Raw genomic sequence first — 484,700 nt, forward strand, 5'->3', positions numbered from 1 at the left:
AAATCCAATGTAACATAAGAAGGTATTTCTGGTCTTTGATCCTATGTTGAAAGACAGAAGCTTCCTTAACTTAATTTCAGGTACTGCATGTGTAGTTGTGCATTTTCATGAACTGACCTCCCTTGCTGTCAGTTGCTGTCACTGAAAGGGGTGTCAGGGGTCTTCCTGCCTTCCCACCATGTAGTACCATGTCAGACTGAGTGAAGAGCAGGAAGTATGTCTCATGATTACCAAGGCCAGTGCTTCTCAAGCTTGAGCAGGTATTAGAATCATATGGAGGGCTTGTTAAAACACAGCTTGATAGGCCCCACTCTAGAATGTCTGTTTCAGTAGGTTCTGGGTGGTCCTGAAAATCTGCATTTCTAACAGTTTCCAGGGGATGCTGGTGGTACTATTCCAGGGACTACACTTGAACTACTGATCTATGGTCCACTGACTGCTTCCCAATGCCAGAACTGTACCAGCAGTACAAGCGTGCAAGCTACCTAATTGATGTTCTCAAGGAGACGGCAAAAAAAGACCAGTACTAAATTTAGATTCCAAAAACCAGCCTTGTGACAACTGGCAAATCACAGAACCTTAGAACCCCTTAGCTTCTTCCACCAAAAAATGGGAATTATAAGCCCATCACTGCTTACCTCACTGGTTTGCTGCGTGAATACAATAGGGAACAAAAATGACCTATAAGTATCTATATCCTAAAAAGCCCTAAAGACTAAGAAATTTGATCAAAAAAAAAAAAAAAAAGGCAAATGGTACCAAAAAACTTTGAAGTATGTGAGGTAGTAGAGGGTAGTTCAGAGATGAATTCCTTCACATTAATCAAAATGTTTTCGTACATGAACAGGTAACAACAGAACTTTGACTTAACCACTGAAGGGTTAGTTTGCTCCTTCTTATTGTTGAGTAGTATTCCATAGTATAGATGTACTACAGAATGTATTTGCTTAACCATTCACTCATTGAATGAAAAAGCATTTTTTAAAAGACATGGTAGGAGAAAGTCCAGGTGGTGTCCAGGAAACACTAAACATTTTTTAACCTATCCTATCTTGTTCCAAATATTATTTAAGACAGAGATGAAGAGCAGATCCATTTAGTTAGAGCAAAGGGTTCATCTACAGCAGGGATCAGAAAATTTGTTCTGTAAAAGACCACATAATAAATATTTTAGGTTTTGTGGGACATACAGTCTCCATCACAACAATTCAGTTCTGCTGCGCAAAAGATACCACAGATAACACGTAAATGAACAGGATAGCTCTGCTCCAAAAACACTTTATTTACAAAAACAGGCCCAGGATTTAGTTTGCTGACTCTTAATTTAGAGGAATAATGGAAGATAAAGTTGAAAAGGCAGGTTGGGATTGTGGAGAGCCTTGAATGCCAAGTCAATGAATTGAGACTTTGTTTGGTAAACATTCACAAGTCCCCAGAGATTTTTTGAGCAGGTATTTAGTGAAGAGATAAACATTTCAATTCAATTTAAGTGAAATGTTTGGAAGGTTAATGCAGAAGTGATAGGTAAAATGAATTCATGATGTCGGCAAGAGAAAATAGAGAAGGGAAATAAGTTAAATGACTACTATGACTATCCAAGCTAAAAACAAAAATGGTCTGAAGTAGGCTGGTATAACTGGACATTAGTGGAAAGAATGGTAATAAAATAAATTTTAAATACAGAATTGATAGAATTTGGAAACTAGATATCATAGCACGGTAGACAGAGAAAGCAAAAAATAGCTGAATTTTAAGTACAGGCTCTGGAATGAAACAGACCTTATCTTGAATTGTTTGTTTTACCATTCACTTAAACAAGTTATAAAACATCAGCTTCAGTTTCCTCATCTGTAAAAGGAGTAAGTATCGTTCTCAGAATGCAGTTGGGCAGATTGAATGAAATAACACAGGTAAAGCTCTCAGCACAATAACTGGTACTTAGCAACTGCTTATTAAACAGTAGTGACCATAACACTGGTTATGCCAAAAGATCCCTCTCCAATCCACACCTCTGTTCTAGTAACAATTTTGCAATCTAATTTTTTCACTTTAAATATTATGAACATTGTGTGATATCCCTTTGTATGAAGGTTCCATAGTTAAACTAATCCCTCATTGCTGGACATCTTGATTGTTTCCAATACTTTGCTGTTTTTTAAAATCACTTAAGATGTTTTCAACTTCAAATGAAAGAAAAATCCAACTCAAAATGTTTTTAAGAACAGGAAATTTTGGGGGAAAGAAATAAGGCTTGCTTTCCCCCCAAATCTCATCAGTTCTTTCATGCTAACTCTCCCACCTCCCTGCCTGGCTTATATTAACTCCAGAATATAACATTCAGCTTTTTTTTAACTGCACAGGCTCCAAATTATGGGACTATATCACAGGCTATAGGCAGAAAGAATTTCTCCTCGCAAAGCTGCATTTTCTTCTCTTTCTGCATTCAGGTGGGCCTCCTTAAGCTAAGTTGGTCTCTTACAGAATCTTACTGAAGATAGGACTTTGGCCCCCATGCCAACATTCTGAGTTGTTCCTACCATTCTCCCAATGCTATAACTCCAAAGGCATACAGTCAAGATCCTAAGGTACTGTAGGTGAGAAGTTAAGAAAGTTTCATGGTGATATAACAAGAGTCACCAAATTCTCAACCTGAAATAGTTGGGTTATCACAAGCCAGTATACTTCTTCCACCATTTAACCACTTTTGCATTTTAGGTCAATACAATACTACTTACAATAGTCCATTCCTGGTACCAAATTATGGATCAGGAAGGGCTGCAAATAACAACAAAACAACAACAACAAAAAAAAAAATCTCCACTCAAAATGGCTTAAATGTACATTATTTCACACAGCAAGAATAACTGAGATAGGGCAGCTCCTGTATTAGTTAATTAGACCTTTGTATATAGGCGTATTGTCTATTTACATTCCCCATTTCATGACTTGCCTGTTTATGTCTTGTGCCCATTTCAATTGTGATATTTGTCTTTTTCTTTTTATTTTAAAAGCTCTTTATGTATTAAGATTTTCAACTATTTTTTCTGTATGTCAAAAATATTTTTTTCAGTTTGATAGCTCCTTTCCAATATTGTGATGTTTTTTGATACACACAAGTTGATTCTTTTGTTAATATATTATAAAGTTTATTCATCTTTTTCTTTGGAATTTTATATTCAGTTTATTTGCTTACAAATTTCCTATCTAAGATTGAATAACTCTATGCTCCAATATTTTCTTTTGAAGTATTTACAGTTCAATAACATATAGAAATATCTAAATTCACCCGAAATTCATTTTGACGTAAATGTGAGATAGGAATTTAATTTTTTTCTAAATAGTAGCTAGTTTTTAAAATACTTTTTAGGGTACATATTCTCCCTCCTCTGGATTTGCATGACATCTGCAATATAAAGTTATTGTGTAAAACTGATTAGGCTTCTTGAGTTCCCATTCCATTTCATTCATATGTCAGCTTATTCATGGGTCATTGTCACAGTTTTAATTATTATAGCATGGTAGTTTATTTTACTGTCAGGCATGGAAATTTCCTAAATATTTCTCTTCTTTTTTGAGAAGACTCGTGACTGATCTGATTTTTTTTCTCTCAGATGATCTTGGCTTTTTTTTGTGTCAAGCTGCCCTCAAAATTCTATCAGAAGTTTGACTGAAATGAAAATACATGTTCATGTTAATTATGGAGAGAACTAGAACTTTTGTAATATTGAGTCTTCCCAACCTGAAATGTCTTTGTCACTCCATTTGCCAAGTTTTCTTTAAGGATTCTCTTGGATTTTTTTATAGTTTTCTTCATATGGGATCACATATATTCCTTAAATTCTAGAGCTTGGGGGAGGGGACAGTCTTGCAGTATTGTTATTATCTTACTGTTGCTATTATGAATTAGATATTTTCTACTATCTCATTCATAATTATTATTTTCTAGTTGGATATATTCTGTTTGGCTATCTTATAATGAATTCATTTATTAGGACTCAATTTTTATTAAGACTTCTAATTTTTCAGTTAATTGTTGTTGGTTTCACAGGTAGGCAATCTTATCCTCTGGACTACTATTTTCAGTATGACACCTGTTCTTTATCATTTTATTATGTTGACCGGACATGAATTTCCAGGAAAATGTAATATGTTAGTGATAGCAATCATCTTGATCTTGCTGTTGAATTTGATGAAAATGCTTCAACTACTATGATGAACCATATGAAACTGCCATTTTTCCAGGCCAAAAAAAGGTCAAGGGTCAGCAATTTCACCTTTAAACCTATTACTTGGCCATCAGGTAAAATATTAGAATTTGATTTCAAATAGAAATTCACTATTAATTAAACAGATAAGTTTGAGTGTCTACAGTATGACAGACATAGAGTTAGGCTGCGAATATATCACCCTAAACAAGAAAAAAAAATTCTGCCCTCTTGGAGTTAACGTTACTGTGGCAAAAAGACGGTAACAGTTCAGTTAATCAAAAAAAAAATTAACAAACTAATTAAAATAGTGAAAAGAGATCAGAGCAATTACCATGTACAGAAACTGGAGAAAGGGCACAATTCAGACAGGGCAGTCATAATCAGTCCTTTTAAGGCAGGAAGCTGCGAGCTGAAGGCTGAAACACAGCCAGCGACGTGACCAGCTCCGAGGTGTACTCTGGAGCAGGTTCTGAAATGAAATGTGGCTGGTGAGTTCTGGAATCTGTCAGGAGATCAGTATGGCCAGAATGCCACAAAATAAGTCCTCAAGCTTCAGGCCAAGCCTCAGCAGGTGGCTGTGTGAAGGAAGAGTGTAGTTCCGAACTGGGATGCAGATTAAAATTTAGACTTGGACTGGGCTTTTAAGACTTGAAAATGAGACCATGTCTCATGGCTTAAAGTGATCAGTAAGCAACATGATCTGTCCCAAGTTGTTGGATGAGGGAAGAAGGTGAGTTGATGGGGCACCTTTGAGAGCACTGGTGAGAGAAAAATAAAACCATTTCCTGATTGTACCAAACTGCATTCAGTTGTTCGATAAACCAGTTCCACAGGCTGGAGAGGCATGCTGAGGACAGATCTGGGAGGCGTTATTTGAATAAATGTTGAACTTTATTTTGGAAACCAAAAGGAAGCAGTAATTCTTTTTGTGCAAAGACATGATTCTGCAAAGTCAGAGAAGGGGAGTCACAGGATCCTAAAAAAGATAAGAGGGTGGGATTTGCCTCCCTATGACTCTCACTCGTAGCTCTGTCTGCACTATTTGTGCATTCTTTAAAAGCCAGTAGAAAACTCCAGTGAAACAAGATAAATGTTCACAGCTACCTCCAGGACAGAAAGTGACTTGACAGCTGTCCCACTGATCCTCTGTCATATTTAAGAAAAGAGAAACAAGTTGTGTCTGATGCTAGCTAAAAGACTGGTAGCAAAAATAAAATCCAGCCAAACCTATAAAAACTAGGCAAGATTCTAGAGGGGAAAAGCCCAGATGACAGTGGGCATTCCAACAGGTAGTCAAGGCATAAGCAAACCATAGTGTCCCAAAGACTGAGACTCAGCAGATGTTGAGAGTCCCAGGTGAACGTGCATACAGTGTGCTAGTAAGGGGTAGAGTGAGACAAGGGGCAGGGGACACATGAATGCCCAAGCTGCAGCAGTTGATACTGTATGGCAGAAGTGGTGGCAAGAAGTCATCAGGTCCCTGTCTCCAAGAGGCAACTGGGTCCCAGGCTGGACCAAGGCTCCAGATCTTGCAAAAGGCCCAGAGGCCCAGTCATTTGATTGGAACAGGAGTGTAAGACATAAAAAGAGATCTCCAAGGGGCTGGGGCTGTTTATTCAAGTCCAAAGGCATCTTAGGCCAGTTGGAACATGGAAAGTCTGTGAGTCTAGCCTGAGAGAAGGCAACAAAGCAGAGGTATGACAGGGACAAGGTCTATTTAGCCTCAGAGGATCTTCTTAGTCTGATGACAGCAGCCATCCAACCTCACCCCTTTCCCTCTCCATGAGAAGGTTCTCCTCTCCCTCATCACCTTTCCCTGATTTTTGTCTGGGCATGTTTAAAACTCTGACGTGAGCTACTGGAAACGTAACTTGCTATTTGCACATAACGATGTAACAGAAGAACCAGGAAACACTGTGAGCGTCACACAAGAGACTCAGGACCAATGGGCTACTCGTTGCCACGGTAACCATAATCAAAACAACGATTCCAGGTTTCCTAAAGCTGGTGTTTAATGACGACTGTATTACACTGAGAGCAATCCCAAAGTGCATCATAAACAGAGTTGCTAGTATCCAACATAATCAATGACGAAGAAAAATAATTTGTAATTGAGCAAAGTACATTTCTCAGGGTGTATGTGCAGTTCACACCAAAAATGCAAAGAGGAAATCTCTTTCCGCTCAGCTTGAAGTCATTGCTTTATCCTGGCCTCCTTTTTTCCCTTTCCACTCCAGTTTTTTGAGAGGCATACCTTCATGAATTCTTAAGAAATATGATAAATTTGCTTATAAATCCAGACATGCATATCCCTAGCCCTACGGGTAAACTGGACAGAAATATAATGATTGCTATGAAAAACACTCACATTTGGAGTAGATCTAATAACTTTCTTTTATGTGATCAGGGCAAAATATAATCCAGGCTTATCTCTTTGAAGCAAATCTGTTCCCTTCTAAATGCTGATGCAAATGTGAAACATAACCTTCCCTCCCTAGTGTCCCTCTCCCCTGGCTGGGAAGTAGGACCTGGGCTCTAGGCCACTGCTGCCACCCACTGGTTGGGAAGCCAAGTCACAGCTTCCCTGGCCTTGGGTTTCCTAGTCTCTCTAAGGTCACCTGGAAAAATCATAGCAACCCTGAGATGGAGAAAAAGTTCACCAATCTCTCTTCCCTTTTTCAAAGCCTGTTCCCCTTTCCTCTTCCCATCCAGGTCTCAGAATGAAAGAAAGGTCTGAACAAGAGGGAAATAAGCAAACAGGGAAGCTGACTTCAGTTTTCCTTTCCACTCTGACTCATCATTTGGACCAAGGGCCCAAGACCAACTTATTCCAGTTTCCATATCTCATTTCAGATTTGCTGGGAGAGACTGATAAGTTGCTGATCAGGCAACTAATTGATCACTCCGTGGGCAGGTGCCTTCCCTTCAATCAATAAGCTCTGGGTAGGGATAGGAGTTATCTTACACCACTACAGCTGTCTAATGTGTCCCCAGAGGCAATTCCCACAGAACAGGGGTACAGTAAGGTTCTCAGGAAATCACATTTTTCCTTGGGCTCTGACGTAGCTTGACCTTCAGTCGTCATTTCTTTCACTCTGTGTGCTATTTCCTCGAATTTCACATGGAAATGGTGTCATACACAGAGTTGCAATTAAGTGACTCTCTTTGGTGGATACACCATTTTCTGTCTGGTCATGAGCAATGACCCAGACTCTCTGAGCTCCCTTTTATTCACCTATAAAATGAGTATGCTTCATAGGATTGTCAGGATTTTTCAAGTGATCATGTATGTACTTAGCATGAGGCATGGTACATAGTCAAAGCAAAATTAATAACAGTTGTTATTACCACCATCACACCACCATCATTCTCATTTAGTCCAGAAGGTCATTTTCAGAGCTTCAAATTGAGCACCAAATTTACTCTCAGCCAAGCTCAGCCTCCCCTGGCCTATTTGTCATACCAAACACAATCAGTTGGTCATAAACTGAAACACTCACTTTTACTACTCATAATCTGAGTCCTCCCATCCAACATATTAAGTGGAACAAAATCAGTTCTGACAAAATTCTACCAGAAATTGGATAAGCCAGAGATGCAGAAGGATATTGTGTGAGATGGAGGGTACATTCTCCAACTTTACGATTCCTGGATACTGGAGTAGGATTCTTCAGAATGATGTGAAAGCAAAATAAACCAGCAGAGATGGAATTTTAAAGGAACATCTGATCCTGTGTCAACAAGCCTATTTGGGAGGAAAATATTCCCTAAGAGTAGGAGAATGTTTCAAGGAGCTCATCAACAAACTCAAAAAAAAAAAAAAAAAAAAGAGGCTCCTTGTTGGGATTCTGTGGGTTCTGACGGCACTGCAAAGCAGTCTGGCTATTGGGCTGCCCATATCCTCAAGACCCTAAAGACCAAGTGAGTGAGAAAGAGATACATGGCCAAAGTTACTTGGCACCTTCTTTCAGTTGCTCCTTGTGGAAAGAACTTTACCTGGAGATTCAAGTGAATAATATTTCAATAGAGTTTACAATCTAAATAAGAGCAGGAACATAGGAGGTAGAATGGGAAGACTTTCAGGTAAGGCCACTATCCTGGATCTCAGAGAACTGACTCTGCAATATACCAGCTGAGAGCCCTTGAGCAAGCAACCCAAACTTTATGTAACAGGAGAGAATTGGATAAAATCAATGATTTTCAAGCATCCCACCAAGCCCCATAGTCCCTCTATAAATTCAGAGGCCATTGTAGGTTTTGGAGGAAAGAGATTAAGGAGTGCAAGCAGGGGTGAGTCTTTGGATCCCATTACCACCACCATGACTCCTTCAGCTAGGCAATCTCTGCCCTTTTGATGTTCCAAATAAGATTTCGTTAAGAAAAATCCTTCATTTTTTTAAAAGAAGAAGAACTAGACGATCTCCAAATTTATTTCAGCTCTGACAGTATATGATCCCAGATGGAGGGAATGAGATTACTTCAAGAAGAGGCTCAAAGGGAAGATTAACATGAGATCATGAAAGACCATGCATGCCATGTTCGGGCACTTTTGCTTTACCAGTAGGGAGCCATGAAAGAGAAAATATGACCAGGCCACTGTGCTAGAAAAGCACCCTGAAAGATTGGATGAGTGGAGGATGTGCTGGGAGTTGAGGGGTACAGCCCAGAGGCCATGTTATTCCAACAATCTCCAGACAGGAAGTAGTTCAGCAGTGTTTTATCAGACAGGTGAAAAACAAGGAAAGAAAAATGGATGAGGGAGAGAGTAGCATCCTTTGCTAGCCAGCAACCACCATCCTGTTTGGGGTTTTTTTGTTTGCTTGCTTTGTTTTGCTTTCTTTCTTTTTTTTTTTTTTTCTTTTGTCTTCTAACTTCTTTCTGATCCTCAAAAAGCAGAACAAAAGTGACTCTTTCCACTTCAAGCCAATGTTTTTGACAGGTCAGCTTAGACTAAATGAACACAATGACACCATGGCAAAGGATGTGTCATCTGTAGCTAATTAATAAAGGCTAGGACACTGGTCCCCAGTCAGATAAGATCAATGGTTGGCCACCTATAATAGCCAGATTCCCACCAGCCCCATCACCCACATGCTCCCAAGCTCCCAGTTGTACAGCTGCACCTCCCTAATCGGCTTTGAAGAGGGACTTTCAGAATGTCTCCATCCCAGCAGCTTCTTAGTTCACCATACCTGCTCCCACTACCAGCTCAGCCAGGGCAGGAATTCCCACAAATGTCCTTGTGGACTTGTTAAAGATGGAAAAGCCACATTCAGGCCTCTGATTTACAACGTGGCATGAACCTGACACTTTTCTCATGTTCTTGAGTCCAACACAAATGAGCAAAAGCAGATAGTTAAAGCTAGTGCTAAGAGAATATGCTGTGCCTTCAAAACACCTACATATAACACTCCTCAGCTGTCTGGCAACTGGTATGGAGGGCTCACTGAGAAGGAGGGCACTATTCCCTTGACTGTGGCTGTAGACCTGATTCTGGAGAGAGCTGCCAGCCCATGCCCCTGGCACCAGGCTTCTCCTATCATCAGGTTGCCTAGCCCTTGCCGAGATAGGTACACATGCTATTCCTGTGCCAGGAACACCCCTCCCTCAGACTCTTTTCAGTTGTTCATACATTCAAATCATTTTTGAGTTAAATCAGAGGAATGGGTGGATAACAACTGCTTCTTGCAACCCAGTTTCTTGAAATCAACTTTGCTTCAAATAATAACAAAAAAAATTGGAACCAGAGAAATGAAATGCAGAATTTTCAATAATCATCAAGTCTAACCCATGCATTTTGAATTTGAAGAAGTAGACACAGAGAGGGGGAAGGCCTTTACCAAGTCACCCAATAATAACCAATGCTAACAGTTACTGATGCCAGGGGTCTAGAGTCTAGGGCCTGTCCTAAGTGTTTCACACATATTATCATATTTAGTCCCCACAATGACTCTATGAGGTAGATGCTATTACTAGCCTCATTCTACAGATGAGAAAATTGAAAGGGGAAATGATTTATCCAAGTTATATATGCTTGACAGTGTCAGATAAAATTCTAGACAGGTAACACCTTGGGGTAGGCAGGGCGAACAAGAGAAAAAGTGTAGCCTGAATAGGCCAATCACTTCACCTCTCTGAGCCTCAGCTGCTGCATGTGTGAACTGTGGGTGATTATATTTAACTGCAAAGCACTATACAAATGAAAGAGAAAACAGTGTTTTTTCAAAATGAAAAGAAGATTTACAATTATTTTATATTTAAAAGAATACACACATGTTAAAAAAGTAAAACACTAAAGAAAAAACATAAAGTAAACATTATCCAAATTTCCACTTTCCAGAGATTATTAGTATCTTAACGCTAACACTACAAGAAATCTGTTTATGAATATATGTGTGCATATATTTCAAAAATGAAATCTTACTATTCATGCTGTTTTGTGATCTATTTTTTTCACTCAAGTTATACATGGTGAAAAATCAGTAAAACTTTAAATTCAGGAGGACATTCTTCTGAGCTTAAGTCAGCTTTGCAAAAAGAACCAAGTGGTTTATTTACCATCTTCTTTATGGCTGATCTTAGGCATAGCATCGTCACCTACAGTGGTGTAGCCTGTGCCCTGCACAGAGGCCAGAGGAACATATGGGAGCTGAAAGTCAGCCTTCTCCAGTCTTCAGGTCGAACCCCCTGGCACGGCTACAACATCCAGGAAGGAGGCCTGTGTGCTGGCCTCATAGCAAGTCTGTGGCTAGCCATGGAGACCCTGGAGCCAGAGAGCCTGCTTCTAAGCAACACTGGAGCCAGCAAGAGCACGCAGAGTCGGCGCCATCCATCTGCCATGTCTGTGCCAGATCTATGCCCCATGCCCCAGAGCACAGGGTCAAATCATGGCATACATAGAGCAGGCTCTAAAGAATGTGTGCCAAGTTAGTTCTGCTCTATGCATGGAGTGCTTGTGGTGGTTTCATTCTTTTCCTCTAAGCAAATTTTAGGAAAATGTCCAAGTGACAGGAAACTGAGCAAAGCTTTAGCCAAAACACTGATCGTGTGCTGCCTGGGAGAACCAGAGGTTTGAAGACCAGTTTCCTGATAGGGCTGTCTCTGGGGCACTCTATATGTACCCAAAGTTCACTGAATGCTTCTAAAACAGTTGCAAAGTGAATTCGTTTTCTATTATCGCATAACAAATGACCCCAAAATTTAGCAGCTGAAAATGACATGCACTCCTTAACCCAAAGTTTCTGTGGGTCAGGAATCCTGAGTGCAGGCTAGCACGATGCTTCTGGTTCAAGGGCATTCATGAAGTTGATGTTAAGCTGTCAGCCAGGGATGCAGTTGTCTCAAGGTGCAACTAGGGCTAGAGAATCTGCTTCCAAGCTCACTCACATGACTGTTGGCAAGCTTCAGGTCCTTGTCACCTGGGAATCTACATTGGGCTGCCTCATAATATGGCAGCTTACTTCCCCCAGCACCAGGGAAGCCCAGAGAGAGAGAAGAGAGAAAGAGAGAAGGAAAGTAGAGGGGAGTGGAAGGGAGAGGAAAGGAGAGGAGGGTGAGAAGAAAGGTTAACGTCTTTCTGTAACCTGATCTCAGGAATGAACACGTCACTTTTGCTATATTGTATTCATTAGAAACGAGTCACTAGGTCCAGTCTACATACAACAGGAGGAAACTACAGAAATGCACCAACCTCCATCCTCTGGCCTGGAATATAAATATAATAGCTAGAATCCTGCCAGCCATCTTGGCTGGTAAGGATAAGGGCCATACCCTAGGGATAGTGGATCCGAAAACAGCAAGGAAAAGTCTGTGTCTGGTGATTTCATCACATCATCACTGCTTCTTACTCAAAAGAATAAAACTTTAAAAAAAGAAAATAGAAAATTTTAAAAAAGAATAAAATTTTAAATACTACAGCCACTCTTGAGTTTTCTTTCACTTGCAGGTGAGTCTAACCTTAGCTGATACAGGTTGTTAGCACTAATCTCAATTAAGGGTTCAGATTCAACCAGTATTTGTTTCTTTTACACACAGGAGACCTAAACCCAGAGAGGTGAAGTAATCATCATCTCATGTCGGGAATAAGACCCAAATTCTTTGTCTTCAAATTTACCCAAGCTTGTACTTAGTGCCCCAAAGTTTGTTGAACACTCAAGGCTCTGTTTGGGATGTTCCTGGCAGCTGGAAAAGTCTGGACTCCCTCAGACTATGTATTTGTACCAGAACATTCCATGCTCTGTTTCTCTGCTTACCATGTAAACAAGTGAAATAGAAAAGTAAAAATATTTTGGATGAATTGATGATTTTCAGTTCAAAAACTTTTGTCTTGTGGGGAGAGTATAGCTCAGTGGTAGAGTGTGTGCCTAGCATGCATGAGATCTTGGGTTCAATCGCCAGTACCTCCATTAAAAATAAACAAACAAATCTGATTACCGCCCCCCTAAGAAAACTTCTGTTTTCTTATGCACACTTGAGCCAGTAACCATGGAAACTCTCCTTTCATTTCTTCAGCCTCTTTGTATACCATTCCCTCTTTTGGGGGCCAAAAGTTAGCAGCAACTATAGATTAAATAGGTTCTGTAGAGCAGCAACGTAGCATAATTTTTCAAAGGACCTTAGTACACACATCCATAACCTGGATCATGTTTTCATTACAGCGTTGTCTCACATGGTTTATCTCTCTAAAAAAAGCCTTCCACCCCACTTGCCAGAACTGTCAGCAGAGACATTCAAGACAGAATCATAGTTGTAATATTAAACATTTTATGTTGCAGAAGACACATTTGGTGTCCTTGCCCAACAACATCCCTTGCACCACGAATGGCTGTACTCAGCACCTGCTAAAGCCTAAACCACCATACTTGAACTATGTGCCGCAGTCTCAGGGGGATGGATCTTGGCTTGTCATTTGACCCAGAGGGAACCAATGTATCAGTTAAGCATCTTTGTCCTCAAAATGTGGAGAGATGCAGAGACTATCATTAATTGATGGTGAACAGTTAAACTAAAAGGTAAGGGAGCATTAGGACTGGTACATAAAAAGAGAAAGGAAGAAAAACAGTCTGCAAAGAAGAGGGAGACTGGCTCATATAAATAGAGGAAAAAAATAAAAAGAACTCATGTGGTCCCTAAGAGAGAAAGAAAGCAGTTACTTCAATTTCTAATGGCTTCCCACTTCTCAGGTCCAATTCCCACAGGTGAGGCTATACTCCATTCCTGTGTCATGCCTCGGGGCCCCTTCAGGGTCTGGAGTCTGAACGGCTTTCTGTTGCTTGCCACAATGATGCATCTTTACCTTACAAATCCTTTCCACTTATATTATCTTGTTTGCTTTTTCCCAAATCCTGTAATACTTATAGACCAGGAATGACTATTTAACCTCACTCTTCCACAGATAGGTAAACTGAGTTTCTGGGAGAGAGGGGAGGAAACTTTTCCAAGATTATTCACCCAGCTAGCTACAAGGGGTAGAACCTGAACTCAGGTCTTCTGACTTAAGGCCTGATGTTTTACCCACCATGTCATGTGATCAAGAAAAACAGAAATTGAGGGTAAGTTTGACTGAAATTCCTATAATTCTGTTCGGCACTCAGGATTTAAAAAGAGATAAATAGATGTGGATCCTTACTGGTGGGAGAAACAAACCAAATTGTGAAGCCTGTTTTATTTTAATTATTTTATTTTATTGACTAGTTTCTCTCCCTTTAGACCATGGACTGCACATTCAAATGCATACATGGGACAGACAGGTAAAGAAAAAGAGGGAAACAGATGACTGGATAAAGAAGATGTGGTATATTTATACAATGGAATACTATTCAGCTATAAAAAAAACAACATAAAGCCATTTGCAGCAACATAGATGTCCCTGGAGAATGTCAGTCCAAGCGAAGTAAGCCAAAAAGAGAGAAAAAAATACCACATGAGATCACTCATATGTGGAATCAAAAAAAAAAGAAAGAAAGAAAAAAAAAATAAATAAAAAACAGAAATAGACTCATAGACATAGAATATAAACTTGTGGTTGCCAAGGGGGTGGGGAGTGGGAAGGGACAGACTGGGATTTCAAAATTTGTAGATACTTACAGGCATATGCAGAATAGATAAACAAGATTATACTGTATAGCACAGGGAAATATACACAAGATCTTGTGGTAGCTCACAGCAAAAAAAAATGTGACAGTGAATATACGTATGTTCATGTATAACTGAAAAATTGTACTCTACACTGGAATTTGACACAACATTGTAAAATGACTGTAACTCAATAAAAAATGTAAAAAAAAAAAAAAAGAGGGAAAGAAGCCAGTGTGACAGCTGGGAAAGGTCTGGAGACTGGGGTAAACTGGATTCTTCATGACCAACTTGAAAAGGTCAGTTGCTATTCAGCTCCAGTCATGTGAGAATGCAGACCCTATATTACCAGATTTTCTCAAGTTTTTATAAAGAGCTAGAAATCTGACTTTTTATGTGAAATTTCCTAATTATTAATACATATGTCAGCCAAATAAATTACACCTGCTGGCAGATACTGCCCTGCACCACCAATCTGTCATCTCTGCTCTGGGTTACCAGCATTGAGGACAAGACTATATATTATTATTCATTTTTACATCTCTAATACCAAGCACAGAGAAGGCACTCTGATCATTTGATTAATTAAATGGATTGGATGAAAATCATCTCATTTTGATCTCTTTTCAAATGATGCCTCCTCAGAGAGGTCTCTTCTCACAACTTATGGTTATCCACCAATACCCAGTCTTATTTTTTTCTGTGAAAAAGACTCCTGATTTTTAGCCAGGCATTTGGCTACTGGGAACAGAGAAAACATTTCCTCAGACTCTCTTGTAGCCAGGTGTGGCTATGTGACTAAGATATGGCCAAGAAAATGAAAATAGAGGTAATGTATGCAAATTCCAGGAAATATCTCCCAAGAGAGGGCCATCCCCTTTCTCCTTTCCTTTCCTCCTTCCTGCTAGAATACAGATGTGATGGCTGGAGCTGCAGCAGCCATATAGGGTCAAGATGTGTAAGCCACATATTGAAGATGGTCAAACAAGAGGATAAAATGTGTTAGGTCTCTGATGATTTAGGAGCTAGCTCAGCACGATGGATTGTTTCATCTTATTTGAGGAAAAAATACTCATTTATACATTGTTCAACCTACTATTTTGCAAGTTTTCTAAAAGAACAAATCCTTGTTTTCCATTCTCTCATTCTGCTTTATTTTTTATAGCATTTAACTATATCTTCACAATAACATATATTTATTTTGCTTATTAGTAATTTTTGTTCCCTACTAGACTGTAAGCTCCAGAGGGCAGGAACTTTGTTTTACTTACAGTCATTTCCCCAATGTTGAGAGGAGTGTCTGGCATATGGTAAGTGCTCAAAAAATAATTGTTGAATGTATAAATGAAATAGACTAAATTGGGTTAAAAGGGAAACTGAATTAAATGATAACCTAAACCCAGTTTCACTCCAGCCACCATCAGCTAAATTTGCTCAATTTTTTCAACAAATTATCCCAAAGGTTTTGGTCAAATGCAAAAGAGGTGGGTAGGGAGGAAACAGCAATCCAACAATTGTCCAAAATTTAAAGATTATGGAAACCAATACAAAAACACATTTCCACTTCCAAAGACAGCACTTCTACAACTGCCCCCATTCTTACTCAACAACTGTCCAGGCAGAGCTCCAGGGCAGCTGCAGAATGAGAAAGAACATGCATTCAGTCCAGGGCTGCTAGAGGGAGCCACTAAGTGTACTGAGTTTAAGGCTGCACTCCTAGAATCTAAATAATATATTCTTTAATTGTTTAAGTCACAGTCCGAAAGGGGAATGCTGCCTCCCTCCTAGGAAGACAAGCTTCTGCTCAGAAAGTGAAGTCACTAAGCAAGGCCTGGCCCGGACAAGTAAAAGCCCAGAAAACTTGACCTAGATCACTGCAGAAGGTGGCAAGGCCCAAGGCATTATATGGCTCCTTCTCAAAGCAGTAGCAGTGGTTTTCCTAATTAAAAGAGCAAGTCTCTAGGGAACTGGGGAACCCCAGAAGAGGTAGGAAGACCAGTTAAAAAGACTCCAAACCCAAAACACTGTCTCTAAAGACCAGGTCTAGAACTGAAGGCTAGAGCCTGGACCTTTTCTAAAAGAACATTTGGGACGGAGTGGGGGGAGTGAGGGGCAGGAGAAAGAAGAAAGACTGCGTGTGCTAAAATGCCACATTATACACTCAAACACCTGGCGAATACCTCCACATCTGGTACATGTCACAAGACTCAATTACATCTGGCCAGGCCAAGTGCCCACAGCTGTTACAGGGTAAAGGCAGATAATTAAAAACAGCAGATTGCCATGGCACAAAATTGATCACTCCTGAAGAATTCTGTGTGTTTTTCTTTGGAACTAAAGTACTAGAAGCAAGTTACACATTGGGGGGACAGAGAGGTGATTTTCCAAGACACACAAATGAGAGAAAATAAAAGATAAAAGGAACTAACTGATTAAGCACCTCCTCTGTGCCAGGTGCCACATACGTATTTTTTTCTCTTAATCCCCACCACAATCCTATAAATAGGAATTACTATCCCTTTTGTCAAAACAAGGAGATGGAGAGCCTCAGTGACATGCCCAGAGTCCCGAAGCAGAGCCAAGTGGCCCAGCCAACATTCACCATAGGTCTGACTGCTGAACTGTCCTCTTTTCCTTCTACCACCAGCTCGTTGGTTAAGGTCCAAAAATACAAATGTTGCCAGATGATGCCTAGGCACAGAGAGAATGCCAATGAGCCCACAGACATGATGAAGGTATGGCTCCCCTAAGTCATTGCTGCAAGAGGACAATCTTTGAGTACACCCAAGTGTGCATTATACGTTAATCATCTTATAAAGAAGGGGCATCACAGCTTAGTGGAAAACAGCAACTAGCTCTTTAATCAAAAGGTGAAGAAAGGTTTTAGAAGGTGATATGTCATTGAACATTTGTGTTGGAGGGTCCAGGCCAAGAAAGGGATCCAGGTGGCTGGTTGAAGAGGGGGATAATGCACAAGGCCAGATGTAGCAGCACAGGGTAAAAGAAGGACCATCCCTCTAGCTGCATCCTGTCAGCCAGACCACTATTAGGCCTCTGACCCTGTCCCTCTTCTATGAGGTGGACTGATGGTCTCCAAAAAGGTATGTCCACACCAAATCCCTGGAAGCTGTAAATATTGCCTTATTTGGGGAAAGGGTCTTTGTAGAGGTAATTAAACTAAGAATCTTGAGATGAGATCATCCTGGATTATCTGGGTGGATCCAAAATCCAATGACAAGTATCCTTATAAGAAAAAGGCACAGGGCGATTTGAAACACACAGAGGAGAGATCAATGTGAAGACAGAAGTAGAGATTTTGGTAATGCAGCCACATGGAATGCCAACAGCCACCAGAACCCAGGAGAGGCAAGGAACAGACTGTCACCTAGAGCCTTCAGAGGAAGTATAGCCCTGCCAAAACTTTGATTGAGGACTTCTGGCCTAAAGAACTGTAAGAGAATAAATAGCTGTTGCTCTAAGCCACCCAGTTGTAATTTTTTACATCAGCCCTAGGAAATTAATAAAAAACCTTTTTCAGAGTTTCCACTCTGCCCCAATGGAGCAGGATGACCACACATGGGCACATAACCAAGTTATGCTCACCACCATAGCGTGTTCACCAGTTTCCTTTTCTCCTGATTTGTGTCATCCTTTGTCGGCTCTTGGGCCTTTTGTCGGGTGGTAAGTCACGCAACTGTGCTTCCTGCCACCATCCAGCCGGCACCTGCCGTTAACAGCATGTTGAATTGGGGCAGAGGCTTTGTCCCTTGATACTCTCAAAGTCAGTGGCCCTGCTTCATGCTGCTGCTAACACTGCCGCAACTGACAGCCCCCCTTTAAAGCTCCTGATACTGCCAACCTAATAAAGATACTGGTACCATCTGCCCTGGGGAAGCCTCAGGAAAATCCCCCAATGGGGCCTGGAACACCTGGCACCAGCCTTGACAGAATTCTTCCTCCCTAGGAGCAAAGGGGGAACAAATAAATCCAAGGTAAGCTCCCTTTCCCTTCCCTCTGAAGGAAAAGGGTGCTGTCCACTAAACCCACACATAGACCTCCTCTGATCTCAGAAGTGTTTCCTGCTCTTCTGAAATGTTCATCTCCATAAACAGATTAAAAAGACGCTTGTCCCTATGTTCCAAGTGAAGCAAAACAAAGTCTATTTGAATTTTACCTTGAGTCCACAATTTCTGTGTCAAAGCAAATAATGAAATAGTCAGAGGAGGCCCTCTCTTTGCTGGAGGGCAGCTTCAGCCACAAGAGTCTCAGCCATGAGAACAAGCCCTCTGTCTTGGTCAATCCCATCATCTCCTGGGCCCAGGACTCTTCAGGCAGTTGAAGACTCCTACCATCAAGCAGGATATTGATTTATCACTGAATTTGATAGCGAATAAAACCTGGGTGAGACTCTACCAATCTGGCTCTAATGGCCCCAAATTTCCATCCTACTGATTAAGAAAAATAGAAGAGCTTCAGGTCTAGGGAAAGGAGGTATCCCCAAGTTGGGAAGATCCTGAAAAGGCACCATAGCACTCCAGCTGAAGACTCTGCCTCTACTCACTAACGTCAGCCATTCAGCCAAGAGCCTTGCTAAGACATGTACTGCCCTCTGCCGAGTAGAACTCTTCTCTCCTACCCTCATGCCACATTCTACTACACTGATGCTAAAGTTATATGGCCATGGACTCAGTTTCACAGAATTATTTTAACAGAGTTGTTGAAGTATAACTGATACACACACACAAAAAAAAAACCCTGCATGTTTGATGTATACAATTTCATGCATTTAGACATATGCATACACTCATGATGCTATCACCACAATGAAGGTATTAAGCATATCCATCACCTCCAAAAGTTTCCTTGTGTTCCTTTTTGAGTGTGTGGTAAGAATATTTAATGTGAGACTCACCCTCTTAACAAATGTTTAAGTGTACAATACAGTATTGTTAACTATAGGCACTATGCTGTATAATAGATCTCTAGAACCTATTTATGTTACAGAACTACAAATTTATACCCACTGAGCAACAGCTCACCATTTACTCCTCCCCCCATCCCCTGGCAACCACTATTCTACTCTCTGCTTCTATGATTTTGACTAGTTTAGATACCTTATAAAAGAAGAATCATGCAGTACTTGTCCTTCTGTGACGGGCTTATTTCACCTAGCATGTCTTCCAGATTCATCCATGTTGTCACAAATGGCAAGATTTCCTTTTTTAAGGCTGAATAATATTGAAGTGTATGTATATACCACATTTTCTTTATCCATTCATCTTTTGATGGATATTTAAGTTGTTTCTGTATCTTGCTGTTATGAGTAATGCTGCAGTATGAGAGTGTAGATCCCTTTGAGATCTTAATTTCAACATAAAATGATTTTAGATCAAAATAAAAATAACTATTATTATACACAGCATCCTCCCTTCTCAGGACAAAGACAGGAATCCATAAGAGCTGAAACAGAAAAGAAATCTAAGTAAGAATAGGATTAGAGTTGCCCCTGAAGCCTGGACCAAACTTACTCTCCTGACACTTTCTTTCCTTGTATGAACTTTTTGCAGGATACTCCATGGTGGATGATGAAAATAGATTACTGTTGGGCACACCTCACCAGCTCTCTAACCAGGTTTGAATTCAGTGGGGTGAGGTTTAAATTGAATTACTCACTACACGAGTTCTGAACAGTCCCATACAATCTCTACATAAAAATGAGACATTCTCAATTCTGAGAGCCCCTTTCTTCTAACTAAAGGTAATAAGAGGTTGTATTTATTAAACATCTATTACATGCAATCTGTGTCACAGACATTACCTCATGTTATCATTACCACTCCTGTAGGATAGGTTTTATTATTCCTATTTTACCCACTTCTGTTGTGACCAATCCTCTTACTGGGGACAAGACAACAGGCAGCCAGAACCAGGACATGAAAAATACTGTGGCCAATAAACACTAGCTGCTGTAACAAGTCCTGGCCAGGGTGTGTCACCTAGGCTAGAAGTTTTCATTCTTTCTCAAAACGTGAAGCCCACAATTAGAGAGCACCCAGTCCTAACCATCACATGCAAGAATCTGCTTCCCTGGACTCTTTTCTTTAACAGCCAAAACTATTTTTCCTGAGAGCTCTTTGAATCCTACACAAAAACTGAGTCTAGCACACTCTATGAGCATTTAAGACCCAGCAACCAAGTGGCTGATGGGGTGGGGAGCGGGTGTGGAGGATGGTGAGAACTCACTGGTGTTGAAAGTTTAACAGGTCTTGTAACAAGAACTCAATTGAAATAATAATACTCATAGTTCAGGGTATTCGTTGATGCAGTTCCCAGTCAGGATGTAGAAAGTCAGAAAAGACTATCGTTTCCACCATAACAAGACCAAGCCAGGTATGCTACAAAGTCATAGTCTTTTGGAAGCACATCAGAGAGGTGATTACATAAAGCAGCTCAAATTAACTAAATTCCAGAAAGTGGCAAACTCTTCCTGGGGAAGAAGACAAAGATGCACCATAGATGGGGAAAAGAGAAACCAGACAAGCTTTTAATGAATTGTAAACATCTAGGGTGAGTTAGTCGATCACCAACCAACTCTTTGCAACAGGCCTTCACCAAGTGCATGAGGATGGCATTCCAAAGGCTTGTAATGGGGCAGGAGTCTGAGAAAGATCCCTTTGAGATGCATGGAGACTCACTGCATACAACACAGGAAACAACTGACAGGAGAACTGAGGGAAATTCCTCTGAGTCACTCTAGGACTTTGCAGGGTGCTCAGCAGTGACCTTCCGAAAAATGAAGACAGGCAAAAAACTGAGAGAACTCCCTCCCAGACTTTCCAGGCCTTCACCAAGTGTACTGCAGTGGATATTCAAACACCAAGGACAGAGCAACAGGATGAAGACAGATCTCTCAAGGAGAAGAGGCCAAGATCAGAAGAAATGAAGGCATACTATCACATGAAAGGTAACAAACAGTAAAATGAAATAAATTAAAATAAAATAATTACATATAATACACATATGTTTCTTTAAAAGACTATTGACTAAAGCAAAAAATAACAATATATTATGGGATTTAAAGCATAATTAAAACTTAAAGTATGCAATAATAAAAGCATAAAGGTTGAGAAAAGGTAGAAATGCACTATATCCTCATAAAGTTCTTATATTGTCTGAAGGTAGACTGTCATAAGATAAAGATGAATATTGTAATCTCCAGAGCAGCAATTCTCCACCAGGGGCAATCCCACCCTCTACCCCAGGACATTTGGCAATATCTGGAGATATTTTTCATTGTCACAACTGGGGGGGGGGGGGGACTACTGGTATCTGGTGAGTAGAGAAAAAGAATGCTGCTCAGCATTCTATACTACACAGGACAGTCACCTAAAGAATTAGAAGGCAATAGTCCCAAGGTTGAAAAACTCTGTTCTAAAGTAACCACCAAAAATAGCACAATGAGATATAGGGGAAACATGACAGTGGCAATAAAATGGAATGCTTAAAAATACTCAATTCACCCAAAAAATTCAGGAAAGAAGAAACAAAGGAACAAATAGAATATAACTAGCAAGATTATAGATTTAAACTAATCATACCAGTCATTGCACTGAACGTAAATGTAATTGCACCAATTAAAAGGTAAAGATAATCAGACTGGATCTTTTTAAAAACCCACAAAGCCCAACCATATATTTCTTTCAAGAAAATATAATGACACAGAGAGGCTGAAAGCAAAAGGTAAAAAAACCAATGCCACTTATAATAATTTTTAAATCAAAAATCTAGGAATAAATCTAATGAAAAATGTGGAAGACCACCACACTGTAAATTACAAGGCACTGCTTAAAATAATTAATGACTTAAATATGTAGAGATAAACATCAGGTTCATGGATTCAAAAAGGCAACAGTGTTAGGTATCCACACCTCCAAACTGATCTGTAAGTAAAAAGTTATCCCAATCAAAATCCTAGCTGACAAGCTGATTCTAAAATGTATATGAAAGATGGCAAAATTCCTAGAATGGCTAAAACAAACAACCTCCACACCAAAAAAAAAACGAATTTGTAAGATTTACACTATCTGATTTCAAGGCTCGCTAAAAAGCCACCATAATCAAAACAATGTTGTATTGACATAAGATAGACAAATAGCTCAATGGAACAAAATAGAGAAGTTCAGAAACAGACCCGCACATATAGTACCAAGTCAGTTTTTGTTTTTTTTTACCAAGGTACCAACCAAGTCAATTCAATGAAAAAAGTTTTGCAACAAACAGTGCTGACACACTGAATATCCATGTGGAAAAAAATATATAAAGAATCCTCACAATTTAGCAATAAAAAAACAAGCAACCCAATTAAAACAGGCAAAAGGCTTGAATAAATACGTCATAAAAGTAAATATACAAATGGCCAATAAGTACAAAAAAAGCTCATTATTTGTCATAAGACAAATACAAATTAAAACCATAATGAGACCCTGACATCCTTCACAAAAATCAACTCAAAATGGATCACAGACCTAAATGTCAAACACAGAACTTTATATAAAACTCTTGGAAGATAACATAAGAGAAAACCTAGATGACCTTGGGTATACTGATGCCTTTTAAACTATAACAACAAAAGCACAACCCATGAAGTAATCGGTAAGCTGAATTTCATTAAAATTTAAAACTTTAATTTTAAAGATAACATCAAGAGAATGAGAAGATAAGCCACAGACTGAGAGAAAATATTTGCATAAGACACATCTGATAATGGACTGCTAACCAAAATACATAAAGAACTCTTTAAACAAACAACTTTAAAAATAGACCAAAGATCTTAACAGACATTTCACCAAAAAAGATATACAGATGGCAAGTTAAGTATATGAAAAGATGCTCTGCATCATATGTCATCAGGGAAATGAAAAAAAATTTTAATGAGATATTACTACATATCTGTTAGAATGGCTGACCATACCAAATGCTGAGAAGGATGTGGAGCAACAGAACTCTCATACACTGCTGATGAGAATACAAAATGGTACAGCCACTTTGGAAGATAGTTCTGTGATTTTTTATATACTCATACACAATCCAGCAACTGTGCTCTTTAATATTTATACAAGGAGTTGAAAACTTACATGCACACAAAAACCAGCACACAGATGTTCACAGTAGCTTTATTCATAACTGCCAAAACCTGGAAGCAACCAAGATGTCCTTCAGGAGACAAATGACTAAACTGTGGTATGCCTAGACTATGGGATATTATTTAGCACTAAAAAGTAATGAACTATCAAGTTATGATAAGACATGAAGGAACCTTAAATGCATATTACTAGGAGAACGAAGCCAATCTGAAAAGGCTGCGTATTGTATGATTCCAACTATACGACATTCTGGAAAAGGCAAAACTATGGAGACAATAAAGAAATTAACTGTTGCCAGAGATAGGGTGGACTAAAGTTGAATAAACAGAGCACAGAGGATTTTTAGGGGAGTGAAAACACTCTGTATGATATTATAACAGTGGATATATGTCATTATAATATGTCCAAACCAACAGAACGTATAATACCAAGAGTGAATCTTAAGGTAAACTAAAGATTATGATCTGTCAATGTAGGTTGAGCCTTAGTGAAACTATCATTCTGACCTTTCTGGTTTTTATGAAAGCTTCATTACAATGGCTGATTAAATCATTGGCTATTAGCAATACATTCGATCTCCAGCCCTTCTCCCCTTCCCAGAGGTCAAGTGGGTGGGACTGAAAGTTCTAACGCATTAATCACGTGGTTGGTTCTCCTGGAAATCATCCCCCATCCTTAGGTTCTTTCCCCAAGTCACCTCATTAACATAAACTCAGGTGATTAAAAGGAGTTTGTTATGAATATCTAGACACCTTTACTACTCTTTTCATTTAGGAAATTCCAAGGGTTTTAGGGGCTCTGTGCAAGAATTGGGGACAAAGACCAAATATGTATTTCTTATTATAAATCACAGTATCACAGGTGACTTCAGGAGTTCCATGAACTCCCTGAAAGTGGATACAGAATATTGCATATATATGTGCTGGGGGCAGGGGAGGAAAGGGAATGTCCTTAGTTTTCATCAGATTTCCCAAGAGGCTTGTAACCTTTTTGAAAGAGGTTTAGGACAAACACTCTAGTCTCTCTACGCTCTCCCTTGGCAATTTCCCATGACTTCCATTCTTTCCTATATTCCAGTGACTCTCACACTATATAATCTTGGATGAGTTACTTAACCTGACTAAGTCTTCATCTCTAAAATGAGAGATAATAAACTAATACAATCCATCACACAGGATTGTTGTGAGGACTGAAGGACATATAAGAAACAATGCGCACCTGCTATGTAATAGACCAGAGGTCAGTTAAGTGTTTCTGTAAAGAGCCAGACAGCCCACACTCTATTTCCTTGAGAAACATTCCTTCATGCATTTACCTCCAACCTCTTACTACCTGTGACGCCAAAATCACTGATTCTCACTGCCAGGATCTCTGACTGCCTGCAGGAGGACTTCCCTTAAATGTTGTTTGAAACACAACACATCAAAAATGGAAATAATCATTTTTCTTATCAGCTTAGTAGATTTCACCAAACCTAACAGCAACCTGTTTGACATTCCCTACATATGACAGCACTCCCATGCTTCTGTGCTTCTCAGGCAATTCCCTCTGCTTCCCTTCCATGACTCACCTCTCAAACAGCTGCTGAACTCTAACTTAACCTTCAAAACTCAAGTCAAACGTCATCAATTCTCAAAGTTGTTTCCCAACATCCACTCCACTGCCAGCCACAGCAACCTTGGGAGATGGATTGTGCCTCTTGCACATGTATGTTGTACATTTCTTTACAGTATGTGTTATTTTTATTTGTGCATAAACCTACCTCCCCTCTAGAACATGAGCTCCTTGAGGGATATGTTTTATAAAGTCATTTTAATGCAGAAATTAATCCAAACTGATGAAAACTTCATGTTACAGAAAGGCAGTATTATACAGATAAGTCATGCAAGTTCTGGGTCAGATTCTGTCTTTATTTAAAATTTTGTTCATCGTGGATTTTTTACATTAATGTTGATTTTATTTTAAATATTGCACTAAAATATTACCTACCTTAATTACTGAGTTTGTTGATGCCCCTTTATATTTGCACCCAAGGTGAGTGCCTCACTCTCCTCATACTTGTCCTAATCCTGAATTAGTAACTAGCAGCTCTGAGATTCAAATCTGCGTTCCTGATTCGAAAACCATACTGCTTTCAAAAGTCAAAAAGATCAGGCAGTACTCAACTTCTAAAAGCTTATAATCTGACAGCAGATAGTGACAAGCAGATAGACAGTTACAACAGAAGTGAAATATGCCACCACGGGTGTGACTACAAAGGGCTGGGTACAGAAGAGTAAGTAGTTAATTTTGGCTGAGCCCATCAGGGAAGAATCTACAGAAGAGGGAAGGCTTAAATTTGGAAAGGATTTCCCTGATATGGATTCCCCTACTCGTCTACGAAAGGAGCAGCAGCTACAGTAAATTTTGGACAATTTTTCATCTCTCTACAAATTAAATGGTAATGGTCTTTTACCTTCTGTGTGTTTTACATTGGATTCTAAGCTCCTTCGGGACAAGGCTGAGTGACACACAGCAGATGCTCAGTAAGTAGGGATGAAATGTGTGAGTGAGCAGACCAGTGAACGAAAGGCACTGGCTGTGATACTGCAGGCTCCGCATTCAGCCCACACTGAGGGGGGCCTCTACGCTCAGGACCAGGGTACTGCACAGGGACACCTGTGGACAGACAATAGGGACAACCACACCAACCTCTTTTATGAGAGGCATTCTGACAGACTGTCTCATCCCAGGGGGCTTGCCTTGGGGCTGGGATGCCTGGACAAGTGCACACAAGTGGCCCCACACAATGCTACCTTTGAGCAGTGCGTGGAATGCGCCTCTGTCGGTATGTGCTGTGAAGAGCCTCCAGTGTCCACTGGGCAGGCAGGTGGCACTGCTCTGGGAAGAGTCTAGTTCTGTGTCCACAGCAATAAAAATACCATTCACAGCCACACAGGGCGGGGCTGGGGACACACACCAAAGGAGGAAGCGGCATCAAAGGAGGAATAAACCACTGTCAGATCAGACCCCAGCAGAGGACAAATGCAAGAGCCACCATTCCTTCAAGAAGGCAGCCCAACTCTGAAGAGAGTCGGATGCTCCACATAATAAATGTGGGACTCAAACAACTAAGTTCTCTTTTCTCATCTACTAAATCGAGATAAAACTCCCCACCTGGTTATGAGAATTAAAAGAGTTTAGGTATAAAAATGCCTTCCTCAGTGTTTGGCACATGGTAGGTGCCCAGTATGTATTAATTCTATTCTTGGCCTGCCTTCTCAACATAAAGATCCGATCTAATTATCAATTATCAGCTTTCTCAGAGCTGAGAGTGACGGCTACATGGAAAAGTATATATAGCAAAATTCACTTGTGCTTTTTCTTAGTGAAGTCCCAGGATAAGACCCAGCCCTGCTACCTTCTGCAAGTGACCAGATCTATCCACTGTTTTCTCACTCATGTAGTGAGGGTAATAACAGTGGTGGGGACTGACAGCTCTTTGAAAAGCATATAGTTCATTTCAAGTTGCTCATTCATGTATGGTTGGATCCTCTCTTTTTTTTTAATTCTTATTTTTTACTGAAGTGTAGGCAATTCACAATGTTAGTTTCAGGTGTACAGCAAAGCAATTCAATGTTACATATACATAAATATATTTTTTCAGGTTTTTCCCCACTACAGCTCATTACAAAAATGGATCCACTCTTTTGAGTCTTCTGTGGGCCAGGTGCTGTATGTCCATAGCTCATGCAGTGCTGCAATGATTCTATGAGGCAGAAACTGAGCTTAGAGAGGTAAAGCCATGTTCTAGGTCCAAAGGCAATAAAGAGCAGAGCTAGATTTGAACCCCAGACGTGGATGGCTCCAAAGCCTCAGTTTATTCCATGACTAATCAAGTAACTCACATGCTGAACAAGGCAGCAAGTTCTGTGTTGAAAAAGCAGTGAGTCACAAAGGCGGTGATATCTGAGCTTGGTCTTTGAGACTGATGCTGTTGATGCCCCTGACCCAGCAACTATTCACTTGGTTCACGTGCCCATCACCCAGAAGCTCTGTTGGCTGCTAAGGGCTCGCATCACAGCTGCACCTTTTTCCAAAGAATTGCCTGCAGCAGACAGAAGCCACCTGGCCTGCCAGTGTCTGAGAGGTTATGCACCCATCCGCCACCAAACAAAAACAAAACAGAAGCAACCCTCAGTCAATGACTGACTGCTTCAGAGTAGAAAAGGCCTGCCTGCCACCTCAGGAATGCTCTGCATGCTCCAGAGCTCTCCGCAGCATAAAGCTGAGGCAAGATTTCAGCTGAAAGTTCCTCTTCGGCTGGCTTCATCCCTCCTTATCCGGTTGCCTTACTTTCTTACAGGTTTTTCTTCTGAGAGTTTCGCTCAATAAACCACATGCAAAACTATCTCTGTCTCGGGCCCTACTTCAAGGAATCTGACCCAAGACAGTGTTAGGAATGAGTGGGAATGTATTTTAATTAAGAAAAAAGGGAAGGAATTTTCAGTAAGAGCGACTGTCTTCAATAAAAAACTATTAAGCCCCTGCTTTATGTCAAGCATAGCAGTATGTGCTGAGAGAGAGAGAGAGAGAATATGCATTCAAAATTGCTCCCAGCTTCAAGGGAGAAGAGGGCCTCACAGAGTTCTGTCAGAACAGAGGGGTTTTGTGAGAAGTGTAATCAGGACTGCATTTGAGAAAGACGCTCCTTGTCCTGGCAGGACCATGGGAGATTAACTGGATCGGAACAGAAAGAGACTAGAGGCAGAAAAAATGGATGTAAGATGGTATTATCATCCAAATAACTTAATATACAGTTAGGATGCATACTGGAAGGGAAAAGAACATAGCATCAGAAAAAAAACAACTAAAAATGTGGAACACTTATTAATAATACTTCTCAAACTTTAATCTGTTCCTGACGACTTTCCCTCTCTCCAGTGAGTGTTTATTCCAGGACTCAGGGATATAAATAATTGTAGATTTAGTTCAACTAGGAGTCCCCCCAGGATGTTAAGGCCCTGTGCTGGGTGCTAGTCCCTGCCCTGGAAGCCCCCACAGTCTGGTGAACATGAGACCATAGGACAGATGCCTCAAGGATTCAAAAACAAGCCAGCAATAATCTTTTCTTTTTAATGTCAGTCATCCCCTGGTCCCATTTGCAGTATTTCTCATTTAATGGATTCAATCCAATGAATAGTATAATTTGCACAAGACCAGAGAGTCCTAATAATCCAGTGTTTCTATAAAGGCTACTTCAATTTGAAAAGACCATAGGTTCCAACATCAGAAATACCTGGGATCAAATCTCAGCTCTGCCTTTTGCTGGCTGTTTGTCCTCAGGAAATACTTGACCCTCTTTGAGTCTCATTTTCTCATCTAAAAGTTGAGGGCTATAATATCTATCTTTAAAAGTGTTTGAGAGAAGTCAATAGGACAAGAGAAATAGCTCAAAGTCAATGCTCAATACGTGGTAGCAATTTTATTACCATTGTTGAAGTCCTTCAGTCATTTCCAAACATGGACTGACGGAAGATACTGATCTCCAACTGGCTTCCTCATGGCCTCGTATCTCCTGATTTGCCACTCACTGTGTCATTTAAAGGGACACTGTTAAAGACAATGTCATCATGTGCCATAAGAGCTGGTATGTGGTTTCTGGACAATTATTGGGTTGTGTGGGTCGAGTGGCACCTAAAAAATGCATAGGAAATATGTATCCTAGCACAATACTTAAATAAGTGAGCCTTTGTTCCCTCCATTACTTTACTTTTAAAGCAAGGAGGTTACATCTGTCCATGTTTCACACGTCTGGGATGCCAGAGAGGCACAGCCAATAGATGTGGTCCCACTGTAGAAGAGCCCAGTGTCTCAGCTGCACTCAGAAGCCAGGAACTTGAGGGAAATGGGGGGTGGTCACCTCCCCAATTGCCCTGCAAGGAGAGAGAGAGCCTGAGGCAGCCATTATTTCAGCCCCAACTCCCATCAGGATTCTAAGATCAGAGGTCTCAACGTCTGCTATTTCAGTTCTAAGGAAGAAATCTCAGAAGTATGGCCCATTCCCCTCATCCCCAAAAGTTCCTCAGAATGCATTCACCACCATTACTGGAACAGGCCACGTTATGAAGTAATAAGTTCCCCACTGAGGGGGGAACACAAATTCTTCCTGGGATATCACTGAGAAGAGTACCATATTCTGAGAAAGAATCTCTTCTCAAACAGCTGACATTTTATGGCCTCCTGGAAAGTTACAGAAGGAATTAGAACCACAGTAGGGTGATGGTCCAATCCTATATTCCACTGACCATCATTCCAGCAAATTTTTCTTCAGTACCACAGGGCAGGCTGGTCTAAGGCAAACATTTTCATGCAGGGCAGTTTAGTGAAAAAGACTTCACATTTAGAGAACAAGTTCACATTCCCAAATGTTTGCTTGTATCTGGGGAGGAACACCAAAGTGGGCACAAGGTGATCAGGTGGCAGAAAGTGCAAGCTGAGAGTCAGGGTTCTTTTCTTGGTCTTGACTCTGACACCAGAGCTGTGTGATTTTTGCCTGTCTCTAGCCCTCTCTGGGCATCTGTTTCCTCTGCCATAAAATAAAGCAATTAGACTGGATTACTTTAACCTAAACTTCCATCATGTGAGCACATTTTCACTATGTTTTCTATATCAACATATACCACATTGTGATTTGTCATACCCACACAACATCTGTACTATTTTCATTCTATATTTGGTCAAAATTGCCTCATTTCTTCACTTTTTTCTTCCTTGAAATTGATTTTTAAAGGAAACTAGATAGAATTATCATGAATGGAAACTACTATCACTTGCCAGAGCAGAAGGCAGCCATAAAACTAAATACAATGAAAACAAAACAATACTTTTAATTATCTCTGGGAAGTGCTGTCTTTCAAGGATGGGCTCCCTGACATCTGCTCTGTTTCTGAAGCAAGATTAGTAAATGGTAAAGAGGTGTTAAGAACATTCCAACACCTATTGGAGATTTTTCCCTAATCAAAAAAAAAAAAAAAATCAAGAAGAGAAAAAAGATTGAAAGAGAACTTAAAAGGAAAAAAAACTCACTACAAGACTCTATCATCTAAATTATCTCAATATCCCTATGGTTTAGGAAACAACTAATAATTTCTAAGGTCTTCTCCAACAGTGATATTCCATTTGAACTCTACTGTAGAGAAAAGATGATCAGAATTGTGGAAAATCTGAGTTTTACAGATGTAATCTTGTTTTGAAAGTAAAGTAGTGGAGGGAACAAAGGCTTACTTCTCAGACTATTCTGAGAGAAATGACTTTCAATACCCAAACAGAAACATTGTCAGAATGCTTTCCAATTAAAGGACTTTGAACATGCATTAACAAACAGATAGAAATGATTTGTGATTTGCCTAGTCATCATTTATTTTCAAATAAACACTTCTAAATGATTCGGCAGTGCCTAAAAAAATCATTCATCCTCCTGGGTAATTTAAACATGACTCCACCAAAATCTTGTTTACCCTATTGACTTGCTTAATGAAGCATTTTGTCAGGCAATATACAAAGATAAATTTAACTAGAGCTTACGCCATCAAATTAACACAACTTCTAAAATACTGAAGTTCAGATTAATCATGACATAAGAGAAGAGTATTACAAAAACAAAATGCCAATGAATGTTTTGGCAATGTGCTCATTATGCTGAATGTTTTGGATTCATATGGCAAAGCTTTCATTATAGGACTCTCCAAGGCACTCATTTCCTTGGAAGCATTTAAATGTGATAATATTTGTCTTATTTAGACAGATATAAAATGAGGGGAGGTAAAGCCCTTCAAATATATCTGAAAGACCTTAAAATAACTGATATGTCTAGGCTCCAGACTACAGCAGAATATTCACTAACCTTATTTTTTTCCTTTCTAAATTTCTGCCTTTTTGTTTTTGCTAACTCTTTATGTGCTCTTAGGCAAGTTCCTTCCTCTTTCTGGAATTAATTTCCCATATTTAAGAAGAAGGGGATGGGTGTTGAACTAGAGTAGGAGTCAGCAAACTTTTTCTGTAAATGACCAGATAGTAAAGATTTTCAGTTTTGTACACCATATGGTCTCTGTTGCAACTATTCACTCAGTCTCTGTAGCAAGAAAGCACCCACAGGCTACATGTAAACAAATGAGCATGGCTATGTCCTAATAAAACTTTACTTACAGAAACAGATGGCAGGCCAGATTTGGCCCACTGCCTGTAATTTGCCTTCCCTCAACTCCAGGATCTCTAACTTCTGGCCCTAATATTGTCTTTACAAGAGAAGGAAGTTGCTAAGGTCTGTCATTTGACAAAGTCAGGATTAAAACCCGGGTTGGTGAATTTTAAGTCTAGGATCTTTCCTCCATAGGAGACTATCTAATCAACCAAGAAACTTGTAGCTACAAGATAAAGCATCAAGTGCTGTCATAAAAATGGAATTTCTCTTACCACCTCAAGTATAATTACTTTGAAGTTACTTTAGCAGTGAGTTATTAGGTTCTATGATTAAGGTGGCATTAAGTGTTTCCCATTGCCAAGAAATGTATCAGACTGCAAGAGAGAAATTCAAGAAGGCTGTGTGGGAGCAGGGGGGCAGATCTGGATATTCATCAGTCCTACAGAGAAAAGGAAACTATTTCCTCTTTACCTCATATGTGCACAGCATTATATGGTTTATAACAAAGCACCTTCCTATCTGTTATTAAATTTCATGTCCACAACATCTCTGTAAGGTGGGATTCATTGCTTTATATTTATGCCTAAGGAAACAATCTGAGTAACTACAGTCACTTAGTGACATCTATGCCACAGCTGCCATTCATTCATTTAGACAACAAATATTTGCCAGACAATTGACAAGGCAAGGAGTAGGCAGTTCAAATTGGCAATACCGTCCCTGCCCTCATGGTGCTTCTAGTCCAGTAGAGGTAAGAGACAATGAACGGAAAAAGAAACAGTTAACTAAGTCATTATGAATAGTGATAGGTGCTGATAAGAAAACAAACATGGTGTAGTGATAGAGGACTGGGGGTAGGGAACTTCCTCAGGTAGAGGGGTCAGAAGAGGCCTCTGAAGAAGAAAGGTTGCAGCTGAGCCTGGAAGGATAAGAGAAGTCATATAAAGAGGAGAAGAACTTAGTCAGGTTAAGAAACTGAAAAAAGGAGCCTGGGGCTTGGAGTCAAACAGCTGGCATCCAGAGTTCATTCTAGAACCCAGAACTCCAGTTCCATCATCTGCAGGACAAAAGTACCAACACCCTTCCAGGAATGCAGTCAGGCTGCTGGGGTTCAGGCCTCTCTCCTCTTTTTACTGGATTTAAGGCCAGGAGCAAGTTACTTTCTGTATTACGATTCAGTTACCTTGCCTGAAAACTGGAATGATAATAATGGTACCTACCTCATAGGTAGGTTGTAAAGGTTTAATGAGAACACCCTATGAGGCATTAAGCACAAGTCCTGGTATCCAGCAAGGGCTCAAAAGCATGGACTGTTGTAAGAACTGAAAAGATAATGGGAGGAAAGTAAACATTTTAAAATTTAAACTCTGTGTCTGCTCTATGCCCATTCTGTATTAGGTGAGTACTGTCATTATCCTCACAGTCCTGCCTTACAGATAGAGAATAGATTATGTCCTTGGTCAAGGTCACGTTGATCATAAATAGTAGGGTCAGGATTAAAACTCAGCTCTGGGTGATTCCATAGACTACACATAGATTCATGTGGCCGCTCACTCTCATTCCAATGAAATATCAGAGACCCAGTTCTGCTCTATAGGTCCTGTCTCTCAGGAGCCAAGATCCCTGGTGGAAGGGGCTACAGCTCTCTTCAAAATGAATACAGCCACCATCTAGGCTAGCCACTGAGGGTCCCCTGTCCTAAAGGCTCGAGGCTCCATCTATCACATCCTTCCCAATCTCCATCACCATCTCCATTAGGCGCCCTTAGTCGTTCAGGTAAGCCAAGCTCCTTCCCTCCCAGTGGTTTTGGTGTTATTCTCTCCATTCTACAAAAAGGAACTTGGAAGTCAAACAACTGGGGAGGTGGCAGAGTCCAAATTCAAACACAAATCACCCTGATTCAAAATCCACAATTTTGGCATCTCAACAGGCTGCCTCTCCTTAAGGATAGGAAACACTTGTTATAGTACATAGCATTTTAGAGACTTCAAATTTTAATGGACAGGATAGAACAGAAAAGACAGAACAGAATAGAAAGCATTTTCCCTTAGACAACACAAAAATTAGGCTAATGGAGAAGCTGTAGTTTAATGAATTAGATATGTTTTTCCCCCTTTCCTCTTCCCTTTCTAACTTTTAGTTCCACCTACCCATAAAGGTGCTCTTGTGAACCTCCCAAGAAATGCTTAAATAATTAACTGAATAGCAACTTAGTATCTGTAGCATCACAAAAGAAATCATGTTAAGAACCACTATTCATTAAGTACCTACTATGAGCCAGGCACTGTGCTAGGTAATCTCCAAAAGACCTCCACCAACCACATGGACAACATCAGCTCCATCGCAGACGAGGAAACTGACACCCAGAGAGGTTGGGTTCCCACGTCCCCAGAGAAAAGGCCAGAGGAGAGATTTGACCCTGGACCTAATTCTAAAGTTCTTGTTCTTTGTACTGTTAGGCTGCCTCTCAAGAAACAAACAGGGTTCACCTCACAGGTAGGGAGTAACTGTAACCTGGTCACAGGAGAGGTGAATCCTTACCCAGATGCCCCCTGGAACACCACCTGGTGACCATCTGGGAATGCAGTACATCAGTGTTACTCAAAGTGATGCTAGCCAAACTGGCAGCATTAGCATCACCAGGCGGCTAGTTAGAAATCACATTCTCAGGCCCTACCGAGACCAACGAAATCAGAATCTCTAGGGACAAGGCCCAGGAATTTGTGTTGACAAGCTCTCCAGGTGATTCTAGTGCCTACCAAACACTGAGAATTTCTACTGTATATGGTATCTTTGTGCAATCAGTGACAACTTGAACTACTAGCCAGGCAGAGATTGGAAAATCAGACGTGGAAAAGGAATACATCTTCCTCCAAGGATGCAGAGTCTCTTGTGGAATGGAGAACTGAACGCAGGAAGCTACACTTCAGTTTCCATTCCCACAATTAGGAACTCATCCATCCTTTGCAGAGAGAAGGTATAAAGGCCAAAATTGAAACAGGCAAATTAGAATGTTCTATGGCAAAGCCAATCCTGCCCTAAGAAACTTTGTGCCCTATTTCGCTTCTCCTCACTGCACTCTCAGTTCATCAGGGGAACTCTATCTCCTATCAATTAGTGAATCTAAACCTCCCAACAAACCAGGGCTTGCTCTTATCTTTGCAGTTCTATATTGTTTGTTTGCGTGCATTCTCACAGCAGATATTGAAAGAAAAGCACTCTTCTGGGTTCCACTTGGCAGTCCTTTTGCTTTTGAGTCGGCTGATTGCCTTGGGACTGATACTACAAAGTATGGACTACAGATGCTTAAAGAATATTTATTAACTCCAAGAGAGGTAAAACTTGTGGATAAGTAGTTATTTAAATTCAATTCTACTAAAAATGTCTTGCCTTGTTTTTCTTAAATCAACCTTAAATGTGTGGTCAAAAAATACCTGACTTCACTTTATTTTGGAAACTTCTTAAAGCAATGGCCCATAATCTCAGCATACTAACATAATTATTTTCCTTTTTGCCCATTCCATTTTCAGGCTTTATTTTCATATTCATATACAATTATGCATGGTGGTAATTACACAGTAAAAGTGATATTTAAGTCTTCCTTTTTTCCTGGTCAAAGTTTCAGTGTAAGTGAGTTTATGCACTATCTTCACAATGATCACTGTAAATTTCTGGACAGTGGACTCATGAATTGGCATGTCACTTAAGCACATCACAATGGGTCAGGAAGTATTTATTGAGCTCCTACTGTGTGTGCCAGATGCAATTCCAGGCCACCAGGAATCTAGCAATCAACAAGACAAAGTCTCCACTCTCAGGACTGCAGCAGTGTACAGCGGATGACACTTTTGCCCTTGCTACATGGATGACACACCTGAAGCACAGTGCACAGACTATGTGAATCAAACAGAGAAGCTGCTTACTTGGGGCAGATTCCTTTAGTTCCTTCAGGGTGTAGGTGAATGGAAATAAGGGCCAGGTACAGGCCTAGGGATATATAGATGGTCCCTGACTTATGACGGCTCAACTTGATTTTTTAACTTTACAATAGCGTGACAGTCATTTGCATTCAGTAGAAACTATATTTCAAATTTTGAATTTTGATCTTTTCCTGGGCTAGCAATATGTGGTATGATACCCTCTCATGATGCTGGGCAGTGGCAGCAAGGTGCAGCTCCCATCTGGTCATGCGGTCACAAGGGTGAACAACCGATATGCTTACAACCATTCTGTACCCATACAACCTTTCTGTTTTTCACTTTCAGTTCAGTATTCAATAAATTAAATGAGATATTCAACACTTTATTATAAAACAGGCTTTTGCCAAATGTCCAATAACAGATGACTGAATAAAGAAGTTGTGGTATATTTAAACAACGGACTACTACTCAGCCATAATAAAGAATAAAATAATGCCATTTGCAGTAACATGGATGGACCTGGAGATTCTCATTCTAAGTGAAGTAAGCCAGAAAAAGAAAGAAAAATACCATATTATATCACTTATATGTGGAATCTGAAAAAAAGACACAAATGAACTTTTTTACAGAACAGAAACAGACTCACAGACATAGAAAACAACTTATGGTTACCAGGGAGGAAAGGGGTGGGAAGGGATAAAGTGGGAGTTCAATATTTGCAGATACTAACCAATATATTAAAAACTAGATAAACAAGTTCATATATAGTACAGGGAACTACATTCAATATCTTGTAGTAATTTACAGTGAAAAAGAATATGAAAACAAATATACATATATTCCTATATGACAAGCATTATACTGTACACCAGAAATTGATACATTGTAAACTGACTATACTTCAATAAAAATATATATACACAAAAAAAATAGGCTTTGTATCAGGTGATTTTTACCCAACTAAGTGTTCTGAGCACATTTAAGGTAAGCTAGGCTAAGCTATAATGTTTGGTAGGTTAGGTGTACTAAATTCATTTTCAATTTAATATTTCCAACTTACAATTTTCACTGCTACTAGAGAAACTGTGTCATTTTCAATAGGAACTCATCAGCACTGACTGTCAACAATTTTTTCAAACATGTGCCAATCAAATTAGCTCACAACAGTCCCTAAAGAGAAGGTATGGATTTAAAATATACAGGTTCCCCGGGGATCTTATTCTTCTTTTGGGTACTTCCTTTAGTATCTAAGATGACACTATCAGACCATGAACATCAGAGTTAAAATAGAACACTGGTATGTTTGAATTGTCTTCCCAGAGCTTAAAGCAGAGACAGCTTTTCCACTGGGGTTTAAGTTTTCTCTGTGGGATGACCTGAACTCACGCTGGGCATAAGAAAGGAGAAGGGGTAAACAACCTCCTCCAACAATCCTCACCATCTCCTCCTCCCCAGCTCTGCAAGGCAGCACGCTGCTCCTCAGGAGCTGGCTCTCTCTCCTTTCCAATCACTGGCCCCTCCATGACCTTCATGCCCTTAGCATCCCCCACTTCCTCTTTAGTCAGGTCTTCCCTGACTCCTGCCTGGGAGACAGAGCTCCCCATGACTCCCTCCTTGCTGGGGCAGGCCTCAACTGAGCCCCTTTGCTCTAGGGATAGTGAACTTGTCTTTTCACCTGGGCCTTCCCTATCAGATAGTGGAAGCCAGGACTTGTCCTTGACTTCCTACAGTCCCCAGCAGTGACACATGGGCGGCTCATGATAGATGCTCCAGGGATATTTGCATGGTCCAATGAAGGTGAAGGGTTAGAAAGAAGATAAATACTTTGGCAGACTGACAACAGATTGGAGAGACCATGGTCACCAGCTTAATGTGATCCTTGGCAATCTGGCCCTTCAGGAATCTCTGATGAATTCAAGATTCCTGACTTCTCTTCTTTCAGAAGCTCTAGGACATGAGTGGGTCTTGTGTATTTTTCCCCCATAATCCCACTCTTTTCTTTTTAAGTTATCCCTAATTCAGACTCTGCTGCTGCTCACTGAAGTTCAAGTCCTCACGTTATTTTGTCCCATGTCGAACCCTATTGAACCCCCATTTCAGACTAGAAAAAGCATATCTATTGCTCCTGTATGTCAAAATTAAAAAAATAAAAAGTCTCATATTTCATGAGCATTTTACAGTAATACTCTATTCTCAATCCTTAAAAACAACCCCAAGCAGTGTTGAGCAGTACTGTTATCCCATTTCACAGGTAGTGAAGTAAACCTCAGAGAGGTTAAGCTATCTGCCTGAAATCACAGAGTCAGGAAACAGCAGGCAGGATTTAACTCCAGGCAGGCTCTATTCTGAGTCATGGGCCTTTTCCTTCATACTCTTGCTGCAGTCAACATCAAATGCCTGACAAGTGTCAGAAAACTGAGTTCTCCTCCTAGCTTGGGAACTTACTTCCAAGCAAATATTCATAACCATTGCCTTCTCACAGCATGTTGTCCTGCTTAGCAAATGGGAATAAATACTACTGCTATCTCAATGTCAAAGGACTGTAAAAAAGAGAATCATGGGCCCAAAGCCAAGCAGAAAGCTAGAGTCTTTGATGTGTCCTTGTGTTGCTCATCAGAGCAGCTTGTTCCAAGGCATAAGGTCTACTTTGAGAAAGCCTCAACATGGCTCCAAGGGTTAGGCTACAATACTCACAGATCACAGTGACACTTGGGTCCACAGCACCTCTGTCTGCTCTTCATAACCAGAATTCAAACATCTCAGGTGAGCTGTAGAACTGGGGTTGTGAGCATGGCCTCTGGATTTGAACATGGAAAAATGTCCTCTCTAGAAGGGGAATCTTCGGCCCAATCCTCTTGTTTTACCTGCAAAAAGCTAAGGCTCAAGGTTCTGGCCCCACTCCGATCTTCAGTCTCCCTATCTGAGGGCAGTTCATTCCTCCCTGAAGGCTCTTCCTAATTTTACCTTCTGTGAGGCTAAGAAGCCCATCGAAGCTCAAACTCAGCTCTTTGGACTATAAGTGTACTTACAGTGAGTTTAAGAGCTCAGGGAACACAACCAGAGACCATAAACAAAGAGGGAACAGAGAATCCTTCTTCTAAGACAGGAGAGAGAAGGAGCCACGGTATATTTGTAGCCACAGATGGCCCTCCTTGGTTGTATAAAAGATAACAGGTCACGACCAGTTCCACTTTCCTTCCCACAAACAGTCCAAAGCTTTGGACCAAGACGCAAGGTATGAGCCAAGTGTTATTAAGTGTATGCAGAAGAAAATGAAGGCTAAGCTTTAGGTACCCAACTAAGAGAGCTGGTACCCCAAATGGAGATAAGCATAAAACAAAAAGGAGTCACCATTTTACTAACCAGATATAATGTCTTAATTTTAATGACAATAATTTGAATAGAAATGGAATACAGGAGCAGGCTGTTCACTGACACTTAAATAATAAATTAAGGGTAAAGATGCAGAGGTTGAATTGCGCAGCTGGCCTTAAATACGGAACTGGGAGAAAAATCAACTATGGAGCTCGGACGCCTCCTAGTGGCCGAGATGGATTAAGCAGAAGTTGCAGCCAGTGCAAAGGCTCTGAAGCATGACCAGCATGGATGAACAAGGAGGCTATGTAAATAGGAAACCTAATAGTATATGTATGACACTTTAAAGATAAGACTCAGTATTCATGCCAGTAGTGAAATCTTAGGAAAGGTAGCACCCACAAGGATGTCCCTCTCTTACCCTTTGAAACTAGCACTTCTCAAGGTGGATCTCATGCGTTGCAGGACAATTAAAATCCCTGTTTCCTGCCTGCTAATTGCCAACAACACACCCTGTCACTGTGACAGTCAAAGCAACCCCAAGCTTTTTCCAAATAATTGTCGGCTGAGAACCCCATGTGGGGCCATCAGGAACCATTATTGCAGGCAAGTCTTGCTACCGGAGTCTTGCTTGCTTATTCATACCATGTTGGTGACCAACTAGGGCTCCCTAAGCTTCACATACCAGCCAGGTTGGCAGGGAAACTGACATTATGCTTTGAAAATTAAGTTCAGAGAAGTGAAGAAACTTGCTCAATGCTCCATAGCTGGTAAGAGGAGGAAATCAGAATATAAGCCCAGATCGTCTGGCTCCTTTTACACATATGTGGTTATTTAACTCTTAATTGCTGTCCACAGTACAGCAATTAAACTACCAGCAATTCTAAGTTCACTCAGCTCATTTCAATTTAAATAAAAGCTTTCCACATAAAGACAGAAGAATAAATGGGCCTAATCCTATGTAATTTGATATTAATAATAACAGCATTAATAATAGCTAATGGTGATTAAGTGTGTAGTAAGTGCCCAGTACTGTACTAACCAGCTTACCTGGATTTCTTATACTTTTACAATATAGATATAATTGTGACCACCTTCTCTAAAACTTAAGAGAGGGAAGCCTAGAGAAGTAACTTGCCAGGGTATTGCAGACAGACGTAGGGTTTGAAATTTACACTTACTCCTTTAATCATTAGGCTGTATCACGTTGAAATAGTTATGCTTCCTTACATTTCTATAGCAGCAAAGAATAAATCATATGAGAATAACTCAATATATTTTACATCAGGCTTTCACACAAAACTCCAATGTCTCTTCTTTAAAACTTTGCTGTACAACAAATCAGCGACTATAAACAACAGAATTCCAGAGTGATGTCTAAAAGCTAAATTACCCCCTAATTACCATTAGAAAAGTGGCTGAATTTAAGAACACTTGAGAGTCATCGGTTGCCTTTTGGTAACTTTTAGCATCTAAGTTATTTTTAAAAGCAAGTCAAACTTAAAGCTCTTTATATGTCAGACCATAAAGGTTTCCTGGGTGCCAAATGGGTTTTGATGAACATGGTGGGGGAATTATACTATGAATTAATGCCATTCATATGCTTTACATTTCCCAGAAATACTGTACACTGGGGTCTTAGCAACAAGGGACAAAAGCCTGCCAATGTCCATCACTTTTTGCCGAACACAGAATGTTTGAAAAAAATCTTACACCACACTGAAACAAGTCTGAATTTACCTCTTTTTCTACTAAGCAATTCAAGACATTTAATAGCAGGAATAATTCATAAAGTTTAAAATGTTCAAGTGGGAGAGTCACAGGAGAATCAGTTTTGGAGTTAAGAGCCAAAGGGACTCTAAAGATCACTTAGTCCTAACCCTACCTCAACATTTTATATGTAAGGGCAAATTATTTTTCAATGATTACACAACTTACATGATGTTTTTAAAATGAGTATACAATATGTTTGCAGCAGAAGTAAAACTGCTTAATATGTTTATCTATTTATTTATGTTTATATAATTTTAACCCCCTAACACTATCCAAAAATTAAGATCCTCAAAACAGAAAGATGTCATCTGGTAAAAGGGAAATAAATGTATAAAAAGCCACAGCTAACAGAACTAAGAAAGTTACTATAACAAAACATTAATTGTAACTTTGCTATTTCTGGCATCCAAAGCCCAGAGAGAGGGAGAGGGAGGGAAGAGGGGGAGGGGGGAGAAGTTATAGACATTTACTGCCTTATAAAGAAATATTTGTTGATTACCCTTTGTCAGGTAAGACAAGCATTTTTCTGGAAGGAATTTATCACTTGGTACTTCATTAGAGGGACACTGAAAATCATTCCCAATAACCTCATCCACATTGATTCTACTACAGGTACACAGATTTCTTCCCATGGTCAGTTCTAATACTGATTATGAATAAACAAAGTGAAGGGCATGGTATTAAACTGTTAACTCAGTGATACTTTTTCCTGCAGGTGGCTGAGCTAATATAATATAGACAAAGTATGCATGTTACTGCTGGCTGGTCTTAACTGCTATGATCAATTGCTATGAAGAGAGAGTTTAGAATACAGAAATGAATGGATGAAATGTCACTCAAATTCACTTCCTCAAATAGCAACAGCCCCAGCCTAGCTTTGGACAAGGGCTGAACCAGTCCTCACTAAGACATACTCTCAGGTGAGACCCAAAAGTGTAGCTACTCTTTTACTGGTTGACAAGATTCATACCCTATGGTGGCTATGTTTAACAAAATAATATAAAGTAAGGAAGTGACAAAAGATCTCAAAAACTTTATGGCACTGTGTAATGTTCAGTAATGGCCCCGAGTGAATCAGACCTTCCTTACATAGTCCCCTTCCATACAGACTCCAGGCTTGGACATGTAACTTGCTTTGATCAATGTGATTTATCCTCAGACCACCACGTGCAGAAGCCCAGGCTAGCTTACAAGGGAACAAGAGATCACATAGAGACAAGCTGTCCTAGGTGAACAACCAGTTTGTCACCCAGCAGACATGTGAGTGAGGTTATCCTAGATCATCTACCCCCAGGCAACTGGTCAGCTGACTGCAGAACTTCCAAGTCAACCACCAACTCATAAATAATAAATAATAAGCCATTACATTTTAGGGTGGTATTTATGCATCAATGTTAACAGAAACAGACACACACTGCAAGCAAATCCTCAACTGAGAAAGAGATTTGAAGATATACTAATCATTTTAATCTCTAGATTAAGTGGTTCTTTGTCCCCAGTTTACAAGTGAATGATGTTTCAACAATCTGTAGAAGTGCTGTACAGAACTCAAACTGCATATTCCCATAGAAATGCTATCTAAATGATGATTGAGTTCCTAGCCTGTCCACAAAGGTGTATTTAACCAACATGAAATCTTACTTAAGAAATACATTAAGATGTAAAAATGTTTAAGCAACTATTATAAGTAAAATAGAAAGTTCATTTGAATAAGCAAATTTAAAATCTGAATGATAATGCCTAACAAAAAACAAGTTCATCTTTAGATTTTTTTTCTTAATTACCTAAGCAAATAATTTCTGTGGTAAGCAGCATATGACATGGCTTCCAGTGATCATCCATCCTGGTACTCATGTCGTTGTGTAATCCCCTCCCCCGTGAGTGTTGGCTGGACCTAGTGACTTACTTCTAATGAATAGAACATGGCAAAGTGATGGGAAGTCACTTCCATGATTAGCTTACAAAAAGCCTGACCTCCATCTTGCTGGTATCCTCTCTCTACTGCCTACTCAGCTTGCACACTTTGATGAAGCAAGCTACCATGTTGGAAAGGTTCACCTGGCAAGGAACTGAGGGTGGCCCTCTAACCATAAGAAACTGAGGCCCTCAATCCAAAGCATATGAGAGACAATCCTGCCAAAAATCGTGTGAGTGACCTTAAAAGCAGATCCTTCCCCAATAGTACCTTGAGATGAGACCACAGCCCAGCGAACACCTTGACTGCAGCCTTCTGAGAGATCCTAAAGCAAAGAGTGTAGGTAGACCATGCCTAAATCCCTAACCCACAGAAAGCATGACATAACAAATGTATGTGACATAACAAATGTATGGTGCTAAAATTTTAGGTTGTTACACAGCAATAGATTACATACTATAATCTCTAAACCTGTATGGGCATCAAAATCACAAGGGGAGTTTCTATGTTTTTTTTTTATGTTATAATTTAATTTTTAAATGCTATTTGTCTTTTTTATTTTATAAGTAAAAATATCCTAATTCTTTTTAAATTTTTCCCCCAGAAAAAAGCATTTCCCTCTTCAAAAATAACCATTCTTTATCCACTTGGAAAGTATCCTTCCACATCTTCTTTTAATATATTATATATTATATAATGATATCATATCATACATATTGTTCATTAACTTGCTCTTTTCACATAACACTATATCTTACAGACCTTTCCATGTCCATTAATGCAGATCTATTACATTATTTTAACTGCTTCAAAGTATTCCATAAAACAAATGAACCATAATTCATGTAATCATTTCCCTACCATGACACATTTAAGTTACTTCTAATTTTTTATATTATAACTAATGCTGCAGTAAATATTCTTGGACATGCCTGTATACAAATAAAGGATAAATATATTTTTAAATTCTAACAGATATAGCCAAAATGTTCTCCCAAAAGACTGCATCAATAATCACCCATTGGTGCAAAGTAATAGTGTCTAATATATAGTGTTATATATTATTAATAATTAATAGTATATATTATAAACTTCCCCTCACCTTTACTAATAATGAACATATGTCTTTGTTATTCTTGCCAGTCTGCTGGATGAAAAACGTTATCTCACTTTTAATCATATTTTATTACAATCTAATAACCCCCAAAAATGTAGATTTCATTTTCCTGCATATAAGTGAATCATTACCATAGTATCACTATACTTGTCTTCCAAGACTTGGGGAGTTTTTAAATTTGTAGATAAAAGGAAAAGAAAAGAGATTTTCCTCACGTGAGTTACAGGTGTTGGAAGATACAGATGAAGGAAAGGAATTTTTTAAAAGATGGGTACGTAAATAAAACGAAACCATGGACAGTGGGAGGAGAATGGGGTATACAGCCATTGGTGTGAATGAGACGAAAGGGCAGTGACAAACCACCAGGTAGTAAGAGGTGAGGAGGGTGGTACTGACCCGGGAAAGATATTTGTTAACTCAGGCATTTAATAAATCTGTGGATCTTGAAAATACCTACCTACATTTGTTTCTTGGGAGTATAGTCTTCTGCATTACTGATCCATAAATTGATTCCTCTCAAGAAATTATGTGCTCAAATAAAACCCAGCAAGAGAAGCTTTTTCTTTGATCATCTGAAAGGAAGATGAAATTTCTAACATCACAGCAGTTCTTCAAGGTACATACTTTTCTCCTCATTTTATAGCTGGGGAGATAAGGCCTGGAGAGATGAAGTTTGCCCAAATTTACAATTAATAACCAGCAGAGTGGAGGCTTGAACCCAAGGATGTCTAGTGCCAACACCCTCACTCTTTCCACCAGGCTCTGCTATCTCGAAACATTCAGGCCCTGATGCTGGCTTGTCATCATTGATGTTGTATGATCTTAGGAAAGCCATTTAAACATTTCCTTCTTATCTGTAAGAATGGGGTAGAAAACAGATAATCTATGGGCTTTCTCCCAAATCTAACACTCTTGGGTTCCATGTACTGTCTCCTGGATTACAAAGTTGAATTAGGCCAGTACAGAAAAAGAAAGAAAACTTTCGTCTAGAGGCTAATTTAGCACAGCAAATGTGTCTTTTAGATTAGAGACACAGTTCCAGAATTCTGAAGGTGGTAATCAGAGTAAGACAAGGAGGCAGCTCGGAGACTGTTCCAGAAAGTGTGAAGTTTCAAGAAATCTTTGACACTCAATGGGATGAAATATGGTTCATAATCAAGCTTATATAAGAAGAGAGTGAGAGAGAGGGAGGAGAAAAAAGGACTGAAAGGACTAGCTTTTTTGAAAGTCTAACTAAAACTCACTGAATCTACATTCATTTTCTTAAAACCAGTTTTTCAATTACTATTATCCATTTGGAATTATTTCCTAGAGTGAATAAGAAATCTTCTCTTATGCATAGTTAGAAACTGGAAATTAGGAAGAGAAAATGACACCGTGTTTAGTGTAAGAAGGAGAGGCATAGATCATCTCTTTTAATGTAAGAGTTATAAACTAATAATAATATGAGAAAAACTCATAAAAATAATATATACACATTAAAGATTGGAAATGGACAGAAATTATTGTAAAGATCACTTATAATCCATCATCTCATCATATAGGTGTGCTTCCTTTTGGTTCTTTTCCTATGCACATGTTTTTAAAACAAAATTGGAACTCTATCAAATATGTAGTTTCTAGCTTATATTTTTAATTCTCAAGTCATTAGAAATTCTTCAAAAACAGCATTTTTAATGGCTGCATGATGTTCTGCATTTTGAGTGTGCCATGATTTACTAAACCATTCTCCTGCTGGGGGACAGAAGACAAGAAACCTATATGCCAAAAAGTGAGAGACGCCAGAGAACTCTAGAATTTGGTGTTCTAGTTACCTATTGCTAAGTAACAAACTACCTCAAAACTTAGTGACTTAGAATAATGTAACATTTGTTTCTTTCATGAATCTGCAACTTGGACTGGGGCTTGAGGGTGGGAGGTGGCATCAGCTGGGATAGGTCAATGGCTGGGGGATTGGAATCACCTGAAGGCTCTCCCATTTAATATCTGACAATTAAAGCTGGCTGTTGGCTAAAACCTTACCTAGTCCTGTCAACTCCAGTACCTAGACGTGGCTTTTCCTTGTGTCCTGGACCTCCCTAAAACACAGTGGCTTAGGTTACAAGAAGCTGTATCACCTTTTCAAACCTAGCCTCAAAAGTCAAGCAGCTTCCCTTCTTCCATACATTGTTAGTTAAAAGTGGATCTAAAGGGCAGCCATACTCCAGGAGTTTAGGCTCCACCTTTTGATGGGTACAATGTCAAAGAAATTGTGGACTTGTTTTAAAATCACCACATTTGGATACTCCCATAAAACCCTCACATTGGAATCTTTTCCTGAAGCCACACTTCCTGGTCTAAGGAGTGTGCATTCCTCTCTTTCTCAGCCCAGGCCAACTGTTAGGCTTCCTGAAGGAGAGAGCTAATGAGGACTCCACAGATGGACTGTCTTGGAGTTAGAGTTAACTGTGGTTTGATCCTGTCGCAGAGGGGTAAGCTTCTCTCTATCTTGCCCCACAACTAAAGCTCCAGGGTTTTAGTTCCTACTCCTCGAGGAGCTTCTTCCAGTCCTGCCAAGTTAGGTTCATGGATCCAACTGCTGGCGCAGCCATGACAGAACTTGAACCATAAGCTCATGACCCCACCTTGCTGAGCACCACTCTTCACCCACATAGACCTTCCTAAGGCCCCAGTCCTCACCAGACTCATGGTCCAAGTTAACTCCAGCCAGCAGAGATGTCCTCCTACAACTTCTCCTCTCTTCTCCTCTCAAGGACCAGTGAAGCTGATGAGCCAAGTCTGATCCCCAGGACAGGTTCTACATATGCAGTTCTTCCTTCTAGAGCCTTCAGACTCTTTTCCTAGCCAGCAATCCCTCCCAGGGACCTATGCAGGAACCAGATCTCTTCTCGTTTCTTTCTGCAAGCAAGCAGGTGAATTAAGAAACTCCTCTGACTCAAGAGTGATGTCCAAAGAGGAAAAGCCCATCACCTCAGACCACATAGAACTCCTCACCCACACCCTTTTCCCAAAGATTTCAGGCTTTGTGAGGGTCCTGAGGGCTGGGTCCTGAACGCAGCAGATTAGGGCTGGGGGGTGTAACCAGCAGGTCCAAGGGGGAGGCCACAAACCTGGGGCAGGAGGCAGCCAGTGTAAGGAAATGGGCCAGCGTAAGTAGAGAGACACAGGCTGAGGGAAAGAGGACTAAGAAGAGGACAGAGAAGCTAAAATCTGAGGTGTATCCTGATGGAGAAGTAGAAAATATCACATCAGCATTACCACTCTTTATAATCCCAGTTTATGATCTGCCAAATTTGCTTTGAACTATGCTAATGGTCTTTGGTCTAACTGATTTTAAGATGTCTTCACCTCATGAAAGGATAACTGTGAACTCCGCCTTTAAAAAGCAAGCAATATAATGGGGGATTCAAACTTATAAATCCATTAGCCATAGAAGATCTTTCCTAGTCAAAAAATAAAAGCATTTTATTTTCTCTAAGACTGTGACATCTCACACACACACACACACACAACCTATTGACTGAATGTTCCAGAAAGAAGACCCATTCCCCTACACATTACCTTTTTGTATTTCTCAAGAAAAAAAAATAAAAAGAAAGTTTTATCCACTAGTCACTGATTTTTTTCTAAAGTAAATCTTTCAGAATATTATTTTCGAGTGATTATATTGTGGATCAACTCTTTCATCTAGGAGCCTGGTGCAGTGTTTTCCTTTGAACCTGGAACTTGCCTCTTCCCCCTCCCTCACCAGTTTCAAGAGTTTAAGACTTCACGGTTTGGATTTTATTACATGTTCAAACTACTCAGAGGCCTGGTGGGATCACAACTTTACAAAATATATCCCTGTTCCTAAAATTAAGCAACTGTTAAAAACATTTGAGCTTCCACACTACTGCTTTTGAAAGGGCATTTTCCTATCACAAATGCAAACTTCCTGCTGGGGTGTGAGTGAAGGGAGTGAGCTGGGGAGGCAGACCCAGCTGAAACCCTTTTCATCCCCACTGCCTTTTTTAATACAGCCCCCACCTCCCCAGATTTGCTGGTCCTGTCATTTGAGACAAATTCAAAATAATACAGACAAATTCAAAGTTTGCTCAGGAACATGGGCAAGAAAAGACAACAAAACACACATTCTCACCAAGGTCCTTTGCCAGACCTGGGTATACTGCCTGGCACACAGTAGGCACCCAACAGAGTTTAGAGAGAGAAAGAGAGAGGGAAGGGGGGGAGAGGAGAAGGGGAGAGAGAAAGGGAGGGAGGAAGAAAGGTAGGCAGGCAAGCAGGAGAAGGAGGAAGAGAGGGAAGGAGGGAGGGAAGAAGGAAAGCAAAGAAAGAAACAAAGGGAGAGGGAAGGAGGGAAAAACAAAAGAGGGAGGAAAGGAGAGAAAGGAAGGAGGAGGAGGAAAAATATTCTGAAGTGATTTGAATAAATTTTTATTTATATATGTACATATACATAATTTTATATGTACATATATGTGTTTTATAAGAAATTAATAATAAAGTTGAGGACTTAATATGTGGCAGGCACTGTGCTAAACCGCATTATACACATTAACTCAAACCTCATGACAATATTATGAGGCAAGAACCATTATTAACCCCATTTTACTTATGAGGAAACTAAGGTCAGAGAGGTTAACTTGCCCCAAATTCCAAAACTAGTGTTTCAAACCAAAATTTGAAATCAGATCTGATAAAGAGTCTGATTCTTTCATTTCCTCTTTCTCCTTTTTTTTTCTTTCCTCTGCTATTCTTCCTCGGGGCCCCAAAACACTATGTTTCTTCTTTTTTCATTCTTTATAAGGATAATAACCAATTCAGGTCATGGGCACACAGGTGTAAGCCTTAGTAATACAGCAATCACAGGGCTCATGGAGTTCACTCACTAGAATTTGGGTTTGCTATCTCAATAAGCTATCCGCGCTGACAAAGAGGCAGCCTGACTCGTGTGTGACAAAAGTGGGGAGCAGCACCCCAGATACAAGAAATAGTACTGCAAAGGTCTTAAAGCCAGAAGGAACATTCCAGGAACTGAGAGGACCCCGGTGTGGCTCCAGTAACATGAGCAGTGAGGCCAGAGGGAGCCAGGGGCCACCATGATAGACTTTTACCCAGAGCACAATAGAAGACCTCTGAGGAGTTTTAAGAAGGTGAGCAATATGGCACCATTTTTTTTTAAAATATGAGTGTTTTTTAGCTACTATGTAGAAATGGTTTGGGGCCAAGTAGGAAGCAACATGTGTCAGATGTCCAAAAAAACCCCTTGGCCACCTCTGTTTAATGCCAAGAGCACCAAAATAAATCAGGTCTGATCTTTGTCCTCTAAGAGCTCTCAGTCTTAGAGAAGGAGAGAGACACATAACCAGAGTACTGGGTACTGTAACAGGGCCAATGGTGGCAGAAAGACCAGAGTAGGGATCAGAGGGCACTCCACCAAGGAAGAAAAATTAAAGAATGAATACAAGCTCTGCAGGTGAGTAAGATGGGAAAGGCATTCCAGGCAGAGAGCATAGCATCGAGAAAAGCACTTGAGCATAAAACAGCGTGCTCCATTTAGGGGAACCTGATAAAGTTCTATGGCAGAAGCATAAGGCAGGGTGAGAGAGAAAAGGCAGTAGGGAGGAGGTGGGGGGCTAGGACCCAACCTCAGGCCTAGAAAGACATTGTACATTATTTTGCAAGGACTGTACTTTTCCTGAAGGAATAGGAAGCCATGGAAAATAACTGACCAAAGAGATTTACTTTTTAAAATCATCACTCTTGATGAAGGGTAGCGTATAGCCTAGTAGGGAGAAACACCGAGGGTACATTAGAAGGGATTAGACATAAACCATGAGTCTCTAATCAAGGTGACCTGGGATTCACCAGCCATTACAATCCAGTTTTGAGCAGCTGCCCTCAGTCTGTGGCCTCTCACAAACGCTCATGCACCAGAAGCCACTGGGCATGCTCAGCTCACAGCAACTCTGTCAGAGAAACCCAGGAAGAGAGAGGATCCCAGGAAACCACAAAGGAGCTCCAATGCAAACCTAACTCAGAAGAAATCTTAGAGTCCTGTGTCGCTTCCACACCACAGGCCCATGTAAAGGTAGTTTTACTGTCTGCAGAGGCCCTCCAGGTTCATGTCCTGTGGTCTCTGGGTGGCTCATTTCCCAATCTTTCTTTTCTTTTCTAAGCTCAGTGTGGTATGATGGAAAAAACACAACTTTGCCCAGGAGATCAATGACGTAGATTCCAAAGTCCCAGTTCTTATTAACAACTCTCCATCCAGGGCCTAAGTTTCCCCATTTATAGTCCTACCTCCCTCAATGGAGGATGAAAATGGGCTCTATAGAATCTCAAATACCATTACGGTAGAAGAAATCTTTCTTTCACCTCAGGACGTTTTTGTGCTGGATTTTAAATCAATGCCTGATGCAGAGATGGCTGCTTCATTTGGACCAGAGGGTGGGTGCTCAATCAGGACCACCATGGAAATTTCCAGAAGAGCAGCTTTGGAACATGGGGCTCACCAGAGTTGTTCTAATGCTTCCCCTTTAGTTCATGGTGAAGACTATGTAAGCCTCATGACAAGAAGGGACAGACCTGGTCCCTTCAACCAGATCCCTTGGAATATAAATGGCTGTCCCTTCTTCCAGTGCCAACCCTGTCTTCCTGAGACAGAGATGGGCCAAGGGCAGCTCTGCAAAGGGAAAGGAAATGGTGTCTGAGAACAACCAGGCACTGTTTGCCCCCCAGGGCCTGGCAGGGTTGAGCCTGAGTGGGCAAAGGAGCAAGCTGGAGGCTCTGGCAGCACGGGGAGCAGCCTCTGTGGTGGGGTGGGGACAGGGAGTTCTGTGTGACAGCTGGGCTTACAATGGGGGCATCGTTTCCTCCCCGAGTTGCATATGGTTCCCCTAAGAGTGGAGGGTAGACAAGAACTGAGTTGGGAGCATCTGCAAGGGCCCCAGGAGAAAGCTTATGTACTGCCCAGCTAGAGTAATGGGAAATATTAAATGCTCCTGTGGCAGCCCACCCATAAGTCAACCTGACAAAGGTTGGAGATGCAGCAGAGAAGTACTAACTCCCTCTGCCACAGTCCTCTTCCCACACCAGTCTTTTTTGATTCTTTCTCTTATTTCAGTCATTTCATAGCATGCTGTGCTTTGCCTGCTATTGTCATTCTATTTTTTTACTTTTGACTAAGCATTTCTTCTGTACACTTCAGAATTTCCCTGAATACCTTTCTATAACATATTATGTCTATCACATTAACCTTTAAAATCATAAAATTCAACTATGGGTGAGTTTGCACTCAAGCCTGCATATACTGATTACAACACCAATGACTTCTGAAAAGAAATATGATGATGAGGATCAAGGAGAATAATAAAAATTTCTATCCCCTTTCAGATGAAACTAACTTGTTTGAGTATGCTATGTGCTAATACTTACAAGATATCTCATTAAACCTCACTAAAATCCTAGGAGGTATGAAATAGCATAAATCAATTTTACAAGTGAGAAAACTGTAGGTCAATAACATTAAGTAATTTGCCCAAGATTACACAGGTATCAGAACAAAGATCAATCCCTGGTCTTCTGACTCTAAATCCAGTGCCCCTTCCATAGAGCCAGCCTTCCCAGGTCACCCAGTAATCCTACTCTGGGAGATTTATGCTAAGGGATTTTACTTTTCAATTTTAAAATCAAAAGTAAAAAGTGTTCACTGCACTGTTGAAGATGATAACTGGAAGCAATCTAAACATCCAACTACAAAGGATCAGTTAAGCAAACGGTGGCAAATTCACTAGGAACAATATTACTCAACCATTAGAAATTAAAATTTTATAGATCACTGCAACACAGACACTTTTCATAATGGAAAAATGTGTCTGTATATTGTGACTGCAACTGTGTACCTATGTAAGTAGGTACGAAAGTTTACCTACGTAAGGACAGGCAGAGCATCAGGTGAGTTACAGGGAAGTTGAATTCTAGGTAAATTTTTCCTTACAAATTTTTGTGGTGTCATGATTTCTTAATAAACAGATTTATAGTACCCTTGCTGATTTTTATTGCCAGATATACGTGCTTTCCCAAATTACCTGTTCTAGCTGCTGATTCAAATCAACTTAATTTTGCTTTACAGAAATAAACATAAAATGAAAATTTTCTTCAAAGATTTTTTAATTCCATATTTTATATGGGTTCTTTTATAATTTATCACTTTCTCTTTGGGGAAAAGAGCCCTGACTCTGTACGAATTATGCCATGACAACCATTTGGCATTCAGTCACTATGGGAAAAGAAGAGAAAACAGCAGGTAACAACTGGGACCTTGTCATAACTTCACAGCAGCCAAGAGACTTGGAAAGAAAGGTGTCTCCTCCGTCACAGTATCACTTTCTCTTAGTGCCTCAGTTCCTGTCACTGAAGATTTCGAGATTTCCAATGTTTTCAGAAACTATTTGATCACAAGGAGCAGGAACCCACTCAGACTAGCTCAAATTACATGGGAGTTGATGATAAGATTACTGAAGATATCCAAAACACCCCCAAAGCACAGGAAGTTAGCCTGGTCCTGTGGGACTAGGGAAGCCACAGAACGCAGGACTTGCCTCTGCTTCTTTCTTCCTTCTCTCTTCTCAATCTTTCTCTCTCTCCCTTCTCTCTTCTCAATCTTTCTCTCTCTCCCTCTCTACTCCACTTTCTCTCCAGTCTGGATCCTGCTCCTCACTCAACTCACAGGAGATGCAGCCCCATTCAGCCACCCTTTTACAAGATCCTGACACCAGCATTTCCTCATTTTCTCAGGCTGGCTTCCTCTGCTCCCTCCCCCAACTTCTTCCTCATCCCCTCTGAAAACATCAGGTTCTGTCACAATAAACACGGTCCCAGTCTGACAAGAACGAAGATTTAGCAAGAAGAGTGCTCAGTGCAAAGCCCAAAGGGGAGGTGGATGGTGGAGGAGTCTAGTACAAGGATACCTATCCTGTCAGAACCAAGACCGGGTAAAAGTCAGAAGCTGATAAAATAGCCAGGGCAACAATTTAGGGGAGAAACAAGTATTTCTCCTCAAAGTAAAGAGAAAAATTAGTGAGTCAGTAAACTGAACAGGGTCACAGTTAAATTGGTGGCAGGAGCTCTTTAGGGTGCACTAGCCCAAGGCTGCACAGTGCTGGGGATACCATATGTGCTGACTTTGCCAGCTCAGACTTCAGCAAAGAGGCAGAAGTGATAAAAAGAGAACCACATATATATATATTGGGCAGCATCAAATGAGTAAAGAGGATAAAACTGGGGTTACAAAACTTGATTCTGCCACTAATCTGCTAAGTGACCTTAAGTAAGTCATTCTCTTCAGGCCTCAGCTTCCCCACTTATAATGTGAAGAAACTGAATTAAGGGATACTTCAGGCCCCTGCAGCAATGACCCCCTGAGGCAGTGGTGTGCTGAGGTCAGCTCTTACTGGATAATGAAAACCAACTATTAAATTTGGGGAAATTTTGTGAATTTGTTGTTAAACAGCTGTTATAAAAATTTTAATTCTAAACATTTACAATTAAATAAATCATATTAAAACCCAAGAGTAAAAAACTCAAAATTCATCATTTCCTAATTATTTTACTATTATCTATGCCAGGGGTCAGCAAACTCTTTCTGTAAAGGGACAGTTATTAAATATTTTAAGCTTTGAGAGCCACAGACAGTCTCTGGCACATATTGTTGTTTTTTTAACAACCCTTTAAAAATGTAAAAGCCAATCATAGCTCATGGGCTGCACAAAAACAGGCCATGTGTTAGATATGGCCTACATGCCATAATTTGCCAAACACTGATCTATGCTCTTGAGGATTTTTAAGATTTCATTTATATGGTAGAAATACTACATAATTGTGTGCTACTGAGCATCTCTTCCCAAATCTATGTTCAGTGATATCACATTGGCAGCTTAATACTGGCTATGGTAGGAGTATTTACACTATGGAAATGGGCAAACACTGCAGACCAGGGCTTCTTTTCTTGCAAGGCTTGTTGTTAAACATTTGCCAGCACAGCACTGCCCCGAGGTTTCAGTGAGAGAGAATCACAGGAAACTAAAGTGCTCTACCAACTCACATAGACAATCCAGACAGAGAAGCAGAATGAAAAGGAGAAATGTAGTCCATGGAGTCAGAGGAAAAGAAAGGCCGAGGGATACCCAGCCCTGCCTGCCTGGACATGGCTTAACAACAGGTGGTCTTTTCTGACTACCCTCAGCATTCGGCTTGCTTTTCTGTGCCTAAAGACTTATCTATCCTATTTTCCTCTTCTTTCATTTTGAAAATGCTATTTCTGTCCTGCTGCTGCCCTAGACAGTAACAGAGCAGCTAAGGTCTGCCCAGAAGCCACCAGGCTCAGCACTGTGAGGGAGCTGAGCAGACACCAAAGGGAAAAGAACTTTTATGTGGAACAGGCACCTCTGTTGTTCTGGTGTGGACTGGGGGCTTCTCTTAAAATAGAACAATAAGCGTGCAGGTCTAGAATAAGCAGCAATTTTGGTTTCAGGGAAAGCTGATACCCAGTAGGATGAGGATAACCCGGAGAAAGTTTGTTTCCAGCAATTTGGGCTCAGTTAGGCAGGGAAAGTGCCTGGCAAGGAACAAAGACACAACCAAAACCAGGAGTAAGCCTTCATGGCATTTGTGAGGTGACTCTCCTACAAATTCAGAGACTGTAAACACTACCTTTGGGGAAACAGTCTTGAAAACAATCATCTCTGTGCCCTATTCCTCTCTACAAGCCCCAGGGAAAATCTACCTGGGCATATATACAACCTCTCACCCATCTGCTCTGGTTCTCCCAACAAATATCATAAGGAAAATTAATGGAAACCAGAAAAAAGTAGTATCTTCCCCCAACTCCCAGTTTCCTAATCCAAATAATACAAAATTCTGGGGAAATGGAAGGGAGGAGAGAGCAAGGTTTGGTGGGAGTGGCAGAAGATGACAAAGGTAGTTAGAGACAGAAGGACCCTTGAACTGATCCTTGAAAGAACAGGCAGACAATAAAAGGAAAGCGCATTTCTGACAAAGGCAGTGGAGAATGAAAATGCAAGATATGATTACTACATTTAAAGGGGCTCAAACTCATTAGTCACAGGAGAAATTCAAGTTAAAAACCACAGTGAGATGTAAAAAGACACAAGAGAACATATCCCCCCCACCCTGACAATGAGAAAAAGGCAGACAATCTATAAAATCATAACTTCCCTTGAGCTGAGGTTATAAGCACCAGGAAAACTGAATTCCAAAAACTGGTAATTCTGCCAAAGAGACACGGAACACAAGAGCCGCTCCGCCTTTGCCAGAGCTTCTTTGGAGGAAGAGGGTAAGAAAAGAGCTTACATTGTTAACGAATTCTTAAAAGCCGGGTATGGGTTGGCATGAAGCTAAGAATCCCCAGGAGCTCCAGACAAAAGAGGAGTTCATACTCCCAAACTCTTTTCCATAATCTCTACCAGGTCCTCAGAAGGAAGATTGAGGCAGGCAGGTGAGCGGAGACAGACCTCACTGGCCCAAAATCCTGCGCATTTTTCAGAACCTTCTCTTATAAGAAACCAAAACCTGAAGCCACCAAGGGAGGGGTAGGCAATCCTCCCACTTCCAAGGCCCAGGTAAAGATCACTGTCTGCAGAAGAGGTAGAAAAACAGCCACCAGCCTACGAGAAAGAAGTAGGAAACTTCTCTTGCCCCCATGGTAACCTCTGCACTGAGTAACAAGCAACAGCACTTGTGCTCGGGGGAGAGCAGAAAACCCTCCTGCAAACTGGTCCCTGGTAACAGGTACCACTACACACCTAACCAGAATAACTGAAATTCTTAAGACTGATGATTCCAAGAATTGGCAAGGATGCAGAACAATAACTCTCATACATTCATGGTAAGAGTAAAACCTGATGCAACTACTTTGGAAAACTATTTGGCAGTACCTCCTAAAGATAAATTATGTGTATATCCATGACCCAGCAATTCCACTTCTGAGATATTCACCCAAGTGAAATGAGTATATATGTGAGACAAAGGTACATAAGCCAGCATTTGTGACAGAATTATTTAAAATAGCCCAAAATTGTAAGCAACCCAATAACCACTAATAGTGTTATATATAAACTGTATAACTGTAGTTTCTTCACATGGTGGGACGAATACTATATAGCAATGATAATGAACAAGCTACTGCTATCTGCAACATGAATAAATTTAACCAACATGTTGGGCAAAAGAAGCCAGTTTAGAAAATCCATTAATTAACTTATACGAAGTTCAAAAACAGGCAAAACTAGTATTTGGAATGGAATCAGATGGCAATTACCCTTTGGATGGTAGTAAATGAATAGGATGAGGTGGGGGGGCTTCTAGGGTCCTAGCAATGTCCTACTTCTTGATCTCGCTCTGGTTACACAGGTAGGATCACACTGAAAATACATTAAGCTATATATTTTTATGATTTGATTCCTTTTCTTTTTGAATGTTATACTTCAATTTAAAAAAAAAAAAGTTTTACTTCAGGGAAAAGTGCCTGGTATGATGGAAAATGTTAAACAAGTCAGCTTAGCTAGAGTTGTGAGAAAGAAGACTGAAGGCAGGTCAAAGTGGAACCAGAACCTGACTTTCCAAGACTTTAATCCTCCCACCTCTCATTCATACCATCCCTACCCGGACGCCACTGCCACTCAGCAGCTGCCTCTTGCTGCTTTAACACCTAGTGAATTAGCAATGGCTTGGCCTTTGATTAAAGGTCTTGTTGATAACAGGCTCTCCCCGCTGGCAATCCAATATGGTGTCATCCGTCCAGTGGGGAAGGGTGCTCCCCTCTCTGCTCTGAGAATCCTTTTTGTTCTCCTGCAGACCTCCTGCAGAAGCTGAGAGCCCTTTGCCATACTTAGTGCATTAACTGTCTTACAAGTTTGGGAGGGTTTCCCCCCACTTGCTCCTGTTCCTTCCCTGGATATTATTCTATTAAACTGTTTCAAAAACAAATCTGCTGTTATGGAGGGTTGGGGAACCGGTGGTTATTATGACATTTCTCGGTTATTTTAAAATTAAACCCATAGAAAGCCTCCAGGCACACAGTAAAGTCTGACATAATCCAGTTACAAAGGAGGATTAAGGGGGCTGATGGTCTGGCAGGAACAGGCAACTCCCTAATGAACTAATGAATGTCAGATTGGGCCCCAGAAGCCAAATAAGTAGAGAAAGTGGATTTTACCCACATAACCAGGGAGAAAATCCATGCCCCGTAGAGAAGCACACCAGGCCTCAGAAACAACCAACCCCTAAGTAGACCTTTGACTCTGCTTTGATGCTGTGAGCCAAGACCTGTGCTTCCTGCTGGGGACACTGTCTCTTAGGAAGACTACCTGTGAAATCAGAGGGGAAGAGCTTCTTAGAGGAGACACGTGGGAGGGACCTAAAGAATGAGTAGTCTGCCAGGTAGTGAAGGGGAGTGGAGAGGGGTATCCCAGACGAGTGGGAAGGCATGAGGAAAGGTACAGGCTTGGCACAGACTGATGTAACTGGAGAGTGCAATGCAACTGAGGAAGGAAGTAGGAGAAAATGAGGCAGGAGAAGTAAGGTGGCCGACAAATCAGGAAGAGCCTCATCTGTCATGATAAAGAACTTGGTCTTTAAGCAACAAGCAAGCATTAACAGTTTTGAAAGCAGGGGCCAGGACTCAGTATTTAGAAAGTGGCCCCATGTAAGCAGATAAATTACAGAGGGTGAGACTCTAGTCAGAGACCTGGTTAGGAGCCCACCCCTTTCTCTCATCATCCTCACTAAGAATGAGCCAAAGAAATGATCCCACTTCCCAGCAGATTTACATATTAAGATGGTTTGACTGCAAGTGCTGCCTTCTCTTGTTGGGACATGACTTGTCAAAACAAGAATCAGGCTTTTGCTGATTGAAAAAAGGAAAAAGGACTGAGTACTGCTTACAAAGGGGTAGGGGCTACCAGCTTGAAGCTGCAAGATTGAGGTCTTTCTGAGCTTGTACAGTGGACCATCAGGGGACGTGAAGCAGCCTTGAGAAAGATCTAGTGCCATGTCCAGGCTGGGGAGTCAAGATGTCTGGGCATACTTGGTAAATGAGAAGTGGCCTGACAGGTATCTGTATGAGGGGGGGCTAAGGAGCCTCCTGGGAAGGAAGATACCCTAAGGGAAGAAAGACCCAGTTAGGCTGTAAGAAAGTTCTAAGAATGGGAAAATTCTGAGTTCAGCCAGGTGTCTACCCCTCCAATTTGTCTCCTGATTCAGCCCCACTGGGTTCTTGTCAGAGTCCTCTGTAAACAAAGATGGAAACACCCTGGAGTCCAGGAAGCCCTACTTTGGGGTCCCTCTAATAGAGTGCAGCAAAGGTAGTGATGATAGTCCTCGTTTATACACGCCTGGCACCTGAGGGCTCGGGGTGGCAGCCAGGGAAGAACTGCAGGAGAGTCACAGCCATATACAGACCGACACATAACAGTGTCCCCAACCATGCCCACCACCACAGGAATGGGCACACCCACAGAGTCCTCCATGTGGCACAGCACAGACACAGTAACAGTGGGCATGCTCCGAGTTACTAGAGGCCAGGGTGGAGCCTCTGCATAGGCAGTTGGGCCAGAGTAGGTAACGTTGTGTCCCAATGTGGAGGCAGGACTGCCTCACGAGAAGTTCTCATTTGTTAAGTTCTGAGTGAGTACTATTCATATAAGGAAATATTAATAACTGTGGGACAGTCTAATGTTAAAGCAGAATTAGAATTTAACTAAAGCAGGCAGAAAACTTTCAAGACTGCCCCCTCCACCACAATTCGACATTATCTCCTCTAAGCTTACTCACTTTGAGTGACGTATTTGTGTAATGACTTAACCAGTGTTCCTATTGTCCCTAGTTATGTAAGAGCCTCCCAATACCTGTTATTTCCCTACATCCCTTCTTAAGAACCAACCCAACCTGTACACAAACCTTTAGATAACATGGGATTTTTAAGCACATGTTTGTGATGAAATTTTGGAATATCAAATGTCAAGACCAGGGCCATGGGCAATACAGCAGGAGGAACTCTTTTGTTTAATGGCTTACCATGATGAGGGAAGATGGATGGAATTGAAAGAAATCTAGGAGAATTATTTTAATGTAAGAGACTATAAAATCTGTGTGAAAGTCTCTATACCTGAGTTGGGATATTGCCCTCCTTGGATGAGGTGACACTATGGGAAATAAAAAATTTCCAAAGACCTACCAGCTAAGACTCTCTGCTCTAAGTTACTCTGAAATCCTAAGAGCTCAATTTATGATGGATGGGGCTTGAAGAGCAGTTATAATCAACGTGTTGCTTCTCTTCCAGTCCTAAGGCAAGAATCATGTCACAAATACATAACCCAAATATTGCGGTGCTAAATCAACCAACTAGTACACGCTGGCCTTCTTTTTGTTCCTCAAACATGCCAAGTTCTTCCCCTTGACTTCTCAATTGTTGTCCTCTTTTACTGGAACACTCTAAACCCAGATCTTTGCACAACTGCCTACTTAGCATGCAGGTGTCAACTCAAATGTCACCTCCTCCAGTCAGCTGGCAATGTTCTACTTCTTGGCCTGGGTAGTAGTTACATGAGTGTGTTCATTTTGCAGAAGTTCATCAAGCTGTGTGCTTATGACTTGTGTACTTTTTTATTTTGTTTTGTTTTCTTGGATAGCACTTTTTTGTATGTATGTTATACTACAACAAAAAAAGTTCATGTTGCAAAATAAGTCACCTCCTCAAGGAAGCCTTCCCTAACCACCCCATGCTCCCTACCCTCTCACTCTCATGTTAGCCCTATTTACTGTCTTCATGATGCTGTAACTATCTCAAATTAACTTGTCTATGCTTGTGTTTACTTGTTTATTTCTGTCTTCTCTTCCAGAATGTAAGACCAAGAGAGAGCAAGGACAATATCCATCTTGTTGCATGCTGTATCCCTAGCGTCTGTAATAGTGCCTGGCAAAGAGTAATCAAGAAAATATGAATAAATGGTTTAATGGGTAGCGGCTCTCCCCTAGCCCTGTTCTGAATTATCTATATATTTAGAATGTCTCTGAATTAAGGATAAAGACATCCTCTTCTGTGGTTTCAGAAATTCTCAAAGTCTCTGAGGCCACAGTATACTCTGGTCAGTGAAGGACCATACATTTCTTTTGTTTCTAGTGTAGCAGCAAAAACTTTGCTCTGGAGTCCCTCAGCCCTGGGATCCCATGCAGGCTGTGTGACCTTTCCAATCCACCTCCTCACGTATAAAGCAGTAAAAACAATCCCTACCTCTGTGGCGGTTGTAAAAATTAAATGAGAAAACAAATGTAAAATTGCTTTTAAAGTAATGTAAATGAAAATACAAGGCTACTTTTTAAAGTAGTATTATTATTATTATTTTAAGAATAATTCAAGGAATGGCTTTGCCTTTGGTAGAACTCATTTACTTCTGGACAGTATTAAGAATAGATAGCAACAAAGAAGGATTTCCTTCCTTTTGTGCCTAAGAAAAAGGTATACTTGTATGTCTATCAAAATAAAGAACAAAAAACAGTGACAGACTTCAAGAGGGAATTTTCTAGGGTAGTGATGATGTTCTGTTTCCTAATCTGATGTTAATCACATGACTAGGTTCCATTTGTGAAAATTTGATCTATGTATTTATAATGTTTATGTTTTTCTATATGTAATTATACTTTAATAAAGAAGTTTTCCAAATATGGGGCAAATTTCGCTATATCACCACAGACTACTGAAGAAAGCCTACACTGTTTCTTTTATTCTCACACTTCTGACACCAGATGCATGGAAGTTTTTCCCACACCAAACAATTCTGTGATAGTAGCTTGCTGTCCTACAATTTAACTCAATTCTAACATGATCTACCTGGAGACAGCAACAGATTCCACATGTTAAGGGCTCAGTCCCACAAGATTGCCCCCTACCCCACTTCAGATGTCAATTATTTGCTAGAACAGCTCACAGAACTCAGGGAAACACTTACCTATCAATTTATTACATTAAAGGATATGATAAAGGATACAGATGAACAATCAGATGAAGAGATACAGGACCAGGTCTGGTAGGGTCCTAAGCCCCAGAGTTTCTGTCTCTGTGGAGCTGGGGTGCATCACCATACCAGTACATGGAGTGTTCACCAACCAGGAAGCTCTGCAAACTCTATGCTTTGGGATTTTTACAGAGGATTCATCACGTAAGCATGACTGATCATTAACTCCATTTCCAGTCTCCCTCCTCTCTCTGGAGAACGGGGGAGCCACACTGAAAATTCCAAGCTTCTAATCATGCTTTGGTGTTTCTTGTGCCCAGTGCTCCTCCAGGAGCTAAAACAAAGGACAGTGCTCTCACCCAGGAAATTCCAAGAGATTAAGAAGCTGTGTTAGGAACTGGGGTCAAAGACCAAATACTAGAACAAAAGAAATTCCTACTGCTCTTATCACTTAGGAAATTACAAGGATTTTACACGAGCTCTACCCCAAGAACTGGGGGAACAGACTAATACAGATATTTTCTATTATTTCACAGCTACTAATATAAAAATATGAGATGGGCTTCTACAACGTATCCTTAATTGCTGATATTTCTAGCCAGATAGTCAGAAGGTTGCCCCATTGACTGCAGACTGGCCTGATGGAAAGGGCCCATTTTGCCAATTAACAAATTGAAAATTCTATTTATACTACCACTGTGGAAACCACTTATCTCCCTACTTAGGCAGAAAGTTCCTAATTTCTGGGTCAAAATAATTGATTAACCTTGGATCCTGCTATAATATACATGATAGAGACACATAAACAGAGTGTAGAAAAGTCAAATATTTTCATTCATTTTTGGGCATTGATCCTCTCATTCATAGCAAAATCATCTGCTTAAAGCTCATAAACAATTAGAATTGAACACAATAATACATGTGAGGCTAATTAACTTGCAAACTGATTCCCCCCAAGGAATGGCCAGAAGTCTATAATGTTATCCTCCAAGTTTTAAGACATGAGTCAATTAGGTTCACTAATGAAACTTTCTGTTGATGTCCACTCAATTCAACACATATGTCCTGGGCTCCTGGTTATGCTTTATCTCTGTGCTGGTAACTAAAAGGATTAAGATGAACCCAATGTCACAGCCCTACAGAGCCAGCCTACCAAGAAATCCTGCCCACCAAAAGACAGGTGAACTTCAAATAATGGTAGGCATGATTAATATTAACTAAATATTAATATTAAAATAAATAATAATAATAATGTAATATTAACAGTAAAACAACATGAAATTACTTTCTGGTTTTCTTTTAAATGTTTGTTTGTTTATACATTCTTCCCTATTTCCACATGAGATCTGTCTCCTGAAATACTTCCAAATGAACTAAAATTAAATGTGTGCTTTTACATTTCCTGTGGAAAACAACTGGAGAAGTCTGGAAATTGCCCAAATTTCACCAATTCCCTCAAAGCCTTCCCAAGAAACAAAGAAACTGCTGGAAGAAATAAACATAAACAAGTAATTTTTTTAAGTGGGAAACAGTTTTATTCCAATCACTCAGATTCCATTGATCTCTTCTCCAAACAGGCTAATCATATCACAAACACCAATAACCACAACACCTAAAAGAAAGACCCAAGATAGTTAATTCCAAAGGGAGTGGAGACAGTAGTTAGCTTGCATCTGTATTTGCTCCAGCACTAGCAGCTAGGTAAGAGAGCAGGCACCACATTCATTGGTGGGGCTGGGGGGAGGGGGTGGGATGCATTTCTACCTGAAGAACCAAAACACTGTCACTTACAGTTTCCAGGCAAATAAAATAGCTGTGGCAAGCACCTCAACCCACACCTTTCTCAGTGGACATTTTCCTGCAGATAAGGTGAAATCACACTGAACTGTGTTATAAACATGTGAAAGGAACTTGATAAGACAGGAGAAATGCTTTAGAAAAATCAAGAATGGAGCAAGCCCACATTTAAGGGAGCCACTTCCCAGGAAGTTAAAGTTTCATCTCCAGAACTTGGACAGAGGTTAGGAGCCTCCTTCAGGTACAGAATGACCTCAGAGAAAAATTGTCAGGAGAAGAAAAGAGCGTACTGCCTCTACAGAGCTTTCTTCCAAGTTCTAAATTCGATGCCTAGAAGTAAAACAAATGTGTGAATTGGGTCAGGTTAAAGGGAAACAGGAGTAGAAAGGGGTCTGAAAAATGTGTTCTTCCTAAAGATATTTTAAAATATGTATTTTAAAAAGTACCCTGTGCAGAAACTGCTAGTTTCTTACCCCATATCCAAATTCCCTTTCTTAGCAATAGAACCAAACTTTTATTAAGGGGAGAAATGGCCCATTTAAAAGACTACACTTCCCATCCTTCCTTGCAGCTTCATTTGACCATGTGACTATATTATGGGCAATAAATCTTACCGGCAGAGAAGAAGAAAGCAGTAGCTGATGGGAAAATCAAAAGTATCTGCCCCAGTGCCTAGCCTCAAGGAACCCATGGATGACAGGTGAGTGCATAACACAAGTCATGGTGTGTGTCATATTCTATCATGTACAAAAGGCTATGGGGATAGTAGCTGGGAATTATTCACTCTAATGTTGAAGGTATGTACTGTCACATAAGCAAATGGATCTTAGAGCAATGCCTAGTGACCAGCTGTGTGACTTTTAGCAAATACATGACCTCTCTGTGCCTGAGTTTTCTCATAGTTGAATAGAAAAATAAATCCCACCTCACTGAACTACCGTGGTAACTCAGTGAGGTTAATTGTTTAAAGCAAATAGCAGGGAGTCAATCACATGGTAAATAATCCAAATCTGGAATTCCCCTTTCCCACTGTTTCTCTATGAGAACGAACGGACACTGTGAAGAACCTAAGAGACTGAATGCTGAGAAGGATGGGGTCTGATAAACTGTTAACCTGCTTTCATTCCCAGAACAATTTGATAAACCATTCACTTGCACAGGAATCTTAGTTTCTGCCCTCTGACTGAAACCGGATCGTATTTGGACAAGTGGGAATTTCTTTAACATTAACAGAATACTCATTTATTAACATGATCTTGCTCATGCCCACTGAGATGCTGGAGCTGTTCCCTCCCCACCACCATGTCAAATACACCCAGTGGGGACCAGGGAGTCGGGAGTGAGAAGAAGGGTGTTCAAGAGGATTTTAGTCTGTTTTTATGTGTTTGGCAAGTGTCTCATATACTTTATTGTCTTGGTTTATGAGGCAAACTTGGCCAGGAAAATCATCCATGATCTTCAGGGAACTGGATGATAAAAGTATAAAACCAGATTGTTCAGCATGGAATAAAGCATCTTTATCTGTAGTTCTCCTCCTCCACCTCCAAATTATAGGCATGTTCTCCTATGAAAAAGCTACACAGGGCCTCCCCTTCCATGACTGCCCAATATGAGATTCTAGAATTGAGCAGGGACCAGTCAAGACTCAAGTGACTACTGTACATAACACTGTAACCATACTAAACCAACTTTCAACTGCCAATTTCAGGCACTTGTACACATCCTCATAGCACCACGTGGCAACCAACAACTTTGAGCAGCATCATCTTCTTTGCCCTAAAAGGAGGGTTTGCGTGAATACTTTGTGTGAATAGTTTATTTCAGTGTTTTAGTGATTTTTTTAATATGTTCAGTTGGCAACTATCTGTCTGCTCCCCTTAGAACCCCTGCACTCCTGTCCTCCATCCTACACACAAGTCCCCTGCTCTAACCACAGCAGGCTGCCATGCTCTGCTTCACTTATTGGGCTTGCCCGTAAGATTTCATTTTTAAGAACGCTAAAAAAACCAAGACTAACATTTTTTGAAAAGCATTTATTTTACCCTTAATATTTAAAAAATGTACAATGCAAAAAATGAAAATATTAATACTACTGACTAGAAGTGTGGGATTAATCAATATACTTGAGAAAAATGAGGGCACTATTAGGGGTGTTAAAATCGGCAAATCATTAGCCTCAGTGATACTTTAAGGTAATTAATTGTATTTCCAACTGTGAGTACAGCTACAAAATTAAAGAGCACATATGAAATGTTGGAAAGATAACATCAAAGATTGTAGCTAAATAACAAGGTATTATCTGAGACTGTAATACATTTCAGCTGTTGGGTTTATAGTCCTCACCTTATGGCAGGTATGTCTATTTGGGAATGTGCTGAACTTTCACACAATCTTTCAGGAATGTGTATGTATATAAAAGTAAGGGATTACCTGCATTCCAGCTTCTTCCAAAGCTGTGTCCAATCATGTCCTACACAGTGGGATATAGCCAAGCCAGCACAGACTTGAGGAATCTCATTAGGAAGTGCCAAAACCAAGCATGTGTGGAGTCACATAGAATCAGCCTGAAAGCCAAGTCAAAGTGGGGCCTGAGTCTACAAAACCAGGAAGCCTTAAGGGTGGGAAAAAGTTAGAAGGCCACTCCTGTTAACCTGGCTGCTGGGACTAAGCACAGAGGGATGACATCACCTCACAAAAGGTCTGAACAAACCTCCACGAGCACCAATAAGAGTCGCCACTAGTTTCGAAGGAGTAGAAATTAGCCAGTGCCTAATGTAAGAATAGGTTGCTCCAGAAATTCCTTATTTGAAAAAAACTGAGAAATGTGAGTTACAACTTGGACTGGTCTAATCTGGAAATCCCTAGCTAAGAAAACACAAAGCTAATTCTACAGCAGTGCTGTGTAAGAGAAATACCATGAAAGTCACATATGTAATTTTAAATTTTCTAGTAGCTGCATTTAAAAGCAAAAAGAAACAGATGAAATTAATTTTAATAATAAATTTTACTTAGCCCAATATATCTGAAGTATTATAATTTCAAAATGTAATCAATATAAAAATTATTAGTGAGGTATTTTATATTGTAATTGCCATATTAAGTCTTCAAAATCTTGTGTAATTTTTGCACTAATAGCACATCTGAATATGAATGCTAAATTTTCATTGCAAATACTTTTTTATATTTAGATCATAAAATCTACAGCTTTAAAAACTGATTCACATACACAAATTATTTCTAATATACTTAGGTTTCCAGTAACTGAATTGAGCATTAGTTCCTAACTTTAAATTTATTAAATTCTTTAAAAATTTAAAAATTCAGTTCCTCAGTAGTATCAGGAACACTTCAGTACTCAGTAGCCACATGCAGCTAGTGGCTCCTACAATAAACAGCATAGTTATAGATAATCAGACTGCAGGTCTGACTGTTCTAACAATAGAACCACTACTGAATGTCCATGCAGGAATAGAGAGTAACATGACAGAAATAATCCTTTGCTATTGCAGAATACTTTGAAATCTATAAAACGCTATATAAACCCCATAGAGTATGATAGATCGTATGTAGGCTTTAACAGGAAAAATATTTGAGTTTGAATTCCAGCTCTGACACTTCCTATTTGACCTTTCACATTAGCTTCCTAGCCTCAGTTTCCATGTACCTAGAAGGGGACTGATAATAATATATGCCTTACCAAGCTCACAGGGTTGACTTGAGGATCAAAAAAGATGACATATGGAAAAATTACTGAAAGTTATAGAGATATTAGTTGTCATTATTATTGTAACTATATGAAGTGAGTATCATCCTTGCTTTATACTAAGGAAACTCAGTGTCAGGAATGTAATCGAACATAACTGAACAACCCAAAGGAGCCAAAACTTCATCTTCTAACTCCAAATCAAATACTTCTTCCACTATTGGTACCAGAGATGCCCTTATATAAAATCTAAACACCCAATTCCAATCTGAAGATACTTAGAGGTCAAGAAAGATAATTATGAATCAAGAAATTAGGATTCAATACAGCAAAAGATGGAAAAAAGTGAAAAAGCCCCAACATGCTCTAAATAGACCATGAGAGGAATGACCAGTTTTATCACAGAAAGTTTTAAAAGCTGGTCTACCAAAGTATTTCTCAAGACTGTCAAAAAATGCCAGCGACTCCTCAAGTGTTTTTCAATATAGGTGGTTATTTGTTCCTGAAAGAAACATTATCAGCTTCTGAGGAGACTCAATCAGTTATTTCTTGAAAAGGTCCAGAAATTTTGGGGATAGGTCAGAATCAAAAAAATTTCTAAACTCATACAACTCAATATCAAAAAAAAAAAAAAAATCAAAAAATGGGCAGAAGACCTGAACACACATTTTGCCAAAGAAGACCTACAGATAGTTAACAGGCACATGAAAAGATGCTCAGCATTGCAAAAGAGAAATGCAAATCAAAACGAGATACCATATCACACCTGTCAGAATGGCTACCATCAAAAAGTCTACAAATAACAAACATTGGCAAGGATGTGGAGAAAAAGGAAAGCTTGCATGCTGTTGGTGGGAATGTAAACTGCTGAAGCCACTATGGAGAACAGCATGGAGGTTCCTCAAAAAACTAAAAATAAAACTACCATATGATCCAGCTATTCCACTCCTGGGTATACATCCAGAAAAAAGGGAAAAGACTAATTAAAAAGATATGTGCACTCCAATGTTCACAGAAGCACTATTTATAATAGCCAAGATATGGAAGCAACACAAGTGTCCAGCAACAGACAAATGGATAAAGAATATGTGGCATACACACACACAAACACACACACAGTGAAATACTACTCTGCCATAAAAAAGAATGAAATTCTGCCATTTGCAGCAAAATAGACCTAGAGAATATTATGTTTAGTGAGATAAGTCAGAGAAAGACAAATACTGAATGATATGACTTATATGTGGAATCTGAAAAATAAAACAAATGAATGTATAGAGCAAAACAGGAACAGACTCACAGATACAGAAAACAAACTAGTGGTTACCAGAGGAGGAAAGGGAAGTGGGGAAGGGCAAAATAGTGGTTATGGGATTAAGAGATACAAAGTACTATGTATAAAATAGATAAGCACCAAGGATATATTACACAGTTCAGGGAATTATAGCTATTATGTTATAAAAAAAATTTTAATAGAGAATAATCTGTAAAATACTGAATCACTATGCTTACATCTGAAACTAACATAATATTGTAAATCAACCATAGTTCAATTTAAAAAACTTCTAAACCTAGCAACACTTTCAAAGACATCTATTGTTTGAAACCTGACATTTAAATACAGAAAGATTGCTTCTTTAAAGAATGTGAGAATCTCTTTTCTTTAGTTTATTGCACTGATTTATTTTGAAGCCAAAGGTGATGCTTTATGGGTAAATCTTTCTGGTAAAGTAGAGAATTGTTCAGTTACAGTTAACAATAAACTGCCTATCTTCTAGGGGTCAAGCACTGTATGGAGTCCTGGCAGAGGAGGAAGCAACACATGATAATATAATAAATCCCAGTCCCTCCTCCCATACTCTGCCAATTTCAGTTGATATTCTTGCTTCTTACATAAGAAAAATGGAACACTAGCAGACAACCTCCTGATGCTCCCACCATCGAATATATCACCTTTCCTACAGCTGGACCCATACACTCCAGTGGCAATGGATGAAATCAGAAATAGCAAAGTTAAGATCTCTACCTCAATTTTGCCTTCCAAATCTCATGGGAGTGCCTCTGATAGATGGAATCTGAACTGCATCCAAAACACTAGCTACAAGAGAATCAGGAATCATTTTTCTCACATTCTATATGCAACCCAGCAGCAAATTCTGATGATTCCACCTTCAAAATATATTCTGAATCCAACTACCTCTCACCTCCTCCACTAACAGGTATCACCCTAGTCCAAACCATCATCATGTCTACCCAGACAGCAAGCGCCTCCTAACTGGCTCCTGATTCCAATTACACCCCTTTACAATCTATTCTCCACACAGCAGCCAACACGATTTTAAAAACTAAACTAGATCATGTCATATTTCTGCTCTCAACTCTCCAATGTCTTTCTATAGCCTCTCCTACCACTGAAGGAAAAAAATAATAATAAATGGTCTTGCTTTTCAGGAAAAACATAGAAGCAACAAAAGCATGACCTCTACCTCATGCTTTTGCCTTCCAAATCTTCAATGCAAGTGACTGATGGAATCTAAATTACATCTAGAACTTGAACTACAAGGCAGGCTGGGGAAAATAAAGTAACCTCAATATAGGAAGGCCCTAAAAAAGAGGTTTGAATATATTTTAAGGACAATCCACCATGTCCCCATGATGTTCACTGCAACAGCATTTACAAGAGCAATAAATAAACAGAAAACAGACTAAATGGACAAAAGTAAAGGGCTGGTAAAGTTAAGTGTACTCCAGGTAATGAATAACATGGTCATTTTTGAAGAACATTTTATCAATGTAGTGAAAAATCTTAACAATTTGTCACTTACCAAAATAAAATCTGAACAAAAAGCGGTACCTTCAATCTGATCCCACTTTTAAGGACAACAAGGGAAATTTAAATATGGCCTATGAATTATTTTTGTAGGTATAATAATGGTTTTGTGATTATGTAGAAGAATGTCCTTCTTCTTACGAGTGGAATCTTTAGTACTGTGAATTTTCTAATTACTTTCAAATAATTCAGAATAAAAGGAGAAAGAATAACAACTGATGAATCCAGGAAAATGATATATAAGCATTCCTTGTACTATTCTTTTAATTTTCTGTTCAAAATTTCTCAAAATAAAAATTGGGGGAGAAAACTGCTGGGGAACAGTGGCTACTTTTATTTATTTGCAAGCCTGTTCTGTATTCAGGCTATATTCCTTTCCTAGCACCACATCTTAAAAAACGTGTGCTCTCAGAATGCATGTATACAATGTTGTCATCTCCAGTAGCCCAATATGGGTTTAGGCTGCTCTTTCTTTTCTCACTTTTTCAATATGTTCTGAGAAACTACAACTAATCCAGGGAATGGATGAATCGATCAATCAATTAATCAATCAATCAATCTCTTAACACACACACGCACACATGGTAAATAAATCAGTGATGTCAAATTCATGACCTATATGCCATCAGAACCCCTACCAACCAATGGCAGTCATTACTAATTGATCAAAGTACTCTTTCCTGCCAAACTTTCATTATACCTCAGAATCTTACTCAACATAGCTCTCCAAGTAACTTTGATTAACACATGGAAGCTGGCATGTGAGATTAAATCTTTGTCAGACATCTACTAAATAGTCTACTTCAGCAAAACCTTGAAAAACTGGTTGTCATGAGTGTCTCTGAGGTGGCTATGAAAAAAGGAGCTCAGACCCTGGAGTCAAAGACAAACTCAAATCTACCCTCTGCCTCTTACTTCTGAACCTTGGGAAAGTCTCTTAAAAGTTCTTTAGCCTTCCGTTTCCCCATCTGTAATGAAATTTTCCTCCCAGGCATGTCAGGTAGTTGAACTAATGGACACTTTGTAAATACCAAAGACATTCAAACATGAAGAGTGGCATCATGAAGAATGTAAAATTCACTACTGGAAATGCCACTATTAGAGTATTAACTATAATTCAGAATAGAGGATGAGTTCTAAGAGTCTAAAGTGTTATTTTTTCTTTTTAAGCCAATCCAGAAACAGGGAAAATTGTGAGTGCTCCTTTTCAGTGTCCTTTGCTGGTTCTTCATTTCTAACTTCTGAAAGTCTCAGGGCTCAATTCTCAGGTCTTTTTGCTATCCACACCATAGATGCGGCTAACCTCATGGCTTATAAACACAATTCATATGCTGTTGACCCTCAAATTTTCAAAGTATAACAAGATGTTAAAAAGGGAGTTTAGACCAAGGCTCCAACACAATAGATATCAAATACTAAAGTAAGGGGCTGAAGCAAATTTTCAAGCTGGGTATCTGAGAATAGTTTAACTTGGTCCCATCCCTGTAATCAATGTCATAAAATGGTCCAGTTATTGGAGACTGAAGGGAGGGAGAATATTTTAAAGGTTTTCTTTGAAGAAAGCTGTGCTGTGAATAGCCCCTCTCCCTGGAGAATGGAAAGGATAGGGAGAGGCCCCTCAGCTCAGACCTAGTGATAGAGCATGACTCAGAGAGCTGATATGTGTTCCCTGTAGTTTAGAGAAATGAGGTGGAGGGAGCAGCTTAACTAACTGGATTCTGACCCCACCACCATCACCACCACCACAGACTGGGGAATGTAAATCCAAAGGCGAGAGGTTGCTAAAGCAGTGGGTTATAACAGAAAAGAGACATTCCCTTGGGATTAGCCAAGGCACAGGGTGTATGTCTCTGTGGACAGGAGGTGAGCCTCACAGGAGGGTCATCAGGAGCCTGGCTCAAGTGCTCTGCTTGGTGGGCTGATGGGACTATAAATGAGAAAGTCTGTGGGGAATAAGTCTGTGTTGAAAAACCAAGGCAGCTGGAGGAATAAGATGCTTCACTCACACCAGTGGAGCTGCTGAAAGAGGAGCCACAGTAGTGGAGCCACCACAGAACCCACAAAAGAACCAAGGAAGACACAGCCTTAAATATTAGCCAGTCAGAGAAGGTGAAGTCATATTAGGACAGTCCCAGCCAAGTAAGAATTTTCTGATCTCTTTCCCCTCTACTGTCCTAGTGAAGGACTGAAACCAGCTCTGTATCTGTTGAAACCATAGCCAACAAGATGATGAGCCAGAAAGGGAAAAAAGCCAACCAATAACTTCTTTCCCAGTAGGCTGGCTACTCCTGGCTTGGGAGGTTTAAAGGTAGAGGAAGCTGGAAACAGAAGAAACATGACCTTTTTTCCTTTTTCACTTGAATTATAATTATAATGTGCCAACTTCTGGTGTACAGAACAATGTCCCAATCTTGCACAAACAGACATATATTCGTTTTTATATTTTTGAAACATGACCTTTTAATGAAGATGTAAGTATTAAGTAATAAACTGAACTAGACATTCTTGTTTCTGAGTTAAGTGTCTGCCTTCTTAATTAAAGAGAACCATGGGACTTTATGATACCTAAGAGTGACCAGAAAAATCACGGTGCCTGCCAGTTTTCATCCAATGGCAGGGAAAACTGTTCCTCCACTGAATAAATGTTAAAGGGACAGTAGGACTTTATTTTTGTTGCATTTTGTTGCATTTTGTTGACTCCCAGAGCTGTACTTCTTCACGATACATGTTATAGTGGTATAAGAGGCATCTCAGAATTAACATACCCAAAACCAAATTCTTGACCTCCATCTCCCAGACCTACTTTTCCCACAGTCTTAATATCATTAAAAAGGAACTTCATCATTCCTCTTGATCCAAAATCTTTAAACTCATCCTTGAATCTTTTTTTTAATATATTTTTATTGAAGTATAGTCAGTTTACAATGTTGTGTGAATTTCTGGTGTACAGCACAATACTTCAGTCATATAGGAAAATATATTTTCACATTCTTTTTAACTATAAGTTACTACAAGATATTGAATGTAGTTCCCTGTGCTAAACAGTATAAACTTGCTTATCTATTTTATATATAGTAGTTCATATCTGCAAATCTCAACTTAGAATCTCTTCTTTTATATCCTAGATCCAAACCATCAGCAAATCCTACAAGCTCTATTTTCAAAAGTTATTCTGAATCTAACACTTTTTATCACCGTCTGACGTAAACCACTGTTGTGTCTCCCCTGGATTACCTCCTAAAAGGTCTTCCTATTTCTTCTCCCATCTCCCTACATTCTACTCTCAACGTAGCAGCCCAAAGTGACCCTGGTAAATCACGTAAGTTCTGCTCAAAAGCCTTCAATGCATTCACTTTTAACTTAGAATAAAAGTTAGTGTTCTTAGAATGCCCACATGATCTAGCCCCTAATCTTTTTTGAACCTCATCTCCTACCACCTTCTTCCTCCTTGCTTGCCATGATTTGACCACACTGGGCTCCTTGCTTTTCCTCAAACTTGTTAAGCATTCCTCCAACTCAAGAACTTTATACTTGCTGCTCCTTCTGCCTGATATTCTCTTCCTCTTGTAGGTTTCTGCTCAAATATCATCTTACCAGAAAAGCCTCTCCTGACTGCCTAATATAAATAGCAACTCCATCCTCCCCGTCTCCCTTCTCTCCTATTTCTGAACTTCCTACCTTCCTCCTTTCATTAAAGTTATACCCAGGCCACTTAGAGCCCCCTGAAATACTATACATTTATTTGTTTATTGTCTGCCTTCCTTTACCAGCATGTCAGCAAACCAAGGCTAGGACTTTGCTTTGTCCACAGTTGTGGGTGCTTAATATTTTTTGAGTAAATAATTTATATTGAAGTACTTACAAGAGATCCTAAACTACAATAATTTTGTATTAAAAAGTCTTTCATGGCCCCTCATAATACTGGGAATCAAATTCTAAAATGGAGGGGAGCTGGGTCCCCACAGCCTCCTCCTGACTCCTCTCAGGCCTACCTTCCTCCAACCCCATCTCTCTACAGGAACACATCCTGCTTCCCACACTGGGAGCCTTTCCAGGAAGACAGACAAGGGTGGAGGGAGCCCACAGGGTCTCTCCCTGGCAACCATAGCGGCACATCAGGACTTGACTCTGACACATGTAGGCACCAAGACCAGATCCACGGCTCTCCAGGCCTCTGTTTCGACCGCCAGACAAGAATGTCTGTCTCTGTTAATTTGATTTAAGCTCTGTTTCTGCTCTCTGCTTAGCTGCTTGTCAAGTATGTGGCACTTTTGATAATTTAAGGGTTAGAATTTAGTCTATTTTTGCAATTGAAAATCAGCCTGGAGCCAGAGTTTCCCTTTTATTCGGAAAGACGAAACAGACAGCACATCAAAGGCAGGCATACTGTAATTTTGTCTTTTCTGATACATTAAAAGTAGGCCTTTGCATACTGGCTGCTTGGTGTCATGTGGAAACCTCCACTGGGCCTGTAAATATGAAGTCTAGTCCTTTCATATTATTTAATTTTGTGTCTCTGTGTCCAGCTTGGTCGGAAAAATTACACAGCAATGTCAGGAAGCCACAAATAAGAGGCAGCCTGGGGGTGCCCAGAGAGTACAGGGACTAGGAGCTAGAGTCTGGATTTCAAGATTGACTCCATAGCCTCTGGGCTCAATGACCTGAATGCTTACCTAAGATGCTGGATTGATAAATTCTATAATATTTGTTCATTCAAACCAACATTTATTTGGTACCTCATAGATATCAGGGACAGGGGTTACACAAGTGAGACAATATGATCCCTTTGCCCAGGGAGCACTCAGTCTGATGAGAAGACAGATAGGAAAAGAGACAATCTCAGTCCTGTTGTAATTAAGGTGTATAGAAAGCAATCTGAGAGCATGGGGGTAAAAGGGAGTTCGTCTACCTGAAGGATGAGCAGGTATTTACTAGGATTCAGGAAGCAGGCTCAGGACTGAGAGAACAGCCCATGCAAAGGTCTGAGATGGCCGGTGCTGAACAGAAAAAGGAAAGTTCAGTGTAGGCTATGTGTGAGGGGGAGTAAGGCTGAGGAGGGTGTGGAGACAAGGGACTGACAGAAAAGGATGAAGGTGTAAAAATGAAGAAAGTGAGACCTGATTCATTACGTAAAGGAGCAATAGTTAGGTTACAGGAAAACTTGAAGTCATGTGGTAAAATGAGCATAATAGAAATAATTCTAACAATTATTGAGCACTTATTACCACATTGACTACTTTTAACTTAAATCTGTGGCATTCAGAGATTCTAAGTTACTTGCCCATGATGTTTCAGCTGGGAAGAGGTGGAGATGAGAATTTAAAGGCCATCTGCAGACTCCAAAGCTTAACCCTTAACCATCACACTCTCTTGTCAAGACTTAGTAAATATTAAATAAGCTAATGGAGATGAAAGTATTCTGTAAAGTGCTGCCCAAACATAGCCACTGGTGTTAATTAGTTTTGCTACAAGGATCCCCGAAACAGGGGGTCTTTCTTCATTGGTATTTGACCATGCAGCCTTGAGCATCTTCTCCCAGGCTCCGAGTAGCAAGCAACAAAGGCTGTGAGAGACAGAGGTCACTCTGGATGAAAGGAAAGGAAGTACAGGCTTTCATGAGTCACACTGGTGGGTGGAAGAATGATAAAAACAAATGAAGCAGCCCTTCTGAAAGCTTAGCCTGTGCTGGCACCTGCTGGTGCTCATGACAGATGTGCCAGCTTCATCAGGGAATTACCCCTGGAGGATAAATGCCCCAGGGCAGTTGTACGTGTTGTGGATAGTGGGGGAGGGGAAGAGCTACAGCTAGTCTGAAAAAAGCTAGGAGAATTCTTTTTCTTACCTGAGAGGCTGCTGTGCATCTGTGGAATAGACTTCAGCTTGGAATTCACTAATCATAACCATTACTAAGCACCTCCTATGGGCAAGCACTGCACTAAGGGTCTCACATACTTTCCCCAAGAACAGCAGTACCCCCACCAGCTCAGCAAGGTATCATTCTCTTTAGAGAATGCAGCTAGCTCCAGGAGGTTACATGATTTAACCAGGATCACATAACTAGTAAATGTCAATCCTCATTTAGGATCAAAATTGAATTTAATTCATACTCTTTTTACATCACCATGTTGCCTCCAAAAGACTACATTCAAAGCTTAATTCTCCCAATTGTTATGTCTGTGATCCTGGCCCTATCAATTCACCACTGGGAGTTTTGTTTTGATTGGTTGGTAGGTTGATGCCCTTGCCTCATTCCAGAAGAGGCTTAACATCTTAAATATCTTAAATCCTTATCTTCAGTGTGGGGAGAAACCCTTACCAGGGTATTTGGAGCGATTCTGAAAAATGGATTAGATCTGAAATATAAGTAACAATGTAACTACCTTTAAAACCTGTAGACCTGTTACCTCATAAAGTATATCTTTGAACTCCACGGCTCTAAACAGAAATGAGAATTCTAAGGTGCCCCCTGAAATGGCTTCCAAACTTACCAATATGGAAAACTCTGCCCTAGGTCACTTGTCAGTTAATGTTCACATCCTGGAAAATTCTCTTCACCCTGGGTGTGTCCAATCAAAGATCTAGAAAACTCATTTTCTATCGTTCAGTTGAAATTTAAACAAAGATATAATGTTGAACCATGTGAAATTACCAGGAGTTCAACTTAACAATTGCTACAAGTCTTCAAAAGACAGTACTTTTATCTCTCCAAAATGACTGGACAAGCCCATCCTGAGCCGAATGTCAGCAGACAGGTACGAGCATCATCTGGTTGACTGTTTAATGCACAGATTCCAGGGCCCACCCCCAGATTCAGTACTGGAATTGGGGTCAGGTAGTTCAGGAATTTGGCTTTGTAAAAGGCATCCCAGGTATCCCAAGGCAGAGAGACTACTCTAGGGGGAAATTCCCCTAGAGCGTTTCCAAATTGGAAAAATATTCTGTTCCCAAGAACACAGAAGACAAGAAGCTGCACTTCTCAAAGGGCATTGTTAGTCTGCTTGTGGGCAGGCTAGTTTGAGGACCTCTGCTGTAAAAGTGGGCAAGCGCCTGGTAACAGTTTCAAATCCAACCTCCACAACTTTCCAGCTGTGAGAAGTCTTTTGAGCGCCCAGCTTTTTTGTTTTAATGACCCACTCTTTCTTTCTTTATTTTTAATTTTTGTTTATTTTGTTTAGTTGCCTGAAATATATTATTGCAAGGGGATCTAGACCACTTTTTGAATAGTTGCATCTGGATAATGTGCCCAGTCCTCATTCCTCTACTTCCAGGAGAGAATTACTGTGGCCACTTATTGGTTGAGAGACTATTTATGCCCATCTTCCACATCTCAGACCCAAACCAAAGCCTCATTATTTCTACTGTTTGTTTTGCTGCAGAATGGTAACATTTACATGGAAATGGGTTTTTTCTCTATCCTGTAATTTGGATTGTTTAGTAGTTTCCCTTTTTGGACTACTTTGATGCTGCTGAAGAAAGAAGTCCTCAGCAATCTGGAGAAAGGAAGAGAGTGGGCTGCAGGGGGCGGAGTAGGTGAAGTGTTGTTTGCTTCTCGGTCTCCTTGGCCCCCCACCACTACCTCCGCTAGGTGGACTAAGCTATCTCCTTCCTGTTTCTTTTTTTCTGCTTCCTACACTGGGCTGAAAAACATCAGCATGTAGGACTGGAGCTCGAGCTTTACCACCGACTGGGTATGAGACCTTGAGCAGATCTCTTTCCCTCTCCAGGCCTTGCCTCCCATATGAACAGGGAAGCTGTATAACTAGATGATCTCTAAATTTAATTGTTTTCATAAACCCACTGGGCTGTCACTCATTCTTCAGTGACAGCCATATGACTTGGAGCAAGTTATTTAACCCCTCTGATAGACCATCCAAATGAGTCACACCCCTCTCTTTTCTATCTCTGATGAAGAAAAAAAGTTGCTTCTTTATACCCAAGGTATGAAAATAGTAACCAATCCATGTCCCCTCAGAAGTATCTGAGTTCCAAAGGTGATGCCATCACTGTATAAAATTTTCCAAAGACTTTCCAAGGCTTTAAACCCTCTTTCACATCCTTAACACACTTACCACCCCCACTGCTATACCCACTAGCCCCAATGCAACCCTAAAATCTTCTAAGGTTAATTTCTGCCTCTCTTCTCCCCTTTATTTCTTGCTGGAGGGTTCTATGAAAAATCTAATTCAGCTTCTGGGTATGCCCTCTAGGAGAAACACTTTCAAATGCCTACAATAAGGCATACAAAAGGATGGTCACTGGGGCCTTGTTTACCATAACAAATAACAGGAAACAAATGTCCATCCATAACAACAACAACTGTGGGAAATCCATTTAATAGAATACTCCGTAGCAGTTCAAAAGAATGAGGCAGATAGATAGGTAGTAATATGGGTATACTGGCAAGATATATTGCTGACTAAAAGAAACATTCTATAGAATGGTATGTATCATACAGTTATGTAAAAAAATAAACTGTACATATTGTAAGTATACATATGTACCTACATACACACACATATATGTAAATGCCCAGCAAAGGTTTGGAAGGATGTGTAACAAACTGGTAATGTTGTTTACCTCCAAGGAAGGGATGGTCAAGGGGACTTAATGTGAAATGTTTTAATATTTTTACTGAAAGTATCATACAGAAGTTTAAAATTAACTTTAAATAATACAGCCCCTAAGTATGTAACAACAGCACAAAGGATGGGGGAAGGAAAAGTATCTTGTTGTAAGGTTCTTAATGCCGTACATGAAGTGGTACAACATTATTTGAAGATGACTACTCAAAAATGTGATAAATTAAAGATAAATACTAAAGATGACAAATTAAAGATGAATATCCTGTGGATGTCTCTGGAAAAAAAATTGGAAAAAAAAGAGGTTTAACAAATAAGAATGAAGAGAAAACAGAATCATTAAAAAAAAAAATCCAAAAGCAGCTTAGCAAAGAGAGGGGGAAATGGAACAAAGAACATACAGAACAAATAGAAAACAACTAGCAAGATGGTAGGTTTAAATACAACCATATCAATAGTAACAATGGAAATGGTCTACACACCCCAATTAAAAGGCAGAGATTGTCAGATTGGGTAAAAAAGCAAGACAACACATTGTGCTATCTACAAGGAACTAACCTTCAATATAAAGACACAAATAGGTAAAAAGTTAAAAGGATACAAAAAGATTTATCATGCAAACAGCAATCAAAAGAAAGTTAGGTGACTTTACGAACACCAGCAAAGTAGAATTCAGAACAGGAATATTACCAGAGATAAAAAGTCATTAGATAATGCTAAAAGGAACAATTCACCAACAAGATATAAGAATCCTAAATATATATAAATCTAATATTGGCACTTCAAAATGTAAGAAGCAAAAACTGATAGAACTCAGAAGAGAAATAGGCAATTCCAAGATTATAGTCAGACCCTGTAACAATCTTCTCTCAGTAATAACAGCAGCAGAAAGAAAATCAGAAGGGACATAGAAGACCTGAACAATACTATAAACCAACTTGACCTAGTTGCTATTTATAGAAAAGTCTAGTCAAACAGCAGAATACACATTCTTTTCAACTACAGTTGATCCTTGAAAAACACGGGTCTGAACCAGTTATAGATTTTTCCCAAAATTAATACTATAGTACTACACAATCCCTGGTTGGTTGAATCCATGGATGTGGAACCCTGAATATGGAGAAACAGTGGATACAAAGGGTTGACTATAAGTCATACATTCACATGAAATAGTCACCAAGATATATACTAGGTCATAAATCAAATCTTGACAAAATTTTAAAATTTTAAATTGTACAAAGTGAGCACAACACTACAAAATGACACAGTACAAGAAGGGCAAGGATCTTTGTGTGTCCAGGGAAAGCAGCGTCACAAGAGAAAAAAGAGTGGCTATGGTGAGCAGGCTAAGCAGATTTTCCAGCAAAAGGCTAAGACTACAAAGAAAATTGTACTAAAGCCTGAATGCGTTAAGCCCAATTATAGACCTAAAAGAATGCTGGCTATTAACAGGTGCAGGCATTTTAACTGGGAAGAGATAACAAGAGAAAAGGCCAAGTGACCCAGTTCTGAGTGTTAACTTTTGTTTTACTATAAAGGAAATAAAATCTTGAGGTTATGTTCACTTCAAAGAAGAGAAAAACAAGTTTATATTGAAAAGAGAAGAATGGTCTCAAATCAATGATCTAACAAGTATTCACCTTAAACCAGAACAAAGATCCAGCAGACATTATTCACAGAGCATTCACAGATAAACAAGTTCATACTGTATAGCACAGGGAACTATAGTCAATATCTTGTAGTAACTTATGGTGAAAAAGAATATGAAAATGAATATATGTATGTTCATGTATGACTGAAACATTATGCTGTACACCAGAAACTGACACAACATTGTAAACTGACTATACTTCAATACAAATATATAAATATAAAAAAAAAAACTAGGGAGTCATATAAACTCAAAGCAAACAGGACACAGCAAAAATATAAGCAGAAATCTATGAAATAAAAACCAGATTGGGGAAGGGTATTGTTCAGGTTAGGGTGCGTGCCTAGTACACACAGGTCCTGGGTTCAATCCCCAGTACCTCCATTAAAAATAAATAAATAAATAAAAACCTAATTACCTCCACCCCCCACACACAAAAAAAACACAAATTAAAACCAGTTTTAATAAAAATCAATGAAACCAAAACCTGTTTCTTTGGGGGGAAAAAAAGACAACTGATAAGCCTCTAGTCAGACCGATCAAGAAAAAGACACAACTTAATGAAATCAAGAATGAAAGAGAGGACATCACCAGATCTACTAACATTAAAAGAATGTTAGGAAATATGAACAATTATGCCAAGAGATTCAACAACTTAAAGGAAGCAAACAACTCTGAAAAAAACACAGCTCTGACCACTGTAGTAGACTGTGAGAACTCTAGTCTACTAGAGTTTATCTGCCTCAGGAACTCTGGGTAGAGAAATCGTAAGGATGTGGAAGCGCTGAACAAAACAGGTGTTTTTACTTTAGCAGAAAGATGCAGCATGGAGAGTAACAGAAGCTAAAGAGGTAAAGAGAACAGGGACTAGTTAAGCGGCTACTGCATAGTTTGTGAGATATGAGGGTCTGAACTACCAGGGTGGTAGTAAGAACACAGAGGCAATTAAAATTTGAGAAATATGTTGATAGAATCAGCAGAACTTGGTGACTGACTCATTGTGGGACGGATGGAGGAGTAGAGAAAGGCCCTTCCGGGTCTGGCTTGGGAACCAGGTGCTACTAATTGATACTGGGCCTAGCCAAGCAAGGGCTGCCAGTGGCAGAGGAAGATGATGGTCTACACTTACAGATTTTAGGTATAGGTACCTGTGGAAAATCAAGCTTGGGAACGTTTAGCAAGCATCTGAATGTACAAATGTGAACCAAATGGGAGAAGTCAGCAGTGAAATAACTTACCGCGTCAGTAGGTATCTCGCCTAAGAGACTACAGAAAAAGAAAGGTGGATGAAGGGTAGAACCCTGGATGAAAAAATAATCTGAATTTCAAGAAAAGCTTTATGATTTTTGGAATAAGACAGTTCTAAGCAAGTACAATTGTGCACAAATATATTAAGTAACGTCTTCATAATATCAAAAACTTAGATAAACCTACGTATCACAGAAAAATAGAAAGGTTACTATGGAGGACATTAAAAAGGATATTTAGGAAGAGTACAATAATAGAGACGTCTCTTATAAAATATTATAATAAAATAGTGTTTTCCTACTTTAAAAAATTTATGTATATATAGTATTTAAATACTAAAAATATGCATAGCAAAGGTGGAAAGAAATATATCAAAATGTTAGCATTAAGTGTTTTGAAGTTAGGAGCCCACTATTCCGTATCTTGCCAATTAGCTATGTAACACTTATGCAAGAGGAAGAAAACCTGCCGCCCAAAGAAGAAAAGTCATGTTTCCTTCCCTCTCTAGTGACGACCATCACATCACGCCAGTTCCTGACCTGAGGGGCCCTCAATGGAAGCACTGCCGCAGTGTCATTACCTGTAGTGAAGGCAGCTGCGAGCCTTTGCGCCTTTGGCTCCACGCGTCTGCTGGAGGCCTCAGACGGGCCGAAGTAGGTGCCATCCTGCCGTTTGTCTGCACAGGGTCCAGCCTCTGCCCCTCAGGCCTGGTCTCATCTCCTCCGCAGTCACGCTGCCCTCAGGGTCCTTTCCCTTGGGGCCTCAGGACCCTTCCCCCTAGCCTGGCTGAGGCACCAGGCCTGGCGTGGATACTACTGGTCCTGCCGGGAGCCTGCGAGCTGGAACCTCACCAGTCCAGGAGGCAACTGCAGCCGGGCGTCTGGGCCTTGGGCTCTAGCGCTGAACAAAGGCTCGCGGTACCTTCCAGTCTTCGCGGCCACCTCACTAGGCCACCTCACCTCCTGTTCCAGCCCTTCAAGCGGGTGACATCTGGGCCTGGAACCCAGGGACTTGCCCAGAGCTGGGCAGCCAGCGCGGGTGCGGCCTCAACAGACAGCAGTCAGTGTTACAGTGACGAGGGTGAAGATGTTCTCGTTGGGTTCAGGCAGAGAGGGCGAGCCCCACACTCAGGGCCTCGAGGGCCTCTGGAGCCTCGCAGCGCGCTTGGAGGCCGCAGTCTGGACTGCGCGGTTCCAGAGGGTTGAGATGAGGCGACAGCTGGTGAAGCGCCGCAGGCACGGGAGGCAAAAAGGCCCGTCAAAACCTCGTCTGTGAGCGGGAATCCCTGGCACTGGCTTCGGGATTCAGGCGCCTGACGAAAAGCACCGCAGCCACACGGAAAGCGAGGAGGCGCCAAGTGCAGGCCACGCCCCCAGGCCTTGGCCCCTGCCCCGGATGTGGCGCATGCCCCGGATGTGGCGCATGCCCCGGATGTGGCCCCGCCCCCAGGGGGCAGCCTCGCCGGACGTAGCCCCACCTCAGGCCTCAGCTCCAACCCCAAAGCTCGCTGGGCGGGGCCTCTCCCCCGGAGGTTCCGCCCAACGCTTGAGGTTAATTCCCTTAAATGGTACTGTTAACTAGGTCCGATACCCCAGGTCAGTAGTGAGACAGAGAAGGACCCAGTACTTAGGCGACCTAGATAGTAGCCCAAAATTTTTCAAAGTTATGATGGGGAAAGTGAGGAGTGTCAAGGAAGTCCTCCCAGAAAGAACACCCCCCACCCCTTTACATAGCAATAAGGAAAGAGGAAAGAAGGGTGGATGCAACTGTTTTTTGAAGATTTGGTGATGAATAGTTTCCATATGAAGGCTTATGGTTCCTTTTAGAAGTGGGCCAAACAGGTAATCTGTTCATGGGGAGGGAGAGGCAGGAGCTTGAAGAAAGTGAAGGAGGTCTGATATAGTTTTGAGTAGGATAAGGAGCTGACTCAAGGACCAATGATGTAAGCTCTACAAAGGCAAGGAGCTTTGTTTTTCTTCCTGATGTATTCTAAAGGCTTGGAACAATGACTGTAATACTTCATCCAAAGACTCCGCTGGTTTCAACTGGACGTGGAGAGTGCAGTTGATGTAGTTTTTTTTACAAGTGACCTTCTTGCCTATAGCTTTGTGTCCTGGGACAAAGCCACTGAGACAAGCAACTCTTTTCCTCAAGTGACTTTTTGTAGAAGTCTATTCCAATAGAAAGCAAATTATTTTAACTCTATCATACTGAATGGCATAGATTTTCCTAGATAACGATCATGTTAAGTGTAAATTAGATCAAATTGCTTTCTTATTTATTCCTATGTGAAATGAGCCAGACTGAGGAGTTGGGGGATTCAGTTGAAATGTAGGTGGCAATGTGAAGGCAATGCAGTCCAGAAGCATCGGGCAGAATGGGCCTGAGGCATCTCGTCACTGGAGAATCATAATCTCTACCACAACTCTCTTTCTTTGCTCCCTCGACCCAGCCCTAGGCTATGAGTTACAGAGTATCTGGGAGCTTAGCCTCGGCATGTGTCACCACGAATCACATTGATTCTATGGGAAAACAAGGTGTGATTTCCAAACAACAGGAATGCAAATGAATTGTCAGAGCACTGGTCATTTATAAATAGGGTACTAAAATTACAGCCTAAAATTACAACTTCCTGCCAGTCTCCACCTGTATAAAACTACCAAACCCTTTCTACTTATGATCTCAAGACTTTAAAACCACCAAGGCATAGTGAGCACTTATTTTCAGAAATACATTCTGGCTTTTTGGGAGAGGCAGCATGCCAGAGAGCAGAAAGCCTGGACCCTGGAACCGCAGAGACCTGGGTTCAAATCATAGACCCATCATTTATTAACTGTGTGATCCTGAGGAAATTACCTCCCGATTTTGAATTTCCCCATTCTGAGTCTCAACTATAAAATGGGAGAAAACCCAGTTCACAGGATTATTATAAGGATTATATGAGAAAGTTGATTTGCTCACTTAGGATACTGTCAGAAGAGGAAAATGGATGGGGAAATAATTCTACAGAAAAACTCAGTGCCCAGTCCAGTGATTTTCCAAAAGGATAGGTTCTCTACCAGCTCTGGTCTTGTGTTCTTCCAGTTTTGCTCAAAATATCACTGACTTCCTATTGTGCTCTGTCCATTAAAGTCCAAGTAAAGGATAAGTTTTATATACAAAAGATGCCCAAAATATTGTAGTTAACCTACAATGGAGATGGAAATTTGTTCTTCTGTCACTAAGGGCCCTAAGGTACAGGCTGGTGAGAGGCTTTTCTCCATGCAGCCATTTGAGAATCCAGGTTCCTTCCATCCTATTGCTCTGCTGTTTACCAAGGGCATTATTCTTATCTGCATGGTCAAGGCTAGGTCACAATACATTCATGTTCCAGCTCAAGGGAAAAAGAAAGATTGCTGCTCCAGGATATCTTTTAAATTGAAGACGACCCAAAAGTTGCACATAGCATTTTCATTCATACCTCACTGGCCTGAATTTAGTCCCATGGCCACACTTAACAACAAAGTAAGCTGATAAATGCAGTCTCCAACTGAGCAGCCCTGTGTCCAGCTAAAAACTCTATCGAAGAAGAGTGCTTTGCTGAATAACCTGTCATTCTGTGCTACAGCCTTCCTCCTGCTTTACCCATCTTCAACAAGAAGGATTGGCTCGTTCTTGATCTAGCTGCAAGCCTTTGCCATTTCCTAAGTTGGGCTTTGGTTGGGGGAAATCTCCTTAATACCATCACACTTCCTGGTGAGATACAGTTAGCCATTTGGGCTCGCTAACATTGATGGAAAACACTGATGTTGCCTGAAGATATGGTTTTGACATGTGAAGCCTTTGCCCCTAGTATTGTTTGAGAAACTCGCCATTACTGGAGGTGACTCATTCTGCTCTCCACGGAAGGAGCACAGTCACATTTTTTCTGCAGAGTGTACTCCTGCCAGGTCACTTGCACCTGCAGACAAGTCTGTTCCTCTTTAAATGATTCTTACAGGATTAAAAAGAACATAGGGCAAAGGCTTTGGATGTGCCAAATAGCTGAACTAGAAGCTCCAATGCTGTGGACAAAGTGCAAGACCAGACCCCGGGAAATCTCACGATGGTCCCAGCTCCTCTGTTCGCCACTATGTGTCCTTGGGTAAGTTGCTTCCCAACTCTGGGCCTCTGTTTTCTCATCTAAAAGAAGTTTGATCATTTCTGTTTCAGTTCCCCAGTTGTACATGACCTTCTCTTGTCTATTTCTTGTTAGGAACACTTTAGCAGTAACTATAGGAGAAAGACACTTCTTTATTTATCATCTGTTTCTCCTATGTCCATTACCAGATATGGGAAAAATCCAAGGTCTTCAAAGGGCTCACTTCTGTGCACTTCCTGGGGACCAGGAACCTGGGCTGGCTTTTTGGACAGTCTCAACAGGTGTCAAATAAATTTAAGTGTTCATTATTGGTCCCCACAATCCAAGTCTATAGAGAGACTGAGGTAGAGAAATGAGAGAAATGAAAAACATGTGCAATGGTAAGACCAATATTTTCTCCTTAAGCTAAGACTCTATGGACACACCCAAGGCATAAGACACCCTGAGGTATAAATCTTTGTTCCTAAGAGTGAGAGTGATCAAAGCCTTAGATCTCCACAAAACCCACTCCAGGATAACTAAAGTAAGAATGAAATGTAAATAGGAGCATCTTTTTCAGGCTCTTACACTATGTTACCAAAATTTTGAGTTTTTTCTCCTTTTCTTAAAATAAATTTCATTTGAATAGCACATTTATTTGGAGGAAAAAATCAAAAGGCATAAAAGAATGTAATTAGAAACCATTTCCACGTCTCTTAGATCTCATCAGAGCCTGCCTTTCAGAGACAGCCCATGTCCCACACACATGGATGCAGGTCTGTAATTTTTAGGGACCTCCATGATTGCCTTAGTTTTTATGGAAATACCTTACTGAGTGTAAATTACATTAAGTACAATAAGAAAAGCTGTGAGTTGCAAGTAGAAAATTGGCAAGGTATAATAACTTTAGTGTTCTTATTCACTTCTCATTCAATCCCTGGGTGATTTTATTCATGCCCTTGGTTTTCCTCACCCCTAATCTGAAGCTTCCCAGGACTCTACCCCTGGCCCTGCATTCTTTCCTGAGCCTATACTTGGATTCCTGCCACATCTCTCCACCTAAAGTGGAGTCTCTGGGAAGAGTTCCTGGAGTAAGTGACAGCTGAGCTGGGTCTTGACGGCAGAAGAGGCCACAGAAAATCTAGTCAACTCCAAACGCAGGTGCAGATGGAAATGGTCACTTTCGTCCCAAGCCAGCTCCTCTTCACCTCTTCCCACTCACCCTTGTTAGGAATGTATGTCACTTCTCTTTTCCTCCACTATCTGCCTCACTTCTCTGCTCTTTCAGTCATCTGAATCCAGTAACTTGAACCTCTGGAAAGACCCTTCCTCTTCCTCACCTTTTCCACTGCCCTAGTTAATTTCATTGTCACCTCTCAGTGGAGTAGATACACATACAGTGCTTACTCTTGTGTGAGGTACTGTCCTAAGTGCCTCGCACATATAAACTCATTTCATCCTCACAATCCTACAACAGACATGCTATTACTACCCCCATTTTACAGATGAGGAAACTGACTGTGAAATGATAAATAATTCCATTCCCTAAGCTCACCAGACTCCACTGTGCCTCCTTTGACTAGATTTTCTATGGCTTCTTCTGCCCTCAAGACCCAACTCACTTATCACTTATTCTAGGAAATCTTCCCAGAGTCTCCACTATTGTCACAATAGTTTCAGGCTTTTACTTTATCTTCCTCTATGTAAAATACTGTCAGATAAAGTCACATGGGACATATTTCACTGAAAAACCACTTCTGGCTTACTGAAATTCCATTTTAACTGGGCATCCTTATTATTTGCTAAATCTGCAACCCTATCCCCACAAAATCATGAACAACTTGACAGCAAGGCTAATTCATCTTTGCGTCCTACCTACCTACCCTTGGGGGTTAGAACAGAGCCTGGATCAGATGAGTGTTCATTCAGTTTACTGTACTGAATTGAAGTCAGGTGCTCAGCGAATGGTGATTGTCTGCCACGTCAGCTTTTACCATGTTTCGCTTAGGGAATACTATGCCCCATATGTCCCCCCAGTGCACCAAACGGTGCTGTGTGCACAATAACTAAATTCAATGCATCTTGGTGCCTCACTTTTCTCATCTCTAAAACAAGAACACTGTTTCACACCCACCATCGCCCCCACTTTTTCTTCTAGGCTACTTGTAAGCATCAAATGCCCCAAGTGAGGTGCAGTGATGCTTTGAAACTGGAAAAAAAAAAAGCTATGAAAGATGACTATTATTACCAAAAATAGCATTTCTAATTTAGTAATAGGGAAATATATAGCCTATATCTAATCTGATTTTTCAAGTTTCAAATACTAAAAGCTACTAATTGCTTGCTAAGAAGTAGCATGACAAAGGAATTGAGAAGGTGAGAAGAGCCAGTTGCCCCTGATAGCTAGGAAGAGGGTCAAAAGAAGAGCAGAGGTGAAGTATCCACTGGAGACAGGAGCAGAAACTGCCTGGATACTGCCCTGATAGGTGCCCCTCCAGAAACCCCAGTGCACCGCAACCCAAGCCAATGTCAAGAGTATCACCTGAGATTGCCAAATGGTTTTTCATACCGTGTTTCTTATTACCCTTTCAGCAGTTTAAGCAAGTAAGACTAAGAATGGTAAAATTCCATGTCCAACTTCTTCAAGTTTTAGACATCCTCAAGTTAGGACTGAATCCAGCCACTTCCCCCAAGACCTGGGTCAGTAGGAAGGTTTCAAAGGAAAAAAGGAACAAGCCACAAAAATATCCTCCTCGTATGTTTACCTTCCCCTTCCCCAATCTCTTAAGAGTCATCTGGTGAGTTGCCTTTCACTCACTGAGTTAAAACCTCAAGGATCTAATTTTCTTGGGAACTTGCACATACAACCAGAGATTAAAGTGGATGGAAAAACATTCAGAGGTGGAAGATCATGACTAGTTCATGCAAAGCTCCAAATTCTTGAAAGATCTTTAGAAAAACGTTGCCAGGTGGCTAACATTGAGGCAGATCTCTGTTCCAATCCATCTGGGAGGTAGATGACCTTGAATTACTTGGTCTCTATACACACACAGCTGGTCAGTAAAGTAATTGTCTTAATCCAAAAAGGATACCAGTGACCAAGATATTTTCAGCTCCATATGTGGACTTTTTAATTGTCTCCATTCTCTGATATATTTTGAACTGATCCCTCTTATTTTTACAAGTGTTCTAGTAGTTTAATTAATTTAATTTACAACAGAAGCATATAAAAAGGTGATTACTTCCCTCTCCTCTACATTGGTGTTCATTTTGTGGAAATCTGATGCCAGAATCACCTTTTCTGTACTTAATGCATTTTTAACTACCTTTGTAATCAAACATAGGTATTACAGGGGACTTAGCATTCACTAATGGGATGCCACAAGTCCAAGCTAGTTCCTATCCCAGGTGGCCTCTCTTCTGGCATCATGCTGGGCGTAAATCATTTGGAAACCAAATGCTTCCTTATTCTCAACTGTTTTTCTCTCTTACACCTAGCTTCATCTATACTGGCAAATGGAGTGAAGAAGTCAGACTATTATTACCCAGATAATTAGACCAAAATTGCCCTTATACGAATTCTATTTGTTTGTTTGTGTGTCTTTAGAAGTGAAAATAGGAGCTTACCTTTAAACCGAAATGACCTTGACACTGTTGGGCAAACCCATGGCCAGTGGAGTTTTGCTGGAACAGAATCTATTTATACTCTTTACAACAGGGGTATTGTTATTTATCTCTGTGAGCCTCTTGCTCCTCCTCTCTGTAAAATCAGAATCCCAGTTCCTGCATTGCCAGGTTGTTGATGAAATTAAATGAGATAATAAATATGAAGATTTCTGCATGTAGTAGGTATTCCGTACATATTTAAAAACAAATGTGCACATATATACAACACATATTGTACACTGATCAGAATATTTATATTGCACTTTACAATTTATAAAACACTCACCTACCTTTTCTCTTTGATCTTAGAAAAGCGCTGGGAACTTTAAGGACAGGTATTCACCGTCTTACAAATGCGGAGCCTGAGGTTAAATGGCGTTCACAAGACCACACAGCTGGTCTGAATTAGTCTGTACAACCCCTAAGCGCTAATGCCCCATGCTCCACACAGGTGTCTGAAATATAGGTTCTTAAACCTGGCTGCACGTTGGAACTACCTAGAAAACTTAAAAATAAATATGAATACCTGGTCCCACCCCCAGCGATTTTGATTTAACCAGTCTAAAGTGTGGCCTGGACATTAGGAATTTTTTTTCTCAGACTAGCTCTTCATTTTCAATTAAACTTTTATTGTGAGATACTGGTAGATTCACAAGCAGTTGTAAGAAATAATGTGAGATCCCATTTTCCCCCAATAGTAACACCTTGCAAAACTATAATAATGTCACAACCATGATACCAATGCTTAAACATCAAGATGGAGAACAGTTTCACTATCACAAGGATCTCTTGAATTTTTCTTTTATAGTCACATCCAACTCCCCCTACCCATCCCTAACCCCTGGTAATCATCAATCTGTCCTCCATTTCTATAACTTTAGTGACTTCAAGAATGTTACATAAATGGATTTATGCAGCATGTGACCTTTTGGGATTGACTTTTTTCACTTGGCATAATTCCCTGGAGATTCATCCAAGTTGTTGCATGTTTTCAATAGTTCATTCCTTTTTATTGCTGAGTTGTATTCCTTGGTATGGATGTACCAGCTGATTTAACCACTGAAGGACATCTGAGTTGTCTCTAGTTCCTGGTTATTACGAATAAAGCTGTTATGAACATTTGTATACGGGTTTTTGTGCAAAGTTAAGTTTTAGTTTCTCTGGGATAAATGTCTGAGAGAAACTGCTGGGTGGCTTGGTGGTTACACGTTTCATTTTGTAAGAAACTACCAAACTGTTTTCCAGATTCTGTCATTTTACACTCCCACGAGCAATGTATGAGTGACCTACTTTCTCATCCTCACCAGCTATGGTATTGTCATCATTTTTCCTCAAAAGCCATTCTGATAGATGTATGGTAGCTCTCATTGTGGTTTTAATCTACACTTATTTCTCTAATGGCTGGTGATGCTGAATATTTTTTCATATGCTATTTTTCATATTCTTTTTAGTGAAATGTTCATGTCTTATTGTCCATTTTTAAAAATGGATTGGTTTTAACTGTTCAGTTTTGAGAATTCTTTACATAGTCCAGATACTAGTCCTTTGCTGGATGTATGGCTTGCGAATATTTTCTTCCAATCTATAGATTGCCTTTTGGTTGTTTAGCAGATTTTATTTTTTTTAAGTTTTAGATTAACAGAAAAACTGAGCAGATAGTGTAGAAAGTTTCCACATATCACCCCCACCTACCCAGACAGGTCTTCCATTGTTTCCACCATTGACATCATGCAGTAGTGTGGCACATTTGTTACAATTAACCAATACTGACATTATTATGAACTAATAATTTTTTATTGCTGAATAATGTTCCATTGTACAGATGTACCACAGTTTATCCATTAGCCTATTTAAGGACATCTCAGTTGCGTCCAGTTTGGGGCAATTATGAGTAGAGCGGCTACAAAATCCCTCTTGGTGGAACCAGAAGTCCTCGGCATTAGGATTTTTCCAGGTGATTCTAATCAGCATCAAAATTTGAGAACCACAAGACCAAGGCAAGAACTTTGCCCTCCATTGTCTTAATGCCTCCCTTCACGAAGAAATAAATTCCTCTAAGCAGACTGCATGCTCTGTGTTGTGTGTACGTGTATGTACCTCTGTATGTATGTACACATGCATGCATGTATGCACACACTGGTGAGAGGCAGAGGAGAGGCCTGGTCCTTTCAAGTAATAAGAAGATAGAAGGTGCTTAGAGCTATGGAAATGTACCAAGCTGCCTTTGTTTTAGGGAGGGAAAGCAAAAGGGTCCTGGCAGAGTTCAACCCCATATGTTTTTGGTCATAAAAACAGAGAGGAGTGCTTCTGAAGGTTGTGGTTCAGGGGTCACAGTCATGATGGATCTTATTGACTCAGTTCTGGTCTTCACGGTTTTCTCTGCTGGATACTTCCTGCCTGAAACCACAGAGGTGGCTCTCAGTCTCTCCGCAGTTGCTCAAGGGTCATCCTTAAAGCCCTGCTTTCTGGCCTGACTTTCCCAGAACTTATTAAGCATAGTCCTACTGCTTCTTCTATGACTCATCTGGATCCTAATTGTCTTTTTACATATTTATGTAAATACAGAAGCCAGGAGGGGTGGAATGCCTTTCAGAAGCCATGCCATGGCCTCTGGAATGCTAAAGGCTCAGAAAACGGGCAGATTCTCCCGCTCCATCTCAAGAAAAGAACACTTTTCTAGACTGAGTGTGGCCTGAAAGGCTGTATGGCATTTCTGGTGGTGAAAATGAAAGCCTAGGTGGGCCCCGAGGCATCACGACAGCAGTGGTTCTCAGCTGAGCAGCATCAGCATCACTGGGGGCCTGGGAGACCATACTGGTGCTTCCACTCTACCCCAGACATTCCGGTTTAATTGGGACTGAACTTGGGCATTGGCATTTTTTAAAAGCTCCCCAGGTGACTCTGACAGACAGCCAGGATCGAAGGGCTGAGAACCCCAGAGCTCCTGCCGAGTTCTGGGAGGAAGGAACAAAAAATCAAGGACTAGCAGATACAAGTTAAGGAGCCTCGGAGCAATACATGCAGCATCCTTTCCCCAGGTCACCTACTCCAAGCCAAGACACAGAGATGGAAAAGTCACAGTCCATCCTTTCTGCCAAGTTGGGCAAATGATAAAAGCCAAGGCTGGTGTGCAAAGCCACAGCAGCGCTAAGGGGAAGGGGAGAAACGCCTTCCAGAGGAGTGGACACTCGGGCTGTGCCTTGAAGGTGAGTGAGCTTGGACAGGTGGTGAAAGACGTTCTGACCCTACAGAGCGACATCTTCATGATGAAACAAAAGTATTTTTAAGGTAGGCCAAGGAAAATCTAACATAAAATTATCTCTGCTGTTTAAGTAACTATCCCCCCCCTCTTTAGTGTGCAGTGTGCTCTGTGTTATCCATTAACTAGACCCCCTCAGAGGAATGCTTACTCGTTCCCCGCCCCGGAAGGAAAAAAAAGCAATTTCCTCCTGGCACCAGCAAGGTTTCTTTTAGGAAATAACATTCCTTTCTCAATCCCGTAAGGAGACACGATGACTCACTACTCACCTTGTTGGACTATGTAAACTGTCAATATGCTACTCTGATGCATAACCCTTTGTCTCAAAAACTTAAATAACTGTACTTTGACCGCTAATAGGCAGAACAGTCCTCAGAGCCTTCTGAAAGACTATTTCTCCCAGATATAATCCTCAGGTTGGCTCGAATGAAATTTTCCATTTCTTTCTTAGATTGTGTATTGATTAATTTTTCATCAACATTCGTCACCCAGCTCCTTCAGCTGGTCCCACTCTAGGCCACTGCTTCTGCATTATTTCTGAACATCTACACTGTGCTGCATGTGTGCCGTGCACTCTTCTGAGCAGCCTCGTCACTGCGGTGTCTATTAGAATCACCTAAGGAACTTTTCAATTGTACATTCCTAGGTGTTTCCCCAGATCTACAGTGTCAGACCTTCCCAGGGGAAAGGGCCACATGGGTTTGATTTTGTCTTTTGACTTCTGGGAACTAGCTCCCTAGATGATTTTGCTGCTCACCATTTCTCTCACAACTTTTTGCTCCCCCTCTTTAAACAAACTCTCTGGGAGTAAAAAAAAAACAAACCTGATTTGCAAGACTAGCTGATTTCTGCAGGGGGTGTAAAACTTCTACCATCGCCAATTTCAAGCTACTAACAAGGCTTAACAAATCACTTGCAAAATTGCTGAATAGTTAACAATGGGCTCTCACAAGCCATTAAGAGATAACTCTAGTATAACCAAGACCCCACACTCCTTTTCCCCACTGGTTAAGAACCACTACATTACAAGAAAATATAGGATCATAAACAAAAAACATTTATCAAATAGAACACCATTAATGGTTTGTATTGTAGCAGCTAACTGCTTAAAGCCACCTTATGCAGATAACTCTTGGAGCAAATTTGGTAGTACACTTGGACAGAGATTAGGCTGCCCAGACAGGCAGTGAGGACAACCGGCTTCTTGCCATGTCCAAACAGTAGGACATCACCACAAGATGTCACTCTAATACTCACTTATTTATGTCTATGGAAATCTCAGGGAAGAGTCGTCTCCGTTGTTAAAAGACTGGCATTCTTAACTTTCATTATTATGATGTGACATCATATTTGTTGTTCATTACTTGAAAGCAACCTCCTACATGTGTTTTTTTCTCATAAGAGAGATTGATAATTTGCAGAAAGGTAGGAGACAGGGCAGAGGCATTCTGGAATCACAAAACTTTGATATAGCACAAGACTTCGGTATACTAGCCTGGGACACTTGAACAAGACTCAACCTCCCCCAGCCTCACAGTCCTCATCTGGAAAATGCAGAAAAATACTTGTAACTTCCATCTCACAGCCTGGGAGTAAGTCATTTCAGTTGGCATGCACTAAATGCCCACCCTGTGCCAAACTCTGCACTGGGCCCAGAGAAAACCAGGATGAAGAAGTTGAAGTTCTTGCCCCTACGAAGCTGAAGTCTAACCTCAGAGACAAATACTCAAACAGGAGAATATGGGAGAGTGGCCAGTAGACACACAGGTTTCCACACTTCAGTGTGTATGTTATCTGACATTCTCTAATACCTTGACAAAATTTCTTCAAGTGTAGTAGCTTTTTTGTTGGGAAATAAATTAACTGTCAGTCAATATTTCAGTTCTAAGAGGCCTCTCCAACCCTGGTCCCTCCTCCATGCAAACTGCTCTGGAGGAACACCATGGTTGAGAAGGAAATAGAAACAGTTAGAATGTTCTCAGAATGCGTGTAGCAGACACACACACTCCACCAGAGGGATGAGCATGAACACATCGGCTCACGGAAACAAAGTCTGACGGCAGAGGTCCCTCTGGGCATGGTTTCACTAGGAGGTCACTCTGTCAACAGGGCAACCAGCTCTTTCTGAGATTCTCTGAGTTCCACACTCCTTGGTGGGTCAGCTTCAAGGTGGCTTCCTTCCTGGTGACAAACGATGCCACAGCAGCACCACCCCCCAATCTCAAGTCAACCTTCCAAGCAAAAGGCCTGTGTGTCACTCTGTGGGGTGGGGACATGGACAGACGGACAACTGAGGTCACACGCTCACTCCCAGTCAATCATTGTGGCCAGGCAGACAGACTGCTCTGATTGGCTTAGCCTAGGTCACAGGCTCCATGGTTGGTGCTAGAGTAGGGAAGGAGTCAGCCCTGGGTCACACCTGATGCCCACATAGAAACTGGGAGCTGTGGCTGAGGGATGAGGGGAAATGGAGGCATCAACTATGGGTTGCACATGGGGAATGCTGGGTAGACCTGAGTGTGACTCGTGCTTTGGGGGAGGGACAGGGGCTACAGGTAGGGTTCATGACCTGCTCTTCAAACACTCCTCTCCTCCTCTTCCTGTACGAGCACTGTCATCATAGAGAGAATTCTTCAGTTTTTCTGCCCAAGAAATATACACTTAGAAGCTGGCCATTCTGCTCACCCCTCTACCTGTGGGGAGTGGGAGGGGGCTGTGATCTCAGACAGAGACCATTAGTTGCCATCCCTTCCTCACACACTTCAGTCCTATTCCTCCCCTACTTAGCATTTCCAAGTCTCAAAACTTTTTCCATCCTGCAAGACAGTAGGTTGCCCTTTGCACATTTCAGACTGCAGCCTTCCTGCATCCACTTCCCTTCTTCCAGAATCAAGTAGAAATCTCTAGCTTCCTGCAGTGCCCCTACTATCCTCATTTACAGTGGATCATACATCTATATTCCTCTACCATCACTTTAGTGAAGCTTAGGAGGATGAGGAGATAAACACACGTGGTTAGACATCTTAAGCTGAAAGTCACTGACCCATATTTTTCTACCAAAATTAAATCTCGTCTCATGCCTGTGGTTGGCTTAAGTAAATTCGTCAGAGATTAAGTGATTCATGCCTTCACAGCACCTGCCAAACAGGGCGTGCTTTTGGAGATGACCAGGTGATGAGGGCTCAGAAGCTGTGACTGTGGAGACAGGAGAAACTGCTGAGGATGTGGAGAGTGAGGAAGAAAAGATCTGAGTGGTGGGGAGGCAGACACAGGCATGGTTTTTCAGAGATCTTCAAGACCAGCAAGTGGCACTATTCACCTGCAGCACTAATTTACGGCCTGTGTGATCTGGGCACATAATTTTCTCCTCTATTTCCCTCTCTGTATCTCGTCAGGCTTTTAGTATTAGCATTAAGTGAAGGTCTTTGGGTTGCAAGCAACAGAAATGATGCTGGCTAATTAAGCAAAAGTTAGGTTGAAGCAGCAGTATACATGAAGACATCAGGTCGGGAGAAACTTTGACAACATAAGGATGTAGACCCCTCTGAAAGAATTCACATTCCAGAAAAAAATGTATACACTGTGCTGGCCAAATGAAATTTGCCCACTGGCACCAACAGCCCCCAGGCCTCCAGTCTGCAACTGTCTCTGTGGCAAAGAACCCAGGCTCCTGCATAGCACCAAGGCCCTGCCAGCCCCAGAGGGACTCAAACCCCAGGCTAGAAGCCCAATTCTAGGAAACAAGGAAGGACTAGACGGCAAGGCATTAGGTGATAAAGACCATGTTTGGTTCTTTCCCAAGGCTGCAACCCCCAACACAGGGCCCAGGACAGAGGCAGGCTCACAGAATGCCCTCAAATCAGGACTCTTTGGCTCAGGGATATGTGATAGTCCATCAGATTACACAGCTCACCAATGTCTGATCCCACAGACAACTACTCATGGGCCCCATTAGGAGGTGAGGATAGGAGAAGAGGCAGGAAAGACCTTCTTCTAGGCAGACAATCGTTCACCAGCTGAAATCTCAAAAGACTTGACAGCTTCTCCCTCAGTCCCAAAGCCACAAAATGGCCTCCACTCCTAGCTCTTCTCCATTTACAACTTTCCAATACACCACCTCCACGTTCCTACCCCCAGGAACCCTGAGGCCTTGTCTCATGACCAATGTGGCTGTCCACTGGATCCTCCCCTACCTGCGTGTGATCCTGAGGGAACAGCTACATGCTGGTCATCTCTCAAGTCTCCAGTTCTAGGCTGACCCATAGTAGATGCCTGCCAAGTGCTTAATGGTTGCTAGATTGAATGTTTGCTTCCACCTCCTGTAGTCCCTGACCCCTGCCTCCATTGAGAACCTAATGCCCAAGGTAATGGGACCTTTGGGTGGTGATCTTTGGGAGTGCACAGCTCTCACAGATGGGATCACTGCCTTTATAAAAGAGGCCCCAGAGATACCCCTCATCCCTTCCACCGTGTCAGAACACAGGAAAATGTCAGCAGTTTGCAACCCGGAAGAGGGCCTTCACCAGAACCTGGCCATGCTGGCACCCTGATCTTGGACTTCCAGCCTCCAGAACTGTAAGAAATAAATTTTTGTTGTTTATAGGCCACCCGGTCTGGGTATTTTGCTTCAGCAGCCTCAACTAAAGCAACCATGTGTACCCCTCTGTAAATAATCATGACCTAGGCCAGGAGACCTGGGCTCAACCACTGACATGGCCCCCTCCATCCTGGTCCCCAGTTTCCCCATCCCTACAGGAGGGAGAGAACCTAAAGGACTTTCCGCTTCCTCCAGCATCCTCCAGATTCAGTGGCTCTTTGTGGCTCTGTAAAAATTGCTACAATTTTGTCAGGGGATTAAAGGAGGAGAGCCACTGATGGGTAGAAATGGCCCCTAACATTCATGGCTGTACCTTTGAAGGGGGCAGGCATTGTGAGGGGTGGTTAGTGAGGTGGTCAAAGAATGATGAGGCTGTGGGCAGGAGACCATCAGGGGCAGAAACAGGAGACAGAAATCAGACATTAAGTTGAGCCTCCCACCTACATTTAACTATGTGACCCACACTAGCCCCTTAATCTTAGCCTTGCTAGTCCTTTAATCTGAGCCTGTTTACCCTTTGGTCCATGGGTGAGCAAGCAATGTGTCTGTTGGATTGGGTTTTGAACCCCAAAGAGCTACTGGAACAGGAGGCTACTCTGGGCTCTACAATGACATCACCCCCGTGAGAGGAGCCAGTGAGCCTCCTCACCTCCCTGCTGTTCCTGACCTTGAAGAGCACAAGGTGCTGATCTGTCTAAGCCCAACTCCCCACCACTTCTGCTATCAGTCTACAGCAAGAAATCCAGACTAGACAGGAGCCATCGCACCTTAAAATTTTATGTGAAATTCTGTAAATGTGTATAGAGTGGCCCATCAGGACACCGCCGCTCAGCACTTGCTGTAGATGGCTGCACTGCCCCGCTCCTCAAACTCTTCCTTGCTGACCCAGAGCTGCTGGAAGGCCTGCAGGGAGGCCAGGATGGAGCCGCCGGTCCACACGGAGGTCTTCCTCTCAGGAGCAGCAGCCACCGTGGGGCTGTCCCCGGGGCAGAGGAGGCTCAGCTCCCTCTGGAAGCGCTCCGGGAAGCCATCCAGCATGGTGCAGCCGCCACACAGCAGCACGTTGGCAGCCATCTCCTCCCTGAAGCCCGCTTCCTGGCAGCGGTCCAGGCAAGCGGCTGTGAGCGCGGGGAGACTGGGCTGGTTGCTGCCCACCAGGGTGGGCTTGAAGAGCATCTCGGCACATTGGAAGCGTTCCTGGCCGATGGTAATGAGCTTGCCATCTGGGAGCTCGTAGTCCACACGCAGCTCCTCCAAGGACAGGCCAAGCTCCTCCTCGGGCTCGAGTGCCGAGTAGCAGCACTTCTTCTTGATGTGCTCGATGATGTGCAGGTGGTTGGCCGTGAACTTGTGGCCGGCCTGGTTGAGCAGCTGCAGCAGGTAGTTGGTGAGGTCACCACCAGCGTAGTCGGCACGACTCGTCAGGCCTGGCAGCACGTCCCCTTCTGAGATTGGCACCACGTGTGAGACACCGTGCCCACTCTCCACCACCAGCCCAGAGGTCTTGCCGTAGGAGTAGATGGACAACAACGACTGCGACGTCACGTGCATGGCAGGGATACCAAAGGTCTCGAACATGAGCTCCGCGTACTTCTCCCGGTTGCTGCTGGGGCTGAGCGGGGAGTCGGAGACCAGGACAGCGTGCTCCTCAGGGAGGATCTTCATGGCCGTGTGGAAGATGTACTCCCAGATGCTCTGGACACAGTCCCAGTCCACCACAATGCCGTATTTTAGCGGGTTAATCAGCTTCAGAGGCGCCTCCATGTTGAGCAGCTCGTGGCCCACGTAGGTCTCCTTGCAAGTGTCACCTGCGTCAGCTGCCTCGGAGCAGCGCTTGCCCACAGTGGAGGAGATGAAGTAGGTGGGCCTCGGCTCACCTGCATAGCCACACTTACAGTACTGGGAGCCCAGGTCAATGATGAGTGCCTTGATCTTGCGCACCTTCTTGGGCTTCATCTTCAGCTGAGTGGCCGAACTTGTGTCCCGGATGCCAGCAGCAGGACCTGGCAGTGGGCCTGCCTCTCCAGGGTCACCCTGAGCCGTGCCCATAGGCATGGGGCTAGGGCTGTTCCTCGTCGCCATCTGCCTGCCTTGCTCCCCTTTCTCACATCCACATCCTAGAGCTCCGTGGGGAGAAATAAGAGGGTCCATCTCCAGCAGTGCCTTGGCAACCCCATGGGATTGTGATGTCACTGAGGGCTGGTCCATTCTGGCAGCCCAGGGAGGGCTTGGTCTTGGCAGGCTCTTGCCTGTCACACCCCCCCACCCCCATCCACCTAACTCGACTTTGCTCTAGGACAGATCAGGTGGCCAGCACAGTTTTGGAAATCCAAACACACTTGGGTCTCAGAGGTTTCTGCTCCCTCCCCTTACAACCTCGCTTCTAATCCCCCCATTCACTAGCTGGACACCTTTTCCTCCTCAGCTTCTTGGCTGAGAGGGTGATAAATATCTGAGCCCCTACAGTAAGCCAAGCATTGTACCAGGCACCCCACATGGTACTTCAGAATCCTGGGAGGTAGGCAGAACTGAGGAAATCAAGGCTCAGAATGCAAATGAGTTGCCCCAAAACAAACAGCTCTCGGAGTGTTTGTACTTTAACCCAAGTTCATCTAACTCCAATGCGCCTTAAAGAGTGTGAGGGCCCTAACAACAGAAACCTGGCCACAAGCAGTGCCCAGTCTAGTTGGGAAGAAGACAAATGGATGCAGAATTTTCAGGTGGATGTCTACTGGGAGAACAGAACTGCACAAAGGTGGGAGGGAGTCTGAAGGTTCTCCACAGACACGAAGCCCAAGTGGAGTACAGAAAGATCCACGCGTATTTGTCAAGTAGCTGAGACGAGGGAAAGGCATCCTAAGCAGGGAGCACAGCCCGAGCAAAGGCTCAGAGGGACGCACGGGGTTGGGGGGGGGGGAGCTTCCAGTAGTTAAGGTGTTTGGAAAAACAGATGAGGCTAGAGAGGTCATGAAGCCAAGAAGGGAGGGCCTCAAATGCTACAGGTAAGAGCTTGGAATAAACTGACGACAGTTGGGGAACCAATGAAGCCTTTAAGCAGGGGAGTGATCAGATTTGGCTTCTAGGCCCAAATCTTACAAAGATTTGTGTTTAGCTATAATACAGAGAGACAAGACTCTGAGACCTGAAAGGAGGACACTGAAGAAATTCTTGTAAGACTTGAAGATGGCCTAAGCTAGGGGTGTGATGTGGAAGAGAGGAAGGGACGGCTTCTTAAGAAATATAGATAGTAGAGTTTAATTGGTTGGTTCTCAACTATCCTCAATTCAATCCAAGCTCTTATTCTGGCATTTGAGGTCCTTTCTCATACGCCTTCGTGACGTCTCTAGCCTCAAGCATTACATTTATTTACATCAGATGATTAGAATAGATGTGGAGAGTGAGGGAGAGGGAAGGATGAATCCCTTTCCTCTGCCCAAGCAAAGAAAGATGGCCTGTCATCCAGAACAATCAAATTCATCAGGTTCCCATAGGGTCCTCCACGCCAAACTGGCCCCCCTCAAAAAAAAAAAAGGGCAGATATGGGCTTTGGTGGTTCATAAAGAAACAGGAGAAATAGGGGAAGAGAAACAACCAGGGCTGAGGAAGTTTTCTGGGAGAATTAAGAAGAGCACAAGTAGTTGAGGGATTGGTGACATGGATAGGCACGGTTGGCTGGATATTCTTGGGTGAGCTATGCACCTGAGAACCTGAATGCTCTCATCAGTGGGAATTTAAGGTCTAATTTCATTGTCAACCCCAATGACCTGGATGAAGGAGGAGTATGTGCACAAATGTGTGTCCAAAATTATTCCTCTGCAGGTTGCCCTAAAGAATAAATGGGATAGAAGTGCTTGGCAGTAATCGGTCACCATAGCAGTAATCGGTCACCATAGCAGTAATCGGTCCTGCTAATACCTAAATCAGATGGTGTCAACTCTCTGCTCAAGGCTCTCTAGTACTGTCTGACCTCACAGCGAGTCAGAGCCACAGTCCCAGCCAGGGCCCATGAGGTGCGCACTCCCTCCCTCGCTCCTCCCATCTCACAGACTGTCGCTTGCTCTCTCCACTGCAGCCACACTGCTCTTGGGATCCTCTAGCCCAGAGGTCGGCAAACTTTTCCTGTAAAGAGCCAGAAAATCAATACTCATTTCCAGCTTTGCAAGCCATACAGTATTTATTGCAATGACTCAACTCTGCGGTTGTAGCACAAAAGCAGCCACAATGTGTGAGTGAACGAGCGTGGCTGTGTTCCAATAAAACTGTAGTATAAAACAGGCCGCAGGCCTGAGTTTGCAGACCCCTGATCTAACCCATAGTCATCTGCACCTGCTGCTCCCCGATACACACGTGGCACTCTCCCTTATCTCAAGTGTCACCTTCTCAGGGAGCTCTGCCCAAGCGCATTAACACGGCCACTCTCCCCTTCCCTGCTTTGCTTTTCTCTTTTGTCCTTAAGATCTCCTAACACATATTTATTTTGGTTATTTTGTCTCTCCCCAAGCTCCACTGACTAGAACATTAACTATACAAGGGCAGAGATTTTTGTCGGTTTTTTTTTCACTGCTGCCTGCCTTGCACATAGCAAGCACTCAATAAATAGCGACTGATTGGATAAACCAGGTTATTACAAAATTTATAAAAAAAAGTAAGTCACCCGCAAATAAAATAATGCCACTTGGCAGCAACATGGATGGACCTGGAGATCGTCATACTAAGTGAAGTCAGCAAGAAAGAGAAAAATACCACATGATATCACTTATATGTGGAATCCTAAAAAATGAAATGAATTTATTTACAAAAGAGAAACAGACTCACAGACATAGAAAACAAACATGGTTACTGGAGGGGAAAGGGAGTGGGAAGGGATAAACTGGGAGTTTGAGATTTCCAAATACTAACTACTATATACAAAATAAACAAGTTTATACTGTATATAGCACAGGGAACTATATTCAGTATCCTATAGTGACCTATAATGAAAAAGAATGAAAACAAATATATGTATGTGTATGTATGACTGAAGCATTGTGCTGCACACCAGAAATTGACACAACATTGTAATCTGACTATACTTCAATTAAAAAAAAAGTAAGTCATCTCAAAAACACTATCCCGAATCTACCTTAACACAGGACAAAGGTTCCAGGTATCCAGAAAGCCCTGGGTCACTGGATTATGTCATAATCAGTGATGTCATCATTGGAGAAATTCTCCAGTTGCCCTCTGATTTAAGCCTTTCAGGCCTTGAAGCTGGTGGAATTGAGGAACTTTCTGAGAGCAAGATGGCTCTCGAGAGCGTGTGGGCTCCACAGACAGCAATCATAGGCGATGGGCCTTCTAAGAAAGTAGGTGAACAGTACTCCCTGCAGACACAGGTCCTCCAGACTGCCTCCTTAAAGGAAGGCCCAGCAAAACGGGCGGTGTGGGTTCGCCATAACCGTTCGGAGCCAGAAGAACCTACTACATCAACAGGGGTCAAGGAGATGCCCAAGTTAGCAGTGACCAAAGCAGTGGTCGTGGACCTTGGCACTGGCTACTGTAAGTGTGGCTTTGCTGGGCTGCCAAAGCCCACCCACAGGATCTCATCCACAGTGGGCAAGCCCTACATGGAGACCGCCAAAACTGGGGACAATCGCAAGGAGACATTCGTGGGGCATGAGCTTGTCAGCCCAGATGTTCGTCTCAAGTTAATTAATCCTCTGCGACATGGCATCATCGTGGACTGGGATTCAGTGCAGGATATCTGGGACTATCTCTTCCATCAAGAGATGCAGATTGCCCCTGAGGAGCACGCGGTCTTGGTTTCAGACCCACCCCTGAGCCCACACACCAACAGGGAGAAGTATGCTGAAATGCTGTTTGAAACCTTCAGAACTCCCGCGATGCACATCGCCTACCAGTCCCGCCTGTCCATGTACTCCTACGGAAGGACCTCCGGCCTCGTCGTGGAGGTCGGCCATGGTGTGTCCTATGTAGTCCCCATCTACGAGGGTTATCCTTTGCCCAGCATCACCGGACGGCTGGACTATGCAGGTTCTGACCTGACAGCCTACTTGATGGCCCTGATGAACAACTCAGGGAAATGCTTCACTGAGGACCAGCTGGGCATTGTGGAGGACATCAAGAAGAAATGCTGCTTCGTGGCCCTGGACCCCATTGAAGAGAAGAAAGTCCCAACTACTGAGCATGCGATCCAGTACACCCTGCCGGATGGGCAGCAGATATACCTATGCCAGGAAAGGTTCCTCTGCTCAGAGATGTTCTTCAAGCCTTCTCTGATCAAGTCCATGCAGCTGGGCCTCCACACCCAGACAGTGTCCTGCCTGAACAAGTGTGACGTTGCCCTCAAACGGGACCTCATGGGGAACATCCTGCTCTGCGGGGGGACAACTATGCTCAGCGGCTTCCCCAACCGTCTGCAGAAGGAGCTAAGCAGCATGTGTCCCAATGACACCCCTCAGGTAAACGTGTTGCCTGAAAGAGATACGGCAGTGTGGACAGGTGGCTCCATCCTGGCATCACTTCAGGGCTTCCAACCACTGTGGGTCCACCGCTCTGAGTACGAGGAACACGGGCCTTTCTTCCTCTACAGAAGGTGCTTCTGAACTCCAATAAAGCATGGTCACTGTGGTTGCCATGCATCAGCTTTGCTGGGTGAGCACCCGTCCCAAAACACAGGGAGCTAAAACAGCATGTTCACTCCTACAGTATTAAACGATCCTCATGTTTCCCTCCACAGTGTGTTTCTCTATTTCCTGACGCAGTAACAACTTCATACATGCAGCATCGGTCTTAAAATATACACTTGCCAAAACAGTGGGGTGGGGGTGATGAGGAGGACAGGAATAATGACTATGGACCAAGAAAACATGCATTACATGTTGACTGCTTAAGTTTTCGGGGGAGAAACTACCTCTAAAATTATTCTGTCCCTTATTGCCCATGTTAGGAATTATGGTATTATTACACTCTGCTTGAAAGGAGTGTGATAAAGACAGATCAGCTAGAGTAAAATGTTGCGGCATGTAAGAAGATTGCTCTCAATAAACACCAACAGGAAGTATACTGTAAGGGTTCAGTGTCCCACGAAGCAGCAGCAACTCTGAAGGCTTAGAAAGAACTGACGAAGATGTCTGACCCCTCCTTTAACCGTACTTTCTTTTAGTTCCAATAGTCACTTATGTCTCAGTACCAGTTCTTACCAAGCCATCATGATGACTGGCTGCTGAAACCTGGTGTATTATGAGCAAGATATGCGTGTCTTAAGGGGAAAACTCTTTAGAGAATAGGTGCTATATAGATTTTCCCTTTTAAAAAAAGGGGAAGACTTATCTTGGGTTATCAGCACTAAGGTCATGAAGATGCAACCCACGGCCATTCTCCAGACACTTTAAGCATCAGCTGCTCATCTCCAACCAGACTGGATTCTCTATCAACCTGCAGGGTATACAATTGGAGTTTGGAATGGCTCAGGATAAAAGCTGCCGGTTCTGGGCGGATGGTGTGGGTTTGTTGGGGGGCTGCCCATGCTGGTCATTCTAACCCAACTGAGGAACCAAAGAAATATAAAAACCCTCATGGCCAGGGAAGCCCTTCCAGGGCCCAGCATGTTCTGCGTATTCCTGCAGGGAAGTTTTAATTGGAACCCTGATTTTTTATAACAGTCCCCAATACATTCTCTGTCCTGTCTCCAACACTGGCAGGCAGCATAAAATAGTGAAAAGAACATGGGCTTTGGACTCTGATTTGAAACTGTTTTGCTACCAAATAGCTGTGTGACCCAAGCCTACTCACCTATAAAACTGAATTCAAATGCCTACCTCACACAGCTGACGTAAAAAAACCAGAGATAAACATCTGAATACCAGTGTGTAGCCTCCAGGAGGTGATCACAAGAGTTGTTAGCTAGTTTTATCTTGTAGACTCCTACCTCTTATACAGGGGCCCAAATGTCCTACTATGATCCTGAGCCACATGTACACCCAAAGGCATGCTGAAGCACAGGATTGCTATGGCAACCCTACCATCCCCAGGGAGAAGCCCTACAGAGCCACCCTTGTACCCTCCAGGTTTGCCTAGACAGCCCTGAAAGACCTCAGTGTCTGACTCTGAATCCGGGCCTGGTGAGTAAGCACAGCAGGCTGGCACCAGCACGGTGGAGCAGGGAGGTAAAGGCAGCCACAGAAGGGCTTAGTCAGCAAGGACTAAGCCTTACCCTAGGGGATCAGGGTCAGCTAGGAGTTGGGCACACTAGTTTGAAAGAGGTATGTCTTGTTCACCTCAGTTTCTGCCCAAACCACTCTACTGTCAGCACTCTATGAACAGTCTCTGATGGGCAGGTTGAAGTTTAGTTCATTCTTAAGCTTTGGACCTCTTTGGCAGGGAGGTAAAGCCTATGGGACCCCCTCCTCAGGATAATAGTTTTAAATACATAAAATAAAATACGTAGGATTACAGAAATATACTATCTTCAGATTCCTTAAGGGCCTATGAACCCCAAGTCAAGAATTCCCCAAAAGGTGTGGGTCTTGATGAAGGGGAGGCATGGGAGGTGGTTCTGGAGAACGGGAATCTCCAGGCCATCCTAGGACTAAATGTTATAGTGCATTTTAAAATGAAAAACACCAGGGGGGTGGGTAAAGCTCAGTGGTAGAGTGCATGCTTAGCATGCACAAGGTCCTGGGTTCAATCACCAGTACCTCCATTAAAAATGGAGAATAAAAAATAAAAAAATAAAGTGAAAAACACCAATATAAGGCTGAACAACTATGTAATCTCCTTCAAAGTACTTTTATGAATTATCTCACTTGATCTATATAAATTGCCCTTGCAGAAAAAAAAGAATCATCCTCATACGTTTTTTTAAAAAAAAAAAAAAGATGAATAGTTTCTAGTAAGCCTTTGGAAGTCATCTTAGCCCAGTAGTTCTCAACTGGGGACAACTTTGGCCCCCAGGGGACATTTGGCAATGTTTAAAGATATTTCTGGTACCTACAGGAGTAGGGGGTATGTAGTACTGGCATCTAGTGGGTAGAAGCCATGGATATTGCTAAACATCCTACAGGACACAGGACACCCCCTTAGAACAAAGAATGATATAACCCAAAATATCAACAGTGCCAAGGCTGAGAAACCCAGCTTAGTCCAGTGGCACACAAGGTTGGAGAAAAGCAAGATTTAGTGAGATTACAAGATCTTGTCCAAGGACACTAAGATGGGTGAACCCATGACCTTGTTCTTTCCGTATACCAGAAGGACATCTGTTGGTCTTGAAGTTGCTGGGACTTCAGAACCAGTAAGAGTAATGGTGGCATGCTGTAGGCATGAAGCACAGGGAAGGGCTAAGGGAGCAGAGAGGACACAGGAGTCAAGAGCAGGCTTTCAGTGTTGCCAAACGTCATATTACCTCTGGCTTGTCTACAGATCTTACATATTTATCGTTACTTAGCTTCTAAGATACTCATCTTCACCACAGTTACTAATAAATTAGACAAACAAAAAAGGGCAATCAAAGGCTTGCAAAGGCCTGTGCAGGGGTGCTTCTAGTGAAGTAAAGAAGATTATGGGCCAGCACAGGAGGAGGAAAAAAAGCTAATTTTGCTTCCCAAACTTGTAGTCACCTTAAATTACTCAGAGTTTTCAGTTTCAATTATTTTTAAAAGTACCCTTTTCAGTTATGGCCATGTAAAATCCCTCAGACGTATGCATGTGTGTGTACAGACACACATAAATGTGTGTATATGTGAAAAATAAACTTACTTTAAAATATGTGGCAATGCTAAGAAATTACACCAAGATATATACTCATAACAACATAATAAAAACATTAGCTCCTGCCTCAGGTATTTTAAAAAATGTAAATTTAAAATGCACTTTGTAGAGACAGTCCTCTCCAAGTTTCTTCTCGATGTCTAGGGCATCCGAGCAAAGCTGACTTAATGGAACCAACAAAATAACTGAGGCTTTTAGCTTCCTGAAGCATGAATTTGCTTTGCGACAGAGCTCAAATCTGGGGGAAGAATTACATACTCTTCTCTAGAACTTGACAGAATCTTTCCCCAAAATTAAGCATTCATCATTGCCAGCAGTTTCTCCTTTTACCATCCACTGTATTTTTCCTCATGAATTCTTCCTGACTCTGCCTTCAATTGGGAAGGTCTGCTCCCACCTGCTTCTTCTCTAAATGAACAAAATTCCATGTTGCTCAGATGAGAGACAGAGTAATTGATAGTAATTTATATTCATACAAATTCTTTCTTGCTGCTTCAATACATGATTTCAAGGAAACTAAACATCCATGAAAAGTCACACCATTATCAACAGACACATTTACTTCTATTTCCAACCCATCAGCATGGGTCCCTTTACTGTTACCCAGAGCAAGAGCACTGTAATATATTAAAATGTCATGTTAAGTTACCATGCCAAAGAGTAGTCACAAAGCACTTTCTGCCTTTCAGTGTTGGGCACTTAAATCTGGGTATGAGTCAAAAAGTTGATTCCTGCAAAGCAGGTTAGATCTTTTTTCCTACTATTTCGTGAAAATTTTCAGACACACAGAAAGTTGAATTACACAGTGAACACACCCAGATTCTACAGTTTACATTTGCTATATAAGGGAAGTCTTCTTTAGTTACAATTCTGGGTATATTTATACTCTGAGGACCAAAAGCAACACGTCCTGTTAGTTTATGTGCAGTAATAAAGGTCTGGTTCTGGTATTAAAAGCATGGAAGAAATTTTTAACCTTACCCAAGAATCAGCCACAAAACTGTTGTCAAAATGAACTGAGCTTTTTCTAGACTCACCAAAAAGAGAAAACGTTCTCATTTCTTCCAAAGAAAATAACTAAAAGACAGAAGTTTGTTAAGCATTATAAAGAAAAATAAATGAAACGGCCTGGATACTGACAAAAACATTATGTTAACAGCAGCAATATTTGAAGAAAAAGGAGTAACTTACAACTGTGCATGCCATATGACGCTCACTGTTCACCATACCAAATGTGCATGATACTGCTTCAGAAATTCTAATCTGCTCCCGCTCTAACACTGCAAACCTCTAGCAGAACATTCACAGGCAGTAAAAACAGGCTCTAAGAACACTGCAGTGAGAGGAGGCTCAAGCCAGTCATAACCGGAAGCACACGGGCTGGCAAGAAAGTACAAAATAACTGCTGTCCGCATAGGAAAGCTTAGAATTTCAAAGGGTATGTTTCGGTTTTTATTCTGCTTTAGCTCAAGGTGAAGAAGTCATTTAAATGATTATATCTGACCAAATGTTGAGAGCACTAATAGCCATGTTGCTTATACGTAGTGCTCTCAAGGAACATGAAACAATTTAAAAACATTATTTTACTTCTTCACACTTTTGAGGTGGAAGTCATGAGACATTATTCCCAATTAACTGAGGCATAAATCAATTATGTGATTTGTCTAAGGTCCCATTATGAATCAGACCTGTAGCTGGGAATGAACTTAATCTTCTGATTACCATAAATACCAGAAATATGCTCTCAAATAGAACTAAATAAAAGAGCACTAATTTTTACAAAATGATGCTATATCGGTTAAAGCGTTAAGTCTTGCTAATGATTAAAATTACATGCAAAACAAAATAAAATAGAACTGCTTGGTGGTTGCTGTATAGAGCAGCTCTCTGCAATGCTAAGGTAGATGGTCTTACTCTTCCCAATTCACAACAGCCAGGCCTCGAGAAGCGAGGAGTGGAAGGAAAACAGCTTTCTCTGCCAGAGCCCTCCCAGCAGGGTCAGAGTCACTCTAGAAGGCTCAGTTTCCACTGGGTTCTTTTGTTGATCTTTGGTGGTATAAAAAGCTCAGCATCTGAAAGAAAGGAAAGGGAAATTGTGAAAGACACACTCTTTCTTGGTGGGAGCTGAGGCAGTAACTTTAAGCTAAAACTAGGTGATTGGGCTTTGCACTTGAAAGACGACCATCAGAACCAGAGTTAATGTTTCTGTTACTCTTGAAGTCCCTTGGTCAGAGCAAACAGCCTGGAGGCCCTGCCCTGAGAAGAGGAATTTTCCCTCAATTTCAGGCAGGTAGGAGCGTTGAAGAAAAAATGCCTACTGAGTGATTCAAAGTGGAATAATTTTATATATTTCAAATGGGAGGGGGTGCTGGTAGTGGTGGTCATGTAATAAATTTCATCAAACTATATACCCAAGATCTGTACATTTCACTATATGGGAAATTTACCTCAATTATAAGAGTAAAAAAGTGGTGGCATGTATTCAGTAAGTAAAGTTAATGGACAGAGAATACTTCATGATAAAAAATTCTACAAACACACTGATCAATAAAAATGTCCCTACTTAAAAAAATAAATAAATAAATGGCAGAAGCGGGGACGATTTGGGGAAAATTGCCACTGTTAGATAAAACTCCCAGGCCCTCTTTCAGTCAGTCTCTTATCTAAGTAGAAACCATATACAGGAAATAGACACATGAGAAAATATGTATATATAAAGATGTTCTTCCTCAGCATTATTCATGATAAACTTCTAACAGTACATCTGAGCCACAAAGACATCAAAAATTATTTACATGAATATTTCAAAATGTGTAAAAAATGTTCAAGAAAAAATGTTTTAAAAATATAATTTCTTTATACATAAATACATGCATGTATACACATGAGTAGAAATTACCAAGTTTTAATTCTCTTTGACATGCTTTGCTTTACAATCCAGATTTTCTCTACTAATCATATTAGTTTTACAATTTCACGTACAATTACTGCTCTCTACTCCCTCAAACAACAAAACTGTATAGACAAAAGACCACAAGAGGTTTTGCTTAGTTAAGAATATTGGAAAAGGCTACTTAAATAAATTCATTGTCAATAGGCCCCATAATTTCATGTTAAGTAGTGAAATTCAAGTTAAGACTTTGAATGAGACTAAAAAAAAACAAGTTATGAAAGTAGTTTATCTTATTTTTTAAATTTAGGCATAAATTTATACAGCTATATTTGACTCCTAGACTTAACTAAGAATAAACGCCAAATACTGACTTCTTGGCAAGAAAGAAATTATTCTGACAAACTGTGTGACAGCAGGACATGACATCTTTCAGATTTCCATGTTTGAATTTCACAACACAAAGAGAGTCATTTTACAAAAATACTTTGAGGGCTTTATCAATTTTTCCAAGGACTGCTCTTAATCCTTTGTAGTCAAATCATACTCATTTTAAGCAATTTTGTTATCAATCGTAAGAAGTCCAATTCAGCTATGATTTAAGCACTTCTGCAGTAACATTAATCCATTTTATGAAATCTTACGTTTCTGCAAGACTTGCAATCAAGCTGCATGATATTACATTGCACTGTAAACATGAAACAATCAGAAAATGCCCCATCAAGTCACTGGTCCCCCTCAAGGGGAATGTGTGAGTGTGCTTTACTACTATTGTCAGCTGGGAAGGGCCAGGTGAGGAGTATTTGAACAGGACTAATTTTGTGAGTAGCTCATCTGCTCATTTTTGAATTATGAGAATTTTTCTTTCCCTATATAATTTTATAACAACAGGGACATTGATAATACATACTCTAATAATGAGGAGTCTCAAAATTTTAAAGTCTTTGAGTCTTTAAGGCTCAGCTGGAAAATAGAAGTGCTCTTTGATGAAGCCCACCAGACTACCCCAGAGAAAAGTGGGACTGGACTTGACCTGAAGGTCAGCATCAAGCCAGCCATGAGGAAAACAGAGGGAAGAAATCACAACTGGATTAGACATGGTACCAAACTGCCTCAAGTCTAAGATGAATTTTTAACATCTCAGAAATAAGTGTATGTTTTGGGACTGATACCAAAAGCAGCTCGCCAGCCTCTGGGAAGAAGCGATACAGCAGTTACCTGTTTGGATATATGAGCTTAGCTGGAATGGAAGGTGATTAATTTATTCCTGGTAGCAGCATAAGCCATTAAAGTTAAACTTAATTTGACCCTCCGCTCCCCAAAGGCTACTTCGAATGTCATCAAAATGCTATCATGGTATAGCACTTAAATAAAATAATTTCAGAACGGTGGCTATCACATGCCAGAAAATGCTAACAGCAGTTGTAAAAAACTGCTAACTTTTCAAATCTAAAAAGGAGTTACCATGTTTGATTGATCCGCAAGAAGGGTAAATACCTGGGCACCAATTTGATATGTCAAAAGTTTTTTAACTAACTTTCAAAAGAAAGCCTTCGGGGCTTTTAACTTTGAGGAATACATAATCTAACTGATGAGAATCATTTCCCCCCAACAAACACACAAAACATTTTAGGTATAATTCAACAGGAAATGCAGATGAAATACTAATATTCTTTGGATTTATTTTCAAATTATACTGTCAATCCTATGGATGATTAAAAAGATCCAGATCTTAAGCAAGGATTATGTAAATGTCCCCAAGATATGATATGTAACTGCCAATAGTCAAAAATGAGGATTCAGAAGAATTCTTAAAATGTACATGCAAATTAGACTGTTTAGACTCAGACTTCAACTGTGATGTGACTGCATGAACAAGTGTTTACCGTTGTATTGACAAGTGTGTATGTAAAACAATTTTTTTTCATTATACATTTACATGGTGGATTTCCCATCCCTCCAGGTTCCCAACACTAGAAGCATGTTACTAAAGATGTAGTCTTAAAACTGAGGGAAAACTGTAGTGACTACCCAATCTCTCCTTACACTACTAACCTCAACACTTACAGAAAAGATACCCTACTGCCTAGTACTGTAATAATTAGGACAGAAAAAGTACTAACCAGGAACAGGAACTGAAGTCTTCTGTTGTTGATAAGAGGCCATGATACTATTTGCAGTAGAATTAGGACCTAGAACCTAAGTAGAAAGTAGACCAAATGAGCAAAGATTATTTTATACCTCTGATAACTGCAAATACCAAATCTCTACCAGCAGTAACTAGACTTTCATTTTCATTACAGTATCAATCACATACATGATTTTAATTCACCAGTTTCTCTAGTTTCAATTCAGACCTCTAAACCTCCTTTCTACCAGAAGATGATGGGAGAAGAACAGAAAAAGAAAAATTTCAATGATATATGCCTGGTCCTTTCCAAATGAGCAACATATACCCTGAGTGGAGACAGTAATAATAAGAGGTTACAGAATAAATAGAGCATCAGATTGTACTCAAAGATTTGTGGGAATTTTTACATTAAAACAAATATTTGCATATTATGGAAGACAATGCAAACTCTGCATACTCTTCAAGATAAAACGAAAAGACTTGACAGGAATTCCACAGCTGCATGAGCCTTAGCAGGCACATGCCAGGACCTTTGCTTCGCCTTCATTCAGCTGTGTGTGCATTCCCTCAGTGGCACTCTCTCAGCAGCAATGTCATGCGCTCAGAGCACCTCCATGTGATTCGTGGTATCAGGCACATATGCCATTACCATGCTTTACCAATCAGAGCAGAAATATAATTTTCCTGGTCATTTTTCCCTAGAAGACTCATAAGTTGGTGTCTTAGATGTTAACATGATCTGAATAGAAGGAGGAAGGGAGGGCATGGGGAGGCATTATACCCTGTTAGCTTTGAAACCACTATAGTTTTGAAGGTGATCATATTTCTTCTAAGAAATACCTATTATAGTATTCAAGTATTTGTGGGGACTAATTCTTAGTTGCTTTTATTTTTATGGTTTGTAAAATGTTTTTATATCTACCATCTTATCTAACCTTCAAAACATTCCAGTGAAATATACAAGGAGTCTCATCCCATTTATAACTGAGGGAGTCGAGACCCAGTAAGCTTATATCTCAAACCAGTGAGCTGATTACCAGTCACTCTCTCAGCTCCAAACCCATCCTTTTATACACTGTTCGTGATGCTAGGACTGGGAGCCTCAGAAAACACCCTCCTTGGACAGCTGGCTCCGTTATGCTCCAGCAATAGCAGACACCAAGGGGACAGGGCAAGGCTGGATGGAGGAAGGAGGAATTTGCTACTTCACTCACTTGCTTTCACCCAACAGTAGCTCTCTATCCTGCAGAAGCTATTCATTTCCAGTTTCTGTTTATTGCTACACACTGAGAACCAGCCTCATCCTGCCCTCTCAGAAATATCGGCACCAGCTGGCTGGCACCCCCTTCTCAGAGGTTCAAGAACCAGCTCTGCTGGGCCCCACCTCCAAGCTTCTAAATTCTAATAATTCCAAACGCTTCCTTTTGTTCCTTCAGACTTAAGGGCACAAGCTGCTGCCTACAGTTACTATCACAATCTTCCTTCTCTGTGCTCCCATTCTGCCTTTTCGGCCCTCCAGCACTTGTTTAACCAGTTTCGTATATTATATTCTCTCTGATTAAAATTATAGCTGCGATTTTTTTTTCCTTAATGGATCCTGACTGATACATCTGCCCTTCTGAATCAAAATCGAAACTGACAAAATGAAACTGAAAATGACAAGTCAAATTTACCATAAAACAAGAGGAAAAACAGTTGTCTGGGGTTCCTTTAAGGAACTCTAATCCCATCCATAACTCATAACAGGGAGGTAAGAGGCCAACTCTGATCCTAGCTTCCCCCATTTCCCACACCAATCTCATTTAAGGTGAGGCACAACCATCTGACTTTCCCATCTTCACCATGACAGCCTTTTCAAGCAGAAAGGAGAAAATAAACATAAACTCAACCACTAGTCACTGTATAGTCAAACAAAAAATCTTCTCACCAACAGCTTAAACTTAAGCCTAAGATAATTTAACTATAGCATAGTATGTTTTAAGAACACGAAAGTCTTTTGCTTTGACTATTAAGAGATTGTGAGTGTAATAACCTGTGAAAATGATGAAAAAATGCACATTCTGTCATTGAGGAAAACTTACAGGTATAGCTGAACTCTGCTGGGGGCTGAGAGTCCAAATTTCTGGAAGTGACCTTTCCATTAGCTGCAGAGTATCTTCAAAGGCCTTCTGTAATTCCCTTCCTTGCTCGTCAAACTCAAACAGAAAGAGCATCTTTAGGATATGGTGTATTTCATCTAAAGAGAAGAAATTTGTGAGAGAGGTAAATTGTGTTGCCAGCTCCATTGCTGGAATCATAACAGAGTTTCTTCCTCCCCCCCAAAAAAATACCTAATATCACACTACAGTTCCCATCTCCCACATTTTCTTTTTTCCCAAAAGCTGGAATAATTCAACACATCTACTATAGAAAGAAAACAAACACAATGGAGTCCAAGCAGAAGGCAGTGTCTCCACCATTCCTGTCCCAGTGCTAATCTTTCATAGCTCAGGCAGGTGGATGCCAATGAGAAAGGCCTCTAGGATACCGGCTGAGAAGTGCTTCAGGAACGTGCCCTGAAATAACACTTCCTTGCTGGAAGTTTTTGTCTTTCCTCAAGTTGGGAAAATTGTATCTTAATTATCTTACAAACTGCCTGTGCTACCCATTTACTATTTTTTAGGGGTCAGGCATCAACAGCATTGAGAATGTACCCTTCAATTTTTCTGTGCTCTGTATCACTTCACTCAACGCCTCCAAAAGGGCCAGATCCTCCAGGGGACTCCCTTCCTTGAGGCTGTGCTTCTTCCGCTCTGCTTTGCGCCGATTCTTAGATGACTTCCTGTTAGAAATTAGAGATGTTTGAAAAAGGGCTCTCTTTGTGCTGGACAGATTAAAATGAAAGTAACTACTGGCCACCAACTTTCTGGGAAATCAGAATATATACAGATGGTATTTGTATTTGGAGGAAAATGATGACCAGGTGTTATGACACATAAAATTAAATTGGGAAAGAAAAGGCAGAAAGTAACAAGGAAAACCCTAAAACGTGATGCCTGGCCTTGAAGTTTTGATTAAAATACAGAATAAAACGATATTACATCTGATAATAAGAGCTAGAACAATGAGCAGAAGAACAACGAGCCTGAATCTTGAAGTAAAAACCAAATAAATTTAAAGGCAACAAAATTAAATTTAAATAGGGAGACACAGACATACTGGACTGGAATAAATATGATAAAATATATATGGACCCCACATTCTTCCCTGCCTCAGAGGTCCCTAATTGTGCCACTTGTTTTGTCTGGGAGTCTCACCTCAACTCTCAAAAGCCCAGCTCTAGGTGCCTTTCTTCCAGTTTCTAAACATCACACACAACCTCACAGATGTCCATTTCTGAACTCCTAAAGCACAATTCAGTTTAAATATATAATCTTGCACCGTTTTATGTTTCCCAAGCAAGGCTACAAGCTCTTTTAACTCATATCTCCTTAAAAGGTTTGGGTAACATCCACTACAACTAGCGCACTATGTGTGCTCAATACTTCTGACCAAATGCTACACTCGGTAAAAGTGTAATTTAATCATGTACTTTATGTCTTTGAATTGAAGAAGCTTGGAATCTTTTTTCTTCATAACCTTTACAGTCTTTTCAGTGTCAACACATTATAGTCACTGAATATTTAAATGAATTTAAATGAATAAAATCAGATGTTATACGTAAATTGAATATCAATGGGCAAACATATAGGCCAGGAAGCTGCAGCAGAAAACACTTCAACACTGAGTCCAATCCCTTAGATATGCTGAGAAGGTCCCTGCACAACGCCCACAGGGCCTTGGGAGAGGAACGTCTCTCCCTCCTGCCGCACTGTCCTGCTGGAAAACTAACCTACTTACTTGTACTTTCTCCATAGACCCAGGGCATGGTCAATGGGCCAAAGAAACACAATACGTACGCTGATATCCTGGAGTTACTATGGGAATATTTGCCACTCATGTCACTGCCACTCATGATACTGCTAGTTTCAGAGAAGAGATCTGACTCTTGACCATGGGGAGCCTCATCATCTAGAAAAAAAGAACCAGATGCAGAATGAAAACTCCCTGCTAAGGAGGGTTTACCTTCAGTGGGTAAGTGGACTACAGTTACCCAGGGTATATCTAAGCATGTATGAAAACCATTACAAAGTTGATCTCAAAATGAAATGAGACATTAAATACAGTTTTATCACTGTAAACTAGTATTCTACCAAACGTCTTTTTTTTTTTTTTTTGAAGCAAAGGAACTTTTGGAAACAAGGAGGCTCATTCGTAAAACAAGTAGTCAGCTGCTCTGCTTGGTGGGTGGCGGAACGTTTGGCAGAGCTCTTCCCACGTGCGCTTGCTCCTTGCCCCAAGCCCTCCCAATACCCACAGCACAGACACACACAGACTGATCCTAAGGGGTTTCACAGAGGCCTCAGACTTCCACTTCGCACAGTAATCACTTTGCAGGAGCACACTAAGCAGCTAAAGCAAAGTGTGACGTTGCCGCCTCACGTCTCCCCAGGCATCGCTGTCTTCAGGCAGACACTTACCCAGATTCACCTGCTGTGCTTGCTCCTTGAGCTCTCGAACCACCAACAGACGTTTTTTATGGCGACTGAATGTGGCTGTCTGAGAGTCCAGAAATGCCATATAGTTTTTCTGGGCTGAAGGTGTAGATGGAAAGCAATTTAAGCACAATGTTTAAGCAAAGAGAAAAAACTAGGGGGTGGGGCTCAGTGAGGGATTTGGAATTTAACAAAAAGAAAAGTTACTAGGTTTTCCAAGAAAGATTTTTTTCCTTGATGAGAATTAACCAACATTGTTTTAGGAGAATGAACTAGAGATTGAGATTCCAGATCTTAAAGTTCATCTTCATCCTAGAATACTCTCTACCACTAAACTTGAAAAATCACCTGAACAAACACTTGGCATCTGACTCAAGAGAAGACTGGCAAATAAAAGAAGTGCACAGGAAGCTCTTAAGAAAAATAGGAGGAAAATCACTGAAATGCTTCCTAAACATAAGTATTAGGTCTTTGCAGGTGAATTGTCAGCATTTTTCTAGGTTCTCATTAGTGGAGAAAAATCCCCAAGTAAGAGTGGGCTAGATGGATAGTTCTAGGGCCAGGAAGGAGGCTTCCAGTGTCCAGTTAGGGGTACCTAAAGTGAATGATACACAAAGAACCCTTCCAGTTTTAATGAGGACAGGGAAGTAGGGAGCAGGAAGGGTAAGAATGTGAATACATGTTAATGTCAGGAAGGCCAGACATTACTTACAGGGTATACTGTGCAGAGCTTAAAACCAACCTCTACTGCCAAAGACTTCTCTGTAAGTCAAACTGATGTCCCTCTTTTACACTTTGCTTTTAAAGGATTACAGTCAACACCAGAGTATTCTATAACTGGTAACATTCATCTGTTCTCACAGAACCATCAACTTCATTTGTAAAGGTTCTTCTTTTTATTAAGAAAATTAAGTTTATTTTGAAAAAATTTCAAACCTACATAAAAGTTGCAAAGGTTCGATGTATATACATATATCCTTCACTTAGATTTATCAATTGTTAACATTTTGCCATATTTTTGGCTTCCTCTGTTCCTCTCTTTACACACACACAATTATTTTTGTGGAAACTTTTGAGAGAAATTTGCAGATATGATCCTTTCCTCCTAAATACTTTAGCATCTCTCTCTTAAGAATAAGGATATTATGTAATATAACCACACTACAATTACTAAATGTACGAAATTGACCATTTGACACAATATTATTATCTAATATACAGTTCATATTCAAGTTTACCAACTATTTCCAAACATGAAGATTCTTAATTGTATCTTATCACAGGTTTTTAACAGCTAACATTTATTTTATGTGCTACTATTTAACAGCTTAGCGTATTTATTTATCCGTCTATTTTTGTGCCATTGGCTTTCCCAACTAGACTGTGAAGTCTTTTTTTTTTTTCTTTAATGGAGGTACTGGGGATTGAAACCAGGATCTCATGCAGGCTAAGCATGTGCTCTACCACTGAGCTACATTCAACCTCCCCTTTCCCCCTACAGCTTAGCATATTTAAAAACCCTGGTCAGGGGGAGGCTATGGCTCAGTGGTAGAGTGCATGCCTAGCATGCCCAAGGTCCTAGGTTCAATCCCCAGTACCTCCATTAAACATAAATAAGTAAATAAATCTAATTACCTACCCCCTCAAAAATTAAAAACAAACAAACAAATAAACAAAACCCTGGTCAGAATTAAACATTGCAGTCACTGGAGAATTCTTGATTGACTCACTATCATGAGTTCTATCCTTACCGACATGATTAAAGGCTGTAACAGAATACTCTCCCTCTCCTCCCCAACTCTTCCAAACGAGGAATTCCATCTGAAATGTAACCCCTCACCTTCTAAAATGGAAGGCTTTACGTTGGTTTCTATAATATCTGGTCTGTTGTATTTGTGTACCTAAAAGAAAATAAAGTACAATAATTTCAGGCAGGAAAACTTCAAATTGCTGGAGAATTAAGACATTTAGAAAGAAATGGATCACTTTCTGAGGTGACGAGGATATTTTCCAGAGGAGCAGGCCTCCCACAAGTCAGCCAATGAAAACTAAATTCATTTCAGTAAAACAGCAATATTTCACACTTAGAGGACTAATTCCAAACATCAAGAATAAATTTTTTTTAATGGTTTAAAAGACACTGCTTATCCTTCGACTGGGAACCTGAGCTATTTCTACTGAATTTCAGCAGCCTCATAAGACAAGGGACTCAGCGGATCCTGTCTCTGTGCTCTTGCTCTGCTTAGCAAGGATTTGGGAAGTTCTCTTACCAGTCTCAGAGCTTCTTCCCAGGCAGCTCCTTCTAACAGCAAGAGGATAGCTTCTTCATAATCCTGACAAGGGAACATCAAGGAAGAAATAGGCTAATGGAGCAAGTGTGTCAGATGCCACCATAACAAACTGCAAAAGTGCCCACAGAGCTGCCTCCATCTGCCTTTCCAGCCTATTGCTCACAGTTCCAGTTCTTAGCATCGTGTCTGGCCTAGAGCACATGCTCTGTAAATATTCACGCAAAAGACAAAGGAGGTGTGTCGATTCTGGAAACAATCACAAAACATACGGCAAGCATCATCTATGTCCCTGAGCATCAAAACCAGGGAGTCTGTTAGAAACGCCCATTTCCCCAGCTGCGCCACTAAATTGGATTCAGCAGATTTAGATGGACTCCCAAATTCACAAGCCTACACTTTGAAAAAAATGGGAGACTATAATCATCTTCTGAACTTTTTTTTTTCTTTTGATGTTTATTTTTCCTTTTTATTTTGAGCAACCTAAAATTTACAGAAAGCTGAAAAATAAGTTTAATAAACAGGAGTGTAATAAACACCTACACACACAGTCCTCAAATGTTTGATGCTTATACCTTTACCAATAAAAGCTTTTGATCGTGTACCCCAATATACAAATTACTTAATGTACTTAAAACATTTTAAAAAGATGAAATACATGAGACATCTGACTGGGTTTCTTGTAATCACTGTTATAAAAAGGGCAGGTGAGGCATATACATTAGATTAAAAGGGATTTAAAAGACATAAGTTATAAAATGCAAGATATGGCCCTAGTTTGGAACCTAATTTGGAACAATCTACAATTTTGGAAGATTAAGGGAACATGAATCTTAATTATTAGATAAATTAAAATGTGTTAACATGGAAAGATGAAGATTATACTCAAACAAACCAAATTTACAAACAGCACAGTGTAATTTCATTTTGGATAAAAGTATGTGTGCATGTGTGTATGTGTGCAGGTACACACAAAGAGAGAAAAAGAGAAGGAGGAGAGAGAGAGAGAAGGAAGGGAGGAAGGGAAAAAAGGAGGGAGGGAGAGAGAGAGAAAATTCTTGAAAGAAATAGGAGTGTTAAAACAGCAATCTCTGAGTGGTAGAACTAAGGTGTTTCTATTTTCTTGTATTTGCTTTCAGCGTTTTAAACAATCTGTGATACATATATATACTTCTTTAAATATGCTATTTTTAATTAAGAAGATTAAATAAGATTTTCTTCCCAGACCCCAAAGGATCATGCATATGCCACACTAACAGGCCTATACCACAGGTCCCAGAGGAACACAGCAGGACATGTTTTGTTTGACCTGCAATGTGAATGAGTGTGTGTGTGTGTTTTATTGATGTAAAACTCACATAACACAATTATTTTCAAGTGTGTAATTTGATGGTATTTACTGTATCACAATGTTATGCAACCACTGGCTCTATTTTCAAAAATTTTTTATCATCCCATTAAAACACTCTACACCCATTAACTAATCCTTCCTTTTTCCCCTCATTCCCTGCATCCTCTGGTAACTTCTAACCTGCTTTCTGTCTCTCTGCATTTGCCTAGTTTGGATATATCACATAAAAGGAACCACACAGTAGGTGACTTTTTGGATCTGGCTTCTTTCACTTGGCATGTTGTCAAGATTCAGCCGAGTTGCACCAAGTATCAGCACGTATCCTCTGTTCCTGTTTTCCCCTTATGTGTTTTTGATTGTGGTAAAATTTAATATAAAATTTACCCTTTTAACCATTTTTTAGTATATAGTTTAGTGGCATTAAACCAACACATGTTGTGAAACCAACACCACCATCCTTCTTCAGAACATTTTTATCTTGCAAAACTGAAGTCTATACTCGTTAAACAATAATTCTCCAAGTTCCCCCTCCCCCAGCCTCTAGCAGCCACCATCCTACTCTCTGTGTCTACGAATTTGACTGCTCTAGCTAGACACCTCATATAAGTAGAATCATACAGTATTTGTCCTTTTATATCTGGCTTATTTCACTTAGCATCATGTTTTCAAGTTTATCCAAGTTGTAACATGTATCAGCTTTTCATTCTTTTTTTATGACTAAATAACATTCCTCTGTGTGTGTACATACACAGATTGCTATTTGTCCATTCATCTCTCATTGATGGACATTTGGGTTGTTTCCAACTTTTGGCTATTATAAATAATGCTGCTATGAGCACTGGTGTACAAGTTTCTTTGTGGACATGTTTTCATTTCTTTTCAGTATATACTTAGGAGTGGAATTGCTGGGTCATGTGGTAATTTTATGCTTAATTTTTTGAGGAACAACCAAACTCTTTTCTGTAGCAGCTGCAGCATTTTACATTCCCACCAGCAATACATAGGCTTCCTATTCCTCTACACTGTTGCCGACACTTATTTTTCATATTTTTGATTAAAGTAATTCTAGTGGGTATGAAGCGACAGCTCGTTGTGATTTTGATTTGCATTTCCTTCATGAACAGTGATGATGAACATCTTTTCACGTGCTTGTTGGCTATCTGTAAATCTTCTCTGGGGAAATATCTATTCAAGTCTTTTGGTCATTTTAAGATTGAGTTGTCTGTCCTTCTGTTGTTAAGTTGTAAGAGTTCTTTACATATTCTGGACATAACAAGGAAACTATAAATCAATACTCCTCAAGAACAAACACAATATCCTCAAAAAATTGAATCCACCAATACAGAAACAGGATAATATATTGTGACCAAGTTGGGTTTAACCCAAGGATACAAAGTCGATTTAACATTCGAAAATCAATGCAACTCATCCTACCACTGGTCTAAAAACAAAACAAAACAAAAATATATTTTAGTTGAAAATGTACCTGGCAAAATTCAATACCCATTCATGATAAAGACTCCCAGAACTAGAAATACAAGGGAATTTCCTCAACCCAAGAGGGCAAGGATTGGTAAATTTTTTTCTGTAAAAGGCAAGGCAGTAAATATTTTAGGCTTTCTGGGCCAGTCTCAGTCACAATTCCTCAACTCTGTGGTTTTAAGAGCAAAGGCAGCCATAAACAATGATAAACAAATGGTGGGGTTACGTTCCAATAAAACTTTATTTACAAAAATAGGTGGCCAGCTAAATTTGGCCCACAGGCTATAGTTTGCCAATTCCAACAATAGCCCTACCAGGTACTCACATTAAAAAAACAAAACAAAACAAAACAACCCAGCATACATCATACTTTAGGGCGAAAGACAGAATTTTCCCCCCTAATAGCACTCACTGCAGACAAGGCTAAGAGTTAAAAACTCTATAAGGGCCCAAACTTAGGGAGGCTACTACACTTTAACGCGTTTTTACCTCCAGGAGTCCTACCAGGTTCTCATAGTGAATATCAGAGGGAAATATCCTCATGCTTTTGGCAGAAGGCGGGGGAAAGTAGCCATTTGAAGACACACCCAGAGCACGATTATCTTCTTAACAAGATCTGCCCTCAAGAGAAACTATTTTGCCAGAGCTTAGTTGAAGTGGGTTTTAGCATGGTCTAACCAATGTAGGGGGAAAGAAATACCCAATTCCAGCAATCTCTAGCCTTCCTGTCCTACCTCAGTGAGAAAAACTGAGAAGCACTGGTGAAGCTCACAGTCCAGAGGCACAGGCTCACTTACAGACTGAGACCTAATCACAGGACTATGCACTCTTCCTCCGCAACGCCCCACCTCATCATCACATCACTGAAGGCTTATTTATCAAATTTCCTTTTACCCAGTACATCACATTAGGCTTTCAAGAAAAAATTACAAGGCATACAAAAGGGATTAAGAAACAGTTTGAAGAGTCAGAGCGAGCATCAGAACCAGACTTAGATATGGCAGGGATGTTGGAATTATGAGGCTGGGAATCTAAAATAAATATGGTAACAGCGCTAATGGAAGAAGTACATGACATGCAAGAACAGGTGGGTTATGTAAGCATAGAGATGGAAATTCTCAGAAAGAATCAAAAAGAAATGTTAGAAACCAAAATCATTATGTAAGTGAGAGAAGCCAGACTAAAAAGACCACATACCAGAGGGCTCTATTTATATGAAATTCTAGAAAAAGGAAAAGTGTGGTGACAGAAAGCAGATCAGCTGTTGACAGGAGATGGGTGTGGAGCAGGAAGACTGCCTGCAAAGGGCAGGAGGGAGCTTTTGGAGGTATTAGAGATGTTTCATATTCATGATCGTGGTGGTTACATGATTATAAACATTTGTCAAAATCCATCCGTTGTTCATTTAAAATTGATAAATTGTATGCAACTCCATCCCATTTATAATTAATTATAAATATATAAATTAAATATATATATGTAGTGATCTTAATTTACATAGAAAAAAGATACTGGCATCTTATCCATTTAATTAACTATCTTAGACGGTATATGTTAATGTCTTCAGCTCAGTCACTCAATGTATTTGCTTTCCAGGATTTAATGATATAAAATTTTAGTTACCTTCTTTGACTCACCCTTATTACATGAAGACATTGAAGTATTTTAGAAGTACAATTTTGTTATGCAAATATGCCCACTAGTAACAATTGTAAAAAAAACACTTACTCATCGAATGCCAAAACTCAAGAAGGCAGTAATCCCTGGTGGCAACTGCGTACCTGTGCTCCGTTAGTCTGTGGCCAGTGTCAGTGCACAGTTTTATTATTTTCATAATAAATCCTCTAATTGTATCAGAAGCTGATATAGGTACTTATCTTTATAAACTGCTGCAAAATTGTTACCCATTTCCAACACTTCCAACAGAGAGAATGGGAGTAAAAGCCAAAAAAGGGTCTAAAGTTCATTCACTTTGTTCTAGAATGGTCTTTTCTCATTGTTTCTACTTTAGAAAGTTAACATAAAAAGTATAACTACCTTCAGATGTAATTAAGTATTTGCTACCAAGGTCAAACCACTAGTGCATTATTATGGCAGGTTTTTTGGTATTCTACCTCACAGAACTAAAAATTATTCAGATATACTGAATTTAGACTTCTAAGTCAAGTCAGCAAGATGGAAGACCTGTAGGGCAAACACTATCTCTGGACTTCCTACCTAACCAGGTCCTTTAATTCTCATGATTGCAAAGGTACACCTGGGAAGTCTTTGTTGATTGGGGGTTTTAGAAGGGAAGGACTGAGTTTACCTGGGCGTACTGTTCCAAAACTGTGGCTGCATCACTGTGCTTCCTCTGCTCAGCTAGCTTTCCTGTGAAGACAATAACAAGCACTTGACCATAGTTGGCTTGCTAAGAACGGTATTACCAAGACTCAGGTTGAAACGGTTTTTGGTAGGACTATTTAAATCAAAATGGTCTCCTACAAATTGGAGATTCAGCTCTACAGAGTAAAAGTTCAAACTGAACTGCTTTAAAATAAGCATTTTCAGAAGTGTTCCCTATGACTGTTCATAGGATAGTAAAAGGCAGTACCAAGAAACCACTCTCAGGTCAAGTAAGTTTGTGAAGCACTGGGTAAAACAAAGTTAAACGTTCTTGTGTGGAAATGCTTCATTAATACATCTTTATTATGTATCAGATGATATACTTTGTGAATTTCTCTGAGAAATACAGGCAGGAGTACCATGGAGTCTGTCTTAAACAGCAGTTACAATCTAAATTTAGCATGGGATGTGAAAATCACGTATAGTCAAAGTAAGCCATGAAAAGTGCTTACAAAGGCGCACACATAGGAAACTGATGTAGCATCTCTCACAAATCCACTGTTTCCTCTACCACAAAGAGATTGCTGTTTCTTTGGTTGAGCACTAGATGGAGGTAGCTGGCTTATGCCTGGGGTCATGCGGTATCTTTAGATCTTAGAATCATTCTCAGCCCAGTTAAGATAATCACACTATGAGACGCACACCCAAACCCAAAGTTGACTAAGGGCCTGGCAGATTCATGCCTCCATTTCATGCTAACTCCAGGGCATATTATCACTGACAAAAACAGTAACAGTCACCTCCACTATTTAAATAGCTGTCTTTTCTTTCTTTTGGTGGCTTGTGTAAACTAAGTTAAATGTGTACATGAAGTGACTCCATCTTATAATATTTCTCAAAATCTATGACCACTGCCTTTCCCACCTGCTTTTGCTAAACATCTGGGAGAACTAGGTGTACTCCATCGTAAGGCACGGCCAACAGCAAGGTAAGAGCTGTTAAGAACATAAGAGAAGGTAATAGATCCTAAGAACAGAGGTATAAACGACCAGTAACAAGCTTCTACATCAAAAGTGTCAATAGAGCCAGGATGAATAATTAACAAGACTAAAATAAGGAATTCTCAACACTTGTCAGAAGAGTTCAGCTTGGAAATTCAAAGGGCTCATGGAAGAGCCTATGGATCTAATAACCAGAAAATGCCAGAGAAAAAAAAGTGACAATCGTACACAATTTTATAATCTCAAGAAAAAAAGTAAAATGCAAAATAATTAAAGAGAATGTGTACATATATTCAACAGGACATGATTTGGAATTTTTTTAGGACTGCTTTTTTGAGAAACTATAACAATATTTACGAGACTCGTGAAAAGGCAGGGGGAAGATATACCAGTCAATCACTTACTTCCAGCACAGCTGAGAGGGCCAGGGCCCCTACTTGTCTCTTCTCCCGGGCCCTCTGGGAGCACCACTCCACTCTAAGGAATCAAACGCTGGGAAAGCCTCACCTCTGGCTCAGGCAATCCCTAGACCCTGAAACAGCTAACCTGGCTTTGCTTTCAGCCTCCTTATGCGTTTGACCTCTTCTTTCACTTCATTTCTGAAAACTGCTATTATGGTTCCCAACAATTTCTGTCTGTATCTGAATGGCCCCACCCAAAATTCATCTTTTTCTTCTTACAGGGCACATGGCCACCAGCTATACTAGGTGTACCCGTATGATGTGCGTTTCGGTGAATTATATAGAAAAGTGACAGTGTAATTTCTAGGCCATTTCCAACTTAAAATTAACTGTTCTCTCATGACTCTGGTTTTTCCCCTTCCCAAGGACCAGGATACAGATGTGGACAAAATCCCCTTACAACTATCTGCCTAAGAGATGGCAGATCCACACAGTGGAAGGACTTGTTAGTCCTATGAGAGAGAAATAAACTGCTTTCTATATTGTGCTACTGCATTTTGGGACTCACATTGTATCAGGTCAACCTTTACCTAATACACCATTTCAAATTAACTTTTATCAGCAAGTAAGAGACTGCATCAAGGTATGCAGCCTTAATATTTACTTGCAAAATTGCCAAACAAAACCAAAGAAACACTAAACCAATGGAGAATTCTCATCTTGGAGAATCTAAATGACCATGTTTACCTGCCAGAGTTCTGCCGAGGCCAGCCAGCTGGTCTTTGGTCAAGTGAAGCTGAGCTGCCACACACAGAGCTTGCTGCCAGCTGCCGCAAGCCAGAAAGGCGCCGAGGGCTTTCTCGTGGGCACCGCAGCGAGCAAACACGAGCCCGGCTGGCTCCTGGAGGTGCTCCTGAAGCAGGTGTTCCCCATAAGCAATGCTGATGTCCTGTGACAAGAGGAGTTGGAGGGTCAGGGAGGAAACGTGACAACTATTTTTTGAACTTCCAGCGTAGGCTGCCTCGGTCATTATACTTGAAACTCCCTGGAATTACTTAGAAAAACCCAGTGGTTGACCAGTGAATTTAATCTTTCTTCCTTCAAAAACTTACTGAGGGTGTGCCATTTATTCACTCAACAAATAATTACTGAGTACTATTCAGGGCAGTGGGAGTAAAACAGCAGTACAAAAAATTATATCAAACAAGAAAAAAAAACAAACAATAACAAGAACCACCGAGTTCCTGCCCTTGTGGTGAAAGAGAATGGACTTATAAACACAATATGGTCTACAACATAATGGCAGACAGTGGTAAAGGGACAGAGAGGGATGGGAGTGCTATTTCAGAGGGCTGTGAGGAAACGAAGCCGTGGGAAGAGTGTGGGGAGAGTGTTCCAGGCCAAGAGCACAGAAAGCACCACGGCCATCGGGCAGGAATGGCCATGGGATATACAGGAAGGAGAAACAAGAAGGCTGGTGTGACTGAAGCAGAGCACAGGAGAGGAACAATGAAAGTGAGAGCAAAGAGGCAGCCACAGGCCAAATTCTCTATTCCTCAGGCTCAGTATTAGGCAGGGAAACAGGAATATAACAGAGTCCCTGCCCTTAAGGGAACCCAGAGCCTGGTGGGGGTGACAAATCAGCAGACTGATAAATACCATCACCAAGGTAAGAATGACGTGCTCTGGGAGCTTAGTGTTTGGTACCTCATCCAAGAATAGCTTTCTGGCAGAGGAGACTCAAGAGTTCACAAGTACAAAGAGAGCTAAAGGAAGGGGGAGGGAGAGGGCTGGCAGAGGCCAGATCACAGAAAGACACGTGCAATCTGTGGATAAACTGAAAACGGTGGTGACAACAGCACAGGCTCCACATCCCAGTTCAGCCATTTCATGTCCCAGGTTCTTAGGAAAGTTGTTTCCTCATTTGAAAATTGTGCACAATACCTATCAGGTTGTTGTGAGAATTAGCACATCGGCCAAGCATCTGGCATGCGAGAAAAGCTAAACAGATGTTTGTTTAAACAAACAAACCAAACTTTCTCCCTTCATCCCGAAATACATAGAAAAGATCAGCACTAGTCAGGAAGATGCAGGATGATGTGTGAGGCTGGGCTGGAAGGGGACGGGATGGAAGCTGCCATGGTATTCCCGACAAGGAACCAGGGACAACTCCCAGGTTTCCAGCCTGGACAAGTTGTTCAGAAGAGGGACAGGTCCAGGCCATTCTCCTAGATAAGGAGCTCAAGATGAGGCTAGTTAGTCTGAAGACAAACCGTGAAACCAAGGACAGTGTCAGGGACTCAGGATCCTCACCATCTTCCCACTAACACACAAAGCAAAATCACAAGAGCCTCGTTTCACATGCTACACACCTTGTACTGCTGCGAGTCTGGTGGATATAACTTCAGAGCTTCGTTATACAAGTTTTTATCTTTTATTAAGTTTAAGCATTCTGGGAAGTACTCTGGTCCTGCAGGAATAAGATTCATACACACAAAAGCTTAAGACGTGGGAAGCACAATGGATTTCATTTCTACCAATGGTCCCTACACAAAGTCAACAAGGGACCTTTTCAAGACCGGCATAATCAGAGCATCTAGAGAACGGAATCCAGGAATGTGAATTTTAATGAGCACTACTGCAGATTCTCAGGTATGAGAAGCACTAATTGGGATCAGAGTTCTACTTAAAAAGAATTTTACACTACCCCCGATAAATGACCATCCAGCCCAGTGTTTTCTCAACCTCCTTAGTAAGAATTACCTGGGAAGTGTCTTAACCATACACACACCTGAGTCCTATTCCAGACCAGCTGAATCAGATTCTCTGAGGAAGCCAGAAGCTGAATGCTTAACAAGCACCCCAAGGACTCTTGTCCCCGTCTCAGCCCTCAGGGAAGAGTCACAACTGCTGAAGCCAGAGGCTCCAGCACGGGTCAGGGATGGGGTGAAGCAGAATGCCTGGCACTGTGCTGGTTCTACTCCATCACTGCCAATCAAACCTGTGTCTCTCAGGGCACTGCTGGTGGGCATGGCCACTCACTCAGACAAGCTGGGTTTCCTTCCAGTGTTTGCAAACACCATGAGAAGTGTGAATTATCAACCAATTCTGAGTATGAGACACAGAAGTGAATTTCGAAGGTGATCTCTCAACTCAAAAGGATCTGCTCTATCTTCTTAGCTATGGAGCTCCTCCAGTTCGTTCAAAGACATCCACTTTACCCTTAGCTTTTCCAAACATGATGAAAATAAGGTGCACAGACATAACTTAACATTTTCAGGTGTGGAAATTGAAATCAGTCTATCCAAACTAACATTTGATTTCAATTTATACCCTGACTACTTCCAAAGAATATCTGAAGTAGAAATAAACACATGCATCCTCACACTTACCACATTTGCTGAGGTGGCCAATGGCTTTTTCATATCGTTTTAAGTATTTGTCTATTGTGAACCGCTGATAATTCGTTTCCATTTTCTTAAGTGTATTAAGAAATGGAAGATATTCTTTGGGATCCTAAAAATTTAAAGAAAAAAATTTTTTTAAAAAGGAGGACTTTATTGCTTATGATTATACTTACTTACATAAAAAAAATATGGTAATTAGAGCAATAAACCCAAGGCTATGTCATTTAAAAACATGTACTAAATTAATTATATATAATTATATATAGTCAAACAACATAAAATAACTTTTGGTAAAAATGCTTTAACATATGGGCATTAATAGTTTTCACTCAGAATAATAATGACTAATTCTTAGCTAAGTCCCATAATAGTCACTTATTTCATAGATTAATAAGGAAAATAAGGTTTCAATTCAGAAAATATTCAACAAATGCATCTAAGTTTCTCTTAAAAGTGCAAGGCATTGTGCTTGGAGCTGTTTTCCTGACATCTCGTGCCCTCCATTTGCAAAGATCAAGTGCTAAAGCAAAGGTAAAGTTACACTGGGTTGGACACAAAACCTTGAGGCCCTGCCAACCAAGTTTTTACTGACACTGATCATCGCAGCTCTGTGCCATGCTATGCCATCTTTTCTTCTTAACAAGCTGCTTCCTATTCTTAATTCAATTTCAATGGGCAGACAAGATGAATGCACATAATAACAATACAGAAGAAAAACCAAGAGAGTAAATAATTAAATGCTCATGTATGTGATGTAGAGGATAACTACAGGCCAAAACATTCAATCAACAAACGTAGTAAGAATCTGTATGTACAAAGGATGCAATATAACCCTTATCCTCAGGAAACTTACAATCTAGTAGAGGAGACAGGCTGATATGCAGGGTGGCATGGGGTGCCACAGAAGCACAAGTGAAGGCCACCTCATCCAGTCCCTGAGTGCTGGGCAGGGAGGAAAGTATGGCTTACTGAAAAAATGCCACCTGGGCATGCTTCAACCAAGATGAGTGAGACTCAGCCAGGTGAATAGAGAGCGTGAGTGGTGGAAGGCCCTGGGCCCATGAGAGAGAGAAGTAATGCTACCTGCAAAAGTATGTGGCAGATGGGAAACAAAAGTCCTGCCTTGCCTCTACTGCAGAAAGAAAGGGATAACGTCAAGAAATGAGATCAGAGAGATAAACAAAGACCAAGACTATGGAAGGATTTCTAAGTATTATGACTTCTGAACTTTACGGGCAGTGGGGAGCCCATGAAGGATTTTGAGCAGAGGAATGAAGGACCAAATTTTCCTCTTTGGTAAGAGCAAAAAAAAGGAATGATAGGGGATGAAACTGAGGCTGCAAAAAAAAAAAAAGATTAAAAATGTGTCAACCAGGGGTGCTCATACTTTTTGACTGTAGCATCCTAAGGTGGAACAAGGGGCCTCAAACCTTTCCATTCTCCAGGTTCCCAATTTCCACTGGGAAAAAGAGCTACATGATAGAACTGGACTGGAATATGAATCATTTGTTACAGTTCCTTTGTAAGAGGAGAATTTGTTCACACATATACCTGTCATCTTAAAAACAACCAAGTAATCTTATTTCACTTGCTCAATCTAGCAATCAGAACACTTTGATAAGGCCAGAGTAGCGACGGAGAATGCACTTGGAAGCATGGGACCTGGAGACTCACAGAGCTGCCTCCCGGCCGTATGGGATGTACTCCCGGCAGTAACAGCAAACCTAATACTGCACTATCGGGAGCAGGCTTTCATACCACCGTGATCGCATAAACAAAAACAAGAAATACGTAAAGTAGTAACTCCACATACCTTCTGTGATTTCTCAGCTACCATGAGGACCAAATCAAAGTCATAGGTTCCAAGAGAATGATCATATAATTCATTAACATCTACCAGGAGCAGCAAATACTTCAGGGCCTCTTCAGCACTCACAGCCTCAGGAACAGGTGGAGTATTTCCTGTCCGTGTGTAAAAAACAAAGTAAATACTTAGCCATAGAAAAGAATAAAACAATACCATTTGCTGCAACATGGATGGACCTGGGGATTGTCGTTCTAAGTGAAATAAGCCAGAAAGAGAAAGAAAAATCCCGTATGATATCACTTACATGTGGAATCTAAAAAAAAAAAGACACAAATGAACTTATTTACAAAACAGAAACAGACTCACAGACATAGAGAACAAAGTTATGGTTACTGGGGGGAAGGGGTGGGAAGGGATAAACTGGGAGCTCAGGATTTGCAGATACTAAGCACTATATATAAAATTGATAAACAACAAGTTTATACTGTATAGCACAGGGACATATATTCAATATCTTGTAGTAACCTATAATGAAAAAGAATATGAAAGTGAACATATGTATGTGTATGTATGAAACATTATGCTCTACACCAGAAATTGACACATTGTAAACTGACTATACTTCAAAATAAATAAATAAATACAAATAAGAATTTAAAAAAGAAAAAAGAAAACACAATAGAACAGAACCATTTGGGGAAAAAAACCCACAGACCTAGCAACATAACCAAAAAGAACAACTTTTCCTGATGGGACTGGACACTAGATGAATATATTCTTTTGCAACTGCTTTATAGGGCATCAAAAAATTGACCCAGGTCTTAAGAGTGGCAACCAAAAGGCCACATGCTAAATCAGTGATGTGGCCCTGGTCCTGGTCAGTGTGATCTCCAGAAGACCAGAAGACCAATGTCACTCAAGGCCCCAATATACACCCTCTGTCAACAGGTCTCTACCTTGAAGCTCATGGACCTTCTGCAGCACAATTTCCAGTTCTGGGGTTGTTTTCTTCACATGAGAGGTGAGTATTGATAAGCAGTACCTGAAGTAATAAGTGAAGAACACCAGAAAGAGAAGCGTGAGCAAGTTGAATAAAAACAACCACGTACTGCTATTAGTCACAGGATGCCAACCAGCGACAGCACACATACCTGTGAGGATTTATGTTCTCCATAGCTGCTCTCATAGTATCACAGATAAGGTCAACTTTTTTCTTCTCAGGATCACTGGACAGCTGGACAGTGCTGGTAGCTGGTGGAGGGTACATGGTCTTTGTAACATCCTCTTCTCTAAGAAGAAACGTGTATTAAAAGGTCACTAACTGAACACATGTCCCAGCTATCAAACTACTAACATATACGCAGGAGTGCTGATGAGATAATAAATAAAAATGGCTTTTGGAAAACTGTTTAATTATAAAATATTCATACAAGGTAAAAAATGGAGAAACTTACTGAGAAATGGAAACATGTCCACAAAAGACTTGTACAGTAATGTTTATGTATGTTATATTCTTACGGCCCCAAACTGAGTACAGTCCAGGTGTCCATCCACGAGAGAATGAATAAACAAATGACAGTATATTTAAACTGTGGCATACTACTGAACGATAAAAAAGAATAAACTAGTGATACAAGCAAAAACATGGATGAATCTCAAGACAACACACTGAGTGAAAGAAGTTTTATTTACACAGAAGAGTAAATACAATATAATTCCATTTATACAAAGTTCCTGAACAGGCAAAACTGATGTATGGTGAAAACTCAAGAAAGTGGTTGCCTCAAGGGTGGGGCCAGGGACTGAATGAGAAGGGATTTGGGGGAACTCTCTGAGGGGAAGGAAATGTTCTCTTATCTTGATGGGGGTTCGGGTTACATGGAAGTACACATCTGTCAAAATTCACCAAATGGCACATTTATAATCTGTGTATTTCACTATAGATAAATTTGACCTGCGGGAAAACTTTGTACACAAAGAATATATTCTAGTTAATACTATGCAAGGTACAGTACTGACAGGTAGAGGGGACTGATGTGTACAATTAGCTTGAAATTTGTCTGAAAAAAGATGAATGGTGGATGGACAGATGGTAGATAGTGATAAAGCAAATACAGAAAACATGAACCGTAGAATCCAGTACAGGATGCCTACTGGACAATTCTCTCAACTTTCCTATATGTTTGAAAATTTTCATTAAAAATATAGAAAAAAAGTCGTCGCAGAAAAAGAAACCACTTGATTTCAATTTCCTAAGAGAAATAGTTTTGTATGTACAGCTAAAATAAAGCCAAATAGTAATTCTAAAAGACATGTTTTAAAGCCTTACTTTTTTAAATAGGCTGTTTTAAAAGGGAAAAGAGTAAAAACCTAGTACACGTGGCATGTAAGAGTCACAGAGATTTAAAAAAATATTGAACAGCAAGATTTTCTCCTCTAGCCATTTATCTGTCTAATTTCCTTAATCAGAAGAGAGAAAATTACAGATATGATACTCATTAATTATTCAAAATACTTACTTCAATTCTGTGAAAAACAAGTTAATATGATTTACAGAATCTATCTGCCTTATGAAGGTTTCCACATTTTCAAGAAACACCTACCCAGAAAAAAGATAAAAAAAGGATAAAACATTTTAGTTCAAATCATACTAGTTCAAGCATAAAGTAAGCTAGGGTAAGTATCAGACTTAGAACGTCACCTTAGGGTTATGATCATGAATCAGATTGAGATTAATTCTCAGTTTTCTCATGCATTCAAATGCTTCTTTAAACATAAGTCTGTGAAGAGACAGAATGGAGAGAAAGGTCATTTCACAAAAAACTAAGCTCCATGGACCCAGCATATCTTCATTATGATACAGTGACTAACTCCCAAGTGTCAAACAACTACTACTGGATTTCCACCCTGAAATCAGAGAATGAAAAAAGTCAGGTATCAGGTTCATTGATCTTCTTAAAAGTTGTGGTTTAGTTATCATGGCTGGCTGAGGACTATGTGCCCACATACACACAAAGGAAAATCCTCATGGAACTTAGGTCTACTTTCTTTTTTAACAAAACATTAAAAAAGATCTATCCAATATAGAGTTTCCCCCAAACAGATTCAAACGATGGATCATTTCCTTCGTAACAGTGGCTGAGACATTTTGGGGTCACAGGTCCCTTTGTTTATGTCTGCTGAAAGCCTTGGACCTTCTGCTTGGATAAATACACAGAGACACAGACTAGTGCACAATTTGCCTGAATTCAGAGGCCATCTAAAGCCCTGTGGATCCCCTTTAGACTAGGACATCCTGTTTTATATGATGAATTTCATGATTCTTTCTGCCGGAGTGTCTATTAGATGATATTACATGATATTAGAATCAAAGTGTGAAAAAGTAGAGCCTCTGAGAACCTGACTGAAGACATCTGTAATGAAGGTTTTTCAGACTTCAAAGTTTTAAAAATTTTAATAGGATACCTGCTGTCTTCATGTATAAGTCATAGCAATAAGCAAACCAGTCATATACATGGTACTTACTTGTCCAACCACTTCCGAATTTGAGCTAAAACCAGGGCTCGATGATAAACAACTTCTAAGTTTCCCCTTGGCATCTTAAAATAAATAAATCAAACAAATGACATTTTTAATTAAATAGAAAAAATTTAAATGCCTAGGATACACAATTTAACCTAACTCTTCTTAGAGAACTAACACAACACTGCAAAACGAGCACACACTTAGCAAAATCTCATTGTGTTCAATACTTACTTGTGACTTTCAAGAGAAACTTCCCTTTAGCCCTACCGGGCAGAGCCTGTGCTAAAACTCCTTTGCAAAAAGCGAACAGAGAACTTAGAAAGGAAAGGCATATAATAAATTATTACAAATGAAAAGAGAGCCTAAACTATGATCCGCAAGAATTCTGCTTGGTTTTTACTGCCGAATGACACATAGAAACACTGCCGAAAAAAACTGACTTTACCTGTAATATAAGCTTTGTGTCCTGGGGCACAACAGTGACAATGCGTGAGCCCCTCTCCACCTTCCGCAGAGACTCCCCATTAGAAACGTGGCTGCTGCTCAGGCCTGCCTGTAACGCTAAAGACACCACAGGCTAAGCCTTAAGAATCACTGTCACAAGCTATACACTCCATTGTCTGAAGCAGAAGAAAGCAATTAACAACCAGGCTGCACTGCTCTCCCACTCAGCCTCCAGACCACCAGCATTTCTGATAAACAATCTCATCCCAGGATCGTGCCGTCTCTCAGAGCCCTCATGCATATCCACATACACAACTTCTCAACTGACATGGAAAACAGAGGAAGGAATAGGCAGCTTCTCTAGGTCTTAGCATTAACAGTACACTATGATCATGTCAGTGAAGGAGTTCCTGTTTCCAAGTTAGAAGCAAAGAAAATAAGTGGGCTTTAAAAAAAAAATAAGAAAACACACACATACAGTGGGGTAGGGGGTGTGGAATAGAAGAAAAAAAATGTAGCTGATTTCCTATAAACCATGAGATGGAGTCCTTCAGATGTACAATGGAAGGTGACCATAATGAGAAAAGGAAGATTACAAAGAAGCTAGAGCACATTGCCAGTCTGGTATCTACATGGTAACTTAAAGTAAAATATTAGTTATATAAGAAAATTTCCTGAAAATTTTTTGTTTATTTTAGGATGTGCTGCTTAAGGAAGGACCTCCTTCTCCTTGCTGACTGGTGTGGAATGATTTAACTGAGATAGTACGTTGAGATTAGGAGCTAAGTAAGGGAACTTGAAAAGTTTTCTCCAGTCAAGGACTCTATAACAAAAATCCAAAGTAGGTGACACACTTAAAAGTCATCAAGACTTCAAAGAACAAATGACAGTAGAAAAGGGACTAGTTTCTATTTTACATACTGAAAACTTACTTTTAAATGAAGCATCTCTCAGGCAAAAACAATGGCAGGTATGAGAATGGGTTGTCAACAATAAAAACTCATTATATACCGCAAATGATGTGATATTTGAAGCAACCTATAAAAGGCCAGGGAGGCAAGGGGAAGAGTTAGCTTTACTACTTGGAGCCAACACTGAAAAAGATCCAGCACCAAAACAAGCCTTGATACCTCAGTGTCATTGATGAAAAAGCGACATCTGTCAGTCAGACCAAGGATACATTCCTACAAAGAAAAAAAATTTGAAATTACAACAATTCTAACCAAACTAGTTAAACTTGAATTTCCTATTACATAGTTCAATTTCACATCTAAGTCCTTGTAATCAGGACTGAATACAGATGCCTAAGGTGTGCCTGGTCCAGTTCAAGATGGAGTATGATGCCATCTATTTCACCAGCAAGCCCTGCCATTTCTATCACCTACATATGTCTCAAATATATCACATTTCAGTCTCTCACTGCCTCCATTCCAACAGTCACTTCCACCCTCCCACCTTTCAACCTACTCTCCATTGGACAGCCAGAATAACCTTTCAAAGCATGAAACACATTGCATTACTTCCTGATTAAAATCATCAATTTCCCAACCTTTGTTATACTAGCAAATCCACTCCTTCCTGTGGCTTATCACTAAGGCTCAGCCATTACTTCCATGAGGTTTCTTAAATAAGCTGAGCTCTTGCTAAGCTCACAGTACGTACAGTTTCTCCTCCCTGGAACACTCTCCCTTTCTCAGATAGCTTTCTTTCTCTTCACAGCTCAGCACACACACCACCACCTCAGAGAGGCTTTCCCGGAACACCAAAAGGAGGTCTCCCCATCCTCACAGCTACCATCCATAATCAGCCCCAAATACCTCACTATTCTCTGCCATTACATCCTGGTCACTTCCTTTCTTCTCCTGTCAGAGGGGATAACCATACCCGTACTGATAGATTAAAAATTCTAGAAGAGCAGGAATTAGTCAGCTGTTTTGTTTTGTCCACTGTAACCTACCACCTGCCACAATTACAGGCATTCTAAATATTTGAAGAATGATAACCTACTGAATACTAGTTTCAAGATTACATTTCTGTTGTCCCCAAAAAGTACTTCTAAAACTAACTTTGAATGTTTTATATAACTGTGGATAAAAGTCTGCTAATTACATTTTTCTATTTTTGAATTTATACCTCCAAGGAAAGGAATCAACTAACTACTACATGCCAGGCAATCTTTTAATCCCATTTCACAGATGGAGAAGCTGAGGCTCAGAAAAGTAGATCACTTCTCATTGTTGCACTGAGATTTAGTGGAGACTCAGGTCTACCTCCAAAGCACACATTCTACCTAATGCTATCAGTTCCTGGGTCACTGCCCTAAGTGGTAAATTTTTCTGCCTCGTGTTCACTTACCTCTCCTCCAATCATGGCCAATTCAGTCTGTGTGCATGGATAAGGAAATTGAACAGGAACTCCACTAGGGTTCTTCCATGGTTCAACAGCCAGAGAGGGTGATTCTGCAGGATCGGCAGATAAGGTTTACAAGTTGCTGATTTGCTCTTTGTAAAAAAATATCCCATCAATACTTGTTAATTTAAATCACTTTCCAAACGTGTTTTGGAAATTCATTAGGGTACTCCAGTTCATTACAAGAGAAAATTTAGGTAGAATACATCTGATAATTCCACTCTATAGCTCAGGGTTTTCAGGGTAGTTATAAGACCTAATAATGTATCACTGAGAAGATACAAGTACATGTTTTTAAGAATTAAACATCTATGTAAGTCATAAACATGCCTTCCTAACATACTCACCCCAAAGGTACTTCAGTATCTGGCCACCAGCCACCTGCAATGCCACTGACTTGGTCTCGGAGCCGCAACACAGGCTGATTATGATCCCATCTACCGTCACAGATGAACTGACAAAAATAAAAAGAGGAGGGGAGAAGGTGTGAACAGAACATTTTTCTCAAAAGTAAGGACATTTCACTGATTTTGCAAAATAGAAAAAGAAACAAGCAGTTTCCCTCTCCTGCACTGCCTATTTCAATACAACATACACATAATACACACACGCACATAAGTATATATATACTAACAGAGAAACTACTGTAAGTGCAAGCCCAGAAAAAGCAATTACCTGTCATGTGACACCATTTCCACAACGTCAATAAGCTAGGTGTCTACACTGTGAAGTCATCACTCCTATTCTGGCAGCAAATTTATACAATTTATTGCAACTTATTATAATTTACTGCCTTCATTTAGACCTGTATGACTCCAATAATCATTTCTGTCTTCTTTTTTTTTTTTTTTTTAACTTTTTTTAACTTTTTTTTTTTGGTAGGTTTGTCTGTTTATTTCTATTTGGAGGAGGTACTGGGAATTGAATCCCGGACCTCATGTATGTTAAGCAGGCGCTCTACCACTTGAGATATACCCTCCCCCTGCCATTTCTGTCTTCTTAAAATACAAGCTGTACTAAATAAAGCAGTGAATCTGTAGGAAAATAAGCACACTCAATATCTCTACCACTACCACATTCATCCACGGAAATCTCAGTATTCATTAATGAGAAGAGGGAAACCTGTTACTGCCATTACATTTTTTCCTGAGTCAATGAACCAAGAGTGGACATGTCTTAAACGAAGTGGCAGAGGTATTGATAAAAGCAAATGGTGCCAATCCGAACATTTATTCAAAGAGTTTTTAACCAATCTACAAAAAACCCAAAGTGCCCCAAATTTTGTGCGGATAAATTATCCGTATAAAGTTAAGGGAACAGACTCTGGAGCTACACTGGCTGAGACAGGATCCTGGCTCTACCTGTATTATCTCAAGCAACTGACAAACTGCTCTGTGCCTCAGCCATCTCAGCTGTAAAACGGGGACATCAGCAACAGATATTTCAGAGAGGTATTACAAGAAACAAGTGAATTAATATCAGAGAAGCACTTAGATGAGTACCTTTCACAACGCACAAGCTGTAGTAAATGTAAGCTAGTAAGAGCTGTAAGCTGACTGAAGGACTTTATAGTCCTCAAAGACATTAATATTTTGTATGAACAAAATAGTCTCTTTTGAGAAATGAAAGTCAAAGCACTAGAAATGTATTTTAAATGACTTCTCGTTTCCTTTACAGCAAATGAGATGATTGCATTGATCTTTACAAGTTAATGATAAAAAATTTCAATTTTCTGGACCTAAAGATGGTCATTCTAAGTGAAGCCAGAAAAGGAAAGAAAAAGACCATATGATATCACTTATATGTGGAATCTAAAAAAAAAAAAGAAAAGAAAAAAAGAACACTATGAACTCATCTACAAAACAGAAACAGACTCACAGACATAGTAAACAATCTTATGGCTACTGGGGAAAGGGGGTGGGAAGGGATAAACTTAGAAGTTTGAGATTTGTAAATACTAGCTAATATGTATAAAAATAGATTTAAAAAAACAAGTTTCTTGTATAGCACAGGAAACTATATTCAATATCTTGCAATAACCTTCAATAAGAGTATGAAAATGAATACATGTATGTATGTGCATGACTGGGACATTGTGCTGTACACCAGAAATTGACACATTGTAACTGACTGTACTTCAATTTAAAAAAAAAAGAAAAAAATTTCAAAATTGTAGTAGAAACTTGCATAATTTAGGCATTTCTAATGTAAATTGCTCAGTTTTTCAAAAGTAAACCCCTAGTTAAGTGTTCCATGTAGCTAGAACATATTCTGCATCCAGCATTCACAACAAGCTTTTTAAAATATGAAGCATTATCATTCAAAGATTAGACATTAATGACTACATTGGAATATGTTTTATGTATAAAATAAGGAAAGGTTCCTAATTTTGCAACGCTGTTCAGAATTTAAAGCTAACCAGTAGACCTTTAATTATATGTGACTCTGGAGATTAACATCAATGTTTGCCTACGGTGCCAAGTTTTGACACTGGAAACTGATGATTTCTCAGAGCTGTCCGGACAATGCTACCCACTGCACAACAGGGCTTGCTTAGAGAAAACAGCATTCTGAAGCCTGTTATGTGACAAAGATGCAGTCAGGAATCAAAATGAAACTCAGAGCGAGGGAGCAGTGAAATTTTGGCAAAGAAAAATTAAGGAGACTTTCTAGTAATAAATGCAGTCAAGTGCCAAACAGAATGTATAGAAGAAAAGGCTGGAAGAAATATTTTGAAGTCAAAATTAAATACATATTTACAGACCTTATAACTGATTTTAATAACTAACAAGGGTAATTAGAGTGGCTAACTCTCACAGGCTAATAATTATTCTGTTGAAATGGAAGTACAAGCCGAATTAAAATTTTTAACACATCTTAAAAATGTTTTGCCTCATCTACTGGTATTTGCCCTATTTATCACCACTTCTTGACGAATTTTAGTCTGTATTCTGACATGACTAGAAACTAGACTTACCCCTCTTGCCAAGTGTGTCTAACAAGAAAGCTATCGCCCCTCGACCCTGCTCACTAGAAGTCCAACACGTCCTAAGCTCACGAAAGACAGAAGCTTAACTCGACCAGCTTACTGGCACGGCGGACACAGGGAAGTGCTGCAGTACCTGATGCTCAGCTGTCCTTGCTCGCTGTCCGTCTCAGAAGGGGCCGCAGTCAGATGGTGAATGACGGACTGTGGGCTGCACTGACTGTGGCTCACAGCCAGGAAGACGTCTTCCTGAACCCAGGTGAGATGGTGGAGCTTCAGTGGGTTTACTTCTTCATCTTCACTATTCTCAAACTGGATTCTGTTTTAGATATTGAAGAATATCCAAGACATGAATAAACCTTTAATATCACTGAGTTTCCTGAATGAAGGAAGAATGAACCACCTTACACACAGCCAACTCCTATCATTTGGGGGCACAAAACCTGAGGTGATGCCCCATACGAGAAAAATCAAAAGTAATGTTTGCCTGGTTTAAGAATAGGTTTTTCTATTTATTTAAGATTAAGTTTCTTATTCTCTGAGATCTTTAGATTTGAAGAGAACACTTCAGGAAACTGAATACACAAAAAAATTACCTGCCCTAGGCCTTACACTAATAAAAACTCCAGAGGTTTTCCACTGTCACCACTTATCAGCATTCAAACCAGGATCCTGCAGATATTTGGGTCTTGATAAAACAGGTCCTTTCTTAAGCATCTCACATCAAAATAACTAAAGAGCTTGAAAAATGGTTTCTTCACCTCTGATGCCCTGCTTCTGTAGCATTTAAACAAGGCAGGAGGGCCCGTTCTGCCACCTCACACCGGAACTCACAATGGCTACTTCCTGTCTTTCAGCTCAAGCAGCACATCCTCAGCGTGTACTGAGGAAGCTGGCACCAGCCTGATCTTCCTCCTCAGTCCGCTCTTCCTGGACTCAGTCTCTCCACTGCACTCAGCTCCATGCAGGAGCAATCCCACCTCTGCTTCTGACACTCCTCTGCCCACTACACTCAACATTCTCAACCCTTCTTCGCCAATCCTAAACCTATCGCTTTTTCAAGGAGCAAGGCAGGTATTCACGCCCTTCATGAAATCTTTTAATTAGAGCTATCCTTCTCACAATTTTTTAAAAGCAAAACTATATTCTAAATTGCCTCACACTTTCTAGTTTGCTTTAAATCTGTCCTCACGTAAAATGGAATAATCCATGTAATGTTCTTTGAAAACTATTATTAAATAGACACCCTCCAAATCATACACTGGTTGGAAACTAATATTCATTTATTAAATATACTGCATATATTTAAGAAAAATTTTATTTGTTAAATTCAATTATTTATTCTATTCAGTTCACTAATCCTACTACTTTAGGAGTAAGTGCTCCTAGGAGACAAAGTAGTGTAGTAATTAAGAACGTGAGCTTATCAAATAGAAGAGGATCGAATCCTGGATTCTCAGAGAAGTGGCCTTAAAATTAATAATTCGGCTCCTGGGTTATTTTACAATGCTTATAGTGTACCTGAGATGCTCAATTATACCAAATCATTATAACATCGTTTCAATTAGAAAATGCATTCTGATTTCCAACCTGGGAGCCCAAAAACACAGTGACCGAAGGTTCTGCAGTGTGAGATGAGACAAAGACCGCATTTGGTCAGCCACATGGTAGCAAGGAATGCACTGCCAACACTCTGCTTTATCATCTCCATCTTTCCTATGTGATTTTCCCTGGAGAACTAAGGGCTATTGTGGGGTATGGGTTCTAGGTCAGCTTATGACTTATGCTCCATCGCCACCCATCAGCATATATGACATTCAGATATAGAGGTAACTGGCTTCCCCAACCAGACTGAAAAGCCAGAGCCCGGAAGTTGTATCTACTTCTTGTTCCACTCAGCAACAGGATACAATAATAACAGTTGGCTGAATTAAGGACTGAATGCTGGCTGCTTCTATTCCCAGAGGTCAGAGACAATTAAGAACAACGTACTTGTATCTCTTTTCCAGATGAGGTGTTGTAAGGGAAATTTTAAATCCATTTCCACCCACAGCTCCCAGTTTCACTGTAGGGTCTACACTTGGACTATCACCTAGAAAACACAAATGTAAATACTATCATAGTAAACTATACACATTTCCCTTATACGATGGGTACGGGGTCCTGCACTTAGTGTGTTCTAGAAGGTACTCCACTTTACAAATGAAGCAATCTAGAAAATAACCACGTATCACTCTCTTTATTAAGTTAAATCTCAGCCTATCTTTTAGCCTGAGAATTCAAAACATATTTGAAAACAAGGCTACCAGTACCATGTGCCAGATAAATTAAGACACAATCACACAACTCACAAATTTCAGATTCTTCTAGTACATCAGGAAAACAACTAGAAACAGACAGCAATGGGACTGTGAAAGGACAACTAGATTAGAAGCTAAAGCACCTAAGTTGAGGTCCTCGTCCATTCTTGCTCAAGTAATTTGCAAACCCTCTGGCATTCTGTTCCCTCATCTATAAAACAGGAAAGCTCCATCTCTGACACAGCTTCTAGGAAAGCTGTGAGATCTACTGAAAATATGTGCAAAGGCAATTAAAACTTTGTAAAACATGTTAAAGATGCAATGAAATACTATGTTGTTTCTAGGGTTGAATATTCTTAAATTACTGACTCTTCAAGTTCAATAAAGCAAAAGGAATTGCTCTTACTAACCAGAGTAGGTTTGACACCCTCACCCCAAAACACCCACAAGCCAATTAAATATCACAGTAATCATTATATTAATATAAACATCAAAATTTTTGGAAACACTAGAGCTAAGGCAACACCAAACTATAATTTTCTTTTGTGTAGGAGGGAAATCTTGATAACAGTTTTTGAACATACCACATTTATAAACAGAAATCTGGTTACTGGCGTCTAAGACAGCGAGGTCGTTGCTCTTTTTAGGGTGTGCACAGAACATGATTTGAGTCACGGGGTGTGGGAGCAGCAGTCGGTAGATGCACATGGGAGGTGGAACTACACTCTGCCGGAAGACTGTCACCAACACCCTGTCTGCACGTGAGAGAGAAAGAACAAGAAGGAGGATTAGACACATGGATGTTCAATTTGTAAAATAAGACATCTAGTATCCTAATAATGGTAGGAGAAAATATACAGCAATTCTTAAAAATAATTCCTGGTGTTTTTACCATGAAAAAGCTTAAACATCGTGTACGCAGGGCAGGGAAGTAAGTGTCAGGGCTCTGGACATGGCTGCCTATTGTCACCTCCAGGTCTAGAGCAGTCCCTCTCTGGGTCTGGAGGTTTCAGGTGCCAGGGACAAGGACAAGAAGGCCAAAAGGTCAAAGTTCTACCTTTAAAGCTAGGCCGGCAACCAAGCCAGATTAAACCAAAATCCTTAAGAACGTCCCTATGCATGGGTTTGGTAATAAGGCACATCTGCTTAAGTCCTCGATACAGAACATGTGACTGCAGAGTCAGCATTATGACCACTACACAAACAGACGTTAGTACACCAACTCACACTGCACTCTTACATGCAAGTTTTCCTTTATGTCATCAGCAATAAATAAGTTGTCTATTCAGGTGACTGCTTCTCTCCCCAGTTTCTTCTCCCTCACCAAACAAAAAACTCTGCCTAATTAAAAAACACCAACCCAATCCTCATACTAGGCAGATGTCTGTGACTAGAATGGAACAGACTGGAAAAGTTATATAGTTAACAAGCATTATATCAAAAAACAAAGCAACACAATGGAGTGGTGGGAGGGTCAATGTACCCTAAGTCAGGGCACAAAGACAAGGCTGACACTCTGATGCCACAAGCCTAGTACTGTCTTCCTCTGCACCCGGGGCCAGAAATGTCAATGTCTTCAAAGAGCAGACAAGCAAATATGCGAAGGCCATGGGTGTAGTACCACAGGGAACTGGGGCTGTGGGGGGGGGGGAACAACTATGGTTCTCAGGAGAGTACATGCCCTACCTGAGGGTGTTCCCATCCAATCCGAAACAAAACAACAAATAAGTAAAAACAAACCAAACAACCAGAACAATCAATCAAATAAAATTCCCCCTCCCCCATTTCAGTCAAACCATCCGCAGGCCCTGGGTTGCAGGCACTTCCCAGCTCCTTACTTCCATCAACAACAGCCACATTCGCCATGTCACTCGCATTATCTCCCGAGCTCCGGTCAGTCGTCCAGTGCCAGTCATAGCAGAGGTAATGCCAGCCCTGACAGACAACATGCAGCCGGTACGGGGTCACTGGGTCCCACATCAGAGACACAATCTTGCTCTTCCCACACAAGCTGAAGGGCAGGCTCTGTTTGAGATACCAGTGATAGTTTCCAACAGTCCAGAGCTGAACTGCAGGGGGAAAACGAGAGGAAGGTCATCAGAGGCAGAGGCCGGAGAACCAGACTTGACACCACTTGCTAGAGAGGGAAAGGGACACTCTCTTTCTTTTTCAAATGACCCTTTCTGCTCAGTCTCTTCATTAAAATAATAATATTAACAAGTAACTGTTAAAGTACAGTTTTTCATGAGGATAAAATGTTAAGCATCAATAAGGCCAGAAGCATACATGTTCATTTTTGCCTCTACCTTTGAACTTTATGATCGTGAGGATGGAAGGCTACCAGAACAGGACAGGGCTTTAGTAAGTTGTTTTTATCATAACGACATAGAAGAAAATGTGGCGATTAGATTAAAAGCAGGAAAACACCCAATCCAAGAGCACTAGACGAGCATCACTATGCTGTATTAAGCTTAAGATGCGTACTCTTTTCCTCCAGGTGTTTTGCATGCTGTTACATCCAAGGGAGATTAGCATGCAATCACCTTTTCAACATCTATTAAAAGAACAAGACCTAAACCTGGAGGGTGCAGGCAACAGGGAGAAGTTGGTCAAAGAGTACAAACTTTCAGCTACAAGCTCCAGGGATCTGATGTACAGCACAGTGACTAGAGTTAACAATACTGTACTGTACACTTGAAAGTTTCTGTGAGCGTAGATCTTAAATGTTCTCACCATAATAATAACAAAAATGGTAATTATGTAAAGGATGAGTTAACCACCCTTTTTGTGATAAACATTTCACCGTATCTGCATGTATCAAATCATCACATTGCACATCCTAAATGTACACCACGTTACATGTCAATTATATCCCAATAAAGTAGGTGGAAAAGTCCTAATCATGTCAAAGCCAAACTTTATCAAACAGACAACACGCGTAAATGGAGATTTTAATTATATTAAGGAATTTCTTTTCTTTACACATCTCCCTGCTTGCTAATTCTTACCTCAGCAATCACAGCAAATCCAACCAAGCTCTCTGACCAGGCTATTACCATACTTCTACCTAGCTCTGAGTTGTTACATTAGACCACGTGCTCATGCTCTGAGGACAATGATGTGGCTGTTCTTGTGTGACACTTTTATCCTGAGCCTATCACAGGGCCAGCCTTTGACATCTGGTTATCAATGGTTCTCAAATCTGGCTGCATGTTAAAAATCACCTGTAAGCTCTTTTTTTTTTTTTTTAACTAAATACCAATGTACAGTCCCCATTCTAATATACTGAATGCAACTCTAAAATGAGGTCTGGGCACTTTTTTTCTAAAGGTGCAGCCAGGATTGAGAACTATTACGTCAAAAGAATGAATGAATAAATAAGCCTCTTGATAACATTTCAATTAAAGTTCTACTGATTAAGAAGTTTGAAAGCCACTTAGAAAATAATCAAGGAAGTGAAAAGATTTATTTAAAAAATGTTCAGTGCACTGCTATTGATGATATGGAAAAATTATGAAACCTTAAATATCTAATAGCGTAAGATTTACTAAACTGTGGCACAAATGAATACACAGCGATTTAAAATAATACAGATATTATAAAGCTGCAGGTATCATACCTACATATTTAACAAAAATGGGATCACAGCTATACAGAGATGTATCCATAAAAACCGGAAGGCAAAATTTTAACAGTGATTATTACTGAATGATAGAATTATGAAATAAAACTTTTTCCTCTCGTCTTTATTTTCTAATGTTTTCACATATTACATATACACTGAAAAATACATATTTACAATCTGATTTATAATTTAGAAGCTACAGAAGATTCCTACTCATATCTAATTCCATTTCTCTTTCATTTCCACAGTATTCCTTTGGCTACTATTTTGATTTCCTACACCAATGCCATCCACGCACAGAAAGCACTGATGACTCATGATGGTTAATTCTGTACGTCAACTTGACTAGAATATGGTGTCTAGTTGTTTGATCAAACACTAGTCTAGATGTTGCTGGAAAGGTATTCTGCGCGTGTGATTAACCTTTATAATCAGCTGACTTTAAGTACAGCAGATTATCCTCCATTATGTGGATGGTAAGACTTTATGGCTTTAACAGCAAAAACTGAGGTTTCCCAGAAAAAAAAAAAAAGGAATTCTGCCTCAAGACTGTAACACAGAATCCCACGCGAGTTTCCAGGCTGTCCCACAGCTTTTGGACTCAAGAATGCAACATCAACTCTTAACTGAATTTCCAACCTGCCAGCATGCCCTGGTTCTAATTCTCTAGAGAACCATGACTGATACCTAACTGAAGTCCATAAATAATCAAAGCTGACCACTCCTGCATCTCCACCCACCCCCTCAGTTATCTTTGATTCCACTACAGGACTAAGTGGCAGGGATAAAGGACACTCCATAGCCTACTACTTTCAACTACATTTTATGGGGCATAAGGCTGAGATAATACAGCTGTCTTACCATAGGTTTTTAGGGTGGAATTTTCCTCCCTCTGAAGGTCTTCCAGCCAAACTGCAAGCACAGTGGAATCTGCATTCCAGAGAAGGCCATTAACCTAGTAGGGAAAAAAGACCTGTTACTGGCCTTTAACAAATACTTCAAAATCTTTGTAACAGCTAAATTCCCTGCTCTCACACTTGAGTTGATCCCTAGCTGTAAATTACTAACCCATGGAGCCATTAAACAAACCTGTTGTCATAGGTAGAGGACTTTAAAAAAAAAAGCATTATGCTTAAATACTTAACTGAATTCAAGATGACATTTTTAGAAAATCAGGGAAATTTGAATAGGGACGTGTTAGATAATATTAAAGAATTATCACTAATTTTGTAGGGTGTGATAATGGAATTATGGTTATATAAAGAAAAATGTCCCTTTTTTTTTTTTAACGGAGGTACTGGGGATTGAACCCAAGACCTCATGCATACTAGGCATGCGCTCTACCACTGAGCTATACCTACCCCAAGAAAAATGTTCTTAACTGTTAAAGAAATGAATACGGAAAATATGACTTCTAGAATTAGAACGCTAGGAAATTGTTTTAGAGTGGGTATAGGCCAGAGAGTGGTGAACAGATGAAAACAATTTTGCAAAATGCTGGTACATACCTTTTAAAAATAATAGGTACATAGGAGATCATTAAACTCTTCACTCAATTTTTAGTATATTTAACTTTACATAATGAAAGATTACCATTTGATGTGTTTCTGCTCTAGCAAAGATCCAAATGGTACACAAGCTGCTTAAGGTTTAAATGTTATAAATGAGAAGTATCTATCTTGGAGAAATTATGCTTTTGTCAAAATAAACAATAAAAACGAGCATTTCTATTTCCTCTCTGTGTTTTATCTAGGGTAGGAAGAAACGCCATTTCTTCTTTGCAGAAATCTCTTTGAGAAAAACAATTTCCCTTTTATAAAAAAAAGTTCAGTTGTAAGAAGCCACTATTTTTATTCCTATTTATTCTGGAGCTTCTACTTACACAACCATATCAAATACAAACCTTCTCTAAAGCTATGGAAGGTCCTCTAAATTTGATGGTGAAACAACTCAGGCACCTACCTTGACCTCATCTTTGAGGAAAGGAAGTGTAAACTGTCCGTGGAGAAGTCCATTTTTCTCAAAAAACACAACATCCTGCTGGTTGGGTTTATCTTGTGTGGATGCAATCAAACTGCCTGAGGGCCTTAAATCAAACCCAGAGTGTCAGAACAGCTAAAAGCTCATTCAGCTGGCTAAGAACAAGATGAAAGTCAGAGAAACAATTTTTTTCAGGAAAAACAAAAAGGTTGGATCCAAGGAAGTTTTAAACCCCATGCTCCTTGGCAAGCAGTCACCCTAGTGTGGAACTGTATCTGCCCAGAGGACAGAAAGCCTTTTCCTGATTTTCACAAAGGCTCTATTTGCCCACAAAGCCTCATAGACTTAGATTGCACTTGGGTGACTTTTTTTTAAACCAATATATTATTTAAACCATTCATAGTATAGTGTCCTATAAAACCATAATCTATTTCTCCAATTATATGACTTCAGCAATATTCCAAGCTCAGCTAGGTATTTTTAAGACTTCTCAGTTTGAAAACACATTAGTAGCCTCATCCTGTTTATATATTTTTTAACATTTTTTATTGATTTATAACATCCTGTTTATATTTGTCTTTAGAGTTTTAATTCAAATATAGTTCTCTCTTCGCTCTATCATACCAATTGCCACTAAAATACCAGTGGGAAACAAGATGTCTAAAACCTAGAAACCTACTGGTATTGCATGTAACAGATGCAGGAGATAGTTCTTCTGTGATCAGGACAGCCACACATCAAAAGCAGGCTGTGACTGGTACCAGGATACTGGGCCAACAGATGAATCAGGCCGGAATCCAGCCCACACGTTCCTCAGCAAACAGGTCCTCTTAGTGTGGGATTTTGTGCAGAGGAAGGAAGACCTATTCCTAGTTTCCACCAAAGCTCCGCCACCCCTCAGAGCTTTACAGACTACAACTTCCCTTCTAAGCACCACTGTCTGTTTTACGCAATGGCTTCATGTAGACCCTGCCTATAACCTACAAAATGTGTGGGCCTTGGAAGGATGAGGTCTGTGAAGCTCAGAATCTACTACCCAAACAGAATTCAGACTCCAGGGAACTAAAAAAGAAAGATACAGACTTACAGCCAAATGCGAGAAAGTAATAATCTTTTTGTGTTTTATAAACACCTACATTCAACAGGTACCACTACCCCTACCCCAGTCCCAAGAAATTCTCTGCGGAAGAAGTTAAAAGGTTTCTTCTCCCACTCACTTCCAAGCCAGAGCAGGTCCCAGTCCTGCCACAGGCTCACTGGTTGACTGTAAGGCAAACTCGCGGTTCCACACTCTGACCTTTCGAGCCCCTGTGCAGTAGGTAGAGTGGGGGAAAAAGGGAAAGCATTATGATAAATGTTGTCAAGTCAGAATTTCCAAACAGTTTCCTTATTAATAAAAACTATCATGGTTTTACAAAGCCAATTAGATTAACCACGTTAAAACTTCATATTCGACAGGTAGGAGGCTGGGCCAAACAGCCTCCAAGAACTCTTCTAATTCTTAGTTCTAAATTCATTTAACATCTAAAGCAGCACATCTTTATCTCATATAGGTAATGAAAAGAAAACCCTCAAAGCAAAAGGAAGAAAAATTTCCTGAACTTAATCAGAGTAAAAAGAATTTTAACTGCAATTTATTTCCATACCTGTCTCTGGGCAAACAACACTCACAGCAAAAAACTGTCCATCACCACGCCAGGTAACTTGTGGTCTGTGGTCATCCCAGGGCAAAGCAGACTCGTGCTAAAGACAGGAAAAAACACAAATGTCACTGAGGGCCTTAAGTGGCCCAGAATCAAACAAGCTGCAAGCTTTAAAAGTTAAATCTTTTATATAGGGTTTAAGTTATCTAGAAAATCAGCTGCACAGAATCCTCAGGAATACTTCCAGAAGGGCCCTTAGACCCAGAAATCATATCAAGAAAAAAGAACTTAAAACAAAACAAAATCCTTCTTTGGACATTAAAAAAAAGTGGCTCCAAGCACAGTAACACAGAAAAGAGCTCCAGATCTAGATACTGAAAATAATGAGCTGAGGAATCTAGCAGGTAACTATGATAAGGAATTAAATCTTTAAATTTAAGAGGTAGTGTTTTAGTTATTGTGTAAGCTTTGCAATAGTACAGAGAAAGAGTTAAGAAGATGGGAGGAAGGTGGGTAGGGAAGAGCCAGAGGGGATAAAGCCAGCAACAGTGATGGAAACACACAAGAGCCCAGAGTTGCAGCAAAGAATGAAGAAAGGTTTCCAGCGCCACTTGCATCTCAATCCCCAAGGCCTTGAAGACAAAAGCCAATTCTGTGGGGCTGGGGACAACTGACCACCTGAGCATCCATCATCACACCCCAGTGACAGACTAAGTCAGAATGGTGCTAGTGCCACAAGGTGCACGGTAGGGAAATGCATGCAGCCTAACAAGATTTACCTCAATGAAACTGCCCTATGGTACAGGCACAAAGCCTACTGTGAAGCATTGAGAGACAAAATGTGAGTTATACAGAATATAGATAGAAATAAATTAAGGATGGAAAATATAAATGGCAGGCAGTATATTATTTCCATCTATTCTAGAAGGACAGCTCAGGGAAATTTCTACATATAATATAAACAAAATGCTTCCATTTGCTCAGGCCCATATCTTGGGATTATCCTCAATTCCTCTCTCTCATCCCACATCTGATTTATTATCAAAAATCCTGTGGCTCTATCTTAAAAACGTATCCAGAAAGAAGGAAAATACAGTTTCATCCAGGAAGAGAAATCACAAAAAGGTTATCTAATAGAAAAGTATAAAAACACACATGTGAATGATCACAGTGAATGCAGGACAGCAGCTCCTTCTGGGGAGGAAGGGGAAGGGTATCAGGGAGGGATACAGAATGCTTCCTTTCTGTCTGTGATGATTTATTTTTTAAAATGAATACTGGTAATAATTATTCTCTTCATGAAAAAAGTAACAAAGCAACTTGGCAATAAAAAAGAAAACAGGATCTTTCTAGGATGACTCATTCCCTCAGGGCTCTAAGCAGCTTCAGTTTTACTAAAGCAGATGAGATCTGTCCACTGTCACCCTCTACCTGGACACCTAAGAGTTCCTAGTGGGTGGCAGAACTTCTGTGTGTTCCAACCAAGGTTTTTTATCCATCAGACCAACCTTACCATTTGCATCTGAAACGCTGATTGCCTGCCTTCCGATCCATGGAACTGTGTCTCCTTTCGGCCCCAGCCAACAGTGACAAACTTGCCTAGAGAACAAATGAATGAGAACATGCAACACAAGCAGTGAGCTACCTGAAATAAAAGCAGTTTCACTGCTAGTCTTCATGAAGTTGGATCCTCTGGGATCTCTCAATAACTGACCAGAAGTCAATATTTGAAAAAACCTATGTTCCACATTACATGCCACAGTGGTTTCAAGACTTTGAAATATCCTTGTTTTGGGAGAAGCTTTACTGCCATCATATATACTCTAAATTCCCTTGATGACAGCCAGCAATCCATCCCACTTTACAAGTAAGGAGAATGAAACACGAAGACTTTCTGTGATACGTCTACAGATAACAAAACAAAACCTCCTACCAGATCATTCTGCCTCTAGTCTCTTCCCACCCCATCAATCCATCAATCTTGCACCATTAAAAACTTTAATGGCTGATCCCCTATAACTCAACATCCAAATTCCCTAACAAGTTTAACCAAAATCCCTCCCATTTACTTCATTCCATATTCATGTCCTGCCACTAAGCAATGCTGAAGTACTCACGGTTGCCTGAATAAGTCATGATGCATAAAGGCTTCTATGAAACATCCCTGCCTTAGAATGAACTAAGTCACTTGCTTGGACCACTCCTGAACCCTCGACCCTCATCTATCCAACACCAGTTCAGCCTAGACTCAGGTCAAGTTGGCCTCCTCTGGGAAGTCTTCCTTCCCCATTACTCCCTTCCCCTCCTTATGCTACCCTAACACCTGCACATCCTGTTAATTCTGAACTAACAGGACTCCTTAAGGAAAAAGCCAAATTATCCACAGCACCAAACACACTGCTGGGTTCACAGTACCTACTCAAGCATTAAAATTATTTTTTTTATTGAAGTGTAGTCGGTTTACAATGTTGTATTAATTTCTGGTATATAGCACAGTGATTCAGTTTTATTTATGTGTGTGTGTGTATTCCTTCTCATATTCTTTTTCATTATAGGCTACGACAAGGAACTGCATACAGTTCCCTGAGCTATACAGTAGGACCTTACTGTTTATCTATTTTATGAATTATTTTTAACCAAATAAATGATTAGTTTTTCAGTTGTTGGAACAAGAAGGCATAAGGTTAGATCTCAGCAACAGTTAAAATACCATCCCCCTCACCCCTCTTCTAAATTAGGCCAGCTATCTGGTGTCCTCAAGTTGGCCAGAGCTTCCTGTACTCAATAAGCATCTTCATTCTTCTCCTCTTCAGTACTCCCAAGGCCTAATGCCCACATCACCTTAGCTAGATCTCAGCAAGAAAACAATCTGAGGGTTCCCATGAAAATGCAGGCTCAGATCTAATCAGCAGGAACTGTAACCAGCCTTCTTATTCACCTCTCTTGTTTTCTCCCCGAAACTGTACCTGAGAAATGCTCTCCTTATTCTAGTTAGTTCAGTCCTTTCCATCAAACCCCCAGGTTAAGCCTGTCTTGGGGTCTGGGCAACAATGACTCAGGTGACCTTAAGCACAGATTTCTACTCCTCAGGTTGCTGACAAAGCCAAATCTCAGACTGGAGAGGCACCAGAGGCATGCTTTTAACATCTGGAATGGACTAAAGGAACTGGGCTATCAGACTTTTAGTAAGTCAGGGTTTCAGTTTCACAGTTCTTTGGGCTTATAACGCAGCTATCAGTGTGCAAGAAAATGATCAAAACTGAGCGGAACTTCACGTCACAAAACGTTTCAAACAAAGCAATACTCACTTTCACCAAAGTCATCCTGGTGGATCTGCTGTTCCATGATTGGCTCAAAGTCTTTTGTCATCATAATTAGGGTCTGTTGACCTTGGAGGGGCACAAACAAGAATGATTTTGTTCTCATTTAGCAAATCTGCCATATCTATGGCACTGGAAGCTATAAGAGTTGGAGTGGAGGAGTTTACAGTCAGAACAGGGAAGACAGAATTCATTTAAAATGGTTTGACTCTCATTAAAAAAAAATAGTTTTGGGGGGAGGGTATAGCTCAGTGGTAGCATGCATGAGGTCCTTGGTTCAATCCCCAGCATCACCATTAAAAAATAAATAAATCTGATTACCTACCCCAAACAGGGGGAAAAAAAAGTTTTGACTGAATATCACCTGGTGCTTATTCTCAGCTACTTATGGATAAATCCATATAGCCTTTCTCTAGTAACTTGAACAATTTAGTCACCAAGATATCTCTTCAAATATATACCTCATAGGTGTCCTAGTTTACAGAAACTCATCTGGAATGAAAAGACTTAAAGAGAAAAAAATAGGAAGAGCAGTTTTTAGGATTAGTTTATTTTATATAGCAACTCTTCCTCTTAGAGTAAATTAAAATAAATATCGCTGACACTGTAATTTACAACTATGTACTTAGCAACAACTTTTAAAAACATTAAGACGTAAAACAAGTCAAAAAGAACACATTCCCCCTAGATTATCATGCTGGTATCACTGTTCCAAGAATTTTTTTTTTTAAACCTAAGCAGCCTAAAACTTAAGTCTGTGAAATATTTTTATATGTTTATATAATCATGTTTTATAAAGGTCAAGAGTTAGGGACCAGTGACATGCTTACCTGTGGCAAGAAGCACCAGCTCTTGGTCAGGACTCCAACTCATGACAGAGATACCACTGGCTACACTCCCAACACATTCCAGCTGAGCAAGACATTTTAAAATGTTAAGGGAGATATGAAAACACAAGCATCTAAGTAAATATTTACTATGACCTTAATCAAAACAATTAACAACAAAACACACAAAGGTCAAATTACTCAATTAACATCTATTCAGAACAGGTGTTAAGAAACTAGGCATGCTACAAACCACAGGGACTGGAAGTGACTACAGCCACTCCATTCCTCCCATGAAGATTACAGATGCCTCTAAGTGGGATTAGGGTGTAACCAAGGCCTCTGGGAATTAAGTGGGGGCTCCAAGCAGGAAATGACAAATGGCCCAGGAGAGTTCAGGAAAGCTTCTCTGAGGAGGTACTTTGAAGGGTGGTAACAGGGCCAGGAGAAAGAGACTGGGGGAAAACGTGGTGTTAAAACACAAAGTTATAAAGAGAGCAGTTGAAATCAGCTGTAACTATACCACAAGGTATGTGCACACGTGCACACACACACACAGGGGAATGATGGGGATGGGAAGAGAGGCTAGAAAGAATTTGGGGAACAGACAGCGAAAGATCTTATAAGGCACAAAAAGGAATACGGATTGTCTTGCAGACATTCCAACACCACAAATAGGGAGGAGCTCAGGAATTAGAAAAAAATTCTACAAGATATTTTGAAAGTAAAAGCATACCTTTTAAGTATGAGAAATACTAATTAAGTTGTGCTGGCTTTGATATTTCTCACCATGAACTGAGAACAAGATTTATTACTGCACTAAATGGGATCATTACAAGCAAAGGTACGAGATTTAGACTGCCAGAGTTCAGATCCCAAGGATAACCTGTTTGACCTTGGCCTGGTTATTTAAGCTCTCTGTGCCTCGATTTCCTCTTCTGAAGAATGGGAAAACAACCACCTGCTTCAGAAGGTTGCAGTGAAGATTAAAAAACAATTCTGCATGAAAAACACTTGAAAAAGTGCCTGGCACACTGTAAACATTTAATAAATGTCAGCTGCTATTATTATCCTATGATTAGTGATAAAATTCTTGTGACACATCAATGTTAAAGCAATCATAACTAAGGGAGTAATCAAGGAAGTTTAACAAACTGTCAAGAAGGTAAGGATAGAAATCTAGAACCTCAGCCTTATGCTGGAGGCAGAAAAAGAGGCAAATGGCCGAAATCTATCTCCTCTGGTAGTCATAAAATGTGTATACAATGACAGTGTATCCATCACCTTAGCACCTCTAGTTCAGGGACTCTAAAGTTAGCCATCAAGAAGAGGCTTACTCAGCATTCTAACAGAAAACAAAATCCATATAAATATGTCAAAGACTTCCTAAATTGAGAAATCAATGTTACAACTCAGGATCAGTTTCTAATAAGAAGTGAGCTACACAAGAATGACCAGGTTTGGGGTTTCTTCACGTTCTTATTTGGAATGCTCTAATTGTTCTGATTAGTAGACGCAACAGACAAAACTGAGTTTCAGAAGAATTCAGAAATATAGCTAAAGCCATCCCAACAACTTTTTGTAAAGAGTTATAGAATGCAAAGACCCTAATTTGCAAAATGCTTAAAAATAATGGCTCCTGATATTTTAAAATCCTATGCAAAACAAGTGACATGAAACTAAATAAGGTGTTTTGAGGACATCAAGATTTCCTCCTCTCTGGCCTCTTCCACTTACCTGGTGTGTGCAGAGATTGCAAAGTATGACATCTCCAGAGGCTGTGGCCACACACACAGACTCGTGATCCAGCAAGTCCTGGACACCCACAATGCAGCCACTCCCATCCTCTGGGAGAAAGCCTTCTGTCACCAAAGGAATTTCATTTTTCACCTTACACCAAAACAAACAAATAAGAGAATGAAGCCAATTTATGTTCAAGAATAATTCATAACATTTGCAGAAATAAAATACTTTTAAAATGCTTCTTTTAAAATATGAAAGCTTTCAAAAATTTTTTTTCTAGATTAAAATCCAAACTTTCATTTGAGAACTATCACAACTCAACCACCTTTAACAAGAAAACAAATCCTGGTCTCTTTGAAGCTGTCCAATAAAACATGAAGCTAATAACTATGATTTTCAAAGATTTACACAGAATGGGGAAAAGGGACTAGGAACATAATAGTAGCAGAATGTAATTAAGGGAAGATATCACAATCAACCTAAAGAGCTTTTAAATATATATGCTCAGGTTCCAGCAGTGACGATTCTGATTTAGTTGTGTGGGATGGAGATTATTTTCTAAAGTTCTAAAAAAGGTCTGCAGGCAATTTTCATTTGCATTTCCAGTTGAGAGCTGTTATAAAGAGTAGTTACGTGGTAGGAAGGGTAAAAAGTAGGGCACCCATATAAAACATTCTGTCACAGTTTGGCCAACTTAAGATTTAAAACAGAAGCAGAGTTAAAGATAGGGTAGTGTGTAAGTTATGTTTAGTATGATATCAGTATAAAGCAAAGAGAGAGGGGATTTAGTGGAATATGAATTCAGTAAGCTTTAAAGTAAAGACTATCTGAGGAAGCAAGTTTGGGGGGAAAAAAAAGTCAAGGATCATGCCAAGTGCTAGCATTCTCCACCAAAAACTTACTTCTCTTGTGACAGGGTCCACCTCTATCAGTCCATGTTCTGAGCCAATAAGCACTGTCCCCTGTTCAGTTCGGAGAGAGAAGCACTGAGGTTTCCCTGGAGCCTGAATATCCCTGAACTCCAGGGTCCGAAGTAACTTGAGATTTCTCATGATACAGTGACTCCTGAAAGGAAAGTACAAATACCTCTTGATGAGCTTAATTTTCTCAATAGGAACAGCTCAACAGTGACAAGTGACACTCCAATATAAGCAAAATGATTCAGGGGGCAGAGAAGTCATAGTTAGAATATCCAAGGGGAAAAAAAAAAGACCCCCAAACCCACACAGGGATGAGTGGTAGCAACCTGACCAATTGTGTATATCCATGGTCTACAACTGGAGGCTGTAAAATCTATTTTATGTTCTTACTTTTTGGAAGATGCAAGATTCTCAACTGCAGAATTTTTTCTTCAAATTAGATTTAACATCAGTTATTCTTCAGGAAAGTTGAAGAGAACACATGAATGAGAAATCATTTTATTTTTGCATATGAGGATATCTTTCTTATCTGATAAAACTTATAAAATCATAAAAATCCACATGTATATACTGGCAGTTGAGGAAAGTCTAGAATAAAATTACTTTAATATCACAAGTACATTTATTTACAAACCAGCTTTATATGTTCATTAAAAAATTAAAATTAAAATCAAAGACAGAAATAAAGAAAAGTACTGCTTTCAGGGAGAAAAGAAGATACTATGAAATTACAACAGTTTCTTTCAAAATGATGGCTAACATTGGAGCAGTTTAATGACCTGACTCTGCTTTCCTGGCCTGGTTTTCACCAGGGCAATAGAAAAAGTGAGAAAAGAATGATAAATAGAAAACTCACTTTGGTCTGGAAAAATCAGATTTGCTTTAATGCATAACATTATCTAAGAGGAAAACCAATGTTAATGTGCTGGATATTTATAGCCAGATCTCTTTAAGGTTTATAACTGGAAGTCCCTAACTTATGTTAGGGGTAAGAATTACACAGACCACACTGGCCTTACTGTCACCTTAATCCACAGTGAATTCTCTCACCTTGCATTTCATATATATGATAATAAAAGAATAAAGATGAGTTAATCCTTATATTACATAGCAGATAAAATGTTAAGTGTAGTATGAATGAGACAACATATAATATAAACATATTATGTGGGTTAAGAGGAAGGCAAGACCACACATAGTGGGAGTGAGGAAGAGAATCAAGGCAGACAATAGTTTTGTCAGCTTCCATTACATTTATATTTAAAAACTTATGGAAATTATTTGAACCTGTATTATACCATGCAGGCTTTGTGTGTGTGTGTGTGTGCGTGCGTGCGTGTGCATGTGTGTTTGTGTGTGTGTGTGTTTTCCCCTTTTTTGGGGGGGGTAATTAGGTTTGTTTGTTTGTTTGTTTGTTTGTTTGTTTAATAGAGGTACTGGGGATTGAATCGACGATCTTGTGTGTGCTAAGCACACACTCTACTGCTGAGCTACACCCGCCCTACCCAATACCATGTACACTTTTAATTTAGATCTAATTCTATACAGAAAGCTTAAGTTTTTCAAAGCATGTAAAATTTATATTATCTTTCATCTTTTAGCATCATAAAGATGACTACTGACATAGATCTGAAAGGATGGGTAAATATGAGATGAGAGAATGTCTGGCTAGAGGGGAGTAAGCAAGGGATAGAGTAGCAAGAGCTGAAAATAGGCGACAGAAGACCAGATGCTGCTTTACCTAGTAATAAAGCTGCTATTGTTGTCATGGTCAGATCATCAAAATGTCTTCACATCCCTGCCTGTGAACTTGTTTTGTATTCACCAACAACCTGTGGAGCTCTGGGATCCATAGGCTCCAGCAAAAAAATTTGGAAGGTAAAGGCAGAAGGAGCTGAGAAGGACTCACTTTTTCCTGTTACCTTGCTGTTATGCTCAATGACCCTCTAGCAATGGGCCTTCATCCTTGCAGGGGCCCTTGGTCCCAGTCTCTATCACTCCCAGGACCACCTTCATCACAACGACCCCATAGGTAACAGCACTAACCAGGCAGGTGCCCCCTCCAGATGCCTGAAATCCAGTAACAAGGAGCTCCTCCTCTGAATTCGGGAGTTATCAACACCAGCTTTACAACGCTGCTCCTCCAAGGCTAGGTCACAATAATCCCAATGGCTTCCCTTGCTTTGATCCCCAGACCTAGCTAAGTGTTGTAACTTCTTCCATCAGTTTACTTGTTATGTTACTTCACTGTTCCCTTTTACTTTTTGTTCCTCCAACAGCTATTTAACCAATTCTTCATATTAAATTCTGTTGAAATACTGTGTGGCTTCTGCTTTCTTGACAGGACCCTAACTGACAAACACAGCAAACAACCTGAATTCTCAAATCACTGAGCTTTCAAAATCACCGGCCAAGGTCAGTGCATCATCATTCATCTCCCACCTCCCCAACCCTCCCAACCCTAAAATGAGCCTCTATATTTTCACTTTTATCATCCTTATTCCCTTATCGTCTCAGAAGTGCCCCACTCCTTTCCAAGGCCACAGAAGGCATGTCCTCCAAACTCCCCCAGGACCTCGGCCTATCAGTACCATTTCTTTTCATGTCTGCAATCTCCAACTCCCCTGCCCTCAATGACTCAATCTTTCTCAGCCCTTAAACGTGCTAAAGATCTCTCCACATTAAAGATCAATCCTGAATTCTGTCTGAAATTCCTGACAACTTCTCTGTTTTCTTCCCTTGCCCCTTCATCCATTCACCTCTTGGCTAATTATCATGCCCATGACCACAAGTACAAAACAGATCACTAACATGCTAATTAGATCCAAATGTGTAGCCCTGACCCTCCCCAAATTAAATACCACAGCCATATTTTCAACCTCCCGATGTTATCACAAGGATGTTTAACAAGCACATCAAATGCAACCTGTTAAATTATTCTCCTCTTTGGTGGACATGACATTTCTACTTTCTCTGTCTTCCAATCTAGAAACTGTGTCTGCCTCCCTTTTGTCCACTCTTTCATACTAAACTCTTCACTGGTTACTGCTCTGCCTGTCAGCGGACAGTTTGAATCCATTACACAGTACCTAATTCTACAATCCAGTCTGTGGCCTACATCAAACACTGAGCACTTGCTAGATCTGGAGAAGGGATGACTAACAGTCATTGCGTCCACGGAGGTCACAGCTTAACGGGGGAGAGAACCACATAATATACACCACATTACATGGAGAAGCACAGGAGACAACACCTCCACGAAGAAGCAGTGATGGGAAAAGGGCCTCGCAGCACAGCATCTGAACCTCTCTCTAATACTCGTCGCCTTCCATCGTGCATTGTTTCGCTTTAACTGGTGTATCAATTGGTTCAGAGATACAGTCCACTCCTGAGGGAATCCGGAGGCTAGGTAAGCGTGCAGCTGGGGGAGCAGCACGTCACCCCCAAGCCTGCCGCGCGCCGCAGAGCCCACGAATGGCCGCGGGTGGAGCAGGCGGCAAGTCTGCAGAAAGAGAACTGAAGTCTCGAGGGCAGAGGTGGTCACGCCGCACTTCGTTCCTGGGCCTGCCGCAGCAGAGGCTGGGTGTTTGGGGGTCCCCAGCAACAGGACACCGCGTGGCGGACAGGGCCCGTTCGGTGCCCCCCACCCCAGCGAGGTCGCTCGAACGCTCACCTGGGCCGCGCTCTGAGGTCTCCCAAACAGCTGCGCGTCCGCCCGGGGTTGCGCACGCGCCCCTCTCCGTCCGCGGCTCCTGAGCTCTGGCTGCGCACAACGGGCCGTTCGACTCCCTGCCCTAGTGGCTGAAGCTGACAGAGAAGCTGCGGTCGCCAGCTAGACGCGTGAGCCAAGTCGGTGGGAACGGCGCCGAGCGGCGCGGGAGTGACGTCAAGAGGCGGAGGGGGCGTGGCCTGCCTTCTCCGTCGCCCCCAGCGAAGTGCAGGTGAGGAGCTGCGCGTACAGCCGCCCCTTAGCCCTACGCCCTGCTGCCCAGCCTATTGTATTTGACCCCCGCTTTGACGTCTGTCCCCAAAACAAGTAATTGGAGCCGGTGGGCGGAGCCTGCCGGGCCATAGGAGCAGTGCGCGTGCGCACCTCGCGTGTCTCCGGCCACGCGCCGGAAAGACAGCCTCCTCCCGCCTGCGGGGGGAAGCGCTCAGGTCGCAGAGGGTGGGGTTTGCAGCGCCCGAGGTCGCCATGGCTACCCAGCCCGAGGTCCCCGTGGCCACCGTGGCTGCTGAGCCTGCGGTGCCGTCGCTCGTGGATCGTTACTTCACTCGCTGGTACAAAGCAGGTAAGTGGGGAATGATAGCCTCTGCTGGGCCCTGTTGGTCTGACGCTCTAGGGACTGTGATGATAGATCATAAGCCACGGGCACTTTCCCCAGCGCTTCCTCCCCGCGTCAGAAGGAACTGGATGTCTCCCTTCCCTCTAGGCCGAGGGAAGGGCATATGGAAAGACCTGAAGGCCTTGAAAAACAGCAGGGTGCATTCTGGGGCTGGCGAGTGCAGTGCGAGCTGGAGGGTGGGTTGCTGGCGGGAAGATGGTAGTCTAAGGTGAAATCTCCGACGTAAGCAGGAGCTGAATTGCAATTTCCTTGAGAGGGGATACATAAAACGATTGAAATGATCAGGTCGAAAATAAGGTAAAGGCATAGAGATGGAGACAAGAGGGTGGGTTGGAATAGAGACATTTAGAACGCAGAATCCAACAGTCTTAATTGAAGAGAAGCCGCCGGTATTACATATTTGCGGCTTAGAAGTGGGCATCCTCTTGTACTGCTTTGTGTACCCAGCAAATATCAGTGATGGGAGCTTAATTGGGGACCCTCTTCTAAACCATACTTGCTCCCATTCATTCAGGGATAGTAGGTGTACTCACTTTTTAAAATATTGTAGCATACGTTTTATTAGCCAAACTTAGTGTGACCAAATGTCCCGGTTTACTCCGGATTAAGGGGTTTCCGGGAATGCGTGACTTTCAGCGTTAACATTAAAACAGTACTGGGCAAATCAGGATGAATCGTTCACTCTAAATTGACCAACAAAGCGTAAGCTACTAAATTATGTAAAGAATGCATTGCTAATCGCATATTTTAATAGAAATAATGAGTATACTTATTTTAAAGTGAGGATAGAGATGGAGCAAAGAACTAATCATCACCTGAACATTGATTCCATCTGGGCCAGATTTTTTTTTAATTAATTTTATCTTTTTATTTATTTATTTTTGTGTGGGGGGAGGCAATTAGGTATTTATTTATTTATTTATTTATTCATTCATTCATTCATTCATTCATTCATTCTTTAACAGGGGTACTGGGGATTGAACTCAGGACCTCGTGCATGCTAAGCATGCGCTCTACCACTGAGCTATAGGCTCCCCCTAGGGCAAGATTTCTTTAAATACTTCATAGGAAATGCCTTTAGGTATATCTCTTTGAGTTACGAAGGAATAACATGACTATACGTCCAGTCTTTAAAATTAACTATCTCTGTAAACCAAAGAAAGTACCACAGTGGTAGTAAATATTGACTTAACAACCATCAGACTCATTCATTTCCTCTAGATGTCAAAGGAAAACCCTGTGAGGACCACTGTATACTACAGCATTCTAACCGGTAAGCAAATTGAGAATTTCAAATTATCAAAAAAAAATTTTTTCTGGGATTGTAGCCTGGTATGGTCTTGGATTGAATAAATATTCCTTAACTTATTATCTTTTACTCTGTTGAAATGGTATTATTTATTATAGGAGTTTGGTTGACAAGAATGAGCCTTTCAGTGCCTACTCTTTTAAATAAACTTGATTACTCAAACATCCAAATGGAGGACCACACCCTCAGTCAGCTGGTTACCTCAAGTAACCAGCCTGTGCCTAACCACTGGATTGCCAAAGCCCATGGACAGGGCTGGGGGAGAGGCACAGATGGCATCCTCTATATACAGGCATGCCTTACTTCTCTCTCTTCTACCTCAGTGCTACCTAAGCACCTCTGATACTCTTCCTCTTTTCTGGGAAGAAAATTCAGTCCCATTTTCTTTTTTACTATTGCATCTCTTCCGATAAGCTCCAAAAGTAGCCAGAGGAAAATGGGGGGAAATGATAGGTTAACTAAACAAATGTCAGCTCAGCTATTCTTGTGCCAGTACGAATAGTTATACAAGGAAGAATTATACCAAGCAATAATACAAGATCAATTTTTGCTCCTTATAGAATATGTGTCATCACATTGGCAGGATCTCATCCAGTTCTTCAGAGTGGAAAAACAATTAAAAGCATTTCCTATCAAATCAGTACCAACTGTAGCAGACTTCAGAACAAGGTCTCTGGGAAATTTAAGCGGGTATGTTCCTGTATTTCTCTACTTAAATCCTCTATTATCATAATAATGATAGATCCAGTCAGCCATAGAATCCGGTAATGTAAGCTCAGCATACTTCCCTGGCAGTTGGAGATGATTTTAAGAATACTTTAACCCTAAAAAAATTCTCAGACAAAAAAAGGGAATAAGGTATTTCAGAAGGTAGATTATCTGTCATATTAGGTTCTGTACCACTATCCCTGTCATCCCCTGGATAGGGGATGGGGAAGGTGAGCCTTTGAAAGGACAACTCTAACACCAGCATAACAAGATATTTTGTCCCTTCTATTAAACCAGTATTTGAAATTCTATAAAATTTAGGTGACCAGTACTTCTTTATCATATTTTTACATGTGAATTTTAAAAAGAAATTCCTGAGACAGTGAAAAAAAAATCAATCTGAGAAAACATACAATAGTTGCTTCTTACCATTTTGCCAATTTAGTATACATTGAGCTACACCCTTTACCTCCACACAGTGTTCAATCATAAGAAATGTTATTTCTACCCTCTACAACTCTGGGCAAGGTGGGCATTTTATTATTAAAGGAGGACAGTTCACCAGCACACTAAAGAGCCCTGACACACCCACTGGATAGGGAAGTTTCAGTGGGTGATTTAGGGCCTTCATTTACTGAGTTGCTACTAAGAGTTTCTGTTAATTATGTCACTGTTCTAGAAGACCATTGATTATGCTCCCCTTTGTAGGTCTGAAGGCCCCTAATAACCTACCTTGTAATTATTGATTTTTCCTCACTCAGGAAACAAATGGACTTAGAAAAGCATGGACTGTTTTTAAATGTCTACAAATTACAAGTAAAGCAGTTAGTGCTTGTGATGTTTCTGTGATAAATCTTTGTCCAAAATAGTAACATTGTTGTTACTACTGAGGAACAGAGAGGAACCTGCACATAGAACCCATTGTAGATAAGTTCTGATTGGATCTCAGCACTGCCAAACATTTATTCTCCTAAGGGAAGTGACAAAAACAGGTTAAAACACTTCTTCTTGACACAGACCTAGTGGTGGACAAACCATCTAGGACAAATCCCAGTCCCTTCTCCCGAAAGTGGGGAGTCATGGTGACTAGTATTTTGGAGCCAGGTACCCACATGCAGGAGTGAAGGGGATGTGGTAACACCTGAATGCTGTCTAATAATGTTTCAAGTGGCAAAGACACCATAAAGAATAGCATCTTGACCTCAGATGTTCATTGCAGGAAAAATTCCTGGGAGGGATAAAAAGAGCAACCTATGAGACATGCTTGCATCATTTTCCCACGAGCCCCCATGTAGATATTTGTCAGAACCTCCTCAGATACCTCCATACAGTGGGCACAGGAAACTATAATTGTGCCATAACATCCAAACAGAAATATATATCAAAATGCAGTATTTACCAGTGGGTTGTAGGATAATGGGTAAATTACTCTTAGTTGTTACTTAAAACTTTTCTGTTTTCCAAATTTTCCTCAAAGTGCATTTTTTTTAATTAGAAAGATACCCCTTCAAAAAGTCTTAATGATTGACCCTAATAAGTCTGTTTATCTATGAAGTTCTAATGTAAAACTTAGGTAGGAATCTTAATGAAATTAACTTTGTACAATATTGCTGTCATTCACTATAATATTGCTTATTGCTAAGATTTTCTTACTCTTTTGAAATCTTTATTCTTGGCTATATGCAGCTATCATTTACAGGTAAAATATATTCCTAATATGTAACTAAACTACCTATTATCACATGTGTCTTAGTCTGCTTTTTCCCCTAGAGTCAGGATGGTACCTGGCCCATAGCAACCATTTACTATATAAATGTTTGAATAAATGAATGGTTTTTCTGTACTTGTCATTTTTATTTAACACACCAGTTCCAGGAATGTATCCTATTGTAACACTGAGGGCTGACTCTCAAAGAAAAGTGAAAATGTACATCAGTTAATTATTTCTTCCCTTTCATTATCAGGGGGCACAGTTTCTGACAGAACTCGCACCTCTGTGTAAGATATATTGCTCAGATGGAGAAGAATACACCATATCTAGGTAAGTCCCTTTTTAACCACAATTTAGGAGAAACAAAGGAGGTAACATCTTTCTTCAAAAGAATTTTTTTTTTAATAGCTGTGTTAGAGGACGGTTGATGGAGGTGAATGAAAACATTCTTCATAAGCCATCTATTCTTCAGGAGAAGGTAAAAGGGGCTGGGGAGTATGAGCCCACCCACATACTTTTATCTGATTTTTTTTATCATTTGGCAGTACTAAATATGCTGTTTCCTTTCTAGCCATCCACTGAAGGCTACATCGCAGTTGTGCTGCCCAAATTTGAAGAAAGTAAAAGCATAACAGAAGGGTTACTGACACAAAAACAGTATGAAGAAGTCGTGGTGAAACGCACCCGTGCCGCAACAGGTACATCATGAGGACCAACATGGAGTAAAAACCAGCAAGGCGCTCTTATCCGTACCTGGCCTGTCAGTGTGCTGAAGACCGGGTGCAGGTGAAGCATGCTTCCCACCCGGCCATCTGCACGGAGGTCTGATCTTAAAACCTGACCTAGTTATCCTTTTTTCTCTTGCATAACAAGACTTGATTCCATTTTGTCTTCAGCATCCCAGATCTGCCTGCTCATATGCTCACTCTGTTCTTTTGCTTTTCTCTTTCTAACAACTGGCAAGTGAGAGATGTTTTTCTGATTAAAAACAAAGCACTTTGAGGAAAATTTGAAAAAGACAGAAAAGACAGCAAAGTAAAAGTAATTTACCAATAGTAAATACTATGTTTTGACACACTTCTGTTTGAATGTTAAAAATGGCATGGCTATTGTTTTTGCCTCAATTTTCCAACACTTAGAAGTTAAAAAAACAAAACAAAACAGCTGGCTTCCTTACCCAGGCTCTTCAGTGTGACACCACCAAATCATCTGGCCCCCTCCTTTGCCCCAGATCCTCACCCTTAGGTGGTAGGGAAGAGGCCGGGTGTAGAGCACCTTCTCTATTCCTTGAGGGTGGGCCTTCCCCTCTGAAACTGCAGCACTGTAACACTGTGGCTTCTTACATGAGGGTCACATGAAAAGGCTTTGAAAGATACTATGGGCTTTGCTAACCTATCGGAGCACTGTAATGAGGGTTAAGCTGGTTGTTGCAATATGTGCATCTGTGGTCACTCAGTCTCACATTCTAGTTACAGGGTAACCAGCAAAGAAGTTACTGTAATTCAAAGACACAGGTGCTTTCGAACAAAAGCTTTCACATTACTTAAACAAAAAAACAAAAAGAACTACAAAGTTATGGTTTAAGATTGTATACTTCTTTACATTGAATTTCAAATAAAAGGACTTTAAAATTTATTTTATTTTTCCTTAGGGCTGCAACACATACATAAAAAGATCTGTTTTTAAATAAAACAATGATACTCGATGTGTAAATTCTTTTGGTTCTTTATCCTCTTACGCTGTTGAAGTCATAAGTTACTGCTTCCCCATGCCCACTTCGCATTTGTAGAAGAGAATATTCTCATTTCAGGTATGTAAATTATTTTGTAAATAAAATTTTTAAATTATTTTTGACTCACAAGAAAACTTCTTATAAATTGAGTGCCAGCATGACTGTCCCCTAAGTATACCCACCAGACATGATACAGGCAGTAAGCATAAACTTCTGCTCTGACGGTGCCAGGAGCTGAAAGTGTAAGCACAGACCAGCAAATCTCCCATTTCAGGTAGCACAAGTGGTTCCCAAAGATACCATAATACAAAGATACCGAAGACGGTAAAAGGATTATATGTCTGTTTTATATATAACATTACCTTCCATTATTCTCCCATTAGTTCCATTGTAATTTAAAAGAATATTTTAGTTTCAGGGACTAAAAGTCATGTTTGACAATTTTTATAAAGTCTTTTATAAAGATCATAACCAAGCTGAGAACCTCCCATTTTCTCCCCAAGGCCTATAGTAAATTCTAGTTTCCTTTAATAAAACACTGACTAGCTAATAGGTAGTACTGTGGTTGTTCAGGATCTTGTGACTATTGATTGTGAGGGATGACCCACTTAATGATCATCAGACAGGCTTATAGAGTTACTGCACCTTGGCAACTGATGTGTCCCCTTAGATTTTGAAATGCCCTTCAAAGCATTGGGATACAAGCACAAAAAAACAATGTTAACTGTACTATGTCATAAGGACAGTACTTATAACCAGATCCTGCAATCAGAAACCACCCCAAAAAACTAAAAGCTTTAAACCCTAAAAAAGACGACAGAAAGATGTTTTATAGTGAATATTCCAAAGGTACATGTATAAAATGTATGCTTATTCAGAATTTATTTTAAACAGCTTAATTCAGTTCTGTCTTCTATCTTCCATTCCATCAGTCACTACTGAGAAGTTCAAAAGCTCCTGCTTAAGCCAGTAAGATACACTTAGGATTCCAGCTAATATTCAGGGCAGTCAGGCCAGCTATGCTAGAATGAGAACTAAAACTATCTCCTAGTGAGTCCCTCCAGGATTCCGTGGCATGAGCTCCATGACCGTGCCTTTGGGAAGTGGGTGGGATGTGCATCACAGATTGCCTGCACTTGGTGAAAAACTTACTAGAGAACAAACTTGTGCTTCTAGGGTGGATGATCTGTGACAGAGGGGACAGTAGAGGCCCAGTCACACTTGGTGGACAGAGGGATTGAAGAAGAGTCCATGGATTTAAGGAAAACCCTTTGTCACCCAGACTACTATGTATCTTATGCTGAAAATTAAAGTGTTCTAGATGATAAGCTTAAATTTTTAAAAACGGGAAGTTAAGGTAAAATATGCCAAAGGTGAGCATATATTCAAAATAGATTCTTTCAATTAAACTGTCATTAAGACGGTTGGGATATTTGTTTTGACTTCTAAAGAACATTATTCATGGCAATGTCCCACTTCAAAAAAAAATCACACTGCAATTAGGAATATAGCAACTACCATGGCATTTATTAGTTGTCAGTAAGCTTCACAATCAGTTTCATGATCAGAAAATAAAGCAAGATCTCAGTGTGTTTTTTTTTTATAAGATTGTTGAATTTCTGAAATATAAAGAGTCATTTGCTTTCTAAAAATGCCACATGGTGTTCCAGAGATCTGACCTCAAAAGTTTCTCAAGTTTTACCATCCACAGAATCTTTATTTGTAACCGAGACCCATCTGTTGTTTTCCATCTGAAGCTGAAAAGAATCAAGACAATTAGTTTCTGCTTTACTGTTGAAACAAAAATTGCAAAATTAAATAGTGTCTACTTGATTTTGCATTTTCCTTTAAACTGGTTTTTAAAATGTGAGTTTAAGATAGAGAAATTATCTTACCTTCTTCAGCAGTTTATAGCAAAGTGAGAGAAGTTGGACTAAAATAGCCATCATGGATCTTGTCTTTGTAATACACTTATCAACCTGTAGTGACAGAAAGCAAGCAAATCAAATTCTTACAAGGGGGACTTCAAAAGACTTTGTCACTTATTTAGTTTTAAAATGGTAAAATTTCTCCATTATAGAAAACTGTTAGATCTCAAAGGGTTAGATCTCTGAGCTGACTTGATGGCCTGAGGCCCCAGCACACAGATGCAGGGATTTCCACCCAAGTCGCATGCCAATTTCATGGAACCCTAGGAAGAATGGGATGGAAAATCAGCCTGTTCTAATTCAGACTGCTAAGGGGCTTCTCAAAGCATACCAGATAGTAACAGTGAATTGCGATTCCTTGCACTTTGCTGTATTGTACTCAAACTCCCCAAGACAAACAACAGGAGCCCTCTGCTCTGGGGAGTTTGTGCCCTAGTTAGTCAGGGGATGACACTGGGACTTAAGGGTAGCTGCTAAGTACTATGGAATTAATCAGTCCAAAAACCTCATTTATCTGGTGAACCTACTGCTCCCTGGGGTCGTTACAACTGCAGATGATAAATAGCTCTTGCAGTCAAGGCCCCAAAAATGGAAATAAGTTGTCCTTCTGTGGGTATTAACATATTATTTGAAGAAAAAGGGACTGGAAGCTAACCTACAAATAAAAAGTGTGAAAGTTTCTCAAGTGCCTTTCTGAATAGCCCACCCTCCCTTTTACCTTTAGAAACACTTGATTCTGCAAAGGTGTCTTAGTTATTGTCTGGAGCTGGTGGCAGAGAGGAACAAGCTTGTTTATTTCCAGGAGAAGCATAAGCTTATCGTCATCTTTCAGCTGAAATGTAAGTGAGGAAGTTATCACAATTCCAACGAAACTCATCTTCTAGACCTTAAAACCTTCATACCTTAATGTATGTCCCCCAAGTAGGTATTTATAACATCATCAGTAGCACCAGGCAGGAATACGTGCATTACCTGTTTTGAGAAAGCTTGCACACTTGAAGCAAGCTTCAAGCCCTCTTCAGCAAACACCTGGCAGAAAGGAAAAACACCACTGGTTTAGGTACATGTCTTTTAGATCGTTAGTAAGAAATACACTTATGGATAATTTTCACATAGAATTTTAAAACTAAGACCTAAACATAAAAGGTCTGTCATGGAACTCCTAAGTTTTTTGTGGTACCCAGGAAAACACAAGAATTTAACTGTATTCAGAAGGAGATTTCCCAAATCCCCAAACCTGATGAACATTTCATGTAGACAGTTCAGCAGACATTGGTTTAATTAATAAGCTAACACAGGAAGAACATGATTTGTGGATTTTTGCAGTAAAAAACCTCTGCGGTGCAGTGTGACTTGGAATGGATATGGGACAAACTGAACAGAATGAATCCAGAATTTATTCCAACTTTTAAAAGGAAAATAGTCATTTATAGTAGACTTTACAGAAAATTCCAAATGAAATATTTTCTACAATTCTTCTAACTCTGTTGACGATCATCCTCTGAAGCTGAAACCCCTTTCCCAAAGAGCTCAGGCAGAAGCACATGGGAATGCCAAAGGAAACTGTATAAAGGTGATAAAGTGGTAGAAATTTCAAATTTCAAATGCAAAAATGCCTTGGTTCTTGAGAGACAAACAGACTAATGAGAGAGTCAGGGGAAATAAGAAGGAATCTTGTAATCCACTCACCAGTTTAAGCCTCTAAGTAAAGGAGGAGAATTAAAGCTGGGCCTGCATGGAGCTCCATGAGACACACAGGGGCAGAAGGGTGAGTATCAGTACACCTGTCTCTCCCTGAATGCCCGCCATCATCAGGAAAACGGAAGAAAAAAGGCAACTAACACGAGCTGACTACATGTAATGGTTTCACGCCTATGACAGATGCTTTCTTGTGTGTTGTCTCATTTAATCAATATTATTCATCCACTTCAACAACGAAGAGGCTGAGAAGCCTTCCTAGCATTAGGACAGTGCAAGGGATATGCAGCTGCTGACAGGATATTGTCGCCTACTTGGGAAAATCTAAAAGCTAATATTGTATCTGTTGACTATCAAAGCCCGTTCTGCTTTATCCCCATAATATTTGAGTTCGTTTTTTTTTTCCAATGAGATCACCAAAAAGTTCCACAAAATGCTACTGCAAGCCCTCTTCTGTTCTGCCACTCTCCATGGTACTCATGTGTGTGCACAGGTAAGCACACAAACATGACACAGTAAAGTATTTAGAAAACTAGCTGTTACCAAGTTTTAGCCCAGAATTAAAGTGTTTGCATAAAGTGGAAATAAAACATACCTCTAGCTGATGAGTTAAATCCTGAAAAGTTCTCAATGGCCCCTCTCCCCTGAAATAAAATGGATTATTAAGGCACTAAGAAAAAGTTACTGCCTGGAAATTTATTTCATATTAAAGTTTTAGAGCATTTTGTATATTAACAGATTCCAAACTCTGAAGAATAATATTGAATAGACTAATAATATTGTGAATATTCTTGAAGCAAGTTTAATATTTAACTCTGACTTCTTTTTTTAAACTATTATTTCCCAGGCATTTTTTAAAATTTCAGGTAAACATTATATATGTTAATTTTATAATGTAAGAAACTTAAAACTGACAAGTTATATTTAAGTTTTATTTTTCCTTTTTATCCTTTTTTATTTTGCTTCCTAAGTTTAAGTATATGAGATCTGATCATATGTCTTAACCAAAAAGCCTTTGTTCCATAATGGAAAAAAAGACCAAACCAAAACTCAGGAAACTCTCATGTTTGATTCTCATTTTAACTCTGGCAGAAATTCAGTTGTTTCTGATGAGACATGTCATTTAAGTTTTGATTTTAAGTCTATAAAATAATCATAATATTTGTGTTACTACTCTCTTCAGAAGATTAGGGGATATCACATTAAAAACTACCAAGAAGAATTAAGAACTTTACAAATGAAAAGTAAATTACAACATAGGGCAACAGAATGCATTAAGAAGAGCGGCAGCTTAGGCATGAATCAGAAGATCCAAAGTCCAGTAGTTACCAATTTTGCCCCTTAATAGCTGTAAGATGTGAACAAAATATTCTTACTCCCTGATAAGTCGTTGTTAAGGATCAAATGAAATTATGGAACAGAAACCACTTTAACAACCATAAGGCACTGTTAGGTGTGAAACTTTTGAAAACTGTAATGCACTAGAAAATCTACAATATATAAATTATAAAGAAACATGAATAAGTATATATAACTTATAAAGAAGTTATATAAATTGTTAAGACAACCTTAAACAATGGCCTGATGAAAAGCTATACAATTGTCCAGGAAAACTACAAAACTGGACGCTGTGAAGGCTAACAGAGGAGTCTCAGAAAGACGTAACTAGATGAGGCTGGTAAACCAGTCTCAAAAGAAAACAGAAAAATTTTGTTTGAGGAAAAATAGGTATACTGACTGTGTGGGTGGAGAACAAAGCCAGATTGAGATTTTTACCACAATTATATTACCAAGGCTTGCCAAAACGGCACAAGGTGTTATCCATTACAGAAAGTCCATTTTCTTTTCCTGCACTTCAGTGTTCCTGTCCAATGACCATATTCTAGCAACACGTCCCATCCCACAGAGCTTCAGTTATCCCTGCTCCTCCTAATGTAGCCTGTCTGCTTCCTAGTCTCTGTGGGATGCAGGTCATCCCCTAGCAAAATCCACTATTCTCACTCAGAAAAAAATGCTAACCATATAATCCTGAAATATTCTGAAATAAGAGACAAGAAATAAAAGGGGCAGTCAAAAATGTTTTAAAAAATTCTATTATTTGGGAAGATTTTATACACCAAACTACATTCAGTAGTAAGTAATCATTTATTTCTCCAGTTTTTACCAGTGGAAAAAAATTTTTAATCTGATTTCTATCACCATGAGATAACTAGCATGATTCCAGTCCAAAGTAAAGATCCTTGTTTCTTCATTAATCTTCACATTTCAGTCACCCACACATTTAGTGTGGGTAAACAAAGGAGTTCCATTTCACTTTCTTTTGCAGACTTGACTCATCAGATTTTTAAAAGATATGAACTGAGAAAGGAGGTCAAAATTAGTTTTGGGAAAACTCAATCCCAGGAGAAGCCTGCTAAGAAGAATTAAGAACAAAGGAAAGAAACCACCAAAAAAAAAGTCTCCAATGATGGAAAACATGGAAGGATATTAACACATGACTTCTAAACAGAGGCAGAATTATTCAGCTCCTATAATTTCTCCTTCACCTTCCAGAAGGATCATTTCTCTTGAAAAGGCAGAAGACGTCATCAAGAGAATGAATGAATGCTTCTTCCTCACTCCTAGTCTTCCTTCCCTATGAGGGAATCTTCACCAGCACAACATCCCTCACAGCCCTCTGCTCTCTCATGTATTTCACCCCATAGAAGAGGGTGGATATTTATTGGGTTTTTTTCAGTCTTTTTCATGACTTTGCAAAAATAAACTGGACACGATAGCCCTTTCTTATCTCCTTTCTCTCTTGGCAGTAAAAATGCCTTTGGAGATACCTGGTTTTCCAAGTGTTTTAAGAGATATATTCTGCCCCTTATGGGGTAAGATTTCTCAATTCTAGGGATTATTGTTAAAAAACCTACTTGCCTGTGGCTACAAACTACATTATTCAGTATCAGCCATATCAATATAAATGTTACTGGCCCCTATCTGCCTTGTCTTTTGCTTATTTTTCATTTTGTTCAGAACTTGGGTGGGGAAAAGGGTGCTATTTATTGAGCCCCAAAGCTCACACAGCTGTAGAGATCCTATCTACTTTAACTGAGCTTAAGACTCCAGACCACATGGACTACATTCCAGAATACTGAACAGCATGCAGGTGTGAACCACTGCTGATTGTACTTCAAGATCAAAAGGAGTAGGAGAGAAACCATAACACCAAAGATACCAAGTATTTTCCAGGCTCTAAAAATGAAAAAGGTAGATATGAGAAAATGAGTAAAAAGGCTGAAGTCATTCTTTGAGAAAAATTCTAGAACAGATTACTGAGCAGATAACTACATTTCTAGCAACATGGAATTACTATACAATATGTATAGTCTTCCATTATTACAATGGAACACTGGAATGTGATCAGCGTCGACTTCAACAAGGCATTTGACCAATTGTATTGTAAGGTGGACAAGACAGAGAATGTAGGTCAAGTAAGTGTAAAGTTAGGGACATTCTGTGTGACATTACAAATTCATGGAGACTTGGCACCATACTGAGGTGGTAAACCTCATGGCTCTATTCTTTGATCTGTGTTTAATCAGTCACTATGTAAAAATCTTTTAAAAAAGATTTAAAAGACATGTTTTCTAAACTTACCGACGCTAGATGGGAGAAACACTGATACACGGTATGACAAAAAGAATGCAAAGTTACTTCAAAATTATGGAAGGAATGGAATACAAACCTAGTAAAGGGTTTCTTCTAAATCTAAATCCTAGTTAAATCAATGTCTTCTTGCTGCATTCACTTAACTGTCATAAGAATTACTTACAATCTTTTTACCATATATTTAAAACTGACTTTAACCTACCAGTGATGTAACATGGCACTTCTTCTTTACAACAGATATCAATATATTCATTTTATAAGATCAAGATGTAACTACATTTACCTAGTAAATAAATACAGAGAATAGGCCATACTGGACATGTTCCGTCCATATCGAACAATTTCGTTCTCCTGATCCTCCCACTTCTCAATCTCGCAGTTGGCATCAGAGGTGAGCAAACCCAGCTTGAGTCCAAGCCTTGCTATCTTGGCTTGCTCCTACAAAACATACATTTAAATCTCAACAGTGTAGTCATTACTGATGTTAAACAAAGATTAGAAGTAAGACTATTGCAAAGAAAAAGCTCTTACCTCAGAGTCAGGCTTGTCTGGCTTTAATGATTTCACGTTTGCGTTATTCTTCTGTGACAACAAAAAAATTAGGACATCTTAAAAAGCAGTAGTTGTGAGAAAATGCAATAGTAATAAAAAGCCTAACAAAGTACCTGTAATAAAATTTTAATTTAAAAATTTCAGTACATACTTAAACTCTATTAAATCATTTGAGTAAAAACAACTACAGTTGGCCCTCGCCCAACATGGGAGCTAAGGGCACCAACCCTCCACCCACAGCCGAAAATCTGTGTATAACTTACAGTCAGACCCCTGTATCTGCGGTTCCCCAGCATCTGTGGTTCTGCATCTGTGGTTCTGTATCTGTGGCTTCAACCAACCCCAGACAGTGTAGTACTATAATATGTACTATTGAAAAAAGTCCATGTACAAAGTTCAAACCCATGTTATTCAAGAGTCAAGTGTAATTGCAAATACTCTACTAATATGTGAGTTCAGCTTTGAACAAGGAGTTAGAAATCTGAGGCTAGGAAGAGCAGATCTGTGTCCCGGAAGGACTCAAAGACTTCTGCAGTCTTCTCACAGTCCAATTATTATACCCCCAAACCTTCCCATCCCCTCTGCTGAATTATTCTTAAGAAATGATGTAATAAAATTAACAACTCTGTGTAGCTTTCCATACGTTCCTAATGTTATGACTCTGGGATTCAATTACTTTAACCAGTTTGCCCTTTTGAAGGCTAAATTTCAGCATCCTAGTTTCTCTGACTCCAGATTCCTAATCCTATATCCCAGGTTACATAGGAGGTTATACTTAGAATTTAGGATCTAATATTTGAACCAGCATGTTTGATGGGCCCTTATCTTTGAAACAGTAAGTTTGTTTTTATGTAGACTACATAGAACTCAATATTTTATTTCCCTCAGGAGAGGAGAAAACAGTTTGGTTACGAGGCTGGCCCACTGATGCCTACTTACTTGTAGAAACCACTACCAAAAGCAATGTTTCTTTGAAAAATATATTCAGAAGTTCTCTGGAGATGGCAGCCCACGATGGGCATCCCTCTCACTCTGAGATCTGCTGGGAACTCCCTTGCTTGCTGCAGGACTTCCAGAGCAGCTGGACTATTAGAGATAAAGGGGCCAAGAGATGCAGGGAGCCTTTTTTTTTTTTAAGGAAACATTTATTTAATCCACACACACAAATACAACACACACATACACACATGCACTGAGTATATATTCACACACATGTGCACAAAGTATAAATTGATAAAACAAAACACACATGTGCCTCCTTAGCTTCTTTGTGGTCTATGTGTACTTTTTATTACCATGACTTATTACCGCTGACCAGCTAGTCTGTTACCAGTTTCACTGCAGAACAGCCTCAACTTTTCCCTTTTTTTCTATCCTATAGTTTATATTTGCTCATTTAACATAGCCCCTTTAAAATGTTCTAATGCTGTTTACTATAGAAGAAATGGAAGGAGATAAGGGACAGAAAATAAATACAGAGAATCTATAAAGTTTTACATACACACACACACACACACACACACATACACACAGTCTTAGGTTTATTAGAAAATAAACAGAGATGGGGATAAAGAGTATAGCTCAGAGGTAGAGCGTATGCTTAGCATATATGAGGTCATAGGTTCAATCCCCAGTACCTCTATTAAAAAAAAAAAAAGAAAATAAACAGAGATGATCAATATTCTCTTTGGCTCCTCCCTGTATAGTCACATCATCTGTATCTTCCTCCTTAGACTATAAAACAATTGATAAACTATTTAAGAAAGTTAATACCTTAGAGGTTTTTAGGTATTATTTTATTTAGAATCTTACACCCATCTTATTCTTTTAAATTTAGTTGTATATTCAGTATTTTTATTTTTACTTTCATAAATTATTATTACTAAAGTGTTTAATGAATACTGAAAGGGTACTGCCTGGAAAGGTATAATAATGCAACCAAGCTTGCCATCTAGTGGGCACTATTTATCAATGCAGTCAGATGCATCAGTTTCAGTTATAAAATGCTAAATATTTCAAGTCTCTAAATGGAAATAGCATGGCATTTTCATCAAGGTAGAAAATTAAGAAAGTTCTTTGTTTGTGTAAAATGACTCCTTCATGACCTTGTTAATTAGACCCAAGAAATGAAGAACAAAAAGACCTCTGACTTCAGATTATGGCTTCTTCTTCATCATAAAATTTGTTACCTATTTCCTCAATTCCCCAAACCCAATACAAATAACCTAACTATGGACTACATCTAGACTGCTACTCTGAATAAAAACTCTGAACAGTCAACATTTACTATCCTAACTTTCTTTGTAATGTCAATTATTGGAAGTTAGGGAGAGTCAAAAAGAGTGTGATTTGAATTCCTAATAAAAACATTCTGAAGTGTAAAAACTTCTACTTACCATTGGCTTTGGGAGTGAAAGGTAGCCATACTTCTCTCCTACAAATAACATACATAACTTAAATGTTCTATTATTCAAGTTTAATTTTTAAACATTATTAAATAAACAGAAATGTTAGTATATTAGTTTTGATAATTTAGTCTATTAACTATATGTAATTGAGAAATAAAACTGTAAATTGGTTGGTAAACGTCAAGACTGTCAGCAGTTGTGTCTGTTAAGGCGTCTATGTTGGCCAGTCTCTACCTCCCCCAACATAACGGCACAAAGGCAAAATATCACGCTGACAATTACTTATATTTATAACCAGCTTCCTTGACAGCGAATTCCTTTGCAGCAGCCTGCCTCTAATGAAACAGATTCTCCTTTTATCACTACCAGTTCATCAGCTTGCTTCCTTTTCTGCAAGTACCAGGCTAAATCATTTACAGCTAACCTCATAACATAGTCTCCCAGTCAGGAAAGAGGAAAACTCTAATGTAAAGATAGGAAGACGGACTAAAGCAAGTAATAGTCTCTTGGCTGATAACTACCATATGGCAGAAAGCACAGTAACTATGGAAAGAAAAGGGATGTGTAATGCCCACTTCAGCCCTGCACTTCCATACTTCTGGCTTCTGGATCATGTATAAAGTCAGGTTACAATGCAGGATAGATTTCTTTTTAAAACTAGTTTGTTATATCTGGGGTAAGAATTCAAGATAAGATTTGAACAGCAATTGCCTTTTGATTTCAAAGAAAGGAAGTATATTCAGCTACAATATATTAGGTGGAGCCACATGAAACTGCTGATATTCAACCACTTTGAATACAAAAACAGCAATTTCATATGGCTCCACATAATGAAAGTAAGCATAATATAAGAGCACTAAATCACATCCTTGTTACAGAACGACTATTACATGAGCAGGATGAACTTGTTCACAACATATTTAAAATTTCATCTAGGACTGTGTTGTTGAACACAGAATCCACTAGCCACATGTGACTACTTGGCAATTGAAACATGGCCAGTCTGAATTGAGATGTGTTATAAGTGTATATATTAGATTTTGAAGACTTAATATAAATAAACAAAATGTAAATGATCTCATTAGTAATTCTGAAATATTGATTATAAACTGAAATGACAGTATTTTGGATACTGGGTTAAATAAAAAATATTATCAAAGTGAATCTCATTTGCTTCTTTTAAAATTTTTCTTGTGCCTCCTAGAAAAGTTTTAAATTACACATGTGGCTTACATTATATTCCTGTTGGATGGTGCGGATCCAAAAGAGGAGCCATCACTAAGAGTCAACTAATGGTACCTGGGAAGAGTTTTATGATTCAGATCATTTCTTTGTTGTGTCAGGATTTAAGGTTTTTTGATCTCAGAATTGTGAGAGAACAATACAACTTAAAGAGGTCATCTCCATGCCTTGTCTCTTAGCGCTGATAGATAAAGTGTCTAATTAAGCTGGGAGATTAACAGAAGACAATCTTCAGGTCACTTAGAATCTCAAAATTCACCATCAGTCTTAATGCAAAGCATGAACCCTGTCCATAATATCGTTTTTTTTTAAGTGGTTTTAAGAAGCTACAGAGGAGGGCATAATCATTAATTAATTAGCTTAGATGAGCAGTCTTATATTATCTACTCTTGTGATCCTCTGTAGTGCCAATGACCCTGAAATTCACAATCTACTATCCAAGGGAATTGGAAAAAAAAAAAAAAAAAGCCAAGAGTTTCAGCTCTTGTTTCTCCAGGATGCAACAGAGTTAGAGGAACCAGAAGGCAGGGAGAAATAAATGCAATGAAAAGAGAGCCTTTAGGGTACTTTATTTTGCTCTCTAACCTCATTCTTTGGTTAGACTCAGAATGGCTTTATAAATTTGAGGATAATTGCAAAATTGATCATTCTTCAGATAGTTTTCCTCCAAATGCTGTGCAGGTAGGGTTGTCTCACTTTCCCCCGGTTCTAATATAAACCAAGTAAGTTGATAATAATACCATAAAAAAAAACCCACCAAAACAAATAAGTGAATAAAAATACCAAAAATGATGAATCTGAATCATTTTATAATTAATTATCTAGTGACTTTTTTTCCATACATGTCTCACTATTGCCATTGATTCTAAGCAGAGCAAGAATATAGATTCAGGGTGGGAAGGGATAAATTTGGGAATTTGAGATTTGCAAATATTAGCCACTACATATAAAAATAGATCTGAAAAACCCAATTTCTTCTGTATAGCACAGGGAATTATATTCAATATCTTGTAATAATTATATTCAATATCTTTAATGAAAAAGAATATGAAAATGAATATATGTATGTATATGCATGACAGGGACATTGTGCTGTACACCAGAAATTGATACATTGTAACTGACTATACTTCAATTGAAAAAAAAATTGACTCAGTTATGTTTTGCATTTATATCAAAGTAAAGAGGTAGCATAATTATTTCTATCTCTGATGGAAATATATTATAAACATTAGAAGTAATTAGATAAATGGGAAAATATATTTGGTACAAATATTTGAAGTATAGAATTTTTCTCAAAGCACTGTCTTCATGGGGGTGTCATAAGTTTAATACTCCCTAAATCCTTTGTTTAATATTGTCTAAATCAGCACAATATTTATTGCCATCTTTATTTCTAAGTTTACAGCTCCAGATAAATTAAGCTCAGAATTAAGTTCAAAAGGCCCTCTTATCTTATGAGGATACCAAAATGATTCCTTATGACAACCCAGTTGAGAAGGGCTGCTGTCCATTTTCAATATCCAGAGCTTTCCTGCATATCTACAAAATAAAACTAATCCCCTAAGGACATGAGACCCTCATTATTTCACTGAAGTTGTGCTATATTATTCCTTATTAGAAGTCCTTATAATTAGCTTTTTTGATTCGGGAAGGGGCTGTATATGGCATGATCAATCAGAAAAAAATTAATGTCCCCAGACCCACTTAAAAGGAATGCCTCAAACACTAAAGGATAGGCAGATTATTAGCTAACCTCAAGAGTGGGACTGGGGTATTTTCGAATTTGGATTAGACCAAACCCAGTTGTTATCCTCAAATTCTCTCTTACATTTCTACTATCATGGTCCCATCATCTCATGTCTGAATGGATCACTCCCTTGCTCCAGACTCATACATTTCCCAAGTAAGCTCATGTTTACCCACAATCACGTTCCTCTTCCCGTATGCCCCATTTTAGTGAACAGCACTTCATGCATCCAATCTGCCAAGTGGTAACACAGGTGCAGAGCTATGGATCTGAACCACCTGGTACAGCCCTGTGAACTGAAGCCTCGTCATGTTACCTTCAAGACGGTTCAAACAGAAACAAAGGAAATCCAGCTTCCTTAAAGAAGGGATAGAATCTGCAAGCTGTGAGAGAAGGCTTCTTTTTGACATTTATTTCTTGAAAATAATCTAATTCTAAATGTTGACACATACTCATCACTAAGGGAATGTGGAGTCTTTTTCATCTGATCTCTTGTAATATGAAGACCATGGCCTCCCTGGAGGTTTGGGTAAGAAGGCAGAATTGGATGAAGGCAGAGAGGCAAGAAGACAAGTACTGATTTTTGAGTTCTTGAAACAATCCCAGGAGGCCCTATTGTGTAATTTGAGTGTCTCTGGGTGAGGGGACAATGGCCTAGCTCTCAGACTGACTTCAAATGTGGGAATATTAGAGGCTCTTTTTCATTGCTTAGCATGTTGTTTGCTACTTAATTGGTTGGCAAAATAATACCTGGGAACATACCTGATAATTCTCCTAGTCACAAGAGTCAAGATATGCAGAGCAGAACTAAGGTGGCTGAAACACAGCAAAGGCTTTCCAGTAATAGTTTACGTGCGTTATAACAATAGCAAAGATAAATCAGACTCTGAAGAATACACCCTGTCCTTTGTATGAGAAGCAGTGTGCCAGTGCAAGGTAACAGGCAGGCTTGTCATAACGACCACACAGAACAAGAAGAGCAATGCTGTGACACTGGACTCAGTCCAGTCAAAATGGCTAATTCGGAGCTGGGGTTCTTTACGGAAAAAGCAATTCTTAAGAGCTTCATGGTAACAATCAGGGGAAAAAAAAAAAAGGCAGTGTAAGAAATCAAGCAAATCTATCTGAATTATCCCCACATAAGGATGCCTTCTGAACAGTGAGATACTACCAGTTAAACGATGGGTGTCACTAATCAAAGGCAGAAGTTTCCCACCTAAAGAGGAATTTTGTTCAGTACTCAGAAAGTTAAGATAACCTAATTTGGGCAGGAAAGATAGCCACACCTAAAGAAGATATCATTTACATAATATCCAGCTTGGAAGTAAAGGAAACCACAGGGTCTATGTAGCCCAAAAATGAGTATAGGATTTTCCTGTTTCAGCTTTGGTCTATCCACATGGGATGCGAGCCTAGCGCTGAGAAAGACTGGGGGGCTATTCTCTTCAGTTCCTAAACAAGTCTCATGGCTAAGTGATCACTTTCCTTTAAATGTGGATCAATTATACCACTTTACCTTTTAATGTATGAAACTCACCTCACATAAAAATCCATTTATCAAAGCCTGAACACGATACGCCATGCAGACTAGCTGTCATACAACTCTTTAAACACAGAAGCATGGTAAGCATTTATTACACTTAACAAATTATAGAATATCTACAAAGTCCACCACTCCCTGATTTTTAAGCAAATCAGCCATCATCCTACATGAGTATTTTTTAAAATATGAAATGTTTAAATAAGTAAAAATAAACATATAATTTGATGTTATTGTGACTTTAAATGACATTTTAATTTAAAAAAAAACAAGCATGCTTGACACTAACAGAAACTGTTAGAAAGGAAAAAATATGTAAAAACAAGAACATACATAACAGGACACACAGTACAATGGAAAATAAACAAAACTCCCAGTTGATACTAAAATAAAGAGTAAAAATTATGACCTCTATACATTGTATGGTTCTATTTTACATGTTGTAGAAATACCAATGAACTTACCCACCAAAGGAAATATTCCAAGATTATGTAGTCATCAAGGAAAGAGATTCCATCCAAGTGGAAGGAAAGCAATTTGAAAATCAAATAACTACATTCATTTCATTATGAAGTTAGTAGAATTAAATCAGAATTAGTAGAATTAAATCAGAAGCACTGTATTACAGAAGAGGTTTTACATTAAAACTAAAAAACAATTTAGAAGAAATATAAAATGACTTAATTTCAATAAGAAAGTTAGTGTTAATATTAATTGAAAGAAATCTGCAAGACTGTTCTACAATAAATTTTACTGCTTAGATACTAAAATGAAGGACAAATAATATTTTCATAACTTTTATAAAAATAACCCAGTTGGGTTATAACAAGTTATTCATTTTACATCTGATAGTTACATTAAAACACTAATAGTTACATTAAAATACTGATATATTTCAATATGTGGGCAGCTTCTCACCTCGTCTTCCTTCAAACACATCATTGATTTCTCTCAGCAGTGTTGACATGTCACTAATTTGGGATTCCCAGGCTTCACAAAATACATCTAGATTTTCTTTAGCAATTTTACTCGATGGATGCAACGTCAAAGTTTCAGCAGCAGATATTATCTAAAGAAACACAATAATCTCTGATTTGGTGGCAAATCACTCTTTGAAGAATGTCTTCAACCATGGTTAAGATGTAGCAAATTGATTTGAAATAGTTTCGGTTAATATCCAGGTTAATATGTTGGCTCCTCACTGAATTGTCAGAAAATAAATTTATAAAGTAGGGGAAAAAAAAAAACCACAATATACACTGGTGTGCGTTTCAAAATCTTAGCTCTCAGAATCACATTAGAAACCAAATTTCAGTCTGTATTGTTCAAATCAACTCAGTACACAACTAGGAAGCAATTTCCACACATAAGCTCCATGTTGGGCACTGCAGACATACCCAGGAGAACAAACTATCTCTTACCATCTTAGTAAACAGAACTCACTATTTCTTATAATCTTATCTATAGATAAATTGTAGGCATTATTATTCAGAAGCCTTTATTCAGGGAGCAATTATCTTTTTTTAACATTTTTTTATTGAGTTATAGTCATTTTACAATGTTGTGTCAAAGGAAGCAATTATCTTTATTCAAGGAAAGCTCTGTTTCAACAAAGCTATACCCATGGCATAATTCAAAGAGCTATACTCAGACTACACAGTGCGCACTGTACACTGCAGCAGTGGTGGTGGTGATGGTGGGAGGTAGGCAGTAGGGTATTGGTAGTGGTAGTAATTGTGGCAGCAGTGGTGGGGCAGCAGGAGTAGTGGTGGTGGTAGTAGCACTGGTGGCAATGGTGGTAATGGTAGTAGTAGTAACACACACACACACCTACGAGTACATGGTACATATATTCTTGAGGTACTGTGTTAGGTGCTTGATACAGTAGTATTAATTCTCAAAAACACACAAACAAAATACTACCCTTCCCAAATAAGCATTATTCCCATTTTACAGCCAGAGAAACTGAGGCCCAAAGATACCAAGTAACTAATACACAGCTATTCATTCATCTGCCATGTGCCGGACACTGTACCCATGTTCTAGGTTCAGGGAAACAGCTGCAAATGAAACAGATAAATGTACCTCTCTTCATGGGGCTCACATTAACATGTGGGGGGACAGACAATTAAAAATCTATTAAGTAAATTATCAGATATCTTAGAAGATGACAAGCAATGTGTATAAAAACAAAGGGTAAGGTGGATGGAGGGTGTTAGGTGGTCACTAACTTAAGGTGAAGTGTAAGCAAAGAACTGAAGAAAGTGAGGGAGCCACGGGGGAAGCTAGGGAAACTGCTGAGGTGGGAGCATTTCTGGTATGTTCTAACAACAGCCAGTAGGCCAGAGTGAGTGGACCGACATGGAAAAAAGGAAGGTCACCAGTGGCCATGTGATAGGGAAACATTCACAGTAAGGACAGACTTTGATCAAGATAGGGAGACACTGGAGAGCTTTCAGAAACTGATACGGGCAGAGTCAGCTCCTTCGAGAGAGTTAGACCTGTGTGCTCAGGGCGGGCAGTCCCACAGGCACAGGCATGACAAGCAGGTGGCAGCTTTATGAGTAGAACACGGTTCACCATCTTCAGGGAAGGAAAGCACATGGCTTGCCAGGGGACTAGGGCTGCATTTCAGCAATGCTGCCCTCTCAACCAGGAGCCACTGTACAGTGTGCCAACTGTTCAACTGTGCACTGGATATGATCTAACATTTTAAAGGAAATATAAAGGCAACATTGCTAAAGCAGAAATATCCAGAAATAATATAAATTATATTAGAGGCATGTTCTACTTCCTTAAATTATCCCTTTGTGAGACAGATGGCCAAGACTAGGAATAAAAGCTGAGGCTACGGGAACACAAAAGGCTTCTCAAGTTATAGAAATTGACAACAGGCTTTGTCACCACCCTGGGGAAGAGAATATGGCTTTGCCTAATATCCCTGCTGCAATGAGAACAGTAAGTAGAGAGTTAAAGCCAAATAGCAAGTAGGGCCTGAGGATAACAAGAGCGGATTGCATACGGCAGGAGAGTTAAATCCTTTAGTTCTACTAAAACACGCTTATAGCTAAGGCAAGTAGGATGACTCTCAAATGGACAAGTAAGTATTGAGGCCTTGGTTTCTCCTAATAAACAGAGATCCTCTGGTTATAATAAAATGTTCAGCAGATGGTCACTGCTGAGGGTCACTCGTATATATAGTTCCTGCTTCCATGATAAACCTCTGACACTGTTCTCTACAGGGAAGCATATAATCTTCCCTCCAGCATCCAACATGGGTCTGCTGGAAGGCACATGTGTCCTTCGTCTCTAAGTTACTTTCACTGTTCTCAACGATAAATCCCGGGACTCAACATCTATCATCCAATAATGCAATTAGGAGTAAGCCCGTGACAAATGAAACAAGAACACCTGATAAACTATATTCTAGTGCTTAGCCCAAAAAAGAAAGGAAGTTCTGTCCCTCATTTTTTCCCTTAGAGTACGGGATATCAGCCTTTAAAATGCTTTTGAAAATTATCAAAACAAAGTAATATTATAGAAAATTCCAGAAAAAAACCTCACAATTCTCCCAAGCAAGCAGAACTTTCATTTCTGCACATTCCTAGTCATTTTCTCACATATACACATTTTATATAGTGGCAATTATAGCATATAAACAAGTCTGTATCCTGCTTTTTCACCTAACATTTTAAAGAAATGTTTTTTGATGTTGCTAATTCTAGTTACCATAATTACTATTTTAATGTTGTAATATATTATTTGCCTAACTTAAGATAGTTATTTTGCTTCCAATTGAATCTTATTATAAATAATGTTGTAACAACTGTTTTTATTTTTGTTTTTTTTTAATCTCCTTATGTCCTTAGGAATTACTGGGTCAAAACATACTAATATTTTTATGGCCTGTTACATTATGATAGCTCAGTTTTCAAACGTGTTACTATCACCTGCATTGTAAACAGCATCATTTAAATAGGTATAAACTAGGGCATCAATTAAATGGACCAACCTCCAGTTTGGCAAATGACCAGATAATCCAACAGAATGTTCTGGTACACTACCAACAAAAATTCCATTACTTTCATTTCTTCCAGTAGATTTGGGCTGTAGCTATGTAGAATCATTTATGTCTTCGTTCAGCACAACTTGCTATGACACTCAGATAAAACACAGTATAGAAAGAACAATCTGCTGTTGATCGTACCTGTTGGCCAGTCACCTGAAATGTCTCCTCTGCATGTATACAGGTTATTTCAAGAGGTTCTGTCCCAGATACATGTCTCAACAATCGACAGGTCTACGAGAAAGCATTTGTACAGTTCAACTTTCACATTCTAATTCTTCACAACAAATAGTATCAGTTTATAAATAGTAAAGAAAATAAAACTTATTAAAACCTACAAAAGTAAATCTGTACTTTAATGAGAAAATTTAATACTATGTTGGTTACCGACAGAGTCTAGGAACAAGGCAGGAATAAGGGTTTAGCATATACCCTAGTGTTTGTACTTCCTATCTGATCATGGCAAGGTGGTCAAAGAATATCAGAATCAGCAGGAATCTTTGAAAGGATATATGGTCACATATTTCATGTATGAAGAAACATGGCCTGGAGAAGGACTTACCCAAGGTCTCTCAGCTAAATTATGTCAGTCACCACAAGCTACACATTCTTTCTGCCAACAAATAACACTTATCTTCACAGTCAATTAATACACCTTTCACTGCAGGTAACACTGGATTAGGCAAGACTGAAGTAATGAGTAAAGAGCCTGTATCAGTGAAAATTACTGAAAATCTTGAGGCTTAAAATAGAGAATTAGAAACAAAATCTTTTTATCTCTTAAAAAGATTTGCTTCAGGATTTATATAATCAGCAACTCTGCCTACAGTCATAATATTTGGCTTATAAACAAAACAGCATCAAACCTATTTTTAAAATATCTGCCTATGGTCATTTTAAGAATGCTCCCTAGCAGTTTTCAGATGTAAACAAGTAAAGAAGAGGAAACTAGTCTAGTTCGTCTAAAGTTTCGTCCTAACCACTAGTCTCCTTCGGGGAGCAGGGTACGTTAGATAATGAGAACAGCTAGGCGGTTCATATCTGTGCGTTTATATACAAGCTGATGAGGACATGCCTCACATACGCAAGGGGAATATATACACATATATATGCCTTATACATACATGGGTTAAGCATACATTTTTCACCAACAAATGTCTGACATTCTCAACAGACAGAAGGCTTAGAATATCAATCAGTAACTAGAATTACAACAAAAGTGCCAGGTCAAGCGCCTGTAACACATCACAGAGGTATAGGCAGAACAGGAGAGGTTCAGAGAAGGAAGACTGTGATGAACGTTTTCTCTTTGTCCCTCTATATCCACTCTTCTTCCTTCTCAAACCTGCCTTCGCCCTGGGAGACTGACACATGTGGTCTACAGCTGTGCTCGGCCAATGGGAGGCCCCGGCCACAGACCAGCAGGGATGAGGCGAGGAAGGGCCTTCATTCTCATGCTCCTTCCCTGCAGGGTCGCCTTGGACCGTCTGGGTCTCTCGTCCTAAAATCACGGGTCTCTCGAGGTAGCTCTCTGAAAGACTTCTATGCCCTTCCAGTTTCCAGAAACCACTCACTCCCCCTGTTAACTTCGGTGGAGGGGTCATACCAGCTCTGCTCTCACTAATTCCCCAATTTCTGCACTTTCATGGTTTCCTCCACGCCCTGTCCGTGCAACTGCAAATCGTTCCTTTATTAAATCCATTTTAAATTAACCTAATTTGAGGGTGCCATCTCTTTCCTGCAGAGACCCACATGATTCAAATTAAACAAGGTCATAAGATATACTTCCATTGCTCTACTTCAAGATCTAATCTCTCTAAGTTTAAGAAGTGCATTTTATGAGCAGAAATCAGTGATGGCCAATACTACCCAATTTCTGATCACTGAGTGGTTGCACTGCTGGGCTGTGCTCTACTCCAAAAACTGTCCCTCAAAGTTATACCAGTTCTCCTAATATTACATGTGCTGCTACTTTTTGACTTATTTTAACAAAACTGTTTAAATGAGTCCATAGTAATGCAGAAAACAGTGTAATAAAAGTGGATCTAATCATCCATCAAAAAAAAAAGGTCTTTTGTGGGCTCTAGCATTTTTTTTTGTTGTTTTGTTTTAGGCTAGATTGTTGTAAGAACAGAAGAGGTAACATTATATCTTTAAAATTCCAAAGAAGAGAGAGAAAATGCAAAAATTATATTTTGTGTTAATAGTCCCTGATGATAGTACAGCTTTCATTAAACTACAATTTCTCTAACAAGCAACCTATTACTCACCTCAACAAGCCGCTCTTTCTGTTCAGAGAGTTTGCAGGCATATTCAGCCAAACCTTCTAAATTTCCTTCTACTCCAGTAAGTTTTAATGCTTTTAGAATCACATGATCCGCATGGCATTTTAACAGATCTGCTGCCAGCTGGGCTGCTGTACTATGAAGCTGCAGATGTGGGGGATGAAGGGTAATGAAAGAAAGACAACAAACAATAAGGTTTTGTGATCAAAAACTTCATGAGCACTTTAAAAACCAGAGTAGCAACCTCAGCAGTCCCATTCGATCAGCTGAGGGGGAAGAGTGAAGTTCCCTGTGGTAACAGTGGAATTACATAGCCCTGGGGAGCTTGCAAACTCTCCCAAGGCCAGGTGGGATCCTGACATCTATGCGTCCCCTGGTGTTGGCAATAACGCTGTTTGCAGAAGATGAGCTGGTCATCCTGGCAGAGTAGCCTGGTCCTTTTTTCATCCTATTATCAACCAGTTCTTTCCCACACAGCTTCTCTCTTACCTAAAAAAAATGCTTCCACTACTCTTAAAGTTAGTAAGGAATAAAATAGTATGAAGAGAATGGTATTCAAAGTGCTAAGAGGAAAATCAAATGGCAGTTCGTCTTCAACAAGTTTTTTAACAGACATTGAAAAAGTATCACTGTGAAATGCAGTCAAATATGTATTCAACAAATTTTATCAAATACCTACGTTATGGCAGGTACTGGACCAAAGGCCAGACATACATGACAAGTTGGACACAGCACCTTCCCTCCAGGGACTCACCAGTTTCCTATATTATTTCTCACCAATTATCTCTACTGCTATCCAGCACTTAAGTCTCTAATGCTTGGGTCTCAGGAGAAATGATGGATAAAAGGGTAATGAAAACCTCAAGGTTTTATTTAACTTTAGGTGGAATGGATTTTAAGCATGGCTCACTCTCACTGGGTATCTTTGGGTACTATTAACTCTAAAATCTTTCCTTCTCCATACCCTGCCTTTTTGTTTTCTAATGTTATGCCAGGTTATTTTGGAGTTCACCAGAAAGAGATCGTTCTTGCTGTCTTAAGGAAAATATGATTTTGATTAAGCCTATTTGAATGAAGTGATTCTTTTTTTCCTGGAAGTAATCCAATGTCAATTCAAATTACAAGACTTTGTACAAAATTAACAATAGGGTAGTCCGAATTCATGAAATCAAGTGAGAATAATTACGGTCAGAAACAAAGACATTAAAATGCACTTTTCCTTTGGAAATTAAATGCACGTAGGAATTCAAAAGATTTTGTTTAATTATCAGGGCCCTAGAAAACACCTAACGCCAGCCCTTTATTTTACAGACTATGAAACAGGTCCCTAGAGACTAAGTGACTTGTCCAAGGTCACGTAAATCTTACAAGCGGTTCTGGAGACAACTTACTAACAACTCCAGGGGAAGACGGGTGAATAAACACCAAGTTCCTGCTCTAGGCGAGCTACTGAACACAGCTGTATAGATACTATCTCCCGTAGTCCTTACAAAGAGTCTTCTAGGTTGATGTTGTTACATCCATTTCAGAGGTAAGGAAAATAGAATTATGGAAAGCCACACCAAAAGATTTTATACTCTACTGATAGTCAGTCTTAACAATAGTTTAATTAAAATTGAAGAGGCTGAAAAAAATGGGTAGGCTTTTTATAAACCATAGAAAACCATATCCTTCTATGTTTAAGGATGTTAAAATGACAGTTTCAGCAGAGATCAATGAAACATCACCATGTGTATGATTTACAAGAGAAATGCCCCTAAACCAATTTCATTCTCTCAAGCCCTTTGACTCTCTTAAAAAATATAAGAGAAGGAAGAAATCAGAGATAAGGTGGAAGAAAGGTTTTTGTGAGGAGGATCTGTTTGGAGCACTGACGGTGCTCACTGTGGAGTCCCACCTCCAGCACACCCCAAAGTAGAGGGAGCAATATGGCACAGGGGTTGCAGCAAGGAGCTGGCGCAGGGAGGCACCAGGAGAGGCTCTGCAGAACACACTCAGGTATTCATGAAAGAGAGAGTCAGCTTTAAACATCTTCTGAGCCCAGCGCATCTTACGAGGGCACCAGTCGCTAAGAACTTTCTCCTTCCCCACTGCCCTCTCTCCCTGTGCCACAACCTGGCAAAGACCTGAAACAGAAGCTAGACAACAGGGGATGAAGGGCCTGAAAAAGGGACAAGAGGTCACACCTTCCCCCAAAACCCTAGGTGGGGCGAGAGGAGTGGGGAAGAGGGGAGAAGTCCTACAATTGAATGAATCAAAATACTGATTAATATATTGGACTGAACACCTCATTTTTGAACTGAGATTGTGTTTTATGATCTAAAGCAGGAATTGGCCAACTTTTTCTGTAGAGGGCCAAAGAGTAAATATTTTAGGCTTCTCAGGCCACACAGTTGCAACTACCCAACTCAGATGGGCAGGGCTGTGTCCCCAAAAGCTTGACCTACAAAAACAGACAGCCTGGTTGTAGTTTGCAAACCCCTGACTTAAAGTGACTTTCAGTTACCAGAGAGTGACCAAAGAGGTCACTGGATGATAAAGTTTTCATCTAAAAAACAGGAAAATTGTCTCAACCAAAGGAATATTTTAAAAAACCAGCTTTGTTAAGATACACTGTATATACAACAAAGTGTACCAAGGGTACAGTTTGATGAATTTTGACAAGCATTTCTACCCAAGTCACTACCAACATAATCAATATTTACTATTTACCCCCAAAAGTTCTCTCATGCCCCTTTACAATAAACATCCCCCAACAGGCAGTCACTGATCTGGTTTCCATCACAATAAATTGGTTTGGCCTTTTTAAGAATTCCTTGTAAACAGAATCACCCACATACACACACACTTCTGTGTCTGACTTCCTTCACTTAAGTGTAACGTTTGAACAATTCATCCATGTTATTACCTGTACCCACAGTGTTCCTTTCTATTGCTGAATAGTATTTGGTACAGTTATAAACCAAAATCCATTTATTCCCCTGGTGATAGAAATTTAGACTGTTTCCAGCTTGGGTCTATTATAAATATTTGTGTACATGCTTTGAGAATGATGCCACTAATAAAACAGTGACTTCAAAATAACTAGGTCAAAGGAAAACTTTTAAAACCATTTTCTGGGCACAGGAACATAGTCATTCTAATGCATTTTATACATACCATACAACATGACAATTTGCAAAGAATTAAAAGAGGCTAGATTTCAAACTATACTTACTTCTTTCTTAAGTTCGTTGAGGCTGTGACTGATTTTCAATATAGTGAGTTCTAGTTCTTCAGAGACACTTTTTGTTTTCTTGTTTTGCTGAAAAGTTTTAAAAGCATATATGAAAGAGTTACCTCATCTTTTTCATCTGGTAATTCCAATTTTACTCGAACTATAAGTAATACTAAGTTTTCAATATCACTGTATGAACTACAGGAAAAGTGGATTTTAAAAATTCACTTGTTTATTGTTAGAGTGGAAAAGAGAATTTTAATTATTTAGTTATATTTTTCTACTCTAAACTTTAATAGGGGAATTTTTAAAATCTAATTTTCTTTAATAAATTTATATCTAAAACTAATCTGTTTTATCATCTGCCTAGAATGTTTATCTCTTCACTCTTAACTTTGTTAAAAATTAAAACCCTACTCATCTTCAAGTCCTCATATAAATGTCTTTCTCAGAAAGGCCTTAGATCACACAATGTAACTGAGACCCTCTTCTTACCCACTCTGATCTTTTCTCTAAGTAACCACCCTAGTTTGCAACTACATATGTACTTTCTGATTTTCCTTGTGTGAAGTGTGTCTTCCCCACGAGGCCTTGGTAAGCTCTGTGAAGGCTGGGATAACATTTATTCTGCTCACCACTGAATGAACAATACGTGGCACAGCAATTGGAAAGTAGCAGGTATTCTGTTCTTTGAATAAATCAAAGTCCAATGTCAGTCTCTTCATGAAGCTTCTTGATTCCTCTGGCTAAACACGAATTTACCCTCCTTCAAGTCCTCTCAACATATGATCTGAACCTTTTTTTAGGACAACTTACAGATTTTTTTTATATCTGTCTCACACCTTTTTTTCTACATTGCAAAATTCTTGCAGGCAAAGATTTTATCTTATTCATCTTTAGATTTCCAGTGCCTGGCATAGAAAAGGCACTTAGTAACAACAACTGAAGAAAGTGAATGAACTTTTGACATCTGACATGCAGAATCAGAGATCTAAGTGCTTGTGAAATATGTGTAAGGTGCTAATAGCAAATTTAAGTCTTAACAGAACTAGATTCCCAACACAGACAGCATCTCCTCACAGAAACTCTTTATACTGCATGTTGGGCTTAAAATTTAACTCTGAAGCAATCTACACTTCAGATTAGATTCCACATAGATAATTCAGACTACACACAAAATACTGCTTTGATCCCTGACACCACTCTGCTCTAGGTCACGATTCCCTGTTAATATGAGTATTTGCAATGTTGTGATGCCAAAAAAATATGAACGAAATCTATACTATTCTTCATTCATAAATCAATGTCTTCACAAGGGAGCAGACTGCTGGGCCCTCTCAGGCACATTCACCCTTCCCCACCCTTACTGCCCAAGCTTTCACCCGTCATTTCCAGATTTGTTCCAACCATGCTGTATGTTGTAAACCATGTTAAATACTTTTTTGACATACAATAGATCTAAGAAATAAACAAATGGTGTCTGAGACGTGTCTCAAACCTCTACCTTTCAAATCTGTAACCCACCCTCTCTAGAAGAAAGAGCGCACACTTCCTACGCTGTCTGTCCCACTTCTGTCCATCTTTGCCAGTCTTGCCCAAATAACCTCCCACGTCTGAAGCGCACCAGCAGCCTGTTGAAGGCTCTTTAAGTGGCTGCCCGCCAATCTGAGACAGGAATCTGTGCAAGGGTGAAAAATCTTTTACCTGTCAGCTGGATCTACCCTTGGTTTCATTGTATCTAGACCTCAAAAAGTTTTCTAAATTGTTGTGTCTATAAATCAGCGGTCCTCAGAGTTAAGAACTGTGCACATCTGAATGGCTCCAGCAGTAAGATACAGGTCCCAAGAACCTCTAGGTAGGGGTCTGCTTTTCTGCTCTTCACTCTGAAGCAGCATTTTGGGGAGGAATTTTACAGAAGTGAGTTTGGTGCAAGAGTGGGGACAACAGGGTGAACTAGTGACGGGGATGGTGGCACAGAATCCAGACCAGTCAGGATGAGGACCGCCAGGCCTAGAATGTCTAGCACTGTGAGTGCTGGATAGGAAGCGTACTCTGGCCAAGTAGGAAGCAGAAAAGGGATGAGACATCCTGGTCCCACTCTGGACCACATTCATACTCTCGGTGATGATGGTGCCTCCCACAACTCGCAGAGCTCAGGGAAAAGCTATTACTTAGGATTTACTTTGATGAAAGAAAGTTCTTACAGCTTGAAGCCACACAGAAATTAACTGCTGCAGTTCCATCCTCGCCTGAGTTGACAGCTCCAAGATGCGTTCCCTGTGCTCGTGGCTGGTGTAGGCACAATCAGTGAAGTCCTCTGTGCGCTCCAGTAGGGCTTCCAGTGTTGCAGAGAGAGTCTCTTTTGACTGCAAATAAAGATTCTCCCGAAGAGTTTCAATATTCATCTGAAAACAAAAAGGATATACATCCACATGAGTCAACATTCCCACCTACAGATGGGCTGTGGTTTCTCCCAGGGCCCAGCAAGGCGCTAGCAATTTCCTTCCCTGTCTGAAAGCTCAGCAGAAATACAGCCTCCAGTGATGACTTGATTGTCCACTAGTCCAGAAGGACACATTGCTCAAGAGCCACCAACAGCCACACAGAGCTTCTTTCCTATAGTTGTTAATAAAAAATTCCTATACGATTAGTGAATACTACGACAGAAAGAGCATTCGCCTTATCACGTAGCAACCCGTAGGAAAAAGAACCAGCCTCCAGGTAAAGGATTTGTATCTGAGAAAATGCCAAGGCAAAGTCCTGGCAGATGTTACAGCCAAATATGAACACGTGTTGAGCCTAGGGGGAAGGGTGCGGAGGGTGTAGGTGGGGGAAGGGTGCGGGGGGGTGTAGGGTACAGAAGGGACTGGGAAAGGCAACCATTTTTCCTTTATTAATTCAACAAAACTTTTCCACTCACCTAACTCATCTCCCCAACATTTCGTATTATGTCTCCAACAGTACCTTCATGACCAAAACATTCTCTACCAGGGGGCCTGTATATTCTTTCTAAAATGTACACCTTTGGATATTTCCCCCTCCTACTAACTGGCTCCTCACCACCTATAAAATCAAGCCCAAATTTGTACCGCAAAGCAAAAAAATCTTCCAGGGTCTTATCTTTACATTTTGTTCTAACAGTCTGTCTCACCTCTCTGAGTTCCCCAAACTCCTTTCAGTTCAGCCATCCTGGGCTTAGAGTTCCCTGAATGTGTGGTGAACACATATTCACTTGCACAATCTTTTCTCTGTCAGCTTTCTAAGATATGCTATCACTTCAACCTTATCTAATCCCTAGACCTTAAAATGTGTTACAGAAACAACTTGGGCCAAGAGGCAGTAAATGATGACGATCGTGGTCATGATCGTGGGCACAACTCTTGAGCTGATGAGAATAGCTTACATTTGTTTCACACTTTAGAGTCCTTCCACGAATATTATTTCAAATTAATCCTTACATATGACACATTTTAACATGATCCATGAAAATACCAAGATTTGGGAAAGTCAAGAAGCCACAGGGAAGTAACAGCTTCCCCTTCTCCTCTTGGCCCAAGTTATCTCCAGTCCTAGGAGACAGGATTTTTTGAAGCTAGGAAAGAACGTGGATCAAAGTGAGGTATGAAATCGACAATGAGAACCTGAGAATTTGTGAATTTAAACAGAATGACAACATAAAAACCAAGCCATGATAACCACATACCATTTATGTTAAGTTTTTTTTACTTTCCCTTTAATAAGAACATATATATGTTTTTAAATAGCAGCTTAGTAGAGTGTTCTTTTTTGAAGGCCATTCATTTGTATGGTTTCACAAGATTTGTTCATAAATTTGAAGTGCAGAATACATAAAAGTATCTTGTTTCCCTCTACAGATGCCGAGAAGATAACCTCTGACAGTGAGACCCAGTCTATTCATGATCGGTCAGCCCTGCAGGATGCCCGCTCGTGGAAGTGGCCTCGGTACAGCACTGGCCCAGGCCAGAACCAGAAATGCACCCTCAAGAGGCCAAAGTCCTGGCTCTACCCCTGCTTGTTTCCGTGATTATCCTTTGACCTTTGACAAGACATCTCTCCTCTCAGCCTTGACAAAAAGAGAAGATTAGAAGAATAATCTCTAAGATTCCTTTCAGGGATAAGAACTCTGAAAGAATCACTGGTCCCTGTAGTTTCCTTACCCTCAGGAGGAGATGTGGGGTAGGGCCCATGGCATAAACACAGACCAAGTGCTGTAAACTGAAAGGCCATGGACTTTGGGACCAGAGAGCCCTGGTTCTAAAGAAAGGTTCTACCACACATTAGCTTTCTTCCTCAAAAACATTGGTACAGTAATATCTACCTAAAAGGGAAGTTAAAGAAAAAAAAATCAAAATATATTCTCTCTGTTCTTACCTTGAATTCTTTAATTCCAGTGAAAATACTGATAGATGAAATGTCAGTCTCTCCATTTGGTCTGCATTCGGTCACAATTTCAATTACCTTATCCAATGCCACTTTCATTCGGTCAAACACTCCTTCTTTGTTTTTATGGGCTGATTCACAGTTGGGATGCCTGAGACACGTCTTTGAAACAATTGAAAAATTTTATGTTAAGATATGGTCCATATCATAATACACAAAATCTTACTGAGAGCATGTCATGCTAATAAAAAATGGTTCTTTACCAAAAATTCCTGTGTCCCTGGCTCACCCAGCTGCTGCTCCTCACTACAAGTGGAAGCAGGATGAGTAAAAGGCAATATAGTAAGGTTAAGTGAAAAAGGCAGAGCGTAAAACTGTATCTTTATACTTCAGTTTGTTTACTTAAAAGTTTGTGGGGGGGAACCCTGTATCTTCATCATGATTCAAACTTTTAAAATGTTGCCTTATACATGCAAGGGCTAAAAAAGAATGAGGAGAAGTGAACAGATGTTACATAAGTGTGGGTGCATCTTTGGCTTTCAAAAAATGATGTGAAGGAAAAACTATCCCAGGGCCCGGCTATGAACAGAGCCTTCCAAGCAGGCTCCAGTGAATTCTGTTTCTCTGGCTTCACTGATCCTAACAGAGAGTTAATATTTTAAGCAGAAAAGGTAATTCTAAACAAACTGCTAATGAGATGTTTACCAGTTCAACTTGAATTGTACCGATTTGCTGGTCGACTGCCGTTTGGAATTACAAGCTCTTGATTGACAATTTTGTTAAAAGTAGAATAAGGAATTAGAGGTATGAATTTACGGAATAAACAAACTAAGGGCTGACTTAATACTCTGTTGTTACTTAACAGATTGTAACTTGCCTAGCTTTTTCTAGAGCACGTGTGCTGGCTCCCTAGTAAGACTAGCAAAACCCTGCAGGCAGTGGGCAAGCGTGACAGGCCTCAATTCACAGCACTAATAAGCCAGCTCCTGCTTAGTTGCTCAATCAAAGCTGATTCATAGGTTACCTGATGTTTGGAACTGGGGAAGGAAGTTAACATCCTCATTAAAGAATAACTGAGATTTGACTATCACAGCCTATTTTCCAAATTGTTACTTTGATCTTTTTAAAACGTAAAATATATACACTAAATGCATTTGATCAGATTTTCAAATTAATTTACAACACAGTAAAACAGGAATTTTCTTACCTTTGAAGCTGTGAGAAGCATCATGGTGCACTTTTCAAGAACTGCCCTAGCTGCTGCCATTCTTGCCTTTTTCTTTTCATCTTTCAAATCCTAAAAATGAAATAAAATCACTAAGCAGCCTAGGGTCATGTAAACAATCCAGTTTCTTGAGAAATCATTTACTCAATAATAATAATACTACCGAAGAATTAGGTAAACACTGTTTAAAAAAAGTGACAAGGTAAAAATAAATAAAGTTTCATACAATATCACCACTTTAATGTAAATACATCAACACCACAGAGTGGAAAGAAACAGCTGCCCTTATGCAGGGTGGCAGAGCCAGGAGCCAAGGCCCAGGGGGAGGCTGCCATGTGGCTCACATCCTGGTGGCCTGCACACCTGACATTCTTGTGTCCACGTGAACACAGCTCACTCCTAACCAGAAACAACCATCTTGTGCTTTACTAAATTAAAAGTGACTTATTTATTGAGCATTTATGGGCTATTATCTCCTTCAAAATAGACACTTCGATGGCAGCTCTTTCAGGGACCATGTCTCATTAATCCCATCCAAATGCTTATTCATCTCCATATGAGTTTTGTTTGCCCTAAACTCAGCCAATATGCCGCTCTAAAATGTTCTTAGGATTTTCTTGGGTATATACTATTCCCCAACTAGAATACAAATTCTGAAGTAGGCACTGTGTTTTGTTTTTTTTTTTCCCTTTGAGTTTCTCTTCATAGAGCCCTTGATATGAATGTGTGTGATCACAAAAGGTCCCCACGTATTGCTGATCAAATCTGCAACCAAATACTCTCATAATGATTTGGCTGTAACCATCTAAATCAGAGGTCAACCAAACTTTTCAATAAAAGGCCAGATAATAAAGTTTTGAGGCTTTCTGGGTCATTTGGTCTCTGAAACAACTACTTAATTCTGCCACTCTAATATGAAAGCTACCCTAGAAAAAATATCAACAAATTAACGTGGTCCTGTTCAAGACTTTACTCATGGACACTGAAATTTGGATCACATAAAATTTTCACCTGTGTTGTTAGTTTTTTCTTATTTGTGAGTTGGGTGAAAAGGCCTTTCTTACAAATAACAAAGATCTAAGTTTGAAATTTTTTTTTATTTGTTTTAATAAATTAGAGTAGATTCAAAGTTACCCCAACAATAATATCACTCTCATCCACTTGCATCCCAATACAGCTTTCTTTAATAGGAAAGTAAGAAACAAAGTTACATCCAGTACATGAGAAACTGCATACAACCCAAAAGCTAATTCAGGTCATAATGTCACATTCTAAAGGACTCTGTCCTACGTGTGACTACCATCCATCGGGAGTATCTGTCAAAAATAAAGGTTGAGGTCACTCCTAAAATTTCCACACATTCCTCATCTTTAACACACTAGACAGGACTTCTGGCAAAACAAACAAACAAACAAAAACAACCCTGTAGGTCTAGCTGACAATGCACCAAGTGGGCACGCCATACATAACACTTGTAAGGCACACACGCCACCATATATTGTGTGGTGTCAGCAAGTTATCAGAAAAGATGGCATCTCAGTCTGAAAGAGGGCTGGTGCACAGGACAGAACAGAGGCCTTCTAAAACCCAGATGGTCCAAGAAGCACTAAGTGAAGCACGTAATCCAGCCTGTCACTTTCCAAGGCAATACCCATCTTCCATCTCCAGTTACAACCAAGGAAGTTCACGCCCAAGACTATGGCCTACAATTCGACATCAAAGCGTCTCAAGAAGAGGTCATTTATATATTTAACTTGATAAGATGGACTCTGCACAAATATCCTGACAAGGAGAAGTCAGTCCTGGTTTCGGTACAGTCTTCCACCTCCCTAAACTTCAGAACTTATAGTCTGAGTTGGCGAACAGACCTACAAAGAGCTAATATTATGGTGTAGTAGGAAAACTACAAGCTTTAGAATCAGATGTAACTGAGTTCAATCTGCTAGAAGAGTGACCTTGGAAAAGTTTATTATCCTGTGAAATTCAGTTTCCTCATGTTTCAAGACAGTAATAAAAACACCTACTTTATAGGGACGTTTTGAAAATTAAATGAGATCATAAATATTAAGTAGCTTAACATACAGACAATGCAAATAGCCCAATGCTTGGGTTAGTACCTAGAATACAATTACAGAAAGATATAATAACAGAACAATACACAGTAACAAATTACAGAAAGACTAATAACAGAGCTATATAACAAAATACTGTCAGAATATGTATGATGATTCATTTATTTGCCTGAGCCCTTGTAGAAGAGTCAAATGGAAAGTTCCATAAAAGAGGAAGTACTTGAGCTGGGCCTTGAAGGCAAGTATGACCTTTCCCAGTGTGTGAGGTGGGAATATATTTAAATGTTATCTGTGTGCAAAAAAAGACATACAGATCTACTGACTTTATCCTGGCTTGTTTATTAAAGGCTTTCAAAACCAAGGCTATAGATTTAATAAGCAAAGAAACCAACCCAAATGATCATGAAGATCACACCTCCATCCAAACTGGAAAATATACATGTATCTCAAGATTTTAAAATGTGGAAATACATACATTTTGTCTGTCTCCAGTTAGATGTGCAAACTCTACCATTTCATTTCCAAACTGACTGAATATTTGGACAAACTCTTGAAAGCTGTTCACTTTCTCTAGTCTTTCCATAGTTGCAAGAACCTGCAAACAGAGAATATTTTATTACCAGGTGTAGATGTAAAGGAGACTGAGACATTGAGCCTGAGCCGAGAAAGGAAAAAAAGAGAAATTCTAAATTCTAGAGGAAAGCTGAGGAAGAGCCTGAGGAGAAGACTGAAAAGGAGGAGCTCAGAGAAGCAGACGCAGATTCAAAGGTTAGAACCATTTAGAGAATGATTTCTTTTTAGAATGGGGAGACTCGGCTTACTTGAAAATTAAGAGGAAAAAAAGTAAAAGAAATGATTAAATATACAAGAGAAGGGATCACTTATGTAACAAAGTCTGGAGAAGCTGGGAATGGGCAGGGCTAAGATAATCAAATCTTCGAAGAACTAGGAAGGGGATGAGGCTAAAAGACGATACACAGAAGCTTTAAGGCTCAGTGAACCAGAATCGGGGCAACCCCGTCCTTCTCAGGAAAATGGAAGGAAGGTCACCCGCAGAGTGAGGACTGGAAAGGGAGACTTGGGATCTAAGGAGCAAGAAAACAGTTTGGATCAATCAGAAACCGCCTGTGTCAAATAAGTTAATTGCCAAGAAGCTTTGGACACCCTGGGGTGGATAGAAAGCATGTCTGTAACAGAGCCAACAATGGTATGTGTTTTCTTGACATTAGAACCAAAGTAAATAAATGTGAAACATATTTTCAAATACTTTTCTCTAAAATAACAGTACTGGATTAGTTTTAGTCAGACCAAGATAGGTAAAGAAAACACAGATATCCTGTGTTTACGTATTTTTAACGAGGATATGATGGACACTTGGCGTGTTAATCTGCCCTGGCAGCTCAGGAAGTCCAGGAGACTCACGCAGATAAGGCAGATTGCCACCAGTGAGCAGAACCTCCGTCTTCCAAAGACAGGAAGGCTTTTTCCTATTCCTCTAGCACTGCCTGATCCATCTCTCCGATTTCTTTTTCTCTTTAAACTTATACTTTCCAATTCACTCAATACCAGCCAAGTAGTTTTTGTTCTCAAACCAGTAGAAGGATCCCTTCCCTGGCTGACTGCCCTCTTCCTTGCCTAGGGAATTATCCAGGGAAAGAAGTGATTGCACACACCCTGGCTTCCTGGCGGATGGAGAGGCATGGCCATTATCCGAAAGACTGGGAAAGGTCTAGCTAGACGGGGAGAGTCAAAATCTATTCTCTAAATTTTGTGATTATTCAGTAATATTTAGAAACTTTGCATACAGAAATTTTGTAGCGTGGATAATTGTGGTTTTAGGTGATTGAGCTATTTCTTAAGTTTAAGCTTAAACTCTGACTTGAGGGAAAAAAGGTACTGAGGAATTCAGTATTTTTAGCAGCTAGGTTTCTACTACATACATTGTCATGGTGCTCAGCTTTACTTCCCAAATTTGTACATGTGAAAAGTTTTTGCCTCAACAAGTAGATAATGGTTTTCTGAGAAGAAACATGATTTGCATTCAAAAGTCTAGGCCCAGTACACACATCATTTAGGAAATGCAGGTATAGGTTAAACCCCACTTTTTTTTTTTAAACCACACAGACCATTTCATTACCATATACATTGTATAAACTGGTACAAAATAATAACAAAATAATACACACAGCTGACCTTAGATCATATGACATTTTCAGAAGCTATCTTCAGCTGTTTTCAGTCTCTGAAGATTTCATTTTTAGTTGCATGTGTAGCTCACTACGTGGCTTTGATGCAACATTTTCATACGTTACTTTCTTTTTTGAGGGGGAGGTGGTAAACAAAGTTTATTCTAGGAAGAGCAACTCTGAGAGATAAAACTGTTTTAAAATCTACATATATGTACTGTTCATTGTTTCTTAGAACAGTTTAGAGCTTCAGCTTTTTAAACTTACATGGTTATCAGAGGAATAGAGCCAACCACAAAATAAAAATCAACAGAATGCAGTAATCCAATCATAAAAGCAGTCAAATGTCCTTACACATAGTTAAGAAACAAATCATCTAAGTTATAAATAACAAGTAGTTCATTTATGTCCTTTTTTAAATATTCCATATATAAGCAATATCATATGGCATTTTTCTTTTTTTTTTAACATTTTTTAATTGAGTTTTGGTCATTTTACAATGTTGTGTCAAATTCCAGTGTAAAGCACAATTTTTCAGTTATACATGAACATACATATATTCATTGTCACATTTTTTTTCACTGTGAGCTACCACAAGATCTTGTATATATTTCCCTGTGCTATACAGCATAATCTTGTCTATCTATTCTGCATATGCCTGTTAGTATCTACAAATTTTGAAATCCCAGTCTGTCCCTTCCCACCCCCTGCCCCCTTCGGGCATTTTTCTTTCTCTTTTGGGCTTACTTCACTGGGATACCACTTTTAAACTACAGACAATTAGAATAATAAAAAATTAAAATAGACAAGCATTGCCAAATTACCTCAACTTAAAAAAAAAAAAAACACACTTCATGACCAACTGTGAAAGACACAAGTAGAACCATCAGAAAGACAAGTACCTTGTTTCTCGATCTTATTATCTGCTTAATGACTACTCGGTCTGCCAGCAACAACACTTTTGTCACTGAAGAAAGAAGTAATCTTGCAGCCTTTATAACTCCTGTTTTGTCTGTAAAAATTGTGATCTGGCCATCAGATTCTGGATGATTCAAGCTGCCTATGTCTGTAAGCGCTGCAATTGTTTCACCTAAGGTGAAAAGCAAGGAGGGGAAGTTAAATTGAGAATAAGATAACACAAATTAAAATCCAGACTTTAATCTTTAAGATAATGTGCCCAACGGGTAGAAACTTGGCTTTGGACTCTTATTTCAGGAACAAGAAATAGCTTCTCCTTGATGAGCCCAACGGCACATTCCTAAGAACTGTGAAAAATTGTTGCCTTTACTGAGTTTGAAAAATACAACTTTTGTTTCCAGTGGTATGGCAAATTACGTGATCCCAAAAGCCTCCCGCTCTACAGGACCGAGTAAGAGAAATCCCAGGAGCCAATAACCAAAGAAGAACCTGAAAGCAGAGCAGTAAGCAGCTGCCCAGGCCTTGGCCAGGAGTCGGGGGATAGAGGGAGGACATGGTGGGATGGGTCACTGCCCATCTCCACAACCTGAAGGCACCTGGGTTTCTATGGACATTCAGGGAGAGGAGGCAAGGCTTTGGGCCCCAGTGGGAGGCTTCCTCCATGAAAAGGGGGCCTAGAAGAATCATTCATCCGTAGGCAGAGGGAAACAATAAGCAAGTTCATCCATTGGTCAGCCTGGGCACTGGGTGGGAAAACATAGCAAAAGTGTCCCTCCTAAGAACTCAAGTCACAAGCTGACCCTCAGGTTTGCTATTTGAATTTATACTTATGATGCCCAACATAAACCATTCTAACAAATGAACCCAACTCTCTAGAAAAAGTCTCTTCTTCACTGTTGCTATCAAACCTTTTGATTTCTGTAATAGCAATTGTTCCTCAATAAAAAAATTTAAATATTTGTTGTCACCCAAAATGAAACAAAACTGTAATTATTTCTAAACCTTACTATTTAAATTAACAAGATAAAAAATTTTTTTTCATCATCTTGTAATGTTCAAGATCATTACTTAAGTCCTAAATAAATCTGAGAACATAACGGATTGATTTTCTCACAAAAGCCCTCTTGTCAATATTATTACATACACCTAAGAAGCTTAGGAACTTGGGTAAAAGTATCTAAATTTTAATGGACAGATTACAAGGTGCGACATAATGAAGTCAAGATTTAGGAAGATTTGTCTGATAGAAGCATATAAAATGGACTGGAAAGGAGAGATTCAGAGCCAGGCTGCTAATCAGACAGCTATTTTAATTGTGGGTATGAAGTGGAAAGATCTTACCAGGCTGGTAGTCATAGGAATATAAAAAGGATGATTTGGGAGATACTGAGGAAAGAAAATTAAAATTAGTACCTTAACAGAGATAAGAAGGAAAGGGAAAGTGAAAAGAATGGCTTCAAGGTTACAAACCTAAGTCACTTAAAAGAGTCAGAGGGGTATGGGAAGGGAGATGATAAATTCACTTTCAGACAATAGGAATTTGAAACACAGGAAAACCCAAAAGATAAGCCACTAGATATGGACTGGTTACATATAAGGACAATAGCTGAAGCTCTACTACTAACAGATGAAGTCTGCGGCAGCCAGCCTCCAAGGTGGCTCCCAATGATCCCCAACTCCTGGCATTTTCATTCTCATGCTGTCTCCTCCCACATCACACCAGGGTTGGTATGGCGGAAGTGACAGTATGTTACACCCAAGGTTAGGTTGTTAAGGACACTGGGGTAGCATCTCAGTTCTCTCTCTCTCTCTGAAGGAAGCCAGTCACCATGTTGTACGCAGCCATTACTACAGACAGGCATACATGGGGAGGAACTGAGGCCTCTAGTCAACCGGCAGCAAAAATGGGAAGCCTGCCAATAACTAAGAGTGGGAGCTTGAAAGCAGCTCCTACAGTCCAGTCAAACCTTCAGATGACTGCAGGCCCAGCCAACATCCTGACTTCAGCCTCATGAGAGACACTGACCCAGAACCAGCTGGTTAAGCTGCTCCTAATTTCTGACCCTCAGAAACTACTGCAGGAATACATGTTCGTGGTTTTAAGTTGCTAAGTTTGGGTTAATATGTTACACAGCAATAGGTAACTAGTACAAAGCTTATACAGCAAATTAAGCAGAGAAAAAGAGGTTAGAACTAAATATTAATGCACAGAGAAAGGAGCAGGAGGAAAAGTATCTTTCTGTAATAGCAAAAACTATAAAAATGCTTCCTCCGCACCCCTGGGAAATGTTACTTTTTCCTGTAGCCCTCAATCATCAAGGATATTACATATGAACCTGGGCATATGGTGTTCTTTAACTTTTCCTTTTTCTGACTAAAGCACAGGCATTTAGCCCTAAGTATGTGGGATGGTAACATTTGGTTAGCTCCACCAACAAAGTCAAATGCTTCTTTAACATTATAAACTTGCTCTAAGTAGAGACTGTTCAAAAGTTAGTTCCCTGGAAAAGTCACAAAGCTGTCTAATAGCTCTATGGCCATCATTTTTTGACTTGTTATATGTAACTAGTTAGTGTTATATCTTATAGCAAAGATTCAAAGTCAGTCAAATACAAATATTCTCTGAGCACCCATAGAAAAAAGTAAAACTTGACTAGTATCCAAGTGAAAAGTAAAAACACAGCAGGGCATAGATGAAATGGGTAGTATCAAGAGGTACAAAATTCCAGTTATAAAATAAGTCACGGGGATGCAATGTACAGCCTGGTGGCCATAGTTAATAATGCTGTATTCCATACTTGAAAGTTGCTAAAGAGTAAATCTTAAGTTCTCATCACAAGAAAAAAAAATTTGTAATTATGTGTGAATGTTAACCAGATCTACTGTGGTGATCATTTCACAATATATACAAAGATCAAGTCATGACATTGTACACTTGAAACTAATACGATGCTATATGTCACTTATACCTCAATTAGAAAAAAGTAAAACACAATGCAGAAGTTCAACACGGGGAAAGAAAAGTTAAAAATAATAGTTACAATGAAAACTAATATTTATTGAGCACTTTCTATATGTCAGTGCATACATGCATTATATCAAAACACTTCTATAAACACTAACAACATCCCCATTTTATAGATGAAAAAACAGGTTTAAAAAAGTTTAGTAGTCTGCCCAGTACCACACTGCTAGCAAGTGGAAGAGCTGGGATTGACTCCAGAGTCCCAGTTTTTTATCACTACTTTATATTATTTCCCTCAAATAAGTATTAAATGGTCCCAAGGAAAAGGTAATTATTCTGGGCTGAGTGGGCTAGAAACATTTCAGGAGTGATTTAGGTGAAGTCTTAAATTTATACATGTTTAAAGAAAATAGGGTTTCCATATCATACAACTCCAGGAGGCACCTTTCTCATTCTCTTACCTGACTGACTATATGAGGCAGTTACCAAGAAAGGAAAGGTCACTTCACAGGAGAAGAGACAAAATATGGAACCCATGACACCAAGACAGCCTCCGAAAGACTCCTGTATGGAGCTCCTAGGCTTACAGGACTTGCGGCACAGCACGGTCTGCTAGAGCGGGCGAAGGTGTCCACAGCCTCTTTTCTCACCCTACACTGGGCACAGTGACATATTATGAAGCCAATAAGGTGAGGACTCAGGTTGCTCTTTCATTTAAAAACCCCTACTCTTGCTTTAAATAAAGGTTTGCTTAAGAAACAATAGTATGAAGAACACCTCTGCATTTTCTGTTGAATTGTTCATTGCATTATGTAATAATGTCTGTTGTATAAGCTCCCACACAATAACTCAGTGCCAGGGAAAAAAGTCGCTTTCCTCTTGACAAGCTGGTTTGTTTCCTTTTAACAAACAATAAGAATTATATAACCCTTTCTTTCCCACATTTCTGTCTTGCCTTCCAGGAACTGCAAAGATAGATTTCATGTTTAATTAGAGTAACAATGCTGGCTGAAGCTTCTACTATATTTATTTTCACTTTCTATTTTAATGGGTTTATTAAACATATATACTGAATTATAAGCTATTTAAAATCTCTTTTACTATGTAGGCAAAATGTAAATTATGAATAGAATAAGGCCATCCCCTCTTCCCCACATAAAATCTATTCTATATCCCAGTGAATGGATAGAAACCCAAGAGTCAATTCAGAATCCTCCCTTTCCTTTAATCAATAACCAAGTTCTATCATTTAACCACCTTAGTGGATATTTAGTGTACTTATCTTGCTTTTTATATCCTTAAGACATTGCCTTGGTTTAGCCTGGTTTACTGGAAAAACTTCCATATTAATCTTCCTGGCTTTAGCCTCAGTGCTCTCTCAGTCACCCTTCATTTGTTCATTTCCTCCATACTACCAGAAACATGTCTAACACAAAACTATTATCTTTCATCTAGCCCCAGATTCCTCAATCTATCAACAATATAGTAACACCTAAAGTCACTCACGTAACACTCAGGACCACGTATTGTCTGGTTGGCCCCTCCATATCACTTGGCCTTATTTCATCCCTTTCCTTCAGGATGATCCTCCAGACGCACCTGCTCCTCCCTCAGGATTGCTCATCTCAATTAATATCACCACCATTTACCCAGATGTTCATACCCCAAACCTTAGAGTTTTCCGTGACCCTTCCCATCACAGCCCACATCCAAACTAGCAGCAAATCCTACCAGCTCCACCTTGACAATATAACCAAATGCAACCGCTCTTCACCACCTCAAATGCTATCACTTGGACCAAGTCACCATCATCTATCACCTGAACCATAGCAAAAGCCTCCTAACCGGTCTCTGATTTCACCCTCATCCCCCATAAAATCCATTCTCAATACAGGAGCCACCAGGGGTCCTTTTAAAAAAATCAATGAGATTATGTCATTACCTTGCACAAAAACTTCCACTAGCCCCTCTATGACATGTAGAACACAGTCCAAAGCTCCTATCTTTGCCTAGAAGGCCATACCTGTCCTCGCTCTTCTCTTTGCCTTAAATGGCCTTTCCCCAGATATTCACATAGCTGGGGCCTTCATTTCATCACTGTCTGCTCCAATGTTACTTCCTTAGAGAGATTTCCTGACCTCCCTATTTCTGTAGTTCCCAACTGGGAGCCATTTCGACCCCTCAAAGGACATTTGGCAATGCTGAGACGTTTCTGGTGGTCACAAAGCAGGAAGAAGGGATCTCCTGGCGCCTGATAGGCAGACGTGAGGGATTCCGCTAAACATTCTACAAAGTACAGGGTAGCCCCCACTCATAACAAAGATTTATCAACAAATAATTATCCAGCCCAAAATGTCAACAGCATCAAAGGTGAGAAACCCTGACCTCTCTAAAATATACCTCCTTTGGTCTGATCTCCTAACCCTTCCTCTGCTTTATTATTTTCATCATAACTATCACTATCTGACATTATGCATACACCTATTTATTTGCTTGTTTGTGGTCTCCCTCACTAGAACGCAAGTTTCAAACTTTTTTATTGATTTCTACATGGCTATATCCCTCTGGCCTAGAAAAAGGCCTGGCACATGGCTAGCACTCAGTAAATACTTGTTGAATGTATAAGTGGATAAATGATACTTCCACAAAGCTGAACTGTTTGTATCCATCAAAACTCCCCAGGTTCTCTAAGACTCCTGTGCCACCAATTATAGAGGCTTGTGGGACATCCAGAAATTTGAAGTCAGTCTGATTTGTCTGCTGTAGAGATAGTAACATGCTTATTTTCATCTCCATTTCCTACGTGGTGGTAAACAAGCTAATAGGCTCCTTAATGGCAGAATCCACGACTCGCAGTCCTCTATACCTCTCGCATTCAATGGCTGATGGCAAGGATGGTGGACTTCCAACCTGCCCAGTGAAAGAAGTCAATGTTTCAGATTTGGGACTGGGTCCAAGAGAAGTTCAATATTCCTGGAAGCTAACCAGGCCTTTAATGTCCTAGGCATCTGTAATCACAGGGCTAAAACACAGTACATACCTTTACTCAAAATAAAACAATAATTTGTCATTATATTCAAAGCAATAAAATGGGTATAAATAGGCTTCAACATCAATATCCACATACCTGCTTGTTTAGCTTCAATACAGGCAATATTTATTTCTTCTTTCAAATCCCAGTTTTCGTTGGCAATAGCCTCCCCTACTTTAACAAATCTTCCAACTGCCAAGTTGACGGCTTGTCCTACACGCTGAATTGCTTGCAGAGTCTTATCGGACTTTTTGGTATTATCTTTATGATTAATAAGTGTGGTGATCTAAAAATAAAAGACAAAAGCAACCTGCTGAAATTTTATCTCAATACCTTTTTTAAAAAAAAAAAAACTATATTCCAAAGGCCTAGAAAATTAATCTCAGCATTCTACACTAGCCTAATAGACTAACTTGATAGTTTTAATGCCTCAACCCAAGCCAACCAGCAAATCATCCTGCACCCCTCCTGAGGACAATGTTTCTATTAATAACAATTCCAAGCTTACCTGAGGGCAGTTAGCTGGGGCACACAGCTGCTAAGTGGTGAAGCCAAAATTCACAGTCAGACAATTTGGCTCTGAGGCCACTCCTTCCCCCCCCCTCCAGCTTTACTGAGATATAATTTACATATAACATTGTGCAAGTTTAAGGTGTACAATATGATGATCTGATACACATACATATTGCAAATGCTTCCACAACATATTGCATTTGATACCACCATAGGGGTAGTTAATACTTCCATCACCTCACATAATTATCTTGTTTTTTGAGGGCTTTTTTGGTGGTGGTGGTGGTGGTAATGGTGAGAACACTTAAGATCTACTCTCTTAGCAACTTTCAAGAACATAATACAGTATTCTTAACTATAGTCACTATGCTGTCCACTAGAGCCCCAGAACTTACTCATCTTATAACTGGAAATTTATACCCTTTGACCAGTATCTCCCCACTTTCCCCACCACCCGGCCCCTAGCAATCACCATTCTACTCCATTTCTATGAATTCAGCTTTTCTAGATTCCACATATAAGTGAGATCATACAGTATCTGCCTTCTCTGCCTAACTTATTTCACTTAGCATAATGCCTACAAGGTCCATCCATGTTGTGGCAAATGGCAGGATTTCCTTCATTTTCATGGCTGAATAATAATTCCATTTTATATTTTTATCACATCTTTATCCATCCACTCATAGGACACTTAGGTTGTTTCCATATCTTGGCTATTGTGAATGCTGCTGCAATGAACATAGGGGTGCAGGTATCTCTTCAAGATCCTGATTTCACCTCCTTTGGGTATATACCTAGAAGTGGAATTGCTGGATCATATGGTAGTTCTATTTTTTAATTTTTTGAGAAATCTCCATACTCTTTTCCATAGTGGTTGTACCAATTTATATTCTCACCAACAGAGCAAAAGGATTCCTTTTTTCCACATCCACTCCAACACTTGTTATCTCACCTTTTTGATAAGTCAATTCTAACAGCTGTGAGGTGATATGTCATTATAGTTTTGACTTTTATTTCCCTGATGATTAGTGATACTGAGCATCTTTTCATGTACCTGTTGACCATTTGTATGTCTTTTTTTTGAAAAATTTCTATTCAGTTCCTCTGTCCATTTTAAAATCACATTCTTTTTGGCTACTGAGTTATATAAGTTCCTTATAATTTGGGGGTATTAACTCTTTAGCAGATAGACAGTTTGCAAATACTTTCTCCCATCCTGCAGATTGCCTTTTCATTTGGTTGATTATTTCTTTTGCTGTACAGAAACTATCCAGTTTGATGTAGTCTCACTCATTCATTTTTGCTTTTGTTACTTGTACTTTTGGTGTTACATCTGAAAGTCCATCGGGAAGACCTTTGTCAAGGAAATTTTTCCCTATATTTTTTTCTAGGAGTCTTATGGCTTCAAGGCTTACATTTAACTCTTTAATCCATTTCAAGTTAATTTTTATGAGTGGTGTAAGACAGGGGTCCAATTTTATTCTTTTGCATGTGATTATCCAGTTTTCCCAAATAACTTATTGAAGAAAATATTCTTTAACCATTGAGTATTCTTGGCTCCCTTGTCAAATACTAGCTTATTGTATACGCATGAGTTTATTTGGGGGCTCTGGATTCTGTTCCATTGGACTATGTGTCTATTTTTATGCCAGTACCATACTGTTTAATTACTATAGCTCTGTAGCATAGTTTGAAATAAGGAAGTGTGAAGTGTCCATCTTTGTTCTTCTCTCTCAGGTGCTTTGGCTAGTTTGGACTTTTGTGCTTCCAAACAAATTTTAGGATTTTTTTCTATTTTTGTTAAAAATGCCATTGGAATTTTGATGGGGCTTGCATTGAGTCTATAGATAGCTATAATGGACCTTTTTCCATTTACTTATGTCTTCTTCAATTTCTTTCATCAAAATCTTAGAGTTTTCAGTGTACAGATCTTTCGTTTCCTTGGTTAAATTTATTAAGTATTTCATTGTTTTTGATGCTACTATAAATGGGATTGTTTTATTTCTTTTTCAAATATTTTGTTTTTAGTGCATAAAAACACAAATTTCTGCATGTCAATTTTATCCTTCAACTTTATGACTCATTTATTAGTTCTGACAGTTTTTTGGTGGAGTCTTCAGGATTTCCTATATACAATATCATGTCATCTGCAAATGAAGGCAATTTGATTTCTTCCTTTCTGACTTTGATGCCTTTTATTTCTTTTTCTTGCCTGAATGCTCTTGCTAGGGCTTCCAGTACTGTGTTGACTAGCAGTGGTGAAAATGGATACCCTTTTCTTGTCCCTGAACTTAGAGGAAAAGTTTTTAACCTTTCACTGTTGAGAATGATGTTAGCTGTGGGTTTGTAATATATGGCCTTTGTTATGCTGAGGTATATTCTTTCTATACTCAATTTGTTGAGAGATTTTATCATGAAAGGATGTTGAATTTTGTCAAATGCTCTGTCTGCACCTATTGTAATGATTATATATTTATTTCATTTTTATTTATGTGGTGCATCACATTTATTGATCTGCATATATTGAAACATCCTTGCATCCCAGGGATAAATCCCACTTCATTATGGTGTATGACCCATTTAATTCAGTCTGCTAGTATTTTCTTAAGAATTTCTGCATCTATATTCATCAGGGATACTGGCCTGTAATTTTTTTTTCTTTCTAGTGTCCTTATCTGTCTCTGGTATCAGGGTAATGCTGGCAGAGGCCATATTTTTAAATACCACTCTATAATGCCTCACAAAATCCCAGTGAAATAAGTACTAACATCACTCTCATTTCACAAGTGAGAAAATTGGACAGCATCAAGAGTAAGGAAATTGCACATCAACAAGAGTAGGAGAATTAAGATTTAAATCCAGATACTCTGACTCCAGAGCCTAGCCTCTTAACCACTTAGCCAGACTGACTTCTCTGTTGATAAGAGGATTAAACGAAATGATGCAAGTATTGGTAAGCACTCAAAGGCACATTATAATCTGCTGTCTTATTTCATTCTTAGGTACCATTAAAGACAAGAAAACTGAATCTGAGCGAAATTAAGTACTTGGCTCAGACAGCTAAGAAGTGGCCTAGTTTAGAAATTGAACCCAAGTTTATCTGACACCAAAGCCCACCCTGTACTGTTCCCTTTAGTGGAGCTTTTCAGTCTTCCTGGGATTTTTCTTTTTTCTTTTTTGGAAGGGAGAACACTGTCTTCAAAATAAAATATTACCTACAATTACAGGTAACCACATCAAAGAAGAGTTGCTATGGTTGAATTTTGAGGATAACTATGGGTCATGGGAAGCAGGGAAACAAATATGAATCCTCTGAGCACTAGCTTAGTCCTTCTTCATACCTGCTAGACTCTAGGGAACTCTTAGGACCACCTGGAGAACAAAGAACTTGACTACCATTGACTATTCCAAACAACCATCTTGGAAGAGATTCTGGAGAAAAGAAGTTTAAGTTGTGTTTATTAAATCCTGTATTTATATAAAGTTTAAATTTTTCATTTGTAAAGAAAAGATCCTACAATTAGGCTAAAATACCAACTATTGTTCAGTTCTGAAGCACTCATTTTTGCTTCCACTACAAGCATCCTTCCCAGAACATAATTAGGTGTGGCTATCTTCCTCTTATTCAAAGCAGTCTGGAAAACATTCAATCCAAATGCAGGTATGCATTTAAAATTGAATTTAGAGGAGCCAAGTCAATTTATAAATTTTCTTATTAAAAGGTCTACTTATATCCTAAAGTTATTTTCAAACTTTTTAAAAGAGAAGTCCAAAAAGTTATACATGTTGATTGATTTTTTTCAAAAGTGGGGAGGGGTAATATAGAAAATCTTCAAGAAATAAAAATCACCCATAATCCCACTATCCTGGAGCAACTTGACATTTTTCTTTTCAGTCTTGCTTTATACATAGACATACTTAAACACAATTTAACAAAAATGAGACCAAACTTCAATCATCATGCAAAAAAATGACCAGTTAGTATTTACCATTAGCTGACACTATCTAATGTGGTTTACATGTATTGATTCATTTAATACTCATATCTCTATGAGGTAGATACTATTACACTCATTTTACAGATAAAGAACCTAAAATTTGAAGAGGTTAAGAATTTGCCCAAGGTCACAAAGCCAATAAATTGCCTCTCAGTTACTACCCTGCCTCTTTCCTCCCAGGATTATGTTAAAGATCAAGGGAAAGACAGCTGGTTATACTGTCTTGTAAATTATAATGTGCCAAATAAAATTTCAGCTATTATTCTGCAAAAGTAGGAGGCATATTAAACTGGAGGTCACAACTTGGAGTTGCCCTAACAGCAGTCTGGAGAATGCCTGAATGAACCAGAAGAGAGAACAGAGAAGGCATCCCATGGGGAAGAAAGAGGATCTGATGTACTGAAGAACTCTGTTGCAGAATAAAATAAGAACTAGGGCTTACTTGGTACTTTCTAACAAAAGGTGTCAAGAAAGTATATCCTAGCAGTAAGAGCATGAATCCTGGTGTAGCTTTGCCTGGGTTTGAGGTCTGGCTCTGCCATGTGACTATGTAGCAAGTTATCTTACCTTTCTGTGACTCAGTGTTCTCATCTGCAAAAACAGGAATAATAATAATACCCATCTCATAAGGTCATTGTGGTAAACAGATCAGTACATGCGTATAAAGTGCTTAGAATAGCATCTGGTACTTGGTGAACACTACATAATGATTAGATATTACCCAATCTGCATTTCTAGAATCTCTGTTCTCTCCTCACGTTTGTGGTATTATTTTATTTTCTAGAAGAACTGACAGTAATCTCTTGATTGAAATGGATTATTTTAGTTTACTTATTTTTGTGGGGAGATAAGAAAGAAAGTGAAGACCCAGGGAGAGGGAAAAAAAAAAAGGTAGTAGGCCAGATAAAGGAGCAAACCCTTAATTCCTTGGGACCTGAAAAAAAAAGGGGAGTTAGCCCAGGACAGAGAAGTTTGTTTCTGGGCTTAACTCATTAGTAAATTCTCAAAATTATTAGATATAAAAATCAGCTAATCAGTTGTAGAAACCAACACAGAAGAAAACACATCAAATCATGGGGAGGCCATGGAAAAGCAGGAAAAGGGGCATTTTCACTTACTTTCCACGCCACTTACATGTTTTCTCTTTGCAGTTAAAACCACACATATATTCACATACACAAATCAGCAGAGCGCCCCATATGTTCTCTATTCATCTCCAACTTAATGAGACAAAGGTCCTGAAAAGCTTCCAGGACAATGCTGAGAGAACTGGGAAGAGGAGGGGAGCCACCCTAGAAAAGCAAAGGGTCTGTATAACAGTGAGGGAGGTAAATCTGTCACAGACAGGAAAAGACTAGTGGGTGGGAGAATAACATTCCACGCTAGGGTGGGGCTGTGTGGCAGATAGCCCTCCTCCCTTCCTCGGTTAAAACCATTGTAAGCCTGGGAGTGGGAGTTTTGACAGGAAGAATAAAGTGATTATTAAAGAAGGCGGGGAGCTGCTCTGCAGAAAATGTGTTTGAGACTCGGCCCAGAGCTTTTAAAAAAAAATTTTGTCTGAATTAGGAAATACACAACAAATGAAGTGCACCACTTAAAGAAATGAAAGGAAGACATAACAAAACCACCAAGTTTAGGAGAACATTACCAGCACCTCTGACAACCCATGTGCCCTGTGGGCCCCTCTCTTTCCACATCACTCCCCTCTCACGCCCCACTCCCCAGAAGGAACCACTATCCTGAGTTTGTGTTCATCATTTCCTTATTATAACTCTTGTACATGTGTTATATCCCTAAATGATACACGGTTTTGTTTTGCCTGTTTTGAACCTTTAATTTTTTCCCCTAACATTATGTTTTTGAGATTCTTCTATATTGATAATTATAGCTATGGCTCATTCATTTCACTGCTGCATAGTATCTCACTATATGAACTTAGCACAATTTATTTTGATATTCTACTGTTAAAATACATTTGGGCAGTTTCCAGCCTCAGGCCATTAGAAGTAGAAAGACTATCAACATTCCAATCTATGTCTCTAACACACGTGCAGGAGTTTCTCTAAGGGTATGGATTTAAGAGTGAAATTCCTGGGTCACAGATAATACCCACCTTCGACTTTAGCAGATTACATCAAGCTGTTTTCCAAAATGGTTGTACCACTGACATTTCCATCAGCTCTACATGCCTCACCAACATTTGTTCTCACTGTGGTTTTCACTTGTACTTCATCAATTTCTAACAAAGCTGAACATCTTTCCACATATCTTTTGGACATCTGTTTCCTCTTCTGTGAGATGACTGTTTTACCAATTTTCAGTGGGTAATCTTATTTTTGATTCATTGAAGCCCTTTATTTATCCTGGGTGCTACCAATTATTTGTTGCTTATTTGTATTGCAATCATATTCTCTCACTTTATGGCTTATACTTTCAATTCTGATGAACAAAGATTCTCCACTTAAATGGAGCAAATATATCAATGTTTGTTTAGGTTTTGTACTTTTGGTGTATTAAGAAATCCTTTCCCACCATGAGGTGGTGAAGATATTGCCCTATTTTTTCCCCTAAAAGTTGTAAGCTTTCACTTTTGTACTGATGTTTTTAATCCATTTGGAATTGATTTTGGTATATAATGTGAGGTGGGGATTCAATATCATGTTATTTCTGTTTAGATAACCAACTGTCCCCCCTTTTAAAAAAAGTTCTTTTCCCCACTGACCAGTAGTGCAAACTTCGTAAATTATCAAGTTTCCATACAGGTGTGGATCTGTTTCTAGGGTCTCTGTTCTTATTCACTGGTGTATTTGCCCATCTCTGTTCTTAAACCCACACTATTTTAATTACTGTAACTATACAATAAGACTTGAAAGCTTGTAGAACAAGTCTACCCACCTTGTTTCTTTTTTGGCTGTTCTTGGCTCTTTGCTCTCTCATATAAAGTTTAGAATTATTTTTATGGAATTCTACTCAAAAATTTCTGTAAAATTTTCATTGGAATTGCATTAAATTTATAGATCTATGGGGAAAAATTGATAGGTCTATGATATCAAGTCTATCTAGCCAGGAACACAGTACTTCTCTCCCATTTATTTAGCTCTACTTTGGCCTGCCATAAATTTTAAAACTTTTCTCCATGAAGTTTGGCATCTCTTTCGCTATACACATATTTTGTTGTCATTTTTATTCTAACTGGTATCACTTTTTTAGAACTATTTTTTTTCTGTTTGTTATTAATGGAGAGAAATACAGTTGACTTTAGAAGCTTACAATCAGTGAACTTACTAAACCTCCTAATTTTTATAATTTATTTGTAGACTCTCAAGTTTTCTATGTAGACAATTATATTTTGATTTTTCATTTCCTGTATTTACACCTTTCACTTCTCCTTGTCTTGTTGCACTGGTTAGGGTTTCCAATGCAGTGCTGAACAGAAGCTATGATAGCAGGCATCCTTTCTCTTGTTTCTAGTTTTAAAGGAAATACTTATTTTAAATTTGACTTCCTGCTATGATGCTGACTATAGGTTTTCTGTAGGTACTCTTTATCAGGTTAAGGAAATTTTCTTCTGTTACTAGTTTGCTATGTCCTCTTTATCATGATTAGAAGTTGAATTTAACTGAATGTTTTTCTGCATCTATTGATAAAAACATATACCTTTTCTAATATGTGAATGCGGAAAATTATATATGTTTGTCTAGTATTGAGCTATCCTTGCAGTCCTTGAATAAGGCCAGTAACCCAGAACTTTTTACTTGGAGAGTTAGAAGAGGTTAGATGATCTCAGAGTAGAAACTGTGCTTAAAACTCACTAAACGGTACAAGGCTAGCCCTACCTGTTCACCTCAAGACCCTGTCTCTTTTATGGCACCATTTCTGACTCATCCACATCAGCTCTGAGCTCTTGGAGCATTTACTATTGATGCTGTTCATCTGACACTTGGCAAGTGCTTTTCGGTACCTGTCCTGCCTCCCAACTAGAATACAAGTCCCTTAGAGAGTAGCAACTAGAAAGCACACAACAAAGACCTGCCTAAAAGGCTTAAAATATTCTTGTGGATATGACGGTAAAAGATAAGTTGGGTAATAATGCAACATCCGTAGAAAATGAGACTCCTGGACAAGAGTTTTCTAGAGCTGTGGTTTTAATCTGCTTATACTCCCTAAAACCTAAAAATCATTCTAAATTGTATTCCACATTTTCCTGCTTGGTTAGTGTCCCAGCTATGCTTCAGGTATTTCTTGATTTTGAGCATTATTTAACTTTTTTTTGTTGAATACAGTCAGTCATTAGGAATATCAGTTATAACAGTGTTAAAGATCCAGCTACGGACACAGAATGTTGTGCAGTGCAGGACCTCAGTCAGGGCCCTGAACCAATCTTTAACAGGGAAGAAAAAAAAAAAAAAAAGCTGGCATTTTCCCCCTTTGGCATTGACCTCTAGTTAACTCTCAGCAGCCAGTTCACATGTTTCCTCTTTCACTCTCCTACTCTCTCCACCCTCTTACCCCAGAATTACACAACGTAGGACTGTAGGACTGATACACTTTTAGCAGTGATACTGTGAAAAGTTACCATTTCTCCAGATTACAACAAACTTCCAGCTTGTTTTTCCCATTGTGGGCTCTTTTCTCTGTACCTACTGCTAGCTGACCTCATCGCTGCACCTAATCTCTAGAGAGAACAAAGAGTATGGTTAGCTAAGAGCACAGACTCTCAGACCATGCTGCCTGAGTTCAAATCCCAGTTTGACATTTACAAGTGAAAGTCCCATGACAAGTTAGTTAACCTTACTGATGCTCAGTTTCCTCATTCATATGAGGACCAACATATATCTACCCCATAAGATTGTTATGAGAATTAAATGTGTTAGTATGTATAAAGTGCTTAGAACGTGACCTAGTGCATAGTAAGCATTATATATGGATTGTTAAATGGATAAAATACCACTCTCTTAATTTTCTCTCTTAAAACTATTCCAGTATCTCTCATTTTGTGTTGTGGTTGTGTTGGTGGTGGTAGTGGTTTTCTTTTGAGGGAGGGGACAATGTAGACCTCACTAACTAATCCTCAAGCTCCTCCTTCCCACTGATCAGTGCTTCTATCACACATGGAAGGGAAGAGGGTGGGGGAGTGCCTGGGGTACTCATTCACTGTCCAGTTACCAGGCTGAAATCAGCACAGGTGAAGAAAATGGAGCCGTTTATTTAATTAGCATGGCAGGAATCCAGGGATATGTATGACTGCTGTTTTCAAATATTTGCAGAGCTGGGATGGAGAAGAGATGACATTTAAAATTCTATGGAAGAGCTACAGGCTTCCCGTCACGGAGTTAAATGTTTAAGCAGAGGACTGGTGACCAGGTGTCAAGGATGCTGTATGAAAGATCTTTTTAATTTAGAGTCAGACAACTTTTAGGATTCCTTCTACCTCTAAAATCTTGGCAATACTACTGTGAGTCATCAAGACGTTGCAATCTAGTCGTGAGTCACACATCGCCAACGAGCTCCTGAAGGCACAGAATTCTTCACTTCCCACAGTGCTTGGCACATCACAACAGATCTAGGTGAGGAATTCTAGCCCTCAGGCTGCATAAAACTCAGCTCACAGTAACAACTTCTCTGAAGCCAACCGCGTCAATTAGATGATTGCAGGCTTCTGTTGTGACCAATAAATACAATAAAGCATACATCCCAAATGGGATTTGGCCAAAAGATGTGCATCCGGATTAACTATCAGACAGTCCTTCACTTCACCCTTCCGAGGCCGGACAAAAGCCAAATGAAGTGAAGGAGGCAGGTTAAGGGGAAGGGTCAGGGTGGCCCGGGGTGAATGCGAGACGGGCGAGCGGACGCACACGCAGGGGCAAGGGACAAAGGCCTTGGGGAGAGGAGAGAACGCTGGACTTGGAGGCCGGCAGGAACGCCCCAGCCCGAGTGGCCACAGTCCGGGGATGGTGGGGATGCAAGCGTGCGCCGGCAGCGGGTTAAAGAGCGGCAGCGGGGAGGGCCGCTGAGCGCCTGCGGAGCCCCTACGGGGGTCCTCTCCGCCTCTCGCGAGCTGGCCTCGAGGGGCCGGGGGTCACGGGAGCCGCAGCCCGGAGGCGGGTCCTGTGCGGAGGCCGGGCGCGCACCTGCGGCGGGCACTCAGGTCGGTACTAGGCTCCCTGCGCCGCAGCCCACTCGGCCCCACCGCCGGGTTTCGGATGGTCAAGCTCTGGTTGCCTCAGCTGAGGCCATTCCTCAAGCCCCAGACAGGAGGTCGGACACTGACGCCGTAGTCCCGGTGCGGAATGCGTGGTAGTGGCTGCCTCACGCCCGGCCCGGCCCCCGCCGCGCGAGCGACCGCCGCCATCGCGGGCCGAGGCCGGAGGGAGGCAAGGGGCCCCGCGGGCGCCGCTTTACCTGAGAAACCAGCGGGAGCAGCGTCTGCTCCACCGAGCGAGTTTTGATCTCGAGTCCCGAGTCGAAGGCGAAGCCCGACGGGCCGGAGCCGTGCATTGCCCCGGCGCCGCCAACGCCGGCTGGGCCCGGAGAGGCGGCCATGGCCCTCGGCTCGTCGCGCAACCTGGACGCCGCGCCGCTGCGGGCCCGACGCCCGCCAGCCAGCCTGCTAGCAGAGACCGCGATGCACCCGCGCCGCCCGAGGCCCCGCCCCCAACCGGGCCCGCCCCCGGCACGGCCCCGCCCACTCCACGCGCTCCAGTCTGTGGGGCGCCCTGCAGCCCCACCCCCTAACCCGGGCCCCGCCCCTTCTGTCCCCATTCCCCGCCCTGCCTGTCTCGCCTCGGGTCATTCTTCAGCGGGTCCCACACGTCTCGCCTCCGCTAGAGCACAGAAACAGGATACCTGAGGGCCTCCCACGACCACGTGGCCTCTTACCAGGACAAGGACATCCAGGCTCAAAGCTTCCCATTCTCCCGATAAGCGACTCGTCCTAACTGAATTCCCGGAGAAATTCCCATGATTTATGGAAGCTGCGCTTGGATTGAAACAGGTAGACTAGAACCAGAGTCAAGTCTGTAGGGAGGGGCTTTTACTCTGAGACAGGAATTCTACAGTCTTCCTGGAGCTTCTGGGGAAGGTCCTGTTTCCCTCTCCGCCCTGCTCTTTTTCCGACCATATCTTTTTCACAATTTGAACTGGAGTGAAGATGAAACATTTGATAATGCAATCGTTTAAGGAGTATCTGAGTACTTGTCAAGAGAACAGGGATTTGGGTATTCTTGGGCTACTGATCAGAATCACTCTTCGAAAGGAAATTAAATAGAACATATGGGAAAGCCTCACCTACTGCTCAACACTTTTATTTTTAAAACTACTTTTCAAAATTACTTTTCCCCTAGTGCCTAGTACAGAGCAGTTTCTTAACAGCTGTTTAGTAACTGAAAAGAGCGTTAGCGTATATTTCTGACGAAGTTCACTTAAGAGTAAGGCTAAGAATCAACGAGGCTCTGTGTGATGGAGATGGGAGAGCTGAACACTTCTTACCCTAAAGGTTCCAGAAGCAAACCTAAAGGAGGTCGTCAGAAGCACATATCCTGTGAAGGGGTCCTAGGCTTAAGCAACAGACTGAGAAGCATGAAGAAATATTTTGTGAACTAGTAGATTTGCCAATAAGAAACTATCAGTGTAGAAAAGAATGTAAATCATAGTCCATGCCTTACACCTTTGCCAGGATCGTTTTCTCCATCCATAATGTCAGACTGATGAGCTGTATCAGAAAGCTCTTTCCCAAGCACTGTTGAAATATGCTTCAAAATACCTCCACTTGGGGTTCAGCCCCACCTGCCAGTGCTGCAGAGGTTATCTTTGCTGTTGAAGACAGCCATACCTTAGGTTTGTTTTCTTCATTCAAAACATGCAGTTCCTTTATCCAACTTTCTTTTCCTCTGATTCTCACCCCCCAGCCACCCACCTCATTACTTCCTTATCTACCACAAAGCCACCTTCCTCTGTGCACTGAGGGCTCCAGCCTTACCCTCGCACCCTTTCACCTCTTTAAGGTGTCCAGCATCCTCTCCCAGACACATCTTCCCTTATGTAAGTTGCCCATAAAAATTCAGTGTAGGCATTGGTGCCAAAGGAAAAGGCAAGATATAAGGCCTAAGAGATGGATTTTTGTATTTCGGAAAGTTTGACTTCACTAAAGATCAAATTTCTCAAGAGAAATGAGACTAAGTTTACCACCTGATTCATTCAACACTAGTAATTTTATTTCAAAATATAAATATTTTACATTTACAAAGATGTTACATCAGTAGGTTGTCAAAGCAAGTTAAAGCTAGGAAACAGCATTTGGGATAATAAAGAAGATATATTGTTGTCTTTGAACAATGTTTTTTACTTTCAAACCTTCTCTACTTTGCCTGAGAATGCAAGGGTAATACATTTCCCAAAAGTTACATAAGCAATTACAATTATATATCCAATCATGGTTTCAAAATCAAATGGTATTTGAAATGCACTCCAGTCACCAAGACAAGTGGCACTGCAAAGGACAAAGAAGGGTTTTCTTTGGGATAACTACAAATGGAATTACACCTTCTGGGTCACTGCCATAAAAGACAGAATTTGATATTCAGCCAAATGATGTTTAACATTTGCTTTCGCACCTTCCATAGTAAAATACAAAGCTAGAGAAAAAAAATAAGAAACCAGGTGTGGAGTAAAGAACGCTGGACTTGGAGTCAGAAGTTCTGCAACTGAATTCTGGCTCCATCATTTTGCGATATAAACTTAAGGGGAAAATCACAAAAAAAAACCCTTCTGAGCCTCCAGTACCTTGTCTGATAACACTCGACAACTGTCTATCTCACAGGGTTGTTATGAAAGCAGTCTGAAAACTATAAAGTGCCATACAAAAGCATTATTAAAGTGTATTATCAATATATCACCACTGTATTTGCACACTTAATTGATCTTTAAAAACTTGTAAAACTAAAACACAAATACTGATTTCACACACCATAGGTGGAAAAGAATCTCTATACTTGATGTATAGCTCTGAGTGACAAATATGTTTTCTTTCTGTTATCTCACTAGACTTTGAGACGTATTATGATTTACATGGTAGATTCACCATTCAGAATCTCCATTAGGGATGTCCTCTAAAAGAGCTGTAAACTTTTATTTGAGAGCCATGTTTCCCAAAGGATCTGTAGTCCTTTGAGATGCTCTGAGAAAAGGAGGATGGGTGTGCAGTTTAAAGTCAAATAAGTCTTGTAAACAGTCTTTGTCCATATTATAAATTCACAATATATAGTATGACATGAATTCTTGGAAGACCTATAGAAAGGAAACAAACTCAGCATGCCTCAATTTTAACTCAGTGTGGGGTCCCCCCACCACACACACTTTTGTTCTCTTATAACATCTAATAACATCCCTTGGAAATACTGCTATAAGGAACACATTTTTCCAAAAGCTACTCAACTACGAGGGAAAGGGAAGAGAAGTAGAACAATTGACTGTGAGAAAAAAGCAAGTATTCTACTCTGAACTGGTACTGACTGGTTCCGTGTTAGAAAAGACACTTCAACCTATGGATTTGTTTCCTTCTCCAGAAAATGCCAGGATCGCCTAATTATATAAAGGCCCATTCTAGCACAGAATTTCTATGACTCCAGGAGGCAGAGAGAACATCTTGATTTATAATTCTCTTAATTATTTTTAAACTATCAAAAAAAGGGAACTGCTCAGTGGTTTTAGATAGCATGAATATTTTTGCAGGTCCTCAGTAAGTTAATGAAATGAATATATTTTGATGGCAAGATGTGTAGAGACAAGAAATTGATAAAAACAAAAAATACTTGTTCTTAAGCTGGAACTAACATTTGGAAGTATGTTGCCACAGGCTATTTCTACTGTGAAATGTCTACTGTTAATACTCTTGTGAGGGTCTTGGAAGACCCTTAAAGGAGACTGTGAGGGGTTTTCCTATAAACCTTGAAGTTGAAAGCTCTAGATAGTTCACCTAAAATTACTTTGCTCTAATCTAACTCCTCATGGCCTGAATGTGAGCATTTCTTGCTCAGTAGTGATACATCCTAAAGCTCTAAACACAACCAAAGTGGGAGCTAGGGGTACTAGGAAGTCCTGATGGGTCACAACCGGTTCTTGTTAAGACCAAGGTTAGCCAGAGGACCTCATCTGCAAGCCCTTTTACTGGAATAAACTGCTTTTTCCAAAGCGACTGAGTTTGTTTAAGTAACACTTTTTAGGTATCCTCCCACGTCAAGAGTCAATCTGCACTAGTCTCAGAAGTCAAGGGAAAACTCTGCCAGCAAACCACCTCTAATGGAAATGGGTGTTTGGAACTGTTGCAAATTTAAAAATAAATAAAACTGGTATCTAAGGCAATCTGGCAGAGATCACTTCCAGAAACAGAGAATGTGATAGGAATTTTGGAACTGAAGCTGGACTTACAGGACACAGGGTTTATGCTGAAAATCCCATGCCTTGCTCTCTCTCAGAGAAGAGAGGAGCACACTGAGTAGGGAGTTTTTATCTCCTCCTCCCATTCCTCCACTCAGTTTACAACTGAAGAGGGAATGTGACCTTCAAACTAATCTTTAGTAAAGCTAAACACGCAGGACATTGTGACAGGATTTCTGTACTCGGTTTTCACTGAAGCTACTTCTACTTCATTAATGCATCAACTGTTTCTAGGGAAACTTCCTCTTTCTGGGTCAAATCCTAAGAATCACCTTCAAGACTTGAGCTTGAGACTTCTATCTTTTCATATCATTTGATCTCTATGCCCTGTGAAGATCTGTAAAATCTCTTCACTATATCTGAGGCGGCATGTTTCTCTCTGTTTTTTGAGGGTTCCAAGAAGACCTCCCGAAGCTGGTCAACCTTCAAATTCATAGGCTGTTGCTGGAGTAGTTGGGCAGTTTAAGTCCAGATCAGGTCTGGGTAGTACTCTGGGGCACCTCTGCTCCTGACAGTCCAGATGATACTACATTATTGCTAATTTCGGCAGCTCTAAATTATTCTCTTAGGGCTCAGAGTCCCCATCGAAGAACTGGTATTCATACTAATAACTATAACTGGCAACAGCTAAGTTTAGTTTTTTGCAGTATCACTTTATACAGCTAAAAGCACTCTGGAGAAACATAATTTGCATATGCATACTACTGCATTGTGCACAATATTTGCTTCTTATAAATATGTACTAATCACAGCTGTAAACTTACCAGTATACCACTCATAAAAACAGACCTGATTTCTTTGTTAACACTTTTAAGGTAAAATTTTTAATTTCAGCAATACACATGATTCAGCTAAGACTGAAGGTGAGAGAAGGCCTTCTTAGGAGTCTTACGAGTTTTCCCCAAGAGTACCCTACACAGTACCTGGCATGGACCCTAAAGTTTGGCAAACTCTCAACCAATGTTTTACTGAATGAATGACTGAACAAGTGAATAAAGAAAAGAATGAGTTACTCAGTGCCAAATACATATAACACTTGGTGGCATATCAGATGATAACTGTTGAAGGATTCACGTAAAAATAAGAGATCTGTGTGTAGTCCACTGTATAAAGACAGACCTCATGGTACCTCTCTTCTAGATGGAGTTTTTTCTTAAGTAATATCAGAATAAATTTAAGATAATTATCATTAACTATGCTTCTTAATGAGAAGATGTTTTAGAAGAAATGAGTTCTACTTTTTAATGTTTTCCAAAAAGGAGATCTTTGTTACTTAAGAACCCTTTCTCCTCCATTAAGAATCCTTTCTTCTCCCTTGGGGGCAGAGAAAGAGCCTGAAGATTGTTTTATACAGTGGAAAGGACGCAAAGCTAAGAGCTGGATTCTGGTCCCAGCTCTGTCATCAACTGTTTGACAGATCTATGCGATCGGACACCTAATTCTACCTCATAGCCCTGGAAAAAGTGTGTAGAATATTAAAAGAAACTACAGTACAGCAAAGTTGGCAGATTGCGGAGTCAGAAAGATGTGAGGTCAAATTTTACTAAACTTCATGACTTTGAGTTGGTCACTATTCCGAACCTCAGCTTCCCCATCTGTGTGAAACTGTTGTAAAAGAATATAAAGCTGTATGAAAGCTGATGTGAAGTGCTTGTGAAATAACATGTGCAAAAATTTTGTAAAATGTAAATAAAGCACTATGCTGGTTATCGGAGATTATTTTAAAAGTCACAATTTAATCCAATAAGCATTCATCTAGTGTCTTAAGTGCAAGGCACTGTGCCAAATGATGGGAAGATACTACACAGATATAAAATGCTAAATTCTACTGCTGTAGGTAACTAATTGGTCAAATTCCAAATAGTGAAACAGGGATACATTTAACAAATCAGAGCGCTGATGCACCTGAGATTTTTCACTTAAAACATCTGGGAAGGGAAAAAAAAGTCACAACATGAATTCTATCATATTGTTACCATTAATAGCAGCTTAATAAGTAGTTAATTTCAATGTGGTCAGCCAAGTTTTAGAAATTTGGCAATAGTGTAACAGGGGAGGGAGGGAGGAGAAAGGGGAAGAAGAGCTTCAGTCTTTCTGTGTCTCCTATGGTTGCAACATACAACTGACTGAACTTCAAATAAGCCACCCACCCTCACACTGAAGACCTTCCCTACAGAGGACCATATACTGTGGGAGAAGGGCAGATGACTCATTTTTCCTGCTCAAGAAACTACATTCTCAAAAGTCAAAGCCCTCTTCATTGGAAGTGACTGTCATAGAAAAGGTTTAAGAACAGATATCTTAAAACAGGAGAAAATTACATTGTATACACTCGTGACAGCAGGTAGTTTAGGGCTCTTAAAAAAAACCTTATAAATATATATTATAATACAGATAACCAAAGTGGGAAAATTTCAAGCCATGGTACCAGTGTATGAACTGAAACTTTTCAAGCCATCTTAGCAACAGTTCAGTGAGCAAACCACATTTCTGAGCTCCAAAGCTGTGCTTTAAAATGCAAAGCAGCCCAGAGCAAGTCCTCTCTTGTCCGGGAATTCTGCTTGGAAGGCCAGGAGGCTTCTGCTTCTGTTCCTGGGCTCTGCTTGCTAGGCACAGCTGAAAGGACAGGAGGCCACAGCTGAGCTGAACTCACAGTCAAGGTTGAATTTCCTAGAGAAATCGCGGCAGTTGGGAACCAAGTCAGTCTACTGAAGGTTTCAGATCTTCAGAAATGTCACGGAAAGTCCTTTAAAAAGAAAAGATAGAATGATTAGTTTTGCTTTTGGAAAAGAGGGTGGGGGGACTACAGAGATATTTAAAAAAAAGAAAGAAAGAAAGAAAGAAAATAGCATCTAACTAGTAATTGGTTGCCATAAAATATCTTATTTTTATAACATGATAGCCTCTATGAGGTTATATAGTCATTTTTTTTTCTTATTCACTGAGTATTGTTTCAAAGTCTGATAGTTGTCTCTCAATCCTTAGTAACAAGAACTCCAGGTTTTTAGAGGGTCCACTGTCTCCCTCTACAAGACTACTTCTCTACTCCCTTGAAACTAATGACCGTGTGACTAGGTTCTGGCCAATGAGATGTAAATAGAAGTGTTGAGTGACTTCTGGGCAGTGTCCTTACAAGAGAAGGATGATCTTTGACCTTTCCCCCCTTCTTGCTGAATGGAAAGTAGACACAACGTTGTTAAAGAGAAAAACACTAAGAGACCAAAGGTTAAACGCTAAGTGTAAGTTTTATTGCAAAGTAGGAAAACTGACCCAGCAGAGTCCACACTCTGAGGGATGAGGTTCAGGGCAAGAGAAATGGGGGAGGTCTTTTCACCAAATGACCTTGTACTTGTATTGTCCTTCTCTCCCATCAAGCAAGCCAAGTGAATGCAGTTAACTGGCAGGTAATATCTGGGTTGGATGGAGGAGGTCTGCTGCATCTAAGCAGGGTCTACCTCTTAGGACCGTAGCAGCCAGTTCGCCTTTGCTACATAATTTACATGCCCAAGCTAGAATGATGTCACCTCACCAGGTCTGCATCTGTGTTAGCAGCCAAATGGCCAGGTCAGAGTTTACCAATGAACATGAGCTCAAGCACCCACCTTAGATGAAAAGACTTCACACCACAGCTAGCAGAACATGAATATAGGGGGACGAGTAGCATGGATGTCTGTGGAACAGATACACTAGCCCTGGACTGCCTGCCTCTCCACTTCTTTCACCCAAGAGAGAAATAAATTTCTAGCTCGTTTAAGCCACTGTCATTTTGAGTTTGACTGATGGTGCGTTTTTTGAGTTTGTCTTTTGGCTATAATACAGACAGGTCTATCTTAAATGATACAGACGTGAAGCACAAGTTTATTACCATCCTTTTAGATAGAAGTTGCCTTGCTCCTTTACAACACCACCACCAATTAGGAGGGTTAGACAGGCAGGGCAGAGGCAAGCGAAAGACTAACCCTTTAGCACAAGGTAGGAAGTAATTTAATGTCAAGAGGGGCACAGGTAAAATGTTACAGGAAAAGGATTACACTCAAGGATGCTCAGTTATCTCAAGGCTCTTTCACTGGATGGTACCCTAAGCCTCTTCACCCCTAAAGCACATCTCTGACTAGCACAGCTCTACATCCAAAGGAACAGCTTTGAGGGAGGGGTAAGATTCCTGGCTATGGCTCCTGTGGCTTTGAAAGGGTTTATGCGTGACATGGCTGAACCCACGGTGCTGAATATATGCTGACAGGTCAAATAACTGGAATGAATCTCCTCAAATATTTTTATACCCTGAAAAAAATTCCCTTAAACAGATTTATACACACACATATTTTTATATATATTAATATCCATCCATCTCTATTGAACCAGAGTTTCTCAGCAGCAGCACTATGGACCATTATGTGCATTGTAAGATGTTTAACAGCATCCCTGTCTCTACCCACTACAGTTGTGACAATCAACATGTCTCTAGATGTTACCAAATGTCCTCTGAGGGGAGCAAAATCATATCCTCCTCCCAGGACCACTGCTCTAACTACCTGTCTACCCATTTATTTACATACCCATTTTCCACCGTCTCACCTAAATTTGTGTTTTTACATTTGTGTACAGGCAAAGCTGGCTACAAGCTGTCTTAGACAATATGAATCACTCAGTTCTGAAAAGCCCTGGAAAATCTTTAAAACAAGAGCCAAAAACTGGTCAATACTACAAAGCACTTTCCAACACCCAAAAGGTTTGTAAATTCATCCTTTGACATCCTTTCAAATTTCTAAGATATCTGCAAGTTTGAACCTCTAACTCTTCATTTCCCATAAATTATGAATGAAATTTTCTGCCTCAGGGCAAAGATGCATAAAATAAGATTACGACTGTGGTTGGCCCAGTGACTGCTTTCTGTTGACAAGTAAGCTTAGCTGTAAGCTTGAAATTCATACCTACTATTCAATTCTGCCTCCAGGCCAAAAAAGCCTCCAGAAGGACTCAGAAGAAGAGAAAACAAAGTGAAGCAAGTTGAGAAAACAGTTACTAAGTGTTTTCTATCCCAACATTGTATCTTCTCTAGATGTTTAGGGTGGTGATGGTGGCTGTGTGTAAAAACCTACAAAAGTAACATTGATCTTAATTAACTGAACCTCTGATTATCTCCTGGAAAACAAACTCCATAACCTAGGGATAGAGAAATAATTTCTTTCTGGCCTCATCAAGAGGCACAGCACTAACTAATCAGCAGGGCTCATAAAACTGTAACTCTCTAGATTAAGAAGAAACAAAGGAACAAACACTGCATTGACAGTACTCCTAAAAATGGTAAATGTCCTACCTAAACCATCTAAATACTATATTCTTTCCCAAACCATAACGATTATTCTGTTCCTTTGAACCACAGTGGCAGAATTTCTCACGAACAAGCAATGCAGAATGGGACCACATGTGGCTGGGGGAACAGAGGACTGCTGTTAACATCTTACAGTTGCTTCCATAGCAATGGGGACTATGTGATGTGACTCCTCATTTACAATCCTTTGCTCCTTGCAAACACTTTGGGATCTGCTTCCCCCAAAGTTTCAATGAGATTTTAAAAAAACCCGTTTATGTGAATCTTTAAATCTTTTCTAATTTAATAGCTCAAGAGGTGGGGGTGGGGGACGGTTAGAGAAGGAAAAGAAAGACCTTTAGTGGAAACACACCAGCTCACCTGCTTATTACTGGGTGACTATAGGCAAGCTAAGCTCTCTATGCCTCGATTTCCTCATCTACAGAACATGGAAAACAACCATGCCTAACCTCAGGTGAAACATTGGACAGATTAAGTAAAATAAGGTAACAGGTAAAGTTTTATCACAGAACTTGGCACACTAAGTACCAATAAATGTCAGCAGTCGTTGTTGGCTACTACCTAAGAAGTCAGTTAGACTTCCCACTAGAAACTGATGTATTGAACGGGTATTTCCCTCAGGCTCTCCTAAAACCCCTTCAGAATGCCAGTAAAAGTATTTTTTTAAAGGCATAAACCTAGCTGGAAAAAAAAAAAGGTGGGGAAAAGAAAACATAAGAGGGAAGAGTAACACACTTTTAGAAGGCGGAAAGCAGACAGACAACTGCTAGGATCCAGCATAACCTAAGACGCTGAACCCTAAGCCAGTACCTATTCAGCAAAGCTCCCCAAAAAGCTCAGAAACTGGTGATATGAAGGAACTCTGGAAGTGGAGTTGAAGGGGGGACTAAACATTGAAGGGCTGCTTTACAGTGTGCTTAAAAAGCAGTAAGACTTCACAGCTCCAACAGCCTCACCCACACCTCCACCCAGCCAAGCACATGCCCCCTATCATTGGCAGAAAATTTGGGGTTTTTCCTCCCTAGAGAAAGTGAAACAAAAAGCGTCTGAACTAGGGGACAACAGGCAGCCATGGGGTGAGGGTACACACTGACAGTGGGAAATTAAGTGAATATTTACACTTTGTCTGGTCCTTCTCTGTCTTGGCTCCCAGAATGCTGGCAGCCAGGCCGTCAACTTCTAGGGAGAAGATCTTTCTCTGAGGAATTTAGCAGCCCCAAAGGGAAACCAAAAAGCACTGACTCAAAGATTGCACAGGACAATGATCCTGGTAGATTATATTATGGTAACACACATGATTACCAACCCATAGCTCCTGAGTCAGGGTCTCACTCTTAAGCCAACAGTCAAAAATATCTGATACCTGATATTGTGATTATGTTGTGTTAATATGATAACGGTGAAGGGATTTTGCAGATGTAATTAAGGTCCCTAGGCAATGGACTATAATCAAGAGGAGAGTATGTTCAGCAGGCCAGCTCTGATCAGGTGGGCCCCTTACAAAAGGATCTTAGTAGTCAGAGACAGAAGTCAGAAAAATACTCTCCTGCTGGCCTTAAAGAAGCAAACATCCACGTTACGAACTGCCTATGGAAAGGGGCAGCCTCTGGGAGCTGGAAGCTTCAATTCTACAGCTGCAATGAGATGAATTCTGCCAACAAGAGGCAAGGTTGGAAGAGGGCCCCAATCCACAGACGAAGAAACCCCAGCCTGAGCTGACACCTTGACAGCAGCCTTGTCAGATCCTAATCAGAAGACTCAGCTGAATTGTGCCTTTACACTCGACCACGGAAACCTTAATATAATGATGTTGTTTTAAGCCACTAAGTTACTGGTAATTTGTTACATAACACAGAAAATACAGACCTATATGCTAAAAAAGGTAAATTTTATTTACATAAATAGCGCCTCAATATAAATCAGACCCCCTCAAAAACAGGATAGTGGAAATGGAAACCTCTAAGGAGGTGTTATAAGATAAAATTAGAGAATCACCCAGAAAATGGGTGATTTAAAAAGAATATTAAATAGAAATATAGTTTCATTAAATACATTTTCAGAATCATTCTGCTTTAACTCACCGCTGAGTCTGAGCGGGCCACGGGGTCTGGTTTGGCGTGGGCACCGAATTCGTGGGACTCACTAGCATGGCACTATAGATGTTGGAAGCGACCACAAGTATGCACAGCAGTATGGGCCCAATGATTGCCCCTTCCAGGCCCAGGTAGTATGCGCCACCAGCCACAGCCAAGCCTGTCAAGTAAGGATGGCCCCCTCTGAAACGAAGAGCACACAGATCACTCATGGCTTTTAACAAACACAAACCTTGGAGTAAATCTGAAATACATTCTCTAACACAATGTTCATTCACTAATGCGCCTGCCTTTTGACTTGCATTATCAGCTTTCTTTAGATCACCTCAGTGTAGATGACTAAATATTAATTGTAATCGTATCAAGATGCAAGAATTTTCTTACCTACATGTGTGACATGTGCCTTTTTTATTCATCCAGCGAGGAGTGAAGCCGGCAACATTAATAGGTACCCTCACCCACTACAAGGCTGTCTGAAGTGGGTTAATGTTAGCTTAAGACTGGTTAGATAAGTTACCTGTTAGGTTTACCTCCATCTAGAATAATTAAGTGGGCACAATTTAGCACGTAATTCAACTAATTAGGCTTTTGTAAAGATGACAACAGCACAATGACATCCCTGCTATTCAGAGGTTAGACTTCCAGCAATCTCCTAAAACAGACGTCAGCACACATAGTGATAAAAGGCCCCATGAGGAAAATATCTGCTAAAAAGCCCACGACTTTTTTGTATTTCACAGGAGAGTCACAATCGCCCTCCAGCTTGGCACAGTATCACATACATAACTGGAATGAAATAAGACACAGGCGTACCTCGAAGATATTGCAGGTTTGGTTCCAGACCACCATAATAAAGCCAAATATTGAAACAAAGTCAGTCACATGAAATTTTTGGTTTCCCAGTACATATAAAAAATTATGTTTACCCTATACTGTAGTCTAATAAGTGTGCAATAGCATTATGTCTAAAAAACAATGTACATACCTTAATTTTAAATATTGCGAAAAAATGCTAACCATCATGTGAGCCTTCAGCAAGTGAAATCTTTTTTTCTTGCCTCGATGCTGATGTCTGCTGACTGATCAGGAGGATGGCTACTGAAGGCTGGGGTGGCTATGGATATTTCTTAAAAATAAGACAACAATGAAGTTTTGCTCCATCAGTGGATTCTTCCTTTCACAGATGATTTTTCTGTAGCCTGCAACGCTGTTTGAGAGCATTTTACCCACTGGAGAACTTCTTTCAATATGGGAGTCAATCCTTTCAAACCATACCTCTGCTTTATCAATGAAATTTCTGTAGTATTATAAATCCTTTATTGTCATTTCAACAATTTTCCCAGCATCTTCACTGTGAAATAGGAAATAGGTTCCATAGAAGAAACCACTTCCTTTGCTCACCCATTAGAAACAGCTCCTCATCTGTTACAGTTTTATCATGAGATTGCAGCAATTCAGCTACATCTTCAGCCTCCACTTTTTAAAAAAAATTTTTAATTGAAGTATAGTCAGTTTATAATGTATTAATTTCTGGTGTACAGCATAGTGATTCAGTTATACATATATATTCCTTTTCATATTCTTTTTCATTACAGGCTATTACAAGGTATTGAAATGTAGTTCCCTGTGCTGTACAGTAGGACCTTGTTTATCTATCTTACATACAGTAGTTAGTACCTACAAATCCCCAGCTCTCAATTTATCCAGCCACCCCCACCTTTCTCCTTTGGTAACCACAAGTTTGTTTTCTACGTCTGTATGTTTCTGTTTTGTAACTAGGTTCATTTGTCTCTCTTTTTTTTTTTTTTTTTGTAGATTCCACATATAAGTGATATGATATTTTTCTTTCTCTTTTTGGCTTACTTCACTTAGAATGATGATCTCAAGGTCTATCTAGGTTGCTACAAATGGCATTATTTTGTCCTTTTTATGGCTGAGTAGTATTCCATTGTATAAATATACCACAACTTCTTTATCCAGTCATCTGTTGATGGACATTTAGGCTGCTTCTATGTCTTGGCTATGGTAAACAGCACTGCTGTGAACACTGGGGTGCACATATCTTTTTGAATTAGTCTCCTCCAGATATATGCCCAGGAATGGGATTGCTGGATCACAGGTTAAGTCTGCTTTTAGTACTTTTAGTTTTTTAAGGAATCGCTGTACTTTTTCCATAATGGTTGCACCAAACTACATTCCCACCAATAATGTAGGAGGGTTTCCCTTTTCTCCACACCCTCTTCCAGCATTTACTGTTTGTGGATTTCTCTTAATGATGGCCATTCTGACTGGTGGTACCTCACTGTAGTTTTGATTTGCATTTCTATTTCTCTAATAGCTAGTGATATTCAGCATTCTTTTCATGTGCCTATTGGCCATCTGTATGTCTTCACTGGAGAAACGTTTGTTTAGGTATTCTGCCCATTTTTTGATTGCATTGTTTTTTTGTTATTGAGTTGTATGTGCTGTTTGTATATTCTGGAAATTAAGTCCCTGTCAGTCACGTCATTTGCAAATATTTTCTCCCACTCTGTAGGCTGTCTTTTTGTTTTGTTTATAGTTTCCTTTGCTGTGCAAAAACTTGTAAGTTTAATTAGGTCCCACTTGTTTATTTTTGCTTTTATTTCTATCGCCTAGGTAGATTGTCCTAGGAGAACATTGCTAAGATTTACGTCAAAGAATGTTTTGTCTATGTTTTCTTCCAGGAGGTTTATAGAGTCTTGTCTTACATTTAAGTCTTTAAGTTCAGGTTCTACTTCTAATTCCAGTTCTCTTGGTGTTTCCACCACATCTACAGTTACTTCTTCCACGGAAGTCTTGAAACAATCAAAGTCATCCAGGAGGGCTGGAATCAACTTCTTCCAAACTCCTGTTAATGTTGATACTCTGACCTCTTACCACAAATCACTGAGTGCTCTTGATGGCATCTAGAATGGTGAATTCTTTCCAGAAGGTTTTCAACTGACTTTGCCTGGATCCATCAGAGGCACCACTATCTATAGTAGGCATAGCTTACAAAATGTATTTCTTACATAATAAGACTTCAAAGTCGAAATTACTCCTTGATCCATGAGCTGCAGAATGGATGTTGTGTTACAGGCATGAAAAGAACATTAATCTCACTGTGTATCTCTTGGCTGACCAGGTACACTGTCAGTGAGCAGTAGTATTTTGAGAGGAATCTTTTTTTTCTGAGCAGTGGGTCTTAAGAATGGGCTTAAAATATTCAGTAAACCATGTTGTAAACATACATGCTGTCATCCAGGTTTTGTTGTTCCAGTTTTAGAGCAGAGTAGATTTAGCACAATTCTCAAGAGCCCTAGGATTTTTGGAATGGTAAATGAGCACTGGCTTCAACTTAAAGTTACCAGCTGCATTAGCCCCTAGCAACAGAGTCAGCCTGCACTTTCAAACTTTGAAGCCAGGCATTGAAAGTCCTAGATGGCATCTTTTCCCAATAGAAGGCTGTTTGATCTATATTGAAAAATCTGTTTAGTGTCCCCACTTTTATTAATTATCCTAGCTACATCTTCTGGACAACTTGCTGCAGCTTCTACATCAGCACAGCACTTCACTGTGTACTTTTATGTTCTGGAGATGGCTTCTCACCTTAAACTTTATGAAGCAACCTCTGGCAGCTGTGAACTTTTCTCCTGCAGCTTCCTCACCTGTCTCAGTCTTCACAGGATTGAAGAGCGTTAGGGCCTTGCAGTGGACTAGGCTTCAGCTTAAGGGAATGTTGTGGCTGGTTTGATCTTCCATCCAGATCACCAAAACTTTCTTCACATCAGCAAAAAAGGCTGCTTTGCTTTCTCATCATTTGTGTGTTCACTGGAATAGCAGTTTTCACTTCCTTCAAGTACTTTTCCTTTGCATTCACAACCTGGCTAACTCTTTGGCTCAAGAGCCTTTCAGCCTACCTCAACTTTCTGCCTTCCTCACTAAGCTTAATCATTTCCAGCTTCTGATTTAAGGTGAGAGATGTGTGACTCTTCCTTCCACTTAAACACTCAGAGGCCATTGCAGGGTTATTAACTGGCCTAAATAATTTCAATATTGTTGTTGAGCTCCACAGAGAGGGAGAGAGACAAGAGAATGGCTGGTCGGTGGAGCAGTCACAACACACGTAACACTTATCAATTAAGTATGCCATCTTACATGGGTGTATTTCATAGCACCCCAAAACAATTATAACGGCAACATCAAGGATCACTGATCACCATAACAAATATAATAATTAGAAAGTTTGAACTATTGTGAGAATTAGCAGGGTGAGACACAGACATACAACATAAGCAAATGCTGTTGGAAAAACGGCACTGATAGACTTGCTCAACACAGAGTTGCCACAAACCTTCAATTTGTTAAAAAACAAAAACAAAATGCAGTATCTGCGAAGCACAATAAGGCGAAAGGCAATAAAAATGAGGTATGCCTGTAGAGTGTAGCAGTAGAGAACACTGAAAATGGTAACATCTGACCACTGACAGAAGAGGGACTTAGAAATAAGGCATATTTTATTTGTTTCTAGTTTTTAAACACAGATGATTAGAAAAATTTAGTGAAGGGCAAGTAATTAAATACCTTGGAAGAATGTCCTGCATTATATTACAATTTCAGTAAGTAGTATTTAAGGTGAACCAGCCTTCAGGAAACCAATACATTATATTTGTAATGTATTTGTCTTCCTCACTCCAAAAAAAAAAAGGATTTGGGGCAGTATTCCACGTATGCGACGTAAATATGCATTTTCCCTAAACAACACATTTAAGAAATTTTCCATCAAAATGCTTACAGCTTAAAAAAAAAAGTGTGGGAGTTTTTAAATAAAAGCTTAATTTATTAAAAAATAAAAAAGTAAATTTATGTAAAATTTTTCATTTCCTAGTGATGCTGGTTAAATAAGGTGTTATTTTATTAAGATAAAACCATGTATGTCTTAAATTCTACCTGAAAACCTTGATATAAAATTTACAGCAGAGTGTAAAGAAGGGAAAGCACTTAACTATAGATCCTGTAACTACCGTGACTATTTAAATTTCAACCGTTAAACATTAGTGAAGCACACCCTGATTGTTATCCTTGTATCTTTACATTTTAGGCACAGAAGCTCCCCTAGGGCGACCTTGTGGAGTTGCTCGTTTCTTTTTACTCTGAACTCTGGGGCTTCAGAGTAGTTCTGTTATCATTTGTTCTCCACTTTCACTTACTAAAAAGAAAACAAGGAGGCATATAATTTGTCTCTTCTTAATTTCAAATGAGCTGAAGGGTCCTCCTCCTATAAATGTAGACCCCGACTACCTTGATTGTGAGGATGAGCTCTACTTAAAGAAAACGTAACAGATTAACTAGTAACAGTTTCAGTAGGTCATATTCTGAATTTGAGTAGCTGAATGAAACCAACACCTGATCACATTCTGGAGTCTAATAAGCAATGTGAATCTAGATACATGACTAAAGGATAATCAGCTTGATTTACTTAATGGATTTTCTAAAAGGGCTATCAAAACGTACAAAAATAGACAGACACTTATTATATGGCCAAATTTGACTTCTGCCTTAAATTCACCTGTATTCATTAAAGAACCACACTATAACATCTTAAGGAAGAAAGCACTGCTTGTCAGACATTAACTTGGTGAGATTTTACATGGAAATCCTCGGATCTACAACCTAATAATGCTTTTCTCCAAAAGCAACGTTCTTGAGAATAACTACTAACTTGTTACTATACTTAAAATATTTTTATTTTAAAGTACACATAGTAATACTTTTTTCCTAGGTTAAATGTCACTAAACCAGAGGATTAATCACACATTTGTTTTAACCCATGGTCTCATATATTATAAATAATACTTATATAGTAACTAAATAGCATATCTTGCAAACGGTATTAATTAATCTTTGATTATATCAGTGGGATTACAAAAGATTATTTCACTGAAAAAAGCCTACCACCTGTCCTTTCTCCCATACCAACCCCCCCTCCAAAAAAAAAAAACTTCTTTAAAAAGGGCGCAGAAATTCCTGGATGATTCACCACCTACTTCAGAAGTATTGTGGAATACTTACCCTGATATATCAGAATAGATGGCAGTATCTACAAAGTATGTTGGCAAGAGATGAAAAACCAACAGTAAGATGGCTTTGCATCCTAAGCCTTGGGTAAGCCACAGGTCCAGAACTGCAGGTACCGCTGCCCAATACGTGCCCAGAAATGGCACTGCTCCAAGGATCGCTGCTAAAGCTAGTAAAAGATTAGAAGAAGAAAAGCAGCTTAACGTCATCACCAAAGCAGTAACAGCAGAATCTAAGCACTAGCTCCTACTACTTAAAAATTTCCACTGAAACAAGACAAACAAATACAAACTCAAATTTTAGGGGAATGAAATGCCGTTTAACTGAATTTGCTAGTTGAATGAGGTCCAAGATCTTAAAACTAGATAACGAAAATCTTTCTGAGATGTGTGTCTACTTTATGAACCTGTTCTTAAGCAACACAATTTTAGTGTCTTACAGTTGTTATTCTGATACGTGTACAGTTGGCTCTCCGTATCCTGGGATATGGAACCTGTGGATAAAGAGGGCCAAAGGACTTGAGCTTCCACGGATTTTGGTATCCCGGGGGGTCCTGGAACCACTCCCCCAGAGATACCAAGGGACGACTGCAGAGTCCTATAACTAGAGAACACTGATCAAAAATCTGTACCGAGTGCAACGCCAAGCCAGAAATTAGTTTCTAACTCTCAGATAAGAGCATGTTCTTTACCTTGCTTCTAATAAAAATGAGATGTATTTTAAAAAAACAAAAACAAAAATGAACCCCTGCTGGGTGAAGGCTCTTACTTCACACTCACCCTCCTCCAGAAGAATGTGCTCAATTAACAAATACTTACACGCAGTGCCTCCTAAGTGCTGTTGCTGTCCTAGCTACTGGGGACACAGCAGTACATAAACATAATACATTCCTATTTCTGCTCTCAGTCTGCACTAGGTTAAATCTCAAAATTTAGTATTTTACACTTGAGCAAGATAACATGTCCCAGTTTGTGTAAAACAGGTTAATGTCCCTTCAAAAGAGGAAGTGGAATTTATGATACAGTTGTTACCTGATGGTATGAAGACAATATTGATGCCAAATATAGTATGAGTCAGCCAGGTGTACAAGCCATAAAAGCCAGCCATTTTGAGAGAAGCATCAAATACCCCTCTAGAACATCCAAAGATAAAAGGGAAGTAAATAAACACAGCATCATATTATGATTCAGAAAAATCAGTATTCCTAGGCTCCTGGCTACTTTATTCCAAATCTGATTAACAGCTTCCACTTTTCCAGTGGCCTGAGAATGCTGTTGTCGTTTTACTTCAAGGAAACACACACAAAAATCCTGTACTGAAATTTTGAAATAGATTTATGAAGCTGTTCTTTAAATCTCTCTCTGATCGAAATATAACTGAAATAAGACACCTTAAAGTACCCTATTCACCAAAATAACTCATCAAGTCTTCACTTCTGAAGCAGATCATTCACCACCAAAATAAACAGAAAGAAAAGTGTAAGTATCGTATTTCTGATGATGCAGTTCAATTCTAAGACATTCAGACTGTGGCCAGCTCTCCCCTCTGGGAAAAGCAAGTGAGGGATAATAATACAACTGGTACTTTATCAGTCTTTCTTCTCTTGTTAACAAAATGTTCCCACATTTCTTAAACCATGGAACCAAACCTACAAAGTAAGTTAAACACTATCAAAGAACGTGTGTCATTAGGAGACAATTTACAAAAAACAAAAACCACTTTATTAACGCCGAAGAAAAATCAGAGAGGAAAATACAAGAGGGTAAAAACAGACACATATATCGGTTGATTAATAGGAATGAAGCACATGAAAATATGCAATCGCAGGTGCTTCATTTATGCTTTTCATTTGGAAGATGAAGGTGGTACTGTATAAGGAGGAGAGTAAGGAACTGCTCAGAAGGAGCACAAAGGCAGCAAACCTTAAGTTATCCCAAGGTATCACAAAATTACAAAAACCAGGAATCTGTGGGTTGCACAGAGGCATGCTCGTATACTCATGAGAAGGAAAAGCTGTCTGTAATTGAAAAAGCAGAGACTAGGGCAGCAAAGGGACACTGTACACACAAACAGACACACCAAGCTTTTTCAAAGCATCCCAAGAGGTATACTGTGAGAGCAAAGTCAAACTCTGGAACCTAATGATTCCCTCACTTCACAGGGTTCAGAGACCTGGATCTGGTGACAGAGTGGCTCCCCAAATTGTGACACTCTGTCATACTGACCAGCAGCTTTTACTCAAGAATGTCTTAAAGCTGCCATATGACCTCTGACAATAGGGACACACACTAAAGAGGTATCAAAAAGACTGAAGGGATGGAAGACAGCCTACAGGAAATAAAAAAGATCTGAACAATAACTGAATAGAAGATGTGGAGGACAAAAAGAACAGAAGAGATTCAAGTTTTAAACCTGAGGGAGAATGAATGGCAGCATCTCAAAGTCAAGGAGAACCCCAGAGTGGGAGAGGACATGGAAGAAAAGGGAGTTTGTTCAGTTTGGGCAATGTTAAGTCAAAAAAGGATGATGAAATACCCTGGAGGTAGCTGGAAGTGAGAGACAAGGCTTAATAGAGAACTTGGGACAAGAGATTTGAGATGTACCAGAAAAGCCTAATCATAGGAAAGGGGAAGATATCCCAAGGGGCAAGCCTAGAAAAACTGGGGCAGTGAGCTGTGTTCTCACAGGGGACCTAAGGACAAAGATACACCAGCCACATATTTGCTTTAGGCAGAACAAAAAAATGTATCATAATAGTTTATTGGGTATCTACTTAATCAAATTTTCTCATTAGAAATTATTTTTCAATTTCTGAAACATCACTTTATTTAAAAAATTTTGAGCGAAATTATTTTTCGATTTCTGAAACATCATTTTATTTTAAAAAATTTGAGCAAAATTTCTTTTGCAAACAGACTCCTTTGTCCACAGGGCAAATGCATCCACTAAACCCTTTGCAAGTGATCTATTTTATGTAGCCATGTGGCATATCATTTTACACTCAAATATCAAAGAAAAAGGAAGACACAGGTAATATTTTTAAATATTAAAAAAAAAAAAACAAAAAACAGCCAAACAGATAATGAAATCATTTCCCTGGTGGGAAGAAAATCACCAGAGAATACTATTACCAGAAACCATGGGAGAAGGAAGCTTTTGAGAATGAGGGAATAATAATATATACCATGGAGAGATTAATGAGAATAAAGTCTAAGAAAAAAACTATAGAATCTGACTAGAATGGGTGGTGGGGGTGGGAATCAGTGAGAAAAGACATAGTTGTGGTACTTTGATCAAACTTACGGTATTTAAAAATTTTTAAGCCAAAAATAAGTTGACATCAAAGTGCAATGGAATTATCACTACTGAATCACAAATAAGTGGCAAATACGCAAAGGTCAATCTAAAAAGGACCACTGTAAGAAATAGCACAGTCTTCTTTCATCTACCCCTGGGAATACTGACTGCTGGTAATATTCTCACTAAGGCAACTTTTAAGTAAGTTTGTGGTCCCTAAATGCACTATCTATTGTTTGCAGTAACTATGAACGTTTTCCCGTATCCCACTGAGGGAGAGAAAGACAATATAGCCCCCTCTGTCTTACTACTTATGCTCCGGCACACAGCTTTATAAAAAAGCAGAGAAAAATCTTATAACAGTGTACTAAGACAATTTTTTTAACTCCTTCAAATTCCTAGCCATTTTTTCTTTCCTCTTTTTTCTGTATCAGCTTTATTGAACTCTAATTTACAAACAATAAAACTCACCAACTTTATGTGTATAATTCAGAAAATTCTGACACATGTATACAGCTGCATAACTGCTACTAGAATCAAAATATAGAGCATTTCCATTATCTAAAATGTTTCCTCATGCTCTCTTATAGTGAATCCCTCCCTCAACTCTGGGCTCTGACAGCCACGAGATATACTTTGTCACTACAGTTTTGCCTTTTCTAGAATTTCATATTAACGAAATCATACACTACATTTCTTTTAAAAATTTTTCATAAAATATACATAACATGAAACTTACCATTTAACCTTTTTTAACTGTACAGTTCAGCAGTGTCAAGTACAGTCCTGCAGGCATTATTTAGCTTTTTGTGACTGGTTTCTTTCACCTAGTTCACTGCTTTTGAGGGATCATCCACATAGTGGTTTGTTCCTTTTTAACTGCAGAGTAGTATTCCATTGTATGGACACCACCATTTGTTTACCCACTCAACAACTGATGGGCATTTGGGCCGTTCCCAGTTTGGGTCATTGTGAATCATGCTGCTATGAACAGGTAAGCACAAGTTTTAGACATGCTTTCACTGCTTTTCAGTAAACACCTTGGTGTGGAGATGCTGGGTCACATGGTATCTGTTTAACTTCTTAAGAAACACTAGCAATTTTACCTTTCAATTCACAGAAAACCTATAATCCATGGACGCCTAGCCAGAAGTTACTGCCTGCTACATTATACGACATCTCCTGAACGTGTAAGGCTCAACTTCGTATTTACAGTATTATGTGGGTGGATATTGGCAGAAAGAGCAATTCAACTCATGAAAAGCTAAACGACAACGCATCTGAAGCCCCCGGTAACTGAGGAGGTGCACACCAGGTGCTCCATAAACAGGAGCCATCACTGGAGCTATTGTTATCAGATTTTCTGAGATCAGTATAACCTGATCAGCGCTCAGAGGATTTTGATGATGACAGAGACTCTTGAAGTTTGTGTCTCAGGACCTTAGTGTATCTGAATTGAGAATGTAAGGGGAAAGAGAAACTATCATTCGCTAAGTACCCATTGTGGTAGCCTGAATAATAGCCCCACAATAAAGTCTGCATCCTAGTGCCCAGAACCTATGAATGTCACCTTACACGACAAAAGGGATTTTCCAGATGTGATTAAGTTAACCCTGAGGTGGGGGGATTATCTTGGATTATTGGGTAGTTCCAATGTAATCACAAAAGTCTTCATAAGAGGGAGGCAGTTTTGATACTAGATAGTGGTGACGGCTGCACTAATTGTGAGTACACTAAAAACCACTGAATTGTATACTTCATAGTGATTTTTACATATGTGAATTTTATCTCAATGTTTTTGAAAAATGTATAAAAAAAGAAAGGCAGGAGAGTTGGTGTCAGGGAAGTAGAATTCAGAGAAACAGAGAGATTTGCAGATGCCATGCTGCTGGCCTTGAAGACAGAGGAAGGGACCACAGCCAAGAAATGTAGGCAGCCTCTAGAAGCTGGAGAAGGCAAAGAAACATCTTCTCCCCTAAACCCTCCAGAAAGAACACAGCCTGGCTGATACCTTGGGTAGTACTTCTGACCTCCAGAGCTATAAAATTTAAAATCTATGTTGTCTAAGCTACGAAGTTCATGGTAACTTGTTACACAGCAACTGGAAACTAATACAATCCACAAAGTGCCAAGCACTGTGTTACTTGCCTTACATATGTTATTTCACCAATTCCCTGTTGGGTTCCCTCAACCATGCAGGAAAGAAGACTCCTGGTTCAAAAATCAGGTTAAAAAGGTTAAATTGGAAGTGCAGTAATTTTTTTTTTAAAAGAAAAAAAAAAAAGATTAAAATGAGGGTGAAGAAAACCCAAGCCATTCACAGTTAAAAGGCAAGAAAATCCTTTTGGAAACTGTTGGATCTACGCACTGGATCATTCTGGTGCACTAACTCCCAACCCAGGCACCCAGCTCACTGAAGGCCAAGATGCTGGGTGAATATTTGTTTTTTGGTGTTCAAATTTCTATTATATATTACTAAGATATTCTCATGCATGTCAGTCAGGTACTTAACGGTCCTCAAAGCCCAGAGACCACCCAACAGAAGCCTGGGCAGCTGCATGACAGCCCGCATCTGGTCCTGGAGAGGGCCTTTCTTCAATAATGGCTAGCCTAGCTGACCACTTCCAAAAGGAGATCGGGGCTCAGTGTACCCACTGAGACAAATTGGGGTCCTATTCACCCTACTGGAGCGACGTGTTCTGGGAAACAGAAGTAGGACATGGGGACGGTGGGCAATGCAGGGTGAGAGATGAGACGAGACAGTGCGTGCTCACAGTGTGTGCACCTATCCCTGTTGGCGTAACGACACGGAGAACTCCTGTGCTCCACTCTGGCCTTCAGTGAGTTGGGTGCCTGGACTGCAGTTAATTCACCAGAGACAGACCCAACAATTTTAAGGGGTCGTTCCTGCCTTTTCACCTGGAATAACGCAGGCACTCATTTTGACTTTTTTTTTAACTGAAAACACTCTCAGTTTTACAAATTTACTTGATATCTCACCAGAGGTCTCTTTTCTGGATGAGTAAGGGGTCCTAACAGAGAATCAATGAAATAATAAATGCAAAGCATGTAACTCGGTGCCCGGCACAGTGGATACTTAGCAAATGTTAGGGTAGAGGAGGGACTGAAAGCAGGAATGAGACTGGAGGCCAAAGGCCCAGTAGCTGGGAGACTACTGAGAGAGAGAACAGCGGGAACTAAAGACTCAGCAGTGAGGAAGGACAAAAGAATGCAGTAAATGAAGCAGAACGATTAAGGAAGGAGAACTAGAAGGACGTGGATTCAGCAGAAATAACAGGGAAACAGGGAGCCACACGACCTGAAATAGTTCTGGCTTTGTCGTCAAGGGCTCTGGAATTCCAGTCTGTCACTTACTGGCGACGAGATCTTGAAAACCATAAAATGTCTCTGAGTATCACTTTCCTCAACTGTAAAACAGCGATAATGGCATTCACCTCATAGTGTTTTTACAGAGATTAATAATGCAATCAAAGTGCTAAGCTTAGTGCCTAGTGCACAGTAAGCACTCAGTTAAGAGGATGCTATAACCATGTCATGGTTACCAATCAGTATTGTAGTAAGGCTAAAAATAACACACACAGTGAGTTTCTCTTTTCTCCTTCCCGTTTTTGGGACCATATTGTGCTTTGTGCTCAAGAAGTGCAGGGTATGGCAATGCTGAGAATGCAAGTAACACACCACAAAGTTTTGTGTCACTTGTTTTAAATTGTAAATTACTGATCAGGCTATATGAGTAATCATCCAAAATTCTGACTATATAATCATTCATCTCAGGTTCTTTGGAACCTAAAATTCAGAGACCGCTAGGAGTAAGTCACTCTTGCAATCAAATAAAACCCCTTCTGGCACATAACTAATGGTGTGCACAATACAGTTTGAACAGGTTACCAGAAATCATTAGCTTAATCAGTGCAAGAATATTCCTCACAATAATACCAACGAAAGAGCATCCTCTCATTCGATTTGCTCATTGATATCAACCGTAAACGTACACTTTTTGGATACTCAGATTCAGCGAGCATTTTTCCTGTCTTGCCGTCAAAGACATTACCTACACTTCATCAAACCTCTTATAAAAATCACAAAAGCACTGAGTGGCATTTTCTAAAGGTGGAAGTGTATGACTTGTGCTGGGTGCTGTCAGGAATCACCCTTCCCTTTGTAACTGCTCATAACCATATGATCAAGCACCAACTGTAGAAATTTACAGAAGACCAACCTGTATCAAGTTCACCAGTCTAAAATGAATGTTAACATACAGTCTTCCTCCACACTCCACCTCAATTCTCTCTTCTGAACAGAAGAATATCTGCCTGTGCTCTGTCTTCTAGGACCTTTTTTGGTGACTCTTTTAAAGATTACTGACAGGTGTTCTCTGCCTACATCTCCAGGCTTTCCCAGCACTCAGCAATTGAAGAGAATCAAATTCAGAAGGCTCAGGAAGCTCCTTTCCTCCCCTCTTTTGGCAGCTCGGTCAACCGACTCAGCAGGCCTGATTTAGCACAGTGACGAGACTGACACCAGCCCCTGAGCTGGAGGCTCCCCCTTTTCTAACAAGGCCGCGTCCTCACTCAGAGACAGTCCTTTAGATGCTCCCCCACCCCGTGCTGCACGTGGACCCTTACACGACAGGGCTCCCCTCGACTGCAAGGCAGGCCACGGTGCATCCCATCCAGTCAGGCATCACCTAAGCAAACCTCTCTGTGGATGAACTTGGGAGTTTTATTCACAATCAGCCTTTTGTCTAAGTTGTTCCCTGATAAACACTACTGTATATTCATACTACATGACACTTACAGGTGTGTGTGTCCATGCCTCATTTACACAACTATATATGAAACTCCTTTGTACAAGAGGCCTGAACTGAATTCAAATGGCTGGTTAGGATTTTAATTCGTAACTAGTCCTCTGTCATTATCCTTTATAAACTCTAAGATGAAGGTGTCACTTTTTTCACAAGTTTCCTAATTTTTACCTCAGCTTTCAGCCCTCTCTCATTTCTGATCAAAAGAGTGTTTGTGTTACTCTTCCAAACTGAGTGAGAGACAACTATCCAGACAGCTCAGGATTTGATCAGATGACCTGCTTTTAATGGAATCAGCTTTGAAGCAAGGGGTGAGGGGGATGATAAACCAAAGTCGAGAAGCTCTGTGCCTTCAGGGTACACAGGACCCTAGACTGCAAACAAGTAGGAAGCACAGTCTAAAGACAAAGAAAGAAGAGGAGAGTAAAGAGTCCACAAGCAAACTGTGCCTACTCCCACATTTCCTTACACTGGTTCTGCCCTCTCTTCCTTCTAAAGGTCAAATAAGACGACTATGAGACCATCACTTCCCAGGGAACAACAGTGATTATTACTGACGTGGAACAACAGGAGTTGAACCCTCACTGCAGCGTGCTGCACCTCAGGTGGAGGGTGGGCTGCTGGAGAGGGCAGGCCAGCTCCGGAGACACAGCACATAAAATGACCCATCAGGACTAGGATCCGCCAGCTCCCTGCATTACTACTACCTAACCTTTCCTGAGAAGTTACATCTCCCTCCCTTTCCCAACTCACCAGCCACTCCAGGGACCCAGCCCCACAGTAAAATGTACAGAAACCTGGTTGACACTGCATTTCCCATTCCAGAGGGGAATGGCCACACTGTGCAGGCAGATACAGCATTCTGCTGAGGGGCACAAGGAGCTGAGGCTTCCACGGAACCCTCCTGTCCCCACTGGAAGTAACAGTGAGTCACACACACAAGCGTACGACAGTGGCATCATATTAAGTCATGTGGTGTCCTTGACAGTAGTAAATATTAATTCAATATTTTTACAGAATTAATGCATGGTTTTAGATCTTTGACAACGCCTACCGATCATGGACACTTACTTGAATGCTAACTAAAAAAATCAACAAGAGCCTTTTTCAACTAGGCAAAGAACAAACATTTGTATCTCAGCACTAATTCTATTATAAGCCTATTAAAATGAATTAAGCGATTTTTAAAGTGCCACAATGAGAAACTAAATGTAAGACAAAAAGTTTTAAGGTCATTTCCCTTGGAAACTCGAAGCAAAGGTTTAGGTTTATTAGATTAACCTTTAATCAAGTAGGTGAAAAGTGTATTATATTTACTAACTTGGTTATTATTTAAGAACTCTAGCTAATTTATTATTTAAATCTATTTTAATTTAGTTCTCCCAAATATGCATAAGAGATTCTGCCTCTCAATTTCTGTGTTAGCAGAGATATCTCTTCAAATAAATGAAAACATACTTTCTTACAGCTTTAAAATCTTCCTTATTCATTTTAACTTTAACAAATGATGTTTATAACCTTAAATTCGTTAAGAACTTCTTCCCAAAGAATATTTAACTCGCTCAAAGTAAAAACTGGAAACACTGATTTACTAAATGATCAGCATTGACTTATTTTAACCCAAATACTTTTAATTCTGCAAAACTGTGGGGAGAGGTGGGAAGCCTGTTCATTTTCCAAATGAAAAATCTCACGGTACATCCATTCTCCCATCTAATTCATCAGCAGGACTCCCACCCTCCGACCCTGAAAAGCTGTAATTCCACAAACAAGAGCCATAGCCGTGTGCATGCACTCATGTGAAAATATCACACACACTAAATTGCACTGAGGCCGTGACAACATGCAACTTAGTAATGTGCAATATCTCCACCAGAGCAAGCAGAATGGAGCATCGGGGAAGAAGGGTGTGATGCAAACATTCGGGACACAACATGCTCTAAGGGAAGGAACATGGTTTGCGGGTAAGGGAAGCATGCCACTAACTCAAAAGTTCATGAAATGAAAACCCAGTCACAAATGTATTCAGTTTAGAAGAATACTTATTCAGAATGGAGAGTAACAACTAAGGTCCAGAAATTCAATGAGACACTGATTATCAAGTAGCCACATACTTCAGAAGGCAAAGCTTGAAGAACAAAGACACTTTCACTGTCTGGACATGCAGTTAACTCTCAATTTCCAGTCGACTTTTAACTTATTAACGGATCATATAAATCAGTTTAATAATTTCCACTTAACTGCAACACTGATGACTAATGACTGATATAAAATCTGACGTCACCGACAGTTTACAGCCTACACTGAACTCTCAGGACATTACAATAATACTTTCACGGTCATTTGTATAATATTTTTCCTCTTAAAATCTTTCTCTGTGAAGAAATAGTCCATCTTGAACACAATCCTTCAGAATGAAAAGACTGACAAGAAAGAGCTCACAGAACTAAAACTCACTGTTATCTTATATATATGAGAATATTCTTCAGAGGCGTCTATGAAAAACTATATATTTTAAGTCTGGAGTTTGAGTCAGTAAAGAAATAGATAAAAAAGCACTTAGACTGCTAAAAATCATCTTGAATTATGATCTATGATTTATAAAACTTGATATAGCTGTGGTTAGAAAAATGGCCCAGTCTATGTCAAGTTATCTAGTCTGTACCATATTTTTCAGACTCACAAAAAGCTATCGGTTTTGAGAACAATTAGGATTATAGTTCTGGTATTCAGGGTTGTTAATTTTTTTTCTGTATTGAAAATAAGATGGTAAAATGAATAGTTTTGTACAAGTATACCGTGGAACCAAGACATGGACTACTGTTACAGCACATCATTAGTGTGCACAATCCCAAGGAGATAAGGCAAATTTACAAAAAAAAATCTATTTCCTCACCTCTCTGTAGATGACTGCACTCTAGCATCAAATTCCCTCCTGAACCCAAGACTTAAACTTTTAGTTGCCTACTTCATGTGTCCGTTTGAATAGTCTCAACAGTTCTACAAATTTGATTCAACATTTTCTGCCCCAACCAGCTCCTCCTGGAAGAAGGCATCTTGGTATACCAGAAGGATGTGTGCTCTCAATCAGCTGGACCTCGGTGCAAATCACAGCTCTGCTTTCCAATTCCAAGCAACCACAACATTAAAAAATAAGGTTTAAAACAAACCTATTTGGTATGAAAAAAAAGATGACTCAACGACAGACATTTAGAGGATGGTCAGCAGTGCTAATAAAGGTTACTTCAGGAAAATTAAGTGTCTTTCTTGAATTTCTTTATGGAGAAGGAAGATATTTTTCTGTAATAAGACTTTGCTTAAGTAACACTGACTGGAGGATTACAGCAGCCTGTGATATGTTTATTCAATAGTTTATCCTATTGGGAAGATAGAAAGTTATTTTTCCTTTTTGGTAAAGCATGTGCATAATCCTTTTTGAGTCAGACAGATGTCCCTTAGATAAACGAATCTAGTGCTAGATTAATAAAGATGATAACGAAAGGTCACACAGGCTTAGAAGGGATAGTAAAGCCAGCAAGCATCTTCCCTGAAGGTAACTTCACCCTGAAAGCTGTTACATTAGATAATATCCTGCCAAAAGTGGAATCTTTACGTATGGCCCCACGTGGACACCTAAGAGCAACACAGGGGCTAAGAGCTTGCTTTTTTTTTTTTTTTTTAAATCCCACTTGCTATCCAATAGAGGTTAGTAGGAAAAAGGGAGAAAACCCAGCAAGACTTCAGAGAAAATACAGCTTAGGTGCATGCATGCTATTTGAATGTAACCAAGGATTTTCTAAAGATCAAGGTGGTATCCCTCACTAGCTGTTACATGAACACAGTGGAAAAATAAGGCAGAATCAGTGAGACAGAAGTATCAGGTCAAATCAAGATTTCTGTGAAGACTAGTTCCAAGCAATTACCATTTTCTTAAAAGTATGTGGCAACAGAAATGTCAGCCATAAGTTCACTATTCCATAGAAGCTTTAGACTGCCTAACAACTTGTTAGAAAAAGGAGCACTACTGGATAACATGAGGATTTAATTTGAGTAGCTGTTCATAACAAGGAAAAATGTCGTAGAGCCTCACTAATGAGTTAAGAGCAATGAGGGACAAGGGTTGGGGAAGGAGCTGAGACAGGGCTGTAAAAGGCCTCCCCCTACCTGAGATGATGGAGAGGAAAAAGAAGAAGGGGAAGCCTGAAACACACGGACCCCAGAAGACACGAACCTGCAATGCACACAGATCCTACGACCTGGAGATAACCAAAAAACTTGCCTTTCTAGTATCCAAACTACCCCTCACAGAGGGCATAGCCCGGCTGCAGAGGGAGAGAGGAAGAAACAGGGAAGCCAGCTATTCTCCCCCTGAGCAAAGCTAGAATTCCTGAGAATGTAAGGAGGGTTCTGGGGGAAGGGGAGGTGCGTGCGTGGTGCATGAGGGGCTTTTCCCGAGTAAACCATGTGATGATTAGGAGCTGGAGCAAGAGCGTGTGGGTGGGCAGCTGACAAGGACAGGCCATTCTATACGACACAAGCTTGAGAGCAGGACACTGAGACTGTTTTGAATGTTTTTCTTATCAACATTTGCATTGCTCACACTGTCCTCTCAAAGAAGTTAAAAATAATTTTGAAAATACCAATGTCTGCCACTAGTTGAGCACTAAATGTTACCAGGAAGGCTTAAGACAGAAAAATGGGTGTCTCATGGAAGGCAGTTTCTGAAGCAAGTAAGAACAGCGTAAATCTTATCCCTACCTGATAGCTTCTTCCACAGACTGGCCAATAATATTAGAAGAAGGACCTGGCTGAGATAATGGTGTCAGGCTGATCACCCACTTCACTGGCTTGTAGTACTCATCACTGGAACTTAACAGATAAAATAGGGTGGTCAGGAAAATTATCTGCAAAACAAAGGACAGTATCTCCTAAAAAATCACATTTGGAAACTATAGGAAGGAAACACAGGTGGAACCAAGAATACGCTTTACTGCGCGGAAGGAGGTGTGACACGTCTTATCTGTGCGTACGTACCAGGGACAGCACAAAGTTGAGAAGGGCGGTCCCGCTGTAGAAGAGGATGGTCAGGAGCGTGGTGACCGTGGTGAAGAGCAGGCTCACGTTCCGGCTCATAACAATCCACAGAGACTCTAAGATCTAACGAAGGGGGAAAGCGGAGCATCAGAACTAGTCCTCAGGAAAGGAGTTTCTACAGCTACCTGCCTGCTTTTCACGCAGGGTTTCAGTACCATAAACTGGAATGACAAGAATTCATTTTATTTTAAATGGAAAACAAATCATCTAAAAACATTTGAATGTTGATTAGTAAGAAAAATGGGTAAGTAAATTACAGTGAATCTACTACAAATAATATCAGGCAGCCATTAAAAACATCTCTATTATAACAAAGAAAAAAATTTTATGATATAACGCTAAGTTTAAAAAACAGGAAACAAAAATTTTATAGACAGCGTGATTATTACTATGTGAAAACGGCAAGTATAGAAAAAAGTACCTACAGGAGAATATGCCAGAAGGTAACCTGAGCTTGTATCTGGCTTGTGAGATCACAAGTGCAGGCCGTGAAATTCTAGCATTTGCCTCGTTAGCTGCCTCCCCCCCCTTGCCACCTCCTACTCAGAATCTTCCACAAACACAAAAGCATCACTTCAAGGACTTCACTAAAATCACAATAAAAGAAATAAACAGAAGGGATCAGAGCTCTGCAGCTGAAAACCTTTCCTCAGATAATGACCCTATAGCAAGCCCTACTGAGTTCATCTGATCTACCTGCAAATTCACCAGACCCAGATATTAATGTATGTGAAACATTTCTAACACGAGATGTGTAACACCTATAGCATACCTGCATGTTTTCATTTCCTATCTCTTCATGAACTTAAGTTCCCACAGATAATGTCTGTTCTGTTCTTCCCAAGAGGACTGTCCTTCCTCTCAATGAAAAGCGTGGAAGCAAGAGAATCAGAAAAACACCTTCCATTACAGTTTTCAAAATGGTCCCATAAACCTCACAGCAATGCGGGGAGGAAAGCAATGCAGAGGATTTCATCTTTATTATACAGATAAACAAACTGAAGCTCAAAGTTTTTTTTTTTTTTTAAACTTGCCCAAGGACATGAAGCTATTAAGTGGAACTACAGCGGGGACCAGAACTCCCAACGTTATTTTGGTGCCCTTTCCAAAAGAGAAGTTCTGTTTTCTGTCATTTGTTCAAGTTATACCATCTGCTCCATGAAAGGCCTAGCCATTCCTTTCCTACCTCAAATGTACCACTTATAAAAGCATATTGTGTTGTCCTCGGTACTTCTTACAAACCTCAACTTGGCCTTCATAAGAAGACTTTGGCAGGCTGGTTTCATTTACAATAACCCCTTACATAAAATCTTGAAAATGCTTCACGATGCCTACAAAAATATGCATAACTGACTGTTTGACCTTGTGGGATAAAGATTGAATGAATAATGCCACTGATTCCAAGAAACAAACCAACAATGCCCTTATTTATGATTTTTGAAAAGCATTCTTCTGGGGAATTCAGTCATTTTGGAATTTTTATCAAAATAATTTTTAAATAGTTTATGGGTCATACTGATAGGAAATACCCTGTGCTAATTCTTAAGAAATTAGTTGAATGTTAATAGCAGACTGGTAGTTGCCAACGATAATCAAGTAATTTTTCTCTGTACTCAAAGGGATTAGGAAGAAAGGTTCAGAAAATAAGAAAGAGATGTTGGCTATTACAAGTATGATCGCAAAAAAATAAAAAATTCAATCAAGAGCTGACCTTAACAGTTTCTTAAAATTTTTTTCCAATGAGATAGATGGTGATATTAAAGAATGCAGTTTTTTAAATACTATATAACAAAATGTGTCAATATTTAGAATATATAGAAATTAGTGAACCAATATTCCAGATGACCAGTGCATAAAAAAAAAAAAAGCATGTAAGGGTAATAGATCCATTCCTAGCCAAGACAGATCGATGGACCTTTATATAAGAATGGAAGAAGTTCATCAACATGGTTTCAAATTCCACACTGCTACTAAGCTTTAAGAAACATTATTTGTTGAGTTTTGACACAGTATCACGGAAGAACAGCCTCAATGATCTGAAAAGGTTGTTAAAAAAAACTACCTCTTTTCCAACTACGTATCTATGTAAGGCTAGATTTTCTTCATATACTTCAACCGATACAACATATTCCAGCAGACTGAATACAGAAACAAACATGAGAATCCAGACATGAAACAGATTTACAAAAATGTAAAGAAAGCCACTCTTTTCACTAAATCATTTTTGTTTTGGAATGTAACACAAAAAGCATGTTCTTTATGTTAACATGTAACTTTATTTTTAGTGAGTTGATAAATACTTTTAAAGTTCTCAGTTTTAACTGCTAATACCATAAACATCAATAGAATCCACATAAGCAAAAGCTCTTTGGAGTTCTCAGACCAAAAACTTTCAGAACCACTGGACTAGAGAAAACAGAAGGAAGGGATTATCAAAAACATAAAATTCTTAGAATTAAAGGATATGAATTTCTAGATTTAATTTCAAACTATTATAGCCATGTAAGGTGAATAGGAAGATGGAAAAATGTGAGTGCAGGGATGAAGCCAGGGACCAAAGGAGTTGTAAAAAAAAAAAAAAAACCTCAAGGGAGCTGTAAGCAAGCACTTGTATCTTCATCCTTCCATATCAGGAAGCCAAAAGACAGTATTTCAAATTACAGAATCAAGAAAAAGCAGCATAAACATTATTTTAGAAATGCAGAGGTAAATACACAGCAAAAGCGACAAGAACTGAGCGCTCTCTCTGGAGAAGACTGAAGTGAGGAAGCACAGAGCAGGAGCACTGTTTTTTTTTTTTTTTTTTATTAAAAATCTTAAAGCTTTTTTGACTTCAGTTATGGTCATCTATTATTTTGATAAAAATTTAAATTGAAAAATATCTAGCATTGCAAACCTCCACTTTTATTAACATGATGAGAGTCACAAGCTTATTCACAAGAGAAGTCTTCTCATCTCTGTGAAAAGCCACAGGGTGAGACAGCTCACAACAAAGTATGCTAGGGAATGAAGAATGGTCGTTGAAACCTGACAGCACCGCCAGCTGTTCCTCACTGCCTTCGATCCTCTGGAAAACAAGGCAGAGGTGGATGGTGCATGAGGGGAGGTCAAGAGGGGCAATGATAAACTAAGGCTTTAAACATTCACTCTCTCTAATGTAACCAGAATTGTATTTCCATCTGCCAAAGGGCTTTGCCCACCAGAAAGGCTGCCCCCTCTCTAGCGGTCCACTGGGGACATTCTGGTCAGCCTAGGGGACAAGGATGCCATCTCAGAACCGGAGAGCCATAGCATTGCATTATGCTTCCTGAGTCAGCATCCCTTGGTCGCTCTTCTACACAGAGGTGGCATCGGGGAGCTGCAGTTGAGGCCTGTGGCTTTTGGACATCTTTCTTGTGCATTCAGAATTACAAAAACTGTAAATGTCATGGCATTAAGAAGAGGATACCGCGAGGCCTTGAAATGTGTGAAGAAAACGGGGAATTAGAGTTTCCGTTCTTATTTCTAAGTCCAGTTTAACTATAAATACTATTTCTTACCGAAAGAAATGTCTCAATGTTCTCGTGAACAAAGGAAGCAATATCCTGCCAGTCAAGAATGTCTCCCAGCCAGCTATTCTGACGACTTATATGCATCTTGTGTCCTTTGTGCCTTCCAGAATGTGTTACATTCTAAGGAAAGGAAAAAAAAGGGCAGACGTGAAATCTCCATCTTAACCTAAAGAACAGAAGATATAAATAGCCTATTTTGTTTTAGGTCCACTTGAGCACTTTAGTAAATACACAAAGGTGAAAAACTTCACATTATTTAAGAAATAAACTGAGAACTCCACCTGAAGACTCGAAATACAGTATTTTTCTGTTTACATTCTAGCTACTGTTGTCGCAGCCTAGCTTAAGTGCTTCTCTCCTAAGTATATTCATGAACACACTTTTATTAGTCAGTATATTCAACTATACACAAACACAGCATATACTTTCATCTCCCCCCGCTTTAGTCCCTCTAATATTTCTCTTAATCTCTCATTTTTGCTTTTTACCTCCTTTCCTCATCTCCCTTATTAATATTCCATATAAGTTAAAGACAACAGGGGGAGGTAAGAATATGAATAAACACACCTAAAACCCATACAATGTTATGTGTCAATCATATCTCAAACCAGGGGAAAACAGAATAAGAAAAACAAGGGGCAGGGGGAATCTAACTCATCTACCTGGAAGAGAATTACACTGGCAGAAACGCAGGAATATCAGGTTTGAAAGAGCTATATATAAGCAAGTGACTGGTAAGGTTAAAATTTAGAGACAGAAGTGGACTCTTAACATTTCAGATGTGCTTCCATTCTTGCACTTTTTCAAACAGCACAGTGATGTCAATCTTCATTATGCAATGAGGACATTAGACATTACAACCTAGTAAAAGACGTTTACATTAGGTCTTAGTAAAAGAAAGCAGTACATTTACCCACTTACAAACCTATACTTTTAAAACACTGACCTCCCTGAACTATAAATGAAGCTCAAAGCGGGCGAGGGACAGTAAAAGCTGTTCGTAAGCAGAAGCCCCAGAGCCAGCGGGGAAGAAACAGATACAACCTTTCTAATCGTCTGGTTATTCAGCAGACATCCATCCAGAGATCCCCCAGTTCGTTTTAACTCCCAGTTTTTCAAACCCATAAAAACTATGACTGTTTTTTCAACTCCTCCTGGAGCAAGAGTACACAATGCCAGACAGGTCACTAAGCAACAAATTCAAATTTAAAATCTAGCCCCTTCTCCCTGTCCTAAGTTAAGAGGTTTATTTATGTTCCTCCTCTCTTTAGCTCAACCCTGAGAAAAAGCAACCACCAGCTCTGCCCCACTCTCTACCTCCTTTCCCACCGGACAGGCATCTTCCACAGCAGCGCTCCCGATGGCCCACGGGCCCTGCTAGCCCACTGTACAGGATGGCCCAGCATAACCAGCTGCTACCAAACAGTCATTTTTATATTTACTGAAAAATGATACCATTTTTTGCGATAAATTCTGAAGTAAGAGCGCTTCAGCATTAAAGGCTGATTTAAAATAAAGATCTCTAAACTTCTGGATCCATTTTCACTTCCTCAAAGAGAAAAATTCTTCATGTCTAGAGCCATACTGGCCCAAACTAGCCACTGCCCACACGTGGCTATGGAGCACCCAAAATGCGGGCTAGTCCAAAAACTGAGATGTGCTACTAGTGTCAGTGTGAAAGATAAACCAGATTTCTAAGACTTAGTATGGAAAAAAAAAAGATATATATATACACACATACATATGTAAAATATTTCATTAAGTTTTTTTTAATTTCATATACATAAGGAAATAAAATATATTGAGTATATCAGGTTAAGTAAAATACATTATTAAAATTAATTTCACCTGTTTTTTCAATGTGGACACTAGAAAAATTAACATTACCTATGTGGCTTGCAATACACTTCTACTGCACAGAGCTGGTCTAGAGGATGAGATACTGTGACCAGGAATGGACGATGGAATACTGATACACCACAGAGACTGGTGGGTTTTGTCATGGAGATTAATCACCAGCTCAAGCTGACTCTCAGTGACCTGAGGCTTAAGACCCTGTAGCTTAGAAATATCAATAAATGAAATCTCAATGTAAACACTATCCTACCTAGTCAATGAGTCTATAGAAGGACTTTATGAGTTTACAAATTGAAATCCTTAGCTAAAATAACTTACCTTTACAAACCAAGAATGATACAGTCTGTCCCAAAGTTCTAGTACTTGCTTTTCAATTACAGCAGTATTGTTCACCTTATCTCCGAGAATTTTATGAAGCTAGAAGAAACACAGATATAATCAGGGTTAATATTTCAAACAACAATAATCCAATCAAATTAATACATGCTGGGTCTCCGTATTTGTTTCAAATCAAACTAAAATGTTCCAGACTATTTAATTGCCTGGAACGATATTACATTCTTTCCTTAAACTCTGTTCCTTAATATTCCCAGTAAATTTCCTCTCTCCCATCTTTTTGCTGCCTTTTTCTTGCCTTTATACTTAGGTCTCTAAGAGACCTACTTTGGGTTTTAAGAGAATGAAGCCATGCTTACTGACTTTTCTGATCTTACCTGCCCAGAGAAAAATCTTTTTCCATGTGACCCCAGTGTTCATCCATTGTATAGAAGTTTCCTGTTACACTTATCACTGTTACTAAGAATTATCATAGAACTTTAAGTAAAATTTTAGAACAACAGCTATAAACACAAATCTTCCCTTGAGTCCACTGAGAGGTATCAGGTCTCAGAGTTATGAGTGAGTGATTGGTAGCCCGACTTTCTTAATACAACTGTTGGCATTTTGCCATTTCCTCTTCAACTTTCTACCTGCTTAACACAGATATAACTAAGAATTCTGTATTTTCTTTGGCATCATAAGTATTTCACCTTTAGCCTTCAACACTGTCATCTTTATTTTTAATGGTTTCATATTAGTTAAATTGTGATATTATTTAATGCTTACCCAATCATGGGATGCAGAGATGGTTCCCAATTTTTAATGTCACCAAGTAATATTGCAACATCCTTATGCAATTTTTTTTTCCTATTATTAACAGTAAGATGACTGTACCGGAATCAAAGAAGTGAGCACTTTTTTCTTTCTTTTTTAAATTATAGTTGATGTACAATGTTGTGTTAGTTTCAGATGTACAGCAAAGTAATTCAGTTACATGTATGTTATTTTCTTTTTCAGATTCTTTTCCATTATAGGTTACTACAAGATACTGAACATAGTTCCCTGTGCTATACAGTAGGTCCTTGTTGTTTATCTATTTTATATATAGTAGTTAGTATCTGCAAATCCTGAACTCCCAACTTATCCCTCCGCCAGCCCCTTTCCCTGCTGGTATGCACAAGTTTGTTTTCTGTATCTGTGAGTCTGCTTCTGTTTTGTAAATAAGTTCATTTGTCTCATTTTTTTAGATTCCACACATAGGTAATATCATTTGATATTTGTCTTTTTCTTTCTGGCTTACTTCACTTAGCATGACAATCTCCAGGTCTACCCCATGTTGCAGCAAATGGTGTTATTTTATTCTTTTCTATGGCTGAGTAGTATTCCATTGTGTGTGTGTGTGTGTCTTGTGTGTGTATATATATATATATATATATATATATATATATATATATATACACACCATATTTCTATCCATTCATCTCTTGATGGACATTTAGGATGCTTCAATGTCTTAGCTATTGTAAACAGTGTAGCTATGAACACTGGGGTGCATGTATCTTTTTTAATTAGAGTAGGAAATAAGCACTTTTTTCTTGTTTTGGGTTTTTTTAGGGAGAAGTAATTAGGTTTGTTTGTTTGTTTGTTTATAATTTCATTTATTTATTTCTCAATTTTATTTTTTTATTGAACTGTAGTTGATTAGCTTTATTTGTTTAGTTAGTTATTTTAAAGGAGGTGCTGGGGACTGAACCCAGGACCTTGCACATGCTAAGCAGGTACTCTGACCACTGAGCTAGACTCTCCCCCCAGAAATGAGCATTTTAATGGCTCTTGCTATGCATTGCTAAATTGTCCTCTGTAAGGACTGTACCAATTAATATTTTCTAATATTGTATGAATGAAACAATTTTCCCAAAGCCTTATGAACTGATAAATTGTTAGATAACAGATGTGAAAGGGTAATCAATTATTTACTTTTTTCTTTAATCATGATAGTGACCACTTTCCATGTTGGTTTTCAATGTGTATTTCCTTTTGTGTGGCCTATCTAAACCTTTTGTCCACTTGATTCTGGCCTTATAGATACTTGAGCCAGTTTTAGACATATCTGATGCAAACATATCTGCTCAAGGTTTTCTTTTATATTTGACTTACTCATAAACTAAAGACAAATCAGCAAAGATAAGAGCCATTTATCTTCACACAGCGTTTAACAATTTACAAATGGTTCTCACCTACATTCTGTGATCCTTACAACAACCCCAAGAGTTAGACAGAAAAAGGTTTTGTTATCACTTTTATTCTTTTAAGATGAGAAAACAGATTTAGAAAGAATCTATGATAGGCCCCAGGTCATGCAGGTAAGTGGCAGAGTTAGGATTAAAAGTTCTCTAACATTCTTCCAACTATAGCGTATATAACCCATCAACAAAGAACGCCTATCAGAGCAAATTACCCACAATAATTAAAAACCACAATTACCCCTACTCTAATTTCCTCTACTTACTTTATATTTGTCTTTTATACATCACAACTGTCAGATTCTCACAGTCTCCCTATTACCAATTCTGTCATTCTCCTATCAGCTCCTGGGATCTCCCTTTGACCAGAAAAGGCCCAAAATGGTTACAGAAAGCTTCCAGTCTCGGTTGCCCACACAGTGGCCTTGACTGCAATAAAGCACTGTTTCAAATCGGCATCTCCTTTAGCAGTCTCACTCCGAGCACAACAGCCAACAACTAAAATGCCACAACTATTAAAGAAAAGGAGAGTTCAGCATAATTTTACAGCATGTTATAAAACACTTTTCAAATTTGTGGTGCTATCAATTATAGCACAGTATCACAGACCCCAAGCACTGTCCTGCAACATTGTATTATCACAAGTCACAACCAAGACTGGTCCAGAAAACAGAGTCGAGGGACGCATCACCGCGGTGATGAGAATCACTAAACACATGCACTGTTGGCAGTCTGAGATGCTCTGTGTATATGAATGACAATAAACCATTAAAAGCAGCCAGAATGCTGACAGCTATGTAACTTAATGCAAATAACCTCATCTATAAAATGGGAATAAGTCAGAGAGCAATTCTCATCCTCATCTCGCTTGAAATCTTGGCAGCATTTAATAGAGCTGACCAAGTCCTTACACACTTTCTTCTCCAGGCCTCTACGACACACAGGGTGCTGCTCCTCCCTCACAGCCCACTCCTCCTTGGTCTCCTCTGCTGACTCACTTCTCTGACCTTCAAAAGCTTAAGTGCTGCAGGAATCTACCTTGGTCCTCTTCTATCTACACTCTCTCCCTAGGCCATGTCATTGGCTGAATTGTGCCCCCCCCCCATGCTGAAGTCCTAACCCCCAGAACCTCAGAATGTGACTGCCATTTGGAGATTGCGTCTTTACAGAGGTAATGAAATTAAAATGAGGTCATTAGGGTGGGCCCTAATTCAGTATTACTGCGTCCTTATAAAAAGAAGAGACAGGACACAGGCACATGTAGAGGGAAGACCATGTGAAGACACAGGCCATCCACCAGCCAAGAAGAAAAGCCTCAGGGGAAACCAGTCCTGCCGACACTTGATCTTGGACTTCCAGCCTCCAGAGCTGGGAGAGAATTCACTCTCGTTGTCCAAGCACCCACTCCGCGGTACTGTGTCACGGCCGTCCTACCAAATTAACACAGTTCGTCTCCACCAGTCACATGGGCACTACGTGATGATACTCAAACTTCCATCTACAGCACAGACCTCTCCCCTGAGCTCCAGCCAGGTACGCCCAATTGTATGTGCACTCAGGATATTTTATATACTTGAACTTAACATGCCCCAAACAGAAGTATTTCTCTGCATGGAACACCTATACCCCACTACCACTTCTAAGGCTTTTCATCTCAGTTAAGCACACAGCTATCCTTCTAGTTAGACAAAAAACTTCCTCCTCTTTCACTCCATATCCAATCCATGAGTAATTCCTGTCAAAACAACCTCAAAACTATATCCCAAATACGACCGTTTCTCTTAATTTCCACTTCTACACTCTTAGTCCAAGTCACATCTCACCTGGACTATGAGAATAATCTTTCAACTGGTCGCCCTGCCTTCTCTACTTTTAACCACTTCTCCATAAAGCAGCCAAAATGAGCTTTCAATATCTGAAATCAGGTCACATCCCTGTATTCGATCCTTTTGTAACTAAAATAAAATCCCAACTTCTTTATGACCTAATGGCTTGTCCCAACACCACATTCCCTATTTCAGCCACACTGACCTTTCTTTCCCTGAACCAACCTCCTTCCCATTTCAGGGCCCTTGAATTTTCTATGCCCTCAACTTCAAACATTCTTTTCTCAGACCTTCACAAACTGCCTCATTCTCACCATTCAAGTCTTAGTGAAAGCATCACCTTCTCAGAGACTTTCCCTGTCCACTCTACTCTGAGCCACTCTCCACCACATCACCCTGTTTATGACGGTCATGGCACTTTCAGATCTGAAATTTTTACTTGTTTACATGTTCAATGTTTGTCTCCTTTCACCCCCAGTGTAAGCTCCAGGGGAGCCTAACTTTCTGGCTTACTGCTTTTCACAAGCACTTAGAACAGTGCCTGGTATGTCTGTGGACTTTCTTCATCCTCGTCATGTGTAAGGGACAGAGGAAATGGATTCATTACTTATTCTCTTGCTGTCTCACGGCAGCATGTCCAGGGACAAATTTTAGAAACAGAATACAAGTAGAAAGAACAGTTCAAGCAAAAACGTTGAATGAAGAAAGTAAAATGAAGGTTGATAAGACAGCAAACTGGGAGGTCTGAGTAGAACCCAAACAACACACAGAGAACATAGGAGATACAGCTGACAAAGAAGGCTTGGGGCAGATGGCCAGGGACCCTCTCTGCTCATACCTAAACACACCCTATAAAAAACTCCTTCCCTTTTCTGAGTGTGGCATTTTTTTCCAAGCTTTGGCTCTTTCTACATTTCAGTTTTTAGGACTCAATGCTTCCATGATTATTAGCTGGGTAAGACCTAAGCTTATTAGAAAGCTACCTCTGCAATTTCAATGTTTTTTAAAAAATAATTCTATTGAGATAATTCACATATCTTACAATTTATTCACTGAAGGGTACAACTCAATAGTTTTTTTTAGTATATTCAGAGTTATGCAATCATCATCACAATCAGTTTTGGAACATTTTCATCCCCCGAAAAGGAAACTCAGTAATCACTCCTGCATTTCTCCCCAATCCTCCCTACCTCTGAAAACCAATTCTCTACTGTCTGTCTCTTGAGATATGCCTCTTCTGGATATTTCACATAAACAGAATCATATGTACATGGTCTTTTATGACTGCCTCTTTTACTTAGCATAATGTTTTCAAGGTTTATCCATGTTGCAGAATGTATCAGTACTTCCAACCTTTTTATGGCCAAATAATATTCCATTATATGGATATACCACATTTATCCACTCATCAGTTAATGGACACCTGATGACTGCCTTTAGTTGTTACCCCTGTGTTTTGTAAGTCAGGATCACAAATATTTTATAATTTTTCTTAGCATAACCATCTCTCTTCAGCTGTCTTCCCTTCTGGACTCATGAGCAAAAGGTTTCAAACCTATCTTTTCTCTAAATAGCTTGAAATTTACTGCTTTAAAATCTAAGGCACACTTCTCCAGCTATCTTAATTCCCTTTCTTTATCCATTTCTCAAATAGGTAAGAATTCCAGAATAAAAATTTCTCCCAAACAGATAAATAAAGAATTAAGCACTATGCTCTCCACAGAATGAGTCAGATGATATATTCCTGAAAGTCTAAAAGCCTTCTGCAATGAGTGAATTTACCTTCTGTGACAGTTCTGAGATCTATATCTACATACAGTGGACCCTTGAACAACACAGATTTAAACTGCACAGGTTAAATCATAGGCAGATTTTTTTTCACTAAATATGTGCTACAGTGCTAGATTATCTGTGGTTGGTTAAATCTAAGGATGTGGAACCAGGCATACAGAGAGCCAACTGTAAAGGTACATGGATTTTCAACTGCATGGAAGGTTAGCACCCCTAACTCCCGCATTGTCCAAAAGTCAACTGTACTTATCTTTCACTCATTCAATAAACACTTTTTAAAACTTCCCTATGACAGTTGATTTGGTTATCTGGTATGGACCCAAGAAAAATCAGTAACACACATCTTTCTCTTAAGTTTTAACTTGGCAATGATTCCATCCTCAGGTTAGGAGATTACTGTACATGTGTGTACAGTGTTATTTCCCAGACATCTTTTTTTTTTTTTGAGATTTTTGTTTTTGAATTTTAAACAAAGGATCACATGCTAATACTGTTTTCTTCGCTCATATTTCACAGCAACAAATCTTGTCAGTCTCTAGATGATCGTAATTACTTAAATATACTAAAACTTCAAATTACTTTTGTTCCCATAGGCAAAACTAGAGGGGAAACAGGGAGATATCCCAAATCCATATCGTGGAGTCTGATCCTTGACTGGACCTTTTCCTCTGTCTTTCATCTCCCCTTGACAAAGCTTCGGCCGAGCTCATCTCCTCCAGCACACTCCTGTCTCTACATCTTGGCTCACATAAACACCCCTTCTTAAAATACACTCTTTCCTCTCTTTGTTCATCCAAGGCCTATCATTCCTTCAAGGTTTATCTCAAGGGCCACATTAAAGCGCTCAGCTCAGTTCCAGGCACACAATTCTAGTACATCTCAGTAGAAAGAGCAAGGGACTGGAGTCAGTCTTCAGTCTGAAACCAAGCTCTGTAATTTACTACAGGACTATCAGGAATTTACTTAGCTTTGCTAAGTCTGTTTCCTCATCTATAAAGGGAGTAAAATAGTTCAGACTATTGCAGATTTCTTGGAAAAATTACATGAAAACAAACTGGACAATGCCAAGCACAGTCACTAGCAGATAATAAAATTTAATACTTTTTCCTCCACAAAGACTTACTTGACCACCCAAGCTTAATAGTCATTCCGTCCTAATGCACAAATAATGAATCACATCCATCACAAGAACATGAAACAAATGGCCAACCTCTCAGATTGTTCAGGCTACCAGCACTATTCAATATGATCACCGAGAAGGTTTAATTTCATTGTATGTTGCTTGTTGACTTGTAGATTTAAACCTATTTCAAAAGCAGAAATTGTTCTAAACAGAATCTCCATTTTTACTTTATCAAAGCGAGAAGTCACTACCAATGAGGACCCTGCAAAGAGAAAGCCACAAAAAGAGGCTCTTCCCTTACCTTGTGGGTTATCCATTCTCGTCCATACTGATACACATTGTTAGCCGCAGAATTGAGAGCTCTTTGGACTACCTGAGCCTCAGGAAGCCAACTAATTTAAAACAAAGAAAGAAAAAATGACAAACTAGTATAGCATACTGTACCAGTAACTCTTCAAATTCAATTTTTTAAAGAATCATTAACTGACAAATTGTTCGATCAGTCATCCCACAGATACAAATGATTCACGTGCAGGAATTCTTGATTTCCAGGTCTAACTGGCTTGATTCTAACATTCAGGATTTCCCTTCAAGCTTCCCTTAGCTTTTAGACCCACTTTCCCCTCAACCTTCCTTTCATCTGCTCTGCCTGGTTTCTCAGTCCATACGAGTCCTAGGTCAGGTCACCTGCCTTACTTAGCACCAGCAGAGGTCGTTCTGGGACAATGGGATGGTCAGCATCCGGGACAGTGGTTCTCAAATTGTGGGCCATGGACCAGCAGCATGAGAACTGTTTGAACGAGTGTCAAAAAAGCAAATTCTTGGGTCCAAACCCAGACCTACTGAAAAAGAAACCGGGCTAGGACCCAGCAATCTGCACCTTAACAAGCCCTACAGGTGATTCTGTTGTGCGCTCAAGTTTGAGAACCACTGATCTAAGGAAGCGAAGAACTGAGGATGAAGACAAGAAAATTAAGAGGGTGAATCACTGTTTTCAATTTTTTACCCATTGAAGGTAAAAGACCTTTTACTTTAAAACGTGAGGAACTTCTGAAGTAGAATTCCAGCTGCACAAAAGACTACAGTTTACAAAATTTACTCCCTGCACAGTGAAAGGCAGCCTCCCCACTTTCCTGTTAACTAAGCAGGATGCATCATTTGCTTTAATCTGTGTTACATACGCCCAGTGTTTCCCAAAAGAGAAAACGTCTTCATATATTCTCTGTACTGAACTTGGTAGTGCTGTACGCTAGAGATGCTGACATCCACATTGAAGACCTTTTACTTTAAAACGTGAGGAACTTCTGAGTAGAATTCCAGCTGCACAAAAGACTACAGTTTACAAAATTTACTCCCTGCACAGTGAAAGGCAGCCTCCCCACTTTCCTGTTAACTAAGCAGGATGCATCATTTGCTTTAATCTGTGTTACATACGCCCAGTGTTTCCCAAAAGAGAAAACGTCTTCATATATTCTCTGTACTGTACTTGGTAGTGCTGTACGCTAGAGATGCTGACATCCACAAATGTAATTTATTTAATCTATTCATGAGTGATGCCAAAAGGCCACGGCAAGCAGTAACTAACCACTTTCCTGAGGCCTAAATATGACACCATGCTACAAAGCTGGCAAGTGGGAAAGAGTCAAATAGTGACTCAACCCAAATGTGCAACATCCACCAACACCTCAAAAGCAGCCGGTAAAAAATAAGTGAATTATTTTTCCTGCCATACCTGCTCCCCTATTAACTATCTTGGTGAATCCCCCATCATCCACTAACTTCCAAAGCTAGAAACATGAGTCATGCCAGATTTCTTCTTCCTGTATCCAGTTAATCACCAGCTAACTCCCTCAAGATCTTACGAATCTGTCTGTCTTATTCACCCCACTACAACTGTCCACAATTAGGACTTTCATCGCCTCTCACCGGGTGTCACTCTAATTTTTAACTGGCCTAAGAGGCTCAAGTCATGGAAACCTTTCCAGCTTTTCTCCACAGCACAGAGGAAAAGATGGCTCCAGAATGAAATCTGATTCCACCATTTTCTTCTTATATCCTTAACCAAGATAATGAAGATATCTGTCACTCTCAAAAGTTTCCTTTGTCCCTCTGCACTCCCCTTCTGGAGCCCACCTCTAGCCACAGACAACCACTGATCTGTCACTACAGATTAGTTTGCATTTTCTAGAACTTCACATAAATGGAATCATATATGGACTCTCTTTTGCCAGACTTCTTTCACTCAACATAATTATTTTGAGATTCATCCATGTTGTTGCATGTACTGACAGTTCATTTTTATTTAATGCTAAGTATTACTCCTTTGAGTGGATAAACTACAATTTGTAAGTAATCAGGAATACTGAAGACAAGCACTGTATGATCTGAGCAATGGGAGATAAGTGGGTAGAAAGGTATAACAGAAGCCCTTTTGAGAATATTCAAATATGATTCTAAACCAAGTTCAAGAAATGTCCTAAGCAAGTTTTATATAAAAAAAAAAAATCAAAGGAAAACTAAGTTAAATCTCCATTTACAATCTTAAAATTGGCAGAGTATTCCCTAACTTACATTAATGACTACCCAGGGCTTAGTAAATGTGGAGACTATGCACGCTGCCATCAAGTTTAGTTAGGTGAAGGGCATAGCTCTGCTGAATATTCTCCACAAAGACATAAAACCCTCTCATGGAAGCCAAAACAAACACGTACACAAAGATAGGGGTTAGCAAATTTTTTCTATGAAGTGCCAGAGTGTAAATATTTTAGGCTTTTGGGGGCATACAATCTGTATCACACCTACTCAATTCTGTCTGCCCTTGCAGCCCCAAAACAGCCACAGACAATACACAAATAAACCGGTATAGGTTATTCCAATAAAACTTTATAAGAAGAGGTGGCTGGATTGGCCCTGAGCCATAATTTGCCAACCCAGCCACCAAAATGATACAATATGTGAACACTTCTGACTCTGCTACTGGGAGATTATCTCAAATTTCTCAGCCTTGGATCCTGATTCCTCATCTGTGAAATGGGGATACTCTCTTCAACCTACCTCAGTCACTGAGGAATACACAATGCAATCAAGGTGGGTCGAAGAGCTTTGTAAATCATAGACATGTTGTAAACTGTGAATTTCAATTCAAATATAAAATCATTTACCATAAATTGTTTCTAAAATCTTTAGGTCTCCCCTCAACCACCATCATCCTCTCATTACATGTCATTCTTATGTAAAAATGATAACATTCACAAAGCTTTGGCAAACCCTTTCTTTTCTCTTCCAAGGAAGCTGCACCAATGAAGACCATTCCCTGCATACAGACAAAGAACCTAGCCCATCCACCTCTATTTTTGTCAAAATAACATTCTTACTTTGCCCACTCAGGGTGATTTGCTAGAGTTTCATTAATCAAATTGCTTGTGACTTCAATCATGTGCACGCTCTCTTGATGTACCTGTATTATAGATTAGGAGAGAAAAGAATCTCAGTGAAGAAATGTGCCCAATTCAACACTTATTTTCTACACTATCATTGGAACAATGCTTTTAGAGTCGAGTAATTATACATCTTAGTTTCAATGAATTTAGAGACCTGTACTGAGTAACTGCTATACATACGTCCTATGACACACAAAGGAAATAAAATGTACGTAGCAGCTGCCTGTCTTCAAGCTCAGCAATGGGGGAAAAAATGTAACATAGATACAAGTACTTACAACTAGTCACAATATAAATAAACATAAAAATATATTTAGGTCATACTGTGTATGCATGCATAGCATATTATATACATGTAAGAAACGTCAACACTACATGGGCTTTAGAATTATATTGCAATATGAGACAAACAGGCAAACAAGCAACTGAGTAAGGTTTCTGAGTTTAAAAAGCCAAGTGAAACTGAATCTCAGACTGCACCTTGCTCAATAACCAACAGAGAAAAGGAGGGGGAGGAGATAGCTCAGTGGTAGAGTGCCTGCCTAGCATGCACAAGGTCCTGAGTTCAATCCCTAGTACTGCCACTTAAAAAATAAGTAAATAAATAAACCTAGTTACCTCTTCCCTTCAAAAAAACAAAGGCAACAAAGTAAAGGGGATAAAAAAGGAACAAGCGGGTGCCAGGGAATATGTTTGATATGATTTTGCTATTTTTAAATGTATTAAACATATCAAGCACATTTTTCTGTTTCTTTATATGCTGAATAACTTTTGATTAAAAACTGGATAAAAATGTGTTGCAGCAACTCTGGATTCTGTTTTGTACCTCTGAGAGTTGTTATTCTGTCTCAGTAAGCAAATAATTTATCTGTAATCAAACCGCAAAATCTGTCTTCCCTGATGTCTCTGCTCAGGGTTTTTTATTTTTTTTAAAGCCTAAGGGTTTCCCCTGAACCTGAATGGCTTAGCAGTCAGAAGTGATTTGGGCAGAAACTACACTCAGACACCTCACACTAGGAAGCTTCATCCTCTTCAGCCAGAGATGTGTGAGTTAAGAAACGCAATCAAAAGCACAACAAATCTGCAGATTGCCCCAGGCTTTCAATATTCACAGGACTTCTTTGGGTCTCCCATATACCACTCTAGAAAGTGTGATTTATTAATCTCAGCCCTTCTGTGGTTCTCCTGCTTCCAGAATCTCCCCCTTTTAATTCACAGCTTCTCTGCTGACAGCCCCAACCCAAATCTACCACCCCCCACACGAAAAGCTGCAGGTTTTTGCTGCCCAAGCTAGGCAGGATAAGAGTAAGTAACTACAAACAAGAAAGCCATAAAATAGGTGTTTCTACCAGATTCAGCAGCAGTTTTTCATGAGCAAATACTCAAGCTGTTTCCTAACTCATCATTTTCCAGTTCCCTGATATGGTGTTTTTAATAATTCTATATCATTTTATTCTTGGTTTAGCTGGAAATCAATTACCTGACATCCTCATCCTGCTATTACCCTAAGATATTTTAGGAAGATAGAGCCAAAAAGGATTTTTTGACAAACTAGATGTGGATAGAAGAGGTCAAGAATGACCCTGAGGCTTTTCACATAAGTCGGCAGAATGAAGCGGTCACTTACTGAAACGGGAAGACTGTGAGAAGAACAGACAAGCAAGGGAGGGTCTGGAATTCAGCTCTGACCTGTTACGTCCGAGAAGTCTAAAAGACAGTCAAGTGGATACCGTCACGGTGTTTTAGAGAATGATCCCTTTGTTGGCTGGGAGAATGAACTAGTTAACCAGTAAGTCTCCTTCAAAGGCTCAGTTTGCTGAACCCTAGACCACAAAGAAGTGGTTCAGTAACACATGTTATCAAAGTTCAGGGAAGTAAAAGCTCACTGAAGCACGGGATGAACAAAGAAAAAGAACCTGAAAGATGAACAATTGAGATGGGCAGGAAAGGAGACCCTACACAAAGGGACAAAGAAGGGAAAGCAGAATAGAAGAAAAGAGAGGAAAAAGAAAAAAGGAAAACGGAAGACCATACTGGTGAAAGGTTTCTCTGAGAGCTAGAAGAACGTACAGTGGCAGGTCTGAGTGAAATATAACAAAACAAAGTCTCTAAACAAGTCTATACAGATCACATAAGTGACTACACATGATTAATAGCCAAAGAACAGATAAAAACTGTATTGAAACTGAAACAGAGGTACAGAAAGAACAGGTTGTTAGAAGCAAATGATAAGATCAGGGCATATTGAGGCTAAGAATGACTGAGAACAGGACATCCAAATGGAGAGTCAGATAGCAAGAAACAATGCAATTCTTTAGTAAACAGCTGCATATCAGATTATCTATTGACCTGACAGGTGCTACGCTATTTCTACCGCACTATTCGGGAATTTTTCATATCCATGATTTCATATAAGCGTCACAATTCCTAGAAAGCAACATTTCAAAATCCGGGATGCAGAGTTCAGTGAGGTCCAGATAAAGTAAAGATTAAGATACACCGTAAAAGTTGAAAAGAAAAAAAAAAAAAAAGTCAATCACTACAGAGAAAATTTTAGCTCTACTTTGGAGAATGATTTCCTTTGATGAAAAAAAGATGACATGGACTGGATTTTTGTATCCTCCCAAAATTTGTATGTTGAAATCCTAACCTCCAGTGTGATGGCTATGAAGAGGTAGGGCCTTTGGGAAACTAGGTCATGGGGGTGGAGTGCTCAAGATGGGAGTAGTGCCCTTATAAGGAGAAACATGGGTGATCTTTCTCTCCACCATGGAAGGACACAAGGAGAAACAGCCATCTATAAAAAGGAAGAGGGCCTTTACCAAGAACTTGACCATGTGGCACCTTCATCTGGGACTTCCGGCCTCCAGAACCGTGAGAAATAAATGTCTGTTGTTAAAGGCACCCAGTGTAGGGTGTTCTGTTATAGCAGTCCAAACTAAGAAGGGGAAGAGGAAATGCAACCTGGAAAGTGAGAAATCAAGAGCCTAATGGTAAATCAGCACAAAGACCAATGAGACAAGAAGGAAAGGAATCAAATTCTGATTGAGTAAATAGGAACCACACTAGGAGTCATGAGATCAGATCATAGTTCTCCTACTGACCAAAGAAGCTACTTTTCCCTCAGTGTCTCAGTTTTTCATCTGCATTTACCTTTGAGGATTTTTATGACAAAATAAAAACGCACGTAAAAAATGTATTAGGCAAATTCATGGCAAAACCAGTGATACAAAAATCATAAATACTTTAACTGTTATACATATTTATAAGCAAAGTAACATTTCCCAGGTCTGCATCTGCTAGCTACTTATCCATACTACAAATTCTAACAATTAAGAGTTCATTAATGATAACAGTAATTGTACTCTACCTTTGCAGTCAGGAGTAGAGCTAAAAGAAGGGTTCCTATCACTAACAAAAATATGATGAAAATGCTAATTATTTTGTCTAACATCTTCTCCAACCAGATGATCATCTGCAGAAATGAAAAAGAAAATTAGTTATCTTTCAAGCACAACTCAGTAAAACATATATATATTCAAATGCCATAAAGACAAAACAGGATATTCAGTATTACAAAACAAACTATCACATAATGATTAAAGCAGTGAAAGCTAAAAGCAACTTTAGAAAATTAACTAACAGTATTAATTACCATTGTTATTATACAAAGAGTTTATTATTAATTACCAATGTTGTTATAGAAAGAGTTCATTATTATCATATCTAAGAAAAGGCAGTCAATTTGAACATAACCTATTATCTTTGCTTGAATTCTTGCACTGTGATATATTTACATTTCAAATTATAATTTATAATCCAGTAAATATTCTAAACAAAATAATGACAATCCACTAGTAACCTCAAATCTCATGGTATTTTACTGTCACTTAGCAAACGTAAATGACTTTAGAAAAAGTATGCCTCTTATAAAACAGGTATGTCCTAAATTATATAGATAAAGTAGGACCCAACAAGAATTACACTCAAAATATTTTTTTTTCCTTTTGATGTCATTAGAGTTACGAAAACAGAAATCTAATGTTAAGGTAATGATAAGTATTAATTTCAGAATAATAGTTACTCTGGGGCAGAAAGGGCTGGGAAGTGGAGGCACAATCAGGAAGGAGTGCAAAGTGGGCTTCTATTACACAGGTAATATTTTATCACGTTGGAGGACAGGCATGTGGGTGCTCTCTTTATCTTCTTATATTTGAAATATTTCATAATACTTCAAAAACTCTAATATTGCACTTGAAATGTCTATTCTTCTTAAAACATAAGTTTCATGACAAATTATAATGAAGTGACTATAAATAAAGAAACAGCATTAATGTGGTGGTTATTCCTTAATCAATAATCAAAACGATGCTTTCCCTAAATGCTACTTGGCCTTTTATTTTGAGTATAACTTCTCTCATTTTTCACAATCACAGATAATCCTATACTTAAAAAATTTTTTGCTTTCAGAATATATAGTAATTCTGGTAAGATTTCTAGAATTCCTGCCAGGCAAAGTTACCATATAACATTTCAAAAATTCAATCAGACTTACAACTGCTGAAACACCACACTGCAGCCCTCAACCCCAACATGAGCATTGCCAAGGAAGTTATTGTAAATCTGAGTTATGCTCTCCAAACAGTGTGTTAAACAACCAAGAGCAAAGAATGGTGGTTAAATAAAAACATGATTTCTAAAACATTGACTTTCCACTCAATGGTTGTAAGCTTCTATCTCCTTATCTTTCATGAAGGACACTGTCACTAAGAAAACAATGCTCTAGTGAACTCAAAGATAAAAAGTGCATCTTTTATCTTGACAATTACAGCTTCAAACAGAAGAGTTAATTTTCAGTGCATGCTACCAAAGCATTAAAGACAATGTAGAGATTAAAAAAAGCAATAACAGGTTTCTAAGATATGGAAGGTCAGAGGTCATATTTTAAATGTAAGTTCTGAAGTCAATGAAACTGTCAAGTTTCACAATCAGAAACCAACTTTGCACCTAGTTCTTGGGACAGTTTCCTGAGGAAAGAGCTGGTGTTGTCTTACTCCTCTCTGTATCTTCAAAACCTAACAGTGCATGGCATTCAGTAGAAGCTCAGTCAATATTTGAATAGCAAGATAAATAATTTCAGAATTAAGACCAGATTTGTATTCAGAAATTATAATTTCTGAAAATAAGAGCCTCAATTGTTTTAGAAAAGTCGTATCCTGAAATATAGTAACATAACTGGTATTTTATTTGTAAAGTATAAAAATCTAAATTTATGTCTGCATATTTTTAACGTAGAAACATGGAATAGTCACAAACACATTACGTACAACATTACAAAAGTCACACTTTGTTGTTAAACCAGGGCAGAGTTTTCCTGTCACAAGCCCATACCTAAGGGTTGGAATAAGAGGCATCTAAACCAAAATTGATATTCAAGGGATAATACTGAGGGTTAGATGTTCATTCAAAATGTAAAATACGGGCATACCTCGCTTTATCACGCTTCAATTTCTTGTGCATCAAGGATAATGTGTTTTTTTACAAAGAAAGTTTGTGGCAAACCCTACATTGAACAAATCTACTGGCACCGTCTTTCCAACAGCATTTGCTCATGTTGTGTCTCTGTATCACAGTTTGGTAATTCTCCCAATATTTCAAACTTTTTCATTACTATTATATTTGCTGTGGTGATCTGTGATCAGTGATCTTTGATGTTACTACTACAACTCATTGAAGGTTGATGATGGTGAGCATTTTTTAGCAATAAAGCATTTTTAATTAAGGTTTGTACATTTTTTTAGACATAACGTTATTGCACACTACAATAGACTACAGTATAGTGTAAACAAATTTTATATGTATCAGGAACCCCCCAAAAAATCATGTGACTTGCTTTATTGTAATATTCACTCTACTGTAGTGCTCTGGAACCCAACCCACAACATCTCCAAGGTATGTCTGCAAATAGAGTCATTTAAGATACTCAATACATAAGCTAAAAAAGTTGGGAGGGGGGTTCTATTCACATTATAGCCATCTAAGATAAGGTGAGAAAACAGACGAAAGGGAGATAGCAAAAGAGAAAAAAGTGGGAAAGACTAAAAATGTAGGGAACTAAGGCCCAGTTGAGAGGAAAAATCAAAGAGGACAGGAAATTTATGGAGGAAAAGAACTCCCTGAAAGAGTGAATGGAAAAAACTCTTAAGGAAGGAAACAGCAACTCATAGACACAGAAAGAGAAACATGGACGGGGAAGCAATGGAGACGGGGAAGGGGATGGAGGAGAGAATTCCGAAAAAAATGAGAGGCGCTATCCCGTGAAGCTGATGATCCCATCCTGTGCTCTGCTTTGGGCAAAGGAAACCACACCACCTGTCAGCCCCACCCTGCTCATGAAAATTGCAGTCTTCTAGTAACTTGCCCAGCCTTCTATGCTATGAGCAGTTATTTTGGTTTTTAAATTTTATTTTCTAAAAGCAGAAGGGGAGTAATTTTAAAATGACATTCTGAATGTTCTGAGTATAAATGAGGGGCCTGCTTTTTTTTTTTTTACATATGTAGAGATGTTGGTAAATTTATAGTTGCATCAAAAGACTCTGAAACCTCTAAACTGATCGGCCCTATTTATCAAGCTACTAAGAGTGTAATTCCACTACTGAGTTTTCTATTTCATTATTTTAGACCCATGTTTTTATTTTGCTTTGCCTTTTTAACCAAATTCTAGTGGAGTCTTAGTGCAAATAAGAAGTAAGAAGAAATAAACAATTAAGCCTTGAGAAACAGTTACATTTCAATTAACCACAAATGTGTCTCTCACCCTTATTTCTTCTCCTGAATTAGTTTCTAGCTCACTCCACTTGAACTTGGAATACCAAATACCCAATGCCGCAAATACTCTGACCTTGGATGAAATGTAACAAAACAGACCTCGACTTATTTCTGTGCTTTTCTGGAGCACATGCTCTCATACCCCAAAGCAGTTACTCCTACTTTACCAATGCTACAAGGAATCATCAAAGAAGAGAAAAAACGTTTCCTGATCTCCTAGGAATCTTTTAAAACTAACTCACAACTACTCAGGATGAATTAGATTATCTAATTCATTTAGTCACCAAAGGTTAAGCCAGATTCAATCTAGTGACCTTAGTCCTCCTTTCATCTCTTGAGGATAATTTCAATATACACAACTTGGGGAAATAAAACCACCTACTTTGATCAAAGTAAGAAAATGTAACCTATGTTTGCAGCACTATCACTTGCCAAGGATCAAACTCATTTACTCACACTAGTTTTGTAGGGAATGGAGGCTTACATAGCCACTTGTATGTGTTGGTGCCCATGCGTGTGTGTGGTAGTGATGGTGGTGGTGTGTGTGTATTTATCTATTTTACAGTTTATTTTCAATTCAAAGTTTAAAAGTTTAAGCACTGTCAAGTGTCCCTTTTCTTCTGTTTCAAAAGAAGGAGTAAACCCCTATTCTTTACAGTCTCAAGTCTCATTATGATCTATTTCCAGAGGTACCACATCTTTCTTAAGGCCTGCTATAATACTTTCACTGAAGATTTTTAAAGTCTTACTGTGTTTAAAGACAATACACGTGAGTGATGTCACCTTCTGCTATCTCCCCTTTGGGATCTGATGAAATTAAGTCTAGAACTGCTGTATGTGGCTCTATGTCAGAGGTGAGGCACTCCTTATATATCTGGATTAGCCTTTATTGAAGTTATTAGAAATTCCATGCCAATCATGTGAGGCGTTTACCACAGATACAACCTCATACCTTGGGAAATACATAAAAATTAGATGTCATAGGCCATGACTATAATCTTTTTTAAGTTAACAATGAAATTCTGGAATACTAGTTATAAAAAAAGACAATATATAAAACTACCAGCCAAGGGAACCATACAAATATTTCACAGATTTATCTTTTTAAAAAAGCCCTATGTTATTTCTCAAAAAAGCAGCAATAAAGAGTTCTCTTTCCTTTTTAGTAACTTTTGCCTGATGTGCTCTCACACATCAAAGGAGACTAGAATCTCCTTTGGGCCACATGGTAGAGCTGAGAAGGAATGGAAATCACAGTGGACAAAAGGACTATAAGACAGAACTTACACACACTTGGGCAAGGAGATGCCGTCCACACCTAAATAAATAGCTTTGGGTTTTTAGCAAGTTGTACTGTGGGAATATTAATGCTTCACGACCTTCCATAGCTTATAATCTGAACTTTAAAAACAGAAACTTAGTTTGACATATGGACAGAAACAGGGTGAGAACGAAGATACGGGGGGAGTTACAGAATTCAATAGTAAAAACCAGCATCCTGGTGTTCATTTACCTTCTTATTTAGCCAGTGCCAGAGCTTGAGGATAGTGGGTAAGGTGAGAAAAAGAAGATAAGAACAGTGGCATATCATTAGAGAATGCAGTAATAGTATGAAAAAGAAAAGAAAGTCACTGAGAGCATGAGGAGGAAATTATCTCTGACAAAGGAAAAACGGGGGGAAAAACTGTAATGCATTAAGTTTTAAAATCAAGTGAATGAAGTATTCCTTTTAAGGTACACGATTGAAATGATGATAACCACAAGCTTTGTTGGCAATTCAATAATTTAAAATGCATAAAACAACATGAATGCTTGTAGGCTTACACTGTCACACCAAATTGCAAAGATCAAAGCGATAATTGAGATTCCTTCGCATCTCATGCACTAAAAGGATGACCTTGAATAAACAAAGTCATATTCATATGCTACATTTTCATTGAACTTTGTAATTTTATAATATTACTTAATTCACATTATTTAAAGAGTAAAACATTTCAGCGCTCATTTGGAACACCTGGCTGAAAAGCAGACCTAGCTAAGATTCTGATTTCCTTCCTTTTTCATTTTTTAGGCACACATTTTTCTACTATATGTAACATCCTGCTTTTTCTCACTTAAACATTACCTGTCTACACTTCACAATATTTAGCACTGTAATGCCTAATGCTAATTAGTGGACACATAATTTAAAAATCAGTAAAAATAGGATTTAAGACATTATTAGTGATATAAAAACTATAAAGACTAAAAAGCATATCACCAGAGTGACTATCAATGCTCTTTGCAGGGTTTTCCCTAAAGTACACCCAATACATGTTAGACACATACTTCACGCATCATAGCCGTGATCATTTTTCTGGTGTTCCCGCGCTGTGGGAATCTCTGTGCCCTGGCACTGCTCCATCCACCTGTTCTTCTTGCCATGTCTTCCTAATAAACTCCTACTTATGCTTCAAAATCTGCTCTGGCATCACCTCCTCTGGAAATCCTCCCCTCTCCCACTGCTCATCAACAGTAAGTCATTTCTTGCTCAGTACTATCACTGTATCCTGTACATACTTTTCCTCCACAAATTATAATAAGAGCTAATACAGAGCTTACAGTGTACCAGACCCTGATCTAAAAATTATACATATATTGACTCCCTTAACCCTCACAACCATCCTATGAGATACTTGTCATTATTCTCACTGTATTGATAAGGAAGCCAAGGAACAGAAAGGTTAAGAAACCCATCTAAGGTCACAAAGCTAATACAGGACTTGGATCTGAAACCAGAGTTTGGATTCAGAGCCCATGCTCTTAACCACTAAGCCTCTGAATCTAACACAGCCTTTAAATTTTAATGGATTGCTGCCTCTTTACCAGAGCTTCTGTGTCTAGTCTTCCCTGATTTATCTGAGTTTCCCTAGGACTTAGCACAGTGACTGACACATGGAAATTACTCCAAAAATATTCAATGAAATGAGCCCCTACCTGGCTATTTAACTTTAGGCAAGTCACTTAACCCCTCTAGATTTCCATTTGGTCCTTACAAAATGAGCAGGTTGAACTAGGAGCTCCATAAGATCTTTTTCTCCCATTTTTAAGACAGAAAAATACTTACACAATACTTATTCAAACTAAATCTATCCCACCCTTATGTAAACCATAATTCTAGGCTTTAAATTGCATCACAAAATCAGACATTAAATGTGTTATCAACAATTACAACATGAACACTAATATGCCATAAGACAGTATTTTAGACAATGAAATATATAAACTCCATTAAAACAGCCGAAGTTCTTAAAATGCCATACCTTGCTATCAACTTTTAACAAGAATTTTCCAAGCCCGATGATTGGCCATGGCGCCAGGGCTTCCTGCCGCTCCTTCAGGAAGTTCTCTATAACCTGCCACCACACAGAGCCACGCTTCTCCAGGAAGTCCACCACGCCAAAGTGAATCACAAGCTTTTTGAGTATCCAGACTATAAGATATATGAGAAATACATACATCAACAAATGGTAGCTTACAAAGTTATAACATGAAAAGATCACTTAATTTCACGTGATCTTTCTAAACCAGTAAAGCTAGTGTGAAAGACAACTTTATTTTTGAGGAGGGAGGGAAGAAAGTTCAAAATATTCCAAACTGATGTAACTGGGACAAGTAACTTTTCACACAATCCCCACCCACCCATACCCCACCTTCTCTGTGAAGTCTGAATCCTTAAAGGGGTCAAGGATTACTTCACAACCCATATAAACAGAAGATACTCTGACCATGAAGATTTCAGTGACTGCAATCCTGGCCCCTCACACCTTACCCTTCCGAGGTAAAGAATACTAACCTCCGACGTGTCCTAATCTCCTTGGCTATTGTAGCTGCACTTGCCACGTTTTGTTCTTTCTTTAGATGTTTAGTAACCAGAAGAGTATAAGGTATTCCATATGCATCATGATTTTATACCACCGCACAGTAACATTTTCATTTGTGTTTCTGTTTCTTTACTTGATGCTGCTCTGTATGTGTGAACCTTTTACCAGGGTCCAGTAGAGAAGCAGGGTGGGTCCAAGCAGGGCTGTCACGAGTGTGCTGTCCACGGCACAATGTCAGTGGGGACTAGGCACAGACCACAACACAAAGGTACTCCTCTGCAGCTGGACAGTGCAGTGGCCCTTCAAGCAGGGGTTAAGCCTCTGTCAAAGGCCAGCTAAGGAGGTGGTGGAGCTAGAGAGGTGTTACTTCCTGTGAGGGTTGTCTTGAAGTCTGGATCCTGGATAACTGACCCTCGTCGCTATAATTTCCCTAACTCCAGGGATTTCTGTGTCCTTAGCCCTGGTCTTATTATCTAATGGTCCAGCTGACTGTTCTGAACCATGAGATCAGTGTTACATACCAGTTCAACAATTCCTTCATCAGCACTTTCAAATCTCTGGAGAGGTCCTAGGAAAGCGCCTATGGTCTCTAGAATAAGCCCAGGTTAATTACAGGTTGTAAAAACCTTTTGGGAGCTACCTTTTTCACAGCCTGCTCTCCCTTTTTATTCAAAAAGACAGTAAAAGTATCTAAAACACTAAAATCTAAAAGTTAAAGAAAAAAAAGTCTTCAAGGCAAGATCATAATCAACCAATTACCTGCAATAGGCACTGGCAGCAGCTGTACGATCCACAGATTCAACCAGACCTGGACTCCAATGATGGCCCAAACGAGGGACACAAAGTAGATATCGCTAGCTTTCTTCTTTCTAAGAAATGTTCCAACTTCAGGCCTTGGTCTGCCCGAGGTGGGTGAAGGGGAGGAGGGTGAAGAAGATGAGGACAGTGTTGGAGGGGGTTCTCCTTGGTCCATGGTTTCTGTCCCTGAAGAAGGAAAGAAAAAAATCACCCACATACTTAGTCCACATTAATAAACAGTACTACAGAGCAATTAGCTAGGCTACCTTCCTTTAAGACTTCAAAATGTATTCTGATAGTACAATTACATTGGGTTAAAAAAAAAAAAAGACCTGGATATATGTTTGCATGTGCAATGAAAAAATGTGTGGGAAATTAATACCGACAGCATTTAAATCTCGAGAAATTTGTTCGCTGGTGGGGGAGGACAGACAATGAGAAATGTTTTACTTTTCACTTTATACACTTTACACTGTTCAAGTTTTTTAATGATATATGTATCATTTAAACAAAAAACTAAAGAAAAACACTTGACAATGTAGATCAGAACTGTAATTAGCCCATGAAAATTACTTAAACCATATAAAGCAACAAATATCAGTATACAGAATTCTTATTTTTAAAAATTCCTATTTTAATATAATTTTATAGATGTATTTATAGATATTTCTGAAATAATATGGCTTTTCAGTGTCATTTCATTTAAATGGAGCCGACTACTCTTGCAAGAAGAACCCAGGGCTTTGAAGCATGTCCTTCCCTTAGAACAAGATATAAGAAATGACAGTTTGCTGGGGGTGAGGAATGTTCAGATCTGGTATATCACATGAATTATTTCACACGAGGCACTGTTTTCTAACAATGCAACTACTATTTTACATTTCACTAGAGTTACATTATTTCTGTTTCCTAGTTTTACCAAAATATACCATATACATCAGAAATCACGCAGCTCTTAAAGCAATATTACTCAGAATACACCATGATGATGGAAATAAGATCCTAAAACCTGCATTTTGCCTTTTATAAAAAAGTTAGTGATAAAAGTATACCATATTTTATAAAGTCTAGAAATAAGCGAACATGCATAATCCCAACCCTCTATTTGCCCAACTGTCTTTACATAGTTTTACACAGTTGTATCATCTTCCACTTACAACCTTTACCTCTTTCTCTCTCCAGTTAAATATCAGCTCCAGGAGAGCTAAGACCCTGTCTGTCTTGCTCTCCCCTCCATTGAATTCCTAGCACATATAATAGTACCTGCCATACAGCAGGTGCTAAGTATTTGTTCTAAGAATGTCCTTCCCTGTTATTTCATGATTTTCACAAGCAACCACATAGTAGCCCTCTGACTGCTGTATTATAATTTCTTTACTATTTCTTTTTATGTTAAATACTTAGTTATGAGTACATTTCTACTACTGATATAACTAGCACCATGGTTAAGTCAGTCCACTTCACCAGAACTAACATTTTACCCTGAGGTCTGTGGCTAAAGCCCAAGCTAGTTATAATATGCTTCTGTTTGACTTTGCTCCCTGAATATCTTTCTAATTTGGAAACTTCATGTTGGCAGATGTGGCAGATACTTAGAATAGTAAGTTCATAACCAAAATATCATCCCCTCCCCACTTCGAAAACATGGCTCAACGTGCAGGAAAAGTAAATTTCTCTACTACCCCAAATGCCTTTTTCTTAGCTGATCCCTTCTTTCAAGACTTTTCTAAAGTCAGTTCTTCACGAAGTGCTCATGAAAAATATTCCTTAACTCAAAAACCTCTGGCACTAATGGACCTCCCAGCACAGAGAGAGATGGCCTTTCACATTCCTGAACTCTGTGTAAGGACAGGGTGACTTTAAAGCTGGTGTAAACCTACCAGCTGGATCTCACAGGAGCACTGAATCCAGAACAACCAGACGGGTCAATTTTAAGGCAAACAGTCAATATATTAACAGCATGCGCAAACAAAGCCAACTTTGAGAAGAAAAGCAAGAAATGCCAGGGAAATGAACGACTGGGAGACGAAAAATAAAAAACGAAAGAAAGCTAGAGAAAGGAAACAAAACAACAAAAGCAAAATAAAGAGAGCAAAATAGAACAATAGGGGAGAACTGACAGCTGCAGAAGACACGGAAAATAAAAGGATTAAGTGGGGGAAAATATGGACAAAGGTAAATGAGACACCAAGAAAAGGGAAATAATATGTAAGGAAAGTGAGAAAGAATAACTCAAAAAAGAAGAAAAGAAAAGCACTTAAAAAAAAAAAGAATGAAGAATCAAGATAAGAAACCTAAGAGGGTAAACAATTAAATGTAAGAAAAAACTGATACATGAGAACAAAGATGAGAAGAAAAAATGTAAAAATAGGAAACAGAGAGAAAAATGAAGGACCAGTAAGTAGCACTTTGTGATGCTAGTGTCTTTCTTAATTTTATCCTCCATGTACATTTCATTTTCCAGAATGATTGGGAAGGCATTCTTCACAACGCCAGTCACCTGCAGGCTGGGTAGAGGGCTGGTCCTCAGCGTTCGATTCATACCCTGTGATGGAGATGGCCAAGGTCGCTAGAGTAGAAGCTGCCATGGAGATAACCTGCCCTGGTAACTCTGCTCCTGTAAAACAAACGTGCATATTTAAAGCTTCTTAAAGGCAATGAACAAAATGGAAAATAACTTACAAATTGAAACACAGTGCTAAGTTTTCAATAGCAATAAAACAAAATGGTTATTACTGACCCACCAGATCAATGGTTCTTTACCATGGGAGAAAGCTTAAGAATCAACAGGAAAGTCTGCTAAAAATGCAGGTTCCTTGATTCTCTGTGTAGCTCTCATATGGGACCTTCGTGTGGCGGACAGTGGATATATAAATGTGGATTGCCACTCTTATTTTTTTTAACTTCACAGGTTAATTTTAATGCACACCTCTGTTGAAAAACACTGCCACATCAAGTCTGTGAGCTTCCTGAATGCAGACTTACTCTCCTTTGTATCACTAGCTCTGACGATAGTATGGAAAAGCTCATACTCAGTGCTCTCAATAACATCCCATGAATGAATATGCAAATGTCTGGGTATCATGCAAAACCATATATAGTCGATCCTTGAACAACATAGGTTTGAACTGCTCAAGTCCACTTATACATGGATTTTTTTCAGTAAATATAGTATCTTTATTTTCATTTTACAGATCTTTAATTAAGCGTAGAAAAGAGTTTTTGTTTGATTAGAGAGCACAACATAAGAATCAAAAGAACTAGGATCTGAATCCTGATTCTACCCAAACTATTTCAGCTTCCTGCCCTTGAGGGAGTCAGTTATCAACTTCTTTGTCTTTGAGGGAGAGATAGAAGTTTGCAGATTTTTTACTGCACATGGAATCAGCACCCCTGACCCCAACATGGTTAAGGGTCAACTGTATACCTATAAGGTTCAAAATTCAGCACAGGCAAAATCCACCAGTTGAAAACCTAAAATGTCATCATCATCCTGTTTCACATATTTATATGTCCCCACGTTAAGTTCCTACCAAGTGGTAAACTAGACTTAACCATTTGCACTAGATTCAAAAAAAAAAAAATTCACTGGCCAATGAGGTCCATCTGTACTGGTTAACCTTTAATTTGCTATGGCAGACAACACAGACTAGCTCACATGATACCAGGTTCTAGCATGCTTTCCTGCACCCTACAGACTGGAGAGCTAAAGACTGAATTTTCCGGACTCTTTGCAGCTGCAGTTCCACATTGGGATACACCTGCGCAGACCTGGAAGCCCTAAGTGACTCACCATAATTTGGAAGCTCTCATGTCAAACACAGTCATGGAGGCATGTGGTTTTTCTGCAGGAACTTAGCAGAAGTTTCAGGGGTTCTGCTGTCTGATCCCTAACTTTGTGGCAGGCAGCAGTAGCTGAGGCACTTCTAATCAAACAGTCCTCTGGTGTTGTTGATCATTTCTCTGGGTTGCATTGCTTCTGCCTGTCAGATCCAAGCTTAATTGCCTGGTTTTTCCAAAAATCCTGTATATAAAAATTCCTTATGTGAACCAATACCTCTTTCTACTTAGACTAGCTGGCATGGATTCCATTGTCCAACTAAGAATGCTGACTGTTCCTAGTCCCCAAATCATACACACACCCACATTCATACAGCTGGGACCTTACTTTTGGTAGCCCAACATTCAACGCGACAACATAAAATTCTGCCAAGCCAATGAATAGAGCAACGATCTTCCTAAGGTCATGAATTACAGCTCCAAATAAACTCTGCATACCCAACAAATCCAAGGCTGGCCACCTCCCAGAGGTAAGCAGGCCAGGGCCTGATATGGCTCCTTGGTAGATTCCGCCACAGGATCAAACTCATCTCTCGCTCAACCACATCCTATTCCTCCTCTAATAAATGCCTCTGTGACCTGGAAGAGGTTTTTTTTTTTTTTTTTTTTTTTTGGCAATCCAAAAGAAACTCAAACTCATGATCTAGGAAGACAGCGTAAGTCAGATGCCTGGAGAAGGACCTACTCTCCTGGCCTAAGTATCTGAAGTGTTTCTTAGATGCCAGTAAGAGAACAGGGCTGAGAGAGAAAGACAGTGTCTTTCATGTCTTACATGTTCAATTACTCACAGTATTGAATGCTGAGGATAAAGACACAGGTGCTGCCCCCAAAGAGTCTAGTGGAAGAGACAGATACGAATTAAAGAACTACATAAATGAATGTATACAAACCATGATGATTGTTATAAAGAAAAAATACTGCATATTTCATGAGCTCCTAACAAAAGAAATCTGACTTAGTCCGAAGAATCAGGAAAGGCTTCTCTTTAAGAAGTCAAAATGAAGCTGACATACAAAGGATGAGGAGGAATTAACCAAAGGAAGGCAAATAATATTTTAGATAGAAGGAAGCGAACAGGAAGGCTTAAATGAAGAGGCTGGCTCGTTAAAGAGACTGAAAGGTCAGTGTGTCGGAACGCAGACGGCTGGTAGGAAACTGGTATCGAACGAACAAGGCTGGAGATGGGAAGCCAGGTGATGTAAGTGGCAGGAGACGGCACTAAGACTTTAATCTCTACCCTACAAGGAACAGGAGGGCACTGAAGAGCTTTAGATAATTAGGTTATTCAGATAGCTGTAACGTCATATGCAACTGTAAGAAGTAACAGATCCTCTGTACCTTTTATCCAGTACCCCCAACCCCCGCCAATGGTAATATCTTTCAAAACTACAGTACACTATTACAATCAGAACATCAGCATGGATACAAGATACAGAACAGTTTCATCACTGCAAAAATCTCTCATGTTGCCCTTTTATGACTACATCTCCCCACTCTGTAAACAATCAGTTCTGAGATACAAAAAGATCATTCTTACTGTTCAGTCATGAACAGAGTACAGAGGACTAAGAGACAGTCCAAGGAAGTACGTTACTGCACAACTACGGACAAGACACGATAAGAGCGTGGTCTGCAGTGGTCAACAGGGGAGATGTTGGAAAAGTGGCTGCATTTAAGAAACATGGAATAGTCAAAGTGGACCAGACTTGGTGATGAATAGATAACACGTAGGGAAAATGGATGAAGATTTTGGACATAATAAAGTTCTTCTTAGACTTCTGGACAGAAGTTGTAAAAACCAGAAAGGTCTTAGGTCCCTGGGCACCCACAAGAGATTTCTTAGGCTCCACTCAAGAGCAAAGGTTGGTAACACCTAATGACTAATGGCCTGGGACAGCACAGGGAAAAACAAAAAAAACAAAAACTGCTTCCACTCAAAATTCAAAAAAAGCAAAGTATTCTCTCATATAAGATTAACAATTAGTCTAGGGTCCTCGATTACTAAGTCTGTCTCTTTTTAAGTAATTTAATCAAGTGGTGACTCATCTCCGAGAGACTCAGAAAAAGAAGTCCCTTGATGGTTAAGCAACTCCACAATAACACGGTCACTGCATCACTCCTCAAATATGGACTTTCAGTTCAGCTGCATTTGGGTTATACTTCTAAACTCCCACTAAGCATTTATTTACCATACAAGTGAGTAGGCTACGTGTTAAGATGAGAGACTTAAGACTAATAAGCTCAGTTTAATAATTAAACTGTCAGTTATGATTCAGTATGTTAAGAGCTAATGCAGAGGTAAGTGTAGAATATTTGGGGAAGTCATGCTTGGGAGGTCAGGGAAGAGTCTGTATAGGGACCACCTGACAAAAATAATAAGAGATGGCTTCCCTTAGGTCCACTTAAACAAGTTAGCCAGATAAAGAAAACAGAATAGCTTTATCTTGGGGTGAAAGGAAGAGGTGCGTGTCTTAGAGGACAGAGGTAGAAAAGCTTTCCAGCAAGACAAAAAAGCAGGGATAAAAACACAAAGGCAAAAAAAAAAAAGCAGGGTGTGCTGCTCAAAGAAGTCTAATAAGGATGGGACACAGGTACAACAAGAGTGGAGAGGTGGAAGGATACAGAGGGAGAACAAGACCAGAGGACGGAAGGGCTTGTGTTTACTGTTCACAAAGGCAGTGCGGCTCAGTGGCTGGGGTCCCAGGTGAGAAAACAAGACTGCCCAGGTGCAAATCCTGGGTCTACTTCTTACCACTTGGATGACCATGGGCAAATTACTTAAGACTTAGGTGCCTTAGTCCCCTCATGTGTGAAATGGGGCTTATATAAATTCCTATCTCATGTGAGAATTAAGTGAAACAATACATATAAAATGCTTAAAACAATGCCTGGTATGTGGGACTCTACAGATTTCAGTTCAACAAATGATATTATTATCACCATCATCTGTATCAAAACTGCTGGCTTTGACAGGATAAACTAAGCAAAAGCCACCAGCACCCCTACAGTACTCGCCTGTACCTCTCGTCCCCTTCCTACTTCATATTATAGCCATTTCCCTAAGTCTTACCCCACCTAGTAGACATTTTTAGATTTCCCCAGAGGTACACAAAATATCTTACATACAGTTGGCAACGAAAGACTAGAGGGAAAGTTAAGACCAATAGATTAAATCTTCACAACTGTGGTTTAAAAACTTTCTCCAGCTTGCTCAGGTCACCAATAAATATTCAATAAATCTTAGCTAAATTAATGAAAACTATGCACTACCACCCTAGTTAACAGGCAAATGATTCAGCCCATTTTTAGAATGACTGAAACTTCACAAAGGAACTGAAGGAACAGCACACAGAGAAAAATCGAAAAGTATCTAAAAATTATGGGTATAAGATCTGGCAACTGCTCCTACTTATCAGACATATGAACTTTGATGACTTCTGTCTAGTGATACCCTTCTGCACTTCAAAAACCCCAGGGTTTTTGGCAGAAAGCTGATAAGTTAGAGGAGAATGTTAGGACCGAGAATCTAGGCAAGTCATGGTTCTGGGAAAAAAGCCCCAGCTAAAAATAGGCACGTAGGCCAGGGAACATAATCTTGGGACTCCAGAGCTATAAACAAAGAAGGGAAAGAGTGTCCAAGATCTCAAGTGTCAGCCTACCCACGGACAGGGCCAGTACTAACTGGAGGCCCTAACAACGGAGCCCACTCCAGACCAAACAAGCAGACGGCCGACACTAGCAGCCTTGCACCAGGGGACAGAAACTCCTAGCCTCACGTATAAGAAAGAGATCACATGTTCAGATGATACCTGTCGATATGGCTAAATCAACAATGAGCAGAATAATTTTTTTAATAATCAGGGGAAAATATATTTTGAAGCCTGTGCAAATAAGGAGATAACTGATCTACTCTGTTCTCTTTCACAGGGACGGTTGCAGTTGTCAGGAACGCATCCATGCTTCCTGGAAGGAGGCCCTTCGTATCAAGTAAAATCTCCCCAGCACATAAACTTCCCTTTGAAGAAGGCTTCTGTTTCCATTACTGATGTGGAAAATGCGTCTCATCCTCAACGGCTTTTAATGTCACTTCACTGTAATACTGGTCAGTAACAAGCGCTTGGACGTGGACCACTAGGAGCTTCTCCGGGCCTATTTAACTGACAGTGGCAGAGCTGGGGAACGTGGGAGAAGCAGTAAAAAAATTTAGTTTGCTCTCTTTCTTCTTCCAATTAGGGCTTACCTGGACCAAACTTGTTCATTCAAATCGCATGCTATCCCAAACAATTAGGGCAACTCTGAAGCCTTCCCCACCAAGGTACTTCTGGTCACTTATAAAACAATGACCAATGTCAGGAGGAGCAGGCCCAGGTGTAACTGCCTGTACTTCTCATCCTGGGTGTCCAGGCTATGAAAGATACAGCTGATGCCTGTTGTTTGCCTGGCTTTTGAAGAAGCACTTTTCATATGCAGAGTAAATGGCCCTCTGCGCCTAAGTTTCTTTATCTATAAAACAAGGGTAATACCAATCTCACTGGATTACTAAGAAAATTAAATGAGATAGCATGTTTAAAGAGCCTAACAGGGCCTCACCCACCGAACAGAACAATAATGTTAGTGTTTCTCTTTTCTCACAGGCCAAGGGAACACACCAAAGCTGGATTCCAGGTTTCTGCCAAGCAAGACTTCTGGGCTCCGGGAGGCAGAGAAGCTAGGTACCATACTTGTGGTAGGCCACCAGGGCCAACATGAAGACTGAAGGAGCTAACAACTACAACTGAGTGCGAGAGGGATCAGCAGCCAATACTTTTTCAGGATGACTGATGCTTGTCCAGGAGCCTGATGAAGGGAAAGAACACTGGGTATATGTGAGTGTCAAGGACCTAAGTTTAAATCTTAGCTCCACCTGTGGGACTGTGGGCACATCAGTTAATCTCTAAAATTAAGTGTCTTCATCTGCAAAATGGAGATACCTATTTTACAAGGTTTGGGGTGGGAGATGTTTTATATGTGGATAAAAAAATAGTACATTTAAAAGCATGGGAGACACTTAACATTTTTCCCACATTATCTTGGGGTTCCAGAAAATACCAAGTAAGAGCTCCCAAGGTCTAAGAGAAAAATCACTGAGTAAGGACCCTGGGTTCCAAAGGAAGCATTGAAACTAACTCAGCAAGACCCACGAGAAGAGTTTTCTGGATCTAGAAACTAAAATTCATGCTTTGACTCTGATGACAACTGAAGGATTATTTCTGTGAATCCAGTGACTCACAGATCATAAAAGCTTCTACAGCAGCAAAAGATTCAAAGCTTAACAACCCAAATGTCCATCAACAGATGACTGGATAAAGAAGTTATGGTACATATACACAATGGAACACCACTCAGCATAAAAAAGAATAAAATAATGCCATTTGCAGCAATACGGATGGACCTGAAGATTGTCATTCTAAGTGAAGTGGGCCAGAAAGAGAAAGAAAAATGCCATATGACATCACCTATATGAGGAATCTAAAAAATAATAACAACAGTAATAAGGACACAAATGAATTACTTATTATTTATAACTAAGATGATTGATTTCTTGAACATGTATAAGCACATTTGACTGTCCTCTATGATTGGATTACCGCATTCTGTTAATTCTTATTTTGTAGTTGGCTTTATTCCTTTGATAACTACATAATTTTAAAAAGCTAAAGTTCTAATCTGTCCTTAGAAACAATGATCAATACATATATGTAAACTAAAAGAATGTGCAGTACATTGTACATATGTATTTACATGCAATGTAATGTATATGTGTAGTCGAACTGTAGTAATTCTACCTAATAAAACTGGAAAAGGAAAAAAAAAATTCAAAGCTCAGAAGACATAGAGAAAGATGAACACATAGGTGACTAGGATATAAGAACAAACCCTACAATGGGACGCGGAGATGACAAGGGAGGAATAAATGCACTCGCTGCCAGGCCAGTACACTGAAGCATTCCTGTGCCTAACTATATTACAGTGACATCTACAGGAAGGAATTGACTATAAAGAAGGGAAAGGTTGTCCTAATATGGTTTGAGTTCTGAGGCCTAAAAGAAAGTTCTAGGGGCAAGAAGAAAAAAATACTCAGAAATTTATTTAAAAAAAAAAAAAGAAGAATGGTTAAATAATTTATCCTATGATGAGGATTATCTACACTAGAAGTCCATAAAAGTGGATACTAGATCAAGAATAACCTATTCTGAAATAGGCTGGAATGAACATAAACAAAACGAGGAAAACCAACATTTCCAAATCCGCCCTCAATGTTTATTCTGTCTCTGTGATTTCTTTTCTTGTAGTAGTCTAAAATACAGTATCAGAAATCTGATTTGCATGCCAACATGCACGGTTGCCAGAGACCATGGTTGGGGGTGAGAAAAATGAATGAAGGGTCAAAAGGTACAAACTTCCCGTTATAAAATAAGTAAGTCACAGCTATGTAATGTAGCATGGTGGCTACTGCTAATAATGCTCTATCGTAGATTCGAAAGTTGCTAAGAGAGTAGGTCTTAAAAGTTCTCAAAGAAAATCTGGTTACTATGTAAGGTGATGGATGTTAACTAGACTTACCGTGGAGATACATACAAACACGGAACCATTATGCTGTACACCCAAAACTAGTATAATGATATATGTCAAATATACCTCAATTGAAAAAAAAGTTTTTTAAAGAGATGCCAGAAGTAAAACAAAGGAGAAAACTGTCCTGGGATGAGGGCTGAAGGACAAGCAGAGCTGCCTGAACCACCACTATTAGGGGAAAAGGGGAAAGGAGACAAAGCTAATCAAAGGAAACCACCACGCTTTCTATAGTAGTTGCCAAGACAGGAAGTTTACTTCTGCTAGTTTGATATATAACCCACAGAGTCTAACAGATTGTGACCAGGAAGACAGGACGAGCAAAGAAAACTCAGAAAGACAGCAAAATACAAAAGAAAATAAAATCTTTCCTGTTTTCCACTGTCAGAGAGATAAGTAATTAAAGTTTCTTTGTTTCAGGTATTAATTTTAAAGTTTTAAACAAATATTTATGAATAGAAGATGTCTAACAATTGTCAGACATCACTCATCTACCAAATAAATACAGGAGTAACGTAACTGAAAAACTTCTATAAAGCAGCTGTACAAGTACACCAGAGTGCCACAAATAGCCTCATGATGAGCATAAAATGCAGATGCTAAAAATAATGTAGAAGTATGTTCACTGACACAGAAGGGTGTTCATGACAATTAAAATGAGGGTTACAAACCAATTTCACTATGATCCAGTTTTCTTCTGTTTTAAAAAGTCTAACAGCATTAAAGCCATTAGTTAACATTTTGGTATCATCTGTGGGCAGTGGGAGTTTTAGTTATTTTTATTTCCTTCTTTTTGTTTGTATTTTCTAACTTAACTGTAACAAACATACCTGAGAAGTTAATTTTTTCTTTAAAAAAAATCCGCTACAATTAGTAATCTGCTCTTGTAGTTTATGTTTAAAGGGACAAATGTTAGTCACCGCAGAATCTGTGCTGTTCAAATTTCCCCCTCTAGTCGCAGCTGTTTCCACATGGCTGGATAACTAAGTCCAGTCTGATGATCTCAGGACCATGATTATACCTAGCCACTGCACCCATCCACCTCCTTACAACTCACTAGAAAACTGTATTTTTAACAAACTCCTCTGGACCAAGGCCACTTATAATCAGGGTACCTCAAAAATCTTTAAAAGAACATGGTTATACATCATTGTACTGGAAGTTCCAGCCAGAGAAACCAGACAAGAAATAAAAGGCATCCAAATTAGGAAGGAAGAAGTCAAACTCTCTTTATTTGCAGTTGACATGATCTAACAATTGCAAAATCCTAAAGAAGCCGCAAAAACTATTAAAGCTAATGAACAAATTCAGCAAAGTCGCAGGATACAAGATCAACTGGGGTAAATATTCACGACCTTGGATTTGGCAATGGTTTGTTAGACAGGACACAACTTGTGGAAATTAAACAAAGTACTTCTGAGTAACCAAAGTATCAAAGAAGAAATCAACGTAAGGGAAATCAAACAGTACCCTGGCCCAAAGAAAATGAAAACACAATATGTCAACTTACAGGATGCAAAAGCAGTTTTAAGAGGGCAGTTTATAGCTGTAAGTGCCTTCAATAAGAAAAGAGAAAGATCTCAAATAGATGACCTAATGTTATGGTTAACTGCTTAGTGGGCACAGGGCTTCCCTTTGGAGTGATGAAAATGTCTTGGAAATAATGGCTGCACAACACTGGGAATGTACTAAATGCCACTTTAAAATGGCTAGTGGTTAATTTTATGTTATATGAATTAAACCTCAATTAAAAATGCCGAAAAAAAAAAAGGAGAGGGAGAGGTGGGGCATGGTCTAACCACCTATTTTTAAAATTTATTTTTTGTTCAGGAAACACCACTGATTTAAAGCAGTTCAACATAGCATCTTTTTCTTCATCATAGCTTATTTTTAAAATTAAGCTACTCTCTCAAATACTTAACAGCAATATTAACAGAATGCCCTATTTCTTACCAGAAGATTCTTTTCCGTTCTGTTTTTCATAGAGGGTGCCCACGGACATCAGGAAAACAATAACCAGGAATACCGGAATTCTCCATGAGCCAGCCAAGGATGCTGCAAATTATTAAGAATGAACATTTTTAGTGAAACAGAAACCTAGCACTTGTCTTTAAAAGACTTAGTTTAGTAGACTGACAGAACAGTTTGGCATATATGTTAATAACAAAATTGTTTCAAGTGGAAAAAAATTTTTTTAAAAGGCCACCAAACAGCTGAAACCTCAATTCAGGGCTCCTCTCAGAAGTCCAGCCCTGCTCTCAGAGGCTCTGGTCTAAAGGATTGGGTACGTGCCAGCCTACCTTTAAGGGGCATGTATCACCTGAGGGATCAAATCCATTCTAAAGCACGTCCGCGGTTTAGGACTATACCGAAATCAAATCCCCTATTTAGCCCCAGAATGACCGGCACTAAGCATAGAACCTAAAGTCATGGAGCCTGATTTGACTTCCTGGAAATACCACCGGGTGTGAATGTTCTCTCTCAAGAAAAGGTAAAGTGACTCACAAGAGCATGGCAAAAAGCTTAACTGTATCCTCAGTGCACAGGACAAAAATGCTAACAAGTGGCTAGGATCAAAAGCCATCTGTAGGGGGGAGGGTGTAGCTCAATGGAAGAGTGCATGCTTAGCATGTGCAAGGTCCTGGATTCAATCCCCAGTACTTCTATCAAAATAAATAAGTAAACCTAATACCTCTCACCCTACCCCACCCCCAAAAAAAATCCAAGGGAAAAAAGCCATTTGCATTTCCCTGAGTTAGTCTAGAGTCTCATGAATATACCTGCCTGTCCCCTTCTTCTGCCTTCCCTAAATTAAAAATAAGCCCCATCAGATATTAGGGGATCTTAGTTTTAACAATAAGTAGCTCTAAAAACGACTTCTAATAGGGTCTCTACTACTCTAAGTTACAGAATTTTGTTTTTAAATTAGAACTTGATGTTTTCATAGACTTAAGGCTTGGAGATAAAACAGTCCCTGAAAATTCACTCTACAACATCCCAGCAGCCACTCAACTCAAATAACGGGGAACTCATTACTTTGAGTAGCTCTGACAATGATCATCCTTAAGTTGAAGAGAGATTTGTCTCTCTGAGGCTACTCCTTGCTCTGACATCTCTCCCTCATGGTTACAGTGATCTATTTAAACCACTCTTTCACAGGACAAGCCTTCCAATACTTGAAACAGGCTTCCATATTTGATACTGTCCTCACCTTCACCTCCTCCCCACCTCTGTAGCCCCAGTGCCCTTCTCTTACTGAGAGTAAACATCTCTGGTTCCCTTAACTGTTTCTCACACATGATTTTGAGTACCTCTTATCACCCTTGACTGCTAAGGAATCCTCCTTAAGTATGACACTCAGAAATGATCATGATAGACCGAGTGTGCTCTACTTTTTAAGATTATTTTTAAAAGACCTTTTTAAAAATGAACATTCAATATAACTAAAAGTAGACATTTTAAAGAATAACACTTTTGTTAAAGAATAATGAGAGATTAAAGCAGAACATTTTCAAACGATTATTTTAAAGAATTTTAAATGCAACATATAAAACTTCAAAAAAATTCACTTGGATTCACACAGTCAGCCTCTGCTGACCTTAAGCGAGACTTTCTTAGAAAAAGGAACCCACCTAAATGAAAAAGTAATATAATCCAGACAGGAATTGAAACTGCTCTCAAGTAGCGTTCAGTGCTTGCATTCCACTTGAATGAAACAGTCAACACATAGCCAACTACCAATGTCCAGATCTTAAATAAATGAAATATAGACACAGTTAAAAAGTATATACACATGAAATAAACATACGCTAATACAAAGCTTGCAAGCATCTATGTAGCATGAGAACTGTGGATATAACACAGATAAGATGAAGGCTGGTGGTGCTAAATGGAATGTGAGTAGGTTTTCCTCTTGCTCAGATAAATCAAGTTTTGAAATAAACAAGTTTGAAATCCCATGCAGTGATCTTCTTTAAATATCTTTAACAAAAAGTACATAAATACAGTTTTAATTTAAGACACATTAAAGTTCAAAAACTATCACATGCATAAAGTTACTTAAGATAAAATATTCTATTTTTAAGCCATGTATTTAAATTAAGAGCTTCATCTTGTAGAATTCTTACTTTTCTCTATGGATTAATGTTTTACAAAAGAAAGAAAGCTTTCCCAAAAAGAATCAGGTTAAAAGATTCCATTATAGCTTATGAAATATGCTTATTACCATGGAAATAATTTTTTTTAAGCTAGAAAGGAGGCAGCCAGCTGAAGTGTGACCCTGCTGAAATAATCTAGGTAACAGATGGTTAGAACCTAGTCCACAGTTACACACAGTTGAAGAACTGTAGCTGAAAAAAACATTACCAGAGGAAGAAAAAGCAGGAGTTGAGAACATGGGAACCAGCCAGGATCCCCTCCACAGTTTTCCCCACACTAAAACTAAGCGACTCTAGGACTCACAAAGCCTCAGCATTGCCTACATGGAAACTCTCTAATAACCTCATGTTTTAATAGAACATGGACAAAAGACGGAAAGAATACATAGCCTAGAACAAATGTGAGCACCAAGAACTTACCAAAATAACCTGAACCCTGAAAAAAAGTAGGGAAATTAAAACCAAAACAAGGACTTTAAACTGTAATTCAGAGAAGGAAGAAAAAGGAACTGATGTGATTACGACAAAAGACAGAAACCTACCTCCTACTGTATTTTGATCATACCTGTCAAATACTCTTCAGGTCTTAAAAATGTTTATAGCTTTAGGCCTGAGAATTCAGCTTTGGGATCTTACTAAATAATGACAAATTCTGAAAAAGGGTTAAATATAAAGATAGTCTAATTTAGAACAGTTAAAAGTTGACACCCTGAAAGTTCAATAACTGGTAAGTGATCATGGATGATTCACTCAATGAAATGTTACACAACCATTAAAATAGGGTTTTTTTTTTAAAACAAAGACTACATAATTTAAAATACTCCTAAGATATTATTAAGGAAAAAGTAAAATACAAAAAACACATATGATATGATTGTATCTACGCATGGTGGGCAGGGAGGGGAAGAAACCTACTAAAAAGTTGTATTTAGGTGGTAAGATTTTGTTTTTCCTTTTACTTTTTTCTGTATTTTCCAAATTGCCTTTAATGAGCACTGATTCTTTCACAATGAAAAGGATATGAATGTATTCTTCAAGCAACTCTATTAGATAAAATATTAAAGAGACCTTAAGCCCCAGCTATATGAGCACATGGGAAGTGAGACTACAGTTGCTTCAAAAAGGTTCAGGCTTGCAAGACGAGACAAATTTAACTCTGGGAATTCAGAGAATTTGAGATATGACTGGAGAGCTCAGAACAAATTCTGAGTATAATAACAGTACACTTATATAACACTATGGGCCAGGCCTTGTTCTAATGCTTTATATATATAAAACTCACTTACTCCTTATAACCCCAGGAAATAAGTACTATTATCACTCCCATTTTACAGATAAAAGAAACTGAGGCTTCAGAGAAATGACCTGCCCAAGGTCACACAGCTAAAAAGTGACAGGGTCAGGATAAGAACCCAGGAATCTGGCTCCAGTCTGCTTTCTCAACCATAAGGAGAAAAAAAGGCACTGCCAGAAAAAGAAAGAAGAAAAGCTGCTCCAATAATCACAAGGGAAAATAAAAGCAGTTGATTTTGACAACTGCAAAAAACTGCTGAAACAAAATAAGATGACCACAACAAATGGACAGGCTTCAGTGGTACACCACCTGGGGGTAATCTGGCCCACCCTATTAAACACGAAGTCGATAACTTAAATGAAAGGCTAGAAGGCATATTAATGGAAATCATAGATTTCACAAAATTGGAAATAGTCAACATAAATGATTCAAAAGATATTCTCAAGCCAGAACAATGGGCTAATCAAATAAGATTAAATTTAATAGAGAGAAATGCAAAGTTCTGCTTTTAGGTTCAAACCTCAGCTACACAAGTACAGAATGGGAAGAGGACAGCCGGTCAGAAGTACAACTGGCGTGAGTGTCTGTTAATAAAAGCACAATACTCACACCAGGGAAACTGACTGTTTCAGTGACGTTTGCTCCGTAACACCACATCAGGAATAAAATTCAGACTGGGGAAGGAAATAGAAACCACAAAATAGGAGATACAGGTATAGCTGGGGGAGAAAACTGTTTCCCTTAGAAAAGAGAAGGAAATAACAAGATTTGATGGCTATCTTCAAACAGCTGAGGAAATGTCATCTGAGAGAGGCAACAGACTTAATTTCCATGGTTCTGAGGACAGGAATGATAGGTGGAAATTAGGAAGCAACATATTTCAGCTCAGTAAGGGGGATAAATTTTTCTACCAAAACTGTAGATGTCTAAAAAGGGAATCACTAACCATCACTAAAAGTTTGAGCCAAAGTGGATCATAAGTCAGTGCTGACTAAGTAGCAGAGTGTGCCCTCAGTGAAGCTGAACCACAGGACCACAGAAGGTATATACTTTCAGATTTTAAGCCTATGATACTTATCAACCAATCTCCAAGAAGTTTTGTTTCTTACTTGTAATTCATAAGGAATTAGGATCACTTGAGGTGAGAGGAAAAAATGAAAGTGCACACTTCAGATTTTTTAAGGGAAACTCATGGTCTAAAGAGAAGCATGTATTTTCACTCAGCGTAACCTTAAACTCACAGATAACCTCACTTCAGTTTAAAATAACAGCTTCTTAAATATATTCTCCAACCCCACTTGTAGGAATTTGGTTTACAGAAAAACTACCCGCTGTGCAGATAGATATAAAAATGTTCACTGTGGCAGGTTAAATTATTAAAAAACTGATAAACTAAATATCATTTTACAGGAGGCAGTTTAAATAATGGTATCTCCAAAAATGGAATAATCATTCAGACTTTCAAAAGCATGATAAATACCTTTATTCAGTGACACAGTGTAAACTTATGCATATGCAAATTAATAATGGTGAAAATAAACTCACCAAAATGTCAAAAAAAACATATCTCTGGATGGTTGGATTTCAGATAATTTGCTTCTTTATGCTTTTCTTCAAGTACTGAACTTTCTCCTAAGAATAGTATTATCTTTATAGGTAGTAAATGTTTTTAACTTAAAAAAAAAAAACCTCTTGGGCTTATGGATTTTTTCCCCAATATTTTTAAGTGTTTCCTCAGAAAAGATTCACAGAATATTATTAGTTCAAAAAGTATGGCCATTAACAAAAACATTTTAAAGTTTCTATTAAACCATTACGATTTTTACAGTTACCAAAGTTTAAAAAGGACCCTAATACAAATTCAGGGCTAAAATAATCTGATAGGAACACTTTCTAAAAGGCATCCAGAAAAAAAAAATTTGTAATGCTACTATTAAAAAGAAAGTGCCTCGAGGAAAGATGTCCACAATATGATGATAATGAAAGAGCAATGATAAAAGAATTATATTTATAGATACATGTTACCTCATTTTTGTTTTAAAAAACAAAACCCTATACTTTATATATTCACATAGGCATAGAAATAAATTTAGAAGGCTATCTGTCAATTAACAATAGTAATGTCTGTTTAGTGGAAAAAGAAAAGAGACAATTCACTTTTACCATATAAACTCCTATGTTGCTTAATTTTTTTCTATAACAAGCATGTTTTGAGTTAATTTTTTAAATTGCTAAATATTCTTTAAAATAACTTACTGAAAATAAGGATTTGTACATTCAAATTTCATACATAATTTCTAGTACAGATTCCTAAAAATGTGACTCTTAGCTTTTTTATTTCTGTCTCTCTCTGAGAGATATGTTTAGCCTCCGAGCAACCCTGTTCAAGTATGAATTTTCTTCCAGGAATAAATCAGTGAGCCACAGCTTATACATAAGAGGGCATACTTTCCCAAATTTATGTTCTTGAGCAGTGTGTCCTTTTCAAAACATACATTCAATGTTCATTTTAAAGGACCAATGTGTGCTAGATACTAAAGACTGTCCATAGAAACTGGCAACATTCATTTAGCACTGCAAGTAAGGCAAACTAATAAACAATCATATTTTACTTCCATGTGACTTATTAACCACATATACTTCTCTGATTAAATAAGATATTAAATGCATAGAATGGAAGTAGACTTTGCCCTTTAGACTGTCTTTGACTTATTATTTATTGCCAACTGGAAAAATTTGGCTAGCTTCTGCCACATGTTACTGCAAAACAGTTTTCTTATAAGTCTTTTACAGAGAGACTAAAACTACTGACTTCTTCCCAAGTTTTGCAGCCCCCAGCCCTAATCACAGCCCTCGTCAGCTACTGCTTCAGGTATTTCATTCTCCTTTAAAACAGCTTTACTCTAACTTGAAAAATTTGTGCTTTGTGGTGTGGCAACTTAGAGTCAAGAATCTTTTATAATCGGTCTTTAACTAAGAAAAGACCCAAGCACCGGAAACTTTCCTCCTTACTGTTGCCAGGCAAGTAAAAACACACCCACAAGTGGAATGGAGTAAGCCTGGCCGGCTGGCTAATGTTCACTTCTTAAGAGCCTTGCTGGCAGTACTGCCAAACTCTCAGGATCTCTAAAACTGAATACCTAAGAACCTCAGAAATCACCCAAGCCAACCCCACGCTTCAGACAAGTAGGGTTGAGTAGCCCAGAGGTGGACCCTGATCTGTTCAAGGTCAAAAAGCAAGCGACTGACAGAGCTCAGTTTAGAATTTACACTCTTTTTCTTTCAGCCACTGTTCTTTCCATTTCATGCTTCTTTATAAAGTAAAATGGAAACAATGCAATCACAGACCATGGAGAAAACAAATCTATTACTACTGCAAAAACTGTAAATGTCTTCAAATGTTCTAACAAATCTGAACTAATAATAGAGAGAGGAAGACCCAAAATACTTCCAACAAAGAAAAGTGGTGGACAGGAAGGCCATTACCTTTTCAGATTTACCTTGACAACTCCACACCAAGGGAAGATGCCAAGGACCCTAAGGACTGAATTATATGTGAATCCGGTGCAACAGATGATTTTAAGTGTTTAGAAATCACTTACTGAGGCAGTACAACATTCTAATGTGCTTGAAACTCTTTAAAAAGAATTGCTCAGATCATAAATGACTGGTCTCCCCCTTGTAAGCAGGATGGAGTGTTAGAAGAAGAAAAGAGCTAGGACACTGAATTAACCCAAAAGTGAGGTGAAGAGGAACTGAACTGGAAGGATAAACTGGTAACAAAGGAAGATACAGGTACTGAAGACACTACAAAGGAAAATGGGATAGACTTGGAAATAACTGAACAGATACAAGGATAAAAGAGACGAGAGATGACTAAGGTTTCTAGATGAATCCAGGGGTCTTTGGGGGAACATGTGTGGTCAGTCTAACCCTGATATTCTTCTATTTTCTTCCTAATATCTAAAATCAATTTATACGAAATAAAAATTTTAAGTGTTAACATATTTAGGGAAGACTTTTTAAAATACTTATTGGAAGTTTTGATGACAAAGGGACTTCAATTGCTGGTATGTCTGTTGAGTACCATTTACTGACAGGATGACCAGATCAATCTCTAACTAAATCTTCTCGCTATGAAATCCCTCCCTGGTACTTCACATGATTGTTGTGAAAATGAAGTAACACGCATGACAGAGCCTACCAGTACAGGGTAGATGCTCAAAAGCTGGATCATAAATGTATCAACTGTCAGCTCTCCAAAATGTAGATTTGCTTAAATTAACTTTTCTCTCTACCTGCCCCATCCGTACCTCTCAGCAGCAGCAGGCTCAAATTCACAAGCTGTCCAGAAAGCACAGACTGTTTTTCTATCACAGGCAGCCCTGCTTGGGCTCACAAAACCAGACTGGCTGTGAACTGTGAGATAGAAAAGTTACAGAGAAGGGCCCCTGCCCAGTCACATGACCTACTTTCACTTCATGTCAGGCCTTAATCAGCACTCTGGCTGAGAGCTGAGGACTCCCAGTCTCTCCTTCCCAAGTACACTTTTACTTCACCCCCATCCAACACCCCCGCCCTGCACCAAGTACTGCTTCAAGAAAACATAACAGTAAGCTTCTCTCAAACTCAGATCAACCTCTAGGCTCTACTCTTTCAATTTAGCCCCTCTACCACTCCCTACTCACTTCTAATTAACTCATACTGTGTTTTTTATAATGGGTTTTTTTTTTTTTAACCCCCTCCTCCCTTGCCCCTTTCACTTTAGCCAAACAGCTGAGTGTCAAGCTTTTTCAAATCATTAACTGACCTGACCTTCATTCTCCCCGACTAACTTAATCAACCTTGGCCCTTCTCTTCTGCTCATCCACAACCCATACAAGGGTATTTAACTGAAATAACAAGGATGAGGGTTTATCTTCAAAAGATATTCATAGCTATATACACTGAGCCATGGGCATTTTTTCATAATTATTCCTCATCTCTTTCCACTATCTAAGAGTGACTAGCAGAAATGCACCAGTCTCCACTAATCATGCCAATTTACCTGTGTGTTCAACTTCTTTCTTTAGCATGAAACTACAGTGTTCATATACGTTCGGCCTTTCTTTTCTAATTTTCTACAGTTTGGTGGATATGCTACTTGGTCCTGCCTACAGCAATTTACAGTAAATTGCAGCATCAACAGTCAAAATTGTTGGCACAATCTATAAATGTGTTTGAATTTGACAGGACTGAATTTCTTAAGGATAGGAATCAAGTTATAGTAACCTCTACATTTCTTAACAGCATATGGTATTCTGCCTTCTATGTAAGAGGCATTCAATCAACTTAACTGAACGGTGAAATAAAAAGGTAAAGGAGAAATAACATGGAAATGGGAATCCATAAATATGAACCTCAGATTTGTTCAAAGTCTGAGTGTGTTTGGACCAATCACATTCTCCAGATCTCAGAAACATCTCCTGAAGGGTGGTGGGCATCAGGCAATGAAGAGTAACCCTAACTCTAGGATCTCTTCCATCTGACAATCTATCAAGCCTCTGAGGGTGAAACAGGGTTGTTCCACACCCTCCTCCTATCTGAGCTACCGAAATAACTCAGGTCTTGTGGAGGCCAAGGATTCTGTCTAATCACTTAGCAGTTGCACACACAGGCAGCATCCCAAAATTATGGATGAGGTGCTCCCTAACAGCTTGCAGGCCCATAATTGGTGGGTAATGAACATTTATCTGTGTGAGAATATGCTCACATGACTATATGTACCCTGAAGGCAGAGCCTGCATCTTACTCCTTTTAACTCCCTCACAAAGCCCGGTACCTAACAACATAATCAACTTTTAACTTGAACTGAGAGGTGTATTGATAGAGCAAGAGAAGGCAGGAACTCTGGAATCAATCACCAACTCTACCAAAAACCTCAGGCAAGTCAAAACACTGCTTGACAGATGAAGGGGAATTATTTTGCAACCTCATCTCACGGTGCACTGAACATTAACAAAAGTGAATAAATTTATTTTTAAATGGTACTGCTTACTGATGAATTAGCTTTCTTATGCATTACATATCCACTTGTTTTTAGCAGTCCCCAGTGAAATATTTGGATAGTTAACTGGTCTACAATCTGGTCTGAGTTAGGAAATGTGTCACTGGACTATCTTTGAAACCCCTTCCTAATTCTAAAGCTCCCTGGTTTTCTAAGGATAAGCTCAACATGATCCAAGAATCACAAATCTACCTCTCCTTCACCCATTCTGTTTAAGTAATTAAGGCGGGAGGAGATGTACTGTAGCACAGCAGTCCCTGCACAACAGAAGTAGTTCTCAAGAAAAGAGTGACGAGGAAGAGGCCCAGGAGGCTCGGCCCTCAGTGCCTCACACAAAGTATACTGAAATCACCTGAACTGAGAGGCAGCGTCAAACTATTAAGAAAGGTTTGCTCTAGGACTTGAGAAACTTACGCCAACTAGTCCCTTTTTTGTCCCTAAGTAACTCTAGCCTGGCAAGAAGTCACCACTCCTGTCTGTAGGATGACAGGTTGGGCTAGGATCTCTAAGGTCCCTTCCAGCTCCACATCCAGGTAAGTCCAACGTGAGCAGAACTGAAGATGACTGGAGTACCCCCTCTCCATGACCAGGAGTAAATTCACGTCCACCTGCCGATGCACGGAAGCCCCTACCTGCAAAGCGGAACAGCGATTCCCCACAGGGGACACGTCCCCCTAAGAGGGTCTGTTAGGATGGGGGCCGGGGACAGGAAGGCTGTTTAAACCGCACTCGCCCTCACTTTGGAAGGAAGTGAGCCAAGTTCCTCAGGTGCTCGGGAAGGAAGGCGGAGAGGGACACTGCCCGCCGCGCAGCTCTGGACCTTTGGCCGCCCGTGTACGGAGCGCAGAGGTGGCAGGATCGCGCCCGGTGAGCTGGGGGTGTGGGGAGGGGTACGGCGCGCCCGCCGGGACCACCGAGGGCCCGAGCCGAGGCTCACTCACCCACAAGCTGCTGAAGTAGTCCAGCCCGCAGCAGATGAGCTCGGCGGCGTGCGCCAACAGCACCTGCACACCCAGGTAGCTGCCCAGGCTGTAGAGGCCGTAGAGGAGCGGGCCGCCGGCGCCCAGGAGCAGCAGCAGGCGGCGGCGGCGCAGCGCCTGCTCGCCCAGGGCCTCCACGCCGTAGTCGGCGAAGCAGAGCGGCAGCAGCAGCGCGGCCAGCACGATGGGCGTGTGCGCGCGGTGCAGGCGCTGCAGCCAGTGGCGGCCCAGGCGCGTCAGCGAGCTCTTGAAGGGGTGCAGGAAGGTGCCGCACAGCACGGCCCACAGCAGCGGCCGCAGGAAGGCCTCCAGGATGAAGTACACGAGCACCGCGGCGCCGCAGCACAGGCACACGAACAGCACGGCCCCGGTGTTGTAGAAGGCCTGCTTGATGGGCTTGTCGAAGCGCAGCGCCAGCGCCGCCGTCCGCGGGGTCTCCCCGCAGCCGCCGCCGCTGCTGCTGCTGCTGCCTGGCCCGACTGCACGCTGGACCCGAGGCGCCCGGCTCGGGGAGCCCCGAGGACTGGGTGCCTCGTCTGGACCGCCGTTGTCGGCCATGGTGGCCATGGTGCTTCTACCGCTGCGGCCGAGAGGCGGTACTGGGAAGCCGGGCGAGAGCCACAGGCGAGAGGCAAGGCGGGCGGCGCGCGGCATTGTGGGAGTTGTAGTTCCTGTCTGGCCACTGAGCCCTTACAGGACCTTTGGGGAACTACAGCTCCCGGAGAGCATAGGGCGAGATCCTTCGCCCTCGGGCTCCCTTCACTCATTGGTCCCTGCTGAATCCAGGTAACAGGTTTCTGGGCTCAACATCTTACAAGAGGCAAAAAAGAAAAAAAAAAAAAAAAAACCCACACACAAGACAAAAAACCTGCCCTCTCCCCCCCAAAATACCCCCTTCCCTCCCCCCAAAAACCCAGTATAAAAGCAATGTATACCAGCTTAGTTAAAATGTTATAAAAGTCACAAACGGGGGGGCGGGGAATGTCAGATAACATTTCCAAAAAACACCCTGAATAGTCATTAAAAAAAAAAAAATTCTCTTCACCCGTTGGTTAATGTCAACTTTTCCGGGGATGGAAACCCCAAAGAGGCACTACATTCACAGATTGAAAACCCAGGCTACAAATTAGAATCTGTGGGGGAATACTTACAAAAGACCTATCACTAGATTCTATTTCATTGATTTATTTAATAAACACTTAAAAGCGTTTACTCTGGTGTATTTGGCACGATTTTAAATAGCAATTACCATATGCCAGGCCCTGTTATAAATGTCTCATTCCCATTAACTCATTTAATCCTTAGAACAACCCTACAAAGAAGGCGGTGTTATTATCCCCACTTTACAAAGAGGAAAACCGAGGCGCAGAGAAGCGACCTTGCCAAGGTACACAGCTAGTAAGTGGTAGAGGCAGGATTCAAACTCAGAGCTGGCTCCTAAGTCTGTTTTACCTATTATGCTAATTAATTGGTCTGACAAGGGATCCTTTGGCGTATATTTTTAAAGCTCTTCAGAAGACTCTAATGTACAGCTACTGTTAACAACCACGTAGGTGTCAGTGCGAGAGAAATCTAAACTTCTGAAATCGCTCTAGGTCAGAGTCTCAGACTACCACTGTTTCATTTTGAGACCCGAGTTCAGGTCAGTTAAGCCCCCAACCCCAATTTCCCTTTCTCATATGGGAGTGATAATACAAACACTTGTGTCAGAAGAGAAATAGGAAGCTCTGGGGCAGTGTATGGTGCTTCTGGTCTCCTGTTGGAAAGGTCCTGAGATCCAAGCCTACTACTCACAGAACATCTCAAACAGCATTTTATTTAGAAGAATAAGAGGGAGAAGGATAGGGAGGGGAAGAAGGGAAAGAGGAGGAGGAAGAGGAAGAAGAAGGAGATGGAGCAAGGAGGAGGAGGAAAGGAGGGCAGGAAGAAGGGATGGAGGGAGTTGCAGGGGAGAGAGGGAGGAAGGAAGAAAGCCTTTAGTGAGCACTCAACATGTGAGTGCTTCGAAACTCCTTAAAGGTTATCCCCCTAAAGTTTTCAATAAATTTTAAAGTAAAAGAAAAAGTAATTCCTTTCCATCTCATTTTTGGTTTCAGGGCACAGTCCTTGTTTTTCAAGAGGTCTTTGGACTTTGTAAATATTTTGCTTCAGTTGGCCTACACGTTGCTTCTTAACTACTTTGTCGAGGGCTACTGAGATTATAATTACAAATTATGGTCACATTTGCTTTCGGTAACCACTTACACTGACCCAAGCTCCCGTTTATGTAACAATTGTTCCTCAGTCTCCCTCCCAAAAGTCCTCAGTAATTTCTACAGAGTCCCAGCAGGGATGCCCCACATATATACCTGGAGACATGAGCTAACCACCAACCACCCTATGTCCACCCTGCTGCCCACACAGCTCCTTGAGCTCAGTACCCATAATAAGATTGCCAGAGCCTGTGTCATTATTCCCAGAGCCTGAATACTACTAAACTTGTAATTCTCAGGGTGCCAGAGCAAAGCTGGGTTCCGTTCAGAGATGGGAAGGAAGTCCTTCTCCCTGACTTAAGGACTCTGTGCCCTTCTGTCACCCAAGCCCTAGACCAGGTCTTTTGTGCTCAGGGTATTGTAACTCCTCTCATGAAGAGTTCCTTCCATGTCTGACCTTCAGTCCTCTAACCACAGGGGTTCCCTGTCAGTGAGGAAACAAAGACCAAACCATCCCCCCTGTCCTTCTCCAACCAAAAATTTGGCTCTCTTCCTCTAGTTACAAACCTAAAGATCCCATGTAACAAAACAAAAGCATTGATCAATGGGTGCAAACAGAAACTGACATATGTGTGCATTGGATAGGAGGGGACAGGGGTCATGTTGCCTAAATTGTTTTGGGGTCCCCAGCTCAGCAAATCAAAAATGCCCCTGTCATGGTGCTCTGCTTCCAAGTCTCAATGAAAGACAAAATTGCTGAACATTTCAAAACTGTTCTAATGGCCAAAGCAATAGAACTGACAGGTCTCTGGTAGAATTTCTGGTCAAGAATGGAACTCAGAGAAATGAAAGCTGAAGCACCAGAAACTGACTGGACTAACATTTACATGGCCTAACACAAGGCTGTGTTCCTAGAGGATTTTGCTCAGCCCTCAATAATTGTACTCATTACACTGCAGTCAAAGTCAGTGATTTCCATGAGTTTGCTTCATCTCTGTGTCCCCAGCACCGGACACAGCACAGGCCATTCATAGCACAGAGTACAAGCTCCGTGTTTGCTGAGCGAGTGAATGGATGATTTGCTCTTCTTTCAAAAATGCTTGTTTGTGCTTCCTGTGAGAAATAGCATTGAAACACCAGGGGTGTTTCTGCTAGGTATTCCTATGGTTGAGCGCAGAGAGAAATTAAAATACTGGGATGTAGGACCTACAGACAAAATGTGAGATAGTCATACACAGTCCACTCAAATCTCTAGCTCACAGGACATGTGCTTTTAGGCATCTCCTCCAAAATGTGAGGCTACTTGCATTTTCTTTGTTGGTCCCACACAGCAACTCACTCCAATGACCTCAGGGAAGAAGAGCTTCTGTGGGCATCCAGGATACATGGACGTGAAATAGATGCAGAGGAGTGGATCACGCTGACCTTGGGACCACACTGCCTTCTTGTTGCATGAACCAATGAATTTTCTAACGACTTAAGCCAGTTTCGGTTCAATTTTAAATGTCTTACAACAGAAAGCTTTCTGGCTGATCAAATGATAACACCTACATCACTGGTTGCTATGAAGATGAAATGGGAAGTATGTGAAAGACAGCAGCACGGCACCTGGGACACGGTGAAAATCTGATAGTGGCTCTCGCGGTGACTCTTCATTTTGTCCTAGAGAAGCCAAGGGGCATCTTTTAACATGCGTCAATGTCCACAGACTCCCCAGGTATCGAGGTAACAGCTCCAGAGATAAAACAAACACAGGCAGGGAGAGGATTCTCCAGGGCATTGTGTCCATTTTAAAGTATGTACTGAGTCAAAATGAGCACCTGCTTTATACAAAGTCCAGTGCTTACAATGAAGTGTGTATATCATGTGTAAAGCGGTATGTACAGTGCAAGAGGAGAGGCCGTGTGAAAATGTAATCAAGCAGACACGCATTCAGATCCCAAACATGAGTTAGCACTTTCCTTCGCTCAGCCCATCACAGACATTACGAATCAACCACTCCTTCTCACTGAGCCTAGACACGGCCACAAAATACTTCTCAGTAGAACATTCTAGGGTGCCACTACCAACTCAACAAAGTAAGTGTACAAGATGAAACTTAATTGCCTTCTCTACTCTACGCTAAATATTGAGTGTCTGATACTGGATAAAACTGGCAGACTGAAAACGTAAGTAACAGGTTTAGAAGAAAAGGGTCTGGGGAGCTAAGGTTAGTATGTATGTGGGAAATTACGAAGGGTTTTTTTTTTTTTTTTTAAATCTCAACGGCTGAAGAACAAATGATGCAAGCAAGTCTGATACCATCAGGCCTTGCCTGAGTCCCTAACTACCCCCACCCCCACATTGCTCCTACTCCCACACTGGGACATGTCCCCCGACTTACAGCTCAAGTTCTACCCCTTCACCGAGTGGAGAGGAGGCTTTCCTGCCTCCAGGCTCCTGCTCATCCAGTCTAGGTTCCAGTCCTTCTGGTTTGTGCCATCGACCTGGAGCTAACTTTACAAATCATATCAACAAAGACAATTTTACCAGTCTGTAAAAAGGTCAGCTTAAAAAAAAAAAAAAAAAGTCAATAAAGAAATGATCCAGTTGAGTCAACCAAACCAGCAGAAACCCATGAACTCAGGAAAGGGCCAGATGAGCAAAAGAAGCTTGAGCAGTTCTTTGCCCGGTGGGGGGGTGGGGGGGGGCTGGCGGGACAGGGGAACACAAAAAAACTTTTTTTTCCAGAAAGTCTGCAACCAAAATATCTCCCCCCTCCTCTTCTAGGGTGGGAGGAGGTTTGGTAGGAAGGATTGGATTCTGCAAGGTGAATTGTGTGACTAACAATTATTACTGGAAGCCAAAACTGCCTGTCCAGAAAGTGGTTGGCCCTAAGTGTCCTTTGCTGGTAGTCCCTCATCTTCACAGAAGTGATTTTATATGGAACGGGTGAAATGTGAGAGCTAGGGATCAGGTTTTGGAATTCCTAGCCCACCCCTTCCTTGGCTCTACTCCCAACAATACAATCCAACTAAAGTTGAGGCCACCCAATGTATAAACAACCAGCCTTCTGCTGCAAATCAGAACAAGATTGAAAACCAGGAGATGGTGGATGCATTTCAAATTGGCCAGATGAATCCCTTTTTATTTACAAATAAACTATCTTTATTTGAGAATCAAGTCCTGCTGGGTTTGAATCCTAAGTATTACTTGTTTGTACACTCTTGGTACCACACTGATGTCACTGCAGCCTCTAGCTGGTCCCTCTGTCTGCCCTCTTGCTCCACTCCAGTCAATTCTCTACACTGCAGCCAGTGTAATCTTTCTAAAATATAATCTGATCCCTTCAAATCCTCCTTACCCCATGAGAAGGTGTCCGAGCTCTTTACTCCCACTTCCAAGGTCTCTGTGATGGGGCCACACACACCCAGCATGACCTCTACCCATTCCCTGCCCCATTCTTTTCCTCCAGCACTTGGGTGAACCCCAAAGATACCCAGGTCCTAATCCCTAGAACCTGCGAAGTGCGTTACCTTATGTGTACTAGGCAGATATGATTAAGTTAAGGGTTTTGAGATAGGGATCCTGGATTATATGGGTGGAGCCTAAATGTGATCACATGTATCTTCATCAGAGGGAGATAAGACTACAGAAGAGGAGAAGCCATCTGAGCACTCTGACTACAGGGGCAGACGTTGGAGTCATGCGGCCATGGGCCGAGAAATACCCACAGCCACTAGAAGCTGGAAGAGCCAAGGAAGGCTCCTCTCTCCTGGAGTTCCCAGAAGAAACCAGCCCTGTCAACACCTTGATTTTAGCTTCATACAATTCAGTTCAGACCTCTAGCCTCCAGAACTACAAGAGAATACATTTCTGTTATTTCGAACCACTAAATTTACGGTAATTTGTTACAGCAGCAATAGAAAACTAACGCAAACCTTGTCAAATGACAGTGGTTCCCAAATACACCCTGCTGGTCTTTCTGCTGGGACGGCTCGCCCCTTACTTGAAGACGCCTTTCCATATCCTTTGCCTGCTTTATGCCTACTCCCTCTTTAAGATTCAACCTCTGTACCACCACCTGCTTTCCTGGTTGCCCCAGGCTGAGTGAGGATCCCTACTCCGGGTTTGCACCACGCCTTCGCATTTCCTTATGCTTGCAGTCACCAAAAGGCAATTTCAGGATACTTACTATCTGACTCCCCGAGTAGCTGTGAGCCTCTTAGGGACAGAAATCAAGAACAGTTCTTCCTAGAGGCCTCCATGTATAGTGTCTAGCTTACGGATTGGCTCATAGGAGCCCTCAATAAAAACATTTATTGAATGAATGAAACAAGTGTTTAAGCTTCTTGACTTACCGGGTGCAGGTGACTTTCATGTCCAATCCACTTCAACGGCCTCTCCTTACAGCTTATCCCCTGGCCCTTGCACCTCGGACTGAATCCTAAGAATTTTCCAGGTCAAACATCAGCCAGGGTCAAGTCTGATAGCTGGGCCACCCACTGAGAATACTGCAAAATAAATACCATAGCAAACACCTAGGATACCAAAGAGTAACAAAATATTTGGGGAGGTGGGGTGAGAATTACAGTCTACAATGCAGAATGTTGTAATACCTAATGCTTTCTTAAAATGACATTCCTTGAATTTCTCAACCTCACCCCAGTTTCTCAACCAGCTCAGCTACTGCATTCTGCAATTTCCATACCACCCTGATGATTCATAAGGCTTTACAACTAAACTCTAACTAATCTTAACATATAAAATGATTTAGTTACCAGTAAGGCTCATAACTGAAATTCTTAGAGCTAGCCTATGCACAGTTAGTCAACTAATACACTTTAAATGGGATTATAGGCCTCCATTTACTACCTGATAAAGGTATAAAGCTGACGCTATAAATACAGATTTATTTTGCAGATAGTTTCTCTGCGAGGATTTTTACCTGACTACTGCAACATGATTTCCTTGTTTGTCAGAATGTCAGGCTGTCATCATCTCCAAGGTTTATAATTTCAGGGAGACTTTACTCATAAAAGGATGTAAAGCAAACAGAAAACCAAAAATGCACCAGAGCAAAGCAAGAAGGAATTATAAACTTTAATTACATCAACAGGAAGAATTTCAAACCATGTTGAGAATTTATATTTTAAGGTTTAAATCTAGTTAATATATTCTAACTGTAACATAATCCCCTAAAGATAGAAGTATTTGTGATGGCAGATGGGCAGAACAACCATTTAGGTAGCATCTAGGAATATTGCTACAATTACTTTACATAAATAGAAATCCATGTCTTTATTAGGAAAGTACCACACACCTTGGAGTAAAAATTCACACAGGACAGGCTTATAAATATACATAAATCTCAAAATCAATCATAATTGAACATTAGATACACAATTATTATAAAACAAATATAACCCATCAACGTCTGTTTAAAGGCATAGTTCTTACAAAATAGTATTTTATAGACAGTCTCAAAAAAAGTGTATTAATACTCCTGGAGCCAGATTGTTCCAGCATATCAGCGCATCTGGGGGAATAAGGCATGTGGAGAAGCTGCATTTACTCTTCCAGGCAGCCAGGACATTCTGTCTGATGAAATGGTAACGGCTTTAGTGATCTGGGTGAATGCCACAACCACCACAGCACCCCGTAACCCTAAAGAATCGATTGCTCTCCAGACAAATGGACAGAACAGCTATCTGCCGAATAGCCAATATCCAGGGGGGAATGGAAAACATCAGTCAAATATCAGTATAGTTTAGTGAAAAAACCCAAGAGCCTGATGACTCACTTAAATTTTTAGTCATATTTAAAATCACATTAATAGTCACTATTTTCATGAAAAGGAACTTATTCTCAGGTCATCTATTAAATATAAAAACAACCAAGTCCAACTTGAAACTAAACAACTGAATTATTGAATAAAGAATCTAACACAATATACAACATGGACAGGTTGCATCAACATGCCATTTACCCAGTTAACACTAGTCTTAGTTTCTTAACTAACGGTATAAAAAAGTCACACCCAACTGTGATACTTTATATGTTCTTAACAAGTCATATAATGTTGAATAGAGGAGGCAAGACTTAATAAAGGATCCAGGAATCCTCTCTACAAACTAAATTACTATAAACTTGAGGGTAGTTTTGCCTGTAATACACACAATGTTTTATCTCTTGGGGTTTAAAGTATTTAAGAGATCAGAAATAGAAATGATCCTGACAAAGACCTCCAAATGGTCATGGTATGTGTATTTATAGGCATTTATGTATAAATACATACAGAGCTCACCATGTATGTACAAATATATATATACAAACACACCAAGAATAATCAAACTGTTCACTAAACATAACCAATTCTGTTGAGAGGACAAGGACATACAACACAATTATATACAGCGAAGTATACACATCTCAGCATTTGGCCTATTGCAGTGGTTCTAAAACATGTTTTCATCATGATATACAAGGTGATGCTACAGTCACATGTAGAAAACACTCACATCCTGTGGATGGAACAGATTTAGATAACCCTTCAAAACTGTCTAGAGGAAAACAAATTAGTCTGAAACACTGTACAGGTGATCCTTGAACAACACAGGTTTGAAATGCACAAGTCCACTTATACATGGATTTTTTTCAATAGTAAATACTACAGTATTACACGATGCAAGGTTGGCTGAATCCTTGGATGTGGGACCTAATCTTTGAGTAGGAAGAACCCCAGATGTGGAGGAACCCCAGGTTATGAAGGGCTTACTATAAATTATAGGTGGATATTCCACTGCCTAGAGGGTCAGTGCCCCTAACCCCTTGTGAATTCAAGGGTCAACTGTAATCCCCTCCATGGAAAGAACTGAACAGTAAAAGTCGCTCCTGACTGCCACAGCTTAGGGAAAGTAGAACTACTGCTTACCCAGCTCTGACGTTACTGCCACCTCTTTCATACTCTGGAAAATTTTTTAGAATACAAATTCTAATGGGAATGTACCATCAAGATAACAATCAATCAACTATAATTTATTTTACAAACAAATTACTCACTAACGTCGATATTTTTACAATCAACCAGTAATACACTACTGGCAGTGTCCTTCACAATTGCTCATGACACCTGGGTGTGTCTCTCAGCTGAGAGCAAGAGTGGGAAAACCACCGTCCACAGGGCAGACCCAACCTGCTGCCTCTTTTTGTATGGTCTGCAAGCTAAGAATGGTTTTCACATTAAAAAATTTTCTTTTAATCTAAAGAATATTTGTGACATGTAATAGTTACATAAAATTCAAACTTCAGTGTCAATTAAGCTTTACTGGAATACAACCGTGCTCATTGGTTTATGCATTGTCTGCGACAGAGATGAACTGCGGAAAGAGACCGCAAAGCCTGAAATATTTACCATCTGGCCCTTTACAGAAAAACCTTGCTGACCCGTAGATTAGAAGAAAGAATGACACACAACCTCAGTGGTAATACCTCTTAAGCACAACATGCTGAATACAGACTGCAAACTTAATTACAGAATTAAGTAAAAACTATGTGGGATGGAAACCCATCCCTGAGTTGTCCAAACTTGCTGATTTCCTTAATGAAAAAAGCCAAATTAAGATAGTTAAATATGGCTCCTGTATTTTGTCTGAAATCATGTAACAAATTCATCTTTGAGACTACAGTGGAGCAACGGAAGGGCACTGGACTCCAAGTTAGAAGACCTGGGTTTTAGGTAAGTTACTTTTAAAAATTAACCAAGACAAATACATTTTAGTCTTGTCCAACCTGTGTATTACTTAAAAAAAAAATTAAAAGCACTAAAATGACTGGTAAAATAATCAAAATGTTTTTAAGAAGAGAAAAGGCTCAGAGAAAGTAAAACGTCCTCCTTTAACCAAATGTATCTATTAAAAAGTCCTCCTATTCATTGTAAATTGCTAAAAGGTGGGGGGGGGAAGCACTTGGCTGATTTAAGTGTGGATAGTGGGTTCCATTTAATAAAAGTTTTAATGAATGTGCATGATGGAAATCACATCACCTCCCTAGGTCTCAACTGCCCCTTTTTAAAATAAATGCATTGGATAAAGTGGTGTCTAAAGTCCTTGCCAGCACTGGCAATTTATGCCAAATGCTTAGCCTCAGTTTTTCCACCTGTAAAATTGGACTAATAATACAATCTACTTCCTATGGTTGTTGTGAGGATTAAATGAGTTAATCCACATAAAGTGCTTAGAACAGCACTAAATACATGTAGCTAGCATTATTATTCTACTTAGGCATTAAAAAAAAAACAACACTGGTTGAGTATCTCCCCTGTAACAAGTGCTATGTTAGAAAATGGAATACAGAGATAAAATAGAAGTTGATTCTCCTGTATTAGGAGAGATTGAATGAAGTTGGAGTCTACAGAGTTTTAACTTCAGTATGTCTACAAATTGACGATCCTCTGAGACACTGGTTAAATGCTTGTCTACATCCTGGTCTTTGAATTCTCATTTCTGAACAATAATTATTGTTAAAAATGTCAACCGTGTTTTACAGGGCAAAACAGCATTGTTACTAAAGATCTTTCGATTTATGTTTCAAAAGACGGAAGTTCAGTGTTTGCTAAAGGAATGATTTATGGTCTGATCACAGGTAGAAAAATATAAAAATGTTGGCCAGTCTGGCAATGTATATGAAATACAAACTTTCTGAGCCAAACAAACTTGCCATAGAAGTATAGTTTCATTTATGTATTCATTCAACAAATGTTTGTGGAGTATCTACTATGTAGTGGCGTCTGTTACAGTGAGTAACAAGAAATGGTCCCTGCATTAGGGGGATAGCAGGGAGGACGAGCCAGCCATTACAGGAAAATGTGATGAATAATAGAATACCGGGATACTGGGAAGCCCAGTATGCTATGGGAGCACTTGGCAGGAACCTAAACCTACTTAGTCCAGGGGATCAGGGGAAGAAATATTTATGCTATGACCTGGAAAATGCACAGGAGTTCAGCACGTACAGCAAGTGGAGAATGTTTGGGCAAGGGACTGTCCTGAGAGGTGAGAAAGCAGATCTGAAGACCTGAGAGCAATTCAATCTTGCAGGGACATAGCAAATGAGGAGTGACGATAGTGGAGGTAATCAAAGCGGTTTGCATTTTACATTAATGGAAATGAGAAATCATTGAAATTTCTAAGCACAAATATGCAAAACTGGTAGTCCAAGTAGAAACAATTCACGAAACAATCAGCTTGACTTGAAATGTAAGTAAGCAGAAGGAAAATCCCTTAATCTATTCCTTTCCTGTCTGCTACAGAGCCTAGCTCAGCTCGCTTTAGTTTTAAACCTATTTATAGCTGAAATATTATACACATAAAAGAGTGAAATATAAAAATATTTGCTTTCTTATTTACAACGTGGATGCCTGTGTACTCGGTGTCCTCACTACTAAACAATCACTCCAGCTTAGAAGGTGATGCGCGGGCCATCCTCAGCCACGGCTGGAGGTCTTGGTTATGAGGCGCTGGCAGTCAGGTAGAGCCAGGAACTTGACTCAGATGACCTGAGTTCGAATTCTAACCATTGCATCACTCACTTGATGTCATTTAACCTCTCTCCATCTGCAATGAGGGTTGTTTCTCCTACACCCCTCAGATGCACATGGTAACCTGTGCAAGGTCACAGAATCTTGACACTTTCCTTGTTTTTGTTCGGTTCCAGAAAAATTTGAAACCTCTCCCCACAGATGGCCTTTCGCCTCTGACATGGATTCCAAGGATGGCATTAGAAATCACAGTCCCCAGTGTTGTTTAATCACAAGAACCACAAAGTTGGAGCCGGCTTTAGAGCAACAGGGTCAAGCCTGAAGACTCCAGAACTCTACCATAGAAATGCCTCAGCCGTGTTAACTCCACCCAGAGACTCTTCCTCTAAGTGGGCTGTTAACTAAGACAGTTGAAACAAAGGACCATTGGGTTCCTTTGAAAAAAAAGGAAATGTATTATGACATTATTATAAATTTTGCTGTCAGTCCAATTTATAAGTCTAATTGTGTGAATGGACACTCTAGGTAAATTCACTTGGTGGGTCATTTCCTATTTTCTAATTTCTAAAAAAAAAAAAAAAAAAAAAGCCATGTCATCTTGAAGATGTTTCTACTCCAAATTTCCAGTCTCCAAAAATGTTGATCTATTATCAGAATGTCTTGAATTTTATTAGTCTATTGTAATACATCCTTAATCATACTCAGTATATGTTGACTCTGACAACAGAATTAGCTCTAACCACAAATGAATACCTTAATTTATTAAATACAGTGGTAGAAGAGTCCAAATTCTAACTGCTAAGAATGCCCATATTTTTTACCATTAACATGATCTTACGTCTTCGGGAACACTCACAGTTCCGTTTCTAACGTTTCCAAACAGCAATAAAAAATGTTCTCTCTTAGCTACTTACTAATCAAGAAGACATTTCAAATAAATATGAACCATTTTTATATCATTGTCATCTCATCATCATTCTTCTCATTAGCTGTGTAAATATCCAAAACCCTTCACGCTTTAAAGAAATTTGAAAAGTTCTTCTACCTGAAAGGCTGACTGTGAACTTGGGCCATCCTAAGTTCAAGCTCTCCTTAGTATTACTCCAAGTAACTCTCTTGAGCTGTAGTTGGAAGAGTAAAGGCTGTTTAGACACATGATGTCTATGCCTAGCTTTCTCTACCTTGCTAGTGTTATCTGACCAAGTAGCCAAGACTACATGTAATGAGAGTCACAAAAAGGGGCCCTCCTGGGTCTCAAATCCCATTCAGTAAAACGGCAATAATATTTTCACCAAGCCAACTCACCGATGTTGTGAAGCTCAAATAAGAAAACATATTTGAAAGTGCTTAGAAAAGCTTTAAGTACTTTCCAAAAGCTTTAAGTACTTTCCAAAAGGGTCATTATTAAACAATCCTCTTCAATTAGAAAAGAAGCTTGCTCGTTCTCCCAAAAAGCTGAAATTAGGAGTCTTTTTTTTTAATGTAACAGAAGCCAAAATTATACTGCATGTTTTTAAAAAATATACTAAAGACTTCCTAGTGCATTGCCTCTGTTGGCTTTGCAGCTGTGGTTAAGGAGTTCCCATCAGTAAGTAGAAGGTCAGAGCAACAATGAGAAGCAGACAGAACGGAGAGGAGAAGGTCTGATAGGCAGCTGATGGCATAAAAATGTCTTCATACTTGTAAATACTGACAACACGCTCTGAAGTCGGTGGTGAGTCTATATCATGTCGGGTGATAGAGCCTTTAAGAAGAAAGAAACAAAAAGGAAGCAACAGCAGGAAAAAGGTACAGATTTAAAATAATACATGCAAACAACAAGGAAACTAAACAAAACTTCAAAGAGCAAGAGCTACTATTCTTTTCTTGCAAATACATTTTTTTATATATGGATCATTAACAGCTCCTGACCACGTGACTCCCTTATAGATGGGACATAAAGTGGTAGCCTGCCCAGGACAGACCAGAGAGGGTGTGGTGTGCTGTGTGTCTGCATGTCTGCATGTCTGCATGTCTGTCTGGTAGAGTGGTGTGGAATGCTACAGAAAATAAGAAGATTAAGATACCAAACAAGTCTTTGAACAGGAAACTTTTTTTGACCTGGTTAGAAGAGGAAAGAGGGAAAGGCCGTGTGCAAAGGATGCTTAATACAGTGAAACTGATTACAAGAGCCTTCCCTTTTGATTAATCTACATGAAACTTGGGTTAGGGAGACTAAGGCATATGAGTTCAGAGCAAAGATTTCCTTGGAAATAGGGGTCAGAGTGAAGGTTTTTTAGGGCGCTATCTGCTAGGGAAGCCATGCCAAACTTCACATGTCAAGTCCTTGCTCCAATGTCTGTGCTGGCTCCGGTGAGCACAACTCAGACTCCACAGGCTGCAATGAGTTTTTCTCTCAATAGATCCCTAACCCATCTCTCCTCCCTAACTTTGCTCATTGGTCACCTGTATGGACTCCTAGGCTTAACCATGACCTACCTCCAGTTCACATCTTCCTCACGAGAAATCTAATCCCATACCCTCCCCTTCAAGCCTCAGATCGAGGTTCATCTCCTTTGAGAGACCTTAAGAGGATGGATAGGGTTTGATCACTATTGTTAGAGAGAGTCTTCATGAGACAGAAAAAGCATGAGACTGAATGGGGGTAGGAATGTGCCTGTTTCATTTGGAGACAGAAGAACAACAGAAGCCTGAGAGGGCTTAGCAGGCAAAGTGGGATCAGAGGGCTTGGAATATTAGGCTATTATGCCATCGATGTAAGAAGATGACCTTCTGAGGTGCAACACTTTCCAATTTGTAAAGCAATTTCAAATTCTTGTTTTCATTTAATCCTTACAATACTCCCATGAAGTCAGTATTATTATTATTATCCCCACCTTAGACATAAAGAAATTGTTCAGAATTTTGATAAAGGCTGGATACAGCTACCAAGGGGCAGAACCAACACTCAAACCTAGAGTTTTAGACTCCAAATCCCATCATTTAAAATGAGTTCATTTCTCTAGCCTGAGATATAGTTTATTTCCCAAGGTACTGAAAGTGCTCAAAGATGTAATTGCAGATCCGTTGTCACTAACCTGGGAAATAAGCAAATGGAAATGGTGCCACAAATCTGGTGGCATCTAAATGTTTTCCCAGTAAGAAACAGACCAAAAAAGGTATGAAATCTCCAGACTGATCATGGGAAACAATTTGAAAGGGAAAAAAAAAAAAAACAGATCAGATAAGGCAATAGACAGTTGATGAGGAAGATGCAATTCCCAGAATGAGTTCCCATACAAGGACTGAGAATCACTCACTTCCATCCCTGGGCAGGCCATTAGGCTGATGAACCAAGAGGAATGGTGTAGACACAGCGTAGCTTGATTTTAGCAGCCTCTCAAAGGTCTCGTGATATCCTTGGGTCTTTGTTGGGGGAAATCCTGAAGAGGTTTGCCACCCAAAGTGGGGTCATCAATGGACCAACTTGTCAGAAATGCAGAATCTCAGGCCCTACCCCAGACCTACTGAAAGCTGCATTTTAACAATATGGCCAGGAAATTCCTATACAGATTAAAATTTGAGGCTTAATGAGGTAAATAATAGGATAATTTGGTGGATTTATGACCATCAGATTAAGCATGTGAGCACTAATGAAACCCTTCGTGTCAGTCTCTAGAGAAGTCTCCAGAGGTCCTTTCCTATTCAGTGTTTTTGTATTTAGAGCAGAGAAGTTAAGAGTACTCACTGACTTTGGAGTCAAACAGATCTAGGTTTGAATTTTAGTTCTTCCATTAATTAGCTATATAGCCTTGAGTAGTTCCCTGATCACTCTAAAACGAGGATGGTAATTCCCACACTTCTCAAGGACATGGTGAGGAGTAAATGAGACCACTGTGAGAATTAAATAGAGCCCATACATCATAAATAGCAGATATATGATCTGTTTCATTAAGCACATAGCTCATCATATGCTATCTGGTATATCTTGCTCTAGCTACGCATGTGTGTAAGTTGTCCCCTTCCGTGTTCATGTGTATAAGTCCATTATAATATTCCAAAGGCAGGATCATATCTCCTTTTTTTTTTATATTATCCAAAGTGCTTATCACTCTTTTGTCCAGTAAATAATGACCACAAGCACAGCGGTGTCTGGTGTTTAATCCAGATGCCAAAATGTAAGCTTACCCTGAATGGCTGGACCCCAAGCAAACAGATAATACCAACTCAAATGCAGATCAACAATCGTTTCATCTCTGGGCACGTTCACAGGGCGTTTAAATCTGCAGGTGACCCGATTGTTCTCAAATACCCCTTCTTCATCTCTGGCAGGATTTCTCTGGATCTCCTTTGCCCACTGGCCTACGTTATAGAAGTGCTGTATGCGGACCCTGCCGTTGTCGTCATGGACACAGGCCATGACATCGTCACCACCCTAACACAAGAGACGATGGAGAGAAAAGTCAAGGGTGCGTCTTCAGCAAGCTTTTCTGCTAGACAGAAATTTCACTCAGAAATACACATTCCATTACCTTACCAAATTACCATAATTTGAAGTCCCACCTCCCGAATTATTTTAAATACCATTTTTACAAAGTTTGCATTAAAAAGCTTTAACCAAATGACCAGTTTGCAGCACAATAGCTGACATCCAGTGCCTCTTGATGTCCTGTTCAGAGAATATGTCACCAGCTCTCTAGCAGTCCTGCTGAAAACACATGCACTAACCTAACCATGAGCAATCGATCAGACAAATCCAAACACACTGCTCTGTAATCTTCAAAAGCGGTCAATGTCATGAAATACAAAAAAAAAAAAAAAAAAAGAATAAGAAAGAGAGAAAGAAAGAAAGAAAAAGAAAGAAAAGAAAGAAAGAAAAGAAAAGAAAGAAAGAAAGAAAGAAAGAAAGAAAGAAAGAAAGAAAGAAAGAAAGAAAGAAAACCTAAGAAATTATTTCAAAATAAAGAAGGCTAAAGATACATGATAACTAATGGCGTTCTACACAGAATCCTGAGGCATAAAATAAAAATTTCCATAAAGGACAGTATTGGGACACACTGTATTCGATAATACCATCGTATCTGTTTTAAACTTCCTAAATTTAATACATTACACAATGAAAAAGAATGTCCTTGATCTTAGGAAATAGCCATTTAAATGCTTAGGGTTAAAGGGTCATGATAACTTCAATTTAACCTCCAGAGTTTGCAAAAAAAATAATAGAAATAGGAAATAATAGCAGTCAGAGTACAAGGAGCAGACAGTGGTGATGGTTCCACACCATGAGTGTAATTGCTGCCACTGAACTGTATACTTTAAAATGATTAAAATAGTAACTTTTATTTACTATGGATGTCTTATCACAATCAAAAAGTTATCATTTGGTGAATCTAGGTGAAACATACATATAGGAGTTTATGGTACTATCCTTGCAGCTTGTCTGTAGGTTTAACATTTTTTGAATAAAAATTTTTGAAGTTCGAGGTATTCATTACTTATAACAAATGTGCCTCTCTGTGAGGAATGTTGATAATGGGGGAGGCACTGCATGCATGGGGACAGGGTATATGGAAATTTTCTATTCAACTTGCTGTGAACCTCAAACTGCTCTAAAAAATGCAATCTAATAGAGAAAACGGTAATGCACCATTTCCAAAAAAGTTAATGGCTACTAAAAAGGGGTTCCATTTTGCTTTTCCTCTGCATCAGGTTTTGAAATTTTTAAAATCTGTGCTTCTTCTTGGAATAATAGGGGAGTGGTGAGGGTATAGCTCAAGTGGCAGAGCACGTGTTAAGCATGCACAGGGTCCTGGGCTCAATCCCCAGGACTGCCTCTAAAAATGAATAAATAAATGAACCTAAGTACCCTCCCCTTCCAAAAAAAAAAAAAAAAAAGGAAGAAAAAAGAGAGACCTATATTTTAAAGGCCTTCAGACAGCAAAATGTCAAACACAAAATTTGAGTAATTCTCACTTAACCTCCCTCGTCTGAGCCTTGCAATGTTAACGGCTGCACCGTTAAGTGCAAATGCATTCCAGGACAAGAAATGGTCAACTGCGCGGCCAGCCAGCTTCTGGGATGGCACACACCTGTCGTTTCGCCTATTGACCATGAAGTAGGACATAAGTGACAGAGCTTCGTATCCATGCAGTCTTACCAGTTGGACCCATTGTCTTACCGCCTGGACTGAGCAGCTCATTCTCCTGGTGGCTTCTCCAAGAAATCCACTGGCACTTTGACTGCTTAGCCTGATCCCCCGTCTCGTTTGCAACCCGCCTGCAACCCATGTCCAGTCCACTAGCAAAGCCTGCCTGTGTTACCTTCAGAACACATCCCAAATCTGAGCCCTTCCTACCACTCCTGCTGCTGGAACCCTGGTCTGAGCTGCCCTCCTCTCATTGGAAAAGACTCAGAATAGACCAGGTGAAGAGAAGAAGCATTGTCTGGACAGAGAAGTGGCACAAGCAAAGGTACGGAGAGGCCTACGAATGCCTGGCTGTGTGGGAAGCGCCCTGGCACACTGAATGGCAAGTGATGGGGCTCTGGAGGAAAGAGGGAAGAATGTACCAGAGGCACAGAGAGAAGCAGAGACAAGGGATGGACAGCTACCCAGGCTCCTGAAGCCCTGCCTATTCCTGGTCACAGTCCTTTCTGAGGTCCAGATGTGTCCTTGCCCTTGCGTACTGTGGCAGACTGAACTGGTGGCCCCAACTCTCTCCTCCCCTGTTGCTGCATTCTATATCCACACCTACTGGTAGAGGGAGTGACTTTCCTGCCCTCATTCTGGGCTTGGCTGCATGACTTACTTTGGGCAATGCACTTTTAGCAGATGTGATATATGAGCTTGGTTTTGAAATAAGCTTGGATGGCCCTTGCACTTCCGCCTCTGCCATGGGAAGAACATGCCTTGGTCGCTACTGGTTCCCGAATAGTTAGAGAAAGCCTGAATCCAACCCATGAATTGGAGCCAAGCCCAGCTGAGTCCCAGCCAATCCACACACAGATGAGCAGCAAATAAATGCTTTCTATTATGAGCCACGTAGTTTTGGAGGCTCTCTTGCAGCATTACTGTGGAAATAACTAATGAATATAGGTACCATGGGACATCTTGTATTCCTCATAACCAACTCCTCCCTCTCCATTTGAGCTAGTCTGAATTTTTTTAACTTGTAATTAGAGAGCCCTAACAAATATAATTGTTATAATTCTTTGATCCATTTGTTGGCTTTGCTTTGAAAAAGAAAATCAAATGCCAGAAATTGGATTCTCACGTTTAAAAGTGGCATGGTATCTTAAGAAAAGCATAACCATGCCCACTCTCTAAAATCTAAAGCAGCACAACAAACTGAAATGAATAATCAGTTTCCACCGTGATTTGCATCTTACCATTTTCTTGTCTGAAGAGAAGCCAACTGCTACCCAGCCATCCGTGTCTGCGCTCAGCTCAAATTCCACATCAGCCCCTATCATCCGGTAGCTGAGGAAGTAGTCACAGGTCTCCGCATTACAGCCCGGTTTGCCGTATCTACAGGATACATCAAAACAGATATTACTGCTTCCTTCTCTACTTATTCAAAATACATGAAGAGAGCATCTATGAATCAGGCAGGATGCTAAGCCATATTAAGACATAAATTAGATCTTTGCTACCTGGGATCTCAAAACCACAATTTCACACTCGGGAGAGACCTTGGCGATGATCTGCTCCTCTGTCTACATACAAACTGAGGTCCAGAGATAGGAAGGGAACTTCATAGTGAGCCAAGCTGCAACAGGACTGAACCTGGGCCTCCAGTCCTAGGGTTCTCTGCATCATATTAGAGCGTCTCAAATATTAATTATTACTAAACTATTTCTGACTCCCCTTTAGAGAAAAAAAAATTCTGAGTCAATCATTTAAATTAGTTTTGTTAATTAAATGCATACCAATTCTTTTCACTTACAAATTTTCAATTACACTCCAAAATTAAACTAACAGAAATGAACAAATTGAATGTGGACTGAACTACAAAACCAGGGACTTTTAAATTCATAGCTTTCATGTGACAATGATGTCGTTTTACTGAGAGCAACTTTCTGCTTACCTGCATGTGGTACCCCTGATTGTACTCCGCAAGATCTTTACTTTGAGCGTGTTCTTACTACCGGACATGACTCCACTCTCCTCCACTTTTATCTCTTTGAGCTGCTGGAGGACCCTAGGCACCAAACGAATACCTCCTCTGGTATTCACTGGGCGCGAACGCATCATTTATTTATTAAATTTGCCTTTGCTCTATTGGGCTGCTTGGTGCTAACACAATTACAAATTCAGGCTCTAAAGTATAGAGCACTGTAAGGTGGTTATCCAGATCATCAGATGATGCACTCATTAATCTGTTTAAGGAGCATCACTGAAATGGAAACACGAATTTAAATTTTTTTACAGAGGACTTGTGAATCCTTTAAGGATCGGCAAGCCCTAGTTTAAGGAACACTGTTTTATACTGTTTTCAGAAAGACAGAAAATTGCAGCAACAGGGTGGGATACTCTTAAGTTCAGATGAAAGGGATCTGAAGGTACAGGAGGCAAGGCTGCTAAGTGCTGACGGAGGAGGGAGGCAGGGAACATGCAGCTCTACTGGCAGATACCCTGAGCAGTTGGCAAGAGGTATAAGCTCAAGACCCCAGGAACTGGGGTGAAGCAGCTGAAGGGGGGCGAGGAAAACTAAAGGAGGGGTGAGAGGGCCAGAAAGCAAGTTGCCCTGAAGCCAGCAGAGCACTCAAATTCCTTTCCTCCTCAAAAATATCCCCTAATCAGCAGACTTATTCATTGCTGGCCATCTTCTTCAATAACAGAATCACTGGATTTTAAGAAATTCCTTAGAAATATCCTTGTGATCCAAAGAAAACATAAAGCTCCCATATTCAATTTTTTTCTCTATAGACCTTGAGTGTAGAAGCTCCCCACCCAAAAAACAAAAAAAATCAGTGCAGTGGTCATCAAAATCTTTACTCAAGGACAATTTGTTTTAGAAAATAAAGGACTCAAAGAGAAGCAGAGCTGTCTAGACAGGAGACCCACTACACTACTGTCTTCTAGCTCCAACCCATCACGTCTTGATAGAAGACTACTAATAATCAGGCAGGAACTTACTAGATCTGAGACAACCAGCTAGACACAATAATCAATGTGTAATGACTAGCGTCTTGACAGCTATCCATAAGTCATGACTATCGATTTGAAAAGGAATTGGGTCTTAGACATGTCTATCACTGCCTGTCCCGCCCACTCCCCTGCTCAATAAGCAGAGACATATTCTGTGTCATGTGATTCATCTTCAAACAGCCAACTGGTTAGAAGTAGACACCCAAGCCAATGGCAGCACAGGCATAATTGAGGAACCAGAAAAGAACGCTCCATTGCCAAGTGGCCTGCTACAGCTCAAGGCCTTGAAGACTGAAAACTGTGGTGGCCCCCGTTAATAGACCACATCCCTGCTGACGCTATGAAGAGGTACCGGCCCCTGATCAGAATGAACCGCATGCAGTGTAAATACTACCTTGAGAAGTAAATCAATGTCTTAGCTTTACAGTTATCCAGCTCGCAGATCTACCAACCTAAAGCATCCCTTAGTTTTTCCACAGTCATCCACTTTGATTTTGGCAAATGGATCCACAGGAGGAGCAGTAGGGAAAGGGTAACCTGGCCAGTGAGAATAAATAATGGTTAGAAAATCCAGTAACAAGTTTTCCAGTAACCCCTTCTTTTTAATATGCTGACTATTCTTTATTGCACGCATCTAGAAACATTCAGGACCCAGAACAGGCTTTATCATCCTCTTTATGAGGGGCAGGTGTAGGGCACACGTCTTTGAACCCAGTATTACGTGTTAACTAAGAAACCACTTTTTTTACAGGCAAGGAGCCTGAGGCACTGAGAAAGGGCATCATGTCATAACCGCTGGCGCACCACCATCCCCTGGGAGTGTGAAAGTCACAATTTTAATACAATACACATGCTCTAAGAGAAAAAAAAATTGAACAGTGAAACATTTCTGTACTCGATGGCAGAAGTTTTCCATTTATAGCTATACATGATAATAGGATTTTTCTGCTTCTGTGAACTTCCATTTTTCATTAAGCTGTATACAACATTTTCATGTCTCACTAAATTCTTTAAACATATCGTTTCATGCAGCTGTGAACCTTTCTTGCAAGAGTACTTAAGACGACAATGCATTCAACCACACATCAAAGGTGAGCCTGCATTACGCTTCCACCTTGTAACACAAATATTCTTCTCCTAGGCTGTTCACTCCCTGCACAGGAACCGTATGTGATTCATCCTGTATTTTCTGCTCAGCACAGTGGACACTGAACTGATTGTCAAATGAATAAATAAAATCACCCATAGATATGAGGCGATGCAAATAAACTTTAAAAAATGATTGTACTAGTTTTTCTTTTCTTACTATTTTGACATCTTCTCTTTGTGATTAGTAATGTTTTTAAAATGAGGTTTTGTTTACTTTGTTCCATTAAATTATATTTAAAAAAAAAAGCTGCCAGGCCACACCTTCCTGGTTCTCATCTGTGCACTTAGGACAGTTTATCTTTACTACCCTAGACCTTAATCACATGCTGAAATATAGCCCTATCTTTTCACCACCTTTAAGTAACTGGGCCAAATGCATTACTTTTTCTATTTTCATGTTTATTTTATGCTGAGTCCTAAATTCATTTCAGCACTATAGGCTGAGTCCTACCTTGGATGAGATTTTTTGTTTTTCTCTTAATGTTTATTCGCTGTTCAATGCTACAAACTATGGTAAGCACCTTCCTAATGTGTTTTTCCTCTTATTTTTCACTACAGTGCTGACACCCATCTTTTCTCAGAATATGTATCCAGGAAAGCAATGACTACTTATGCTTGTAAGATTCTATGGGTTTCTGAAAAAGACAATTTCTTGTAATGTTGCTTTTGATTTAGGCTCCCCGTCTTCTTAAATTATCCTTACTACTGCTAGCATCTAGGGTAATAGATTGGAATGCAGCAGATTTCCAGCTCAAGAAACACCAATTATTATTACTACTGGATTATTACTATTAAAGTTTGTAAACTAACCATTGGGTAAGATTGTCTCTAGAAGAAGAATGGGTTTCTAAGCTCCAAGTAAGACCAAATTTTGGAACAAAGCTCACTTATAAATGTACTGAACTAGTTTATTAGTGTAAGCAAGTGGCTGTTTCTCAGGGCCTTTCTAGCACTGATTTCCTATTATTTTATACGCTTCTAAATCTTGGAGTGAGAACTCAAATGCATGTGGGCGTCATTTAGCAATATCACATTCTTCTCACTGTGTAAGATGTTTTACAACAAAGAATTTGACTGGTTTTGTCCCCAGCTCCTAGGAGACTCTAAATCCTTGGAATTTCCCAACAGGTCTCTGTTATTCATGAACTCCTCGGGATCCACACTGGAGTTTATGCTAAGAGGTGAGATGACTCAGGATAGGGCTGGTCACTAGAAAGACCAACCACATGATTAGGGGTTGGGGCTTTGAGCTAGCCCCACCTCCAGAGAGGGGGTGAGGGGCCGGAGACTGAGTTCAATTATGTAGCTAATGATTAAATCAGCCATTTCCACATATTGAAACCCCAAGAGAAACTCTGGACACTGAAACTCAGTGCAGCTTCCTGGTTGGTGAACACACTAATACGCCGGGAGGATGATGTGTCCTGATTCCACAGAGAGGAATCCCGTCCTTCCGGGACAGGGAATGGAAACTCTGCATTGGTGAGTCCCCCAGACCTTGCCTTATGCGTGTCTCCATTGGCTGTTCCTGAGCTGTATCCTTGATACTAAAACTGTACTTGTATATAAAACTAGTTCCTGAATTCTTTGAGACATTCTAGTGAATACAGAACCCAAGGGGTGCTGTGGATAGCCCCTGGATTGGTAGCCAGTTGGTCGGAAGTGAGCAGTCTTACTGTGGGCCATGCCTTTTAACCTGTGGGGTCACTAGTGCCAGAATTAAATTTCAATACACCAATTGGGGTTAGTATCCAAATATAAGCAGAGCGGTATTAAAATTTTCCTAAAATTAAGTGATCTCACTATTTGGCATAAAATAAGTTTGGACCACACGCCAGTATTTAAGCTGCTGCATCTCAGCTGTAACCCAGCCTTCCGCAGCCACCTCTAGGATGGCCTAGTACTCTGCAAGCCACATTTCTCCTCTGCCAGCTGGCTAGCCCCTGCCAAAAGGAAACATCCGAGGGCAGCTGGGAGGCGGGAGGAGGGAAAGACCATTGTTTCCCCTTTGATGGCTGTCCAACAAGCAAATCCTCAGCAACTCTACTTCATCCTTGCAGTGGCAGTTGGTTTGAGTTTCCAGCTTTTTTTCCTGGACTCCCAGAACCAGCCTCATCAAAGGAACCAGCATCAGCTGGGCACAGCCCAGTCTCAGAGGGTGAGTTGCACCTCTGCTGGGGGAAGGGGGGCAGGGGAGGCCCCTTGCCTGAGCTCCAAGGTTCTCACAACCTCAAGCCCTTCTCTCTGCTCCCCAGGGCTGGCAGCTGCTTCCCACAGTGATTTCTCTGCACTCCTTTTTTGTTCTGCGGTCTCCCCAGCACCTTCTCAGGCAGTTTCCTAGGCTGGTTATTCTGTTTAAAAAAAGCTTAAAAAACAGTTCCTGTCTTTCTGACTGAACTTTGATGGGTAGAGACTAAGCATATCAGTCCTTGACTACCGATAAAAGGTATCTATAAAGACTGCATCTTATTAGCAGTTATCATCTTGAAGGCTAGAGAATAACAATACTCAATAGGATCTGTTTTGCACTGTGCAATTTTATTGGAAAACTGTTTTGACTGTAGAATTTTAATTTTTAAGTACCCTAGGTGCACAGAATTGATGATATTTCTTGGTTTACAGAACACATATCAGTCTATAAAAGCCCATTTTGTACTTTCCCCTAACTCATCCTTAACCCCACTTTCCTCTCTGCTTAGACACATGGTCAAGTGTATTTCATGTATATCCTTCTGAAAATTATGGAGGCTTTAATACAAATGAGCACTCTGACACACACAGCTAAGAAAAGCAGCATTTTACTGTGATAATCTGTAAGGACATATTAGTAATAATGGACATCAGATACCATGGGTTGAGGGGTAACTTTTCATCTCTGCCAGTTCCCCATGGGCCATGGAATTCTGCCTGAGGTCCTGCCAGATTGCAAAAAGCCTTTCGTATTTCCAGTGACACCATCCTGAAACTCTTGCATGAATCGCCTTGTAAGATAATTACCAAAAGTGCCCTTAGCAGAATCTAGATTTAAAGTTCAGCTTCCAGGCACAATTTCTCTCTATGCCAACAGTGCCGCCTGGCCACGCTGTCCACAGCTGTGCTGTACTGACCAGTCCACGGCCATGCACGAGGTCTGGAAGCAACTGAGCAGAGCAGACCAGTGAGGGCCTGCCCCAACTTCCCATCCACCAACCATGTGTTCATTTTTATGTATGTGGCCTCTTGAAAGATACACGGTTTGTGTCTCCTTAGACCAAAATCTTTAAATTTGATGTAGTCAATAATTTTTCTTCTTTTGGCTTATTCACTTTAGGATGTCTAAGAGATTGAACTCCACTCTAAGGACGTGGAGCTATGTCTCTAGATTTTTATTTATTACCTTCGTAGTACTACCATTCACATTTAGATCTAACCCCTTTGGAATTTATTTTTTATATGGTGTGAAGTAAGAAATCAGTTTTATTTTTCTCCCTACACTGAATTCATTTTTCTCAACACTTTCTAAATAATTCATCTTTCCCCAAGTGATATATGACAACATAAATAATTTACTGATTCTCACATAAACTTTGGTCTATTTCTGGGTTTTCTGATTTGGTCTGATTTATTGACTGTTCCTAAGCCAGGACGACACTATTTTAATTACTAGGCTTTGTAACATTTCAATATCTAGCAAGGCAAAACTGTCTTAGCAATTCATGAAGCTTGACTCTTTCATATAAAGTATAGAAATCAATTTGTCAAGTTCTCTCCACAAACGCTGCTGGGTGCTTGTCTGGAACTGCATTAAATGTACAGATGAACTGGAAGAGATTTAACATCTTTCAAATACCAAGTTATTCCTTCCAAAATCATGATATATCCCTTCATTTATTCATGTATTTTATATCCCCTTAACAGTCTACCTTATTATTCCACAAAGGACCAAGGCATTTACCTCTGTCAGGTAAAATCTGAAAACTACAGATTTTTGTTGCTATTTTAAACAATATCTTGTTTTATTTTACATTCTCCAGCTTACTGCTAGCGAAGAAAAGGGCTTTTGGTTTATGTATGCTGAACTTGTCTACGGCAACCTTACTACACTCTTGATTATAGCTGTTGCTTCTTTTTGGATTGTCCATGTAAATGCTCGTATCAAGAGAGATGAAAACATACATTCACACAAAAACTTGTACACAGATGTTCACAGCAGCATTAGTCATAATAGCCCAAAAGAGGAAATAATTCAAAGTCCATCAACTGACGAAATACAATATGAAACAAAACATGGTATAGCCACACAATGGAACGTTATTCAGCCATAAAAAAAGAATGAAGCGCTGATACATGCTGCAACACGGATGGATCTTGGAATTATTTTGCTAAGGGACAGGAGAGTCACAAAATAACCACATGTTGTAGAATCCCATTTGCATGAAATGTCCAGAAAAGGCAAATATTGCGACAGAAAAGATCAGTGGTTGTCTAGGGCTGGGAGTCGGGGGCAGGGGGAAGAGGGGACTGTAGGGTAATAGCTAAGGAATACAGGATTCCATCTGACGGGATGAAAATATTCTAAAATTGATTATGGTGATGGTTGCACCACCCTGTGACTATACTGAAAACCACTGAATTATACACTTGAAATGGGTGAATTATATAGTATATGAATTATATCTTAATAAAGCTGGTGTGAAGACCACATTCCCTTGCTCCACTTAGCCTAGTTCTGAATTCAAGCATCATGCATCTGATTGATGGCATCAAAATCATGCTCAGGCTCCAAGGCAGTTCTCCAACCTCTGCTATTCCAGCAGGCACACCAGACAGAGGCGGGGACAGACAAGGAGGGAGCCAAGCCATCACACCTTCCAAATGTCCCCGCCTCTGTTTTGGATTTAGTTTATTTGCACCTCCACCCTTTCCCTTGACTTTTCAGAGAGCCAAATCTTGATTTGGGTAATTATTCTCATTTGTGTGTGTGTGTGTGTTTTCCATTTCATTTATTCCTACCCAGATCTGTACTATTTCCTTCTTTTTTGTTTCTATTTTGAGTGCTTAGCCCATTTGTTTTCAATCATTCTTATTTTCTGAAAAATTTATTCAAAACCATAAATTTCCCTCTCAGCTTTTAAGTTCAGGCCAAGCATTTTGACACACATTACTTTGACAGTCATCGTAAATGTACCTTAATATTCCTTTTGATTTTCTCTTTAACTTAAGGGGTAATTTAATGTTGTTGTTTTTTTTTTCTTAATTTCCAGGCACAGGTAATTTTTCTTTCTATATTTCTGTTAATTTCAAATTTTAGTGCATTGTAGTCACAAAATATCTGTATGATACAGGTTCTTTGGAATTTACTGACTTCTGTATGTATTGGTATATGGTCAATTTTAGTGGTCATTTCAATTTGAGCACTTCCCTGTGTACTCAAAATGAATATGATTCTGTATTTGGAGGTTCTATACATCTATTTGATTGAATTTAGTGCTTGTATAATTCAAATCATACCAATTCCCCCCTTCATCTGGTCCCAGACCAGCACCAACTAGTCTACTTTCTTCTTCTATGAATTGCCTATTCGGGGACTTTCATATAAATGGACTCATACAACATGGGGTCTTTTGTATCTGGCTTCTTTCACTTAGCATGTTTTCAAGGTTCATCCATGTTGTAGCATGTATCAGTCTTCATTCTTTCTTATGGCTTAAAAATAGCCCATTGCATGGATATACTATATTTTTTAAATCCATTCAGTGTTTGATAGGCATCTGGGTTGTTTCCACTTTTTGGCTATTATGAATAATGCTGCCATGAACATCTGTATACAAGTTTTTGTGTGAATATATGTTTTCAGTTATCTTGGCGTAGAATTGCTGTGTCATATGTTAACTCTATGTTTAACTTTTTTGAGGGATTAACAAACTATGTTCCAAAGTAGCTGCACCATTTTACATTCTTACCAGCAATATATTGGGGGGGGGGTGTCTTTTTTTTTATTATTATAGTTATCCTAGTTGGTGTGACATGGTATCTCATTATAATTTTGATTTCCACTTCTTTAATGACTAACAATGTTGAGTATCTGTTCATGTCCCTATTGGCTATTTGTATATCTTCTTTGGAGAAATGTCTAGTTAGAGACTTTCTCTGCTTTTTAATTGGGTTAGCTGTCTTTTTTATTGTTGAGTTGTAACATGTTAGGTTTTTAATCTCTGTTATGTCTACGGTTATTTCCCCCCTTTTTAAAATTCCTAATATTATTTGCCTTCTCTCTCTTTCCTCTTGATCAATCTTGCCAGAATCCTATGGTGATGGTTAATGGTATGTGTCCACTTGGCTGGGCCAAGTGCCCAGATATGGGGTCAAACATCATTCTGGATGTTTCTGTGAGAGTCTTTTTGGATGAAATAAACATTTAACATTTGTATCAGTGGACTCTGAGTAAAGCAGATTGCCCTCCATAATGTGGGTGGACCACAACCCCACCTGAAGGCCTGGGTAGAACAAAAAGACTGACTTCCCCCAAGCAAGAGTAAATCCCGCAGCAGATGGCCTTCAGACTTGAACTGCAGCATCGGCTGTCTCTTGGGTCTCCAGCCTGCCAGCCCGCCCTGCAGATCCTGGACTTGCCAACCTCCAAAATCGTGTGAGCCAATTCCTTAAAATAAATTTCTCTTTCTCGCTCTGTGTGTGTGTGTGTGTGTGTGTGCGCGCGTGTTGTATGTGTGTATACACACACATCCTATTGGTTCTGTCTCTCTAGATAACCCTGACTAATACATTTATTTATTTATTCATATTTTCAAAGAATCACTTCCGGCTTTCTTGATTCTCTTTACCAAACACTTGGTTTGTATTTTATTAAATTCTGCTTTATCTTTATTATTTGTTTCCTCCTACTTTCTTTATAGAGTTATTCTCTTCTTTCTCTAACTTCACAATTTCTTCTTTCCTCGTATCAGGACTTAAGCCCGACAGTCAACTGCCCCGAGGGGTATTCCAGGACATTCCACAAGCAAAGCAACGCCATATGCCCCGCACTGAACTCCTCCGCCTCCCAAATACTCTTCCTTCTTTGTTTTCTGTCTTAGTGAAGAATCCCACCACCCACCCCTGGTCTCCCAACCCTGAAGCTTCAGTTCCAGAATCCTCCACCTGGCATGTTTACTCAGCCATCATTCCCTTCATTCCCACCTCAGAGACCTGAGTCTGCCTCTTGGCTACTGTACCGCCTCCTACCTGATTCCCCCACCTCACTTCTACGTCTTCCATCGTGGGCCATCTTTATAAAACAGAAATCGGATCTTGTCACGATGCAGTGTGAAGACTTTCACTGGCCTTTCCCCACCCCGTCCCATCTCTCCTACACCCTCTTGTCTTCCTTGGTCTCGAGATGTAAGGGTCAGATATCGAGACACGGCCAGCTTCTCCTCCTCCCCTTAGCATGTCCATGCTCCCACTTTTTTTTTATTCCTGGCTTTTGGTGTTTTTGTTTGTTCCTTTCCCTTCACCTTTCATTTTAGTGCTATTCCTTTTCTTTTTCTCTAAAATAAAAGTCTGGATTAAAACCAAGTAATATTGGTTTGGAGCAAAAACAAATTTTTTTTTCTTCTTGTTTCTTCTCACACGTGCCCTGTAAACCCTTCCAATAACGATTCTCTTTTGGAGCAGGATTAAAGCCATTTTTCTTCCTGCAGATGTTCCTATAACACAGGAGGCACATATATTCTTGTTTCATTTGTCCAGGTTCTCAATATGCTTTTGTGGTTTCCATTCTTGTCTAATCCACAGACACCATCAGTTCCTCTACTGCAGTCCCTTGAGTCTGTTTTGCTACACTCCACTGGGTAGTTAATGGCTTCTGGTTTGCTATTTATTGCTTCTAATTAACTGCTTGGATCACAGCCCTCAGGTATTAATTTAGTACTTGATTTCTTGAAGTTTTAACCAAAAAGTATCTGTTTAAATCTCAGAGCTACTGCATCAGCCTCGTTCTAGAGCTACTGCATCAGCCTCGTTCTTTTTCCAGACTGCCTGAATTGTTTCTGCTTATCAGTCATACAATGAAATGAAAAATTTAAATGCCCAGGGACTTTGTGAACTAGAACATTCCACATACATGGGGAGCCTGTTTAGCACAGTTTTCATGGTGGCCCTCCACCACTCAGGAACCTGCAGTTCCCAACTGTCTACCCTAGCAGTTCCAAGCCCCTCTTCTCAAGTTTGCCCATAAAAATACCCCATCCTGCCTGTCACACTGCATTTCCTAGTGCAAGTCAACAGGGACCCTCTGTTCCAAGCAGGCTGGATACCTTGTACTACCCTCATCCAAAAAGTCAATCAACAAACGCACCCAGTTCTCTGCTACTGTCTAGTTGTGTGAATTTGGCTACAATGTGTAAATTTTCTGCGGGTCAGTTTCCTTAACTCTAAAGTGGGGATAATAGTAGCATCTAAGTCAGAGCGCCTCACTATAAAGATTAAAATTAATAGGAATAAGGTACTTAGAACAGTGACTGGCACACAGCAAGCACTGTTAAAAGTTAGCTCCAATTAGTGTTATTAGCAGGCTACATTCATGGAGATAAATGAGATGCAGATTACTTACCTTTAAATTATTTAGCCTTTCTGTGATGTGTTTCAGTTTTATTTTCCTATCTCAACTTCAGTAAAAGATTTGGAGATTATAAGCTATCTCCTGCCCACAAACGGTATATATAAACTATTTCTACTTTTTTACTGAACAAGGTGATAACTATCTTTGCTCAAACCAAAATACAAATGGAGAGGTACTATAAACAAAAAAGAAGTGTGTGTGTGTGGTCTTTTTATTCTCAGACAGCACAGATCTATGCACCACAAGGGGAAAAGCACCCCAAATGTTGTTATGTATGGTGATGAGTTATGTATCCACATACGATATATGATAGATGTAGGAAGAAGAATAGAGGCAGGGGAAGGAAATCCAGCCCTTTCCCCCAAGCTCTGTTCTTACTAGCCTTACTAGCTCTTTCCCAATGTTGGAAAAATTGTGGTCAGAACTCGATGGTCAGAAACTGACTGATTGGGCCACGTTTTATAAACGGTCTGATAACTATGCCTTAAAGATAAGCAATCGTGAATGGTGTTCCGCAAGCCAGCTACAGCTACCTTCATCCATGTGGCTGGCTGGTGAGACTCAGACCTGGCCTGCCGAGCTTAGCAGCAGGGAAAAGGGAGCAGGAGGCTTCACTTGGGACTTAACTCGAAGCCAATGTCCAACCTGATTTTTTTCAGGGAACCCTCAGAAGAGGACCATGTTTGACCATAATCATGTGGTAATCCATTTTACGTTCTACTCCTGTTCTGAATATATTGATTCTGGATTGAGATCCTCATGGGGAAGAGTTATGAGTAACAGGATTCAAGCACCAAAAAAACCTATCCAAATTCTTGACTACAGAGCACACAGAGGGTCGTGGCAGGGTTAGACACTGTGCTGTGGGAGAATACCCTTGCCTGGCAGAGGGTGGGAGAAAAGCAGGGAAGCCTCCGTGGAAGAGGCAGCATTTGAGCTGGGACTGCAAGGACGAGTAGCACAGGCTAAGACAGCGGGAACCCCCAAGAATTCTGGAAACTAGCATCATTAAACAAAAACAATTTAAATTTAAATCTATTAACATGTTAGGGTGTAATCAGAGACACCAAATCAGCTAGTTTTCGAGCCTCTGGCCTTGGAGGTCTTGGGCAATCTACACACTAGAGAAAGGGTCTCTGGACAAGATGGGCAATGGTCACTGGGCTTTCCCATAGTTTTAGGGAATTCTCCATCCCCACCCCCGTTATTCTAATTCCTTTTTTCTGATTTCATACTACTGGGCCACTTTCTCGTTAAAATTCAGTTTCCTGGCTACTTTGAACCTGAGAAGGGGGTGCCCTGCATAGAGGAAACAAGCAGTCAAATCACTGGAAAGAGACAACCCCACTGGCATTGAGAGGAGGAAAGAATACTTTAAAGGTACTATTCCCGCCCCTTCACTTGCCACCTCCTCCAAAATTAACTAGGCTACGTCCTTTCTTCACTGAATTCTTCCCAGGGAAATCCACCCTGTACCTCTCATTTCCTGAATCCATCAACTATTTTAAGCCTTCCCTGCGTCTCGTCATGGCACATGACACTCTTCCTGATGCTCTTTTTTCTTTCACCTTCTGGGTGGGACACCCTTCTGGGACATTTCCTGGTTCTGCTTCTCCCTCTCTGGCAGTACCCTTTTAAGACAGTGTCACTGATTATTTCTAAGGGTCTGGGGAAAGTTTCTACTCAGGATCCACGGGGCTAAAGCCTGAGCCCAGGGTAATCCAGTAGAGTTAATCCAGCGGCCCCTGAAAAGGCTCACCCCACAAACACCCCCACGAGCACCCACCAGATGGTTGTAGGATCAGCCTCTGAAGATAAGAGAAATGGTCAGAGAGAAGACTAGAAGAATGGGCAGTGAGAGCTCAGCGTGGGGAAAGGGGAGGAGTGAAGATGGTTGTAAATGAAAGATGGGTCAGAGAGAAAATTCCAGGTAAAGGAGCTGAAGCTTCATCTAGGGCGCAGGTTGGAACCATCACAGATTTTTAGGGTTAGAGCTGGGCTTCAGGTTATATGCGCAGAGTGGGTGCAAGCGGCAGGCAGACCAACTAGGGATTTGTGCACACATCATAGGCTCTGCTGCCCCTGTGGGGTCATCTTACCTAAATGTTCCCCCACTGTGTCCCACCAAAGTCGCTCATACTTCCTGGTTCAACGCCACAAAGCTTTCCTTAGGACAGCAGCCCATCTGATTTCCATGTTCATAAGACTGCCTGGACTATACCACCAACTTCATTCTCTCTGTATATACAAACTGACGTAGAGTCTGACCTTGTTCTCCATTTGTTAGGTATACACGCCCAATGAGAATATAACCTCTCACCTGGCAGTGTGCTAGGCTGACTTTGAACAGAGTAACTATGTACTAGATGCTTTCAGAAACAGATGGGTTTTGGACTACTTATTCTTTTCCAGAGTGACAGATTCTACTTCTGCCTACTCCCCATTCTCTCCTTCTCCCTGGCCACACAGCTGCCACGATAGAAGACCACGCTTCCCAGCCTCCCTTGCAGCTAGGTCATATAATTACGTTCTTGCCAAAGGAAGGTGAGCAGCAGTGATGTGTGCAACTAGCCTAAAGGTAATTGCTTGTCCCAGACTTCCTCTCTTTCTCCTTCCCTCAGACTTGAATAAAGACATGCAGGCTACTTGACTTCCAGTCAGGTAAGGACAAAGCCCTAGGAGGTTGGGGAACAACAACACGGAAGGAACCCAGGTTCCTAAATGATGTTGTGGAACAGAGCTGGTTCATCAGCCCAGACCAGCCAAACTCATGTGAGAGAAAAATAAACCATCTTATTTAAGCCACTATATGGTGGGGTCCCTGTTTCAGAAGTCAAGCCTGTATCCAACCAATATATTTCCCCAAATCCATTATCTCCATTTTCCTTTATACAATAATTCCAATTTTTGAATTGGGCATATTACTTCGCAGCTAAAAGGGTACATTTCCCAGCCTCCTTTGCACCTATGTGTGACATCAAGACTAAGTTGTGGCTAACGAAGTTCAAGTAGAACTGTTACATAGGACTTCTGAGTAATCTCCATATAAAGGAGTCAGTGACCTTCTTCTTCTCACTTCCTCTTTCCCACTGTCTGGAAAATGAATTTAATGGCTGGAGATCAAGCAACCATTTTGGACCATGAAGTTAGATGCTAAGAGTTATGAAGAAGCAGAAGACCAGGATCAGTGCCTCTGACGACCAGTTCTACACTGCCTACTTCTAGGTTTCTTTACATGACAGAGGAACTTCTATTTTATTTCAACTATTAATGTTCGTTTGCTGTAGGTCGTTAAACTTAATCCTAAGTAACAGGTACACTCAGCATCATATCAACTGCTGGGACACACAACATTTCAGACCCCAACTTGATTCCTGGGATATTCCTCTTAGCGGAAAAAAAGGAAAATCACTTTCCAAATTGCAAACGTAAGCAGCCAGTTTCCATTCCTTCTGAACAGAATCAGCTTGGCTTTCGTGCTCACTGAAACAGCCTTACAGGGAGGTCTGCGTGACAAGCAGGCCCCAACAATGGTGGCTCACATTAGGGGTCCGTGACAGGTGGGGAAACAGTAGAGAAGTGGGATGCGAGTAGGGAAGGAGATGTGACCCATCTCTGATGGCAGGCAGTGAGCACGAACAGAACCCTAAGATCGGGACACCAGCCACTGCAAATTTAGGTCAGTATGGACAGAGGGGAAATAAGGCAACATCTCTCTTTAAAAGTTGGGATTTCTGCCTCCTACCAGCTGCTCTGATCTCACTATCCCTAGGCCAGATGGCGGTCTCCTCCCTTACCATCCCCTACCCCAATCCCTGACAGAAAGAGAGGGTGGAGGCCAGATGCTGAAAACCTGGGGAACGTTGACTCAGCCCCACTTGTCCACAGTTTCACGGTGCTTGGCTGACCACCTCCATCTCCCGGCCTCAGTCTCCTCACCTATAAAGCGGGCCGCTGGTGGAAGAAGCTGACAGCTCTTCGGGCTGCTTTTCCAGGTGGATGGGGAACCTGAGCCATGCACTCCTCGACCGGGCCTCGGCTCTGCCAGAGCTGCCTCCGTTCTCAACCTAACCAATTCCTCGTCCCCCAACCTCCGTCCCCCGCCCCCGCTCCTGCCGCCGCTTCGGTCCCCCACCCAGCGTCTCCCCTCCCGCAGCCCCCATTCTCCCGCGGCCTCACCCTCCTCGGACAGGTAGCGCAGGTCGTAGAACTCGCCCGCGAAGGTGCCGTAGGAGGAGTCGTGGCGCGGCGCCGCCTCGTCGGCGCCCGCGTCCCCCCGCGCGCGGCCCCGGGGTCCCCGACCCCCAGGGCCCGCGCCGTCGTCCGCGGGGCTGGCGGCGCAGGCGGCGGGCCCGGCCAGCAGCAGCAAGAGCAGCGGCGCCCAGGCCCCCGGGCGCTGCCGGCGGGACCGCGCCATCGCTGCGCACCGATTCCGCAGCCAGGCCGCTCGGGCCGCAGCGGGGGCGCCGCGGGTGCGGGGCCGGGACTGCGCCGCCGCCGCCGCCAGCACGCGCTCGCCCCCCACCCGCAGCCCGCGCAGCCGCGGAGCCGCCCGCACCCGCCGCCTCCCGGCCTTGGTCTGCGCATCCTCGCTTGCGCCCGAAGCCTGCCTTTTTCCCTAGCGACCTCTCACCCTCCGTTGAGGTCGCTCTTCCTCCGCCGTCCTTTCTCCATTTTCTCCTGCCTCCGTCCACGAGTCTCTCACAGACACAGATTTGGCCCTTCTAGACTCTTGCTACTCAGAAAGTGGTCCGCAGACCAGCAGCATTAGCATCCCCAGATGCCAGCATTTTTGCATCACTAATCTCGAGCCTCACTGCAGACGCATGAATCAGGACAGGCATTTTACCTAGATCCCCATGAGATCCCAATATACGTCCAAATTTAAGAAGTGCTCCCTGGAGTGTTCACTTTGGACACACCTTGTTTGAATTGTTGCCTCCCCCACCCTGTTCCAGCACTTTTTGGTTTATATAAAGTACTTACTATACCCATTATTTCTTGGAATCATCGCTGAAAAAGTTGAAACAGCAAGATCCCCATTTTATAGGTAGGTAAACTGAGGCCCACAGAGCGAGAGGGAAACTAGAACCTAGATCTTTTGGGCTGGATTCACCTACACTTTCGGAGAGTGTATTCAGCAGAAGCTGCTGGTGCCCTTGTATAACGTGCCCTCTTCAAAACTAGGCAACTGGTTTACTGTTTCCCCACAGCAAGCAAGCATAAGCCTGGGCAGGCCCAGACCATGTCTGATAGCCACGCTGAATCCTTGCCTTTTCCAAGAATGGCTGCTTGCAATTCACTTCCAGCTGTTTACCCAGCCATTCATTCATTCACGCCAAGCACTTACCACGTACCAGGTCCCACAGTTCTTTGCTAATGACGGTCTGGGAGTGGTAACACGTTCAAACTGCTGAGCTTTTTTTCACTAGAAAATATGGCCACAATTCCTTTTATGCTAGTATTGCTGAGCCAGCATTCTAACTTGCTTTAAAATTTTATTTTATGGCATAAACAAAGAAAATAATCATGGAGGCAGAAAAGCATAGAAGTTCCAATTGCTGGCCCAGAAGTCAGACTGTGTGGGGTGGTGATCAGTAACCTCCATGATGCAGTGGGGATTAGGTAAGATGATAGAGGTGAGGACCAATAGGGTTCAATGCTATAAATGGCACGAAAAATGTGCCTATCTTTATGAAATACAAATATGCAAAAGAAACTCGTGATCCCAACCTTTTTTGGCCGGGGGTAGAGGGGAGACAGGGTATTGCTGTGGAAAGTGAGAAGTGTTGTGTGACCCAGAGGGCAAGTGTTTGCTACTGCGGATCAGCTTTAAACATGTTTATCTTTGATACATAATCCAGGTATAATTCATGGAAACCTTTAGCTTCACTAGGTCTCCCAATATACTAGTTGTTGCAAGAAACAGATCAGATTTATTGCTTGAAAAAGGTAAGATGAACTATAATTTCTTTAAAAATCAAAACCAAGAGACTTCTTCCTCCCCAAAAAACATAGCTTTGCAGAGGATAAAATTCTAAAATAAAATTTAAAAATCCAATCAATTGAAAATCTGTTAAAGAGTAGTCTTTAAAAAATAAAAACCAAGAAAAAAAAAAAAACCTTGTTCTTAAAAATTGAAATGTCTTTCTTGTCTTCCTGTTTGCCAGGAAAGATATGGCCAGTTTAAAATGGACAAATGGACCAACATTTAGCAAAAAAAGCAAGCACTGGACTTCTGGTTTTGGTGTTGATTCTCTGCTTTGGGAATCCAAGCTGTTATCTATTACTTTCTTTTTTGTTCTGTTGATTTTAATTAATACAATGAACAGTGATGGTGCACATAGAAGGCAAATTAAAACCAGGTCATTCTTCTGGTAAATTGGTCTGATAAAACTATGTGGGTTTTTGTTTTGGGTTTTTCTTGTTTTTTGTTTTTTGCAGAGAATGTTGGACGGTAGTGTTGGAGGAGGGTTTGCAACCACAGCCTAAAATGAGGCTTGCAGGTAAAGTGCAGATTTCAGTTACCTACCCATGATCAAGGATCTGGGGTCCATGGACTCAAAGGGGGCCACAGATGGGCTTCAGGTGTGTTGTGAGGATCCAATGAGAGTGCTGGAATAATGTGTGACAGATATATGGATTTTTCTAGGGGGAATACCCATAACCTTCATGGGTCACTTAAAGTCTGCATGCCACCCCAGGGCCTTAGAACCTACTCCAATTTCCAATTCCCAAAGACTTGGCCGCTTACTTCCATGAGGTTATTTCCCATCCATTTAAATTGCCTTTTGGGATTTTCTTATTCTTTTTGTTTTCTTGAAAAATTGGAGGCCTGTTCTCACCCTCAGCACATATTCCCCACTTTGTTACATCCCTGGTTTTATGTAGACCCTCTGCTCCCCAGTGATGTGAATCCACAAAAAATATTGTGGTTTTCTCTTTTGTACACATTTTCCAAGGAAGAACTTTTCCTGAACATTCTGAGACCAGTTCCTGAACAAGAGTTGGCTATTCAAACAAGAACTTAGAGATAAACCTGAGTTTAATTTCATTTGCATTTTAAAAAGAAAGATAGCACCTTTATTTTCTCTTCTCATCAAAGCCATTTCTCTAAGACAACTTTTTTCTGTTATAAAGTTTACCCAACGCCCCACCCCCCACCAAATCAGTGCTACATCTTAATATCTGACTAGTAACGACAGATCGCCCATGCTTCTAACTGTCTAGTAATGTATGTGATTTCTTTTCATTCTTGATTGTTTATGAAATAAAAGTTGTGATCTTGGCAGTTCCTCAAAAAGTTCAACATAGAGTTGCCATATGACCCAGCTATTCCAATCTCAGTTATATACCCCAGACAACTGAAAATATATGATCACACAGAAATTTGTACACAAATGTTCATATTATTCATAATAGCCAAAAAGTGGAAGCAAGCCAAATGTCTATCAACCAGATGAACAGATAAACAAAATATGGCATAGATATTCAATGGAATATTATACAGCCATTAAAAGGGAATGATGTACTGATACATGCTACAACATGGATGAACCTTGAAAACATTGTGTTAAGTGAAAGACTGGTCACAAAGGACCACATATTGTATGATTCCATTTATATGAAATGTCCAGAATAGGCAAATCCATAGGCAGAAATCCAAAGACAGAAAGTAAAATAGTGGTTGCTAGAAGACAGGAGGAAGGAGAATTGGTAGTGACTATAGAGATGGAGGTTCTTTTTGGAATCATGGAAATGTTTGGGAATTAGATAGTGGTGATGTTTGCACAACATTGTGAATATACCAAAAAAAACAAAAAAACCACTGATTATATACTTTAAGTGGTTAAAATGGTGAATTTCAAGTTTTAAAAAGCTGTGATCTTTGAGATGATGAAAGAAAGATAAAGATGGTATCAGAATATTCTTGTGCTATTCTGGGAATATAAAATTTGGGGTGCATTCAGGTGGGATCTTCTGAATGCTCTAGGACCTAGTTTTTAAACTCTCCAAACATAAAGCTCTCCTATGCAGTCTACAATCTACAAACCCAGGGTTGCAGGATTCCCAGGCCCCTTGCCTTAATGCCCCTCTGCCCACCAGGAGACTGTGGCCCACAGTTGGGAGCCTTTGCTCTGGAATGATAATGTCAGTAAGCTGATATTTCCCCCTGGATATAAGATGTGTTGTGTGACCATATGGTAGTGTTATTTTTATTTTAAATATATAAAAACAGGTGAAGCAATTGTACCAATTCATTTTTATCCCTATGAATCCACCCAAAACAATGTCATCTTCTCAGGTCACAATGCCAAGCATCCATCATACATTTACGTAGGCAAATAACCAAGACAACTGCTGAAACAATGGAATCTTCTTGATTTTACTGATTAGAGTTGAGCTGCCAAAGGTACTGGGTTTTCATATACAGTAACAGCCGACTTGTTTGTGATCAGAATTCCAGTGACATCCACCTTCTGAAACATTTGTGAACCCAGGGGGATGTGGGGAAGAAGCAGCAGGCTCAGAGCCTCCTGAAAACAATGGCCAAAAAGCCCATGCATCTGTCCTCAGAAGCAAAGCCCACCTGACATATATGTAACACTGGGTTTCCTGGCTTCCTCAAGAAAAATTCAGTTTTGCCCTGGAGGTTTCCATCAGAGAGCAGGAAGCGAAAAGCAGAAGACTCAGAAAGCAGGTTAGAAGAGGAGGGATTGGCAAGAGGTGACAACCCCAGACACAGATATCTCCGCCGTATTGTACAGGAACACATTTTGTATCGTGTACACGACATAAAGAACGGTTAAAGCTGTTTTAAAAGTACAGCCAGGGGCCGTGAAGTATGAGGGGGGAAAAGTTCCCAAATACCACAGTTGCCCCAGGCAGCTTCACCAATAGAGCAGACAGCAGTGCAAACCACCCATGAGAAGAGCGTTAGTCCGTGAAAGGCAAGCCAAGCCCCACACATTTTGAAAGCTCCTGATGACATCACTGCACCACACCAAGGTACAAAAGGGGCTGACGTTTGCAATGATGACCATGACTCATCAAGAAAAGGTTAAATACTCTCCAGTGTACTCTGTCTACTAAGGCAGGGAAGAGCGTAATATATTTTAGAAAGATTTCCCTCAAAAAAATATTAAAAGATTAAAGATTCAGCACTTAAAGGGTTAATCCTCTGTTATCTGAAGATCTGCTAACATCACCTCATTTTACAACAATGCGAGTAAATGAGGCATTACTTTTTTTTTTTATAATCATTAGTATCAAATTGTTGGCACCATTCAGTTTTAAGGATAGGGACAGGAGAGCAAACTATACAACATAAAAATACAGTTCCGATACAAATATACGAGATCAGTTCTACTTGACAAGTGGTCGTAAGAAATGGATGGACACTTCACACACAAGGAAGTACAGCTAGTAAATCGTCACACGGGAAAGTGCTCAGCCTTGCTAGCAATTAATGAAATAAAACAACCTTTCAAGTACAACTATACGCACTCATTAAACTAGCAAAAATAAATAAAAATGGCACAACCCAATACTGTCAGAACTACTGGTGAATGGAAATGCTTACACATTGCTGGTGGCATCATATACTGTAGAGGGGATTCAAGCATTCAGAGGGGACGGTGGGGTTGAACTTAGTGACCTTTAAGGTCCTTCCAACCCAGAGACTGGATCTTTCTAGAAAGCAATCTGGCAATATGAAACAAGAGCTATAAAATACTTCATGCTCTTTAACCTTGTAATCTCTCTTTGGAGATATTCCCAAGGGAAGAATCCAAAGGAAGGAACATTTTTTTTTTTTTTTACAAAGACATTCATAGCAGCACTATTTATAAGTGTGAAAAATTGGATATAACTCAAATATCTAAAAGTGGCAAGAAATGAGGTTAACCATGTTACATGGATATAAAGAAACTGAAATTGGTGAGAGCAAGGTCAGTGTTGAAAAGAGGAGATATGTGTTAGATGTAGGAAGTAACCAGAGTGTGTACACACTGATCATGTTGGTGTAAAAATGTGTGCATATTCATTGAGAAAGATTTGGAAACAATTTAGAGGGCTAGTTTGTGGTTGGGGGGGGTTCTTTTATTCCTGCAAAGTTGTTCAAGTGCATAATAAAAATTTAAAAACACATTTCTTGAAACTATATAAAAAGAGAGCAAAATTTCTTCTGGTCAAGGTTCTATCAACAGGACATGAGTTGATCAACTTTAGAAATAATTTTTCCTTTATGGAACACCCAAATGAATCCAGATATCAAATCACTTAACCTTGTAAGGAGTTTTAGACAATTTAAACTATAATTTCCTACTTTGGGTTCAATAACAAATTCTGTGTATCCCAAATGATTACCGTATCCCACAAATTCACAAGTTAAATTATATTTCAGATTAAGCTGAAGTACCTTCAGTCCTGGTAATTGCAACTTTCTTTTTTTAGTTCACCTACTGGTGTCTGAATAAAAATGAATGTTAAAGACTTCATAAGATCTGTGTATTTACCAGTGTAAGTGAAAACCCAGCAGTAAAGAATTATTCTCTCATTAAAAATGATACTTTAGCAAACAGTCAAAGCTTGGTGCAAGTGTCAATCATACAAAATCACACAGTTGAGATTTATAGCAAAGGATTCCGTGCCATGTTAACCCCTGTGGCTGTTAATTATATACACACAGGTGCTTCTGAGAAGGAATCCTGGTTTTCTATCTTTCTTCTCCTAGGCTTACCAAATCCTGTCTCAGCTACACTGAGTAGTAGATAAACGCTAATACTCAGGAGACGTAAAGCAACTTCTCCAATAAAAGTCAAGCCAGAAGCTGGCTTCGACTAACCACGGAGACCTGGGCAAACAGAGCACACGTTTGTATGTTGTGCTAGAGTGAGCACACAAAGCCCGAGGAAAGAAAACGGACAGAAGGCACCACGCCATCCTCCAGGCAACAAGGGGAGAGCTTCACAGTTCGGTCATCAACAGTCTTTTCATCATCTTCTCTCTCTCCAGTTCCTGCCGGAGCGTCTCTGCGCTGAAAAAGAGCAGGTGACAAAAACAGTGAGATAAACGCTCAAAAGTCATAGGAATAGCCCCAGATTCTTTCTCAGTCTCAGTCCCTGACTTTCTCTTTCAGGCCCCATAAAGACCCCCTACACCTGCTAGCATTGCAAGGGCGTGGGATTGGCTGCCTATAGGTTTCTCCCACCAGACCGAGGGCTTCTCAAGTCTCCGCCCCCCAGAGGACTGACTATTCCACGTGCCACCCAGAGGACTGACTATTCCACGAGCCACTCGTCTCTGAACCCAGGAGCCTAGTACAGGGTCAGGCACATAGCAACCTCTCAGGAAAGGCCTTTTGAATGAATGAAAATGTGCAGGGGTTAGATTTCTTTAAATCATGTTTTAAACTGGTTTCATGAGTACTTCCTACCAGAGTTCCCTCTTATGTTTTAATAAATACAATTGAATGAAGAAAAACTGGCTCCTTTAAGAGCTTGCTTCTGACTTCTTGGCCCTCAGGCTCAGTTGTCTATGTGTGGAATTCATCTCCACTGTTTAGACACACACACACACACACACACCACAGGAAGTACATGTCTTGAAAGGCACAACCAAATTTTTAATAATTTCATTCAGGGGAGAAATCAGAGTTTCTACTATGGCCAAGAAGGCTTTACCCAATCTGGCCCCAACCTTCAACTTCATGGGCCTCCCCTCCTGTCATTCATTTCTCTCTGGCCACACCATACCCTTCCTTAACCACATCAGGCTCGCTCCACCTTGGAAGCCTTAGCACCAGCTGTTCCTTCTGGCTTCTGTATTCTTCCCCCAAATCCACAGCTGGCTCCCTCACCACCTTCAGTTCTCTTCTTAAACACCACCATGGCAAAGCCATCCCTGCATGCCCTGTTGCCTTTCATGGTTTTATTTTCTCCCTAGTACTTGTCACCATCACACACACACACACACACACACATTTAACGTCTGTCTCCCCTCCCCCAACAATAAATTGTAAACTCCATTAAGGGAGCACCTTCATCTGTTTTCTTCACTATACATCCCTACCACCTAGAATACTATCCAGCCGGTGAAGACATTTCAATAAATACTTAGAGAATAAATGAATGAAAGAATGCATAAGAGGCTTATAGATGTCACAAACACAACGTACCTAGAGCCTGTGCCCTGGTTTCCCTGTCACCAGAGATACCTGTTGGTACCTGCTGATCTGACTCACCTGGCTGCCAGAGAAACAGGCTTCCGTGTGGTGTAGATGGTCTGCACTGTGGAGACGGTCTCTGTCAAAGGCCTCAGGGTCGTGGCTGGAATCAGCGGGGAAGACTGGCCAGGACAGCACTGTAATTTACTGTCTCTAAAGTCTGCCTGGAGAGGAAACAGAAAAGAGGAAATCAATCTCAATTTGGGTTCCATTTTCACACTGTCAGCCGCTCCCTAAGCCTTACCACACAGTCTCTGTTATTTTTTAATAAGAGTCAATCAATTGTGATTTATTAAACGACTTTACTTAGTGCCAAGCACTATGCTAAGCACTTTACATATATTACCTCTTGACAATCTTTAAGGTAGAGATCATATTTCATCACGTTAGACACCATCATTTGTAAGATGCACCATTTTTGCATGTGCCACAGAGAAAGAAAAAAGTGGCCATTCAAACTTTGTCATGCCCACTACTATAATAAACATTCTGATTTCAGAGATGTTAAAAGGTAGAAAAATCTTAGAACTGGTTTTATGGAAAAGGAAAGTGAGGCTCAGAGAGGTTAAGCAATCTTCCCAAGGTCACACAGTTAGCGTCAAGAACCAGGATTTAGAACCAGGCTGACTTCATAATTGGTATTTTTCACCATTATAGCAGTGGTTCCCAAAGTATGGTCCTGGGACTAGCTGTACCAGTATCATCTTGAAACTTGGTGAAAATGCAGATTCTCAGGCCCCACACAAACGTTTGGGAACCAGACTGTCTGGGGATGAAGCCCAGCAATCTGTTTTTATAAGACCTCCAGATGATTCTCATACACAGTAAGGTGTGAGAAGTACTGGTCTAGAGCACACTGCCTCATTTGGAGATGACAACTTGTTTTCATTACAAAGCAAGATATGCTTATTACTTTACATCGAAAACTCAGAAGATATATAAAAGTAAGTAAATGAAGAAATTCCATAATCCCTTCCTATCACTGTCAGTGTATTTCCTTGTAGCATTTTTTTCTATGCATACTTTTTGTTTGTTTTATATCCTTTCAATAGGACCGGCTATATATTTTATAACTTGGTATTTCATGCTAGTTCCTGGCCCTAAACCCAGAGACATTTTTCACATTTCGTTCTAAATAAGAGGCTTTGATCATCAAATGAGCGATATATTCCTGGTGATTAGAAGATGAGCTGTCTCTCCTAGGGAAACACAGAAAACCACAAAAATATCAGGTCTAGTTGTAGTTCTGTAAGGGTATGTCTGGCTTGAGCAATGGGGAGAAGCTTATCTCCGAGAGGTCCTGAAAGACCACTGCTGAGAAATACAGGCCCCTGTTTGTTTTACAACTGCCTCCCGAGACAGAACTGACCTGGCCTGGGCTGGCGCGATGCCAAAGAACTGATGACGAGAACTGGAGCATCGTATAGTTGCTAGTGTGTGATGGTTGCCATGGGGAGCTTTCACAAATGCTGGGCTGTAGCCACCCCTTGTGTATTTCACCAGATAATCCTGGCTTACTGCTTTCCAGGCACATAGTAGGATTACACTTCCCCACCCAGCTCTAAAGCTAGGCATGGCCATGTCTTCCTTTGGCCAAGGAAATGTGGGCTGAGGTGCCATGTTTTATTTCCACTGGAAGATTGAAGTGCTAGTATGTGATCTGGCCACCTCTTTCTTCCCCCCTCTGCCGCTGTGACTTGCAATGCTCCAGATGACAGCTGCTCCATTAGCCTGGGTCCCAGAAACAGGGCAACATAGAGCAGAGGGCTCAGCCCACCCAGGACAGGCAGCAAGAGCAGGAAATTCAATGTGTCATTTGAAAACATGACTTAGTCCATCCTTCCTGACACAGGAGCCGGGGTTAAAGGTTTTGTTGCTTCAGTGAAGTGGGTGGAGGTTGGGCTTTTGATGCCAATTTTGATTCTTTCCAGAAAAAGTGGGAAATTGACACTTACATACAAAGATAATAGTGGTTATAAGTACCGAGGCCTTAGCATGAATCAAGGCAGTGGCACCAGACTTTACTAATAATCATTGTATTTTCCACTGCTGTGCATTCAAAGTAGGAAAAAAAAGAGCCAGCTTCACTTAAGAATGACCTTAGGGAGCAGTGAGGCTGGAACACAAGGCAGAAACTGGTCTTGGGATCAAATAAAGAGCTCTGGTTGTTGAAACCAGGCCCAAGGTCAATGCTGGATCAACTGCCAGAGTAACTGTGTGGAGTCCCCCGGAGCTGTTGAACTGCCCTGTGACTGCGGGCAGGACAGGTCCGGAGGCGGGTGGGGAGGCCATCCCTGCAGCAAGGGCAAGTGTCTTGACCTTGGTGGGGAGGAGAAGAGACCATGACACACAGGGCTGAGAAAATTAGGAGGCTAAAGTCTGAATTTGGCTTCTGTTACCATCCAGCTGTCAGTAACTCCCTAATTATAATCTCCAGTCTAGTCCTCTCTCCGGATACAGACTTAGATATCCAACTGCCCACTCACTGTTTCCAAGGCATTTCTAACACATCACGGCTAAAGGCAAACTCATTGTCCCTTCCATTCCAGTCTTCCCTAAGGTCTCCTTATCTCAGTGAATGGACCCACTCTGTCCACATTCTGCAAGTCAGAAACCTGGGAGCCATTTTTGACCCTCCCTCTTCCTCATTCAACCCAATTCCTTACCAGTCTCTTAAGCATCTCTCCGATCTGTGCACTCCTCCCCACCTCCACCATCAGCACCACTCTGGGTCAAGCTCTCTGCTCTCTCTCCCTTCTGCTGTCCTAGATTTCTAGACTAGTGCCCTGAGTCCACGCTGCCGGAACCCAGCTCGTCTCCCACTGCCATCACAGGGATCATTTCCAAATGCAGCTGCCCTGTCACTGCCCTGCTCAGAGTCCCTCAAAGGCTTCCCATTGCTCTCAGGATACAGATCAGAGTCCCTGCTTTGGCACACAAAGCCAAGCATGGTTTTGCCCTACAGGGTTTGTCCCTGTCTTCCTCCCTTCCCTTCTCCCATGCCCTACACACTTGCTCTCTGCATTCTAGGCCCACTGGCCTTCATTTCCATCCCCTAAATGTGGGTTGACCCCTCTGCCCCAGGACTCTGGTTCATGCTGTTCCCTCTGCCTGCTTCAGCTGCCTTTAAGCCACTCTTGCCCCGTTCTTAAAAGTCTCAGCGTGCTTTCTGACACTGGTTTCCTGCTCCATCTCGGCCCCCAGCTTTTCAGGAAGGGCTTCCCTGGGTGTCTCACAGCACTGCCAAGGCTGGGCAGCAGGCCAGAGTGCCCATCGTGGCCAGCGGAGGAAGTGGAGTTGGAGCTTCCAGCTGAGGAGCTGTGCCCAGCCAAACTGCAGGGGCCGGATGAATGGCGGGGTAGTAGCACTTAACAGGCTGGCCCAGCCCCTGTGTCTCTGCCCTCTGGTTCTTAAAAGGCAGGTTCTGAAGGCAGATCATGATCCTAGAGTGGACTGTTCTAGGAACTTGAACAATCCAAAGCCTCTGCATGGACTGCTGGACACCTTCCCACCTCTGTCTATCCTCTGAAACTTGAATCAGCCACTGCTGATTCCTTTGCTCTCCATGTGGCTGAAGCCACTCCAGGTAGTGACCATCCTCCAGCTCGCGAGACTGCACTTCAAGCTACCCCTAGGCCACCTCACAGCCCACCTCGCAGATCCTCCAGACTGGCCAGAAATCTTCCTTTGGAAGGAGTGTCAGGGACCACTTGATTCTAGGAATTGCAAACTCTGATCCCTGGGAGGAGGAGAGGGTGAGGTTCGGAAAGAGGAGGGAGCCTGAACTCTCTACTTCTGCTCCATACAGCAGCTCATTGGATAGCGAGCTTCTGCAGAAGCTTTTATTTAAGGAAAAAAGTTGAGCAGCTGAAAAGAAGCCTGAAAAGCATTGAACTCTCTCATTTTGCAGATGAGGAAACTACAACATTTCAATGTTTAAAAACATTTCAACAGTTTGCAGAGAATTTAAAAAAGCTGCTCAGTGACAGAGTGGTGGGAACATGAAGCTGGTTGTCATGACTACCTGCTCTTGCTAATTACACCACCCTGCCTCTCCAGCCTTGAGAAACACCAATCGTGACATTTGTGGGATGGTCTGTGGTCGGTAAAGTACTTTCAAGTTCTTGGTCCCGTTTGATCCTTGCCTCAACTGGATATGAGAAGGATATTTTTATTACTATTTCCACTTTAAGTAAGAGGAGACTGGTGCTCAGAGCGGTAAAGTAACTTAATCTTAAATCACACCATTATCAAGATGGACATCCAACCCAGAAGAATTGAAAACAGGGACTCAGATAAATACATGTACATGCATGTTCATAGCAGCCTTATTCTCTAGAGCCAAAAGGTGCAAACAACCCAAATATCCATCAATGAATGAAGGGAGCAACAAACTGCGGTGTGTACATACAACAGAATATTATTTGGCCATAAAAAGAAAATTAAGTATTGAGATACATCCTGCACGAGCCTTACAAACATGCTGAGAAGAGAAACCAGATACAACAGGTCACATATATATGATTCCAGTTATAAGGAATATGTCCAAACGAGATGAATCCAAAGAGACAGAATACAGACTGGTGGTTGCCAGGGGCCAGAAGGAAAGGGGCAGTGGGGAGTGACTGCTTGATGGCTATGGGGTTTCCTTTGGGAGTGATGAAAAGGTTTTAGGACTAGATAGAGGTGGTAGTTGCATGACACTGAATGTACTCAGTGTCACTGAATTGTCTATAGTGGTTAATTTCACATTACATGAAGCTCACCTCAATAAAACGAAATAACGAGAAGAGGCAGACCACAAACCCCAGCTCCCTCCCAACCTTACAGAGTTCACAGTGATCCAAAGAAGCTGTTGGCATTGCTGACTGGCAATCCACAGAAAAGCACGCCACATGGAAACAATGTCTTAAAACCCAGATCCGTTTTCCGGATCTACTTACGGTAAACTGCGGCCCTGTGATGAAAGGATCAGGAAAGGGGGTCACTGTATCAGCCGGGAATGTCTTTATCTTCAAAAAAGAGACAGAGAAGAGCATTACTTTCAGGGTAGAAAGCAAAGTTACGACACCTTTGGCAGCACACTTTTAAATGTGAAGTGAAGGGCTCAGGGCACACACGCTGAGCCTTCACTGCTTGTTAAGGAAATGCAGCAGGTGTCCCTAGGAGCGTTGCCCAGCAGTTCTGTCGTCGCGCTGTAGGGCCAGGACTCTGCAGGGATGACAGGCTGGAGTCTTGTGTTTGCAGGGCACCCACACTTGCCTCGCCCTGACTGTGACCAGGAGGGATAATGAGGCAGGTAAGGGCTCCCTGGGGGCCGGCTGATGGCTTCTCTGCAGCTGTGAGGAATGGAGAGGGCACATCTGGGAACACAGTCTAGCTGAGCAGACAGAGTACCAGGACACCTGGACGAATCAGGCCAGGAGGATTCCCTGTCTGTTCACTTTAGTTGTTGGACTCCCTGTAAACTCTGGGCAATGGAGGGAAACCTCAGGGACACCCATGTAAGCATGGGAGAATCCCGCCACCGTGGCCTTGGGAACAGAAGGCATGGTGATCGGAACTGCCCAGTGCTGGGGTCTGAAAGGGAGGCTGCCCTGGCATGATCAGGTAGAGCTAACGGGCCAAAATGAGCCTTTGCTTCCATTTCTTTCTCTTGGATCATTTCATCTTTGGCCTCCTAGAGGCCTTGGGGGAGGGGTGTGTGTCTTTAAGCTGGCCTAGACAACTGTAAGGTAGGCTTGAGCAGGAACACATCAGACCAGGCCCACATCTGCTGAAGGTTTCTGAATGAGCTGAGTAGGTCCCAACTCAAAAGATCTAGGAACGACAATGACCTTGCAGTGTGCACTGAGATGCCCAGCCCAAGCCTGTTCCCCTTCCCCAAACTCCCTTCAGTCTCTTTAAACATCTCAAAATTCCCAGGGACTCAGGGGCCGACTCAGATTGCTGGTAGTGACTGTCTGAAGCACAGCAAGAGAAGGACCGAGAGGAAGCCTTTCTCCTCGCAGGGCCTCACGGTTCAACACGATGTTCTGAAACCAACCATAAAGTGAAAATAACATACAGATAAGACTCAGACCATCATGAAGTAAAAGGGGAAAATAGGTTTGTTATGGCTACTGAAGAAATGTGAATGTTGGCAACATCAAAGGATTATTTTATACCTGCTCTAAAGAAGAAAAAGATACTCCAGCAGTTACAATCTGGGTTGCTCGGCTGTGGCAAAGCACATTAGCTCTTCTGGGGGTGCCACACTTTAGGAAGGGAGCAAAGCCAAAGCCACAGTATTGAACCCAGCAGGGTCTGGCCTGAGAAAATAAAATCCCCGACACACAAGATGTATGTGTCCCCTCGAAGAGTGACAAACTGGAAACAAAGCACGCACCCTGCAGAAAAGAGTTTGTTAGGGAGACGGTGGACCATTCACTTGATGGACTATACAGAATGTGGTAACGAGAACCAGCTAGAAACAATACAACAGTAAGTGCAAAGAGGAAAACAGGAGATGAGATGGACACTGTGATTTAACTATGCAAAATTATGAACAAACGCGAATAAACATTAGAAGGAAACATGCAAAAATGAAAAACAGGCTGTGCTAGGTTGGGATTGTGGGTGATTCAAGTCATTATGTAATACTCATATTACCATCTTGACAAATGGCAGGAAAAGACAAGTTTAGAAAAAGTTTATGTTTTCCATAGAAATGCTACTAAGATTTTTCTCTCCCGGCAAAGCATCTATGCTCATCACACAGCTCTAGGAGAACAAACTCTTTACGGTTTTTGAGACCTAGAGACGAAGGGGCAGGACCACAGCCGTGGGTCCCAGTTTGACCAGGGTTGGCTGGACTCCAAACCCTGCATCCATCCCAGAGAGAGAGCACCTGTGGGCCGGGCTCCTCCGGAGGTCTGGCGCTCGTGCACACCCGGGGGGATGCTGCCTGCTGGCTCCTGCCCGCCTCACCTCTCCTGGCCAGGCCCCTCTCCCTGCCAGGGTACCTACCAGCCTCGTTTTGATTGGAGGGTGCATGCAAACTCCAGTGGTCTCTTCCTTCATGGGGAGAGAGAGTGGAGGAGAGCAGCGAGAGTGGGCACAGTGGGGGGCGCTGGCGGGCTCTGCCTGCTCACGAGGAGAGGGGGGAAGGGGAGGAGGAGGTGGTGAGAGACGGGGAGGAGGAAGAGGAGATAAGGGAGGGGGAAGAAGAGAGAGACAGCACAGTGCAAGACGGATCTGTCAACTCCAGACTGCTCTCAAGCCAGCCTCACCCGCAGCCTCCTTCCAGCCTCTGGCCAACTGGCTTCCGGTCCCTCCCGCTTCCCTCCTCTCTCCACCTTCTCTCCTCCTTTCTGGCCCTGATTTGTCTTCTCCACTATCTGAGCAGAACCGCACATCTCCCGGGGCTGGCAGGTAGGGGCTATCTGCTGTGCCTCCTGCACAGGACTGGCAGGAGCCTCCGGGAGTGCTGTTGAGGATTCTGAAGCATCGGCCAGGCCAAGCCAGAAAGAGCTCAGTTAAAACAGGGATGCTGGCCACTGGTGATAGGAGCCAGGGCCACACCCTTGGGCCTGGTGACCTCCTGCACTCCGTTAAGAAGGGGCCCGCGTTTATGGTGGATAGGTGAGTAGATGTCCAACAGAGAGCTCCAAGAAAGAGGTACATCAGCGAGCAGGGGCACCGCTTAAGATTTAACCTGTCATGACCCTTAATCTGTGTTCAGAAAACACACTGGCTTTGACCTCACCTCCCACACTTGTGGGCCCAGGCCTTGGTGTCTCCTATTGGCACTGGTGGGAACAGAGTGGGGGGGTCCTTGCTTGCCGCTTAGCCGGAGGGCTTTCCCTCTCATTGTGAGAAAATGCCATGTCACTTGGGACACTGGATTCCCCTACCCCAGCCCTAAACAGTGCCATGCACCCAGCAGAGATCCAACAGCTCGTACTGGTGAGGATGAGGATGGCGAAGAAAGAATGCTCTGATGTTAGGAGAGGGAACCACTGACAGGGTTAGTCTGGGTCTCAGGAAAGGTCTCTAAAGAACAAATAAATACATGCATCTTTTAGCACAGGAGAGTTTTCTTAAGTAGTTGGTATGATCCTGCCATAATGAATCAAGTACAGCCTCTGGGAAAGTTTCACTGAAAAATGATCAAGAAAGTTGCAGTCTTATTTTCCATCTCCAAATCGATCTAATTCCGTCTTTCTTCCAACTGTGCAGTCCTAGACAATCTCCAAGGGGGTTTACAACCATTGCCTTCATGACAGCCTCGTTTTACTATTCGCATTTGGGAGATGCAGAAATTGCATTTGCAAAGTCTCAGTCCATGGCTCTAGACCTTTTTGTTGATTGTTTCTAAATCCATTCTCCATATTAGTCACCTGCAGTTAAGTTTCATCAGCCTACTTAAAATCCCCTCCCCTGCTCTCTCTGGTCCTCAGGATAAACCCTACGTTTCACAAGATGCTATCTAAGGCCTGTGTGAAGCCAGCTCCTGCCTCCCCTCCAGGCTTGTTTCCCACCACTGCCCAGTGCATCGCTGCCCCAGCCAGAATCAACTACACCAGGGACCCCAGGCCTTTGCCTCTGCAGATAACAGCAGGCTCTCAATGTGTGCTTTTTGAAGAGAATAAAAACTGGCAGAAATCATGAAGAAACATGGACATTCTGCCTTGAGGCCAAAACGTGTACTGACCACCAGTGTCTGAATTGAAAATTATACCAGATGACTTAAAGCTTTGCCCAACATTGGACTTTTATGGTAAAGAAATGTCAGTCCATCCCACAAGCATCTCTGACGTTTCTAAATGGAGATTTAGAGCTCAGATTTTAAACTCAGAGTTCTAAATACATCTGAGTAGATTAAACAAAAGAACATCCTTGGGGCTCCCACACTCTTGAGTCTTAGTAAATGAACAGGAAATAAGATAACACATGTAATAGGGCACTGTTTTGAAATATTTACGTTTTCTCCTGGTATTTCCTTTCTTCTTTGGGTCTTTTCTACATTCAGACAGCTAGATTCTACATGGATTTTGAGTTTCAGAAGCTGACTCTTTGGGGAACAGAAAGACTTCGGCATAGACAAATGATGGTGAAAATGTGTAAGCCTTCTTCATCATCAGGTAAGAAAAGAGATTGCCAGTTTGAGGATAGGGGAGATAAGTCAGAGGGAAAGGGAAGAGAGGTGAACATTAGTGAGTGCTGAGTGAAGGGGCCCTGTGCCCCTCCTTCATCTGCTGGGGCTGGGGGACAGGGATTAAAGAGCAGGGGGCTTTTACCCCTCTGCTCAGGTAAAGGCGGGGAGGTTGGCAGGCCCCAGAGCAGAATGGCTGTGTGCTGTGTCCAACAGACAGAGATTCACATCCCAGCAGTACAGTGATTTCCACCCACCCAACGGGGCATGAGAGAAGCAGAGAATGTCCCAGCTGTATCAGCAAACAGGTGACAACTTGAGCTAAATAGACTTCCCTCCCTCTCCCTGTGCCCTGGAGAAGAATGATGAAACCCCAGGGAGGCTGAAGAGGCACCTGATTTGACTTGAGATTAAGCTTTACCCTCCTGCTAAAATGAGGTTAAAAATTAAAACTAAGTTACTGAGGCAAATGGAAACCCAATTCTGGCACCCAATCCGGGGCCCATTCTGGGCCCTCCACAGCCTTTCTTTGGCCACACCAGTCTCCTCCCTGACACATGAACTCCTGACTGAAGTTCCCTGACCCATAATGGATTCTGACTGGCTCTGCAGTGGGATGAGTGGTTCATGAAGCACAGGGATCCGGGAGGGATAGCCCCAAAGAGAAAGCATCAGGAGCACTGGAGGCATGGGAGTTTGTGGTCTGTGGTACCCAGGGCGGGAAGCTGGCACGACTGACCCTGGGTAGAGGGCAGGACTCTGCATTCCAATGTCAACATTAATTGACATGTTGTGCGCCCTCCTTCCAACTCCCCTCACTCGACCAACACCCACACCCCTGAGCACGTGCTCACTCCCACTCCTGTAGAGAACGCCAGATGGAAAGTGGGTGCTGTCTTCATTCACTTGCCTTCTTCCCTTCCCATCCTCGCGCCCCCACTCTCCCAGCCCAGGCAGAAACTCTAATCTGCTCATGAAGAGTCTGTGATGCAGATTCCAGGAATGGGCAGACAGCAGAGCTGCAGGGGCTTAGGACTTGGGTTGCTAAGTAATGAACTAGTTGGGGATTAGGGAAGAAAAGATTTGAGAAAAGGAGAGGGGAAATGCTATGGAGAGTGAAGCCAGAAGGAATGTTTTTACAGAGCATTTGAGGAGGTAAGTCCTTGGAGGAGTGCAGGGTGCAAGAGAATTAAGAAAGGAGATTCAAGAAGTGTTACTGGGAGGTGTTCATTTAATCTTCTTTCATTATTTTAAGAACAGTTGAAGATTGAATCTTTTTTTATTATTCTCTGCTGTTTGGATCATGTTTCATTCCATGCAGAGACTGGATCATAAGGGTCAAGAATCATAAGGGTTAAACTAGCTCCAATAGTATCTTGGTGGAACTTGGTTTAATGAGGGCAAGAAAATCTGCCCCACTCCTCTCTCCAGTTCGTTGCGCTTCCAGCTCTGGCCCAAGGAACCAGGGCAGTGATGCAGCTTTAGGAGTTTCCTCCAGCCCCAGACCCTAAGTCTGGTCTCTTCTTGGCTGTCCTTGGAGACTCAGACGCCACACCCCTCCATCACCCCAACAACAAGGGCAGAGAGGGCTGTAGCTCACATTTCCAAGATGCTGGGAGGAACAGATGGAGGAAGGATAGGGAAGAGGACCAGACAAAGGGAGAAGCAGACGGCTGGAGTCCCTCTTCCTCTCTAGGACCCTTCAGCACTCATGGAGATAGGACTCTGGAGTGAAGTAAGGTCAAAGCCAACAATGCCAAGGAAGGCTCCAATGGAGGGGGCTCTCACCAAAATACCAGCCCTCCAGCATACCTTCTGTGTGCCTGTGCCCTGTGAACAGGCACTCATGCCTCAAACACACACGAACAAGATGAAGGATGCTTCATTCTGAGAACAAGTATTCACTGCAAACTTCAGCTGTGAAGTGGGCACTTGTGTCTTGTCCAAGGACACCATCTGCCCTGTGGCTGGGCAGTGAAGCACCTGGATCCTGTTTCAGAGCTCAGTCTTTTGTAAACGAACCCTAGTTCTCAGATCCACCAGACCCTCCAATAAATAATCGGTATCTTGTTCATGCTGTACCTTCTGCATAGAAATGCTTTGGTCCACTTCTTCCATGTGTCAAACTCCTACTCATACTTTGAAACCCTAGCACCATAAAGCCTTCTTTTTCCTAGTGCCCCCAGACAGGGTTAGGCACAGGGTCCCAAAGCAGTAGCAGTTTATACTGACTCTCTAATGACATTGATTGCAGCTTATTTCAGCAGCTTGGAAGGTCCTCAAGAGCCTAAGTTAGAGAGGTGGCTTCCTCCACTAGATTCTATTCCTGCCGGGCATGTTTTCTTCATCATGGGCTGTGGAACTTTGCTTTCTCCCTCTTTGCCTTCATAGGCCCTCAGGTTGTACCCTGAGAGTTCTCGGATTGCTTGGGATCCCTTGGAGGGCTGCTGCCCTCCAGCTAGACTGGATGTCCTCAGATTGCTGCTCTGGCCTTCATCTCCCCAACATGGCCTTCCTAGGATGTAAAGCCTTGGCTGGGATACTCCGTTGGGGAACTGATGTGGCACCAGGCCCAGGCTGCCTAATTTGCTGACCCTTCCTCCGTGCCTTTTGTCCTACTTTCCCAGTCCGGGGAGTGTTTTAAACACAGCCCTTCTTCCAGGCATTGCTCTTCTCCAAAGTGACAAGTTCCCTAAAAAGGAGGCCTGATTTAGCCCAGTAGGATGCAAAAGGCGCCAGAGAAGGAGCCAGGACACCTGGGTTCCAGCTCCAGCTCGGTCCCTGTCTGGTTATTCCACTCTGGGACTCAGCTTCTCCCCATCTGTGCAAAGGGGCGACGAGGTGTTTCCGGGTTACCCTATCTTGGCGAGCCGTCTAACAAGAAGGCCATGCATAACCAGCTCCAGTTACTTGACCATGGGAAGGGAGTAACTCTGCAGGTCCCCAGCGCAGGGTGTCGCCCACTGTCAGTTCTCAGCTGTTTATCCAAAGGCGCTGTCTCAAAGCTCTCAGACGGTGGCAGCTCTCCACATGAGAAGTGCGACTGCATAACTCACAAACGATTTCCTTGTTCTGGCTGAGACAGGAGCGGTGATTATATTCCTAAAGTCTGGACAGCACTTTGCCTCATTTGTCCCTTCTTTAAAGCCTTCCCTAAATCCTTCCCACCCACCACATCCTCGTCCAGCCCGCCAGTCCTCAATGACTCCCACTTCTGGCTTCTCCCCAAGCATCTTCTCCATGGCTCTCTTGTTGACCTTGAACTTCTATCAATCTGAACCCCTCCTGCAGCCTCTAGCTGCCCCAGGACCTTGCACTCAGGACTTTGCACACGGCCAGGCACGTAGTTAAGTTCTCAGGAGATAGTTTTTGATTTGGCTCACATTTTGACTCACGTGCCAAATCTGTGGACCATGATTTGTGCTCATTACACTTGGGTATGAGGCTGAGCCCAGCCAAAGATACATCCAAGTTTTCCTGTGTCAGCTAATAATATTAATAATAACTTAGACATATTTATGGTGCTTTACATCTGAGGCACCCTCTCTCATGTGATCCTTACAACACTCTGAGGCTGACAGGGCAAACAATGACATCCTCATCTGACAGAAGATGGGGCAGCAACTATTCAATAACAAGGCTCTTAAGATGAGGAGCAGAGATTGGAGCCACGTCTGGCCAGCATGACTCCTGGTCCATTGCTCCTTCCCTGGAAAGGGTTTCTCACCTGTAGGAGTTCCACAAGGGCCACCACCCCTAAGGGGAGACCCATATGCAGAGGATGGAGGATGGCAGGGAGGCACGAGGGGCCTGGAAAGCCAAGGTGAGGCCTTGAGCTGGTAATTTAGACCAGAGCATGTGGTTGGAAGCGACAGCAAGAGATGCCCCACGGGCGGGCATGCGGGGCACAGCCCAGAAAGCCAAGAAGCCAAGACTCAAGCACAGAGGAGCCCTACGATGTTTGAGGAGCAGCAGACGGGCAGCAGGGCCCCTGCACCACCCTCAGAGGAAAGAGAGCACCGCCCGCCCTCCAGGGCTCCGGGAGGTGGAGGGACCCGTGATGCCTAAACCCTGGAAGAAAGCTGATCCCTGAGCCTCGGGGCTGTGAGTGGGACAAGAGGAAGAGCCTTCCCCACAGCGATGCCCACCTCTGTCCATCCGTCCCACTGCCAAGGTGTTTCTATGGTCTGTGGCTTTTCTGGTTTTAGCAAAATGGGAAGTTTACCAGAGGAGTGGCTTCTGTGAAATCCATCAGGAGATCGCCTGGCTCCAAGGTAAAGGCACCTCCTCGGTCAGAGGGGCTCTACAAAGGCAGGCAGAAACATCCCAGTTAGCGACGGCGCTGGGCTGACAGCGGCATTGCACCCTTTCTGACACTGAACTCATCACCACGCCAGTCCTCACGGAGCGCCCTTACTCAGTGGGGTACAAAATGTTGGGACCAAACCCCAATTTTTTCCCTGAAACCTTAATGGCTAGAAGTAGGGTGTAGGGTGGGGAACAGTCTTTTGGAAGCTGAAATTTTTCTTAAATGCTTTGAGTGCTCTTTGGCCTTTGGGGGAGGAACCTGTCAAAGAGTCCTCTGAATATATAGAAAGTAAAGACCCCATCCTGGATCAAGGGGGTTAGGACCTCAAGGAGCTAAACTCATCTGCACAATAACGAGGAGGAGCTTTATAGTGGGAGAGTGGTACCTCTAACAGTCATGTTCATCTTTTGGAAAAAAAAATTTTTTTTTTGTCTTGCCCTAGGGTCTCAGCAGCGTGGATGACTTGAGAGACCCTTTGTGGGGAAAAAATAAGTGCCATTAGCTTGGTGCAAGTAGGGACCTTAGGAGAGACATGGCCAGGAGAGGGCGCCCTGTGGCCTCTGTAGGATGTTGCCTGCATCTCCACCAAATTCTCTTCTGATTTGTAAATGTTTTTGCTTGGTTTTAAGCATGGCCTAGGATGTAGTGCTGGGAGCCTCAGTTTGGGTCGGTCAGTGGCTGAGGGGTCCAGCCAGGTTCCTGGTGAGGAACCCACGGGTATTTCCAGAGACCTGGGAAGGGACCTGGTGAAAGACTGGTGGTGGTCATGCCGGACTGTACCAGGAATTGTCATCCCTGGGGCTGCAGAAGCCTCAGGCGTCCAGTTTGGACAAGCACTTTACTCTCCACCGGACCTGATGCTAGCCCAGGAGCTGGGCCGGGTAGCAGATCTTATTCCCATTTTTAGGAGGAGGAAACTGAGGCTCTGAGAAACAAGGGCGATGGAGTGATTGCTTGTTTCAAGCAGCCGCAAAGTGTTTAAAAGGAGCAGCTGGGAACAGACTCAGGCTCCGGTCTTGCCTTTTGGGGCCCCACCCCCTGCACACCTGTTCCTCAAGTGGGATCCACGGACCAAGCAACCTTTGACTCGGCATGTGTTTAGAATGCAAGAGATGTGACCGCTTTTGGACCAATTGCTGAAGAGCGACCACAGCTGAGGGTCACTCCAAGAAAACCAAGAGAAACGTCTTGTGTGAGACCTTTGTCACAGCCCCTTCACATCGCTGGCAATTTTCTGAAATTTCAAATTGACAGCTAGAATAGTGTTTTCCATTTTCAAACTATTAACACAGGCCAGCCCACATAAGGAATGGGGTGGCGGCTCTTGTACATTTTTACTCCTCCAAATTTTCCATTATTCAGGGTAAAAAGCATTTCTCACTTCCTATCTTTATACTGGAGTAATAGTTATTGTAAGGGATGAAATTCTAAAATCAAAACTGCCCTCAAAAAACCTCTTAAATTTCCCTTTAAGTACAGTGTACATGCTTTTATATTATACCATTTGCCTCTCATAGACACTTATATTATCTTTCGGGGACAGGTTATAGAAAAACATGCTTTGGTGGTTGTCACTGTGGTTTCACGAGTGCACAGAACTGATGATGCAAAGTTCAAATGCTCACGGATGCCACACGCTGAATTTATATAGAATTCCCAGCAAGCACAGCAAATCCTCAGGGCTTTTCCCGGTACCTTGGCCCCTGGGGACAGCTGGCCCTTGCCTTCCGAATTCTGGGGCGAGCTGATTTTGTGGACCTTGGGGGACACCAGCGGCGCTGAGACTTGTGTGGTGGTGGCCGTGGTGGCGGCCGTGCTTGTAGCTGTGGTCGCTCCTACTGCCTCGGCCAGGTCTGGAGGGAGGTCGTCTTCATCACTGCGGTTACTAAAAGCACATGAAGCTCTGCTCATTACAATAATACACAGGCTGTGGGGAGTGGAGGGAGGGTGGAGGTGGGACGGCCAGGGTGGGGGTTGGGGGCTCCCCAAGCAATGTCTGTTGGATGTCCTGCTTACAGGATCCAGCATCATGACCTTTAGCCGAAGCAAATTTGGGCTGGGTTTTCTGTCACTTGCCAAGGGATTAAAAAAAAATTTTTTTATTAAAAAAAATGTAAAATATATTTATCATTTTGTCCATTGGTAACTGTACAATTTAGTGGCTTAAATACATTCACAATGTTGTATAACCATTACCATTGTCTACACCCAAAACTGGTTTTTCATCCCAATAGCAACTCTGTACTCACTGAACAACAACTCCCCATTGCCTCCTCCCGCTCCCCACTGTCCCCAGTAATATCTGTTCTGTTGTTGGGGTTCAGGGTGGGCCACCCCAAAATATGCCACAATGGCATATTGATTGTTTTGAATTAAAACTGCTTAAGAAATGGCCAACACTCTGACCCTGCTCTCCGTCTCCCTGGAAGCAGGAAATAAATCTCTCATGTGAAAGGTGTACTCCCTGCATCTGGCACCTTTATCACCAGAGATAGGGGATTCGGGCAAAAAGACTTCTATAAACAAATCTGTGCTTCTTTAAGTTACTACCCCAAGCACAAACTCTGTTTAGACTCTTCACTAATTAAACACCCAAAACCCAAGTTTCTTTGTCCTGTCAATTCCTCACAAATGTATTATTTCTTTGTCTAAAAAGTATGAAAGCTGCCTGCTTTGGCTATTTATTAGGTTCGATTTCTATGAGACCTCCAGGTGCATGAATCAAAATTTGTTTCTTTTTCTCCTGTTACTCTGTCTTTTAATTTTATTATTAGTCCAGCCACAAGAACTCAAGAAGGGTAAAGGGGAAATTCCACACCCTTCCACCACACTGCCTTTAGTCCAAATGAATTTGAATAGTCTAGGTACCTCATATAAGTGGAATTATACAATGAATGTCATTCTGTATCTGGCTTATTTTACTGACCATAATGTTTCAAGGTCCGCTCATGTTGTAGCGTTAGTCAAAAGTTCACTCCTTTTTCATGACTGGATAATATTCCATTATATGGATAGACTTTATTTTGTTTACTCCTTCATCTTTTGATGGACACTTGGGTTGTTTCTACCTTTTGGCTATTGTGAACAGTGCTACAATGAACACTCATGTACAAACATCTGTTTGAGTCCCTGCTTTCAGTTCTTTTTGAATTTCAGTTCAATTCCAACTAGGAGTGGAATTCCTGGGTCATATGATAGTTCTATGTTTAACTTCTTGAAGAACAACCAAACCAAGGGATGTTATTCTGAGTAGCCTCCCTTGGGAGAGTAAATACAAGACTTGTAGGGACCGACTGTTCTGAGCAAAGAGTGTAATGGACCCTTCTGTGGCCTGACAGCAACTGTCTCTTTGGTGTGATAAACCGGTTATAGAGCAGGAGTTGGCACATTTGTCTTGGGGCCAAGCATCTCTGGTCTCTAAACCTGTCTGATGGAGTGGGATGACCCAGGATGGAAATGACACTAGATAGGAAGTCACCACGAGGAAGGAGAAGTCTGGGCTGGCACCCAGGGCTCATCCTCAGGGCTTGAATTTGTGGGGAAGGCTGGACTTCCCACAAGGTATGTCAAGGCTAGAAGCCCCTCTGATCTGATCCTCCCAGCACAGGACAGCACCATAAATCCCCCACCTTTAGTGTGAGTAGTATTTTCTCAGACTTACAGAAATTAAGACAAGTTCCCTGTCCCCCAGGGCCAACCAGATTGCTGCCTGTGCGGTAAAGGGCTGACTCAGCAGACCCCAGGTGCTCAAACCCTGTCCGTTCCAAAGGAACCACCGGTCACTGACAGGCTCCTGGGAGAACCTCTGGGTCCTGGGAATATCCTGCCGGATGAGCGTGTCTCTGCACACCTGAGACCTTGGGCCATGCCAGATAGTTTATGCTGTCAATGCAATTTATGAGGAATGCCTGGTTTCTGAGGTAAATTCATGTCAAACTCATGAAACAACATTTTAATAAGTAACATTTTATGCACAGTGTGATTCCTTTTTTTTGAAATGATTTCTTTCTATTTTAACAATATGTATGCATAGAAAAATGTCTAGAGAAATAGTCATAAATGTGAACATTGGTTAGTTTTGATGGTGTGATTCTAGGGAATTGGTTCCTTTGCCCTTTATACTTTTATGTCTTGCTTGAATACTTTTAGACTCTTATCCTATGTTTAAATAAATAGTAATGTTATATTTCCAAGAAAAAAATCAAGCAATTCATCATTTTCTAAATATAGCGGCTGATATCAATATAAAGATGACGCCTTTACCTGCTTTAAACTCTTTGCTTCTCCCTTCACTCTGCACACAGCAGTCACACATTTCCTCCCTACATACTGTTTTGAGAAAAGAACACAGCTCAGGTTTTTGTTTATATCCTAAAAAGCAGCAACTTGAAAACTTGTTCAAAGTACCTGAACATCATAATGCTTTTGATGGAGTACCCTAAAACCCAAACACATAATTCCAGCCTAGGAACTAGGAATACTGTAACCACTAAAAAAGCTATGTGCACACAAACCCTCACATCTCAAAAATAATGATGCAGAATTATTTTTTTTAGGAAATGGGAAATCTGAGTTTTTTCCATTTGTTTTCCTTAACCATGTGTGTATTAACTTTATCACTATCTATGAGTGGAAGAGATGAGCAAAAGCGGTAACCAGTGCTGACAACACAATAACTATTCGTGGAACATGAAGTTAAAACTGGGAAAATCCCATCCATCAGTTTTGCTATTGGCTACTAATGGGAAACATTCTCCCATTCTTTGATTTTTCAAAGCACAATACTTTGGGGGTATCTTAAGAAATACACACGTAAAGTTAGAGGTTTGAAAAAAGTTTCCTTAAAAGAGGCAATTTGGTGAGTTAGTTAATTTTTCTTTCCTTCCAGGCCATGTCTTAGTCATTGTTTCCAGCGTGATTACATATCCCGAATGGGTGATAATAACATTTTGAATTTTGAAATGTAAAAGGAAAGGTTAATCCTGCCAGCGTTATCCTCAAGGGAGCAGATTTTCCTGGTTTAATTTGTCCCCCAGAGATCACTAGGACTGTTAATTATTTGAATCTTACTCATTTTGGCTTTCCTAGGAAATACAGCTGCTATACTGTGCAGAAATTCCTAGTAAGGCTAATGAGGTAGGATGTGTCTGCCCTGAAAAGCCTTCCCCCTTCTCCTGTCCACAGGGTGCAAGCGGCAAGCCTGCGGAGGCTGTCTGAGAATTGCATCTGGAGTGATGTGCCTTGCCTTACATTTTGTACTCTTGGCACCTCCTAAACTTGAACTTTTTCAGAGGCTTCAGGTCCAATAAGAAGAAAGGAAGGGGAACTAACTCATCCTTCAAGCCTGGTCCCTAGCGAGGGCTTTACCCACATTATCTTATGTTCACCTTCACAAAACTCTCACCCATTTAACAGATGAAGAAGGAGAAGTTCAAAGAGTAATTTTCCCAAGAGCTTACAGCAGTAAACCGGAAGCCTTTCTAACTCCAGAGCCCCTCACTTTTCACCGTAACCAAAGATCCCCCTCCCCTGCAGCTCTCTGACCAATTATATACCCAGGCACGATGCCTGGGCCACAGGTGAGGTCAGGAAATGGGAACTACCATGCTGATTATACCAATATACCTCCACCCTTACTGCAGCATTTACCCATCTTCTCTGGATTATAATCATTTGCCATCTGTCTCTCCCTCTAATAAACTGTGAGTCCTTGCACAGGGGATGTCAGAGTCATTTTGCTCTCCCCCCGCTGGTGCATAGAACAGCCCTGTGCACAAGGTAACCAGGAAAGTTTTGTTAAGCTGAACAGAACTGGATAGCCTACAGGAACGGCTCCTCCTACGGGAACATGGTTCCTCCTATAGTTCAGTGATCAGCTGTGGCGCCGTTGATAGACAATGCTACCATTTCGCTAAGGCACCACGGAGGCAGCATCCCATGAGGCTCTCCATGGTTCCTCTCCTGCCATTTGTGCCCCTGAGTAAGCCCTCCCCTTGAGTGTGGGCTGGACCTAGTGAACAGAATAGGGAAAAAGTGATGGGATGTCATTTCTGCAACTGGGTTATACGAGACTGTGATTTTGCCTTCCTAGCATTTTCTCTGGCTCTCCTTGTATATTTTCTCCAGTGGAGAAAGTAAGAGAGGGGTCCATGTGACTAGGAACTAAGGGTAGCTTCCAGCCAACAGCCAGCAAGGAACGATGTCCTCAGTCCAACAGCCCTAAACTGCAAGAATGAGCCTTCAGATGAGACTGCAGCCCTTGCCAACAGCTTGAAGGCAGCCTTAAGAGAGAGCCTGACTCAGAAGACCCAGCTAAGCCATGCCTGAACTTCCAACCCACAGGAAACTGTGAGGTAATAAATGTGGATTGTTTTAAGCCACTAAATTTTGGAGTAATTTGTTACACAGCAATCAACAATGAATACATATGCCAACTATGTTATGTTTTCAGGGAGAAAGATCTAGCCCCGCTATGACTTAAATTGGAAACAGACTATACTTGGGGGATGGCTCTTTGGGAAGGGTATGAAGGGCTGAGAAGCATTTATAACTGGACCTTGAGCATCAACGTTGTTGTTATCATTGAAAAACTTGAAGCATGAAACTCACAAGCTGTACTGTCTTGTTAACTTCCTCACTCGGGGAGGCTTGATTTCTGGCTTCTCCATTGCTGGTTGGGTAGTTTCCACACGTATAGGAATAGGACTTCTAGAGACACACCAGAAAAGCAGAGCAACAGCGACAAAAAGTTTATGGTCTGGCTTTGGCTATGGGGACTGTTTTCTCAGTTAGTTTATACTTTAATAACATTGATAGTCAAGATATCCATTTTTTCCCTCCTCTTCACTCTTATTACATATAATTATTTAAAAATACCACAGACTATCCAAAGCCAAAAACAAAACCATAGGGAAAACACACAGCAAGCAGGAACAAAATATAATTGAGGTACCACATAAAATTTCCCTGGCAAAAAACACTCACTCCCAATAACAGGTTTTGGTTCACAACCAGGTTTTTCCAGTAAAATGAGTAAAGAGGAACCTGTGGATAACCCATTTTTACTTCCAAGAAATCTGGTAACTATGTTATTTTAAACATAGCACAGAATATATTTTTTAAACGGAGAGAGAAAAACACGATAGAGGATTTCATGTGAAAATGCATAATCAGAAGACCTGTAAGACTCGTTATAAAACATTTTAATTCTATGTCCATGTGAAAATGTTAAAAGCTGAAGTTTTATTTTTATATTTTCTCAAGAAAATACGCCAGATAACCAATGGGCACACTTGAAACAGGGATTTTAAGGAAAAGCTTTAACACATTTTTCTAGTAATCAGAACTAATTTCACTTACAAGGTCAGAAATTACCTTCTGGCACCAACAACCATCAAAACAAGTTGAGTTTCTCAGCAAGGGGCCTCTAGCAAGTCAATTAACACTTCTGGGCCTCCATTGTCCCCTCTGCTCAGTGCCTGATATGGTGACAGGTACGTGGCCAGTGCCCAATAAAAGCTTGTTAAATAAACACGTGAATGAGCAAACACGAGACTGGAGTCAACGCATCCCAGGCTCATGGTTTCCTAAGCTGGGACCCCATCGTCAACTGAACGTATCCCCGGAAGAACACAGCGGGGAGCACGTAACTTTGTTTGGGTGGGATGGTTGGCCTCTGGAAAGCTTCAAGGAGGGGTTTACATGTAACCAGATGGGGGAAAAGACTTTCAAGGTAGGAGACAGAGAGGAGACCCGGAACTGCTGATGGGTGAGGCCCCCTCGGAAGAGCAGGGGATGGCAGCTAGAGGGGAAAGCAGGGGCCAGGTCATGCGGTGCCTCAGGCTGTTTACATGAAGGCAAAGGCAGTCACTGAAGCTTTTAGGCAAGGGAGTGGCGGGGTCACACTTGCGTTTTAGAAAGGACCTTAGAGCAACAAAGAGGATGCTGGTGAAAGGAGGCCAGACAGGAGCATCTTAGGAGACTATAACAGTGGTTATCCAAGATGAGAAATGGTGAGGGCTGGGGGAAGGCTGGGATTAGGGTCATGAGGAGGAGATGATGGATGTGGGAGATAACACGAAAGTCAAATTAGCAGGACTTGCATTGTAGAAAATGAGGTAGTTAGAAAATTACATCTTCACTTAAACACATACATTAACGAAGATTGGAAAACTGGTGGAGATAGTAGGACAGAGTAGGAAGAGATGAATTAAGGTTTCCAAAAGTCTAGGAGGCAGTTGGGCATGTGCCTCTGGAGTGAGAGAAATTTATATCAAGAACATAGACCAGGCATCATAAGATGACATAGAGAAGTATTCATTTCTATTTTTAGCATTGGGTGTAAGAATGCCCCAGGGCAGTGGTTCCTAGGTCACCGGGGCTGCTTGTTGAAATTCTTGTTCCTCACCCCTCCCCTCCCCCGACGCTCTCCCTATCCCCACCCCGCTCCCTGCCAAAGGATCTGGGGCAAGACTTGAGCCTTTGTTTTTAACAAGATACTGATGCAGTTCTCCTTGAGCCCATTTTAGGGAACTCAACCCTAGGGAGACCCCACCAGTGTTAGTAGACTGTCAGTGTCGATGGGGCTGCCATGACTGAAGGTTGTTACTCACTGGGGCTGAGAGGGGAAGAGTGTTTCTATGAGATCAGGAAAGGAAGGTTTTCCTCTGGGTTTGGGTTGGTGGTGGCCTGGAGGTTTTAAAGAACGTATGTGGTTCTTGTACTTCAGGGGGCTCAGATGAGGAGCATGTCACTGGGCCAAGGGAAGAGCGATGAACTGAGCTGGGACAGCGAGCAGAGGCCAGGTCATATAGGAACCCCTGTGCACTGTTAAGGAGTCTGGACTCCACCCTGACTTTAAGCAGGGGAATGACGAGGTCAGATCTCCATGCTTGAGAAGGAACTCAAAGTCATTTCTTTGTCGGTACAGCAGGTAGAAATATTAAAACTGAGAATAAGCGGCATTTCTGAGACATAAAGGAAGTTGTAGAGGACAGTCTTTTTTCGGAAAAGGGTGTAGCTCAAGTGGTAGAGTGCACGCTTAGCATGCATGAGATCCTGGGTTCCATCTGCAGTACTGCCATTAAAGACATAATAATAATTAAGTACAAAATAAACCTAATTACACTCCCCCCCCCCCCCGCGCCAAAAGACAGTCTTTCTCTCTCTTCAGGCTCACCTTCTCTGTTTCCTTTCCCCTCTCATTTTATTAGCAAATGCCCTCCTGAGTAATGCTTTGAGGTTAATGTTGATGATACTATTGTTTCCCCATTCAAACAAGAAGCAACAGACCTTACATTAGCGTCCTGAAGACTGGATTTCTTACTGATATTTACAAACGGTGATTCCTCTTTTCCAACCTGTTCAAGAAAACAGGCAGGTTAGTCAAAACTGAGTATCTTGGCATGCAAGAACTTTTTCAAGTCTCCTCCATTCAGAGGATTATAGAAATGCGAAGGTGTATCAGAGAGGAGAGATGATCAAGTACTCAGTCAATAACAACTATTTCCCTGGTGTTTATGTAATTTAACAACAACAACAAAAAGTGTTTTCTTGAGTCATTCCCCCTCCATGGGGATTAACACTTAATCATTCAAACACAATCAGTGCTCACATTCATACTCTTACTGAGCACCTGCCAAGTGCCAGCTCAGGACTGAATGAGAAAGGGATGGTGTGGGAACAACCGAACCCACAGTTTAATCCCCCACCTTACATTTTAGATCAGGAAAAATAATCTGCTCTAGGCTCCCACAGCACTCACAGCCCACCGAAGGCTTCAGAATCTGTCCTTTCATATCAGTGTAACAAGCCGGGGAGGAGTCACGTCATATGATTTTGACAGAAGCCTTGTCCTCCTCCCTCTGGTGAGTCCCACAGAGAATGGTGGGGAAGGAAGGGACACCCACTCAGCCAGCCAGGCCAGCTGAACACACTCTGGGGATCAATGGGAGACGCAGCTGTCTGTGGCCCTCATGCCCAACACGGTGTACAGAGATGGCCCTCTCACTGACCCGACGAATAACTACCCCAGTTAATAACTCTTTATATTAAAAGCTCTGATCACATAACAGGTGTGGTTCCTATTTCCTGGCTGGACCCTGACTGACACAGCACCTCAGTCCTGGAGTGCCCCTTTCTTCTGCATGGCACAGAGGAAATCCCATGACATGAGATTGCAGGCACACATGTATGGCACACACCTGGGCACTCGCTCGGGAAGCATTCTCCAACTGGGCTTTCAAAATGTTACACTTCACGTGATCGGCCCTGGGGGAAGGCAACAGTGGGGTCTGGAGAGTCTTCTCAGAAACTTTTTTTTCTTCAGCCTGAGATGAACCAAAATACACACAACTGATGGTAAACAAAGAACTAAGAAAACATATACTTTTACCCTTTCCATCAGTCATCACTGCAAATAGCACAGACTTAAACATACAGACAAGAGAGTCACCAGCTCCTCCCAGTTGTACCAGGGCTTCTATTAGTTGCAAAGCATTCACAGGTGCATCCTCTCATTCTTGTGTGAAGCAGAGGGAGGACATAAAAGGAAGCCCATGAGCCAGAAGATGGGGAAAGTTCAGAGAGAAGAGACTCTGCCAGATTCACACAGCTACAGCCAGTGGCAGAACCAGGACTCAGCTCCGAGATTCCTATGCCCGGGTGCAGTGCCATTTGCCCCATAACTACCACTTCAGACACATAAAGGCTCAATTCGGTGACTTGCTGGGTCAAGGGAAAGACTACAGAATATTCACTAGTATTTTTACAATAAATCTTGCTGCAAATTGTGATTCTCAATGGGAAATCTCATTGCCTCATTGTAGTGTGTCTCAGACTTCAATAATCTGGTTCTACCTCTCCTGTTTTTGCCATTTTTCATGCATTAACTAAACATGTACCTATAATTCATATGATACAGTTAAGGCAGGTTACCCTGGGACTACCTATTGTCAGTTTGCCTAAGAAAGATCATCTTTGAAATCATAGACTTGATGATTATTATATTTATTATAATATATGTCATGATAATGATATAACCATTCAAAAATACTCATTCATGTATATAACTTGAAATCATCTTTGATAGAACACACGTCACACTCTGGGAAATAACATATTATTGTTAACTGTGCTTATTGTGGTCATTGCGTGTCCCAGTGCTAAGATGGTGCTCAGCACACAGCAGCAGCTCAGTAAGTATCTATTGAAGAAGATCATAATAATATATAGGTATTATTGGAAGACATGTGTTTAATAGGAAAGATAGACGACCACATGTTTGCTGAAAGTCAAGCTAGTGACATCAGGACTTAATATGGCACGTTGGCCACAATGTACCGGGGCAAGAACAAAATATTCTAAAGGCATCAAATTCTGCAAGTACCAAAATTAATCTCATTCACTAAATCACACGTCCTATTGAGCACTTTGGTACGTGGAGAGGGAGTAGTATGGAAGCCCTAGAGGAAGCACAGGGCAACTGGCTGGTTGACATCACTGAATAAAGAAAAGAGGGCACAGAATGCAGTCTCCCCGTGGGACCTCCGAACACATGGAGGGCAGTTGGTGCAACAAGCTGAACTCGGCAATTTCACAAAACATCAAGATAAACAGAGGACCTGGATTTGAATCTCAGATCTTTTTCTTACTAGCATCATAAAAAAGATGATGATGATGATGATGATGATGATGCTTTTGAAGGAGGAGGAGAGGGAAGGGAGGAGGACGGGGAGAGAGAAAAGAAGAGGAAAAGGAAGAAGATGATGATGATGAAGAAGAAAAGAAAAATAATGCCAACAGCTCACATTTACTGAGAGCAGAATATGGAGCAGGCACTGACTAAGGATTTCATATGCACAGCTCATTGAATCCTCTCATATAACCATCCCATTTGAAGGTAGATACTATCACCATCCCCATGATATAGGTGAGAAAAACAAAGCAGAGCGATGGTAAGTCACTTGCCCAAGGTCACACAGGAAGCACAAAGAAAAGCCAAGATCTACACCCAGGACGGGGTGACTCTAAAGCTAGAACCCTGACCACCCAGCCACACCAGCTTCCCTTAACTTCTCTGAGGCTCAGTTTCTCTCCTCATAAAGTTATTATGATAATCTCATGAGGGAAAAACCAGACGAATGGAACTTTCATGTTAGATTCTATGATTAGAAAATATATATAACTTTTTAAAAAGAGAGCAAAGATATGAGGAAGCTAGTGATTCTAAGCCATCAAGTTGGGTATAAAGATAACAGACTTTTTTGAATGGAGTCAATATCCCAAGAGACTCAACATTCTCCAAAAAATCAAATAAGTAACTTACTTATTTTGAAAGATGAGCTTTCCAGTATAGCCTTAAGATAATTTATCTTGTTATTTGTAAATCCTGTAACATTAAGATAATCATTTAATACTAGCATGGGTGTTTTCACTGGTGTATGAAGAGTTAATTTTTTAATTAGATTTAATTTTTTGGATGATATGCTGGAATACAAGACTTAGAGTAGTTCTAAAGCCCATTTGAGGTTTTTGACAATTTTGCTTATGGGGCATAGCTACACTGACAGTAATGACCGAAGACCTACTTTAAAAAGAAAAAACTCAATGCTGCTAAAATAAGAGTGAGAATTTAGCACTGATTTCCCCCTTGAATTTAGTAATTCGAAAATGCTCTTTGTATATAAAATTCAAGCTGGCTTCCTCCCGTTCTATCTGACAAAGTAGGAGCCATTGTTAAGCTCTATGACTTGACTCAGGTGAAGACCAACATAAATTTTGGAAAATTTGACTAACACTACATGAATGTATTTCCATGAAAGGCTTCTCTGTGAGGGATAAACTTCTGGATATACCACAAGAGCACAGTTCCCGCCTGGAGGATGGCTGCAAGAATGCTGCACTTTCTCTCTCTTGCATGACCATATTTTGTATTTTATATTCAGTTTGAATTGTGGAAAGAGGCTTTATCATTCAATATGGAAATACAGATTTCAAAACATACAAATGAATGATGATTGGGCTTTGATAGTATTATAATTGGAAACGGTCCTTCTGTTGGGGATGTCATTCGGGGATAAAGAAATGATCAGATGCAGTTTCCAATCGTTTATACAAACTGTTTACACATGTGAAATCTGATGAGATTTAAATTCCTGTGATAATTTTGGGTAAAACTTTGGAACTAGGCAATGAAAACGTCTTCTTACCATTAACGTATCCAGACCTTAGAAGAATCAGGATTCTTGATCCTCGAGACTGGGAAAAACCTTAAAAGCCATCAAAATCATTGGTTCCCAATTGTGGTTTCATGATAAGCTGTGAAGTCTGTTGCAAGGATTGTTTTATTAATGATAAAGAATCCTAGTGTGAAGTAATATGCTTTGCTTGTGTGTTAGGACAGAGTCAAGGTTATCTGACATCACTCTAGCCCATATGGTCTCTGATGCATTTCTTCAAATGGAGGAGAAGAGAGGGGCGTTATTGCTTGAGCTCCACGGAAACGGTCAGTAACTCACAGTGGTCTTAGCTACATCTTAACCCAGAGCCAGCCACTACTGTTGATGTCCCACCAATATTCATGGCAACTACAAATTATATAGAGCTTGTGAGTTCTCTGCTACTATCTGCTGTATTTCATTGCAAAATACGTCTGGATTTTGCCAAACTCCAGGTAAGCCCCTGTAAAAGAGATTTATTGCGTGAACTGCAGAATGAAAGTTTAAAACCAAGAGACAAAGAGAAAGAAGACCAACCCAGGGGCACATAATGCATTGGGCTGACGCCCCAGCACCTAGCACAGGCCTGCTCAATAAAGATTTATCGATTGAATGAATATAAGTGCCGTCCTGCAGGAAGAATTCTTTCCAGTTGGCCATCAGGGAGGGTGGTATAGAAGAAAAAGTGGGTGAACAGGGCCTTGAAGTTGGGGCCCCTTAGTGATCAGAGGGACTTTAGGCTGCCCTGCTGGGGTGTGGGAGTACAAGGGAGCGGATGGCCTTCTAAGAAACCCTGGAAGCCTAGTGTGGGCCAGAGGGATGTCACGGATGGAGGAATAGCCCAGATAGGAGGTGTAGCCTTCCTGTGTTCATCAGTGCCGGTAAGGAGGGGGCGCTTTCTGGGCCAGGTCTTCCATATCCTCCCTAGTCCCTCTTATAAAGGGGCAAAGCTAAGGATTACAATGGGAAAAAATCATCCATGAGTAAAGAAGACTGTTCATCTGAGGATTTAAAAAATTAAAATATGTGTGCAACAGCAGATCTCAACCAGGGGCAATTCTGCCCTTCAGAGGGTACAGGGCAATGTCCGGAGACAATTTTTGGTGGTCACTCCTGGGTGGGGGGGTGCTGCTGGCATCTAGCCAGTTAGAGGCCATGATGCACAGGATAGCCCCTTCACAACATTATCAGCCGCAACTATCACTAGGCCAAAGTTGAGAAACCCTGGTGTAGAAAATGAAGAAGCATGTTGGAAAGCAAAGGGTACTGGACCAGGAGTCAGGGGCCCAAGGAGTCAGCCTCTGCTCTGTAACCTTGAGAGGGCCATTTCCTGTCCTCTGGTCTGAGATGTTGAAAAGTCTGAACTAAATGATAGATTGAATCCAGCACCAGCTTTCTATAGTTCTAAGATAAGACTTGGCTTCTAAAAGGCTGTCTATTTGGATAGAAAACATGTGAAGCCAAAAGAGAGCTTGACTTCAGACCCACCCATTCCTCTCACCCTCCTTCCCTACTTAAGCCCCACCCCCCTCTCACCCTCCTTCCCTACTCAAGCCCCTCCCTTCCTCCCATTAGCAAACAGTTCCTAAACATCTATGATGTGCCAGGATGCTATGGACTAAATTGTATCTTCTCAAAATTCATATATGAAGACCTAATCCCCATTGTGTTGGTATTTGGGTATAAGGCCTTTAGGAAGTAATTAGATTTAGGTAAGGTGATGAGGGTGGGGCCCTTATCATGGGATTAGTGGCTTTATTAGAAGAGGAAGAGAGAAACAGCCCTCTCTTCTGGGAAGTGAGGACACAGTGAGAAGCCTACAAAGTACAAACCAGGAATGTTCACATGATCTTGGACTTCCCAGCTCCAGAACAGTGAGAAATAAATGTCTGATGTTTGAGCCACTTAGTCTATGGTTATGTGTTATAGCAGCCTGTAGAGACTAATACAGAGGCATAAAATGGAAAATATGGATGGTTCCCTCATGAAACGTTCAATTAGAAGGATGGAGAGACCACTAACACATCCAGCCTGTTGGCCTCACCCAAAGAGACTGTAAGTGACTGTCTGCTCCTAAGAGACACGCTGAGCAGAACTGCCAGGAAAGATCGAGCAAAAATCCCTCTAAGACAAAGGCACACGGTTTAGGAGGCAGGCAGGGTAATCATCAGAGGTTTGACATGAACCCCAGGCCCATGTTCCTCGCCCAGCTCCAGTCCTTGGCACCTTATTTATGTTGATGTGCAGAGCAGGCCAGGGTCCAGCAGACTTCACAGTTTCCAGTTCCAGCTTCTTTAGATGGGCAGTGGCTTCGCTGAACAGGGCAGGTGCTCCAGGACTCAGTTCTACAAGTGGCCAGGGGGAATTGAACAAGGAAAGGTTGAAAGGGCAGAGAGATACAGGTGAGAAAAGATGCTTGTCAGAGCCTGACCCCCAGGGCCTTTCTGCCTGGCTCCATCTCTGGCAGCCTGAATCCCTCAGTGATGCACCAGCAGATGCGCTGTGAGAACATTAAGGTCAAGGTTTCAAGGCCTAGCTCCCCCATGTGTGAGCTGAGTGGCCCTGGGCAGGTTATTTTACCTCTCTGAGCCGCTGAGCCATTTTAAAATGAAAATAAAATTACGTACCTTGCAGGATTGTGGTGAATATTAAGTGAGGTAATTCATGTGCAAATGCTTGATTAATGGGAAAGCACTATGCAAACTGGAAAGATCAGTGTTCAGGCTAACAGGCAGCCGAGTGTGCTCTTAGAAATCATGTTATGTTTCTAAAATCAAATTCACTGATTTTTATTTCTGTATGTTGGATTAGTTCACTACCATTCCTCCCACTAGCTTGTTTTGACCCATTATGACATTAAATAGTCAATATTCATTTACATATTAAAGTTTGAGCCAAGTATTGTTAGCAACTGGGATCTAGGAAGCTGGACTAAAGAGATGACATACAATTCTAGTCCAGTGGGGGAGAGAGATGCCTGTGCAGACACTCCAAGTAAGAGTGATCAAAGATTTAATTCTATCAGAGTAAGAGGGAAAGCACTCCAAAGCCAGGAACGGGGAAGGGGTGTTAGAGAAAGTTCCACTGACAACATTTGAGCTGGTTCCTGAAGGATGTGTAGGAGTTCACTAGGGTGGAGAAAAGCATTCCAGGCAGAGGCAAGAGCAGATGCAAAGGAGAGCGCTGGGACATGGCCCAGTGTTTAATGAGACGAGAGAGCAGTTCCATGCAGCTGGAGTGCCGTGAGGAGTGTGGGGTGAGGCTGGAGACCTGGGCAGGGCTAGGCTGTGAAGGTCTACTTGGGGCCAAGCTCAGAAGTGTTGGCTTTATCCCAGGACAGTGAAGCACCATGCAGAGGTCCTAAGGCATTTGGTCAAAGCTATCTGGTAAGTGCTCCCGCTTTGATAGTTTCAATTTGCAGACTGTGCTGGAGGAGGTGTCCCTTAGTGGGCTGTTAGAGTTATCCAGATCCAAAAGGATGAGGCCTGGCCTAGGGCAAGGGCAGTGTGGACAGTGATGAGGGGACAGAGTGCTAATTTTTCAACACCAAGTAGATGATGAGTTCCCAATTCTAGCTCAGCCAACCCAGAATTGTTACCCAGGGTCTACAGGTGAAGGCTCAGCGGCTCATCTTTTTCACTGGCTCACAGGCTCATGAAATATCAGACCTGGAAGATTCCTTGGCCATCATCTCAATACCTGCCACTGCATTTCATAGATGAGGAAACCAAGGATCCAAGAGGGGAGGGACTTGGCTCAACAGTGAGACCGGGAATTGAAGCTTCCTGACTCAAGCCTTTACCTCGGCGCTTTTTCAAACCATATGTGATAAAGAACAAGTTCTTCCCCCACAGCCTGTCACAGATCAACTCTCTGGTAAAACATAATAAAAGTGATTTTCTATGAAAAGAAAATAACAGGCATACAAAATCCAAGCCCACACTTTTGGCTTGTTTGTTTGTTCTAGGAGGGGGAGGTAATTAGGTTTATTTATTTATTTATATTTGGAGAAGGTACTGGGGATTGAACCCAGGACCTCGTGCAAGCTAAACATGCGCTCTGCCACTTGAGCTATACCCTCCTTACACCCAAGCCCTCATTTTAATTGGTTTCAAGGCATATAAAATCATTGTCATATTGATTAAAACGTTTCTACTTGCTTACTTTCCATTTCTGTAACTTCTCTCACTGGGACCTGTAACAGTGCATCGACCTGACAACTTGCTCTCAGAAATGGGCTGTCAGATATGGGACAGAAGGGGTTTTTCCATGGTTGGAAAATATAGATTTCAACCACCTCACTCCCCTCTGTCTCCGTTCCATTGCTCGAGCCAGTGCTGGATACGGCAGAAGCAGAGAACTGGCATGGAATGAGGTAGAGAGACAGTTGCTCCCTTTTCACAAAATCAGTTTACTGGTGAACCATAATCCCTAAGTAGTTCCTGCCTAGCTGCACAAGGCTCTTGTCTGCTCTTGCCCAGACCCGGTAGCCCAGCACTGACATACCCCCCATTCTGTTGTACCGCCAGGGGCCATCTTGAGCATCTAGGAAATTCACCCACTCCCTGCAGCATCTCTCCCCCCACCATGCCCCCTAAACTCCTACTCACTTGTGAGGGATTTACTGCTGGAGTTTGGGGACCTCAGAGGCCCCTCCTTGTTCTCCAGGGTCAGCGAGAGGCCATAGTTCGTGTGGTGCTGGTGCTGGTGCTGGTGGTGGTGATGGTGGTGCCTTCCTGAAGCTTTGGTAGTGAACGGTGTGCCCCCATTCTCCTCGAGGCCGAAAGGCAGTCGGTCCGAGCTGCTGAGCCCTGGGGAAGGGAGCGGGTAGCTGTGGAGGGTGTCAAAGTCAGGATTTAGAAAAGCAGAGAGCCTTGATATTCCTGTGCGTGCTTTAAAAGTTCTCTAAGCATTGAAAACCGAGTGAAATAGGTTTCACAAATAGATCCACAGGGTTATTACAGTACAGGACTCAATGGCAACATTGCACTCAAAGGAAAAGCAGAAAGTGGAAATTTGTGTATATCAGAGATGGTAACCCTTAAAGAAATTCTAAGTTTGAAATTAAATGATTTCAATTTTTAAAAAGACATCTTCTAAATGGGAGAAGGAAATAAAAATCAATCATCAAAGTAAGAAATAATCTGTTAACCATCCTATGACAAGATCATGAAAGACACCTAAAAGTCTTGGTGTCACTTCCTTCTCCTCTCAATCACCCCCACCCAGCAGAAGGCACCTGTTAATGGTCCTGCTACAACATCTAATTCCAACTGCGCCTCTCAGTATTAACTGCCCTATTTTAAGCCCATGTGCTCTCCTAAGGCTCTTGAAACAGATTTCCCTGCCTCTACTCCTCCTTCAGCCCATCCTCCACAGAACAGCAGCCAGACAGCTGTTCTGATTGTGTTCTAGAGCATGGAACTTCTCCCTCCGGAAGCGTGAATACCTCTCTGTTACTAGTGATTCTTAACCATTTTAAGACAGAGAACCCTGTACAAATCTGATGAAAACCATGGAGAAAAAGGCACCAAGACACAACATTTCACGCTCAATTTCAGGCCCTCTATGGCTCCTCCATGGACTGAGGCTAAGAGCCTAGGATTGCAGGATAAAATCCAAATTCCTTTACGTGTCGCTCGTGTCCCACACACGCACCATCCTGTGATCTTGCTCCTGTCAGCTCATCTCCTGCCATGTTCTTCTCTAAACCCCAAGTCCTTCCCATTCTGGTGCCTTTCGCCTCTTTCTGTCCTCTGGAGCCCTCTCTCATCCCTAAACCCAGCTAAAACACCCCTTCCTCCAGGAAGACTTCCAGCCTTTAAGACCCAGATCAAAGGTCTCCTCACACCGCTAAGTAAGCTAACCCCTCTTTCTGTTCATTCCCATAGATCAGAGTTTTACTGCCTACTCCTTCACTCTGTCTTCAAGGCGCTCACACCTCAGGGTAGGAAACTCTGTCATTCCATCAGGAACAATCACACCAGAGCAAGCTACTAAGGAAGTGTGGAGGTGGTGGCAACTAGGCTTCCTGGGGTTGGTGAAGGTGTTGGGCAAGGTCTCAGCAGGGGAGACCATTTAGGGGAGATAGTCAGGTTTTGGTGGACATTCTTGAAATGGAATCCTTTTTTTTACAGGAAACCGCATTCCTTGTATCTGTGTGAGGTTGATATTTCCCCTCAGGGGTGGGCCAGTCAAAGTTCTCCCCACTTCCAGGTAGAGTGACTTGTTCTGGGATACGATTTAATCAGGACCAGAGTTTTCCATAGGTTTCACACAGGGAAACTGACAAGGGCTCTCTTTTTAAGAGTCAAACAGCGCATTATTGTGACTTTTGTGGGCCCTAAGCACTTTGGCGTTCATCTCTTCTCTATAAAAAAGTTAAAAATTCCATTTTACAACTACATTTGTATAAAAATGAATGTATTAATATCAGAGATTAAATCGTTTTCTTCAACTAATAGTTCATTTTTTTCTTCTGACTTTAAAAGAAATTAAGACATTTTTGCAGGCCCCTAAAAGTATTGTGAGCCCAAGGTGCTGCACCCACTGTGTCTTCTGGATAAGTTAGATCTGGCTATGAGGATGATAAAAGTTGAGGCTACTTATGACCATATTCTTTGGACATAAAGAAGTACCTGTGGGAAGTGGCCAATGCACAAAAGGAGACAAGATGAGCAGAGGTTAAAGCCATATGGAAAGACAGAAAAAACCCTAATGGTATCATTTCAGCCCCTGGTTCCAGCCATGCCTGAAGCTGGTGCTACCACTGAACTTTTTAGTTATTAACGTCCAAACAATTCTATTTATTTATGCTTGATGTAGTTGGTTATCTCCCATTTATAACCCACATGCTCTAACTCAGTGGAGGTGTGTTGTTTTGTTCCTGTTTTTATTTGTTTCATGGAATATCTTTCAAGTGAAAAGGTGGAAATGGTGATTACAGTCCTAAGGGGTAGTATGAGCACATGAGGGATGGCTGAGAGAGCAGGAGGGCTGGAGAGGGAGGCGGGGAAAGGGTTTAAACAAAGAAGGCGGGACATGCTGGGAGTTACATTTTAGGGAGTTCAGTCTGAGGGCCATGTGGAGGACAGACTCCTCGGTCTCTTCCTTAGGAGACTGTGATGGGGCGGGGCTAGACTAACTCAGTGCAGGGGTGAGGGGAGCAGCCCTCTGGGCTGCTTCTGAAGTGCTGCAGGCGGGGGTTGCAGGCCTGGCGTGTGGGGTGCCGGGGGAGAAGGGGGTCTCCGCTGCAGATGAAAAGGCATTCCAGAAGAAACAGCACTGGTTGTCCCCACATTGTCCCAAGAGCTGGGTCAATGGTCCACCCTGGCTGCCTCCTAGGGACTCCACTCAGGACAGTCTCACACTGTGCTTGTGTGTACCAATGTGGAAGAAGGTGTGACTTTGGCTTCTGGGGTCACAGTCCAGCCTCATCTCTTCAATCAGAAACATAACCAAGGGCATCCACCCTCCTCATGGAGGCCGTCATGGTGGCAGGAAAAAGTCACCGAGTTGTCGCTGAGACACCTGGCCTCTCGTCTTAGTTCTGCCCGGCCGTGGGCAGGGACCCTGGACAGTTGCTCTGGGCCTGTTTCCTCCCCTGTGACGTGAGACGGGTCAGGCAACTTCCGGGTGCACTTCTAGGTCTGAGAACCAGCCTTTCCCCCAACTGTGTATCTCACACTTGCTCTGTCCCAGGCTCTGGGCTGTCTATTTTATATCAAATATCCCATTTTATAGACGTGGAGACCTCTGCTTAGTACACAAAAGGCGCTCCATAAACCTTTGATGGAAGGAAGGAAGGGGAGGAGGGAGGAAGAAAAGGAGAGAAGCAGGGAGAGAGGGAGGAAGGGTCACTGAAGGCGTGGAGCTGGGACGTGACAGCAGCTGTGTGAGCGTGGAACCAGTTGGCATTATTTTCCTGTGTCTCCAATGTGTTGAAAATAGTATCTGTCCTAAGGAGGCACCCAGACTGGGAGCTCAGAACAGCGAAAATCCCCTTTAGCCTGGGAGGCTTTACAACTGAAGGCTCACCTTCCACCCTGCCCTTCCTCCACGCGGCGGCCAGCCTGTTAAAGGTCTGAATGGGCACCATCGGGGTCTGGGCAGCGGGGACCCATCAGAGAAACAGTGAGAGGAAGAGAGTGACAGGATAGGGGTGTTCACATGAGTCGAGAAGGGGAGAACACAGAGGCTTGGAGGCGTCAGAAAACCCTGAACTGTTTAGCCTCGAGGACCAGGTGAATGGCAAGCCGTTACTAGAGAAGAGGAGGTTGGGAGGGAGGGCTGCCTGGAAGAGGGAAAACAATGCCTGAGCTTCAGATGGGTTACACTGAATGGGAGAACGAACCCCCAAGGCAGAAGATGTCCTACAGCAGGGATGTGGTGTACATTCAGGGCTGGAGGTGGAGTCGGAAAGTTCTGAGCCAAGAATTTCTGAGGAGTGGTAACTAGACCTCATCTCCCATGCCAACTCCAAGTGCTTCTCACTCTCTGCTTGGAATGCAGGACGGAGAAGGAGTCTGAGGTTGAGCCCAGCTCAGGAGGAAAGAGTGCGGGGGTTGATAAGTGACGTCTCCCACGGACTTGGACTGAAGCAGTAGCATCACGTACCTTCTGGTCTTTCCAAGTGAAAAGTGTATGGTTTTTTATTTCCAGGAAACCCAGAGTGAAAACTTAAACAGGGAAATAAATATATATGCAGGGAGTGATAAATTGTATTAATAACATGTCAAATAAAATATGCATGTGTGATTTTCATTTTACAGTGACTTACAGCGAAGACTGAGAAAAAGACAAATGGCAGAAGTCAAATTAGAGAAGCTGCCTGAATCTCTCAGGGTATAAGAGTCTCGAGAAGAGAAAAGGTTCCTAAGCAGGAGTGGGATGACCTGGGCGCTTTCTCATGCACTCAGAGGACCATCTTGGAGATCCTAACCCATGGCATTGTGCAGGGTTTTGGGTCTGTTAAGGAGACTGCTCCTGGCCTTGCGGACTCTTCCCTGCAGAATTCCAGGAGGCGCCGTTCACACTGACTGTGATGTAATGGCATTTGGAGTCGTGTACCACTCCTGTTCACAGGGACCTCAGAGAAGTCAAGCCCACCCAGAGGGTCTAGCAGCACTCAGCAGCCCACAAGCCTCGGGGCCCAGTGGCTAAGATTCAGGAGATGAGGCCAGCTCCGTGCTCACCGTCAACCGAGCCGGAGGTTCATGCGGTTTCCGGTATTCTGGAAAGGAGGTCACAAGTCCTGGTTGTCAGAGGGTGATGGAGAAGAGGTATGTAGGCTTCAGCCTCTGCTTCCACGGGCCAGCGGCAGTTGAGAAGGATCTGGTGTGGAAGAACGGGGCTGCCATGTGCCCAGCATGCACTAGGCACTTAATGTTCACCGTGTACAGTTCCCCTGCAAGGAAGCTGGCGCCCCCTCCTCCAGCTCCGGGGCTCAGTGAAGGCTCCCTGTTAGTACATGTGAAGTGAGAACTTGAACCAATCTCATTTCTTCTCTTCCTTTCTCTTGAGGGAAGCCCCCACTCCCATTCTACTTCCAACTCCAGAGAAGTCAGTGTTCCTCTTGGTGGGGCCTGTGTCATATGGGATGTTCTCAACTGTATTAGGGGTGGACACAGCTCTGCAGAGCCAGGGTAGGGGGCACTCTTGCAGTCCTGCCCAATCCCAGCAGAGCCTCTCCCTTCCCTGCCTCTGGGATCCCAGCATACCAAACACATGGTACTCAATCAAAAGGTGTTGTACACTGAGTAACAGATAATTATTCAGCAGTTTATAAGTATAATATTATAACATTATAATTATATTATTATACTATTATTATACTAATCACTATAATCCTACTATTTAGTTTAATAGTGGAATAATTATTCAGAATAATCCTCCAGAATCCACCGCCAGAACTATGACAGTGCAGAGCAGGGATGGGGGAGGGTCCTGGGCTAGAACACAGGACTTAGAGGGTGTTCTCTCAAAAATCAGGCTAGAGGTTATCAGGGTGCTCTGAGGAGCCAATCATACACTCTGCAGCTCAGTCACGTCCTGGGTGATGTGGGCTTTTGGGAGCAACCCTGGGGATCTAATCCTGGATAAGAAATCACAGAATTGTAGAAACAGAGTCCCTCAGATATCATCCAGTTAGGTGGTTTTAAATCTTGGATGAATATTAAAAGCACCAGCGGAATCTCCTACGCTGCTGGTGGGAATGCAAAATGGCACAACTATTTTGGAAATCAGCCCGGCAGTTTCTCAAAAAAGGTAAAACACAGAGTTACCATATGACCCAGCAATTCCACTCTTGGGTATATACACAAGAGACATTAAAACATGTCCATACAAAGACCTACACCTGAATATTCATAGTAATATTCATACTAGCCAAAAGGTGTAAACAACCCAAATGTCCATCAGTGGATGAATGGATAAATAAAATGTGCTATACCCACACAATAGAATATTATTGTCATAAAATGGAATGAAATCATGCTACAACATGAATGAATCCTGAAAACATTATACTAAGTAAAAGAAGCCAAATACAAAAGGCCACATATTGCATAATTCCATTTAAATGAAATGTTCAGAATAGGCACATACATAGAGATAGAATTTAGATTAGTGGGTACGTAGGACTGGGGAAGATGGGGGAAACAGGAAGTGACTGCTAATGGGTATGGGGTCTCTTTTAGAAGTGAAAATTATATCTAATTCTAAAATTACATTATAAATTTAGATTGTCATGATGGTTATACAACTTTGTGAAAATGCTAAAACCATTGAATGGTACGATTCAAACTGATGAATTGTATGGCGTGTAATTTATATCTTAATAAAGCTGATTTAAAAAATCACCAAGAGAGATTTTGAAAAGTTATCAGTGTATAACACTTTGATTAATTACATCATCATCTGTCTCTAAATCCAACCTGGGAAACAGTGCCCTAGTCCTACCTCCTCATTTTGTCTATGGGGAAAGGGGGGCCACTGGGGGAGTGAGGTGACCAGGTCACACGGTGGGTAACTGGCTGAGCCCAGGACACAATCCAGGACTCCCACCTCCCTGCTCGTTAAGTGCCCCAAGGGCTGCCCATCTGCTACATCTCCCCATCTGCCTTGGCTTCTATTTAAGGCAGCAAATGCACTCATTGGGAAAATCCCACGACCTCCCCAGAACCCCACTGCCTGAGACGTCTTTGTGTACACATCTTGTCTTCCCAACGATACAGGCAGCTCAGGAGGAGCAGAGGCTGTCGTATCACACGTCCTTAGGTGATGGTGAGACAAATGAGTACATTTCAGGAAAAAAGAGAACTTTCCCTCACAACATCTACATACATCGTTCTTATCGGCCCCTCCTCAGGCTGGGTTGGGCGCCTTCCCTCTTCTACCCTTACCTTACCTTTCCTGAGTGCTCTTAGATCCATTCCCTGCTCTCCCAAGATCTGCTCTGTTGCCAAGGAAATGCATTTCCCTGTCCTCTAGCCCTCTGGTTTCTATGGAGGTCTGGTCAGTGGGAGGCACTGACAGACAGAGACCAGAGGGTGGGAAAAGGAAGTGAGTCAAGGTATTTCTCCCTCATCTCTTTGTGCTTCAGGGGATGTTATCAGCAGTAGCTCTGAGTTCACTGGGGCTTCAGCTTCTACTAGACTGGCTTTCTGTGGCCCCAGCTCCTGGGACCCAGAACACTGTCACCTCTCTTTGTCCCTTCATCTCCAGCTCCAGGAGAGATAAGTGGGTCTTACTGTTGCTAATTTCTGGGTTGTCTCACCGCCCACTGTAGCTACTTAGTTTTTCATCCCTTGTATATCCAATTCCCTGTATTAAATTCCCTCTGCAAAGAGTGCCTAGAGTGATTTCGGTTCTCCTGATTGCCCATGACTGATATACAATAGCTATCTGTGTCTATTTCTGAATTCTTCATATTTTTATTATCTATTGCTAAACTAGCACCCAATTATCTTACTTTTGTTTTAACATACAAACAAAAGTATGTTAAAAATTTTTTTTAACAATTTTTAAAAAATATCTGAGAGGTCAAATCCTGTTCCCTTTCCCGTATCATTTTTCTTTTTTTTTTTCTTGGTTATTCCCATGTACTTACTCTTCCAGATTACTTTACAATTCAAGTTACTACCTAAAAAAACCTATTGGAATTCTGATTGGGAGCATTAAATATTATGGATTAATTTGGGAGAATGTATCATAAGGTACTTCTCACCATTTATTCAGTTCCTCTTAAGTGTCCTTCAGTCAGAATTTTTAACTTCTCCATAAAGGTATGGACTATATCTTATTAACTTTATTCCCAGCTATACTTCAGTTTTGTCACAATTGAGAATGGGTTCTCCTTAATTATTCTATCTTTTCTAATTTTTTACAACTAGACATATAAAACTACTGACTTCAGGATATTTCTGCCTCTGGTCACTTTGCTCTCGAATTAATTGGAGTTCACTTGTATTTTAAGATAATCACATGATTTTTGTTTGCTCCTTTTCAGCATTTATTCTTTGTTTTCTTGGCTCATTGTACTGGTAAGCTCTCTAGAATGATACTGAATATTAGCAGTCATCTTTGTCGTATTTCTGAAGTGTGTAGATTATTTTGCGTTTCAACATTAAAGGTTGGTTTCTGACAAATTCTACTCATTAGGTTAGAGACAGTCCTTCTACTCTTAGCCTTCTAAGAATCTTGAAAGATTAGCATGACTTATTCTAAGCAACTCTACCTGGTTCCTAAATGAACACTATATCTGTTACGAAGTGCTTAAAAAGGAATCTGTTTTCAAACTTTCCTTGGTATTACCATCAGGCTTATCAGTCCAGGTTTTAGAATTCATCATTTTTTCAAGAATCTATATGATTTACCCTGCCTTACCCTGTCTATTCTTCTAGCATTTCCTCAAGACTCCATAGTTTTTCAAAGCGTACTGATGCTGGCCTAGCAACGACATATGCAAATTTTCTTCAAGGCCATTTTTCTGAACCTGAAGACATTAACTAACTATAAAACAGTAGAATATTTCCTGACTACCGTCTCTCATATCTTGGACTTCAATTTCCTTCTCCTTGTTCTTTTCACCTTCTGCAGTTAGTATATTATCTGGCTTCCTTGTTAAGAAGGAAGTTGAGCTTCTCTGCTTTTGTCCTGTTAATTACACATACCATCCTCAAGAATGGCTCTGCTATTAAATTGTTCATTTTTCTCTCCAACCAAAGCATGTATATACAGAAGTCCTTAAAAAAAAAAAAAAAGGTCTCTGCCTCTTTGTTTTTGATCACATATTCTACTTTCCTTCTCTTTAAAATACTGTTTTAAATTGTGGGCTCTGAATGCTGTCCTCTTTCAGATTATCTATGATATAGTCACAGTGCATGTAAAAAAGATTCCTTTTTAGATCTATCCTTTGATATTTTTGAAATCTGATCTTCCAAGATGAGAATACGCGGAAGATTAAACCTTGAATTCCACTCATTTCGTATTAACAATTCTAAGACAACAGGGTCATTTTCTTCCAGAGGTCTTGTCACTTACACGTTTCCAACCCAGTCTTCCTTGCTGACCAGAATTAACAACACAATACCAGCAGTGTTTCTTCTACCTTCCAAACAGTCAAATCATCAGCCAGGAAGGGCAGGTATCAGCAAGTGCTCTACTTCTAATGGAACGCCAATGTCTGGATGGCCAAGACGTTTCCCATAGGTAACGTGCCAGTGTGAAGTCTCTTAGGAAAGCACAATGAACATCCTCTGTCCAAAGTCCTCTGGCACCTTCTCTGGGTTGCTCACTGCATCCTTAGGCACTGCCTGTACTCAGATACTCCTTGACCCATTCAAGGCACATGTCTTGACTTCATAGCAGGATTCCTTGAGGCAGGAACAGCTTCTATGCAGCCCACACAGTAGCACGTAAATTCTCTAAACATCTTCCAGAGGAGCCTGGTTGGGGGCAAACTGGCACCTGTCTTACTTTTAGCCTAAGTGGGGACAACTCCATATTCCTAATCAGAATGAAGGCATCAGGGAGATGCTGATAAATATCTCAGGAGAGCTGCCCAATGACAGGCCTCCGAAAGCTGCAAGTAGGCGGAACCATTTATTCTCTCAGTTGTTGGAGCAAGTGGACAGGAGTGAGGGAGCCTGGAGTCTCAAGCTGCCTTGTCTGCTTACCCCAGTGTGTTATACAACTGTATCATTTTCTAAGTGTGTCAAGGGCAAGAAAAAGTTGGGAAGTACCGTCACTAGTCCAGTAGCCTGGGGACTGTGGCTCTTGTTTGGGAACCTCTTAGCAGAGTCTACTCAGGTACCATGTTGTCACAGCAGATGGTGTCAGCCAAAATCGTACCTCCTGACTGAGTATTAGTGCATTGATCATACTCTCTAAATACTCTCAGAGGAGGGAAAAAAAAAAAAAAGCTAACATTTTTGAGTGCCCAGGACTGTGCCCACTATTAATTTATTTAATCTTGCAACATTTGAAGAGGGAACAATTATTATCCTTATTTCACAGAGGAGGAAACAGGAACAGAGAGACTAATTAACTTTCTTAAAGAAACACAGCTGGTAAATGGCAGAGCTGGGATTTGAACCCAGGCAACCTGACATAGAGCCCTGTGCTCTTCTCTTTAGTACTAAGAGACAGTGCTTTGCCATGTGGATGATGAAATAAGCAGTAAAATGACGTTAAAAGAATGCTGGTTGGCACTTAGCTTTGGTTGTGTTACCGCCTAGCTATGTGACCTTAGGTAATTCATTTCACTTATCTGGGCCCCAGACATTGCATTTTTGGACAAACATTTATTAAGCATTTATATGCCAGGAATCACAGCTCAATGAAATAATTTGATCTCTGCCATGTCTGGCTGAGAGATAGAAGGTACATTTACCCATCATGGTTTCCCGGATACCTGTCACTTATTCTCATTTTAATTTAGCAGAAACTAAACAGACTGGGTTATTAGACCAACATATGGCTACAAGTTCTTATTGAATTCAGTTCAAGCATACTACTTGACGGTAAGTAAAGAGTATGATTGAAAAAATGTACCTTTCTCGTAATAGATTTGAGAAGAAAAGTGTACCAACATCATAGAAATGTAACACATTAAGAATGTTAGGTCTATTAATTAGGGATGATTTCTTACAGTAATTTAGTGGTTTTATTATTATTTTTTAATGACTTGAGAGAAAAGATACCCCTACCTCATGTTTTCCTTGTTTGAAAAGGTCAAATTACATTTTTTTTTCCCGGTGTGGTTTAATTATATGGATTGCTAATTGGCAGAAACAAATTTCCTAATTTGTATTTCTTTCGAGACATTTTCCAAGCAATCAACTTGGAACTGTCTAATTAGTGTTAGCACAAGTGATGTCTGAATCCATGGTAGACTGGGAGCACTTTTATTTTCTTTTATATTTTTTGTGTATTTGTTTTGGGGGAGAGGTAATTAGGTATGTTTATTTATTTTAATGGAGGTTCTGGGAATTGAACCTGGGACATCGTGCATGCTAAGCATGCACTCTACCATTGAGCTCCCCACTGGGAGCTCTTGTTTTCATTAGTTTATTCGCCACCTGAAGCCAAAAATGGTGTCTTCTTCAACATCAGTTCCACCTGGCACAGCACAGAAGTAGAGTAAATATTTGTTGAATGAATGGTGTAGTGTATTAAAATTTAATTCTCCCTTGGAAATGTATCTAGTGTCCATTCATAAAAGCTTCACTTTGATCACAGATTCCCCAGTTGTTCCTAACATGGCATTGTAGTCTCAGCAAAACTGCGCAGTGAAATATTCCACACCTCCAGGAATGATGGGAGCCTTTACAGTTCGTTTGGTGACTGCTGGGTCTCTGTCCCGTGTGAGCCATGGTGGGATATGTGTTTCCGTGTTTTGAGTCTGGAGTTTTCCTTTGGTGAAACTGCTATCCAGTGGTTTCTGTGAATGGCTATAAGCAGGTAAGCAGGCCTTGAAATTGTCTGCCAGAAAATCCACTTCACCCTGAGGTTATCCTTGCTAAGTTTTACAGTGCCTTATTCTCATCGTCTGTCTGTGAGGCAGGGCTCTTCTACTTTGTGGTGAGATCTAGGATTTTAGCGATTCCAGATCAACTTCAGGATTTGAGTCCAAAGAATAAATATTTCATGAGTTCATTTCTGCATGGAAGCTCATGACTAAGAATTTATTCAATCTCTTTTCTGCCTTAAGAAAAATATCGACATAAATATCATTGTTTTGCTTTACAGCATTCACTTCTAGTACATCCAACAGTGCTTTCCCTTCTTGGTTTCTTACAGAATTTTCCTTTTTCTGCCTTTCATTTCTGCCTTTCATTGCCCACTCTTTGCCTTAAATGAAGATTCCTTTTTTTCCCCTTTCTTCAGGCATTAGCAGACTTGCCCCATCCACTGCTTTAAATGCATCCTCGATTTATAGTAAAGCAAAAGAATTATTGCCAGGAAAGCACAGCTGCTAGTGTGGAAAATAATGTCTAAAGAACCAGTTCTTTATCAGCTCTGCACTTCAAAAGAGCTATGGCAGACTTGGGAGTGATCTGAGAGTGTTATTTCTCCATTCCGCAGACAACCATGCAACTCACCCAAATGAGTGACATTATTATTCATTCCAGGAAGCAGTTCAGATTAGATGAAGAAAATGCACACTCTATTCAGGGAAGGTTTTGCACATTCTTTTTAAAAAATTATTTATTTCCTTGAAGTATGTTGATTTACAATGCTGTGTTAGTTTCAGGTGTACAGCAAAGTGATTCAGTTATACATATCTATCTATTTTATTTCAGATTCTTTTCCATTATAGGTTATTACAAGATATTTAATACAGTTCCCTGTGCTACACAGCAGGCCCTTGTTGTTTAATCTATTTTATATGTAGCAGTGTGTATATGTTAACCCCAAACTCCTAATCTATCCTAATCTACCCCTCCCCCTGGACATTCTAATTACGCAAGATCCAGTGTGAGCAGGAGATGACACCAGGTATGAGTTTCTGAGGAGATACTTCGGGGGGTTAATTTACTTTGGTTTTCATTCGTGCTTAAAAATCTCAACTGGTCCTCTGTTTCCTAATTCTTGTTGGTTCTTCAGAAGCTTCTATTATTATAAACATCCTTAGCTAGCCTGGAGCCATACACTGGACCTAATTTTAAGGGCTTATTCGCCTTTCATACAGTTACAATGTCCATTCTTCAGCCGTGGAAAGTGGCCGGTGGAGTCGTTAGCACAGCAACACCTCTTGCTTTGGAGGTCTCGGCTGTGGAAAGTGGATGTTGAAACTATTCACTATTCAGCAGGGGATGATTAGGTAGGCTTTTGCAGGTTGCTTTTAACACGAGCCTACAGGGATGTTCCTCTAATTATTCCAACCCTTTTTAGTGGATTGCCTAGACTATGGCAGGTATTCTGGTATTTTAAATTCTGCAGCCTTTCGCCCAATAAAACCCCTGGCGAGTTTTGGGATGCGGTTGTGATTTTAGATGCCATGTATTAGAATTTTAATTGTAACTGAATGTAAATCCGTCCTTCCCTGAACAAATGCACCAGGGAAATTCACAATGTTTGAGTGGGTATTTAAGAAGTCTGAGTGGAAAGTTCTTAATAAACTCGCAATCAGGGAAGGAACCATGGATATCTGAAATCAGTTCCCTCATCCTGGCTATTTTTATATCCTGCCCCTATTCCTTTTTCACATCTCCGGGGCATGCATGGTATCACGCTGTTATCTGAACTTCCGGAAAGAGGCTTTCACAAAATGTCTGGTAAAGATTGACTCTTCCCAGTCTTTCCTTTCTTAACTATTAAGAAGGCTAAGATGATGGATTTTACTTCATCAGTCTGAGTCTGAACTTTATTAGAATATGACTCAGGATTAGGGGTTCCAGATGTTTCACAGTAAACAAGTAACAAATGGTGTTCAAAATGATGAAAAGGCGTGCAACCTTACCTAGAAATGCAATTGAAACAGAAATTCTGATTTTTACCCATCAGACTAACAAGGTCTTAAAAAGTTAGCTAAGGCTAGGAGCTTACATCCTGTGGGATCACAGAGGTCCTGTCAAATCGCTGTTGTGTGTGTAGTGGGGAGAGGCGTGATCAGACAGAATATCTCTGGAGGGAAATTTCATTTGGCAATATCCAAGTTAAATATGCACGTTCCTTTTGACCCAGCATCTTTACTGGTAAGGAAAGTAATCTACAGATAGATTTGCGCAAGGGCACAAACAAAATGTACACGGACGGCAGCAGAATCATTTTAGAGATGCAAGGCAGTCTAAATGTCCATCAATATTGACTGATTAAATAAATACATGCGTGTTTATACATAGAATAGCTCTAGATTGACAAGAAGAAATGCTAACAATGTTTGCCTCTGGGGAGAACGAGGGAGTAAGAAGGCGGAAAGGCAAAGTAACCTTTAGAGAGTTTTGTTAGAGCTTTCACCATTGTCTGTATTATCTCCTAAAAAAGTTAAAAAGCACAGCAGTTCCTTTCACTACTAACTTTCTACTTAGTCTCCAAATAATGAAAAGCCTCCTCTGCTTTGTGTAAGATGAAATTTCAAGTTGGGACAAGTTGGGAACTGAGCAGATGCTCTATTTCAATTCTCCAAACTTCTGAGTCCAGAACGTCCCAGCAGAATGGATTCTCTGTGGTCCCACCAATTCCTTCCTCTAGGCCCATTCTGCCGTTTGCAAATCAGAAAGCACTGTCCACAACTGGCTCGGACAGTTATTTCCTAGTATTCTCAGACAGAAATATCATTTCTCTTTCCTTTTATTCCCTCTCAAAAGAGCCCCATGATGTTTCCACTCTTCATTTGTTCAAGTTTCAGAGCTGTGTCTTCATGTATTGTGTTAACCCTCCTCTATCTGATCCCTCCTTTGGAACGAAGCGCCCCTTTCTGTTGCTAAACTTAGACCATACTTCTCAACACATCAGTCTAGGAGATACACCATCCCTTGAGCTAGACTTTGAATTTCCTTGTCCTGTTTCTCACCACACGGACTGCTAAGGCCTTAAATCACAAAACCACTAAAAAGTGCTACCAGCCAGCATCAAACATTGTGCAAAGCACCCTATACACACAATGCTGCTGAATTCTCACAATGGCGAGCTATTGTTAAATTTCATTCTGGGATGAGGCTAATGAGGCACAGAGAAGTTAAGAAACTGGCCAAAGGCCACATGGCTAGTGAGGGGCAAAGCTGGGGTTCAAACTGTGTGAGATTCCAAAGCATGGCCACTTTTCACCTAGCCTGAGAACTGCGGGGCTCTGGCCCCAACAAATTCATGACTTCAACCCTGGATTCTGCAGTCTTCGCTCTCATCAGCTCGTGACACCCTGCTGTTTTGCTTCTGCCAACTTCCACCTGTTACCCACCAGGGGCTCTCATCTTGGCACGGGTCCTTAGGTTGGGCGTGCCACGTCCTCTCCACCTCCAGTATCTGGGATTCACTAGCCTCTTGCTTCTGCAGGAGGGCCCAACAGTGACATAAGACTTGGTCTGACAGACCTGGGGGAGGGAGGTTATGAAGAGATTGAAGCCATGTAAAGAACCATTAGATTCTCACGTTCTTCTGCTTCACCGTGAGCCCGAGGAAATGCCAAACTGTGCCGAGTGGACAGACGTAGCTGCTTGTTACGCTGTATCCATCCATGGACTTTTGAACATCATGCCTCCTTAAAAAAAAATGTTGGCCTCTAATTCGTAAAAACTGAGCCACTAAAGTAAGGGCAAATATAATTAGAGAGGAAGCCATGGTTTTCCAAAAAGCGTGTGAGGTTTTACGCCCGCCCACCTCTGACTCTCCTGTGGTGACCAGTCAAACGAAGGTTCTTAGGTCTCACCCTCACCACTTAAACAGACTAGCAATCTGTATTTTTAACTAGCTGTCCAAGCGATTCTTTGGCTCCCTAATTTGGGGGGAAACGGGCCTTTTTACAGGATTATTGAGGATTTCTTTGGCCGAGTCTCAGCTGAAGGTCAATTTCATCTGTTTCGCCTTTTCGATACTCCCGGGGCTTCTTAAAATGTGCCACCTTTCACTTGCAAAGGGATTTTCTTTTCTCTAGCTGCAGTTTGCTTTTTCTCTACTCTGCCCTCTTCGACCTTACCTAGGCATTTGTCTGTTGCCTCCCGTAGCGAAATGGAAGCAAATCATCCCAGGCCTATTCAGGGTATTTACCTGGTACTTTGGGGAGACTCGGTCAGTCAGTCGGGGAATGGACTTAGAGCCAAGTTTGGGAAATATCGATCCAAAGGGATCGATATGGCTGCTCAGAGAGCTCTTTGATGAGCTTAGAACTTTAAAAGACTAGTTAAAAGCTGGAAAGCAAGGGCAACAAAAAGGATCTATCATTAATTTTGTTCAGAGAAGGACCCAGGAGGCTGGAGTCATTGACCTGGAAGGATGGTGGGATATTAAGAGGCAAGAAAAACAAAGAGACTCCCGCACTGTCCTTATTCCTTCATCTTCGCCCTTAAGGAGAACCATTTTCAGCGGAGGTGGCAGACCAGGAAATGAAACAGGCAAGTGGGTTTTAAAGGCCAACGTAATTACCTAACATGATTTCAAGACTTCCAGTCCACGTGAATTACATCGATCTGAGGACAGTTGATTCAGGGTTGGATATTCTGAGGGATCACAGAGGAGCAATGGATGATACCAGACCAAAAAGCAATCGAGTTTCAAAAACGCAAAAAGCTAATTCTGTTAGTTTATGGGGTACTGAGTTCGGTTTTGCCTGCAGGTAATATTCCAGAAGAAGCAACTCGTTTGTGAGCTCTGGGGAAAGAAGAAGTTCATCAACTCAAATGAGTGGTTTGCTAAGAAGAAAACAAGGTTCAATCTCTGATCCTTTAAAAGGGGGCTGTTGGTGCATGAACACCTGCGTGGACAGGGCGACCAGGCTGCTGGAGGAGAGGCTGGGGTTGGAGGGCCGGTGGGGGGGATCGGGGTGGGGGAGGGGGAGGAGCAGGGTTATCAGCACACTGATGATGGTGTGAACAGGGTACAGGCCACTGGTGTGGAGGAGGGACAGACAGGCACTTCGCAGCTGGTGGTGACGGGTGGCTTTCTGGTAACTCTGGATTTCAGTGAACTCTTCAGCCTCATCTAATAGCAGTTTCCTGGAGATGTGGATCCACAGGGTCCCAAAGGGTGGAATAATTAGCAGTGAGAGGCCTTAAAGCACAGGTGTGGATAACACTGACTTCGGAGTCAGAATTCTGAGGGACCGTGTGCAAGCTGCTTGATTAGGCCCTAAGCCTGAGCTGCTTCAGGCGCAAAAAGAGTACCACTCACAGCATAGAGCGGTCAGGAAGCTCCAGCGAAGCGACGTGTGCAGAGTTCAGAGCACACGTCTGGCTAGGGGCGCCCGCACGTTACTGTGGATCGATGTCAAGCACCCAAGGTTTCCAGTATCACACGGCTGGCCTGTCCTCCGCCCTGCTCAACATTATAGCACTGCCTCCAACAAGAACATCGAAGGCGCAGTGACCAATATTCGTATGAAGCAGCTGAATCCAGAACGTGTGTGGCGGTCAATGTCCTGCTCAAATGACGCCCCCGGCTGGATACGGTTGTTTAGATGCCTTCAGACCGCCTCAGAAGTGACGTCTTCCTGCCTGTTACCTGCTTAGTCGTCTCCTTTAGAATGAACGCAGAACAATTCATTTGCTGAACATTCATTGAGCACCTGCTATTCATCAGGCACCGGGGAACAAAGGAGAGTGTGCCATAAGGCTCAGACTTGGAGCACACAGGCTCCAAGATGCGATGAGCAAGGGCAGCAGTGTTAACACATAGTAGTGTTAACACAAAGTAGTGTGTGCATCGTTGACATACATGGGTGCTGGAGGGTAGTGGTGGAACAGGGCACAGAAACTAACCCAGTTTGCAGAGATGGCTGGGGGGTGGTCAGAGAGTCCCTGGAAGATGACAGCCCGTGACCGAGCAGAGGGTTAAGGGAAGAGCAGGAGTTGGGCAAAGAGGATGAGAGGGACAGCAATCCCGGCAGAAGGAAGGGTATTTGCAAAGGCACAGATGGGAGCAACAGCAGGGTGTGGTGAATGCCAGGAACTACAAGCAGTTTGATGTTGTGGGAGTTTAAACAGGAGGGTGAGAGATAGTGGGGAGAAATATGCTAGCTAGAGCAACAGCACAGGAGTAGACGGCGGGGGAATTCCAGAGAAGGCCCTGGGCTTCATCCTCTGGGGGATGGAGAACCCTGGCAGCAGCATGCGATGACACAGTCAGATGGTGTATCAGAAAGATCACTCCAGTGACTGTGAGGAGCATGAGTCGTCAGGAGACTGGAGTCAGGGAGGCCATTAAGAGCACCGCCCAGCCAGAGAGAAGACAGCACTACAAGGTCAGTGTGGCTCTGGGGAGAGGAAAGGTGAAGTACTAACGCTACGGAGGCAGGCTGAACAGACCTGGGAGCTGCCTGGATGTGGGTGGCAGAAGGCAGAAGAGTTGTGGATGGTGTATATATCTTACCACGGGGAGAAAGAAGAGAATTCAGGCTCAGTCTGCTTTGGTTTGGTTTTGTTTTGCTTTTTCAGAAGAAGAGAATGAATTTCTCTTTTTGACATGTGAAGTTTGGGGTGTACATGGATATACAAGTTGAAATGACAGTCTCAAAACTCACAGGAGTCGTCTGAGTTAGAGCTCATGGCTTCAGCATGAGCAGTGCTTATAAAATCAAGATGGGATGAGAAAAGCAGGGAGACGGCGGTGAGAGAGAAAAGCAGTGGGCAGAGGAAGGGCCGCTGGAAGACACGTTTGAGGGAGACAGAAGCAGAGGTTGTTCCAAAGACAGAAGGAAAAGTCCAAGGGCTAGAGAATCAGAGCTCACAGGAAGCAAGGGGTTAGTTTTAAGCAGCTGTGAGTGAGTGATCACCACTGTCAGATGCCGCAGAGAAAGGTCCACTAAGTTGAAGAAAGTGTGCACTAGCTTTAACAATTAGGAGGACGTATGTATGCGTACTGGGTAGACTTCTTTGCTGCAGACAACTGAATACATTCAAGTTACTTTAAGCAGGAAGGTATTTATTAGAGGGTATGAGGACAAACACCCACTCTCATCACTGGACTGTTACAGCGCAAATCCCACTGCCACCTGTGACAAGGTGCTAGAAGCTTCAGCAGAGCTGCCCCAGATGAAGAAACGCCTCGGCCACTGTGCCTACAAAAAGAGCCACTCTTCCTGAGAGCAACCTCACCCTGACTGACTGCTCACCTTCAGACTTCCAAAGGGGACTTCTGTCCCATCACCTACGTCATCCACAAATAATACTTCCGTGCAGCGTAAAATGAGGAAGGAGTCAAAAAAAAAAAAAAAAAAGCAAGAACAATCTTTATTCCTTGGAAATGCATTTGTAAAAATGTCTCAGTAAGATTAAAAGATTCAGAACACATTTATTTGTATGCAGCACATACACTGAGGATCAAAACATCTGCTAAAGTAAAATACACCTGTAAACAGATATCTGCGGGAGCGTTTCTAGGTGATCGACTCCACTGTGCAGGGTGTGTAGCTGACTCTCTCCTGGATGGATGTTTGTCATAACCGAAGATCAGATTTCAGCAAGAAACCATCTCAAGGGATGGCATCAACTCTTTTTTTTTTTTAAGGCTTAAAAGGGCCAAATTGCACATATAAAAATGGCACAAGAATTGATTTCATGAAAATACTAAGGAAGGTATCTCGGGCCCACCTATCAAGAGGGAAAAAAAAGGGTCTTACTCATGGGCTTGAAATGGGGGGGAAATAAATATTTTGGGTAAGAGTTCCGCCCTGAAAGACAACATAATGATTTCTGGCTCTACAAAAAAAGACTGTGCAATACCCATGTTACCCTATTCTACAGAATGCTTTGGCACAACTTCATTAAAACTGTATATTCTTTAATTTGAGCCATAAATGTGTCTCGGATCGCATGTTATTTTTGTTACAAGAATGAAGTCTAGGATAAAAACCAACCCTCAAATTAAATTCCGACAGCCTGTATTCGTAATTACGTCTTCTGAAACCATGCAAGTTATTAGCAGCACCAATCATTAAGGCAGGAAAAAATTATTCTTGTACTCGAGCAGCAACTTCTTTCAAAACGGACGCTATGCGATTTCTGATCAGTAAAATTGCTAAAATTCCAAACGGCTAAATTGCTTTAAGATACGAAATTCAAAGTCTCCCAGTACTTATATAACATCTAACACATTATACACTTTATTTAGCTTCTGAAAGAGGCAACCCTCTGTTGGAGAAGGTCTGAATGTTATGTCCTCAGCCTAAGAATATTAAATGCTAACAAATCACACAGTTTTGGAGCCAGAGAGGACCTGGTGATCATTTAGTCCAACCTGCTTTCTTCAGACGGGGAAGATGAGGCCAACACAGGGGAAACGGCTTGTCCAACATCACACGATGGCAGAGGCTGGACCCCAGTGACCTCAATCCCCACCACTGTATTATTGGGTACTGTCTACAGAGCTATCTTCTGAAGTTTTCCTGGTTTTATTTGGTCTCATTCATTAAATAACAAAGAAATATCAGGTACACAGTAATACGATAAAAACAGACTTATACTCCAATTTTAAAATCAGAATATCAAAACGATTCCTGAGCCTTTAACTACCTTCATTTTATTGAGAATGCAGTCAACAGTAAATTATGACTACCTACTGTGGTTATTTTCAAATATGTACACGGACGCTGAAAACACCTTCCAGAACTGTTTCTTAAAGACACTCTTACAGACACATCCATGTGATGCCGAGACACTTTGCATGGAATGTAATGGAACTACGATGGTGAGTGGAGGTAAGACGCTTCAGGCTCTCAAAGTGCAGTCATGAGTTTGTCTCGATACATCACACTCTGCATTCCTCCTAAGTTCTTCTGGTTCTGGTCGTGGACATAATCGAAATGGCTGTCATCTCCACTGGCCGGCGCTTTCCAATGCGGCCTGTCATCCTGAAAGGATGCCCTGTTCCGTTTGCAGAGTGAACGGTTAGTGGGGGAATGGAAGACAATTCAGACAACTCAGAGAGGTGAGTGAAGCGACACAAGCACAGAGGGAACGGGCAGAAAACCATGAGCCACGTAAACAGGGACAGCTTTCAAGCAGAAATGAATGGATTTCCTAAAGAATTTTTAAAATTCAGATGCAGGTCCTCTGTCAACTTCCAAGCTGAGAAAAGCTCTGCCTGTGGCTCTTCTATCATCCCTCAAAGGATGTCTGATGATCAAGTCAGCCTGGGGAAAGCTAGCTGATGGTGAAAAAGGTTCCCGTTCTACAGGACTTCTCAGGGCTGTTGCCGCGTGAACATATACTGTGAATGCTGTGAATGCCTTACGCAGCATTTTGCAAAAGTGTTGGACTAAATAGTTCTCATCTGGGGAGCCTGATAAAACACAATATGCTAGGTGGGCCCCCACCCCCAGAGATTCTGATCCAGTAGGTCTGGGGTGGGGCTGGGACTGCATTAACAAGCTCCCAGGCGCCAATGACGCAGCCAGGCAGCGGGGCCACCTGCGAGCAGCACTGGTCCAGCCTGCCGAGCATTCCCGTGGGGAAGCGCCGGGCTAGGTCTGCCTCGCAATGAAACAGATGTAAAACAGGCAAAAATAAGTGCTACATTTTGTAAAAATGAGGTTGATTTAAAAAGCCTTTATGTGAAACTCTTCTGGGTCTCATGACTGGAAAAGAAAGGGCCTTTGAAATACGGAAAGGAAACATTTAGAAGTATTAACTTCACTAGTCTAACTTGCTGCAAAAAAGTTACACGAATGTCAAATGCCTAGGATCAGCTGCACTGTTGTCCCATGGGGGCCCCAGCAAACCTCGTACGAACTATCAGGAACGAACTGCTCTCGCCTGCCTTGCTCTAAATGGGTTTATTTCCATCACTCCATTCACTGCACCTTCTCAGGGAGTCAGACTAGCAATCTCAACAAGAAATAACTTTATGCAAACTGAATTCACCAAGTATGTTCCTGAAAGAGCCTCACACATAAACACCAATTAAGACTGATCTGAAATTCAAATCTTAAAAGGAACGCTTGCCTTTACAAAGCTGGCATGAAAAAAACTCTCAAGTCTAACCATAAAAGCACCGAGGCAGGTGCCAGTTTACTTAGGAGGACTGCAGTAAGTTAGGGCAGAGGTGGTTAAGCACAGCCTTCAGCCTAAGTCCCACTCACGGCCTGTTTTTTGTAAATGAGTTTCACGGGAACACAACCACACCCATGATTTCTGTATTGTCTGTGGCTGCTACAGTGGCAGAGGTGAGCAGCTGTGACAGACACCACAAAGCTAAAAATACTATCTGGCCCTTTACAGAAAAAAGTTTACTGACCCCCTGGGTTTAGAAAAAGCTCCATCGACATAGAAAGCAACCTCCCACCCCATCTCTGAAAAAAAAAAAAAAAAAAGTCTTTTCTAAAAAACCCACAACAAAAATTCCCAAGCTTTGGTCACATTTTTAGTAAATGAATTCTCAGGATAGGAAAATGTTACTTAGAAATTTTAAGTAACATTTCAAACATAAAAACCAAACCCAAAATATCTGAGGTCAGTCAGAATGACCAAAAAACCAAACATCCTCATCACCCAGTTCATTTTTATTCCATAAAGCATAACTTCAGTAAGTTATAGCTGGCTTCTCTGGCTTTGCAAATTATTAATCTCTGCCAGGACAAGGCAATTCATTAAACAGTTGTTTCTGACGCCGAATTTCAATTCAGAACTAAGCAGAAAAGGAGAGCTTGAGAAAGGACAGCTCCGCGAGCCCAAGCACTTACCTTATGTTTGGAGAGTGAGGATGCCACCGGGGCTGGCCAGGGTGGAGATTGGGATGATACTGAGGCTAGAAATAAAATACCAAACTCGATTATTCGATGACCTTTGGATTTCAATTGTCTTCACTGGCTGTGGACGGAGAGGCTGTCACTGAACACCAACCTGGGGAAGCCAACACTTCCCAGGATATCACATTGCCCCCGTGACAAAGGCTGGGGGGCTGCCCTCGGAAGAAGGGGGAAAGCATGTGCCTTGAAAGGGTCCCCAGAGCGCCCGGCCAGACCAGTATTCACCTCTCCCAAGGGAACCGACGGAAGGTGCCAGAGAGATGGGGAGAAGGGAGGTTAATTTATTCTTCAGAAACAATTTTTGTCATCGCTGAAAATGATGACATCTGTGCGTAAATAGTTATACCTGCAAACAGACGAGAACTGAACAGGGGAATGTCAAGGCTGCAGGACGGTGGGAGAGATCTTTCCTTCTCCAATGTTTAAGCCATAAAATCATTTTCTAAAATGTGATCCAAAGCAAAACACGTCCCCCTCAAAACAAACAAATAAAACCTCAAACCACCCAGAGCACTACTATCCTCATAAAACATAAGGAAGGATGTAATTCGTCAATTTTAAGGTGAGAAAATGGATCTGGACCGGTAACACAAAACGACCAAGGGTGAAACCAAGTAGGACGTGGGTGGGGAGCAGGCTGCCAATCCACTTCTGGCCTGCAGAGGGCAGCAGCCCTAAAACTGCCAGGAGCCCTGGGCCTTCTCAAGGCTGAACTTTCTCTAAGGGGCAAATTAGGCTCTCCTGGCATTTAAGTTACTACAGTCTTGCCACCATTATTCTTTAAATTATTTCTTCTCCCTCCCTCTGTTTTGATTAATAAGCAGAAGCTCATTCTCTATTATGAAAAATTCGCAGCAACTCTGTCCGGTTTCCGTGGACCTGAGCTTCCCTCCTTGCCTTTTCTGCACTCCAGTGGCCACTCTCCTTCAAGGACGCCCGCCAGCAAGTCCGCGGCCCCCAGAGGACACCCTGCAGGAAAGGGGCACCTGCAGCAAACATCTCTGGACTCTCCCAGAAATAGGCTCTTCGCATTTCTCTCTCAGGGGATACAGAAACCCAGAGAGTTGACAGATGACTCGCCCAAAGCTGAACTGTTTTAGGTGTTTTGGTCACACGGCCACGCCCCAAATGAGGGTCCACCAACTGGGTCTTCAACAAAAGAGAATAACCTAGCATAGAAATGGGCCTTCTATTCTACAGTCCTTGTCATCAAACACAACCAGATCAGATGCACTGGAGAGAGGTGAGCACCTTATTCATAAAGACCTGCACATTCCAGAACTTTCCTTGGTCTCCTTTGGTAATTTATTCACTTTCTCAAGCTGTCAAGGAGTATTTTTCAATGTTAACCCCCAGGGTTCTTAACCAGGGTAGTCACGCCCCCTGGGGACAACTGGAAATAGGTATGTACAATTCTGCTTGTCACAACGCCTGAAGGGTTACTTGTAACTCTGGGGCAGAGAAGAGGGAAGCTAAACCTCCTGTAACTGTAGGGACAGCCCCAAATTATGAAGAAGTGTCCCCTCCCAAAGGCCAGTAGCGCTCTCACAGAAAACACAGCCACCCATCCTCTGCAGCTGGCCAAGCTTGCTGAGCTCAGAGTGACATCAGTGCTACAATACTGTCTTCCCTGAAACCTTTCTAAGCACTCAGATGCTTATCAGGCCAATTCTCAGGATGTTCCCTTCCCGGTCAATTTACTCCCAAACCTTGACAGAGCAACACGGCTCCTCTAAGACTGGCAAAGAGCAGAGGACCAGGGGTTGCCAAGGATGTTAAGAGAAGGACAACACCCAGGTGACAGCTTTCGCGGATTTGACTTCAATGAACAGAGGCATCAGGGTTCACCCTGAGCAGAGGCTGCAGAGCACGAGAGCGCACCTGCCGGGCTGGAAGGGTGACGTCAGGGGAAGGGGCAGCACTGAGCTGGGAATGTTTTTTGTTTTTATTTTTTTCTCCCCTTTAAGCACTAATCACCCATCAACAACATTCCAGCCACTTACACTTAAAATTCCTCAAAGTCAAAAAAAAGAAGAAAAAGAAAAAACATCTGTGACTAACACAACTCAAGAACCCAAAGAAGGCGAGGAGACTGGGAAACCAAGCCTTTCCCTTACCAGGTACAAAGCATCTTTTACACATTATGCCCTACAACTCGGAAGTCACGTCCAGGTTCTGCACACTGGGAGTAAGAGTTCACATACGGAAGACGGTATCACAAAATCCTCCTGAAACGTAATTTGGAGTCCTCATAAAGAGAACATACATTGGGGTCCCTCCCCATCTAAGGAATTCATATCTCCAGTATCAGAAGATCCAGGAAGAGACATAAGAATAAGGCTCCAAAGTGAACTCGTCATGGAGTAGTGTCATTACTTGCGACATTCAGAACCGGACTGATGACAGGGCACAGAAACCTGGGAGAGGAGTGTCCCCTGGACAGTCACACCTGCCCAGCACAAAAAAGCTGGCCCCAAGTTAGGGGGTCCTCAGACACAAATTCCACCTCTAAGAACATGACAACCCAGGAAGCCAAGGACACATCATCAATCCAGGGCCCCCGCCAGGCTGCTCATCAGAACCACCTTAGAGGCACTGAAGCCCTCCGATACCCAGATCCCATCCACCCGTGAGTTTCTGATTCAGTCAGTCCAGGCTGAGGCCCAAGTACTGGCTATTTTCTTAAAACCTGCCTGATGGTTTTACTGTGCAGCTGGTTTGAGAACCACTGGTGCCAGTGATTTCCAATCAAGAGGGTCAGAGAAGGCTCTGTGGAGGGGACGGCTTCCAGGCACACAAGCACGGGCAAAGGAGCAGTGGGAAAACATCACGAGGACACAGTGATGTGATTCTCTAAGAAATGAACATATGATGTGTGATGAGGCGTGGGGACAATAAGCATAGGAAGGTTAAGTCGGAGCCAGGGAGTAGAAGGCTGTGGAAGGCCAGCGAGAGCTACCCACGGGCTGCGTGTGTGTGTGTGCATGTATGAGTGTGTGCGTGTGTGTCTGTGTCTGTTTCTGTCGGGGGGCGAGGCAGGGGGCTGACCGGCCATCCTGTGAAAGGCAGGACACCAGCCACGGAAACCTCTCTGTTCCTTCCGCAGGCAACAGGCCCAGCACGATGCTTGACAAAGTAGGTTCTAGAAACCACTGCTCCACTAAAGTTGATGGATACACCACCAAAAGAAAGTGGCGGGGAGGCTAGCTTTTTTTTTTTTTGTGGTAGGGAGGTTGTCCAATAGTCAAATGATTTGGGGAAATGCTGGATTTAAACAAACAAACAAAAAATGTCTTCCTTGAAGGATTTCTCGGTATTTGACACGCCAGTGGGCACCATAAGATCCAAGAAGGGAATGAAGCATTTCCCAAACACATGACCAAGACAACCTTTCCTGGAGGCACATCTCCAGAGACTCATGTTCCCTGGGCCTTGAACACACCTGGCCAAAAAAAAAACAAAAAACAAAACCAAAAACGGCCTCACTTGAGTGCTCCCGAGAGGCTGTATCTGACCACCAGCAACTTAGAACATATGTCCCTGCTGTCTGCCAGGGGACAAGGTTAAGAAAACCAGGCAGTGCCGATGACTAGGAGGAAGCAGGGGTCAGGGGAGAAGGCTCTCACGGTTTTCTCAAAAAAACCATGTACTGTTGTTATTTCTTCAAACTCTGATTATAAGCATAATGACGGCTCAGGGTGGAAAATGTAGACACTTTTAGAAGCATGACATGAAAACCTTTCAAAGCAATAGCTCACCTGGTAATTATGGACTTCAGGATTTGTTTTAGAGCTAAAAAGAGAAAAGAAAGATTGTAATGTAACAGGTGGTAAAGTGGTGTTATTACTGATTTATTTAACAGTCGTAAACTAATCCTAGGAGCTAGCTACTCTGTTAGCAACTTTTATGAATACCCTTCTTGGTTACTGGCAGCTTAAATGAACATATAAGAAACAGCAGCTCTCATTCGTCACATTAGAGCTCACAAACAGAAACACGCAGGTAATATTTCAGAATCCTATTTGTGATGTGAGGTTTTGGTGGTGAAAAAGAGGTCATTTCAGTTGGGTAAACCAAGTAACTTTTGTCCCCATTCCAGGTCTGCTCTGGCATCGCTGGGTGGCCCACAATACCAGGCAGCTCCAGGGATGCCCAGAGCTCTCTCCAGCTAAAGGGAGAGCCACCAGCCCCTTCCAAGCACCCGCCACTATGGGTCCCACTGCTCTCAACAACACTGCCATCATCTGGCCACCACCCTGGAATGCTCACTCCATATGAGGTTCTGTTCTGGGAGCTTCACATGCATTATTATTTCATCCACGCAACAAGGCTATGAGGTCAATAAACATCACCACCTCATTACATAGATAAAGGAATGACTGCCTAACAGAGAATTTAGGACACTTGCTGGCTAGTCCACGGCAGCAACGAGGCCGGACCCAACACCTGCACAACCCCAAGGCCTGTATTCTTACTGCTAAGCCAAGCTGGCTCTCTGAAGGCCTGAGGATGGAACGTGACATATAACTGCTTTTGTGAAAAGTACGAATGGAGAAGGTTGGTGCAAAACACAATGTACAAGCTTGGCATCTGCCAGAGAAACCACAAACCAACCTGGCACGATCACTGGGCTATGCTGCTGGGGCGGCGTGTTCAAAATCAAGGTTTCCCACTTCCCCAACAATGAGAGGTTAACATGCCATGGTTTTCAATCCTGCTTGGGGCCTAAGGAGCTCTGTGTTCCAGTTTTCAGAGAGGGCCAGCTCTGGGCCACATTCGCCCCCGGCCGCAGCATTTCAGCAGGAGGGCTAAGTTTTCAGCAAGGTGCTTTTTCTGGCATCATCTCTTCAGCCCAGAGCACAATTTCATCCCTGGCTCCCACAGCAATCCCACCCGCCCCGGGACCCCACAGGCTGTGAAGAGCAACTGAACAGCTGCGAACAGTGATTATTAGCTCATTTGTTCCTAAAGGGTATATATACTGGGGTTGGTGGTGTTTTTTGGTTTTTTTTTTTTTTTGGTGGAGTTTGTTTTTTTTGTTGTTGTTGTTTCTTTTAGTTTGTTTTGGTTCCCAATATATATAATCTCCACTAGGTGCTAAGAGGAAAATGTAATTTTATTAGGGAAAAACAATCGCTTCCTTAGAGAGCAAAGGAAAGAAAGACTGTAACTCACAAGCCCCTGAGAATTAAAAGCAAGACATGCTGACAGGGCAGAGAGAGCTGAAGATACTTTTAGCATACCACCCGCCACAGGGATCCTGGAAACAGGGACCCTTGTGGGCCTAAACTTAACCCATGGAGGAACCTTGCAACCTCCTCCCATCCTCGGGGGGGCCAAGTGTGATGCACAGCAGTTCAACAGGACCCTTGGGACCTTTATGAGATGCTGAGAACTGAACCCAGACCCCCAGCCGAATGGCACAGCAGGTAGTGTGTGGAACCAGACACACGAGTTTCCCGCTGTGTGATGCAAGGGGCCCGCTATGTTCTCCAGGACCTTGGGGGTCTTTGGAGGAGTCCTGGGACTACCTGGGGGGGGTGGGGGCATTGAGCAGGTGCCAGCCCCACCCTCCCCTCCCTGCTCCACGTCATCCAGCAGCCCCACTTCTGTTCTCTGTGTTGGGCTTCCATGTCCGGTTTCTTTGGGGAGAGGGGTGGAATCAGAGGCTAAAAAAGTTTGAAAAGAACACTGATCTAGCCCACCCACTTTGTTCTCAGATGAGAAAAAGGAGGCCCCAGAGCTGGGTTGGCGCCACGGTGGGGCTGGGCAGGAGGCCTCCCGATTCCGGGGTCAGTGCTCCCATCACTGACCCACTCCTCCACGTGCCGTGCTCCGCCCGCCCTCCAGGGCCTTGGCCCACCGAGCTGTGCTGATCACAGAGACCACTCTCCCTGGCAGCCTGAGACCCGGGCCTGCGATGACCAGAGGCTAACTAAACAGGGCTACCAGTGGCTGAAGCCTGGACACAAGGGCCGAAACAAATGTAGTCTGTGATTCTCCAGCATGACAGCTGTGCACAAAGTCACAATTCACACAAGGAAACAATTGTTTCAGAGAGAGGAGGACAGGTGCACGCCAGGCGGGACGGCGTTCTCAACTGGGCCGCACACTGGGCTCGCCTGGGAGCTTTAAACCCACAGACGCCTGGGTCCCACCCCAGAGACTGACTGCATCACCCTGGGGTGTGGCCTGGCTGAGGGCCCCCGCCCCCTGCCTCACAGCTCAGCAGGTGAGTTCAAAGTACAGGAAAGATCTAAGCCACCTGTGCTGGGGAAGGGGGTGGCAAACCGAGGCCCATGGGCCAAACCTTGCCCACCCGCGTGTGAGTAAAGTTTAATTGGAACACAGGTGTGTCCATGTGTTTACATACTGTCCATGCTGCTCTGGTGCTCCGGACACAGGGCAGAGCAGTCCTGAAAGGGACAGCAGGGCGGGTGACGTCTAAAGTATTTACTGCCTGGCATTTTGCAGGAAATGTTTGCCAACACCTGTGCTAGAGTTCTAGTCTTGCAATGAGTTCTGTTCCTGCAGCAATTTGACTAGATGTTTGAGAAAGGCCTTCTACATTGTATGACATAAATCCCGCACGTCACTGAGCAAATCCAGCTTTTGTTTCCTGGGAGCTTTTGCTCAAGAGCACGGCCTTTCTTTACCATCATTGCAATGCCACTGTCCCCTGCCATACACATTCCTATGACCTTCATCACCCACTGCTCCAATAAACAAAGCGCAAAGCCACTCAAACAAAGAAGTTCTGTTTTCCAAAAAAAACAAACCGTCTTGGAACATTCTATTGTGTACTTATTAAAAGCCAGGCGGACGGCATAGCCAGGCAGCAGGGAAGGTGGGGGAGGGACAGACCGTCAGGTCTTCACTCTGTGATTGCACTGTATTCAGGAAAAACTCAACATTGCAAATAAATACAATTAATTCGAGCCATCCCCAGAGTCTGGGGGCACTTACCAGAACTGAGCTGCTATCACTGGGTTGCTTGCTTTAAAGGAAAAACAGAAAAGTGTGACTCCTTAGAGAGCTTTACCACTTTCTACCATTTCTACCACTTTTTACCAATGACCAGGGAAGAGATCTCTGGGATCTCAGAGCAGCCCTGACCCCAGTGGGCAGAAATCTTCACCTTGCTACTTCTCCTTTCCAGAGGAAGAGCCTCTCCTCTGTGCCCCCCACCCGCCTCCAATTCACTCAGAAAAGGCTCACGGAGCCTGATCCCAGGGCCAGGAGCTGGAGGATGCAGAGACAGGACAGTCCTTGCTCTCAAGGAGCTCACAGTCTTCACACAGAGACAGAGGGGCGCGTAAAATCGAAAACAGCATAAGGTGATGATAAAGGCTGAAATACAAGCGTGAATCTGTGCTGGGGAGTGCAGGGCAGAGGCTTCTGACTGGAGCCGGGGGATGAGTCTGCGGGACGGACCATGGACAGAGGTGGAACTTATTTATCTAGATTCCGTTTTGTTTTTTAAAAACTGGAGCATGGAAAATCATGAATAGTTTCACAAAGATGCCAGAACTCTGGTTGTAGAAAATGTCAGTAAAATAAAGGAGGAGAAGAGGATGGAGACCAAGAAGGAGGCTGGAGAAGTGGAGTCTGGAAGAGAACTGAGGCTACCTTGGGGGTCAAGCCCCGTTGCCCATGCAGCAGCCGCACCGAGGAACCTTTCCCTTTGCACTCACACAACCTCCAGGGCCTGGGTGCTCACTGCTGTCTTGAAAGAGCGCTGTCTTTGGACAGCCCCATCAGAAAGTTCTTCCTTATACTGGGGTGTTTCTAGGAAGCTTTGACCCAACGGCTACACGCACAAGCATAATGCTCTGCAGGGAGGTGAACACAGCCCTTGGGACACAGAGAGTTCGCATCCCCTCCTCCCACCGCCCCATCACTCGCTGCTCCCAGTTCCTGCAATCAATCACCCTTCACTGACCTGTCACCCTCCCTGGGCACACACCCCACCATCTCGACCTCTGGTCTCTCTTGAAGGGGAGGCCACATTCTCCAGGCTCTGGGTATTTCTGCCCCCATGCAAGCAGCCAAGAATGGCTTTAGAGAGTTTCTGGCTACCACGCTATTGCATTGTTGGTTTAAAAAGGAAGGAAACAGTGGGGAACACAAGATTAGAGATTCCAGAATAGGAAAGCATAGGTGCCAGGCCCCACAGAGGCCCATCGCATCCTTAGTTATTCAAGAAAAACATACGGAATGGCCACTAGGAGTAGTGATGCCCAGGAGGGGTGGGGGTGGGGGGCGAGAGTACACAGGCCCTGTTACAAAAGAGCAAGCACCTTAGAGCTGAACAAGAAGTCCTGAGTGGAGAAGCAATCAAATGTGGGCACAGGGAGCTAGGAGATGGGATCTGGGGGCCGGTGTAAACAGAAATGAGCCCGACTTGCTCACCTACTGACTGAAGCTGTACTGGGTACCAGGCCTCATACAGGTGCAAAGTCACAGACAAAGCTCAGGGAGTTCTGGAAAGGGGGGCAGAGGCAAGCATCCTGGGGTCCAGCTAAATTCATGGGCAGAGTGTGTCTGGACTGGCCATGGGACCCGAGCCCAGAACTTGACAGTTCTGGTTCTGCTCTTACGTGGTCCGATTCTAGTTAGCACGAGACTGATGTCCCCACTTAAAATTGGAAGATGGCAGAGAGAAGGGACTGTCCTTCCACAGGCAGGAAACATGTTTACCTATAGACATCCCTGAGGCCCCAGGTCCAACAGAAGTGAGGAGGCGCAAGAAAAGAAATACGGAAAAGGGGGAGAAGGAAATGAACATACCCGGAGGGAAAGACTAAAGACAGTGGATGGTGAGGGTGGCCCAACTCCACCGAGACAATCCCGCTGGAGTTTTGCTGAAAGCTCCAGAATGACAGAGGACGGTAGAAAGTTCCTTCAAAAACTGCTGCACCACGCTCCCTGGGGCTTAACCAACTAAACCATAATGTGAAATTCCAAGACGGAATGAAAAGCACACCACCTTTGAATGTCGAATGTCTCCGGGATGGGTAGCGTTTACTAGGCTTCCTCTCAAAGGTGCTGGTTCTTCGTAACCTGGTGCCATGTGTAGCTTGATATTCCGTGCGCCCACTGGAAAGCAAATATATCACTGCATGCTTCCAATATCAGAGCGCCAGTGCATTAGACGTACTCAGAAGTGAACTGTTATTTCCAAGCGCTCCAATGTAAATTTCAGCATATCTAGAACTCTGTTTGGTAAAGACACACACTAAATTTAAAGTTAGCCTTCCATTTGGAAATAAACACACTGTTGCCAAGTCCAGGCTGTATTATATTTCCACCGAAGGACAAAACCTGCAATTTAAGTACTGGCCTTTTGACTGCACAAACCAAGCAGGTTGAATACCTGCAACATCTGACTAAGAGAATACCAATGCCCACATAAAATAACCTTTCATAAAACATTAGGTAGACATTTAACTCTTTTAAAAGGCGGTTATCAATGACCACTTAACTAAACCTTGGCTTTCCTTGCCATGCTAAGGAAAACATGGCTGCTTTCACTAAGGCTTTCAATCAGCCTGACACCTAGCTGCAGTCCAGGAGGTCACGCTGTCTTCGTGTGATCTATCACTGCCTCGTTCCAGCACCCTTGGTTTATGATCTAGCACATGGAAGGAACCACATGCCACCTGCTTTAAGTGCCCCCAGGGGCAGCCTCTTCTCCAAACTCCCCTCCCTTCTTACTCTTGTCCTCAAAGAGCAGAAGGGAGCCAGGGCTGGGCCAAACCCCACAGGAGTTTCTTCCTAAGATGGAAAAGCCTGCCTGGGCAACCACCTCCACAGTCCTCCTGCCTCCTGGGAGACAGGGCAGACCTCAGCACACGTGCGATGTCTCTGCAAGCCTTTGCAGTTAGGACACTTTCCATCATCTGCAGGACCTGTAAGTCGATTCTCTCTCAGAAAGGACTTGGTCCCCCCACTCCCTTTTGCGGCGTTTAAAAATACATTCCGACAAAAGAATCCTTGAAACACAAGTGCACAGCCACTTCCTTGCACTGGAGAAAAATTTGAAAGGAGCAAATCGTTTGGCATTTTAAATAGAGTTCAAGGACATGCCATGTGTGGGCAGAGGTTATGAAACCATGTGAAGTTTTAGATCTTGTAACAGCAATTCTCAGATCTGTAAACACGCCTCAGAAATCCATCCTGGGAGAGCACTTAAAATACACATTCCCAGGCCTTATTCATACACGCACACGTGCGCACCCAGAGATTCTGATTTACAAAGGTCTTAGGTCAAGTCCTAAATACTCACTTTAAACAAACACCCTGGTAGTTCTCACGCACTTTGAGAGACATGGTCTGAGAATCATAAGTAAAAAGATCAGAATAAATTCTTTCTTTAGGATCTTTTCAGATTTAAATATTTCTGTGAACCTGGGTCACTCACACACATGTTGACATCCACTCTCATTCTTAATTATCACCAAATTTCTTTTTATCATCATCATCATCATCATCATCATTATTATTATTATTTTTGGGGGGGTGGGTAACTAGGTTTACTTACTTACTCATTTATTCATTGATGAAGGTACTGGGGATTGAACCCAGGACCTTGTGCATGCTAGGCATGCCTTCTACCACTGACCTGTACCCTCTCCCCACCAAATTTCTTGATGTTGGCATGTGAAAGGCAATAGGGTAGCATTTAAAAAATAAGATATAAGACCCAGACTGCCTGGGGTTGAATCGGCCCTATCACTGACTGGCTGTGACTCTGGGCAGATTATGTAACCACCCCCCGGTCCTAGTTCCCTTATTCGTAAAACGGGGATAATCTAAGGACCTACCTTAGTAAGGCTGCTGGGAGAACTACGAGTTGGTACATCAGAAACTCTAGTTAGTGTAGTGTGGCCAACAGAACTTTCCAAAACGATGCCTGTGTTCTACGTTGGCACTACCCAGTATGGTAGCCACCCGTCTCATTTGTCCCAAGCACCTGAAGCACGGTTAGTGAGACCCGAGAATCACATTTTTAAATGTATTTCACATTAATTAATCTAAATAGCCACCTGTGGCTAGTGTCTACTGTATGAACAGCATAAACGTCAGCTCTTAATAATTTTGTTATTAGCCTCATTTTATCAATGAGGATACAGAGGCCAAAGAGCTTCAGCGATTCCATGAAAGGTCAGATGTTAAGACAGAAGACGGGATGCCCACCTCCAGCCTCTGGACGCAGACCCACTGCTCCATTCACCAAAAGCATCACGGCTACTCCCCTTCCAGACACGTGACCGGGGGGTGTAGAGCAGCGCCCACCTGAACCTGAAGCGAGACCCCAGCCTGATGAAGTCTGATCTGCTGGACTTGCTGTTGCCCGGCGCCCGCAGGCGGAAGAAGGCGTGGTGCTCCACGGCGCACTTCCACAGGTGCTTGCAGGTCCTGGCGCTGTCCAGCCGGAACACGAACGTGTGCTCCTGCTCCCGGCCCTGGGAGGCGAAGCACGGGGCTCCCGGTTACTCGGGGGCTGGCAACACCGATGCCAGACTGTCCGCAGCAAGGAGGAAAAGCGGGGGCAAGGCTTACCTGGTCATCATCCTCCACCACCACCAGAGTCAATTTGCTCTTTTTAAAATCCATTTTGGTGATTTTCGGCCTGGTCAGAGAGACAGCACTTTAAAAGTACAGCCTGCAGGAACGCCATCTACACACCACACAGCAGTCTCCTTTCTACTGGTTAAGCTTAGATTTGCTAAAGAAATCATTCATCTCATTCATCTAAGTGTGATTATCCAGAAGTACCACTGCCCTTGTCACACACCCACAAACGCCAGAGCATGTGCGTTTTTGAAAATGAATCTGGGGGTTGCCAATATCCCTCGATAATCACCCATCACATATAATTCCACCACAAAATAGGAAAAGACATTTTCAATATAGGACAAAACTAAATTACCAAAAGAATAAGCCTATTTTGTTAGCTCCTTCAAAGATTAATATGCCTGTCGGGGTCAGTCCAAGAGAATATTCACAGCCATCTCTTCCCTACAAATAAACGAAGGCACAGTCGGTAGAGGGTTCTAACAGGTCGTCACAGAGCAGAATGCAAAACAGTTTTCTCACCGCGTTACTTGGTTTGCACGCGGTTCACAGGGAAACCCAATTACTTAAACACACACAGTGCTTACCCTGACAACGTGCATGTCTACCCCATACATTTCCAGCCACTTCGCTTTATTCAGATAGGAGAGTTCCGCCTGGGCAGGGCTCTTTCCCCTTAGAGAAACCAACGGAGACATATGTGAACTGCAGTGCGTACACCCACAGGAGTCTGAAGGGCGCGGCCACGCTAAGGGATGCTCTGTGGCAGGTAAAGGAAGGGGGGACACCGATTCACATCAACACAACACGACCTCTGAGAACAGACTGCTCACTGAACAGAAAGAGGGCAGAGCAGTGCTTACGATATGAGCACTCAGGGAAACGACTGGGTGTGTGCATATGTGCGTGTCCGTGCAAAGGAAAAAGGCTGGGAGGATGGGGGCTAGGGAGTATGGGGGGTGTGGCAGGATGACTCTATGGCCACATATTTTTACATTTCAGTGGGTATGCACAGTGATAATGCACTAATGTCACCTTCCATTTTCAAAAGAGTCAGAATGACCGTGGGACAACGGGAAACCCTGCAGTCTCTGAGTTCAAGGGTGACTGGATACAGGCAGTGTTTTGGGAAGATGGGCTGGGTTGGAGGAGAGGTGGCACGGGTAGTCCAGGCAGGCATAAAACTGCTAGTCTAGGGTGTCGACACAGGGGGGCCAAAGAGGAAAAACCAAGTGATAAACGATAGGGCTGGATTTGGCAGTGGTGACCACGTGTCCTGAGATACAACACTGTACAACACGTGGTCTCAGATACAAGTGTCCCCACAAGAGACCACAGGGCACATTTCTAAAGGGTTTGCTCCAGCAGTCTGGACCATGGACAGAGGCCCAGATGTGCAGGCTGGATCAAGGCAGCACCCTCAACCCCCGCTGCCTTCCTTAGGAGGGAGGATGGCAGTGGTGTCCCTGGCAGCAATGAGCAAATCAGGACCAGCCCCTGTAATTCAGAGAGAGAAACAGGAATATGGCTTGGTTTTCACTGTATATCTCTGCAGAGAGAGGTGTTGCATGGGCCTTTGGAAAACTGGAGCACAGGGGAGAGAGACGTGAAGAGCCAGAGCTGCACATTCATGGTCACTGACAGAGCCGCTCAACCAGCAGATACAAGAGGCTGGCAAACGTGTATTTATCACAAAACAAGTAGAATGGAATGTCAGATGGTCGCGTCAAGGTACCTGCACTCTTTCCACCTCTGGAAGATATCAAATTCCATCGCTTCCGTCTGATTTGGAATGAACCGAAACTCAGACACGAGCTCTGGTGTGTGTTCTGGAAGCTCGCACTCCCCAAGCTCGGCTGCAGGTTTCATAAAAGGGAGGAAAACGGGAGACAGTGAATGCTTTCGGTTACTGCGGCCTGCGAACAGCACACGTGCCCCCTTGTGTACAACTAGCTCTCTCCCTGCAGGAGGACTGAACTCCCACCCAGTCCCCAAGTGGACACTCACAGTCCCCGTGAATCACTCGAACGCCCTCCCCACTGAGCCCTACACCATCATCTCAGTTATTACTGTCTCTCTCCCATCTCTTTCTCCTGCCCCGGGAGGCCCCGATTACATTTCCCCACAAAGTTGTAAAGCTTCAATCTGCAATAAAAGGCCGTTGCAGCGACGGAGGACCTGCCCAGAAACATCCATGGAACAAGGCTCTCATAAAGGGTGGGTCGGAGCAGCAGCCCGGAGCCTGCAGTGCTGGAGAGGCTCAATCAAGAATTCGGTACAGGCAGAATCCAGGGGAAAAAAAAATCTGTCAGGAGGGAGAGGGGAGGCGTGAGGAGCGAGAGAGGAGAGGGAGCGGGCTGTGGAGCAACTGTGGCAACTCAGGCAGAAACTGGGGGGGAGCCGGGGCTGCAGAAAGGAGGACCACCACGGGGCGATCCTGGCAGAAAGCCCGAAGCCGCCGCACGGTCCTCATTCTTGCCAAGTGCCCCAGGGAACACAGGGCCCAAGGACACAGGAGACCCCACTCCTCCAGGACATGAATGAGAGAGGCCACTCTCCCCGCTCCCCTGACCCTTGCAGCTCAGGAGGCAGACCCTAGAAGGAAAAGGAATCCTCCAGAGGTTCCCCTAAGACCTTGTTTGCTGTTCCCTCTAATTACCTCTAATACCCTGCTGTACAAAGTAAGGTCCACAGACCAGCAGCGAGGGCATCACAGAGGAGCTGGCTCACAATGCAGAGTCTCAGGCCCCACTGGGACCTCCTAGAGCAAAACACGCCTTTCCACCAGATGCCCAGGAGGGTGGTGCCCACGTTACCTTGAAAGGCACTGATCTACGACAGTGGTTTCCCATCAGAGAGGGCTTGGTAAAACGTCGCTGGCCCCCATCCCCAGAGATTCTGAATTCAGAGGTGTGGAATAGGCTTGAAAACCTGCATTTCTAACAAGTTCCCAGGTGATGCTGACATCGCTGACTCGGGGAACATACTTTGAGAACCACAGATTAACACAACAGCCCAACTGACCAGCCAGAATATACCAAACACCAAACACCCTCAGTGACAGCAACTCACTACATACCATGCAGCCCTTTCTACTGGCTTCCGAGTCACAATCCCAGAGCCCACCTTTCAGGAGAGGGACTCCAGATGGCTTGCAGAAGAGGATAAAATCCCTGAGCGCACAGAGGAAGCGGAAATACCAAACTCGGAGGGGCAGTGGGAGGACTGCAGGGGACAGTGTCTGACACAGGGAGGGGACCTAGTGACCTTCCCCTCACCTGACCGCAGGCCATCATCTGTAACTCTGAGCTGGACGGCACCCCTAAGGCCACCACGTAGTCTGGTGTGTGGCTGCTTGGTACCTTGGGCAAAGTCACAAATGAAGATTCTGTCCTGGAAATATTTGCCCAGAAAAGGTCAGGGCTAGGCTCCCAAGGCTGAGTGCCACTGCTGACCTCTGACCAAGACGTCACCCTAATGTTGGGGACCTGGCAAAGCTAGAGGGGCCGTCTGGGAAGAGGGCTCCTTGATCTGAACCACCCTGCACCCATGCGCCAAAGTGAGCCCTACGTTTACTGTTGTGTCTGGACAAGACTGGACTAGCTCTGTCACTGACACCATCACACGCAGGAGCGGGGAGCCAATAACAAGGTTCCCCCAAGATGGGGCAACGGGGCTGGTGTCCCTCCTCCCCATCACTGGACTAACGCAGCCTGAGTGATGCCTGGCACACCCAACCTGAGGGAGCACGCTGCCTGCCTTCCAAGAACCTGCCAGTAAAAGGACACTTCACTCCATCTTCAAATCCTGCAGCCAAGGTCCCAGCGGTGGAGGTTGTGGGATGTGGTGGAAACAACTCAGATACAGGAGGGCTTGGCTCCAAACGCTACGATATACTCGCTGTGTGATCTGGGCAAGTCACTTAACTGCCCTGGGTCTCTGACACCTTACCCACAAAATGAAAATTTACGAAGATGAAATGAGATCCTGGACACACAAGAAATGGTTGTCCCATTCTCCCTCCTCCCTTCTTTTTCTTTGTGCCTGAATTAATCTTCAAATCAACCATAACATCAGTTCTCAAAAGAGCACGGCCTCCAAGCAGCGCCACTGCATCACAACTCTGGAGGAACCATTAATTCAAGGACAACTGCAGCAAAATGTGTTCAAGGCGCAAGCTTGGGAGGACACACAACCTTTCATTTTTCAAACCCACAGAGGTGCTCTAGCCATCTTTACAGTCGGAGGCAAACCGGCTTCTCTGTGGCTGAACGAGAAGCATGTACTGATGGGATGGGGGGGAGGAGGGTGCATGGAGGGATGGTGTAACCAGCACTTCTCCATTTCTGTGTCTAAGTCTTCAGTCTTTTTATCTGTACCTGACATAATTAAATTACACTAATGTTGTTGTTCCAACTCAGATAGGTAATTTCTCCAAGAAGGGCTCACAGAGAGCCGGTATTTTCATCTGCCTCGGCTCTGGGCAAGGCAAATGGTTCTCCTGGAGCTGGGCTTTGCCAGTGTGGTGATGCCTTCATCACCCCCGGTCGGGGCAGGGGGTTCGCAGGGTAATGATATGTGTGCCTTGTCCTCTAATCACTAGGACAATGTGCCAAAGCCCTGAGGAAGAAACCTTTCTGGTGGACTGATGGCCCCAGGTCTGACATGGATGCTTGCATTCCATTAACTCCACCCTGACATCTACTGCTGGATCACCAAGCATGATGGTACGACCTCCTAGCAACTCAGAAACACCAGGGTGGATGCTACTTGGCAAGTTGGTGAAAACTGTACTTGGCCAAAGAGGACAGTCCAAGTTCCCATAGCCATCGCACATCCTGCTGGCATTTACCACAGGTACCACTGTATCAGGAAAATATGGATGCAAAGCACTTAGCACTGCATTGACACAGACGGTTACAGATGACAATATTGTCACCTCCATCACCAGTGCCTTCAGATCACATGGGCAGACACCCCTTCAACCAAAGTCCTCAGGAGGCCTCTTCAACTTCATTCTGTACCTACCGAGCACCTACTTTAGGCCAAGTCCCCATTAGATGGTAAACATCAAAGGTGGCTACAGAATGGAAGTATCAGGGAATGGGAGTAACCCGCAGCCATTAAAGACCATCTTTCTGACTATAAACGTGACAAAACACACATAACTAACTAACATTACCAAGTGGAAAAATAATAAAAACCCTTGGATATGACTCTGATCAGAATCAAAACTCATAGTCAGAAACTGCTCGTCTGTGGGTAGGACGGTGGTGCTCCCCCCCTTCTCCTTGTCTGACTGTTGTCCTGACGTTCTATAATAAGCATGTACTGATTTTATAATTTGAAGACTTAGATCAACTTGTAAAACTTGGTAAATACAAAAGCCAGAAGCCAAATCTTATTATGGCGTTCAAAAAAAATTAGTAATTATGAATGAATACATCATAACTCATTATCCTACAGAAGCCAATGAACACTGGTAAACGAGTCCACAACATATGTCTACCAGACGCACTGATGAAGCTCCTTCCCTGCAATCACACATCAGTATCCTCTTAATTAGTGCTGGAGACTTCAGCAAGTGTTTCTGGTGCATCTTAAACAGCCACCAGTGCATCACATGGATGGAACAGCCAGCACTGACAGTCATGCAGGCAAACCTCTTACCATCCAATTCTCACCCACATGCCGATGACTCCGCTGTCAGTGTGTCCAGACTGACCTGCCTGATGGAGCCGGATCTCCACAGACTCAAGAAGCTACCATAGGCCCCACTGGCACCTCTCAGTCAAGAGACCCTGCACAGATGTCTCCCCGACTGGAGCCCAATTCTACCTATTTGCTGTAAATGTTGGTAACAGCCTATGAGTCATCACTGACTCCTTTCTTGACACTGAAGTCTAATGACCAGGTCCTCCTTGTGCCTTTGATGCTGTTTGGGGGTGGGGGGTTTAACTCCCAGCCTTAGTTTCGTTTGATTACAGTTACACCCCCTCACTGCACCCCCAGCCCATCTTGGTCTTGCTCTAGTCCCTTCTCCCTATCACAGCCACTGTGGCCTTTCTAAAATGCACATCTGACCAGGCCTGCCTCCCTCTTAAGAACCTTCAAAGGCACCATGGCTGACAGCATGAAGTTCATGCTCTTCAAACAGGGTCAAGGTCGCCCGCCTTTCCAGCTCCTTGAACTTCACCCTGTGACACCACTCAACTGCTGGTACCTCTCTGCACTTTTCTACTCTGTGCCTTGGTTCCTCTGTTCATCTCCACCTACCCTTCCTGCAAGGGGCCTTCTGCTTCCAAGCCTCCTGCAAGCCTCTGTTCCTGAAGGAACCACACTGCACTCCGTGTGCACATGCCGAGTCTGTGATCCTGCCATGGGGTCCTCACAGGACCGCAAGCTACTTGGGGATGGAGACCGTATCGTATTCGTTTGTACCCCAAAGCAGAGCACAGTGCCTGGCACACAGTAGATGCTCATTTGTTGAAACGAAAAGCACCAACTTGTAAAATGCTAATTACCACTACAGAATAATATACCTTGTAGGCAGAGAGCAGCCAGTTCCACAGCTGTTTCATATGGGCATTTCAATCTTGAAAAAAAAGAAAGAAAGAAATTAACTCTAAATATGAACTTTAATATTCATAACCATGCAAAATATCACTAAAATCATTTTTCAAAAAGTAGTGGTATTTAGATAATGATACCTGTTCTTGCTGGCTTCTATTTTTGCTATCTACGTTAAAAAATGCAACAAGCTGACTTACACTCCATGTTTCCCAAAGTCAGTTCTCATCACAGGGTAAAATTACCCAATCTAGGTACAGTTTCTCTCAACTCTAGGTAAAGCGGGCAATTTTACTGAATTTGGCAAGAATGGGGACATTTGGGAAACAGAATGAAAAGCCTTCCCTTTGCCTTGTTATTTTTAAAGTTATTTTATCTTGATATAGTACATACATCTTTTCGAGCTGCCTTAAGTCTTTCTTGAAACGAGGTCACAGTGTTGAACAGACAGACACCATACCTAAGACTGCCGGGACAGCTGGACACACTCGAGCAATCTAGTAACGGAGGCATCGCCACAGACGTGTATTACTACCAGTCCAGTGATCTCATTCATACTTAGTGTTGCAAATTTAGTTAGAAAAATAATAATGACATACATTGGTATAGCACTTTACAGTTTTCAGAGCCTTTTCACATGTGTATATTATCCAATTTGGTCCGTGCATGGCATTTGTAAACCTCTAGGGTGGGCATTGCTGGTACTCCCCACTCTCCACCCTGGGGATGAGGAACTGAGCTTTCAGGGGTCCTGTGCACCGACATCCAGCTGGTAGGAGGCAACGCTGGGGTCAGAACACAGTTCTGCTTTGAAATGCAGTAAATCAGACCAAAGTGCACGTGAACTGTGAAGTGCTGTACAAATGCAAGGTGCTGCCATTAATATTTTTCCAGATAGAAGATAATGACTAAAGAGGCTTTTAGTATGAGGAGCATAGTATGGGGAGAGAGAGAGAAATACACACACTCCTAGACACAATCAAAGGTCCGTGTCACATGGCTGAATAAGGCAAATGTATACACTGTACAATCTACTTGTTCTGTAGTGTACATTCCACTAGGACTCTGACAGCACACGCTCCATGGAGAGTTTGCACATCCGGAAATCACATTTTAAATTTCCTCCAGGTTAGATTCAAAATCAAAATGTATTCTTGGCAATAATAGCAGGTGTTGCTTTTTAGATTCAGTAGTCCTGGTTTTTCACGTAATAGAAAATAGTCAATGTGTCTGGTAGAAAATGACACATTGTAAAAGCTATGACTGCTGAAATCTCCTATCTTTAAAATAAATCCTGCCTGTGAGAGCAACCACGTCAGTGCCAGTGGTTCTCGTGCTCAACAATGGTGTAGTCAGAGGCCTAGAATTTTAAAACCATTTTTAAGAGAGAAAAAGGAAATGAGATGAGATGTCTAAACCTCTTTCTCCTGGAATCAGCACATAACCTCTTTACATGACTTAAATGCACACGGTGATGAGTGAGACTTTGGGACTACCCAAATACTTGTAAGTGTATACATACTCATAATGTATCTTGCTTGCAAATATGACAAAAGCCAATATGAATGGGGCAGTGATGTGACAAGAAAGAATTATTCCCAAATACACATCACTTCGGATATTTAATGTTCTTGGAAATGCTTCAAGCCATATAGTGATCATTTAGAATAAGATGATGACACTGATACAAGTATTAGACTCACTTTACAATGCCTGGTGTATATTTTTGAATTTTGAAAAGGGAACAAGGGTAAAAGTTAAAAAAAAAAAAACAAAACCACACACACAGTGAATTATTTAGAAATATACTACAATCTATCCTGGGTTAAGAGTTAGAACAAAAACATACTTACTTTCCTGAAAGAATGTCATGCCTGAGTTGTAAAACAAACAGGTACCTGACAAACACATACAAAAGTCAACAGAGGGTCACTTCCCCAGCCGCTTCCAATCCCCAACGTCCCATCACAAGCCCCGCCCCCACACGCAGCCCGGAATTCTGCATTGTAAAAAGGGAGTCCAAATCCAATGAGAACTTGGGCGGAAGCATCTCCTCCAGGAAGGCAACCCAGAACCTAGCCAGGAAGGTGAGCGCATGTACGGAATTCGCAAGATACTTGGAGGATGGAGCACGGAACACCGCGCGGTCCAGCCACGGCCTCCCCGGCGGCCTGGGTGCCCGGGAAGAGCCGCACGCGCACCAGCGCTCGCACACAGGCACGCAACGCGTCCAATGCAGCGGGCGGTGGAGCCTTCGCAACCGCCCGCAGTCAGCCCCACCAGCAGCTTCCAGAAAGGCTGCAGCTTGTATCAAGACTGTATCAAAAAGTTTACGGCTGACTGTGGTTAGCAACTGCTTGAGGCTTTTTTTTTTTTTTCTGATGCAGTTTAACTGCAGACTCCGTCTTTCAAAAAAACAAAACACACGTGCACAGACACACACAAAGGAGACAGAAATCCTGGAACTGGACTGTGGCTGTTCACAGGGGTCACGAAAGATGGGGAAGAAGGCAGCACGTAACACAAGTGGAGTTCACTTAAGTCAAAGATTAAGTGTTTTTGTTTTTGTTTTTTTACCGGGAGGACGTGGGCATCAGAACCGCTTACAGTGCTTTGTAAAAACCAAAACTGCCCACGCTCCACTCCATACCTACAGAATGAGACTCTCACACGCAAGAGTGGTCCCCAGGAATCTGATTTGTTCAAAAGCTTCCCTCCCAGGTGTTTTTGATTCACACAAGCCCGGTTAAGAATCACTGGCTTTGATGACAGCTAGAAGCAGCATGCTTCATAAAGGACTCTAGAGGGGAGCACTAGAATAATGTAATTTGTTTGAACTTTGAAAACACTGCAGCCAGCCACTCTCTGTGGAATGGATATAGGACAGTGTGGGTGACCCAGACGTGGGGGTGGTGGGGAAGGTTCTGGGACATTCCAGAATGTTATTGCTTCTGACAGGCGCTCAACCACCATCAAACTGAGTACCCACATCAAGGAGGACACCGTGCTGCTGTGGCCAGAACATCCAGTTCCTATAGGAAAGCCTAACTACAGAAGCCCAGCTGGCCTCTCCTGGGGCGGGGTGGGGGGGGGAGATGTCTGTCTTTAAAGTATTACTTAGGTGGTCATCTCCAGGCTAGCGGCCACCACCGTGGATCACCCAGCAGCTTACATGTCACCACTACTGTCCATCACAGACCATGACAAAGGAGATTGTGGAGACATCAAAAGTAGCAGAAGGCTGGATAGAGCATCTCACTGATAGAGGGGTGAGGGAAACTCAATATGTAAAATGTTTTTTATGTCTCTTTTGCTTCGACACTGTTTTTGAAGTCTAAGAGACAGACACAGGCAGGCACACCATCAAAGAAGTTTGATGGGGCAGAAAGATACCAGGAAGGAATTCTAATAAATCTGATACTGTAACAATCAAGGGAATATTTCACATTCCTTAAAAAAATCAGGTGGCGATTTTGGACTGAGAAATGCTCTTCTGATATTTGCCTTCTCTTTTTGTATCTGAGACAAAATAAAGTGCCATCGACCAACTAGGCAGTTTACCCAAGGTCCAACAAAATAGAAATGGGACAAAGAAACAAATGTTTAAATTTGGATTCACTAAGAAAAAGGTCACATTAAGCAAAGTGTGGATTTTCAACAGAATACAGAGATAAGGACAGCAAAGTGCTAACTCTTGCTCAGAATATAAAGGCAGCAGATGGAAGAGGCGGCAAACCTGCAGGGGAGAAGACCACGGACTGTTAGTGAGGCAAGTGCTGTGGGTGTGGGGGGGTGGAGGCACCTTGTTCTGCACCTTGTCCTACCTTGTAAACTCTTCACGAAGGTTGTTCGGTTCTGAAGAATAATATTTAACTCGAAAGTGCAAAGCATAAGCAGGTCCAACTAAACATTTGGAGATGGAAGGTTGAAGATGTTTTTCCCCAATGTTGAAGATCACAGAGTGGACAAAAGGAAAAAAAAAAAACACGTTAAATCTAGTAACACATCCACCACGACACTGGGTGGTAACAACGGAACATAGGAAGCTAGTAAGTTCTTTTCCATCCTAGTTTGGAAAACTAAAATGGACTTTCGTGTTGACAAAGATAGTTTAGCTAGTAATCTCATTCTGGAAGAAAACCCAAAGCATCTAGATGATTACTGAGCACTGACACTTTACTTTTACCCCGATTGCCAAGATACTCCACACTGATACTAACGTGTAACAAAACACGAAGTGGGTAAAGGAAAGTGACACATACACAGCCAGGTGTTCTGTAATCTAAAAAACCACAGTAAAAATACCTCAAAAGTATTAACTTAAAAAAAAATTACTCACACATCAGCAACACTGAAGAAATGTGGTTACCACAACTATAAAATCAGAGAGCTGGTCCAGACTGACAAAGAGCCCTCCTGCTCTCCCATTCTCTGAGCCTACTTTATAACATTAGGAAATGAATGTATCAGGTATAAAGTCATGTTTCTGAATGGCATATTTATCAGTCCTCATTGGTAGAAGTGCCTGATTTTAAATGAGAGCTTAGGCTGTTTTTTAACATCTACTAAAAACTCATTCAAATTTTTAAACTCTTAACTTTTAGCCAGCCTTAGGAAATTAAAATTCATCCTTAAAATGGAATCCATCTTAAAATGCTCCTGAGTTCTAATGAAAACATAATACCTCAAAACATTGGCAAAGGACTTCACTCTCTGACAAAAGAAGTAAGGTAGTAGGCTAAATTCTGCTTACTTACTTTTCATCTGCTTTTTTATGGGTTTCGAATGATCCAGCCAGTGCTGAAAGAAAGAAAATGTTTTGTTTTTTTAGGAATAGTTCATCAGCAACATTACACAGACCTCAGAGTTACCCTCCCTTACAAACCTTAGTAATTCTACCCATAAAAACCACGGATTGGACCAGATTACGAGCTCTTACGCTGGGGATCTGCAAACTGCAGGGGGTGGTGTAAAAATATCTGTGCTTCATGAAAAAAAAGATGCCCCACACATCACTAATTATTAGAGAAATGCAAATCAAAACCACAATGAGGTATCATCTCACACAGGTCAGAATGGCTATCACCAAAAAGTCTACAAATAATAAATGCTAGAGAAGCTGTGGAAAAAAAGGAACCCTCATACACTATTGGTGGGAATGTAAACGGGTGCAGCTACTGTGGAGAACAGCATGGAAGTTGCTTAAAAGACTAAATCTACAGCTACCATTTGATCCAGCAATCCCACTCCTGGACATATATCCAGGAAACCAAAACACTAATTGGAAAAGATCATGCACCACAATGGTCACAGCAGCCAAGACATGGAAACAATCCAAGTGCCCACCAACAGATGATCGGTTTAAAAGGATGTGTTGTGGTGTGTGTGTGTGTGTGTGTGTGTGTGTGTGTGTGTGTGTGTGTAATATTACTCAGTCATAAAAAAGAATGGAATATTGCCATTTGCAACAACATGGATGGACCTAGAGATTATCATACTAAGTGAAGTAAGTCAGAGAAAGACAAATACTATATGATACAATTTATATGTGGAATCTAAAAAATAATACAAATGACTCTACACGCAAAACAGAAACAGACTCACAGAAATAGAGCAATAAACTTATAGGTACCAAGTGGGAAAGGCAGGCAGGGGGGCGTAAATTAGGAGTATACTATACATAAAATAGATAAGCCACAGGCTTTATGGTACAGCACATGTGTGTGTGTATATATATATATATATACATGTATGTATATATATATAACTGAATCACTTTGCTATACACCTGAAACTAGCACAATACTGTAAATCAACTATACTTCAATTAAAAAAAAAGAAAAAAATAGCTGTGCTTAAGCACATTAAGTGCATTTTTTGGGGGGCAAGAGTTAGCTCTTCCAAGATGTGCCTTTACCTAATTAATCTATAAAGTCTCTTCTAGTGAGAAGAGCCACCAGCTGCCTTTTCCTTCTGAGTTTTCTCAAGTTACAATCAAGTCCCCGTTAATCTAGAAAAGACTCCAAGCTGCACCGCTGAAAATCTGCTCATATATGGGTCTTGTAATTCTGTTGCCCTAAACTCTGAAATTAAAAACCAAAAATCATGATTCTTATTCTTTTGCCAGGAAAATGACCCACACTGAAGGCGGAACAACAGGTGGGGATTTGCTTAAGTTAACTTTGCCCTGGTCAGTGAAGGCATTTCAACTTCCTCTTGTTCTCGCCAGAAAAATCACTTCGGTTTTAACTATCAAAGAAATTACAAAACCATTTCTCTCATATACAATTTCCTCTGTAACTTCCACGTTGTTGATACTACAGCACTGACGAGCCTCAGGAGACTCACCTCCAAGGAAAACAACAGTTAGGAAAAGTGCACTGTGAGCCCCTCCAGGCGAACATAAGCCTCAGAGGGCAGGGACCATGCACTTCATCATCTCTGAGTTTCCTGCACCAAGCACAGAGCTTGGCAGCCAGCGGGTCCTTATTAAATTCTTAAGAAATAAATAAATGTTCAACATACTTTTAAAAATGAGGCAGATAGGGACTTTCCCCATCCCTTTACGTAAACTTGATACACATTGAACGCTGCTGTTAGAATAGCAGTTGGAATAACAGAGCCCAGAGTGGGATTCTCAATAGCTGTTCAGAATCAGAGGCCATTCTGCTGGCTGTCAATACACTTTCAGAAGCAATCTAAACTCTACACTTTCTAATAAAGAGAAAGGGCGGGACTAAATGAGTACCGTGTACTCTACCCTTCACCAAAGAGCCCATTATGACTGCATGGGAGGAGGGGATAAGGAAACACAAAAGCAAATAATAGATGAACTATAATACAATAAGCGGTGAGCAGTGCAATGGGAGAACGTGGGTTTAGTCACCCTTACTCCCAGCCAGGCAACTGTGTGATAAAAGCCACAGATCCCCACAGCCGGCTGCCTATGTCAAAGGCTCATGGACAGAATGCTTTATCTCATTGTTAAAGGCTTTGAATTGGAAACGACCTAAATGTCCATCAACAAAGATGGATTAAAAAATGGCTCATCCATGTAATGAAATATTATTCAGCCTTTAAAACTGATTTAGGCTTATATTTACTGATGTGGCAAGAGATCCACTGCACGATGTGAAACAAACAAACAAAAATCAGGTGGGATCCCATGTATAGAAAATTATTATTTCCTATCAGTATATGTCCTGAAGAATTTACAGATGTTGTTTCTGAATGTGGGACTGTGACTGCTTTTTTTTTTTTTTTTTTTTTTTACTTTTAATAAGAGTATTATTTTCACGAGGGGTGGGCCAGGTTGTCAGTTTCCATTATTCACTCATCACCTGCCTATCAGGCAGTTTTTGATGATCAGTTAGAATTAGGTCTCACTGCCGCCCTCAACCACGCTGGAAATGCTGGACCTCAGCCCTTGGGAGGAGAACAGATTAAGTCTTGATAAAAACATAATATTAACTCTCCTGCCAAATTAAGTATCATGCTAATGGCTTGACTAAACCTGTTCTTCACCTCACTTTCAAATGAATTGATCCTTACCAGTCAAGGAAGGTTCTCCCTGCAACCAGCCTTCTAATCTTATTAGTCCCAGAGGCTCAGAGCTTGGTGGAGCTTGTCCCATTTCTTCCCTTTCTCATGTCTCCATATCATAGTTGGAACAGAGCAAATTTGAGCCCACTGTTCCTCTCCCTCTACTGTCAAAACTCTAGTGCTTGGTCCAGGTCTGTGTCTGTGCTTCCTCAGCTGTGCCTTTCAATCCTGGCTGCACATTTCAATCACAAATACCCAGGTTCCACCCAAGATCATTAAACAGAATCTCAAATCATTAGTCTTTCTCAAAGGCTCCCAGTGTGCCCTTTAAGTATTCAGAGCTGAAGTTTTCCCATGTCCTCTCCCACCCAAGAGTATGCCCTAATAACTGATCCTGGGCATGCTGAAACATCCGTGACCCTTTCTGAAAACTGCCGTCTGACCTCTGCAAAATCTCAAGCAATTGTAAGGTTTGCTAGCCAGATATCAATGACTCATGTTAACGCACAGGCTGACAGATGACGGCTCCTACTGGACAGGAGACTGCCCTCCCTCTGACCACACTGCTGAAGGGCCCCCTCATCCATGTACGCTGGCCTCCATCCTTCCTGCTCAGGGCAGGATCTACCGGGATGGTGGCCTGTGAAAAGTCTGGGGCTGGCTAAGCCGGGAAAGGAATCAGAAACGGCTCCATTTTAAAAAGCTCCTCGACCCCATGGGGCTCACGTCAGGTTTGCTTGCCTGTATCAGAGGTGATAAGAAATGCAGTCACAATCTTAAAACAAGAGATGATAAAATCTATCTTGTATCCAACCAGTTCAAAATGACCTGACTTTCTTCTCAGCAGCAGGAGATGACCAGGCTCTGATCACTCATATTTAATCCCACAAGACATGGAATTATATCCCTGGGAATTAATCCCTGGGACTTCCAGACTCCGGCACTCAGGTCCAACATGGCACTTAGTAAATCATACCCTACGCTGGGCGTGGAGCCCTGTAAGGCAGCAGTAGGATCTGTCTTGGATGTTCACCTGCATCCTGGCTAAATATAGCCAAGCAGCCTGTCGGCAGAGGGCAAGGCAAACGGCGCCAGCCCTCTTAACAGATCATTAAACCAGTCACTGAAAACAGACAGGTGCCTTTCTGAGTTCAAAGGGCAAAGCATTTAACTCAAACACTCTAATGGGTACTAGGCGGTTTCTGATCTGAATTTCTCATCCAAGTCCATCTGGCAAAACCCTCTCCATAAATCGAGATGTGAGATGATTGGCAAAGCCCATCTGTTCTAATAGTACATCGGTTCTGGAATTAAAACACGCATGAGGCTGGTTGTAGAATTTAACCGTCTAAAATCTACACAGAAGCACTTGAATCACAATGGCTAGGAGAAGCTCAGGGGCTGAAGAGGGTCTAGAAACTCTGCCTGAACCACCCCTGGGCCATCAAGTTTGAGTGATGGAACACATAACTGGCTTTCTAGTACCTATAGATTTTCTTGGCTTGTAAAAAACTGTCTAGTTTGCATTTAAATTAAAGCTGGAAGGAATCTGAGAGATAATTGTATTCAAGGGATGAAAAGAGAAAGAAGGGAATGAACACTTTTGGAGCTTATTGTGTGTGATACCGTGATTCATAATAAGAAATGTATATTTGGTCTTTGTCAGTTTCTGGCACAGAGCTCCTAAAATTCTTGTAATTTCGTTAAGTGATAGGAGCAATAAAAGTGTCTTGATATTCATAACAAACCCCTTTCAGACACACCTGGATTTATGAGGCGACTTTGGGAAAGCACCTAAGGATGAGGGCTGGTTGCCAGGGGAACCAAAATTGTGATCATAGGATTGGAACTTTCAGTCTCGCCGGACTTCTGGGGAGGAGACAGGGGCTGGAGGGTGAACCAATCACCAACAGCCAAATGATTTAATCAACCACAGCTATGCAATGAGGCCTCCATAAAAACTCAAAAGGACAAGGTTCGGAGACCTTCTGAGTTGGTGAGCATGTGGAGATTTGGGGAGTGTTTGGAGAGGGCATGGAAACTCTGCACCCCCTGCCCGTGCCTTGCTTGCCCTGTGCATCTCTTCCATGTGGCCGTTCCTGACTTATATAGCCCTTAATAATAAATTGGTAATCTAGTAGGCAAAAGGTTCCTCTCAGTTCTGTGACCTGCTGCAGCAAGTTAATCAAGCTCAAGGAGGAGGGTCATGGGAGCCCTCAATCTACAGCCAGTAAGTCAGAAGCACATGACAACTTGGACTTGGGATTGGCGTCTGAAGTGTGTGCAGTGGGGCTATTGCTACCTCTGCCCCAAATGTTTGCCCCTCCTCTGCCTGGCAAAGTCCTCTCTTCCTCTGCGGCTGTGGCCCATCCCATGTTCACCCTTCCCCTTTGATACCTTGATCATCTCATCAGTGACACTCAGGCTCCAGATTCACAGATGGGAGGACTGAACTCACTGTATTCCAAGGGACCACCTGTCTGCCTCCTCCACCAGAATGTGGCAGGCAGGGATGCCACCCAGCCTCCTTCTGCACCACACAGCTTGCCGCTGAGTAAGCTCCAAGTCAAGGTCTGCTGAATGGCTACTGACTGAATGTTTTCTTTCTGTGTCTGTGTGAGGGTTTGTGGGGTAGGGGGGTGATGCTCCTGTGTGTAATGGAATCAGTATGACCCAGTGGAAAGTGCTGGCCTTTGGAATGAGAGAGACCAGGTTCTAAAACCTGACTCCATTCCTTACTTAAACCTCTACAAGGTTCCTAGTGAGCTTCGGCTTCATCATCTGTAAAATGGGCCTGCTCCACGGCCAGCTTTAGACTAGTGATGAATGTTAACAAGAAGAGTTATGTAAAATCTCTAGTCTGATGCCTGCCTCCAGAGCTCATCAGGGTGGGAACTCAGTAAAGAGCAGCTACCAGACCAGTCAGTAAGAAAGCTGGGTGGGTGCAGGACAGGCCAGGCTCTCAGAAGAAAGCTTTGATGTGTAAAAATAGAGCCCTTGCCCCTGCTTTGAGCTGTGTCAAAGGGAGAGCAACAGAGTGGGTTCCTGGGTGGCCTTCCTGCTTTAATATGGAAAAGGGAAATAGGAAGCCTCCGCCCCAAATGCTAAAAATAGGCGATGCCAGTAGACTTTGACCTTGCTTCAGGGCTGGGCAGTGTACTATGGAAACTGGGCTTGGCTCTTTGCAGGGAGCTGGGCATATAAGCTGGGGACGCAGGGAGCCATGCCAAGAGCCCTGCCACTGCCAACCCTCTGATTTGCATATCAGGGGCTGGGTGGGGATGTCATTCCTTGCAGGAGCCTCAGTTACGGGGCAATAAGCCAATGACCAAGTAGACCATTCCCTTCCGGGCCCTCACCTGCCACCAACTGCTTCATCCCAAGCCCTCAGAAAAACCAATGGCTCAGTGAACCTTCCCAAAGGACTCATCTAAATCGCTAAGGTTTTTCCCACAGGCAAGGTGGCCTTGAGGTTCCAACTAACCTCATTCTCAGTGCATCACCCCGGGGGCTGTGATGACTTCCGGTGCCCACTGGCCTGCCCGGCTAGGAAGAGGAGACCCACACCCATGTTGGATTACAAAACCCTTTCTCCTCCATTAACTTCCCAACTCCCTCAATTCCTCCATGAAAAGGATGTCACTACGACCACTGAGAGTTAGGAAAACCGAGGCTCTAAGTACAGTGTACTGAAAAGGGCACTTGAATCTGAAATTGTAAAATCTGGGTTCAAGCACGAGCTGTGCTAGTCACAAAGTGACTTGCCAAGGCCTAAAGGCTTTGGTTTCACTATCCAGAAGATGGAGACATTGACAAATGGTTCCTAAGGTCCCTTCTGGGGCAAAAGACTGAAGTTCTAGGTTGTGTGCCTTGCCGCCAAGAACCACCAGGTTAAGAAGAGGGAGCCCTAAGTCTCAGGATCTCATCAGAAAGGTTTGTTCACATACACAAATAATGAGCCTGAGGCCAAATAAGCCAACAGCCACAGAGGGCAAAATAAGCTCAGCTTTACAGAGCGGAGGGAAGGCACGCTGAGAGTTCAGGACACGCTGCAGGAAGGGCTGTCATCAGAGATGGCCAGAAGTTGAAACGGGGTGAGAAAGGGAGTTTCAGGGACGGGGCAGGGGGGAGCCGGCACAAGCAAAGGCCAAGAGATAAATGCAGGCGTCAGCAGAACCCAGCCTGCAAGGAGCCCAGCTCAGAAGCCAGACCGATTAGAAGGGGCTGGAAGCTGCCGCAGCTCTCGGACCCTCAGAATCAGGCAGGCGAGGCCCCTGCACCTGCTCTTGTGGGGAAGAAAAGCCTGTCGGGTTCCCGGAGCTGCGTGCTGGGAAGACTCTAACGCCTGCAGGGTCTCAGTATCAGCAGGTGTACGGCCTGGGAAGGACACCCGGATCCCGCCGGGAGCATCCTTCCTGCTGCCCAGGGCCAGGGCTCTGGCGGACAGGAAAGCCTGGCAGCCAAGTGAACAGAGGGTCCCAGCAAGGTCTTTCATGGGGAAGCCACATTGCTGGCTTTTTGGGAACCCAAGTGGCTGGAGGGCAGTTGCCTAGGGATGAGGACATGTTACCAGGGCAACAGGTACTTGGCTGTAACGGTAGAAATGACAGATATCTTTTCCCTTCTGACTAGAGAAGATGTGTGGGTCAGACACACCTGCCTCCCCTTTAGACTCAGAATCACTGGACATTAGAACCAGAAGAGCTCTTGAGAGAACAGGTCTAGGAACCCCACTTTACAGATGAGAAAACTGAGGCCGAGGAAGGAAAGGTGGTTTATCTAAAGTCCACCAAGGAGCCAGGGCAGAACCAAGAACAAGGTCCAAGTCTGACTCCTAGTCCAGGGCCACAGACAATCTGAAGCCAAAAATACCACATGCATTAGAACTGGAGAAAGGAGAAAAGAGATGAATTTCTGGGAAGAGAAGGGCTGACCAGTGTCAGATGCTGAGGACAGTAAGGAAAACTCTAAATTCAGCACTCAGGAAGTAACCGGGAATAGAACTTTGATGCAGGTGTCGTGAGTAAACGCTGGAGAAACAGGCAAACTCCCTTAAGACAAGGTTGTAAAAAGGATGGGCAGAGAGAAGGAGCAACTTTGAGATGCAGGGAAGAAAACTCGAGGCGTTTTAGCTAAATGACCTCAGTCTTCTTACTAGGTAAGAAGTGAGGCAACCAGGAGAGCAGTCTCTGTGGGGACTGGGCTACAGGCCTGTGGTCCAGATTCAGAAGGGGAACCGTGGGGAACTTCAGAGTCCACTGGGGGCTGACGAGTCTCCAAGAGCAGCTCAGAGGCTTAGATTTTGCTGAACCTGTCATCTGTGCTGGTGCCAAAAGGCACAGCCTGTGGCTCTCCAGCAACGCCTGGCAGCCTGGGAGAAGGAGCAGAGGAAACAGATGGGCCTGTGTGTGTGTCAAAGGGAGGCCAGGGGACAGTCACGGGGGCAGAAGAATCAAAGGGCAAGCAGGAACAGCTGAGATGGCTGAGGCTTTTCTAGGCTGGGAGGAAGGCAAGGGCAGGAGGAGGCTGGGAGAGGGGAGCTGAAGGCAGGAGGGGGTCATTAAGAGCCAAGGCCAGATGCAGAGGAACTGGAAGGATGGGATCAAGGGAAGTTATCACGGGATGGGAAATGCCTTACTCTGTCTGTTCCCTCCCCCTCCCCTTATTCTGTCTAGCCCCTCTGCTTTATTTTTCTTAACCCGTATTACCACCTGGCATATTACACAGGTGTTCACTGTATTATCCACAGTGCTTCGAACAGGGCCCAATGCATAAGAAGCACTCAATAAATATTTTTAGATTATTGAATAAATTCTCTTTGAATAGGTTTTGGGTTTCAAAGAGATTTTGTTGGGGAGACTCTAAAGTCTTTCTTGCTTGTTAAGGAGAAAAAAATCTGGAGGTCTCATGTGCTCTGATTTCAAACTATACTACAAAGCTACAGTAATCAAAACAGTATGGTACTGGCACAAAAACAGACACACAGATCAATGTAACAGAACAGACAGCCCAGAAATGAACCCATTTATATGATCAATTAATCTACAACAAAGGAGGCAAGAATATACAATGGGGCAAAGACAGCCTCTTCAATAAATAGTGTTGGGAGAACTGGACAGCTACATGCAAACAAATCAAACCGGACTATGATCTCACACTATGCATAAAAATAAATTCAAAATGGATTAAAGACTTAAATGTAAGACCTGAAACCATAAAACTTCTAGAAGGAAACAGGCAGTATGCTCTTTGACATTGGTCTTAGTAGTATTTTTTTTAGATAAGTCTCCTCAGGCACGGGAAACAAAAGTAAAAATAAACAAATGGGGCTACATAAAACTAGGAAGGTTTTGCACAGTGAAACTATCCGCAAAATCAAAAGGCAGCCTCCTACATGAGAGAAGATATTTGCAAGCGATACATCCAAGGGGTTAATATCCAAACTATACAAAGAACTCATTCAACTCAACATCAAAAACACAAACAACCCGATTAAAACAATGGGCAGAGGATCTGAACAGACATTTTTCCAAAGAAGACATACAGATGGCCAACAAACACATTAAAAGATAGTCAATGTCACTAATCAATGGGAAAATGCAAATCAAAACAATGAGCTATCACCTCACACCTGTCAGAAAGACCATTATCAAAGACAAAAAATAACATGTATTGGCAAGAATGAGGAGAAAAGGGAACCCTCATGCACTGTTGACAGGAATGTAAATTGGTGCAGCCACTATGGAAAATAGTAGGGCGATTCCTCAACAAATTAAGAATAGAACGACCATGTGACCCAGGACTTTCACTCCTGGATATTCATCCAAAGAAAACAAAGACATTAATTAGAAAAGTTAAATGCACCCCTATATTCACTGCACCATTATTTACAAGAGCCAAGATATGGAAGTGACCTAAGCACCCACCAGTAGATGAGTGGATAAAAATGCAGTGTATATACATACATACACAGACATACACAGTGGAATATTTCCCAGCCATAAAACAAAGAATGAAATCTTGCCATCTGTGACAACATGGATGGACCTAGAGGGTACTGTGCTAAGTGAAATAAGAGAGTGAAAGACAAACACTGTATGATTTCACTTACACCTGGAAACTAAAAAGCAAAACAAATGTACAAACGTAAAAACAAAACAGAAACAGAGTTATAGATACAGAGAACAAACAGGTGATTGCCAGCAGGGAGGGAGGGAGGAAGAAATAGGTGAGGGAGATTAAGAGGCACAAGCATTCAGCAGTTGCAAAATAAATGAGTCATGGGTATGAAATGTGCAGTATGGAGAATATTGTCAATAACTATGTAATATCTTTGGAAACAGATCATAAATAGACTTATCTTCATGATCATTTAGGAATGTATAGAAATATCTAATTACTATGTTGTGTAGCAGGAACTAACATAATATCGTAGGTCAATTATAAAATAAACAAGAGTAGTTCTGAGCTGTGTTGAGTTCATTCACTCGAGTGCCTCCACTGTGAATAGTTCTTCACTTGAGTGCCTCCACTGTGAACAGTTCTATCTCAGGCAAAGCGAGGGAAGTCTTTGCTGACCTAAAACCACCTCCTGGAGCCTGCAAGATGGTTCTCTAGCAATGCCGAGACCTGCCCTGACCGCCCAGCCCCCGAGCCCACTAAGCCTGGCTGGGATTCAGCTGTGGTCACAGCACCCGCTCACTACACCCAGCAAGAGTCCATGAGAAGATGGTGGTGCAGCTGGTTAAAAAAAAATAAAAGCAGCATCCTTAAAAGAATTTCTGTGATAGTGTTTCTTCTTTCTACTTACTCTAGAGATATGCCCACACTGCATTCCTATGCTTGGAAAGGTCCCCCTCATGCAAACCCCCGCACGACAGGAACACATCTCTCTCTTCCTCTCCCGGTTACTGGCCCTGTCCAGGGTGGGCGTCATGGTGCCGTCAACACCACCCCAATGCTGCTGACTGCAACAGTATCACAGTTTTACTCCTGTTTCCCCCATCAATTCCTAGCAACTGTGGATCCGAGATTAGCATCAAAAGTCAATCCATCCTGCAAGGAATTAAAAGAACACCTACCGCAACCTGGGCGGAGTCGAGGAACTGGAGGCCAAAGTAATCTGTTTCCACCAGGTCCAAGTGGTACACAATCTGATCAAACAAATCCTGGCCTTTGGCATGTTTCTGGAAGACAATTGGGTAGATGAAAATTTAGGGTGTGACAGCTGAATAAGAAACAGGATTTTAAAAAGAACACAAAAGTCACTTTTCTCTCTCTCTTGCATACACATTTGTGTCACAATACACAATTTTTAAAAAATGTAATTATTTTTATTGTAATACAAAGTCATGATTAAATCTACGTGTCCATGAGGACAAAGAAGACACCAAACAACTACTTCATAGGATGATTAGGGAACCAATGCCTTATTATGAAAACTGGTAAATAAAGCAGGGAAAAAAATCAAGCATGAATCCTGCCTTTAGCTGTACCACTGGGCAACCAAAGAGCAGACGACAGCATGTACAAAACTTAACTCAAAATGCATCAAAGACCTAAATGTAAGTAAGAGTTAAAAACAAAGAACTCAGAATGAAACATTCACGCAAATCTTCACGACCTTACATTAGGCAAGAGTTTCTTAGATAAGACACCAAAAGCAAAAGCAACAGAAGAAAAAAACAAACTGGACATCATCAAAATGTAAGATTTTTATGGTTCCAAGAACACTAAGGTATCAAGAAAGTACAAAGACAACCCAGAATGGGAGAAAATTGTACAAATTATATATATGATCAGGGGCTTCTATCCAGAATATATAAAGAATTATTACAACTCAATAATAAAAAGACAAACATCCAATTAACAATTAGGCAAAGGATATATAGATAGTTCTCCAAAGACAGACAAATGCCCAATAAGCATATGAAAAGATGCTCAACATCATTAGTCATCAAATGCAAATCAAAACCACAGATCCTTCCCACCCACTCGGAAGGCTATAATAAAAAAGACAGATCACCAATGTTGGAGAAACTGAAACCCTCTTATATTGCCCATGGGAATGTGAAATTGTGTAGCTGATTTGGGAAACAGACTGGCAGTTTCTTAAACAGAGTTACCATTTGACCCAGATATTCGACTTCTAGGTATGTATCCAAGAAAAATGAAAACATTATGCTCTCACGGAAACTTGTACAACATGTTCACAAAAGTGAAAAAGTGGAAGCAACCCAAATGTCTATCCACAGATGAATGGATAAACAAAATGTAGTATGTCCATACAATGAAATATTATTTGGCCATCAAAAGGAATGAAGTTCTGATCCATGCTCCAACATGGATGGGCCCTGAAAACATTATACTAAGTAAAAGAAACTGGTTACGAAGGAGCACATATCATATGAAGTGTCCAGAACAGGTAAGTCTAGAGACAGAAATTAAGATTAGTAGCTCCTTAGGACTGCAGGGTTTGTGGGGTGACAGCTAAGGTTGAGCAGGGGTTTTGGGGGAGTTAATAAAGTGCTATAAAATTGATCATGGTGATAAATGCACAACTCTACAAATATACTAAAAGCCACTGAGTTATATGCTTCAGATCGGTGGACTGTATGGTATGTGAATCTCTATACATAAACTATCAAAAATAGAGGATAGGCAGGTTTTCTTTATAACAGTATTCCAGCAAATAAATCAAGGACTAACAGAACTGTTAGTATCACAATTTTGCAACTTCTAATGGATGGCAGGCATTGGACACCAGTGGCTACTAACATGACAACAGGGGACAGAGAGCCATTACGTACCTCCTGATGACCAACATCCCCCCACCCATGATATAATCTTGCTCCCCACACTTCTCTTTCCACAGGGGGAAAAAAAAATCAGGCCTGGGACTGATTCAAACACTAGGTCCAACTGCCAACTGTAGGAAACACAGAGGAATGTCCTAAACTACATGGGACTGCAACTGGCAAGACCCAGCCTGTGGGAAATTCTAGAAACTCCTCAGGACAAATGACCTACTTTCTTCAACAAACAGCATCCAGGGAAGAGAAGACATGGAGGGGAAACCTACAGATTAAAAGAGATTTAAAAGACATTGTTTTCAAAAGGCAGAACTAAACTGCAATGTCGAGAGATGTACGCTTGGCTGATCAAACTTGGAAAGAGAGTAAAGAAGGGATTGCAGTAAAGTCAGGGTAGTTGTTGCTTCTGGTGCTGGGAGGGGATGTGACTGGGAGGGGATGTGACTGGGAGGGGGCAATGGTGGACTTCCAACTGGCTGGCAGGCTTCCAGCTCTTGAAGTGGGTGGTGGTACTAAGGCGACTGTCTACCTTCTAGTAGTTTATTACGCTGTACGTTTGTTTTATTCGTACATCTCTATTTGTGTTACACAAATCAATAATAACATAAATTAAAAAAAAAATCAAAACTTCATCAATGAATTACAGCCTCTCTCCTTCCTGGAAATACTCCCCTGGAGGCAACAATTCAACAGAAGCAGAAGGCTCGCTGTGCCACGGTGTTCTCTATAACATTACCTACTGGAGAAATAAGAACACAGCACTGGGGCTCATCAACACTTCAGAATATTATTCAGCCCTTACAAAAGAGAATTATGAAGATGAGACAGAAATATGGAAAATTCTTATGACAATGTTAAGTAGACAGAGTACAAAGGAACAGAAAGCTGTGATTCCAATGACATAAAAATACGGATGCACTGTACGTGGACTGCCTGATAAAAACGGAAAACTGGCAAAAGCTAGAACAGCTGTGTTAGCACGGAGAAACTGGACGGCTTTCTTCCCAAGTCTTAGCACTGGTCTTTCGGCAGTTGTCAGACAGCAGATACAATTTTTAAAAAATCATAACCTGGCACTCCTCCTCTTTGCCAATAACAATCCATCCCCTGGGTGTATTTTTTCCAATTACCATCCAGTGCTACCTGCCCTGAGCAACACCTATTATCACGGTGCCAATGCTTCATTAGCAGGCTTCCTAGTGGGAAAGAACTAGTTGGAGTAGAGCTTTAGCAGCAGGATGTAGCAGGAAGAGTTGGGCTGGGAGGAAGCAAGAGACCGATGCTCTAGTCCCAGATGCACCACTAACTGCAACCTTAAGCAGTTCAGAATTTCCCCCAACCCACAAGGCCACCCTGGACTTCTTCCGCAGCTGCACATCTGACATGGTGCCCTGAACACACGGGGGCTGCCGAAACTCAACTGATCCCAAATCCAACCTGCTCCCCACCTGGGCCTATTCTGGTTCAGGCTTACCATCCAGGTATGTAATTTTAACAGTCCCAGAGTATGCACTGAAAAAACACAGTTCCGCACATGTCAAATGAGGGAGGTCATTAGCCCAAGTTTCTGTCTAGGTCATTCTAAATTTTACTTTCCTGCTGTCTTTTTAAAATGGCTCTTAATTCAGAAGGAGCTCAAGGTGGAGGATGGGAAAAGAACCTTCCTAAGGGCAGTGAGTCTCTTATGCCAATGCCAGACTGGCTACTCTGTCCGCAGACCCTCACTCAGCTGGACTTGGAGGTGGCAGACAGCAGGGCCTGGTGGATAGGAAATGCCATTTTTTATTTGCCTATAAACACTTCCCCCCACTCACTTCCCCACTAAGTATGCTCTTTGGTCTCTTCTGCTGGAAGAGACAATTCCCAGGGGCCCGTTTCAGCTCTAAGAAGAATCTGGTGAAATTATGAGGGCTGCAATGAATAGAACGGTCCTTGAAACAGAAGTCCCAGGGGGTTAGGGCAGGTTGAAGACGGGAGGATCAAGACCACAGCACCTGAATCAACCATCTCTCACCTCTCCCAGCCTGCAGAGTGTCCACTCTCAAAACTGAGAAGGCTTCAGATAACTCACCTGCGCTGCCAGCCAGGACATCCTACCCAGGGCAGCCCCTAGAAGCCCATGAGCTGTCATGTCAGGTTTACTGGCCCAAACATTCCCTCCTCCAGCAGCTTCCCCAGCTCTCCTCTCCCCGCTCTCTCCAAGGCAGTAAGTGCCCCCTTCTCTGGGTTGTCACAAGCAGGCCCATGCCTTTACTACATACACACTTGTCACACTGCACCACAGTGCCCACATCCCTGTCTTAGTCTTACATCAGACTGAGCACTCCTAAGGGCAGAGACCAGCTATGTTCACCTGGGTACCATCCATCCTTCCCTCCATCCCCAAAGCACATGCCTGGCTGGCACAAAACAAGCACTTGCTGCGTGGGTGGATGGATGGGTGGGTGGGTGGATGGATGGATGGATGGGTTGGGTGGGTGGATGGGTGGGTGGATGGATGGATGGGTGGATGGGTGGGTGGATGGATGGATGGGTGGATGGATGGACAGATGGATGGATGATGGATGGGGGATCTTCTGGATGGGCCATGCTAAAGCATGAACAACAGACTGACATCTTACAAGCAGCAGGCCTAAAAATGAGAACACACTCATTAAAATCTTTTCAAATTAAGTTCTCTGTAAACAAGCACCTAGGGACCAGGGCTGTACTTCCAAGGCCATTTACCTAAACACAATTTCGTGGCTATTATGTGAAGTGCTGTCTAGTGATTACAACAGGAGATCCGTCAATGCGACAAGACTGGAAGCTGCTCCTTGTTGCCTCACTGTTAACTCGGTTTCCCCCTCTGTGATGAATCCATTAATTCATTCATTCAACAAATATTTACCAATTGCTCACCAAATGCCAGCCACCCTTCTGGGTGTTGGAGTGCACTGGGGTCACGTCTGGAAAAGAGTAGCTACAGGAAGCCCTCACCAAACAAGCCCCTCCTGGCGAGCAAAGTCATCCAAAACAGCTCAAGACCCAAGCCCACAGGTAGCGATGTCACTTATCTCCCTGCCTTAAGCAGAACGTGCTCAATGTAAAACCTTACAAAGTCCAGATCACGGTACTGAAATCCACCAACACTCCGTCTACTTCAAGACACATATGGCGAGCTGCCCCCAAACACGGCCGTCTCTAGAGAGCTCTACCCTTGAGTTCTTGCAGCCATGTTGCCTAGTTTTTCTTCCTCCCAATCTCAACACCTTACTTTTTACAAGGACCAGCAATCAGTGGTTTTGAGTCAGTATGTATCTCTATAGCAGCTCCTTCTTATCTGACAGGAGCTAAAAATAACCAAGCTCATTAAAATCATGTGTAAGGTAAGAGTATAGAGTTGCCAGCTAAAGACTGGGTCAGGCAGGCAGCGAGCCGAGGAAGGTATGGACATGGTGATAGCTTTGCTGGACAGTCAGGGGCTCCTATTTTGTTTATTTACTGGTTCCCAGCCATGGTCCTGATAAGGAAGACTGCTAGACAGCCGATGTCTTAATTGTCCTCCAAATAAATTAACCAGCCTGACCCTCTTAGATAAGATTCAACTGGCAACATCTTACTGCAACCTGACCCAAGTGCCATGTAATAGGTCAGGCGTGGTCCTGGAAGAACAAAGAAGATTGAAGCCAATCCATCCAAATCTCATTAGTCTCAATAACATAAGATGCCGTGCTTCCCAGGTAGGTCTGTAAGGAGGAAATAAGCTGGGTGAGAGCATGACAGCCAAGTGTATACATCCTCGTTGTGAACTAAAACGGGAAAGCATGGCACTTGGGCAGTGGAAGGATTTCAGGAGACTTGCAGGACGCCAGGCTCTCCTCCATCCACCACATCCATCAGATGGCATGTCCCTCTGCACTCATCTTCAGAAAGCTCTCTCCTTCCTCTTCATTATGGCTCAGGGCACATCACCTCACACGTGGACCACAGCAACAGCTCCCCAAGTGGTCCCACTACCTCTACTGTCTCCCTCATTAAGGCCCGTCTTCCTTGTGTTTGCCAGAATGGCCTCCACACAACACAGTCCTCATCTCAGTCACTTTTCTGCACAAAAACATCCACCAGAGGATGACATGCTGGCTTCTGAGCATGGTTGATGCTGCCCAACCCAATACTCCTTTTCTCTCCCCTAGGCCCTCCATGTGCCCCGGGCTCCAGGCAAACACGTTCTCCAACCACGATGCCCAACAGAGACAGCAGGTTGCACCCCTGTGTTTAGCCTGTGAAATTCCTTTGCCTGGGTGTCCCCCTCCTCCATCCGCACTCCTGTCCCCACCTGCCACAAGCCAATCCCCATGGCTACCTGGGGGCACCTTGTCCTGGCCATCTCTGCCTCTTGAGCATCTGACACTCTGAAGCTCAATAACCATAAACGCCGATGTGGATTAAGGAGAATCCTCAGTTCCCACCACAGTCTTCAAATGACCCACGTGTCAGAAGTCTGACCTTCCTGGCCCCCCTCCACTGGGAATGCCCTACAGCCGTCTGGGACCTGGGCGGGGAGAACCCCAGTACTACATCTCCCCTTCCGGAGTCCATCTATTGTAATCCAGGCTAGAACGCTGGGGTTTTGGACACCATACCACACTGTGGCCTCTCCTCATGGCTGAGGGAAATGCCAGGCCTTCTACAAAATACCATCAAGTTGTAGATTTTTATGTACAGGTTAAAAATAACCAAAATAAGTGTGGTGATGGTTTCTAAACCAAAGTGCAGGCTTTTGCATTTGTTCCAATTCAATGTCTTCTTAAACTGGCCCATGATCTAACCTTTTACGAACATTATGAGTCCCAGACTATTATCCCATGTATCAGTTACTGATCTCAGTTTTACAGTATATGGGAAATGTGAGAAGCAGGATGGGGCAGGGGTGCAAGAGGGAGGTCGGGGGTGGGGGTAGGGGTGGTGTCCACAGTACTAAGGTGCCCATCTGATGGTGGCCTCAACCTGGTTATGAATACGCACCGTTGTGCCCCAGCGGGGCCGTGCCCTGGGACTCTCAGAGGCAAAAATGTCAGGGAAACCCAGCTCCACTCCTTCTCTAGCAACACGGCTGCGACCTTAAGCAACCCCCACCCCAAGTCTCAGCTTCTTCATTCGAAAAGCGGGCTTCCCTCCTCTGCCTGGTCAGTCTTGCTAAGTCGTTGTATTAAGAGAAGCGCAAGAAAGCAAACGAGCATGCGCTGTAAACTGCAGCGTCCTGTGCACACGGAGGAACTGCCATCACTTACATCCAGACCTTATTTCTCTCACGTGTCCACAGGAATAACACGATGTGCTTTTTGCCAAAAGCTTAACAAAAACTGAGATACAGGAAGTCCATGATCCCATTCCCATTTAAAGAAAAATTGAGACTAGTCTGGTTTTGGTATTTTTGGTAAACTCATGTCGGTCCCTGGAGATCAACTCCTTCCTTTCCAAATCCTTAAACACCCCTACTTTAAACAGCTCTCAGAACTCTACCTGTTCTCATCCGCGGCCAGTAGTTCCCAGAAGGCACCTGCCTCAAAGCCTCTTTCAACTGTTTCTAGGAAGTGCTAATGTCACGGTTAGTTACTGGTTCCTACCCACATCCCCACAACCTGATAACTGGCTAGTGTTCTATGAGCCTTAGTAGGAAACGAGCTCTTTATTACACACACACACACACACACACACACACACACACACACACACACACTGGTCCAGGGGGTCTCTGTCCCCAATGCCATCACTACTAAGTCACCATAAACAAGTATATATGGTTTACTCCAGGATGTCTTAAACACAAATATCTGAAATTACCGAATAAAGTTACCTTGAAATTTCACCATGAGTGAGAAATAGCACCTCAGCCATCAGCCAGATTTGGTGACTCAAAACTGCAATCTACTGATGCAAAGACCATGCCGAAGTATCCATAATCTTCTGGACTTAAGGCCAGGTTGTCCAGCTTATAAATGTCACCTCCCAGCTGAAGAGGGCTTCCGTATTTGCAAAGGTTGCATGACCCCATTTTGCAGAGGAGCCTGAGCCTTAGAGAGGTTATGTGACCAAGTTCACGCTGCTCACAAGTGGTGGACCTAGAATTGGGACCCAGCCTTCCTGATTCTCAGGACAGAGTTCTTCCCACCTCATCCCACTGCTTCTCTACTCAACTCATTTACCTCTTTGGCTCCAAACACATGAGCCACGTCCAGCAAATAAGAAATATTTCTCAAGCCCAATTCAACCCACAGCTGCTGAGAGCCTACTCCATGCATGGCCTTGGCTACAGCTGGGATTCAGGGCCACACGGTCCAACATAAACAGATCTCATGGTATGCGGGTGGGGGGGATTCCCGTTTTGTCTGGAGGGCAGGAAAGTTGCAGCTGAATGCAAAGTAGTTAATTTGCTCACATACCATCACAAGCCAGGACACTGTATGTGGGGGACACCAACAGTCTGGGCGGCTCCTGGAAATGCAATTCTGGTAAAACAGAGCATATGTTATTAATTTCCTGACTTGCTTGGCTAACAATCTCTCAGAAATCAGAGGAAGCAACAAAAACAACTGCCCTTAATTTTGATCAACAAGGAAGTGAGAACAATCTTGGAAGAAAGTGACTGTCATTTTGGTGTACGTGTCAGTGAAGGAAGGCAGTGCTGATTGGTCCCAGTGACAACTGGGGTTCTCGCTCAAGCCCCGGAGAGGGGCTCTCTGTGTGCTAGCCGAGGTCTGGGCGGGCAGGCTGTAGGCCTAATGTTTCCAGCACAGAGCACTGCCACGCCGGCGTCAACTGATGCGGAGAGCAACTCAAAACACTGAGACTTCGTGGTACGTGATTAACTATTGACCAGCCTCTGCTCCAGGCTGATAAACCGTCTTCGGGCCAAACTGTGCATCTCAGTAAGGGTTCAAAGGGCTCATTTGTTTCTGCTGTGATAATTCAATGGCCCCAATGGCCATGATCCTATGAACCTTTTTCCAATCAGTATGGAATACCTAACATCTCCTAATGACTTTGATTTCTGTCTCCCGATAGCTCCTTCCAAGCACGCCTAACACATGTGACTCAACGGTCGGTTTAAGGGAGGGTTTCCCTTTTCTTCCTCAAGATGCTGGATGAAGTCAGGACACCTAAAGCTCCTTGATCCTGGCCGCCCTTAAAACTGGTTTCACCCAACACTTCAGATGTGGTGCCCTCCACTCTCAAAAAGAAACACTAAAACAGCACATGTCGAATACTCTTCTAATTTTTAGGTAATACTACCATTGGGCATATTTTAATAAACTATACTACTATCAGGCACATTTGAATATGCTACCCCTCCTGACAAGGACATTCACAAAATATCAGACAACCTCCCTACACAAAGGTCCACTGGACAAATCACTCTCAGAATTCTGGGTTGGGAGCCTTTTGGTGTTACCATTATTGTTAAGCAAGGTGAGCCGTGTAACTTGTCACAGGACTCTCTGCCCAACTGAATCTACTCGAATCCCTAGAGAATGGGATCGGGGACAGGAGACTGCCCTGAATGACCTCTAAGAAAGCTGCTTCCCACCCCAGTGGCCTCCAGCCTACATAAAAAGAGAAGCAACTACATGGGAACTTAAAAGGTCCTGGGGGCAAGCACCTAGAGTATTAACCTTCGTGTTAATCTTTTAAACTGTGGTATTTACGAACTTGGCTGCAAGGACTCTGTCCTTTTCCCTTGCATCTGGAAGAGATGGCACTGCTTCAACCACACAGAATACGGTGTTAGTGATATTCTGTGATTTCCAAGGTGAGTGACAGTTCTCTCAGGAGGCCTGCTCTGTGGGAAGAGCCAGCCACCGCGTGAAAAAGTCCAACTACCCTAAGACTGCCATGCTGAAGAGGCCACGAGCAGATGTTCCTGTGAACTGTCCCAGCTCAGCCCAGCCTTCCAGTCATCCCTGCCAAAGTGCCAGACGTGGAGGGGCGGCCCTCCTGGACCCTCCACACCAGCCAATCCGCAACTAAAAACCCTGGGTGATCCTGGTTGATGCCATGAGGAGCAGAACAAAATCCCAGCTGAGCCCCACTCCAACTGTTGACCAACAGAACCCACAAACTATGATAACAGCTGTTGTTTTAAGCCACTAAGCTTGGGGGAATTTGTTCACGCGACAGATAACCAGAATGAAAACCATGCGTGTACACAGATACAACATGTGTGTGTGGCATGCAAGAGATTTAGTATGTAAAAGGTTTTCACAGCTTTAAAAAACATTTCTTAGGAATCCCCACACTGAGATGCTAATTTAGGTAACATCTGCTTGGAGACAAGGAATTAGAATAAAAAATATATTAATTCTAAAAAAAAAAAAAGGATAAACTAACCCAAAAAACCATTCTCTGACGGCTACTAACCCTGTTGAGGAGAAAGACATTAAAATCATGCATTGAAAGGTCTTAGGTTGTCTTGCTCTATAGTCACACGCTGCATGTCAAGAACTCAATAAATTGCACTGAAAAGCGGGGAGGGGACTGTTACTGATTCAAAGGGACTTAAAAGACATTGTTTACTATGCAATGTGCTGTCTGTCCTTGACTCCTGATTCAAATAAGCCAAGTACCAACCACAAAAAGGCTTTGAGACGACAGGGGAAAGGTGAACAAGGACCTGGTACTAGACGACACTGAGGAGTCACTGCTGATTTTGCTGAGATACGCAGACAGACATACAGGGACATCAACTTAGGTATTAACAGGTGAAACCTAAGTGGTCTGGGGGCTGCTTTAAAGTACCCCAGAGAAATGATAATATGTAGCAGTTGTATACACGACAGTTTCATCGCACTGTTGACTCAACTTGTACATTTGAAAATTTCCATAATAAGAAACTTAACAAAAACCCCAAACTGCAAAGGAGTGGAGGGTTGGAGGGTGTCAGCACGGTCTGGCCTGAGCCTTGCCTTGGAGCATCTGAGCCACTGGTTAGGAAGAGACGCCTCTGTCCACAGCGGAGTGATGGTGCTCAGGGAAGCAGAAGATGACTCCAGGTCAGTAACAAGTGATGTTCTGCCATGTCAATAAACCATAACACAACATGCAGACCTCCATCCGGACTCCACCCCCAGTACCTCCCTGAGGACCTGAAGTCACATTTGATCCCTCCCCTAGTCCTGGGTGCAGCTTATAACGGGGCTGCACTGCCGTACTTTGTGTTCCCAACTTCGCAGACACAAATAACATACTTTTACAGCAAGAAATAAAGTATGAGCAGCAAGAGAAGCCAATTCTTTAAGCTTTGGACACCAAAGTTAACACCAAAGTTAACATTCTATCTAATCTGAAACAATGGTTTTATCCCTTAAGACATTTCTGAGGGGTACAGAATTGATTCTTAATCTTCAACTAAAAATAAAGCACCCACCATCTGTGGCCCATGAGTACAAGCATTTGACACAGAACAGGACACGCTCCCAGGTGGCGGACCTCCAGACAAGAGTCCCCAGAGCCCCGTATGGAACCCTACTCGGCATCCAAGTTACCAAATAAGAATACAGGAGTGGTCCAGAAACCAGCACATTCCAGTCCTTCGTTTTACAGATGGGGAAACAAGGCGAGAGGCCGGTCATGCCGCCTGGCAGCCCATGAGAAGCCAGGAATTAAATACCAGCCTTCCAACCCTGAGCCCAATAACCATTTTCTTTCTTAGGACTATCTTGAGACAAAATGCATTATAAATGTTAACCTGAATAGGAAAGAAAGAGACCAGCCATGCATTTCTGCTACGGAAAGGTTAAGAACAAAACAAGCAATACCCTCAAACCAGAAATATCAGGTGTTAAAAACTCCTGGACTATAAAAAGGGCTTGGTTTGGGCAAGTATTTTTGGCTTTTTAAAATGGTGGATCAGAAAAGGAAAAGAAGAGAGCGAGAGAGAGAGAGAAAGAAAAAACCGCAGGAGAAAGAAAAAGAAAATGAAACAAATTTGTGCCTGACTAAACAGTAACATGCAATTAAAATGATGGATGCCTTTGCGCCAGAGGTTGCGTCTGAAACAAGCTGCTGGAAGAAGGGCAGCCCTGGAAATAAATTGCCAAATTACTTTTTGCAGCCAGATTGCAGATTCTCCCTCTGTGTAATTCTCAGAGCAAGTAACTCCACATAAATAAATTTGCAACAAATTCCCAGGAAACCCAGCCAAGAAACATGAACAGAAAGAACTAATTTTGGGTGGACGACTGCCCCCACCCATCCTGCAACTTAGGAATGCGACTAAATTTGCAAAGGCAGGTCAGTGCTACCACGCATACTTCCCTCAATTACCGGGCCCTGTGATGACTGTTCCCCTTTTCCTGGTGGAGCCCCTCACAGTTCTGAAAGTTCTGGGTGTCACAACACACTCCATGATGCAGTGGCTGAAGGCAGGGACTCTGGGATCAGCATGATGGGGATCTGAGTTCCAGCTCTGATACTCAGCTTAGGATGAGACTGGTGTCAGGAAATGTCTCTCCTGGTAAGGATGTGTAAGGATTACATGAAACGAAGTGATCAATTTAACAGGGCACTGCCCCAGGGTTCCCCCAGAGGACAGGTGGCCTCATTCTAGGGAACCTGTCATTCCCTGAAGATGAGCTTCACGGAGGCAGAGTGACAGGGGAGTGTCATGGCATGATGAGCTATGTCCCTCCAACATTTGTATGTTGAAGCCCTAACCCTCTAAAGCCTCCAAATGTGGTTGTAATTGGAGACAGAGGTAATTAAACAGGTAATTAAGTTGAAATGAGTTCATCAGAGTAGGCCATATCCTATTGGATTGGTGTCCTTACAAAGAGAGAGATTAGGTCACACACACACACACACACACACACAGACACACACACCAGGGACGCACAGAGAAATGACCACGTGAAGACAGAGGGGGAAGGGGCCGCAAGGGGGCGGCCATCTTCAAGCCCCGGAGAGAGGCCACCAAAGAAACTGACTCTGCCGGCACCTTGACCTTGAATCTCCAGCCTCCAGAACTCTGAGAAGGTAACTTTCTGTTGTTGAAGCCACCTAGACCGGGGTACTTTGTTACAGCAGCCCAAGCCAACTAGCACAGGGAGGAGCATAGGTTCAAGTCAGGACCAACCTTGAATCTGGGCTCCACCCCTCACAGCCAGCATGATCCCAGCCAAGCCCCTTAACCTCTCAAGCCTGTCTGCAGTCTGCAGAATGGACATAACGCAGCACCCATCCCACCAAGCAATGGTGAGGGTGGGATGAAAACAAAGGCAGAGGGCCCCAGCCAGCATGGTCACGGCTGTGCCCGGGACCTCAGATCGAGCCCTGGGAACTTCCCACCACACCCCTCCTGGGATCCAAAGCGTTTGCTGGGTGGCAGCCTGCAGACGCTCTGCATGGTGTTCCCTGGGACTGAACTGATTTGAGGGGATGTGTCCCCAACAGCCTGGACACTTCTCAAGCCACAGCACAGTCTCAGGCCCCACCCTTGGCTGGGATTCCGTAAGGATGGACAGCGAACGCAGCAAGCAAATTAGCCTGCATTTGAGTACTTTCAGTGATCCCACCAACCGCTAAGGCACAGAATTTCAGGGCTTAATTTACTTGGTTCTGTGTACATGCAAGATTTTCAAAAAAGGTTGTTAATGAGTGGAAAAGCACCTGAAAGTTTTAACCTTGTCTATGGTGAGCTTGGCTGCTAAGAGTCATAAAACTATAACCAAGGCACCACCATCCATGCACCTGATGGAGGGGTAGACAAAAAAATGTTGTCTTCTTATAAATGGCCTTTGATTTTTCATTCTTCTCCTCTCTCTTTTTCTTTTGGTGAGTCAGTAGTCTTAAAAAAGTCTCCTGCAAGAAGACGGCAAAGAATGACACATTCAGAAGAAGACAAGGAGGGTGTGATGCCCACAGCCTCTCTGTAGGTTTGGATTTGTAAGGACGGCATTGTCAAGATTATTTCCCTAAGGTACGTGGTTTGTGGTTAGCGTGAGCTGCCGTGAGAAGAATTCTGACTGCAAGTTCACCACACACACAGGGAGCCTTTCCTTACCCATTACCTAAGGGGAAAAATGTCCCAATCATACATGCATTTTTAAAAGCAACCGCTGAGGACTAAGCCACGTAAAAGCACTGGCTAGTACTGTGGGATGTACTTTAAAGTAGAAGACACAAAGGGGAAGTTATTTACAGAACTAAACACCTAGGTACAGAAGCAGTAACTCCTCGTCATCTTGAACTGCTATGGACTGGTCACAAGTTAACCCCAATATCTCCCGGTTCAGGCAGAACTAACCGGCCTAGAGTAGCTTCACACACAAGAAAAGACCCCAGAGCCCCAGGACTTCAAACCCACGTCAAAAGGTATTCTTCTAAGATGGCCTCTAATTCAGGCATTGAACACCGACCCCCAAACCTTCTCAGAGACCTGGGAACGTGCGAGCAGGAGGACAATGTGTACAGGGCGACGCAGGTGCCGCCCATATCCCAGGAACTGGAGAGTTTCTGCCAGACGGTGCACGGACAGGGACCTTTCTCACGAGTGAGTGGGGCGCAGTCACCACCGAGATCGAGCCAGCTGCTGCTCTCTGGGAATTCAGACTGTGCTATCAGACCCTCCAATTTTTCCAATTTAAAGCCTTGTATAGACCTCTAGTCTCCTTTTTAATTGGGGAGTGAACACACAGACAAAAGTGCACGGGTCATACGTGTGCAACGCAAGGAAAGAGCAGAAGTGACCACAGCCGTACAACCACCACCCAGGTCAACAAATTGAAAGATCCCAGCCTCCTGGAATTCCCTGTGTGCCTGGAAGTCCCTGTGTGCCCCTTCCCAACTCCCATCCCTCCTTCCTTCCCACAGGTGCCGCAGACTGGTTGTGCCCAGGGTACATGGACCCACACGGCATGTACACTCCTCTACAGCCCCATGGGGCCAGTGCCCTCCAATCCACAGACCTTGTGTTGCTGCACAAAGGCACACAGGTGGCACTTCACAGCCCTAAGTGGAAGGGAAATGAGGCCCAGGTGGATTTCCCTTTGTGGATTCGCTCACAGCAGAGACAGACTTGGGAACACAGCAGGAGGAGTCAAAGATAAGAAGCACTAGGTGTGGGTGGAGGGGGTGGTCAGAGTCACAAGGGAGGGTCTGTTCCCGGAGCAAAAGGACAGAGGACAAAAGGACAGGGTAGGTGGCAGGTGCAAGGGGGAGGAAGCCAAAGTTCACAGCCACCAATGACGCAGAAAGGGAACACAGCCCACACTGGGGCAGCGGGGACCAACCCTGGCGCCCACGGAGACAGCATTCTCCCCAGGGGACACCAAGCAGGCCGGATTCCGGGAAGAAGGAAGAACCACCAAAGATTACCTAGTGCTCTTTTTAAAAAACTCTTCTTCAGAGTCAATTTCAAATAAATGTGAAGTAAACAGAATAGTAAACACCTGTCACTCAGCTCTAACAAGGATCAACGCTCTGTGTCATCTCTTCCGACTCAACCCTCCCCCTGCTCCCCATTAATTTTTTCACACTTCTTTCTCGGGGATGGTGGTAAACGTACTTACATCTAAACATGCAAATCTGAGCCATCCCATTTTGACAGACAGAAACGTCTGTGTAACTCACACCCCAATCCATTCGGCACGTTCCTGTCTCCCCAGAAAGTTCTCGGGTGCCCCTTCCCCGTCAGTCCCTGGCCATCCCCGCTCCCCTAGAAGCAACAGCTGTTCTGAATTGTTTCCTCCCCAGATGGGTTTTGCCAGTTCTGCAACCACACATAAATGGAATCTTGCAGAGGGAACTCTTCTGGGTAAGGCCTAAGCATCATGCCTGCGAATACAGAGAGATGAGCTTGAAAATTTACCTTGGGGCCAAGCTGTACAGACACGTCTTCATCGCCTTCCTCACACCATCCTATGTGGATAAACCATAACGCTTTAACATAAACATCTGAGATAAAAATAACCTGCACTGAGATTCAGAGCCATGATTTTCAATGAATTACTCAAATCTTAATTCTTTCCTGGGTCCCATGTTCCAGACACCAGTTTCTGCACCTAAAATGTGTAGCAACAACCACCACGGAGCTCTGACCTGCAGTGTCCTCTGAGAAGCAGGGTGGACCACTGTTTTTTTGGCTTTTCGTTTTTCCTGTCTCCTGCCCTGGCTTTTCCTTAAGCGAGAAAACCTGGTAAAAGCAGATAACAGCTGTAGAGTTCTCTGCAAGTGCGAAAGACACATCTCACTATACTGGCAGTTGCTTGAGGAAAGAGATGGATCTTTGACTCAGTATCGAATCCACCCTGCCCCTGGCATGGTTCTGTGCATACAGTAGGCCATCAGTAAATGCCTGTGTTGCTTGTTATTCATTCTTCCTTGAAGATATTAAGGCCACCCAGGTTTGGGAGGCAATGGAGCAGAGGGGCAAGAGCTTGGGCCACCTTCCTTGTCTACTGTGTGCAGTGGTGACAGGAGCCCTGGCACCTGTCCTGGGGACTGTGTGGCAGGCACAGCCCAGGGCCTAGTGGAGAACAAGCTTCTACAGGTCTACAGCCGGCAGCCCCTGTTACTCTCTGCCTTGGCCCTGCGGATGTGAGCTGCATTCAAACCCTCACCAGACTCCTCTCCATGTGTCTAACCTACTGGGCCCTCACACTGGCCTCGAGTGAATCCAGGTTATGTGGCACCCTAAAGTTTATGCCACTTGGAGGTCCTCTTAAAGAAATAAAATGCAAAAAAAATCTTATATTTTGCAGACTTTAAAAAAACCAAGGACCCAGCAAACAGTACTGGGGCCCCTCCCCGCTGCTGCTCCACCCCCGTGTTCTCAACCTCGCCAACCTCATGCACAAAGCTGGGGGGAAGGATCACGTCTTGGCTTCCCATCAATTCCACTCCTAAATCCAGTCATCAGATCCACTGGATTCCACGTCTTCAAACTCCACTGCATCTGGCCCTCGGTCCATGCCCAGCGCTAACCTAGTTCAGACCCGAGTTACAACAGCCTTATTAGCCTGACTGTCCACCTTCATCCACCCTAGAGCCTAACTCCAAGCACCCAGTGGTCCTAGCCTCCCTTCTCATTTCCCCTGTTTCAGCACCGTCACTCAATGTCCAAACCAACCCAGCACGTCCCTTGAAGCCATCCCTGATGGAAATCCACCTCTCCCTCCAATGAACCAACACATACAGTGTCAACAATCCAGCTCTGATGGTGCCTAAGTCACTCTGCCTGGTATTAAGGTGACCTGAGAAGCAAAATGAGGTAGCAGAGCTCCCAAGAGTCAAAAGAAAAAATACACCTTTCCAGGCTCAGCCACCTCTGAGGATAGGGAAGGCTGGCACCTTGCTGCTGATCGGTGTGCATTATGACGAGGACTAAGTGAGATGAAGACTGGGAACGCACTTGAAGACCAAATGTTCTCAGCAGGACCTTAGAACCCGTGGCCAGCCTTGGCCCTGCTATGAGCCATAAATTCCCCGTAATGAGCCTTCTCACACCACAGCCATTTCAGATCCTCCTATACCAGGGAGCAGCTGCTCCCGTGGCTGCAAAGATAATATGTCTCTTTGACAAGGTCCAGATCGCCCCAAGCTATTCTTCAAATATAAGAGGTAGTACAGTGTAAAGATTAAGAACGTTTTACCACAGATTAAAAAAAAAAAAAAGACAAGACAAGAAAACACAGCATGATCATCACTTTTTTTGTTGAAAAAAACTTTTTTAATCCATCCTTAGCACAAAGGTGGTAGGGATTACACACCAAAATGTAAATGAAGTGGTGATCTCTCACTGGAGGTTTTATCTGATTATTCTGTGCTTTGTTTAATTGATAATTTCTAAAAATTCTAAAATAAATAAGCATGCTTTCATTCTTCTTCTTTTTTTTTTTTTTTAAAGGTACAGAACCAGTATGGTAGGATAACATTTCTTTTTTATAAAACCAATATTTTTCTCATTATTTTTCCCTTTTTCTTTTCCCATTCAAGCAACTAGCTGTTCTGTTTTCATTGTCTCAGAAAAGGTATGTTATAATTCGAAAATAAAGATTAAAAAAAAAAAACAAAGATGAAGACCATGGATGCTGAAGCCACACTTCATGGGTCCATCACATTCTAGTGGCAAGACCATGGAGGAGATATTTACCTGTCCTGCACCTGTTTCTCATCCATACAACACGGCAGTAGCTACCTTGAAAAGTTTTTGTGAGAATTAACCAAGTATACATGGAGTGCTCGGAACTATGTCTGGCACATAGTAAGCACTACTTTTGTAAGAAATCCTTTAGTCGGGATCCCCTCTACCTTTCAGGAGTTCTTGAGACTCATTCCTTAACATTTCCATGATGCTGGAATATCAGTTGGCTTCCAATACTGGATGCATAATCCTATGCTGGACCTCTGACACGTGTGGGAAATCTGTAAGGAAACTGATCCCTCCAGTTGAGCCAAGGGCTTTAACTGTAAAATCCACCCCACGAATTCTGCTCTGCAGTGCCTCGAGGGGTACCGCTAGAGGCTTCTGGTCCTGGAACTGCATCATATGTTGTTCTTATGCTTAAGATTAATTCTGCCTTGAAGTTTTGTTCTTGTCTTTCAAATTCAACTTCATAGGTTGAGCTCATACCTCTATAATCTCTAAAGATCAAGGTCAACAGCAGGCAGAGCAGACACCAGCAGGACAGTGGAGGGGCTTTTTAAAAGCACTTACGTGCTGTGTGTGCTCCAGCATGTTGCTTAACCTCTCCGTGTCTCAATCACTTCACCTGTATAATGAGGATGTTAATCACACATTCTGCATGAGCCTATTTATATGAAGTATCGAGAGTTGGTAAATCCATAGAGACAGAAAACAGAGTAGTGAGTGCCAGAGGCTGGGAAGAGGGGAGAAAGGAGAATGACTGCTCAATGGGTCCAAGGGTCATGAAAATGTTCTGGAGCAAGGCAGTGGTGATGGTGGTTGCCTAGCAGAGCGGATGTACTAATCGGTTAAAATTTTTTGTTATTAGTATTTCACCAAAAAGAAAAACATATTCAAAACAGAAAGTCAACCCTGTTACTTATTATTCAAAGTACCACATAAATAACTACAAAAGCATGAAATGTACTGGGTCCTACGCAAGGCAAAACGGCCTGCAGGTTCCCAGGCAGGAGACAGAATCTTATATAGGAGTAGCAGGGTGGGGCTTCGGGACAAGCCTCATAAACATGGCCACCTCTGAGATGGGTCCCAAAAGATGACTGGACCCTTATGAGATAAGAATCAGCCCATGAGAAAGGGAAGACACACAGGGGAGAAGTGCAGTGCAGAGCGGGGGTGGGGCTGCCAGAGAACCGCTAAGGTGACAGCCCTGGGGAAGACCTGTGCAGGCGTGAACTCAGAGCCTGAAAAGGACATTCGGTCTAGTCCTGTCATTTACTGGCTTTGGGACGTTGGTCAAAAACCTTGCTGCTGAACTTTCTATAAAACCGCAATGCCCACAGTTCTCTTGACGAGGTGGCACGAGGATTAACTAAAGCCATGAAAGAGCTCCATCTCCACGTAAAACATGACACAAACGTAAAGGACGGGACCCTGCAGAATACTGGCTCTCAAACTTGACTGCAAGCGGCATCACATTCTGGTGCCTGGGCCCTGCCTCCCATGCCCTGTGGTCCTGGTGGTGGAGGTCAGGGTGCACCCCGGCAGAGCCGGGTGGCAAAGCCATGATGCGGGGAAGGCTGGACACACACACAGCCCATCTGAAGATGCAGACGATGCAGACCACTGGACCATGGAGGTGGCGGGTGGGGAACCTTTAACCTGACATCCTTACACACTGAACCAGGGCTAGGTGAGGGGCCAGGAGATGTGCGCTGCAAGTCTAGAACAATTCCACGCCCCTCCCGAAACCAGCTCCTCAGAAGCAGGGCCCACAGTTTTGACCACTTCACATTCCTCTCACGGGGCCTTGCACACACTAGACGATCTCTATGTTTCTGTATTTTGACTTCGTGTTTTGTTGTTTTTAACGAATAAATGAAAATAGCTGGAATACAACGGGTCCTGTCAGTAAATAGAATGAACTGTAGCTCTTCGGAAAACTCATCTGTGTGGAAGTGCTCATCCCCTGAAGTGAGTTAATAAGATAAATGACATGTTACAGTAATCCAAGTACACGCAATTCTTCTTTTACTTTCAGAAGACAGCACGTAATTTTTGCATTTTTCTTCAGGGGCCTCTTTAATGAAGAGGAACTATCCGCCACAGCTTTTAGAACAAAGCTAAATGCCTCTGGACTTCAAAGCAAAGTAAATCCTACGTAGAATACTAAGGAGTCCTGAACAAACCCTTCTGACCTTGGATCCTCTGCTCTCCCATTAAAACATCCCCCAGCCAGATCCCCTCTTCTCCGCACTCTCCCTCAAACACCCACGGGATCCGCCACCAGCAGTCTGGGTGCAGGAACGGGGGCCAGTGCCAGGCCAGCCCGGGCCCCTCCCTGGACTGATGGGCCACTCTGGCTGCCACCCACACAGACTGCAACTCACTGGACAGGTGGTTCGGGCGTCGGGTCTCAGGCTCCAGCAAACAGGAGCCATAAAAGGACTGCAATCGGAGAAATGCTGCGTAACGGGCTGCCAGGGTGCACAGGGCTGCGGGTTAATAACTAACCAGCTGGAGCCCTTCCAGTTTATCGGGCTTTCCGGGGTGAAGCCCACGGCCACTTCCTGGGCGGGCGCCGGGGAAGGCAATGTCTCTCTGGGCTGGGGGAGGTCCGCGGCTGAGGCAAGGGAGCCCCGAAGAGGCAGAGGGACCTGCTGCTGTCACTCGGCCCCTGAGAGAGGAGCCGGGAGGGCTGCGTGCAGGAAACCACTCTTATTACACACTAATTACTGCTCATTTGCCACAGGTGAGCAGCAGCCAGCTGCGTGGAGCAGCAGGCATGTTCCCAGGCAGATAGGAAAGCCCTGCCATCCCAGAATGAGGCTTTGGACCACGTGGCCTTCAAGTGCTCCTTTCAGAGTAAAACCCAGAGGTTCCCGCTGCCCCACCGTCTGTCCCATCTCCCTTCTCTCTGCAATGTTCATTGACTCTGCTCCTAAAATGTCTGCTGGCACCTCCAGCCAGGAGATGGATGCAAAGGGCTCACTGGGGACCTTCCATAGAACATAACGGAACCCAAACAGGAGTGAGCTAGAGAACATACAGAGAATCTCAAGGTCAAGGGAGCCATTCAAAACTGAAGTCACACACCTGCACCCCAATGTTCATAGCAGCATTATTTACAATAGCCAAGACATGGAAACAGCCTAAATGTCCATCAACAGATGACTGGATAAAGAAGATGTGGTGTATTTATACAATGGAATACTACTCAGCCATAAAAACCGACAACATAACGCCATTTGCAGCAACATGGATGCTCCTGGAGAATGTCATTCTAAGTGAAGTAAGCCAGAAAGAGAAAGAAAAATACCATATGAGATCGCTCATATGTGGAATCTAAAAAAACAAACAAACGAACAAAGTATAAATACAAAACAGAAACAGACTCACAGACATAGAATATAAACTTGTGGTTGCCAAGGGGGTGGGGGGTGGGAAGAGATAGACTGGGATTTCAAAATTGTAGAATAGATAAACAAGATTATACTGTATAACACAGGGTAATATATACAAGATCTTATGGTAGCTCACAGAGAAAAAAATGTGACAATGAAAATACACATGTTCATGTATAACTGAAAAATTGTGCTCTACACTGGAATTTGACACAACATTGTAAAATGATTATAAATCAATAAAAAAAAAACTAAAGTCACAGAGCTGATGAAGAAACAGAACAAAAAGAAAAGATACTCTTTTAATCAGATCTACTGAAAACATTCCAAAGATGAGGAATCTGGACCTTTTCAAAGAAGCAACGTCCAGTGAAAGATAAGAGGAGAACTGGGCTCACTGGTGGGGGCTGAACAAGGAGCAGGAAGCTTGGAAGCATTATTTCAAGCCTCAGTGCCTTTGCATATGCTGATCTGGCCACCAGGAAGCTGTTCACTTGTACTCAGAACCAAAAGCTTTCTCCCTGAAATTTTCTGGTTGCCTATTTCCCCTTCCTAGTCCTCCCACCTTAGACTTACTTCCTTTAAGCTTATTTAAAAGGCCCTATGGCACCTTTCATACCAAGTGTAATGACTTATCTCCACTCAAGCTTCTCGAGGGCAAGGAACATGTCTTATGGTTCTCTGTGTGCCCTGAGTCAGATGCTTTAAATTTTGCCAGTACCAGCTGTATCTCAGGGTAACCAAATGTTGAGGATGCCAACCAGGAAATCCACAGAGTGGGAAACTATAGAGATGGCCCAGCTTCTTCAACATATAAATGAGAAAAGAAGAAGAAGGAAGGGAAAACTCTAGATTAAGAGCTTTAGATAAATTGTGGGGCGGGGAAGCAAGATGCTGCTGCTTAAAGGACACAAACTTTCTATTGTAAGATGAGTAAATTCTAGGGAGCTAAAGTACAGAATGGTGACTGCAGTTAATAATAATGCAGAGTATACGTGAAATGTGCTAAGATACACACACAAAGAAGTGCTGCCTGGTGAGGTGACAGATATGTTTTATTAGCTTGATGTGCAGTAACCATTTCACAATGCACAAGTACATCCAATCACAATGCTTTCCACCTCAAATGAATACCATTTTCTGTCAAGTATACCTCACTAAAGCAAGGAAAAATAACATTTAAAAATTTTTGCTGAAGAGCTCTAGCTAAAATATCAACCAACTATAATGAAAGGTCCTCACTGAGAACCAAATAAGAAAATCTGAACACTGTGTATCTGAAGCTAAGAAACAATTGTTAATTATTTTTAGGCGTTTTAATAATATTGTGAATTTTTTTTAAAACATAGCCCTTACCTTTTAGATAACTGGGAGTTTGGAATTTGTTTTAAAATGACTGGGAGGGAACAGAGGTGAGGAATCAGATGAAAAGAGAGGGGCCATATTGGTACATGATGGAGCTCAACAATGGGTACTTGGGTTCATCACGCTCGTTATATGATGGGGACCTGGGCATCTCTCTGCTTTTGAATGTGTTTAAAATTTCAATAATAAAAACTGAAAAGGGAGGGGTGGGCAGAATTGAATGCATGCCAGAGATCCTGCAACTGCTCACCAAAAGCCACCAGCAGCAAGACTTCAGTTCACGCACAGCAAAAACGGAAGTGAACGCATTCATTCCTACTCAACGAGGAAAAGGCTGCAACAGGAACTTAGAGAAAAGCGTTCTCTCTTGCTCCACTGAGGTGAACTCAGGGGAGGAAGTGGGTGTGGGAGACTATCTCATAAAGGCCAGCGGGCAATGAGCTGAACACGATGAGAAAAATACAGTGTAACTAAAAACAGGCAAAAGTCATGAAACCAAGCATTCCAGGAGGAAATGCGTTCATGGTTCACGCACACAGGCAAAGATACTCAACCCCATCGGTAACTGGGGAAAAGCAAAGACCACAAAGAGTTCCCACTAACTCCCGTGAGGCTGGTAAAATAAAACAGAAAAGCTGCCCAATGCCAACGGCTGAAGAATGGATTAGCAGATGCTTTTCTGTGCTGCTGGGACTCTGGAAAACAATTTCGTGTGACCTTAAAAGGCCCTGCCTGCCGCCCTCCCGGCCACTGATACATACCCAGGAGAGACGCTTGCTTGCATATGTGCACCAGGAGACCAATTTCTGAAGGTTCAGAGCAGCATTTTCTTCTCACAGTTCCAAAATGAAAACATCCCAAATGTCCACCAACAAAGGATACATTCTGATATATTCATGCAGAGCAGCAAGAGCTCCAGTTACCTCATCAATATGGATGAATCTCACAGACACGGCATTGAGTGAAAAGTCCATTTACTATAAAGTTCACAAATATGCAAAACGAACAATGTATCATAGAGGAAAACACACATATGCAGCAAACCCAACAGGGAAAGGAAGGGATGAGAGACAAACTTCAGGAGAGAGGGAGGGAGGGGAAGGCGATCAGGGAGGAGTGGGGTTGGGGGAGGGCGTGTTAGCAGTACTGGTGATGCTCTTTGTTCTAAAGCTGCGTGGCGGGTACACAGATGCTCACTGTATTATTTTTCTTTAAAACTAATCATGTTACAGACACTCTTGTATTTTTATTTCATCATTAAAAGATTTAAAGAATGGACTGGACAGAAGACTTGCCAACACTGAGCAACTCAGACAGAAATGTAAGAGCGAAAAGACCAGACAACTGGGAAACGTGATCAGCATGAAAAAGAAGAGCCCCGGGCAAGAGGTGCCAGATGCCAAAAACAAAACCCTAAGGGGAGGGCTGGGGACATCCAAGTCTCTGAACAGGCAGGGCTGAGTAAGGAAGACCTGGAAGTGCAGAAAAGTCCATAACCTGGATAAATGGCTCAACAAAACGTAGTGTATCTGTACCCTGGAATACTATTCAGCCTTAAAAAGGAAGGAAATTCTGATCCACACTACAACATGGATGGCCCCTGAAGACATTACGCTAAGTGAAAGAAGACAGATGCGAAAGGACAAACACTGCATGATTCCACTATAGGAGGCACCTGGCACAGTCAAATTCAGAGAGACAGAAAGCAGAGTAGAGCTTACCAGGGGCTGCAGGGAAGAAGGATGGTTGAGTTGGTGTTTAATGGGCACAGAGTTTTCATTTGGAAAGATGAAAATGTTCTGGAGATGGATAGTGGTGATGGTTGCACAGGAATGTGAATGTATTTAATGCCACTGAACTATACACCTAAAAATGGTTAAAATGGTAAATTTTATGTTACATTTACCACCATAAAAAGAAGTCCACAACTCAAAAGAAGGTGCAGCTGAGCAAGCGAGCTGGTAATAAAGGAGAGACACCATCAGGCCTGCCTCAAGCCCCTTGAGCACACGCAGAATATGATGCGGGTGACAGCATCATTCAGACATGAAACGGGCATGGCAGAGACACCACAGAGCTGAGGGATGCTGACTGTGCGGACACCTGCGGAACCAGGCGGTCCATGTCCTCCCAGCTGGGCAGCCGGCTGCGTCGGCAATTCTGCCCCTGGGACTGAGCTCAGTGCTGGGAAACAAAGAAGCTTGGGATGATCCCATGGGTGGCACAGGGCCCTGGGGATATCACCCTCCAGTTCTCAACTTCAAGAAGGAAATGCTGGGCACTCAGCCAGCTATCACTTTGGGGAAAAGAACCTGCAATAAATGCTGAGAAATGGTAGACGGAATCCAAATGCCAGAGATGCTGAAAGGCAAAGAGATTCAGGAAACACAGGGTGATTTAGGGCATGAAATTCTGACCTGTCAAATCACAAAGGATTCTGACCTTCCCTGGAGTTCCACAGAGCACACATTTCAAACAGATAGATTAGGTGTGCACCACATGGGCTGGGAAACAGCCCTGGAAGACGAGTCAGGAAACAGATTCATTTCTGGCTCTACCACACTTAGAAGCTGAGTGGCCCAGGACCAACTGCTCCCTGAGACCATGCGTAAAGCGGATAATGACACCTTCCCGGATGGCAGCAATTAAGGGAAGTAACAGAGATTCTGTGAGCCTAGGGGGTAGGGTTGCCTAACAGGTACGATACCAGGTGCTTTGCGTATCAACCTCCAACCCCAAGAGACAGGCAGAGACAGGCATTACTATACACAGAGGGAGAGGGGGAGAAAGAGAGAGAGAGAGAATGGGGGTGAATTTAAGTAATCCAGAATAAGCACAAAAGATGGCACCAAACTGGGTAAGAAGCACGTCCTGAAGGTTTGGATGGGAAGACATTTTTTTTAAAGAGGGGGATGGACAGGGTGCACACCACGCTTATAAACATGTATGCACAAAAGCACGAAGATTGAGGGGAGCAGTGAAACCAACCAGTTGCTATGCAGTAGGATGTAAAATGCTTTTCTTTGTGACAATTTTAGTGTTGCTCTATTAAACACTTTTTTAAAATGTAGCCTACTTCCAGCCTCAGTGTTGAAGAATTATGGGCTTCAAACCAGAATGCACTCTGGGCGAAACCACACTCACCGAGTATGACTACAGGTGTCAATCCCATCTCTGGAAACCCCAAGGGGCCCAGAAAGGAGGACACCTTCCCGAGGCTCAGGGTCCCCATCCACCTCGGGGCCTCTGGGGCCGCTCACAACCCACCGCCCCATCCCAGTCGTGCTGTCAGAGGACCTCTGCAAACACAAATCTCCTCCGGGCAGGCTGTCCCAGCTAGAAGCTAGTGTGTGCCTTTGCTATGTGATACAGGAAGTTTCTTAGCCAGTCGGCTAAGCCCTGACTCTTCCCCTCCCAAATCAGGGATGACAACAGTAACCACCAACAGAGGTTCTGTGACAATTCATGAAAATAGTCACCTAAGCATGTAGCACACCACCAACATACACAAATCCCTGGCTTCAAAGGTTCCTCACTCACTCCTTCAAGATTCAGGGACACAGCCAGAGCTCATGATCTTCCCTGACCCCAAGGAGCTCAAAACCCAGCAAGTGAGGTTTTCTGGCTCCCATCCTCCATGCATCTGCACCTGCTGTTTCCTCTGCCCCGATGACTTCGGACCAAATCTAAAGACTGAACTCCTATGCAACCTTCAGGACAACTCAGTGCCAACCTGGGCAACAAACCTTCTCCAAAGCCACTCCACAGTCCAACTGCTCATGCCCGCACCGCCTCACATGTGGTTATAAGTCACCTGTTTGCACCGTCTCCCCTTCTGGACTGGAACTCTCCCATCTCTCCTGTCTCCCTCCCCAGTGCTTCATGCAGGCTAAGTGCTCAACAAGCCTTCGCTAACTGAAGAAAATATAGTGTGGGCAAAAAAAAAAAATTTTTTTTTTGGAAAACAAATAAACTGGAAGTTAAAATCAAGTGGGACTACTGAGAAACATCCAGCTGTAGAGAGAAGCCAAAGAGGCTGCAGAAGGAGATCAGGGGGGACTAGCACAGAGGGGGCACCCCTGGGGAGCTGCAAGGTCCTGCCCACCTTGGCCAGATCAGCCCTGGCTGGTAACAGACCTTGTGGATCCCTGGGCAGGCGAGAACGGTAACCACCCCAAGGAGGGGTTCACAACCTTGGCGTCTAGGTCCCTATTCAATTGTGCTGAAGGGGTAGGGAAATAGACTTTCATCAACCCATATAAATTCATCATTTTAAATATACATTCATATCTAGAAACAAAGAGGAAAGTACAGATGGACACACACACTGCAATTTTAACGGTGGTTGTCTCTAATGAGATTTTAGATGTTTTTAACTTCTCCTGCTTCTCTATATTTTCTAATCTCTCTGCTGCCAACATGTTCTCCTGTGAAATGAAAGTGGGGGAGGAAAGCACATGCCACCTGAAAGAAAAAAAAAAACCCACCACGATGAATCAGCAGCTGACCCTGCCCGCAGGCAGTCGCCACAGGCCGGAGGAGGAAATCCAAGTGCAAGAACCAGATTCCTGCAGAAGAAAACACTCCAGGCAGCGTGGAGGAGGCTGGCGAGAGGACTCAGGCAGTGGAGAAGGGTGGGACACGTGTTTTGGGGACAAACTGTGGGCGGAGGATTTCTGTGGTGACGGGAGTGGATTTTTTTTCTAAGTCCCTATGCAAGAATTTAAGAGAAAGTTCTGCCTCTCTGCACCGCACTGCTCCCCCCCACCAAACCTTTTCCTATTTCAGAATTAAATAGACCTGTGCCTTCATCCACCAACAGTGCACGAGGGACAGAATTCAATGAGATTATGCACGTGAAAGTGCTTAGCAAGTTAATATTTGTTCAGTCCTGGACCTGCATAGGGTCATGTTACTGGCACCGGGGAGGCTGGCAGACACCCTCACCCTGCATATTAACACTGACAATCCAGCGAGTGTGGAGGCGGAGTTAGAGGTCGCACCTCTGTCCCACGTGGGAGGGATGTTCACCATCCATCTCTCTTGCCCACCCTCCGCCTCCCAACCAGCCCTCCTTTCAAAACAAGGGTATTATTTAAAAATACATAAACCCATGACCCACACAGGTATCCACGGTCTGGGAGCAGGTGGGAGCAGGGTAAGCAGTGCAGGGCCACCCTGAGCCAATACCTTCCTTCAGGAGTAAGAAAAAGCAAGCCCCCCAGAGGCCTGGGCCAAGGCAGGGTGGCCATGGCAGCCACAACCTTGGGAGAGGGCAGAAATGAGGAGCTGTCTTCTCCTGTTTCCTGGGGTCTTATATGGTCCCCTGTTTCTACCCACAAATGAGGGTGAAGATACCCCTGCCCTCCAAGCTGGCCTCCACTGCTTACCCGCCCCCCACCCCGCAGCCATGCACCCCACCGGGGAACGGCTCTGCCCCTTCTCCCCACCAGGCCCTTATCACCCCCTCACCTGGACCACTGCAACAGCAGGATTGGTCTCAAGCACCTGTTTCAGCCTAGCCTCTGCCCCAGGTGGTGAAAATGGGCCCCCTAAAGCTCAGGTGTGATGCTGTCAGCCCCCAGCTCAGAGACAGCTGGTGCCCATCCACCCCCCTTCCATTGCCTGGAGCCGTTTTAATGCAGGGTACGGCTGCCCTCTGTTCTCACAGTTCCAGAGCCAGCGTTTTTCAAAGAGGGTGAAGGAACCACCACCTCAGAATCACCTGGGGTACTTAACCAAACTCCAGCTTCCTGAACTACTGAATCGGAAAGTCTGGAGGTGGGCTCTGGGAAGTTTTAACTGGAGAAAGGAAACCTCCAGATGAACTCTGTATACACTGAAGTTAGAGAACCATTTTGCTGGAGTTTCCCATTGTTTGGCGAAATGCATCCTCCTTCCATCCGCCAGGAACATACTCTGCCCCCCTCCATGATCCTGAGTTAGGACTGGGGACCGGTCGCCCTACCGCTGACCCTACACTCATCTCCAAAGTTTAGGCATCAGGGTTCCCAAAGTAGCCCATGCCAGCTCCTCACTGAGTGACTAAGGGAGGCACTTTATATCCAAAGGCCTCCGTTTCCCATACATACAATGAGTGGATTTGTGCAGCCTGGGATCCCTTCCACTCCAAGCTAAGGCATGCAGTCTTTACGCTGTATTACGCATGTTCTGTTGGATCCGCGGTTCTAGCCCTGAAATTCTAAGCACCTGTGTTTTTCCGTTTATTTGGGGCTGGAGTGTGGAGGGAAGGATTCTTTCCTGATCCAAAGTGAAACTATTAAAAAGCATCTCATACTACACTCAACTTCCAATTTCCACTAAGGTAGAACCAAGTAATGTTTAGCCTTCTTGGCACAGCTTTTTTTTTTTTTTTTAAATGTTCGTTTCTAGAAAATTTCCCAATCCCTTTCCACAGGCCAAAGAGGAGGCACCGAGATATGCATAAGATTAGAACGTACTAGCAACCCTTCAGCACCCTGCTGTTGACTGAGGCTTTTTGTAACCTGCAGGACTCAAACATGCACCTTCTGACTCTGAAACTCCCCGAGCTTGCCCTGTACCATGCAAGTCAGTGCTGAGCTCCAGGGGCCGTGAAAGCAACTGCGCCCCACGCAACGCCGGCCAACAAGCCGTGCCCTCCGAGGCCTGGCGGGAGCGCTGACCAGCCCGCCGCACACCCTGCCTGCTCCCCCCACGGAGCTGCTGGAAGACGGCGCGCGCAGGGGAGGGGGGAGACGGGGCTGAGCAACAGCCGCACGAGCAAACGCCGTGCCAGGGATTTAGTCAACAGAGAGCTAATATGAGTCAACAGTGGGTGCCGCTGCCAAGCACACTAATGGGATCTTCAGCTGCTTTAATAGAAGGGAAGTGTCTAGGGCAGGCCGAGGGAGTCCTGCCCTGCTCTGACCAGACCACACCTGAGGGCTGGGCAGGGCGGGCTGGGCTACGGAGAGGGACGCACCTTCCAAGGTAGCGCCAGGGTTTCTGAAGAGGAGTGGCTTAGGGTGGCACTCTGGTTTGTGGGCCAAGGCCTCCCCTGGGAACTGGGTTTGCAGAGCAAGCCCACCCCAGACTGCACATTACAGATGGATGTTCTAAAAGATCTTGACTCTCCACAGCAAAGGTAAAGAGGCCACGTGCTAGGGGACGCAGCCCCCCACCTGGAGAAGGGGGCTCCAGGGCCCATCAGAGGATCCTGAGAAGACGGTACAGTTGCTTCTCCTTTATTATATGTAACAGCTGGGCACTGGCTTGGCCAAGAACAGGTACTCTAATAGGTATTCTAAAAATGCACAAGGGACGCTGGATTGAGATCCTGTAGCCTCAAGCATCAAAGCCTCCAGGAAGTCCTCCAAATTCATCCATTCCCAGCACCCTGTCTGGGTGAGCCTGTCACATCACTCAGCATCACTTACAATGAAAAGATGCGCTGCTACCTGTGTTTCTCAAGAGCCTTGAGGCCACCTCTCATTCACCTCTGGGTCCACAGCCCAGCACCTGGCACACTGGAGACATCCAATAAAGGGTGGCTGAACTGAAAACCAAGGTGTCCCAGCACCGTCACACTGAGGGTGTCATGTTCAAGGCAATTCTGGAACACAAGCACCCTGACTAGGGCTAATAAAACAGCTTATGACAATGCATAACCACTTTTAGTCTGCTGAGCAAAGGAATTCTTGAACCCACCACCACCAGAGGGTTTTAATTACAAAAGAGCCATAGTTAGCCTGGCAAGTGAGCTTGAGTGCCTGTGCAAGTGACTGGAGACAGAAATCCAGCTTAGGGGGATGGCGGTCAAAGGTAAATCCTGTGCGACAAGCAGCAAAACAACTCCAGAGCCCAGGAAGCAGTAAAAATCCAGGAACACAGGAGATGAGAATAATGACCAGTGGGGCTAAATGCCAAAAAGGACAGCATAAAAAGTGAGCCCAGAGAAATGACTGGCTAAGAAAGGACGCGTGCTACAGATTCCCCGGGAGCTGGCTGCCTGGAGCTCACCTTGCAACTCGAAGAATTAATTACAGGAACTAAAACTCGGATCTGGAAAGATGAGTGTAGGAGACCGTGTGATGCAGTTCTAATACCTAATAAATCTTTAAATCGATGAGCCATGCTCACTGGTGATTCTTCTCCATCCTTCCTCTCCAAGAGCTCACATGACAAAAGCCAGCATTTGCTCTGGATCTGCCTATATATACACAGAGTGTATATAAATATGCGTGTCTGTATAAATAAAATTGGGGGTCCACTAAATCACATCTTAAAGCATCAAGAAATCTGTCATTATAAGAAAACCTGGTAAATTCTTTTGTCAAGTAGCCTTTTATAAAGTGAAGAAATCTTTTAGGATGCAAAACCCCCTCCCAAACACTGGGTGAGGGCTCCACCAGCTGTGGTAAGTCAGCGTTCCCATCCCAACCTGTTCATTTGGGTACCTGTTTGGGTCTATTCACCACGCATGCATCTTAACTGGGTTTTCATTTTTCATCCCAGAAACACCACTTAAGCCTGTCGCACAAATCTGACAGAAGCAATACATTTTATAAACGAATCATCCCTGGGGAACAGACAAGAAAACCATCAGCAATGAGCGTTGTCAAAGTTCCCAACGGGAGCATTCCTTTCCCAGATCGGAGATGCAGAATGCGCCACATCCTCTCCACACACCAGCTGCTGGCTCCAGAATGCGCCCCGCTCACCTCTCCACTCCCCCTCAGCTCTTCAGGCCCCTCCTTCCAGCTGAATAAAAGCTGGAGAGCCCGGTCTTGGGGAAGCAGTAACGTTTTAACACTGTTTTAAAGACAACCACTCTAAGCACTGGAATGTTGGCTCCTTTTCTACGAATAAAAAGGCCCCCAAAGGGTATTATCATAACAAAATGATATCCTATGGAGAGCACCCAAAACCGCAAAAATAAAATTGCCATAAATTGAAACTGTCTCAAAATTATAAACCTACACAAGGAAACATTAAACCTCAGGCCAGACAGGCTCTGATTTTCCCATCTAAAACCCTTACATGTTCCCAATTCTATCATGAAGTCCAATTTCCCCCACCCTAGAAGGCCTAAATGCTTTCTTTGGAAGTCCTGGTACGTTATTTCCCCCCTCCCCCTTAAACCCTTGGGATGATCTGTAACATTCATCTAAAGCTCAATCGTTTCTGTGTCCTCAGTCACACCCAAAGATTCCCAAAGGCACCGTCTGCCGCAGCGCCGGGTGCACAGTAGGCGCCCCATTAACGTGCGGATTTGATTTGATCAGATCTGGCCCCTTCGGCTAGAAAGACACGTTGGTAGCCGGACGCCCTGGAGAGGACAACAGCGCCAGCCTAGCTCTCTGCTGGAGGGGGCGGGGTGCAACCACCTGTGGGCGGGTGGCCCAGGACTCAGGCCGCGGCGCAGCCGCCCTAGGGTGCCTCCGCGGCTCCATGCACCCTACCCCGGGGAAAGTCCGGCGCGCCAGGCCCAAGGGCACCCCGGGGCCGACCCTCAGTGCCCCAGCGGGGGCTCTGCCGGTGCAAAGTTGGCGTGGTCGGCGAGAGTCGATTCTAGAGTTAGCTCCCAAGTCACCCCAAACCCTGAGAGGCAACAGGCCAGACGGGCGGTTTAGGATGGGGATGGGGGCCAGGCGAGGGGGCGCCGACATAGGATAAGGAAAGAGCAGAAATGGTCCCCTGACTCCCTCCCGAACTTGGGGCACCTGCCGACCAGCAGACGAGGGGGCTTCTCCTCCCTGCCGTCCCATCAAGGCCTGGTGGCGAGTTTGTGGGGACAAGCGGGCCAGTCTGGGGCAGCCCCGCGTTGCTTTGAGATTTCCTAACCAAGAACCCAGCACCAAGAAGGCCGCTGCAGAAATCTGAAGGGGTGGAAGGGGAACACCGGCCATCCGCGCCGGGAGGCGGCGACTCCGGGGCGCAGGCCAGGGATGAGGTCCCGGAAGAGACCTGGACGGGGTGGCCCGAGAGGGAATCAGGGCTAGGGAGTGCTCGCAGAAGGGGGAAGGGATCCCGGAGAGGTGCAAGGGGAGCGTCTCAGAGGGAAGCATCGGGGGAGGGGGGCTGTCCAAGGGCCGCGGGGTTCCAGTGTCCCGGACCGGCCCCGTCACTCACCGGCAGGTCCACGCTCACTTCGGTCCCGTCGAGCAGGAAGACGCGGCAGTAGAGGGTGGCCTTGGAGGCTCCGGCGGCAGAGATGTGAACGGCCGGGCCGCCCGTAAGCAGGGGCCCGCCGCCGGCCGGGAACACGCTCCCCCCGGGCGCGGCGGGCAGCGTGGAGGCGGCGGCCGGGCCCCCCCGCGGGCCCCCGTCGCGCTCGTCCCCCAGCCCGGCTGCCCCGCGCCCCGCCGCGCCCCGCGCGTAGCGCTGCATGGAGCGGCGGCCAAAGGTCCGGCGCAGGAACCGCAGCATCCTGGCTGGGGGCGTCCCCTGCCTCCGCCCCCTGCGCCGCCGCCGCTGCGCCGCCGCCCGGGAGCGCCCCGAAACGCCGTCAGTGCCCGCGGCCGCCCGCGCCGCCTCCCGCGGGCTGCGGCCCGGGGCTCGCTCCCGCCGAGGCCGAGGCCGCGCTCCGGCTGCCTGCGGGGCGCGCCGGCCGGGCCAGCGCCGGCTGCGAGTGGCCGCGGGCGGGAGGGCGCGCTCGGGGCGGCCCTGGAGCCGTCCCGCCGCCGCGCGCTCTCCCAGGCCGGTGGCCTGCGCTTGCTGCCGAGGGGCCGCTCCCGACGGCCGGCCGCGGACGGCCCGGGGGCTGCGGGGGGCGCGGGGGCGGGCTGCGGGCTGCTCCCGCGCCGCGCGCCGGCCGAGGGCCAGCCCGAGCAGGGCGCCTGCGTGCTCTCGGCGCGCTCGCTCCCACTCGCCGCGCCGCGCCCGGGCTCGAGGAGGCCCAGCCGAGCGTCCTCTCCCCAGGCGCCTTTTCCTGCGCCCGCAGCCCCCGCCTCCCACCTGGGAGGCTGCACCTCCAGCCGCCGCCGCCACCGCCGCCGGGACTGCAGCACGCCCTCCTCCCTCGGGGCTGCGCCGGGTATTTGCAAACCGGGTCTGTGCTGCCCCCTGCCGGCCCGAGCTCCCCCTGCTGCTGTAGGTGTGTTCACGTGTGTACACGTAGGTGAGCACACACGTGTTTCCGGCGCCCCGAGCTCCAGAGACGCCTGAAAGTCTCCCCTTGCCTAATTAGGAAGGCAAGGCTGCATGCCCTCAGGGGAGCCTTGCCCGGGAGGCCAGAGAGAGAAGAGCATGAAGCGAAGGCCCTACCAAGCCCTCAGTTTCCCCTTCTGGAAAAGAAGAGGGGTGGACTAGGTAATCTACAAGGTCCTTGCTACTTAAGTTCTGTCAGTTTAAGACCTCAGAGCTGAAAGAGCCCTTTCAGCAATTCCAGTCAGGTGAACTTACTCTAAATAAGGAAATTGAGGCCAAGCAAAGAGGGGGAGTACTTTTCCAACCTACTACGCAAAACACCACCACCACCACCACCACCACCACCACCACCACCACCTTTCCTCAAGGAATTCGTGTCCAGTAGTGAGACAGAAACCTGCATAACTAGCCGTAACTGAGCAGGCTCATAGAGGTTGAACAGGTTAGTGGGGAGCAGAACAGAACCGGGGCCCAAGGAGTATAGTACAGGACACACTGAGAATATCGGAGGCAGAGGGAAGTGTTTAGAAACAGTGCCCCTCAGGTGTACAAGTTCAAGGCTTGGTTCATGGAGAAGTGGTTGTCCAGTGTGGCTGAAAGGAGGTCAGGCCTCTTGAGGAAAATAACACTGCTTTGTGTGTGTGTGCCTGACACCGTGCTAAGCCCTTCCCATTCATCATCTCACTTAATCCTCAGGACAGCCTGGTTCCATAAATGGTTTTATCCCCATTGTACAGAGGAGGAAATTGAAGCTTAGAGAGCTTAAGAAACTTGCTCCAGATTTCATGGTTAATAGGGGCTCGTTTGCGGGGATTTAAAACTGTTGCTCCTAAGCACTGCCAGGCTGAGGCATGTGGCACGATTGGCAGGCAGTGACCTAGGCAGAAGCAGTGGCCACAGCAAAAGAAACAGAGAAAGGGAGGGATGAATCCAGGAGGCATTCCAAAATAGACATTTACCGATCATCAGGCACTGTCTTAGGTGATTTCATGGATGATATTTTCATTAATTCTCATTCCAACCTTTCCAGGTAGTTCCACTTATCCCCATTGACTTAGGTGCAGTTTGGGGCTTAGAGAAGTAATATCTTTGCCCCAGATCTCAGAGCTCCTGAATGACAGCAGCCAGTACCCTCACTTGTTGCCTAGTGTTCCCTTTACGACTCTACAGGGATCTTCCGTGTGACCGTGTATGCTGAGGGGACACCTGTAATCAGCCTTCAGATACCCACTCTGCTCTCCTCCCGCAAGACTTGACTTAATAGAATACCATTAGCAAGCTAGTGTTCTAAGGAAGCCCAGTCTGCTTACTGGTTTCTAAGGATAACCCGTTTTCTACCATACAGCCCAGGAGTGCTGAGGTAGACTGAATAATGACCCCCCCAAAGATGTCCCACATCCCACTTCCCAGAACCTGTGAACATGCTGCCTTACATGACAAAAGGGACATTGCAAATGTAATTAAATGAAGAAGTTTGAGGTGGGCAGATTATCCTGGATTATCTGGGTGGGACCAATAAAATCCCAAGGGTCCTTGTATAAGAGAGAGGCAGGAGGGTCAGACAGAGAAGGTGATGTGACAATGGCAGCAGAAGTCAGAGTGATGCATCCAAGAGCTAAGGAAAACAGGCAGCTGCTGGAAGCTGGAAAAGGCAAGGAACAGATTATCCCCTAAATATTCCACAAGGAAGGCAGCCTTTGTTTTTAATGCAGCTGGTAAAATCCATTTCTGGCTTCTGACCTCCAGAATTGTAAGATAACATGTTTGTGTTGTTTTAAACCACTGAGTTTGTGTTTATTTATTCCAGCAGTGATAGGAAACTCATACATGGGCAGTGTTAAGTCATATTAGTTTGGTGCACTACCAGCTGGTTTTCAAAGCCTCTTGGCACTGTCATAGTGCCATCCCTCTCAAAGTGTCATTCAGTTTGTAATTACCCTCTGTCCTTCTCTCCCACTAGATGCTAAGCTCCATGAGAAGGGGACTTTTTCTTATTCATTATTACATCCCCACCCAGCACCTAGCCTGCTGTTCGGCAGGTAGTCAGCATTAAAGAAATGCTTGTTGAGTGAATGCAAGATCTTATTTCATTGTCATGATGGCTCCATGGAGTAGGGATTGCTTTTGCCTTTGAGAGATGGAGAAAATGAAGATTGCAGTGGAGCCTGGACTCACACTCATGTCTCCTCACTCCGGATCCCATGTACTACTGACAATACCATGTCATGGAGAATTCCACAGGGACTCCAGATTGCTTTCATTTTACCTCTACCTCCTCTGTGCCAGACACTGTCGCTGAATTGATCTCATTCAGTCCTCATCACAATAGTGATTTAAGCACAATTTTTTTCTAGCACACAGGGGAGAGAAACAGAGGCTCAGGCCTTCCTTTGATTAAATTTCATGTCACCCAAGTTTCTTCCCCAGAATTTCCACATTTGATGAGTAAGTTTGCATTTAGTCTGTTCACAGTGTTATGCATTTCAATGATTATACTTTCTTAATCTCTGCCTTTCAGACCCTAAAAGTTTCTATCCCTGTTATCCAGGCTCTGTACCAGCCCTTCAAAAATTTTAATTGCCATTTCTCAGACCTCCCCTATGCTCAGTGAAAATGGGCCAGAACTGCCCATTTCATTTTCATGTGTTTGCCAATAATACATCACTCTTTTGTTGGCTTTTTGGTCCTCAAACTATTATTTAGTATTTCACCTAGGTTCCTATCTAGAACCATCTTGGGCTAAAGTTCTCAAGAGACAGTCTATTATGAAAAGGAATATATGTATGTACAAGTATGACTGAAACATTATGCACCAGAAATTGACACAACATTGTAAACTGACAAGATTTCAATTAAAAACAAACGGAAAACAAACAAAAAGAGACAGTCTACACTTAATTTCAGGGCCTTCCCTTGGCCAGGAACAGTAGCTTGACGTCCTCAGTCTCATGGGCAATATTTAGGATCTGACCTCTCGAGTCACTTCTCGCCTTCTCCTCATTAAAGCCCAGCCATGGCTGCCTTATCCTCCACCTGTGGTTCGGGAGAACCTCCCGGCTTGCTTCTCATCCCTCCTCCGGAGGCTTGTGTCATCAGTAAACCTCAGAGCGTTCCTTACGCACTCCCTTCCTCCAGAGTAGTTTTACATTTTAATTAAACAGCCCTTCCCCCTGTCTCTAAGGAACTCCTCCCAGAAATGTGCCGTTTATTCCTATCCTTTGTTTTCTGGCTCATTTCCTAGATTCAATAAAATTGTGCCCTCATTCCCTCAGACTCCTTTTCTTTTCCCACAGGACAAGATTACACTTGAATGTGTGTTCCTGTTTACTCCCTCATAAATTTTTCTTTACATAAACTTTTTTTTTTTTGAAGTAGAGTTGATTTACAATGTTGTGTTAGTTTCTGGTACAGCATAGTGATTCAGTTATACATATATATATTCTTGCTCATATTCTTTTATAGGTTATTACAATCTACTGAATATAGCTCCTTGTGCTATACAGTAGGACTTGGTTGTTTATCTATTATATATATAGTGTATTAGTATCTGCAAATCTCAAACTCCCAATTTATCCCCCCCTCCACTGCTTTCCCCTTTCATTACCATAAGTTTTTCTTTGTCTGTGAGTCCGTTTCTGTTTTACAAATACGTTCATTTGTATCATTTTTTCGATTCCACAGATAAGTGTTATGATATTTGTCTTTCTCTGTCTGACTTACTTCACTTAATATGTTAATCTCTAGGTCCATCTATGTTGCTACAAATGACATTATTTCATTCTTTTTGTGGCTGAGTAGTATTCCATTGTGAGAGAGAGAGAGAGAGAGAGAGAGAGATGATAGATAGATATCACATCTTTTTTATACAATCATCTGTTGATGGGCATCTGTTGATTGCCTCCTTGTCTTGGCTATTGTAAATAGTGCTGCTATGAACACTGGAATGCATGTATCTTTTCAAATTAAAGTTTTCTCTGAATATATGCCCAGGAATGGAATTGCTGGATCATATGGTAACTCTGTTTTTAGTTGTTGTTTTTTTTTTAACATTTTTTATTGATTTATAATCATTTTACAATGTTGTGTCAAATTCCAGTGTTCAGCACAATTTTTCAGTTATTCATGGACATATACACACTCATTGTCACATTTTTTTCTCTGTGAGTTATCATAACATTTTGTGTATATTTCCCTGTGCTATACAGTGTAGTCTATTCTACAATTTTGAAATCCCAGTCTATCCCTTCCCACCCTCCATCCCCCTGGTAACCACAAGTCTGTATTCTCTGTCTGTGAGTCTATTTCTGTCCTTTATTTACACTTTGTTTTTGTAAATAACAAAAGTGTTTTTGTTTGTTTGTTTGTTTGTTTTTGTTTTTGTTTTTTAGATTCCACATATGAGCGATCTCATATGGTATTTTTCTTTCTCTTTCTGGCTTACTTCACTTAGAATGACATTCTCCAGGAGCATCCATGTTGCTGCAAATGGCATTATGTTGTCGGTTTTTATGGCTGAGTAGTATTCCATTGTATAAATATACCACATCTTCTTTATCCAGTCATCTGTTGATGGACATTTAGGCTGTTTCCATGTTTTGGCTATTGTAAATAGCGCTGCTATGTACATTGGGGTGCAGGTGTCATCCTGAAGTAGATTTCCTTCTGGATACAAGCCCAGGAGTGGGATTCCTGGGTCATATGGTAAGTCTATTCCTAGTCTTTTGAGGAATCTCCACACTGTTTTCCATAATGGCTACACCAAACTACATTCCCACCAATAGTGTAGGAGGGTTCCCTTTTCTCCACAGCCTCTCCAGCATTTATCATTTGTGGACTTTTTAGTGATGGCCATTCTGACCAGTGTGAGGTGATACCTCATTGTCATTTTGATTTGCATTTCTGTCTTTTCATTAATATTTACTGAGACCTTACTATGTCCCACAAAGCCTTCCTTGCCCTCCCAAGTGTTTAGTAAATGTTGGCTTAACCTTTTGGCTATCATTTCATAATAATAATAGCTATTATTAATTATAGACTGTGGAGCGGGCAGCTGTGCTTTCTGCCAGCCCAGCGTCCATTTTTCCTTCTTTGAGTTACAGAGTCTGGGTTACTTTGCAGAATTACTTCACCTCCGCTCAGAAACCTAGTGGTCCAGGTGATGCTGACCTCACTCTCTGCCTCAGGTATGGCACATGATCAGGCCTGGCTAATCAGAGCATTGCATTTCCCAGTGACGTGTTACTGGTTCAAGAATGGGCAGTAACCCATGTCAGGCCAATGGAGGTCAGCCCTGGAACTCATGTTGAAATTATTGGGAACCAGCAGTGTTAGGCCTGGAACTGGAACTGCTTGCTGTGGGCCCACCTTGACACTACATGGAGAGAGGATGACACCTTTCTTCTCTTCTTGGGGACAATACAAACAAAAAGAGAAGCAGAGCCAAAAGATGAAGAGACATAGATTTCTGATGACACTCTGATTTCGACAACCTGGATCCAGCCATGCCTGAAGCTACACCCCGGAATTTACAGTTTAAGGAGTAAATGAGATAAGAATGGAGTTTTCCAGGTCCCAGATTTTATCTTGGCTTCATTTGTTCTCTTTCCTGAATACAGAGCAAAAGCACTGTTTTGAATGGGTGCTCACTTTATTCTTTAAAGGACTTATCTCCAAGCAAATAATTAGCAAAGCAATGCTCATCAGTGAATTTGCAGAACTAAATGAGTTAATAAGTCATCTAAACTTTTAGATTCAGAAGTGGCAATAACAAAAGGACTTTTTGGTGACTACAATTGACTTCCAAATTTGTATTTTTAGCCAATCCTTTCACCCTGCTCCAGATCATATTTGTGACTTCCTCCTCAACATCTAATCCATAGATCTTGATTAACAGATAGAAACACATTACTATATAATAGATAAACAACAAGGACCTACTGTATAGCATAGGGAACTATATTTGATTTCTTATAATGAGGTGTAATGGAAAAGAATCTGAAAAAATATATATGTATGTATATGTATAACTGAATCACTTTGCTGTACACCTAAAACTAACTGTAAATCCACATTTCAATAAAAAAATAAGAATTTTAAAGAAAAAGCCCATCTAAACCCTAGATCTCTGTTCCAACACCTACTATCCAGCCCTCTGTCTAGACTCGAGATCAACATCTGGAGAGAAACAAGAGTATCCCCCACTTCCCTGATACCTACCCTAGCACGTGCATCCTGTCTGAGGACCCGTTTCTTCTCTGAAGGATGCACATCCTGCTTTGGGGAAACATGTGTGGCTCTGATGCAATAGCCCTGACGTTCATACTGGAGATGCACATGGAGAATGGAAGAGGGGCATTTTTATAGTGCCTGCCCACCTTGCTGCCTCCCTGCCTTCATCTCAGATGTAATTCCCTCTTACTTGACATTTCTGACGAGCTTGTCTGTCTCTTACTCTCTCTTAGCCAGCTGCTTACCTTTGATTCTTTTCTATCCAAAGGTCTAAAGTCAGTGCTGTCCAATAGAACTTTCTGCAGTGATGGAAGCATTCTGTATCTGTGCTGTCCTATATGGCAGCCACTAGCCACATGTGACTCTTTGGCACTTGCAAGGAGGCTAGTGTGACTAAGGATCTAAATATTTGATTTTATTTCATTTTAATTCAAATGTAAACATGATAAGTGGTCATCGTATTGGACAGTGCAGGACTAGGCATCACCCTCACCCAACCACCTGGAGATGAGTTCATCTTCCTGGTCCCTGCTCCACTCTTATTGGGAGGGTATATTTCCAAGCAGTGACCCTTTTTCTCTGTCCCAGACTTCTGATATTAACCTTCCCATGCCAAGTCATAAGATATGATAGCTCTGATCCTATTTGACAACAAATCCAAAATCCATCTTCTGCCAAGTTGGTCAAAACCAAGGGAAATTGTTTTTTCAGGGAGAGTCTTTGGCAACTGAGCTGGTGGTGGCGGTGGTGGGACGTACGATAGAAATGCCGCCACAGCTCAGAGCACATTGGGGAAGCAGTGTTCCAAAATGAGGGTCCCATCACTCATCTGAGTTACATTGCACAACAAAGATACAGGAGCCCCAGACACAAAAGGAATCCTCTCCATTACCTCCTTCTCTGTTACAGATTTTAAGTCCGATGTCAAGCCAAGGAAAGAGAATCTGAAGAAAGAGAAGGTATGGGTAGGGTCAGATGTGGGCCAGTGAAGGTTTAAGAGGAATGAGGTCTGTGAGGGTCCTTGGGAGTGGGCCAGCTGGGGAAGAGGTATTGGCCCTGGTGACCTTGAGGTGACCTTGCAATGGTGGAAGCAGTAAATGGATTATCTGGAGTTAAGAGAAGATAGAGGCAGGGCAATGGAGATGGGAGACCCAGGCCACTCATTTGAAAAGCTTAACATCAAACGGAGGCAGTGAGGTATCAAAGAAAGAACTAGGATTCTGCTGGATCCTAGCCTGAGACTCATTTTTCTCAACTGTCAAATGGGCGAGTACTACGAACTTCAAAGTTTTGTTCTGACATTAATGCTAGGACAAAACAGATAATGAGGGAGTAAGAAAGAAAGAAAAGGCTTTATCAACTGCAAAATACTCTAAAAATCTAAGGCTGGAAGAAGGCAAGAATAGGGCAGTCGTTAGAAGGGGCACGGAGACCAAGCAAGATCGGGGGGAGTGTGATTCTTGTTTTAATATTGGGAGGTCAATACATACTAGTAGGACAAAAGGAAGAAGCCTGTGGAGGGGGAAGCCCAAAGGGACAAAGGAGTATCAGAGGGAGCTTGGGGGAAGGAATAAATGGCATCTTTTGAAACCGGAGGGAAGGCTGATTGCCAAAAGCTGGATGGAGCTGAGAACTGACAAATGTATATCAGAGGCACCCTGTTTTTTGTTTGTTTTTTATTCCCAGGGGAATAATAAAAAGGATCACACGTCTTTAGGCTGCACAGAGGTTTATGGTTTATTAAGTGCTGTCACAGACATGACTGCCTTTAATGACCCTGCCAGGGCAGCCCTGGCTGTGAGCTGTTCTTACCCCCAGTGTACAGCTGAGGACACTGGGGCTCAGAGAAGGGTGGGACTTGCCTGAGGTTAGGTGGCTGGTGAGCAGCAGCGCCCTGGGACGGGAGCCCCTGGATCCCGCAGCGATTTGGCTGGGCCTCCTTCCCTCCCTGTCGCCCTCTCCAAACTGAAACCGGGCCCTCCCTGCAGCCACCCTCACTGACTCATGGGGAGGGGCCCCTGTTCTCTCCTCCTTAGAGCCAGTTTCTGACCGTCAAGACTCCACCCAATCTTTCATCCCTTCGTCTCCCTCTCCTCTAGCCCCTCTCTCCCTCTTGTCTCTGCTGTTAGAAATGAAGGCAGGGGTTTTGAGGACAGGAAGGTGGCAGCCACTGCAGGCCTGCCCTGCCTCTCCCCCTCCCGCCCAGAGAGTCCCAGGGGAGACGGGCAGCAAGGGCAAAGGCAGGAGATACAGGCTGTGCTTTCTTTCTGCTGAGCCTGCCCAGTGCCCAGGGCTCTCTGATAAGGCTGGGACGGAGCCCAGGGCCTAGCCTGGAAGAGAGCCTTTCCCTCCCCCTCAGCCCTCCTTTGTTTCAGGCATGTTTCCTTGTCCTGGTCAGTAGCCCACTGGAGAAGCCAAGGCCAGTGTGCTTAGGTGTGGGTGAAGGGAAAAGGGTCACGTTCTCGTGTGTGTGTGTGTGTGTGTGTTTTTGATGCTCAGTGACCCCACCATGCACAGGTAAACTTGACCTAACTGTCGACCTGGAATTGGGCCAATAAGATTAGTATTCCATCTTCTTAAGGCAGAGAGCAGAGAATTTGCAGGGAGAATTTCCTGCTGTGGAGAGTTGGGTGGGCCTTTCTCTGCAGATTCGAACCACTGTCTCAGCTAGAAACTTCCAGCCCTCATTTTCCCACGTCCCTCGACATCTGCACCCCACAACCCCAACTTTTCCACCGCCACTACCTAATCCCCTAGACCACTGCCTAGCCTCCCCTCCAGTCTCTCTCCAATCCACCCCTTATGTAGCCCCTCACCCCAACCAAGCCACCATTCGGAAAAGGAAATGGGCTGAGTGGTCCCCTATTTATAATCCGTCAGTAGGGCTGATGACAAGGGACACTGGTAAAAATGACAGAGTTCCAGGAGTCTGGAAGGGGGCCAGGGGCCATCTGTATTTCATATCTGGATGGATTCCACCTAGAAATCTTTAGCCAGCCTTTATTTATTTGCTGGGGAGACTGAACAAATTTTAAACCAGAGCTCCCTCACCGTCACTCCTGGAGACCTTGTCTTTCAGTGGCTCCCCATGATCTACAGGGAAAAGGCCTCAATCCGGCCCTGCCTGTGGCTGCAGCCTCACTGTCACTTCACACCCCACCCCCAATCCTAAACTATAAATTATTGCCATTTTTCAGACATCCTAAGGTGCGCTTCAAGACTTTATATGCGAATCTGATGCCTCTCAAATATGTTTTCCCACCTTCCCACCTGTAAACTGTCATTCACCCTTCAGAGCCCAGATCGGCCCCCTCACTAAAGCCCTTCAGCACCCTCCATAGCTAGATCTGGTGGGTGCCCTTCTGTTGCCTTATAATACCATATGCACACGTCTCCCTCTGCCACGTAAATCGGGCAGCCTCCCTGTGCTAAGAGCTAGCAGGCATTGGAAGTTACAGATGATGACAGCTTGGGCTGGAGTGGAGAAAGAAAGTGGGCAGAAATGAGAGGTAATAAGGAGATAATCCCAGCAGAATTAGGTGATGGATGGGCTGTGAGGGCAAGGGAGGCAGGTGTCAGGGGACTGCTGAGTTTCTGGCCTGTGAGTCCCCTTCCCCTTCAGACTGAGAGCCCTCTGAAGGTGGAAACGTGTCTTGTTTACCTCATCCTCCTCTGCCCCACGCAGGCCTGGTTGGGAGAACATCTTCAGAACCGAGGCAGGTCTGAGCCTGCTGGGAAAGCAGTATCAGCGAGTCCAGCCAGGAGGTGCCGGCAGGACAGAGCCAGGCCTGGGGGGTGGGGGTGGGGGGCTGTGAGTGGTCCCGGGTATGTGCTCAAGAACTTTCATTAGAAGTTACCTCAGCTGTTGGCTTTCTGCCCCTAACCTGCTCCCCTTCCTTGATAAGTGGGCCAATGCCCACTGGATACTAGAAAGGCTGGACTTTGAAGACTAACTTTGAGACCTAATTCTACCTTTGCCCACCATCCCCTGACCTTAGGAAGGTCATTTCGTCTGCTGGGGCGTTCAAGTCCTGAGAGTACACGCTCTCTCCCCCATCACTGCTCTCTCTCTCTCTCTGTCACACACACACACACACACACACACTCGCGCACACACACACGCGCACACACACACACACGCGCACACGCACACACAGTGGCTGGCACACATAGATGTTCATTAAATGGCCATGGTCACCAATCAAGAATGGGCATCAGACAGTCCAGCCCAGAAGCATTTTCTGGACATGGTGTCTGAGTCCTGGCTGTGCCCCTTACTTGCTATGTGACTTCGGGCACAGAATTTGAGCCCTCACGCCTTAGTTTCTCGTCTGTTAACAGGACGTAATAATACTATCGGCCACACAGGGCTGTTGTGAGGAATAAATGACACGATATGTCAACTATGTTTGGTAAGTACCCAATAAATGTGAATTGTTATTGTTTGCATTTCTAGTCATGTAATTATTGATAATTTTATGTCCATTAAAAAAATAGAAACTTCTGGGTCAGAGCCCAGCTGGCCTGGCAGGGGGCCCAGGGCAGGAAAGGGGCTCCAAGCCTTGGCCATGGGTGTGGAAGTGAAGTCAGGGGCCCGGGGCCTTTGGCCTGGGGGTTGGCAGGGACCATGCAGAGACTGGGAGAGGGGAGAAAAGCAGGGTGGGGTGGGGAGAGAGGGAATTTGAGAAGAAATATAGCTGGAAAGAGAGAGAGAGAAAAGCCACGACTGCGGCCAGGGAACTAGCTCCCAAGTGAACAGAAACTCTGCAAACCGGTCTGGGCAGTCCCGGAGCCAGGCTGGGTCAGCTGGTGTGGCAGCCGGAGGGAGCAGCCCGACTGAGTAGGGCTGCCTTTGGGCGATGCCTGAGGCCTTCTCACTCCACCTTTGGGCACGTCAGGAGTTCTCCAGGCCCGGCCTGTGACAGCCCTTCTGGGTCTGGGAGAGAGAAAAAGACTGTTCGAGAGAAAACTGGGGCACACACTCTACTACAAAAAAGTGTAACACGTAAAGCCCAGCAGAGCTAGATTCCAAACTCTGCTTCATCAAGGGTGCCAAGACCATTCAAGTAGGAAAGGGCAGTGTTTTCAATAAGTGGTGCTGGGAAAATGGGGTATCCAAACGCAAAAGAGTGAAGCTGGACCCTTACTGTCACACCATATATGAAAATTAACTCTAAATGGACCAAAGACCTAAACGTAAAAACCAAAACTATGAAACTCTGACAAAATTGGTTTATTAGGACCCCAAAAATGGAGGCCTCCTCAGGGGCCCAGCCCAGGTCACAAATCTAAACCCAAGCCAGCCTGCACCTACGGGAAAGGCCTCTCTGTCAAGGAAACCTCACATATACCAATCATCATCTTCCAACTCGACTTTAGCTACGTTACCCTGGAGAACAGGACCTACTAGCCTTGTAAGGAAATTCCAGAGCTCATAGCCAATCATGTCCTGCTAACGTGCTGTGTCTGATGACGTTCTATAAAACTCTCTCTGGCCCAAAATTTCTCGGGAAGAGTGCCCCTCTGCATGCTAGGTCCTGTACTCCCCAATCCTTTGATTGTGTTCCTTTGAATAAAGGGCATCAAACTCGTTACTAAATTGTATTATTGTATGATGTTTGTCATTTAACAGCTTCTAGCAGAAAACACAGGGAAAAATCTTCATGATATCAGATTTGGCAGTGAGTTCTTGGCTCTGACACCAAAAGCACAAGCAAAAAAAGAAAAAAAATAGATAAATTAGACTTCATCAGAACGAAAAAATTTTGTGCATCAAAGGACACTATCAAGAGAGTGAAAATACAACCCACAGATTGGGGAAGATATTTACAAATCATACGTCTTATAAGGGATGAGTATCCAGAATATATAAAGGACACCTAACATTCAAAAACAACTCAATTCAAAAATAGGCAAAGGATTTGAAAAGGCATTTCTACCAAAAAGACATCCAGATGGCCAATACGCACATGGCAAGATGCTCAACATCATTAACCATTAGGGAAATGCAAATCAGAACCACAATGAGATACCACTTCGCACCAATAGGATGGCTATTATAAAAACAAGACAAAACATAAAATAAATATTGATGAGGATATGGGAAGTTTGTGTATTTCTGGTAGGAAATAGAAGAGTACAGATAATGTAGAAAACAAGTTGATAATTCTTCAAAAAGTTAAGCATGAAGTTACCTTATGTCCAGCAAATCTACTCATAGATCCATACACCCAAAATAATTGAAAGCAGGGATTCAAACTGATGCTTGTATACTAATGTTTAGAGCAACATTATTCACATTAGCTAAGAGGTGGAAATAAGCCAAACGTTTATCAGCAGATGAATAGATAAACAAAATGTGGTAGATCCATACAACAGAATATTATACAGTTATAAAAAAGGAATGAGCTACTGATACACACTATAACATGAATAAACCTTGAAAACATTAAGTGAAATAAGCCAGACACAAAAGGGCAAATATTGCATGACTCCTCTTACATGAGAGTCTAGAATAGGCAAATTCATAAGAGACAGAAAGTAGAATGGAGGTCACCAGGGGCTGGGGACAGGGAGAAATGGGGAATTAGTGTTTCATAGGTATAAAGTTTCAGTTTGAGATGATAAAAATTTCTGGAAATAGTGCTGGTGGTTGCACAACATTGTGAATGAACTTAACATCACTGAATTATACAGTTAAAAATGGTGAAAATGATAAACTTGATGTTTTGTATATCTGATCACACTTCAGAAAAACCCTGCTCCACCACATACAATGTATGATCTTGGGCAAGTCAGTTAACTGCTTTGTGTCTCAGCTTCCTTATCTGTAAAATGGGAATAATAATTGGGAGGATTAAATGACACCAGATAACTGAAGTGCCTGGGGCACAGTAGATGCTCAAATATTATTTTACCTATTGCCTCCCCCCCCTCCCAAAATAGCTTTATTTCTCCTTTTGATTATAAAATGAACACATACTTATTGTGAAAACATTCTTTTCAGACTATATCTAATAGAGAGTAACAGGTTTAAATTTTTTTTTTGAGAGTAACAGGTTTAATAATAAAGTTAGTTTAACAGTAACTCTAAAAAGTTTAATAAAGTTTACTTAATAAAAACTTTATTCTTATGTAAATGGCATTCTGCAGGTAAAACAAAAAAAGCATAGTATAAACATTTTAAAATAAAATATAAAGCATAACAGGATAGTGCAATCAACAAACACAGTAGTCTATCGATATAAACATATCCTAAAATTTTAAACAAACTGAGAATGGTCTACATGGATATTTTTGCTATCGGAAATTTAAACATTCCAGTGGTTGGGGGAGCGGTTGGAGGGGACAAGAGGTAATCAATAAGATATACCTTTTTCCTAAACAAAAATGGGATCCTTTCCACATACCTAGTTGTAGCTTTCCTTTTCACACCACAAAATATCTTTACAACATCCTTATTGACTTTTCAAATATATTATTTAAAGTATTTCTTAAGGTAAGCATGTGTTACGTCACTGTGTATCCATGTCTGATTTCCAGGCATGGAGAGATGTCAGGATTTTTCCCACTTCTGTCCACACAATGAATTTAGTGTGGATGTGAACTCTGTACCAGAGAGGGTTTCTCAAAGTTCCCTCTCCAGGACACAATTTTTTCAGTATGCTTTGGCATACAAGGTTTCTGTGGCAGGCAAAACAGATTTGGGAACGGTGCCTCATGCCTTCTCCTCTTACAGGTGCACCGAGCAGGTGTTAAGGAGTGTCCAAGGCTCTGAGCAGTCCTGCAGTTATGAAATTGGTTTAACTTTATTTAATCCGGTTGTCTTATCTTTACGTGACCACAGAACACTGTGGCCACCTAACCAGAAGATCATGGCTCCTTGACAAGCATGCATGTCACTCACCATGTGCAAAACACTGCTGACAACACTACAATAGAGGGTTAACTGATGTGGCAAAAGGCTGCTGTTCTGACTGGTGAGGTTTTAGGATGCTGCCACTGGGAATGTTGAAAGCTGTGTTGTGGTTTTGAAAATACAGGGGGAAAGGTTCAGTAGCAGGAGGAGGGCGCCTTTCTTTGGGAAATGGCAGAGAGAAGAGGAAACACAGTAAACACATCAATGGGAAACATTATCTTAATGATTATCTTAATTACAATCAAAGACGATGCAAATGAAAGCAGATACTGCAGGCACTTTCTGACGTTTACTGAAAAAGTATGGGGAATTAGGAGGGAAATGCAAAATGCTGTTATTCCCACAGCTGGCAAGGTTGTGCTGAAACTGACATACCCAGTTAACCAATGACACTGTAAATTTGCACAACCCATGGGGCGGCAATATGAAGCAAGAAGCACAAAGATAAGTATCTCTTAGACTAGTAATCCCACTTCTAGCAATCTGTCCTCAGGAAATATTAAATAGCAAGCTCTACACTGAAGTACCACCAACGAGAGCGAAATACTGGCTGTACCCATTTTAAGTTTCAAATGGGAGAAGTGAGGCGAGCTAGAAGCGTCCTCCTGGACGTGACTAAGTACACACGGAATTAAAACAGAAGGGTCATCGGTGCATTTGAACTGACCAAGGAATTTTAAAAACAGTTTCCAAGGCTCTACCCCATTTATGCAAAATCAGTCTCTGCCGAAGCCACTATACTTGGCTCCAGCCCTCTCACCCCTCCCCACCTGCTATTTCTAGTGTGAGATCCTCTCTGCTTCCTTCTAGTTTAGAGTCCAGAAAGAGGAAACGGGTTGGAGGACATTCTTTTGTGCCAAGTCATAGGTCACTGGCCAGCCTGTGAAGTTGGCCGCTCTGGAGTTAATGCCCAGCTCTGATCTAACCGGCTGTAGGTGGTTGAGCAGAATGGTACAAAACAGTCCCCTCAGCCTCCCTGCCTCCCTCTTCTCAGCAGAGTTCGTGCTCAGCACAGTTAACCTGGGCTGCAAAGGCAATCAGAAAACATCCTATGGGTCTTTTGGGGAAAAAAGCAGATTCTATGATTCCAAATTTCCAGTTGAGAAGAAATCAGACTGACTCCCTGGACTGAGTCACAGTAGAAAATCTCAGCGAACCAGCCTGCCTTCCTGGGCCAAGTGCTCTGACAGAGAGGAATAAATATTCCATAGCCATTTAATAAACGACCACCGAGACAATTAGCAAACATAACCTGCAGGAGCATGGACTCTGGCCTCCCACCAATTTCAGAAAATGTCGCATTCACTCGTGTCAGGGTTGTAAAGTAGCACTTTCCCAAATTATTTTAGCAAATTAGCAGTTTGGTATATCCCACTCAGCTTCAGTGATCCTTGCCAACCTCATCCCGCTCAGAGAAAGCCGTACTCAGTCTTTTGAAAGCGGATAATGTAATGTTGCTTCTTGCTGAAGTTTGGCCAGTGTGGTAGGGTTAACTGAGGCGAGGTCTCGGCAACAGAGCTGCCAGAGATCAATGCACAAGGAGCTGAATGTCCGGGGAAGGAAGACAAAATAGGAGACTCAGAGGAATCAAAGCTGTCCTCCCTCCCTTAGCATCCCAAGAACAGCGAACTTCTCACTGTGCTGTCTCCTGGGAGAGCCACTAGCCATGTGTAACCATTTAACGTGAAGTTCATTTCAGTGAAACAATGAAAAATTCAATTGCTCAGTGTCCCTAGCCCCATTCAAGTGCTCTGTAGCCACGTGCCCAGCGGCGGTGGTATCCGTGCAGCTGTAGACCATTTCCATTACTGCAGAAAGTTCTGTTGGCTAGAGCTGCAGAGAAAACTGTGTTCCCCTCCCTCTACCGTCCTGCCAAATGTTGGCCATACGGTGCCTACCCTGTGGGGACAGATGTCACAAAGCCAGTTTGGAAATCTCTTGATGGTTTAGCATTTGTGCTGGGAGATCAGAAGAGCCAAAACCATGTAGGAAAGATCTTCTGAGGATGCTTGCATCGCTTTGCTAAGTCACCAATTACAGGTTTCTTGGATGGTTTTCTTTCCCTTTGCAGAGTTAATTGGGTCCTCCCTTTCCTTCTTTTCTAGCAATGCAGCCAAAGCTGTCTTTTCAATGAGCCAGTGATTTGTTTGTGTCCCTGGAAGGGAGATGAGCCTTGAAAGGGGAGATCAGTCCAGGGTTCAAGTGCCATTAAGGTTTGGGGAAAACATGAAAGGTTGTAGCTTAAAGATAAGCTAAATCTATATATAATAGCCAAGACATGGAAGCAACCTAAATGTCCATTGACAGATGACTGGATAAATTAGTTGTGGTATATATATGATGGAATACTACTCAGCCATAAAAAAGAATAAAATAATGCCATTTGCAGCAACATGGATGGACATAGAGATCGTCATTCTAAGTGAAGTAAGCCAGAGAGAGAAAGAAAAATACTATATGATATCACTCATGTGTGGAATCTAAAAAAAAAAAAAGGACACTATGAGCTCATCTACAAAACAGAAACAGACTCACAGACACAGTAAACAATCTTACGGTTACCAGGAGAAAAAAAGTGGGAAGGGATAAATTTGGGGGTTCGAGGTTTGCAAATGTTACCCACTATATATAAAAATATATTTTAAAAAATATTTCTTCTATATAGCACAGGGAACTATATTCAATATCTTTTAATAACCTTTAATGAAAAAGAATATGAAAATGAATATATGTATGTATATGCATGACTGGGACATTGTGCTGTACACCAGAAATGGGCACATTGTAACTGATTGTACTTCAATTAAAAAAAAGCAAAAAAACCAAGATATTATTAAAACAATAAACAAACAAATTAAACCAAACTTCCCACTCCCACCAGGCCAACTCCAGTACCAGGCTTCCCTGGGAGGCCAGGTTAGGGGATCACGTTAACTCCCTTACCATGAATGGCCATGCCTATCAGGAAAAGCCTCAGGGGAGAGATCTGCTCAGCAGAGCTGAGACCCCACCATCAAGTACACTGTCTGGAAGACTGCAGGGACATGCTATGGGGGCGTCTGAGGCCCCACAGCTCCCTGATTCTCGTCCCAGCTCTGGAGACACAGGCACAGCTGTCCCACTGCACAGGGCACTGGGCCTTGGCCTGGTGGATGCTTCAGGCCCCTCCCGCCTAACATCCCCAAGCAGAACTGCTCCCTCTTCTGCATTCCCAGCCTGCTAATTCCCAGCTTGCCTGAACCTCAGAATGTGCTGAGCAGAGACTGGCTGATTTGTCTGGAGCAATCCAGTCAGCCCTGTTGCAAAACACACTGATGATATTGACCCTGGTTTCCCATCTGAAAGGTTTGACTCTTTTCCAAGAGGAGCCTTAACAGATTAATTAGATCTTCGCCTTGCGGGGATTTGGCAAATAAACAATGTTGCATTTGTACCAACCACAGGCGTAAAGAACTAGTGTTTATCACCAAAATTCGCTAACCCGGCTTTAACATGAGGGATGACAGTTAAAAGAAAGCACGCATGGTGGGGCAGAGGGTGGGCGCAGGATAAGTGTGGAGGTGAATTTACTGCAACCCTGACCCCCAGGCCCTTCAGATACAATTTGGCAGAGTACAAATCTAAAGGCTTTTATACTTTGCCCTAGTCTGAGCCCACGTTGCTTGATCTTTAGGAAGCGTTAACACTATCCTGCATGACCAAATAGATCTTGTTTCTGAGTAGTACAGCCCTCTTTAGCATTTGAATGCATTGAAAATATTTGTCTTTTGACTTCTTGAGGCCATAGGAATGATTTTTTAAAAACTGATTTTCAAGGATCTGTTTCTTAGAACTATGGGGGGGCACCAAAATTATCAATGAACTTCCTTGTGATTAAAACATCAATTGTCTTTGTTTCTATAAAAATTCCTATTTCTGGTAATTAAAAATATATAGAAAGATGAATAATGATAGATTCAAAATTCAACCAGCAAGAGAGGTCCAATCGATACATGGGTTAAACATTCCATAACATGTAGTAACCAATGTGAAAAAGTTTCCTAAAGTTTATAAGAAATGAGAGTTTTCTAATGGGAAGGAAATCATATTCTAGAGTCTTAAGTGCATTTTTCTCTGTGATCCTTGAAGCAACCTCAGAATGCTTCTAGGCCATTGCAATATGGCAGGGTTATCTTTCCAGCCTCCTCTGTTTCCATCCCCCTACCACTCTCTGTTTCATCTTTCACTGTCCTTTGACGTAGCGCCTCCTTCTTCTGTGCCTCCAGCTCTTTGCACATTCTGTTTCCTCTGCCTGCTGCGTCCACCTTCACCCAGTGCCATTTTCTGACGGTTTAGCATACTCCATCTTGCTGTTTAAAATGCGGAAAATAAATGTGTGCTTGAAGTATAAGGCAGATACACCACGGCAAATCTGAGATCCACAGCAGAGTGAACCGGTTCTGCTGGTTCCAGTGCTGTCTGACTTCTCTGCATCCTGAACAGCGGAGCCCCAGGTCAGCCAGCTGCCCTTCTTCCCCTTCCCTGGCCCTTCAGGAAGCACTGCTGGTTTTCCAGGTACCATTCCTGAGCTCAGGCCAAGGTACCACTGCAGACAGCGCCTGGAGTCCCCACAGTGGCTGCTTTTCCCTCCCTGCTTCCCAACCCAGGAAGCTCTTTCCACGGGTCTCACCAGATCGCTGGACACCTGTGAAGGTCTAGGTTCCTGAGGCCCTGCCAGCACCGAGGCTGCCTCACCTCAGGGCTGCTTTAAAGGGGCCATGGCCTTCCTGGTTGGTGTAAGAGCCATGCTTTTGGCCAGAGTTAACTGAGGGATTGGAGCTCAGCTCTGAAACTCACATCAGCCTCTCAGTGGAAAGGCCTGAGGGCAGGTTAGCCCTAGGAAGCCAACACAGCATGAAGCTGCACCCCAGACCCAAAAAGGAGGAAGATGGTGGCCCTACCTCGGCAAGGAAGGTAAAAGAGGATAATCCTAACTGAGCACTTACCATGCCCTTATATAATTTGTGCACTGGATCCTCACAACCTAAACGATAGCACTGTTTTCCCCGGGGCCTGCCTGTAACGTGCGCAGGGTGAGAGCACGAGTGCAGGTCCACATCCCACATCCCACGTGCTTCAGCGTTTCAGAGCTAAAAGTCAAGTGAAGGGGCTGTAGGTAAACTCTGTGCTAACCTCCTTAATGGACAAGAATCTTCATAATGACCTGCGAGGCTGAGTTTGAATTTAGACTTCTGGGCTCATCAGATTTCTGAGCTGAAGTGTGGCGAGGCCGGGAGAGCTGCCCCTTCCCTTCTGGGGCCTGACTCTGTCCTAAGCCACAAGGAGGACACACCTGTGTGGAAACCAGATGTCTCTGCTCTGTCCCCATCCGTCCCCCTCCCCCCTCCCCAGTGGCTGCCCTTGGCCTCCGTCAGGCCTCAGACAGGCAGTGTAGTACGTCCAGAGGATGAATCTGGGGAGCAGCCCCTACAGACCCCGAAGTGGGTTCAGGCCCATTTGGACAGGGAACTTCAGAATCCCAGCCCTTGTGTATGGCTGAGACGGGGAGCAGGGTCCTGAGGGGCTTTGGCTCCACGAACCCCTCACCCAGCAGGGAGAAGTGTAGGCAAAGGAACACCAGAACAGGGCCCCATCCAGGAGCCCCTCTTGCCTGAGCCTGAAGATTTTACCGACTTTATCTCCAGCACAAATAAACAAGTCAAACATGGTTGCCCAGAGGGGCCGATCCCTGGGACGACGAACCCAGGAGGAAGAGGCAAAGTCCTGAATCCAAGGGCAACAGCCGATCCCATCTTAATCCACGGCCATGCAGGGCTGATCCAGCAGCACTCCATGTTCCCAGACCCACTGCTGAGTCCACGGATGAGAAACAGAGCCCTGAGAGGTCAAAAACTTCACGACTGTCACAGAGCTGGTAAGCGACGGAGCTAGGCTGTGAACTCATGTTGGTCTGACCCCAGGATCCCTGCTCATTCTGCACCCCACACCCCTCCTTCAAAGACCACAGAGGAGGCTGGCTGAGGGTGAAGAGAAAAGAGGATGCAGAAAATAGAGGGCTGAGTTTTGAGGCTCTGGATTTGATGGATCTTGGCTTTCCTGCCTGAAATGCCAACCAAAGTCGAGTCCAAGGGATTCCTGAATGACGGTATCCACCCCGGGAAGCTCGTGACCTGGGGCCACACTCTGGCCCCAGGAGGCTTTACTGCTGCACCTAAAATGCAGGATCCTTCCCTTGAGTGCTTGTCTGAGGTCCCCCCAGCTTCTCAGCCTGCTGTCTTTAACTTTTTGCTTTGATGACCTTTCCTCTCATTCTTCCAAGCCATCTGCCTGCTCAGTGAAAGAAGGTGACCTTGGGTGTGCCAGCTAACGAGGCTTTCCTCAGACAGGGGTAGTTCACCGAGCACGGTGACACAAGGCGTTTTTTCCCCTCATTAAATTCAACTATTAAAATTACAGCTTGTTTACAGATCTTTAATTGGCTTTGCCAATGAAGGCCAGGATGCATTATAAGGCAAGATGTAAAGAAATCAAACACCTAAGTACAGAGTGGAAATATGGCCATTAAATTTATATGTCCATCAATTCATTAAAGCCTTGGCCGTCTTTCACTGTCCTTTTAAGGCCACTGGTTCTCGGCCTTGGCCACACACTGGAATCGCCTGGGCTGCTTAGGAACCACCGATGACTGGGTCCCCTCCCCCGAGATTCCAATGTGCCTGCTCTGGGAGTGGGGATTTTGTCAGACTCTCTAGGTGATTTTATGCAGTTAAGGTTGAGAACCATGGTTTTTAAGGGAAAGTCCTACCTTTATTGTTTTCAGCATTTGAAAGTACAGGTCCTTGAACCTGGCTAAATTCCCCTTTCCCAAAGCTTACCACTTCTGCCAACTAGGAAAATCCTGCCTTCCTAGGTCCCATGAGCACTCTGGTATATACTCAAAATTCTCCCTATGTTTATAGTTTCAAGGAAAGAGGGCCTTAGTTTATTTTCTGCACAAATGAGCAGGTATGGTCAGGCAGGAGGGGCCAACCCCTTGGGAGATGGAGCCAGAAGAGGCAAAGCCCTCCGTCCAAGGGCCACAGGCGGTGGCATCTTAACCCCTGGGGCTGTGGGGTTGACCACAGCAGTCCCTCACATTCCCAGGTCACTTTCCCCTCTCTTCTCAGCTGCACTTGCCACTTTTGGCTGCAGGGGTTCCAGCAGGCTCTCCTTGTGTCAGAATATTCTGCTCTAAGAAACCATCTAGAAAGGTGGGAGGGGCCACAGAGGAGGCTGGAAGGCTGGAGAGCTAGGTCCCTGCTCCCACCCCCTCCAAGTCAGTCCTGGGACCCTGGTCACCTGGCTTGTCACCCATGCATTTGCTGGTGACCTTGGACCTTGGTCAAGGACAGGTGCCCACCACAGCGGGTCCCACAGTCAGGCCTGGCCTGCGGCTCTTGGAGCTCTCTGGGGACTGCCGTTCCCGGGGGCTGGTGGGGCCTCCTTGCAGAACCCTCTCATGTAGCCTTTCTTCACAGGCTGAGCATGGCCTTTTTGGCCACCCACCGGTCATCCACAGACCTAAAGATTCCTGACCACACTTGTCGTCGGTCAAAATACCCAGCTGAGCTCTGCTCCTGACCCAAGATGGGATGAAGCCTGGGAAGAAAATGCCCGCATTGTTTCATTATGAGATCAGGCATAGCTCTCCCAGGGTGAAGGGAAGCCCTCAGATGCCTTTAGTATTTCTGCCAGTCTTGGCAGGTTACGCTCATTCTTCACCAGGGCACAGAAAACGATTGTTTCCGAGAACTCGCAAGCTCCCTCTAGTGTATACCATACACTGGGCATTACTTGAGTGTCAACATTTTGAAGGACATAAGAATTAGAAATTTGGACTGAGACCTATGAATTATGATCATTGTAGCAGTGACATTTATGATATCAACAAATGTAAATAACCTAAGTAGGGAAGTGGGAAAAATAATCATGCTACATTATGGTAGAACAATTTGGAAATACGATGTTTATGGAAGACTTTTTAATGACATGAGAAAATGCTCATGATACAAATCGTGCTACTGAAATTATGTAGATGTTGAGATATAAACAAGGTAGAAAACATATATGAGACAGGGAAGGAGGATTAGGCAGAGCAAAGAGGTAATTTTAGGGCAGTGAAATTTCTCCGTATGGTATTATAATGATGGTTACATGCCATTACACATTTGTCCAAACCTA

The 484,700-nt window shown here is 42.0% G+C and overlaps 8 protein-coding genes, 2 long non-coding RNA genes and 1 other non-coding gene across 15 annotated transcripts; 3 read left to right on the forward strand and 8 right to left on the reverse strand.

Annotated features, from left to right (window-relative positions):
* Positions 1–17,431: 17,431 nt before the first annotated feature.
* On the reverse strand, positions 17,432–21,266 carry LOC135322350 (uncharacterized). Its single transcript, XR_010382879.1, has 3 exons — positions 19,397–21,266; positions 18,457–18,627; positions 17,432–18,006 (listed from the first exon to the last, which is right to left on the reverse strand). It is a non-coding gene; the product is annotated as an uncharacterized LOC135322350 (long non-coding RNA).
* A 75,602-nt stretch (positions 21,267–96,868) lies between these two features.
* Positions 96,869–106,207, reverse strand: ACTL7B (actin like 7B). The gene has a single exon (XM_064490381.1). The coding sequence runs from the start codon at positions 98,315–98,317 to the stop codon at positions 96,938–96,940; it is 1,380 nt and encodes a 459-aa protein (XP_064346451.1). The 5' UTR covers positions 98,318–106,207; the 3' UTR covers positions 96,869–96,937.
* ACTL7A (actin like 7A) lies at positions 101,318–102,845 on the forward strand. Its single transcript, XM_010978707.3, has one exon. The coding sequence runs from the start codon at positions 101,392–101,394 to the stop codon at positions 102,712–102,714; it is 1,323 nt and encodes a 440-aa protein (XP_010977009.2). The 5' UTR covers positions 101,318–101,391; the 3' UTR covers positions 102,715–102,845.
* A 123-nt stretch (positions 106,208–106,330) lies between the features above and the next one.
* ELP1 (elongator acetyltransferase complex subunit 1) lies at positions 106,331–159,245 on the reverse strand. Its single transcript, XM_010978708.3, has 37 exons — positions 158,933–159,245; positions 155,242–155,404; positions 154,334–154,486; positions 152,600–152,681; positions 151,758–151,838; positions 149,963–150,048; positions 148,453–148,549; positions 148,024–148,114; positions 146,789–146,912; positions 145,688–145,781; positions 143,040–143,270; positions 141,786–141,956; positions 140,894–140,993; positions 139,038–139,220; positions 136,263–136,369; positions 135,862–135,965; positions 134,637–134,690; positions 134,439–134,544; positions 133,508–133,623; positions 133,063–133,136; positions 132,239–132,317; positions 132,057–132,136; positions 130,689–130,826; positions 130,494–130,579; positions 129,544–129,692; positions 127,716–127,839; positions 126,696–126,793; positions 125,071–125,272; positions 122,905–122,966; positions 117,746–117,808; positions 117,316–117,376; positions 115,461–115,574; positions 114,840–114,951; positions 113,595–113,722; positions 112,983–113,137; positions 110,894–110,969; positions 106,331–107,952 (listed from the first exon to the last, which is right to left on the reverse strand). Exons 2-37 carry the CDS (start codon positions 155,389–155,391, stop codon positions 107,885–107,887), a joined length of 3,999 nt encoding a protein of 1,332 aa, XP_010977010.2. The 5' UTR covers positions 155,392–155,404; positions 158,933–159,245; the 3' UTR covers positions 106,331–107,884.
* Positions 146,116–146,188, reverse strand: TRNAT-AGU (transfer RNA threonine (anticodon AGU)). Its single transcript has one exon. It is a non-coding gene; the product is annotated as a tRNA-Thr (tRNA).
* A 107-nt stretch (positions 159,246–159,352) lies between the features above and the next one.
* On the forward strand, positions 159,353–165,180 carry ABITRAM (actin binding transcription modulator). Its single transcript, XM_010978709.3, has 6 exons — positions 159,353–159,551; positions 160,827–160,878; positions 161,475–161,604; positions 163,587–163,663; positions 163,742–163,811; positions 163,905–165,180. Exons 1-6 carry the CDS (start codon positions 159,455–159,457, stop codon positions 164,040–164,042), a joined length of 564 nt encoding a protein of 187 aa, XP_010977011.1. The 5' UTR covers positions 159,353–159,454; the 3' UTR covers positions 164,043–165,180.
* A 1,391-nt stretch (positions 165,181–166,571) lies between these two features.
* Positions 166,572–217,367, reverse strand: CTNNAL1 (catenin alpha like 1). The gene is made up of 19 exons (XM_031450155.2): positions 217,120–217,367; positions 206,300–206,489; positions 200,192–200,379; positions 197,579–197,698; positions 195,014–195,103; positions 193,798–193,968; positions 191,610–191,810; positions 189,406–189,492; positions 186,174–186,332; positions 184,045–184,137; positions 180,756–180,906; positions 175,294–175,331; positions 172,877–172,927; positions 172,629–172,783; positions 169,287–169,335; positions 167,966–168,022; positions 167,712–167,825; positions 166,961–167,044; positions 166,572–166,822 (listed from the first exon to the last, which is right to left on the reverse strand). The coding sequence occupies exons 1-19, from the start codon at positions 217,258–217,260 to the stop codon at positions 166,757–166,759; spliced, it is 2,205 nt and encodes a 734-aa protein (XP_031306015.1). The 5' UTR covers positions 217,261–217,367; the 3' UTR covers positions 166,572–166,756.
* Positions 217,368–218,908: 1,541 nt separating this feature from the next.
* TMEM245 (transmembrane protein 245) lies at positions 218,909–299,031 on the reverse strand. Of its 2 annotated transcripts, XM_031450156.2 has the most exons (18): positions 298,399–299,031; positions 289,593–289,710; positions 287,914–288,015; positions 278,009–278,125; positions 275,470–275,694; positions 274,150–274,319; positions 272,361–272,384; positions 267,390–267,494; positions 263,954–264,036; positions 260,881–260,971; positions 253,597–253,695; positions 251,410–251,541; positions 247,811–247,933; positions 247,535–247,680; positions 235,686–235,786; positions 234,649–234,823; positions 228,565–228,759; positions 218,909–223,897 (listed from the first exon to the last, which is right to left on the reverse strand). In XM_031450156.2, exons 1-18 carry the CDS (start codon positions 299,002–299,004, stop codon positions 223,852–223,854), a joined length of 2,658 nt encoding a protein of 885 aa, XP_031306016.2. In that variant the 5' UTR covers positions 299,005–299,031; the 3' UTR covers positions 218,909–223,851. The 2 variants fall into 2 exon arrangements, with proteins under 2 accessions (XP_031306016.2, XP_031306017.2); XM_031450157.2 differs by lacking the exon at positions 272,361–272,384.
* Positions 282,873–284,353, forward strand: LOC105087929 (uncharacterized). The gene is made up of 3 exons (XR_837051.3): positions 282,873–283,124; positions 283,276–283,450; positions 283,983–284,353. It is a non-coding gene; the product is annotated as an uncharacterized LOC105087929 (long non-coding RNA).
* Positions 299,032–305,772: 6,741 nt separating the features above from the next.
* On the reverse strand, positions 305,773–333,533 carry FRRS1L (ferric chelate reductase 1 like). The gene is made up of 5 exons (XM_064490382.1): positions 333,201–333,533; positions 319,726–319,810; positions 317,512–317,650; positions 314,314–314,560; positions 305,773–311,890 (listed from the first exon to the last, which is right to left on the reverse strand). The coding sequence occupies exons 1-5, from the start codon at positions 333,436–333,438 to the stop codon at positions 311,718–311,720; spliced, it is 882 nt and encodes a 293-aa protein (XP_064346452.1). The 5' UTR covers positions 333,439–333,533; the 3' UTR covers positions 305,773–311,717.
* Positions 333,534–339,905: 6,372 nt separating this feature from the next.
* Positions 339,906–461,638, reverse strand: EPB41L4B (erythrocyte membrane protein band 4.1 like 4B). 4 transcript variants are annotated; one of them, XM_064490384.1, is made up of 26 exons: positions 461,318–461,638; positions 428,582–428,686; positions 417,716–417,758; positions 416,783–416,861; positions 414,812–414,856; positions 412,931–412,983; positions 408,124–408,244; positions 406,976–407,063; positions 406,744–406,832; positions 406,374–406,443; positions 406,107–406,276; positions 403,798–403,907; positions 401,775–401,805; positions 398,567–398,600; positions 394,743–394,807; positions 372,520–372,740; positions 370,136–370,254; positions 364,895–365,020; positions 363,984–364,051; positions 361,302–361,400; positions 356,388–356,568; positions 354,609–354,686; positions 348,256–348,372; positions 346,191–346,259; positions 341,266–341,411; positions 339,906–340,059 (listed from the first exon to the last, which is right to left on the reverse strand). In XM_064490384.1, the coding sequence occupies exons 1-26, from the start codon at positions 461,612–461,614 to the stop codon at positions 339,990–339,992; spliced, it is 2,694 nt and encodes an 897-aa protein (XP_064346454.1). In that variant the 5' UTR covers positions 461,615–461,638; the 3' UTR covers positions 339,906–339,989. The 4 variants fall into 4 exon arrangements, with proteins under 4 accessions (XP_064346454.1, XP_064346453.1, XP_064346455.1 ...); XM_064490383.1 differs by having other exon boundaries at positions 356,388–356,577; XM_064490385.1 differs by lacking the exon at positions 348,256–348,372 and having other exon boundaries at positions 356,388–356,577; positions 461,318–461,637.
* Positions 461,639–484,700: the final 23,062 nt, after the last annotated feature.

The sequence above is a fragment of the Camelus dromedarius genome, chromosome 10, assembly GCF_036321535.1.
Source record: "Camelus dromedarius isolate mCamDro1 chromosome 10, mCamDro1.pat, whole genome shotgun sequence".
Lineage (NCBI taxonomy): Eukaryota > Metazoa > Chordata > Mammalia > Artiodactyla > Camelidae > Camelus > Camelus dromedarius.

What these genes read in the sequence shown, in the direction of transcription:
- ACTL7B (XM_064490381.1), bottom strand. Translation starts at nt 98,317, where the DNA reads ATGGACCAGCCCTCAGTGACATCACAATCCCATGGGGTTGCCAAGGCA.
- ACTL7A (XM_010978707.3), top strand. Translation starts at nt 101,392, where the DNA reads ATGGCTCTCGAGAGCGTGTGGGCTCCACAGACAGCAATCATAGGCGAT.
- FRRS1L (XM_064490382.1), bottom strand. Translation starts at nt 333,438, where the DNA reads ATGGCGCGGTCCCGCCGGCAGCGCCCGGGGGCCTGGGCGCCGCTGCTC. An exon ending in AAAACTAAGGGATGCTTTAG is followed by an intron (nt 317,651 to 319,725) that starts GTTGGTAGATCT and finishes TGTATCCTGTAG; the next exon opens with ATACGGCAAACCGGGCTGTA. An exon ending in TCTCTTCAGACAAGAAAATG is followed by an intron (nt 314,561 to 317,511) that starts GTAAGATGCAAA and finishes CTCTTGTGTTAG; the next exon opens with GGTGGTGACGATGTCATGGC.
- ELP1 (XM_010978708.3), bottom strand. Translation starts at nt 155,391, where the DNA reads ATGAGAAATCTCAAGTTACTTCGGACCCTGGAGTTCAGGGATATTCAG. An exon ending in CATCTGGAAAAGAGATACAA is followed by an intron (nt 139,221 to 140,893) that starts GTACGTTGTTCT and finishes TATCTAAAACAG; the next exon opens with AATCCAGTTTGAGAATAGTG. An exon ending in GAGCACAGAAAAATTGAAGG is followed by an intron (nt 113,138 to 113,594) that starts GTACATTCTCAA and finishes TCTTCTCTTTAG; the next exon opens with ATGAAATACACCATATCCTA.
- EPB41L4B (XM_064490383.1), bottom strand. Translation starts at nt 461,614, where the DNA reads ATGCTGCGGTTCCTGCGCCGGACCTTTGGCCGCCGCTCCATGCAGCGC. An exon ending in CAGAGGTGGAAAGAGTGCAG is followed by an intron (nt 407,064 to 408,123) that starts GTACCTTGACGC and finishes GGTTTCTCTAAG; the next exon opens with GGGAAAGAGCCCTGCCCAGG. An exon ending in CTCCAATCAAAACGAGGCTG is followed by an intron (nt 346,260 to 348,255) that starts GTAGGTACCCTG and finishes TCTTTTTTGAAG; the next exon opens with ATAAAGACATTCCCGGCTGA.
- TMEM245 (XM_031450156.2), bottom strand. Translation starts at nt 299,004, where the DNA reads ATGGCCACCATGGCCGACAACGGCGGTCCAGACGAGGCACCCAGTCCT. An exon ending in ACTACTTCAGCAGCTTGTGG is followed by an intron (nt 289,711 to 298,398) that starts GTGAGTGAGCCT and finishes CATTTATTTAAG; the next exon opens with ATCTGGACATTGGTAGTTGG. An exon ending in TCTGTGGAAGAAGCTATCAG is followed by an intron (nt 235,787 to 247,534) that starts GTAGGGATAAGA and finishes TGGATGTTCTAG; the next exon opens with AGGGGTATTTGATGCTTCTC.
- CTNNAL1 (XM_031450155.2), bottom strand. Translation starts at nt 217,260, where the DNA reads ATGGCCGCCTCTCCGGGCCCAGCCGGCGTTGGCGGCGCCGGGGCAATG. An exon ending in TGCTTCTCACAGCTTCAAAG is followed by an intron (nt 193,969 to 195,013) that starts GTAAGAAAATTC and finishes ATTGTTTCAAAG; the next exon opens with ACGTGTCTCAGGCATCCCAA. An exon ending in TCAACGAACTTAAGAAAGAA is followed by an intron (nt 186,333 to 189,405) that starts GTAAGTATAGTT and finishes CCACATCTGCAG; the next exon opens with CTTCATAGTACAGCAGCCCA.
- ABITRAM (XM_010978709.3), top strand. Translation starts at nt 159,455, where the DNA reads ATGGCTACCCAGCCCGAGGTCCCCGTGGCCACCGTGGCTGCTGAGCCT. An exon ending in ATACTACAGCATTCTAACCG is followed by an intron (nt 160,879 to 161,474) that starts GTAAGCAAATTG and finishes TGCTCCTTATAG; the next exon opens with AATATGTGTCATCACATTGG. An exon ending in TCTCTGGGAAATTTAAGCGG is followed by an intron (nt 161,605 to 163,586) that starts GTATGTTCCTGT and finishes TTTCATTATCAG; the next exon opens with GGGGCACAGTTTCTGACAGA.